The following is a 455,949-nucleotide window of genomic DNA, read 5'->3' on the forward strand; positions in this document are numbered from 1 at the left end:
CAAAATGTGGGGATCATCCTGGATTATCCAGGTGGGCCCTAAAACTGATGACAAGTGACCTTGTGAGAGGCAGAAGAAGGAAGACACAGACACACACAGAAGGCTGTGTGAAGACGGAGTCACAGAGTGACACACAGCAAGGAGGCCAGCAGACACCAGGAGCCGACCCGGCTCTGTCCACACTGCCTGCTCAGGGACTACCTCAGGTGCTCACCTGGGAGCCCCACCTCCTGGGGTGCATCCTTGCTTTTTCAGAACCCCTGCTGACAATGATAGCTCAGGAGCCACCACATTGCTCTGTTCCCAAGGCAGCTATCCTTCCTCAACCCACAGTTCCCTGTGCACCCCTGGATCCCAGGTGCCCTCTGCCCACCTCACAAGGGATGATCCTAAAAGAGGGACCTCGGGCATCAGCATTACTGGCTTCATCTGCTAGTTTGTCTTGTACTGTTTGCCATGATAAGTGGGGCTTTGCTCATCAGAAAGTGGGGGCAGGGCGCCTGGGTGGCTCAGTTGGTTGAGCGACTGCCTTCGGCTCAGGTCATGATCCTGGAGTCCCTGGATCGAGTCCCGCATCGGGCTCCCTGCTCGGCAGGGAGTCTGCTTCTCCCTCTGACCCTCCCCCTTCTCATGTGCTTGCTCTCTCTCATTCTCTCTCTCTCAAATAAATAAATAAAAAATCTTTAAAAAAAAAAAGAAAGTGGTGGCAGACTGTGGGGTGGGCATCAGACTGTGGGATCAGGGGCACATGATGGTGCCCCCAGGAGGCGGGGCTCACAGGTGGCCACTGCGGAGGTCACAGAACAGACTGTGCTGGCTCAGCTCCCGGGGGGGAGGTTGTGAGCTGCACACCGGCCCCTCCCAGGCCCAGCGTCCATGCCTCCTTCCATCCCCTCTCCAGCCCTCCACGGCTCATGAGGTTCCCAGAGGTCCAGCTCAGCAGGGAGATTGTCACTGAGGGCAAGCACGAGGGAGGAGGCTCGGTTGGGGGCAAGAAGGGAGGTCAGAGCCCCCCACCCTGACTCACCCTTCCGCATCCCCTCCTCTTGGTGCCCTCTCTGACCCCAGCAGGAGCCCAGCTCCAAGCCTGACTCTTCCTGGTTTCTATTCAGAATGCTCAGGGAAGGGCGCCTGAGTGGCTCGGTCCTTAAGCATCTGCCTTCGGCTCAGGTCATGATCCCAGCGTCCTGGGATCGAGTCCCACATCGGGCTCCCTGCTCGGCGGGAAGCCTGCTTCTCCCTCTCCCACTCCCCCTGCTTGTGTTCCTGCTCTCTCTATCTCTCTCTCTGTCAAATAAATAAATAAAATCTTAAAAGAAAAAAAAAAAAAAAAGAATGCTCAGGGAAGACGGGTGGCCTGTGACTGGACACCAGAAGGGAGGAGAGGGCATGCAGGTGTCTGGGCAAATAACCTTCTAGGTGGAGGGAACAGCAAGGGCATGGTCTCGGGGGTGAGTGCTAGGGCTGGTCAAGAGCCTCAGAGGAGGCTGGGCCCGCTGGAGTGGGGCATCAGGAGAGGGCAAGAGAGGGACTGGGATAGATGGAGCACTTCAAGGCAGCTCACCTCCTGGCCAGAGCTCAGGGACGTCGGATGCCAAGGAAAGCACCCCCCCACCACCATCCCGGTGGCACCCAAGACCTGGGCTGCCCCCCTCCCCCGCACCCTCCTTCACAAGAGGGCGCTCTGGGGCCCAGGAAGCCTAAGCTTGCTGGGGGGGGTCCCCTAAGTGAGTGTCCACAAGGGGGCAGTGTGGCCCAGTGCTTCCAGGGGCCAGCCCGCACGGGGACCAGAGCCTCAGGCAGGACCCAAAGTATGTGCGAATCCCAGCTTCACCCTGCACCTGAACACTCACAACTGAACCCTGGGTGCCCGGGGGTCTCATCGTGAGCCGACCCCTGGCTGTTTGGGGCGCACGGCCTGCCCCTGCTGGCCCGGAACCCTGTGTACATCACTCAACAACCTTGCTCATCTCCCAGTTCATCGCAGAGGTAGAGACACCAACCTGCTCTCTCTCGTAGGCCCCTGTGTGCTAGGGGGCGGAATTTGACTTCAGTCCTGTTGGTCCAAAGTGTGGTTACATCCGGAAGCTTCCATGGCCCTGAAGGAGGTGTTTGTTCAGACTTTGTTAGGAAACGTGCCCTCGAACACTGCTTCGTTCCTCTGCTTCTCTCCCTAAGACGGTGTCCAAGTGGATTGAGAGAGGGAACTCATGGGTCACAGGGCTTTGGGGAAGGGGGTCCCAGCCATGGTGTGGTCCTCGGGTAAGCTCGCTGATGTTGACTGGTCTCCACTGTCATGACCCTCATCTTCCAGTTGCAGGTATCCTCCTGCCTGGACCCCACTCTGCCTTCCTCTGCCCATGTCCCCCCCGTACAGGAGGAATCTCCATGGCCATAAGAGGCTGTGCCCCACTACTAGGCCACACTGGGGGCCAGGACCCGGAATTCCCCGACAAACGGCCCTGGCAGGAGTTGTCTCCAGCCCTGTCCTGCTACGCGTGGATGGTGCTGCCGGTGTGTGTGGCCCCAGGGATACAGCGACAGAGCGGGGTAGGGAGCTGAGTGGACCCCTTGAGGGGGTGCACATAGGGGAGGCTGAAGGTCTCAGAACAGGGGCCCGGCCAACATTCCCTCTGTGTTTACCGTTCATGCAAAGAACTCAGGGGAGCCCAAGACTGTGAACCCAGACCAAGCCTTCCAGGATGCTGCAAGGTGCATTTGCCAGGGAACAAGGAGAGAGCGTGTCTATTTCATGGTTGGGAGCTTGATGTGTAGCTCTGAAATATTCCAACATGCGGATGTGGCTCTCCCCAGGGAAGGCTGGCTGGAGATGCCCCTGACGTTCCCTCCCCTCAGTTTCTCTCTCTCCTCCCCCAATCTCTGATCTACCACGGAGAGCATCCCAGCCACACGTGGGAGAAGCCTTTGATCTGAGCGCGCTAGCTCGGCTGTGGCTAGACCAAGGGGGAGAAAACGGAGTGGGAAGCCTGACGACCTGGGGCCTCGACGGGCCGGCGCCATAGTCTCGCTGCACGATCTGGTTTGGGAACGCTTGCTCCCTCGCTAGCAGGCTGAGCCGGAACGGAGGCAGGTGGTGGCATTAAGTAAGACTTTTGAGCAAGGACTTGCAGGGGGTGAAGGAGTGAGAAATGCAGATTTCTGAGGGAAGAGCCTTCCAGGCAGAGGGAGCAGCTCTGGAGAGGCCCAGAGACCCTACCTGCCGTAGCTTTGAGCCCTGCAGGAAGGCTACACGCTGAGCAAGGTGGCCGTGTCCAGGGGCTGGGAACCGCGAGGAAAGGCACTCTGCCCTGAGCGCCTGCCGGAGGTACGCAGCCCTGCAGACAACTTGATGTTGGCCCTAGGAGGCCCACATCAGATTTCTGGTCTCTGGAACTGTCAGGTAATGCACGTGTGCTGTTTCAAACCACTGAGTTTCATGTAATTGTTACGGCAGCCCTAGGAAACTCGCACAGAGCAGGGTGGGGTGTGAGAGAATGTCCAGGAGGACCTGAGGCCGTGGGCCTGCGCAATGAGGAGGGCGGCACTGCCCTCACCTGGGGTGCGGGAGGGGGGTGTGGAGTGGAAAGGACCTCCCTCACCAGCCAGCTCACCGTCACCCCAGCACCTGGCACGGTGCTTCACGTGGGAGGCGTCCGCCAACCGAGATTTGTGGAATGAGGGAACATTTTGGTGCTCAGTGAATATATGTAGCATGCAGGGGTGAATAAATCATTTGCCGAGGCTGAGCTGGGACCTCCTCCACCCCCCCACCCCAGTCTCAAGGGGCTGCTAGGGGTGGGGAGCCAGGAGAAGGTCGGGACAACCATACTCCTTGCCAGTCTCTGGAGCTCAGACATGCTCCAGTGGCCTTGCAGGGTGCGGATCTCCGCTTTCGTCCTGCCCAGCCAGAGTGATAGGCAACCCTGGCTGGGGGATCACGGGGTTGCCCCCTCCGGCTGCCCTCCTCCCAGCCAGCCTTTGAGTACTGTCCGACAGACCCCTCCCTGCCCACTGCATATACGACATCCCCAAGAGCCCTTCTGGAAACATCATGTTTCTCTCCATCTTGTTTCCTGGGCACATATACGACATCCCCAAGAGCCCTTCTGGAAACATCATGTTTCTCTCCATCTTGTTTCCTGGGCACATTTAGTGCCGGGACATCTTTCCAGACCCTTTGGCCCCAGAGAGAGAATTCAAGAAGGTTCTGAGCCTTCTTATGGAAGCAGAGGGCCCTAGATAGCCCTGCTTTGGGCCAAGAAGCCAACTCTTGGGACCCTCAATGTCCTCTTCCTGACCCGGGCAGCAGTTTTCTAAGGGGGTCAGTAAGGCAGGGCTCTCCCAGCCAGGGTCCCAGGGTTCGGAAGAAACGAGAGGCCCAGTGAAGGCACTTGGAGGCTGGGCACCTTTGGCACTCTCCGGGGGTAGGTGGGTATGGGGCGTGGCAGCTGAGGACAGGCAGGGCAGGAAGCCAACGCAGCCCTGGGGAGGGGAACCCTTGACAAATATCTCCTCTCGGGGTGCCTGGGTGGTTAAGCGTCTGCCTTCAGTTCAGGTCGTGATGCCAGGACGGGATTGAGCCCCACATCAGGCTCCCTGCTTAGCAAGGACTCTGCTTCTCCCTCTCCCATTGACCCTCCTCCCCACTTGTGCTCTCTCTCTTTCTGTCTCAAATAAATAAATAAAATCTTAAAAAAAAAAAAACACCCAAATATCTCCTCTCTCTGGTCCCAACGTTTGCACCTGTTGAATGGAGAGAAGGTATGCATAGTCTAATCTTCTTATTGATTAAACACATTTGTATCGAGTGCCCAGAGTGTGGCCAGCATGAGCTGTGGTCCCTGTTCCTAGAGAGGCCACCCTCTTTGGATGGGGGTAATGTGCCCATAAGCTGAAAGTGACCTCACCTGTGAAGGTGATGCCACAGGAGCCCCCAGCCGGTCCCTTAGGCTAACGTGGTCATGGTGGCTCTTGGGTCTTGGCTCCTCCGTTCCCCGTGGGAACGTTTTCCTCCTCCAGGGAGCCACCCTCCATCCCCCCTCTTCACCTCCCCCCGACACAGGGGACTGTCTGTATTTCATTCCCAGACAGAGCCTTCTTCTTGGCAATCAGCAAGGGTATTGGCTGATATTTGAGGCGTCAGCTGATAACCAAGCGGTTACCTGTCAACACAGGTGTTGGGTGACTGCTAAAATGTTATTTTTTTTTTAAGATTTTATTTATTTATTTGACAGAGAGAGACAGCTAGAGAGGGAACACAAGCAAGGGGGAGTGGGAGAGGGAGAAGCAGGCTCCTGGCTGAGCAGGGACCCAGGACCCCAGGATCATGACCTAAGCCGAAGGCAGACACTTAACAACTGAGCCCCCTGGCGCCCTAAAGTGTTATCTGAGTTAAGATGTTCAACGTAAAAGCCTAATGCTGACTGGGGTTTGATGGGTTTTTTTGTTTTTTGCTTTTGTTTTTGTTTTGTTTTTTATTAAGTGGGCTCCGTGCTCAGAGCGGAGCCCAATGCAGGGCTCCAGCTCATGACACTGAGATCAAGACCTGAGCGAGATCAAGAGACGCTTAACCCACTGAGCCACCCAGGAGCCCCTGGGGTTATTTTTAACAAAGACTTTTGAAAACAGACTGCCCAAGGACAGGCAGACCCAAAGAGTGAAGTTCTTAGGATGGCCCCCAGCTGGGCTCCTCAGGCGTTTGCGGCAGCCTGGGAAAGCTCCTTCTTTGGCATAAAGTTCCTTCAGGTGGGAGGAGCCCAGGGAAAATGCAGTCCTCCCCCAGCGCATGAGGAAGTGGGGTTTCAGAGGGAGGGACTAACTCCAGCCTTGGTAGCCTCAGGACAGAGGCAGGCTCCCCGTGTCCCCTGACCCCAGGGCCTCCCACTTCCCTCTAAAAGGCTCAGGAACTCATGGCCCCGGGGGGCTTCTAGAAGTGTGGGTGGGGTGGAGCTAAAGTCAGAAAGGCAGAGAACCAGATCTCTCTGTAGTGCCCACCCATAGTGGGGCCAGCAGACCTCCTCCACCCGGCCGGCACTGCCAGCTTCTCTGCTGGAGTGGGCCGGACACAGTGTCCCTGGACTGGGCCATCAGGCAGGAGAGGGGGAGAGGGTGCACAGTGCTACAACCCCAGACCTGCCCCCACCCCCCACCCTCAGTGCCCAGAACACTGGAAACTGGGTCATTCCCTTCCAGGCAGGATGGCAGTGGGATTTTGTCCAGGGCCTCTGATCAGCCAGGAGATACCAGGGGCCCCTTCCTGCCAGCTGACCAAATGGCAAAACTAACAGTCAACAAGCCCGACTCCCGAGTCCCACTGTCCAGCCTGAACAGCCAGCCGGGATGACCAGACGTCTGAGGGACACCCGTGATCTGGAAGATCAAGACGAAACAAAAGGGGGCCCCTGGGGGGACACAGGGACTGTGCTGGAAGATGACTTAGAAAAACCATCATCAATGTCCTCAGGAAGAAACGAGCATAGGGTGCTATCAAGAAGGAACACTTACGGACTACAAAGAGCTCTTGGAAATTCGGAAGAATATGGTCACGGCAATTGAAGACTCAGTGGAAGAGCTGGGAGCTAGGGTTGAAGAAATCTTGCAGAACATAGAGCAAACAGTTGAAGATAAGAGGAAAGTGTGAGAGAACCGGTCTAGAAGGTTAAGCGTCTGCCTTCAGCTCAGGTCATGATCCCAGGGTCCTGGGATCGAGCCCCGCATCGGGCTCTCTGCTCAGTGGAGAGTCTGCTTCTCCCTCTCCCTCTGCCCTCCCCGCCGACTTGTGCTCACTCTCTCTCTCTCTCTCTCAAATAAATAAATTTTTTAAAAAATATTTTATTTATTTATTTGACAGAGAGAGACACAGCGAGAGAGGGAACGTAAGAAGGGGGAGTGGGAGAGGGAGAAGCAGGCTTCCCGCTGAGCAGGGAGCCCGATGTGGGGCTCGATCCCAGGACCCTGGGATCATGACCTGAGCCGAAGGCAGACGCTTAACGACTGAGCCACCCAGGTGCCCCAAATAAATAAAATATTTTAAAAAAAATTAAACCTGAATTTCCAGATTGAAGGATCTACTGAACGCTCCAATCCAAGCATGAGAACGGATGCACACAGAAGACACATCAAAGGGAAATTTGAGAACACCAGAGATAAGGAGAAGATCTTCCAAGCATCCGGTCAGAAAGAGCAGATACCGCACAAACAACAGGGTTCGGAACGGCTTCAGACGCTCAACAGCAAAACTTTCAGCTGGAAGGCAACAGACAAAAGTTCTCAACTTTCCAAAGTTAAATGCTTTCTAAGCTAGAATTTTATAGTCAACCCAACTATTAATCAAAAGAGAGGGTAGAAGAAAGATATTTTCTGTTAACCTTAAAAACAAAAGTTCTCTTACCAGCAAGAATGGGGTTTATTTGGGACAAGTGGGATATGGTAAAACCATAGGCAAGTCCAACAAAGGAGGGGAAACTCATTTTCTGGAGGAAGAGGAGGATGTTGGGAGGGGCTGTTTCCAACAAAAGCCCATCGACTGAGTTGCGAGACGGTTGATGTGTAGGAGACACAGTGTCCATCTTTCCCTGTTGGGGCCTGGGATCATGACCTAAGCCGAATTGCAGATTCCGGGCTGTCAAGGACGCTTCTGTTCGAGATCTGTAATCGGCAATTCCTCCTATAGTTGGCACTGAATGTTCCAGCTTCCCTGCCAGTCTCCCCTCCTAGCGCAGTACTACATCCACTGCAGTGAGCTTTCCCGTCATTAACTTTCACATTTTGGAAAGATAAGGCCTCAAAAAGCTTCTGTCCCAGCACTCTTTCTCGGGAAGCTACTTGATTGAAAGTGTGCGCCACTGAGCAGAGGAAGTTGTGGGATGGAGGAAGCAGGGGATCCTCAGCAGAGAAGATGAAGGGAATGTTGGGGTGCCGGGGCCGGCAGCTCCCGGGGTGAAGGCTGGACCCCGGTGGAGAAAGCAGTATCTATTTTGAGTTGAAAGAAGACCTGATACACCAGGATATCTTGGGGGAGATGTGGACATTCGGCAGAATTTAGAGTTGAATTAGTTATGAGAAATTCAGCAACTTAGAAAAATGTGACATTAGGTTCAGGGAAGCAAGAAGTAGAAGAGCAGGAGAGGAAAAGTTATTGGGACACATCCTGTGGCTCAGAGGGGAGCAGTGTTTACACGCTAGCACAACGATGCCGACCCTGACTGTCGACCTGAACAAAACGATGGTGTCATGATATCAGAGTCAGGAAGTGGCGATAAAAGCGTGTTACTTGGGAATATGGAAGTGAAACCAAAAGAATGAGCTAAAAGTTGCCATGGAAAATGAGGGGTGGGGGACGGCTGTGTTTTGTAGGAGGCGTGTAAAAACTATGTCACTCTCGAAATTACATGCACCTATGACTTCGGTAATGAGTCGAAACTAAATTTAAAACACACGCTCAAATGAGCTGTGTGCCCAGTTTCGTCGGGTTGAACTGGCAGGATGTGAACGTGGGCCTCAAGACCAGCTCATTTTTGTGCAGCCCTAGAAAGAGTGAATATAAGTTCTCCTTATAATAAGTAAATACACGAATGTGTAGCCATAAAAAGCTGCTTTTACCTGCACTTAGATATTGGGGTGCCAAGGAAGAGTTTGATCTTAGTCAATAAAAAAACGCCATCTCATTGTTCCCGTTTGTATTTATTCATTACTGGTGAGGTGGAACGTGTTTAAAGTTGTGTTAGTGGTCACACACAGTTCCTATTTTTAACTAAATGGAGAAACTTGTAAATAACTCGTAAAAATGCTTTTTATATTCACCCCTTGTTGATGCGTGCATTTTGCACGTATTCCTTTCCAGCTTGTGGTTTTCCTTTCAATTTATTTATGGCGTTTCTGACATTCACTTTTTTGGGGTCACTTTATGTTGCCATGCCTGCTGGTTCTTTCCTTTGTCCTCAGAAGCTGGTCATTTCGCCTTTGCTGTTGCGCCTGGAGAACCCGCCTCGTCCGGAATGTATGATCACCTACATTCTCTTTGCATATGTCTTTCTTTCTTTTCTTCCTTTCTTCCTTTCTTTCTTCTTTCTTCCTTTCTTCCTTCCTTTCTTTCTTTCTTTCTTTCTTTCTTTCTTTCTTTCTTTCTTTTCTTTCTTTCTTTCTCTCTCTCTCTTTCTTTCTTTCACATTTTAAGTCTTTGATCTGGGTGAAACTTATTTTGGCATAAGATAGGAGGTAGGGGGCGCCTGGGTGGCTCAGTTGGTTAAGCGTCGTCGGCCTTCGGCTCAGGTCATGATCCCGGAGTCCCTGGATCGAGTCCACCTGGGGCTGCCTGCTCAGTGGGGAGTCTGCTTCTCCCTTTGACCCTCCCCCCTCTCATGCTCTCTCTCTCTCTCATTCTCTCTCTCAAATAAAATCTTTAAAAAAATAAAAAATAAGGGGCGCCTGGGTGGCTCAGTCGTTAAGCGTCTGCCTTCGGCTCGGGTCATGATCCCAGGGTCCTGGGATCGAGCCCCGCATCGGGCTCCCTGCTCAGCGGGAAGCCTGCTTCTCCCTCTCCCACTCCCCCTGCTTGTGTTCCCTCTCTCGCTGTGTCTCTCTCTGTCAAAAAAATAAAAATAAAAAAATAAAAATAAAAATAAAAATAAAAAATAAATAAAATTTCTTAAAAAAAAGATGGGAGGTAGGATCCCTAATGGTTAGCCAGGCATTCCAACGCTGTCTGTGAATGAGTCGAGATGAACACATGTGACTTTGCCCTTAATTTCTTGCAACAGGACAAGAACATAAACAGCAACCTTATATCTCTGTTCTGTGGGAGCTGCGCCCAGCGTCTGCAGCCAGACTTGCAGAGCTCTGCTTCTCAGAGCCCTGGTTTTCGCCTCTGAATAAGGGGCTCCCTGCCCTCTCATGGTGGTTGCAGGATGGGTTGGGGTAAGGGATGTGAGCACGTGCTCAGGGCAGGCCATGGGTGCCCCCCTGCCTGGACCTGGTTCAGCCATGCCCCAGCAAGCCCCTCCCCACTCCCCTCCTGGCCTCCCCTGTGAGATGGAAGACTCGCTGCTCTTGGGGTCCTTGGACTTGCCACCCCTCTCACAGCCAGTTCTGGGCTGGGCACTGCTCAGAAGTCCACTGTGGGCGGGCCATGTTCATCCTTTCCCAGTCCCACCACTGTCCAAGGCTGGGAGGAAAGGCAGGGTGGGCAGGGGCTCGGAAGCAGGGCACTCAGAAACAGTGGTGGACACTGGCCGGGCATGGACCCTGGGGCCCAGGGGGCTCCCCCTCAGCCTGAGTGGGGATGGGAACACAGGAGGGCACCGTGAGGTCAGTTCTACTGACTGGCTGGGGGGAGGGGGGCACATTTAGAGGGATGGTGTACCCAGGCCAGCATCTGGGAGCCTTAGAGCTGCCAGCCAATGTATGGGGAGGGCCCATGAGAGTGGGAGTAGAGGCCAGAGTCCACCCTTGAGGATGGATGAGTGGAATGGGGAAAGGAGTGGTCCCCCGGGCAGGCGGCTGCAGGCCCGGTGAGACTCTCCCAGAACCAGCGAGAGGCCCAGCTGGGCAGGAAGTTCTGGGAGCCTGGCGGACAACTCTCTCATTCACTCCTGCTGAGGCAGGGCCTGGAGGGCAGTGCTGGGAGCCTTCCCAGGCTCACCCTTATTCCTCCCACGTCTGGGGGAGGAAGGCTTCACGGTCCCACCTCATCTCGGTGTCCAGTGCTGGCAGGGGAGTGCTGGCTGTCCCCTGACCCTGGGCGGGCTGATAGCTGGGGCCCCCCCGGGGGCTCCAGGAGGCCTTCCCGTCCTGAGGGCCACAGCTTCCCCTCCCCAAGCCCCATGGGCTTCCCCTGCCAGACCCCGGGCCCTTCCTGGAGGTCACATGGGCCGCAGGCTGCAGGAGCTTCAGAATGGGGGGGTTGAAGAGGAGGATGGAGAAGGCTCCCTGTGTACAAACACCCACCTCCTCTGCACCATGAAGGCCGGAAGTGGGACCCAGAATAGAATGGGCCCCTTTCACGTTCCAAATTGGGCTCCGGGGGCTGAGAGCAGAGGTGGTTGGATCTAAAAATAGAAATAGGAGTGTGTGCGTGGGCCCTACGTCCTCTACCCATGGGGTTGGTGTCTTAAAATAGAACTTCCTAGTGGGCCCAGCTTCACACTGTTATTCTATGTGGAAAATTCACCCAAACAAACCCCTCAGAGGGCAGAGACAGTGGCCGGCCTGGGCTTGGGGGAGGCTGCTGGGGGCTGGCTGGCAGGGTGCAGCCCCCTCAGGGAGGGGAGGTGGATGGGCAGGGAGGGCTCACAGCCCCACGACTCCCTTTTCCTTCCGCCCTCCAGGTCTCCACACCGACTACGCCCCCGCCAGGAGTGCCCTCCCAGGCCAGCAGGGCTGCTCGGTTCGGCTGTCCCCAGAAAGGCTCTCAGGCTGACCGAGAAGGGGGCACACAGGGACCCACACACCCAAGCCAGGCCTGGAGCAGGCATGAGGGGCACACGGCAAGCCCAATGCGGGGGCTGCCCTCCAGGTGCTCACGGTGGGCGGCCCACCCAGAAGCCCACAGACGGGGCCACCCACGGAGGGCAGCCTCTGGTCAGGGCCCTGTGCTGGACAATGCTGGGGATGCAGACCTGGCTGACAAGGCCCTGTCCCCAGGATCCCTGCTTGGTGGGGGTGCTAGCAAGGAAGTCCAGCGAGTTCTGTGCAGTGTGGTAGGTGGGGCTGGGATGTAGGTGGGCATCTGGGCAGGAATGCTAGCAATTGGGAGGCCTCCTGGGGCAGGGAGAGTGAGCTGGTTCTCTCAGGAGGGCTGCGAGAGGGTGAGGAGGCAGTGGGGATACCAGCTGGAGGAGCTCTGGCTTGGAGTCTGGATGAGAGCCCCCCATCTCTAGCCCAGCACACAGGCCTCCCGTAAGCCTCCGCTGCCTCCCCTCTGGCCCCAGCTCCCACTCTACTGCTCTCCCTCCGCTTCCAGCAAAGGAAAAATCATCCCCACCTTCCACCCAGGGCAAGGCAGCGTGAGGAGCACTGGTGGCCAGGCCTGAGGTTGGGAAACGGCCTGGGGCCAGAAGCGGATAGCTCCTGCCCAGCCTGTCCCCCTTGCCAGGGCACCTACTGTGAGTGGGTCCCTGGAAGAGGTGCCTCCAGAGCCCGGCAGCCAGCAGCCCTCCCGGCGCCACCCCTCCCGGCGTCACCCCTCCCGGCGCCACCCCTCCCGGCGTCACCCCCTCCCGGCGCCACCCCCTCTCCCTCACCAGCTAGGCTGTGTGGCCAGGGGCACTGCCCAGGGTGGCTCGAAATGCCCCCCCCCCACACACACAGGTGGTTAGGGGGATGGGGTAGGCACTTGTTCCTCACTGTTCCCAACTGGGAGGCCAGCTGCCAGAGGGTCCAGGGGTGCAGCCAGTGGCCTTGGCCCAGCCCAGGAGCAAGCCAACCCTTCGTTCCTCCCCACAGCAAGCTGGTGAGGTGATACTTGGTATGACCATAGGGCCCCTCCTGGGGCTGCGCCGGGTGAGGACGCTGATGCTTCCAGGGTCCACTGGATACGGGCGCCCCGATGGGCAGTGCTGCCTACACCTGCCCCTTCCTGCTGCCCCTTGAGGTCTTTGTTCATCCATCAACCACTTCTTGTGCCAGGAAGGCACCGAGCCCCTGGGGAAGCAGCGGTTGGTCAAGCGAGCATGGTCCTGACCTTGTAAGATGACACTCCGGAGGGCGGCAGCCATAATCAATACAAATATACAGGGGTTTAGGGGAAGGGGGAAAAAAAATATACATATACATAAGGGTTCAGAGGAGGACGGGGAGGGAGGGAGCATGAGATGAGGATGGTGCACAGCTTTAATAAGAGAAATGAGGAGAGAACTGTCTAAGAAAGTGGGACTAAGACAGAGACCAAGGGAAGTAAGAAGGTGAGCCACACAGAAATCTGGGGGAAGCATCGTCTAGGGGGGAACAGCAAGTGCAAAGGCCCTGGGGTGGGAACGTGCCTGGTGTGCTGGAGGCCCAACCCTCCCTCCTGGCCTCCCTCCCCAGCAGCAGGAAGGCTGGTGTGGCCCCTGGGGGTGGGGTGGGCACTGGGAAGAGAGAAGCTCAGAGAGAGAACAGAAGGCTTGTACTGGCAGGGCCCACAGTGAGAACTCAGGCATTTGCTCTGGGAGGTTCCAGAGTGGAAAGGTAACATGGTCTACCTGGCATTGTGACTGAATCCCTCTGGTGTGACATTGGATACCACGAGGCAAGGGCAGGGACAGGAGACCAGATGAGGGAGGATGGTACAGTGAGCGTCCGAGAGGGGGCAGGGTTCTAGACAGTGTAAGCATAGAGTTAGAGGAGGAGAGGCATGAAGAACAAGGCTGGGGCTGGGGAGGGCAGAGGAAATGAGGGCCTTGTTTTCGGATGTGTTAAACCTGAGATGCTTAGAGATACCCAGGCAGAGATGGTGAGTGGGCCAGGGACCATGAGCCTTGGGAGTCCGTGCTAAGCCTGGCGATCATCACAGAGCCCGGCACCAGGGACGTGACTTTGGGCATGGTCAGGGCTCAGGCAGCTGCGAGGCTTTAGGGGAGGGGATGGCCCCTGGGCCAGCAGCTGATCTTACCCCCCACCCCATCTTCGTCTTACCGAGGTCCCGCCCACCCCCACCCCCACCCCCACCCGCAGACTACAGCTGCCTCTAGATGTGTGCTGGGCCCCGGCACGGCGCACCAAACCAGCAGCCGCAGCTACCCTTGCGATAGGTGCAGCAGAGGGACTAGCCACGCTCCTGTGAGTGGGGCCCAGGTGCCACTCCTGTGCCTTTAACATGGTCGTGCTCTGGGGAGGCCTGCCCCACTCGTCCCCCTGGCCGGCCAGAGCTCATCAACTCATCTCTGCTCACCTGCAGGGCTGGCCGGCCGGCACACCCTCCCCAGCCGGCGAGACCCGCTCCTCACCCGTGCCTGCCTGCCGGCTCCTGTGGGGGGCCCCTGGGTGCCTAGCTCCCCTGCCTCCCGCCTCCTGTATTCCCTGGCTGGACAGGCTGCTTGAGCTGCCCCGAGGGCCCAGCCAGGATGCCCCCCCCACCCCCCGCCCCCCGGACTTGGAGTTACACTGGTGAGGAAGGTTGGGAGCAACGTGAGTTTGCGATTCTCTCCCAGCTGGAGGCTGCACTCTGTTCCCGTTTGGCCGAGACGCCCTGCATACAGAGGCAGATCTGCATCTGCAGGTGATATTTCTCTGGGGCACGTGGTCTGTCCAGACCGTCTACAATGACCCTGATGATGGGGCCTCTCTGCCATCCGTCACCCGGGAATGCGGCATCTGAAACCAGCCCCTGTCCGACCTGCCCTGCTGTCATGCTCTGGCTGGAGGCACCCATGTCTGCTTTTTCCCTGCTCTGTTCCTGGTCTATCCCCCTCCCCAGCCACCCACTCCAGGAGGAGGTCACTCACAGTTGACACGATGGTGTCTGCTCCTTCCCGTGAGCTGCAAGAGCGGGGCTTTCCCCGCATCACCGTGGGGTCACCCGGGGCCCAGCAGAGGGCTGGCACTCGGTCTGCTGAACCATCAGAAAACACATCTGTCCAGCCATGAGGTGGTGAAGCCCCTTGTCAGGAGCTCCAACCCGGCTGACCCAGCCACTTCCACACTTCTGTGGGCTTGGAGGGGCAGAATTCCAGAATCTCTGGGGTGAAGGGGAGCCCTGAGAGCCAGACTCAGCTGTGGGTGGGTGGAGTCACAGATGGGAGGCCGGGGTGAGGGGTGGCGCTGGGCCAGCAGGGAGAGTATCTATCAACGCTGGGGGCTGAAAGGCTGGGGTGCCAGGCTCCTTGCTTGCTCCTATCCTCCGCCGAACTTTTGCCAACTCTCCAGCAGATGGCCCCACCCTCATTTCACAGATGGAGAAACTGAGGCCCTGTTGGCTAAAGGCTTTCCCATAGACTTACCTGCCTCTGGCCACCCCTTCCCTAACTTTGCCCCTTCCTCTCCAGTGGTTCTGTCTTCGTCCTGGTTTCCTCCTGGTGGACATGGGCCTCTCCCCCATGCCTGGGTTCAGGGCCTGGCCATTTGGTTTTCTGGCCTCTCCCACTGCCCCCACACTCCTGGGTAACTTCTCTGACCCCGGGTGTGTCTCGCCAGTGGGCATGTGAGCTGTTGCAGCCAGGTCTCCCCTTTCTGGGGCCCGGGACCCATTGCCAGGCAGCACTGGGACAGGAGGGCAGTGATGTGCCTAAGCTCTGTCCAGCTGCAACTGGGCACCTCCTTTGCCTGGCTATGTCTCCTTAAGGCCCTCAGGGCCCTCAGCCTCAGCATGACTTAAACCAAGCCCCTGGAAGCCCCCATCCCTGCCTCGTTCAGAGCAGCCAGTCCAGCCATTTCCCCCTGCTGGACTCCGGCCCCTCATGCCCAGTGCAACACAGAGAGGCAGACCTTAGCCTCCCACTCGGGTGAGGCCCAGCCTCTGCTGGGCTGGCCTTCTGCTCTCCCTGATGTGGTTTTGGAATATAGGTGAGGTTTGGTGGGGTGAGGTCCAGAAAGAATTCTTGAGACGTCTTTGGTGCAAAATGGCGGTTTTAAGCACAGGGACAGGACCCTTGGGCAGAAAAGAGCTGCTGCCCTGGGGTCTTGAGGAGTGGTGACTATATACTCAGGAGTTGGGGGAAGTAAGGAAAAGGGAGGTTTCAAAAGAATTTTCATATGCTAAGGAGGACCGCCCTATAAAATTCCTACAAGGTACTGGAGGCTTTGCCATTGTCGAGTGGAGGTTGTCTTCCCCTCTAGCGAGGTATTAACATTAAGATAGTTGGGAGATCTCTGAAAGAACACAAATCCCACCCAGGAGCCGGGGGGTGCAGGGAGGTTGCAGGGTGTCAGCTCAGCTTATGCTTTGTCTTCAGTCCGCCTTTTGTCCCTCATCATTCCCGCCAGCCAGCCTCTTCAGGCCCCAGCCAGATTCTGCCCTTCCGCTGCTCACAGCTTCCTGGGCTCTGGGGCCAGGATCCAGCCCCCACTCCTCGTAGGGATGAACCTTGCCTCCTGCCCCTCACGCCCTAAGCAGTGGGGCCCCTTCCCCAGAAGCCTCCACTCACCGACAAGCTTGCAGGCCTTGCTCCCTCTCCCTAGAACACCTTCACTCTCTCTCCACAGCTCACATTGCCTACCTGGCCCTTATGGGTCAGGGTGGGGGTGGGGGGAAACTATATGCTCCCTGAAAGGCCCTTCCCCTATGAGACCTGCCAAGCCTCCCTCCTCCACTAAGCCCCTGCCCCTTAAACAGGGTTATCTGGGTCTAAAACTGGACTGTAAAACCCCCTCCCTTCCTCAGGCGTGGGGAAGGGCCTTGTTGGTTGGGGGCTTCCCAGGAGGCAAAGTGAAAGTACCTGGGTTCCTGGGCCTCACAGTGTTGCAGCCAGACCCCTGGGCCGTGGGAGTCCAGACCTGCTCAGAGGGCTGTGTCTCAGTTTGGAAGCAGCTGAAAGTGCCCTGAGGCTCTTTCCTGACAAGGGCGAGGTTCCAGGGGTTCAGTTCCCAGCAAGCCCTCCTCTGCCAGGAATGGTTCATTCCTTGCCCCTGCCCCGCACCCCCTGATCAGAATCAGACCCACGAGTCAGGGGTGGGGTCAGCACACAGCACCTCCTCCTGCAGGATCAAGATCTCGGGGCTGGGGGGGGCAGCGCCACCTCCAGTAGGGCCACAGGTGTCGCGGGACGGTCTGGCCCAACGAACAGAAACGCTGCTCATTCGTTCACTCGCCTGCATTTATTGAGCACCTACTGTATGCTGTGCACGGGCGTACGGGGTGTCCACGCCCGAAGCGGCCGCCTGTCTTCTCCTCCTCGGGAGTGGGAGTGGGGAAAGAATGGGGCTCCTCACACCCGGAGGTCCCGAGCCCCGCCCCCGCCCCTCAGCGACCGCGAGCCGCGTAGCCGGCAGATGGGGGCGTGGCCCAGAGCCTGGGGAGGCGGGGCCAGGCTGGAGGGGAGGGGCGGGGCCAGGGTGGATGGAAGGGGTGGGGCCAGGCCGACGGGGCGGACCCGGGCGGGCCCGAGCAGCCTGGCTGCGGGCCCAGCGGGCGGGAACGCCTGGCGGCGGAGCCGGGAGCCGCCGTCGGGACCGAGGGCTCGCGGGCGGAAAGCAGAGCCTCGCGGGTAAGGCACGGGCGGGGCGCGATCGCGTCCCCCGGACTGGCTGGGGTCCCGGGGGCCAGGGTCCTCGGCACCGCTGCCCGAGGAAGCCTGCGGGTTCCGGGGCGCGCTCGGTGTACCCCGGCGGTCTAGGGGCGGAGGGCGGTTGCGTCGCGTCTGTCCCGCGTCCCTCTCGTCTTTCGGCCCCCACCCTCCACCCCCGCTTCCCCAGGCCCCTGGGGCTCGCGAGCTGCACAGCTCCCCCCGCCTCATGCGACCCACTGGACCGGGCCTCTGAGGGCTCAGAGCGGGAATTTCCCCTCACCTCGTCCTGGTAATCCAAACTTTCCTTCCCTCAGCCCGCTCAACAAAGGTAGGAGGAAAGCTGCCTCTTGGGGCTGGTTCACACTGAAGTGTGAGTGACTGATAGCCCCGTGGCCCTGGGGAATCTGCGAGTGAGTGTCAGAGAGGTGGGCAGAGTGGATGGGAGAATTCGGGGTTGGGGACAGCCTCTGGTATGCTGGCCGGTCCCTCCCAGCAGCCCGGCTCTTTCCTGCTGCTCTGGGCCTTGGCTTCCCCTGGTGAGTGGTACTGACAGTGTGTTTCCTCTGAGAGTGCTGAGGAAGAGTCCTGCCGCGATGTGTCAGCCTGGAGCCTGCCCTCTCTGCCACCCTTTGTGACCATGAGCGCCTCACAGCCTCTCTGTGCCTTCATTTGTTCATCTGCCAAGGCTGGTGATGTCTGTGCGGTGGCCGGATGGCCATACTAAGTAAAATGTCCCTCCAGCCTGGCCCTGGCCGGGGATGAGGGCTCTCCGTTTGGGTGCCCGCGTGCATGACACACACATGAGCTTGCTTAGGAGGCGTGTAGCCAGTCCCCGGCACAAAGGGGTCTCCGGAGTTCCTTGCAGTGATGGCGATGATGATGAAATATGTAGGACTTTTTCTCAATGGTCGGAGGTCCAAGGGGACATGGCAAATCCTGGGGTGGGAGCAGGATTCCCGGTTCATGTCCAGTTCAGCACTGACGCTGTGTGACCCTGGGTCAGCCCCCTGTCCTCTCTGGGTCAGGCTCTTTAAAAGCAGAGGAGGGGACTTGCTCCATCTCCTGGAATCCCCTGCCACTGTGTCCTTTACCCAGGACACCCACACGGGGGGCCCCTGGGAGCCGGGGCTCCACTTCCGGTGGGCCAGGGGGCCAGGATGGTGGCTCCGAGGGGTAAAGACTGTCGAACTCCCCTTCCCTACCCTTACTACTCCTGTAACTTGGCTCCGTGTGCCATGCTGGAGCGCACCCTGTGCAAAGGGAGCAGGCAGACGGGTAGGTAGATGGTCCAGGCCAGTCCCTGTCAGCTTTCTGGGAAGAGGGGTTGATGACCGGGTCTTGGCCGGTTCAGGGAGTCCCTCAGGCCTGCAGAGTCAGGGAAGAGCCCATCAAGGAGGCTGGCCTGGGAGAGACAGAAGGCGAGTGGGTGGGATGCAAACCTGCTTTGGCTTTTCTTGTTCACATGGACAGAGGGAAGCAAGGTGCTTGAGTTAGCCCCTGCCATCCGTCCCTTGGCAGGGCTGCAGGCATGCGTGCAGCCCTGCAGATGGGAGGCCTGAGGGAACAGAGGGACGACGTGGCCCAGCTTGGCCACAGAGGGGCTGGGTCCTGGGTTTGAACCTGGCCACCCCCATTTACCAACTGTATGATCTTGGCCAGGAGGTCTCGCGCTGCTGAGCCTGGTTTCCTTATCTGAGCCTCTACCTCACGGGGAGTGATAAAGGTGATGAACATCCAAGGGGCTGGTGGCGGCTGGGCAACCTTTGGGAGTAGGGATGGGGCCGGGCATGGAGAGGCCTGGGGCAAAGGGCAGGCTCCTAGTCCCTGCCTGCCCATTTGGGTCTTGAAGCAAAGGCCTGAGTCTATCAGGAGTGGCCAGGGTTGGGGAGCCACCTGGGTCCTCCCGGCTTCTGTCCTTAAAACTCTGTGGTGAGATGCCGAGGCTCAGTGACCTAAGTTAAGTCGCAGGCACAGGCGTATGTGGTCCTTAAATAACCCCAGGTAGTGGGGCCTGCGTGGGCAGCCTGGCTGGGACAGGTGGGCTGCAGGTGGCCTGGGGACGCAGGGTTTGCAGCCAGGAGGAAGGCTGCTCTTTGAGCCGTGGTGATGGCCATGGAGACAGGGCCAGACTGAGCCAAAGGCTGGCAGTGGGGAGGGTGGTAGACCAGTTTGACCAGAGTGGCCTGGTGTGCGCCGGATAAGGTGAGGACATGGATGGGACAGTGGGGGCAATGGGCGAAAGGGCAGAGGGGCCTGGGAGGCAGGGGCAGGGGCTCTCAGAATGCCGAAGTCCTCCCCCAGTGTTGGTGGCCTTTCTCCAGAAGGCCTCTGGATCTCTCCAATGGCCCTGACCGGGCATTCACCGGCTGTGGTTCCCCTATGTCCCAGAGCTGGTGGGGAAAACATTCCAGGCTCTGTGTAGCCTCAGCGGGCAGGCCCAGCTTTGCTGCCCGATCCCCTCTTCAGCACCCCCATGGGCCTGTGCATGGGAGGACAGATAGGAGGGTGCCAGAGGGACAGATGGAGCTGCCTCTCAGCCCCAAACCCGGAGACCTGAGCCTCCTTCGTGAATCATCCTTCCTGATCCTCAGGTGATAGAAGCCCCTGGCTCTGGGTCACACTGATGGATTTGGCCTTGTGGGCCAGGCTCCCCGAGCTGCACCTTGAGCTAGGAGCAGTACAGGTACAAGGCCAGCCCCAAGGCCAGCCGTGGCTGGCTCTCCTTGGGGAGGGGCCTCCCTGTGCTCAAGGTGACGAAGGTCCCCCCCCACCTCCTTCCATCTCGCCAGGCACCAGAGATTCTGACGTTCCAGCCCTGAGGCCCCCTGAATGGTCAGCCCGTGCTGGAACCTGCTGGCAGGACTCCTGTTTTCTTCACCCCTGGTCCAAGGTCCAGTGGGGACTGACTCTTGGCCCACGTGGGCTGGCCATGCTGGGTTCCAGCACTCTTTGCCAGCTGGTCTCCTGGAATGGTGTGAGCTCGTTTGATGGCTGGAGGCAGTGTCCTGGGGAGGTCAGCGGGGCCCGAGGAGTCAGCAGGGCACCCTTGTGGTATCCACACCCCTACCCCCTGCAGCCACACTGATTCCGAGAAGTGCCCTGTGTTCCCTAGTGAATCAGATATTTATTGTGCGCTTGCCGAGCCCAGGGTGGGGATGGCCGGCTGCCAAGCATGCCTGTTCCAGGCCACTGGGTGGGGTGTGGGTGCCTGCCTGCTGGGGCCTGCAGAGGGAGTGACATCCCTGCCCCAGGGTCGGCCAGCCTGATGTGACAGCCCCAGGCGGTGGTGTGTGTGCTGTGATGGTGTGAGCGCCCCCCCCAGTGCGCAGGGTCTGAGCTGCCCGGCAGGCTTCGGGGGGCTTCTCAGGGCTGGCACAGAGCTCTCTCAGGAAGCAGAGGGGAGCCTCCTTCCCCACACAAGATCGGCCTGTGTCCGCCTCATGTCTGACTGACTCTAGGCTTTAGTTCCCTCCTTGTGGAAGAGGGTGAAACCAGTGCTAACTCGTGGTATCCTCGGGAAAAGTACATGAGATGCTGCCGAGGAGCCCTCATGCGGGGCCCCATCGAGGCCGCACCCCCAGGCCCAGGCGGGGCTTCCCTGCCTGGGGGCCCTGCACAGATCGCAGCTCCGTTTTGCGGATGTCCTCCAGCGTTGGCAGAAGCGATGTTGTAATCCAGCAGCCCTGCTCTGTAGCCTTAGAGAGCCATGTGTCCTCATACCCCGAGCTGCCCGTGAGGCCCCACCCGCCGCCCTGAGCTACAGGAAGAGCCGGTCAAGCCCCTAGCCCTCACTGCTGGCTGCCCCCAGCAAAGCGGGGGAAAGGTCAGAGGTTGACCTTGGGGCCCAGAATGCCAGGATGGGGCCTTGGCTTGGCCCCACACTCCAGTTGGGGCTCTGGCCAGGGGCTGGGCCTTTGCCACCCTGTACTAACTCTTGCCACTGGAGCAGAGGTGGACCCCCTTCAGAAAGCTGCTGCCCCCAGCCCTCTGCTGGGCACTCTGGGTACCAGGCCCGGGCTCAGCGTGGGCCCCGGGAGTAGACAGGCCCACAGGCTGGAGGTCAAGACTCACCCTCAGACAGACGCCATGGGTAGCAGCTCAGCCCTTGGCCCGCCCTCCACCCCTCCTCCCCCAGTCCATTCCCTGGTCACCACGTTTACCTCTCTGCCTCCCCCTGCGCAGCTGGGAACTCTCGAAGGACAGGGCCCACATAGACCTGGCCCCGGGGAGGGTGAAGATGCATGTGGGCTCTCCCAGTGGGAAGTCCCACTGAGGAGCGTCGCAGAAACTCCCGAAGGCCCGAAGGGCTGCAGGCAGGTGGCACCGGGGCCGGGCCCTCTTTGAAGTTGGCTTGTTACGACCTGCCCACGTTCAGCTGTCCGCTCCGTCGTCCCGGAAGGCCTCGGCTGCCCAGCTGGGCGGAGTGGCCGACCAGATAATCATGGCTGTCGTGCCTCAGCCTTGCTGAGAGGTTCCAGGGCAGCCCCACAGCCCAGCTGGCCGCCCTGCCACAGCCCCGGGCTCCAGATGCTCTCCGTGGCCCCCGCATGGTACAGACGGGAGACTGGGGGGGGTGTCCTTGGGCCCCACCGTAAGTGTGGCGGTTCCTTCCTAGAGACCTATGTTAGGGCCAAGACCGGGGTCAGCCTGGGCTCCCCTGAGCTGCAGGCCACTGTGGGCACCTGGTCTTTGGGTCACAGGGAGCCAATCCCTAAGGTGGGGCCCGCCAGGGTTGGATGTGCTGTCAGCAGGAGGGCGGTGAGGAAGGACCCAGAAGCCCTGAGCACACAGGTGTGAGGAGGACAGCCTTGTGTCAGAGCGGGAGGGACGTGTGCCCGGAAACTCGGCGCCTACCTTGTCTTCGGAAGAACGTCTCACCCTGATCCGGCTGCTTCCTCTCCTGTTTGGGGCCAGAAAGGGAGGAGCAGTTTGTGCTGACTCCCTGGGTCCCCTGATGGCGGGGCAGACCCAGTGCTGGGAGCCAGGCCCTGGTGGGCAGGTCAGTGGTCAACTGGGCAGGCAGAGGATGGAGGGGCTGCGTGTCCTGCCCCTCAGCCCAGGATGGCAAGTGGCTTCCTGCTGCCCTCACGGTCGGGCCTAAACCCTCCAGGAATGCAGGGTGGCCGCCTGGTGCTGAGCAGGTTGCATGGTACTGACCTGGCTGGGAGGGGGCCTCAGGGCCCCCGCAGGTGGTATCAGGCCACCAAGGCCTCCTGCTGACCCGCCCAGCTCTTGTCAGAGCTAACGGGGCTCGGTGCTGGAGGCTCAGGCTACAGCTTCTGCCACCCTGCTCCGACCCTGTCCCAGGACCTCGTCTGTGTTGGGGGTCCACACAGCCCTCCTCCCCTCTGCCTCCTGTCTTCTCTCAAATCCTGAAATCCCGCTCAGGAAGGAAGGGGGGCCTTACCGCGACACTCTGCTGCCTGGCATGGGCCAGGGCTTGGGCCCCCCGCGCCGGCTCCTTGCCACAGCGAACTACTTGGGGGTGGACCATGGGGGCAGGAGACTCTGGAACAACCTCCCCCCGCCCCGCCCAGTTTGGTTCCAGACCGTGGGCTGGGGCTACCAGAGGAGGGTCATGCCTGGTCTTTCTGGCAGGGGTCTGTCTCTGATTTGGTGGTGGGGTACAGGGAGAGTCCCAGGCTGGGAGCGGGCCCCGGGTGCTGCCCACCTGGGCCTCAGCTCCAGTGGTCCACAACGGAGCGAGGAATGGAGCCCCTCTGTGAGGCCTGACCCGTTCTGGGGTCCTGGGCGCCTGGCCTCGGAAGGTTTGCCACCTGGGGTGGGAACTCTCTGAAACCAGTCTTCCCATTTTCCTGAGACTGTGACCGGAGGGTACAATGCTGTGGTCAGTAGTAGCCGTGCCCACTGAGGGGCAGGAAGTTGCTGGGGAAGGAAGAGGGTTGAGAAAGAGACACCCCTCCTGAGTGGATCTGGGAGGCCCTGTGCCAAGCTTCCCGACAGCCAGGGACCACGGGGGCACTGTTCCAGGGCTGGGTCCTGGGAAGCCCAAGCCAATGGCCTCCGTGTTGAGTCATGCACCCCTCAGAGACCTGCACGGAGGCCTGCTGGTCCTGGCCCTGCTAGTGAGCAGCACCCAGGAATGGCTCGGGAGGTGCCGTGGGGGGCATCCATGGTGGGGCCTCTGTGAGGTGGGAGCAGGAAGGGGACAGAAGCGGCCAGACCAAGGGTCCTGCACGGTGTGCGCGGGTGTGGAAGCTCTAGAGGAGAGGCCTGGAGAAGGCAGAGGGCATGCAGAGGTCAGGCCCCGGGGCGTGGGAGGGTCTTCTGCAGGGGTTGGTTTCTATTTTCAAAGCTCACTCGGGTCTGGAGACCCTCCCACAGACCCGTTCCCCTGCAGCCCTGGCTGTGGGGAAGTGTGGGTGGAAGGGGGGGTCAGCCCTGCAGGAGGGCTAGGGGCATGGTGGGGACAGGGGTCCGCCGACCGGGTGGAGTCAGTGACCCCCTGCTGAGGGAGCCGTGGGGCTGCGGGAGAGGCCGGCCTGGTAAGCCTGGGATAGCCCTGGGCCCTGGCAGTACGGACTGCACCCCACCCCCACCGCAGTCTTCTGGCCCACAGGGGTGTGACCCCAGGGCTGTCTCCTCGGGGAAGGGGAGGGCGTTCCTGTAGCCCCGCCCCCCTCTGCAGGCTGCCCCAGCGTCGTGGCAGGTTTTCCGCCAGGAGGAGGCCCTGTGGGCCGGCACGCAAGAGCTTGGTTCCTGGCTCTGGCGACCAGCAGAAGCCTCCGCCCCCTGCGGGCCTCGGACTGAGTGCTAGAGGAGCGTCTGCTCTGTCCTTGAGGGCCCAGAGGGGCAGGACGAGGCAGGCACTTGGCCTGGGGGGTCTGTGAAGCTTTCCAAGGCTCTTGGGAGGGGGCTAGGGTGTAGAGAAGGCGTGCAGACGGGAGCGCTCTGGCCACGGGCCCCTACGGGTCTGGGGGCCTGACTGGAGCCTTCCACGCCTCAGGAAGGGCCTGGCCCAGGATCCCTAGGCAGCAGTGGGGCGAGCTCCCACCAGAGGCCCTCTTTTCCAGCCCTGCTGGCTCTGAGAACCTCCTGCCTGACGTGAGGCATCAGGGAGTGTCTTGGGGTGATCTGAGCGGGGGCGGAAGACCAGGCAGGAGTTTGTCAGGTGGAGGTAGGGAGAGGAGGTCGGGAAGGGGTATGAGGTGTGCAGCATGGCTGAGCACCAGCTGGGTAAGGACCTTGAACTTGAGCCTGGCTGTAGTCACCTTTGAGAATCACCCCTCTGTGGCTGGGACCCCGGCTCAGGGCTGGGGGTGGGGGGGTGGGGGGAACAGGAGGGTGGGCCTGGGTGCAGGATCTCACGGGACCGCTGGCCTTGGAAAGGGGACAGTGCGGAGGACAGCAGCATGGCTGGATGGAGACCCCCCTGACGGAGGACCTAGATTGCATTGGGAGGGGCGGGGGAGGCAGGGGACTGGGCCCCTTTCCCTGCCAACCTGGGCCCCCCGCCAGACCTTTTCCTCCCTGGGCCCCTGAACAATGGGGCAGTGTGAGGGCGCCTGGGAACAGTCTGGTCCCCCGTGGGCCTGCGCTGAGGGGCGCGGACAGGAGCCAGCAGCTGTGAGTCATCTTGTCCAGTCCCCAGGCCCAGGGTTCCCAAGGCAGTGGAGGAACGCGCTGCTCTCAGTTCCTCTACCAGGGGCTGGCCTGATCCTCCTTCCCTCTTTTGCCCCTCTGTCTTGCCTCTTCCTGTGTCCTCTCTCCAGCTCCCTCCCTTCTGGGCCTCTCCCTGCCTCGCTGTCTCTGTCCAGAGGCCCAGGCCTGGGAGTGGCTGCGGGGTGGGGGGGGAACCCCCCTCGGCTTTGACCACTGCAGCCCAGGCAGGGGGGCTGGGCTGTCACCACGGTGCCCCCCCCCCCCCCCCCCCCCGCCTGTGGGTGACCCCAGGAGGTCGCCAGTGAGAAGGCGAGACCCGGCCCAGCTGCGATACCCCCCAAGGCCAACCTACAATTTACTGAGTAAAATGTGACCAAAACCGAAAGACAATGCAGTGAGATAAAAAACTCAGAGTCGAAACTAATCAATAGCGTCAAAGACAAAAAAGGTTTGAAAACAGCTTAAAAACTTCAGCAGTTAGTGATAAAAAGGTAACAGCAAGTGGATTAAACAGAAGAAAGACCTCCCTCTAAAAGGCTGAAATGAGCAGGGGGAGGGAAGGGACTTGTGTGTGGACCCCCGGTGCTGGGCTCTGGCCTGGGGCAGGGGGAGCGGGAGGCCAGACCCCCATTGGACAGATGGTGAACTGGGGCTCCCGGGGAGGGAGGGCTCCAGGGACCCGCCATGGTCAGACTCCGGCTAGAGGATCCAGACTGGGGGCTGCACCTCCTGCCCCCCAGGCCCTGGTGTTCTTTGCCCTGACCCAGGAACCCTGACCTGCTGAAGGGTGAAGCGCCGAGGAGTGCCATCGTTTCCTGTGTGGCAGGGAAGATACTGAGGTGATGGCTAGTGGGACCGATGGCTGCTGACCGCTGTAGGGGTCCCGGCTGTGTCCCTGGTGGCCTAGCCCGAGATGCCTTGGCAAGTGGCTGCCGGTGTGGAGGGCTGGTGCAAGTGTCCATACGGTGTGCCCATCATGGCTGACCTCTGGCTCCTGCGAGATGTAGAGGGGCTGGATCTCTCTGGCCACCTCCTCTACCCCCATCCCACCCTAGCATAAGCTTCATGGCCTCGGTATCCCCACTGTGTTCCCTTGTCACCTTGCCCTGGTCCTGAGATCTGGGCTGAGGGGGGTCCCTCTACGATCAGAGGCCCTGAGACCCAGCGCTGGGCCAAGTACCTGTGTTAGAGTTCCTGTGAGCCGGCTTCTTTGGTCCTCAGGGTGCCATTAGCGACGACCCATTTGGGGAACGAGGAAGTGAGGCTTAAGGTGTGAAGTGACTTGTACCATGTCCCAGTGCAAATAAGTGAAGCTGGGACTGGAGCCTAGCCTGAATGGGACCCTGGCCTGGGAGCTCTCCCCAGGGGCACGTCTGAGACCTCATCCACACTCAGCTGGGCAGGTGGCCCTGACAAGCAGTTCTGGAATGAGCCTGCTTTTGTTCCTCTTGTCTGAAGGTGCATGCCTCCTCCTACCCCAACCCCAGGCCCTTTGCACAAGTTGCTTTCTATCCATGACACCCTCCATGTGATTTCCTTGCTTGACTCCTTCATGTGGAAGATTGCTCCCGGGACGCTGGTTGATGTGTCACCATGTCTGGGTGGAATGGTTGTCACAAGAATGTGAGTCAGAAGTGGCTGCCTCCCCAGCAGAGTGGGAGCCCCAGATGGAGGGTGAAGCCAGCTTGGATCCTGGGGTGAAGGGTGCGGCGTTTGCCGGCAGGTGGTGCCCTGACTGCCTCCCTCTGCTCCAATACCAGGAGAACTTGAGGGTTGGGGTAATGCTATGTGCAGGAGAGACTGGGCCCCCATGACTCCTGCCCAGCCCAGCCCAGTGGTGGACAACGGTGATCCTCTGGTCCTTCCTGCTCTCAGTTTTCTTAGCTATCCAGTGGAGTTTGGCCATGGCCCCCCGCTTTCTGACAGAGATAGTATTCCCGGAATACCTAACTGCCTTCGTCTGAACCTCTGCTGGAGTGTGGACCTGTCTGTCCACACAGCCCTAGCACAGAGCGCCTGGCCTCAGCCCTGCTTGCACTGCTGAGCCCGCCAGCTCTTGGGACAGCCCACGTTCCCCATGGAGACTCTGAGGCCTCGGGCTCTGCTTCTTGCCAGACCTCGTCCCGGGGTGAGCTCCAGACACCCTCCCGCTGCGGGAACTGGCAGCGGTGAGCAGGGCTTAGGGTGGGAGCTTGTGGCCGAATGTCTCCTGACTGGGCTCCCCCTGGGCCTTGGATGTGAGTTTAAAGCAAGCAAACTCGGAGCCCACAAGGACAGGCTGGTGTGCACCTGCAGCCTGCATGGTCTGCCCCACCCTGGGTCCTGCAGCCTTCTGCCCAGAGGCCCGATGCCGCCCAGAGCCCCCGGCTCTCTTCCAGTTGCCCTCTGGGCTGGTGCGTTTTTTGCCCAGGTGGGAACCACGGTCCTTCCTGAGAGAGGCTCGGGGCCGCTTCTCTTCCTCCTATGACCCCGTGGAGCTAGCCTGGGCAGTAAATGCCAGGCTGGGTGGGGTGGGTCCCATGGGCAGTGCCGGCTGGGTGGCCATGCTGAAGCCGGCTTAGCCTCCACTTCCTCACTGGGGAGAGCAGGGGAGTGTTTACCCCTGAGCGGCTGGGGACCGAGTGGGCTGTGGATCTGACACCCTGGTGCTGGGTGGACATTCCAGGCCCCTGGCCTGGCCCATTGGCTTGGCCTTCTGTAACAAGAGGGGACTACAGGAAGGAAAGCATCTTAGCCTTCATGACCCCCCTGCCTTGGCCTCAGCAAGTGGGGCGTCTGTCCCCATGGGACATGCGTGTGGGAGAGGCGTCCCCAGGAGGCTCTGTTCCTAAGGAGGCCGGCCTGGGGCTGGTGGCAGGAACCAGGCCCTCTTCTGGGGGTGGGACCAGGCCCTGTGTGGCCAGGGAGGCTGGCCTAGCACCCAGCACCAGAACCGTCTTCTGGAGCCTTCTGCTGCCCCGCAGGGTGGGTGCTCAGTGAGTGCTGAGGCAGTGAGCGTGGCATGACCTGAGCAACGGGCACCCTGGCCCGGGAAGGCCACAGCCAGGGAAGTTGGTTCTCGTCTGGTCAGAGGTCCTTGTTGGTTTCTCGTCTGGTCAGAGGTCAGCTTGTCCCTGACCTCAGAGGAGATGGTCTCTCTGTTTCCGGGTCTCCTGACAAGGTGCTCAGCAGATCTCCTGGCCGGCCACATTCCCCTGACCCCTGGAAGGGCAGCAGCAGTGTTGGGCAGCCTTATCTGCCCCGGGTGTGGCCCAGCAGGGTCTTGGGGTGTGAGGCGCACGTCTGGCCTCCCATCTGCCTCGTCAGGGATGGTCACACAGGCTGGAAGAGGTCCCGTGGGGAGGGGTCCAGGCCCTGCTTGGTGGGCGCCAAAGCCCCCGTACTGGGCTTCTGTCATGTAGCCAGAGGCCCCCAGGGATGGAGAAGTCGGGGTACTCGGACACGATGAATGGTTTAATTCAGCGACTGAGCCTCCGGAACTGGATGCCGTGCAGACTGGGGGCATCCAGCGGATCGGGCTGGGGATGCCGCGGTTCCTGCGTGGAGGCCCCGGCGCCTGCTTGGTGCTGGGCACTGTGGTTGTGGCTGTCCTTGCGACCTGCTGGTGAGGGACACGCTCAAGTGCTCCGGTGGGAAGATGAAGGCCAGGGCAGGGTCCCCTGCGGGCTGGGCGGGCGTGCTGGCATAGTCGCAGCCTCGGGGGCATTCCCAGCGCTCCGGAGTGTGGCTGGGAACGGGCGGGTGGTGGGCGAGGAGACTGGAGAGCTCAAGGGCCCAGACCCAGCGCAGCGGGGTGGGGAGGTGTTGCCCAGCTCTGAGCAGGACGGTGGGAGAGAACGCTGCCCTTTCCAGCATGACCGTGCACGGAGGAGCAGAACGCCAGCGGCCAGGTGCCCCTGCAGGGTCCCGGCCCACCAGCCGTGCCCGCTGGTCCCCAGGACAGCCGCACACCACAGCCGTCAGCCCCACTCCTCAGAGTCCCCAAGGACACCTGTAAGTCTCCGCTGTACAGCCCTCTCCTGGGGGGCCCCTGGGGCGGGCAGGACTGAGTGCCTGTCTTGGGGGTAGCCGCCCTGGGCCAAGGCTGGCGGGAGGGGCGGGCGGCCTCCACGGGCGGCAGGCCAGGAACTCGGGGGACGGGGGGCCCGGTCCACACATCAGCGCTCTGGAGAATTTTTTGAGTGCAAACTTGTCTGTGTTGTGATGAACTGAAGTGTGAATCCTGAACCGCCTCCGCTGGCTCGTGGTTTGAGGCTGGAGCGTGGCTCCGGCCAGAGGCGATGCCGGTTAGCGCTTCCCCCAGCCCCGACCTGCCCCTCAGCACCGCCCACCCTGCAGGCTGCTCAGCCTGGGAATGTGGGCTGGAGGCAGACACCCGGCCCGGGACAGGAAGCCTCCCGGTGTGTGGGCTTTGTGAGTCTTCTGTGGGGACACGGCTTGGGGGCCAAGTGTCCCAGAGTAGAAACCCCACCCCCCTCCCCAGCTTGGCCCAGAAGCCCAGGCCCCATGTGGGCAGCCGGGCCTGGGGGCCTCTTTCTGCCCTTCTCTTCATTTCCTTTGCCCTTGGACACCAGGGGCTGGGCTGCTTCCTGCCTCTACCCTGGGTAGCCCTGAGAAACCCCTGGGGGCCTTCTAGACCCCAGCACACCGCTGTCTTTCTAGGGACACTGGCAGGCCCCGATGCGTTGACTTGTTCTGTGTTTTGCAATTAGCAGTCTTGAATACCAGCTCCTTGCCGGCCGGCTGCTCATCTCCCCGAGGAGAGGTCCTGGGCGTGGACGGGCCTTGGCTGCAGCCAGCCGGGACATCAGCTCTCATCGAGGGTCAGATTAGCTCTAAGTCACGGTTCTTCACGCCGGCTCTGAGGGACGGTCTAGGCATGTGCTAGTTAGACCATGTAAGGGGGATGGCCCTGTGTGTAGACATGACTCTGAACCCATCAGTCCATCCATCCGTTTGTTGGGCCCCGCCATGGGCCAGGCACCAACCTGCTCTGGGGATTCGGTGAGACCCAGGCCGATGCGGCGTGCTGGGGATATCGCTGTGAGTGCATAAGGTTATGCCATCGTCGTGGAGATTTCAGAGAAGGGTGTGAGGTTCTAGATGCTTCTGTTTTCAAAGGATGAGGGAGCGTTTGTTGGAGAGGATTTAGTTTGCGAGTGGAAGAGATTGCATGTACTGGGAATGGGGCATGAAAGGCCAAAGGCCCAGGGCAGGAAGCAGGGGCCAGACCCCACATACTTGGCCAGAGAACTGGCCTGACCTCTGCTTCATGGTGGACATGTACCAACGAAGGGCTGGGCAGGGGTTCGAGCAGGAGGCTGAGGCAGGAGGTGGGGGCCCAGCAAGTCTGGTGGGTGTGAGCTGGGGGTGGCATCCAGTCCCGTGCTTGGGAGGGGTGGGGGGTGGGGGGCCAGGCCTGCAGGAGGCTGGGCACAGCCAAGGAGGCCAGCTTGGATTTGCTCCGTCCAGCTGGATGCCCACGGTGGGGGTGTGTGTGCTGTCCACAGAACTGGCCTCTCCCTGCAGGACACACCCAGGACTTCAAATGAAGTTGGTCCAGGGAAAGGACTTTGCGGGGGCGGGGGGGTCCCCATGTGTAATAATTTCCCAAGGCTGCCCTAATAAAGTCCCCAACCCTGGGGGCTTCAAACGACAGACATTTACTCTCAGAGTCCTGGAGGCCGAAAGTCCCAAATCCAGGTGTCAGCAGGACCACGCTCCCTCCCGAGGCTCTGGAGGAGGGCCTTTTCTTCCTTGCCTTTTCCAGCTTCTGGTGGCTGCGGAAATCCATGGCGTCTGTGGTTTATGTCCACCTCACCTCAGTCTGCGCCCCTGTCTTCATATGATCTTCTCTATCTGCTCTTCTTGTAAGGACACTTGCCATTGGATTTAGGGCCCATCTGGCTAATCCAGGATGAGATCCTTAACGACATATGCAAAAGTCCCTTTTCCAAATAAGGTCACATTCATAGTTCCTGGGGGCTAAGACTTAGACGTATCTCTTTGGGGACCCCCATGTAGCCCATGACACTGGGTGACCCCGGGCAGGGCTCTACCCTCTATACCACCCACTCCTTCCACCCAGTAGCATCCTGGCTGCCTTGCTCTGGAAGGCAGCTTCCGGCCCCAGGTATGGAGAGAAGAGTGAGGCCAGAGGGAGGAGGGGGTTTGTGGCTGGGGGCCTTAGGGCTGGCTCTGGGCAGACCCAGGCCCTGCAGGAGGGGCTCATATGAAGCATCTCATTTTGAGAGCTTGAGGTTTTTCCCAATATGGGCACCAGCCACCCTTCCCTGGGCCCAGGGCCTACCCCGAGCCCAGGAGGCCCTCCCTGGCACCTTCAGGGCCTGAGCTGCCCCGCAGGTTGAAGACAGGCAGGCAGGCACCGGGTTGGGCACGGGAGCCCAGGGTGCCCGCGGGAGAGCCGGGGCTGGAGTTCCCAGGGACGTGGTCCCATTCCTCACACCTCCATTCTCTGGCCAGCTCGGACTTGCTCCGTTGGCTGGTGCCACGGCAGGGTCCTCGTGAGCAGTGCGGGTGAAGCTAAGACCAGCTGAGGCCGACTCTGCGCCCGGCTACGGAGGCGGCATTGTGCTGGGCGTTGAGCTTGCTCCTGGGCAGACAGGACCCTGGGAACCTGGAGTGAAAGCTCTCCCTCTCTCTTTTTTTTTCAGGCTGACCCTTGGCCCTGCCTGGCCCTGCTGCTGGCTCCCACCCACCGTGGTAAGTGCCCTACGACTGGCGAGGCAGAGGGGTCCCCATGCCTGGCACTTTGAGGGGCCAGCCCTTAGGGTGGGGGGAGGACCTGCAACTTGGGGAGGGTGGGGTAGAAGACCAGAGCCGCCCAATGTGGGGACCCCAGCCCTGCCCCAGCCTCACGCGTGTTGCTGCTCGGATGCTGGTGTGGGATCATTTCCGTGGCTGTTTCTACACACCGTAGAAGGTCATGGAGCTGCCATTATTGGAGAGTGCTCTGTTTTCAGGAATATGGATGGCAGTGTGATTTGCTGCAAGGGTTAAGTGCTGCCTCAGGAGGTAGGAGGGCACATGGAGAAACTGAGGTCCAGGGAAGGGGAGCCTGCAGAGGTCATGGAGCAGCCTGGGACTCCTGACCTCAGCCTCCCATAGGGAAACTAAGGCTGGAGAAGGGGCCAATGTGGGTCTGACCCCCATGGGGACACCCCGGCTGCTGCCTTGACCTCAGGCCTCCCCGTCCATCCTTCCTTCTGTCCAGTGAGGGGCGGTACATCCCAGGGAGAGCTGGCAGGCTCCCGGTTCTTGTCCCTGTGGTTCTCACCCCCACGCCTGGCCCCCAGCCTCCCTGGGCCTCAGCCACCTTGTTGCCCCTGGATTCCTGCCCACCCTGGGATGTTGCCCTGAGCCCCTGTCCTGTCTTTGACTTCCTCACTCCAGCCCCTCCCAGCAAACTTCGCCTCCTCTGTCAGACCCGGCCCCCTCCTCTGGAGGCCTCCCCTGATCTAGTGCTTGCTGGGCCTGCCACGTTCTCTCCACCCCAGAGCCCTTTGAGGCCGAGGCCCCCCACCCCAGCCCAGAACTGCCCCCCTGGCTTGTCCCGGCTGGATCATGGCCCAGGGGCTCCTCACCTGCTACTTTATCTCAACCCTCAGCACCCATTGCACAGATGAAGAAACTGAGGCTCAGAGGGGCTAAGTAGGTTGGGGCCACACAGCTGGCCCAGGATGGAGGTAGGCTGAGTGTCCAGTGTGTCTTGCTCTGGGGTCCTCTATCCACCCTGGGCAGGCTGCAAAGGGGAAGCAGGGGAAGAAGCCCGCCTCTAAGCCACTGTTGTGGCCCGGTCTCTGCCAAAAGCCCAGTCTGCCCTCAGCCACCAGGGGGCACTGAGGCTGGCTCAGGCATGGGGAGGCTTTGGGGGGGGGGTGTGCCCAGCCTGGGGGGAGCTCACACACAAAGCCTCAGCTCCCCACCCTCCAACAGACAGCGGGAGGTCTGTGACCCCAGACAGGCCTGCAGGTGGCATGAGGGCCTTGGCAGAGGTCTGGGGCTGTGGACAAAGTGGGAGACGGAGGCCCCCTCCAGCCCGGGAGCTGCCCTCCTCCAGTGCCCCAACGACAAGTATGTGGGATGGCTAGGTGCCAGTGTGGTCAATTGTTGGGGGCATGCCCCAGGAAACTTGCTGGACAAGACAGTTAGCAACTCCCGGGGACCCCGTGGTCTGTGGCCTCTCTAACCCACAAACCTGCTGTGGGGGTCAGCCCAGAGTGCTCCTTTCTTTGGCCTCCTGTCCTCTCTGGGACCCAAGCTCAGGAGAGGAGAGGCAGGGGGTGTGGAGGCTCAGCACTAAACAGCCCAGGCTTGCATCCCTGCTCCCCAAATTCTTGGCTGTGGGTCTGGACAGGGGAGGAAGCCCACCTTGGTGGGGCAGCGTAGGCCTGGGAGGGGCCCGAGTGGGACTTGGGGCAGGGCTTGGCTTTGGCAGCGCCAACAGAGAGGTGATCGCTAGGGGTGTGTGAGCCCAGCCCTGCACAGAGGCTGTGCCTGGCAGGGGAGGGGCGGGGGGAGGCTGTGGTAGAGGAGGGAGGGAGGGTGAAGGGCTATGCCCAGGCCCGGCCGGGAGCCTGGTTCCTTGGTGCGTTGGTGTCAGAAGGCCGAGAGGTGGAGGTAGTGAGCTCCCTGCATGGGGTGTAAGCACCGGCTTCTTGGTCGGGGAGGGGGCCTCTGGGGCCAAGCAGACAGAGTCTGACCCCCAGGGCTGTGAAGGGGCTTCTGTGGTTTGCTGGAGAGAAGCTGAGTCTGCCGAGGAGGCAGTGGGAGTACGTGTGGCGGGGGATGAGCAGGGAGCTTCCTCCCAGGGGACGAAGCTGGCCCTGCCTTGGGGCCTGGAGAGCTGTGGTCTCTGACCACAGTATGGGCTGGGAGGAGGGGTCGGCTAAAACTCCGCAGGCCTAACGGCGCTGACGAAGGGTCAGCCCTGGGTCTCAACTGGGCCTCAGGACATTGGAGGGTAGAAGGCAGGAAGTGCTGGCTAGCTGGGGCTGCCCAAGGACTGGCAACAGGAAGTGTCGGGTGGGGAGGAAGCCCTGGTGGCCCCAGGCCCCAGATGGAGCAGGCGGCTGTCGGCAGGAGGGAGCTGTGGGCCTGGGCAGCGCTCAGAGACATGCCGGGGCATCAGGCCTCCCCTGCCTGGGGGAGGGAGGCTGCGGATCTGCCCTGTGACCCCTGAGTCACATGGCCTCCCAGGGCCTCAGGACACCTGCCCCTAGCCCGTCCACAGACAGGAGCAGAGCCATGTGCCGGGTCACCGCCTTCAGGTCAGTGGGGCTGCCCAGGGACTCGGGGCTTGGGAGGTGGTGCTGGCCCCGGGTTTGCAGGATTGCCTGGGGAGGCTGAGCTCTGGACTCCAGAGCTGACAGGCTGTGAGGAGAGGCCCGAGAGCCGGGAGGCACAGTGGGGGCCCCACTGCCCCCCATCATGTGCTGCTCAGCCTGCAGCTGGCAGGGTGGTGGGGGCCCGGGTTGGGGTGCGCCTTCCCACCATATATGCTGCCGGGTGGCCTTGCCGTTTGGGTCCTCTGTGCGCACACATTGAGTGTGTGTGCCCGGGGGAAGCGTGCTTGGGGGTCTGGCGCGGAGCTGAGGGGTCGGGTGGGGGGGCTCTCCTTGCGAAGCCCAGGTCATGCCCCTCCCCTCCGGCCTCTTTAGGAGATTTTGGTTTTGTTTCTCTTATGGAGAAAGATTCTGGGAAGAGGAAGCTGGGGGGAGGGGGGACTGAAAAGGTGGAGAACAGATGGGCTGTGTATGCCCACCGCCACCTAGTGCCTGCCGGGAGCCAGGCCGGGGGAGTGGCTGCCCCTGGCGTCCCGTTCCCCCCCCCCCCCCCCCCCCGCCGTGTTTACTGGCTGTGTGACTTTGGGCAAGCTTCTCAGCCTCGCAGACCCTCGATGTCTTCATCAGTGGTGTGGCAATGCTGCTGGCTCACACGTCAGGGGGTGTTGGGGTGATGACATGGGGTGATCCCTGAGAAGCACAGAGCCTGGCCCATGGTGAGTGCCCAGTGCCCTTCTCCCAGCCTCACTGTTCTAGTCTGTAAAATGGGAGTAAAGCACCGGGCCTGTGGGACCTAAGGAGCTGGCAGGTGCAACTTGGCTCTGGGCCCATGCAGGGCTGGAGGGTGGTGATGATGATTCGGACCTATGCTTGGGCTGCCAGCCCAGGGTCTGGGGGCACCCACAGAGGGTCTTGTTAGCCTCTGGAGGTGTGTGTGTGCATCTACTTACAAGGGAGTGAATGAGTATGTACCAGTGCGAGTCCATAAATATGTGTATGAGTATATAGTGTGCTTGAGTGTGTGTGAGAATGAGTGTATGTCTAAGAATGAGTGTGTGAGTGAATGCATGTGTCTGCGTGTGTGTATGTGTGCGTGTGAGTGTGTCTGCGTGTGGGTGTGCGTGTGCATGAGTGCTCAGGGACCCCCGGCCCCACTGGGTCCTGCAGTTCCGGGACCGGTCTGGTCACCACTGACAGGAACCCCTGACTGTGGTCACGCGAGGCGCCGGCCCCCTCACCGCAGCCAGGGCTGTGCCCGCAGGTGTGAAAGAGGAGAGCCACGGGAGCTCGGCCTCCAGGGCCCCTGCTCGGCTCTCGTGCCCGCGCGTGCGCGCACACCGACGCGCCCCCTGTAGCCTGCACGGAGCCACGCCGTTCACACGCACCGCCCGCCTGAGCACACTGCCCGAGACGCCACTGGGGGTGTGGAGCCTCGGCTCCCGCGCGGGCCGGTGCAGGGGACGCCCACACACCTCTGGGGTCACAGCTGCACGGGCGGGTGGGACCCACTGAGCCTGCGCTTCGTGGAACTCGACGAGGCCTGTGTCTGCGGGCCAGGGCGGTGTTCGCCCGTCGGCTCTGCCCCCATCCCTGCGTCTCAGGCCTCCGGTCACCCGGACTAATCTCAACTTTAAGAGAAGGTCAGGGGCGAGCGCAGGAGCAGAGACCAGAGAGTGTGCCTGAGGTGCCCGCCTTCCCTTGTGCACACGAAGATCACACGCCTCCTGGAAGGGCTCACGGAGCCCCGCGGCCACCACCGTGCCGGCCATCTGAACGCCGACCTTTGTGTCTTCGGATCCCTGCCCCAGACAGCTCCTCTGAGCTGCAGGGAACGGAGCCGCTCCCAGCGCGGCAAGCTGGCGCTGCCCCTGCCCCTGCCCCTGCGGCCAGCTCCCTGGGCGGCCTCGGGACCCTCCTCTGGAGGGGTAGATGCCCTGAGCCGTGTTGGGGCACTGTGAAGACGGGACTCTGCGCCCACCTGAAATGAGAGGAAGCAGAGGCTCAGTGGAGGACAAGCCTGGGGGGGTTTGAACCCAGGCCTCCAGCACTCTTCCTGACAGCTCCCCCCCAGGGGGGCTCAGCAGGCACACCCCCCCCCCAGCAGCACAGGAAGGGGCCCCCACTGCTGTGTCTGCCTCTGCAGAAGGGACTGAAGCTTCCTGCTGATGAGCCCACGGGATGAGTGAGTGGAGTTTTACCATCAGGGTGCTGGGCGATACCAGGAACGTAGAGGGAGGTGGCCACGGAGGCCAGGCTGGCCGGGAGTGTGGGTGTTTCTTAGGGACTCTCCTCAATTTTCCCAGTGGAGCTGAGTCTTTGAACTGGACTGAAAGTCCCCAAAATCTGTGTGGTCACCTCGGCCACAACAGCCCGTCATCAGCTCTACCCTCAGCCACCATTTCCTTCCCTTTTCTGTTCCAGCCTGGCCTGGCACTCAGCTCTTGGTCAGGTGCCAACCCAGCTCACCCACTGGTGCAGGGCAGAGCCGGGTGGGGCGGGAGGCTTTGGGGGCAACAGGATGGGTTTCCCCTCAGATGGTCCGTCCTCTGGAGAGGAGCTGAGGATGTTGGCAACTGTCCCTGAAGTGAGGACATTCCTAGGGGAGGTGAAGGCGAGCACAACCTAACTCTGTCACCACCCACCCTCCCCACCCAAGGTCAGGCTGGCCGCCTAAGAGCCCTCATCCTGCCCACAGAGAGACTGTGGCCAGGCAAGAGCGGGGCTCTCACAGGCCTCCACCCGCCTGGCCACTGAGCTGAGCCGGAGGGGGGCTGTAAATTGCCCTAACTCCTCCCCTCCGGTTTCCCCCAGGTGCGGAGCAAGAAGTGGTGGGTTCCATCGGTCCTCACAGCAGCTGCCCCTGCCCCAACACACACGTCAGGGCTCCTTACAGATTGGCGAGGATGCAGTATGCCAGGGTGGGGGCTATATTTTGGCATTCTGTGCCTTCCAGGCAAGTGCGTCCCTACCACCCACTAGGGTCAACATTCTGTGCCTCCTTTGGGGCTCCCTGGGTGCTGGGCCTGAGCTGGTGAGAATGGGGGACAGTGACAAGCTAGTGTGGTCAGTGTTACATGGAGGGAAGGCTGTGTAAGCCCTGAGGAGGGACATAGGACCCCCTATAGGTCAGGGAAGACCACCTGAAAGAGGGGACACTTGAGCTAACTCTCATTTCATTTTTGGATTGTTCACTACTAGTATGTAGAAGTATGACTGGTTTTTGTCTGTTGATCTTTTATCCTGCTAGCTCGTTTATTAGTTCCAGTCACTTTTTAAGTGGGTTCCCTGGTATTTTTTGTATATGTAACCATCTAAGTTGTGAATAGTTTTACTTCTTCATTTCCAATCTGGATACCTTTTATTTCTTCTTCTTGCCTAATTGTACTGACTAGCAGCTCTGGTACAGGTTGAAGAGAAGTAGAAAGAGCAAACATCTTTACCTTGTCCCTGCTCTTAGGGGAGAGCTTTTAGTCTTCTACCAGCGAGGGTGATGTTGGCTGTGGGTTTTTCATAAACACCGTTTACCGTGTTGAGGAAGTTTTCTCCTGTTCTTAGTTTGTTGAGTGCTGTTCCTATCATGAAACCTTGTCAGATTTTGTCAAATGCTTTTTCTGTGTCTTTTGAGATAATTGTGTGGTTTCTGCCTTTTTTTTTATTACTGATATGATGTAGTATAATCATTGAATTTTAAGTGTTACCCTTGTATTCCTGGGATATATTGCACTTAGCATGGTGTAGAATCCTTTTTACATGGTGCTGAAATCAATTGGCTAGTATTTTGGTGAGCATTTTTTTAGAGGGGGGAGGAAAAGAAGGGGGAGGGGCAGAGAGAGAGAGAGAGAGAATCTTAAGCAGGCTCCATGCCCAGCACGGAGCCTGACATGGGGCTCAATCTCACAACCCTGAGATCATGACTTGAGCTGAAATCAAGCCTGACACTTAACTTGCTGAGCCACCCAGTTGCCCCTTGGTGAGGATTTTGACGTCTACAATCACAAGGGTTATTGGTCTGTAGTTTTCTTGTGTTGTCTTTGGTTTTGGTATCAGGGTAATGCTGGCCTTATACAGTGAGTTCCTTCCTCTTCTGTTTCTGGAGGAGTTAATGATGAATTGGTGTTCATTTGCCCCAACTCTTGAGGGCTGAGTTAGTTTGGTTGCAACTGCAGGCAGTGGAAGCTGTGGACTGCAGCCCGGAGGTGGTGCTTGGTGGTTTTGGGTCTTGGATTCAGGAACCACGGGGTCTGGATGGCACAAGTGCATGGAGGTGGAGGGCAGGAGGAGAGCGCCTGAGAAAGATCCATGGGGGCTGGGTCTGGAAAGGCCGAGTGTGCATGATGAGGCCCTGGAGATCTGGAACAGTGGTGATGGGAATGGCATGTGTGGGTGGGGGAGAACATGCTGAGTGGAGGTGATGGGGGGAGAGAATGGAAGCAGGGGAGGGAACTGAGACAAGGGGTGGTGGGTTGCTGCCCAGAGGTGGTCGGAAGGAGGACAGGCAGGGTGGCTGGGAGGAGCAGGAGGAGGTGGTTGGCCCAGAGGGCTGAGTGCGTTGCCAGGGGAGGGACTGGCAAGGGCACTGGGAACAGAGGTACACAGGTGGGACAGAGCCTCTTGCTGCAGTGGGAGAGGGCACCCAGAGCCAGCCTGACGTGGAGGCGGGAAACCAGGGAATGGGTCTATGTCCAGCTGGGTGGGAGCAGGGCCCAAGCTCTTAGAGCTACCCTCTGCCTCAGATGGCCCATCTCACCAGCAGCCTGTATGCAGGTGGGAGGTAGAGGGGGCAGAATGCTTGGGGGGCCAGCAAGGCCATCACTCGCCTTTGGCCAGCCTGGGGGTGTCCTAGGAGAGGAGCCCACATCTACCCAAGCAGGTGGGAGCTGCCAAGGACTGGACTTCTGGCTCCTGCAGGGAACCCGGGGGGAGGGGGGTGGAGACCCGTGGCGACAGATGGGTGAAGCAACCTGCCTGAGAAGGGGCGGGAGGACCCACAGACCCACCCGGAGCCCCAGTGCCTGCCAGCCAGACCCGCTTCACCCCGGCCGCAACCCTGGGAGGCCGGGCGCCCCTCACCCCCATTTGCGGAGGCGCAGACTGAGGCTCAGGAAAGACAAGCCCCTCTCCCAAGGGCGCTAGCCAGCGGGGGGGCCTGGCGGGCTCGGGGCGTGCTGGCTTCTGGCTTCTGGGCCGCACTTCAGACATCCGCGTCGCGCCCCGGGCCCCGCGCCGCCGTCTTCCAGGAGCCGCTGGGGAAACTGAGGCCCCGCGCGGGGGTCCGCGGGGCGGCGGGCGGAGCGCCAGGTCCCCACCTGCCGCTCCCGCCCCGCCCGCGAGGGGAGGAGCCGACCGCCGGGGCGGGGGGCGGGGGGCGCGGCGGCGGCGGGGCGCGCGGCATGGCGGGCGCGGGGCGCGGGCGGCCCGGCTGGGGCGGGCGGGAGGCGGGCGCGGGGGGGCGCGGCCCGGAGCCGTGTCGCTGCGCGCAGGGGCGGCGTGTCGCCGCGTGGACGCCGTGAGTACCGAGCCCGGAGCGCGAGTCCCGCTTCCTGGGGGAACAAAGGCGGGCGTGGGCCGGGCGGGGCTCCGTCCCGGGCAGCAGGCTTGGGGGGCCGGGGCCGAGCCTTTGTTCCGAGGCTCCGCTGTGGGCGGAGGCCCGGGCCCCGGGGATGGTCTTGTGCGCACGGAGCCGGAGGGGGGCAGCCTGAGTGCGCCGGGCGGAGGCCAGGGAGCAGCCGGGTCCCTGGAGGAGGTGAACATTTGGCGGAGGATGCTGGTTTGCCAGCAGCCGAGTGGCTTGCTTTGTGTGTGTTTTTGGGAATGGGGCCTTTAGTGGCAGGAGCCCCAGTGGACAGGGCCTCTGGGTCTGACCCGGGCTGCAACGCTGGTGACTCAGTGGGACGCTGACCACACACCCGGTTGACACTCCAAGTCCACTGGGGCCCCAGGAAGGAGCAGGCACCAGGTTCAGTGGGGGCAGGCACAGGCGAAACAGTGCGGGGGTGGGGGGGGATTCCTGAATATGACTGGGCATTCAGATGCCTCACAGAAGAGGGGACTCTGAACCTGGGTCTTGAAGGATGAATAGGAGTTCTTCATGTGAGAAGTGGGGAGTGGTCAGTCATTCCAGGCAGAGGCCAGAGTGTGAAACAGCCTGGCGTGTTTCAGGGAGAACCGCTAGGATGAGCAGGAGGCTGAGCAAGGCTGGTGATGGGGAGACAGCGGACACCAGTCAACCCACCCACGGCCACCGTGGCCACTGCCGACAAGCGTGTGCTGTGTGCCAGGCTGTGTCCACCCTGTGCTCCCATTTTACAGCTCCAACAACTATGGCCTAGGACTCCCCCAGAGAGCCGAGCCAGGGTGGGAACTAGGGACTCAGGGCTACCCGCTTTCCTGCTTCCTGGTCTCAGGCCCTTAAGAAAGGGATGGACAGAAGCTGGCTAAGGGCAGGCAGGAGTGGAGGGTGGGGCATTTGGGGGCCATGTCACCCCTTCCCTGCTAGGGGTCAGAGATGATGGAGAGGATGCCCACGACCTGTCCCAGCCCCTGTACCTCTTTAAATCCATTAGGTTGTGATCCTAGTCACCTCCCCCTGGAAGTCCCCCCTGGCAGGCTCCATCATAGGCTCACCTGGCATGCAGACTCGGGGTGGTTATGGCTTCAGGCCTGACTTACCTGGGCCAATGGTTTCTTGAATTCACTCACTGCTGTCCCCTAGCCCCCATTGGGCCGTGAGTTCAGCAGGTGTGTGAAGGAACACACTCCGTTCTCAGGGTCCCTGGGGCTCAGGTGTGTGGCCAGATAGACCAGGGGCTGACCAAGTGCACCAGGTGGCCCTTTCTTTCCCTGGGGTCCCACCTGGAAGCCGGGGGCCTTCCGAAGCTTCCTCACCCCTTGCTGCCTCGACCCTTTATGCTGTCTCCAGGATCTCAGCGGTGTCTCCTACTGCATGCTCCAACCTAAGCCATCTTCTGACCCCCAGCCCTGGCTGAGAAGTGTCTCCTTCCCTTTTTTTTGCAGCTTTATGGCGGCTGAAGAGATGCACTGGCCTGTCCCGATGAAGGCCATTGGTGCCCAGAACTTGCTAACCATGCCCGGGGGCGTGGCCAAGGCTGGCTACCTGCACAAGAAGGGTGGCACCCAGCTGCAGTTGCTCAGATGTGAGTCCTCTGGGTGGCAGGGAGCGTGATGGGAGGATATGGGGATGGGGCTGAACCCCAGCCCTGTGGCCCCACTGCCCTGTTGGACCTCTGTGGGCAAGCAGCCTGTCTCTCTTGAGCCTCTGCTCAGACATGGCCCTCCAGAGTTTTCCTTCCCTGCATGGTGGCCAGTACCCCCTGGGGGACCTGAGGTCAGCCTCCTCATTCCCCAGGACTGTGGGATGATTTGGGGTGCTACTGCAAAATGGAGATAGGTTGGGCATTTGGTGCACAGTGCTGACCAGCGGTCCAGGGGAGCTTCCGTCTGCAGCCAGGGGCTGGGGGCCTTCAGCGGCCTGGTAGGTCTGGCCTTGCACCGTCCAGTGATCGGTGTCCAGTCAGTTGGTCAGTCACTAGGTCCACAATGCACCTGTGTGCCAAGACCCAGCTGGGTGCTGGACCTCCAGAGCTGCATGAGGCCAAGGCTCTGGTCCCTGGACAGCAGGTTAGCAGAGAGTGGGAGCCCCCAGGTCTAGGAGATGCCCAGTCAAAGACATTAAGGCCAAAGAGCATCAGGGCCTTGCCTGTCGCTCTGACTGGGCATGAGCTCCCCATGCTATGACCTCTGGCCCTGGCTTTGCGCTTCCTTGAGCCAGCCTAGGTGGTCAAGGTCTCCCCCTGCCCTGGGCGTGGCCAGGCCTGCCTTGGGGGTGGTGCTCTGGGGCTGGTCAGCCTGCCCGTGATTGCTTACATTTGGCCCCACAGTGGACTCCTTGCGATGGGGCAGCATGCTAGCCCAACTCCCTGCCCTTCTGTTTAGTGGGGTTCAAAGGCAGGAGGTCTGCCCTAAGTCACCCAGGGCCCCTGGGAATGGCCTCCCAGTGGGGTCTGCCCAGCAGCCCCTCAAGGCTCATCCTCTGCCCTTGCCATGCTGCCCTCAGGGCCCCTGCGCTTTGTCATCATCCACAAGCGATGCATCTACTACTTCAAGAGCAGCACATCTGCCTCCCCGCAGGGCGCCTTCTCCCTGAGCGGCTATAACCGGTGAGTGCCCCCTGCCCGCGGCCCCCGCAGAGCCCTGGCCAGGCCTGTCCCTCGTTCCCGCCCACGGAGAGTCCAGGCTGTCTTGAGATGGCTCCCACCCCACCCCTTTGGATCCTGTCCAGCCTGTCCTACTCATTCTCACCCTCTGTGTGGGCTCCTCACAGTCTCCCTCGGGCCTTTGCAGAGGACCTGGGGCCAGGCTGGGGGCTTCCCGCTCTCTCCTCAGCAGAGCCTCCAGAGTCCCCATTCGGCCACCACTCTGTCTCGCTGCTCACCCAGCTGCCTTTCCTACCATAGCCTCCTTCCAAGGGGCCAGGAACCTACTCCACCCTAGGCCCTGCCTCAGGCCTCCGTGGCTTTGGGACCTCCCAGGCCGGGGCCAGCTCCTTGCTTTACACGTGCCGTAGGCTGGGCCCATCCAGCGAGTTCCTCTCTGCTAATGGGCAGGCAGGTGGACACTGGGCCAGAACCTTCTAGATGGGATGGGGAATGCTGGCAAGTGAGGGTCCATTAGCCCCACTTGGGCCAGCCCCACAGCATCGGGGGCCTGCAGGCAGGGGTGAAGTGTGACTCCTGGGCTCTGGGTCTTAGTGTCACACCATGGGCCTGGCACCCTGCGGCATGAGTCTGTGCTGCCCAATTTCCTGGGAGGGCCCAGCCCCTCCTGCCTATGCAGACCTGAAGGTCCCATGTCAGTGGCAGGACTGAGTGACTCAAGGTTTTGGCCACAAGCTCAGTGCGGGGGGCCTGGCCCAGGTGCCCAGCCCAGTGCCAGGCCTCCGCCAGCCAGGGCACTGCTAAGGAGGGGAGGAGCCTGGAGCTTGTGGCTGCCAGTGGGCATTCGTGGCTCAGAGCTCTGGGGTCCCCTGGGGAGGGATGCGCACCCTCACCCCGGGGGATGGGCGCGCCTGGCCCGGTGGGGCTCTCCCATGGTAGGTTTTGTGATCTCTATACAACCCCCACAGCCTGGCTGGGGGGAGCAGCCACGTAAGTCACGTCCCCCCAGTGCTCTCTGGGGTGCCTGACGGGGGCTGCAGGGGCAGGGCGGAGGCTGACATGTTCGGGCCCCCAACAGGCAGGCCCGCCGAGGTGGGCGGGTGGCACCTGAGTAGAGGGGCATTGGTGGGCAGTGAGGGTGACGTGTCCTCGTTTTGGAGCTGCGTGGGCTGCTGCTTCCAGGATGAGCCCTGTCCACTCTGCCCCGTCCTTGCCTGCACGCTTCCCTCTGCCTGAAGCATCTAGGCCTTTGGCCTGGAGCATCCGCAAGGCGGACCATCCAGACCCGCCCGCGTCCTCGGGGGCACGGTGGGTGCGGGGTGCCGGGACCCATCCGGGTTGGGCTGACCGGGTGGTGACCGCCCGCACTGTGCCCTCAGGGTGATGCGGGCGGCTGAAGAGACAACGTCCAACAACGTCTTCCCCTTCAAGATTGTCCACATCAGCAAGAAGCACCGCACATGGTTCTTCTCGGCCTCCTCTGAGGATGAGCGCAAGGTGAGCCTGCCTTCGGGGTGGGGGGCGTCTGACGGGACGTGGTGCTGGGCGAGGGCTCATCCTCAAGCCCGTGGCCCGGTACGAGCGCCGCACGCTCAGGAGCTGTCTCGGGAAGAGCTCTGAATGGGCTAAGGTGGGGCCAGAGCCCCAGGAAGGCCATAGGGGTCGTGTCCCTGACCTCCTTGCGGGGCAGCCCCGGGCAGTGAGGGAGGCGGGCGAGGGTGGAGCCCTGCCCTGGGCAGCAGGCACCCACTCCAGCCCCCACTGACCCACAGAGCTGGATGGCTTTGCTGCGCAAGGAGATTGGCCACTTCCACGAGAAGAAGGAGTTGCCCCTGGACACCAGGTGGGCCTGGGCTTGACATGTGTGCCTACCTCCCGCCTCTGGGGGCTTGGCCCGGGGTGTGTGTGTGTGTGTGTGTGTGTGTGTGTGTGTGTACGCGTGTACACCCATTGGTAGTTTCCGCAGGGCAGCTGGGGATGTGGGGCCAGCGCTGAGGCCTGGCCCTGTGTGGTCAGGCAGGGGGTGGCAGGGAGGCCTCCGGTCCCTGGGTCTGTGTTTCTCACCTGTGAGGAGCTTGTTCGACTGTGTGTCTGGTCTTGCTTTGTGTTTATCCGTGGGTCTAGCTCTGTACACGTCCACGTGTCTGTGCGTGTTGTCAGTCTGTGCGTATGTCCGTGTCTGTGCGTGTTGTCGGTCTGTGCATCGGTCCCGTATCTGAGGGTGTGCGTGTGTATCCAGATGTGTGAGTGCAAAGGAACTCCCCCTGCCCGGTGCTCACCCCCCTCCCCCCGCCCCACACCTCAGTGACTCCAGCTCGGACACAGACAGCTTCTATGGTGCAGTCGAGCGGCCTGTGGACATCAGCCTGTCCCCATACCCCACAGACAATGAAGGTGAGGCCTGTCTGCACACGCCCCTCCCCCGTCCGCACCTGGCCGCTGCCGCCCAGCAGGGGAGGCGTATCTGGCTGTCTTCCCCAGGCAGCCTGGGTCCTGGGTTCATGCCCTGCCCTGTGCCTCCCTGACCCGTGGCTCCCAGTGTTGTGAGGGCCCCTGCCCCACCGCCCCTGGGTGCAGCTGGGCCTGGGCCACCCTGGGTCTGACCCTCGATCTGCCTCGCAGACTACGAGCATGAGGATGAAGACGACTCGTACATGGAGCCTGACTCCCCTGAGCCCGTGGAGCCCGAGGGTAGGTGGGCGACCTGTGAGCCTCGGGGGCTCCTGGGGCTGGAACCTGGGAGTGCCGGCCTGAGTACCACTCCGGGTGGCCTCAGTTTCCCTGTTGTGGCCCAAGTATCAGGAGGAACAGAACAGAAAAGGTGTATACTCTGGCTGGCTCTGCTCACCTGATCCTCCAACCTCCACAGTTAGCCCGGGTTGGAGGGCGGGGGGGGAGGTGATTTGCACATAAGTGAGGTAGGGGGGCCCACATGTATGATGCTGAGCCAGGGGTGGTCCTAGGGGCTGAGAGTGGGGAAGGAGGGACTTTGAGGAGTGGGTGGGTCCAGGGCAGGGCCTACTCCCTGTGGCTGACAGCTCCCTGGAGCACCTCTAGGCCGGTCTGTCACTTACCCACCCACTCCCACCTGACCTCCCAAAGTATGCGGCCTAGCAAGGGAGACAGGCATGCACCAGGCATCACATATATGTGTCACACAGCCAAGCGTAGGACCAGATGGGGGAGGGCTGTGCCTCTGTCCTGCCATCCGTCCCGTCCCACTATCCTTTCCACTTTCCTGGGGACTTGGGACAATCCCTCTACCCCCGGCCTCCCTGTTCCTCTGCTTTCTCTCCAATGACCTTGTCCTCTGCCCTCCTCAGCCCTCCCCCCTTTAAGTACAGCAGGTCCAGCCCTCTTCCTTCCTCCTGGCCCCCTCCCTCTGGGGCCACCACCAGGCCAGGCCATGTGCCTCAACCTCCCTCCCGGCACAGAGCCCATGGCTCCAGCCCATGTCCATCTGCCCCACCCCTGAACTGCGGCCACGCGTGGCTGGAGATGAGCACGTGGGGGCCTCACTTTGCTCGCAGCTGTGCTCCTCCAGGGCCAGTGCCCGCAGACCTGCCTGCACATTCCCTCCCCACCCTTCCGAGTCCCTACTCCAAGCAGGCTTTCCCCTCCCTCTCCCCAAACATGTCTTATTTGGGTTCCAGTGGCCTCCCCATTCTCAAATGCAGCACTCAGCACCTGTGAGCTGTACGTGGCCTGGGTCGTCCCCCCTGCTCCTCAGCACCAGCAGCCTTGGCTCCGGGTCCCATCCCACCTCACTCAGCCCCACACTGGCCCCTTAATGCCATGAGCTGGGCCACCCCAGGACTCAGGCCTGGCCCACTCCTCTCCTGACAGTCTTAGGCCACTGGACAGCTGGTGTCACAGATAGCCTGTTGACTCCACTGGCCTCACCAGCCAACACCTCTCCTTAAACCCCAGACCTGCGCCCCGACGGCCCACCCCGCACCCCCTCACCTCTCCTCGAACCCCAGACCTGCGCCCCGACGGCCCACCCCGCACCCCCTCACCTCTCCTCGAACCCCAGACCCGTGCCCCGACGGCCCACCCCGCACCCCCTCACCTCTCCTCGAACCCCAGACCCGCGCCCCGACGGCCCACCCCGCACCCCCTCACCTCTCCTCGAACTCCAGACCCGCGCCCCGACGGCCCACCCCACACCCCCTCACCTCTCCTCGAACTCCAGACCCGCGCCCCGACGGCCCACCCCACACCCCCTCACCTCTCCTCGAACCCCAGACCCGCGCCCCGACGGCCCACCCCACACCCCCTCACCTCTCCTCGAACTCCAGACCCGCGCCCCGACGGCCCACCCCACACCCCCTCACCTCTCCTCGAAGTCCTGACCCGCGCCCCGATGGCCCACCCCACACCCCCTCACCTCTCCTTGAACTCCAGACCTGCGCCCCGACGGCCCACCCCACACCCCCTCACCTCTCCTCGAAGTCCAGACCCGCGCCCCGACGGCCCACCCCACACCCCCTCACCTCTCCTTGAACTCCAGACCTGCGCCCCGACGGCCCACCCCACACCCCCTCACCTCTCCTCGAAGTCCAGACCTGCGCCCCGACGGCCCACCCCACACCCCCTCACCTCTCCTTGAACTCCAGACTGAGCCCCGACGGCCCACCCCACACCCCCTCACCTCTCCTTGAACTCCAGACTGTGCCCCGACGGCCCACCCCACACCCCCTCACCTCTCCTCGAACTCCAGACCTGCGCCCCGACGGCCCACCCCACACCCCCTCACCTCTCCTCGAACCCCAGACCTGCGCCCCGACGGCCCACCCCACACCCCCTCACCTCTCCTCGAACTCCAGACCTGTGCCCCGACGGCCCACCCCACACCCCCTCACCTCTCCTCGAACCCCAGACCTGCGGCCCGACGGCCCACCCCACACCCCCTCACCTCTCCTTGAACCCCAGACCTGCGCCCCGACGGCCCACCCCACACCCCCTCACCTCTCCTTGAAGTCCAGACCTGCGCCCCGACGGCCCACCCCACACCCCCTCACCTCTCCTTGAAGTCCAGACCCGCGCCCCGACGGCCCACCCCACACTCCCTCACCTCTCCTCAAACCCCAGACCTGCGCCCCGACGGCCCACCCCACACCCCCTCACCTCTCCTTGAAGTCCAGACCTGCGCCCCGATGGCCCACCCCACACCCCCTCACCTCTCCTTGAACCCCAGACTGTGCCCCGACGGCCCACTCCACATTCCCTCAATGTTCTTTTTTTTTTTTTTTTAAATAAAGATTTTATTTATTTATTTGACAGAGAGAGACACAGCGAGAGAGGGAACACAAGCAGGGGGAGTGGGAGAGGGAGAAGCAGGCTCTCCTCTGAGCAGGGAGCCTGATGCGGGGCTCGATCCCAGGACCCTGGGACCATGACCTGAGCCGAAGGCAGACGCTTAACGACTGAGCCACCCAGGCACCCCTCCCTCAATGTTCTTAAAGCATGAGCAAACGCAACCCTCATTTTCCTCCCAACCTACTCCGTCCATCCTCCTCACCTCTCTTAGTGGGAATCATAGCCTCCCCTCTCTGAGGTGAAGTCCTCAGAGTCTCCCTTGCCTCTTCTCTCTCACCTCCACTTCCGGGAAGCTGATGGCTCAGGAAGCTCATGCGGGGTGCGTGTAGAGGGGGGTGAGGAAGGCCAGGGGGTGCAGGGTGGTGGTGTTGGCCCAGCCTCCAGCAGGTGACGCTCACTGACTGGGTCTCTTTGCTCTGCAGACACCCTGACCCACCCGCCGGCCTACCCCCCGCCTCCTGTGCCTACACCCAGGAAGCCAGCCTTCTCCGACATGCCCCGTGCTCACTCCTTTGCCTCCAAGGGCCCGAGCCCCCTGTTGCCACCCCCGCCCCCTAAGCGTGGCCTCCCTGACACCAGCCCAGCTCCTGAGGACTCCAAGAGGGACCCGCTGGGCCTGAGGCGGCCTGAGCCTGGCCCCAGGGTGCCCATGGCCCCCCGGAGGATGAGTGACCCCCCGCTGGGCCACCTGCCAACCACGCCCAGCCTCCGGAAACCCCCTTGCTTACGCGAGAGCGCCAGCCCCAGCCCAGAGCCCCGGGTCCCCGGCCATGGGCCTGGCTCTGCCTCCAGCCCTGCCAACGTGGCCACTGCTTCCTCCAGGAACTGTGACAAGCTCAAGTCCTTCCATCTGACCCCCCGGGGGCCACCCACGCCCGAGCCTCCACCCGTGCCGGCCAACAAGCCCAAGTTCTTAAAGATGGCTGAAGAGGCCCCTGCAGGGGAGGCAGCCAGGCCCAGACTCTTTGTGCCCCCGGTGGCCCCCAGGCCTCCTGCACTGAAGCTGCCCATGCCTGAGGCCGCAGCCAAGCCAGCGGTCCTGCCGAGGACAGAGAAGCCAGCCCTCCCCCACCTCCAGTGAGTTGGCTTGGCACTGGGGCCCCCTGGGGCCCCTCCCCAGCCGGCGGGTTCTCGTGCTGGCGCCTCGGCGTCCTCGCCGCTGGCACTGTCTGTCCACGACGGGGACCAGGCAGCCCTAGCGTAGGAGAAGGAAGGCTCCCTGAGTGCCGCAGCCTGCCGAGCCTGAGCAGCCTCCCTGCACCGGACCCATCCTTGCCCCAGGGGAATGTCCAGCCTCTGGGTGGTGGGCCTAGAGCCCGGCGCTGTCGGGGAGCAGTGGGCAAGAGGGTCTTTGGGGAAACAGGCCTCCCAGAGCCCGAGCTGGGCAATCTGAGGACCCTGCAGGGTCAAGGGAGGGGCCTGCAGGGCTGACCGCCTGCTCTGGGGTAGATGGTAGGGGATGGGAGGAGCTTGGGCTGTGAGCCCCTTGGAGCCAGCATGCCTCTGCGGGCCCTCCTTATCCGGAACTGTCCTTCCCTGCCTGGGGCTCTTGAGTCACCAAGGCTGCCTTTGTGCTCTTCCTGATTGGGAACTTGCCAGAATGTGGAGTATGTTGGTGACTCACCCTTGAGGTCTGCTCGAAACACTTTCTTCTTTATTGCTAAGGGGGGACTGGTGTGTCCCCCGCTCACACAGTGTCATTCATACCAACAGCCTGTGGTCAGAGATGTCTGGGGCCCCAAACCGTGAAGGTTCTGGGAACCACAGGGGGGAACCTTGAGCGGGCGTGCTAACCCAGTACTCCCTGAAGGCCTTTGAGCCTGGCACCCTTCTCCCTAGGACTCTCAGCTCTGCTGAGAACCATCCTCAGCCAGCGCTCAAAGAGCGAGCGCTGGCTGAGGATGGTTCTGACACAACTGTTTTATTTTAGGCTGTTCGAGGGAGGGCGCCACGTGATGGTTCCGTTTCACAAGGGGCCTCAGTGGTGCAGACTAGGTCAGTTTGCCAAGAGCTCCAGGACTGCGTGTGCCAGGGCCAGTCGTCCATGGCTCAGCCTCCACCACAGCCCAGTGTGGGCTCCGTCCATTCACATCATCCACTCTCTGTGGCTTTGGGAGGGGCGTGGCTTGGCCAAGGTCACAAAGCTGGGTAGCTGCAGAGCTGGGGCTGGGCCCCCCCCAAGCCTGGGGCCTTCTCCCACAGCGTCCAGAGCACTTGTCTATGCAACGACCACACCAGAGTTCAGGCCCCCACCATGCTCTTGCCAGTGTTATTGGCAGCCCTGAGCCCACTTCAGGCAATTCCTGTCGCCCCAGGGCGGTCGGCATGGGCCTGTCTCAGAGTCCCTGGTCTGGGCCTCTGACACCATCCAGGTGAATGGGGGTGGTGGGCGGAGGGTGCGACAGTGATGTTCCCTCCTCTCCTTGCTCCCCTCCCAGGAGGTCACCCCCTGATGGGCAGAGTTTCAGGAGCTTCTCCTTTGAAAAACCCCGACGGCCCTCGAAGGCGGACAGTGCTGGTGGGGAGGACTCCGACGAGGATTATGAGAAGGTAGGGCCGAGGGGAGAGCCCAGTTCGCAGTGGTGGGTGGGCGGCCCCTCACTGGGCATCTTGAGTGAGGAGCCCCCAGGATGCTGGAGTTGAGGGGGGCGCGGGAGCATGGTGGAAAGCCCCAGATCTGGGCACAGGCTGGTAGCCCACCGGGGGTGGGGGGACGGCGCACTGGCTACAAGCACCCCTCAGACCCTGACCCTGACCCTGACTGCCACTGGTCTCTCCAGGTGCCGCTGCCCAGCTCTGTGTTTATCAATACCACGGAATCCTGCGAAGTGGAAAGGTTAGCACTAAGCCCTTCTTTCTCCAAATCCTTGCTTTTGCGGACATGCAGTCCCCAGCCTTTCTGTCCCCCTCACTTGCCTTGGTGCTGGGCAGTCGCCGGCACAGGTACTCGGCCCCGAGGGCGATAGGGGCCATCCGCTCAGTCCCGCCTGGCCGGCACCCAAGCCCGGCACAGGCCCGCCCTCACGCAGCCCATTGCTCTTGGGACCTGTGCTGCAGAATGGCAAGAAGACAGAAACCCACACTGAGGACTGGGGCTGGAGGGTCCCCCCGCGAGCGCTGGCTGAGGATGGTTCGTCTTCTGACACAACTGTTTTATTTTAGGCTGTTCAAAGCCACAAGCCCCCAGGGAGAGCCCCAGGATGGACTCTACTGCATCCGGAACTCCTCCACCAAGTCGGGGAAGGTAGGTGCCCCGACAGTCACCCTGCTGAGCGAAGGCCCCTGGGGACTGCTGTGTTGTGGTGGGCTCCTTTGGCTCCGCGCACACCCAAGCTGACAGCCAGCGCAGCACTTTATAGTATATACGTCACCTCCCTGTGCAGCCTCTGATTCGGCATCTCGACCAGTTCTGTCCTTGGGGTCTCTGCCCGGCAGCCCCGGCCCCATCTACTGTCAGGAACCGAACACCATCTGCAAACTGGGGGCGATGCTGGCCAGTCCCCCAGCACAGGCAGGAGGTGGGAGGGAAGTGCTGGGGGTCCCAGAACTCTGGTGGGGCTGGGTTTTCATGCACTTTGCAGGGGAGGCTGCCTGGGGCCGTGGGAATAGCGAGTCGGCCGGAGTGCCCCCCGTCCTCCGAGGCTGGATCGCACAACCTCACTGAGCCTCGCTTTTCTGTTTCTTTTCTTGTTTATTTGTTTATTTATTTATTTAAGTAAGCTCTATGCCCAACAGTGGGGCTCGCACCCATGACCCCAAGATCAAGAGTCGCACGCTGCATGGACGGAGCCAGCCTGGCGCCCCCTCTGTTCTGTGTCTGTCAGAAATGGTCCTAGGGCGAGCCACGCACCTGCTACCGCTACTCGAGTCTCCCCAGAGGCCATCAGGGCAGGAGCCCTGGGGCCAGCGGCTTCCCGTTTGGACCCTGCTGTCTGGGTCCCTCCCTAGGTCACCGTAAGGGCCCCAGGACCCAGCTGTGATGCTTCTGCCGGCCCCTAGGTCTCTGTGGTCCTTCCCCGGAGGCTGGGGCTGCTCTCAGCTGATCCATCTGCTGCTTCTCTCCCTGCAGGTTCTGGTCGTGTGGGATACAAGCCCCAACAAAGTGAGGAACTACCGCATCTTTGAGAAGGTGGGCAGGCTGGCCCCGCCCCAGGGCCCCAGCTGGGAGGGAGCCCCCGCCTGGGGGTGGGGTGGCAGGCACAGAGCTGACACAGGGCACCTGGGAGCTTGCCTGACTGCCACGCTTGCTGCTGACCACCCCCTTTCGCGGGAGACCCCCCCTGACCCCGCCACTCTTCCCCCTTCCCAGGACTCTAAATTCTACCTGGAGGGCGAGGTCCTGTTTGTGAGCGTGGGCAGCCTCGTGGAGCACTACCACACGCACGTGCTGCCCGGCCACCAGAGCCTGCTGCTGCAGCGCCCCTACGGCTACACGAGGCCCAGGTGACGCCAGTGACACATGCTGCTGGGCAGAGACGAGCCACGGGGGCCGTGACCCCAGGCCACGCAGATGAGACGGGCCTGCGTGGGAGGAGGAGCCGGACTGAGCGCTGTGCTCCCACCCAGGGTCTCCCCAACAGATACCTTGTAGAATCCGCCAGGCCAGGCCCCACTCAGCAGGCTGGGTCCCTGGGGCTGGGCCAGGCTCTGCACTCCAGAGGACTGGGGGGGCTCTCCTGTGACACACAGCTCACCCTGTCCCACCTCCCCGGAGCCCAGGGTCCCAGGACCGAGCCCTGCGTGGGCTTTGTGGACAAGAATTGTGGTCATCCCCGCCCGTCCCCAACTCCGCCAGCACACTGACCCTGCACTGTGCTGGGAGCTGGGCAGGACTGGGCATTCGGGGTTGGGCAGAGGCTGGCCCCAGGACTGCCACCCCCAGGAACTCTTAAGACACAGGCTCCAGTATGGGCCATTGATGTACAATAAAGCACAGATGACCTCTTCCTCAGTGGCCGGGGTTTCGTTGGGAAGGAGGGGACGAGCAGCCTTACTGAGTACCCACACCCACGTCTAAGCGGTGACTAGCAGCTCAACTCACAGGAAGCCTAAGAAGTGGTTGTCTTCAGGGCATAGGTCAGTAAAGAACTTGCTTTGGGCGCATAGCTAGGAACAGAACAGGACCCAGACTCGGGCAGTCTGGACTCAGAGCCTATACTCTGAAGTGCCACAGGTCAGGTACAAGGCAATAGGACTGCAGAGCTAAAAGGCCCCCCCATCTACAGTGGGGTCATTTGCTGGATGAACAAACAGTTCTGGGGCACAGCTGGGCACACCTGGGCCAGGCCAGTGGGGTGTGCCTGGGTGGGGAGCTCAGAACCCAGCTAGGGGCTCCAGGAAGACTTCCTGGAGGAAGAGATGGCTACAGAGGGGTGGGAAGATCCCGGGGGCTAAGTGTGGGTGGGGATGGTGGTCCCCAGATGCCCGAGTCCTCTGGGCAACACCCAGCTCAAGTCTGGCCCTGACCGCCTCTCCCTGCCTGCTGTGGAATTCCAGAAGCCACTCTCCCTGGCACGCCCATCCAGGCTGGATTGTTGTGTCTGTGGAAACAGACTCCGCTTCGGGTCAGGGCTGGCTGGGATCCCGGGGGGGGGCGTCAGATCCTCTCTGTCTTATGTTGGGAAAGAAGTTCGCTGTGTGAGATTCAAACCCAGGACAGCAGTGTCCCCACCAGCCGGGGTTCATCATCTGGAGAGGGCCCTTTGTTTGCACTTCCTTCCACCTGCCCCTGGGCGTGTGTGGGGTGTGGGGTGGCTTGCTGGAGGAGGGGAAGGGATGAGGCCACAGTGGATGGGAGAGGTGCTCGGAGGATGACAGCCATCTGCTTCCAGGAACCAAGTGTCCAGCACTGTCCCTGCAGATGTTTCCTCTAAACCCTGCAGGGGCGGGGGGGGGGGGTGTCAGCACGGGCACTGTCCAGTCTGGGGCACGGGGAGCTTCAGGCATTCCGCGCAGTCTCGGGGAACCAGCAGTCCCTCCCTGCCCTGAACTAGTGTGGGGAACCCATGGAGGCAGGCCGCTCCCTACTGGCTGCAGCTTCCCTTCCTGTAAAAGTTCTAAGTGGGGTTTGGACCAGAAGACGGTGTCGTCAGTGCTGGGGGTTCTGCTTGCGAGTGATGCACTGCATGATGTGGGACACCCTGTCACTTCTAGGTAACTTGTGGCCAGCTCAGTGGCTAAAATGTATCTGAAGACCCCCGAGCTGGAAAGTTTGGGGGGTTCTGGGGCCTCTGTTCACTTGGACAGATGAGGCCTGTGGCTGCCCAAGGCCCACCCTGGGGCCTGAACTGGCTTTAACCTCTCCTCCCAGGCCCTAGGCCTGCCCAGGACAGACTCCCACCTGCTTGTGAACTGACCCAGGGACCCAGGGCCTCAGCTGTAAGAGTGTGCTGGGTGTGGCCGATGGGGTCCCAGGCAAGGTCTCCAGCATAAAGGAGGGGCCAGAGGGATCCGCTCCCTCCTGAGACCTGCCCATGCAGTGTTGGAGGGTGGTTACCACTTACCGGGTACTTCCTGGGTTCCAGGCGCTGAGCCCCATGGGTACTTGAGAGAAGAAGCTGCTATGTGCCCATTTCACAGGGGAGAAAACGGAGGGTCAGAGAAGCCTGGATTCAAGTTCCAGCTCAGCTACTTACTGCCATGTGACCTGTCCTTTGCTGTTCTGAGCCTGGCCCCTACCCCTGCCTACCTTCCCATCTCCCCTCAGGGCTTCTGATAGTCATGTGGAGTGTCTACACAGTCCTGGGTGTGCCCTGACTAAGCCTGGGGGGCCACAGCCCTGGGAGGAACAAAACTGGCTTGCCTTCCCCTGCTTAACCCTCTGGACCCAGTCTGGGGGTAATAGACCCAGGGGCTAGTCTGGTTCCTCATCTTGCAGGTGGAGAAACAGGCTCAGAGAGGCTTCATTGCCTTGTCCAGCATCATGGTGAGTTCAGAGACTGGTCCAGCTCCTGGGCTGAGAAAGGCTCAGACCCTTTGGGAGGCTTTTCCAAGCTGATGACTGAACATGGTTTTACTCTTCTAACAATTGAAAAGAGTGAGTTTCTCTACCTTTTGTTAATATAGATTTTTATTGTAAACAGAGATGCTTTTAGAACCAGAAGAGCCCTCACGAAACAAGTCCGGAGGGGCTCCTGGGGGGCTCAGTGGGGGAAGTGCCCAACTCTTGCTTTCAGCTGAGGTCATGATCTCAGGGTCCTGGGACTGAGCCCACATAGGGCTCCGTGCTCAGCAGGGAGCCCGCTTCTCCCTCTCCCTCTGACCCTCCCCCCTGCTCATGCTCTCATTCTCTCTCAAATAAATAAATAAAATCTTTATTTTTTTAAAAAGATTTTATTTATTTTTGACAGAGAGAGAGTGTGTACAAGCAGGGGAAGCAGCAGGCAGAGGGAGAGGGAGAAGAAGGCTTCCCACCAAGCAGGGAGCCCGATGCGGGGCTCGATCCCAGGACCCCGGGATCATGACCTGAGCCAAAGGCAGACACTTAACCATCTGAGCCACCCAGGCACCCCTAAAAAAAAAATAAATCTTAAACAAAAACAAAAACAAGTCCTGAGTGGTTCCACGTCCCTGCCCCAACTGTGGGTCACATTGGGGGGACGCCCTGTGCTGGTCCAAGGAGGCTCTCCCTGCACCCCTGGCGGGATGGGTGGCGCTGGCAGGGCATCAGGGAAGAAAAGGCAGCAGCCTGGGGTCGAGGGGCTTCTTGCCCAGTGCCCACCAGGACTGGCCTCGGGAAGGGAGGCCTGGAGGACACACGGAATACGGGGCAGAGCTGGTGCTTACAGCTAATCCGTGTGTCTCTAGAGGAGGGCAGTGAGGGGAGGAGGGCCTCTGTCTCTGGCTGTGACCCAGTGGCACCAAGCCCCCCACTGGGCAGCTTGCCACATCCAGTTCCCTGTCTCTGCCTGCATGCTCTATCCCTCCCCCTGGAAAAGACTGCCTGATGGGGGACCTCAGGGAAGGCTCCAGTCCAGGGGGACAGTGACCCTTGAAGATGGTTGGAAGTGGCCGTCTCCCATTAGGCTACCTTCTAGCACACTCCCACCAGAGGGAGAGTCTTGAGACACAGGGCAGTCCCCAAACATATCCACTTCCTTCAGACCTTTCTTTGCTCCTCATGAATCCTTAGAGGCTGCCTAACAGCTGCCTCTGCATCACCCTCCGGCTTCAGCTCTGGCCACACTCTGAGCTGCTCAGAGCTGAAGCACACTCCTTTTTCCTTTGATTTCCCGTAGAGCAAAACACGCATTTGGAAAAATGAGCAAAACACAAATGTGCAGCCTAACAAATTGCTATGAGGTGAACATATTTATGATCCCGTCAAGAGGTAGTCTCTCCAGCACCAGTGTGCCCTCCCCATCACAGCTCCGCCCCTCCCGGTCTCCGCAGCAACCCCTGCCCTGGCTTTGGGGAGGCTCGTGTTCTTATTCTGCTATAAAGCTTTCACCACTCAATTATGCATCCATCACGGTGGTTTCCTGTTTTCGTATGTTATGTGAATGGAATCGTGCAGATGAAAGCTTTGACAGCTGGCTTTTTTTGCCCATCATGTCTTTGAGATGCGTCCGCATTGCTGGGCTTAGCTCTAGTTTGTTCAAGTTCATTGCTGAAAACTGTTCCGTTATATATAACTGTATCATAGTTCACGGGTCTTATTTTATTGTAGATGGACATTTGGTTTGTTTCCAATTTGGGGCAAGTCCAGACAATGCTGCTAGCAACAGTCTTATTCGTGTTTCTGATGCACGCATACACGAGTTTCTCTAGGGTATGTACCCGGGAGTCTGACCCCTGGGTTCTAGGGCATCGGGAACCTTCACTGTCTTCCAGGAATTTTATTGTTCCGGTTTACACTCCCAACAGCAATAAAAGAGAGTTCCCTTGGTTCCACATTGTTGCTGACACTTGGTATTGTCAGATTTTTTTTTCATTTTTGTCAATCTGGTGGGTGTATAATTATGGCTTTAATTTGCATTTAGCTAATATTAATGAGCTTGAGCATATTTTCATATGTTTATGAACCATTTTTGATTTGTCTCCTGTGAAGTGTCTATTCAAATATTTTGCACATTTTTCTAATCGTTGTTCCTTTTTCTTGTTAATCTATACAAATTCTTTACGTAGCCTTGATATTGTCAGTAATGTGTGTTGCAAATATCTTCTCCAACTCTATAATTGCTATTTTGCATACAGCGAGAGGTAAGGGTTCACTTTCATTTTTTTCCCCATAGGTTTACCCACCTATTCCTGCACTGTTTATTTATAATCTGCTCTCCCGCCCCCATCTGCAATGCCACCTGTGATATGTCCATATATATGTAGGTCTGTTGTTGGACTCTGTTCGGTTCCATTTGTCTGTCTGTTCCTATGCCAATAGCAGCTGTCTGAGTTACTGTCACTTAATTATGTCTTGGTCTCTGCTAAATAGGTTCTCACCTTATTTTTCTTCTTTGAGAGTGTCTTGTCTATTGTGGCTCTTTCTATTTCCGGATGAGTTTTTTCTCCCACTTTTTTAAAAAAATATTTTATTTATTTATTTTAGAGAGAGAGAAAAAACGGGTGGAGAGGGAGAGAGAGAATCTTCAGCAGGCTCCACACTCCACACATGGAGCCTGACGTGGGGTTTGATCTCACAACCCTGAGGTCATGACGTGAGCCAAAATCAAGAGTTGGACGCTTAACCGACTGAGCCACCCAGGCATCCCATCCCACTTTTTTTTTTCACATAAGTTTTAGCAATAATCGCACTTCAGATAAACCTCATTGGCTATGATACTGCCACGGTGCAAAGCTATTTTCACACAAATTTTTAAATCAGCTCATCAGTGTCACTAATAACTCAGTTGATCTTTTGATTGGGAATTCATTATAGCTGTAAATCAGCTTGGGAAAAATTGACATCTTTACAACATTGCGTCCTCTGACTCATCAGCACAGTCTATCTCCCTATTAATTTGAGTCTTCCTTAATGTTTGTCCATAGGATTTCATAACTTTGTCCATTATGGTCTTGCGATCAGATGACAGCTATAGTTTCAACATGACTATGTCCCCTGGTAGAAGCGTCCTCTTTGGTGACCTCTAGGATCTCTCTGTTGCAGAACAGAAGCACAGATTCCTCAAGTAGGTCACTGGGTATTGTCCGTATTAGGGACGGAGTCTCGTAAAGTGGTGATTGATGTAGCATGTGTCCTGCTTCCTGGAGGCTAGCATCCCACCTCGCAGGTGTCCTCTCTGAGTTGGAGCCTCATCTGAATCTCCATGTGGCTAGCCCATCACTCTAGTACGCCAGCAACTTCTGGATGGCACATATTTGGTAGGAATGGTGGGTTCCTGGTCCTATGTCCATTGCATACCTCCTTTGCCATAAAGCAGGTCCTTTGGTAACTAGGCAGTTATGTGGGAGTCCATGTCAGCCAATCAGACACTTTTTGAGCTCTTGATAGGGGTGCTGAAGTAATTGCAGGCAGAAAAGGCAAACCCTCATCCAGATACATGGCAGCCTCAGTAAACATGAATTATTGCTTTTTCTAGAATAGAAGGGATCCAAGGTAATCAACTTGCCAATAAGTAGCTGGTTGGCTCCTGCAGGGACGGGTGACAGGCTACATTTGGTAGTGACGGTAGCTGGATCAGCCTTGGTTACAAGGAGCCCATGCTGTTGGGCTCATGCATGGCCTCCACTCTGCTACCATGATTACTTCACTGGGGAGACCACTGTGCCAGCACGATGGGGGCAGAAGAAAGAGCCTGGTTTATGCTCATTGGCCAGTCCTTTCTATCTGCTTGGTTGTTTAGAGCCTCTGTGGTCGATGCGCATTGGTGAATATTAACATGCAATACAAAGATCTTCACTCTTTGTACCAATTCCCATAGATCCATTGACATGCCTTGTCTTCAGACCTTTTTGTGCCCGAACTTTCAGATTGTTCCTTCCAGGCTCCAACCAACCAGCTAAGCCATGTACCACTGTCTATGAGTCCAGGCCACATCTCCTGCCACACAGTGAATGGCAAAATTCACTGCCTGAAGCTTTGCCTATGGGGGTCACTTTCCCTCACCACTGTCTTTCAGGGCAGCTGCCGAATGGGGATATAGTGCAGCAGCAGGCCATTTTCAGCCCATACCAACATATTGAACCAAGCTTCCTATGAACCAAGCACATGCTTTTTGCTCCTCTGTCACTGTGTCCAGGGAATCCCTGAGACCACTGGTGTGAGCTGATAGATACTGGTAGTGGTAGATGACAAAGTGTCTGGACCGCCTACCTCTGCATCTACATGAAGCCTTCCAATCCTGGATCTGCCACTTAGATTATGATGTACCTACCCGACTTTATGTCTTGGTAGCCTGATGGAACCAAGTGATGGGCAATTCTGGCCTCAGAGTCACTTTTTTTTTTTTTTTAAGATTTTATTTATTTATTTGACAGAGAGAGACACAGCGAGAGAGGGAACACAAGCAGGGGGAGTGGGAGGGGGAGAAGCAGGCTTCCCGAGGAGCAGGGAGCCCGATGTGGGGCTCGATCCCAGGACCCTGGGATCATGACCTGAGCCGAAGGCAGATGCTTAACGACTGAGCCACCCAGGCGCCCCTGGCCTCAGAGTCACTTTTTTTTTTTTTTTTTTTTTTAAAGATTTTATTTATTTGAGAGAGAGAGAATGAGAGAGAGCGAGTACATGAGAGGGGGGAGGGTCAGAGGGAGAAGCAGACTCCCTGCCGAGCAGGGAGCCCGATGCGGGACTCGATCCAGGGACTCCAGGATCATGACCTGAGCCGAAGGCAGTCGCTTAACCAACTGAGCCACCCAGGCGCCCTCAGAGTCACTTTTGATGTCCCATAGACACATTCCATTTCTACCAGAGCCCAGTAGCAAGCCAGAAGTTACTTTTTGAGTTGCTTTGATTTGTGAGTTTGTAGTTTTCATCAGATTTAAAAAGAAATTTCAGCCATTATATCCTCAAATCGTATTTGTCTTCTTCCTAACCCCCACACCCGTTTTCAGGGACTCCAATTACACATTTATGAGGCCTCTTGAAGTTGTCCCACAACTCACTGGTGCTCTGTTTGTTCTTTTCAGGCTCGTTTCTCTGTATTTCATTTACTTTCTCCATGTCTTCCAGTGTTTTTTGCTGTGTCTAATCTGCTGTTAATCCCATTCAGTGTATTTTCCATTTCTGATGTATTTTCCACCTTTAGAAGCTTGATCTGGGTCTTTTTTGCGTCTATTTAACATGCTTAATCATCTTCTACTCCTCCCTTCGTCCCTTCCTTCCTTGAGCAAGCCCTGACAGCTTTTTTTTTTTTTAGATTAATTTTTTTAGTGGGAGAAGGGCAGAGGAAGAGGGAGAGGGAAAGAAGCAGATTCCCCGCTGAGCAGGGAGCCCGACCCAGGGCTTGATCCCAGGACCCTGAGATCATGACCTGAGTGGAAATCAAGAGTCGACACTGAACTGACTGAGCCACCCAGGCGCCCCCTTCACTGAAAGCTCTAAAGCGCCAGGCCTTGTTCCTGGGTGCAAGGGAAACAATGGCTGATGTAGAATTGTGGAGTCTTGTGCAGAAGTGCCCTGAGATCAGAGGTCACAGACTATTATCCCTGGACAATATCCCTGACCCTTCTATGTGCAAAGCCAAAGAGGTCCCTGCTGGGAAGGAAGGCCCGGGTTCCACACTGTTCTTGCCCTGCCCAGTGCTGGGCCTCAGCTTCCTATAGTATAAAGGGAACAAGAAGCTCTGCTTCTGTGTCCTGGGCTTTTTGGGGGCTCAGATGAGACAAGAGGAGCGAGAGGGTAGGGGAAGGTGCTGGTCCGGTCTCTAGGCTAGCCTCCAGGTCACTGGCAGGTGACCTGATCTTGCCAATGCCCTGGCCTAGACTCCTACTACTGGTTCTGCGGAGGTGACTGGTGCATCTTCATCCAGAATTGGCAGGCCAGGCCCTGGGCAGCAGGCAGCCTCCCTGTCTGTGGAGCCTTATCGCCATCCACAGACCCCGCTGACTCCACCCTGGCTGCCAGCCCAAACTCTGCCTGTGACCCCGCCCGCCCGGGGAGGGGGGCGGTGCTCCTGGACAGAGACTAGTACAGGGCCTGTCTGCTGGAGGAGTGTACGAGGTGGGCAGGGAGCGGCCCGGCCCCGGACTCCGAGGGCCCCTCTGGCCTGAAACGGGGCCGTTAGGACGCTCTGCTGCCCATCCCGGGCACCTGGCCCGCGGGGGGCCTCCACGAGAGTCTGCCCAGTGACAACAAGCGAGTGCACAAGCGGTTCTGGGACAGCGGGCGCTGCTGGCACAGCCGGCCCGCCTGCGTCAGCGACGAGGCCTGTGCGGCTGCGACCCGCCGTCCCGAAGCTGCCGCCCAGCCGGCCAGTGCTGCCAGACCCTCCGCTGAGCGCCGTGGGCAGGCTGGACCACACCCAGAGGCGTCCCTGTGGTTCGCGGCGGCCGCAGGCGGGGCCTCCGCCCTTACCCGCCCCCTCGCCGCGCGAGCCCCGCCCCCTCACTGCCCGCCCTCCTAGCGGTCAGCCAATCGAAGGACGCGTTGCTGGGCGGCGCGGCGCGGGATGGACCTATAGGGTGGCGCGTTGTTGGGCTGCGGCGCCGCAGGCCGCACCCAGCTCCCGCGGCGGGGGCAGCTCTGGGGGCTGAGGGGGCGGAGAGGCCGGGCGGGCCGGGGCTGCGGGCTGGGGAGCGCGCGGCGGACAGGGGGCGGAGCCGGAGCCCGAGCCGGAGCCGACGTGCGGCGGCCGCCCTCGGACCTGGGAGCGCCCGTGCGCTGCCCGCGATTCGCCCCCTGAGGTGAGGCCCGCGGGCAGGGGCGGCGGCGGGGCCCGGGGCGCGGCGGAGCAGCAGAGCGGCCGAGGGGCTGCAGGCTGGGCCGCGGGGCCTGCGGCGGCGGCGCCGACGCCCCGCGGGAGGCCGGGCGGAGGCGGGCGGGGGCCGCGCCGGGCGGGGCGCTGGCGGGTCTCGAGTCGGGCGCGGGGGCTCGGGGCCGCGCTGGGAGGGGTGGTCGCCGTTCGGCCGTGGCCGGGTGCGGAGAGGACGCGGGCTTCTCCGCGGGAGCGGCCGGGCAGCTGGCATGTGGGCTGGGTGGTGGGCGGCGGGGGTCCGGAGCGGACGCTGGGTCAGCAGGTGCTGGCGACAGCGCGGTCCGCGGCCTGCAGCGCCCGCCGCTCGGGGCTGCGTGTGGACGGAGCGTCTGCAGGCGGCGGGTTCTGCCGGCCACACCTGCCTGCAGACGGTCGTGAGGGGCTCCGGGAACTGGACGGCCCGGGGAGCTTGGTGGTCATCTCGCTCTTTTCTCTCTTGAACGTTGTCGGGGGGGGGGTGTCAGAGGGCTGCTGCCTTGAACAGTTACTTTGTGTTCTTGTAATTCACGGCTCGGGATTTTGTGGGTGATCTGCGTTCACTTCATGCATACCTACCTTCGAATGAATACTTCGGTTCACCTGGAACTGCTGGTGGTTTGATACGTAATTTTATGCCTAAATGACATAAAGCAACTGGTGTATTCCTAGGGGTCAAAACACATCCGATAGCTGTGTGCATTGCTGGTAAGTTACTACAGAAAGATATTTTCGCGTATTTGTGAAAGATGGATTGAAATCTTAATGGGGAGAAGAAATAGGCTTGCTGAAAGGTGCACCCTTGTCTCCTTTGCAAAAACACCAGTGCGGCCTCCGGTGAAAGCGAGTGGGAGAGGATGAGTAAGAGTTCAGCGGGCACCAAGAGAGGGGAGGGCTTTTGTGGCCCCGCGGGGAAATGTGGGAGGGTGGGACGGTGACATGCAGCCTTAGGTTAATGGGCGGATGCTAGCGATGGAGAATTATATTTTAAAATCCGAAATCTCAATATACCCCTTGATTCTGACTGTGGGGAAAACTAGAATAGTGAAGATGTTTTTTAAGGAAGTGAATGGTTTGGCAGTCAGAACTGCTTTTCAGAGTTTTGATGTGGTTTACAGGACAGCTGGTACGATTTGTTTTACTGCTTGTCGCTATGTTTAGATTTTAGTCACAGAGGCTCACTGAATGCCATGAATCTAAATTCTACCCAGTCTCCAAAAGGTGGGATAGTTTTCTTTCTAAAATATAATTTATACAGCTGACCATTTTCCCCTTTAAGTCTTTGACTTCACCTGATACTGATAAGGTTTTGTTTGGTGTTCAGCTTTGTGTTACTGATTTTACCGTAAAAGCTGTTTCTTTAGACGATTACTAGTTTCCAGTTAGTTCTTTCAAGTAGTCATTGTATTGTCAGAAAAGTAAATAATTTGAAACGCTTTAAAAGATACTTTAAGGGGCCCCTGGGTGGCTCAGTTGGTTAAGCGTCTGCCTTCCACTCCGGTCATGATCCCAGGGCTTGAGGGGGGCATAGTTGCCCTGCTCAGTCTGTAGCCTGCTGCTCCCTCTGCTTGTGAGTTCTCTCTTTCTGTCAAATGAAGACATAAAATCTTAAAAAAGATACTCTAAAAAAGATTGTTAAAAAAATCACATAGCCGGGGCGCCTGGGTGGCTCAGTTGTTAAGCGTCTGCCTTCGGCTCAGGTCATGACCCCAGGGTCCTGGGATCGAGCCCCACATTGGGCTCCCTGCTCAGCGGGGAGCCTGCTTCTCCCTCTCCCACTCCCCCTGCTTGTGTTCCCTCTCTTGCTGTCTCTCTTTGACAAATAAATAAATAAAATCTTAAAAAAAAAAAAATCACATAGCCAATCAGTGTTAAAATTACCTTGTTTCAGTTTATAAGTTTAACAATAAAAGATATTTTTATTATATGAAACTTAGAGTACAGATTGATTTATTTATTTTACATGTTTAATTGTTCTCAGGCACATGTAGAGAGAATGGTGTAATAAGTCCCTGTTTACCCTCATCCAGCTTCAACAGTTGTTAACTCATAGCTGGACTTTCTCTGTATCCCCCAAACCTAGATTTCATGTCATTTTGACTTGAATATTTCAGTGTGTATATTTACATACATTTTTTAAAAAGATAAACACAAAACCACTATCACGAAAAATTAATAATTTCTCATTACCTTCAAATATCCAACCAATGTTAAAATTTTTAATTGTGTCATAGTCTTTTTTATAACAGTTGAATCAGGATCCAGATGCTATTTATACATTGTGACTTGTTTTTTAGTCTGTAGGTCCCCCTCCATCATTTGTCTCTCCTTGTAATTTATTTGTTGGTGAAACTCCGTGATTTGTCCTGTGGAGTTACACACAGTCTGTATTTTGTTCTGTATTGTAGTTTATACAGAAATGACTGTGCGCTGGTAGATAAATCTAAAGATGTGATCAGATTCAGATTTGATTTATTTTTAGCAAAAAGACTTCATAGATTGGTAGGCAGATAATGATTAGTAGTCATTCTTCTTGTTAGCAACCCTTGATGCTCAATGCCTAGAGTCCTTATTTTATTTGTTTGTTTGTTTGTTTATTTATTTATTTATTTATTTAATTTAGAGAGAGAGCGCGCACGCAAGCAGGGAGGGGCAGAGGGAGAAGGAGAGAGGATCTCAAGCAGTCTCCCATGCTCAGTGTGGAGCCCACCGAGGGGCTCAGTCTCATGACCTGGAGATCACGACCTGAGCCGAAATCAAGAGTTGATTTACTTAACAACTGAGCCACCCAGATGCCCCAGAGTCATCATTTTATTAGGCATTGGAAGGTGTTGATATTTTAATTCTATAACTTCGTTAGCTGGAATGTGGCTTTTTTTTTTTTTTTTAAGATTTTATTTATTTATTTGACAGAGAGAGACATAGCGAGAGAGGGAACACAAGCAGGGGGAGTGGGAGAGGGAGAAGCAGGCTTCCCGCTGAGCAGGGAGCCCGATGCAGGGCTCGATCCCAGGACCCTGGGATTGTGACCTGAGCTGAAGGCAGATGCTAAATGACTGAGCCACCCAGGCGCCCCTGGAATGCTTCTAATAAAGAGAAATGTCCTGGGGCGCCTGGGTGGCTCATTTGGTTGGGCTGCTGCTCTTGGTTTTGGCTCAGGTCGTGATCTTGATGTCCTGGGATGGAGCCCCGAATCAGGCTCTGTGCTCAGTGGGGGGTCTGTTGGAGATTCTCTCAGTCTCCCTCTGCCCCTCCCCCTGCTCTCTTTGTCTCTCTCTCTCTCTCAAATAATAAATAAATCTTAAAAAAAAAAAGAAAAGAAAAAAGAGAAATGCCCTCTCCATAATTTGGTTACCCTGAATTTTAGCTCTTTTGGGAAAAGTGGGATAAATGCTTAATTTATCCAGTAAGTTACTAATTCTCAAAATAAGTTGGGAATCCTCTGAAAGTAGTGAGTTGTGTTACGTGTTTGTGTCATTGTGAACTCATGGATTTAAACATATGTGTATGGTTCAGTCCATTGTAGGTATTATCCTTATTGACGCTGAGATTGTCCCATCTTTGTCCAGTAGGAATCTGTTCCGTTTGCTTCCTAAACCCTTTAAACAAGACTCTAAAAGTCTTTGATCTTTCCGGTGTGACAAACTGCACCAGGCCCATCTTACACATTTTCTGTCCCAAGCCCTGGAATCATCCATTTCTCCAAGGGACCTTGGTTTCTTTTAATGAAAAACAGTATTTAGTAATGACAGTCTGTGTCCTGGGGTTGTTCACTGCTACTAGGTTGATCATTGTTTCTAGGTCTTTCCAGTGCACAGATCACAGTTACTATACAGAGTTCTATTTAACCTTCTTGATCTTACTCCTTTATCTTTTTTTCTTCGAAGACAGACCTCTTGATTCTAATTACTCATTTTTTTTTTTTTTTAAGATTTCAGTCATTTATTTGAGAGAGCAAGCACAGAGGGAGAATGAGAGGGAGAAGCAGACTCCCCGCTGAGCGGAGAGCCTGACATGGGGCTCCACCCCAGGACCCTGAGATCATGACCTGAGCTGAAGGCAGACACTTAACTGACTGAACCCCCCAGGTGTCCCTAATTACTTATTGTTTTATCCCACACTGTACACCTCTCAGTCTTAGAAGAATACGAAGACTATCATCAACTAATAAAAATTGAGTTTTTTGCATCCCCATTAGAGATATAAAGTCAAATTACTGTGTTTTAAAGTCACTTAGAATAGTTACTCTGATTTTGCTACTGGGTGCTTAGGTTTTTGGGCTTTTTTTTCTCTTAGTATTTAGGGATTACTTTTTAAAAATTTTATTTTATAATTACATAAAATATTTAAAAAAAGTCTTTCAAAATCAAATGTATGAAACAAGATATAGTCAAAGTATTGCTTCTTTCCATCCTTTCATCTTCACCTATCCCTCTTTCCTATAGATAACCTTTTTACATTTTATTTTATTTTATTTTTTATTTTTTATTTTTTTTATTTATTTGACAGAGAGATTGAGCCCCGTGTGGGGGTCCTGGGTCTCTCTCATTCTCTCTCTCAAATAAATAAATAAAATCTTTAAAAAAATAAAAATAAAGATTTTATTTATTTGAGAGAGAGAGAATAAGAGAGAGAGCACATGAAAGGGGGTAGGGTCAGAGAGAGAAGCAGACTCCTCACTGAGCAGGGGGCCTGATGGGAGACTCAATCCAGGGACTCCAGGATCATGACCTGAGCTGCAGGCAGTCGCTTAACTGAGCCACCCAGGCGCCCAAATAAATAAAATCTTTAAAAACAAAAGGTGGGTACAGTGGGTAAAGGGGAAAATACCATTCTGTGAAGGAGAAATGGAAGGTTTTTTTTTTAAGATTTTATTTATTTGAGAGAGAGAGAGAGAGAGAGAGAGAGCACACGAGGGGGAGGGGCAGAGAAAGAGAGAATCTCAAGCAGACTCCATACTGAGCACAGAGCCTGATGTGGGGCTCGATCCCAGGACCCTGAGATCATGACCTGAGCTGAAACCAAGAGTTGGGCGCTTAGCCGACTGCGCCACCCAGGCTCTCCGGAAGTTTTTTTTTTTTTTTTAAAGACTTTTTTTTTGTAACCTTGTTTTATGGCAATGGTTTAGACACACATGCAGGAATCCCATCTAGACCTGCTGAATTCCAGCCTCAGACCAGGTGATTCAAATGTATCCCCTAATTAAGAACCCCTGTTCTGTGGCCTTGCTTTTAGAACAGTGGTCCCCCATTCAATCAGTGTCTCAATGGACCCAGGACCACCATTCTGTGGTGGTGGGGTTACTTCCACATTGGGTGTGTGCATCAAGTTAAGTGCTTCTGGACTTTCCTCTGAGATTTATCCTTTTCCCTGCTTAACTGATTGTTGAAAAACCAGGAATATTGCTTTTAATTGGCAATATAGAATTTCTAAAATCTAGTTTATAAACTTGAATTTTCATCTCTTTAAATATTTGCTATGTGCTAGGCATTGTGCTTTTATGTATTATTTAATCCTTACCACAATCCTGGTAAGTACCTATGATTATCTTTTTAAGATTTATTTTTTTGAGCATGCACGTGCCTGTCCGATTGGGGGGAGGGGCAGAGAGAGAGAATCCCAAGCAGGCCTGCTGAGCATGGAGCCGTCCTGGGGCTCAGTCTCATGATCCCAAGATCATGACCTGAACCGAAATCAAGCGTTGGTTGCTTACCTGACTGAGCCACCCAGGCGTCCCGATTATCTTCTTTTTCAGATGAAAAAACTAAGGGAGTTTAAGTGATTGCCAAGGTCATACAGTTAGGTGGTGGAGCTGGGATTCAGACCTAGGGTGTCTGACTCCATACATGATGCTCTTAACCACCAGGCTGGGCTGCCTTCCTTCTATATACTTTCTCAGTCCTAACACGTTAGGCACTTGATTATAACTGTTGGTCCTGGTCTTCCCCATGAGGGCAAGAGCTGTGCCTCATTACTGCTGTATTCCCTGAGTCTAGCACAATGCCTGGCACAGAGCAGGTCTTTAAGAAATAGTTGTTGCATGAGTGATCTTCAGTTACTTTTTAAAGATTTTATGTGTTTTTTTGAGAGAAAGAGGGTGATCGGGAGAATACGAGCAGGGGTGGGTGGGAGAGGCAGAGGGAGAAGCAGACTCCCTGCTGAGCAGGGAGCCCAATGCAGAGCTCGATCCCAGGACTCCAGGATCACAACCCGAGCCTCACAACCCGAGCTGAAGGCAGACCTTAACCGACTGAGCCACCCAGGCACGCCCCGACTTTTTAAAAGCTTAGCTGTGAGGAATAATGTTCATGGCAAATTGTTAAAGATGGTGTGCCCCATCTGTTCCCTTAAAGCAGTGGTTGGCAAACTTTCTGTAAAGGGCCAGATAATAGATATTTCAGGCTTTGAGAGTTGTAGGGTCTCTGTTGCAACTCCTGAGCTCTGCTGCGGCTGCAGGAAGCAGGTGCAGGCAATATGCAAATGAATGTGCATGACCGTTCAATAAAGCCTTCTTTATGGACACTGAAATTTGAATTGATTTCCAGGTCTATCATCTATTATTATTTATGTTTAATATTATTATTTTTTCAAACTTTAAGTGTCACTCTTAGCTTGTGGCCCTTATAAAAACATTTGGCGGGGCGCCTGGGTGGCTCAGTCGTTAAGCGTCTGCCTTGGGCTCCAGGGTCCAGGGATCGAGCCCCGCATTGGGCTCCCTGCTCAGCAGGAAGCCTGCTTCTCCCTTTCCCTCTTCCCCTGCGTGTGCTCCGTCTCTCGCTGTGTCTCTCACTGTCAAATAAATAAATAAGATCTTAAAAAAAAAAAGCACTTGGCTTGGCAGGGGTCATCATTTGCTGATTTCTGCCCAAAGAATAAATTTTATCGTTAGATCGAAGTAGACCTCTGTCTCTGGAACTGAATTTTTTTTTATAATATTTTTATTTATTTGACAGAGAGAGACACAGCAAGAGGGGGAACACAAGCAGGGGGAGCAGGAGAGGGAGAAGCAGGCTTCCCGCGGAGCAGGGAGCCCGATGCGGGGCTCAGTCCCAGGACCCCGGGACCATGATCTGAGCCGAAGGCAGACGCTTAACGACTGAGCCACCCAGGCGCCCTGGAACTGAATTGTTTTGTCTGCCAGTGGCCTTTGTTCTGTTGCATCGTACTTTGGTCTCCATAAAAGAGCGTGTAGAAGAGACTGTGTTCTGAAACACCGTGTCGTATTGGTTGTAGGGCAATTGTTGGGGGCCTTGTCCATTATAATAAGTGGAAAAAAGACCGTTCTTTGTTTTCATTAAGAAATCTGCTTTACTTTTATTTGAGTAGAATTCTCCACTTTATCATTCTAGTTCTATCCCGGAATGAACTTTGGTATTTTATGGTTTTCCTTTAGCTTAATATATTTCAGTTGTGCGTTAATAGAAAGAGCTATATGGAGTGAGAAGGACCTGGTTATGCCTAGCTGTGTAATTTTCTGTGCCAAATTAACCTTGTTTCCTGAATTGTAAAACAGGAGGAGATATTTCCTGCTTCACATGGCATATTTATGGGGATTAGATACAATGTAAGTGAACTGGGTAGCACTATACCTGGCCCGGAGGTTACAGTGGATTCCCTTAGGTGCCCTCCCAACAGATACTTACCTCGTGGCTTTTCCGCATACCAGTACTGCATCTAACCAGATGAGATGATGGTGTTGAAGAAAATGGAATGTCTGCGGTTCAGAGGTGCTATTGCAAACCAGAAGTTTGCTACACAGAAGTGTAGATGTAAGCCAGAAGCTTGGAGCTTAAAACCTTTGGGCTAACTCTTAATTTTTACTTTTTCAAAAGGTGTTGCTTCACTGTCTTTTTGCTGTATCATTTCCTGCAAGAATCTGCTATCGTCCTAATTTTTGTTCCTTTACGTAACATGTCCTTTTTCTCTGGCTGCTTTTAAGACTTTTCCCTGTCACTGGTTTGAGCAGTTTTATTTTGATGTGTCTTTGTGTGCATGTTTCTTGTGCTTGTGGGATTCATTGAGCTTTTTTCTTGGATCTGTGGGTTTATAGTGTTCATCAAATTTGGGACAATCTTGGGCATTATTTTTCACAGTTTTTCCTATTCTTTCTCCATGTCCCGTGCTTCGAAGGCTCCAATCCCATGCATGTTAGACAATGAAAAGTTGCCCCACAGCTCACTGATGCCCCTTTGATTGTCTTTTCTCTGTAGGTTTCATTTTGGATAGTTTTCGTACTGTATCTTCACATTCACTGATTCTTCTTCTGCAGTGTTTAATCTGCCTTTGATCTTGTTCAGTGTAATTTTTCATCTTAGACATCCTGGCTTTCATCTTTACAAGTTCTATTTGCATCATTTTTGTATCTTCCATTTCTCTACTTAAGATTTCGAAATTTTGGAATATAGTTGTACCAACTGTTTTAATGACCTTGCCTGCTAATTTTAACTTCTCTTTCAGTGCTGGGTTAGTTTTGATTGATTTATCTCCTCTGGGTTATATTTTCCTGCTCTTTGCTTGCTGGGTAATTTTTTATTGGATACCAGTCATTGCAAATTCTATTTTATGTTACTGCATTTTGAATAGTTAGTTATTCCTCTAAATGCTCTTGATGTTTGTTCTGTTACATTAGCAACAGGACTTTAAAATTTTTCTTGGTGAAAAATTGGTGAATTGCAACATTTTCTTTTTATATAAATTAAGTTCATAGCCTTCTTCAGAATCTAAATTCACTTAAAAATCCACTTACCTGTGAATCCTATATATTGTTTTGTTTTTATTTTCCTCCATGCTTTGGGAAGTTATTTTGGCAAGTAGAAGAGGGATGTCCTTTTTTGAATTCCCTGTTTAAAGGTTTTCAAAACCAAATCTAAGATTTGGTTAGTAACAGAGTAAATATGTTAATACCCTCTTAGTTTGGTCAGTGCTTACTGACTATCACATGTCTCCTTAAAATAGTTTGGAATCTTAACATAGCATAACATTAAACTTTAACAGAGCTGTTTAATAGTTAATGCTTATTCTGACCTACATGCAGGAAACTTGAGTTGGAGGGAATGAAGGGGAGCAAGTTGAATTCATTTTGCCCTTTGAGGTTTCTTTATTCCAGAAGTACCCTTTTAAACAATTTTTTTTTTTTTTAAGATTTTATTTATTCATTTGAGACACACAGATAGAGAGATAGAGCATGAGCAGTGGGAGAGGCAGAGGGAGAGGGAGAAGCAGACTCCCTGCTGAGCCAGGAGCCCGATGTGGGGCTCGATCCCAGGACCCTGGGATCATGACCCGAGCCGAAGGCAGACGCTTAACCATCTGAGCCACCCAGGCGCCCCACCTTTTAAACAATTGTTATGGCTAATGTACATTGTTTCTCATAACTGTTAATTTAAAAGTGCTCAGTATATTTTGACAAGGTGTTTTTTTTTTAATGAGTTTATGCTACATAGGAAAAAAGCATTTTAAATACAGTAGGACTCGAGTCTGTAGGACACTTACCTTTTAACAGTGCCTTGAGAACCCTCTCTGCTGGGGTAAAAGTAACAACAGTAATCTTTAAAAATGTTATTTTGCAAGCATATTTTCCTTTCTATAACTTTATTAACTTGCATATCAGTATACTTATTGAGCACCTCTTACATGCTGGATATCGTTCTAGGCCCAATGGACAGAGACACATTCCCCTTCTTGGGAACTTCTATTCTAGAATGAGAGATAAGGAATAAATGCTATGTTAAGTAGTAGTAAGTGCTGTGAAGATGGGAGGTGTGAGGAAATAGAGTATGATGGCAGCAGGATCTATTTTAGATGGAGAACTGGGTTGACTGAGGAGGAGACATTTGATCAGAGATCAAATCTGTGTGCATCTGGGAGCAGGTGTTTGGGTAGTGGAAGTGGAGATCTATCTCACTGCCCGTGGTTTCATGTTGCCCGTTGGTGGCAGATACTGAAGGGGCCAGGCCACGTGGGCTAGGTGTCTGGAAAAGAAGCCCTTGTGGGCTATGAGCTAGATGAGGAGACAGCACATGGTGGATGCCGTTGCCCTATGTCTGCCTAATGCCTGACACTGGGCAGTGTAGGTATGAACAGATTTTTTTTTGAGCCCATCTAATAACAGCAACAATAAAATTATTAATGTTATTATTATAATAGTATTATGATTTGTATAATCATTAAATTATAACAGTGGCCACAGGTGATTTTTATTTTGCACTGTGTGGGAAATATTGTCCCAATTCGCAGATGAGGAAGCTGTTGCGTAACTTGCCTGAGAGCGCACAGTCAGAACGCTGGTTTGCACATATACCTCTTTTAAGAAATAGTTACACATAGGGCGCCTGGCTGGCTTAGTCGGTAGAGCATGCGACTCTTGAGCTTGGGGTCTTGAGCTTGGGGTCGTGAGTTCAAGCCCCATGTTGGGCATAGAGCTCATTTAAAAAAATGACAAGAAACAAGTTGCAGACAATTTAATAACTGTATGAAAAAAATAGTTACACATAATGATATTGATCTTGCTTCCCCTTAATACATCTTGGAGAATGCTCAGGATCGCCACACAGACATCTATTTCGTTCTCCTCAACAGTCCTAGGTGTCCCATTTTACAGGTATACTATTATTTATTTAATCACTCCTGTATCGATGGGTTGTTTCCAGAATTTTACTGTTATGAACTGTTTCAGTGAATATTCTTGCATCTCCGTCTTTGGGCACTATGATGTTTATTTGTAGGTCTATTCTGAGGAATGAATTGCCTGGTCCAAGGATATTTCCACATTACCCTCCTGAGAAGTTATACCAATTTATACTCCCATCAGCTGTATGATTTCCCCAATAAGGAAGTGTTTACATGTACTGTGGAAGTAAGAATGGTGCCTGTCTTATATAGATATTGTAAGATGCCTGGTAAGCTGTCAGTAAATGGCTGTTATATATTACTAATATAATTATGAACCTTTTTTCTGAACTTTATTACCAGAAATAATATAAGTCTAGGAACTGTTTCAGGAGGTTGGGAAAGAGAAATTATACAATTGGCCTAGCAGTGTGTGTCCCCCAGATACCGTCACCGTGTCAGAACAAATTAGCTCTGCATTGAGCCCCTGAGCCCCCGAGCCCCTGGAGGCTGGTGCCAGGGGATGGAGCCTGCATGCACATGCAGGTTTGTGCTAGGCCCCGGCTGCTTACAGGGACATTTATTCCGCATGTGCCTTCACAGTACCCTGCAGTGGCAGCTTTTGCTGTTGGCATGGGGAGGAGAAGGCCATCACTTGAGAGGGAGCTTTAGAATATCCTGTCCTGAGCACTTTGCTCTTCCCTTCTCTTACTCTGAAAGGCTTAATGTTGGTTTGCCTTATGGACTGACTTAGAATGACTTAAGGAAGTCTTTACCTGAAAGTATGGATATTCTCGTCTGCTTGCTCTTGCTTGAAATTCCTTGCAGAGGAAGTGGAGATGCAGTGGCGTGGTATTAAGGAAGGAGCAGGTCTTCAGCTGGAAGGTGTGGGTTTACTGCTGGTTAACTGAGGGCGATAGAGCAATAGGTGATAAAGGCACTTTACTCCTCTGAGACTCCCATTTTCTCCATCACGAAGTGAAGCATTAAAGCAGACGATGTTATGAAAACACTTTGAAAATGCAAATGCATTTATTTTATTTATTTATTTGAGAGAGAGAGAGAGCATGAGCAGGAAGAGGCAGAGAGGGAGAGGGGCAAAGGGAGGGGGAGAGGAAGAAGCCGACTCTCCACTGAGCAGAGAGCCCTACATGGGGCTCTATCCCAGGACTTGATCCCAGGATTCCGGGATCATGACCTCAGCCGAAGGCAGGTGCTTAACTGACTGAGCCACCCAGGTGCCCCAGATAAAATCTTTAAAACAACAACAACAACAACAAGAAAATGTAAATGCCAGATAAAAACATCTGTCCACACAGAAGCTGTTTCGTGAATGTTCACAGCAGCTTTCTTCTTCTTCTTTTTTTTTTTTTAAAGATTTTATTTATTTATTTGCCAGAGAGAGCACAAGCAGGGGGAGCAGCAGTCAGAGGGAGATGGAGAAGCAGGCTGAGAGAGAGAGAGAGAGAGAGCGCGACTGCGCACAAGCAGGGGGAGCAGCAGTCAGAGGGAGACGGAGAAACAGGCTTCCCGCCGAGCAGGGAGCCCGATGTGGGGCTCAATCCCAGGACCCTGAGATCATGACCTGAGCCCAAGGCAGACGCTTAATCGACTGAGCCACCTAGGCTTCCCGCAGCTTTATTCTTTTTTTTTTTTTTTAAAGATTTTATTTATTTATTTGAGAGAGAGAGAATGAGAGAGAGCACATGAGAGGGGGGAGGGTCAGAGGGAGAAGCAGACTCCCTGCCGAGCAGGGAGCCTGATGCGGGCACTCGATCCAGGGACTCCAGGATCATGACCTGAGCCGAAGGCAGTCGCTTAATCAACTGAGCCACCCAGGCGCCCCCGCAGCTTTATTCTTAATAGCCGAAAAGTAGAAAGAACCCAAATGTGCATGAACTGATGAGTGATAAACAACTTGTGGTGTACCCATGCAATGGAGCATTATTCGGCAACAATAAAGAATGAGATGCTGATACATGCTGGACATGCAAGAACTTGGAACATCTTATGCTAAGAAGGAAGCTAGAGAAAGGAGGAGGAGGGAGGAGTCGGAATGGGGAGTGCCTGCTAGCGTGCCTGGGGTTTCTTCTTGGGTGTTGAAAATGTTACAAAATTAGATCTTGATGGTGGTTGCACATCTCCGTGAATAAATGAAAAACCACTGAACTGTATGCTTTAATTGGGTGAATTTTTATGGTATGTGAACATATCTCAGTACAACTGTAAACATGCCAGTGCTGCATTGGGGGTTTTAGTCTACCTGAAGTGAGTCTGTTGTCAACTGTCGTATTAGTGCTGGGTGTTAGGGATGTGGTGTCAGGATGCAAGTCCAATTTTGCCACTCAGAGTATGTGGCCCTGGATCAAGTTGGTGAAATTTTCTGAACTCCTTTTCTTTTTTTTATTATTATTTATTTATTTATTTATGTATTTATTTTTAAAATATTTTATTTATTTATTTGACAGCGAGAGCAGGAACAGAAGCAGGGGGAGTGGGAGAGGGAGAAGCAGGCTTCCCACCGAGCAGGAAGTCCGATGTGGGGCTTGATCCCAGGACCCCGGGATCATGACCTGAGCCGAAGGCAGACGCTTAACGGCTGAGCCACCCAGGCGCCCCTATTTTTTATTTTTTAATATAATTTTATTATGTTAGTCACCATATATTACATCATTAGTTTTTGATGTAGTGATCCATGATTCATTGTTTGCGTATAACACCCAGTGCTCCATTCAGTACGTGCCCTCCTTAATACCCATCACCAGGCTAACCCATCCCCCCACCCCCCTCCCCGCTAAAACCCTCAGTTTGGGGCGCCTGGGTGGCTCAGATGGTTAAGCGTCTGCTTTCGGCTCAGGTCATGATCCCAGAGTCCTGGGATCGAGTCCCGCATCGGGCTCCCTGCTCAGCAGGGAGCCTGCTTCTCCCTCTGCCTCTGCCTCTGCCTCTCTCTCTCTCTCCCTGTCTCTCATGAATAAATAAATAAAAATCTTTAAAAAAAAAAAAAAAACCCTCAGTTTGTTTCTCAAAGTCCATAGTCTCTCATGGTTCGTCTCCCCTTCTGATTTCTCCCTTCATTTTTCCCTTCCTACTATCGTCTTCTTTTTTTTTTTTTTTTAAACATATAATGTATTATTTGTTTCAGAGGTACAGGTCTGTGATTCAACAGTCTTACACAATTCACAGCGCTCACCATAGCACATAACCTCTCCAATGTCCCATCACCCAGCCACCCCTCCCTCCCACCCCCCACCACTCCAGCAACCCTCAGTTTGTTTCCTGAGATTAAGAATTCCTCTTATCAGTGAGATCATATGATACTTGTCTTTCTCTGATTGACTTATTTTGCTTAGCGTAATACCCTCCAGTTCCATCCACGTTGTTGCAAATGGCAAGATTTCTTTCTTTTTTTTTGATGGCTGCATAGTGTTCCATTGTATATATACACCACATCTTCTTTATCCATTCATCTGTCGATGGACATCTTGGCTCTTTCCATAGTTTGGCTATTGTGGACATTGCTGCTATAAACATTGGGGTGCACGTACCCCTTTGGATCACTACGTTTGTATCTTTGGGGTAAATATTCAGTAGTGCAATTGCTGGGTCGTAGGGTAGCTCTATTTTCAACTTTTTGAGGAACCTCCATACTGTTTTCCAGAGTGGCTGCACCAGCTTGCATTCCCACCAACAGTGTAGGAGGGTTCCCCTTTCTCTGCATTCTTGCCAACATCTTGAACTCCTTTTTTCATCTGTAGAAGTAGGCGTAGTAACTGTAACAATCTTGTTTAACCCAAAGTCTTGTGGGGCCACAGTGAGACAACATTTGCCTACTTATGGCACACAGGTGTGCTGTCAGTGTGCATTTTCCCTTTCTTTCCTCTTTTTCCAGTGCATAGACTGGTGAGAAGTGGACGCTAACAGGGAAAGGCACACAAGGGCAATAGAGAGCCCTGTGTACTATCTACTCCCACTTTTTTTAAAAATAAGTCAAAGCTCTGTGCAGAGATATTTGTGTAATGTACAGCTGTACATGTTTGCAGCTTAGCAAGAACTTTGTGGTTAACAGTGCTTTCCAAGATTTAAGAATGTTTTATTAACAGGCCAGCCTCATTCCCAGATGATACCATTAATCAAGTTGTTGCATAGAGCTTCAGGCAGGCAAGGGAGGGTTAGAAATGGGGCTTGAGTCTCATGGAATGAGCTCCCTTTAGGATTGTCTACTTCAGGAGGAAGGGATGTGATGCATCCACCCCTCTTTAGGGGAACTAGATGGCCCCACCATTCAGATAATGCTATCTCAGTTTGTTCTGAGCAGCGTCTCCAGGGACGGAAGCACAGTGTACTTTGACAGCATAAACACCAGGAATGTCGCTGACCTAGAGTATCTGGAACATTTAGTGTGCTTTGTTTGCTGCCTAGGGTTTCTGACGGATGGATTGTTTTGGAAAGCAGGGGTTTTCTTCAGGGGAGGGAAGCATTTCTTTTCCAGCTTTTACTCAAGCGATGAGACGAGTGAATTTTCTTTTTCTCTAGTTTCTAAGTGATACTAGCATTTTGGAGACTTATTAATTCTTTGAACTTTTAAAAAAGCCTTCAGCGTAGGAGGATTTGTACTGAGCATTCAGGAATCAAAGATAACAAGAACAGAAGTCCCACTTCAAGGACTCAGGGCTCTTCAGGCCAGACAGCGCAGGGTAAGCCCATGAGGCTGGCTGTCCAGGCTCTCCTGCTAGGGTCTTTGGGAGGGACTCAAGGTAGATGCCTGTTAAGGCTGTTCAAGTCATTGAGATGTTTCATGTCTCTCACCCACAGTTACTTTTTTTTTTTTTAAGATTTATTTATTTTATTGAGAGAGAGGAGCAGGAGAGGGAGAGGGAGAGAGAATCCCACCCAGACTCCCCACCCAGCACAGACCTGGGCTCGTTGTGAGATCGACCCGAGCTGAAACCACTTAACCCACTGCGCCACCTAGGCGCCCCACCCACGCAGATATCATTGATATCTTAAAATCAAACAAACATTTCTGTTTTGAAGTATATTTTAATTTTTTCTGGTGGATAATTTCCATTTTTGTTTCTTCATAATGCACTAGGATGAAGTAGACTCCTCATGAAAACAATGCAGATTTTCATGACTAGAGCCGTGGGAGACTACCAGTACCTTTCTCATAAAACAAATTATTTGTACGTTATTTCTGCTTTTGAGGGCATTGACCCCGGATTTCACTGTGCTGTGAAAAAAGCTATGACATCATCTTTATTCTCAGTAAAAATCAAGGCTGCATGTCATTTGCTAGAGTAGATACATGAATTACAATTTGAGATGTGATGTACACACATTTTTTTTCCCTGAAAGGACATATGGTTTGTGCTTTTAAACTCAGGTAATCAGCACATTTTAACTGTAGCTATAATCTGACTCTCAGAGTTGTTTTAAGGGTTAGGGGGGAAAAAAAAAATATATATATATATATATACACACATATATGTATATAAAGCCTAGTGAGGGTTATGGATTGCTAGATGGTGTGAAATTTACTCTTTTTCTAACTTCTTAGAAGTTGGTCACTTTTCTTAACATAAAGTGTTTGAGTCTATGTATTTCTCTAAAAGTAGTTCTTTAGTGAAGTTAATGGTTTTCAACATATTATCTTTTCATTATGTAAGTGTGTTTAAAATTTCATTATGATTTCTTCTTCAGCCTGTAAGCTGTTTAAAAGTGTGCTTTTACGGCGCCTGGGTGACTCAGTGTGTTGGTATCTGACTCTTGGTTTCAGCTCGAGTCATGATCTTGGGGTCGTGGGATGAAGCCCCATATTGGGCTCTGCGCTGGGCATGGAGCCTGCTTGGGATTCCTTCCCTCTCTCTCTCTCTAAAAAAAAAAAAAAGAAGTGCTTTTAAATTATTAAATATATATATGATGTATTTATATATATATGTACATATATATTTAATATACATATACATTTTTAAATTTCTTTTATTAATATGTTTTAACTGCACTGTGACCAGAGGAATGGTTTATATGCTAGTGATTCTCTGGAATTTGTTGAGATTTTAAAATTTCCATCCAGACATGAGGTTAATATTTATAAATGTTTTTTGTATTCTGGAGAAGAGTATATATTCTTTTTTTTTAGAAAACAGGGAGGTGCAAGGTTCTGTATACTTCTGAAGATGTAACTTGTTGATTGTTCTTATTTTCTATTTACTGTTTACAAATTTTTGACCACTTTGCCTATTAATAATTGAGCAATGTTTTAGTTCCTCATTATGATGGTCAATTTATCAGTTTTTGTCTGAGTTCCAGCAATTTTTTTTTTTTTTTTAAAGATTTTATTTATTTATTTGACAGAGAGAGACACAGCGAGAGAGGGAACACAAGCAGGGGGAGAGGGAGAAGCAGGCTTCCGGCAGAGCAGGGAGCCCGATGCGGGGCTCGATCCCAGGACCCTGGGATCATGACCTGAGCCGAAGGCAGACGCTTAACGACTGAGCCACCCAGGCGCCCCTTAGAGTTCCAGCAATTTTTGCTTCATATGTCTTGAGACCATTTTATAAGGCATATATATTTTTTTAATCTTCCTGTTGGAGTGAACTTTTTTTTTTTATCATTATGTAGTGGCTTTTTCCATCCCAAATAAATACTTCTATTTTCCATGGTCTTTTTTTGTTTCATATTAACATAGAAACTCCACCTTTCTTTTGGTTGGTATTTGCCTGGTATACCTATTTTCATCCATTTACTTGCAAAATTTTATATTCTCTTCTTATGTTTTATTGATATATTCGTTTTTTGGGGGCGGTGCTGTAATCAATTACCTCAAACTTGGTGCCTTAAAACAACAGAAAGTATTCCCTTATGGTTATGGAGGCCAGAAGTCCAAAATCTGTATCACTGAGCTGACATCAACGTGACAGCTCTGGAGATTATTGGTGGAGAATTTGCCCCTTGCCTTTTCTGCCTTAAGGGCTGCCAGCATTGTTTGGCTGTGGCCGTCTCACTGCAGTCTCTGTGTCCCTGGTCATACTGCTCTCTTGTCTTATGAATGTGTGGTCAGATTTCCCTCTGCCTTCTTTTTATTGGCAATTGCATTTAGGTAATCCAGGTAGCCCAGGATAATCTCATCACCCCGAATCTTTAGTCACATCTGCAAAGTCTTTGCCATGTAAAATAACATTTACAGGCTCTTGGGGTTAGAACTAGTATCTCTGGTGACCATTATTTAGTGTACCATACTGGTTGTAATTTCTGTCTTTTAACTGGCTTTATATTTATCGTGATTCTGATAAATGTGTATCTTTTCTATCATTTTGCATTTTGTTTTCTTTTTAAAGATTTTATTTATTTGAGAGAGAGAGAGAGAATGAGTGGTGGGGAGGGATAGAGAGAGACGGAGACAGGCAGACTCTGCGCGGAGCAGGGAGCCCGACGCAGGGCTTGATCCCAGGACCCTGAGATCATGACCCGAGCCAGAGGCAGACGGTTAACCGACTGAGCCACCCAGGCGCCCCTACATTTTGTTTTCTATTTGTCTTTTTCCCCTTTATGCTTGCCTTTTTATTTATTTAAAAAGATTTTATTTATTTTTATTTTTTTAAAGATTTTATTTATTCATTTGAGAGAGAGAGACAGACAGAGCACAAACGGGGGAGAGGCAGAGGGAGAGTGAGAAGCAGACTCCCTGCTGATCTGGGAGCCAGACACAGGGCTCAATCCCAGGACCTGCAGTTCATGACCCAAGCCACCCTGGTACCGCAGGTTTTATTTATTGATTTGACAGAGAGAAAGAGAGCACAAGTACGGGAAGCGGCAGGTAGAGGGAGAGGGAGAAGCAGGCTCCCGACAGAGCAGGGAGCCTGATGTGGGGCTCAGTCCCAGAACCCCGAGATCATGACCTGAGCTGAAGGCAGATGCTTAACTGACTGAGCCACCCAGGCGCCCTTGCCTTTTTATTTTTTTAAAGATTTTATTTATTTGAGAGAGAGAGAGTGAGTGAGCGAGCGAGCCGGTAGGGGGAGGAACAGAGGGAGAGGGAAAAGCAGACTCCCTGCTGAGTCAATCCCATGACCCTGAGATCATGACCTGAGCTGAAATGAAGAATCAGACACGCTCAACAGACTGAGCCACCCAGGTGGCCCTATGCTTACCTTTTTATTTATTTATTTATTTTCATTTTTTAAAAAGATTTTATTTATTTGACAGAGAGTACAAGTAGGCAGAGAGGCAGGCAGAGGGAGAGGGAGAAGCAGGCTCTCCGCTGAGCAGGAAGCCCGATGTGGGGCTCGATCCCAGGACCCTGGGATCATGACCTGAGCCGAAGGCAGACGCTTAACGGACTGAGCCACCCAGGCGCCTCATGCTTGCTTTTTTAAACAACTAAATTTTGTTTTTTTTTTTCCTTTATGTTCTCCCTTCTTTTGGTTTGGAAATTACATACTCTGTTTTGTTGTCTTTTAGTGGTTGCACTTGAAATTTTACCCGGCATATATGTGACAAAGTCTGAAATTAATACTGTCTTCTTCCACCAGACAAAACAAGAACATTAAAGCACTTTAATTCCAGTGAAACGCAACAATCAAGTTACGTGCTACTGTTGTTCAGTATTTTAGTCCAGCCTTTTTTTAAACTCATAAATTGGACATCATCATCCATGTACAAAATACATGTTTAGATTTTTTTCCCATTTAGCAGTTTCTTTACTCACAGTCCTTATGGCATTTCTGATTTTTCTTCCTGGGATCATTTTTTTCTTCTTTAGAAGTTCCTTTTCTGCAGGTATGTAGGTGGTACCTTTGTTTTTGTTTATCTGAAGTGATTTTATTTTGCACACATTCTCAAAAGATAGTTTTGCTTGGTGTAGAAATCCAGATTGCCAGTTATTTCCTTTTAGCATTTTTTTTTTTTTTTAAAGATTTTATTTATTTATTTGAGAGAGAATGAGAGAGAGCACATGAGAGGGGGGAGGGTCAGAGGGAGAAGCAGACTCCCTGCCGAGCAGGGAGCCCGATGCGGGACTCGATCCAGGGACTCCAGGATCATGACCTGAGCCGAAGGCAGTCGCTTAACCAACTGAGCCACCCAGGCGCCCTCCTTTTAGCATTTTGAAGATACTCTATTCCTCTTTTGTTGTTTCTGTTACAAGTTTGCCAGTGTCTAATTATTATTCCTTTGTAAATGATTTTTTTTTTCTTGCCTTTGCTATTCTATAGATTCATTATTGTGTCTACAAGATGTGTATTTCTCTTTATTTATTTTGCTTGGTATTTGTGGATTCATGTCTTTCGGTTACATAAAGTTGTTAGCCATTCTCTCCTTGGATATTATATTGACTCTTCGCTATTCTTTGATTGTTGTTGTTTTTTAGTTTTTATTTCATAATCAAAAACTTTACAATCCAGCTAGACTTGGAGGGGAGCAAGGAAAATATGGAACCCATAGAACTGCAGCAAGAGCACAGAGATTATAGGATATTTCAAGGAGATGGGGGTGAAGGGGTGCTCTCCTGAGCTACAGGAGGAGTGGTCTGGTAGTTAAGATAAAACATAAGTCAAACTTAAAAGGTTTGTCCACAGTCAGCAATGGTGGTCTTCTTGCTGGTTTTGCCATTCCTGGACCCAAAGTGCTCCATGGCTTCCACAATATTCCTGCCCTCTCTCACCTGCCAAAGACTGCACGCTTGCCATCCGACCACCACTTGGTCTTGGCAGTGCAGACAAAAAACTGGGAACCATTTGTGTTGGGTCCAGCATTTGCCATGGACAAGATGGTAGGACCTGTGTGTTTTGGGATGAAATTCTCATCATCAAATTTCTCCCCATAGTTGGACTGGCATGTGAAGTCACCACCCTGGCACATAAATCCTGGAATAATCCTGTGAAAGCAGGAGCCTTTATAACCAGATCCTTTCTCCCCAGTGCTCAGAGCACGAAAGTTCTCCACCATCTTTGGAACTTTGTCTGCAAATAGCTCCAAGGAGATGCAGCTGAAGGGCTTGCCGTCTGCTGAGATGTCGAAAACTATGGTGGGGTTGACCATGGCAGGCGGTGCAGGGAGGCTCTGGGGCAGAATGGGGCAGACTCTTCACTGTTCTTTATTATCTTGGCCTGTAACTCCAGTAGATGTGTAGTGGACTTTCTTATTCTATCTCTTCTGGCATGGTTTCTATCTCCTTGTCTCCCTGTGCTGGTCTCTGGGGAATTTTTTCAAATCTGTCTTTTAATTTACTAATTCCTCTTCATCTGTGTCAAAGCTGCTATTAATTCATTAGTTGATTTGTAAAGTATTTTTTTAAGTTTTTAAAAAAAATTTTATTTTATTTATTTTTAAAATGTTATTTATTTGAGAGAGAGAGACAGAGAGAGAGAGAACGCATGAACAGGGGAGGGCCAGAGGAAGAGGCAGACTTCCTGCTGAGCAGGGAGCCCAAGGCTCAGATCTCCAGGATCATGACCCGAGCCACAGGCATATGTTTAACTGACTGAGCCACCCAGGCACCCCAAGATTTTATTTTTCAAGTAATCTGTACACTCAAGGTGGGCCTTGAACTACAACCCTGAGATCAGGGAGTCACATGCTTCACCAACTGAGCCAGCCAAGTGCCCTGTAAATAATTTTTTTAACATTTTATTTCTGAAAGTTCTATTTGGTTTCTTTTTCAACTCTGTTCATTTTTGATAGTCTCTGAGGCTTGTCATATATGTGATTATTTTTTAAACATTTCATACATAGTTATTCTGTGTTCTGTATTATAATTCTAGTATCTGAAGTCTTTGAGGGCCTAAGTGTATGGTTTATTATTTCTGATGACTGTCACTTATGCAGATTGTTTTTGGGTTTGTGGAATTTTTACTAAGACCTCCTATTTGTTGATTTTAAACTGGGGAAAAACCTGGGGATCAACGTTGAGAGGATGTTTTTCCTGAGAGGATTGTTATTTATTTCTACTGTGAGCCAGGGTCACTGCCCACCTGAGACCATTTCCACCCTCTTCAGAGTTCCAGCTTATTGGTTCCTTTTTTGCCTCCAGCAATGCTCATTTTTGGTATTTGACCTCTGCTAATGCTACCTGTTATGAGTGGTTCCCATTTGAAGTTAACTAGTTTCATTCTCATGGTTTTGGGCCTTTTTTTTTGTTTAGCCCTCGGAGGTTTCATGTATTTCTTATATGCGAATAACATTGGTTTTTATGGAAAATCTTATTGAGTGGTAGGGCCTCTCAGATATTTGCCTTACTCAATCTCCAAGTGGTATTTATTAGTAATGGAAATAGTGGTTATGTACTGGTTGAAAACTTAGGAAAAGTATATTCAGTATGAGGTGATTCTAATGTGCACAGTTGAGGGTCAGTGGAGTGAGTGCGATGTGTTGGTGTTCTTGGTATAGGAAGGAACTAGCTCTAGCTTGGCCAGCAGGTGAAACTTCAGTAGTAAAGTCATTACTTTGCTCAGTTTTATCATCTGTAAAAGAACTAGATGACTTTTTTAAAAAAAGATTTATTCACTTGAGAGAGCATGCACATGAGCCAGAGTGGGGAGGAGAGGGCAGAGGGAGAGGGAGAAGCAGACTCCCCACTGAGCTAGGAGCCCAACAAGGGGCTCAGCCCCAGGACCCCTAAGATCATGACGAGCGGAAGGCAGGCGCTTAACCAACTGAGCCACCCAGGCGCCCCTATAACTGGATGACTTAAAGTTATTTCTGATGCTAAAAATGTATGCTTCTAAGGTTTTGTTTTACTGCCCTTTTTTTCTGTTATATTAATTTTCTTTTAAAAGATTTATTTATTTTTAGAGAGAGTGTATGCACAAGCACAAGCCGGAGGGGCAGAAGGAGAGGGAGATAGAATCTCAAGCAGACTCCGCGCTGAGGTCGAGTGCGCAACTGGATCTCACAACCCTGAGATCTCCACCTGAGCCAAAACCAAGAGTCCGACACTTAACCGACTGCGCCACCCAGGCGCCCCCTTATTATATTAGTTTATAAGCATTATTTAAGATCCGTGTTCAGAGCATTGTGTTGGGAATGTCAGAAGATAAGCATTGTAATTGCTCCTGACTTAGTAAGCTTGCAGTCTAGCCTTTGTTTAAACATGGACAATACAGGGGCACCTGGGGGCTCAGTCAGTTGAGCATCCTACTCTTGATTTCCTCTCAGGTAGTGATCTCAGGGTTGTGGGATTGAGCCCTATGTCGGGCTCCCTGCTCAGGGGGCAGTCTGCTTAGGATTCTCTCCCTCTCCCTCTGTCCCTCCCCTGCCCCCCACTCACACGTGCTCTCTCTCTCTCAAACAAATAAATCCTTTAAAAAATGGACAATACAGAGCAGTGATGGCATCTGTAAGAGGGACCTCTAGTAAGTGGTGTGCTGTGTGTCCCTGTGCACATATTAAGGAGGACAGTTAATTAGTGCCCATCATAGAATGTTCTTCCAGTGTCCTTTTCTAAGAGATTCAGTTTATCTTTAAAGGTGCTGCTGCTTATGATGATAATAGCTACCATTTATTATATTGCCTTAATTTATTGCTTACTGTGTACCAGGTACTATACAAAACACTTGACAAAGTTAACTCATTTAATCTAAATCAAAGAAGCAGATAATGCTATCATTCTTATTTTACAGATGAAGAAACTAAAGTATATATAGAGAGAGAGATGAAGAAATGTGCCTAGGGGCGCCTGGGTGGCTCAGTCGTTAAGCGTCTGCCTTCGGCTCAGGTCATGATCCCCGGGTCCAGGGATCGAGCCCCACATTGGGCTCCAGCCCCACATTGGGCTCCCTGCTCTGTGGGGAGCCTGCTTCTCCTTCTCCCTCACTTGTGCTCTCTAGCTCTCTCTCTGTATCTCTCCAATAAATAAAATCTTAAAAAAAAAAAAAAGAAATGTGCCTAAGGATATGTAGCTAGTAAGTGATGAACTGGGATCAGAACCCAGGTGGTCTGGCCCTGGGGTCTAAAGTCTAATGTGAATTGAACATGTTTATTAATCAGTTAGCATTGGGAGGCTAATGGAATTTTGTTGAAGACCCAAGCCAGATTTGTTCTTTCTTTTTCCGTCCCTTCCTTTCCTTCTTTCCCTTCCTTCCCTCCCTCCCTCCCTTCCAAAGAGAGAGCAGGGAGCTAGCGAGAGAGAGCACACGAGCAGAGGGAGCGGCAGGCAGAGGGAGAAGCAGGCTCCCCGCTGAGCAGGGAGCCCAAGGCAGGATTTGATCCCAGGTCCCTGGGATCATAAGCTGAGCCGAAGGCAGACACTCAACCCAGGCATCCCCCAAGCTAGATCTTTCTGTACCAATCTGGTATCAGATGGATTTTGGAAATATAAACAGGATAGAGTACATTAAAGTTCACTTAAATTTGTTTAGTCAAACAGATGGTTTGGTTGGCTTATCTTTAGGTGCCTCGCCCTAAATTGTTTTCAAAACCACACCCAAGTCAGTTTCAGTAAGCCACACTAGAGTATTGGTTTAGGGATTGAGTTAAAGTGAGAGATCTCAATTAACTAAACTACGTGTGTTGATACAGATAGAATGCAATAGTTTTTTTGTTGAAATATAAAAAGGTAAAGTAAGATGAGCTTATAATAGAATTTTTTTTTTTAAGATTTTATTTATTTGAGAGAGAGAGAGAGAGAGAAACAGCATGAGAGGGGAGAGGGTCAGAGAGAGAAGCAGGCTTCCCACTGAGCTGGGAGCCCGACGCGGGACTAGATCCCAGGACTCCAGGACCATGACCGAGCCAAAGGCAGTCGCTTAACCAACTGAGCCACCCAGGTGCCCCTAGAATGTTATTTTTAATTAAAATAATGTATTTTAGCTTTTAGTTGGTTAAACCTAATGTTCTTGAAGTTTTTGAAGTGAAATTTTTAGCATGTTACTTTTATATTCTCATCAGACATTAGATAATTAAAATATTTCCTATTGAGAGGGTATCCACTATGTGTCAGACATGGTGCTAGATATTTTACTTTTGTTATTTCTAATTGCCCCAACAACCTTGGAACCATATGACTTGAGAGGAAACTGAGCTGCAGGTCAGACCATGTAGTTTGTGGGGAAGCAGAGGGGTACTGCTGGCTCAAAGCTGAACCGCGCACCCGCAGGCCTCTTGGGAGTGAAGAACCACACCTCTGTGTCTCTGGGGAGAGGCGTTATTGGTGATGAGATAACTGGAAAACGTCATTCATGAAAATTAATTCCAGATGGTTAAGAACAAATGTTTAAAACTATAGAGACTGGGGAAAAGCAAAATAGAATGTTTATCAGAGGTAATTCCTGAAAACTTTCTTGGAACATTTTGTGACATGTGCCTGTGAAGGAATGAAAACTGTCTCGTTAAGAGCAGAAGATCTCAGAAGAAAAGTTTGCAGAACTAAATATGCAAAATATTAAAATATTTGCTCACTGAAAAATAAAATTACAGAAGGTAATAGTCTGGGGAATCAAATATGACAAAAGGTCACTAGGTATACTACTTTTTTAATTTGTCAGAATAACTCGTCAAGATTTTGTTAGGTAGGTGGACAAAGAAGTTGGAGATGTAAATAAACACATGAAAACCATTTGTCCTTACCTGCTAATCGGAGAAATGACAAAGCAGCCACTTCTGATCTACGAGAGCAGGGAAATTTTAGTGACACCTTTGTTTCTTTTTCAGAGTATGTGAGCCAAAAAGGAAGTGTAACTTTATATTTAGTCCCAACCCATTTGGGGGTTTCTTTACTGTGCACTTTCCTTTCCAGCGGCAGGTTTACCTTTCCAGCAGTTATTTTAGAGACCTAGTTTTCCACTATTAACTGCGTTTCTAACCCCCACCCTAGGCAAGGCCCTCCAGCTAGGATTTTCTAAAGGGGGTCACTGGGATATTTATTTTATTTGCAATGTCACAATTATTTGAGAATGCTTTGCATTTTTATTGGCTTGTTAAAATATGCCGTAGTTTTTCAGAAGTGTTCTGAACTGCTGCTGTGTGGAAATAATTTTGAAGTGCAGTATGCCATGCTTTTGGGACCTGAACAGAATTGTCTCCCTAAGTAAAAGTGTTTTTATTCATTTGAAGCGTGGGCTGAACACCTTGATGGATTATTTCTATTTAATGTAACTCCAGGAAGGTCACGCTGCAAAACCAAGGCTCAAGATTTTCCTAGACACACCAGTATAAAATACTTGGGAAAGAATGAATTATTTGCTCATTTCAGAGCTGGGTTAAGTTCAGTTTAAAAGTGCTAGTATTACTTAGGTAGGTGTTAAATGACAGAATGAAAGGGATAAACTCTTTTTTCTCCTTGAAAAGAGCGATTGGCCTCTGCTGGGCTTAACAGTGTCTCCCGTATGGACATACTATTAATGTTTTACCCTGTATCTTGAATTTCTTCCACAATTCCAATTACATAATTGCCACTTAGCATGTCTGAGTAAAATCAACAGTCAGTGGTTTCAGAATGTGAATCTTTTCTACTGCCCTCCAAGCTGTTTTTCCCCTGAACTGAAAAGGTTCTGTTGCTAAAATTTTAATCAGTAGCCTCATGATTTTAAGGTTTTATTTATTTATTTACTCATTCATTTATTTATTACTTATTTTATTTTTTCAAGTAAGTGCTGCACCCAACATGGGGTTTGAGCTCCCAACCAAGAGTTGCATGCTCTGCGCCCCATGATTTTAAGGTTTTAAAAGCACCGCTGCATATACAGATGTTAAATAGTTCTGTGTTTAACCATTTTGTTTTCATTTTTAAATAAAAGGGGTATGCAAAAATTATAGGGTTTCCCTCAGTCCCAAAATATGTAATACTTTTTAAAATATGGGTTTTATATTTGAGAGCTATTGACATTCATTTAGGTACCTAAAATAATTCTAGAGAATTTTAACTACCAAAGGTTGATTTACTCAGTGTTTATTAGTATTAAGTATGTTTTATTATATTCTAGAATTTTGAAACTGGCAGTCTTACTAATCAGAATATCCGTTAACTAGATCTATCTGTTTAATTAATAGCCATGTCTGTCTACTCAGTAGCTTTAGGGAGTTCCTTTGGTATTCATTGAAATAGACCTAAAAGCCTAGATCTGGCTTAGGGGGTGGGACATGAACAGGGATGCTGCCTATGACTGAGGGAAGGTGTTTTCTGGCACCAGCTGTCATGATTACACGGGCTGGTGAATGAGACTTCATACACACATGATAGCAAGCATATCATGTTCACTCAACAACTGTGTACACTGGATATTGGTTTTTTTTTAATTTTTTTTAAGATTTTATTTATTTATTTGACAGAGAGACAGTGAGAGAGGGAACACAAGCAGGGGGAGTGGGAGAGGGAGAAGCAGGCTTCCCGCCGAGCAGGGAGCCCGATGCGGGGCTCGATCCCAGGACCCTGAGATCATGACCTGAGCCGAAGGCAGTCACTTAACCAACTGAGCCACCCAGGCGCCCCTACACTGGATATTGTTATTGTTACCCCTGTACCCATGAGAAAACTGAGGTACAAATAGTGAGCTTGTCCTGGGTATCCTCTTAGTAAATATCTGGGCTGGGGTTTGAACCCTGGTGACCCCAAAGCCTCCCTTCTTCCCATTAAGCATCATTGCCTCTTCACCGTTGCAGGACCGGAAGGCTGTCCGCTCACGGACTTTCCTACCATCTGCTGCCTCCCAGAGGACATTGATTTCAGGTGGAGAACAGAGCTGTCGGTCACTCAGAGACAGCCAGGCAAACAGCCTGTTCTTACTTCAGCCAGCAGATACTAAGGTGTGGGATGAAGGAGAGATTGACAGAAGTCTCTGTCTCACCGTGTTGGCCTCTGTCAGTGTTGTGGACTTGCGGTCCCATGGCTGCAGGAATGTTCTGTACATGCTGTTCCAACAGCTGAAAGCATTGCCCACGTCCTGCATGGTGCTCATAAGATCATTTTTATGACTTCTTCATCCTACTCCTTTGTAACTGCTAAACTTTTCCCCTGATACTGATTCCTGTGTTTGTCAGGGAAACAGTCTCATCTCAGGCTAGTGTTGTTAGTCCCTCATGTGTTTAACTAGAGTGCAGAGTGGGTTTTTTCTTCCCTATCAAATGCAGATAGAATTTTCCTGTGCTCACATGTATCTGGTCAGCCTGTGCTTCCTGACTTCTGCCGTCTTTAGGAGCCTCACTAGAGTACCATGCACACTCAGGTGTGAGGTCTAGAATTCTCCTTCTCTTATTTTCCTGCCTCTGGGAGCTATACTTGCTTGAGGCTTCAAACCCAGTCAGCTAGAGACACATACAGCTACTGTCTTGGTACACCAGCTTTGGGGATTGACGTAATTCTTAGAAATGTAAAACCCAGGCACCTCAAAACACAAAACCCGATTTGATATACAGATTGTCCATTTGCAGTCTGGAGCTGCCTTGTGAGTGGCAGACTGAGATTTGGAGTCTTTGAGTTAGCTACTTGTGTCCCCAGAGTCTTTTCAGTCACACTTCAGTTGTGATTAAATGAAGCAGAGCCATGGCTTTTCTTACAATCGAATGCTCTGGAATCTAGATACTTAGGTTAGCATTACCGGTCCGGAATGTGAGACCTGAACATGTATTTCTCTCTCTCTCTCTCCCCTTCTCTCTTCCTATATATACATAAAGCATTAGCCCTGTGAGTATAGTAGTGAATGTAATACAGTAATGAATATAGATGAGTCTCTTGCCCTGTTGGGGCTACATTCTAATCGGGAGACAGTAATACTAACAACGCACACTTGAATGCTTCCTGTGTGTCAGATCCTTGTTTCTAGGCATTTTACATGCATCGACCGTGTGAGGTGGTACTATTGTTAGCCTTATTATTTCAGAAGTGGGAACTGAGGGCAGAGAAGTTAAGAAATCTTCGCAAGCTTACACAGCCAGTAAGTGGCGGGGCTGGAATTTGAGCTCCTGCATTCTGGCTCTAGAGTCTGTGCTCTGACAGGGGTGATAAGAGCCTTGAAGGGAAAGAAAACCCAGGGTGACTTGAGAGAGCTGGGAGTAGGGGCTACTCTGAATAGTGTGTGCAGGGAAACCAATCTCAAAATTTAGAGGTGAAATTTGACTTAGAACTTATTCCTAAAATATAGAGTCAGACACTCAGTCTAGCTGGGTTAAGTTTGTTCTGGACAGAGTAAAGAGCAAGTCTAAAGGCTGTATTGGGTGTGTTTGTGGACAGAAGGGAGGCTAGTGGACCTGGGACGGCAGGGCAGAGAGACGCTGGGGGCCAGACTGGGAAGGGCCCCGCCGGCTATGGCCGGGATTTCAGATTTTATTCTAGGGACTGTGGGAGGCCATTGGTGGGAAATAAGCGGGGGCAGGACATGGTTTGACTATATTTTTGTGGAGAACAAGTTATAAGAGTTTGAGGGTAGAAGCAGGGAGACAAGACTAGGGGAAGATTAAGAGTCCTGTTTTGGACAAGTTAGGTTGGAGTGGACCTTTGGTATCTTTGTTTTCTTCTTTACCAAAATGTAAATGAAATCCTTTAATGCTTAAAGAAAATGATGATAAACTTTGTTTTATCCCTCTCTCCCTACCACCTGTGATGTCACCTTGCCCAGAGCATCCCTCCGCCCTCCTACTTAATGCTGTGACTTGCCTCCCCACCTCCTTGTGTGTCCAGTCCCCTACCCATAGCCCTTCTCGCCTGCCGACACACTGTGTAATTTACTGATTTCTCCTGCTGACTGCCAGGCCCCTCTGCTAGGACCTGTCACTTCTGTTTGCAGGCAAAGTGCAGAGCCTTTGAGAGTTTGGATTGTCCCCTCTACCGCAGTAGTGTCATGTCTACTGAAATGGTACCATTTTGAAAAGTAAAAACTAATGAATGTATGTAATTTGAAGCATAATTTTCCTTTGTCTAAATTTGTTTTTGACCTTTTTTTCGTTTATGGTTATTAAGATTTTTTCATAATTTCCCCTTTAAGGTATCATCTGGAATTTCTAAAGACTTCAGAGGTTTTTTTTTTTTGCGTATTAACATAGTGCTAGCAGTATTGAGAAATAAATTATATATGTAAGAAATTATTTTTTAATGTATTTTTGAAACTAGTTGTAGTTGTGACAGAGATAGAAATATTCAGTTATTTGTCACAAACAATACAAATCCTATGAGCAAGAAGCGGTTTGGTGCTGTAGAATGCTCATGGGCCTGGCTGGGACCCCTAGGTGTGTCCAGCAATCACGGCCACTCCTTCTGTGCGTGCACCGTCTGCCAAACACTGCTGAACGCTCTCCAAACAGCATTTCGGATTCTTGCGACACCCCTCAAGGTTACCATCAGCACATCTGGTTGATAGAGGAGAAAACAGAGCCAGAGAGAAGATCCTTGTCCGGGATCACACCGTTGGTGAGCAGCGTGGTCTGACTCGAGACACACGCTAGGCCGCTGCTGTCCGCCAGTGATTCCCTGTGCGCCCAGAGTCCTCTCTTCTGCGTCTCAAGTTTCCCACTTGTAAAAGGAAGGGGTCAGAGTTAAGGGGTCTCCTGCAGAGACCTTTACAGTACTAATCCGAAGGCTGCAAGGTCCTCACGCCTGCTCTCCTGCCTACTAACTCTTTAGTTGAACGCACTTAGGGAGCACCTCCTGTGCGCCCGATGGCAGGGTAAGATGCCGTTAGACCACAGAAATTCATAAAGCAGGCTGGACTGTGTTCCTCTCATAGCTACAGACTTCAGGCCCATGCGACCGGGGCCCTGTGCTTGCGCTGAACCTTGCCTGTCATTCTCTAACACCAGAAGGGAGCTGCATCCTATCTGATTTCTTGTAGAATGAAATGCCGTTTGGTCCTTCAAGGGCAGGAACTCCACGGTTTTTGGCAGCAAGGAAATATTGGCTGCGAAGTAGAGCCAATATGGATTTAAAGAAATACTCCGTTTTAATCAGCCAGTACCGATTTAAAGAAATACTCGGTTATAAACGATTTTGATATGAACAGAATCATTTTGGAGGAGAGCCTGTGAGGGGCTCATTTAACCCAATACATTCTCAACTCTTGCCATCTCTACTTAGGGTAAGACAGTCTCTTAGAACCTACATCTTATCACTTATAAAATCAGGATAGGGCCACCCTACTGAAACACTTAACAGAATATATATTAAACTATAAAACTATAAACAGATGTTTGATATCCTCATGCTGCTGGAAATCCAATATGCTGTGTACTCTGTTCATTTTATACCTTCAGTGATGCTTATTATTTATGTTCTTAATGGTGTTAGATTTAAATTTTTTTTTTAATAAATTAAACTTAAAAAAATACATATGTATGTACTCTCCTGGCCATCTCAGTCCTCCCTCTACCCAGATCCTTCTCACTTCTTACAAGGAAGCCACCATTTTAAGTTTCTTGTATATTCTTCTTTCATTTCTTTATGCAAATACAAATATTTTTCTTATCCCTCCTCTTCTCCCCTAAAGGCACCATCCATACATCATTCTTCGTATTTTTTCACTTGACAATATATGCTTATTTTTTTTTAAAGATTTTATTTATTTGACACAGAGCTAGAGAGAGAAAGAGACAGAGAGCAAGCACAAGCAGAGAGAACGGCAGGCAGGGGAGAAGCAGGCTCCCCGCTGAGCAGGGAGCCCGATGTGGGGCTCAGTCCCAGGACCCGGGATCATGACCTGAGCCGAAGGCAGCCGCTTAACTGACTGAGCCACCCAGGTGCCCCGACAGTATATCCTTATTTTTGTGAAAACTAAACCATCTAAAAACTTGGGTGCTCGTAATTACTTGGTAGCATAAAGGGGTTTCATTCCCCATCAGATGGCATAATTACTTTTCAGAGAGTATACCTTTGGCAGAATTTTACTTATGCTTGTGATTTTAAATACTTCCTGACTAGCTCCAAAGAGGACAACCTGGCCCTGTTTTCAGAAGTCCCAGAGTTAATAAAGTAGCTCACAGCTCGACCTTTGCGTGTGCAGAATATCTATGTCTTAGCACGCTCAGCACTTGTGTCCTTCTCAGTCTGTTAGCCCTGGGTGACTATTATCTTCAAAGTTTCCTTTTATCATTTGTCTTCCACGGGAACCAATTACTTCACGAATAGGAACATTTAGTCACCAACCATTAAATTCTGAAAAAGCTGTTTGTTTTTGTGGTATTTTAATCTCCCTTACTTATAACCCTGCCAAACTTCCCCACCTCCTCCCTCCCGCCAGAAAAATAAACAGAAATCCAACTCACTTACTTTTAGCAAGCCTTGCTTCTGGAATGAAATTCAGAAAGAGTTTTGTTTCAGTAAAACAGCAAGTTTTGAAAGACTCCATAACTTCAGTAAAAATATAGTGAAAAATAAAAATCGTATAGTAAATAAAGGACAGGAATAGTATCACGAAGGAGCAAAAATAGAGAAAGTGGTTGGCATTGTCAGAGGATAAAGTTGACTTTTGCTCTTGATTTTGTGTGGTGGCTCAGGGCATGTGGCTTAGGACGTGTAGATCAGTAAGTGCAGTGGAGACTCCTACGGAGTGGCCGTTACTTGTTAAATTGTGAGGCACAGTATATAAAATTACTCCTCCCACATTCCTCTTTTGAAATCTGAAGTGCAATTTCCTTTGTGGAATTTCTTCTTGAAAAGCACTTGTTTGGGACTGTTCATCTTGGGGTTGTGAGTTCAAGCCCCACATTGGGGGTAGGGATTACTTAAAAATAAAATCTTTGAAAAAAAGACAGAAAAGCAGTTGTTTGAGAGGAAACTGATTGATATGAGCTCACGTGCCATCTGAAAGTACTGGATGTCACTACAGTTTTTCTGGACAGAAGCAAATTTTGTGAAATGAGTCTTGGAGGATGATTTTGTCTTTCTTCACCATTCATCCACTTCACAGATCTTTATTGAGGGGCTGTTAGGTGCTAAATGGTGGGAAGAGAGCACTGGTGCTTCCTGCCCTCGGCCTGTGCCCCCCTTTTGACTTCTTGTGTGGCATTCGAGGGATGAGCTTGGCACTTGGAGCGAGTGGGCTTGGGTTCACGGCCTGACTTGGCCCTTTATTTATCTTGCAACTTCAGGGACTTGAAACTGAGTCAACTTTTCACCTGCAAATGGGGAACTCACAGTTATTCACGTGGACTAATGTGGGTGGAAACATGGTGCTTTGTGGGGCCCTTTGTCGCACTCTTATAAGGTCCTGTATGGGGCTCTCTTCTGGATCCCTTGCACTGGCTAGGTGCATTCTTCTCACCTGGAGTGGGAAGCATTAGGTGTGGAGTTTGGGAGTCAGAAGTGATGATGATTTCTCTATCCCGTTTTCTCATTTTTTTCCCCATGGTGCTCTTGGCTGCGTTGTCTCATTTGAGTCATTAGGTTAGGAAGATATTCTTACTTTATGGATGAGGACGTCGTCGTTGTTGAAGTTATACGGTGGAAGGAGTGGGGCTAACCACTGACGCTGGGCCCAGTGGCCTGTCCACTGCCCAGTACTGACCCTGGCACTGGAGGGTCCTGTTAGCGCATGAAGACCATTTGATGAGAAGCAGTTAAGGAGGGCAGTCTCCAAACCATAGTCTTGTTTTCAAATTTTTGCTTTTCCACTTACGGCTGTGCATCCTTAAATAAGCAACTGAACTCTCTGTAATAGAGATTAGGAAGCTATAGTTAGGGGCGCCTGGGTGGCTCAGTAGGTTAAGCATCTGCCTTCGGCTCAGGTCATGATCCTGGGGTCCTGGGATCAAGTCCCACATCGGGCTCCCTGCTCAGTGGGAAGTCTCCTTCTCCCTCTGCCTCTTTCCTGCCCGCCCCCGCCCCTCCCCTGCGCCCCGACTCATGCTCTTAATAAATAAATAAAATCTTAAAAAAAAAAAAAAGAAGCTATAGTTAAAAGAACAACATCAGGTATATGACTGTGTGTAAACACTAAATAAACTGAGGAAGATTTAGGCTGGGGACTTGTTAATGAACCATTCACCATCAGGGAGAGAGGAGGAAAGAGGACCCACCCAGATCATCATTTCCTGACTAAAAGGAGCATAAGGGTGAGTGACAAAGCTGGGAAGCATTGCTTTGACTAAATTTTACTTTTTACTTTTTCTTTCTTTTCTGCTTTGATCTGTGCTAGGACATAACGGTGAGGGGTAGTGTGTCACGTAGTTAGGAGCAGACGCTGGGGCCAGCAGCTGGAGTTCAGATGCAGCAACCTTATGCTGGCTGCTGAACTGCTTTATGCCTCAGTTATCTGAGGGAAAAAATGAGTTAATACATATACAATTGAGTGTTTTTATTTTTATTTACTTATTAAAAGATTTATTTATTAGAGAGGGCATGCACGCACACAAGAAGGGGGAGTGGCAGAGGGAAAGTGAGACAAGCAGACTCCCTGCTGAGCGGACCCCCCCCACCCCCCACGCAGGACTCAATCCCAGGACCCTGAGGTCATGACAGCTGAAATCAAGAGTCAGACGCTCAACTGACTGAGCCACCCAGGCGCCCCTACAATTGAGTTTTAAATCAGCACTTTACACATAGTAAGCAGTGATTATTTTAAAGGGGACTTTTGAGCAGTTTCATCTGCAAGAGAACATCTGGAGACACAGGAATAGAAATGATCCGATCAGAGTAATTAAAGGCTTTTACTTAACTTTGAGGTCCCAACTAGGGCACAACAGTCAGCCTGAACCCGTGAAGAAGAATCTTAAACATAAGGTGGGTGTTTGTCCATTAGGGGAAGTGGAGAACGAGGCTAGTAATGTGAGCAGTGAGGGGTATAACTCATTATGGTTGTGTTCTGTTTAATTTGGGAGAGAGCTCTAATGTTGGACTCCCTCCTGCGAGGAGATATTAGGGACTCCTCTTTCGTTGACTGGCATAGCAACCCAGTTGCTAAAAGTTCATCATGAATTTCTGGCTGGAGTTTTCATGTCTCTTTTGCTTTTCCACCTGAGGCACTGGATAGGACGTGGACAGTCTCTGCAGCACTGTGCCCTGTCCTTCGCCTGAGCTTATCCATCAGTGTCAGCTTCTCCTGTTGAAAAGCTTGTCACTCTTTCCAGCAAAGACTCCACATTTTTTAAAGCTTTTCCCCCAGTTTTATTGAGGTATAATTGACAAAATTGTAATATATTTAAAGTGTACAGTCTGATGATTTGATAAGCATATACACTGTGAAATGATTCTCACATCAAGTTAACATGTTCATCACTTCTCATAACTACATTTTTTGTTTTGTTTTGGGTGAGTCTGCCATTTATTTCATTGAGTGTGTCCTGATGATGCAGTTTGGTTCTGGGTGGAAACCTCACGGAGCCCTTCCAGAGAAGTTAGGATGTCCCTTGTAGCGGGTAGCCTACTGCAGGAACAAAGTCTTTCTTAAGTCCCTACTCTCCCAGGGCTTATTTACAAAAATGAGTTAGAGATTGAGTGTCCTGTTCTCTGTGGGCCCACAGACTGGTGATGGAGCAAACATACACACAGATGTCTGATCCTGTTGGAAAATGGCTGAAGAGAGGTCAGAGTAAAATACCTCAGAACACAGCAGGCCAGGCGCCGAGCTCAGGGGCTTGGGGACGCTTCATAGAGCAGGATATATTTAGATCTTGAGAATGAGCAGGGCTGAAAGGTTTGGAAGAGAGAACAGTTCAGGTAGGGCATTAAAAGCTCCTTAAGCACCTTCCTGCTGGGTGCCAGGCAGCAAGTGTGAAAGCAGGGACATTGACCGCTCACTCACCGTGCTGGCTCTGCTGCTCTCTGAAGGCTCAGTAGATGTTCGTTCACCAGGTGACTGCCACCTGCCCTGTGCACCTGGAAGCAACTGCTTCGCTGTGAAAGCATCTCTCCTGTGAAGCTTTCCGGACAGCCCTCTATATTAGTTTCTTGGGGCCGCCAGGACAAAGTATCATAGCCTGGGTGGCTCATACAACAGAAATTCATTGTGTCTCAGTTCTGGAGGCCAAAAATGCAAGATCACGGCATCAGTAGGGTCGATTCCTTCTGAGGCCATGACGATGAATCTGTTCCAGGCCTTTCCACCAGTTGCTGGTAACTTTCTGGTAATCGTTGGTGTTCCTTGGCTTGTAGATGCATCATCTCAGCTGACTTCTACCTTCATCTTCACATGGCTTTCTCCATGTATTTGTGTCTGTATCTAAATGTTCTTTCTTTTTTTTTTTTTTTTAAAGATTTTATTTCTTTGACAGAGAGAGAGACACAGCGAGAGAGGGAACACAAGCAGGGGGAGTGGGAGAGGGAGAAACAGGCTTCCCGCAGAGCAGGGAGCCCGATGCGGGGCTCGATCCCAGGACCCTGGGATCATGACCTGAGCTGAAGGCAGACGCTTAACGACTGAGCCACCCAGGCGCCCCTAAATGTTCTCTTTTTATAAGGACACCAGTCATATTGGATGAGGGGCCCATACTGTTCCAGTATGACCTCGTTTTAACTAATTACATCTTCAGTGACCCTGTTCCAAATAAGATGTATTTTGGGGGAACACAGTTCAACCCATAACACCCTCACTCTGCTCTTTCTGCCTCCCACCATCAGACACTTTTCCCTTGCTGATACATAAGTGGGTTTCTGTCATGGCAGCAAGACTATTTGTTTACATTTATTTGTCTGTCATCTACTCATTTTGCAACTTTTTATCTCCAGGGCCTTGCACATAATGGGGAAGCAGTAGTGGAGATCTATTAAGCACCAGGAGATAATAGAGGTAAAGGAAGGTAGCACAGAGGTCACTTCTCTTATTCTCCTACTGACTCCAAAGGCTGTCTGGAGTTAGGTATCAGGTGGCCAAGGACACCAGCAAAAACTACCACTTTTATGACTGAGCATTTTTGATACCTTCTGGTTTATTTTCTTTGGAGCAATAATTCATTATTACCTGGCAGTCATGGTTTCTGAGAAATGTTTTAAGAATATTTAGAAACCGACATGACCCTCTGAGTCTTCTAGCAGACACTTGATCCAGAGGATTTTGTTAATGTCCACTTCTTGTTTCAGCCTTTGGTTTGAGTGTTCTGCCTTTAGGGATTCAGAAGTAAATCAAGTGAATGGCTGGAATAGTTAGCCATTAGCAAAATGTTTGTGCTAGAAGGGAGATGCGAAGAAATAATTGAATCGGCCCACAAGCTTTAGAATGAGCTCATAGATATTTTAGAGAAACGAAAATTTGTCTAGTTTCTGATCTAAGGTTTAGTTACACATTGGGATGGATCGTCCTGGGGTTAGAATAACTTTGGTAAGAAAGAATATTCCAGGACACACTTCGTTATTTCCAGATAAGGAAATAACATACAAGGCACAGTGGTGTCTTGTGGGACATTAGACAAGGGATGTTAATCTTAAAATATCCTTTCATCCCATTATCAGTGGTTTCTGTGTGAAAGAACTTGCTGAAATGTGTTCATCTGAAGGCAGGCATGGACCAGCTTATGTAAGGTCTTGAGGTGCTTTATTCTAAGAACAGGGAAAATTATGGAGCCTTTCAGACAGTACAGAATAGACAGAATACTATGGTGAATCCTGCTTTATCCTTTATCCAGCTTCAACATTATTAGCGCGTGGCCCGTCTTGTTTGTTTTGTGTAATCCGTACTCCCCCCCCCCCCCCCGCCCCGAGAAGCTTTAGGTAATTTATTATTTCATCTATAAGTATTTCTGCATGTATCTTATATATCTAACATAACTATAATAATATCACACCTAAAACTTTTAATAATAATTCCTTAATGCCATCCAGGTCTGGCTGGTGTTCAGAAGTCTGTCTCAAATGTCATTATTAGATTTAGATCAGGACTCAGCCACAGTCCTTTTATTAGCCATCAGGTTTTAAGCAGGGGAGTGAGTGCTGACATCAGGCATAATCTTGAAACTCCCTGGTCTCTCTGGGGGAATGGGTTGGTGAGGGGGTTGTTGGGAGACAAGGAGTAGAGAAACTAATTAGGAGGCTGTTGTGTGTCCAGGAGTGATGTGGGCAGGGTGGATGTGAGATGTCACGTGGACAGGCCAAGCTCAGTTGTCAGGGTTCATCCAGACCTTTGGGTTCTGTTGAGTGTGTGTGTGTTTATTTGAAAGGATTGTTCCCAAGGTTCCTTTGATTTAGGTAGCAACATATTAAGTAGCAACATATTAAGTAAGATTAGTGAAATCTTAAAATTTTTACACGGGTAAAATTATAGTGGCTTGATGGAGATAGAGAAACACTGATCCGCACTTCTCTTTAATCAATTTATTCAGCTTTAGTACAGCTCATTTGCCATTGTATCATCTTGTCTGTGTTGTCATAATTATAGTAGTGATAAGATTACAGAATAGAATAGGAAATTTTATAGTTTTTCACTTAAATGTTATAATCTCTTATGTATGTTATGCCAAAGATCTTTATAACTTCAAAATATTGCATTGAGCAGATTTTAATATTGATTTTGTGACCAGTAGTGTACTGTTAGACGTTTACAACTAGTGGGCTTGTTACTACCTTTCATATTACTATATTATTATTTTTTAAAGATTTATTTATTAGAGAGGGATTGAGCGAGCATGGGGGGAGGGGGAGAGCGGGAGAGAGAGAGAATCTCTAGCAGATTCCCCACTGAGTGTGGAGCCTGAATCAGGGCTCAGTCTCACGACCCCTAGATCATGACCTGAACTGAAATCAAGAGTTGGGGGATGCCTGGGTGGCTCATTCGGTTAAGTGCCTTCGGCTCAGGTCATGATCCTGGGGTCCTGGGATCGAGTCTGGCATCAGGCTCCCTGCTCAGTGGGAGTCTGCTTCTCCCTCTCCTCCCCACTTATTCTCTCTCTCGCTATCTCTGTCTCTCTCTCTCAAATAAATAAATAAAATCTTTAAAAAAAAATTTTGGATTAAGTAATAACTTATTTGTAGAGATCTTTCTAGAAAAATTTGCTGTCTTAACATGCTCTTAAAAACTAGGGTAATGAAAGTTGAAGGCATAATTGACAAAAACTAAGTATAGGTTTGTGCTATAAAAATGGAATGATGTTTTTTCTTGATTACTGGGCTCAGAATATGTGTATTTTGATTTAAGTTTATAGACTTCCTTGTTGAAGGAAGGAACACGTGTATATCTAGTCTGCAGTCTTCATCTTATCCCATTCGCACGGCAGCTGTCGTAAGAGCGGTCTCTGCCTTATCTCATTTTTCAGAGATTCCGTGAGTCAGCTCTGGGACAAGAAACAGCTACCATTGACTCTACATTGTTGCCCGGGTCCTTATTCACTGGTGAAAATAGCTTCAGATGGGGACTCATTTAGTGATAGAGAAATAACAATGCTGTATATTCTTCTCCTTTTCTTGTTTTTCAGACATTGAAGTAGAACCTTTGTGTCATCGGCTCAGAATGTTCAGCTTCTTTTACATCTGATGAAGAAATGTCAGACAACCATTGTTTTGTTCTTTGTGTCATTCTTTTAGAACAAACTAGATTAAAGTGAACAGATTAAACTAAAAATTTAAAGGATACATTTAGAGAAGAGTAGGTTTTAAAGACTACATTCAGGTCCTTAGTTTATTTATTCTGCGTTGACTTTTAGTCCCTGATTATTTTCATACTTCGTCTTTGAGTCCTTGAAATAGTGTCACTTTAAGCATACTGTTATTTCTATCATATCTTTAGGTTTCAGAAGAGCAATATCCAAATTGATTTGTCTTAAAAAAAGGGGGGGTTTCCTCCAACTGATTCTTTGGCTGTTGGTACCATAAGATATTTTTATATAAACTCTTCTTAAAAGCCTTGCTATTCCCGTTGTGGTCCAAGTTCAGTGACATTGGTGAGACTTGGGAGCTCGTGAGACCTGCACAATCTCAGGCCCTTGATTTCATCCCTTCTCATCCCTTTGGGGCCATTGTTCCCCGCATTGCAGCTTCTGCCCCAGCCCCTGTCCTCCTCGCTATTTACAGTATGGCTTCGAGGTTAAGAACAAAAGCTCTGCCGCCAGATGGCCAGCAGTTTGAATCCTAGCCCCGCTGCTTCAAAGCTGACTGACCTGAGTCCCCTCATCTGTCAAGTGAGGAAGACAATAGTGGATCCACACACAGGGACGGCAGAGGATCGGGACACGTGAGAGCCGATGGCTTCTCCCTCCCCTCATCACCATTGTTTCAGCACTCTTGCAGTGTAAACTGCCGGCTGGGGGCTTCCCAGCTTAAAGTCATTATCTTACTCATGTCTCATGATTTTGTGCATCAGGAATGTAGGCAGCCTCAGCTGCTCGGCTCTTGTGTTCTTTGTGGCATCCACTGAGGCCGCGTGATGGTTTTCAAGTTTCTTTTTTTTTTAATTGTAATTGTAATGATTAAATTATAAGAGTTCTTTATACATTCTGGATGTAGATGTCTTCAAAGATACATGATTTTCAAATATTTCCTCCCATTCTGTAGCTGTCTCTTTACTTATGTGTCCTTTGAAGCACAGACATTTTTAATTTTGAGTAAGTGCAATTTATCTTTTTTTTTCTTCCTTTTGCTTGTCCTCTTGATGTCATATAAAACTGCCTGACCCGTTCTGTTTAGGCCTGTGCCCCATTTGGAATGAATTTTTATATGCCGGGTAAGGAAAGGGCACTGATTGCATTTGAGTTGCTCATTTAATCAACTCTTTAAAATCTCTTTCTTGCTCACCCTGTGTGGCCTGAGGAACTGTTGACTCACCATTACAACTCTGCGTGTGGCTCCTGAGTCTCTCTCACCTTGTCTCTTCATCCTTCCCTTCTTGTTCTTAATTGATTCAAAAAGTGTTTATTTGTATACTGCTAAGGGCGGGGGACTGCCCCAGGTGCTGGTTCTGCTCCTTCTCCCTGGGTGTTCCGCTAGCCAGTTTCTCTCCTCTCCGGCCTTAGCTGCTGTCTCTGTGCTGATGACTTCTGAACCAACCCCCTTCCCTTCTCAGTGAGTCTGTGAGCCCAACTTCCCCAAGGTGAGCAGAGTGTCTGATCACTTTTTGTGCCTGGCCCAGTGGCGAGACATGATAGATGCTCAGTAAATACTTCATATATATAGTTAGAGCTGTCAGCAATAGAAATGAAACTCTTTGTATGCTTAGTGAAGGATGCTCTTTAGAGATTTAGTAGTTACAGATGAATATAATTTAGTATTTGAACATCATTTCAAATAAAAGAGTGGGATTAAAAAGAGTGTAAGTAGCCATAATAACAGACCTTTAAATTTGAGTCATTTGGGCATCTTTTAGGTGAGTCACAAATTAGGGCGTGTTGACATTTTCAGTACCTGCTGTTCTTTCAACTGAAAAGATCTGATGAGGAGCATTTCCCGTCTGCATGAATACAGATGCGGAGCAGCTGCTTTCTTATTGATCTGTTTGGAGAATCCTTTGCAAAATCACTACTGACACATTTTTGGGAAAATATCATAAATCAGATTTCTCTAGAAATGAACTGTGTTGCTGTTGGTAGGTCCTGTCTGTGTGGGACAGCATCATGACTTAAACTATCTTGTCAAAATTCAACATCTCGGGGCACCTGGGTGGCTCAGTCAGTTAAGCGCCTGCCTTTGGCTCAGGTCATGATCCCGGGGTCCTGGGATCGAGCCCCGTATGGGGCTCCCTGCTCAGCGGAGAGCCTGCTTCTCCTTCTGCCTCTGCCACTCCCCCTGCTCGTGTACTCTCTCTCTCTCTCTCTCTGACAAATAAATAAAATCTTTTTAAAAATTTCAGTATCTAGTTCTTTTTCAGTTTGACAGAGGACATAAAAGCTTTGTGAGCTTGTTCTCCTGTTGTCTGCCCAAGAACAATGGCGAGGACGAAAAATGCTATTGGTCAGTAGAAGGGTGGGAGATGGCTGATGAGCCATGTGCCTCCGAGGTCACAAAGAAGCCTCGCACGTCATGGCTCCAACTCAGTCACTCATAATGTTCTCACGCTGAAGATTGTGTTTGTCAGGCTGATGTGCTTGTGATGAAATGCTATTGGACATTGATTCAAACACAAGACTTTCTTGTATTTTGATTCTGTAGGAACCAAGAAAGAGTGTGCAATGAATGGTGACACTCGGGCTGCCGTGGTGACCTCACCACCCCCGACCACAGCCCCTCACAAGGAGCGGTACTTCGACAGGGTGGATGAGAACAATCCAGAGTATTTGCGAGAGAGGAACATGGCACCGGACCTTCGCCAGGACTTCAATATGATGGAGCAGAAGAAGAGGGTGTCCATGATCCTGCAGAGTCCTGTAAGAGAAACCTTCTCTCTGTATAAGGGTCTTCTTCCTTCTCTGATACTTCAGCTCTTAGCTCTGTTGTGTGTGCCAGAGTCCCTGCATTCCCACCTTGGAAGTCTGCGCCTCGTGTGTATGTGCATGGGAAGAATTCTGTTCAGTTCAAGTTATCAGGCAGAATAAATGAGAGCTCTTCAGTGTCATAAAGGAGAGGAGGTGCTTGCTGCTCCTTTTTACCCTCTCACTACTTCTCCAGAGAGTCACTTTATTTTGGGACCCTTTAAAAATAACTCTTCCCTCCAGACCACCTCGCTTGGTGCCAGGCACTTGGTGGGCCTTAACAGGACCTCATCATTGATTGGTTTTACCTTTAGTGACACCAGCATTTTTTTTTTTTTTAAGATTTTATTTATTCATTTGAGAGAGACAGAGAGAGAGAGAGAACATGAGCAGGGGAGAGAGGCAGAGGGAGAAGCACACTTCCTGCTGAGCAGGGAGCGCGACGTGGGGCTCGATCCCAGGACTCTAGGATCACGACCTGAGCTGAAGGCAGACATCTAACGACTGAGCCACCCAGGCGCCCCGTGACATGAGCACTTTAAGCCACAAGCATGCCCACTGTCTTCTGTTTGCGTCCTTACATAAAGGAGTTCTGTCTCCATCGCTTCCTCGTGTTGGTGCTGCTGCCCTTGTATGTGCTTTATTCTTTTTTTCCCTTCTAATATTGTTTTGTTCCCTTAAAACTTCGGGGTGTTATTTGGCAGATATTCATTGAATTTTTTTAATGTTTGATTATCTTTTATATGCAGTTCAGAGAACCTGGAGAGTTAGCAGTGAACAGGACAAATAAGCTCTCTAACTCTAATAGGTTTTGTTTGGTTATTATTACTCTTTGCATATTGTGGAAGTATAACTTAGGAATGTATGCAGATCTTACGTGTACAGCTTGGTGAATTTTGACATGTGCATAACGCCTGTGTAAGCACCTGGGTCAAGTCTCAGACTTCACACCCTCCTCAAAGGAGGTGTAACAAGAAACAACAAACAGAAGCTCAGTGCAGGAAGCAGTGGGGTGATTAGATTGAGTGGTGGTTGGAAGCGGCCTGAGGAAGGGAGGTTTCACCTGAATCTGAATGAGCGGAAGGAGCCGGCCATGCAGGGATGGGGGGAGCAGTGTTCCAGTTGAGGGGCAGCTAGTGAAATCCCTAGTTTAGGGATGAGCTGGATGGGCTTGGAGAGTCAGAAGGCACCAGTGTGGTCTGAGCACAAGAGGCGTCAGGGAGGGGGCAGGTCCTGGAAGGCTCTGTAGGCTCGGGTCAGGAGCTTGTTTTGCATTCAGAGTAGAGAGTCATCAGAGGGCTGCAGACAGGAATGGCACTATTCAGTTTTATTTTATTTTCTTAGAGCGTGTGAGCAGAGGGTAGGGGGTGGGGGGCGCAGCGTGAGCAAGAGAATCTTAAGCAGGCTCCACACCCAGCTGGAGCTGGACTTGGGGCTCAATCTCATGACCCTGAGATCATGACCTGAGCTGAAATCAAGAGTCACATGTTTAACTGACTGAGCCACCCAGGTGCCCCTGGCACGATTTAGTTTTTATTTATTTTTATTTATTTTTATTTTTTTTAAGATTTTATTTATTTATTTGAGAGAGAGAATGAGAGAGAGAGAGAGAGCATGAGAGGGGGAGGGTCAGAGGGAGAAGCAGACTCCCCGCCGAGCAGGGAGCCCGATGCGGGACTCGATCCCGGGACTCCAGGATCATGACCTGAGCCGAAGGCAGTCGCCCAACCAACTGAGCCACCCAGGCGCCCCACGATTTAGTTTTTAAAGAACTCATGCTGGGTTTGGTATAGAAAGAGTATTGTAGGGGTACCTGGCTGGCTCGGTCTGTAGAGTATGTGACTGTTAATCTCAGGGTTGTGAGTTCAAGCCTCACTTTGGGTGTGGAGCCTACTTAAAAAAAAAAAAAGAAAAAGTATTGTATGGGGCAAGAGAGAAAGCTGTCTTCCAAGCAGGAGGTTGCAGTAAATTTTTGAATTTTATTTTGAGGGTAGGATCAGTAGGACTTGCTGATGGGTGACAAGGAAGAGGTAAGAGGAAGAAAGAAATCAGGGAACATCTAGACTTTTAGCTTGAGCAGTTTCCTATGTAAAAGCCACAAGAAATGAAGTAAACATCACTGGGGGTAGAGTGCAGAAAGTCAACTTACGGCACCTAGTGTGTGTGGGTGCTGTACGGGGCCCCCAGCCACAGGTCGTCTAGGACACACATAGTCAGCATCATCGGTCACGGATCTGAATGATAAGCTGAAAGACCAGAAAGCCTGGGATTGCTTCCTAGTAAGGTGCTGGTGCTGGATTCTTGGTTTTAGGAGCGTAAGAGTTGAGCCACTGCAGGCAGTGGGAAAGCCCACCCTGTGGGCACAGATGCTGATGGTTGAGTAGATGCTGGAGGGAGCTCGAGAGAGTTTTCTTCAGGCTGATCCTCTGTTCTCGGAATCGTAAGTGGGGTCACCTGCTGAGAACGGGCCCAGGGAGGTGTGAGGAGAGAGAGGGTGTGAGAGTGGGTGAGGGGATGGTCTGTCCTTGGGTTAGTGTGAAGGGCATACTCAGGTTAGGGTCATGAATTTATAGTGAGATGACACAGCATGGTCTCCTCGTCCCCCCCTCCCCCTGCTCCAGCCACTTTCAGCCGCATGAGTAGAAAGAGTGAAGGGTTGAATTTAACCAGGGTTGGGGGTTTTGCCAGGTGAAATGGTAGAGAGTTGCAGGTGTGAGCAAGGGAATGATTATAATGTTAAACCAAGGCTCTAAGCTGGGTGAGGGAGGTCAGGACGCAGGGAAGGTAAGGGATGGTGGACAGGTGTTGGGGTCACGGTGGGGTTGAAGAAATCGTGAGCTGGATGCTAGGAGGGGGTGTTTGGGGAACCCATGCTTGGGGCACAGTTTACTAGGCAAGAGCATGTCTAGGACATGCTCATGCACATGGGATGCCCAGGTGAGTTGGAGGACAGGGTAATTGGAGGAGAGGCAGGCAGTTTGCTGAGAGGTGAGGGTGTGGATGTTGAACCATCGGGAGCTGCTACCAAGGTAGCACACAGGGTCACTGGCCGGTGACTGCTTGCTGGAGCTAGACTCTGGGGTCTGGATGGGTGGCTCCAGACCCTCACTGGCCCCTGCTACACTCAGCTCCTTACTGCACATGTAGGTCATCAGGGATGCTGTGGATACGGAGGGCTTCTTGCACCCTGGTTTTCTTTTTGTGTGTTACATGCTAAGCTTTAGGTTCCGTGATGGCAAGGACCATTTTTTCTAGCTGTGTGTCTTCAGTGCCTAGAATAGTACCTCATACTTATGTACGTGTGCTGAGTTGTGGTGTGGTGTACATACATGGTACATGCATGTTAAATTGAGCTTCCCATAGATACATCTGTGGATTTGGAAACCGTGGAAATAGATGGTTTGATTTTTCAGATTGAGGGCCCGTGAGGATGGGGCTCGTTTTATGCAACTCTTGCCTCCTCTGTGCCCAGCGTACTCTGTGACCTTTAGTGAGGCTCTCTGCATCTGTCTGTATCCCTTTATCCTGTGTCTGCATATCTGTCTATATCATTGCCTTCGGTGTTGATAACAGAGATGGCTGAGAAACTGTGTTTTGTTGATTGATTTCTTCTTGGCAGTCAAAGCCCCTGTCAGCTTTCTCCTCCCTCCTTGACTCCCACAGAATATGATTTGTGACATCATTTGTCATATGGTAAACGGGTTCCTCCGGCAGCTCTTGGTTCCTTACATTGTTTTATACCATTGTATTAAATGTTATACATGTGTTGCTTGCTTCCTGCAAGTGATAGCTATGCTCAGACTGTCCCTGGGCATTATATCTTTTCAGCTTTTCATTCAAGCAGTGAAAAACTAGAAGTTTAATATAGAATCATCCAGAAACCCTCAGAGTGTTTATAATCAGATGTGGATGTTCATTCAGTGAGCTCACATTTTCATATTAAATAGTATTTATTTGATAAGATATTTCTTTATAGGATATGTGAAAAATTACTTCAATGTGGTTTGGGAAAGCAAAGCTATAAATTAACCTGTATTGTTTCAGTAGTAACTTTATATTAAATCACCATCAACCCAACTTAATCCTTTTGCCTAATTTAGGATCTTTTTAAAAAAATTAGGATTATTTGATAAAGGATGATTGTTTTAGGATCTCTTTTTCAACTTTTAAAAAGTAACTAAGAGAATCTATTTTAAAAAAACCATTTTGAAGAAAATACTGAGAAGCACAAAGTAGAACATGAAAATTGCTAATAATTCCATCACTAAGATAATTATAGTGAACATTTGGATGTATTTACTTTAGTCTTCTATGTTTAGATACGTATTCACTCTTACAAAACACTGATTCTGTTGATTTACAACCATTTCACAATCAAAAATATATCAAGAGCAATTTTGTCATTTAATTTTTCTAAGCCTTTCATGTTGACCATGTGCATAGAATTCCATCGTAAGGTGGATTTGTGTGTGTGTAATCAGTTTTCTACAGTTTCATATGTCAACTGTTACCTGCTTACCTTTTTGTCAGTCCTTCTGGAATGAACATCCATATGAATTCATCTTTTAGCATATCCCTGATTATTTCTTTCGAAAAGATTATTAGCGATAGAATGAGTGTTCAGATTTTTAAGCGTTTGTATTGTTTACATTACTTTTCTAGAAATAATGTAGCAATTGATGCTCCAAGTAGTAATATATGAGAATATCCATTTACTTTTCTAGCCCTGGATGAAAACAAACAAAAAGGCAGTCTGTGTGATAGTTACCTCTGTCTTCCCAAGGCGTGGAGGAGAAGTAGCATCTCACTGTTTTAATTTGCCTTTTATTAGGCTTTCTGTGAAGAGTTGGAATCGATGATACAGGAACAATTTAAGAAGGGGAAGAACCCCACAGGCCTGTTGGCGCTACAGCAAATTGCAGATTTCATGACTGCGAACGTACCGAACGTCTATCCCGCAGCTCCGCAAGGGGGGATGGCGGCCTTGAACATGAGTGAGTAGTTCCTGACTCTGCGTACACATTCCGTCATTTTGTAGGTTTACATTTCCTGTTCTCATGTGAAATAGATCAGTGTACATTGTAATACATAGAATTGAGTTTTTTGAAAATTAATGTTTTAGTTATAGTGAAAGATAGGCTGTAAGTCTGAAAATGTCTTCAATGTAGAGGGCTCCTTTTTTTTTTTTTTTTTTTTTAAGATTTTATTTATTTATTTGACAGAGACATAGCGAGAGAGGGAGCACAAGCAGGGGGAGTGGGAGAGGGAGAAGCAGGCTTCCCGCGGAGCAGGGAGCCCGATGCGGGGCTCGATCCCAGGACCCTGGGATCACGACCTGAGCCGAAGGCAGACGCCCAATGACTGAGCCACCCAGGCGCCCGAGGGCTCCCTTTTTAAAAATTTTTTATTTTTTCTTAAAGATTTTATTATTAGAGAGCATGCGCACAGAGGGAGAGAGGGAGAGGGAGAAGCAACTTCCTGCTGAGCAGGGAGCCTGATGTGGGACTCGATCCTGGGACCCTGGGATCATGACCTGAGCCGAAGGCCGACGCTTCACCGACAGAGCCAGACGCGCCGAGATGGCTCCCTTTTTTATGAGCCAACAAGACCCTTTGTGAACTAAAACTAATCAGAAACAGTGCTTGTGGAGTAGCACATTAATTTTGCCTGAACTTATTTCAGCCAGGCCAGCATCTATCCACCATTCCTTACTGCTGCTTGCAAGTGGGTGAGAAACAGAAATTCCAAAAGCAAGCTGGGGGGAGAATTTGGATGGGTGAACATGAGCAGATAATGGTTAGCTGTGCAGAGGTGGAGGAGCTTTGCCATGGCTGTTGAATTTGTAAACGTTAACATGACAGGGTGAACCCAGGTAGCCCCTCTGACCTCCTGTGTACTGCGTCCTCGACCGATACCTGACAGTTGCAGTTGGATAGTCAGCTTCTGATGGGCCAGCATATGCCAGTGGTTTCTGTTAGGTCACCAGGCATTTGCTATTTCCCTGTCAGTTCCATGGTATTCTTAGAAGTTGACTGAGACCCACCAGAGTGATGCCTTGTTAATGTCCAGCAAGTGATGAGAATAACATTTAATTTACTAGCTCAGACTTTTACTCTGAAGTCAAACTGTAATCAGGTTTTCTTGTGTTCACACAATTCTTAATGAATTCTAGTGCTGTCTCGTATGAATTAGATAAAAGGATGATGTAATGTATTTACTTGCATATTATCTTCTAATTAGAGAAAAGGAAATTTTATGGCAATAATGCCACACTAAAAAAAGAGGAAGAAATCTAATTAATTTTAATTATATCTAATAGTATGTTTCTTCAAGATACAAATTTTAAAAACAAATTATTACAACCTTTGTTGTAAAATATATATAGATGGCATAGAACAAATGATATGTAACTTACAAATGATATTAAGGTGTACACCTTTATAACTCCCACCTGAGTTAAGAAGGAAATTAAGGGTATTGATTGCTTGCCTCTCCCCTATCATCCTCTCGGAAGGAAACGCTATCTTTTTTAAAGATTGTATTTTATTTTTAAAATTTATTTATTTTTTATTTCTATTATTTTTTTTAAAGATTTTATTTATTTATTTGACAGAGACAGCGAGAGAGGGAACACAAGCAGGGGGAGTGGGAGAGGGAGAAGCAGGTTTCCTGCTGAGCAGGGAGCCCGATGCGGGGCTCGATCCCAGGACCCTGGAATCATGACCTGAGCCGAAGGCAGACGCATAACCGACTGAGCCACCCAGGCGCCCCAAATTTATTTATTTTTAATAGATTTTATTTATTTATTTGAGAGAGCATGAGCAGGCGGAGGGGCAGAGGGAGAAGCAGGCTCCCCACTGAGCAGGGAGCCTGACATTGTGGGGCTCGATCCCAAGACTGTGAGATCATCACCTGAGATGAAGTCAGATGCTTAACGGACTGAGCCACCCAGGCGTTGTTAGCAGCCATTGATACTCAATACATAGATCCATTAATTTTATTTTTAAGTAATCTCTACACCCAACGTGGGATTCAGACTCACAACCTGGAGATCAGGAGTTACATGTTCCACCAACTGAGCCAGCTAAGCATCCCAGGAAACTCCATCTTGACTTGTAACTACTGCCTTGCTTTTCTTCATGGTTTCATTACCCAAATGGTCATCCCTAAATATTAGGGTTTAGTTTTTGTCTATTTTTAGTACTATCTCTTTAGCCTTTTTCAGGCTATAGTTTAACCCTTTATCTCTCTTTTTTTCCCTCCTTACACTTTCTTTTTTTTTTTTTTTTTTTAACATTTATTTATTTATTTTTAGAGAGGGGCGGGTGTGCATGTGCGGGCAGGGGGAAAGGCAGAGGGAGAAGGAGGGAGAGGGAGGGAGAGGGAGGGAGAGGGAGGGAGAGGGAGCGAATCTCAAGCAGACTCCCTGCTGAGTGCAGAGCCTAATGTAGGGCTTAGTCTCACGACCCGGAGATCATGACCTGAGCTGAAACCTAGAGTCCGAGGCCAAACTGAGTAAGCCACCCAGGCGCCCCAAACCCATTTTCTTTAAACTTAATGTGTAAGGAGGAGGGGTGCCTGGGTGGCTAGGTCGGTTGAATGTCCGACTCTGATTTCGGCTCAGGTCATGATCTCAGAATTGTGAGATTGAGCCTGGCATCGGGCTCCTTGCTCAGTGAGGAGACTGCTTGGGACTCTCTCTCCCCCTCTGCCCCTTCCCCCTCTCGCGCTTGCTCGCTCGCTCTCTCTCTCTCTCTGTGTCTCTCAAATGAATCTTTAAAAACAAAGAGGGACTCCTGGGTGGCTTAGTTTTTGTTTTTTTTTTTAAGATTTTATTTATTTATTTGACAGAGATAGTGAAAGAGGGATCACAAGCAGGGGGAATGGGAGAGGGAGAAGCAGGCTTCCCACAGAGCGGGGAGCCCGGTGCAGGGCTCGATCCCAGGACCCTGGGATTGTGACCTGAGCCGAAGGCAGACGCTTAACGACTGAGCCACCCAGGTGCCCCATGGGTGGCTTAGTTGATTAAATGTCTGCCTTCGGCTCAGGTCATGATCCCAGGGTCCTGGGATGAAGTCCCGCATCGGGCTCCTTACTCAGCGGGGAGCCTGCTTCTCCCTCTGCCTGCCACTCCCCCTGCTTGTGTTCTTTCTCTATCTCTCTGACAAATATAAATAAAATCTTTAAAAAAAATAAAACGGGTTTGTTGACCTGTAGAATTTGCTATGGTCTGGATTTTGCTGATTCCATCTCCATGGTACTGCTAACATGTTCTTTTGTCTTCTGTATTTACAGTAAGTTGGTAGTTGGGTCTAGATGCTTGATTGTGTTTGGATTCAGTTTTTGGCAAAGCCTATTCTCTGTAGGTGGTTCTGTGTTCTGTCAGTAGGCACATAGTCTGCTTGTTCTTTTTGCATTGTTAGCAGCCATTGATGCTCAGTATGTAGGTCCATTAATTTAATAAAGGTTCCAAGATGGTGATGTTTTAATGCTATCATTCCTCCTTTGTATTTATTAACTAGAATATTTCTATCAGGAGAAACTTCCCTGGAAATGGGGCATAGCTGGAAAGGGGCCACCCCCTTCCCTATCACTCATTGCATGTTTGAGGGGAACCTCCCAGCTGAGCAGGGAGCCCGTTTCTCCTCTCCCTCTGTCCCCCACCCCCCGCTAGTGCGCACTCTCTCTTGCTTTCCCTCTCTTTCTCAAATAAATAAAACCTTAAAAAAAAAAAAAAAAAGAAATCAGGTATGCACATAAGAAAAGGAGCTTCTTCTCAACTTTTTTTGGTTACCCAGTGGTACAGTTTATATATACCCTTTTCAAAATAAGTTGGTTTCCTGTCATTGTTTCTAAGATGACCAATTACTATCTTTTAGTATTATTTTGAACTCATAGATTTCAGTATATTTAATGTGTTCAGAACATTGCAGTTATCCTTTCTGATCAGCGGAAGCCCCTCGGGTTGACTCCTGAGCCTCCTACTAGTCTTTGACTTTCCAAGCCATCCCTGTGAGGAGGTGTTCTAGGCTGTCACCGAGTATATTTCCTGCCCCCAAGCCATCCCTGTGAGGAGGTGTTCTAGGCTGTCACCGAGTATATTTCCTGCCCCCAAGCCATCCCCTGTGAGGAGGTGTTCTAGGCTGTCACCGAGTATATTTCCTGCCCCCAAGCCATCCCTGTGAGGAGGTGTTCTAGGCTGTCACCGAGTATATTTCCTGCCCCCAAGCCATCCCCTGTGAGGAGGTGTTCTAGGCTGTCACTGAGTATATTTCCTGCCCCAGGTCCGGAATCGTCCATTTCAAAAAGAAATCTTTGTTTTTGGGGGAAATGGAAATTAGTCTGGGTACTAGGGAATACTCATTGCTACTGGATTAGTCATTCTTTCTAGGCCTTTTTAGTGGATAGAACTAGAAAATATATTATTACCTTGTGAATTATATGGCATATTGTTGGCACGTTGGAATTTTAAGTATATAGTGGAATTATACTCATAATTCCAATTAAAATTCAGTACTAAGGGGTTTTTACCTGATCTCTTCTAACACTTACATTCCTCTCTTCCACAACAAGAATTCTGGTTTTTAAGGACAACGGGAATAACAAAACCAGAATATTACATAATCACTCATTTGTTTTTCCCGTATATCACACACGATAGCGATACTCTACCAATAATATGTTCTCTCTTCATGATTGAAAATAGTTACATTATATGTTGTCAGAGCATATAACCATTACACAATATGATCTCCCTCTTACAACACTCATTTAGTATTATCATTAATAACTTTATTCTGTAATAAATACATATTTAATGCTCAGCGCCATCCTCGGGTCAGTGTACCCCTACTCGTTCTGGCTGTCTGAGGTGCCTTTTGCGGTAGCCTTCTCAGGAAGCGCTTGTGGAAACAGTACTCCGAGTTCTTGCGTGCTGTGGCCTTTATGTGGCCATATGAATTTGGTTTGGTTAGTTAGACCCTAGACTCACATTTCCTATTTTATGTATTTTAAATAGATAATTAATTTTCTTCTGGCTCAAAGCATTGCTGTTAAAATTGAAGATAATCTTTCCATGTAGGTGACTTGGTCTCTTTTTTTGGATGTTCAGAGTACTTTGCTTTTTCTTTAGAGACCAGCAGTTTTACCAGAATATGTCTTAGCATCAGTCCTCCTGGTTAATTTTCTCAGATGACATGCTCTTCCAGATCTTTTGTGTTATAGCAACATTGAATTGGTTTTTAGTGTTTATCCTGTTCCCTTTTGTTTCCTACTGCCCAGACTCTGTTGTGTGCATGTTGGAGTTTCTTCGTCTTCTTTAACTGTCACTTGTTCTCAAGTCCAGTTTATTGCTTCATTTCTTTATGATTTAAAAAAATTCTCCTTTTCACATTCTTTTCTCCTACTTTGAGTTTAGTATTTATTTTTAAAATTATATTTTCATTTATATCTAACTCCTTTTATGTTCTAGCCCTCATTTCTGAGTTTTTCTAATTATATTAAATGTTTTTTCCTATCTTTTATTATTTTCTTAATACCTTTCTTTACCATGTTATGAAATAAAAGGTTATAGTTTTCATCTGTTTTGTGGACATGTCTTTCTATCTGTAGGGATGTGATTCTGCTCTTTTTTCTTGATATAATTTTTGTATGGTATTTGATCATGATATTTTTCTGTTCATTTTTTTTTTTTAAGATTTTTGTTTATTTATTTTAGAGCACAAGCAGGGTGAGAGAGGGGCAGAAGGAGAGGGAGAAGGACAAGAAGACTGCCCACTGAGCACAGAACCCAATGGTGGAGCTCAGTGCCAGGACCCTGGGATCATGACCTGAGCTGAAGGCAGATGCTTAACGACTGAGCCACACAGGCACCCCTTTCTGTTCATTATTACCTGAAATTAGTTTTCTTGGAGGATTCTGGTTCAGGAAAGCTTTTCTAATGTCATGGCTCTAGAGCTCCCTCTTCTGTTGTTTTTGTGAAGTGCTACAAAATATGGCAGTTTATTGAAGCAGTTGGGTTCTGTTCCCCTTCCTTGCTTTTATCTGGACTCTTCGCCTGTTTTCTTAATAGTTCTGTGCTAGTCAGTTTGGGTTCTAATTACCACAGATTTCTTAGTGTGAGACTTTGTCCTGAAAGTCAATTTTAAATGGCTAGTTTGGAGAATTTTTAAGGATTTATGTGTGCAGAACTCTTGGTTTCAGCTGCTGTTCTCAAATTGGCCCTCTGAGCTTTGTAGTAAGTTCCTGGTGGTTCTTTTGGGAGTTTGGCAAATGGCCCATGATTCCCTCTGCTTCCTCCACAGAGATACTGATGTCCTACACTCTGTTTATGTCAGTCCTACCCAATTATATTTTCAGTTTCGTGGGTCTACCTTATTACCTAATGTTGTAGATATCATCCTTAGGTTTTTGGCTTTGATATCTTAGTTGGTCTAGCTAATTTTTTTGTGTAGGGTTGGGATAGAGATTTAATAAGATTCAAAAACTATACTATCACTGCTACCATCTTCTGAAACTCTTCTAAAAAGCAATTTTTAAGAATTAAAGATCTGAAGTAGGTGGTTGACCTATGTTAAATCAAGATAATAGGTGGTTTTTGTATTCTCTATATTTTTCTGTATGCTTAAGATAGTTTATAATTAACAAGGAAAGATTCAAATCTAGCAAGATGTAGTGAGGAGTCATACAAATACTTTTTTTCCCCTTCCTTTCCTGTATGTATGTTTTTGCTTGTTTGTTTTCCTTTTTCTTGCCTTATTGCATGGGTGAGAATCCCCAGTATAGTATTCAATAAGAATGCCAGAGTATACATTCTTGGCTACTTCCTGATTTTGGGAGAAAAACATTCAGTCTTTCATCATTATGTTAGTGGTAGGTTTTTTTGTAGATGTCCCTTATCAAGTTGAGGACACTACCTTCTATTCCTAATTTGTGGAGAGGTTTTTAAATGGATGTGGAATTTTGTGAAATTCTCTTCCTGTATCTATTAAAATGATCCCATGGTTTTTCTTCTTTAGTTCAATATAATGAATTATATTTATTGCTTTTTGAATGCTGAACCAATTTTGTATGCCTGAGATAATCCCCTCTTACTCCTATCATGATGTGTTATTCTATTTATTGCTGGACTATTTGCTAAAATTTTGTTAAGTAATTTTTAGTCTGTGTTCATGAGAGATACTGGTCTGTTTTTTCTTGTGATGTCATGCAACATAATGTCTTTGTATGGTTTTGATAACAACGTAATGCTGGGCCTGATAGGGTGGATTTGAAAATGTTTCTGCAAGAATTTGTGTAGAACTTTTGAGAAGAGTTTGTATAGAATTGGTATTATTTTTTACTTAAATGTGTAGTAGAATTCACGTTGATGTCACCTGGGCCTGGAGTTTTCTTTTTCTTAAAAAAGATTTATTTATTTATTTTAGAGAGAGGGAGCTCCTGGAGAGGGGAGAGAGGCTGAGGGGGAGGGGAGGGAGAGGGAAAGAATACCAAGCAGACTCCATCCTGAGCACAGAGCCCCATGTGGGGCTTGATCCCACAACCCCAAGATCACAACCTGAGCTGAAATCAAGAGTGGGACACTTTACTCACTGAGCCTCCCAAGCACCCCTGGGCAGGGAGTTTTCTTTATGGAAACATTTTTAACTGCAAATTCACCTTAATGGAAAGAGGGCTATTCAGGATGTCTGTTTCTTCTGGAGTGAGCTTTGGTAGCTTGTGTCTTTCTAGGATTTTGTCTGTTTTGTGTAAGTTAAAACATTTTCTGGTATAGTTGTTCATATTATCTTGTTAATATTCTTTTAATGTCTGTAGGATATGTAGTGATGTCCCCTCTCCATTGCTTCATACTGGTGACTTCTACCTCTGCCGTGTTTTGTTGAGTCTGCCTAGAGGTGTATTTTATTTTGTTTTATTTCATTTCATGTTTCTTTCTTTTTTTTTTTTTTTTTTAAGATTTTACGTATTTATTTGGACAGAGAGAGGGAGACACAAGCCAGGGGGGTGGGGGTGGAAAGGGAGAAGCAGAATTCCCGCGGAACAGGGAGCCCAGTGTGGGGCTCCATCCCAGGACCCTGGGATCATGACCTGAAGGCAGACGCTTAACGACTGAGACACCCAGGCGCCCCTCATGTTTCATTTCTTTTTATTTCATTATTTTGTTTTTATTTATTTTATTTTATTTTATTTTATTTTTAAAGATTTTATTTATTTATTTGACAAAGAGAGACACAGCGAGAGAGGGAACACAAGCAGGGGGAGTGGAGGAGGGAGAAGCAGGCTTCCTGCAGAGCAGGGAGCCTGATGTGGGGCTGGATCCCAGGACCCTGGGATCATGACCTGAGCCAAAGGCAGATGCTTAACGACTGAGCCACCCAGGCGCCCCTCATTATTTTGTTTTTAATCTCTCAAGATTAAATCCATTTTCCTCTATTCTTTTTCTTTTTTTAAAGATTTATTTACTTTTGAGAGAGAGAACATGAGCATGTGTGTGGGGGGGTGGGCAGAGGGAGAGGGAAAGCAAATCTCCAGCAGACCCCCCACTGAGCGTGGAGCCTGATGCGGGCTGTATCCCATGTCCCTGAGATCATGACCTGAGCCTAAACCAAGAGTCTGATGCCTAACCGACAGCACCACCCAGGCACCCACCTCTGTTATTTTTGTTTTTTTTTTTCTTTTTTTTAAAGATTTTATTTATTTATTTGACAGAGAGAGACACAGCGAGAGAGGGAACACAAGCAGGGGGAGTGGGAGAGGGAGAAGCGGGCTTCCCGCGGAGTGGGGAGCCCGATGCGGGGCTCGATCCCAGGACCCTGGGACCATGACCTGAGCCGAAGGCAGACGCTTAACGACTGAGCCCCCCAGGCGCCCCTGTTATTTTTCTGTTTGATTGATAACTCCTTTTATTCTTCTTATTCTTTTTTTTTTTATTTTTGGATTTAGCTTTTTTTTTTTTAGTTTCATAAGGTGAAATGTAGATCATTTTTTAAAAAACTCTTCTAATATATATGTTTACTACTGGAAGTTTTCTTCTAAGCATTGCTTTATTGCATACCACAAATTTTGCTACTGTTTTGTTCTTGATTTCTAGCTTAATTGTATTAATGTTGGGGAACATGATCTTTATGAAATAGTCTCTGAAGTTTTTGAGACTTCATGGCCTGGTGTGGAAGATTAATATCTTAGAATTACTATTACCTGTTTTAAGTTTCATAAGAAGTAGTAAGTGTTTGAGTCTGTTTCTTTTCTATTTCAGGTCTTGGTATGGTGACCCCTGTGAATGACCTGAGAGGATCTGATTCAATTGCCTATGACAAAGGGGAGAAATTATTGCGGTGTAAGTTGGCAGCATTTTACCGGCTGGCAGATCTCTTTGGATGGTCTCAGCTTATCTACAATCATATCACAGTGAGTATTAAATGGGGTAGTAACTGAGTGATAAATGGAATATTACGTGTCTGGCACCACCTCTTCCCGTTTAGTAAGAGAGGGGAGTCGACTGAGCTGAAGTAAATCTTGGAACACCTTCTTTCTCATTCCTGACTGCAGAGTATAATAATCTGAGAATTATGTAGTTTGAATAAAAAATTATGAGGACGGTAGTTCTTTAAAACTCTTTTCTCGCATGCTAACCTAATACATGAGTGTTTACCAAAGTATAGTGGTCCCGTTACCTGGGGTTTCGCTTTCTGCAGCTTCAGTTAAACATGCAGTCGGCCAGTCTAGAAGCACATGGCCCTCCTTCTGGTGTATCGTCAGAAGGTCAGTAGTAGCCTTTTGCTGCATCACACACCCACGTCTCTCACCTCCTGCATCTCCTCACGGGGGCGTTTGATCACCTTACATCATCACAAGAAGAAGGGTGAGCACAGGGCAGTAAGACATTTTGAGAGAGAGAGAGAGACCATATTCACACAACTTTCATTGCAGTGTATTGTTATACTTACTCTAGTTTATTATTCATTCGTTACTGTTGTTAATCTCTTGCTGTGCCTAATTCGTAAATTAGACTTTATCACAGGTATGTATGCATAGGTGAAAACATGTATGTTTGGTTTGGTAGAATTGTTGGTATGTCTGGTTTCAGGCATCTATTGGGGGTCTTGGAATGTCTCTCCCACGGATAAGGGGGAGCTAGTGTACAGGCAGTTCCTTAAATTCTTTTTATGCCTAAAAACCTAAGAATGAAGATGTTTTCTTTCCTGTTCTGACCCAAGTCTTCTATTTCTCATAGTTTTTTCTTTAGCTACTGTAGTTTTAGCTATTTTTAACATTATCAGGACTTCCATTTTCTTCTTGCAGTAAATATTTACTGGGTGTCGGCTGTGAATATTGATTCTGTGCCAAGCATTGTTCTAACTCTGGGGTTCTATCATTGAGTGGGACAAGTCCTGCCTTTGTGGCTCTTCCTTTCTACATGCCAAGCCACTGGCCCATATTTCCTCCGTTTGGTCCAGCTTGGTGCATCCTGTCCGTGACACTCCTTGCCAATTCTGTGCTATCCCTCCCCGCCCCCGAGCACCAGACCCTGCTGCAGGGAGCCTCGACACAGCCTGTTGGCTTTCTCCTTAGACTGCAGCCCCAATTTCAAATGGACCCCCAATGCTGCCTGGCACTGTAGGACGTCTCACTTAGAAGCTCACTAGTGTTTCTCTGCTCTTTCTACTGTCCACGAGACTCCTGACCTCTTTTCTCCTAGCAGATGAGCACAGCGTGTCACAGCATATGGGAGCGCCTGACCGCCTCTTCCCTACCTGCAGCCAAACTTTGTTTCCCAGCTGGAGTTTCACCCCCTCTTGCCTTCTTTGATTCCTAATGCCTTGTCAGGTTTCTGTTTTCTTCTCTGCTCTTCTGTAGAGATAACCTCTTTCTCTGACTTTTACATTTGTTCCAATCTCTGTTTCTTCATTGAATTTGTTATTGGACATTTCAAATTATTAATATAGTGCCTACTTCTAGTAATAAGTGTACCTCCCACGGATGTCTATAGAAGTCAGTCTTGCTGGTACTTTCACCTCCCTTGGGGCCACTGATGTTAACAGCCGTTTAGATTGTTTGACCCTTTTCTCCATACCCAGCACACATGTAGGTGATTTTCACACATGGACTGGTAGTGGTGCTAGGTTCGCTCCATTGTAGACTGCAGGAAGTGCTAAGCCTCCAAGTAGGAGGTCTGGAGCCCACCTTTGTGGCCAGTGCGCTGTGTTTCCGGGACGTGGTATGGATCTTTGCCAGAGATGCTGCATTACCCTCCCCTCCGTCTCTTCCCCACGTTGCTGTTAAAGTTCGCTTTTCAAAATGCAAACCTGGCCCTGTCGTATCCACACTGTCAGGCCTGTAGGATGTTACCTCCACCCCAGCACGCCTGCTTCATTTCCCCTAAAGCAGTTACCATCATCCATACTTTCCATTTGCTTGTCTGCCGTTCATCTCCACTCACAGGAATATTGAGTCTGTGAAGGGGGCCTCTGTAGGCACACAATAAACCGAAATCTGGCCTCAGTAAAAATATTGAACAAGAACTCCATGGTGCCTTGTGATGCTTGGTCAGAGGGTCCACTTAGCCTGCCAAAGGTGCCAGTTCTGTTCCTGGTGCCTGCGTGAAAATTGCTGCATCTGTGACTGATCCTACTTGACAGAGTGCTCTGTGTAGAGATTTAATGCTCAATGGTTGGCTAAAAATTTGTCCCATGAAAATATTACATCTATAATCAGAAATGTAATCCTTGGCTTTACTAACAGCTTCACATTCTTTGGGGGTTTTAAAATGCTGTTTACCAGTAGTCCCTGTATGAATGCTGTTTAAATTGCTGAAATTGCTTTTCCCACCCATCACCCCCTTTATTTAGGACTTAGCAAAATTAAAACATTAGTTAAATGCTCACTCTTTTGTAGATGATCTGTGTGGCTTTTAATACTGAGTAAAAAAGATACTGAAGCGCAAAAATATTTCCTGTGTCTTGTGAACTAGAGAATCTTTGAGGAAGGAAGTTTTTTTTTTTAACTATTTATGGCATTCATTTTTTGTTTTACAATCTAAGTGTTATTATATAAACTCTTAACAGAAAAGAAATATTAACAGTATTTGTCAGTGCAACCAAAAAGTGCTAACAGGTCATTGTGCCCTTTCTTTGAAAAAGGGCCTAGGGATTTTCTGCTGAAGGGAGTTAAGAGTGCTAGCAGGCATTAGAGGATTGGAAATGATTGTCTGAATTAGATCTCTGTCTTAAGATTGCATCAGGTTTTGAGAAGCTTTGGGGGTGTCAGAAGCCAGGGTGGCCCAGTTAGCACATGAGCTGGACTTTTCCTCGTGGTGGTGCTTAGCTAATGCGGAGGCCTTTCCGTCTCTAAATGCCTCTTGGCGGTAGTGGTGCTAGGTTCAGCTCCAGTGTGGACTCCGGGGAGTGCTAAGCCTCGCGGGAGGAGGTCTGGAGCCCACCTTTGTGGCCAGTGTGCTGTGCTTCTGGGACGTGGTATAGATCTTTGCCAGAGATGCTGTGTTGGGTGTCTTTGGTTTTCAGGGAGTGATCTTAAAATCTGCTACATGAGTGCTCAGTCCCTGTGGACAGACAAGGGGCATCAGGTATGCAGGAAGATTCAAAGTGAGGGTAGCACCAGCCTGTTGGAAATTTACTTGCAGATATCATCTGCTCTTGTTCATTTCACACCTACATTTGGTACTTTTGCTTTTATTTTTTAAAGATTTGTTTATTTTATTTTATTTATTTTTTAATTTTATTGTGTTAATCACCATAATCATCATTAATTTTTGATGTAGTGATCCATGATTCATTGTTTTTGTATAACACCCAGTGCTCCATGCAGTACGTGCACTCCTTAATACCCATCACCGGGCTAACCCATCCCCCTGATCCCCCCCTCCCCTCTATTACCCTCAGTTTGTTTCTCAAAGTCCATAGTCTCTCATGGTTCATCTCTCCCTACAATTTCCCCTGCTTCATTTTCCCCTTCCTTCTAGTGTCCTCCATGCTATTCCTTATGTTTCACAAATAAGTGAAACCGTATGATAATTGACTTTCTCTGCTTGACTTATTTCACTTAGCATAATCTCCTCCAGTCCCATCCATGTTGTTGTAAAAGTTGGGTATTCATCCTTTCTGATGGCTGAGTAATCTTCCATTGTATATATGGATCACATCTTCTTTATCCATTTGTCTGTTGAAGGGCATCTCAGCTCTTTCCACAGTTTGGCTATTGCAGACATTGCTGCTCTTGTTTGTTTTAGAGAGAGAGTGTGTGCGTGTGCATGTGTGGGGGGGGAGGGGCAGAAGGAGAGAAAAAGAGGGAATCTCAAGCAGGCTTCACACCCAGCATGGAGCCAGGTGCGGGTTTGATCTCACAACCCTGAGATCATGACCTCTCCTTAAAATACACAATTTTTTGAGTCTGAAGCAAAAAAGGAAAAAGTGCTGGGGCGCCTGAGTGGGTCGCTTGGTTAAGCATCCAACTCACAAGTGTATTTTAAGCTTTTTCCATTAAAATGTGTAGATTTGCTAGGCTCTTGTTTTTTTTTGAGATTTATTTTATTTGAGAGAGCAAGTGAGAGAGCATGAGCAGGGGGAGGGGCAGAGGGAGAGGGAGAAGCAGACTGCCTGCCGAGCAGAGAGCCCGACTCGGGGCTTGATCTCAGGACCCTGAGATCATGACCCGAGCTGAAAGCAAGAGCCAGACGCTCAACCGACTGAGCCACCCAGGCACCCCTAGATTTTAATTTTTAAAGTAGAAGCACAGAGATAACATACGCTACTGGCAGGAGTATACATTTAATTAGGCCCTTTGGGAGATAATTTAGTGTCCCTGAAAAACCTGACCATGTATACTAGGAGACAGGTACAAGAGCGTTCACAGAAGCATTGTGTTTAGTAGCAGAACAGGAGCCATGGGCGTTGACAGAAGAATGGACACATTCGTTGTATATTCATCCAGTGGACGCCGTGCATCAGTGACCATGAATAAAGGATAGCCATGCATATCATAATGTGGAGGAATCTCAGAAATAGTGTTGAGAAAGAAAGGTCACTGAGAAGTACAGTATGATTCTAATTATTTGAAGTTCATAAGTAGATAAAAATTAAACAAGATACGGCTTTGGGATGAATATGTATTAGGTAAAACTGTAAGGTCAAGGAAGAAGATGCTTAACACATAATTCAGGATAGTGGTTACTTCTGGGGAATGAGGGAAGAGACGAGCTTCTGGGATACTAGAGGGTGTTTGATTTATTATTATATTTAAATTGTACACGTACCCTCTAAACACTCTTTATACTTTGTTGCGAGAAAAAAGCTGTTAAAGTAGTAAAAATATCTGACGTTTGATTTTTCCTTATTTCCAACCTTATTTTTCATTCCAACCAATAAAAAAACAAAGGAATGCCTTGTTTTCTGTTTTCTGTTTTGACCCAGTTTGGGAATTGGGACAATTGTATAGTTAGTTTTGTTTTAGATAGTTAAAAAGATGCACGCTTTTTAAACTACAAGAATGGACTTTAGAAATAAGCCTTGCTAACTCACCATTAATGGGAAAATATTTTCGGGAAAGGTGGAAATCACATGTGCATTTTTGAAACAACCAGGAGAGCAGAGAACGGGGAAATGGGGATTTACAGAGAGTGGATGTCATGGAGGTGGATTTAGAACAGGTTCATTCATTCATTCATTCATTCATGCTGCTCCTACTACCACTAGTTCTCGTGTGGAGATGCCATTTACTGAGAGCTGTATTGTGAGTACGAGCTCTTAGCATCCCCTCTTTAAGGATAAGGAGACCAGGAACCCAGGGTCCCAAAGCAACCTAGCCCATACTTAGCAGAGCTAGGATTCTAACTAAGGTCTTACGTGATTGTGGATTGGAATTATGCTATACTTTGGGAGTCAAGTGAGTTTAGCACGACGGTGACATGAGGAGGATGGGTAGTTTCAGGTATCTGAGAACTAAATTGTAGAAGTGGGGGGTTGGGTTTGTTCTGTGTTGCATACTAGAAAGAGTGATGAGAAACTCAGAGGGACAGATTTCTGCTCAGTATGAGAGAGAACATTTGATGACCAGGTCTCTAGCTTTATTTCCATCTGCACCCCAGCCCCTGTGATGGAGTTGGCGGTCAGTAACTGTTTGCTGAATGAAGAAACGAGGAGGCCAAGTGAGGACGTGGTGAGCCCATCATGACACCTGCCCCAGCAGACCCTGTGTGTGCTTCTGTTCAGGCCACTACAGAAGTCACTACACTGGTTAGGAAGTTGGGCTAAACACCGGAAGTCCTTTCCCACAAACGCTACACTCCACCTGCCTCATCGCCGTTGGAGTTCTTAGCCCAGCAGTGAATGCGTTCCAATATGATGGCTTTGGGAAATCATTTGAGTCTCCCAAAATCATCATAAAAGCTAAACTGACTTTTTGGAGGGCAGGACTCTTTTTTCCTGTGGTATTACTAGCATCTAACACAGGTACGTAGCATGTGCCACATCGGTACTGAATGAATTGTGGAAAGAAAGCTGTCGAGGAGGGAGCAGACTGACCAGGGGCACGATGATGTGGTGGTGTTGAGACTTTGAAATCCATCAGGCCGTAAGGAAGAGCTCTCTGTTGTTTGTGATTGTTAGGATTGTTCACTTAGTCTGCAGGTTTTGAGCACTAAAGACAAAGTCCATTTTGACAAAAGTAAGTTTTGGTTTTCACTATGATATGCCTGAGGAGTGGCGCCTTTCTGCATGTGGTACTGGCTTGGTAGCCACCAGGTTTCTTCTTTATAAAGTCAGTTGTCCTGAATGCAACCAAGATGCACTTATGTACCTGAGAAGTTTACTACAGTGTAATGATGAAAGCTTCTGGTATCTCTTAGTTCCACGAGAGACGCTGTACTTACAGGCTTTCCCACGGAGCTCTCAGAATGCGTACAGCAAACCTGTGAGTTTGTGCATGGGTAGAGATGCAAATAATTTCAGTTGGATTTTTGAGCTGACTCAGCAGTTTTCCTTACAGACCAGAGTGAGCTCCGAGCAGGAACATTTCCTCATTGTTCCCTTTGGACTTCTCTATAGTGAAGTGACTGCATCCAGTTTGGTAAGAATATCCTTTTCCTCTTGGACATCACATATGTTTAGGTCATAGTCGATAATTAAACACCTTTTAATCCCATGAGACATGTAAAACCTAAGAAAGAGGAAGAAGGTTATGTTTTGTGTGATAAACTCAGAGAAAAAAAGCTTTAGAATTACTTATAAAAACTTTAAACTTTGGTTTAAATAATTTCTGGGAAGGGTCATTTGAAATCCTCGGAAGCTAAGCAGGGTCAGGCCTGCTTAGTACTTGGATGGGAAATCCTCTTGACATTTTAAATTTCTATTTGCTTATTCTCAGGTTAAAATCAATATACAAGGAGATGTAGTAGATCGTGGAAGCACGAATCTGGGCGTAAATCAGGCTGGCTTTGTGTTACACTCTGCCATTTATGCTGCGCGACCGGACGTGAAGTGCGTGGTGCACATCCACACACCAGCAGGGGCCGCGGTGAGTGCGCTGCTCGGGTAGCGACCCAGAGTTTGAAGCTGTTTAGCGAAAGGCACTTCACACTTCCTCACAGTTGTGCTCTCTTGAGGCAACAAGTCAATAAGCCTAATTTTGTTGGAGTAAAAAAGGTCTTTTACTAAGTTTGACTTTCTTAAAAGAATTTTTTTTCTTTTAAGGGGTCCATGTACTCTCTAGTTTTGGAAAACCTGTGTGAATCTGAAAGTGTCCATTAGACTTAACAGAAACCAGAAACTCGGAGCGAGTTGAGGGGGGAGGTCAGACTTCAGTGTGTGGAAGACTGCTGGGAGCTGCAGAGGGAGGGCCAGAAGCGGACACCTTGTCTGTGAAGAGGGTGGGGAGGGAGGGGCCCAGACAGGCTGCAGGGGGAGGGTGCTGTGGGCTCAGGGAAATGCTAGTGGGATGCAGGAGACCTGGGCCTGCTGATGGTCCCTGGGGAGGAGCCAGGAGTGAGAGGGGGAGGTTGAGGCCTAGAAGCCCCTAGATGCCTGCCTGGAGCCAGCAGACGCCTAGGCTGGATCATGATAGGACGGAGAGGAGGAGCAGCTGTTGCAGGATGAAGGCACAGCGCTTGTAGGCTATTAGGAGAGCTGGCCTCCAAGCCCGGAGCTTCCCCAGAGCCCGCCCCAGCCCGGTCACCACGCCTGGGCCCTTCTGGTGTCCACGGGCCAGACCTCCCAGCATGAACATGCCCATTCCAGTTGTTGGTACTACAACTATCCAGAATTGGCTTTTTATCACCAGTTATGTACTTTAATGACTTTCTGGGCTTATTTATTTGTACCACACATAACCTCATGGAATCAGTAATGCTGAATTTTCACCTATCTTGATGTTTCAATGTCATGCATATTAGATTGTTTTGATGAATGTTAGATCTATCTGGCTTATTTATTTTACTTTGTTCTTTATTTTATTTTATTTTTTTTTAAAGATTTTATTTATTTCACAGAGAGAGACATAGCGAGAGAGGGAACACAAGCAGGGGGAGTGGGAGAGGGAGAAGCAGGCTTCCCGCTGAGCAGGGAGCCCGATGTGGGGCTCGAACCCAGGACCCTGGGATCATGACCTGAGCCGAAGGCAGACACTTAACGACTGAGCCACCCAGGCGCCCCTTTATTTTACTTTGAATATGTGGTTCTAGATATCAACATAAGAGTTTTATTAGAGCTATCATTTTCTGAAAATTTTTTCTAAAAAAATGCATGCTCTTCCAACCACAAAAAGTCCGTGCATTTTAATGAACCGTTAGAGGTACCTTTGCGAAAATGGTTGCAAACAGCTTACCGTGTAATTTGTCATAAAACATACCAAATCTGGGCGCCTGGGTGGCTCAGTTGGTTAAGCGACTGCCTTCGGCTCAGGTCATGATCCTGGAGTCCCGGGATCGAGTCCCGCATCGGGCTCCCTGCTCGGCGGGGAGCCTGCTTCTCCCTCTGACCCTCCCCCCTCTCATGTGCTCTCTCTCTCTCTCATTCTCTCTGTCTCAAATAAATAAATAAAATCTTAAAAAAAAAAACAAAAACATACCAAATCACTTCTCTTGGAAATTTCTTCTGGGAAGACTGATGCCGTGAGTGGGATTACACGTGGTGTAGCCTTTCTCACGGTGGTGTCTTTTAGATGAACTTTTGTGTGGATACTATTGGAATCTTTGGAGCCTGTTAGTCTAGGTAGAAAACCTTCAAAATTAGCACGTTCCAAAGTCCATTTGGGAACGTTAAGGAAACCTAAGGCCTATATGAACACTTAAGATTGTTTTATTGCAATAGAAGAGAACTTAGACAGCATAATTATTCTAAACTTCAGAAATTGGTTTTATCTACATTCCAGTTTTCGGTCTCCCCTACAACCCGAGATGACAAGTGCGTCAGAACCTTACAGCATGTCCAGACCCCCTCTTTGCAGGGTCATGGCTCAGTCAGAGGGAGCCCTTGTCTCTCCTCGCAGTAGGGCCCGGGCTCATCTTGCCAGGAAGCCTGAGCTCATACAGTGTTACGATCAGTGTGGGAGAAGTCCAGAAAGATGTGGAATTTCTTTTGCGGCTCTCCCAGCGTTGTGATGCCTTTGATTTTTAAGTGTACATTGGTAGTAAGCCCCAGAAGTTCATCTTAAGTTCATAGGTTCATTTATTTGAGAAGAGAACAAAATATGTTCCCCTTTTTATTTCTTTGAGGAAAGCGTTTGCCACGTCATCAATGTATGACTGTCGATTTGCCTTCATTCATGGTGACTGCTTGTTCTCTAGGTCTCTGCGATGAAATGTGGCCTCTTGCCAATCTCCCCGGAGGCCCTTTCCCTTGGAGAAGTGGCTTACCATGATTATCATGGGATTCTGGTTGAGGAGGAGGAAAAAGTATTAATTCAGAAAAACTTGGGGCCTAAAAGCAAGGTCAGTAGGCATCTAATCTGGCATTTAAATTCTAGAGGAAAGAAGAAAAAAAAGTAGCTGTCTTCTTGCCTAGCTCCCTCGAGCTTTTGTGTTTCTCCGCAGGTTCTTATTCTCCGGAATCACGGGCTCGTGTCGGTTGGAGGGAGCGTTGAGGAGGCCTTCTACTATATCCATAACCTGGTGGTCGCGTGTGAGATCCAGGTAGGCGGCGGCCGCTCTCTGCTGGCTGTGGCTTATTTGGGCGTTTGCAGGGTTCTTGTAGATTTTTGATACTTGTTTTGTAGGAATGAGTCTTTGCATAATCTCTTTGCCCAGTATGAGCTAGTAGATTTGGAAATTGCCCAGAACAAATGCCATTTCACTGATTACTGGGCTTTTCATTTCTAGTTTTTTGTTACTCACATACATAAGTCCCCCCATTCATGGAGTGCTAGCGTGAGCCAGCCCCGGTATCAGATGCTTTATTTACACGTTCTTTCATTTGCCCCCCGTGGTGCTATCCATGGAGAAGCAGGTGCAGAGGGGAGAGACCTGCCCAGGTGCCACTGAGCCAGCTCTGTTCAACCCCAAGTCTGTGCTCTCCCCACTGGTACCTTGACCTCCATCTGGGCAGCACTGCAGTCCCCAGGCTCCTTCATACAGCCTTAAAAAGGGCATTGTTTCCCCATTTTCTCCTCCAAGCATGAGTGCCCAGTATCTTTGTTTTGCTAAAGAAGAGCTTCTGAAAATGACCTTGTGTGTGGATAGTCTGTCTCTGTCCATCCTCCGTTTTTTATTCTTACACTCTGATGACTTGGTTTCTTCTGAGAACTACATTTCTGTTTGAGTAATCTCTTGTCATCATCTGATCTGATCCTCTTGCCGTCAGTAAGGAACTCAAACTGTACTATTTGCTTGTTTTGGAAAAGGTTCGAACTCTGGCCAGTTCAGGAGGGCCAGACAACTTAGTCCTCCTCGATCCTGGCAAGTACAAAGCCAAATCCCGTTCCCCGGGGTCCCCGGCTGGGGAGGGCACCAGCTCACCTCCCAAGTGGCAGATTGGCGAGCAGGAGTTTGAAGCCCTCATGCGGATGCTCGATAATCTGGTAAGAACGTTGTTACCACCTGACAATAAGGCTTTTGTTCTGAAAGCAGCAGCGTGGTGTTTTTATAGCAAGTGAAATTGCTGTCTTTGTGTGGTATCTGAGTGCTTTCACCCTCAAAAATCATGAAGCACCAGGGCAATTGAACTCCTAAGTCACGATAAAATACAGAGGGGAGGGTTTCTTGTGTTCCTTTGTTGTTTGAGAGGAATAGCCTTTGGACGGTGTGGGGACGAGAGCACTAGAGCGTGCTCTACTCGGGAGCGGCTAGGTCGCCCCTGGGGTAGCAGTGAGCACAGCACCCGTCCTCCCACAGGCAGGCCGGGGAGGCGCGTGGGGGGGGGGGGGCTTTCTTATCAGCTAGCCAAGTGTTTTGCTTTTTGTTTTAACAGTAAGTTCTAGCTACATGGGGCCCGATTACTGTGTTCCACAGACATTTGCTGCTGATTCACTGTGTGGGAGACCCCCCTCCTCCATATCGCAGGGACACAGAACCCAGCACCGCATGGAAGCTGGGACCGTGGTGTTTTCAGCATACTAGGGCTATTCGGATGATACCAGCAGGATGTGGTCTGTGTAAGAGTGTTCAGTGAGGGACCTCATCCTTTGGCAAGGATCAGGGAGGAAACTTGGTGGAAACATCCGCCAAGTGGATGTCACTCAAAGAGTAGGTAAAATTGTGGTAGGCTGAGTTGGGAGAAGGAAGGTGTCTGTGCGACCGAAGACACCGCAGGGGGGTGAGGGGTACGGATATGCCTTCCTGGTGTGAGCAGGTTCTTCAGATACTCAGAACAAGGCATTGTAAGGCAAACGATTCTGTCCTCCAGAGACTTTGGGCCCTGTGCCGTGTCACACTGTTTAGATGGGGTTCGAGAGAGTCCATCCTCTTGCCACATGACATTAGGCAGTGGAGACACGAGGACCTGTCCCAGGAGCACGGGAGCGAGAGGCCTTAGGAAGGCTGGAGTCCCCGTGCGCTGCCATGGCTGTGCTGGGCGCTGTCGACAGCAGCACCAGGGCCTGTGGGGCACGTTCCAGCCTAACAGGAGAATGTCCTGACTGTTGGACCAGGTGACGGATGGGGTAGGTGGTTTCAGGAGGCAGGAAGTTTAACTTTCTCAAAGATTTTGGAACTAAAAGAATATCTGATTCCGGGTGTGCCAGGTGTCCTCAGAGGCTGGATTTGTTTGTTAGTGAGGAAGGAACAGAGAGAGCAGAATCTTCCATAACTTCTGAATGCATTGGATTGCATTAAATGACCATCTGCTCTTGAGCCTGTAAGCTGCTAATAGGACACGAGGAGTGCATGACCTAGCCGGAGAGAGGGACACACAATCCCAGATGCAGCGGAGCATCTGGGATCTGGGTTCTGACAGAGCGTGATGAGGGCTGCAGAGGTGGGGATGGGGTACAGGCTGGGACTGGTCACAGGAAGCAGGGCTAGGAACGGAGCTCGCTAAGGAGATGGAGGAAGCAGCTGCCCTTAGGTAGCAGGGGGCAGTGGAGGCTCAGGTGTCCTCCCTGGGTGGCAGGTTCCCCCGAGGGGCCTGGTGAGGCAGGGGCGCTGGGGTGGCTTCTTCTTTCCTCCTGTCAGGCACTCTGATGTCTCACTGCTCTGTGACCTCTAAGTCAGACAGGGAACAGGAAGGAGGACTAAGAATCGAGAACACCAGCCCACCACATCTTGTGTGCTCAGTGCCTTCTTGAAGGTGGAGAGAAACCAGAATTAGGCAATAACTCTAATATGCAAGAGGAGGGAGAGAAAGGATGAAAGATGAATAGTGAAGCGCTCGTTACAAAGGTGTGGCATTCAGTGTCCTTACTGCGCATGGTCATTATTGTCATTTTTTAAAAAATATTTTATTTATTTATTTATTTATTTATTTATTTGATTGTGCGCACACAAGCAGGGGGAGCGCAGGCAGAGGGAGAAGCAGGCTCCCCACTGAGCAGGGAGCCCGATGCAGGACTCGATCCCAGGACCCTGGGATCATGACCTGAGCTGAAGGCAGACACTTAACCAACTGAGTGTCTCAGGTGTCCTGATTATTGTCATTTTTGATATGAGAAGGCTGTGTAGTGTATAAGAAATAGTAATTATGATTATGGTCCACATTTTAATGTAGGATTCTTTTTTTTTTTTTTTTTTTATTTTATTTATTTATTTGAGAGAGAGAGAGAGTGAGAGAGAGCATGAGAAGGGAGAGGGTCAGAGGGAGAAGCAGACTCCCCACTGAGCAGGGAGCCCGATGCGGGACTCGATCCTGGGACTCCAGGATCATGACCTGAGCCGAAGGCAGTCGCTTAACCAACTGAGCCACCCAGGCGCCCTAATGTAGGATTCTGATTAACCATGTATGTTTGCCCATAATTGAGTAGGGTAGATAATAGTTGGAAGATTCTCCTACTGTAAGAAGTATTTTAACGTAGAGTTAGAAGAAATGCTAAATTGTTTCCCAGAAAAATCAAGATGTAATTCCAACTTCTCAAAGAAGGAAGAAATCCGTATATTTAACTATAAGCCAAGCCCTATAGCAGGTCTGAGGCCCGAGGATTGCCTCTAATTTTGGCATTACAGCATTTAAAGGGGAAGAATAAGAAATCCTACTCTTTCAGGATAAAATTTTGTGAGGTTCTGGTGGTTTATCTTGGAGTCATGGAGACGACTCAAATGTCTCCCTAAGCAAGAGGAAGCTTGAATTAATAAGAACTGTATTTTTCTGAAGATAGCCTTTTTACCACGGAGCTGTTATCTTTTATCGTTCCTCACAGGGCATGCTCAGCGGTGGAAAGACTGCAGTATGGACATTTACCTATCTTCCTGAGGGTAGTGGTGGGGAAAGAAACAGCCACTGACAGCTGCATTTAGGGATTATTACCACCCTTTTTTTTAATGTAGTAAAGGAATGATTGGTAATGAAAGTGGCCTCCCAAAGAAAAGGAGCACCCAAAGGGGAGCAAATTCCTGAATTGGGAGAAATGTGAAGGATTCCAAAGCACCTTGGCAGTCAGGGCACCGGCCATGGTCCCTCTTATATGACCAGCCGCTGATTCTCCTGTTATTCACTGTTCTTCATGGCTGTGAATGACTTGGTCCAGACATGCAGCTGTGGGTCAGGAGCCGGCTGAACCAGATTCTTGGCTTAGGGTCTCACAAGAAAGGCTGCAGTCAGGATGTTGGCCAGGACTGGATTGTAATCAGAAGGCTGGATGGGGGAGAATCCACTTCCAAGCTCCCTGAGATTGTGGCAGGATTCGTTTTCTTACAGCTGTAAGAGTCCTGGCAGCTTGGTTCTTTAGAGCCAGCAATGGTCAGAGAGACTCTCTCAAGATGGGTGCTACACTCGTGGGGCACCTGGGTGGTGTAGTCAGTTAAGCTCCTGACCCTTGGTTTTAGTTCAGGTCACAATCTCAGGGTTGTGGGATTGAGTCCCATGTCAGTCTCTGCACTTGGCACAGAGTCTGCTTGAGATTCTCTCTTCCTCTCCCTCTGCCCCTCCCGCTCAGGCGCTTTTGTGCACTCTCTCTCTGAAATAAATCTTAAAAAAAAAAAAAAAAAAGATGGGTGCTACACTCTTCAGTAATGCATCCAGTCACTTTTGCCACGTTCCGCTGGCTGGAAGCAAGTCAGGTCCTGCCCGTGCTCCAGGAGGGAGGGCCTTACAGGGGGTAGGGACCATGGGGGGGTCATCATAAAGTCTGTATGCCACACCCAGCAGATGCTAAGCAGTGGATGGGAGGGATGAGTAAGACATCATCCTTGCCTTGGGGAGATTGTGGGAACTCGAACACATGTTGGTCCTGCATGTGGGCTTGGTGCTATTTCAGTGTGTGACAGAGGCGCGAGCTAGCAGGGCCCGTGTCCTAAAGCCCTAGTGAGTGGTTATGAGGCAGAATGGAAGATTGAACTCGAACATTGTTATAGTCAAAGGTAAAGCAATTTTGCCAGGAACCAGTTGTCACGAGGATACTTGTTTGGCCTTCCCCAAAGATTGTCACAGTATCTAAACTTTATCTTAAAAAGTAAACAAAAAATCAAGTAGGTTGATTAATACAGCCTGTCCTGTAGCCAGCAGTAAGTAAGCCCTGTTTGAGTGTTCAGTTCATTGACTTTCTGAAACCGAGCACACTGTATAGCCAATTCCCAGATCAAGAGACAGCAGCACCGGGCGCCTGGCTGGCTCAGTCGGTAGAGCATGAGACCCTTGACCTCGGTTGGGAGTTCAGGCCCCACGTTGGGTGTGGAGCCTTTCTTTTTTTATGTTTTTTAAGATTTTTAAGATTTTATTTATTTATTTGAGAGAGAGAGACACAGCAAGAGAGGGAACACAAGCGGGGGGAGTGGGAGAGGGAGAAGCAGGCTCCTCGCTGAGCAGGGAGCTAGATGCGGGGCTCGCGACCCGAGCCGAAGGCAGACGCTTAACGACTGAGCCACCCAGGAGCCCCTGGAGCCTACTTTAAAACAAACAAAACACCCCAGCAACACCTCAGGACCCCTTGTACCCCTTTCAGGCACTTACCCCATCCCAGAGGTGACCACTGTCCTATCTTCTACAGCAAACATTGGTTTTACCTCTTTTGTCCTTTTTATGAGTGGAATAATACAATGTGTTCTTTCCCATTTGGTTTCTTTGACTCAGCATCATATTTGTGAGAGTCACCCTGATGTTACCCCTGGTACTGGAGTGTTTGCTCTGATTCAGGGACCCTAGTCCATTGTGTGGGGTTCCTCACTTGGCCCGCTCAGGTGTTGCTGGCTCTTTCTGACCTGGGGCTGTTAGGAACAGTGCTGCTTTCAGAGTTTTAGTGACCATCCTTGCGTCTCTGCTGGCATGCACCTAGGGGTCGGGTATGCGCACGCCCAGCTTTTCTGGGGGTTTCCACGCGGTTTTCCAAAGTGACACTGTGTCGAGATCTGGAATGGTGACTGTCTTTCCGTCTCTTTGGCCCCTAGGGTTACAGAACTGGCTACCCTTACCGATACCCTGCTCTGAGAGAGAAATCTAAAAAACACAGCGATGTGGAGGCTCCTGCGAATGTCACAGGTTACTCCTTCGCTGGTGACGGGGACCCGGGCACTTGCTCCCCTCTCAGACACAGTGTTCAGAAGCAGCAGCGGGAGAAGACAAGATGGCTGAGCTCTGGCCGGGGCGACGATGCTTCTGAGGAGGGGCAGAATGGAAGCAGCCCCAAGTCGAAGACTAAGGTGTGGACGAACGTTACACACGATCGCGTGAAACCCTTGCTGCAGTCTCTCTCGTCCGGTGTCTGCGTGCCAAGCTGTATTACCAACTGCTTGGTCTGTGCCTACCTTACTGTTCATAGTTAGATGACATAGAGCAAGTCGGGTAGCTGGGGCTTCGGAGGCTTTGGGAATCCAGCCCCTCTGACCTGGATTGAAAGCAAACCTTCCTCATTAACCTTCTTTAGCCTGAACCAGAATCTGCTTTATGCATCAGCTGTAGTTCCAGTAAATCTGTCTGCTTGAAACTGCTTAAGATCTGTCGTGCGTCTTCAGTAACTCCAGCATTACCTAACTCCGCAGAGATACTAAGTAACTCACGTGTGTTAACCCATCAGTCGGAGCTGCCATTTAATTCAAATCGTATTTAAGGAATCGTAAAATTTCTTGAGCTGTGATCCCAGTGTTGTAATCTCCAGTGGTTTCTCAAAGTCACTGCAGTCTGTGCTTTCAAGTCTTCCGTGTTTTCTTAAGCAGTTTTCCCTCTGTCTCATGGGTATTTTCTCAGCTGACCTCGTCCTTTCTCGTTAGCCTCGTGCCCTGCTTGCTGTCCCAAAGCCTCCGAATGCTCTCAGCCAGCTACCTTGTGCATGGACTGTTGCATGTGAGTAGACGGCCATAGTGGTGAGTCTTGTGACTCCTGCTGGGCGTGGCGTGACCCACGTGCAGCGCAGGCCACCCGCAGGCCCCCGCGACAGGCCCTGCGGCGTGCGTTGTGCCAGGAGCGACCAGCACTTCCCTGAGAGATACCTGCTGTCCTGGTGCTCAGGCCCTGTGCGGACTGGTCTGTGCTCCGCTTCCCCGCACCCCCAGCTGGCCACGGGCAGTCCGGCGGCTCCCGAGCCCCAGACTGGGGAGGCCCCCTCACGGGGTCTCGTGAAGAGCCGGGGGCCGGGGCAGACTCCTCTCTGCATGACTCGTTCTGTAGGAGTCCACGTGACGTGAGGTCAGAGGGCCTGAAACAGTGGGCCCCAAGTGAGCAGGCGGGGCCTCCTGTTCCCCTAATAACAGTGTTTTTACTTTATAGATTTATTCCAAAGAACACAGCTCTGTCTTCCCCAGGTGGCTCTGGTGAGAGAGCCTCTGAGCTCCTGAGCAGACGGGGCACGTGGGCAGAGACTCGGCGTGAACGTGGCGGGGCTCAGCGTTCGAGCCCGTCTCTCCTCTCGCCTTCGCCCTCCCTCTCTGCCTCTCCCTCATTTTGTTTTTCTTTTCCAGTTTCATTTGTTTCATTTTTATTTATTTTACTTGTTAAGGGGAGTGGGCTTAAAAACCACCTTCCCGCGGCTGATAGAAGCCCGCAGCGCTGAGCGGCTGTGCTGGGGTCCCCCGCACCCGTGGGGGGCAGCTGTGGGCTGGAGCAGACGCCCGCGAGGTAGCGCGGTCCGTGCGCGTGCGCGCCGCGGGGGGGGGTCTGCACCGGCCGGAGGAGTGCGCGCTCCGGCGGTGCCGCGGGTCGGTATGTGAACTCACAGTCACTGTTCTTAAGTTTCAGACGTGTTCAAGCTTCTGAGGTTATTGGGTTAATGTTTTGACTAAAACCTATTTTTAGTAAAGAGCTGGAGTTATTTGTATCTGAGAAGAGAACCGTCAGTGAGTACCTCGCAGCTCCTGCCCATCCCACGCTCCCCTCGCGGCGGCTAAGCATTTGCCAGTTGTGTCGCTTTCTTTAAAGCCTTACGGTCTATGGCTCGCCGACTGCCTCCTGAAAGCGGTCCGAAAGGCGTCACGTCGCTGGCCTTGTTTTACCGTTCGGTGCCCCCCCGTGCCGAAGAATTAGAATGGGGTGAAAAAGCCCGTATTTGGTTGGAGATCCAAAAAACCCGCACGTGAAAGGCGCGGTGTGCCGCTGCCCCGCACTCGTGACTACAGCAGCCTGCTCACACGAGCTCGTGCGCGCCTCACGTCTGTTTGGGATATTTTTGTAACACTCCGCAGTGTTAAGTTATATAAAATACCCGACATCACCCAGCTCTGCGGCGGGCGGCCGCCGTGCACACGTCTGCACGCTCATTTCCTGGGCCGGAGCGAGCTCTGCCGGCAGCGCGTCCTAGTGCCAGAGTTTGTTTCCGGGCCAGACTTCGGCGATGCCCGCTCCTGCCTCATGGTGCGGTCCTTCCCTTCACCTGGGTGGCAGCATCACATCGCTTTTCCTGACCCTGCCATCTCATGCTTCCAGCGGCTTTGGCGTTGATGACTCTCAGGGCGGTGAACCAATGTGCTCTGAAGGTCCCCCCCCCCCCCCCCCCCCGCTGGTCCGCGGGCGTCACAGAGCAGAGCTCGGCCGTCAGCCTGCGCCGTGCCCGAGTTCCCCGCGGGGCGTTCTGGAGGGCGCGTGCCAGTCGGTCACGACTTGGGTTCCTGTTTGCACAGGCCCTGCCCCGATCCCCCTGCTGCGGTGGCAGGAGGTGTGGTCATTGGTTCATTCTCTGTGATGTTCATGCATGACCAGGTGTGAGACGCGGTGGACAGAGTGGATGCTGTGGCGTCACATACCGTTGTCCCCGTTCTGACTTCTCAAACTGTTCTTGATGTTTGCAGTGGACTAAAGAGGATGGACATAGAACCTCCACCTCTGCTGTCCCTAACCTGTTTGTTCCATTGAACACTAACCCAAAAGAGGTCCAGGAGATGAGGAACAAGGTGCGTACCAGCGGCCATCAGCCCTCCGTGGAAACTGTTGCGGGCGGAGGCGGTGACGGGTGGGACAGGGTGTGGAGCACACGTGGCCGGCGGAGGGCTTCTGCCGCCGCCGCTCTTGTAGCCGAGGCCACGTCTTTCCACCGCTTCCGCTGTCGCGCTAACGAGTGTGCTGTGTGAGCAGCAGACGTCCGGGGCCCCGTGGTTCCTGAACTGACGCTTGCTCACAGAGCCGGGCAGAACTGGAAGCTGGAGAGCCTGTTTCCGGCGAGAACAGCCTTTGCCCCTGCGCTTCAGCGTTTGTTCACTGAGCTGTGAGCGTTTGCTGTATGAGAACGGGCTCCCCCCGTGTTCACAGTGTCACTGTATGACGGGCACATGGGGGATATTCCCCTCCACTTAACGAGTGCGGTGAGAGCTCGGTGCTTACCACAGCCCTCTAGAAGGTGCAGAGAGCCAGGAATGGCTCCGCCCTCCCCTTAGACAAGCTGGGCTGGCCCCGTCAGGCAGGCACTGTGGCCACGCGGGCCGTGAGGGGCGGGGCAGAGCAGAAGTGCGGCTTGGGTGGGGCTCTGGGGCCCCCGTGCACAGAGTGACCCCAAGGCACAGCCGGCCTCCTCTGTACTGTTGATGTGTGTTTCTCCTTCTTGTGTCCTCAGATCCGGGAGCAGAACTTACAGGACATTAAGACGGCTGGCCCCCAGTCCCAGGTTTTGTGTGGTGTAATGATGGACAGGAGCCTCGTCCAGGTGAGAGCTCAGAATGTCTGGCGTGGGTGGTTGGTGGCGCTAATGACTGTCCACTTCAGAATTAGTCCTGAGTGGGGAGAGAGTGACTCTGTGAGGTAAGTGTTCTAGGCAACCCGTTCTCTCCGTGAAAAATCCTCACGATAAGAAATAACCCTGCCACTGTCCCTGAAGTTGTAGATTTAGCATAAGCATGCCTGAGGGCCGCGTCCCCCACCCGCCCCAGCCCTGCTCTGTGCGATGCATGCCCGCGTGACGGCGGCACACAACGCCGCCTGCTTGGGGACCGGGATGTGCCCTGGTTTTAGCAGTATACCGGGGAAAATGCTAGAAGAGGGTGGGTTTAATGGACTTTTTGTTCTTGGGTATATTGCTGTCTGCAGTAAAGTGCTGCTTGGGGTAAAGTGCTTACGGAGGGTACCTGTAAATGTGGTCTCCACATTTACACGCTTTTCTGGAAAAGGACTGTACTTTGTGGCACATGGAAGATAATCGTGTAAGTAGTTATCTCTGAAAATGAAGTTGCCACCTAATACTTTAAACACGACAGCAGGGTAGGTGACCGTTTTCCGAATTGGGCCAGCCGTGGCCCCGCTTGCGTGGTCTGTGCTCGCACGTGGCCCCACCATCACCGCTGCTGTCACGTGGCCGGCTGTCTCTGCTGCATGCCCTGGGCTGGCTCCGTCCTGTGCTCTCTGTTGATGTTTCAAAGCTGGGCCTGGTGGGCTCTGATGACTCAGTTTACTGTTGCAGGACGCACCCCTCTCTGACTGTACGGAAACAATCGAAGGGCTCGAGCTCACAGAGCAGACCTTTAGTCCTGCTAGATCTCTGTCTTTTAGAAAGGTACTCACTGCCCTGTCCTCAGCTACCTCTCAGCACGCGCTGCTCTTCACCTGCCCTGTCCCTCACTGTTCTCGCTGGGCACCGTCTTAGTTACCGAAGTAGCTTTAAACCTGTCTCTGGGTTATCTGTGGGATTGTGCAGAGGTTCTGTTCTGCCTGTTCTTTCGTGAAGACATTTGGTACGAGGCTATTTTCACAACTGTCGTTATTCCACGAGGCTGCGGAGAGCAGGCCCATCCTAACGATGTGGCGCATTTCCGAAGTTCTGCACATGCCTTTGGTTGGTGCATGCTTTTGGGTGTTAGTTTGCCTTTTACAAGATGCCGCTTGCAAAAGGCTCATGTGGGCAGACCGTGGGCAGTGGCGGCTCTCCTGCGGCCTTCCACCTATGCTTGCTCAGTTGTGACCGCACGTGCCGTGAACATGGCAACTGGAGGTTGTATGATTGAAAGACATCATTTCAGAGGAAGGGGAAATCAATCAGACCGTTTTTTATTGTTGATGAAATATATTTCGTTTTTCCCTTAAAAAATTCTGGATAATTTTTTAAAAGTGTTTCACGGGGGAAAAGGCATGCGAATTTGAAGCCCAGAGCTGTCATCTGTGTACGTGCGTGCCTGACGTGGTGGAAGGAGACCTTCGTGAGCGCTCAGGCTGCACTCCTTGCGGCCAAGGGTGGGCCGCAGCTGCCTGCACGTTTTGAGTCTTAGTCACATTCATCCTGCATTCAAAGGAAATCTGAGGGGTGTTTTTTCAATTCATACACCTCCACTGAAATGCAAGTATCATGTTAGCGATGTTCCAGTTGCCAGAAAGAAGCAGATCTGTACCAAGGACTGTATATTCCTGTGTGGAATCCCCACCATTAACGCTATTTTGCACACTTACGTATTAATTCCGCGAGTCCCGTTTTCCTTAGCGTTGGAATGTACTTGCAGCTGCCATTCTTGGAGGAGCTCCTCAGAGCAAAGGAGAAAGATGTACTTGTTTTGCGTCTCAGTCCTTTGGGCTGGAAGCTGTTGTGATCTTGTGAGTTCCTCGTTTTTTTTCTCAGATGTGCGAGGGTATGCCAAGTCCACGAGCCCGGGGGCTTCCTGTGCGGAGTCCACCCGTGGCTGCCACCCTGTGGCTCCGTGGGCCGAGCCGGTTGGAACAGTCCTTGCTCGCGGTCCCTCTGGTATGGTACCGCACGTCACAGTCTCTGCTTGCACCTGTCAGGGCTGCTGGAAGGCAGGTGGTATTGAAAGGGGGCTGTTTTGGCAGGTCCCTCACCCAGCCCCTGTTCTGGGTTTGCTCCCGCGGTGTCGGACTTGGGTGTGTGCCCCGCCACTTGTGTTTCATGAAGTAGAGATGCGGGCCCCCCAGGCCAGGAGGTCAGAGTCGGCGGGAACGGGGTTCCCGGCGATCCCAGTGTCCTCCCCACAGTCTGAGCACCAAGCTCTGTGAGTGGTGCGTCTGGGTGGGAGTTAGCCCAGGAAAGTGCGCCCAGCCCAGCTGAGATGCTGGTGTCCCTGTACCTGGATTCTTGATCCAGCTTGTGTTTTCTCCACCACCCTCCTCCTGGTGCTCACATTTGCACTCTTGGTCTTTTTCCCACCAACTAAGCTTATTTCATTTCTATGTTGAGAACATGATTCCACCCGTGCCCTTGACCAAGGGTGTCCCCACGGCTTTTGTGTGGGGCTCAAAACACAGACTGCATTGCTCCTTCTACAAGATGGGCGCTGCTGGCCGGCAATGTCGATTTCTCTTTGAACCAGTGAAAAGGACTTTGTTAAACGTCCTAAAAATGTCCTCTTTCCAGTGAGGCAGGTGTGTAGACAATTTTTCCGTTTGAGAATCTGAGGAATGTGTGTTTGGGACCTAGGAAGTTGGAGCTTTTGGGAAGGACTTTCCTTTGCTTCCATCTCTCCCTCCCTGGCGATGGCCGTTCACTCAGAGCATGTTATCTTCTGAGAGAAGAAGGGGCGGCGAGCCGTCAGCCACACCCCAGTGCTCTGGTTTCAAAAGGAGTCCTGAGCTCGGCCGAGGGCTCTCTTGGCTCCGGCACTGTGCCTGCCAGCATGAAGCCTGGGGCCTTCTGGACTCCGTTACTCGTGAATCGGGCTGTTAGACGTCAGGGCAGACAAGTTTATGCTGAAGGTGGCCCAGCGCGGCCGAGGACTGTGCTGCTGGGTCTGGACACCGTGAGCCCCTGTTCTCTGTGCACCTCTGTGCACACGGGCTGTGGCCCTCCCACACTTGGTGCTGCGCGGTAGAAACCTGAGGGGCCTGGGCCCACCTTGCACACTTCCATGGTGCATTTGGTGTTGAGCACCCAGAAGTGTGTGGCCCGGCACTGAGAACATAAATTCAAATCTGAGTGGGGTTTATGGATGAAAGCCTGACGCTCGGAGAGAGTGGGTCGCTAGCCATGTTTGCGTGGCTCGCCAGCTGCCTCGGCCAAGTGGAGAAGCAGTTCCTGGGCATCTGGTTTGCTTGGAGCCCCTGCTCTGTGGCTAGAAGTGAGGGAAGCTGCAAGAGCCTCCCCGTGGCCTCTGCTGGCGAGAGCAGCCATGTCACATCCTGGTTTCTCAGCCCAGGCTGCTCCGCAGGAGACCTGTTTCCCTCTGCATCCCAGGCCTTGCTCCTTTTCCTTCCCCCCAGATAACAGGCTCCCTCTGTCTCCCAGTCTGTTCAAGCCTGGGTGTTGGCAACTGCTCGCCATTGAGAATTTGGAGGAGGGAGGCAACCCTGCTGCACCTTGAGGGTCAGGTGTCTCAGGGCGGGAAGGGCCTTGCTGGTCCACGGGCACCTCTCTGGCAGGTGATTCTTGATATTTTACTCATCCCTTGATTTGAACTTTTGATTTAAGTGAATTGAAACATTTCTCTCAAACCTCATGTCACCTCTTCATTTTCTCGGCAGTGATACCAGGATGCAAATGCAACTGGCCACATTGCCGTAGATTTAGGGAAACGCGCAGCTGGGCCTTAGCTGTTTTTGGCCCAGCAGGCTCCTCTCAAGGAGGCAAAACCCGGGCCCATGCACAGGAATAGGCGTCAATGAGTAGTGAGTGGCAGGCAGGGATTCAGTCCCCTGCCCTGGGGAGACAGGGCTGCTTCTGAGCGAAAGGCCACTTGACCTTGGGGCAGCATTGGTCAGAAAGAGGCCCCCCCCTTGACCATCCAGGTCATCTTGAATCTTGAGGCTCTCTGAGCAAAGGTGGCCAATTCCAGCAGGTCCTTTGCTTCTCTTCCCCGGCTCTGCGTCCCTGATTGATCATGGAGTCCTCTGGACTCCCCATACCCAGCTTGCTGGACAGCAGCAGCCCCTCAGCCCAGGTTCCCCAGCCTTTGCCAGGGCAGCAGGTGGCCCAGGTGAGCTGAATTTCCCCAGCACTCAGTCTGGCTCCGTCTCTCGTGCACATTGCTTGGGCACGGTCTCTCTCCGGTGTTCGCCCCTTACTCGGGAGAGTATGGACAGACCAGGCCTAGCATCAAAATGTTGGATTTTCCTATCATGGGTGGTTTTTGGAAGCTCCCATTACGTAATGGGCATGTGCATGTGTGTTCTGGTTAACTTTCCCAGAAAATGAACCCAGGGCATTTGGGGGCCAACCAGGCTGGGCGGTGGGGCACAGAGCTGTGCTGGGGCAGGTGAGTGTAGGCTGGACATCACTTCACACACCCCAGAGCTGCCTCCCCCCGCCGGCTCCCTCCCTCCAGGCCTGCCTCCCCACCCCAGTGATTGCCCAGCATGGGGCTGCCTCCCTTTACAGACTGGGTGCTGACTGCCATCCACCTTTGTGCTCTGCTTGCTTGCTTTTCTTTTTCTTTCCTACACATTCTCGGTTTTCCAAATTCCTCAGACAAATACTGGTATTTTGGGACTTCTTAAAAAATTTCTCAGTGTTTTGGGATAAGTTCCAGGAGCTAGTTATAAACTAAACACATAGTTAAAAGAACAGAACTTAATCTGTGAACTTAGACAGTAAGCGAATCTCCGAGCATACCTTTCCTGATTTGGAATGCTGGATGTTTTCTGATGTCGTGAAGAGGGCAATTGACTTAAAGAGTTGGCTCTTCCATCCCTGCCAGGAAGGAGACCGCATTCTCCCTGAGGTGCTCTGTGCTCTCTGTGCACCTGAAACCTGAAGGACTTTCCTGGGATTTTTTTCTCCTGTTACATTTGTTTTGTACCTTCAAAATTGTGTTTCTCTATCTCTGACCACTGGAGGCCTCAGCTCAGCCTCAACCTCAGGGCCCAGGGTGAGGCCCAGGGTGAGGCCCAGGCCAAGTCTCAGGGTTGTTTGTGTGCTCCGGGAAATCCGCCCACCCCGCCCTGCCTGCAGCCTTGCCTGGGAGGGGGGAGAGTCCCTGCGGGCAGGGCTCCCGCAGACTGGGCCTCCCTTTTTGTCTGCAGGGGGAGCTGGTGACAGCCTCCAAGGCCATCATTGAGAAGGAGTACCAGCCCCACGTCATCGTGAGCACCACGGGCCCCAACCCCTTCAACACGCTCACCGACAGAGAGCTGGAGGAGTACCGCCGGGAGGTGGAGCGGAAGCAGAAGGGCCCCGAAGGTGAGTGTGCGCGGGTCCTGGGCACGTTGGCACGCTCAGCATGGGGGGTGCCTGAAGCGAGAGAAGGCGCTCTGCGAGCTCCTTTGTGCCCAAGTGGTGACTGGGGGTGATGAGGACAGTCACTTGTATGAAAGATCAGCCTTCTGTTTGGTTAAGACCAGAACGTTCTAACGTGCACATTTCCTAGTTCCGGAGGATTAGAAGGGATAACACACTTGTGAACGGTCGGCTTAGGAGGCACGTGCAGGCAGGCTATGTGGGAGACTGTGTCCGAGAGCCGGGCTGCTGTCTCTCCGCACAAACGCTAAGGGTCTTCTGGGCAGGCTGGGATTGCAGGCCCAGGTGCTAGCATGTTGACCGCTCCGGCACCCCGAGTGAAGAGTGGGCACGTGCGGGTGCAGCCTGTCTCTCTTGGTAACTGACTCACTGACCCAGGAGGGCATATTTTTGTAAAACACAATGGGACGATTTTGCAACAATGAGAATCAGTGACTAAGAGCCAGAACCTCACGGAGGAGGTGGTTTCAAACTCTAGGTTTTGAAAAGTAGGTCCAAGAATTCGGAGAACTAACACGAGAAGCCAGCCTTCCCCTGCTTCTGCCGTGAAGGCGCACTTTCCCTGAGCACCCTTGGTTGGTTACCAGGAACGCCCTGGGCACAGACACCCCCCCCAGCCAGGAGGCTCATGCTGCGTCCTTAGGGCCGTAAGTTCCAGCCCTGGTCTTTGTACCGAAGCCTCGGATCCTAAGCAGGGACCACACGTCCTCCCAGCTTGCTCCCCGGGAATCAACCTTTGGAGTGGAAGTCCCACAGTGTTCCGTAGCCCTGGGGCTGTGGAGGATTGTCCAGGGAATTACATATTGCTCCTCATATAATCTCTGATTTGCCCCAATTTAGGTATTTTTTGGCCTTGTTTTAGACCAACTGACGCATTATGTAGATGCTGTTGAAATTTGAGTTGTACAGAAAACTACTGCTGAACTGTTTCCAGTGAGCGTTCCAACATCAGGGCCCGTCACTTTCTGTTAGCTGTGCGTTAGGATTAAGACCTCACACACATGGAGTCAGAGTGAGCCCGGTGTTTCCGTCACATTGAGCTCTGCTTCTCATCGTCTCCCTTGAATGGTGTGCTCAGCCCCACAGAGAGCTTTGTGCTGTCACCATAAGTCCCTGCCTCGGGGTGGCCCGTGGGCCCGAGCTCTTGGCCCTGTGGGCGAATCCCGGTTCCAGAGTGCACACACGTGTGTCTGCCCTTTGGGTCCTCCCAGTGTCTGGGGAATCTGTATTACAAGAAAATGGTTTTTGAGTCAAAGCACAAGACACACAGGGGTTTCCTCCTTGTGAGGCTCCATGAGGAGGGATGTTTCAGCCGTTGAGTGGACGGGGCGACTGTGACCATGCTCTGTGATCACTGGGCTGTCCGCAGCAGGAGTGCCAGCCGGGGGGTGCTGCCCGGTGCTGGCCGTCGGCATGGGGGTGCCGCACGGCAGCACTTCCCGCAGGAGGAAGGAAGCAGGCTGTGGGGCTCGGGCACCTTTCCTGGTTGAGGGAGCTCCTGGGAGATGGAAAGGCCTTTGTTCATAGACCTCTGGCTTCAGGAAGGTAGGTTGGTATCTCTAGGAGATCAGAGGCCTTGCCGGTTATAGCTGTTTGTTCAAAATATGAGACCTAGTGATACCAAACTGTTAATATAAAAAGTTTAAATGAGAGAAGGAGAGTTAAGGAATTAGGATTAACATTGGTATGCGTATTTCCCTAAATGAGAAGTAGACTTGGAATTTTCTGGATCCTGGGTCCTAGTACCTGCAGTTTTTCCTCTGGTCCTCATCAGCATATTTTACTTCAGAAAATAAAAATATTATAATTGCCAGGTTTAAGTTATTGGTAGAAAATATTCTGCATAAAACAATGAAAACCAATGCAGTGCTCATGTGACATCCTTGAGGTGGCGAGTAGGGTGAGGGTGCCTGGGACCCTGGGCTGCTGGCTCAGCTGTGGGGGGGGGGCTCCTCTCTGGAACACAGGTGGGGACACCCCGGGGGTCACCATTCACCGTGTGTCACACTGTTGGCTCTGGCAGATTCTCTCTGGAATAAGAATGGAAATCAATATTGTATCCAAAGTCTGTTGAATCTTTGAGATTCAGATCCACACCCCAGTCACAATCGGCCTTCTTTGTCCCCTTGGAGAGTTGAAGACAGCGTGGCCGTGAGCCCTCCTGGTCTCTTGGATGTACCCGCGAAAGAGAAACTTCAGCTGTCCCCCTCAAGGCAGCCGGATGGACAGGGCAGGAGGGCCTGCCTGCCTTTGAGGAGGGTGAAGGCTCACGATGTCTGAAGCTCTTTACCGTGTGCTTCTCACTTTCTGTCCGTCTGCAGAGAATCTGGACGAGACCAGAGAACAGAAAGAAAAGAGTCCTCCAGAGCCCTCTGCTGCCCCCCACACACCCCCCAGCACCCCTGTCAAGCTTGAGGAAGGTGAGCTCTGGGGTGGACGTGAGCGTGTGGCTGCCCCGCTGTGGGAGGGTGCATGGCCTTCTGTGGTCCGGTGTCCGCCATGAGAGGTGGATTTCGTGTCCTGTCTGTGGAGGGAGAGCACCCGGGTGTCAGTAGCTGAACGGACAGCGGTGAAGGAGCGAGCATTTGTGTGGAAGCCAGCACGACACATGGTTCTGAACTGGCCCGCCTCCCTTGCTCCTGTTTTGGTTCTGTCCTGGGTCACTCGAGGCAACACATCTGGTAGTGAGACATCAGGACAAAGTGGGAGGACAGACTTGGGGGATCGGATCCCACCTTCGTTTATGATGTCAATTTTGCCCACTGCTTACGCATTTCTCAAACCTTACTGTGTCCAGATCACCCCTCTGGAAATGTCTTCCATTGTGTCTGGGCTGCAGGATCTTGTGTGACCTGCCGTCGTAGTCAGTCCATGCAGAGTGCTGGCCTCCACTGGCCTCTCAGACCACCCACTGCGTGTCTGTCCCTTGGTCCTACATGTCGTGCTTCCCGTGCCTGTGGGGAGCCTGTGGCTCGCCTTCCTCCCCCGTTTGTCCCCAAGAATGGCTCAGCCATTCTTCTATAACCCAGTGGCTGTGACTGAATGCCTAGATTCTCTCCCTGTGCTTTTCTCTTCCTGTGGCTGCGTTACAAACAGGAGTTGGATGTGCTAAAGAGTACCTGTTACCATAGTAAGTACCGCCCTCGTCCGCCCTCTGCCGTTTAACCAGTGGTCCCTGTGCTTTGCCTCATTCTCCTGCTTCTTTGTTGCTTACCGAGTTCTGTTCTCTGTTTATTCAAAATAAAAATAGAGTCCCTGCTCCCCCTCCCCCCCACGCCGCCTTTCTTGTACTCAGTTCCTCCCACCTAGGCAGTTGGCAGGGGCTCCGTGGCCGGAGAGCTAGGTGGTGGCAGCCTGCCCTGGGGCTCCCGGGGACCGAGGCGGTGCTGCTCAGGGCCCTGTGGGTCTCAGAAGTTCCAGAGCCGTCCCGTGGTCCTGCTCAGCTTGTGATTGCTCGGCGGCATCAGACACACATCAGACTAGGTTCAGGCAGGGGGAGGATTTTGCCTCGTGCTGCATGCTGGTCGCTTCTGTTGGGATCTTGGCTTAAGCTGAGCGCTTAAGCGTAATTGGGGATGGGGCAGGAGACTCTGGTGCTGTATTTAATGTGACATTTGGTCACATGGTAAAGTTCCCCAGAGGCACCCACAGGCCATCTCTGCATGCTCTGTGGGGTGAACGCTAACTTCCTCCTGTCCCCCTAAGTAAGGACATTGAATTGTCCCGGGATAGAAGGTGGCTCGGGCCAGCCGGGGCGGCCCCAGCCTCCCAGAGCCGAAGCGCTGTGTTTGGGGCCCAGAGCCTCCCACGGCTGCACCTCACCCACACTCAGCTCTGAGTCCCCCCTGACGCGGGGCTTGGTTTCTCTGTACTAAATGGTTTAGTGTTGCCTAAGCAGCAGTCGCTCGTAACTCTGTAGGATGTTATAAAACTCTGCAAAACTGGTTTCCCCCCGGTTAGAGTCTGCATAGAGATCTGATGATGGGACCTTCCCCAGAAACCCACCCTCGGGCTGTGTCTTTACAGCGAGTTACCTTTTGCCCTTTCATGTTCCCATGTTCGAATGCTGAAGCTGGCCAGGTTTTTGCCCCTGTCCCTTACCTTACAGTTCTCTTTTTTTCATTCTCCAGCCTACAATGGCTTTGTTTTGTTTGATGTTGATAGTGCGCATGGGGTCTGGGAGTTAACCATGGTTTTCCATGGTTTTCTTCTTGGGGGAGACCAGGTGTTGTGGACCCAAATTTAGGCTTAATTTCAGGACTACTAATATGTGCCCTTAGGGTTCTAGAACAAACTGTTGGAGTGTTAAACGTGGAACATGGTCCTAGTGCAGTGCCGTCAGCTCGCCCAGCTCTCTGACTGGGGCCCGAGGTCCCAGGACGGCGTCTGGGTCTGTCAGCACACTGTCCACGAGGAGGAGCTGAACCCCCCACCCCCACCCCCTGCGAGGTCGCGTCTTCGTTTTGTACCCTGAGCCACATCCAACCTTGAAGTAGAGTAGACCTGATTTCAAGTTTCTTGTTTTCGTGTCGGTAAAAGCCCCTAGAGCCCAGCCCCGTGGCCGTCTTGGTGCGGGGGGGCTGCCTCTCTCGGGGCACCCCGCTCAGGTCCGGTGGCTGCTCTTCAGCACTGTCTCTCGTCCCCCGCCCACCAGACCTGCCGCAGGAGCCCACCTCTGGAGAGGACAGTGATGCTGCCACCTTCAAGCCGACTCTCCCTGACCTGTCCCCTGATGAGCCTTCAGAAGCGCTCGGCTTCCCCACATTGGAGGAGGAGGAGGAGGAGGAGGAGGGGCTCGGTGAAGCCCACGAGCCTCCCAGCCCCGCCAGGTCCCCCGTGGCAGCCAGCCCTGAGCCAGCCTCCGCCCAGGTGGCAGAAGAGGCCACCTCCCCAGCTGCAGAGGAGGGGGCTGCCGTGGACCCTGGCAGCGATGGGTCTCCGGGCAAGTCCCCTTCTAAGAAGAAGAAGAAATTCCGCACCCCCTCCTTTCTGAAGAAGAGCAAGAAGAGGAGTGACTCCTGAAGGCCCGTCCTGCACACACCGAAGCCACCAGACTGCCCCCGATTGCGTCTTGTGTCCTGTCTTCCTGTGTCATGGAATGCAAAAAGCCCATCCCTCCTCATAGCTAGAGCTCCCCTCATGGTGTGACCAAATCCCCATGTAGCCCGGTGCTAACCTCGTGTGCGCGTGCAGCGGGCCTCAGCCTCGGGGGCTGGGGAGACACGTCTCCGCGGCCCCTCTGCCTCCGCCCGCCCTGCCCGGACTAGCACCCCGTGGGCGCGCTCTCCCCCGGGGGCGGTCCGTCCTGGTTCTGGCCGGACAGTTGGAGGCCCTGGCGGCTCTGGCCTTGCCCTCCCTGTCCTCCTGTGGTGCAGTCCCCCATGCTGTGTGTCTGCCAGGCTCCCCTTCAGCCCACGTCTCAGGTGACTGAATCAGACTTGGAGCTTCCTGCCGGCATTACCCGCCCCGTGATCTCACGTGGGTTGTAGCTACAGAGCCTCAGTCCTGTGCGAGCACTCCTGTGCCCACCGGCGGCCCCGGGCGCCCTGACGGCCTCTGAGAGCCGGGGACCCAGCAGCAGAGGGGCCTGCGTCCACCCCACGTGCCCTGTGCATGGTCTGATGGCCCTGAGGCCAGAAACGGGGTTCAGAGGCCCCCACTTTCTTACTGGGGTCTCTAGATTACTGTCATAGAGAAGATACATTAAGGGGGAAGAGTCCTTTCTAGAATTTTCCTTCAGCAGGTTTGCAGTTCACCCTCCATCTTTGACCATGAACAGGAACAGGCCACTTTCTGCTTTAGTTTTCTCGCTCTACCTCCGCACAGTGCAGCAGAGCGCGGCTCACTGTACGGGAGGGTTTGGAACTGGGAGGGATCGCCTCTTACTTTAACTCAGCCTGAAAGATGCCCGGTTTTGGTAAAAGGTAGCTCAAGGTAGAAGGGGACCCAGCGGTCCCTCCCTCACTGCTCACACTCGTCCTTTGTGGAGCCAGGCTGGCTCTCCTTGTGGGACGTCGTAAATTTTCATTGAGATTCCTGAAAAATCACGTGCAGCTGCTTAGCAGGAACTAGTGGGGGACCCATTCCAGGGGCCGCCCGGTGCCCGGAAGCGGGGAGGGGCCCCTGGTGGACCTGGTGCCAGAGCCGGGCCGGGGTCCCACACTGCTGACCCCAAGCAGGCCCTGAGGCCGGCTGCATGGCGCTGGCCGCTGCTTCGAGCTTCTGGAGACGTGCTTTCTCCAGCGTGTCGTTCTGTTGCCTCTGTGGTGTTCGGGTTCTCTGCCCTCGCCCCGTCCTTCAGTTAACCGCCCACTGTAGCCCTTCCTTTTGTCGCACACACGCAATGACTTTCATTTCACTTTTGTAGTTTATTTTAACTCTTTGTATCACAACATGAAGTTTAGTCGTATATATGGACACAGGCTTGGGAGGATGGGTCCTGCGTCCTTCACTGTAACATGTTTTCCTCACAAATAAAATTCTTTAAGCAGTTTCCTTGTCTAAACTTGGGAAGCAGTTTTGCACTTCAATTCCTTCCCTTTGCGCCTTTAATCCTGCTCCTTTAATCCCAAAAAGAGATCCCCAAGTTTTTTTTTTTTTTTTTTTTTAAGATTTATTTGAGAGGCACAGTGTGGGCGTCTGGGGGGGAGGGGCAGAGGGGGAGAGACTCTCTAGCAGCCCCCCCCGCCGAGCGCAGAGCCCCACGAAAGGGGCAGATCCCGTGACCCTGAGATCATGACCAGAGCTGAAATCAGCAGTCGGACGCTCAACCGACGGAGCCCCCAGGCGCCCCCCAAGTGTTTATTTCTTGATCAAACACTGTTGCTTTGCACTGGGGAGGACCCTTTAGCCACAGGCTGGGGCGGGACGTGTGATGGGGAGACCCTGGCACAGGGGCCCCTCCTCCCTGGTCGGCCAGGGTGCAGGGCACAGCCCGGGTGTGGCCCAGCACGTGCCGAGCCCAGGCTTGGAGGGCCCTGTGTCCGCGTTCTGTCCTCAGCCTTGTGCAGAATGGCCGCCGACTCGGGAAGAGCCTGGGACGCTTCTGCTCAGTGCAGCTCGAAGAGCCTTCAGCTTAAGTTGCTGCTTCTGGCGCCTGGGGGTGGGGGGTGGGGGTGGCGAGGCAGGGCGGTGTACTGGAGAGAGGCACTGGATATAAAATAGCTGCTTTATTTTGTCATTCAGAGGCCTGGCTGACACTGTCACTGAGAGAGAAGCCAACAGAAAGCCTGGAAGGGTTTGGAGTCACTGCCCCCAGCCTGACAGGCCGTCCACACCTAGGGAGGGGCCGTGAGTGTCTCGGGCCCTCTGCGGCTGCAGGCCCTGGGCCGTCCTGGGCTGGGCCCGGGGGAGGGGGGGTCCCCGGCCCAGGCCTCCTGTCCCCCAGCTCGGGGCGGGGCTGGCTCAGCTACTCGGCCTTGAGCGCGTGGGCTGGAGGCCTCAGATTCCACAGGAGCAGGAGGGGGAGCAGGAAGAGGCCAGAGCACACGGTGAAGCAGACCCTGGCCCCCGCCAGCCAGTACACTGTGGAGAGAGAGCCTGAGCCGTGACGCGGGCCCACCCTGTCCCTGCCGCCCCTCGGCCCCAGGATGGCAGCAGCACGGCCCCCCCCGCCCCGGGCCAGTAGCCCCGAGGCCTGGCCCGGCCGCCCCGGGGCCCTCACCTGAGGCAGCCACCATGGGTCCCACCGCCCTGGCCAGGGCGCCCAGGCTCCGCAGGGTGCCCATGATCGTGCCCTTCTGCCTGGGCGAGCCTTGGGGGGAGAAGGGGAGGAGGCCATCAGGCGCCTGCAGGCCTCCTCCCACCTGGGGGGCCTCCAGCAGCAGAAGGGCGTCTTACCAAAGTTGGCGACCACAGAGGACAGGCAGGGGACCACGACCGCGGCAGCTGGTGGGAGACACCAGGGGGGCTGTGACCCGGGGTTCCCGGCTCCCGGCTCCTGCCACTCCCACCCTGGCCCTGGGAGGACCACTCACCGAAGGAGTACAGCAGCAACCCCAAGCCCAGCACAGGCAGCGTGAGCCCCCAGCCGATGAGGAGGAAGGCGGGCACGAGCAGCAAGATGGCCTGCGGGGGGCACAGCGGAGCTCAGGACCCACCCCTGCTGTTTCCGCAGGCTCAGGACACAGCCTGCCCCCCTTACCCACCACTTCTTGGGGGAGCCCCATACCCGCTTCACAGCTGCAATCTCCCCGCCAGGGCTGATCCTCCGCGCGTAGGCACCCTGCACGGTGGCCATGGTGAGGCCGATGAAGAAAAACATCTTTCCCTGCTGCAGGCTGGGAGCGGGGGAGCTGTGAGTGCCTCGCCCCTGCTCCCCGTGGCCAAGCCAGGGAGCCAGGGTGACAGCCGGTTCTCCACGGTCCGCCGAGCCAGGGTGGGAGTCAGCCCTGAAGCCGGCGGGGGGGTCAGGCCCGGGAGACGGCAGGGAGTTCCCAGGCCAGGTCCTGCGAGGGGCCTACCTGCTGAACTGGAAGCGCTGATGGGCAAGGAAGCTCAGGGTGTACTCCAGGCCCGAGAACAGGAAGAGGTAGAGGAAATACACCAGGCCCAGGCGGCGAAGGCTCCCAAGTCCTGGGGAGCAGTGGGGAAGGGGCTGACGATAGCTGGGGGAGGCCTGGGCAGCTGGAGGAAGCCATGGTCCCACCCTCAAGAGGGGGGTGGCTCCTTACTGTCTCCAGCAGGTGGGTCCTGGCCGTGGGCCACGGCCGAGAAACGGAGCAGGGCCAGGGGGCTGAGCAGATCCACAGCGGCTCGGAACCCGGGGGCGATGGAGGGTGCCTGGGGCGGGGGCAGGACTGGAGGGGCCTGCCAGGAGGCTGGGGAGGGGCATGACCTGAACCTGCCCTGGCCTCCAGTCCCCCTGCCGGGCCCTAGAGGCCAGGGCGCCAGGAGAGGACAGTCCAGCATGCCCCGGCATCCCCGCACGCCCACAGAACTGAGCCCCCAGCCCCGGGACCTCTCATTGGTTTCTTCCCGGGTCCCCCCTTACCCGCTTCTCTGGGGGCAAGGTCTCCGGCAGGAAGCAGAAAATAAACAGCAGGTCGGAGGCAGCGAAGAGCAGGGCGAGCCAGGGTACCGTCTCCGCGGGCAGGGAGGCACCCAGCATGGGGCCCAGGGTGAAGCCCAGGGAGAAGGCCACCCCGATGACTGCCTGGGGAGAAGGCCGCCTGAGCCCCGCAGGAAGACCCAGCCAAGGAATCCCCAGCCGCTCATCCCCCATCACCTGCACGCACCATGCCTCGGCTGCGGGCGGAAGGTGAGCCCAGGTCAGCTATGATGGCCGTGGAGAGGCTGACGTTCCCCTTGCTGATGCCCCCAATCACCCTGGAGGCCAGGAAGGCTGCGAAGCTCCTCGAAGCAGCCCACACAGCATACGAGGTGGCCAGACCTGCCTGCCTCAGGGTGGGGTCCACAGGGCAGGTATGGTCACCTGAGGCCACGAGGGGCCCAGAGTTGGGCCGACAAACCCAGGTAACACCCTGGGGGCCTGGCCCTGTTCTGGAGCATCAAGGTCTACTTACGTTCCCGATGTCCGCACAGGTGGCAGGGGCAGCTCTGGGAAAGCCTGGCTGGGCCACGGGAACCACCACCCCCTCAAGCACCCCACCCAGGGGGCAATGAGGGGCTCACAGCCAACCCCCTTTCTCCCCAGAGGGCTGCCGGGCGGGCGAGAGGAAGCCGCACATTCCCACACCTCGGGCGCCCCGTACCAGGGACAGCAGCATCACCGGGCGCCTCCCCAGACAGTCCGAGACCGCCCCCGTGAGCGGTGCCAAGAGGAACTGCAGGAAGGAGAAGACCGAGCCAATCAGACCTGGAGGAGACAGAGGTTTTGGTTACCACGACTCAGTCTGTCCCCAAGGGTCTGATCGTGCCGGGTGGGCGCTGCGCTCCCAAGCCTTGGGACTCCAGATGAGGCGCCCTGACCACCAGTGGACGCTGCACTTGGAGAGGGGCAGACCGCGCCCAGCAGCAGGAAGGCAGGGACAGGGACTGGGGTTGACTGGAGTCCAGACCCGGTCACAGGGCCCAGCACGGGGCGGGTTCATACCTCCGAACAGGACGCTGTTGTACCTCTTCTCGGCTGGCATCCTGATCGCTGCGGCAAACCAGTCCACGCCTCGCTGCCACGAGCCATACAGGGGGTCCTGGGGAACACGGAAGTGTGACAAGGGTGGGGGGCGTGGGCAGCCATCGTGGGGGGAGTCACGCGCCTCTGGACAGGGACATGGGGGCGGTCTCACGTGGGCACGGCCGTGGCTCTCCAGCAGCCCTGGCAGCAGGGGCAGGAGCAGAGTGAAGGCCAGGAGGTCCAGCAGGAGGCCGAGGAAGACCACAGTGATCACGCGCGTCTCCTGCGCCGTCTGTTGGCGGATGGGTGGGCGCGGGGTGCAGCTCCCTCCGGCTCCCCAGCCCATGGTCCCGCCTGGCTGAGAGTGTGGCAGGTGGGCATGAGGCCACTTCTGGGTGCCCGAGCGCCGGATGCCTACCAGCACAGGGGTCCCTCTGTGCGCCCTCCCCCCGAGCGCGGGTGCAGGAAACTGCGGCTGCGGGGTTGCGCCAAGAAACCGCAGCCACTGATGCCAACCGTCGCCAGGGGCCGGATGGGGGCATCGCGGCCCCGGGCACCATCCCACCCCACGCGGCCAACCCACGTCCTCGTGAGGAGCAGGCGGGGAAACTGAGGCCCCGGCGGCGTCCCTGCGGCCCGAACACGATCCCCTCCCAGGAGCCGGGACCCCGGCCTCCACCCGACCCCCGGGACCTCGGCCCTCCGATCTCCGCCCCCTCCCCGCCTCGCCCGCAATCCCAGACCTGGCCCCCACCCGGGAGCCCGGCTCGCCTCCTGGGCGGGGCAGTGGGGCGCGCACTGGGGCTGCCCCGCCTTGCACTTGCCGCGGCCGCGCGCTCGGGTTGGACGGACGGACACGGACACACGGACAGATGGACGGATGCGGAATGGACGGCCCGGCCCGCTGCCAGGGGCGGGGCGCACGCCGACCACGCCCCCACCCCGCCCCGGAAGTGTGGGCGAAGGCCTGCTTCCTCTTCCGGCCGGCGTGCGCTGAGGGCGGGCTGGGCTTGGGGACCCGCCGGGCGTCTTCCTGCAGGGCCGCCACCGCACGCGGGCGCCAGGGCCCCTTCCCGCCGTCCGGCCGCACTCGCGGAGCCCAGGGGGTGCGGGGCGCTGCGCCCTGGAGGGCCGAGTGGTGCGGGCCAGCCCCGACCCCCTCCGGCCAGCGGGCGCCTCCGACGTGCCGGCGCGCGGCTGGGACCGCACACACTTGGGCCCCGGGGCAGGTGGGTGAGGGGTAGGGGCCCCCCGCTGGCCTCTCCTGCTGCCGGCCTGGCCCCGGGCCGCGGAGGCCCTCACCTCCTCCCTCCTCCTTCCTCCCTGCGCACCTCCTGATCTCCCTCCCTCCCACCCCCCTCCTGGCTTCCAAGGTTCCTGAGACTCTGGCCAACCCTAACCAGAAAGTAACGGGAAGTTTGGTAAATGTGGTTGGGTTTCCAGGTTGATGTGTGTCCACAGCCCACCTTGTCAACTTGGCACGCATACCCCCTTTACACCATATTAAAATCCCAAATAAAGATAATCGCAGTCACACTCTGCCTGATCGAGGCAAGGAGTCTACCTCTAACCCAAACCAGTCAGCTTTCCCCAAAGGACGGGTGCGGGCCGTGTTCATTTTCTTCCAGCTGAGCCATGCTGCCCCTTCGGCAGCCTGTGGCCTCCACGCCTGAGGCTTTGGCCCCGTTAACTTCCTTAGATGGTGGGGGTGGCAGCAGAAGGGCAGAGCTGGGAATACGTATGCGGAATTCATCAGAACTGCTCAGGACAGCCCTCCTCCTGGGCCGGGTGGGTCCCAGCTGGGTTTCATACCTTCCTCCATCATTCTATATACTCCCCTCTGCAAGGGGCAGAGACAGGGCTGTGACGGACCAGCCGCACAGATGTATTTCCAAGAATTACGTCTGGAGTGGGGTTGGGGAGAGGCCCAGGGTGGGCAGAGTGGGGTATGTTCCAGTGATACGTGATCCGGAGCTGGGGCGTTGTGGGCTAGTCGTGGGCACATTCCATCCCCATGGGACTGAAGAGCAAGGCCTCAGCCCAAAAGCCCAGCACCTGACTTGGTCTCCCTTTCCTGGGGCGGTCGGGCAAGAGTCCTGGGTCCAGGGACTTGGGGAATTAAAGTAGCAACAGCTGTGTAACAGCACAGGCTGGGTGGGAACAGCAGGCCAGGCCTCCCCAGCCGAGAGGGGTGTGATGGCCTGTGGATTTGGGGAGCCACACACCAGGCAAGCGGGTCTCCGACGAGCCTAGGGGAGGCTGGCTGAGTGTTCCCGCGTCTCATGCCCAAGCCCAAGGCTAATCTGGGCAAGCATGGCTTGAGTGCCACGCGCCCGCAGGGCCACTGGCCCCATGCTCTGCATCCTGACTTCCAACACCCCCAACTTGTCCAAGATCAAAGTCCCCATTCTCCCCACCACCGTCAGGTCACCCTGTCCCTTGGCCCCCACATCCATTCTGGCCAGGCCTCCGATCCCTCTGCGGTCACTGCTAAGGCTGGCTGTGTGACCTCAGGGACCGGCTGCTTGGCACGGGCACCGGGGCCACCACGTAGGGCCGGTCAGCGTGCCGCAGGCTGTGACGTCGGCCTCCAGCGCCAGCCCGGGGAGGGCTGGGCCTCCGCGCTGGGCCCCACGTTGCCTGCCTCATCGGATGGCACCGGGCAGAACGCATCCTCGCCCTCAGTCCCAAACCCTGTGACTAACGGGGGCGCGTCTGCACGGGATGGAGCAGAAGCCCCCGCTTGCTGGCGAGGCCTGGCTCCCCCGGAGGCCCGGCGGCCGGAGCGCAGGGAGGAGCCCGGGCGCACGGGAAGGCGGCCTTTATTACGTTCAGTGCACAGCACCTCCCTGCCCTGTCTGGGAAACTAGTTTTTGAACTTTTTCCTCTTCAGAGCCTTCCATTCACCTTCCTGTGTGGCCAGGCTGTTAAAAAGCTGTTTCACTTTTCGCTTTCTTTCCGCATCCCTTAAAAAAAAAAAAAAAAAGAAAAAACCCCATTTTTACATCAGCTTTTGCCCTTCTCCCTACGCGACCCAGTAGCGGCTCGCATCCACGCGGGCCAGCGCACACGGAGCGGCAGGAAACGCGCCTGCCCAGGCCCCGGGGCCGGCAGTCACTCACGGGGACCCGGCCCGACCCCCCGGCAGCCCCGGCCGCCGCCGCCGCTCACCGTTCCAGGGTCTCCGAGAGCTGCATTCGAGCCAGGAACTGGTTGTCCCTGCGGATCTCCCGGACGGCTCCTTTAAATTCACGCTTGTGTTTGTGGATCAGTCTCCTCCTCTCCTGCTCCTCCTTGCTGCTCCCCTGCTTCTTCCCGAACTCCAGGCTGAGGGGAGAGCCAGCGGCAGGTCCAGCCCGCCCGCCCCCACCCCCGCCGCCCGCCCCGGGGCCGCCCGCCCCCCACGCACACTCTGACCAGCCGGGGCGTGAAGAGCTTCAGCGGCAGCGGCTTGCTCCTCGCACACACCAGCGGCCGGCAGCGCTGCTCGTGCCTTTCCACGTCGGCCAGCACGCTCCGGCACAGCTCCTGGAACCGGGGGCACGCTGAGGCCGCAGCAGGCCCGCCCGGCGTGGGGCCCGGGGCCGCCTCTGCTGAACGGGGGCACAGCCGAGGGGGCCCCACCGCGTGCGGACAGGGGCGGGGGGCCTGCGCACGGGACAGCTCACAGCCTTGTGCACCCTTTCCCGCTGGCAGGACGACAGACGCCTGAGACCCTTCTAGAAGGTTCCCTGGGCATGCAGCAGACACCATGGAATCTCCTTCCCCAGAGAAACTGGTCACAACGGGCCTGAGTGACCCACCCCTATGGACACACACGGGAGCGCCTTCACCGTAGCCCCGGCGGCCGGGGGGGGCACACCACGGGCACCGAGCAAGACCCCGTGCAGGAGAACGGTCACTTCTCCTAAGTCATCCCACTACCGTCATTGCCCAGGGGTGTTTCTAGAGCCGCACCTCAAGACAAGCTCGCCCACTAGCCCGCTCCCTCTCTCAGAGGCGGCCGAGCCTGCGCAGAGGGCCGCGTGCCGGGAGGCCTCACCTGGAGCTCCTGGGGGCGACTGCCGTCGGCCAGGTGCTCCGTGAGCAGGGCTCCGAGCGGCCTCACGATGGTCTGGAAGGACGGCAGCGCGCCGTAGAGGAGCACGCAGCGCTTCACCAAGGCCAGACACACGGCCAGGCAGGACAGTCTGCGAGGGGGCAACACGCAGCTTCAGGGCCAGAGGCAGGAAGGGGTCCAGCTCATTCGGTTTGGTCACTGCCAGTGTCCATCCTCTCGGCAAAAACTAGAATCTCCAACCCACAGCTCTGAAAAACCCAACAGGGGCTGGAGTCCACGTCCAGCGTGGCAGTGGGTGGGACAGATGACCCGTGTCCCTGAGCACAGAGGGTCACTGTGGGAAATGCAGCAGCAACTTGAAAATGAGTGGCTCCACTTTAGTTTTTAAATGACTATTTGCAAAATCAAGCCGACATTATCTTGAAAAATAATACACGTTCTGGGAATGTTTTTTCTCTTTTCACGGACCTGCCCTGACATTTCCCGGGGAAGACCCGCAGATGGCCAGATGCTCAGCAGCACTCCTCTTCAGGGAAATGCCAATCAAAACCACAGGGAGTTAACACCTCTTACCCAGGAGGATGGCTACTGTTAAAAAAATAAATGCTGGGAGGACACGGAGAAACTGGCAGGGGTTCAACAGTGGGGGGGGGTCCTCAAAAACACAAAACCTAAAACTACTGTACGACCCAGCAATACTGCTTCTGCGTATGTACCCAAAAGAATTAACAGAAGGGTCTCGATGAGATGCCGGCACCCCCGTGTTCACGGCAGCATCATGCCCAGCAGCTGAGACAGGGAAGCACCCCAGTGTCCGTGGACGGGTGGACAGATGGATGAACAAAACGTAGTCCATCCACACGATGGAATGTGATCCAGCCTTAAACAGGAAGGACATTCTGACACCTGCCACCACGTGGATGCACTTGGAGGACACGATGCTATAAAGTGAAATATGCGAGCCAGAGAGGACAGACACTGTGACCCCACTTCTAGGAGGTCCCCGGAGGAGCCAGATGCTGGAGACAAGGCAGACTGGGGGGGGGGGGGGCGCCAGGGCCGGGGAGTGAGTGTGTGGTGGGTACACAACTTGTCTTACGAATGGGGACTTCTGGGGGTGAAAGGAGGTGGTGGCTGCACCAGGATGTAAATGTACCGAATTCCACTCAACTGTTGGCCTCACGATGAAGATGGTAAACTTTCTGTTGTGTATTTTACCACAGCAAAAGGATATTTCAAATCCATACTTTTAAAAAATCAGAGAACAGAAGGACGTCTAATAAAAAGCCCCAGCCCTCCTGTGCACTGAATGTGTGTGTCCCCCCAGTTCACATGCTGAAACCCAGTCCCCAGTGTGATGGTGTCTGGAGGGGAGTCCTCAGATCCACGAACATGAGCTGTTTTCTTGCGCTTTGTCTTCCTTAAACAGCGTCCACGATGTTTTGTCTCAATTATCTTTCCCTCCTTGGTTTTCAATTCTCATGTTCTACTCTTTTTGACGCTGTTGTAAACGGAATTTTCTAATTTCCTTTTCAATTGTTCACCGCATATAGAAACGCAAGTGATTTTTTGTTGACTTTGTATTCTGCTACTTCACTGAATTAGTTTATGAGATCTAACAGCTCTTTTGTAGAGTCTTTAGGATTTCTCCCATATAAGATCGTACCATCTGCAGAGTGACACTAGGTGCGTCCTCACGGGTCCCAGCTGTGTCTGGTTCCAGGCTGGCCCGGCACTGAGCACGCCCTCCCTGGCGCCCCAAGCCCCCCGCCTACCTGGTGTGGTTGGCCTCTGTCTTAGTCTGGCCCTTCAGTCCACCGGCCCAGCCGAGGGACAGGCCTCTCCTCTGCCACGTGGCTGTGTCCTCTTGGTCAGAAACCACGAGCAACTCCGAGTTCTTCCCAGATGCTCTGAAAGGGTGCACCAGAGTGTAACCTGAAGTCCAAGCGGGACAAGGACAGAGGCGGCCTCTGAGCATCACGAGGTCACAGGGCAGGCTCTGCATGGTGACGCAGTTAGAAGGGTCACTTCGGACACATGCAGCCTGTGTTCACCCCACAGAGGTGGGGTTATAGCCTCCGCAGGGGTGACAGAGGGAACAGCCCAGGTCCCTGACCTCGAGGGGGAGACAGGCAGTAGACAACGCCCGGAAGATGGAGTTAACGGGATGGAGCATCAGAAAGAGACGTGGTGGGCCCGAGACGCAGGGCGGGGGAGGGGGGGCTGGGGGGAGAGCGGGTGCAGGTGGCACGGGGACCTAGTAAACTAAGGTCAGAGAAGGCCTGTCCCGGAGGACGAATGCCAGCGGAGTGGACTTAACCCCGTCACCACCTGGAAGAGCAATCGAGGCAGCGGGCCCGGCCGGCCCGGCGTACGCCTGGCACAGCAAAGCTGGCGGCGGCAGGGTGAAGGGAGAGGGGCCGCCGCCCGCCCCCACCGCAGCGTCCACTTTGACAGGCCCCCTGGCAAGACTGTGCCTCCCCAGGCCCAGGCCCGATGCACGGGAGTCTGCGGCGAGGGGGTCAGTGCAGGCCGGGCGCAGCAGCTGCAGGCGGGGGAGGCAGGACAGTGTGCTGAGGGTCCTGAACGGAGGAGCTGCTGGGGCTGAAGTGCCCCCCCTGGCACTGGTGAGGTGCTCCGTACGACTAGCATCCTACGTGGCGGCATTGGATCGGAGATACAACGGACGACCGATCGGGGCAGGAAAGGGGATCCTAAGGACACGGAGCGAGGGGCAGAGACTGGGCGGCACCTCGACAACCCGGGGGAGCAGTGAGTGGTCAGCATCGCGGGTGTTGCTGGGGGGGGGGGGGGTCTTAAGACCAGCACAGCCTAGCAGGTCAACAGACGCTAGAACTGCTTCTCGTTACAACGTGGCTTCTGATGGTCACTCCTTCCAGGATTCCCGGCGCTCTAGAAACTAGAGACAGGGCTGCGCACTAGAAACAACGTGGGCCACACGGAGGGAGCGCAAACGTTCTCGGGGCACAGGAAAAAAAGATCTTAATGATACATTCGTCTAACCCCAAGTATAAAAATGTTATTTCAATACAGAATCAACATAAAAGAACTGAGCTGTTTCATGAGCTTTTGACAGCTCAGTCATCTGGGGTCCACGCCACGGATGGGACTCGCTGCGTGTGGCCGTGGTGGCGGGAAGAGGGGGGGCCCCGGTTCCCTCGGGTGCAGGGGTGTCCGCCCAGCCGCACAGAGGAGAGGCCGCCGCTCTGGACGGAGGGGTTTGATGTCTCACTTTCCACGTCCCACACTCTCTACAAGGAGCACGGACGACTTTTAAAGCAACGCTGAAGTAGAACGCACTTGATAAAGCTCCGTCCGACCCACTCACCGTGGCCGTGCTTGTTTGGAGTGGCGACGTAAAGGATCCCGAGGAGGAAATTAATGAGCTCCGGGATGAACCTCCGCGACAGAGACACGTAATCCAGGAACACGCAGCACACGAACAGGCCCTTCACCACGTCTTGGAGAGACAGGACGGGGCACTGGCGCGGGAGCACAGGGTGCGGTCAGTGGGCAGGAAGAAGGTTCCGGAAGGCTGCGCGAGCTGCACAGGCTGGCGTCCCAGCCGAGGTCTGCGGCCCCAGACCCACCCCCGCCCCCGCCCCCGCACGGAGGAAGCAGCGCCCCTCCCGCAGCAGGGTCCAGTGGGATCAGACCGGGTGAAGAGCGTCAAGGCCCCAAGGCTCCGCCGCTTTCGCGAAGACCCGCCGTGTGGCAACACCGCCACCGAGTGTGCACCAGACACCCGCCCAGGAGACACGACCACTCGGGCTTAAGCCGAAAGGGGAACAGGGCCCACGTCACACTTGGTGCGTCACCACTAACTCCAAGGGCTCTTTTTTGGGGTCACACCTTCCATAACCTCGTCTGGGGCCATCTCCAGGGTCGTCTTCACAGGCCCCTGCCCGGAGCCTCTCCTGCACTCGGGCCGCAGGAGCGACACCCCACAGCCTCGCCCGGCCGCCAAGGACGTACCTTGGTGAGCAGCTGGCTCATGCACACGAGCGCGGGCGTCACCACGGGGTGCCGGAAGTCGGAGGCTGGAAACAGCATCCCGGTGATTTTCAAATAAACGAGCTGAAAGAGCGTCAGCACACAGATTAGAGGAAGTAACGGACGTTCCAAACACGGCTTTCCCACAGGCCAGGACCAAAGCAGGTTTTGAGCCTCCTGTGAGGGGCCGCGGCGCACCTGCCGGCGTCCCACCTCCACGGCCCCTCCCCGCACGCGCCGGGCACACCCATTCCCCCCCCCACACACGCACACACACGCACGCCGGGCACGCCCGTCCCCACACACACACGGGCACGCCGGGCACACCCGTCCCCGCACACACACGGGCACGCCGGGCACGCCCGTCCCCACACACGCACGCACACACAGGCATGCCGGGCACGCCCGTCCCCACACACACACGGGCACGCCGGGCACGCCCGTCCCCACACACGCACGCACACACACGCATGCCGGGCACACACATGCACGCCCGTCCCCCCACACACACACGGGCACGCCGGGCACGCCCGTCCCCGCACACACACACGGGCACGCCCGTCCCCACACACAACGCACGCCGGGCACGCCCATCCCCCCCCCCACACGCACGCCGGGTACGCCCGTCCCCGCACACACACACACGGGCACGCCCGTCCCCGCACACACACGGGCACGCCGGGCACGCCCGTCCCCGCACACACACGCACGCCGGGCACGCCCGTCCCCACACACGGGCACGCCGGGCACGCCCGTCCCCACACACACACGCTAGGCACGCCCGTCCCCGCACACACACGCACGCCGGGCACGCCCGTCCCCCCCCCCACACGCACGCCGGGCACGCCCGTCCCCGCACACACACGGACGCCGGGCACACCCGTTCCCCCCCCCACACGCACGCCGGGCACGCCCGTCCCCCCCCACGCACGCCAGGCACGCCCATTCCCACACACACACGCACGCCGGGCACGCCCATTCCCGCACACACACACACATGCACGCCGGGCACGCCCGTCCCCACACACACACGCACGCCGGGCACGCCCGTCCCCGCACACACACACACACGCCGGACTCTGCCTGAGCGCCGGCTCAGGACTAACACTCCGACGGCCGAACAGAAACGGGCAGAGGACACGGCGAGAACCGCTCACCGAGATGAATTCCTCGCAGACACGGAACCGCCCTGGGCTCGGCTCCCAGCAAGGCAAGCGCAGACTAAAGCTACGTCACAGACTACTCTTTCCTTTCCAAACGAGCAGAGACGCTGGGTGGCTGGCGAGGCTACTGCGGCGGCCGTGGGCGCAGACGCGCGTTGGAAGGGGAGGCAGGTCGGGCTCCCTCCACGGATGCCCGCGAGTCCACCCGCCGCACCAGGCTCGGCTCGGCCCCGAGAAGCCAGCGTGAGCCATGGCTCTGGCCTGCGCACCCGACAACGACATGCAAGGCTATACGGGGGGCGGCAGGAGTGCTGGCTCAGAGGGTGACACTCTCCGGGGACCCCCGGCCAGACGCGCCCACGGGCTCCCCACCCGGGAGGCACCGGGGAGGCTGCTTCGCGCTGAAGCAGAAGAGCATCCCTGCACCCTGGCTCGGCAGGGTCTGCACACCCTCCATCTGGTCCAAAGGCACCAAGAAATCCTCCCAAACCCCCTGAACCGGACCACTCTGAACACGTCAGGCACACCCCGGAGCCCCCACTTCCTCCTTCCGCAGAGCCCCCCACGCCGCCCTGACCTGGGACTCCAGGGGACGCAGGCTCAGGGAGGCAGAGGGGAAGGGAGAGCACCCGCGGCTTCCCGCACCCAGCCCGCTCGGCCTCGCTTCGCCAGCAATGGACCACGCGTGTCCACTGAGGGAGCACCTGTGACGGTGACAGCCCGCGAGCTGACCACTGCGTCCAGCCGTGCCACGGTCACGAACCTCACGGGAGGCTTAACTGCACCCCTCCCCACCCCTGCTCACAGACAAGGAGATGGCCGCACAGCTCATCGGAGGAACTTGACGGGGCCTGTCGCACGGTCTCTGCGGGAACAGGCCACTCCGGTGACACAGGGAGTGTCTGCCGGGGGCTGAGGCTCACGGACACCGACTCAGATCCCGCTTTGGGGGGGTCCACTAAAACCAGGACACAGGCCCTGTGTTTTTGAGTTTTTGTTAATCACGGTTTTTCATTTCTACAGAAATCCTAGAGCAGGGAACAGACGGAGCAAGTACTTCTTCGAGGTCACGGATGCTGACGAGGTGGCCCGCAGCCGCCACGGGCTGTTAGAGCCCTCAGAGCGGCTCGGCTGTCTCAGTGGGGCCACGGCAGGGCCAGGGCTCGGACTCAGTCCTTCCCAACACACACTCGTTCTGTTGGCCCAAAGCCTCTTCGCCACGAAGGCCACAGACAGCCCCATTCGCACGGAATCAAACCAGTGAAACACACCGCAGTGACATGTTCGCGCATAAACAGTCCCTCCCACCTTGTTCCGGTCTGTTCTCCAGCTCAGTCTGGAAGCTCGAGGGCATGGCGAACCCGCCAAACCACGCACATCCCGCTCAGCAGCCGTCCTGGCCGGCCGACAGCACCGGCCCCCGTGCCTGAGACCAAGTCCCCGCTCACCACGTCCAGGCCCGGAAACGCCGCCCGGCCTCTGGCCTCAACGGCCCCTTCCATCTCGTGCATGGCGTCTCGCAGGACAGATGTTACGGAGTTGCTTGCAGACTCAGGAAACATCTGGCAAAGATTATATAACTGCCTGTTCATCAGAAACACAGGTCAGGGGAAAATGACCTCAGATAACGAAATCAGAAAGAAAGCCCACAAACCTCACGTTCACCATGCTCCTGCAAAGTCACCTGCTGGCTGAGCAAGTCAGCCCAGAAGCCCCTGGACGAACCCACTTTTCCTCTTACTGGTCTGGCTGCCCTTCTCGGCAGTCGAGATACTGCTTCTAACATGTTTGTTTTATAACAATCTATACATACTTTTGCCACCTCCTAGAAAGTCTAACTTCTCAATAGCGACGGCAGAAGCATAATGCCGTAAGAAGCACATTCTCCGAGCCAGACTCGGCGGACGGTCCCAAGGTGCCGTCCACAGGAACTTACTGGTTCCTCACAAGCGCTGTGGTACCGGCAGAAGGTGGCATGGGGACGTGGGCTGCACAGCATGGGGCTGGCCCCAGACAGGCCCCTATGGGGCCCTGGCACTCACTAACCCTCCATCTGCCACACCTCCCTCCGGCCAACGAGGGGCCAGGAGCCACGCTCCAGTCTCTGCCTTCACAGGGGTCCTCGGGGAGCGAAGGCTCAGCCGTCCCTGGGCAAGGCGGGAACGGGAAGACCAGAGGGGCTGGCCTCCCTCATGCTCGCAGCACCAGCCTGTCGGGTCCCACTGAAGCGTGGACCTGGAGCAGGCGGGTTTCTGCACAATACCAGGACACAGTCTACCACGTGTCCCAAACACCCGTCGGCCCGTCCGAGCAGAGCTTGAAATTTCATTGGCGAATGAAACACAAAATAAGCCTCCAAACAGCACGAGCAAGAATGAAGTGTTCAACTGTCTTAAAGCCGACTCGTTTGTAGTTAACAGCGTGTCTGTCCCCAGGGTGATGGGAGCAGTGTGTTAACGCCACTCTGAGGGGGCTGTGGTCACCGAAATCACTGTAGCTAGCGTATGCCAGGGGGCCTGTTTACAAGGTCAACCTTACTAACTCCGCGACGTACTTTTATGACTGCAAACAGGGAAAGAGCTGTTCACCTCTGCCCCGCATTCCAGTCAACCTGCCGTGGTTACTTACACAACCAATTTATCAATTACTCTGAGGTCTGGTGGATCATCTGTAGCCAAATCTCCAATGTACTCCAAAAGGAAGCCGAACAGTTTCTGCGGAAACACGGGTTGGGAGCAGAGCTCAGTGCCGACCCGCAGAATAAAGCCACGGGCTCACAGGGGGCCGTCCCCTGCGTCTGGCTAACACGTGTGCGCACGCGCCTCGGGGCCACTGACGGGAGCACCTTGCAAAGCGCAGGCCAAGAAGCCGGTCCCACACCAGGAGGGGGTCAGCAGAAGGGCTTGGGGCGTGCGCTTCTGCAGGACGGCAGACGGCACCCAGGTCTTCAGACCAGGAGCGCGCCTAGCCCTGTGCCTCATCCGTCAACGGGCAGCACTCGTGGAGAAGAAAAGGCACATTCCAAGTCCTCATCTCCCTGAAGGGCTCGCTCTCCGGCTTGAGGCCACGTGAGCCACATGCCCGGGGCCTCAGTCTCCCTCACCTGTGAGCGGAGGGCAACAGCACCCGCTCCGGGGCCCGTGGCGGGGTCATGGCACGGGGCGCTCGTAGCCGCAGGGGGCTGAGGCGCACGCACCTCGGACACACAGACGGGGTCCCTGACACTCCCAACACGGGGCACGTACTTCCAGTTTTGCTTTGTTTCCCACGGCGAGACTCGGATGGTTGCACGTTTGAATTCTCTCCACCACCACAAGCTGCTCCTCCACCGTTTTTCCTGATAATAAGGATTTCAGTTCCTCGTAGGATTCAGGAGCTGTCAAAAATGCAAAACACACTCCACGGTTAATAATTAAAAAGAGAATCACGTTTCTGATCACACAGAGGTTAAAAATGAAACAGAACAGGGGCGATATCACTTCACCACGAGACAACTTCACGCGTATTTCAGACACGCTTTACCTCCCACCAGGACCACTGCCGCTGGATCTAACGGGTGCTCTGGCGTGTCCTGGGGGAGAGGGGCGGTGGGACGGGCTACTGATCAGCGACCAGGCAGCAGACACTGGGTTTAGTGTCCACACTGGCCCAGAATGAGCTGGAAGGAGCCACGTGGCAGAGTGCTGTCACCACCCAGACTCCCACCGATCGCAGGCCATGCCCGAGGGAGCCAGCCTCTGGAAGTGACGGTAAGTCACGGGACAATTTAGGACTGCTCGCTAGAACTGGATGATTCTTCTCCAAGCACCAGACCACACAACACACAACATTCGCTGTAAGAGGTTATGTGGCCCATAGGAAGCCTCCTCACAGGTGACCCCCATCTCCCAGGCCCCGCCCCAGCTCTCTGTGGCAGCCACATTTCTACCACAAAAGGCTGGCCACGGAAAGAGCACGACGACCTCCAGTGGAAAGGTGTGTCGTCCTCGTGCTGTGGCCGGCCCACGAAACTGTCCCCAGCCACACGACAGAAGCTGGCTAACGCTGGCCAGACACTGCCGAGGAGGACCGTGCTCCTCACAAGCCCAGACGTTATGGGTCCACGTGCCCAAAAGCGCACCCTCGGTCCCAGCGAGGAAGACTTGTCGCTAGGTCACAGAAGTCATCCCAACACGTAAGAAAACCCAGAATCTGTACCTGCAAATGTATAGGGCAGCTCAGTTCTGGCAGGTTCTCGAGCTTTGTGACCATCGCTTGTCATTCTTTTTCCCGGGGCTTGCCGGGGCTCTCTGTCTGGCCACCCACAGTCCTCCTCGCTCTCCGCATCCGATTCCAGGTCTGAGTGTCCCTCGGGGTCACTGCTGTCCTCTGGGTCCTCCTCGCTCGAGTCTTCGCCCTGTTCCTCTTCGCTCTCGCCGTCACTAGCTTCCCTGCTTTGCTCTTCCTTGATGCTCATCTTTCCATCCTAGGGTAGAGCAGGGGGACCACAGGCCTCACTACCCCGGGGGAACACCCTGTAGCGATGTCGGACGCTGCAAACACAAGGAGCACGAGCACCGAGTGCCGCATCCGCCCTCCGCACCGGCTGCGTGCCAGGCGGCGAGCTCCAGAGCCTCAGGGCCAGCAGGCCGGGGAACAGCTTCCTGATTCCTGCCGCCAGGGCTCTGGGCAAGGCTCAGCTTCTGCCACGGAGCAGCAGGGACCCAAGGTGTGGCAGGCGCCCCGGTGGCCACGGGCTCCAGCAGCTGTGTCTGCAGCCTCCCACCACCGGCTTTGGGGCTGTGAAACGGTGGGTCAGCAGGGGCTTCCCGACACTGGGCTGCACCTGGAGGTGGTGGGACCTCAACACCTGGGGGTAACCCCTGACTACGCTCTCCTGCCAAACCCCCCAGTGTTCTGTGAGCACCCAGCACCTCGGATCCCCTTCTGCTCAACACTCCTGACCTCCTCCTGTATTCCTGCCCTGAAACCAGGCTGATCCTCTGAAGGGGAAAGGGTGTAGACCTAACAGAGTTTTAGAAACTCAATTATTTTACCGGCTCCCGAAACAGCAGTGCTGAGCCAGCAGGTAACCACACACTTACGAGTGGAGGAAGCCGATGTCGGCGAGCGAGGACACAGCGCGAGGCTGGCGTGCCCCTTCTCCAGGTAGCCTGCCCGCAGGTGCGGGATCGGACCCGCCACGCACTCCCAGACGCAGAGCACACGGGCGTTTTTACAAATTCAACTTCCATCTGGGATGAACCTCTCAGATACCAGAAACCGTGCTTCTGAATTCAGAGAGCAAGTAAGCCGGCGAAGGCAAACTCCTTACTGTGTAGGAAAGCAAGCGCCTGTTGTCTTTGTCCAGAACGAAGCCGTCATTTAAGTCGTCCGCGGACAGGTGCTTCGGTTTTCTAGCATCGCCGGCCTCGTCCTCGCCACGCATCCTCCGCAGTCTCGCAGCCTGGGTGGGAAGGAAGCATGTCGTGGGAGGCACACTGGCCCTGCCCTCCTGCAGGCCATGGTCCCCGGGCCGGAGGCTCCGAGCCTGCCTTCTCCCTAGTGTGTAGGGACCTCCTACCACACGCAAATGGAAACAAGTATCGCGGCACAAGTGCGTCTAGTCACCTGGAAGGCAAGCCCGTGGTTCTAAGGTCTTTCTGGCTGAGCTACGCAGACTTCACTCCCCACCGCGCAGCCACGGAGGGGGCAGGCACGCCACGGGGGCTCAACCACGCGGCTGTCTGCACACAGGCCGCCGGCCGGGAAGAGGCCCGGGTGGGGCTGGACTAAAGGGCCACATACGGAACAGTGTGTCAATGTTCATTTTTGTTTTAGAGTAATGAAATTTTACAAGCCTTTTTAAGGCACAGAAAATGAGCTGAGAAGGCCGTGCACTAGATTGTAAGCAGCTGTTCTGAGGTAAGGGGATTAGAGCAAACTTTCATTTATTTGGTATATTTGGGGTATCATCTGCATTTTTCTTGTTTTTATATCAAAAAAGAAATTTATTTATAGTAAAAGAAACAAACTTCAAACAGTCTAAGAAGATTCCTTTGATAAAGCATCTGCAGCCGACCTCACAAAACGGAGAAGAAAGGCCTCAAACCCAGAACCCGCGGTGCCCCCCGCATGGCACTGGGCCCTGCGGCCCCATCGCGGTCACGGTCACACCGGTACCTCCAGCTTCTGGAGCCGATCCTGTTCCTCCTTTGCCAGCTCCTCCTCCGTCTTCATCCTGTTAGAGGGCTGGGCCTTCCTTTCAAGGCCCAGCTCACGAACCATCATGTCGTACGCGTCAGGCTAGGGCAGAAAGAAGAAACTTTTCACTTTTAGTCGTTGTTTTTTTAAATGATCTGCACAAGCAGCTTCCTACGTATCCGGTAACGTCTGGACCTCATGAAGGAGGGAGACGAACCGTATCCAAGTCTTTCCTTCTTGAAAGAAAACTGTTCTAATCAATCTGCAGGACCCTTTAAGGTCACATAGGATTTTTCACTCCTGGGAAATTCTTCTCAGAACATACCTGCTTTAACAAAACTAAACATTGTTCGTTAGGCATGAAGCCCACAAAATGGGCTGGGGTAAAGGTGGCAGCCACAGTGTCAGTGGCCCACAAAGGTGGACGGCTGGCCACGTGATGTGGCCGTCTGGCGAAATCCTGGATACTTCCTAGAAGCCAGACACGCAGGTGAATGCCGCTTTTCCAACAATTTAGACTAAAAAGGATGTGGTAGGAGCCATACACCATTTGGAGGGAAAACTAAGTAACTGTATATATGGACGTGCAGACGTGTGACGGGAAAAATCAAACACCGTCTGGAGAAGGCCTCCCCTCGAAGGATTTCTCATACCAGAAACAACCGTTTTCTTTAGTTTAATTATCCAGGAGTAGATACTGAAGTCTCTTTTTGTCTAGCTCTACACGGACACCACATGTATCCAGAAACTCCACGAAAGCTCACTGGAAGACAGAGGAACTAAGAGAAAAGGAGGGCAGCTATCTACGTCAAGGAACAGGCCGGAAGGGACGCTGGCCTCCACCAGTGGAGGAAAGGTCCAGTCCACTTGATACGCACCTTGGGGTGCTCCTTCTTATCCCTGTTCTTGGACTGGGGAGTTCTGTGTGTCAGGAGAGTCTGGATTTCTTTCCAGTCTTGATCCAGCTTCTCTGTGAGCTCCAGGGCACCTTCCCGTTGTGCCTGTCTCTCCCTCTGGGGAGAGAGAGCAAGGTGGTGCATGCTGCCAGCGCGGGGCCGCGAGCAAGCAGCCAGAGTCAACGCGTTCGGATCAGCAGCACGGAGACACCCTGAGAAATGAGTGTCTTAGGAAAGCGAAGCTACAAAATCTCAACACACAGAACTAAGTCCCTGCTATCAACCGTTCATCTGGATGCTCTGAGCAGTTTGCTGGTAGTAAAGACAGCGATACACGTCAACACACAAAGCCAACCAACCAAAGACACCCCCAAGTCCTCCCCAAACACAACAGACCGTGAGAAGCATACGCAAGATGAAATGTAAAATATTCCTATTTAAAACGAATGCTTCTATTAAAGTCACAGAAAACGTTAAACAGAGCCTAAACACACACAAGAAAGAAGAGCCCGGGAGTTGTTTTGGTGAGGGTCCCGGGCCAGAGCGCCCCACCGGGAGCGCTAACACACCTTCTCTCGCTTGGACTTTGCAATGAGCTCTTCGATGAGTTCTTTGCGTGACCTCGGCTTCTCCTCCTCCTCCCCTTGCTGCAGTGGGGTCTTCTTACGAAGGAGGCCGCCACCGCCTCCGAAATGGGCGGCGGTCAGCTCGGCTGGGGAAAAAGGGCAGAAAAGGCGTCTGTGAAGCTGGCGCACAAACCGGTTCCTGCACTGGTCCGCCAACGTTCATCCAAGTGCAGATTTGACAACCAATCCCATATTCAAGGAAAAAGTCCTCCCGCAGCGTAGCTGCACGAGACCACAGGCACAGTGGCATGTAAGAAATCCCCAGGATGAACCACCCCGAGAAAACCCAGAGCCATAAAACACCCCCTGACCGGGACCCGACGCCTGGAAACACCAAGGCGCTACTAGTTAACTGTGTTCAAATCTCATGAATGATCAGCAAAGGCAGTAAAACAAGGCGGAGTCTGCGTCTCGGGACAGAGAGCCCAGGATTGGGCCGCAGAGAACCCGCATCCCGCACGCCTCCTCGGGCAGGGGCTCCGAGACTGGAAGGTCCTGAGGGCAGGAGCCTGCAACCGCAGCAGGGGCCCGTCGGTTAGCCGGCCCCGTCCCCGCGGCAGAAGAGAGAAAACACTGTGGGAATCATCCACTTGGGAATGCACAGAAACCTTAAAAAACCCAGAATCTCAGATGAGAAAATGGAAGCTTGCATGGGAAGCAGTTTCCCCCAAATCTCCTGCCAGTAACAGAAACAGAACGTTCAGGCTGCTTTCCCACAGCAGGCCCACGGCCCTCGCCCCCTTGCTCGCGCGGCCACCTGTTCCCGGCCACATCTGCGCAGATGGATGTGTGTGCGGGAACGAGAGGCCCGTGTATTGAACCGTCGACTCCGGCCGGGCTCTTGAGGCCGCCTGGCAGTGATCACCAGGGCTGAGGGTGCTCCGCTCCCCCCCGCTCTCAGCGCCCCCCAAACCCCCCCAGAGCAGCCCTGGGGCTCAAGTGGCTGGGCTATCCCTTCCCAGCTACTCAAGGAAATGACCTAAGCAACTCCACTGCCTTTGTCCCAAATCAACTTTTCTTATTCTATCGGGTCATTATCGGATTTCTCTCCTGCTGAAGCGTTCCTCACCACCCTCTCCCACCAGGGCTTCTGGAACCCCGCCTTCAGTCCTGACTCTCCCCAACTCTCCCATCACTCCCCTTCGCTTCCTGCCTCCCCTCTGGGGTGGATTCACTAGTTCTCATGGCTCCTATCGCCAGTAGCAAGGCCCCCTTCCCACTCCCTTCTGAAAAGGCTCTCTCTATGGGGTTTGCCCCCGAGCTCCAGGACTCAGCAGTGGCCCCCGATGCCCCACCTGCTCTTTTCCTCCCATCCCTAAGGCTGCCGCTCCCGGGACTCGAGGCCTCCCCCGCACGTCCGGCAACGTTTCAAACTGCCCCAAGCCGGTGTGTGTCACAGGGTAGCCCGTCTCAGTGACTGGCAGTCCCACGTTAGCAGGTGCTCCGGCTGAAACCCTGGGAACCCTCTGATCCCTCCCGCACCTCCATCACAACGAGGTAAGAGCTACCTGACAGGATCGACCTTTACGACGAACCTCTCCTACTCTAGGGAGGACACCTCATCATGCAGCCAGACTAAACACAACGTGCTTCCAGATGATGCGTCTGTGAAGTTATAAATACACGTATGCTCAAAAGTTAGAGCTTTTCTTTTCTAAGTTACCTGGGTTTTGATGAGCTCATAGCCAGATTCAAAGGATGCCAGGAAATGTCTAAGGAACAGCTGAGCCCCCAGGGCCCAAAGCTGGGAACACATGGAACCCGACTTCTCCCCTAGTGACCCGAGCATCACAGCCTCTTGTGCCGATAAGCCTGAGGCCACTTGCCCTGTGGAGACCAGGTTGTCAACATGAAGGTACCAAGCGCTTACCTTCATCACAGTGAGCTAGGACCACCTAAGTGACCACATTTAACAGGTAAGCATGCACAAAAAATCTCCGACAATGAACCGTGCGAAGAGAAAGGCACAGAAGACGAAACCAGCAGACTGTCCCCTGGCTCCCCGTCCTCACCAGACAGCGTTCCGCGCTCCTCAGTGTCGCTGTCACTGTCGACAATGTCATTATGCTTTTCGACGTCTGCCAAAGACTGGCCGTAATGAGTTAATTCTTCATCTTCATTTAGGTTGTAGATGCTTTTTTTCTCATGTTGCCGCTGACAGAAGAAAAAAAAATCAGCTTCCTAAAATTTCCAATCCATTTAGCAGCAAAACCCAGTTATTTTTCCACTATCTGTATAATGTGACAACATAGCCCAAACACATCAGATTTTCTGGGTCATTTGAGCAATGATCCAGAGATAAACAGCAGCCACAGGAGGTAAACGGATCAGCGGGCCCACCCGAGCCATGGGCAAATCTCGCCAGTGTTCCACGACCGACTGGCTCTCCGCCCGACCGAGCCGTGAGCCGCACTACAGTCAAGAACTCAGGACACCGTGTTGTCCTCGAGTCAAGATACTTTTCCGCCAGGCTGGTGGCCGGACAAGGCGCCGCACTCGCCACCGTACCTTGTGGGGGGGGCACCCACACAAGTGTAAGTGAACGACGGGGTGACCACCTCCTTCTGCTTGGCTTCTGTGGACAACTGGGGCGTCAGACCCTCCTCCCACTGTCTGCATACCTGCTGTTCCAGGGCAAACCTCTGCATCATCTTCTCCTCTGGGCTCATGTTGCTACTGTACTCCCCAAAGCGCTTATCTGTGAATACATTGGACTTATCTCTTTCTTTGTATTCCTTCAGTAACGTCTGGGTGCGCTGGAAAACAGATCACAGAAAAATCTAGTGTGGGTCCTGGCAACTGTGGGCGCTTGATGGCTCGGCGATCTTGGTCCCTAAAGAGGAAATGCCCCCACAGGGGGACACACGATGGTTCCAATGAATTATAAGATGCCACTGTCACGGCCATTCTGGACGCCCGAGGCCACCGCCACCAACAGTCAAAAAAGGGCTAATCTACTGGCTGGAAAGACAGATCTCAGTTACTGAGGAAGCGGGTTGCCCCCATATAATGAAGGCAGAGAGGACTGTGTTTGAAGCTTGGGGGGCTCTCTAGGGTGTGCCTTGGACTTCCGTGCCCAGTACTAGAGGTTGAAGAAAAACAGCAGCAACCCAAAGAGCAGAACGATGAGTACGCGGAAGTCGCTCCGTCAGGTAGAGACGCCAGGGGAGCTGAGGTTCTAGCCACAAGGAAACGAACAAGGGAGACGAACAAGGAGATGAAAAGGACGTCATGCGTGTCAACTACGATTACACAGAGACTGTAGTAGGATTGCCCATTTTCTCTCTGTCACACGGACGCCTTCGTTAGTATACAGTCGATCCTTGCTCCTCTCAGATTCCGGATCTGCAAATCTGTCTACTTGCTAAAGGTTACTGGGACCCCCCCAACCACTACCCATAGCACTTTCGTGATCATCCATGTGTGTGAGGCCTACAAGGTGCCGTCATGAGTGTGACAGCTCAGACTCGGGGGGGGGGCACCTAGCCTCTCTGTCCCCAGAGGCCTCACCTTCCCGCCGGCCCTTGCTACGGGATTATGGGATCACAAGAATGGATGCAAGACTGCTCAGGACAGAGCCGGGCACAGGTACTGCTGTCTGTTACATGCTCAACTCTGGGTTTGGGTCTCGGCACCCCCAATCCCGACCTGAAGAAAGTTCTGGCATGGTTCCTCGTCTCCGTTTTCTCATGTGTAAATGGGGATGATACCAGTACTTCCCTCATAAGGCTGACTGTGAGGATTCAATATACACTTCTTGATACAACGCCTATTCCACTGGGAGGGGCGACGGACACGTCAACTCTGGTTATCTCACCACCTGAGCGAGAACGGAGGAGCGCGACGCTGGGCCGCGGGATGGCGCTGACCACACCTGCAGTCTCGCTGTGCGAGCAAGTGCTACCCAAAGCGCCGCCCACTGACTGGAGCAGAAGACACACGGGACAGCGCGTTTACTTCTGAGGGACGGTCACCGATGAGAAGAACAGGCCCACCTTGCCGCCCCGCATGCCCCGACACTCACCGCACGCTCTAACTGCCCTGGATGACCTGAGTCCCCTCTGGACAGCTCTGAGCCCTCCCACCCCACGCTGTGCCACACACCCCGTGACAGGGGACAACGGGCCTTCATCCCCACCTGTAACGTTTTGCTCACCCTTCCAATCTCGAGTGTGACTCCCTCTAGGAAGGAGTTTCTGATTTTCCTATCATACCTTCTGACTTGAGCCCCCAAAGCACCGGGGATGGGAGGAGGCACCAACACCGGCCTCCGGGCCATTCACTGCCGGCCAGAGCACGGAGGTGACTCTGTCAGGCACTACAGGGATGAGCACCCTGCCCTACTGGGGCTGTAGGGCTTGGGAAAGTATCAGAAGTGCTGACTTGTGCTGGCCCCTGAGGGATTTGGGGGGATAAGACAGGACTTTTGGACAAACTGGGTTGCAAGAGGCAAAGCAAGGATAATAGGTTGCGGCCAGATTGTGAAAAGGTCTGAGAATGACAAGCTGAGAAACAAGAATAATGTCTAGTGTTTAGGCAACACTTAATATGTGCTATTTAATCTTCAACAACCATTAGGAAAAGGATGGATATTATTATCCCTGCTCTAGAAATGAGAAAACACGCTTAGCTGGTGGAAACAAACAGCTGCTCTGGAGCGCACGTCACCCGGTCCCCCACGGTCCCCCACGGCTGCCCTGGGGGCCTCATCAGCCCGGGACGTTAGTCTTGTCAGGTCCTTGCAGTAAGGACTCTCCCTTCAGTTCAGAGAAGGACTGGATAGCGCCCTGCATGGCAGAACACGGAGGACAGGCCCAGGAAGGCTGGGTTGGCAAGTCCTCACTGACCTTTAACCCCCAGCAGCTAGGAGGGAGCTTCAGGCTTCACAGACATTCAAACCGAGTGAAGCCCAGCCCTTAGCTGAGACCCTGGGAACCGTGCAGGTCCCTTCTGTGCCCTGACTTTTCCACCCACCTTAATTTTTTCGGTAGGATACTATGTGTCTTACTGAATATTGTTAAACCCAAGAACACGTCTCAGAGGCCGAACATGGAATGCCACCTGCAAGAGGCTGAAAGGCGCAGAAAACTCTGGGACGGTAAGCACAGAAGGTAGCGCTTCAGTCTCCCCGCGAGGGACACGGTGCTGTGCTTGGAAAGACAGACGCACTTGTTCTCCCAACATCCGTGACATCCCTGCCCTGCGAAGAAAAGGATGCGCGGCCCCTGGACCAGAGGCTCCAAGTCCCCGCGAGGACAGGCTGGAAGAGGCGTGCACGGGCGCCCCGCGGAACCGAGGAACAGGGCACACGCGCGCCGCGTGTCCACCGAGCGCCAGCTTCCCAGGGCCGGCTCCCTGCAGCGCGCGCAGGAAGATCGGGGGGACCCCCGGCCGGGGCACGCACCATCCTAACCACCGGACGCTGCTGGAGACCCCAGGACTCTGGCGCTCTCCGGACACCCCCCCCCCCCGCCGGCAGGTCCCCGCGGCGCGGCCCCCGCCCCTTACCTTCTGGACGGCCCGCGCGCGCGACACCCCGGGCTGTCCCACGGCATGGCGCGCCTTCCTGCCCAGCACCGGGAACTTCTGCCGGTTCACCTTCACTTCGAACGGGTTGGGGATGGGCCTCGCGCGGCCGCCCTGCGCCCCCGCCGGGGCCCCGGGGCCTTTCCTGCGCGCCGCCGCCGGCCTGGCCTTCCCCATGGCGCTCCTGCCAGCTCGCAGCCCCACTCTGCCAGCCGCGCGGCGCGCTCCCTCCGGAAACGCGTGCGGGGACCGGGGAGCCGCCCCGCCCTCGTCCCGCGAGAACCGAGCCGGCGAGAAGTACACGCGACCCGCAAGCTAGCCTACGCGCCTACAGGCGAGTGACTACAACTCCCAGCAGGCCACGCTCGCCGGACGCGCCTCCTCCTCCCTGCGCGCGGCCTTCTGGGAGCGGTAGTGCGCCGCGCCGCACCCGCCTCAGGGCGCGGAGGCGAGGGGAGCGCTCGGGCTCCCTCTTGTGGGAGGCCGTTGGAGGGAGCCGGCCGCTCTGCGAGTAGGCGGAGGCGGCGGCGGCGGCACTAGCAGCCGCCGCCGCCGGGGCGAGGGGCAGCCCCGGCCGGTGAGCCCCTCCCTGAGTTGGGGCTCGGCGGAGACTCCGGGCGGCCCGGGAGCCGGGCTCTGAGGAGAGAGTTGCCCGTGCCAGGCGCGAGGGATGAGGACGGGAGCCCGGGCCCCGGAGCGGCGGCGGTGAGCGCAGAGTCCTCCGCCGACCGCGCTGCCAGCTCCCCTCGCCTTAGCGACGCCCCCGCCGGAGGCCCGGGCCTTGAGGACGGGGGCTCCCCTGGCCGGCGCCGGCGCCAGCAGCGGCCGAAGGGGCGGCAGCGGCGTCGCAGGCGGGCCCGGAGGCGGCGCGGCGGGTGGTGGCCGTGGCCGTGGCCGTGGCGGCGGCGGCAGGAGCCACAGCTGGAGGGGCGGCGGCGGCGGCGGGTCAGCTCGCCCAGACCCCGCGCGGGGTCGCCGGGGCAGGTGGCGTCCTGCGAGCAAGGCGCGGAGGGGGCGGCGCCCTCCCCCCCTCCCCCGCCTCTTCGCGCCCGCGGATCCCGGCGGCGGCGGCGCCTGCGCGCCGTGGAGCTTGAGAACCTCGTGGCCAACTCGCTGCTGCTGAAAGCGCGCCAAGGTGGGTGTGCACGGCGGGCGCCGGACCCTCCGGGGAGCCCGGACCTCCGGGGGGCCCGGACCCACGCTCCGCTCGGCCTCGCTCTCGGGACCGGCGGGTCCGAGGCGTCCGCTGTCCTGCACCCCTTTCAGCCGCTCGGACCCCAAGTAAAGGTAGCCTGCGCCGTGCGCTCGTTAGTCCGAGCCTGCTGCCGAGACCTGCCGCCTCCCCGCGACGTCCCGTGCGTCAGCGCCCGGCGAGCAGGGTCCTCACCCGAGGCCGAGGAGGCCGGACCGCCTTGCGAAGCGGGCAGGAAACGACCAGCCGTTGTGGTTTTTAAAGGACAAAGAAGAGAAGCCCGTGCGCTGCCCTGAGCAAGAGCCTTACTTAGCGTTTGTGGACCGGTGTTGTAGCATAGCGTCTTGATGTTGAGGTTTGAGCTGAGGCTCTGCGGGGTGTGAATGGAAGCAAGTCAGAGTTCAGCCTTGTGTCCGTGTAACAGCAGCGGCTGGCCCAGCCCTTCCGTCCGGAGATCGCTGGTAGAGCCCTGTCTCCAGAGCTGCGCACCTGTGGTCCTTCAGCCCCTGGGCTCCTGCGGACGCGGTGATGGCGCAGGTGCTTCGTGTTTGTGCTGCGATCGATCGCGATTGATGCCCGCGCGAGGTGCACACTGGCCAGAGCCCCGTGTTGAAGACCACGTGGAAAGGGCGTTTTAGGCACCATGTCCCAGGGCCGGGCTTGCGTCCTGGGCGCACATGGCCGGGAAGGGGTGCTCCTGGTGACTCGGGATGCTGTTGGGAAGCACCAGTGAATTCCTCTTGTGATTGGAACAGTGAATAACGTTCTGTGGGAGAAGTTAACCTGGAATACCGCTCTTTTCAGATCTCTGGGGTTTGTTTCCTTTTTAATCCACCCCCCTTCCCATCTGTGTCCTTCACGAGGAAAGGTGGGATCAGAAAGTGCCTGGTTCCTCAACTCATTGGAGACCTTGGGTCAGAAACATTCGTCAGGAGTTCTTGCAGTAACAGTCACTGGTGCCGAGAATTAGATACCCAAGAGAGGGTTTAAATGGAAGGATCCAGATTTAAAAAGTAGTGAACTTTTATTTTCTAAAGTGTCTCCTATTATTAAGAGTTGAGAATAGAGACCTCTTCTTGAATTATTCTGAGTAGAAGACTGAAGATGGGTGGGAAGAGAACGGGGTCTTACTTTTCTGTTAAGGCAGTGGGGCAACCTCAGCAGTAGGTTTCAGTGGAGCATTTGATTGTGTCTGGTGTTAATCACTTTGAACTCCAGATTGGTCACAGAGGTGACACGTCCTCCGTGGAAATCGGGTCTGACCCAAGCTCAACCTGTTTTCTTTCCACTGTACCATCACCTTGGCATAATGTACAAAACGGACTATTGTGTCAAGCAGATTTCTGTACAATGCTGTACAGATTAGATAAGGAAGTAAACGTAAGTGCTCTCTAAGAGCTAAATACATAAAACCAGGGGCGCTTGGCTGTCTCATTCAGAAGAGTGTGTGACTTTGGTCTCGGGGTTGTGAGTTCGAGCCCCACGCGGGATGTACAGATTACTTAAATAAATACAATCTTAAAAAAAATAAATACGTAAAACCAGTATTTTCTGCCATAAAGCCTAGGACTGCAGTGATACTTTCAAAAGAGTTTTAATTTTTGTTCCCTAAAGTATTAACTCATAGTGGTGTAATTGTTAGGAGGTCTGCCCCTCATCAACAAAGAGTGTTTACTCCTGTGTTCAGAAAGAGTCTTTTTGTCTGTGTGGCTAATGGTTAGAGAAGTTAAATATGAAATATCAGAAAGATGAATATATACTGAGTGTTGGTTATAACTTAGGGCTGTTCTCCCAAATTGAGACTTTATTTGCTTTAGGAGCTCGTGCATGGCTAGTTCCTCATTTAGTTTCTCTGGCTCATGTATTGGAAAATTAACGTTTGGAAGGAGTGTACATAGCACAGCAGTTATATGTTGGCCCTGGGAATTACACTGTTGATTTAATATTATGAGTGAGTCCAGTCATTTTCTAGACTTATTTCAAATAAAATCAGTCTCTGTTCTCACACAGAAGGTGTTTAAAACCGTTCCTCCTTTTAAGGAATGTTGGCAGATAATGTTGCATTGAAAAAGTTGTTTGTCACTTTGCCAGGCACACTTTAAGGAAGTAGAAAATGATCATACTGTTAATAAAACACAAAATCGCTGGGTTTTTTTTAACATTTAAAATATTTTCCTGTGTTATACATTTGTTAAGCAATTTGTGACCTCTCATGGCTTTAAATGATAACCTTAAATTGTTTCACATCATACTTCTGAGGAGACTTTCACCCCATTTTGTCTCTTGGAGAAATTGACAGCATAAATGCAGAGAGGAGAATAAGGATACATTTAATGTGGATTTTGGTCTTCTATGTAGTATTCCGTTCGGATTTCACACGATAGTGTGATTAGCAGTTGCTCAGCATCTGACACAGAGTTATACACCTGGTGTCATTCGTGCTGTCTTTTGCTGAGGCTTCCTCCCCAGGATTTTGGTTGTAAGGGGTTTCTAGAAGTAGCTTATAAATCCTTTGATTCCAGAAGTATAGTAGCTAATATTTTTGTTTCCTTCATTGCACTTCATTTGATTCCACACCCAAGAGCTACTTAATACATTTTTGTTATAAAAAAAAAATGAACAACTTTTGTGTTCATTTGGACATGTTCTTGTTTGCTTGCCATTCCGACCTCCTGTGCAGCAGGCCCTCCTTGCTTTCTTCTTGTTCATCTCTTTCCACCCTTCTAGAATCCAGTTTACCTTCATCTTCATAGCTTGCTCTGATTCTTCCGGCTCGGAGGCACTCTCTGCCCTCGGGGAATTTGGAACTTGGGGTTTAGAACACTGTGTAGTCAGTGATTCTCAAGCTAAATTGTAATCCGTGTGTGGGCAGGGCATAGGTTTACCCTGATTTTTTATTCCTTTCAGTGCTGGCTAGCCATATAATCGGTACTTGGTAAACAATTGAAGACTAAGGGGGTGATTTGTTATTTTGCTAAATTCAAGAAAGAGAAGGTGAAATTCATATTGCAAACGAAAGGATTGGCTCCATTCGGAGGCAATAAAGTGTGTTCCAAGTTTGCTGTAGTGCCTGGTGGTTGATAAGGACAGCTAACATCAGTGGCCGTTTGCTCTGTCCAGGAAGCAAGCTAAATTCTGTATGGGCATTATCCCAGCCAGTCCTATCCCTCCTCTCCTAACCTGTAAAACCAGACTGACAGTAATTCTACTTCGAAGGATAACGTGGCACAGTGCTCGGCACTCAGAAAGTGCTCAGTAAAGGGTAATAGTTGTGGCTGTAGATTTTGTTATGTCCAGTGTCATGATGAAGAGCTGGCACTTGAACATGCAGTTGTGTTAATTGACCTTGAACCTCATTTTTTGTCTCTAGTCCATTCTCATTCTTAGATTTCCCAAAAGCATAGCTTTCCTTTTCCTGAATTCTCACGTGTGGGAGGTCCTTGAACCTCATTTAGCCTTAAGCTTTATTATTTCTCACATCCTCACCCAGTGCACACCCCTCGCCCCCCAACACCATGGTCCCCTATAGCTCTTAAGTTGGCTGAGGGCCAGAATTTCCTAGCTGGTCTTATTTCCAGACTTTCTTCTCCTTTATCATCCCCAATGCTGCTAGAACACTCTTTCTTTTTTTTCTTTTTTTTTTTTTTTTAGATTTTATTTATTTATTTGAGAGAGAGAGAATGAGAGAGAACACATGAGAAGGGGGGAGGGTCAGAGGGAGAAGCAGACTCCCTGCCGAGCAGGGAGCCCAATGCGGGACTCGATCCAGGGACTCCAGGATCATGACCTGAGCCGAAGGCAGTCGCCTAACCAACTGAGCCACCCAGGCGCCCTAGAACACTCTTTCTAAAACACAGATCTGTTCTCTTAATCTTCTGTTTACAATATGGCCCTAGATCTCCATTCCAGGACCCCCACAGGGTCCTACCTGACTCAGTGACCTGCTCTGCTTTCCTTGGCCATCTGTATTACACCCCTTCATGCCTTCCCGCCTGCTGAAGTCCTGTTCCTCCTCCGTGTTCCAGCTCGAGTGTCTTTCCCAGAACTTTGACACTCCTGCCGGAGGCTTGCTCGTTCCATCTTTTGTGCCCAGGATGAGCTGTTACCGCACTGGGCTGACTTGAGGCAGCTCCGGGTCTCCCTTCTGTGTCACCACTAGCCCTGTGGTAGCACCCAGTATATGCTCTACAAATGCCACCTGTGACTGAGGACAAAAGAGCACATCTCAGGAATTCTTTCAATACCGATGATAACCAGAAATTAAGGTTTCAAACTAAGCTGTCTTTTTAGACTAGTGGTCTGGAAATAGGGAACAAAAACTGAGATTTTATTCAACTTTAGAATGTCAGTAGTGAGTGCTTTTTATTTCATTTTGAATTTAATATTTGTTTTTATTAAATCAGTATTAAAATGTAATTATATCTGCAAGGCAAGCTCTAGTTCCCCTCTCAGTATTTACATGCTCATCACTAGCAAAGACAGCAGGATCAACTATAACTAGTTATGATGTTAGCAAAAGGCCAGGCACATGTGTTTTTGTTTTTTTCTTTTTTGGGTTTTTTTAAGAATGGGAACTATTTGTTTTTACCAAATTGAACGAGAGTTCCTAGTTCAAAGACCACATGGGAATACCACCTTGGTTGCCCCCTTACTGCTGTGCTAATTTGTCTCACTTCTGGGAGAGACATTGTGCTTGAGTGTTTGCAGGGTAATCCTAGATCCTTTTTGTGAGCATTTGTGTGCACTAAGTTTGCCAGGTCAACAAGGCTACTGGTGGTGTTCCCCCCCTCCCCCGACCTCTAGGGGCAGGTGTTATTATTCCCTTTCACAGATGAGGGAGGGAAGGAGAAGTGACTTGCTCAAGGTCACATCACTAGTAAATGGGAGCATCAGGGTTCAGGCCTGGCCCCAGACACATGATCTAACCAATCATGTAATGCTGTCTGTTGAAAGACTTCCTCAGTTTGCTGCTTTTAATGGAAATGGGTTGATGTTTTGTCTTTAGCTTCTGGCATGAAATTAGCTTTCTAGATGTGGGAATGTCGCTCTTCGGCTGGTTGGACAACGTGAAGCACGGTTGACAGAAGTTGGGACGTGGCAGGGAAGGTGGGGCCACTGGATTCGCATCTGACAAGGAGACATTTGGAGACAGTGTCTGTGTTTGAGCCACGAGAATTACAGAGCCAACAGTGTTGTTCAGAGTTACACTGGGAGTCCATACCAGAGCTGAAAGTGATGGTAAAGTGGCGATGGGGCAAGGCCTTCCTGATGTCACTGGTTCTGGAAGGAAGGGACTTGGAGCCTCTCTGTTCCCTGTTTTTATTACATTTGCCTACCATGCTCGTGTTCTTTCCTTCAGGTGCTTCATTGGGTTAAACACAGCATGTTCTCAAAAGGACAGCCTCCTCATGTCCCTTCATCGAGCTAGGAACAGAATTCTTGACTGGTTCTGTTCTACTAATTTAAAAAAAATTTCCAAAGAATCCATAATTTTAAAAATCAGAGAATAGAAGGACTTCTGACAGAAAGCTCTAGCCTTCCTCATACTCCTCCTCCTCTAGACTGAATGATTATCCCTCCCCCACCCCCCTCACCTCCCACCAATTCACATGTTGAAACCTAATCCCCACTGTGATGGTATTTGGAGGTGCTTAGGTCATGAAGGTAGAGCCCTCATACAAGGGATAGTGCCCTTAGAAAAGATAACCCAAAGAGCTCCCTGGCCCCTTGCACCATATGAGGACTCAGTGAGAAGACAGCCATCCGTGAAGCAGGAAGCAGGCATTCACCAGATGCTGAGTCTGTGCACCTTGATCATGGACTTCCCGTCTCTAGAACTGTGAGAAGTGTTGTATATAACCCACCCCCCATGTATGGTATTTTGTTATAGCAGCAGGAGCAGACAAAGACCCCACTCCCCTCAGGTGCAGCCAGTTGATTCTTTTCATGGTTTCTGTTTTAGTTATTCTGGTGGTTACTGTTGCATTTCTGAAGAATAGTGCTTGTCAGTTTAGACTTCTATTAACTTTGTGCTGTTGGATGAGGACATAGCTCCTCTAAACCAGTTCCTCCGTCTTCTTTCTCCCTCATTCATGTAGTTACATCACTGTTCTAAATTCCTGTATTGGTTATCTTTATAACTTAAAAAATTATTGGAATTCTCAGACTCTAAGACTTTTGCTCCCAAAGAGCATGGGGTATTATTTTACTGTTTATATTAGTCAGCTTGGGCTGCCATAACAAAATAACACAGACTGGGTGTTTTTTAAAATTTATTTATTTATTTATTTATTTACTTACTTACTTATACAGAGAGAGAGTGAGAGAGGGAACACAAGCAGGGGGAGTGGGAGAGGGAGAAGCAAGCTTCATGCTGAGCAGTGAGCCCGATGTGGGGCTCGATCCCAGGACCCTGGGATCATGACCTGAGCTGAAGGCAGACGCTTAACAACTGAGCCACCCAGGCGCCCCTGGACTGGGTGTTTTAAAGAACAGAAATGCTTGGGGGTTTTTTGTTTTTTTGTTTTTGTTTTGTTTTGTTTTTACAGTTCTGAAGGCTAGGAATCCAAGGTCAAAGTACCACCATGGTTGATTTCTGGTGAGGACTCTCTTCCTGGGTTGTGTAAGACTGCCTTCTCCCTGCGTCCTCCCATAGCCTTTCCTCTGTGTTTATGCTGAGAAACAGAGATTTTCTGGTGACTCCTCCTCTTATGAGTACACCTGTCAGATTAGAGCCCTAGCTGGCTGACCTCATTTAACCTTAGTTACCTCCTTGAAGGCCCTATCTCCAACTATAGTTACATTGGGGGTTAGGGCTTTAGCATGGAATTTGGGGGTGAGGGTGGGATGGTGGGATACAAATCAGTCTATATAACACTGTTTTAATTTGCATTTTCCTAATTACCAGGGAGACTGAACATCTTTTCATAATGAGGGTGATTCATCTTTCCTCTTTGTGAATTGCTTGCCATATCTTCTGCACAATGAGGACAGAGTATCTTATTGATTTATAGCAGTTTTTTATGTAATATGGATACTAAGTATACATTGCACAGATCTCCCATTCTCCCACTTGCCGTATTTAGTTTTCCTATTGCTGCTGTAACAAGCTACCACAAACTAAATGGCTTAAAATAACACAGATTGTTATGTTGCAGTTCTGGAGGTCAAAAGTCTGAAATGGGTCTGGGTAAGCTAAAATCAAGATGTCACTGGGGTGCCTGGGTGGCTCAGTCGTTAAGCATCTGCCTTCAGCTCAGGTCATGATCCCAGGGTCCTGGGATCGAGCCCCGCATCGGGCTCCCTGCTCAGCTGGAAGCCTGCTTCTCCCTCTCCCACTCCCCTGCTTGTGTTCCCTCTCTCGCTGTCTCTGTCAAATAAATAAATAAAATCTTAAAAAAAAAAAAAAAAAAAAGATGTCAGAAGGGCTGTGTTCCTTTCTGGAGCTTCTGGGGAGAATGTTACCAGACAAAGAACGGGTTCTGAGCTCAGGTTTGTCTGCTTGCTGCTCAAAAATCAGTACTCTAGAGACAAGTGACAGTGAGAAAGGAGAGTTGCTTTAGTCAGGAAGCCGGCAACCTGGAAGGCAAGTGGACAGACGTCTCAAAGACCATCTTCCCTGTCCAGGCCAAGCTGGAGGGTTTTAGAGGGGAAGGCATGGGAGAAGAGAGGGGGCTACATGCAAGAGAAGCAGGCGCTCAGGCGGTGAGCCCAGTGTCAGCGGGACCCTGAACACACTCGCTGGCATCAGGGGCAGCTGTGTTTGAATGTGGTCAGGCCTCGTCTTCTGGGAAAGTTTGGTCCTTTACTCCTGAAGGCTAGTGGTCTGCAAATCTTAAGGGGTTGGTTCTGCTACAGACCAAGGGAGTTAGGTCAGCAAGCCAAGAGTGAGTAAGCGTGAAGCGAGTTCGCCCTTCAGACCAGTTGGAGTGCTATTACAATTGTAATTCATTTTGGAGGTTCTATGGGGGAATCCATTTTCTGGCCCTTTCTGGCTTCTGGAGGCCGCCTGCATTCCTTGGCAATAAGTGTTAGCGAAGACGTGGAGCAGCTGCAGCTAGAACTCTCACACATTGCTTGTTGGAGTGCACAACTGGAGAACCTGACCGTTTCTGATAAACACACACCTACCCTATGACCCAGTGATTCTCCTTCTAGATATACCCAGTTCAGCGTGCACATGTCCACATAACGTCATGTTCGAGAATGTTTACAGCGGCTTTATTCATAATAGTGTCGGACTGGAAACAACCCAAACTCTCCTCAATGAGAGGATGGATAAAGAAATACTGGTGTGTGTAATGCTATGCGGCAGTAAAAAGAAAGAGCTCCTGATGCATGCAAGAGCATGGACGAGTCTCAGGAGCATTATGTCAAGGAAAAAATCAGAAGAGAGAGCAATCCTCTGTGATTCCAGTGATACGAAGTGAAATTAATCCATGATAATACAAATTGGAATGGTAATCGCCTTGAAGAAGGGAGGGATTGACACCAAAGAGGCAGGAAGGAACTTTCTGGGGTGATGATAATGTGTATTGGGGCACCTGGGTGGCTCAGTCGGTTAAGTGTCTGCCTTCAGTTCAGGTCATGATCTCCGGGTCCTGGGATCGAGCCCCGCATCGGGCTCTCTGCTTAGCAGGGAGTCTGCTTCTCCCTCTCACTCTCCCTCTGTGCTCTCTCTCTCAAATAAATAAATAAAATCTTTTTAAAAAATTAAAAAAAAAAAGTGTATTGATTGATCCAGCTGGTAATTATGTGGGTGTATATACATTTGCAACATTTCACTGAGTGATAATATTAAGATTGGTGAATATTATTGTGAAAATTGTGTCTGTTGAAAGTATTTTTTTAAGGAAAAAAATTTTATAAGATAGGGCCTCTTTATTCCTTAAAGATTTGGTAAACCTTGCCCATGAAACTGCCTGAGCCTGGAGTCTCCCCCTGCCCTCATCTTGACCCTCCTGACTTGGAAGCAGGGGTAGGGATGGTTTCTTTTTATTATCAATTTAGTTTAATACTTACTGTGATATTCAGGACTGTTTCTTCTTGAGTTAGGTTTGGTAATTTATGTTTGCTGAGAAAATTATTTTCATCTAAGCTTTCAAATTTATTTGGCATAAATGTTATTTGTAACAGTTTCTATTTTTACAACTGCAACTGTGATCTTTTTAATTTAGAATTATTATTTGTATGCGTCTTTTATTTTTGTTAGGCTTGCAAAAGATTTTTGTTAATCTTTTCAATGAACCAGTCTTTGGTTTCATATGCTCTTCTCTATTATGTTTACCTTCTGTTTTACTAATTACTGCTTGTATTGTGTTCTTTATTTTGATTTGCCTCTAGCTACTCAAGTTGAATGCTTAACCCATACTTTTTAAACTTTCTTGTTTTAAAATAAATTTAAGACTCAAACTTTTAAGTATTGGGTTAACAGCAGCCTACAAGTTTCTTCATGTGGTTTTTTTCATTTCATTTATGTTTAATGATTATCATTGTGATTTCTTTGTTAAGCCTTGATTATTTGAGTGTGATTTTTAAGAAATTGTAAACTCATGGCACCTTTTTAAATGATCTTTTTTATTGTTGGTGATTTAATTATATATGATCAGAGGACATGGTCTTCATGATATCAGTATTTTGGTATTTGTTGAAATATACTTTGTAAGCTGGTACATGGTCAATTTTTATAAATGTTTAACTGTTCTTAGGAAGAGTATGTGTTTTTTATTTGCTAGGTAAGACCCTGTATGATCATCCATTAGCTCAAGCTTGCTACTGTTACTATATAAATAGCCTCTATTTTTATTGCTTTTTGTCTGCTTGATTAATCAGTTTATGATAAAGTCTTGATGTCTCTCACTAAGGCCGTGGATTTTTCAAATTTGTTTTCCCTGATTTGGTTGATTTTTATTTCCAAGACACTGTTAAGTATTTACTAGTTAATGATTTCAGTATCTTCTTGATGGGTTATTATTATTATTTTTTTTATTATGTAAGGTGCATCTCTGTCCCCACCAGTGCATTTGCATTTACCTTAAGTTGTATTTTCATCAGACATGTCTATTATTATACCTGCCTTTTTTTTTTTTTTTTTTTTGCTAATTTGTGCTGTTTTCCCCACCCCAGCCTTTTGGTGTGTTTTTTGAAGGCTTCAGCTGTCTCTCGTAAACAATATGTAGCTGGATTTTGATGGTTTATCCAGTCTAATAATCTCATTTTTTATTATTTAAGTTTTAGTCCCTATTTACATTTTATGTGACTTTTTTGGTATGTATTTTGCTACCCTTTTTTCTACATTTATTTTTTTTCTCCTTCTTTCTCTTGGCTTGATAGTCTTATATAATCATGATAGCTAACATTTGAGTATTTGAAATATATAAAGCAGGACCCTGCGATCATGACCTGAGCTGAAGGCAGACGCTCAACTGACTGAGCCACCCAGGCATCCCGACCAAGTTTTCTAGGAAAAGTTATGAAGTATTTCTTTTTACTTGTATTTCTTCTTACCTGTTAGACTTTTGGAGTAATTTGTATAATGGTAACCAACAAAGGGTGAACCCATCCTCCCGTAATGATGTCTAGATTCTGTTACCATCATTGTGTTACTGCTGGTTTGAACAGTTATAAACCAGTCAGTTTATTAGCAACCAGTTTGGTTTGGCTTTTTCATAAAGTATATGATGGCTCTAATCTTTTTTTCTTTCTTGCTCAGTGAACCAAAAATTGGATTTAGTGACTTTATGCTAATTTGTAGGAAAATTATTTGTGCAACCCATACTCTAAAATATTTTTGGGTCACATTTTATGTAATGACTGAAATTAGGTAATAGTTAGCTTTGAAGGAAAATGGTGGCAGTGGACATAATTTTGGCTTTCTTCTTTTTTTTTTAAAGGTTTGTTTATTTTAGAGAGAGAGTGCATGAGTGGGTGAAGGGGCAGGGGGGAGGGGAGAAGCAGACTCTTCGCTGAGCAGGAAGCCCGACACTACGCGGGACTTGAAGCAGGGGTCGATCTCAGGACCCTGAGATCATGACTTGAGCCGAAGCCAAGAGTCAGATGCTTAGACTGAGCCACCCATGTGCCTCAATTGTGACCTTATTCTGAGACACAGAAGAACACTGGAATTAGGTCTTTCTTAAGTTACTCTTCTGTAGAAACATGAGGTGTTTTGCATATATGCGTGCAAAGTCATTAATATTTATGTCATGGCTATAAAGACTAATTTGCTAATAGTATTCACTATCCAATAAGTATATAATTAATTGCTATGCAAAATACAAATTAGTAGTCTCATTACAGTTTATGCTTTGATACATTTGACCTCAAAACAGAATGATCTGTCTGGTTCTTCAAACTTGCTTCAAAAGTGTGTGTCATTCACTCTTTAAACAAGTACTGAGTACTTGTTTAAGATAGCACGTGTTGCCGGCTTGGCTTGCTTCATTTGCCATAGGACAATCGGTGCTTCACTGAGCCCTTTATATGGCTCTCTGAGGTCATTTGTATAATATTGTGGCCTATAGTAGGTGCTCAATGAATGTTTGATGAGTTAATGAATGAGTAAAGATGGAAATGGGCACTCCGGTTATGTCTGGATCAGAAGCAGAAGTAGCCCGAAATGCAAGGAAAAGATACTTGGAAGGAAGAACAGGAAGAAGAAAGGACAGAAATGGTACTGGATTAGTGTGCTGGGGCTGTGGTAATCAGAGTACCACAACTAAGTGTCTCAAACAACAAACATTTATTCTCGGCCAGTTTTGGAGACCAGAAGTCTGAGATCAAGATGTCGGCAGGGCTAATTCCTTCTGAGGCTGTGAGGGAGGACCTGTTCCAGGCCTGTGTCCCAGCTTCTGGGGGTTCACTGGCATCTTTGGTGTTCCTTGGCTTGTAGGTGCACCATCCTGATCTCTGCTTCTGTCTTCACATGACGTTCCTGTGTGCCTGTGTTCAGATCCCCCCCCTTTAAAAAAAAAAAGATTTTATCTATTTGAAAGAGAGAGAGTGAGCGGGGCGGGGGAGGAGCAGAGGGAGAGGGACAAGCAGACTCCGCACTGAGCTCGGGGCCTGACGCAGGGCTTGGTCCCATGAGCCTGAGATCGTGACCTGAGCCGAAATCAAGTCAGACACTTAACCGACTAAGCCACCGGGTGCTCCCAGATGTCCCCCTTTTTAAGGACACTAGTCACATTGGATTAGGAGCTACCTGAATGATCTCATTTTAACTTGATTACCTCCATAAAGACCCTGTCTCCAAATAAGATCATATTCTGAAGGGTGGGGGTTAGCTGAGGGTTAGGACTCTATCTTTTTTGAGGAGGTACAAATTTAACCCATAACAAATTCAACCCATAATTCAACCCATACCTTTAAAATAGATAAAGGCAGCCTATAGAGGGGCACCTTCAAACCTTTGGGCCTTCAAATGCTGTGGCCCCACATCACTGTCTACTTTTTGGGACACAATATACTGCCCTAGTGGACTGTGCCTCTTGTTTTTGCCCTGCTCAGGTTTTAGGATCTGTGGAGGGTCTTCTGTGTAAATAGCCTGGGCCGTGCCAACCACATTGATAAAGGCTATGGTCACATGACCAAATTTGGGTGCTCTTCCTTTTCTTGCCCGATTTCTTCCCCACTGGTCTTCCTGTCTTGACGTGGTATGGTGAGCGCCACTCAACTCATCTTGAGACTGACTGCACCTGGATGGGACAGCTCAGAAAATTGGAGCTAGACTTTGCTGTGATGTGTCAATGGAGACTTTTGGAATCAAGGACAGCTTACTGAGGGGCAGGATTGGCTGCTCCGGTTCACTAGCATGTGTGCCCCAAGCCTGCTGCTATGGAAAAAAAAAAAACCTGCTATGAAGTGAATATTTGTGTCCTCTCCCAATTTAATTATTGAAGCTCTAATCACCAGTGCGATGGTATTTGGAGGTAGGGCCTTTGAAAGGTAATTATGGTTACATTAGGTTATAAGGGTGGGCCCTCATGATGGAATTAATGTCCTTATAAAAAGAAGGAGAGGCACACGATCTCTGTGTTCAAGTGCATGTAGCAGGGAAAGGCCCAGGAGGACATAATGGAAGATAGCCATCTACAAACCAGGAAGGGCCCTCACCAGTCACCCAATCTGCTGGAATTTCAAGCCTCCAGAACTCTGACAAATAAGTGTTTGTTGTTAGGTCACCCAGACTATGGTATTTTGTTATAGCAGTCCAGGGTGACAGAGACACCGGTGGAGAGGATCCCATTCTTCTCTCTCTCCTTCACCTTGTGACGTTCTTCAGAGGGGGTCTTTTGTAGTGATAGTTTACTAAGGTGGGTCATGGTATGTGTGTGCACTGCTGTGTTTAGTGAAATGTGGGTGTTTGCAGTTACACGGTGTGTGTGCACTATTGAGTGTGTGTCATTCACTCTTTAAACAAGTACTGAGTGAATTACGTGCTGGGTTCTAAGCTCTCACCTCCACCACTTCACTAAAACCATCCTTGTCGGGATCACCACGGTCAGTTCTTAGTCCTAATGCTATTACACGTGTGGGCTGCACATGACTAGCTCATCATGGGAGTCACCTCAGTCAGTATGTCCTTCTAGACCAGCACCCTCCATGGTTTTCTGCGGTTTCAGGGCTTGTCCTTCTCAGACTGCTTGATTGGTTGCCACTTGTTTGCTAGACCTCTTCATATTGAAATGCTCCCAAGGCTCAGTCCATGGAGTCTCACTCCCTTGTGCTCTTATCCAGTAACATGGTTTGAGGCAAGCTGCTGTCTCTCAGATCTGCAGACTGGACCTTTCCATTGACCTGCAGCTCATTCTCCACTTGCCCACTTGACATTGCTACGTGGAAACCTCATCTGCATGCATGCACACACATACACAGAGTCAAAACTAACCCTTAACACTCACCCTGCCCCAATTTTTTCCTTCTGCATCTTAGTGAATACTCAAGCCAAAAATCTTACAGTTGACTTTTAATTCCTTATATCCCACATCCAGTCCTTGGGAAAATATTTTCAGATCTCCCTTCAAAATGCAAAGAATCTGACCTCTCACCACCTTCAGCATGGCTCAAGCCGTCAACCTCTCTCGCCTGGAAGACCACAGTTGGCTGATACTTGGTCTCAGCTTCTGCCTTTCTGACCCTACAGTCTGTTCTCAACACACCAGCCAGAGTAATCCTATTAAAATTTAAATTGAGGTGTCAGCCCTCTGCTCCAGACCCTTGTTATGGCCTCCCAGACCAAACAGAGTAAAAGGAAGAATGTTGGAATTATCAGACCAGGAATTTTTAACAACTGTGATTAGTATCCTAAGGGCTTTAATGGAAAAAGTTAGACAACATGCAAAAAGCAGATGGATAATGTAAGCAGAGAGATGGTAATTCTAAGGAAAAATCAAAAGAAATGCTAGAGTTAAGCAGAACCAAAACAAAAACAAATGAATTCCTTTGATGGCCTTATTAACTGACTGGACAGGGCTGAGGAAAGAATCTCTGGGCTTGAGGATATGACTGAGAATTTCTAAAACTGAAAAGCAAGGAGAAAAAAGACTGAAAAAAATCACAACAGAATATCCAAAAACTGTGGCACATCCATAAAAGGCATAACATACGTGTAATGGGGATGCCAGGAGGAGCAGAAAGAGAGAAAGGAACAGATGAAATATTTGAAATAGTAATATGGAGACTTTCCCCCAATTAATGTCAGACATCAAGCCACAGATGAAGCTCAGAAAACATGAAACAGGATAAATGTCAAAAGAATGACACCCAGGAGGAACGCCTGGGTGGCTCAGTCAGTTAAGCATCTGCCTTCAGTTCAGGTCATGATCCTGGGGTCCTGGGACCAAGCCCTGCATTGGGCTCCCTGCTTGGTGGGGAGCCTGCTTCTCCCTCTCCCTCTGCTTCTCCCCCCAGCTAATGCTCGCTCGCTCGCTCTCCCCGCCCTCTCTCTCAAGTAAATAAAATCTTAGGAAAAAAAAAAAAAAGGAATGACATGAATATCTTCTTCAAACTTCAGGAAATCAAAGATAAAAAATCTTGAAAGAAGCCACAGATAAAAACACTTTACCTATACAGGACCAAAGGTAAGAATTATATCTTCTCAGAACCCATGCAAGGAAGTAGATAGGGGAGTGAAACATACAAAGTATTGGGAGAAAAACCCACCAATCTAGAATTCTGCATCCTGTGAAATTTCCTCCAAAAGTGAGAAGAAATGAAGACTTTCTCAGACAAACAGAAACTGAGGGAATTTGTTGCCAGTAGATCTGCCTTGCAAGAAACGTTAAAAGAAGTTGTTCAGAGAGAAAGAAAATTATATATTCAGAAACTTGGATCTACATAAAGGAAGAGCATTGGAGAATGAATACGTGAAGGTAAAATGAAGACTTGTTTTTCTTAATCTAATAGCTGTCAGATAACAGATATATACATTCACACATATATAAAAAGGATACGCTTATGTATAAGTGAAATGAATGACAGCAATGATACAAGGGATAGGAGGGGGAATTAGGAATATTTTGTTATCTATAAGGTACTCGTACTACCTGTGAAGTGGTGTAATTGTCTTTGAAAGGGGACTTGGATTAGTTATAAATGTATATTGCTAACTCTAGGGTGCCACTAAAAACAGTTTAAAAAGAAGTATAATTGATAGGCTAAGAAAAATGTGAAAATAGAATCCTATAAAATGATCAAAACCACAAATGGCAAAAAAAGGCATGGAAGACAACAATAAGAACAAGACAAGGGCAACAAATAATAATAAAAATATGGTAGACATTCATCCAACTACAGACCTACCTTGTTTTATTGTGCTTGACAGATACTGCACATTTTACAAATTGAAAGTTTGTGGCAACCTGTGTCAAGTCTTTTGGTGCTGTTTTTCCAACAGCATTTTTTCTCTTTATGTCTCCATCACATTTTGGTAATTCTTATAATATTTCAAACTTTTAAATTATTATATTGTTACAGTGATGTGTGATCAGTGATTATGACTTACTGAAAGTTCAGATGATGGTTAGCATTTTTAGCAATCTTAAAATTAAGGTATATACATTGTTTTTTAGGCATAATGCTATTGCGTGGTGAACAGAGTACAGCATAGTGTAGACATAACTTTTATATGCGCTGGGAAACCAAAAATTTCATTTGTATTCCTTTTTGTGACATTTGCTTTATTGCAGTGATCTGGAACTAAACCCACAATGTCTCTGAGGTATGCCTGTATTGTATATCAGTAATCACTTCAAACATCAATGGTCTTAAGTGCACCAATCAAAAGAGATTGTCAGAGTGGATAGAAAAATAAGACCCAACTACATGTTACTGGATCTTAATGTAGGAAATCCACTTTAAATATAAAAATACACATAGATTAAAAATAAAGGGATGGAGAAAGGTATTCCATGCTGCCACCAATCAAAGGCAGTAGGCGTACCTATGTTAATTTCACACAGTTTAAACTTCGGAGCAAAGAAAGTTATCAAGGATAAAGAGGGGTATTACATAATGACAAAAGGGTCAATTGTGCAAGAATATGTAGCAATCCTTAATGTGTATGTGCCTAACTACATATAGGCAGAATATGTAGGTCAAAAACTGATAGAACTGCAAGGAGAAATTGATGAATACACTACACATTCTTCTCAAGGTCACATTGGAACATTCTCTAAGATGGTCCACATTCTGGGCCATAAAACACACTGTGACAAATTTAAAAGAATAGAAATCATGTAATGTCTGCTCTCAGACCACAGTGGAATTACACTAGAAATCATAACAGAAAGACAGCTGGAAAATCACCCAAATAACTGGGGACAACACACTTTTAAAAAAGATTTTATTTATTTATTTATTTATTTATTTATTTATTTATTTATGGGAGACAGGGCGAGCACCAGCGGTGGGAGATGGGGACAGGCAGAGGGAGAGGGAGAAGCAGACTTCCCGCTGAGCAGGGAGCCTGACACGGGGCTTGATCCTGGGATCCTGGGATCATGACCTGAGCCAAAGGCAGACACTTAACCAGCTGAGCCACCCAGATGCCCAAGTAATAAAAATTAGAGTAGAAATCTGTGAAACTAAAGGCAGGAAATCAACAAAACGAAAATCTGATTCTTTGAAAAGGTTAATAAATCTGTAAGCCCTAGCCAGACAAAGAAGAAAAAAAGACACAAATAAATAATATCAGAAATGAAAGAGCGGACATCACTACAGGTCCCATGGATGGAGCTTGACTAGGAGTAAGGCATCTTAAGATAATTGCCAGAGAAAGATAAAATTACGCTCATACAGATCACATGAAAATGAACATGTGTTTTGTTTTACTCACGTAGGGAACCAGGCAAATGTTCTAAACAGTTCAAATGAAGTCAAAAGGCTCACATTAAATGAGTAAAGGAATTGAATTGCAAATCTGGGCAAACTGATTTTTCTACAGAGGGAAGAGAAGTCCATGGAAACTACCAGACAAAACAGCTTGCATGTGTTCCTGTCACCCACAATTTACAGAAAGCTGCACAATAGGTCAAAGACAAGGAAGGCTAGAATCTGATAACCTGGAAGGTTGTGCTGGATGGATACAATGCAGTGTTTTCCTGAAACACTGTTTTTCTTCTGAAGACTTTAAGATAAGTCAAGTACACTAAAATTTCATTAACTTGAGCTCATATAAATTGGTGAGCCAATATGACTCAGTAGAAGTCTGAATTAGGGAACTTCCCTAAGAAAATGACATAGGAGATGCTAGCTCCATTTCTGTTTACAGCTTTGCTCCGATTTAGTCACTGGATACCCTGTGATCAGCCTTTCTCATGCACACAGGGAGAACCTAGCCTGGCAGGGTATGCTGCTTCCCTGCCAGTCTGTGGATCTGGGAAGTGACCTATCATCGCCCTGTACTCTGGCTTGGGGCCAGAGGCCAAGGCTCTGCAGCACCTGCTGCCCTGGCCTGTGACCTTCCTTGGGGGAGGCCCATCTACCTTGCTGGCTCTTCTGCATCAGGAGCACTGGGCCTGTGTCTTTGCTAATCCCTTTCTTCCTCTTCCCAGGCATTTTAGATAAATGCTTGGAAAAAGATTACTCTTGGGAGATATGAGGGAAAAGGGCTGTCAGTGAGCAAGACAAGATGAAGAGACTTGAATGTAAGTAAAGCCACATATGGACAATGCAGTTAAGAGTATGGAAGCAAGGGCGCCTGGGTGGCTCAGTCGTTAAGCGGCTGCCTTCAGCTCAGGTCATGATCCCAGAGTCCTGGGGTCGAGTCCCACATCGGGCTCCCTGCTTAGCAGGAAGCCGGCTTCTCCCTCTCCCACTCCCCTTGCTTGTGTTCCTGCTCTTGCTAGCTCTCTCTCTGTCAAATAAATAAAATCTTAAAAAAAAAAAAAAGAGGCAAGTGAACTAGGTTTATTTGGCTTAGTCTCAGCCTCTGCTCTTTGTGGAGCTCTTCTGACTAACTAAAGTTATTCTAAATTGAAGAAAGAGGGGCGCCTGGGTGGCTGAGTTGGTTAAGCGTCTGCCTTCGGCTCAGGTCATGATCCCGGGGTCCTGGGATCGAGCCCGGCATCGGGCTCCCTGCTCAGTGGGAAGCCTGCTTCTCCTTCTCCCACTCCCCCTGCTTATGTTCCCTCTCTCGCTTTGTCTCTCTCTGTCAAATAAATAAAATCTTTAAAAAAATAAAATAAACTGAAGGAAGAGAAGTTGTCTCCGTTTTGATTCAACAAATTTATGTTACATATGAAAAGTAACTCTGAGTGGCTATCAAGGGTATTACTGTATTTTAAGTAATCGTAATACACAACCATTTTGGAGAACAATTAAACAGTATCCATTAATGTTGAAAAAAATCATACACCCAGGTCAAGAAGTCTTCTAGGCATATACTCTGCAGAAATGGTGGTAAAAGAGACATTCGTAAGAATGTTTGCTGTAACATTATTTGTAATACTGGAAACCAAAAACATTAAATGACCATCAATAAGAAGTAGATAAATAGACTATTTATATAGTAGATTACTATATAGTAATTAAATTCATTCATTCACTCATTCACCAAATAGTTATTGAATGTCTATTTTATGCCAGCCACTCATCTAGCTATCGAGGTTACAGCCGTGATTAACACAGATAAACCCCTCTCTTCAAGGAGTTTCTATTCTCATGGGGAGACAGGTCCTCAACAGGATACGTGAAATAGATTGTATAGTGGACAGTGATAAGGGTCAAGAAAAGATAATAAAGCAGAGAAGGGGGATGCTAAGGGTTAGGCATGGAGGTAGGACATGAAAGCTCATGTTGGGTAGCCAGAAGCAAAGACCTGAGGAAATAAGGGATCTAGCTTTGCTGAGGAAGAGTGTTTTGGGTCATGAAACGTGAAACTGGGGGTGGGGGTGGGGAGAGAGGAGCAGAAGGGAGCCTGGCTGGGACAGAACAATCTGTGTCAAAATGGACTAAACTGTGTGGAAAAAATCAAATTGTAGAGTGATGTATGCAGTAGCACACCATTTTTTTTTTTTTTTAAGATTTTATTTATTTGAGAGAGAGAGCACGGGCAGGGTGAAGGGCAGAGGGAGAAGCAGACTCCCCTCTGAGCAGGGAGCCTGACATGGGGCTCATGATCCCAGGACTCCAGATCATGACCTGAGCCAAAGGCAGCTGCTTAACCGACTGAGCCACCGATTCGCCCCAGTGGCACACCATTCTTGTTAACAACCTCTAGAGTAGGGGTTCTTAATCTAAATAAAATAAAATACGTGATTGTAAAAGAAGTCAACTATATTGAAATAATTGTAAAATTTTTTAGAACAGATTTGTGTTATGAAAGTTCTCTGTTATCAGAGAGTTAAGTACAAGGCAATAAATACATAAGCAAGTTAAAGTTTTCATCCTTTAAAGATCCATCAGTGTGAAGGCCATCATGGCTAGTTTGAATGGGGCTTTTAAACTGTGGGATGGCCTTTGACTCACCTGCTTCTATGTGTCCATCAACACAGTTGTAGGGAGTCACAGAGAGTAAAATACGTAGCTGGACCATCCATGTGAGAACATAGGACCTAGCCATTTAGAGTCTGGAGAATTAACTACCAGGCACAGAGCTGCTTAGGGGTTGCTTGGCTCCATCACCTGAGTACTTGTAGACAGTCTGGCAGCTGGTCTGGTGCCTCAATGATAATTTCAAAGTAGTGTGAGCATAAATGTTTTGAGTTCTCTCTAGCAACTGTGATGTGATAGGAAAATCTGAATGCTCTTGGTGATGAAGTCACAGATACTACTAATATTATAATACTCTTGCCTGCATTTATGGCTGAAAGAAATGCTGAATTTTGCTTAGAAGTTAGTGAAGCTAAAGGTGATTTTTTTCTGTCCAAATTCTGGGACACCCTGATATCTGCCTGTGAATGCCAGGTTAGGAATCTTGCTCTAAAACAATATACTGTTAAAGGCTGTACACACTCACACACACACATTTACAAACACACCAAATTCATGATTGTGATTGGTTCTGGTGGGTCTGGGACTAGGGATGGTGTATAATATATGTTACAGAAATACGGAATATGTTATAAAAATAATTATGGTATTCGTAGTAGAAAACTGACCCCCAAGCCTCTTAATATCCAGCAGAATTCGTAGACAAGGGTCCAGTTCTTTCTCACATTATGCATTTACCTTGGTGGTTCTGTTTATTGATAGTAAAACAGCTGTTAGGACAAAGGTAGTGGCCCAGTTTGGCCAGTGTGATTATGTGGGCTCAAATCCCAGCTTAATTTCTAAGTGTGTTTATGGCAAATAATTTATTTTAAATGTTTGTGTACTTTTTAAAAAGGCTTTGATTACACCATTTTGCTTCTTAATAGCAGTAATGGTTAAGCAGGATTCCTGGAGCAGAGCCACACATCTCACTAGTTGTGTGGTGTTGGACAGGTGATTTGGCCTCTTTGCTTTGGTCCCTTATCTGAGAAAAGGGAACAGTGGTAGTATTTTCATCATAGGGTGACGGATGATTCAATGAGTCAATATATATGAAGCTCCTAGAAAGGTGTCTGGTACATAATAAAGACTCAGTAAATCTAACTCTTACTCCTCCTCCTCCTAGACCTTGGCAATTTCACCCCACCTGACTCATGTGCTAGAGTCAGCATCTGCAATTTTTCAGGTCTCCTCAAAGTTAGCAAACATTCCTTTAGTGTCTGCTGTGTGCAGTGCACCTGGAGCCCCCTTACATCCCTTCAGTCATGTTTCGAATGCTGGAGATACACTGGGAATAAGACCATGAACCTAGAACCTGCCCTTGCTGAGATTTAATGAAGATGTTTTCAAGATGCAAAGGGCATGAAAAGGAAAGAGTGCCTGCATCTCCCTAGGAAAGGCAGGGTAGGCTTTGTTGGGGGGGGGGTTCTGCTTGAGCTGAGTAGAGATTTGTCTACACTAATAAGGCCAGAGTGACAGTCCAGACACTTGTGGTTCCTGGAGGGAACCTGCTCTTGCTTCTTAGGGGCCTTTGTAGACTGTGGCTTCGGCATGGTGTGCCTGTGGAATGATGTTAGGGCTGTGCTTTATTTTCCCTTCAGCTCTAGACTCAGAAGTGAGCTGATACTTGCATTTTAGGAAGGTAACAGTGGAAGGTAGTGTGGAGGAGGGTCTGGAAGGGAAGACTGGAGGTAGGAAGGCCTGTCAGAAGAAGAGGCCAATGACCTTGGTACTAGCCTGGGCAAGGAGAGCAGGGGACAGGAGCACCTTTGCAGGCAGGGCTGGCCACCTGCTGTTTGCCTGGTGCCTGGACAGTGCCCAGCACACAGGACTTGGGCTGCAAATGCTTTCTGAATAAGTGGGTGAGGCACTTCAGAGACAGAATTAGATAGTGCCCCAGTTTCCAGCTCCATTTGCCTAGTAGATGGTGGGTAATTAACTGGAGGCATAGTGTGGAAAGAGGGTTGAATTTGAGGGGAAGACAATTGAGTCAGATTTGAACCTGTTGACCTTGAGGTGCTCTGGGACCTCTGCATAGTGGATATAAGTCTAGAACCATGATCCCAGTTGAAATGGAGGGGTGGGTAGAGGAGCATTATCTATTTGGCAGACTACTATCAAATCCGTACCTCTAGCCAGGCCTTCTCTCCTGAGCTCCTCCAGATGGCTTTCCCTCATAGTGCTTCACTCACCGTGCTTAAGGCAGAGCTCATCACTTCCTAGAACATGGCTTTCCTCCCGATTTCTCTATTCTTTCCAATAGCCCTGAAGTCTTTTAGTCACTGGCCAAAACTGTGATGTTTTCTCTTGGATAAAATTTAATAAAATTTCAGCTCCTCAGAATGCTTAAAATTGAAGGTTCTAATTTCTCTTGAGTTTGGTTTGAAGGGGCTTATTTAAAAAGTTCTAAAATATTATCTTTTTAAATTTTTATTTTACTTTATTAAAAATTTTCTTTTATTTGAATATAGTTGACACACAATGTTGCATTAGTTTCAGGTGTACAATAGAGTCATTCCTTATCTCTGTACTTTATGCCATGCTTACTGCAGTGTAGCCGCAATCTGCTAAAATATCATCTAATAGCTTTTTCCACCATTCTTGTCTTGCTTCCACATCTTTCCAAGGCTTAGTCCCTCACCCCCATCAGGTCTCTGCCTAAGTGTGACCCTTTTGAGAGACCTTCTCTAATCTCACCTTAGCCCTAGTAGCACCCTTCATCTTTGCCTTGCTTGATTTTGTTGTATACCATTTAGTACTGTATGATTGGCTATTTTTTTTAATCACTTATCATTACCTGCTTTTTAAAAAAAATCTCTCTCCCTCACTAGAATGGAGGGGAGGGATGTTGTCCTTTTTACCATTGTATTTCCTGTCCTTTGCAGGCATTTGCTCCATGGTAGGGATGCAACCATGTATGATATGTCATGTTAGGTCCAATTCACAAATTTGGAAGCTTAGGCTCAGCAGAGTTAGTTATAGAAGGTCAGGGTCACATGCTTTCTAAATGATAAAGCCAGTGACTGATTGCATCACTTGGGATTTTTTATACTTGTCAAGCTGCCTTCTAGATAAGACAAATTATTATAAGCTTGTATTTTCACTCACCATAGGTACAAAATGGAATATATTAGTGGAAATAGTTGTTATAGTTGGATATTTCTGATCATTAAAAAAAAATACTTTTTTTCCCCAAATTTAGGAAGCTATGGCAAAAAAAGTGGTCGTAGTAAAAAATGGAGGGAAATGCTGAAGCTGCCCCCTGTCAGCCAGTGCAGCGAGCTTAGACATTCCATTGGTGAGTAAGCAGTGCCAGCCTGGAGATCATGTCTGGCATTGTACCATCTGTTAGATGCTATTCTTTTAAGAAGTAATATGTGCTCATTGTTCTATATAGAACAGAAGAGTAATATAGTAAAAGTTCCTCTCCCCTTGACCCAACTAATCATCTCTAGAAGTGAACACAGTGTTTTCTAGGTTCATCCCCACTGTAGCATGAATCAGTACTTAATTCCTTTTTCTTGGCAAATGACATTTCATCGTATGGATATATCACTTCTTAATTATCCATTCATCAGTAGATCGATGAGTTGTTTAAATTTTTTTGTCTATTATGAATAATGCTGCTAGGGGCGCCTGGGTGGCTCAGTCGTTAAGCATCTGCCTTCGGCTCAGGTCACAATCCCAGGGTCCTGGGATTGAGCCCCTCATCGGGCTCCCTGCTCTGCCAGAAGCCTGCTTCTCCCTCTCCCCCTGCTCATGTTCCTGCTCTCACTGTCTCTCTCTCTGTCAAATAAATAAATAAATAATAAAATCTTTAAAAAAAAAAAAAAACCCAAATGAATAATGCTGCTAGAAACATTCATATACAAGTGTTTTCTTTGTGGTAGAGTAAACATAAAAATTACCATTTTAACCATTTTTAAAAGATTTTATTTATTTGAGAGAGCGAGCATGCACATGTGGCAGGGAGGGGCAAAGGGAGAGGGAGACAAGCAGACTCCGTGCAGAGCATGGAGTTGACGTGGGGCTTGATCTCATGACCCTGAAATCATGACCTGAGCTGAAACCAAGAGTCAGATGCTTAACCAACTGATTGACCATTTTAAAATATTTTAACGATTTTTAAATATAAAGTTCAGTGGCATTGATTTGGATATTGTATGTATGTACTACATTTTGTGTATCCATTCATCTGTTGAATGGGTTGTTTCTACCATTTGGCTATTGTGAATAATGCTGCTAGGAACATTGGTGTACAAATGTTTGAGTCCCTGCTTTCAATTCTTTTGTGTATATACCCAGAATTAGAACTGCTGGATGATATGATAATTCTGTGTTTAACTCTGTGAGGCGCTGCCGGACTGTTTTCCAGTGTGGCTACACCATTTTATGTTCCCACCAACAATATATGAGGATTCCAGTTTCTTCATGTCCTCCCTGACACTTTGTATTTTCCATTTTGTTTTTATTATAGCAATCTGAGTGGGTGTGAAGTGGTATTTCATTGTGTGTGTGGTTTTTTTAAGTTTTCTTTATTTAAGTAATCTCTACACCCTGCATGGGGCTTGAACTCACAGCCCCGAGATCAAGAGTCATATGATCCTCTGACTGAGCCAGCCAGGCACCCCGATCTCATTGTGTTTTGATCTGTGTTTCCCAAAAATGACTAATGATGTTGAATATCTTTTCATGTACTTACTGGCCATTTGTATATCTTCTTTGGAGAAATATCTGTTCAAATCCTTTGCCCATTTTTTTTTTTTTTTTAAGTAGGCTCTGTGCCCAGCATGGGGAGCCCAATGTGGGGCTTGAACTCACGACCCTGAGATCAAGAGTTGGATGCTTGCTTAACTGACTGAGACACCTAGGCACCCTCTTTGCCCATTTTTTAATTGGATTGTTTATCTTTTCATTGTTGAAATGTAAGTGTTCTTTATATTTCTAGTTATTAGACTCTTATCAGATATTTGATTTCCAAATATATTCTCCCATCCTTTGTTTTCCTTTCCTTTTGTTTCCTTTCCATAGTCATCCTTTCCGAATGACTATGGAACCGAATGACCAGTTTTTATTTTTATTTTATTTTTTTTTTAAAGATTTTATTTATTTATTTGAGAGAGAGAATGAGATAGAGAGAGAGAGTATGAGAGGGGGGAGGGTCAGGGGGAGAAGCAGACTCCCCGCTGAGCAGGGAGCCCGATGCGGGACTCGATCCCAGGACTCCAGGATCATGACCTGAGCCGAAGGCAGTCGCTCAACCAACTGAGCCACCCAAGCGCCCACAAGTTTTTATTTTGATGAAGTCCAATTGATCTATTTTTTTCTTTTATTGCTGTGCTTTTGGTGTCATAGCTAAGAAACCACTACTTAATCCAAAGTCACAAAGATTTACACCTATACTTTCTGCTAAGAGTTTTATAGTTTTATAGTTTTAGCTCTCACATTTAGGTATTTGATCCAGGAATTAATTTTTATATATGGCGTGAGGTAGGGATCCAGTTTCATTCTCTTGCATTGGATATCCTGTTGTTCCAGAACCATTCATTGAAATGACGATTTTTTCACCATTGAATTGTCTTAGTGCCTTTATAAAAAATCACCTGACTATAAAGGTGAGGGTTTATTTCTAGACACTTGTGAGGATACACGTGTTTGTATTTAGGACCCACCCAGATAATCCAGGACAGTCTTCCATCTCAAGATCCTTGAGTTAATCATATTTGCAAAGGCTCTTTTTTTAAAATAAGGTCATATTTATAGGGTTAGGACCTGATACATTGGGAGGGCCATTATTCAGCCTGCTACAGACAGTAACTCTAGGCTTCACTTTTTTAGGAACTGGCAAACTGTTTTCCAAAGCAGCTGCATATTTTACATTCCCACCAGCAATATATGAGTTTCAGGTTCTCCACATCCTTGCCAACACTTATTTTCATTATAGCCATCCTAGTGAGTGTGATTTGCATTTCACTAATGACTAATGATGTCGAGCATCTTTTTATTGATTATTGGCTGTGCTTCTTTGAGCCAGTTGATATTTGATCCATAGTGTTAATAGTATTTTCTGCATATAGCACCGAGTGATTAGTATGGAGGTTGATTCCGTTATTTGACATTTGCATTGTAATTAAGATATTATAAATTTTACTTTGGGACTATTTATGCCATTGAATATATTCATAGGGTTATAGAAACATTTTCATGTCTACTTGCATATTAATTATCTCAGTGTGCTTCTGATTCTTTGGGGGTAGGTTTTAGTGCATAGAATGAAGTAAATTACATTAAATGTCCCATTAGTTAACTTTTTCCCCACAGTTCATGCTCTTTTTAAAAAAGAGTTTATTTTATTTTATATTTTATTTTCGTTGAGAGATGTAATTTACGTACCACACTGTGTAAGTTTAAGGTATACAACACTATCAGTTAACTTTCGAATGTCATCATTTACTCACTCCATGTACCCAGCACTGGGTATGGCACTACCAATTCAGTGGCTAAGAAACAGATGTGACCTCCGCCCTCTTGGCAGAGATAGTTATAAAATAAAGAATCGCAGAAATGCACGTAATTACAAACTGCAGTAAGCCCTTTGAAGGAAAAGGTACAGACTGTTGGGTAAGTACAGGACCCCAAAGGGGGACGGAGCATGGCAATTTCCTGGGACATGAAAAAGGCCAGTGTTCCTGGAGCGGAGACGAAGAAGGACAGTGGCACTGGATGAGAGGAAAGGAGGGAGGTGGGGCTCGTGGTCCTGGTAAGGGCATTTGTCTTAGCTGAGAGTTGACGCTGTCAGATTTTCAGCAGAGGGATGACCTAAGTGGATGCACATTTCTGAAGGGCATCTCGGGCTTCAGTGTGAGGACTGTGATTGAGAGTGTGGAGAAGGGGAGGGGGGAGGCCAAAGGATTGTTGGCTTTTGTGCGGGCAAGAGTGATGGAAATTCAGTGTCAGCTGGAGGCCATGGAACCGAATGACTATGTGAGATCTTTAAGAAGTGGAATCTGGTTGATTTATGTGTGAAAGTAGGAAGGGTGGGGGTGCTAAGGATGACTTCCAGGTCTGATCCTTCCACTGAGATCAGGTTCACGGTGTGAGGAGCTGTGTTGGATGGAATCTGTACATTCATGTTTAAGATCAGAAGAGTCTGGGCTGAGGGGCGCCCGGGTGGCTCCGTCGTTGAGCGTCTGCCTTCGGCTCAGGTCATGACCCCAGGGTCCTGGGATCGAGCCCCGCATCGGGCTCCCTGCTCCGCGGGAAGCCTGCTTCTCCCTCTCCCACTCCCCCTGCTTGTGTTCCCTCTCTCGCTGTGTCTCTCTGTCAAATAAATAAAAAAATAAAATCTTTAAAAAAAAAAAAAAGATTCTGGGCTGTAGGTGCAATCTGGGAGATATCTGTGTGTCCCTGGCATTTAGGAGTCACACGACTGGGAGTATATAAGCTCTCCCTAGAGACAGGAGGACGGGGAAAGGGCCCTCACATCCTGACATCCTGGTATGGCTCAGGCGAAACAGACCAAGGAGGAGCAGCCAGATGGGTCTGTGTGCAGTCTGGAGAGCAGAGGGGTCAAGACAACTGAGGACGAGGATGGCTCCAGGCAGGTGGGCATGTTGAAGAAAGGTTTGCCCCCAAGCTCAGGGTCTTTGTTTCCATCTCTAGAACAGTGCTCAGCCACAGTTTTGTTAAATGAATGAATAAATTGGTGACCTTAGCTAGAGTTGCTTCAGGGCAGATGTACAAGCAGACTTCCTCACTGAATAAAAGAATGTTTCCACTCAGATACCCTCTACTTGGTATGCAGTTCTTTATTTTGATTTAGTGTGGTAGTAAGCATATTTTGGGTTTTCTAATTTTTATCCTTTGGTTGTTCTAAATTTGTGGATGCTGGAGAATCCATGAGCTATAAAACTTTGAGTTAGTGTCCTTTCTAAAGGAGGATCACTTTGAAAATAAGAGAGAGAGCTTCTGATAAATGGCGCATCCTTGCCTCAGAATTTGGTGCATTTAGAAACACCAGTCTCTTGATTAGCTGGTTCCCTTTCCAACACGGCCCATCAGGAGAGTGCCTCTCAGGAGTGGACTTGGACTCTGGTGCACTGAGTGTTCCAGCCCCAGAGGGCTTCTGTGCTGGTTCTCCCTGTCCACTGTGGTCAGGCTCTTCCCTCCCTGTGGCCTGAATTCCCTGTGTGGTGTGGCCTCTCTCTCTTCCCCCTTTCTGCTCACTCAGGGCTGGAACAGTAGATGGTTCACTGTGTAGTCTCTGAGGGGTCAAAAGAAGAAGCTGGATCTTCTGGTTCCTGCAGGACCAGGGCCTCTGAGGGGAAGACAGAAGGAAGCTGTCTGCTGTTTCTGAGATGTATTTGTGACGTATTTCTGTGGTATATGGTATTTAATTTTAGTAATATGTGAAAATCTAATGCACGGAAAAGTGAAATCATTAATAGAATTGTGAGCCAGATAAGGTAAAAAGTAATAGGTTTAAAGTTTTTGTGATTATTTCAATGTCAGATTTTTAAAGTTTGATTTAGAGAAACATTTTTTTTTTTTAATTCCCTGTATATTACTTCATATAGGTTCTGTGATGTTGCTGTCATTTGCTCTAAGATTCTGTTAATGTCATCGGGGTGAAAAAAAAATTTTTTTTTTTAAAGATTTTTTATTTATTCATTTGACAGAGGGAGACACAGCTAGAGAGGGAACACAAGCAGGGGGAGTGGGAGAGGGAGAAGCAGGCTTCCCACTGAGCAGGGAGCCCGATGCGGGGCTCGATCCCAGGACCCTGGGATCATGACCTCAGCCAAAGGCAGACGCTTAACGACTGAGCCACCCAGGTGCCCCCAGGGTGAAAATTTTAAATTGCTGTAGGATGGAGGAGATTGTATGTGTGATGAAATATTTTGAAATAATTAAAGGACTTTACTGAGTAAATCATCACCTATGTTCCCATCACCCAAATATAAGTGGAAGATTTTAGAATTAAGGTCTTTTTGAACCACACATCATTTTTGCTATTGTACCTGAGCCAATCTAAAAAAACTGGCCTGGGTAAAATGAGAGGCTTTCCCATGAGGTGCCCGTATCAATGCTGTCCAGTCTGAATGTCCCCATTGTTTCCCATCACACTGCAGGACCGTCCTGTCCCCAGACCAAACTGCCATTGATCGGGCCTTCTCAGCCCAGTGGTGTGCTGAGACCCTTCATTTCCTTCACTGATCTGGCGCTGTGGGCGCAGGGCCGCGGTCTCATTTTCCAGAGGAGTGTGAGGTGCTGGTCTTGTCTCAGACCTCCTCATGCTCTTTGATTTTGCTCTGCTTCCTTCTGGAAAAACCCAAGGGGCTCTTACCGTGTGTTTATGTTTTTAAAGATCTTTTAGAAAATGTGGCTTACATCATGTGATCATTTACTCAAGAAATTTTATAGTTATGATAGAAATTTACATAGTATCTGAGCTTTAGGATATAGACTTAAAATGTGTGAATAATCTTATGTTCTTCCTGCTTGCGCCTAAATTCAGACTTGTAGCTTCCTTTACAAGTAAGGACTCAGATCTAGCAGCTAAGAGTTCTGGATAAAATTAAGGGTAATCCAGAAATAAATCTGGAAAGCTTGAATGGAATCCATCTCTAACAAGCAAGTATTTTTTAGTATCTGAGGATGATATAAATATAAAATGCAAAACAAACTGAAATATATCCACAGCTACCCCCCAACACACCCCAAATAAACTTAAACTTCAGACATTTGGCTTTGCCAAATAAGCCAGGTTAATTTGGAGTACACTGTTTTCTCCCTGGTCAGGCTGTTCCCTCCTGACCCCCTGCCATGGCGTCCTCCCCAGCTCTCCCAGGCTGTGGAGCAATTCTGCAACCCTAGGTGTCTCAAAGGGGTCTCCTACCCCACATATGTAACTCTGGCTATCTGCTTTGCAGCCCCTTCCTCTGCTCATGGGGCCCAAGCGGCCCCTCCTTCTGTTTTCTACCAGCGAATGATCTTGATTTCCCCAGTGCTGCCTACACAATACAGATCTTGTTGCCCACAGTACGAGCCCGAGTCTGGGGCTGTTCTGCTCACAGGTTCTCATCTCCATGAGGGGCACTGCCTTCCACCTGTTTACCCCATCAGCTTCCTCATTGTCCCCTCAGTAGAGGATGGGTTCCTTGAGAATAGGGCTCCTGTGGTTCCTGTCGTAATTTCTTCACTGTTAAGCGGGAGACTTGACAGAATTTGAATGAGTTGCCTTCTGAAATTCTTTTGTCACCAGAGAATTGGCCTCTTCGTTCCCACTGTGCCGCCTTTGTTCTGGTCCAGCTGCTCTTCCTGCCGGCTGGTCCCCTGGCCCCAACCTCTACGGCCCCACTTCCCCTCACTGCCCCGGGTTCTAGGTGGCCCTCAGGAGTGAGCACTTCCCAAAAGGTCTCTGCTTTCCTTAAGATGCTAAACCTACTATTGTGAAGAGTCAGTGAAATAATACACAGAAAGGACTCAAAATAGTACCTGACACACTGTGACAGGTGAAGAAGCGTCATCACTAGTTATTATGCTCTGTTCCTTCTAAGGTAGAGAGAGTTCCTTGGTATGATATCAAGGCTTGTGGAAAATATGATCCCAGTCTTTTTTTTTCCCCTGAAGTTTTGTAAAGCTTCGTTTGCCTCTACATTTTGCTTCCCTGAGTCCCCTTTTTCAGCCACTCTGAACTATTTGTTGGGTCAGTCACTTACCTTCTATGTCTCTTGGTCCACAGACTATTTTAAGAGTTAAAATATGGTACAGTAGTACATATTATAATTATATTCCATGTGATCTGGAAGCGAGCAAGTGTGGTTGGAGCCAATAAAGGGAAACTATTCTGCACTGATCACACTTTGCCAAGGATATCTTGATAGGGTTATTTATTTTTCTATATTTCTTTGCTTCTTCTAGATTATACCCACTGTTTGTCCATTTTGGTTTCTATTTTCTTTCTTTCTTTCTTTTTTTTTTTTTAATTTGACAGAGAGAGACACAGCAAGAGAGGGAACACAAGCAGGGGGAGTGGAAGAGGGAGAAGCAGGCTTCCTGTCGAGCAGGGAGCCCGATGCGGGGCTCGATTCCAGGACCCTGGGATCATGACCTGAGCCGAAGGCAGACGCCCAACAACTGAGCCACCCAGGCACCCCCTCTATATTCTTTTTTAAAATTCTCTTATTTTATTACTATAACTCCTCAAGTAATTCTTCTTCTTCCTTTTTTTTTTTTTTTTTTTTATATAGGGTGAATGGAAGGTAAAGTTTCTGAGTTTTTAAATTTTGGAAAATGTCCCTTTTTTGACTTCTTGTTTGATAGTTACAGAATTGAATATTTCCGCCTCCCTTGACCCCTGAACTTTGAAAACACTGGTGTACTAGTTTCTGGCTTTGTTAATACCGCATCTCTGATGCTTTATGTGTTGTAGCGAATGTTTTGCTCTTTCTCAGAGGTTTCCTCCTTTCTCCTTACTGTTGGGAATGTCACCGGGATGCCTCTGGATGTGGGTCAGCCGTCATTGGTTATGTTTAGCACTTAGTGGGGCCTCTAAATCTTAGGCCCTTAGCCAGTCATTCTGATCAGGACTTGGACACCCCCCCACCCCCGCTGGGCTCTAGGCGTGTGGGCGGGGCTCCCTTAGAAAGTCCAGCTCTTCTGTAGGCTCTAAGCTGAGGGTTATTTAACAGTCCAACCCAGCGGCTTTTTCTCTTCTAGGTAATCCTCAAATTTTGGACTCCTGTGGGTGCCCTGTATTCATTTTCCATGTTGGGTTTCATTCTTTTTGTTGTGGCTTTGGTTTTTGTTTGAATTTTTGGTCATTTCCGTAGGAATCTCAGAGAAAAAGTAGGCAGACCTGTATGCTCCATTTGCAATCCTTAGCTGGAAACTAGGAACATTCCTGAACCCTTGAATTTGGGAGGAAAGTGTTAAAAACTCGCAGTATTGTAAAAATGTCACTTTTTGACTGCCTGTGTCTTTTGTTTTTTAAATATAGTATCCCAAAAATAAAATGTGGTAATAAAATTGGACAAAGTAGGTGGTAGAAATTTTGCAAAACTATGTTTGTTGAAACAAGCGATTGTGTACTGGCAACCAAAATATTTCTCTCCTTGCCTGTACTTTTCCATTTGCAAATTCAGCCACCTAAAGTAGGGCTGTTTAGATTCTTAGAACTACTTGGCATGAATAAACCCTTTAATTGAGGAATTTGTTATGGCTTCTTACTTTTCATGAATTTTATTTAATTCTTCAGCTTTAGAGCCACTTTAGGAGTACTTTGATATAATGTTCATTTCAGGTTCAGAGCCACTGCTGAAAGAGCAACTGATTTTCTTGCTGATGTTTAAGTTAACCTATTTTGAACATGACATTTTTGTTTTATATCCCTCTTGATATTTTGACTAAATATTAGTGCCTTGTTCTCAAAACAATACCAGTGTGTGTGGTAAGGTTAAGGTATATAACATACTACCCCACTGAAGAGAAAAAAAAACCCCAAGAGCAGTTTAAAAATAATTAAGCATATGTAATGTTTGTAACTTGTAAAAGTGTAGAAAGATAGCAAAATGGAAAAGAGTTTTAAAAAAGGTGCTTGAGTACATGCCTGTGGTGTATTTCACATACGTGCAGTTTGTGCCAAACACATGGGGGTTAGGCCTGTGGAAGGACGGAGCCAGATCTCTTTTTTGCCCCTCTCTTCCTTTGCTGTGATCTTGACTGCTCAGTTCCCCAGGAATACCTCTCCCCTGCATAATTCCTTTTGGAGGAGGGGAGCAGGGACATTTCCAGGTATGCTTCACACACCTTTATTTATCAATTCTTCCAGCTCCTTTGGCTCTATCCAGATATTATAAATATTCCTGATGACCCAGTCTACATTAGTAAACAATCAAGTAGTTTAAAAAAAAAAAACCCATAAATACTATTTTTGACTTTTACTTTATCAGGTGAAAACAGCAGTTCAGAAAGCACTTTCTGAATTGTAACAATCATATTGGTTTATTTCTTATCCCCTTTCTTCACCCAGAAAAGGATTATAGCAGTCTTTGTGACAAGCAACCAATAGGAAGACTTCTCTTCAGGGAATTCTGTGATACACAACATAATCTAAAAGGATGCATTGAATTCCTGGATGCAGTGGTAAGCAATTTATCTCAGTGTTGAACTACCTAGTCTTGTGCTTTTGAAAATTAACAGACTAGATCTAAAAACTTAGGTCTCTCTAAGTTAAGTAGACCTTGGCAATAATGGTAAGAGCGGATAAACTAGTTTCTTGGTGTCATGCTACCTTGGTATGGAAATCCCTATATAATATTTCCCCTTATCTGCGGTCTTGCTTTCCGTGGTTTCAGTTACCTGCGGTCAGCTGGAGTCCGGAAGCAGATGATCCTCCTTCCAACAAATGGTCAGTGCGGGCACACTCAGAGGTACCTTGGGTCCGGGTCTAGACCTGGCAATGAAGCGAACGTTGCAATGAATCAAGTCAAATGAGTTTTTTTGTGTCCCATTGCATATAAAACTTATGTCTACACTATACTGTAATCTATTAACCGTACAATAACAGTAATCTAAAAAAAAAACAACAATGTTCCCTCCTTAATTAAAAAATACTCTGTCGCTGGAAAATGCTGACCATACTCTGACCTTTCAGTGAGGCATCATCTTTTTTGCTGGTGGGGGTCCTGCCTGGATGTTGGTGGCTGGTTGGTTGCTGGCTGGTCAGGGTAGGGTTTGCTGAAGGTTGGGGTGTCTGTGGCAGTTTCTTAAAATAAGATAAGATAGAAGTTTGCAACATTGATTGACTCTTCCTTTCACTTGAACACTTAGATGTCATTATAGGTTTATTTTTTATTTTATTTATTTATTTATTTATTTATTTGAGAGAGAGAGAGCATGAGAGGGGGGAGGGTCAGAGGGAGAAGCAGACTCCCTGCCGAGCAGGGAGCCCGATGTGGGACTCGATCCCGGGACTCCAGGATCATGACCTGAGCCGAAGGCAGTTACTTAACCAACTGAGCCACCCAGGCGTCCCCATTATAGGTTTTTTTTTTTTTTTTTTTAAAGATTTTTTATTTATTGACAGAGAGAGTCACAGTGAGAGAGGGAACACAAGCAGAGGGGGTGGGGGAGGGAGAAACAGACTCTCCGCTGAGCAGGGAGCCCGATGCGGGGCTCGACCCCAGGACCCCGGGATCATGACCTGAGCCGAAGGCAGACGCTTAACGACTGAGCCACCCAGGCGCCCCTATAGGTTTTTTTTTTTTAAAAAGATTTTATTTATGAGAGAGGGAGAGAGTGAGAGGGCGTGAGCATGATGGGGGGGGACGGGCAGAGGAAGAAGCAGACTCTGAGCTGAGCAGGGAGCCTGACGTGGGGCTCGATCCCAGGACCCTGGGATCACGACCTGAGCCGAAGGCAGACGCTTAACTGACTGAGCCACCCAGGTGCCCCTAGAGGCCATCATAGGGTTATTAATTGGCCTAATTTCAATATTGTGTCTTGATGAATTGGGAGGCCCGAGGAGAGGGAAAGAAGGGAAAGGCTGGTCAGTGGAGCAGTCAGAACACACAGAATATTTATTATTTAAGTTCACTGCGTTATATAGTGTGGTTCAGGTAGCCCCAAAACAGTTACAAGTAACATCAAAAATCACTGATCACACATCACCAAAACGAACGTAATAGTAATGAAAAGGTTTGAAATATTGGGAGAATTTCCAAATTATGACACAGAGACATGACATAAGCAAATGCTGTTGGAAAAAGGGCGCCAATAGACTTGTTGGCCACAGTGTTGTTACAGACCTTCAATTTGTAAAGAAATGCTTTGTCTGCGAAGTGCAAGAAAGCAGAGCGCAATAAAACGAGGTATGCCTGTATTCTTTCAGAAAAACATTTGAGGCTCTTGCCTATCCTCCGTGGAGCTCCCCAGCCCTTTCCTTCCTGGTGCCTTTACTAGAATAAGACAAGGCTTTGAAAGGAGGTAATTTTTTTTTTTTTTTTTTTTTAAGCTGGAACTCTGGTGTAGTGGGGCAGGCGTTGTCAGTTCCAGGAGTAGAATATAGATGTGGCTTAGTGTATTGGGTTGTATTTGCCAAGCTGCTCTATTTTAAAAGTTGAGGGACCTACAGTTCTTTATTTCAAAATGGCTAAACTGCATTGTTAACGTTCATTCAGGTTTGGATCTTCTCATAGTGACACGAGACCTATTACTTGTTAGGTGACTGCCAGTTGACTTCAGTGACAGGTTCTGTTCTGTGTTTTGTTTTGTTTTTGACGGCAGCTGTGTGGGTTAATAAGTAACACCTAATTATGCCATTTGCACAGTCCTCGCTGCTTGGACTGTCCTTGTGGTATATGATTGCAGGTTCTTGGAGCTCTGGGAGTGGAGAGACTGCATCTTATCTATTTCCCTCATGGCACCTGGCATGATTGTTTGCTCTTTTCTGCTTAGTGTTTGTTGACTGAATTAATGGCATCTTTGGCAATTAGTGTTCAGTGAGAGAAACAACCAATAGGAGAGATTTATTAAGAGGTTTGTTGCAAGGAATTGGCTTACACAATCGTGAGGTCTGGTTAGGAGAGTCTTAAATCTATAGGACAGGAGGGAATCCTCCAAACATGGAGTGAAGCTGCTGTCCTCAGGCAGAATTCCTTCCGGAAGCCTCAGCTGTGGTTTTAATGCCTTTCAACTGATTGAATCAGACCCACCCAGATTCTCTAAAATAATCTCCTTTACTTAAAGTCAACTGGTAAAGACTTTAATCACACCTACAAATACCAGCACAGCAATGACTAGATTAGTATTTGAACAACTACTGGACATTGTTCCTGCCAGGTTGGCACGTGGAAAGAAAGACCATCACAAAATCCCAGTGCTTTCTTTTCCGTTGATTGCATGCCATCCAGCATCCAGAACGTAAGCCGGAAGGTTCTCTAAGTCAGCAGGCTCTAGTTACTAGTCCAGGTGAATACAGTGCCTTGGAACACAGAACACGGAGCCGGCTCCGACTGGTCGTCAGCTGTCAGCCATGGCTCTTGTGCTGGGCCCACGGAGGAGGCAGAATCAAGTACGAGGTCCGACTCCTGCCCACAAGGACTTTACGTGTTCAGTACATGAACTTCCTTCAGTCTTGGTTTCCTCACCAATCTCTCCAAGCCCATCTGGCTGTTAGCTTCGCTGCTCTTCTCAGGCCCCGACCGGCAGGATCCAGTGGCTTCACTGAGGCCTCCTCGTGCTGAGTCTCCAAGTCTGTTGACATTGTGGAGTACCTCTGCTTGAAATACTCTTAGCCAGGCTTTTAGGATCTCTCCTCAGGTTTTCTCTCTTTTCAGTTTCTTCCTTGCTTATCCTTTGTAGAGGTTTAGATAATTGATCAAGTTCTGCCTTGACCCTTCCTCTGGTTTCTGGCCTACGTGGTAGTATCCTCTCTTACTGTCCCCCGCCTGACACCTGCGTAGGGACGTCTCCTGCTTTGGTGTCGCCAACTCTGACTTCTCTGGGAGCTCTGCACTCAGGTTTGCCACGTGCCTCTTGGACATTTCTAAAATGCTGTTGCCTAGAGCAATGCAAGCTGTTTATTTGATTCTATTTTATTTGGGCACATTGAAGGGCTGAAAGTGTAATATGACAGACAGAGCCCTGTGGGACGTGTTGTGCTACTGCATTATTCACCCCTCAAAGAAAACTTTTTCCCCTTCATTGCCATTAGTTTTCCCAAAGAAGTGCTGCAGATGCTTGATCAATATCAAATCAGTTAGAGCTGCTCTGTGGTCCTCAGGGTACCCAGCCAGTTCTGGATGTCAGAGAATTCGAAACACTGTGAAGTCAGTGAAGAAGCTCCACTACTATTTTTCTTTGTTCTCCTCTCTACCGTCAGGCGGAATATGAAGTGGCCGCGGATGAGGACCGGAGAAACTGTGGACTGCAAATCTTAGACATGTTCTTCGGTGCCGAGGTGTGTTTTCTTCCTTAGGTGCAAAGATTTATTAATGCTTACTTAAATAATTAGAGGACATAGCCCTTCTTACTTAGTTGGATAACATATAGCAAGTATGTTAAAATCTTTAATTTCTTATAAATATTCCTCTTATGCATTTTCTTTTGAGTGGGTGAGGAAATTAACAAATCTCTTAGAAAATTAATTCAAAGAATTTAAAAGTTTCTATGTTTCCTCAAACAGAATACAGCATTAGAGAATTTTATTTGTCTTGGACTGAAAATAACATTTTTTTCCCTAACAGCTTTAATGGGTCTTAGGTTTTATGCTTTTTCATTCAGTAGATTCTTAAAGTTTAGTATGTCCCTGAAATTAGAGCCGTAACCTGCTTCTCTTCACATGACTTCCCTTTTGTAGGCTGTTAGAAGTCCTAAACCCTGGGGGGCCCCTGTGTTGTAGGGTTGGAGGAGAACAGTCACAAGGATCGCTAACACTTAGTGAATACCGCTCTAGGCCGGTACATGTAATACAACAGTCCTATGAGGTGGGGACATTGGTAAGACTGAACCTCAGAGCGGTTAAGTGGCTCACCAAAGGTTACACAGCTTGTTAAGTGCGAGAGCTGGGACTCAAACATGGAGAGACTGGGGTTGGAGAATAGTGTAGTGAGAATGAGTCCAAAATGTTCAGATTCTGAGCCCAGCTCACTGAAGATGGTAGGGCCATCAAGAAGGGAAAGCTCACTGGTGCAAAAGATAGAGTGCGGGGGCGGGGAGGGGGGAGGCCAGTGGACTGGCAAGTGAGCACAAAGATGCGCACAGCCAGTGGTGGCAGAGGCGTGCTTCAGACCAGGTAGGTTTGACTCTAAAGCCTGTGCTTGCCTTGGCCTCCAGCATCAGTACCATGGCTCCTAGATCATTCTTTTCCAGCACAGCCGCTACAGCATCCACAAGTTTGTAGGCACCCCCAGTAATTGGGAAGGTACCTAATTCCATTTTTTTTAACTGAAATCACTGAATAGGTTTATATTTTTTATCTTTTTGACAATAGAAATAAACCTTTCTTACCTTAAAAATAATTTTGACGTTGACATTATTTTATAACTGTATTCACAATAATTAGTCAAAACATGAAACATTGTTTTAATTTTCCCCATGAGTTTTTTTTTTTTAAGTTTTAATTTTAATCACCCAGTGCCGATCACAACAAGTGCCCTTCTTAATCCCCATCACCTATTTCATCCATCCCCCCACCACCTCCCTCTGGTTAGTCTGTTCTCCATAGTTAAGGGTCTGTTTCTTGCTTTGTTGCTCTCTTTTTTTCCCTTTGCTCATTTGTTTTGTTTCTTAAATTCCATGTATGAGTGAAATCATATGGTCTTTGTCTTTCTCTGACTAACTTATTTCGTTTAGCATTATACTCTCTAGATCCATCCATGTTGTTGCAAATGGCAAGATTTCATTCTTTTAATGGCTGAATAATATTCCATTGTATATATATATCACCTCTTCTTTATCCATTCATCAGTCGATGGACCCTCAGGCTGCTTCCATAGTTTGGCTACTGTAAATAATGCTGCAATAAACATAGGGGTGCATGTATCCCTTTGAATTAGTGTTCTCATATTCTTTGGGTGAATACCCAGTAGTGTGATTATTGGATCGTATGGTATTTCTATTTTTAATTTTTTGAGGAACCTCCATACTGTCTTCCACAGTGGCCACACCAGTTTGCATTCCCACCAACAGTGCATGAGGGTTCCTTTTTCTCCACATCCTCACCAACACTTATTCTTTCTTGTGTTGTTGGTTTTAGCCATCTGACAGGTGTGAGGTGGTATCTCACTGTGGTTTTGATTTGCATTTCCCTGATGATGAGGGATGTTGAGCATCTTTTCATGTGTGTGTTGGCCATCTGTGTGTCTTCTTTGGAGAAATGTCTGTTCATGTCTTCTGCCTATTTCTAATCAGATGATTTGTCTCTTGGGTGTTGAGTTTTAGAAGTTCTTTTTTTTTTTTTTTAAGGTTTTATTTATTTATTTGAGAGAGAGAGAATGAGAGCACATGAGAGGGGGGAGGGTCAGAGGAGAAGCACACTCCCTGCCGAGCAGGGAGCCCGATGTGGGACTCGATCCAGGGACTCCAGGATCATGACCTGAGCTGAAGGCAGTCGCTTAACCAACTGAGCCACCCAGGCGCCCTAGAAGTTCTTTATATATGTTGGATACTAAGTCTTTATTGTATGTGTCATTTGTAAATATCTTCTCCCATTCAGTAGGTTATCTTTTTGTTTTGTTGATTGTTTCCTTCACTGTGCAGAAGCTTTTTATTTTGATGTAATCCCAAGACTTAATTTTTGCTTGTTTCCCTTGCCTCAGGAGACATATCTAGAAAAAAGTTGCTATGGCCTATGTCAGAAAAATTATTGCCTGTGCTGTCTTCTGGGATTTTTATGGTTTCAGGTCTCACATTTAGGTCTTTAATCCATTTTGAGTTTATTTTTGTGTATGGTGTAAGAAAGTGGTCCAGTTTTCCTAACACCATTTGTCGAAGAGACCGTTTTCCCATTGCATATTCTTGCCTCCTTTGTCCAAGACTAATTGATTATAATATAATTGTGGGTTTTCTGTTCTGTTCTGTTGATTTGTGTGTCTGTTTTTGTGCCAGTACCATACTGTTTTGATTACTTCAGCTTTGTATTATATCTTGAAATCTGGAATTGTGATACTTCCAGCTTTGTTTTTCTTTTTCAAGATTGCTTTGGCTATTTGGGGTCTTTGTGGTTCCATATCAATTTTAAGATTATTTCTTCTAGTTCTGTGAAAAATGCTGTTGATATTTTGATAGGGAATGCATTAAATCTGTAGATTGCTTGCGGTAGTTTAGACATTTTAACAATATCTGTTCTTCCAATCCATGAGCATGGAATATCTTTCCATCTGTTTACATCATCTTCCATTTCTTTCGTCAGTGTTTTAAAATTTTCAGAGTACAGGCTTTTCACTTCCTTGGTTGAGCTTATTCCTAAGTATTTTATTATTTTTGGTATAATTATAAATGGGATTGTTTTCTTAATTTTTCTTTCTGCTCTTTCATTATTAGTGTATAGAAATTCAATTGGTTTCTATACATCGATTTTGTATACTGCAACCTTACTGAATTCATTTATCAGTTCTAGTAGTTTTTTGGTGGAGTCCTTAGGGTTTTCTATATATAGCATCATGTCATCTGCAAATAGTGAAAGTTTTACTTCTTTACCAATCTGGGTGCCCTTTATTCCTTTTACTTGTCTGATTGCTGTGGCCAGGACTTCTAGTACTATGTTGAATAAAAGTGGTGAGAGTGGACATCCCTGTTTTGTTCCTAACTGCAGAGGAAGAGCTCTGTTTTTCCCCATTGGGGATGATGTTAGCTGTGAGTTTTTCATATATGGCCTTTATTATGTTGAGGTGTGTCCTCTTTAAACCTACTTTGTTGAGGGTTTTTTTTTTATCATGAATGGATGTTGTACTTTGTCAGATGCTTTTTCTGTGTCTGTTGAAATGATCATATGGTTTTTATCCTTTCTCTTGTTGATGTGATGTATCATATTGATTGATTTGTGAATATTGAACTACCTTTGCAACCCAGGAATAAAGCCCACTTGATTGTGAATGATCGTGAATGATTTTTTTTTTCAATGTATTTTTGGGTTTGGTTTGCTAGTATTTTGTTGAAGATTTTTGCATTTGTGTTCATCAGAGATATTGGCTTGTAGTTCTCTTTTTTTGTGGTGTCTTTATCTGGTTTTGGTATCAGGGTAATGCTGGCCTCATAGAATGAATTTGGAAATTTTCCTTCCTTTTCCATTTTTTGGAATTGTTTGAAAGGAATAGATGTTAATTCTTCTTTAAATGTTTGGTAGAATTCACCTGTGAAACCATCTGGTCCTGGACTTTTGTTAGGAGTTTTTTTTTAAATTATTGTTATTATTATGGATTCAATTTCTTTGCTGGTAATTGGTGTGTTCAGATTTTCTGTTTCTTCCTGTTTCAGTTTTGGTAGTTTATATGTTTCTAGGAATTTATCCATTTCTTCTACATTGTCCAATTTGTTGGCATAGTTTTTCATAATATTCTCTTATAATTGTTTGTACTTCTGTGGTGTTTGTTGGTATTTATCCTCTCTCATTTGTGATTTTATTTATTTGGATCCTTTATACAAATAAGAGGTTAATCAATTTTTTTTTTAAGATTTTATTTATATATTTGACAGAGAGAGAGAGAGAGCACAAGTAGGCAGAGTGGCAGGCAGAGGAAGAGGGAGAAGCAGGCTCTTCACTGAGCAGGGAGCCAGACGTGGGGCTCGATCCCAGGACCCAAGGATCATGACCTGAGCCAAAGGCAGCTGCTTAACCAACTGAGCCACCCAGGTGCCCCAAGAGGTTAATCAATTTTATTGATTTTTTTCAAAGAACCAGCTGTGGTTTCATTGATCTGTTCTATTGGTTTTTTAGTTTCTATATCATTTATTTCTGCTCTAATATTTATTATTTCCTTCTTCCTGTTGGTTTTAGGTTTTTTTTGTTGTTGTTGTTCTTTTTCCAGCTCCCTTAGATGTAAGGTTAGATTATTTATTTGAGATTTTTCTTGCTTTTTGAAGTAGGCCTGTATTGCTATAAACTTCCCTCTTATAGCTACTTTTGCTGCTTCCCAAAGGTTTTGAACTCTTGTGTTTTCATTTGCGTTTGTTTCCATGTGCTTTTTTATTTCATCTTTTATTTCCTGGTTGACCCATTCATTGTTTAGCAGCATGGTATTTAACCTCCTTGTATTTGTGGTCTTTCCAGATTTTTTCTTGTGGTTGACTTCTAGTTTCATAGTGTTGTGTCAGAAAAGATACACAGTATGACTTAGATCTTTTTAAGTTTGTTAAGGCTTGGTTTGTGGCCTAATATGTGATCTATTCTGGAGAGTGTTCCATGTGCACTTGAAAAGAATGGGTATTCTGCTCTTTGAGGATGGAATGTTCTGAATATATCTGTTAAATTCATCTGGTCCAATGTGTCATTCAAAGCCAATGTTTCCTTGTTGATTTTCTGTTTAGATGATGTGTCCATTGATGTGAGTGGGGAGTTAAATTTCCCTAATATTATTGTATTATTATTGATTAGATCCTTTATGTTTGTTATTAACTGTTTTATGTATTTGGGTGCTTCCAGCTTGGATGCATAAATATTTACAATTGTTATATCTTCTTGTAGGATTGCCCCCTTTATTATTTATTATATAATGTCCTTCTTTGTTCTTATTATAGTCTTTGTTTTAAAGTCTGTTTTGGGGGCGCCTGGGTGGCTCAGTCATTAAGCGTCTGCCTTCAGCTCAGGTCATGATCCCAGGGTCCTGGGATCGAGCCCCACATCGGGCTCCCTGCTCTGCGGGAAGCCTGCTTCTCCCTCTCCCATTCCACCTGCTTGTATTCCCTCTCTCACTGTGTCTCTCTCTGTCAAATAAATAAATAAAATCTTTAAAAAAAAAAAATAAAGTCTGTTTTGTCTGATGTAAGTATTGCTACTCTGGCTTTCTTTTGACAAGCATTTGCATGATAGATATTTCTCCATCCCCTCACTTTCAATCTGCTGATGTCTTTAGGTCTACAATGAGTCCCTTGTAGGCAGCATATAGATGGGGCTTCTTTTCTTATCCATTCTGACTCCCTATGTCTTTTGATTGGAGCATTTAGTTCATTTACGTTCAGAGTAGTTATTGATAGATATGTATTTATTACCATTTTATTACTTGTTTTGTGGTTGTTTCTGAAGATTTTCTCTGATCCTTTCTTGTCTTTCTTTCATGATTTGCTGGTTTTCCTTAGTGATATATTTGAATTTATGTCTCTTTATTTTTTGCGTATTTATTAGTGGTTTTTGATTTGTGGTTACCATTAGGTCGATACATAACATCTTCTGCATATAGCAGTCTATATTAAGTTGATGGTCGTTTAAGTTTGAACCCATTCTTTACTCCTTTCCTTCCCACATTTTAGGTATATGGTGTAATATTTTACATCCTCTTATTTTGTGAGTTCCTTGACTATTTTTTACAGAAATATTCATTTTTACTGCTTTTGTATTACCTCTCTTCATACCGTCATTTTTGGTCTTTCCTTTTCACTCAAGGAGTCCCCTGTAATATTTCTTGCAGCTTTGGTTTAGTGATGATGAGCTCCTTTAGTTTTGTTTGCCTGGGAAACTCTTTATCTCTCCTTCTTTTTTATTTTTTAGTAAGTATTTTATTTATTTATTTGAGAGAGAGAGCGCGCACAAGCCGAGGGGGTGGGGGTGGGGAGGGCAGAGGGAGAAGCAGACTCCCCACTGAGCAGGGAGCCTGACACAGGCTCGATCCCAGGACCCTGAAATCATGACCTGAGCCGAAGGCAGACATAGTATAGATAGGAAAAAGCCTCACTTCTGTTAGATCTTTTAATTGACACCTATTAATCATTATTAATTATAACAATATTGTTCATTTTTTTAAAATGTGAGTTTTCTATATTGTTGTATATTTCTATCACTAGTTCAACTTTGATGAAAGTGTTTCTTTGATTTGTAGAAAACACAGTTTTGCTGTGTTAACTCAGCTATACCACTGTCAGAAATCAGTTTAGAATGCATTCTCATGTCTAATGACAAATTAAATGTATAATTGAACATGATCTGGTTATCTTTTTCAATAAATCTGGACAGTAGTTTTGTTATGTGTTTTCTTTCTCCAGAATTCTCTAGTTGAGGGTTAAGAGAATGGGAAGTGGGCCCGTAGGGACATATTAGTGAGAATGTAAAGTGGTAGAGCCTTTTTGGAGGTCAGCTTTGCAATAAATATCAATGTTTAAGAGACATGTATCCTTTGAGCTAGTAATCCTACTTCCAGGAATCTGTCTTATAAAAACACAGTTGTACAAAGATGTTCATGACAGTGGTGTCTGCAGTGGAAAAAATGGGCAGCTAGAATGTGTAAGAAGGACAGATAAGCACATACTCTGGAAAACCATGCAGTCTTCAAGAAAATACATTAGCTCTCTAGGTAGCGGCACATATTTATAAAACTACATATGCATTTTTATCCCATTTGTGTGAGAAAAAATTGTTTATTTCTGAGGCTTTGTGTGCATGTGTATGTGTTTATATTTTTAATTATGGCAAAAAAGACATAAAATTGATCATCGTAACCATTTCTAAGTGCACAGTTCGGTAGCATTACACATGCTGACATTGGCGGGCAGCCTGTACCACCATCCATCTCCTGAACTTTCTTTATCCTGCAAATCTGAAACTCTGTCCCCATTAAACACAGCTCCCACTTTCCCCTCCCCCAGGCCCTAGGCAACCACCATTCCACGTTCCATCTTTAGTATTCTGACCATTTCGGGGACCTCATAGGAGTGGGATCATACAGTATTTGTCCTTCTGTGACGGGCTCATCTCACCGAGCACAATGTCCTCAAGGTTCATCCGTGTTGCGGCAGGTGTCAGAACGTCCTTCCTCTTTGAAGCTGAGTAACATTCCCCGGCATGGATGGACCACAGTGTTTATCCATTCGTCTGTCAGCGGACCCTTGGGTTGCCCCGGCCTCTTGCATATTGTGGATAATGCTGCTGTGCATACGGGTGTACAGATACCTCCCCAAGACCTTGCTTTTCGCTCTGATTTGCTTTGCTTAGGAGAAGATCTGAAAAGGTGGACAACACACTGAACTCTGGGAAATGATACCGGGGTGGCGGGGGAAGGTGGCACTTTGATTTATTTCATACACTTGATGTACTTTTTTCTTACAGTAAGCATTAGGTTCTGTTTACAATTGGTAAATTATGAAATCACTAATTGTTATGCATTTGGTTGTGCTGTATTCAAAAGTCAGCAGTCCCTTTACCAGAAATACCTTCCTGTGTTTTGAGAGAATGTCGGTTGAGACTGAAGCAGAACCCCAGCAAGGACGACTTTGAGGAATGCACCAGGTAAGCAGCCGGCGCCACCCTGCACAGACGTGTGGCTGACGCCAGATGGGAGGCTTACAGGGGCTCTCACTGCGGGACATTCCAAATTAAAGTGGTCATTTTCACTAGAAAGAGATACATGAAGGGTGATAATTATACAGACAGAAGGGACACCCTGAAATGGGTCACATCGTGGAGAGCCAGTGTATGCGCATGGTTTTGCAGGCCCCTGGCCCCTCCGCTCAGCCTTCTGAAATGCGTGTGTCTGGGATGTAAGGATTCCCATAAAATGTTGTTTTTTTAAAGCCCTAGGAACTTGCTGAAAATATCTTTTCTCTAGGTATTTGCAGTACAGACAGGGAAATTCTAAGTGAAAGCATTTTGACTAAATCCGGCTCCTGATGTACACAGGGAGAAAGAATGGTTTCTGGACTGATCTGGCCCAGAACACAGAGTCCTCTGTCCAGTCATGCAGCATTCGCGTGTTGTTTATCCTAAGAGCCCTTCAACAGAGGCTGGTTGAGTGCTGGCTCTATGTCAGGCGCTGCGTCCGTTTCTTGGGGCGGCCATCACAAAGTTCCACAAACTTAGGTGGCATAAAACAGCAGGAATTTATTCTCTGGATGCCTGGGTGGCTCAGTCGGTGAAGCATCTGCCTCCGGCTCAGGTCGTGATCCCAGGGTCCTGGGATCGAGCTCCGTGTTGGGCTCCCTGCTCAATGGGGAGCCTGCTTCTCCCTCTCCCTCTGCCCCTCTCTTCCCTGCGACTTGTTCTCTTTCTCTCTTGCTCTCAAATAAATAAATAAAATCTTAAAAAAACAACAAGAGAAGTTTATTCTCACAGTTCTGGAAGCTGGGAGTCTGAAGTCAAGGTCTCTCAAGGACAGGATCCTCCCTCGTCTCTGCTTGTTTCTGGTGGAGGCCAGCGATCCCTGCTGTTTCTAGGCTTGGAGCTGCAGCATTTCAGTCTCTGCTGTCATTGTCCTCATGTTCTCTCCTCTTCTTATAAGGGCACCAGTCCCATTGAATCAGGGCCCACCCTATTCTGGTATGACCGCATCTTAACTATTTATATCCGCAAAGATCAGGGTTAGGACTCAACATATCTGTTTGGGGGAAGCATTTCAAGTCACAGTAATAGTTTGCTTCTTTGGGTTGAGGTTATGTTAGAGAGCAAAACAAAACACTGCTGACTTGAGTTTTCATTCCTACGTGACTTAAGAAAATATGAATTCCAGAGCTTTGGCTTATTAGTTATTTTTTGGGAAAATAGTTATTAAGCACCTATTTGTGCTGTCATTGATCTAGTTTCCAGGAATAAAATGATAAGCAGGAATGAGTTGGTTCTTTACTTCTAGGGAGCTGTATTAGTTTCCTATTGCAGCCATAACAAATTGCCACAAACTTGATGGCCTAAAACCACACGCATCTATTTTTTTTTTCAGTTCTGGAGGTCAGAAGTCTGAAAGTGGTATCGCTGGGCAGAAATCAAGGTGTCCATAGGGCCTTGCTCCATTGAGAATCTAGGGGAGGATCCATTTTCTTGTTTTCTAGGAATGCATTACTTGGTTCATGGTCCCTTACTCCATGTTCAAAACCAGCCGTACAGCATCCTCAAGTTTCTCTCTGCTTCTGTCTTTAGGAAACCTTTTCTTACTCTGTATGTGCACATCTCCCTCAGCCTCCCTCATACAACGACACGTGTGATGGCATTTAGGGCCCACCCAGATAATCCAGGATCATTTTGCCATCTCAGTCCCCTTAACTCAGTCATCTGCAAAGTCCCTGTTGCCATGGAGGGTGACAGTCACAGGTTCCAGGGATTGGGTCATTCATTATTCAGCCTACCACAGGTGCTGAATAAATTGCCAGGGAGCGAGCGTTGAGGGTGCCTCTCCTAGCCTGGGGCCACAAGAAGAGTCTTCTCAGAGACCCTTCCCTGCAGGCTGAGGAGGAGGCCAGGGAGCACAGAGACCCGCAGGGGGAGGGGCTGGTCGAGGATTGCTGCTGCTTCACCCCAGGAGGGCCAGGGAGAGGGTCCTCGCGGCTCCCACTCCCTGGTCCTTGTTCCCAGGTGCCCTTTCTGTCACTTCCCAAGTGTTCACATGGGAGTCCTCACATGAACAACAGTGATAAACGCTTATGAATGCATTACTCCTAGTAACCCATGAAGTGGGCACGACTGTTACCCTTACTGGAGGCCAGAGAGGTTTGGTAACCTGCCCCAGGCCCCTCTGCCTGAGGACAGAGCAGCCAGCTCCCTCACACGGGTGCATTCTCCAAGAAGGGCAGTCATCAGCCTGGTTTGCATGCAACTTTTGTGAAGATCCCACTTTTAAAACTGATCACGTTTGGTTCCATTTTCATTTTGCAGAAACTACTAGAAAAAAATCTGAGAATTAATTCCTAAGTAGTCACTTCAGATGTTGTGTTTTTCCTTTCTCAGATTTTTATGTTAACTTGTAGACACACAGAAGAGCGCTAGATCCCATTAGGCCCTAGTGGTGGCATCCCCTAGCGGTGACATCGGTGTGATGGGCACATCCACAGTGTGGGTGTAGACCTGTCTGTCACCGGCACCTCGGCTCAGCCCCTCTCCTGCTTACAACGGTGAGCACCGGCAACTGGAAGAACAAGGTTTTGGGCTGGTCGGTCACTCTGTGCCGCCCAAAGTATCCCTTTGTGATTTAGAATTACCAAAGAACTACGTTTTGTTTCTGCGGTAAGTGTGTGGCTCACTGGTGTGCAGATCAGCACCTGTGGAGTGGCGGGTATGTCCCCTGTGCTCTGAGACAGGGTGCTGGCAGCCGGGCCGGCCCTGTGCTCAGTCGTTTCCGCGTGACTGTGCCTCCAGCCGGCGGCTGCCTCTTTCCTACGCAGCGTGCAGTAACGCTGCCCCATCCGTGTTTCCTGAGGATGACGGCGGTAGGGCAGAGCCTCAGTGACGCCACCGTGGGCGGAGGGTCTGGCCCAGCCCCCGTGGAGGACACCCTAGGGACAAAAGCAGGATGGAAGGCTCCACTGCAGCACTCCACAGCCTGGAGACAAAGAAGGGGACAGCCCCAGGCTGGAGACCGTCCCTTGTGGTGACACACTCGCAGACAGCAGAGCAGGACCTCCTTCAGGAGCAGTTTCAAGGGGGCAAGGCAGGCCACGTGTCATTGGCCTTCTCAAGGTCACTCCCAGAAGCACAGTGTCTCTGTCTGTCTGGCTGCTGTAACAGATGCCACAGACTGGGAGGCATCTGTCTCCCATGGCTCTGCAGGCTGGAAGCCCATGGTCACGGCGCCAGCGTCGTCCGGCTCTGGTGAGGCCCCTCTTCAGAGTTCTGTGGCCTCACGTGGCAGGAAGGGCCAGGGAGCTCTCTGGGGTCTCTTTCATAAGAGCACGAAACCAAATCCGTTCAGGGAGGCTCCACCCTCCAAAAACCGTCACCTCGGGGATTAGGTTTCAACATAGGAGTTTTGGGGGGACACACATTCAGTCCATAGCATACATCATCATGACTATCCCTTCCAAAAACCAAGCACCCATGTGCCAGGGAATAGCCACACCTTCACTTTGACCTCCGGAGAAAAGTACACATGGTGAGGAGCAAAGACCCATCTCTGCATGCCCCTGAGGTTGTGCGGGGAAAGTCACACTGCTTAGCAGGGCTGGTCCGGGCCGCGGGGGAGAAGGGTCCTTTCACGCCTGTGGGTCCACGCTGCGTATTCGCACCACGGCTTCCTGTGCTTTGTCACTGGGAACCAGCTTTCTAGGGGAGACAGCATTTCACTTCCCTAGCACTTGCCAGCTGGTTTCCTGATTTCTCTTTTTACCTCTAGGCCTCTTTCCTTTTTCTATGGTTATCATGTGTTCCCCCATTCCAGCCTTAGGGTTCTTCATTGATACATCTCTTCACTAAATTTGTTCGTATTTTTAACCCTCTGATGAGGCACTTTCCCAATTCCGTCCTGCTGTTGACGAATGCGGTGGTGTACAGGACCGTATCAGACTGGCCACAGGTCTGCCTCCTTCTCTGCGTATCCGCTCCGAGATACCGACTTAAAAGTCTCTCATATTTAAATAAGTTTTAGTACTCAGTCCTCTGTCTGGATTAGTTCACTTGACTGGTGGCGGTTTATTCTTTACATTCTTACTAAGTGCCTGTCGTTTGCCAGCCGCTGGGCCAGGCACTGGGTAACGGGGGACCTCAGCACGATGCGGTGCAGAAATGAGGACTTTCAGAATTCCCCACTATTCTGGCTCCTTTCTGTATTGCTGCAACCTTCATTGCCCCAAAAGCCTTCCTTCTCATTTTGGATTCCAGAGTACTGATGCTGCATAATGAACATAAATGTTTCCTTTAGGGGCGCCTGGGTGGCTCAGTCAGTTGGGCATCTGCCTTCAGCTCAGGTCATGATCCCGGAGTCCCGGGATCAAATCCTGCATCGGGCTCCCAGCTCGGCGGGGAGTCTGCTTCTCCCTCTGACTCTCTCCCCTCTTATGCTCTCTCTCGCGCTATCGCTCAAATAAATAAATAAAATCTTAAAAAAAAAATAAATGTTTCCTTTAGGCTCCCCGCTGTTTTCTGTAAGAAGCTGTAGTGAGAGGCAAGCATGGTGTGATGGTTGGTGGGGAGCCCCAGGATGGATATATTAAAAACCAATGTGGAACTGATACACAGTTTTGAATATCATAACTTTAAAAAAAATGTGTGCGGTGGGAGCGGGGGGCGCCTGGGTGGCTCAGTTGGTTAAGCATCCTACTCTTGGTTTCCGTTCAGGTCAGGATCTCAGTCTTGGGATCAAACCCCGCATTGGGTTCTGTTCTCAGTGCTGAGTCTTCTTGTCCCCCCCCCAAATAAATAAATAAATAAAATCTTTAAAAAAAGGTGTGTGCAGTAGGTTTATTTCTCAGATTGGAGCAGTGGGGCAGAGTCTGTTGTTTTTGAGGTAAGGAGTATTAGGAAGTGAAATTGAGAAGCACTGGTAAGTTGATTGTAGTCATCAGCATATTAATTTATACAGACTGAAATATACAATTATATTAGAATAAGTTGATAGTGTGTGGTTCTTCTCATGGAAATACGTAAACACCTCTACAAAGATGATTTAACTAAGTCGACAGTATCAGAATCCTTGCCCTGGTCCACAAAGGTTTGGAGTTGGGCTGCCCACGTGCTTAGTAGGGAAAGGTGTTCCTAGAGGCAGGCAGCAGGCGCTCCCTCTCGCTCCACTAGGACAGGAGGAGGTGGTCTAGGGAGCCAGCCTCCAGAACAGTGCTCAGGTCTCAGATTATATGTAGCAGCCGTGTCAGACCCTCTGATGTCTGGACATCTTCCAATGTCTATTACACTCTTAAAAATGATTGAGGACCCAAACAGCTTTTGTGTATGTGGCTTACATTTTTAAAAAGAAGAAGACATAAACATTCCACTTGCCATCAGAGCAATGATGTCACATGTCTTGTGCTTCTGGAAAACCCCTCTGTGAAAATGAGGTTTTTAGTTTTTAAAAGGCACATGATGTCTTAGTGTTATTACAAATATAGTTTCATTGTTAAACACCCCCCCTGAAAGGGTCTCAGAATCCATAGGGATCCTCAGAACACATTTTGAGAATCGCTGTGCTATAATATTAGTTAGTCCGAGAACTTGTGAATAACTTCCTTTTACAAAATAAAGTGAAATCAAGTGGCTTGCTCAGAATTCTTACAATCAGTGAAAATGCTAGAATTGTTCCCGAAGCCTCTTGAGTTACTGGTCTACTAGCAATTCCCCATGGAAACTATGACCTTTTCCCATTTGGGTTTTTGTCCATGCTTGGGAGACGCTTTCCTTCTTCCTTCATCTGGATGACTTCTACTTCAACTCGGACACCAACTTCACCCAAGTGTCCCTAATATATCCTCTCCTGGGGGAGGTGTTCTGGGCACGCCAGGCATGGCACACTCTTCTCTAACGGTGCCCTAACTTACCCATCTCCCTGGCCGAGCTGGTAGGTTCTTCAGTGTAGGCCTCATTGGACGTCCGCTCCAACGTCCAGCACAGTGCTTGCAGTCTACTTCTTAGATGCTTATTGACTAATGAGCTGTTTTAAAAATTGACTGCATTCTGTCCCTCATCTACTCTACGAATAAGAATTTTATTAGTTCTGTAATAAAGTAAAATTGTATACATTTTATAAAATTCTAAATAAAACTTCAGAAGCGTGGCTAATTGCATAAAATTTCTTCTGGAAATAGATAGCATAAAATAGTTCATCGGGTGTTTTAGTTTCAATGTTAAAAAAAGGTTGTGTCACATATTAACATTTTCTACAATATGACTATTACCGTTTAGATACTCATTCTAATCTTACACACCAAATGTCTACAATCCCTCCTGAAACACACGTGCTTGGATGCACACACACACAGCACGCACACCCCTCGAATACACTGGGGGGTAAGCAATTTCGTTTCTTTTGAATTCTTGCCTTCATATTTTTACTGATAACATTAGAAACAAGTGTGGAATTCTATAATTGCAAATTTTAATATATTTAATTGTGTAAAATGATTGACTTCCCATACCCAGTGTTGATGAATGTGCTGAAACATAGTTGTTTTCATATTGTAATGCAACAAACGTATATAATTACGTAAAATCTTTTTCTAGAATTATCCATAACTATTTAAGTGGAGAACCATTTGGAGAATACCAAGAAAGCCCATACTTTTCTCGATTTCTACAGTGGAAATGGCTGGAAAGGTATGTTCTAAGTTAAAATTCAAAAACAAGTAGTAACTTCTCAGAATGTGTACTGATTGATGTATACTTTTCCATCTGTCAAAATAATATTGGAAATCTTGGGCTGGATACGGTACTGTTGTACAGAAACTGTTAATATGTGTTATGTAATTTCTTCAGCCCTGTGAGCACAGTAGTTAGAAAATAAAACATATCCTAGATTCACAGAAATATAATCCGATGTGCACTGGTTCAGTCTTGTGGTACTAGCCACGTGGACTCAGTCAAGGGACTTGGCCTTCGTGAGCATCAGGTCCCTGTTTTTGAAAATAGACGTAATTCTAGAATCCACCCTACTGGGCTGCTGGACTGCCCTGAGGATTGTGTATAGCTTGGTGTACAAAGTAAGTGCTCAGTAAGTGTGGTTGTGACAATGGTTATTGATTGATTAGACTTCCAGTTCTACTTCATGCACGTTTCTTTTGAGATGTTGAGTATAAACACCTCTTTGAGGTTCTTTTTCCACAGGGTGGTGCACTGTAGATATGTCATTTTCCTCCGCAGCTGTCCAATAGGCCCAGTACATACATATGTCGTGATGTGAACTAGTTGCTGACCCTCCTTCAGTTAGTAAGGATAATTGGACGGTTCTAGATCTGTCTTCATTGTTTTCAATAATTCTTAATGTTAACATGCACTTATATCTCTTAGCGTAATGGAAGGCGTCCCACCAGAGGGAGCCACGGTCCCTGAGCATGGGCACTCTTGCCCCGGGCACTCCCTTTGAATAGTGCGGTGTCATAAATAAGGCCAGGACGGGAGCTAGGTAGGCTTTTCTGCTTTAAAATAACAATGTGATGTGACACCTGAAGCTTTTTTTTTTTTTTTTTAATTAATTAGGCAACCAGTGACAAAGAACACATTTAGGCATTACAGAGTTCTAGGAAAAGGCGGATTTGGTGAGGTAAGTAATACGTGACTAGAAAAGTAAGACAGCATGGTACTTGAGAGACATGATGTGTCAACTTTACCAATACCTTTATTTCTCTACCGTGTATTTTGGGAATGATTTAGCCAACCGCAAGAATTAAGATTGAACAAACAAAAGGTACTTTGCTACCTGCTTTTAAAAGATTCGGAGATCTGGAAAGAAAAAATTCACTATCTTCGTGATTTTTTTCTTTCACTTTATGTTTCTTACAGAAGTTGTTTCCCACATTCAATTATTCAACATTCAATCTCAATTTGTCCTGATGGAAAAGATGATTGTTTCCATATTGTTGAATTTCTCTATTTCCTTAATTTAAGACTAGCTTAAAAGCTCATATAGTGCAGAGTACATTATTAAATGTGCCTATTTATCTCAACTCTGTGTGGACATGTATGTGCTCCACACCTATATCAAAAGATACTAGAAAATGTGTAAATTTGGGAAAATCCTAAGGACACTACCCACAAATTCATGAGAGATGGTCTTTGAACATGATGGCTCTCCTAGAGAGAGACTATTGTGTGGGGTGGACCAAGAATCACATGTAGTTCTGGTTGGGTCATTTAAAGAGGTGTTAGTTGCCTCATTGATTGTCTGGAGGGGTCAGGTTCAGTTTTAGCATTTATAACTCCCCAGAGCCAGCGCCGGGACAGCCACAGAGAACCGAAGCTGCACGTGTAGTCAGAAGCAAGTGAAATTGCCCGCATGTGATCGAAATCACCCATGCTCCCAAATTCCCATGGAAAGCCTAAACCAAAGCCACCAGAGTTCCCTTAATGTGGATTAGGAAGCCAACCTAAGAGGCCTTGTCCCACAAGTGAGGCCTCTCCTACCTCTGTGCTTGGGTGAGGGAGACATCGGCCCACGTTGCCATCATCTCAGAACCAGCAATGTTGTGCCCGACACAGTCCTGGAAACCTGTTAGAGTATTTCCAGTGATCCAACCAAATGCTGTTGTAACCCTTCCAGGATAGAGATTTCTGTAAGAAATCCACCCTCTGTTTGAATACCTCCTCAAGCAGGAAAGTAATTCGCTCTCTTTAATTCGTGCTACTCTGCCTTTCATGATGTCCAAGTATAAAACTCAGATTCTGTCCAAGAACAGAGGATGTTTCAAGCTCTTGTGTTTACAAAAGAATGTAGTTCTGGTTATAGCCACATGGAGGTTCTAGAAATGGACCCAGTAGTAACGTGTTAGCAAATTTTAACTGTTGTGAAAGACTTGGTATATTTATATTTATAGATTATTTTTTAACACATTTACTTGTGTTTCCACACAAAAGATTGTACAGATGGATAAAGTGTTCTGGTTTTTCACGGACCTGTTCTGGATGGGTTATTTGTTACATCGCGTCTGTGGTGGAGCGGAACGGTCCATTTCCACTGTGCATCCCTGTCAGACGGAGCCCTGTGACCCTAATGCGGACAGCCTCAGTGCCTTTTAAATCCAAATTCCAGGGGTGGATTTACTTTTTCCAAATGCTAACACCTCTTCTGGTGGTTTTGCAAGGGCAGACATTTTGGTCTTATTTTGTTGACCGCATTGCTTTCACTTAGGCTTCAAGTCCTCCAGAAGAGATTTGTGGGGTCCTGCGGTGGCACCAAGGAGAGAGGACCGGTGGCATCTCTGTGTGCCTGGCTGTAGAGGTAGCACAGTGCCGTGGAGGGGGCTCGGCGCGCAGCTGGCCTTGCTTCCGCGGTGGACCCCGGCTTCATCCCATCCTCTTCACGACAGGGAGACGATCCCTGCTTCCCTGGGTGGTTGCGAGCAGCAGAGGAATGTTCGTGTTCAGCTGAGAGCGCAGAGTCTGGCTCCCTTGCCTCTTCTCCCTTCTCTTTCTTCGACTTGGCAATTCCACTTAGAAGAATTTGTCTTAAGTTAACGATAAAGAGATATGCCAAGATTTATGTGCTGAGACTTAATGGTAGGAAAATGACTAAAGAAATTTTGGAGTAGTCAGATATTGGGAGAACATAGAATGATAAGGAAACAGTCACACTGGAAGATGAAAACAGGAGATTATAAAATATTATCTATTCTATAATATAAGGTCAGGTTCCCCACCCAAAATTCAGGAGGACTCAGAAGCCTATACAGTTATCTTGGGATTTCAGTGAGTTTTATCATTGTCCTTACTAATACTTTCAGTATTTTCCACAATGAACTTTATATTTTCTCATCAAAGTCATGTTATTGATGGATTAAAATGATATCATGTCTTATGTTTGCTTATAAGATAACCGTGTCTCTGTCTGTGTGGTATGTGCATGGGTTACGTGTGTGGGGCTCGTACGTGCCTGTGGTGAGCAGTAAGTGTGTGTGGGGAGTGTGTCCGTGGTATGAAGGGTGTGTGTGTGTGTGTGTGTGTGTGTGCGTGTGTGCGTGTGTGCGTAGTGGACGGGAGTCAGAGGACACAAGTAGCCCCGTGCCGATAGCCCAGAAGCTGTGGGATGGGTACTTGGGAGCTCGTTATAGCCCCATCTCCACTTCTGTGATTTTGGAAATTTTTCCTAGTGGGAAGGTAAGTAATGTATCAATAGTATTTTAACAACTAAGTAGAATAAATGCATGAGAGTTTATGAACACTATGCAATATCTTTTCTTATATTCTTAAACTTTTAAAAGAAAGAGGAATCAGTTTACTTTCAAACACTGTGGTTCTTGTGCAAGGACTGAAAGACCCAGGGAGACCCTGGCCGACCCGACGTGCTGTGATCCCCTGTGGGCAGATGCGCCGCGGCTCTGGCTGGGAGAGCGAGGACCCCCTCCACCCTCCCACCCCCGCCAGCCGCCAGCCCCTCCCTGCTGTTCACCAGAGGGGCTGATCATGGAGGAAATGGGGCTTGGTTGCTGGTGGTGGTGGTGGTGGGGGTGGCGGCCTAAGAGGTGGCAGGTGTGTAGAAACCTTTCTTTCCCCTTTTTTAAACTAGGTTTGTGCCTGTCAAGTGCGAGCTACAGGAAAGATGTATGCGTGTAAGAAGCTAGAGAAAAAAAGAATAAAGAAGAGGAAAGGTGAAGCCATGGCTCTCAACGAAAAGAGAATCCTAGAAAAAGTGCATAGCAGATTTGTAGTGAGTATCTGGGTTTAGTCCTTGCTGTGGATGGTGCGGTGAGGACCCCTTTCCTGGGCATTCCTGCTGCTGGGCCCACCTGCACTGCCGCTCGGCTGTGGGTGTGGGCTGTGCTGCCCCGGCTGCGGCGGGCCAGGGGCCAGGGACAGCCTGGTCCTGCTGGTGGCCTCTTCTTCCCTGTCCCCCTCTTACTGAACACACACACAAAGCAGTGGTGATCCCCCCCCCCGGGGCCTGGTCTGTGGGCTCCTCCTCGCCCCCAGCAGCGGGCTGTTACCGGTCAGGGCCCTGCCCTCTCCTGGGCAGCCAGTGCTCATCCTGGGCCGTGGGGACACTGCCTCCTGAGCTTGGTCAGTGATGCTGAGCATCTTTTCACATGCCTGTTCGCCATCTGTATGTCTTCTTTGGAAAAATATCTGTTTAAATACTCTGCCCATTTTTTAATCAAGTTATTTTTTCGTATTAATTTGTGTAAGTCTTTTAATATATTTTTAATATTATTCCCTTATCTGATATATAATTTGCAAATATCTTCCATTCAGTAGGTTGCCTTTTTGTTTTGTTGATGGTTTCATTCGCTGTGCAGAAGCTTTTTAGTTTGTTGTAATCCCATTTGTTTATTTTAGCTTTTGTTGCTCTTGCCTCAGTAGACTGTGCCCCCCACCCCCAAGTATTGCTAAGACTGATGCCAAAGAGCTTACTTCCTATGGTTTCTTCTAGGAGTTTTATGGTTTTACTTGTTACGTTCAAGTCTTTAATCCATTTTGAGTTAATTTTTGTGTATGGTAAAAGGTGGTGATCCAGTTTCATTCTTCTGCGTGTGGCTGTCCAGTTTTTCCAACACGATTTATTGAGCAGGCTCTCTTTTCCCCATTGAATGTTCTTGCCTCCTTTGTCATAAATTAACTGACCATATACGCATAGACGTATTTCTGGGCTTTCTATTCTCTTCCATTGATCTGTGTGGCTGTTTTTATGCCAATGCCATACCATTTTCACTACTACAGCTTGGTAATAGAGTTTGGAATCAGAGAGCATGATGCCTCCAGTTTTGTTCTTCTTTCTCAAGATTGCTTTGGCTCTTCAGAGTCTTGTGTTATTCCGTACAATTTTAGGATTATTTGTTCTAGTTCTGTGAAAAGAGCTATTGGTATTTTGTTAGGGATTGCACTGAATCTGTAGATTGCTTTGGGTAATATGGACATTTTAACAATATTAATTCTTCCATGCCGTGAAGATGGTATATCTTACCATTTGTTTGTGTTGTCTTCAGTTTCTTTCATCAGTCTCTTATAGTTCTCAGAGTATATGTCTTTCACCTCCTTGGTTAAATTTATTCCTGGGTTTTTTATTACTTTGATACAACTGTAAGTTGGATGGTTTTCTTTTTTTATTTATTTTTATTTTTTTTTAAAAGATTTTATTTATTTGACAGAGAGACACACAGTGAGAGAGGGAACACAAACAGGGGGAGTGGGAGAGGGAGAAGCAGGCTCATATTTCTATTTTTGTGTGATTTGGTCTTGGAAGGTTGGGTTTCTAGGAACTTACCGTTTCTCCTGGGTTGTCCCGTGTGTTGGTGTGTAACTTCATGCTGGTCTCTTAGGGTTCTTTGTATTTCTCTGGTGTCACTGGTAACTTCTCTTTCATTTCTGACTTTTAAAAAATTTATATATTTGTTTGTTTATTATTGATGAGTGTGACTAGAAGTTTATTGATTTTATTTTTTCAAAGAACCAGGTTTTAATTGATCTTTTCTATTGTTTTTTCATCTCTATTTCATTTATTTCCACTCTGATCTTTATTATTTCCTCCTCCTACTAACTTTGGGCTTTGTTATTTTTTTAGCTCCTTTAGATATAAAATGAGATTGTTTATTTGGCATTTTTCTTGTTTCTTGGGGTAAGCCTGTGTTGTTATGACCTTCTCTCTTAGAGCTGCTTTTGCTGTGTCCCATAGATTTTGGAAAGTTGACTTCCATTTTATTTGTCTGCAGGTAGTTTCTTATTTCCTCTGTGAGTTTTCCTTCATCCTTGATTGTATTTTTTCCTCTCTGCTGACAGTGGATCAGTGGGTCCTGACCTGTACCTGTGTCACACTCAGCCCCCCTCCCTCCCACTGCCCATCCTGGCTGGCCCACAGCATGAGTATGCATGTGGGCAGTCCACTACTTTCTATATAATTTATTGTGTTTCTAGCCAAGTTATTAGAAACAATATCAGCCACAAATAGTTAGAAAATAAAAACTTTTAATTGATTCCATTTACAATAGCATCAAGAAACATCATAATCTAGGCAAAAATTTAATGAAAATCTGCAAGACTTCTACACTGAGATCTAAAACGCTATTCCAAGAAATTAAAGAAGACCAAATAAAGGGAAGGATGCCATGCTTATGGATTAGAAAGCTCAATATATGATGATGTTGGTTTTCCCAAATTGATATATAGATTGAATGAATTAAGTGTAGTCCCAATCAAAATCCCAGTAGGGTGTGTGTGTGTGTGTGTGTGTGTAAATTGACCTACAAACCAACAGAAAAGTGGGCAAAATACTTGGACAGGTACTTCACACAAGTAGTTCCAAATGGATAAGTATATGAAAAAGTATGAGAAATGTGTCCTGTATTTGTATATACAGAGAAATGCACATTAAAACTGCAGTAAGAGGCAACTATACCTTCAGCAGCATCGACTGACAGCATAAAACGTTGGAAGGATGTGCAGCGCAAGACCCCTTACACCGTGGGTGGGGGTATTAACTGGTAACTTGTATACTGAACATGGGTGTTCTAGAAGTACGAAACGTTGAGCATGATTGGAGCATAGCTTCGATGAATCACGATCCCAAGTGTCTTTGTTTTTTTTTTAAAGATTTATTTATTTATTTGAGAGAACGAGAATGAGAGAGAGTACACGAGAGGGGGGAGGGTCAGAGGGAGAAGCAGGCTCCTCGCTGAGCAGGGAGCCCGATGCGGGACTCGATCCCGGGACTCCAGGATCATGACCTGAGCCGAAGGCAGTTGCTTAACCAACTGAGCCACCCAGGCGCCCACGATCCCAAGTGTCTTTGTGAAGTTTTGCCATCTACCCACTTAGCCACAGAAAATTCTCTCCTCAGTACAGAATTCCTGTAAGATCTTTGATAGGTAAATGTCCAAGAAGCACCACATGCATGGTATGCATTTCCCTGAAGCATATAGTATTTGGGCGTTCTGATGATAAATCTAACACGGAGTATTTGAATAATGTTAGCAAACAGAGTAAATCACCAATGAATGAGCAGGTGTTTGTGCTTTGTTTTTTATGATGCTGTTGTCTTTAGGTTAGTTTGTCCTACACTTATGAAACCAAAGATTCCTTGTGCTTGGTGCTAACCATTATGAATGGAGGGGACTTGAAGTTTCACATCCACAACCTGGGCAACCCTGGCTTTGATGAGCAGAGAGCTGTTTTCTATGCTGCCGAGCTGTGCTGTGGCTTGGAGGATTTACAGAGGGAAAGGATTGTGTACAGGTAAGAATAGCATGAACTCCTGGGGCCCGGGGGCCTGTTCATCCTGAGCCTGAGGCTCCCACCGGCTCCCTCTGGCCACCCAGGAGCCTGGGCAGAAGGGCTGCGGCGGAGCCCTGGTGGCCATTCGTAGGGTCTGGTCACTCACACTGTTGGGGATATGGTCAATCAGCAGTGGACCTTGGTTTTATTTTTAGTTCTCTTTGATCTCTAGTAGATCAGTTTTATTTGTTAAGTTGATCAAATATAGGCAATGTAACTCATGTAAGCACGAGAAGAGCCCATTTCCAAAATAGTTCATTTCGGACTGTGGACTCTGTTCCAACAAAATAGTGTAACAATTAAATGTCTCTAATATGTATTTTAATATTTTGCATCTTAGTATTAAGTAAAGAAAATTAAATTTAATTTAATAGGTCTAATTAAATTAGTATGATCAAATATTTAGTTTTAGGGAGAGCAGTCCCTCCAGCCACCCTTTGGGTATGGAGCTCCTGGGCTCTGACGCCCTTCTCGACCTTCCCCGTGTAGCTCTGTCCCTTCACCTCTGTGCGGACATCCACCTCCGTGTGAGGACCATTCCCTGCAGGCGTTTCTCACCTTGCCCTTTACCCTACATTTCCAAGGGAGACCCCTGCCCTCATCTTCCCCATCCAGTTGGTCACCAAATCACCCCTGAATGTTTCCCTAGTCAGTCTTTAGGGTCACTGGCTTAGTTCATATCTTCCTAAGGTTACCTGGCAGGCAGACACTTGAATGGTCTCGCTGATGCCAGTCTTGGCCCGGTTCCTGCTCTGTGAGACCAATGATAGGCCTTCGATCCTGTCATAGCGTCCCTAGCTTGCAGCCCTGTGGGCCTGGCTCTCCTGACCCTGGGGGGGTGCCGCTCCCCACTGACTTCTCCAGCCCGGCGTCCCGCTGTTTCCCGAGTGGGGACTCTCTGCCTTCGCGATGCACACGTGAGCATCTCAAGCGTCCTCACGTCTTCATACCTCTGCACATGTGGTCTGCTTGTCGGAGGCCTTTCTTCACTGCAGCCCCTCTGCCTTCATTCTGAGAAACTGCAGCTCATCCCTAAGTTCCCCACCCCTGATAATGGGGGGGTGTGCTCCCCTTGGGCATCCTCAGAGCACCTGTGCTGTCCCACCAGAGGGCTGGTCACACCAGCCGCAAGCTTCTCAGAAGGCCTTTCTCGGATCCCTATTCTGATGAACTCTTGGCTTTGTTTCACATATCCCAGAGCCACATTATGATCTCTTGAGGGCCAGACACCAGGCCTGGCCACGGGGCTGGTGCAGCTCCCCTTGAGATGTTGAGCAAGGGGTGGACTGCTGCCTTGGGAGCCATTCCTACAGACACAGGCCCTGGTCTGAGTGGAGAATGCCTTGTCACCACACTCACAGGGAGAGACTGGTGGTCCTGAAGCAGGGAACAAGCCTGTAGGAGCTCTGAGTCCTCTTCACTCTGGGAGGACCTTAGAGTTTATTACAGTTCAGTAAAGTTAAGTCCCCTCTGCTTGCTTCCAGTGTAAAGACGTGCAGGCATACCTCGTTTTATTGCTCTTCCCTTTACTGTGCTTCACAAATACCGCCTTTTTTACAAATGGAAGCTTTGTGACAACCCTGCACTGAGCAAGTCCTATTGGTGCTACTTTTCCAGCCGCACAGGCTCACTTTATGTCTGCGTCACATGTCGGTAATTCTTTTTTTTTTTTTTTAGATTTTATTTATTTATTCATGAGAGACACAGAGAGAGAGAGAGAGAGAGAGAAGCAGAGGGAGAAGCAGGCTTCCCGCTAAGCAGGGAGCCCGATGCGGGACTCGATCCCAGGACCCTGGGATCATGACCTGAGCCGAAGGCAGATGCTTAACCATCTGAGCCACCTAGGCGCCCACATGTCGGTAATTCTTGCAGGGTTTCAAACCGTTTCATTATTATACTTGTTACAGTGATCTATGATCTCTGATGTTACTATCAGACTTGTTCGGGGGCACCACAGACTGCGCTCATATAAGACGGCAAACTTAACCAGTGCGTGTTGTGTGTTCTGACTGCTCCACCGACCGCCTGTTTCCCTCTCTCTCCTTCTCCTTGGGCCTCCCTGTCCCCTGAGACACAACAATGTGGACATTAGGCCAATTAATAACCCTGTAATGGCCTCTAAGTGCTCAAGTGAAAGGAAGAGTCACGCATATCTCACTTGAAATCAAAAGCTAGAAATGATTAAGCTTGGCGAGGAAGGGATGTCTAAAGCCAAGATAGGCCGAAAGGTAGGCCTCTTGTGCCAAAAGTCCACGTTGCAAATGCCAAGGAAAGGTTCTCGAAGGAAGTTAAGAGCGCTACTCCAGCGAACACATGAGTGATAAGAAAGCACAACGGCCTCATTGCTGACGGGGAGAAAATTTTGGTGGTTTGGATAGGAGATCAAAGCAGCCCCAGTATTCCCTTAAGCCAAAGCCTCATCCAGAGCAAGGCCCTGACTCTCTTCAAGTCCACGAAGGCTGAGGGAGGTGAGGAAGCCGCAGAAGAAAAGTCTGCAGCTAGCAGAGGTGGGTTCATGAGGTTTAAGGAAACACGGAAGTGCCAGGTGAAGCAGCACGCGCTGGTGGAGAAGCTGCAGCAGGTTCGGCAGAAGGTCCAGCTAGGATCGCTCGGGAAGGCGGCTGCTAAACAGACGCTCCGTGGAGACGCGGCAGCCTTATGTGGGGAGAAGAGGTCGTCTGGGACTGTCCTAGCTAGAGAGGAGAAGCCAGCGCCTGGCTTCAGACGTTCAAGGGACAGGCTGACTTCCCTGTTAGGGGCTACTGCGGCTGGTGACTTGAAGCTGAAGCCGGAAAATTCTTAGGGCCCTTAAGAATTATGCTACCTCGGGGCGCCTGGGTGGCTCAGATGGTTAAGCGTCTGCCTTCGGCTCAGGTCATGATCCCAGGGTCCTGGGATCGAGTCCCGCATCGGGCTCCCTGCCAGGAAGGGAGCCTGCTTCTCCCTCTGCCTCTGCCTCTCTCTCATGAATAAATAAATAAAACATTTAAAAAAAAAAAAAAAGAATTATGCTACCTCTCCTCTGCCCGTGCTCTGCAGACGGAACGGCGCGGCCTGGACGACAGCATACCTGTTTACAACACGGTTTACCAAATACCTGAAGCCCGCTGTGGAGACCTACTGCTCAGAAAAAAAGATTCCTTTCGAAATATTAGTGCTCGTCGACATCGTACCTGGTCACCCAAGAGCTCTGATGACGTCCGGCGAGATTAGTGTTGTTTTCATGCCTGCTAATGCAATGTCCATTCTGCAGCCCACGGAGCAAGGAGTAATTTTGACTTTGAAGTCTTACATTTAAGAGACACGCTTCGCAAGGCTGTATTATTTAAGAGACACACCATAGATGGTGATTCCTGTGCTCGATCTGGGTAAATTGAGAATCTTCTGGAAAGGATTCACCATTCCAGACGCCATTAAGAAAATGTTCCCATGGTTCAATGTCAATACTAACAGGAGTTTGGGAGAAATGGGTGCCAGCCCTCGTGGAGGACGTTGAGGGGTTCAAGACTCAGTGGAGGAAGTCACTGCAGATGTGGCGGAAACAGCCAGAGAGCTAGAAGTGGAGCCTGGAGAGGTGAGCGAACCGCTGCCCTCTCAGGATAACACTTGAACGGATGAGGAGGTGCTTCTATGGAGGAGCAGAGAAGGGGATTTCTTGAGATGGTGTCTACTCCCGGTGACGATGCTCTGAAGACTGTTGAAATATGGCAAGGATTTAGGATATTGCATAACCTTAGTTGATAGGTTGGCAGGGTTTGAGAGGACTGACTCCAGTTTTGAGAGAAGTTCTACTGTGGGTAAAATGCTATCAGACAACAGCACATGCTACAGAGAAATCATTTGGGAAAGGAAGAGTCAATCAGTGCAACAAATTTGTTCTCATTTTAAGAAACTGCCACAGACAGCCCAACCTTCAGCAGCCCCGACGTGATCAGTCAGCGGCCGGCAGCATCGAGGTAAGACCCTCCACCAGCAAAAGGATCACAGCTTGCGGAGAGCTCAGATGATGGGTAGCAGTAAAGCACTTTTTAATTAAGGCATTCATTGTTTTGGGGGCGCCTGGGTGGCTCAGTCGGTTAAGCATCTGCCTTTGGCTCAGATCATGATCCCAGGATCCTGGGATCAAGTCCCACATCAGGCTGCCTGCTCAGCGGGGAGTCGGCTCCCTCTGCCTCTGCCCCTGCTCGTGCTTTCTCTCTCTCTCAAATAAATAAATAAAATCTTTTAAAAAAGGGATTTAGGGGATTTAGGATTGGGACCAGTCCCCTATATCTCTAAGGTGTGCCAGGATTACTGGATTGGTTAGAAGATTTTCATTTCCCTCCAACCTTTCACCTCAGGCCCCCACTTGCCCTCAGACAGAGCAGAGGAAAGACATGGGTTGGCCAGCACTTAGTGGGAATTGGATGCATGTCCACAACACCCACCATTAGGAGGTGCCCACTGTTGGATGAATGACCGATGACTTTCAGCCTCTGATGGTGCATCCCGTCCCCTAGGGACCTGTCAAGCATCGCGTTCATCTTTGAAATTCTTTCTTGTTGTCAGAGGTTGCCTCTTGACAACCTTTATCGGACCAGGTGCCAGAAAGATGACCTTTCTTTTTGCAGAGGGACTGTACAAATAAGAATGCTCTACTTAATTTCGGCAATCTGAGGTCAGAGAGGAGGAGGCCCTCAGGCCGGGCTTTGAGCCATCCTTAGGGTATAGCATGTTCGTGGTTAGGAGAGCCTGGGGGCCCCTCACCCTCGTCTGCGGGAGCTGCCCCAAGCGAGCCGGGCCGTCCCGTGTGGGCCTCTCGGAAGCACCAGCACAGATGTTGCGGGTGAGCAGGTAGACCTCATGGGCTCCCGGAATCCTCTAGGATACGTGCTTTAAACTGGGCCCAGGCCTGATCAGGGAAGGCTTTCAGGAGGAGCTGGGACTCACATGGCAGCTCGGATAGATGGCTAAGATCGAAGTAGAGGGTGACGGGATTGTTCTTCCGTGGGAGACGTGCGCCATGTTTGCGTTCTGGAGAAAGTGGGCAGAGGAGTCCACATAAACCAGAGTGGTCATAAAGAAAGGAGGACAGAAGAAGCAAACCTGTTGGCTTTCTGTTGCCCACCAGGCCCTCGGCTGTGCCCTTAGCATCTCTTATTTATTTGGAGAAAAGGTTAAGAAGTTGCTAAAATGCCATAGCATCCTCGAGACCCTTTTATTCCAGGTATGATTTTCCTGGAGCATTTCATCTTTTTTGGTCTGTTGTCCTCTGCTGTTTGTTCCGATAAACTGCCTGAAAGAGCATCACGACAAAGCACAGAAGCAGTGCTGGGCTCAGCTGGCACAGGCAGGGAGGCGGCGTCCATGTGAGTGGCCTGGGTGCGCGGTTTGGGGGTGTAGTCTTGTGTCAGACCTTCAGATACGGCTGTTTGTAACGTGGTTTGTCTAAATTGTTGAATGAGAAAAAGCAAGCGAAATAAATGAAATATACATACAAAGAGAGTCTGAAGAGATAGATCATAGTTTTCAGTATGCAACCATATCTTTATCTAAGAAGTCAGCCATTTGGTTCAAACGGAACAATCCATAGACATTTGTGTGTGCATGCATTTTCAGTCCAGCTGAGTACTCTCCCTCCCAACACCTTTTCATGACATATTGCCTGCTCGTTATACAGAAGTCTGGAGGGGACTGTTGCCTTTGGGGTTTTGAATGTTCTTTAAAAATTAACTGAGGACTCTCTCCCACTGTATCTCGCTCTGTCAAATAAATAAATAAAATCTTTAAAAAAAAAAAAATTAACTGAGGAACATAGCTTTTGTAAAACCAATGAACTAAAATGCTTTTAGCTAGGGACAGACCCCATGAGTGCCCTAGCACCATCTGAATGTTAACATGCGGGAACGACCAATTCCTTATTAAATAGCACTTGAGTCTCTGGGCAGTGTGGTTGATCCTTGAACAGCACAGAGGTTGGGGCATCGACCAGTCAAAAATCCACATGTAACTTTTGACTCCTCCCAAACTTACCTACCAATAGTCTGCTGCTGACTGGAAGCCTCACTGATGACATAGTCGATTAACACATATTTTGTATGTTCTATGGATTCTGCATTATACTCTTACAGTAAAGCAAGCTAGCGAAAAGGCAATGTTAGTAAGAAAATCATAAGGAAGAGAACATACATCCCAGCACTGGGCCTGTAAGAAAACCCACGTGAAAGAGGACCCAAGCCGTTCAAACCCATGTTGTTCAAGGGCCAGCTACACTTTCTTTTCATGTAAAAGTTATTCCCAAGACCGGCCTGAAGCCTCAGGGAAGTCCTGGCCTAGCAGCAGCTGGATATGAACAACCTTCTCCCTGTTCTCAGCCACTCTGGGGGGGCGTATTCTCCTTTCCATTGTTTGGGTAGTGTAGTGTCTTTTAAATTATGAGAATTATTTTACATAATAATGTGTAGTCTGTATGCAGGTGAATATGGCAAAAGGCAATGAAAATTTTAAAGAATTAGCTTTTTAAAATGTTTTCAATTTTGCCACTATGGAAAACAGTAAGTAAGTTTCCTCAAAAAATTAAAAATAAAACTGCCATATAATCTAGCAGTCTTACTTCGAGGTGTATTCTAAAGGATATGTCCATAGTAGGTCAAAGAGATGTCTGCATTTCCATGTTCACTGCAGCATTATTCAGAATAGCCAACATAGAGAAACAACCTAAGTGTCCGCTGGTGGGTGCATGGATGAAGAAAGTGTGGTATGTACATCCACCATGGAATTATTATTTGGCCATGAGAATGAAGGAAATCCTGCTATTTGTGACGACACAATGGACCTCGAGAGCACCATGCTAAGTAAGACAAGCCAGACATAGACAAATATTGCATGGTATCACTGATATGTGGAGTCTTAAAAAAAAAAAAAAAGGTCAAACTCGTGGAAACAGAGTAGAAAAGTGGTCAGTAGAGGCGGGGGGGTGCAGGGAGTAGGAAGAGGTTGGCAAAACGGCACGAACTTTCAGCTGTAAGATGAATAACCTGTGGATATAATATAAAACATAAAAATGGAGTTGATAGCACTATATTGTATAATTGAAATTTGCTAAGGGACTAAGACTTAAATGTTCTCACACAAAAATGTGAGGTGGTGGGTGTGTTCATTAACTGGTGTGGGGGAACCCTTTCACAATTTTAAGGAAAAATTTTCAATTTCATTGCATTTTCTAGCAATTACAGAAACAATAGAAAAACATCTAAAACAGATAACAAATGGGTGAGGGGCTGGAGATGCCCATGTTGGCTGTTTCTCAGTGCCCTCGCCTGTCAGGTTCCAGAAGGGTCAGCCTCCATGCTCCCTCCTAACCATAGCCATGTTGTCTTGAGCACACTCACCTTTAAAGAAGAGCTCACACTGGGGAAGGAGGGCATCATTTCTCTGTCTCTGTAGATCGACCTTTCTGCACATTATATACAAATAGAATCATCATGTGGCCTTTTGCATCTGGCTTCTGTCCACTAGCATAATGTTTTTGAGGTTCATCCATGTTTTAGCATTTATCAGTACCTGGTTCTTTTTTATGGCGGAATAATATTCCATTGTCCTTTTGTCAGTTGATGGGTGTTTCAGATTGGTTCCACTTTTGGGTTTTTATGGATAATGCTGCTATGAACATTTGTATGAAGTTTTGTTTGGACATATGTTTTCAGTTCTCTTGGGTAGATACTGACAAGTGGAATTTCTCGAGAGCATGGAAAATTTACGTTTACCTTTTTAAGACAGTTTCAAGCTCTCTTCCAAAGTGGCTGCACCATTTTACATTCCTTCCAGGGCTCCAACCCCTCACATTGTCTCCAACACTTGTTAGTATCTCCCTGTTTAATGCTAGCCCACCTCAGTGGCTGTGAAGTGACATCTCATGGTGGGTTTTTGTGTTTTTTGTTTTGTTTTGTTTTTTCTCTTGGTGGTTTTGATTTGTGCTTCCCTGATGACTGATGATACTGAGCATCTTTTCATATGCTTATTGGCCATCCTTACATGTTCTTCGCTTAAATGTCTATTCAAATATTGTGCCCACTTTCAATTTGGGTTATTTACCTTATCAGTATTAAATGGCAAACATTCTTTATATATTCTGGATACATATCCTTTACTAGATGTAAAATTCGCAAATACTTTCTTCCAGTCTGTGGCTTATCTTTTCATGTTCTTAATGGCGTCTTTTGAATTGCAAAAGTTTTTAATTTTAGTGAAGTCCAATTTATCAGGGTTTTGTTGTTGTTGATTCGCTTTTGGTGTTTCTCTAAGAAATTGTTGTCTAACCAGGAACATGAGGATTTTGTTTTCTCTAAGGATTTTATGGTTTTAAGTTTTACCTTTAAGTTTATCACCCATGTTGAGTTAAGTTTTTAGGACAGGGTGGATAGGTGAAGAGTCTGCATCCCAGCACCATTTGTTGAAAATACTATCATTTCCCCATTGAACTGCCTTGGCACTTTTGTCTAAAACTGATAGACTGTAAGAGGGTGGGTTTACTTCTGGACCCTCAATTCTATTCCATTGGTCTGTATGTCTGTCCTTCTGGCAGTACCATACTGTCTTGATTACTGTAACTTTGTGGTAAGTTTTGAAATTGGGAAGTATGAGGCTTCTCACTTTGTTCTTTTTTGAGATTGTTTCGGTTATTCTGGGTCCTTTGCATTTCCATATAAATGTTAGGATCAACTTGTCAGTTTCTGGGACAAAAATTGCTGCTAAGGATTACATTGAATCCGTAGTCCAGTTTGGGGATAATGGACATCTGAACAATACTAAATCTTCTGACCTATGAACACAGGATGTCTTTCCAGTTATTTAGATGTTTAATTTCTCAGGAATATTTTGTACTTTTCAGTATATACATCTTGTACCTTTTTTTTTTTTGCTGTTAAGTTTATTCCTAAATTTATTGTTTTTGATGCCATTTCAAACACAGTTGTTTCCTTTTTTTTTTTTTTTCATAAAGAGAGCATGAGTGGTTTGGGACAGAGGGAGGAGAGAGAGAATCTTAAACAAGCTTTACACTCAGTGTGGAGCCTGACGCAGGGCTCAATCCCACGACCCTGAGATCATGATCTGAGCCGAAATCAAGAGTCAGATGCTTAACTGATTGAGCCACCCAGGCACCCCTACATTTGTTTTCTTAATTTCATTTTTGGACTATTCCTTGCTAGTGTGTAGAAATACATTTGATTTCTGTACATTGATCTTGTGTCCTTGCTCAGCTCTTTTATTAGCTTTAGAAGTTTTGTTGTGAATTCCTTAAAATTTTCTACATATAGAATAATGTCACCTGTGAATAAAGACAGTAGACTCATGTTTATTTTTCTTTCCCAACTAGAATCCTGCTGCTTCTGTTGGTACTTCATGAGAGGGAAATTTTGGATAGACGTACAAAAGCTTGAATCAGTGCACCCTCCTGAGACTTCTGAAGCAGACTAGAAAAATCAGTAATTAAAAACCAGCCTGATGAATGCTGTTTACATTTATATACAATGAATACAGAGAAAAGACAATTTGAGAATGATGTCACTGAGGTCAGGTCTGTCCCTTCCCTCCCATCAAGTGTCCTCCATGTCACTGTCAGAGTCAAAATCTCCAGTTTGCATACTAGAGGGTCAGGCCTAATATTGTAATTCTTTTATATTTAAGAATGTGGAGGTTGTAATTTTTAGCTGATACCAAGTTCAGATATTTAGTGGATAATAAGGTCTTCAGTTATCTTTCTCTCACTTAGGTTTGATTTTGTTTTATATTTTCCTTTTGTGTAGATTCTTTAGGTTACAAGGCCAGTTCTCAGATTGAGAGGTGAATTTTGATACTTAATCATTAAATCAGTTTTGCTTTGTCTTTTTTTGTGATCCAGAATCTTCTCCAGACATTTGTCTGCAGTGGCAACTTTACTGTGTACTCTTTTACCAATGACGGGCTCAGCCCGTCAACGACCAGTGTTGTGGCTGGACCAGCCCTTGTGGTTCTTATTATCACTGCAAGATGCCCCTCAGCAATAGCCATCAAGAAACTTTGAAAGAGAAATAGGTTATTACTTATAAGTCCTGGCAATCACATGTAGTACCCAGGACCACACAGAGAGGTCTGGGGGTGCAGGGTGGGAGAGGGGACACATGAGCATGTGGGCCGGGGCTCTGCAGTTATTGGGGCAGAGGGTGGGGACCTAGAGTCTCACAGTCTCACTCTTTATTGGTGAACTTAAAACATAAGAATGGGAATTTAAAGCACTGGAAGAGAAAAAACAAGCTACCCAAATGGTCAGTTATTTAAATAAACCAAGATCTCTGAAACACAGGAGCCTGGGGTGGGGGGTGGGGGGCTAGCAATGTGTTTATCGAGAAAGATGTCTTTGAAGTGGCTACCTCGGCCACCCCACCGGAGCTTGAGTCAAACACTGGCATTACAAAAAAAGGAAAACCGTCAGGTCTCACACTACAGTGATTGTGGAATCCAGGCTGATTGTGATTTTATTAAATGCTGAACGATAACGCACTTGTCCCGAAAGGGCGCTCCATGCTCCTCACTGTTCAGGCTGGGCGTTATCTGACGTCTTTCAGCTCCGAGTGGACCTGGACACTCTGCACTACACTCCTGCGAGTCAGGAGTGAGCCAGCAGGATCAAGAAACAGCTCTTTGTTGTGAACGAGGGGCATGATGCCGTGAGCTGGGTATGTGTGCTTCGAAGTGGTGAGGCCGTCTTCTGGGAAGAGCGTTCGTTTTCTGCGGATGTAACGTTATTTACAACAGAAGCTCCCTGCCTCTGGCTCTGTTAGGGGAGGAAGGATGCAGCTGTTGCTTCAGGAGAGGATGTGTTCAGGGTAATGAGTTACGGCCCCGGTTTTCTGCAAACTGTGTTCCCGAGACCACTGAGGTCCTGTATCTACTGAGCTGATGCGCACACGTGCTTGGACAGCACTTGTCAAATGCTCGCAGCTGTTAAACTTAAAATAAAACTGCCCTTATTTCCCCAGCAGGAATAGGTTTGCTCAGGACTAGCAGAGAATTGTAATCTGGGCCAGCCAAATAAAAGCAAAACCACAGGTGAGTCTGCAGAACAAAGGAGGGGAGGCTCTTTTATAGAGGAAGGGGGGTGGGTGGGCTGTTAGAAAGTCCACTGGGGTAAACTGAGAGCTGGAAGTGCAGTGGACTCAGCGGCTGGGCTGTGACTGTCTCTCATTGGCCGGGCTGTGAATGTCTCTCATTGGCCGGGCTGTGGCAGTGTCTCATTGGCCGGGCTGTGGCAGTCTCTCATTGGCCGGGCTGTGGCAGTGTCTCATTGGCCGGGCTGTGGCAGTGTCTCATTGGCCGGGCTGTGGCAGTGTCTCATTGGCCGGGCTGTGGCAGTGTCTCATTGGCCGGGCTGTGGCAGTCTCTCATTGGCCGGGCTGTGGCAGTCTCTCATTGGCTGGGCTGTTGCCGGGGGAGGAGGAAACCTTCCTTCTTCCTGCTGGGATGGTAGAGTGGTGGCTATGGCAGCATCCGGGAGCGGGTGCCTCTCTTCCGGTTGGGTGTGCGGTTGACCGGGGGTGGTCGGGCCGGAGCCCCCCCGCCTGCCTCCAGACTCCGTTCTAAATGAAGTTTCCTTTTATTAATTTTCACAACAGGGAAAGTAGCTGTTCAATCAAGATGATTTCTAGAGTTTTATTTTATTAATGATGAACCAGTTAACCTTGTGGCGCGTGCCCGTTACTTTGTTTCCACGTGTCTCTGTATGTGAGGAAAGCCGCCTCTATGATGAATAGCACGGTGCTGCTGGGCGCGGTCACGAGCTGTAGGAGCAGCGGGTACCTGCGGGGCGCTCTGGCTCGCGCTGTGTCTTCCCCGCGGCCTTCTGAGGGGTCGTGTCCACGTGGAGTTAGGAGAGGTCGCCTCTTGTCCCCTTCCTCGTGGGCGACGGTTAGGAGAGGTCGCCTCTTGTCCCCTTCCTCGTGGGTGACGGTTAGGAGAGGTCGTCTCTTGTCCCCTTCCTCGTGGGTGACGGTTAGGAGAGGTCGCCTCTTGTCCCCTTCCTCGTGGGCGACGGTTAGGAGAGGTCGCCTCTTGTCCCCTTCCTCGTGGGCGACGGTTAGGAGAGGTCGCCTCTTGTCCCCTTCCTCGTGGGCGACGGTTAGGAGAGGTCGCCTCTTGTCCCCTTCCTCGTGGGCGACGGTTAGGAGAGGTCGCCTCTTGTCCCCTTCCTCGTGGGCGACGGTTAGGAGAGGTCGCCTCTTGTCCCCTTCCTCGTGGGCGACGGTTAGGAGAGGTCGCCTCTTGTCCCCTTCCTCGTGGGCGACGGTTAGGAGAGGTCGCCTCTTGTCCCCTTCCTCGTGGGTGACGGTTAGGAGAGGTCGCCTCTTGTCCCCTTCCTCGTGGGCGACGGCTCCTGATCCAGGTCTCGGGTTCTGAGCTTTGTGTCTCACTCTTTTCCGGAACAGGAGGAAAACCTGAATCTTGACCTGGCAGTTTTACTGTTTTATTTCTCAAGAGCTCTTCCCGGATTGCACAGGATGACATTTCCACGTGTCTGGAATGCTATAGCTGGAAATTATTAAGGGACGTGGGTGTTCAGCTGTGCTTTGGATCTCTTTTCCTAGTGAATGAGCTGTGGAATGAAAAGTAGATGATATTATCCGCTGTCAGGAGAAGGCAGTTGGGGTGTAGAATAATGGTGGGAAGGAGACACTTGGGACCTAGACTGTTTCAGGAGTGAATTGGCTCATACAGGACATTGGACAGTACAGATTGTTGCTATCACATTAGATTTTTCAGTAGCAAGAAGGCTCTTTCAGTCATTCCAGGAATATATATTGAGTCCCAGATGTATACACACTTCTTGGTTGCGTGCTAGACACACATTCTGGGGAACAAATTGGATTTTGAAGTCCTTGTTCTCAGGAAACCTTTAACCTAGAGGCTAGAAGGGTAGCGTGCAAACGAACACAGAAATGGAGATATGCTTACCATTTACAATAAGTGCTCAAAGGATAATCTCGTTTCCATCGTTTTTGAAACATGGAAGTTAATGTAAAGTAAGAATGGCAGATCTTAACGTTTAAAAGAACTGTTCATCTGTCTATGACCCACATTCTTCCAGATTGGAAATTTCTGCCTCATATTATCTGTCTCTAAAAACAATAGTAACTAACAGACCCATTCCCTGGAGACTCTCTTAGGCAGATCAGCTTTTCTGAGGTCAGCTTTTCTGAGGTGGGGTGCATGGTGGGATGGCAGGCAATGGGGACAGACCTTAGATTCTTGCCCCAAGGCTAGTGAGTCATACTCTCTTGAAGAATGTTTAAGGGAACACTTAGGGAGTGAGCCAAAGTTCTTTTTGCTTTGGTTCCCTTACTCTGCCCCTTCCCTGATCAAGAACATTGCTCCTGATGCCTTCTGATTGGGTTGGAGCTGTTTCCCAAGACCATGGTATATTTAGACCCTACTGAAGTTCCAGTTATGCCAGGGCTTAGGAAACCCTCACCTGTGGCCGGGCCAACCCCTGCTGTTCTCTTCATCTGACTCCCAAAGTGTGCCCAGCAGGCTGTGCAGGCATGCCCTCACTCCCCAGGAGAGGCTGGCTAACTGGCAGGACCCAGCGGGGAGTGGGGGGATAGTGGGAGACAGAGAGTCACCAGGAGAAAGCAGGGTACTGCGATGCAGGCATGAGCTGGGACAAAAGGAGGGTCATGCGGGTGAACCGCGGACCAGGCAGAGGTTCAAGCCTCAGGGTCCAGAAATCAACTTCTCATGGTCATTCATGCCTCAGTGACAGGCTGGGAAATGGGATCCAAATGGCAAGTGCTTTTTTTTTTTTAACAAGAAGAGGATGGACAGGCAACCAGCAAAATGAGTTTCTGGTGGCCCAGAGCATGGAGGTACAAGATCACTTTTAAATGGCTTGAGAGCACAACAAATGATATGTAAGCTGTACTCCGGTCAGTAGGCTGCGGGGTGGGAGCCTGTGCAGATGCGAGAAGACAGTCGCACTTATTTTAATCTCAGCATTGGTTGAACCCTCCTGTCCATGCTGACCTTCGTTTGTGTTCCTGGCTTAAGACTGTGATTGGATCATTACTTTGCAATCCAAAAGGAACCGAAAAGATCACCAAAAGAAACCCCTTCACTTGACAGTTGAGGAAGCCACATCCTGGAGGCTGAGTGGCTGACCAGTGATGAGGCATTGTCCAGCGTCCTCCACACAAGGCCCGCACCCAAGCTCGGAGACCTGTGAAGAGAGCCTTTAGGTTGATCAAAAGCCTGGACAAATTGTTCTTGAAGGAAGGTGCAAGAAACAACAACACATTGTGGCCTAACGTGGTGGTGCTTGATACTCGAACATGTCCAGTGTCCAGCGTGTGGGGCAGGGCAGGGCGAGCAAGGGTCCTTTGCGCCTTGTTCTAGCTTGTCATTTGGCTTCTGTGTGACCCACTGAACTGTGCTAGTCCTCAAGACCAGCACTCTGTCTACAGCTGCTTCCCAGAGCTTTTGGGGCCCAGATAGGAGATGGGGCCTGTGCCATGTGAGAGCACAGTCGTGGCGTGCGTGGCGGGCACTGGGTGCGTTACTGACATTACTCCTGCCGCCGCCGTTACAGCACGCTTCCTTTCCGAGCCGGCTGACCCGCGGTGTGTGGTGACAGCTGAGTGGACGGCTGGCCCACAGCCGGCTTTCTGACCAGCTCTGCAGCCCACACTTGGAGCAGTGAGGTTTAGGACGTCCCGGGAGACATTTAAGTAATTTGGGGGGTAGGTGTTGTGTTGCTGTTGAGCGTAAGCCTACGTAAACGAGGAGGCTGTGGAGGTTCCATGTAAGGAAGGCTACTTTGTTTTCAATAGCATTTATAAGGATTTTTTTTTAATACAGAAAAGAATAAAGGGAAAAACAGAAATGCTCATCATCCCACCCAGATAGTGCAGGAGCATGTGCACGTGGCTGGAAGATGCAAATGTGGAAGCCACCTGCCCCTTTGCCGCTGGTTCCTCTCCCCAAGGGGACCGTGACCGTGGGGGCATGGCCGGCACCACAGGAATGTTCCTGTGCAGCCACTCAGGGTGTGTTCTCCTGTCTGTGAGCTGTTAACAGGCTCACTTCTCATCTTTTCCTGAGGGTGTGGGTTTGGGCCTGAGCAGGTTTCACACTAACTGCGGCCTCTGGGGGTGCTGGGAGGGCTCACTTCAGCTAGCTCCTGGTTCTGTCTCTTTACGGAGCTTTCCCGAGTTCAACCACCTTCCATCTGCTGTTGCTCTCCTGTGGAGGTTCTAGTAATCTGGCCACAGATGGAGGGGTGATGCTCAGGGGACACGGGGTGTTGTGACAGGGCCACATTTGAAACCAGAGTTAAATATAAATCCTCTGAAAAGTAAATTTTTTCTTTCAAAAGGAAGAAACAAGCAGTTTGGAATATTACATTTAAGATATTTTATTCTTTAGTGATCTGTATGTATTCAAAGCCTGTGGTGTCCCTCCCCCAGTTGCGGCTGTTGATTACACGCTTCCTCCTGCAAGGCCTGAGCTCCCCCAGCCCTGCCTCACCGGGGCAGTGGGTGTGTGTGTATCACACCACGGTACAGGGCAGGAAACTGAGGCCTAGAGCAGTTCAGGTCACGCAGCGGAAGAGTGGCAGAGCTAGGATTTGAATCCGTGCCTGTCTGACCCCCAAAGCTGAGTTTTTCTGGTATGGGAAATTTTCAGTTGTTGACATTTTAAAACATATATCAGTGATGAGAGAAATTGAGCCAAGTTCATTAAGGACTAATTCCTTACTACGGGGCTGTGCCTTCCATCACTGACTGTCTCAGATCTGCGGACCTGGACAGAGCACACTGCTGTCACGTGCACGGTGTTGGTTGAGATGAATCCTTTGTGGCGTCCTTGTCCTTCCCAGCGACGGCGTGAAGGACTCATGACTTGACCCACAAAGGACAGTTTTGTTATCCCCCGTCCTTGGTGCTGCTCACAGTAGAGACATCTGTGGTTATTTCTGCTGGGTGCTGATGAACCAGTGTCACCTTCTGAATAATGGAGCTTTTTGTTGTTGTCTCTTCCTTTGTAGAGACTTAAAGCCTGAGAATATTCTCCTCGATGACCGTGGTAAGTGAGTGAGCTTTTCACATCTAAAGCATAACACTTTGTTAAGAGGGACTTGGTTACAGAATGTTGGTGTGGACTTAGCCCATTGTTGCAGAACAAACAACAACAAGAAGGAAAACTCTTTGGTACGTGTTCTTTGGAAAATATAATAGAAATAACATGGTCATTCCCCTTTATTTAGGCAAGAAGCAGAGTTGGTCATAATTTTCAGTTAACAATTAGAGTTTTAGAAGCATATTAAAATAAATCCACAATAAGAACATTTTTCTCTCTCATATTTCTTGCTGTTGGTCCATATCTTGATTTTTCCCTTAGAGGTGTATTTCCACCCAGGAGCGCCTAAGAATTTTCCTTTTTTAAAAAATAACAAATGGTTGTTGAATTTTGTCAGTGCTTTTTCTATCAAGATGACTATATGATGCTCCTTTTTTCTGTTAATATAGTTAATTTTCAAATGTTAAGCTAACCTTTGATTTCTGAAATAAATCCGATGTGGGCATATGAGTTATTCTTTACATAGATTGCTCGCTTTTGTTTTCTGATATTTTGAAGATGAAGCTGGCTCTGTTTTTGAGGGCCCTGGGTCTCTATGTCTCTGCAGTGCTGGGAGCACCAGAGTCCTGCTGCGTCTGTCCCTGCAGACTCTCCGGGGGCCCGAAAGTCTTGGTTCGGCTCCCAGCTGCTCCCAGCTTCGGCAAGAGTCCCAGCAGGGAGCAGCTGGAGAGCGGCTGTGTGCGCCCCCACTCCCAGTGAACAGCCTCTGGTTTGACCAGGGTTTGCAAATGCTTCTGAGAAAACACTTGTGCCCCTTGAGGCTCACTTCTGGTTGGTTCTCCACACAGGGTCTCAGCGCATCCGATCCAGGCGCTGCTGTGGCTCATGGACGCCCTGAAAGTAGAACTTGGTGCAGTTACTGACAGTGGCAGCATGGCCACCACGACCTTTGCCACCCTGTCCCAAAGCACGTGCCCAGTGTCATTTCTGTGGGGCCTACTGTTTCTTGTTCTTTAGATACTTGGACCTGGTCACGTTCTTGTTAAGAATGGAAAGGAATGACAGAACTTTGTTTTGCTTTTCTTGATTTCAGGAGACTTTTAGTCTTTTCTTTTTGTTTTCCTACTCTTTTAATTTTAAAAGTGTAATCCTAGCTATATTTTATGACTTATAAATGCAATTGGTTTTAGGTTTTTTAGTATCACCCACTTAAAATTCCCAAGAACTAATTTCCACCAGAAACCATAGAACATAAGAGTAACTCTTTCATTTCCCATCTAGACAGCTTGTTGAGGTTTCTGTTTTTGTCTGTAAAGCATAACCTGACATTTGTGGTGAAATTAGGTTTAAAAAGATGATTATCAAGAGAACTACAGACAGATATCTCTGATGAACATAGATACAAAAATCCTCAACAAAATACTAGCAAAGTGAATCCAAGAATACATTAAAAAATTCATTCACCACAGTCAAGTGTGATTTATTCCCGGGATGCAAGGGTGGTTCAGTATTCACAAATCAATCAACGTAATATATCACATCAATAAGAGAAAGGATAAAACCACATGATCATTTCAGTAGATGCAGAAAAAGCATTTGACAAAGTACAACATCCATTCATGATAAAAACCCTCAACAAAGTAGGTTGAGAGGGAACATACCGTAATGTAATAAAGGCCATACATGAAAAACCCATGGCTAATATCATCCTCAATGGGGAAAAACCGAGAGCTTTTCCCCTGTCAGGAACAAGATAGGGATGTCCACTCTCACCACTTTTATTCAACATAGTACTAGAAGTCCTAGCCACAGCAATCAGACAAGAAAAAGGACTAAAAGGCATTCAAATTGGTAAAGAAGAAGTAAAACTTCCAGTATTTGCAGATGACATGATACTGTATACAGAAAACCCTAAGGACTCCATGAAAAAAACTACAGAACTGATAAATGAATTCAGTAAGGTTGTAGTATACAAAATCAATGTATAGAAATCCATTGCATTTCTATACACCAATAATGAAGCAGCAGAAAGAAAAATTAAGAAAACAATCCCATTTGTAATTATGCTAAAAATAATAAAATACCTAAGAATAAGCTCAACCAGGGAAGTGAAAAGCCTGTACTCTGAAAATTTTAAAACACTGACGAAAGAAATTGAAGATGATGTAAACAGATGGAAAGATATTCCATGCTCATGGATTGGAAGAACAGATATTGTTAAAATGTCTAAACTACAGCAAGCAATCTACAGATTTAATGCATTCCCTATCAAAATATCAACAGCATTTTTCACAGAACTAGAAGAAATAATCTTAAAATTGATATGGAACCACAAAGACCCCAAATAGCCAAAGCAATCTTGAAAAGGAAAAACAAAGCTGGAGGTAACACAATTCCAGATTTCAAGATATATTATAAATCTGTAGTGATCAAAACAGTATGGTACTGGCACAAAAATAGACACACAGATCAATAGAATAGAATAGAAAACCCAGAAATAAACCCACAATTATGTGTGGGTTTATTTAACTAATCTTCAACAATTAATCTTCAACAAAGGAGGCAAGAATATGCAATGGGAACAAGATGGTCTCTTCGACAAATGGTGTTGGGAAAACTGGACCACTTTCTTACACCATACACAAAAATAAACTCAAAATGGATTAAGGACCTAAATGTTATACCTGAAACCATAAAAGTACTAGAAGAGAACACAGGCAGTAATTTCTCTGACATCACCCATAACAATGTTTTTTTTTTTTTAGATATGCCTCCTGAGGCAAGGGAAACAAAAGCAAAAATTAAGTCTTGGGATTACATCAAAATAAAATCTTTGCATAGCAAAGGAAACAATTGACAAAACAAAAAGACAAGCTACTGAATAGGAGGAGATATTTGCAAATGATACATCCAATAAAGAGTTAGTATCCAACATATATAAAGAACTTCCAAAACTCAACCCCCAAGAGACAAATAATCCGATTAGAAATAGAAGACATGAACAGACATTTCTCCAAAGAAGACACACAGATGGCCAACACACACATGAAAAGATGCTCAACGTCCCTCATCATCAGGGAAATGCAAATCAAAACCACAGTGAGTTACCACCTCACACCTGTCAGATGGCTAAAATCAACAACACAAGAAAGAACAAGTGTTGGTGAGGATGTGGAGAAAAAGGAACCCTCATGCACTGTTGGTGGGAATGCAAACTGGTGTGGCCACTGTGGAAGACAGTATGGAGGTTCCTCAAAAAATTAAAAATAGAAATACCATACGATCCAGTAATCACACTACTGGGTATTCACCCAAAGAATATGAGAACACTAATTCAAAGGGATACATGCACCCCTATGTTTATTGCAGCATTATTTACAATAGCCAAACTATGGAAGCAGCCTGAGGGTCCATCGACTGATGAATGGATAAAGAAGAGGTGATATATATATACAATGGAATATTATTCAGCCATTAAAAGAATGAAATCTTGCCATTTGCAACGATGTGGATGGATTTAGAGATTATAATGCTAAACGAAATAAGTTAGTCAGAGAAAGCCAATACCATATGATTTCACTCATACATGGAATTTAAGAAACAAAACAAATGAACAAAGGAAAAAAAAAAAAAGAGAGAGAAACCAAAAGACAGACTCTTAACTCTAGAGAACAGACTGATGGTCACCAGAGGGAGGTGGTGGGGGGATGGGTGAAACAGGTGAAGGGGATGAAGAGGACACTTACCATGATGAGCACTGAGTAATATATGGAAGTGTTGAATCACTCTATTGTACATTCGAAACTAATACAACACTATGTTAACTATACTGGAGTTAAGATAAAGTTTAAAAAAAGGCTGATTGGGGTACCTGGGTGGCTCAGTTGTTTAAGTGTCTGCCTTCAGCTCAGATCATGATCTCAGTATCCTGGGATCGAGCCCTGTGTCCGGCTCTCTGCTCAGCAGGTAGTCTGCTTCTCCCCCTCATTCTCCCTCTGTGCTTGCTCTCTCTCAAATAAATAAATAAAATCTTTTTTTAAAAAAAAGCTGGTTATCATCTGTTCTAGGTTGTTAGGTGCATTTACTGTTTGTCCATCCTAAATATGTCAGCCCTATTTTTTGAAAACTTACAAATTAAGAGGGACTTGGTTTGTGAAATTTAACTGGTAGTTGAGATAAAAAAAAAGGAAGCTCTATCATGCCTATTATTTTCTATAGGAGAGACTTCAGTTTTATGAAATAGGTATATTCCTAAAAAGCAGAATAAACAGTGAATCTTCGTAAAAACTAGTAGCATTTTATTATTGACAATGATTTTAAAGGAAATCCTATACATCATATTCTTCTATCTGTAAAATATATATCAAAGATAAGGATACTAATTTTTTTTAACATACACCCAATACTATTATTACATCCAAAAGTATTTAACAGTTCCTTGGGGCACCCATGTGGCTCAGTTGGTTAAGCATCCGACTCTTGATTTTGGCTCAGGCATGATCTGAAGGTCGTGAGATCGAGCCCCGCGTCGGGCTCTGTGCCGAGTGTGGAGCCTGCTTGAGATTCTCTCTCTCCCTCTCCCTCTGCCCCTCCCATCAGCTTTAAATCTTCCTTAATTATTTCATAAATGTTTTTATAGTTGTGTATTGAATATAGCATGAAGTTCATATTACATTTGGTCGATATCTTCTTGAGTTTTTAAAATTTCATAGGTTCCTCCTCCCTGCTTCTTTATGTCATTTATTTGTTTGTGAAACCAGTGTTATGGGTCAAATAGTGTCTCTCTAAAATTCGTGTCATGAAGCCCTAACCGCCAGCACCTCAGAATGTGAATGTATAGCTGACCTTGGAACATGTAGGGATTAGGGGCACCACTTCCCACACCGTCAAAAATCCGCATATAATTTTTCTTTTCTTTTTTTTTAAGAGAGAGAGAGAGTGCAAGCTTGAGAGGGGGGAGGTGGAGAGAGAGAGAGAGAGAGAGAGTCTTAAGCAGACTCTGCACTGAGCGCGGAGCCTGATACGGGGCTCGATCTCACAACCCTGAGATCATGACCTGAGCTGAAATCAAGAGTTGGATGCTTAACTGACTGAGTCACCCAGGTGCCCCCACATATAACTTTTCAACTCCCTCAAAACGTAACTACTAATAGCCTACGGTTGACCAGAGCCTTACTGATGACATAAACTGTCAATTAACACATATTCTGTATGTTATATATATTATATATGGTATTCTTACAATAACGTAAGCTAGAGAAAAGATGTTAAGAAAATCATAAGGAAGAGCAAATGCATTTACAGTGCTGTCTGTACTGAAAAAAACACATGCATAAGTGCACCCATGTAGTTCAAACCCGTGGTGGTCAGGGGTCAACCGTGTTTGGAATGAAGGTCTTTAAAGATGTGATTACAGCTGAATGAGGTCACTAGGGAGAGTCCTAATTTCATATGACTGGTGTTCTTATAGGAGGAGGAGGTAGGACACAGACGTGCACAGAGGGAAGAGGCTGTGAATACAAAGGGTGAGAGCCACTGTCTACGCACCAGCCAGAGAGCCTGCCCTCTGGCCCTGGACCTTGGACTTCCAATCGCCAGGGCTGTGGGCAAATAAATATCTGTCCTTTCCGCCCCCAGCTGTGGCGCTTTGGTAACAGCAGCCTGGCAGGCTAGAACACAGACATTTGTCCTATTGAAGTTCCCGGGTTGTGGATTTGGCTGGATTTAACATGTTCCCTGCCTCCCCTATTCTTCCTGTAAGCCAGTGGCTAAAATCTGGAGGCTGGAATTGGTCCAGGTTTGATTTTTGGTGAGCATACTTGGTGTGTCCTTCCTGTTGCATGACATCAGGGGGCATGTGAGGCTGAGCATCTCTCCTTTTATGGTGTTCAGAGTTTTACACCTTGGTCACCTTGATCTCTCCATTATCCATTTCCCACCAGCTTTTCATTTAATGGATGCAGGATCAATATTAAGATACAGCATTTCACTGGGGCTGTAAAGTGATGGCATTCTAATTCTGTCATTCCTGGTACACTTAAATGTTGAGATCCATCTGTAAAAAAGAATTTTGTTTACCTCTTTGTTCAGGAAAAGCAGGTGAAATACGTGAGTGCTTCCTTTTATTTCTACTTTTCAGGAGATTGTGTTAGTTCTCTATCGTTCTCCAAGATGATCAAGGGAGGTTCTCGTTTTATTCTGTTTTGGTATCATTAATGAACGTATGGATTTTAACACTTTGATAGGGTTTAATCCATTGGAGTAATTATTCTTTATGATGTTTTTTGTCCCTTCTTTGGCCAGTGGATGTCCAGTAGCCTCTAATGATTTCCTTGTTTTCTGCTATTATTTCTTACTGAAGATGTTCCAGGATGACCTTGCATGTGCCCTGAGACCTGGAGTCGACCATGTCTCCAAGGGGCCTGGTCCTCTGTGCAGAGAGCCCAGTATGGGTGCCAGGTACCCTCGCTGCCCTGCTGGTCATTCTTCCCAGGCCTTTTCTGGGAGAGAACACATCTGTTCTTGTTGTTTTAAAAGAAAATATTCATCATGGAATCATATTGATATTTCTAATTCTCCTTTTACTTCTTCATTTCACATTTGTGTCCTTTTTCTCCTAATGCTGAAAATATTAGTTCCTAATGACATTAATATGATTACAGTATTTTTCTCTGCTTTTTATTTTTTATTTTTAAAAGATTTTATTTATTTATTTATTAGAGAGCGAGCGAGAGAGAAACAGCATGAGAGGGGGGAGGGTCAGAGGGAGAAGCAGGCTCCCTGCCGAGCCGGGAGCCCGATGTGGGGCTCGATCCCAGGACTCCGGGATCATGACCTGAGCCGAAGGCAGTCGCTCAACCGACTGAGCCACCCAGGCGCCCCTTTTCTCTGCTTTTTAAATATGTGGCGTAGATGGTTGTACAACACTAAATGGAGATCTTCCTCATTTCTTCATCCAGCTGCCTGGGGATGGCCTGGCTTGATCTGCCTGGCAGCGGGCTGTTCCCAGCTCTCTGTTCTTTCGGTTAGTGCTGCAATGCCTGGCCCCATGCACAAGTTATTTCCTGCTTTGTCCAGTGTGTCCTTGGGATAGGCCCCTGGGGGGGGTGTGAGGCTGAAGGATGGGTTCACATGCAGTTTCGCAGACATTGCCGAATTCCTGGCATTGGAACTGTGCTGGTCTGTGTGCACACTAGCAGGGTATGCATGCACCTGTTTCCCTGGGCCCCGCTGGCAGAATGGGTTCTCAAGCTGAGTCTTCACCCGTTTGTCAGTAGTTTTGCTCTTCATTTCTCAGTGGAGAAAAATCACTTTTTAAAAGAAAAATAAGAAAGGATACTTAAAATTTCACAACCTGCCAGTACTTCACTTAAACATAAAATACGTAAAAGCTGCCTTATGGAGGAAATCTTCCTGTACGAAAGCAGGAAACAGACACACTGATAAATGGCAGAACTGGGACTCGAACCCAGGTCGTGCGGCTCCAGAATCCGCTCCCGTGGCTCCAGCCTCCTGCCTCCCCCGGTGCAGGCACGCCGCCGCCGGGAGTAACGTGACGCACAGAGCTGGTGTGCTGAGGGAAAGGTCGATTTTCCTGTCTCAGGCACCATGCAGGCTGTGTTAAAGCGGATTCCGTGCCTCAAATGGCATGTTGTGGATTCTCAGTGTTGAGCACATACTTATTGGTTGGTTCATTCATTTCTTCAATAAATATTTATTGAGCACCTACTGTATGCAGGTACGATATCAGGAGCTGGAGACACATGGCCAACAAGGTGAGTGGGCGTCTGCCTCCAGGGCTGGTTTATCTTTCTAGACTCTCAAAGTTTTCTATAAATAGTTATTTTCATAACTATTTAAATCTTTCTATATAAAGGCATGGACACATGACATAGCCTTTTACGTGAGTTTCCTTGATTTTATTTATTATTTTGCTGTTACAATTTGTTCTTCAGAGAAAAACGCCTTATTATTCGTCTGTTGTTCCTGTATGTAAGCCTACCGGTATTCTGACAGAAAGTGTTTATTTTCTATTGTGTAGTTCATGTACTAGTCATTATAGTTTTATTTATGGATCTGGTAGTTACAGGAAATTAAATAATAAACACAATGCTTCTATCTTAACAAGTGGTTGTCTATGGTTAAAGGGCTTCCTGATTAGTAACCAGCTATAAATCTAATTTCCTGTTGTGTTAGTGGACCTGAATGCTCTGCATAGTATTTTACTAAATGTGGAGAAATTAGATGTAATTTTAGATTTTTTCCCCACTGTTTATTGTCATGAATGTGTCAGCATGCCCCCTGTGGTTTGTAATGTGCTTGAACACACACAGGGCACATCCGGATCTCAGACCTGGGTTTAGCCACGGAGATCCCGGAAGGGGGGACCATCCGAGGAAGAGTGGGGACCGTCGGCTACATGGGTATGTGAACGGCTACTTCCAGATCCCTGTGCTTTCTCTGGATGCTCGCGTCCTCACAGCGCAGAGAAGTTCTAAGCCAGTTGGAGGGAGCACGGGTGGTGGTGGAAGTCTGTACGCGGCCAGTGTTGGGACCACAGAGGAGTCCTGTCTGCCTTCCTGTCTCACAGAGACCAGGGGGTGAGGCCGGCAGAGGTCCTGCAGGTGGTGAGGGTAGAATCAGGGCAGGACGGGGCCCTCACTCTGCTGCTGCCACCATCCTGGGCACGCTGGCCTCTCTGGGCCCTCGCGAACTCGTGGTTCCCTGGTTATTGCAAAGCCTCTGTGACTGGGAGGCCCTGGCCTGGGGTCAACTCCCCGCCCGGCAGTGCCAGCCTGACCCTGGCGTGGCCTCTGACATGAGGGACCCCGAGGGCCATGTCTGCCGTCACCTGCTGCGGGGTCAGTGCCCTTGGGGCGCCCGTGGGTGTGGCTCTGCGTGTCTGAGGGAGCACCCTCCTCGGGAGGCAGGGACCAGTTCCCTGTGTGTGTCACTCTGTGGCTGCTCATTTCGTGCCCTGGGGATAGCACAGACTGTTTTCAGTAACCCATTTGTTGAAATATAAGTCACATACCATAAAATCCACCACTCCCAAGTGTACACTTGAGTGGATTTCAGCACACGCACAGAGCTGTGCAACCACCACCACCAGGAAGAGACCCCGGGCCCATCAGCACCCCTCCAGCCCCGGTCCGGCGGCTGCTCGCCCACTTTGTCTCCATGGACTTGTCTCTTCTGCTCGCTCCATATAAATAGGATCACACACTCTTGGGCTTTCTGTGTCTGTCTTCTGCCCCTTAACACATTTCCAGGGTTCATGTTGTAACAAACATTAAGTTTATAATGTGTTATTTGGAATTAATTACCAGAAAATTTAAAAACCAAAATTTAACTTAAATTTCCCTGTATTTGTTATATAGCTCCTGAAGTTATCAATAATGAACACTATACATTTAGTCCTGATTGGTGGGGACTTGGCTGTCTGATATATGAAATGATTGAGGGACATTCTCCATTCAGAAAATTCAAAGAGAAAGTCAAGCGAGAGGAGGTGGACCGAAGAGTGAGGAAGGATACCGAGCAGTATTCGGAGAAGTTTTCGGAGGACGCCAAGTCTCTCTGCAAGATGGTGGGTCGGGCTCTGGGGAGGTTGGGGTGGAACCCCAGCTCACTGGGGTCGTTTCCACTAGCAGTCTCCCCACCACACAGCCTCCAGCAGGGAGAGGGCCACGCATCCTGGGCTCGCCTGGGAAGTGACGTGATTGGGCTTCCAACCCATGGGAGCAAAGCAGAGCAGTGCCTTGTTAGATTTCTCAAAAGGTGCCCCTGAGAGGGAAGAGTGGTGCCAAGGTCACTCATTTCCTGTGAAACTAAAGATCAAAGAGAACCTTGTTTCTTAGGAACAATGAGGTTTTTCTGTCTGCCTGTGTTTCTTTCCTCTTTAACTGGCTGCCAGGGATCGTGTCACGATAGACACCCCGACCTGATGGGCCGCCACGTGTCTGCCACCTTCCTGGATGCATTAAGGGGCCCATGAGGCTGCGTGTCACAGAGGGGAGAAGACAAGAGGACAGAGACTGTGGGGCTGGGGGCAGGCAGGGCAGTGGTTGAACTGTGGGGGGTGGAATCGCGGTGGGTTACGGGAGGATGCGGAAGGGGGGCTCAGGGCAAAGTCAGGAGGCTGGAGGCAAAGGTGTGAGCACTGCTTGTTGGAGCCATGGCCCCTCTCGCCAGGCCTGGAAAGTCTGGGAGGGCACGGAGAGGAAAGCAGGGCTGGCTAGTCATGAAGAGTCGAGGGGGAGAGTGGGGGGGGGATGGAGGCCACAGAGAGGCGGGCCGGGGGTCCCCAAGTGGGTGCCTGCCGGAACCAGCAGCCGCCGTACCCGTTACTGAAAACGGCAGTAACTTAGGTGAGCTGTCGGTGGCTGGAGATACTGATTCTGTTTCCCCTTCCCTGTTGTTGCCATATGTGGAGTGAGGCGTGTTAGTGGCCTGTCACAAGCAGTGGGACAGGCTGGCCTTCCCTCCCGCCAGCTCGTTCTGCGTGGAGTTGGCCGTGGTTAGCCAGCCCTCCGGGGTTCACAGCGTTCTGGCCAAGCTGCTGTTTGACCGGGTGCTTGCCACCCGCCAGACACTCTGATAAGGGCTGCAGGAATGTAAAGATGTAAGCTGGAAGTAGAGCCTGCCCCTAAGGAGCTCACAGTTCAATGGCAGGCCTAGAACAAACATGAAAAATAACTATGGTGAAAAAGCAGAATTTGATGGGTGCCATAAACAAGAGAGGAACGAGGGCTCCAGGGTTTTCAGGATGGAGAGATGCTGTGTTCTGGTAAGGGTGCTGGGGAAGGCAGGTGCCTGAGTGAGGACCAGGGTTGGGCTTCAGAGCTCAGGGGCCACACCTCAGCGCCCCGCACCGGGCTTCCCTGTCCGGCCTCTGGTTTCTTGTCTCTGGCGTGTGCATGGTGGTAGCCTCGCCCTCACAGGCTCGCCGGGAAGGGGCGATGCAGGAATGTGTGTGACCGGCCTGGTGACGCACAAATCCTCAGGAGCTCCTGCGAGCGGAGACATCTGGTTCTTGGAGAGTTGGTTCAACCCCGGCAGACGGGGACTGGAGGAGAGGGCATCTCCGGAGGCAGGGGGCATCTGCAGAGGACAGCACCTGTGGGGATAGGGACGGTGGGCCGGGCCCCGTGCCCAGTGCACTTGCAGAGGGGGGGCTGCAGGCCTGTGCATGGCTCCTTGCCCTCTCTGCCTCTCCTCTGCCCGGCGCCTGCTCCCAGCACGCTGCACCCATGCTGAATGAGTGAGCAGACGTGGAGTGAGGTCAGTGTTGTACTTGTGTTGGACAGAGAGAAGGAAGGGCTGAGGAAAAGCCGGCTGTTTACACTGGCCCAAACAGGCGGCCAGAGCAGCGCCTGACATGTGGACACCTATCTGTCGTTTTGAAAGCTCTTTGATGTATTAATCTTATCTGACCCTCAGAGTGGACTTCTAAGGGGTTTTCTTAGCCTCACAGTTGAAAAATTAAGAGTTTGATTTTAAAAAAAGATTTTATTTATTTTATTTATTTATTTTTAAAGATTTTATTTATTTATTTGAGAGAGAGAATGAGACAGAGAGAGAGAGTATGAGAGGGGGGAGGGTCAGAGGGAGAAGCAGACTCCTCACTGAGCAGGGGGCCTGATGCGGGACTCGATCCTGGGACTCCAGGATCATGACCTGAGCTGAAGGCAGTCACTTAACCAACTGAGCCACCCAGGCGCCCGATTTTATTTAGTTTAGAGAGAGAGAGAGAGCGCGACAGAGCGCATGCGTTGGGGGAGGGGCAGAGGGAGAGAGAATCCCAAGCAGACTCCCCGCTGAGCACGGAGCCCCTGACCCTGAAATCACGGCCTGAGCTGAAATCAAGAGTCAGTGGCTTGACCGACTGAGCCGCCCAGGTGCCCTTAAGTTTGATTTCTGTGACATCCCATAATGGGATGTCAGTGGGCAAACTGGAACCCAGACGTTCTGAGCACAAGTCCAAGGCCATCGGATAGTGTGTGTCAGCAGCAGGGTTGATGATGGAGTCCTGGAGCCCCTGAGACGCTGGGATTGTATTTGGCATCACACTGAATTCTCAGATCTGTTTTTAATGAGCAAAGTGTACCAAGAATAACTGCACTGAGCAAATCTTGTCGAGCCCTTGCCCTGGCGAGGTGTGGGGGCTGCCCCAGTGAGCGGGATTTCCCACGGCCCTGCCTCTGGAGGTGTGGGTCCAGCAGGAGGGACTGGCCGTGAGTACTTCCCCAAGTGATGGCGTCACACCAGGAGGGACAGGTGTCCTGAGGGAGCACACTCTGAAGGTAGGAAGCTGGAGCCCGGCTCAGCCAGGCGAAGGGTCTTCTAGACAGAGGGCGTAGTGCGTGTGCGGGCCGTGAGGAGGTGAGCAAGGGAGGGTGTGTGCTGCATGCACAGTTCACACAGCGAGGGCTGCAGGGGTGTGCGGGCCGGTGCACACATGCCAGACGCAGAATGTGCTCGGCTCTTGGCCTGGGAGTTTGGTTTCTCTTCGGAAGAGCGGTGGGTGCGGGCTGTGAGGCGAGGCCAGGCCAGCAGACTTCTCTGCGAGGAGCCACATAGTGAGTCATACTTAGGCTTGGCCGGTTCCTCGCACAGCGTGGCGCCCCACCACCGTAACGAGACAGCTAAAACCTCCTCGACGAGGTCAGGCAGCTTCCGGGCTGCAGCCTGGCCACGTTGTAGAGCCAGATCTGTCCTGTTTTGCTTTGAGCACAGCCAAACCCTTCTGACTGATGGTAACTGTGGATGAGGGCCTATTTGGTGAAAATTATGAATATATGAGTAAGGAATACTTTTGAAAGCGATGCTGTCCATTTTAAGAATATACAATTTCTAGAACTTGGTTTGCCAAATTTTTGCCTCATCTGAGCTCCTTAGTGATCTATTTAATGAATAGATTAAAATAGTTTCCAATTATAAACATAACTTAGCATTCAAATGGTATCTGTGAAGTTCTTGACCGTTCCTGTTTCTTTTTAAAGAGCCCCCTAATTTTTACATGGCTAAAACTTTTTCCTTAAGGATTTACTTAGCCGACCTTTATTTATTGGTAGCTCAAAGGCTGTTATATTAGTTTCCACTCCTTTTTGAAGCATCGTATATTCTAAACTCATGAAATCTGAATTAAGGAGGTTTGGTTGAAACTTTGAAATTTGAGTAACTTTGTTTAGATGGAGACGCTCTTTGCTACCCCTGATTCTTTGCTTATTATTGTGGAGACTTTCCGAGTTCTCTCTTCTATCCTAGGAGCTTAAATTGACTCCGTTTCTGCCTCTTGCAGTTACTCACCAAGAATCCCAAACAGCGGCTGGGCAGCAAGGCTGGAGTGGCAGAAGTGAAGGCTCATCCTGTGTTCAAGGACATTAATTTCAAGAGGCTGGAAGCAAACATGTTAGATCCGCCTTTCTGTCCTGATGTAAGTACATTGCCCAGGAACAGGGTGTCCAAGAAAATGGATCCACGGAACCCCGTGATTTTCCAGCAGATGCGGAAGCACTGGTGCAGCCTGGCTGTGCTTCTGCTTGGGGGGCCCCTCCCAGCCCCCCGCCACTCACCACCCTGTCCTCACAGGTCCCCGCAGGCCTTCCTGCTCAGAGCCCCAGCACCACCACACGCCCTCGTCGGGCCCTGCAAGGCCTTCCGTGTGACAGCATCCCCTTCTTGTGTCAGCGCCTTTAGTCTGGGAAGCCCGTCCCCTCTCCGTGTCTCCTAGGTCTCGGCAGCACGCTGCCCACAGGGAGCCCTGGAGGTCACCTGAGCCTCCTGTGAGCCTGCTGTGGGGCCTGCTCAGGGGCCGTGTGCACATGTAGCACAGGGCCTGGCTTGGGTCAGTGCTTGGTGGGAACACCTGCAGGCAGGAGATTCCTGCTGAGGAAAGCAGAAATGAACAACAGCAGTCTGGGCTCCCTTCTTAACAGTCTGCTACCCGTGCATTCCAGAAGGGTGGAGATAATTCTGCAGGCTATGATGGGACTGAGGCGTACAATGAAAACATTTTTAGTTGTACAAGTCCGCACTTACTATGTTTTCATATTGCAGTATGTTGTAGTAGGACCTCCTTCCTTTGAATTAGTTCACACATTACATGTTTCCTGGGTGCCCACCACCTCTAGACACAGGTGGAGGCATTAGGACCGCAGGGAGCACAACAAAGCCAGGTGTCCCCGCTCTGGTGCTCGCTCCAGCCTGCAGACCAGCCGACCCCTGAACAGGGGGCGCGCCCCAGGGACTTGACACGACCGTGGGGTCTGAGAGGAGCAGGGAAGGCAGTCTTCAGGGAGCAGCGATGACTCCCCTTGCTGTGCTCAGAGGCCTGGGGCAGGGCCTGCGAGGTCAGGGCTCTGGGGCTGACATTCTGGGTATTCTACTGAATGTGACCAGAGGGACCGTGGGGCCCGCTGACGGGGGGGTCCCGTGGTAACAGGTCAGGGGGCAGGATGGGGTTCTGGGCCTTCAGCCTGGGCTCAGGCCTCCCCAGCCTTGCCCTGGACTGTCTCCTGAGTGGGGCCCCCACTTGCTTCCATGGCCCTGCTGTGTGGGGACTGAACGGGTAGCGGCTGCTCTGAGGTGTGCTGACCAGCGGCCTACGGGATGTCCCTCCTTGGATCGTGCAGGTTCCCGCACGCGGGCAGGGCGTTTCTCAAAACTGCCAGGTGCCTCTTGCATGACCACGGTTTGGCTGGTAGCTGGACTCCGGTGCGTTTTGTTCCCCGTTTCCAGGAGCTCGGGCGGCTGGGCTGGAGGGGGCCGTGGCCCAGGCTCAGGTGCGCCCTGCTGGCTTGCTGCTGAGGGCAGCTCAGCCAGGGCTCCTGTCCCAGAGGAGGGGCGGCTGGAGGCCACTAGAGGAGCTCTGACAGGAGGTCGAGAAGCGGGACCTGCCCTCGTTCACTTAGACTTTGTGTGGGGCGCTTCACGTGAAAGAGGCCAAGGGTCCCATGGCCCTTCATCCTGCCCCGGCCTGTCACCCATTTCCCACTGCAGGAAAGGGAAAGGTGGGGGCCTCGGGGGGCTTGCGGACCAGAGGGAGTCCACGGGGTTTGTGACCGAGGAGAGCTCCCGAGAGGGAGGGAAAGGCCTCAAATACGGTGTGAACGCATCGGTTTCACATGCGCTGCGTTCTTAGTAATTAAGGAGACTAGGAACGACTCCAGTCCTCCCAGAGGCCAACGCCTCTTTGTTGGTGGTGCACAGCCACAGGCCATTTACTGTAAGGACGTCGTGGATATTGAGCAGTTCTCCACGGTGCGAGGAGTCCACCTGGACACTACCGATGACACGTTCTACAGCCAGTTCGCTACGGGCTGTGTCTCCATCCCCTGGCAGAACGAGGTACTGCCGGTTTATCCTGGGTACCGCGCCGGGAGGAGACAATTGTGTGTGTGTGTGTGTGTGTGTGTGCGTGCGTGTGTGCATGTGTGTGCGTGCGTGTGTGTGTGCGCCTGCGTGTGTGTGTGCGTGTGTGTGCGTGTGTGTTTGGCGGTAAGATTAGGCAAGGCAGCTGCTCCGGTCCCTGCACAGGAGGGGGACAGTTCACCATCCCGGGTCCCACTTTCAGAGTGGGCCTGGCCGGTGCCCGGTCCTTACCTGCTCTGGGGGTGCACTCAGAGGGAGGGGGAGGAGGCTGTGTTCCCTCCCCCAAGCATGGGGAGGGAGTGGCCCCCCCCTGCTGAGCTGGGTGTCGGGCGGGAAATGGCTGACTGACCTCGCAGTGTCTCTCCCCTTCTCTGTCCTGCTCTTGTGTGGACGCAGATGATCGAATCGGGTTGTTTTAAGGACATCAATGAAGAGGAGCCTGAAGAACACACGGTGTTGAATATAGAAGAGAAAACGTATCACCCGGTTCCCAAACCGAAGAGAGGCTTTTTCTACAGACTCTTCAGGAGAGGAGTAAGGGTAACAAGCATTTTGTTATGTTGGTTTTTTTTTTTTTTTTAATGGGATGTGTTAAAAGAAAAGAAATATTTCACCAAGGTAAGAAACTTTCTTTTCTCAGATTTCTTATTAAGATATTTCACATAATTTAAGAGCTCTAGCCCTATGGTGTGATTTGAGCCCCACCAGAAAAATCCTCACTATGTCGTTTGCTGTTGGTACGAAGGCTCTGTTCTGATGCACGAGGGCAAACAGGCTCGCCCACACGCAGCCACAGACCCGTCCTTCAGCGAGGAGGCCCGCGAGCTTGCTCAGAACCGAGTGTCGTGTAGACCGGTCGTGGAGCAACCACGTCATGTAGCTCCGACTTGGCCGCGGCTCCCTCGCGGGCTGCTCTCACACAGGACGTACAAGAGTGGTGCCGAGAGCCTCCTGGGGTGCCATGATGCGTAGAATGTTTTTCCTAGTCAAGTTTTTCTCCTTGGACTAGTGCATCGCCCTGCTTCATACCCTGTCCATTCTCAAAGACTTTATTCAGAGGTTGTCCACTAACATTCGAGTCCATCTTTGTTCAGTAGGAAAAACAAGCCTTAGGCGGGAAAGGTGAGTCGGGGCATGTCCACCAGGACCACACTTCCTCGGAGAACCGGGGCCAGGCGTGAGTGAGCGCCGTGGGTCTCCCGGGCAGCCGGTCTGTCTGTGCAGGAAGTCCTGCCTGGACATGCTCCGCACGCCGGCCCACCCCGCAGGGGGAGCCCAGCCGCATTCCCTTGCAGTGCTCAGCTCGGGTCATGCGATTGCATTGAGTGTGCAACAAAGAAAGCGAATCTGAGACGCTGTGTGTGTGTGTGTGTGAACTGAGCATCCTCCGTACCATGAGAAGAAGTGTGGAACTCAGCCTTAACGTCAGTGCCCCTGTCCTGTGGTTGTAAACTCTTGCGTCCACCACAGGAGAGTGGAGTGGGCTGCGTTAGGTAAGTGACTGACCCCGCCGCTCTGCCGTGTTGCAGGGCTGCATTAGCGGAGGCCCCAGCGAGAAGGAAGAGTTGCCCGCACATCTGTGACCACTCACTGCAGAGCCTGACCCAGCGCCGAGGAGCCCATGCTCAGCGTTCCATCCCGTCCCTGAGCCACAATAAACACGTGACACAGCTTAACACGAGCCGTGCGTCTGCAGATGTCTCTATATTCATACCTGAATCGTGTGTTCACCAAAGCTGGGTTGAAGAAAAAGGCACTTGAGGACCGTCCCAATGCCCAGAAGCCCCGTGTGGACATCTTGTGGCGGGGGCCCAAGCCCCACGTGTGCCCACAGAGAGGGGGGAAGAGTGGGCGTGGACATCAGCCCAACAGTGTCCAGAGCCAAGGGTCTTTTCCTCACCCCAGAGTGTCCTCTGGTGCCCACCGAGGTGGGAGGCAGGGGGGCCCCCTTTCCCCAGAAAGTCTTTGCCTGTTTGCATCCACACTGACATCCGCTCACTTGCCAAGATTCTCCTGTGTGAGGAGTGCGTGTTCCTGTGCACGCGCGGAAAGAGGGTGTGGGCAGGACCCTGGGCCAGGGCTTGGCCTTCGGCGCTGCTTCCCCAACTCCGGCAGCCTGGGAGTCTCCGGGACTGTGCGGTGCCTCCGGGCCTGAAGCACAGGGGAAGGGGGTCTGGGAGAGGCCTGTGCTTGGGCCGTGGGCGACGAGCCCCCTCCACGCTTAGCAGTTTAGGAGCTCACTTCCCACACGGGCTAAGGGATGCCAGGATTCCAGGGTCAGTAACCCTTCCCCCTGCCAGGACTGCCCCAAGAGGAAGGTGGCCCCTTCCCCGTGGTGGGAACGTGGGCTCTGTTGCCTGGGGAGGGGAGCTGGCGCCCACAGGCCTTGTGAAGACCATGGAGGGGCATGCAGATTCTGGGGGGAGGTGGCCCTGAGGCACCGAAGCGGGGCTTCCTCCCCTATCCGCACGTGCGAGGCCTACAGCGGGGGCTGGGTGAGAAGCCAGGGGCCAGGCCTCTGTGACTCTCACCAAACAGCAAGGACTTGGTCTGGATCCGGAGACCCCGCCACATGGCTGTGTGCAGGACAGTGAGCCGGGTCAGCTGCGTGCCCGGGTTCAGTGTTGCTGTCCTGCAGCCGTGTGTCCCCAGGCACCTGAACCCAGACGGCACTTCCGGGAGTGCCGGTGACGTGTGCATGCGTGTTCATGGCCGTCTGGAACACAGCAGTGTTGGGGTTGCGCTTCGAGGAAAGCACCCTGGCCGCGTCCTGCGAGACCAGCGGAGGCTGCTCCTCAGCTTGCTCTGTCTCCGGGTGGGGAGAGGGAGGAGTGACCTTGGGGTCCCAGGCCTTTATTTGAGGGATGGCTTCTCTTCAGATTGGGGCCCTCATCTCGGTTTGAGGACAGCGGGAGTGGGGGACGGAGGCCCAAGGCCTTCGTAAAGCGTTTAGTAGAGCGTTTGGTACGTGCTTCCCGCTCAGTAGATCTGTTAGTAATTGTGGGAGAGTAATGCGTGCTCGTCGTCAACGATGCAGGACGGTTTAAAGAAAATAGAATCACCTTTATTCCTATAACCTGCTTATATTCTGAGACCTTTCAGACCTTCTGTTATCAGTGTGGACATAGGGGCAGTGGTGCGCTTGTCTGCCCCGTCCCTGCCCGGTCACCACGGGGTGGAGGGCCCCTGCCCGCAAAGCCCTGGCAGGGAGGGAGCCAGAGGGCTGTCTGTGCCTGTGGGGCACAGCTCTGGAAACCAGTTAAGTCCTTTGTCCCCCCTTTTTTTTCTGCTTAAGCTAGTCTGAGTTGAGCGCCCCCATGCCCGACAGAAGCATCCTGACTGAGACAGCGAATTTGGGAAAGGATTTTACAAACAAGGAACTTCACGTATTGATATGTCACTGTCTTCCTCCTCTGGTTATAAGCAAGCACATATTTATTAAGGAGAGTTTTGAAATTAAAGCGTACACAATGAAAAATTCATCTTTAATAGCCACTATCCAAAGATAATCCCTATCAGCATTTTATTCTATATTTATATAATCTGTATTTATTTATTTCTTCCCATGTCATTTAATATCTGTCTCAATCTTTTCTGCACATTTAGGACATCATATATCAAACAATCCAAACAATTGTTGCTTCCAGCTTCCTTGTTATTATAAACACCTATGGGATGGACAGCCCTGTACCTACATCTTTGTGCACATATGTGATAATATTTTTTTTTTTAAGATTTTATTTATTTGACAGAGACACAGTGAGAGAGAGAACACAAGCAGGGGGAGTGGGAGAGGGAGAAGCAGGCTTCCCGCCGAGCAGGGAGCCCGATGCGGGGTCTGATCCCAGGACCCCAGGATCATGACCTGAGCTGAAGGCGGACGCTTAACGACTGAGCCACCCAGGCGCCCCTGTGATAATATTTTTAGGGTAGATTTGTAGCAGGGAATCCCTTGGTTAAAGTGTATGAACAGGGGCCCCTGGGTGGCTCAGTCGTTAAGCATCTGCCTTCGGCTCAGGTCATGATCCCGGGGTCCTGGGATCTAGCCCCGCATCAGGCTCCTTGCTCAGCGGGAAGCCTGCTTCTCCCTCTCCCACTCCCTCTGTGATCTCTCTTGCTCTTGCTCTCTCTCATATAAATAAATGAAATCTTTAAAAAAAGTAAAGTGTATGAACAACTGGAGTAAACCCTGTAAGAAAGAGCTAAAGGGATTAAAAGTGGCTCTGTGTGGCAAGTGTTTCTCCTGGGATGGGCAGCAGTGGGCCGGAAAGATCTGTTAGTAATTGTGGGAGAGTAATGCGTGCTCGTCGTCAGCAGAGCTGTTTTCTTTATAAGCACTGTGTCTGACTTGTTCTTTTAACCATGTCTGTGTATTAAGATAAAAATAAACATCGCATTGTGAAATTATTTGTTTTCCCCAAATAAAGCACAATTACACTCTAAAAAAGATGTGTGGGCATTTTAAAAGAATATATATTATATACCCATGTGAACAAATTGCCTTTCTGAAAATTTTTAAAAATTTCCTCTCCAACCAAAAATGTCTAATAGTTCCCTGTTAGTTTTACCAAAAACTAGATTTTTCTCTTGGTGAAGAGTTTCATTAGAAACAAAGTGTTTCTTTTTCTTTCTTTTTTTTTCCTGTGGTAAAATATACATAAAATTTACCCTCTTAACATTGTGAAGTGTCCAGTTCAGTGGCACTTAGTACATTCACGAGGCCGTGCAGTCATTCCCACTGTCTGTCTCCAGAACTGATCTTGTGATTCTGACACTGTCCTCACTAAACACCAACTGTCCATTCTCCCCCCGGAGAGGAACTTCACATATTGATATGTCACGGTTTTGTACTAAGTATTTGAAATCTGGTGTGTATTTTACACCTAACAGCACATCTCAATGCAGTCATTACCTTTGTTCAAATGCTTGATAGCCACATGTGGCCGAAGTGTGGGGCTATGCGCCCGGTCATCACACGTGTTTACGGGGGCTCGAAGGGAACAGGGAACCCCTGGCTGGCCATGCGGTGCTGGCTGACTTCCGGCTCTGGGCACTGGCTTTGCTGCTAAAAAGAACATCCTGATCCCAGACATCTTTCACCAGGGATCGAGCATTCCAGAACTTCCAGAACGGGTATCAGCCAGCCTTTTGAGCCCTTCCTGCTGGGCAGCCCACTGCTACATCACTGATGGACTGGGATCCCCAGGGTCACTGCCAAGAGGCAGGCTCGTCTCTCCGTACATACCGACATGGTACAGTGCAACTACAGAGAGCCGGAGACCCCGAGAAGATGTTAAAAGCAGACAGAGGGGCAAAAAAGACACATCACGCTCAGAGGAGTGGCCATCAAATCAACAATGGACTTCTCAACAGCCAGAATGAAAAGCAGAAGACAGTGAAGTCCAGATCTTTCATCTGCCGCATAAAGTTATCTGCCAACCTTGAATTCTATACCCAACCAAAAATCCATTGAGAATGAAGACAAAGTAAAGATTTTTTCAGATAAACTGAAATAGAGATTTCAGCAATAAAAGGCCCACTAAAAGCAACTCTATAGGGTGTTTTCCAGGCAGAAGAAAATGATCCCAGATGGAAGACTGGAGATGTAGGAGGGAATGAGGAGTAAGAAAAACGGTAAACATGCAGTCAATTTGAACAAATGTTGAGTGTGCAAACCAACAATTACTGTGTCTGTGTTTTCTGCGGTCCGCGTGTGTATACTTACGTAGAATTAAAATACACAGCAAGGACACTCTCAAATGCAAGAAGCTTCAGGGGAGATGGGCAGGAGCCACCAAGGCACCCTTGGGAGCTTGCAGCCCACTCACCCTGTTCCCTGTGGCTCTGCCTCACGCCCCACGGGCTCCTACCTGCTTTGGGATTCAGAGTGGGTGGCCCCCAGCTGCAGTGTACCCCATTTGTGGGGGGCATTGGGGGCTTTAAACATCTCCCTCTCTCCCTGTGCAGGATCATCACAGTGTGTTGCTAGGCTTTCATTTTTAGCTTCCCACCCAAACCTATTGTTTAACGTTTCCCCCCCCCCAAATAGTACAGGTTTGTTGCAGAAGATTTGAAAAATACAGAAAGACACAAGGATTAATATATAAATCACCTCTGCCTGTTTTTAAGGCTTTGGGGACACCAGGCGAAACTGCCCACCCAGCTGTGTTCATCTTTAATGGCTCTGATTTGTGACAGTTGCTTTCTATCAGGCTCTGATTTCCTGTCAGGATTATAGTGAGTTCTGGGCAGATGACTTTCCTCCTGCCCTGGCTGAAGCAGCCACGAGCTGTTGTGGGCAAATGAGGTCTCATGACTCGGCCTCTCTGGACTGGTTACAGTTTGGCTTAGGAGCGCATAAACAGTGATCCGAAGCACCGCAGCTTACACACAACAGAACTGTATTTCTCTCTCACAGCTCCTCGGGCCAGGCTGGGGCCGCACCTCCACCCTGCTGCTCCTAGCTCTGTCCTGCCAGGATGTGCTTTTCACCCTTGTGACCCAAAATGACTTCTCAAGCGCCAACCAGTATATCCCCATTCCAGGCAGCGGGAGGAAGAAGGTGTGCCCCTTCCTTCTAAGGACACTTTCCAGAACTAACACCCACCACTTGTGCTTACATCTCACTGGCCAGAACTTTTTGAATCACATGGCTACCGCCAGCTAAAAGGAAGGATGGGAAAGTCTTTTAACTAAGTGAAAAAGTGCCCAGATAAAACGTCCTATTGCTGAAGGCCAGAGTGGCCATTGGGGGCAAGGGTACTACTTGTGATGACCGAATTGTGCACCCCCCAATCATATGTTGAGTCCTAACCCCCAGCATCTCGGATTATGTATTTGGAGATGGGGCCTTTACAGAGGTGATCAAGATAAAATGAGGTCTTCGGAGTGGGCTCTAATCCAATATGACCCGTGGGTGACCTTACAAGACCCAGACACACACAAAGACTATGAGAGGACACGGGAGAAGACAGCCGTCTACAGGCCAGGGAGGGAGGGCCCCGGAGAACCAACCTGCCCATGCCTGGATCTCGGACGTCCAGCCTCCAGGACCGGGAGAGGATACATCTCTGTGCTTTGAGCCGCCCGGTCCGTGCAGCTTTGTTACAAGCAGCCCCAGCAAACTTACCTTTTGCTGTGTAACCAGCCATCTCCCGGCTTATCAACGCGCAGCACTGCGCGGCCGCCGTGGGTCAGGAGTGCGGGCACAGCCTCACGCAAAGCCTGCAATCAGGTACAAGCCGCCCCTCACCTGGAAGCCTGACCAGGCAAGGCCCCACTTCCAAGCACACGCGGTATTGGCAGGAATCCATTCTCTGTGGGCTTTGGACTGCAAGCCCCCCGCTTCTCACTGACTGTGAGCCACGTGGCCCTGGAACACAGACACGGCAGCCTGCTTCATGAACGTGGACAGGCCCAGAGAGTAACAGCCAGCAAGACGGAAGACTCCAGCTTTTGTAACCTGATCCCAGGAGCGCCACTTTGGCCTTATTTAGTTGGTTACAGCAAGGGACCAGGATCAGGCCACACTCAAGGCGAGGGGACTATTCGAGGGCATGAATAGCATCATTATCAGGAGGGGGTCACCGGGGGGTCTGCGGACCACAGCCCCTGACAGCCTGGAGCCCGGCCATTGTGGGCTGCTGTGCCTGAGGCATCAGGGAACTGGGACCTCGAGGCTGGTGGCAGTTCTCTGATGTCGCCTCCCCGAAGGGAGCCCGGTCGCTATCCCCTCAGGGACAATGCTTCTGTGCTGCTGCTGGGCTTCCCTTTATCCCACCGCTTGGGACAACGGACCACGGCGAGAGAAGGTGGAGTTGTGGCTTATGGGCCCGGAGGAGGGCGCTGCCCTGAGTGGGATCCGGAAGATGCATACTGCGTGCATCACCTGCACCCCCCACCTCCGGCAGCTCTCTCTGGGGCCAACCCTCTCCCTGCCAGGCGGGCGGGACGGCTGCCCCTCGATGCCCGACTGTCGTCTGTGGTCCTCTGCTGGCTCACCGACCTCCCCTCCAGGGGTGAAGCTCTGGAGCCCAGGACCCTTCTCCCGGGCCTGCCCACCCTAAGCACGAGGTGCCCTACAGACCTCTGGAACGGGGGTCCTCTCCTTGAAGGGGACCCGTTAGGGTCGGGCAGTCATTCCTGTGGGTGGCGCCTCTGGGGTCTAAGCTGCTTCTCGTTGCCCCAGCCACGGCCCCTGCGGGCAGCAGGCACTGACCCGGCAGGTTTTTGCCCCCGTGCCTGCCCTAGGCCCTCCCTTGCCCTCCGCTCCCCCTCCGGCGGATGACTCAGCCAGGGGCGGCGCCTGGGCTCCCCTCCTCCCCGACCGGCACTCCGGGGCTGGGCCGGAGCACGCACTCCGCCTTTCCTCCCCGCAGGGAGGGCCCGGCGGTCCGGGTGAGCCCCTCCCTCAGCCCGCGCCTCGCTGGGGGTCTCCGGCTCCCAGCCCACCGCCCGTCCTCCCTGCGGCCCCAGGCCGCGGCGACAGGGGTCCCAGCGCAGGGGGACCTTCCCTGACGCACCGCGCCCCCGCCCTCTGCCCCGCCCCTCCCCTCCCGGGGCAGGTGCTTCCCCGCCGCGCCCCGCCCCCTTCTGCCCCCGCCCTTTGCCCCGCCCCCACCCTCCACCCAGTTCTCTGCCCCGCCGCGCCCCGCCCCTCCAGCCTTGCCCTCTGCCGGGTCCCCGTCCTCTGCCCATTCCCTCCCGCCGCAGGTGTTTTCCTCGCCGCACCCCCCTGCCCCGCTTCCCACCCTCCGCTCCGCCCTCTACCCCGCCGCTCCCCGCCCCTTCCGCCGCACCCCTGCCCCGCCCCGGTCCTCCGCCCGGCTGCGCCCCGCCCCTTACCCCGCCCCCGGCCCGCCCCCGGCCCGCCCCCACCCGAGAGTGGTGCTGTGATCTCAGCCGTGCTGCGGCCCTGGGAGGCCAGCCGGCGGGGGCGGGGGTTGGGTCGGCGCCTCGGCCGGCCATTGGCAGAGGTGGCCGCCACTGGCTGTCAATCCCGCTGGCCCGGCCCGGCCCCGCCCCGCCGGCGCAGCGTCGAGGGACGCACGGCCGCGGGGGCTGCCGGGACGGGTCCAAGATGGCCGGGTGCCTCGGTTCCGCTCCTGTACGCGGCCTCGAGTCCCATTCATTGCCGCGCTGCTGAGCGGCGCCGCGGGTCGGCTCGAGGGCTCGGGGGGCTGTCCCTGCGGGGCGGGAGGTCGCCATGGCGACCCTAGAAAAGCTGATGAAGGCCTTCGAATCCCTCAAGTCCTTCCAGCAGCAACAGCAGCAGCAGCAGCAGCCTCCGCCGCCGCCTCAGCCTCCTCAGGCGCTGCCGCAGGCGCAGCCGCCGCTGCCTCAGCCGCAGCCGCCGCAGCCCCCGCCGCCCCCGCCGCCCCCCGGCCCGGCCGTGGCCGAGGAGCCACTGCACCGACCGTGAGTACGGCCCGTTGCAGCTCCCGGCCCAGCGACGGCCGGGGGCGGCGGCGCCCCTGCACACCCCGGCCCCGCGGCCCCCCGAACTCAGGGCGCGCACTGTCGCCCTTCCCGCGGCGAGACCGCGTCCCGTGGCCGTGCCCGGGTCCCCCGGCGTGGGTCTGCGCCGCTCCGCAGGCGGGCACGGCGTCGCCGGCCTCCCCTGAGGGCACCGCGGCGGGCACGGCCCCAGTCCTCCGCCTTCCCCGGCGTGCGAAGTTAGGGGAGGAACTTGCTGCTTTGTATTTGCCAGAAGCGGGCTGTGCTGTGAGCAGAACTCGGAGGGGCCGAGACCGCCACTTCCCTTCCGTCTCGTCGTCCCTGAGAGGGAGGAGCGTGGGGCACAGGACATTCGCGGCGAGCACGGGAGCCGCAGCGGTGGGGGGAGAGTGATGACGTCATGCCGTTAGGCCGCCGCGGGGGGAGGCCGCGGGAGTTGCGTCCCGGGGGGCTCTCGACACGGCCTGTGCCTCACGCTGTCTTCCCGCGTTCTCGAGGCACGTGGGTTCGCTCGGGGATCGCGCGGGTACGTCAGGCGGAGACGCGCTTGTCTGAGCTCAGGCTGGTCTGCAGACGGCGAGCTGTGGTGCCAAGGAAGTGGGAGCTGCCTAGGAGGCCAGGATTAAGTGAGAAGTAGTAAAATTGACTCGGCTGTGAGGAGTCGGCTGAAGTTTCTTGCCGGCTTTCAGCTGGACATGAACACAAGCCGCTGTCGAGGGAGAGGTTGATTGCTGCGGGATGAAGGCTGTGCGTTATTACCCCAGCGCTGCCGTCCCGCCGCCTGCGCTCCCCGCGGGCGGCTCGTTTCCTTCTGTGGGCGCGTCCTGCTGCTGTCGCAGAGCTGGGGGTCTCCGCTGCTTGTGCTTGGAGACCGTGCCTCCCCGCAGAACCCAAGTGCTTCCCCCCAGAGTCTCCGTGAGGCCTGCCCCCTCGGGCGTTGCGTTTCCATCAGGATGTGCACACGGTGGCATTTCATGAGGACAGTTTTCAAGGGGCAGCCCCTTTAAGGAGCTTCCTCTCATTTTTAGTAATGTTATTTTACTCGTTATGTTTCTGACGTGATCCTTGCTGCGTCCTGAGAGTTAATTAGACAATGAGGATTCCAGGAGTAATGTTGACTTATCTGTTAGGATAAAATTTTAGAAAAAAATTAATTTTTATTTTAATAGGTGAAAAACCTTCTTGGATGCATAGAGAAAAACTTTTTTTTGAAGATTTTATTTATTTGAGAGAGAGATATGGTGAGAGAGAGCACAAACAGAGGGGAGTGGCAGGCAGAGGGAGAGGGAGAAGCAGGCTCCCCGCTGAGCAGGGAGCCCGATGCGGGGCTCGATCCCAGGACCCCGGGATCATGACCTGAGCTGAAGGCAGATGCTTAACGACTGAGCCACCCAGGCGCCCAAGAATAAAACATTTTTTAAAAACAATTTGACTTATTTCTACGGCAAGTAATTTATAATCATAATTCATTGCAGACTTTTCTTGTAGTGCTTCTCCAGGAGGTAGATGCCATGCAAGTTCACACATTGCCTGGACCTTGTGTAACAGGAGGCGCTAAGCAGGGCTCTGGTAGGAAGAGGGACCTTACCGCTGTCACTGTCTGTGGGCTTGTTCAAACACTGGGTCAGTCAAAATCTGCCATCTGTTTCTTATGCTGATTTGACGAACCTGAATTTGCTTATCTTCAAAATATGGGTACAAAGAGGTTTCTTTCTAAAGCTGCCTTGACAAAAGTAGGTAGATGTTGTTTTATTACTTTATTTTAAGGTATTGTGTGATTGACTTATTTTAAAAGTGTGATCTATTATTTTCGTGTAAGTAGTGCAGTCACATGATGCAAACTCTAAAATTACAAAAAGGTAATAATTAAAATGTCTCTCTCCCACTCCTTTTTCCTGAGTACCTCTATTCCCAGAGGCAAGCTATTATACTTTTCCTTGTGTATCCTTACAGATATAAGCCATGCACATATGAAGATGGATTTTAAGTTATTTAAAACAGAAGTATTTCAGAATAGTAACTTCTAAAGTTTCTTAGCACGCTCTGAAATCAACTACATTGGCCTAATTGTAGTTATTTTAAATAAAATGCATAAATATCATATTTGTTGGAACTTTGCTGTTGAGAAAGCAGGTATTCATTAATTTTGAGTAACAAACTCTGCTTAGAAGTTTGGATCTTGGCATTTTTGTTGAGGCGCTTCAGCTGAAAAGTCCATTTGCCAAAGTAGGATTGTCCAGAAACCATTTAGAAAGTATCTGTTCTATTTTTATGGTCCTCCGCTGTTGTGGGGCGCTGTAGTGTCTCAGCCACGCGTGGGCTTCAGTTGAAGTAGCTGAGTGCCTGCTCGGTGCTCAGCACGTAGGATGCAGGGGTGCTGGGCCGGACCGGCTCCAGTCTCAGCAGGGCTGGCATGCAGGGGGATGCCGGAGCGGGGGACGGTCCTAACTGTAATTATGGGGCCGTGACATTTGCGTTTGGTACTTTCTTACTGTCCATCAGATTCCCACGTGGTTTCCCCCGACTTTAATTCTTCGTTCATCGGTAAATATTTACTGAACATCTAATGTATGCCTCTGTGGTAATAGCTGCAGGGCTGCAGCGGTCAACAGTTAAAGCTCCGCCCTCGTCAAGTTTTCATTTCAGTGAGGGACATAGACAATAAACCAGGTGGATAAGCAAAATACAGGGTATGGTAGAGAGTGATAAATGAAGGAGGAATAGCAAAGCAGGGGAAGGAACTAGGAAATGTCAGCGTTGACAAGGTGTTGATGTCTTAGATAGGGTGTCCAGGGAAGGGCCGTTGAGACTGTGGCTTTTGAGTAAATACCTGGAGAGGCTCAGAGATAGAGCTGTGAAGGTGTATGGAGGAGGGGCATTCCAGGCAGGGGAAGAGGTCCAAAGGCCCCCTGTTTGAGGAATACCAAGGAGGTCGGTTTGGTTGGTTGAACTAGTGAGACGGAGACTCTTAGTAGGGGGTGGGCTCCGAGAGGGAGCGGAGCGCCACAGCAGATGAGTCGGCCCTCCCTTGTAGGTGGATTAAAGACATGGGCATTTATTCTAGGTGCTGTGGGAAGTCATTGCAGGGTTTGGTGGGAGGAGTGGCAGGATTTGAGTTCCATTTTACAGTGAATGCTGGTTGAGAACGGAGTGAAGGGGAGCAGAGGCGGAAGCAGGAAGCCAGTTAGAAGCTGTTAAAGTGGTCCGGTGAGAGATGGGGGTGGATGCTGTCGTGATGCTGCAGGGGCAAGGTGAAAGTGACTGAAGGTAGAACCGACAGGACTTGTTCCTCTCTGCCGGGTGTGAGGTGATTTAGCTGAGGTTGCTGTTCTCAGTCAGGATATATTCAGCTGCAAATAATGGGAAACCCTGCTGCAGTAGCTCAAACAGGTGAGAGTTCATTCTAAGACAGCGGGAGTCCGTGTGAGGAGGCTGAACAATGAGATGAGGGACCTGGCCCCTTCCTTTCTAACTTCCTTTCTTCTCTCTCCCGTCCCCCCCCTTCCTCCCCTTCCCTACACCCAACGTGGGGCTCAAACTCAGGACCCCAAGATCAAGAGTCACTCACTCTACTGACTGAGCCACCCAGGTGCCCCAGTCTTTCTTATACTTAGTTTATAAGCCCTTGTCCTCATTGTTTCCCATTTTTTAAAGTTGAGTTACTTGTTTTTTTATTGTGGAATTGAAACAATTTTTTTTTTTTTTAAAGATTTTATTTATTTGAGAGAGAAAGTGAGAGAAAGAGCACAAGAGGGGGGAGTGGGAGAGGGAGAAGCAGACTCCCTGCTGAGCAGGTAGCCCAATGCGGGACTCGATCCCGGGACTCCAGGATCATGACCTGAGCCGAAGGCAGACGCTTAACCAACTGAGCCACCCAGGCGCCCTTGAAACAATTTTTTATGTATTCTGGACTAGACCCTTATCAGATACATGATTTTTAAAACATTCTTCCTTTCTGTGGATTGTCTCTTCATTTTCTTGGTAGTGTCCTTTGAAAGCACAAAAGTTTTCAATTTTGATGAAGTCCAGTTTTCTACTTTGTCTTTGGTTGCTGTGCTTTTAGGTGTCATATCTATGAAACTGTTGCCTAATTCAAGGTCACAGAGATGTATTATTCCTGTGTTTTCTTCTAAGAATTTTAGAGTTTTACATTTACATCTGATCCATTTTGAGTTAATTTTTATATATGGTGTAAGGTAAGGGTCCTTCTTCATTCTTTTGCGTGTGGATGTCCAGTTGTCCCAGCACCATTTATTGAAAAGATTCTTCTTTCCCCGTTGAATGTATTGGCACCCTTGTTAAAAATTAATAGCCCATAAATGTATGGATTTATTTCTGGACTTTCAATTCTTTTTTTTTTTAAGATTTTATTTATTTATTTGACAGAGAGAGAGAGAGAGAGTGAGCAAGAGAGCACAAGCAAGGAGAGCAGCAGAAGGAGAGGGAGAAGCTGGCTCCCCGCTTAGCAGGGAGCCCGATGTGGGGCTCGACTTCAGGACCCTGGGATCATGACCTGAGCCAAAGTCAGATGCTTAACCAACTGAGCCACCCAGGTGCCTCGAGCATCGCGTTATTTTATTTTTTTAACTTTTATTTATTTATTTTTAAAGATTTTATTAATTTATTTGAGAGAGAGTGAGCACGAGCAGGGTGAGGGGCAGAGGGAGAAGCAGGCTCCCACTGAGCGCAGAGCCAGGTCGCGGGGCTTGATCCAGGACCCCAGGATCATGACCTGAGCTGAAGTCAGATGCTTAACTGACTGAGTCACCCAGGTGCCCCTGGACTTTTTATTTTTTTTATTTTTTAAATTTTATTATGTTATGTTAATCACCATACATTACATCATTAGTTTTTGATTCTCCTGGACTTTTAATTGGTCTGAATGTCTATCCTGTACCAATACTATACAGTCTTGATTACTATAGTTTTTTTTTTAATCACAATTTCAAATCATGAAATTTGAGTCCTCCAACTTTGTTTTTTTTTAAGATCGTTTTGGCTATCCTAGGCCCTGTTTGTTTCTATATGGTTGTCAGATCAGATTGTCAGATGCACAAAGAAGCCAGCTAGGATTCTGATAGGGATGGCCTTGAATCTGTAGATCGATTTGGGGAGTATTGGCACCTTAACAATGTTAAGTCTTCAGATTTATGAACATTGGCAAAGTTTTTATGTAAAGTGTCAGAGAGGGGCCGTCTTTGGGCTTTGTGGGCACAGTGTCTCTGTCACAGCTGCTCACCTCCGTGGTGGAATTAAAGCAGCCGGAGGCAGTATGTAAACGGATGAGTGTGGCTGTGTTCCAGTAACACTTTATTGGTGACATTGAAATTTGAATTTCATGTAATTTTCATATGTCACGAACTATTATTATTATTATTATTATTATTATCATCTTCACCCATTTAAAGATGTGAAAACACTTCTTAGCTTGCCAACCAGCCCAAAATAGGCAGGCTGTAGCTTGCCCATTCCTAGATTAAATATGATTGGACCACTTTTGTGAAGCATTTCTTTTCTGGTTACTTTCCAATAACTAGTTTAAAAAATTATAAAAGTTACACATATATATCGTAAAACATTTTCAAACAGCACAGAAGATCTATCCTAGTCTCATTCCCTAAAAATAACAATTATTAAACTTACCTTGTCTTCTCTGATTTTTTAATGCATATTCAGGCATTTAAATGTATCTCAGTTTTTGTTTGCATGACTGAGATCGCCCTGTATTTCTCAAAGAGCAGTATATCATAGATATTCCGCTATATATCATATATGTTCCATAGCGGTGTATATATATATATAAAATTCTTCTTAATCGCTGTATAATAGTGTAGAATTTCTTATTTATTTGGAGGTGAAATTCACATAACATAAAATGAACCATTTTAAAGTGTATAATTCAGTGACAGTTCATACATGGACAATAATTTTTTTTTAAAAAAAGGACTTGGAACTGTAAAGGCAGAGGTTTCACATTGTCCTGACTTTCAAATGGACTGCTGACATATTCTCTCCACCTAAGAGAGTCCCCACCCCTGTTAGCTCTAGTTCCTGAAAGTGAGCCAGCCATCTGACCTTGGATTGGTCCACCCTCAAGACATTTGGTCTTATTCAGACAAGAAGGAAAAAATAAAACACCATATAAGACACTGGTCAATGTGCTGAATTGAATCAGCTCGGGTGCTAGAATATGTGTTAGAGATACGATCTCCTGTAGATCCTTGCTGCTCAAAGTGTGGTCTCAGGCCAGCAGTTTGCTGTCATTGTGAGCGTATAAGGAGTACAGATTCTTTCCCCAACCTGAGATGTACCGAATCAGAGTCTGCATTTTGACAAGTTCTGTGAGCAATCTGTGTGCACACTAAAAGCTTGAAAAGCCCCGCTGTAGATGGTCAGGTTCTGTGAACAACACTGTCAGCGTTTGGGAGGGAAGACTTGGGCTGTTTGTGTATGTCCAGGGATAGCTGAGGCTATGTCACTTCTCTGTCTCAGGGCCATCGAGCATTTGTCTAGCCCCAAAGTGGGTTGTAACCCTGACACATGAGCCACAGTGGGCTTGAAGAGCTCCCAGTGGGAATGGGGACTTAAGTGGGGACTGGACTTGATGACCTGGAAGGAGCCCTTTCAACCAAGTGCTGGTTTTGTGCTAGGCCGTGTTCTGGGCCCTGGGGTTACAGCAGCAAACAAGACCAATAGTGATGAATACTATGGGGAAAACAAAACAGAATAAGGGGGAGAAGGGGTGTGCAATTTTATTTAGGGCATAAGTGCACCGAGAAGGTTCTACTGGAGCAGAGTGGAGGGAGCAAGCTGTTTGGATATCTGGAAGTAGAGATCCAGGGAGAGAACAGAAAACAGTGTGCGTTCATATTTGAGGAATAGTAAGGAGGCCAGTAGCTGAAGCAAAATGAAGGGCAGAAATAGATGAGGTTAGAGAGGTGGGAGATTAGAGATTAGGGTCAACCAAATGGGGCTTTGTGCACCACTGTAATAAGGACTTTGGGCTTTACTCTGCCCAGATGCATACTTGTGTGGTAAAACAAATGATCTAATTTATGTTTCTAAACGATCACTTTGACAGCACCAAATGCTGGCACGGCCGAAACTGGGTCGTCACTTAATCATTGCTGGTGGGCATGGGAAGTAGTATGGCTACTCTGGAAAACAGTTTGGCAGTTTCTTATAGAACAGAACGTGCAATTACTATTTGACCTGGCAGTTGTACTCCTGAGCATTTATCCCAGAGAACTGAAAAATTCTGTTCATGTAAGAACTTGTACATAGATGTTTATGGTAGCTTTACTCATAATAGCCAAAATGTGGAATCAGCTTCGATGTCCTTCGACAGGTGAATGGTTAAGCTCCTGCTGATGGTTAAGCAGCTAGATGTCCTTTGACAGGTGAATGGTTAAGCTGCTCCGGATACCTGCCACAACGTAGGTGACTCCTAAGGAAATCATGCTAGTGAAAACAGCCGGTCCTGAAAGGCTACAAACTCTTTAATATGTAATATTTTTGAAAGGACAGGGTTTTAGGAAATGAGACTGGATGAGAGATTGCCAGGGTTAGGGAGAGTGTGGTGGGTAGAGGGCGGAGGGGGGGGGGGCGCGCTGTGGCTCTAGGAGGGGCCCTTGTGGTGATGGAAATGTTCTATGTCTGTGGTGGATCCATAAACTTACACAGCTGATAAAATTGTATAGAACTAAACACATACACATAATGAAGAAAAGACTTTTTTAATTTAGCTTAACAGATTGGTTTTTTGAAATGCACCTTTTTTAGGTAGTGGTTATTACTGTATTTGGTTAGATCACCAGTAAGAAAGGCTTTATTTTTTTATTTTTTACTTTTTAAAAATATTTATTTTAGAGAGAAAGAGAGAGCAAGCGGGGCAGGGTGGGGCAAGTAGAGGGACAAGCAGACTCCATGCTGAGCGCAGAGCCCAACGGGAGGTTGATCTCACTATCCTGAGATCATGACCTGAGCCAAAATCAAGAGTCTGGACACTTAACTGACTGAGCCACCCAGATGCTCCAAGAAAGATTTTATTTTAATGGTCTTTTCTATGACACAGACTGTAGATTGGGGAAATCTTAGTCCTTGGTCCCCCTAATCAAACAGCACTTTTATTTTTAAATTAGGTATGACACATAATTCCAGAATGATTTTTGGTGTCCCATTCTTTCTTAAAATCTGTCTGAAGGAGCCCTAATGTTTTAGGACCACTCACATTAGTACCGTACTTGCTGCAAGTGAAGTGGCGGGAGGCGGGGGCAGTGGGGAGGCCTCGGTCCTGCTCGCTGGCAGGGCTGTGCAGGTTCCACCAGGTGAGTGTGCAGAGCCCGAAAAGCGCAAGGCAAGCAGCGTTTTCCAAGTTCCTGTGGAGTCCAGGCCTTTCCCCTGCCAGCCCTCCACTTGGAACTACATTTTCAAGCCGGGTCTTAAAAAATAACATGATATTAACAATAAGAATTTAGATGAGAGCTTGAATTCCCATTCTTAGAATTCATTCTTCGGTAATTAATGTGGTCCTAGCATGCTTTTGTGGCCTGGCCTTTTTTAGGTGCCTCCTTGCAAATGTGTGTTTCTGTGCAGATTGCTTTAGCACGGAAGAGGGGCGGTCGGAAGGTTGTTTGCGTTTTGAAGGTGAAGTTAACATGATTGCATTTACCCAAGTTGGAAGAGTCAGGACTGCTTACCTGTTGATCTAGTTCCTGCTCAGAAAGGCAGTTCCCTTTTTTCCTTAATTTCCATACTTACTTTTCATGTAGAACAAGCCAGTTTGACATATCAGTTCATCAGTCGGAGTTAAATTCCATGGGGGAATGAAGTGGTTGTGGTTTTCTAAGTTTCCAAGTTTGCTTATTGGACAAAATAAGATAGCAAGGACGTATTTCAAGCAGGGACCATAGACTATACAGGAATTGAGTCTGAAGATGCACGACCTAAACAACGGCGTTATTCCGAGTGGCCAGAGTTGCCTGAAGGCTGGGGAATGTGGACGACTGGAAAGTAGCCTGAGGCCTTGTTCTAACGGGCCTGGTTAGACTGCGTTTAGAAGCGGGCACCACGGGGCCGTAGCTTGTGCTGTGTGCATTATGTTGGTGTGCTTGTCGCTTTGAGTGGGTGATACTGGAATGATTGTTTTTCCCCTTTTCTGATAGTTTTGGTTAATGTCTCTTTGTTGGGGTGTCTGAGGGTAAAGTTTGATCCCACACTTTAAAATATGGGTATTCTTCAGTGTGATAAAAGAGGGGGTGCTTTTTACAGGATTTAGTTACACTTGTCTGCCTTTTTAAGCAGGCATTTTTTAGAGTTTGACTCTGATGTAGTAAAATTGTGAAGTTCTTTAATGATGTGTCAATTTCACACGTTTAGCCATGTTGGCAATGACAATGGATTTGAGAAAAATAGAGCAAAATTAAAGTATTTGGTAGCAATCAGATGGTTTGTGTTTATGCTTCTCACACAAAACAAGTACTTACTAATTATTGTTTGAATTTCAATGGCACGTTTAGCACCATTGAAAACTGTCTGCCTGCAGAATTTTGTGATTCTTGGGCTATCGATTTTTGTGTGGAAAAGATTCAAATTTCATCATTGCTAGGAAGTGATTGTGAATCAGGTAAGAAGAGAAACTTGAAATATGTGTGCTTTCTTCTTAGCTGTAGATAGAAAGTATACTGTTCTGTTTTCATAATAAGAATCATGGAAGGTGCTGCTAAGAGACCTGTGATTGGTTGTCTAAAGTGTGGCGGGTGGGATTGCACAGGCTCCGGTTCCCACAGCCTTTGAGCTCCAGTAGGGGTCACTCCAAGGCTGCTTTTTTTTTTTTTTTAGTAGCTTTGCTGTTTCTACTTTTTTTTTTTTTTTTCCATCTCTTGGTTCCAGAAACTCAGGTTCAAAGTGATTATCATTTATCTTCTGAATCCTATCTGAAAGACTGACTCAACTTTTGAGCCCATTTTAATGTGTATTTTACTTATTCTACAGAAAATGTTGATTTAGCCATTTCCTTGTCGGCTTTTTATGAACGTCTGTGAAGTGCAGGCCTTGTGCTGAGTGCTAGTAACAGACGTGCTCTGGCCCTTGCTCTTAGTCTGTCATCCTGGGAAGGCGACTCCTGGAGCAGTTGTTACCAGAGTGGCCTGGAGGCTGGCTTGCGGGGCGGGGGAGGGAGCCCCAGGGGAATAGGACAGCCTTCCCCCCCCCCCCCCCCCCCCCCCCCCCCCCCCCCCCCCGGGAGCGCCACAAGGAGGAGGAGAGAGAGGGAAATAGACAACAGAAGAATGTATTTTTATTTTCTTGGGTGAGATCCATATTCTGTCTTTGACTTTTTGCTCGTTTCATGCACATTTACTCAGGTTCTGGCAAGGTGGGTCTTCTTGAAATCAGGTGCAGCCTTGACAGCTGTGCTGTTTGTTGCTCACTGTATTCTTTTGGTTTATCCCATATATGAAGAGGGAGGCAAAGTTCTTGTTAAGACTGGTATTTGTATCTATTACTCTGTAAAGGTAAATGTTCCATTGGCCTGGCCAGTTCTCGATCAGGCATGTGTGTAATTACTGTGAAGCTGGTAACTTTTTCACTCTTTTCTGGTACCCTGGTATGTGAATTCAGTTCATTTAAGGCCTTGGGCAGATTTTCACTTTGGAAATCAAAAGGTAATGGGTAGGTGAGTTAGTTTGCTTCCTAAATGCTTAAAATGGTCAATGTTCTTGAATTTTCTTGATGGCGGTCTTACACTGGGCAAATTAATTGTAAGCTTTTGTAATGGAGAAATTAATCTGGTGGTTTAAAGAAGAGAACATTTTAATTCTCAGAGCACTTTCTTCTTTAAATCGAGGTGTAATTTACAAATAGCACAGTGTACCCTGTTTAGTGTACAGTTCTGTAAGCTTTGACAAATGCAGGTAACTACTACATAGTCGGGGTTTAGCAGTTTCCTCACCCCCTCAAGCTTCCCCTACCTCTTTGCCTCCACTCCTCTCTCCAGCCCCTGTAAGTTACTGATCACTTTCTGTTCCTGTAGTTTGTCTCTTCCAGAACATTATATAGATGGAATCCACCACTGTGTAGTCTTGAATCTGGTACATTGAGATTCACCTTGTGTGTAGTAGTGGTTTGCTCCTTTTTACTGCCAAGCAGTATTCTGTTGTTTGGTTGTGGGGGTTTGTTCATCCGTCTACCGGGTGAAGGATATTTAGGTTGTTTCCATTATAGTGCTTTTGAAGTGGGTGGCTCCTGAGGATCGGAGGTGAGAACCCTCTGCTTCTTGTGGTCACTTAGGGACCCAGGCTCCTCCCGTCCTGTTGGTTCTGCAATCTTCTTGTCTTTATCTGTACAATCAAAAACTGGGTGTTAGGCACGTTTGTTGTAATTCGAGGGACTAGAAGGAGAGATACCCAGGATAAGCTGGTGAGGCAGATCCTCCATATATCACTTCCATTCCCATTTTATCTGTGAGAATGAAGGCGTATGTCTCTCCCTACCTACAGGGAGGCTAAGCAATGGAACTTCTTTTTTTTTTTTTTTTTAAGATTTTATTTATTTGCGAGAGAGACAATGAGAGACAGAGAGCATGAGAGGGAGGAGGGTCAGAGGGAGAAGCAGACTCCCTGCTGAGCAGGGAGCCTGATGTGGGACTCGATCCCGGGACTCCAGGATCATGTCCTGAGCCGAAGGCAGTCGCTTAACCAACTGAGCCACCCAGGCGCCCCAGCAATGGAACTTCTAATTGGGGGGGCATGTGTCCAAGAAGGAAAGATTGGTGTTTGGGTGGATGACTAGCAGGTAGTCTGCAGTATTAACTTACTAGTAAAAGTCCTCTTTAGGAAAGAGACCAGTGGGAAAGACATACTCACCAGTCCCTGTAATGACGGTCTCTAATAATTGGCCACTCATTGGGAAGCCCTCTGTCTACTTGCCATGAAGAAGGCTTCTCACTCAGGCCCTGATTCTTTTCTTGTTCGAAACCCCTGCCTGTTCTTTTTGGCTCCTGGCTTCCCCCTTTGGAGGTTTGTCCTTGCCCCTTTTCTTCTCCAGCGACGTCTGAAGTGCCTTTTGGAGGTGTTGCCTTCGTTGGATTGTGTAGTTTGTAATAGCCTGTTCCTTCAGATGCACTTTTCGGAGCCTGAGGGTTGCATTGGGGACTTAACAGTCACAGGTGTTCGCAGATTAGACCCCTACCCCTTTGGTAATATAATTCCCTCAAAAACTATTAGTCTTCTGGTTTAGTTGTTTCTAGTCAGTACGAGGTGCTGGTAACCACACTCAAATTCTTCTCTGAATGTAGTTCTTCAGCCTGGTTTAATTTTTGGCTTCCTCTTTGGATCATCCCTCTGTCCCTTGTTTTGAAGGTGTCTGAAGCCGCAAGTGTGGGTGGGAAGCAAGCACCTTTACTCTGATCTTGAGCGGGCTGTTTGTCTCCTTGTGTTGCCCCAGAAGTCCTTACAGGAGGCTTCTTCCAAGCTGTCTGGGGGTGTAGAAGTGGTCAGTCTCCCCACCACGAGCGGGAGGTCAGCCGTCAGTTACAATGTGATTTTGAGCAGCAGAGGCAGCTTGGTATGAAGAGTAGCGATGATGCTGCATTGCATTGAATCACGTGCCCCTTCCATCGGTGTGATCTTGGGCGAGTCACTGTTTGCACTGCAGTTTCTCCTCTAAAATGGGAAAAATAGGTGCATCAGTGACATCACCCAACTTTTCTGTGGAGCCGTGTAGTTTAGGAAGCCTTCGGTTGAGCTCATCTGTGCCTCCCCGAGCTGACCCCACTCTGCCCCCAGCATGGAGTATGCGGTTTCTTCCTGGTGGTCCGGAAGTGCTGTGGAATGAATGAATGATATGTGGAAATCGGTGGAGTGGATAATTCAATACATGTTCACTTTCCCTTGTTTTTTCTTTTAGAAAGAAAGAGCTCTCAGCCACCAAGAAGGACCGCGTGAACCATTGTCTCACAATATGTGAGAACATAGTGGCACAGTCACTCAGGTAATTGCACTTGGAACTTTCTAGTAAAAATTAAGACTATATTTTTGTTCCTAATGGGCTAGAATATTCTTTGTCTCCCTAGTTCTCTTAAGACATTTAAAGGCCCATTTTCTCATATTTCTGGCTATAGCTATACGGAGGCATACTCCTTTTTGTAACTTAATGAACAATAGTTGTAACCATTATGATAATTGAACGGGTGTTTATATTTAGTTAGCACTCTTGGTAACTGTGATCACTGAAAAATCTTCTGTTTGATATTTTTACATTGTGGCAGTAATCGGAACAGGCAGGAGACTGTCCAGTGACATGTCTTGTGTTTGCTTCTCATTGGCACCCTGCTGCTGTTCGGGCGCGCCCAGCAGTGGCCGGCGCCTGCTCACCTGCACTTGGGGATCTGCGGGGCCCTGGGCAGCGGACTGTAGGCCAGTCTCCCTTGCTTCATCTTTCTTTTGTGGTGAACTCGTGGCATCTTCTTTTCTGTCTTTGCTAAATCTCCTCATTCTCTTTGCTTTCGGTTGTCTGTCTTTCTAACCACTGTTCCTAGTGGCTGTGGAGGGTAAATATTTCAGGCCTGTTTCTAGGGCCTCAGTAGGAGACAGATGTGCCTGAGGTTTCTGAATTCTGTTACCTGGTTGGATATGGGTGAAATACTTCTCTCCTTGCTTTTCTTTCTCTTGGAACAAGTAATTCACATTATTGTCCTGCTTGGAAGCTGGAAAGAGCTCTCTATAATCTGTTAGAATAATAATCTTGATTTTAGTACTGACAGAAACTTAGTGACTCACTTATTTTTAATGGCACCTTGCATTTGTATTTTATATTTTCAAAGTGATTTCGCATATAATAGTTCATTTTAGCTGAACTTGTTCCATCGTTTGGGAAATGTGGTGGATGATTTCTCTTTCTAATTTGTAGAAATGTGGGAAGCAAATGAAGTAACAAATGAGAGTATGTGCTGAAAATAAAAATTATAAGTTAGTGTGCTGTTGTAGAAAACAACACTGTGATAAAAGTAGGGAAAAAAAGGTTTGAATTCCATCTCTACTCCTTATAAGCCAGCTGATTTTGGATAAATTTAACTTCTTTCAGTCTGCATTTGTGAACTGTAAGTCCTGATTTTTGGGGTTCTTGTGAGATTGGGTGACACTGCATCCCTGTTTGTTAGTCGCATGGGAGCGAGAGCTCTATAGGGTTGTGACGGGTCTTGTCCAGAGCTACCAGGTGTCACTGCTTTCATGTGAAGTGACTTAGATCCCTGACAAACATTTGCTTTCCTGCTGCCCTAGCAGAGTTTTGCCCATCTGACCTCCAGCATCCGGGAGTCCAGGAACATTTCACTGTGAAAGCTTACGGACCCAAAAGATGAGCTGTCTTCCACTTGGAATGCTTCCTGCTCTGTACTTACTCCGTTTCTTTTGCTCATTCTCAGTGGAATTGATGGAATGTCGGCTTAGATTTTCATATTAGTAAAGTATGTTGGGATATCTTAGGATTGGTTTGCGGCTCAGTTTGCCATCTTAAATCAAAATAGTAGCTGTTAGTGGTTTTCACAGTAGTGTATTTCTTCTGTTTTTATGGAGTAATGCTGATAGTTATGCTTCTTGTTCTACAGAGGGACATGTTGATAGGATATTTTATGGATCCAGAGAGGTCGTCTTTGGTGTCATCAGACCAAAGAATTATTTAGTTTTAAGATACTTTCCATACTTTGCAGGAATTTCAGAGTGTAGAGCTCAAGTAGATATTTTATTTATGTATATAGTGTTTTATCAAATCTTTCTTATAGCTGGTATTTCCTGGGATCTCTCCTTGAATATAACTAAATCTTTGATACATTTCTGTAGCTTCTGTGATATACTAACTTTGTCTCCAGTGGGGTTATTTCAGTGGTAGCTTCTGGAGTTTTTAATGTGGGAAGTCATCTAAAACTTCATGGATATTGTGACTATTAGTGTACTTCAGCTCCCAATTTGGTGGTCTAACCTACTAGTTCCTAAATATGGATGAGAGTCAAGATCATCCAGAAAATTTGTCAAAAATACAGTAATGAAGATACCTCACTGTCCTCTTTCCCAAACACACTTATATTTTCTGTTCAGGTGTAGTGTAGGGATTTGTTTTTCACAAGTCTCGTCTTGGGAGTACCTTGGGAACCCTTATCTAAGCGTGTGCACCTTGATAAAGTGGTTAGGTAAAAATAAATATACAGAAATCCATAGGTTTCCCACATATTAGCGTAGGTCAGTCAGAAGATATCAGGATTCAAGATCCAATTCACAGTGGCACCAACATAGAGAATTTCAAGGAACTGACAAGAAATATGCAGAAAACATGTGGACTGCTGTTGGCTTTCTTGAAAGGTATAGATGACTACTTTCCTTCCTAAATGGAAGACTTTTTATTATAAAGCTGAGTTTTCTCTAAATTAACCCATAAATTTAAATAGCTTTGATCAGAGTTCTAGTAGGGGTATTTTTGAACTTGTTCACCCGCAAGAATAAATACATGAATGTTGCAAAGAAAATCGGAAACATCAGCAGTATGGTGAGAGGTGATGTACACAATGTTAAATTAGTTGTTAGACATTAAAGGTTTGGGATAGAAAGTTAGGAGAGTGTATGTGTGCATCTGTGTGTGTGAATTTATGGTAAAGATAACATTTTGTATCAATAGGGAAGCGATAGGTTATTGAACCAAATGACTCGAGGAAAATTATGTCTGTGCCTCATATTGCAAACAGACATAATCAGGTTAATTACTTAGATGTAAAAAAATGAAATTATTATTAAAAATAGGATATTTGATCTTAGGCGGAGGAAGACTAATAATATAAAGGAAAACATTGTTTTGACTGGAATATAGTTCAGTATGTCAGACTCCACCTTAATCAGACTTGAAAGTAAATTCAACTTGGGGATGGTATTGACGGCATATATATCAAAGATTTAATAGCTGTATAAAGAGCAATTATAAGTCATTAAGGAAAAGACTGTCAGCCTAATAGGAAGGCAGGCAAAGAACATGACCAGGTGGTTCAGGAAGTAAGAAATATGTGTGGGCCAGTAAACCTGACAGCTGACATGTATTTTTTGTTTCCTGTGGGAAAATATTCACATTTACTAGTCATCAGGGGAAAGAGACCAAAGCGAAAACAAGAATAGCTTCCATCCATCAAATTGACAAACATTAAGAAATACTAAGGGGGCGCCTGGGTGGCTCAGTCGTTAAGCGTCTGCCTTCGGCTCAGGTCATGATCCCGGGGTCCTGGGATCGAGCCCCGCATCGGGCTCCTTGCTCCTCGGGGAGCCTGCTTCTCCCTCTCCCACTCCCCCTGCTTGTGTTCCCTCTCTTGCTGTGTCTCTCTCTGTCAAGTAAATAAATAAAACCTTAAAAAAAAAAAACAAGAAATACTAAGGATTTTTGTCAGAAGTGATACAACCTTCTTAAAAAAGGCAGTTTGGCAAAAATATCAAGCTTCAGACTGTCATCTTTGTGGCAGTCTCACCTGAGGACGTTATCCTTGGGAAAGTGTGTGACAATGTCCACGCAGTGCTGTTCATCCCATTAGAAAATTAAAAATAATGACTTAGCAGTTGGGGAATTGAAAAAGTAAGATACATTTATAGAAGGGAATGTTAGTTAACTTTATAAAAGATGATTATTAGAAATGTGTATTTGTGACCAGAAAATTTATTAACACTATGTTAACAACTTAAATTTAAAATATCAAGAAAGATATTTGCTCTGGTAAGATAAATACCAAAGACAGATTTACTTTCCTGTCTAAGACAGTTGATAATGGACAAAATATATGTGACAATGGTTTTCAAGACATCAGGCAAAGAGCAACAGCAGTCCTTGAAAAATGGAAAAGTGTGGGAGCCACATGACTCCCCCCTCCCCCGCTGTTACTGTGTGGAAGGAGTTATGTGGGGAGGGGAAACCCAGGCAGAGCCGTGGGGTGCATGGTTGAAGAGACAGACAGAGCTGCCCGCTAGAGCCAGCTGGGAAGAATCCCGAAGAAGACAGCGCTGCACAGAATGATCCCTGGAGCCTGCAGAGGGAGGGATTCTTGAGTCTTTAGCTCCTATGGAAGTGCAGGTGCTTATAAGGATAAAACTTAGGGCTGGGGTAGGATCACCTAGAAGGATGAGGAGGAACACTTGCTGGAACACTTGGTGGAAGAGCTCCTGTTCACACCAGCTGCAGTGAACAGGTATCCTTCCTGGGCCTTGGCTGGAGGATGCAGAAGGGTTTGCCCTCACGATGGGGGCTAACTTAGCCCTAAACTAAGATGTTATTCTGGTCCTGCCTGATGAAGCTTACAGGCAAAACCCAAGATTATACTCTTTCATGGTAACATTATTGCATCTCAGAGCAAAGTTCAAGAGTGTTTATAGGAATTCAGAAGTATATAGGGCCCAACGAGGTAAAAATTAGAAGATCCGGTGTCCAGTCAAAACTTTTCAGGAGTGCGTATAAACAGGACAATAAAATTCGTAGTGGTCAGTTGAAACTGACTCAGAAATTGCACAGATGGTTAAAAAAAAATAAAAAACAAAACCATGAAAACAGTTACTTTATGTATTTGAGAAGCTAGAGAAAAGATGGAATGTGTTACATAGAGAGACAAGACATTAAAAAGAGCTGCGTTGAACAAAGGTGAGAGTGGCTGCAGATTCCTTGCTGGAAAAACCATACGCACCAGCAGTCAGTGGGGCGTCATTTGTAAAGTCTTGAAAACACCCTGCGACCGCATAGCCAGTTAGTCCATCTCTCAAAAACAGAGGTGAAGTAGACACGCAAAAGCTGAAATAATTTATGTCCAGCAGGCAGCCACTCTAAGAAATAGTACAGAGTGTTTCCAGTAGAAGGAAAATAAGATGAGAGAGGAATCTGGACCCACGCAGGGGATCAGAGAGCAGGGACATGGTAACCTGGCGCCATGTGACTAGAAGACCTGCCTCCTCATTTTCCATCTCTTTAAAAGTTAATGGAGTGCTTGCAGCAAAATTAATAACCACATATTTTGGGGCTTTATGACATGTGGAAGTAGAATGTGTGACAACACTGGCATAAAGGCTGGCTGTAGCTTGTGTTCGGCCGGATAGTGCCCCTGCCCCCGAGACAGCAGGTCCTGATCCCTGGAATCCTGTGTACATGTGCCTGGAAGGGAGAGGGTCTTCCCAGACGTGAGTAAGGTAAGGATCGTGAGATGGCGAGATTGTCCTGAGTTGTCTGGGGGGACCCTAGATGTAGCCACATGTGTGTCCTTATGAGGAGGAGGCAGAGGGAGGTCTCACACACAGACACACACAAACACACACACACACATACATACACACATACACACATACACATGCCACACACACACCACGTACACACATAAACACACACACACATACATACACACACATATACACATACACATGCCACGCACACACCACGTACACAGCCATACACACATACACACACATACACTCACACACACACAGAGCACACACCCCCCACACACATACACACACACATATACATACACGCATACACACACACGCCACGCACACACCACGTACACAGCCATACACACACACAGCACACACCCCACACACACATACACACACACATATACATACACGCATACACACACACGCCACGCACACACCACGTACACAGCCATACACACACCCCACCCACACATACACACACACAGAGCACACACCCCACACACACACCCCCACACACATACCAACACACACACATACACCAGCACACACATACACACATGTACACAAATGCACATACACCCCCCCACACCCCCCACCACACACACACCACACACACACTCCCCACATCACACAGATACATACCACACACACCACATACACGACACACATACACACAGACACATACACACACATGCACATACACGTGCACACACACAAGCGTGTGTGCGGCAATGTGAAGATGGAGCAGAGACAGGCTTGGAGATCAGGCCACAGGCCGAGGGTGCTGGCCACCACCACACTGGAAGAGGCAAGGAGCCCTTCTCCTTTGCAGTCTCTCGAGGGAAGTACCTTGATGTTTGGCCCAGTGATACTGATTTGGGCCTTCTGGCCTCCAGAACAGCGAGAGGATGAACACCTGTGGTTTTCATCCACCTGGTTTCTAGTAGTCGGTTACAGCAGCCCCAGGAAACGAACCCAGTACTGCTGTCAGTTTCTCATGTTGTATGTGAAGTGCTGTAACGCCGTTAAGGCGGATGGAATAAGTTAAAGATGTATCCTGTAAGCAAGGCAACAGTTGAAAGCACAACAAAGAGTTATAGCTAATAAACCAAAAAAGGAGATAAAATGGGGTCATAAAAATACTCAACCCAAAAGAAAGCAGAAAAAGGGAAAAAGGCAAATAAAGAGCACCTGGGGTAAGAAGGAAAGAAATAGTGTGATGGTAGATTTAAATCTACTTAACGTCAATAATGACATTAAACAGAAGAGACAGGTTTCTTCAGATCTGATGAAAAACCAAAACCTCATATATCCTGCCTACAGTAAACCCATTTTCAGTATAAAGGTGCAAATAGCTTAAAAGTGAAAAATAAAAAGGCTGACCATGCTAGCACTGATCAGAGGGAAGCCAGGGTGCTTGTGTTAATACCAGACAGTGGATTTTAAACAAAAGCTATTACCAGAAATAGGATGGTCACTTTTATAATGATAAAGGCATCAGTTCATCAAGGGGGCATAGCAGCCCTAAATGTTTAAGTAGCTAAGTACAGAGCTTCAAAAATACATGAAGCAGAACTTGATTGAACTGCAAGGAGAAACAGACAAATCCACAATTATAGTCCAATTTCAGTAGCCTCTCTCAAACATTCTTAGAGCAGTAGACATAAAATCTGGATCTGGAAGACTTGAACAACAGTACCCACCCCTGTGGCCTGGTTGGCATTTATAGACACTCCACCCAGAACAACAGAAGACACGCTCTTCTCAGATGCTCACAGCACACTTGCCAAGAGAGACCACATGCTGAGCCATACAACAGGTCTCTAAATGTAAAAGGATTCATACAAGTATGCTTTCTGACCTCGATGGCATTGAATTGGAATCTGTTCCAGAAAGATAGTCTGGAACACAAGTAACACATTTCCACATGACCCATGGGTCACAGACAAAGTCAAAGGGGAAATCTGAAAGTATTCTGAATTGACCGAAAATAAAAACAAAGGATTTCGAAAGGTGAGGTGTCCAAGGGAGGGTTATAGCACTCGGTGCCTGTCGTAGAAAAAAAAGAAAGTTCTCAAATCAGTGACCTCCGCTTCCATCTCAGGAAACTTGATAAACAAGAGCAGATGAAACCCAAATTTAGCAGAAGAATGGACATAAAGATAAGAGCAGAAGTTATAGAAAACAGAGAAGTCTATAGAAGCTTAATAAAGCCGGAAGTGAGTTCTTTGAGAGCGTCCGTAAGATTCATCAGACCGACCAGGCAAGAAAGAGTGGAGTCACACAAGTGTCTGGAGTGAGGGAGATGAGTTTAGTATGGGTTCTGTAGATACTAACAGGATTATAAGGGAGTATTAGGAACAACTTTGTGCAGTAAATTTGACAATTTAGGTGACATGGACAGACATGAAAGACATTTCTAAAGCTCTCTCAGGAAGAAATCTGTCACCTCATTAGTCCTGTATCAGTTTTATTAATAAAATTTAAAAATCAATCTAGTTATTGGAGAACTTTTAAGCATGGTTAGAAATGGTATATGAACCTACTTTTTTCTTTTAATTGAGACGGGGCTGACCTATGACCTAAATTTGCAGTGTACAGAGTGTTGGTTTGATGCGTGTCTGCACTGCAGTCTGATTGCCACAGTAGTCTTAGCTGACCCTTATCAAGTCACATAGTTACTGTTTCTGTCCTGTGGTGACAGCAGTTAAGATCCGGTCTCTTAGCAACTTTGAAGTTCATAATACAGTATTATTGATTATAGTCACTGTGTTGTGCATTAGATCTTCAGAACTTATTTATTACTTGCAAGTGAACCTTCTTTTATCTGTGGGTTTTATCAAGTCTAAACACAGATAACATATTGCTGATGAAAATTTTGTGTTTGAGTTGAGATGTACTGTGAAAAAGATTGTTATGTATATCAATAATTTCTTCATATTGATTAAATGTTGAAATATCATATTTTGGATATATTGGATTAAATGAAATATTATTTTTTAAAGAACTTATTTATTTATTTGTCAGAGAGAGAGCATGCGCACAAGCAGGGAAAGCTGCAGGCAGAGGGAGAGGCAGACTCCCCACTGAGCAGGGAGCCAGTGCCAGACTCGATCCCAGGATGCTGGGATCATGACCTGAGCAGAAGGCAGACGCTTAACCACTGAGCTACCCAGGCGTCCCTAAATGAAATATATTATTAAAATTAATTTTACCTGTTTCTTTTTATTTTTGATGTATCCATTAGAAAGCATAAAATCAGACATGTAGCTCACGCTGTGGTTCCGTAGCCAAGCGCTGCTTGGGGTGGCATTTGAATGCTCTACCCGCATCTGAGAGGCCTTTCCTGCTTGTGGGAGGTGTGACGTGCTGCTGGGTGTTTTGTTTCTTGCTTGTATTTGTCGATCGTTGCTAAGGTGGTCCTTTGGTTCTCTTAGGCTTGTGGCTCTTCTGACCATTGGTAGGAATTAGGATGTAGTGGGAAAGGGGGAGGACCTCCATTTCAGAGTATTCCAGGTTGAGATCATGAAACAGCAGTTGGATTTTTTTTTTTAAAGAATTTATTTATTTATTTGACAGAGAGAGACATAGCAAGAGAGGGAACACAAGCAGAGGGAGTGGGAGAGGGAGAAGCAGGCTTCCCGCGGAGCAGGGAGCCCGATGCGGGGCTCCATCCCAGGACGCTGGGATCATGACCTGAGCTGAAGGCAGATCCTTAACGACTGAGCCACCCAAGCGCCTGAGGTTTCAAAAATAACAGCATTATACAGGGGCCATATTACTGACTTGCAGTTTTCATGGTGCTGTGAAATCAGTTCCTCGAACGTGGCCCATCAGCCTGTTTCTGTCTCGACAGTGTTCAACCACATGGATCGTGACAGCCCAGACAGGCTCTCTCAGTCAAACATTGTAAGATCACTTGCAAGCATTACATAGACTCTAGTCTTTGTAGGACTGAGCTAGAGGAACAAAACCACAGCCTGGCCGTGATCGTGTGTAGTCTGCAATGCGATATGGTTATGCTTTGGAACACATCGAAAGCAAGATTTAAAAGGAGTGAAAAAGTTATATTGGTATACTGTGTTCAGGATTCCAAGCATATTGTAAGTAAGAGTAAAAGTAACCTGTTGGCAGAGAGCAGATGGCTATCTGGGAGTGAAGCAGTGTCTTTTTTCCCCTCTTTTTTTATTTTATTGAGTTTCATTACATATAAAACAGTTCTTTTTAAGATTTTTTTAACGAAACCTTTAAAAAAATGAAATTGTGTTGCAAGTACAATCTCTTTTTTTAAATAAGCTTTTACATTTTAGAATAGTTTTAGATTTACAGAAAAATTGTGAAGACAGTATAGAGAGTCCCCCTATACCCCACATCCAGTTACCCCAATTATTAGCATCTTATATTACTGTGGTATGTTTTTCACAATTAATGAATCAGTATTAATTACTTATTAACCTTCATTTTTATGTAATGTTGCTTTTCTGTTCCAGAATCCCATATAGGATACCAGATACCTCATTGCATTTCGGTGTCACGTCTTCGTAGGTTCCTCTTGGCTGTGACAGTTTCTCCCTCTCTCTCTCTCTTTTTTTTACGTAGAAATTCTCCAGAATTTCAGAAACTTCTGGGCATCGCTATGGAACTTTTTCTGCTGTGCAGTGATGATGCAGAGTCGGATGTCCGGATGGTGGCTGACGAGTGCCTCAACAGAGTCATAAAAGTAAGACCCTGTGAGCCGTGCTCTCCGAGCAGGACTTGTGGCTGAGAGAAGAAGCTGTAACTTAACTTTCTTCTGTTTTAAGTGGCACAGTCCCTCTGGATGTTTGTGCTTGTTGCATTTGGTGTGTGCTTTGGCGGTGCTCTCGTGTCTGCCCGCGTACTTGCTACCCCTGCTCAATCAGAAGGCAGTGCGTTCCCCAGAAGCCTGTGCAGTGCATAGGTCACGTGGGCACTGCTGGTGGCCCTGGGTGTTCTTGGGGAAGATGTCACTAAGGCACCAACTTTTGTTTGGGCAGAGCCTAGAGCAGCCACGAGGCCCTGGGGAGGCAGGGGACGGGTAAATGGAATCCATCTGTGGTTTCTCTGTGGTGTCTCTAGCCCCTCTTCCTTCGTCTGCTTTCCCTGCCCCTGCGGAGACCTGCTCAGGAGACGGGGCTTCTGTAACAGGCTAGCTGGGGCTGGTGTGGTGGGGCTGGGCGGAAGGAGTTCCCAGGGAAGGACGGCAGAGCCAGAAGGCCAAAGCGCTTGGGCCACAGGCGAGCTGCGGGTGGAGAGAGGACACCGCTGAGAGAGGCTGACTTTGTGGCCAAGACCACCAGAGCTTTAAGCTCCTGTTTTCTACTGCCCTTGAAGATAAAGGCCTTCTTCCATAATTCTTACTGTATTGGAAAACTGTCCTTGTTTTTCTCATTCTGCCCTTCTCCTACTTTGTGTCCCCAGCGCATCCTGGTCACCTTCTTCTAGGCCACTTTGCGTTGGTGACTGGGCCTTTTGGGTTCTGTGTGCAGACTCAGATAGCACTCCCACTGTCGGTGCGCCGGCTCTGTGGTTAGCGCTGTAAGTCTCTCCGGACGTTTTTCCTTGTTTCTTTCTCTGCAGGGATCCTTGTTTATTGGACCTTTCTAGTTTTCTTATTTTTCCCCTGCAGCTTCCAATTCCACCCCTGAAATTTACATAAGTCTTGGAGAAGAGCCCACATCTCTTCATTTTCCTTGCAGGCTTTTTCCTCATTTGGCCGGATAAACCAAGGACTACAAGCTAATGTAGATCAGTTGAATATTTCCCTTCTCGTTGGGATCTCAATAAAGAAACTGTTCTTTGGAGTCCTTCTCAGGGCTTTCTCTGGACAGTGGTCACATTTTACATTGGCCAAGCAGTTACCCTTCCTTTCTCTTTCATGGGCCCAGCCTTCTTCAGAAAGAGGATCACCCCCTCCTGCTACGTTCAAGGAGATTGAGGCCCTCTGCCAGGCAGGTAGAGCATACGTGGATTTTGGAGTCAAGGGGACCTGTGTTTGAATCTGCCTCTGTCCCCTACTAACCGAACAACTTTGGGAAATGTATTTAATTCTGTGAGCCTATGTTTCCTTACCTACAAAGGGAATCAGACAAAGTTTGGTGGTGTGTGTGAGCGTGTGTGTGAGGATCAAAGGCGGTGATGTGCTTAGCACCATCCTGGCCACTCACTGGTCCTCCAAGTGGTAACAGGTATTATTAATAATGAGATTTAATTAAATAATTAATTTATTTTTAAAGATTTTATTTATTTATTTGACAGAGAGACAGAGCACAAGCAGGTGGAGCGGCAGATAGAGGCAGAGGGAGAAACAGACTCCCCGCTGAGCAGGGATCCTGATGCGGGGCTCGATCCCAGGACCCTGAGATCATGACCTGAGCTGAAGGCAGATGCTTAACGACTGAGCCACCCAGGCACCCCTAAGCCTGTCTTCTTTAGTGACCTATTTCCAAGAACTGCTGGACTGAATAGCTTGGTATATGTGTGGTGGTTGTTGGCCGTGACCCTGGGTCGTAACCTAAGGCCTGGGTTGTCTTTCTGGCCATCTCCTGTCCTATTTCCTCTGTGTCAGGCCTCCCAGTGCAGAGATTCTACTTTCTCCTGTTATGGTCCCAGACGTGAAGATGAGGTCAGTCTCGACCTCTTTTTCCTGCTTGAAGGTGGGCATGGTGGGGTTTAGCTATACTTAGATCTGTGCTTCCTCAGATGCTCTAGTCTTCAGGTTCAGCAGGCTGGAGCCAGATCAGGGTCTGGCTAGATTTGCTTTCATTGTGGCAGAGGAAGGACAGGCTTGGGAGAGTGTGGATGGCCCTTGGCTGGGATGTCAGGCAGGGGCAGGAATACAGACATGGTCACTTGGGAGTCAGGTCCTAGACTTTTGTCTTCTTTTGAGTGTTGTTATATGCTTCTGATGAGACCAGACTCATAGCCCAAGCAAATGGGACATGTTGCTTTTCATTTATATAGGAAAATGCAGTGGGGATCTGATTCAGCCTGACAGCGTGCTCCTGCCTCATGTAATTTACGGTCTCAGGTGGGGAAGCACGTTTGTACAGAAATCACTCAATACATGGCACAAACTCTAAGTTCTGAGAGATGCTGACAAGTCATCATGGCACTCTGGAGACTGAGGTATCTTCTGTCTGGGAAGGCAGAAAAGGCTTCCTGGAGGTGGTGGCTAGTAGGTGAGTGAGGAGATTAGGGGCCCTCTTAAACAGTGCAGCACCCTGCCTCTCCGGGGCTCCAGGAAGCCTCTGCAGGCTCACAGAGGAGGGTGGCTCCGGTGTGTGCCCTCAGAGAATGGGAGGCATTGAGGGTCAATTCAGGGAGGTTTGTCCTTTATTTGGTAAACAGTGAGGCGCTCTCAAAGATTTTTGATGTGGTCAGTGGAGTGCTTTATTTAGGAAGAGTAACCTGGTGACTGTGTGGCCTGCCTTGGAGTAGAGAAGGACCTGCGTACCGAGAATCCACATGGGAGGCAGAGTAGTCCAGGCCTGGGAGAGTGAGGTCTGAGCCAGGACGGTGGCCCTGGGAGTGGGAGCGAGGAGGCGGAGGTGGGCTGTCATGGGCTTGATTTGGCAGCTGAGTGGGTATGTCCACTTTGGTGAGGAAAAGATTTAGGAGCAGGGAGGGGTTGGATTGCCATTACCCAGTGACTGGGAACCCCGATTCTGTGCTATTATTAGGGGTTTGAGGTTTAGTTTTCTCTTGTTATAAAGTAAGTTTGAGATTAGTTTATAAAACAAAGTGAAATAACACTTGGATGTGGCTTCTGGTTTTATTTGCAAAGTAGCATCTTACTATATGTTTGTTCGTTTTGGTGTGCTCGCTTACAGATTTAGTACAAACTGAAATGGAGGAGTTAGGATTTACAAATTTCTGAGATACTGTTATACTTCAGAAGCTCCCCAAATATGACTCTGCTTTTGATTTTCCAGCTCACTGAACCAGTAGGTGAACCCATGTGAGTTGCTAAGAGCAGCTCAGGTTGTAGACGTCATAAGCCCTATATCACATGAAAGAAGCTTGGTTTGAGGCTTGGTTACGTCTTTCCTCTCTTCTTGGTGGACAGTCCATTGGCAGTACCATTTCAGAGGAGAGGGTTCCCACGGGCGAGAGTGGGGGCCAGGAACCTTTCCTTTCCCTTCCTTCCATCTTGAGAAGCCCTCCCTAACATGGACTCTGCCTCTGGTGGTGGTTGCCTCTGGCCGTTCTTACTGGGTTGAAGTTGGCCTGGTGGCTGTTAGTTTTGGTTTGGTCCATAAGTGAGTGGGGATGGGGCAAGGAAGGTGTTGTGAGGAGCACGAGGCTCCTCGCCCTCCTTCGGGTTCTGAGCCACGGGGCTGGGAGCATCCGTGCCTCGAGGGAGAACCTTCAGAAAGGACGGGGGCTCTGCCCGCCGGAGCGAGGATCTCTGGTCTTAAAAGTATGCTCACTGCCTTGCTAGCATCACAGACTTCAGGCCATTGTTAATGTTGGGCCATCTAGCAGCGTGCACTTTAATGAAGAAGGAAACCTTTCAGGTGTTTTCTCCTCTCATTGTGTATTAGAGCTTTAATATAAGAGCATTAGAATGAATTTGAACCATCTACCATTGGATTTAAATATCATGTGGTATTTGATTGTACATCAAGTTAAATTCTTTCCCTTCTGTTTTTTTATTCAAGTGAGTGACCTGTGTCTAGTTTATTCGGTGACTTCCTGTATATATGTGCTTCTTTCTTTTTTATTTTATTTATTTATTTATTTTTAAAAAGATTTTATTTATTTATTTGACAGAGAGCGAGCACAAGCAGGGGGAGTGGCAGGCAGAGGCAGAGGGAGAAACAGGCTCCCCGCAGAGCAGGGGGAGCCTGATGTGGGACTCGATCCCAGGACCCCAGGATCATGACCTGAGCCGAAGGCAGTCGCTTAACCAACTGAGCCACCCAGGCGCCCTATGTGCTTCTTTCTTAATGAGCAGGTTCTTAGTTTAGTTGCTGCTACATTCCACTTTGCCCCCAAGTTGAAATTTTAGTTGCCTTTTAGTTTTCTCCCGGGCTGGTGGAGTGAGTCTTACATGAACGGCTCTCTTGTGTTTTGTTGCAGGCCCTGATGGACTCCAATCTTCCGAGGCTACAGTTAGAACTCTATAAGGAAATCAAAAAGGTAGGCTTTGATTTTCTGTTATTGAGCAAATGGTACTGCTTCCCTGGATTGAGCAGTGTATATGAAATCTTGTCTTTTATTTACTAAGTGTGAATGTTAGACGGAAATGCTGTTGGTAAAGTAGACTTCACTGCTTTATTTTTCTTCATAAGGTTCCTCTTCATATTTATGAGATGGGATGGGAATTAAGTTTTCTGTCTTTGTAATTGAAGCCCTGAGACCATGATGCTTCTGCAGCAGTTACATGTTTACGTGGCCTTGTATCTAAAAATAGAAATAAGTAATCACATAAATGCTCTTGTTTCTATGAAGTCCTTTTGGAGTAGCGTGCGTGACTCTTAAATGTAACTCACCACTCTCAACCCACTCAGAACGGTGCTGCCCGGAGCCTGCGCGCCGCCTTGTGGAGGTTTGCTGAACTGGCCCACCTGGTCCGGCCTCAGAAGTGCAGGTAAGTTGTGCGCTCTGGATTATTATTACTGTCTGTTGATGGGAGCCGGCGCCTGTGGCTTCTTTCCCTCTCGGCTCTGGTGTCACCGGCTCAGAGGTCTTCCCTGAGCTCTAACGCTGTCAGCCTCTGCCCCCCAAGTCGCGGTCGGGGTTTCTTGGCTTGTCTTCCTTTTGTAGCACTTCTCGCTCTCAGTAATACTCGGGGACACTGTCAGTGTGCTTGTTCATTTTCTGTTGGCCCCCCTCCCCAAGAGACAGAGGTGTGTGCCCCTGACAGCGGGGGTCTTCCCTGTCTGTCCTCTGCTGCAGCCTGGCCCTGAGAGCCGTGTCTGCACGTGCTGGTTGCTGAAAAGATACTTGTCACATGGTCGAAAGTTGAGAACCAGGCTCATTGTTGCTTATAGAACAGTATGCCTTTGTCTCTCACATGAGTTAAAACTATGACTATTAAACTGTGAATAAAGTTTGGTGGGAACAGTCTGTCCTCAGTGGATTGAGAATCAGAAGAAGACCCCAGTTTTCATCTGTGCCTTCCTTCTCCTTAACCGGCAAAACTGATATCCATAGACCCTTGGCTGTGTCCCTGAGGAACACATAGTAAACATATAGGTGGAGGGGCTGAAACTCTCACTGTTAAAAAGAAACAGTGATTTATCACACTGAGTTTGAGTTTAATAAGAATCTTAAGTGGCTGCCATAGAGATACATCACTAAGGAAACTTCTTTTTATATAACCTTTTTCTTTTACTATCCTTATTTTGAAAATTTTGTTATACTTCTGAAACAGCACATCCCAAGTTCTCCACATAGCAGCCAGAGTGACCTTAAAAAATGTGATTGGGTCACGTCATTCCCTTACTTAAACTTTTTACTCATTTCCCAGAGCTGTTCAGATAAAATCCAGACTCCTTACCCAGGGAGATCTTGCCTCCAGTGGCCACCATCATCTCAGACACTCTCAGTTGACTCATTGGCCTGATTTTGCTTCTTCAAAAAGTCAGGCAGGTTCTCTTGCTCGTCATGCCTGGTTTATTTTTTTTCTGGCAAAATAGTCATCTCCTTAAGCCAGCCTAGCTTTCCTGCTATAGTCCCAGGTGAAGACCTGCTTGTCTCTGCCAAGAGAAGGCGCCTGTCACGTTAGTCCCGTGTTTGTTGAGGGGGCTCATGTGGTTTCAGCCTTCTGCCCAGTGACTGGCTTCCCCTGCGTCCTGCACTGTCTGCGCTTCCTCTCTGGAGGGCCCGGTCTTATCGCTAAGGCCTTATTTAGTTTGAACACTTAAAAATATTTCCTTGTAACGCTCCTTTTTCAAGAAAACTTTTTCATTTCTTTTTTTAACTGGTGTTTTCTTATCTATCGTTTTCTAATTTAAAATATGAATATTTTACTATTATAATTTACCACAAATAGTTTTTAAAACAAGCTTTTGAGAGTCCTCTGTGATCATAGGAGAAATGAAAAGATAAGTGTCTCCCACATTAGAAGTTGGTCTGCATTTTAGCCCTCCAGTTCTTTTTGCTGAGATTTGTCTACTTTCTGTTAAGGACTGTTAATGCATATAAAAACTGGCTCTTCCCTAACAGGTACTAAATAATTGCTTATGTTTCTCACTAAAGTAGACCTGGAAGAATAACTCCTGTTCCTTTCACATGTGCAGGCCTTACTTGGTAAACCTTTTGCCTTGCCTGACTCGAATAAGCAAGAGACCTGAGGAATCTGTTCAGGAGACCTTGGCTGCAGCTGTACCCAAAATTATGGCTTCTTTTGGCAATTTTGCAAATGACAATGAAATTAAGGTATGATTATTACCTCAAGTCACAAACATGAATGAGTCTTGTGGGCAGTTAGGGCTTTTGGACAGGCGGTCATTTGGGAGTGCTTCTTGGGTTATACTGCTTCATGATTTAGATGAAAATCTTTTTAATTATTTTGAGGCACACTAAGAGCTTCTTTCTACTTCCGCTTTCTTATCATGCGGTGAAGAGTTAAGTAGGGAGAGGGTATATAGATGCAAATTCAAAAGGTGATTTTCCAGAACAGATTGATTTTTGGTGTATTAGACTGACTCTTTAACCTAACTTGGGAGAGGTGACTGTCCCAGGAGTGCAGGCAGGAGAAAGCCCAGTGATGATGGCCTTGTAGCTGGTGGGGACCACTTGCCTTCCTGTTTGTTCTGTGCCTCAACAAGCAGAACAACCTCCCCACCCACGTTTGTGTTTTGTTTTTAATGTCCAGAAGTTGTGACCCTGCCACATAGTGTGAAGATTATAGATTCTTGACTTCCTCCTTTTTGTGGGTCAGTCCTTTGTTAGTGTTTCTTTTGGTATTTCCCTCCACATTTCTAGATAGCAAGCTATATAGCATGTATATTATAGCAATGTACTGCTAGTTTTTGGTTTTTTTTTTAAATTATTTTTACTATGAAAGATAAATTTAACCCTAACCTGGCTCCCATCTTACTATAGTTATATCAGTATTCAGTGTGACATTATCATGTCCGAGTAATAGTCACAACTAGTTATGATCTGTCCTTGTATTCTACTTCTTTATTGAACTTTTTGTTTTTTTGGGATTTAATAATTGCCTCTTTTTTATTTTGCTTGTTATTCTTTGGCCATTTATGTCTTCTCATACCTTCAAATAGCTTTGTAAAATGTGTCTCAATGCAATTCTTCACATGACAGATAATTTATTGGGTCCGTTTTCTCCACCAGAGTCCTTTGTCCTAGAATTCTCCCTCTGTTTGCCTCAGTCTGGTCCAGATGCTCTTTAGGTCTGAGGACTTTTCTTTGCTGTCCTCCTAGGAATTATTTTTGCTGCTCTCCTGTTGGATGCCTGATTTCTAGATGCCATATCTTTACCTTCCTAGGCATACTCCCTTATTGTCATGGTATTTTGTTATGTTTTATTTCTATTTTCCTTTTCTTTTTTTCTGTACTTTATAGATGTCCATCTGTATGTTGAGTTTTTGTTCCTGCTGTTGTATTTTTAATTTCTAAGAGCTCCTTCTTGTGTTCAGAATGTTTATGTTTTCTGGCATCCTCTTCTTGCTTCGTGAATACACTCCTTATCTTCTGAGGATATTGATTACAGTTTTCTTGACAACTTTCTTTGACTTCTTCATTGTCTGTTTCTTCTGACTTCCTCTGTACTCTCTGTTCTGGTCTTTCACTTTTATGTTGGCAGTTTTCCATTTAGATTTGAGTGAGACTCTAAAAAGCTTATTGGAAGCAAGTGTGTGGCAGGGTCTGTCCCATGGTGGGCTTCATGAGGTATAATGGATGGTGAGCCTCCTTTTCCACTGACACTGCATAAGTGTCAGTCTCAGTAAGTCTTTTCCTCTTGAGGTGGTCAGTATCCCTAGAGGAAGATTCCTCATTCTCCTGCTTGGAGGGTAAGCCTGCTGTGTTTGTCCTGGGATCCTGGGATAGAGGGGGCGAACGGTCTCACTGGTCAGAATGCACACTCTTTCTTCATTTGTCTGTTTTCTGTCCGTGCCTCATGTCTGACCTCGGCTATGCCAACATCTCTGGAGATTATCCCCTAGTCTTTGCGGGAGGTGGGAAGCGAAGGCAATGTCCTGGGCTGCCCCGGGTGAGAGGAGACCCAGGGCTGAGTGGCCGGCAGTGTGCACAGGGGCAGACAGGCTGCTTTCAGATGTTTCTGGGGCCTCCCAAGCCCGAGCTGTTCTTGGAGTTCTGTGGCTTGAGGGAGCTTGCCTTTTGTTAGTGGCCTTCAGACCCCCCACCCCCAACTCCCAAAAAAGCTTACCTGCGAGCATCTTCCTGTGGGCCGCAAGGTAGGCAGTCGGCACTTGTTTACTTTCTAGCTTGCAGAATTTGTGCACGGCTCTCGCTGCTCTTGTCCCTGTCCTGTTCTTTTTGTCCTTGTAAGTCGATGCTTTTTAAAACTTGTGCACATGATTTTAGGGGAGTGTCTGGGTGGCAGAGGTTCGTTCACACATCCAACACAACACGTTTGCTCCGAAGTCTCCTCACCTCAGGTGTATTTTCATTCTCAGGATGACCTGTCACAGACTGAGACTCCTCCTGAGGCTTGTTTTACTCACGTGTAGGCAGCACAGAAATGACTGCTGTGCCCCTTGGTGAACCGTCGCGAAGTGGAGGAGAGCGTTGCCAGCCCCCGGGAGCCCCTCGTGCCCGCCCCCGTCACTGCTCCCCCTCCTCCCTGGAGTGACCGCTGACCTGGCTTCTGAAGCCACGGGGACTGTTCTTAAATTCGACAGATGTAGAGGTGTGCAGTATGCATTCTTTTTGTCTCATTTTCTTTGTTGCTGCACATTAAGTCAGTGAGAGTCTCATGTCATCGGTGTGTTAACTGATGCAGATTTTACACTTGCGGGGCACGCCACTCCGCGAACACACCACGGTTTATCACTTATCGTAGCCGAGCGTCTGGCCGGTTCTGCTTTGTGGCCACTGCGAGCGCTGCCGCTGCGCCCGCTCGTGCGTGTGTCGTGTGGAGCACAGGTACAGGCTGCCGCCGTGGGTCCTACCGGGCGTTGCTGGCGCAGGGACATGCGTTTCGTCTTCGGTAGGTGCTGCCGAGTGTCCGCCCCTGCTCACGCCTGTGTCCGTGACGTGCGAGAGCCCCGTGGCTCTGCCTCCCCCTGGACCTCACTGCTGCGGGCCCCTTCAATGGCCATTCTCATGACTGTGCCCTGGTGGCGTATTTTGATTTTAATTTCCGTTTCCATCCCCTGTAGTACTCTTGACTTTAAATGATTTTACATCTTTTCCCTTTTGAAGTACTCTTAAAAATATGTCCTACACATTTATTGAAAAGTGAAGATGTCTGCCCTAAAATCTAGCACACTTCCTTCCCGTTATGAGAAGAGCCTGCCTGTGGTCTGGGTACCTCCTGCCAGCTGCCTTCTCAGCACTGTGGGATCTGGACCTGAGAAGGCCTCCTCAGACTCTGAGATTCAGTTTTATTATTCCAGACTATTGAAGTTCACCGTGGGCTCACTGTTTATAATAATGCTCAGCTTTCACTGTGCTTGTAAGTGTGGACTGATACGGAATGATTCGTACTAGTTCAATGACGTAGGTATGTGTGTTTTCACTCAGACGAGTTACTTTAAGGTGCCAGTATCTTTTCTCAGAGTTAAGAAGGTTTGTCTGAGGTAAGTTGACTGGGTTCTCAGGAGGAACTGGAGGCCCCAAACCGTGGGGGACATCCTGGGGCTGAGGGTCTGGTCCTCTGCCTTTCTGGTTCCAGAGCTCTAGTCTGTAAGCTCACCAAGAATGGATGAGCCTCTGAGAACCAGTTGGTGCTAACCATACTGTTAAGAAGGAGCTTCTTTATAAGTCAGATGCCAGTCTGTTAACGTGCTGCTCGTTTGCCTGGGTTCAGGGCTCAGTGGTGGTGCCCTGACGGTATCCCCAGCCCAGGTAGCTTTGCTCAGTGAATGCCGAACGGTAACGGGGACCAAATTGTTGCTCAGAGTGGGTTTTAGAGTGATGGAAATGGGTGTTCTTATGTAAGCTAGTTCCCCAACTCAGGAAGCTAGATGGTCATGCCTTTTCTTTTTTTTTTTAAGATTTATTTATGAGAGAGAGTGCCTGCGATGGGGGGGGGGGGGTGGCAGAGCAGAGGGGGAGAGAGAGAGAGAGAGAGAGAGAGAAGCAGACTCCCCACTGGCAGGGAGCCCAATGCAGGGGCTCAATCTCCCGACCAGGAGATCACGACCTAAGTGAAAACCAAGAGTTGGGCGCTCAACCGAGCCATCCAGGCGGCCCACGCCTTTTCATTCTTTGGATATTTTTGTTAAGATTTAAATGGCCATCGTTGGAATTCTAGCATGATCTACTTTGGGTTATCCTGGAGGTTCTGTGACAAAGTCTTCTCTCCTTAGGAAAATACTCGGGCGCTCCGCTGCTGCGGCCCAGCTCATTAGCACTTTCCAGAGCAGGGAGCGTCTCTCGGTGGTGTTAGCAGCACTCCCGCAGGCCGACTCAGGCGGGGATGTGGCTGTCCTTGGCTACTGCGCTTTTCTCCTTGACTTCCTTATTTGGGTTTTGTTTGTTTGTTTTTTTTTACTGTCTTTATTTTACATGGCGTTGTTTACTAACCCCATACCCAGATGCTGTGGGTGCACCTTTTCTAGAGGCTCAGGTTTTTACTCTTGGGTAGAGGACATAGATACTGAGCAAGTCCTTACTTACAATAAGGAAGTAAATAGACTCCTTCTGCAAACTGCTTTGGAATATCCCAAATTTGGGGTGCTTTTATTCAGCTGTAGGGAAGTCCAATTGGTCATAACCTATACTCTGTAAGAATTTGGAGTAATTTTATGAAATAACATGATAAGCTTCCTAGGAGTTTTGTCTTTTATCTACTTGGATTTTTGCTGCCCTAGGTTCTATTAAAGGCTTTCATAGCGAATCTGAAGTCAAGCTCCCCGACCATTCGGCGGACGGCGGCTGGCTCAGCGGTGAGCATCTGCCAGCACTCGAGAAGGACGCAGTATTTTTATAGCTGGCTACTAAATGTGCTCTTAGGTAAGAGGTAGTTGTATGAGTGATTTTCCCCACGGTGTGCTGGAGTCTCTAGCATTTACCTGAGACACATCTTTTAAATTCTTTTAAAATCAGGCAGTGCCTTAGCTCCCAGCCCAGGCCCTTTGGCGCTGGCCGACTAGTGAATGGGGACTGTGTGAGGCTGCCATGAGCCCATGTTGGGTGTTGTGACGATTAGGACGAGGGGCCCCCTCTGTGCAGAAGTGTGGGCGCCCCTGTGCCCGAGGACAGCCGGCCCCCATGCAGCAGACTGCACAGCTGTGCGTGTGGGCTCTGAGTGTAGTAAGGCTCTGAGGCCCGACGCGGAGCCTGGGGTCTTTGCAGCTTCTCTGCCGATGGTTTCTCCTGTCCGTGGACTCGTTTATGGAAATCAGCACTAGCAAGGGCGGAGGGGAGCATGTGGATATTTGATATGAAAGAACGGCCTGACGCTCCTATGCAGCCGAACTCCCTCTAACGGGCTTGCTCAGCTAAGGATGCAAAGGTTATTAAAGCCTTTCCTAGATTTTGGCCTAAAGATGAGATACCTGTGTATTTTCCCACAGTAATGTTTGTGCCATCTTTATGCCTCACTACCAACCTCATAACACCGTTCTACTCTGGGTCTCTTCTTTTAAACAAATTAAGCCCTGAATCCCCCAGCAGATGATGATGTTAAGAGATCTCATTGCTCCCGTACAGGTTTGCTGGTCCCTGTTGAGGGCGAACATTCTACCCTCCTGATTCTGGGAGTGCTGCTCACACTGAGATACCTGGTGCCCTTGCTGCAGCAGCAGGTCAAGGACACGAGCCTGAAAGGCAGCTTTGGGGTGACACGGAAAGAACTGGAAGTCTCCCCCTCGACAGAGCAGCTTATCCAGGTAGGAGCCACGTGCTTTGCCCTGGTGCCTGTACATATATGATGGACATTCGAAGAATCAAAACATACGGAAGAGAAATGGCAGAACCAAGGGCTAAGAGCTTGGTCTTTTCAGCTGGACCACCTGGTTCAGATCCTGGGTCACGACCCCTAGCCACGTGACCTCTGGATGGCAGTGACATCAGAGTACAACGAAGGTAATCTCTCGTAAGGTTACCGAGAATGTTACATATGCCCCTTAGGCTCCTGCCTGGCACAGAGAATGCTCTTACCCTGTTTGTAAAACCAGGACTCAAGAGATGGGTTCCTCCATTCAGTAAGTATTTATTGAGCACCCACTGTGTGCTAGGCACCAGGACAGGTGCTGGGGATACATTGGTGATCATTTTGGGTATGGTCTCTGCCCCTGGAACCTGTGGTCTGGTACACTAGGGTATACACCAGGGAGTTAGGGACACGGTCCGTTGAAGTATAGGAACAGTACGTCAAAGCTTCTCTTTCCAATACAGAGAAACCCCGTATACATTCTAATACAATGTGATCTGCATCTGACTTCAATGATGGACTTCATTTCTTCGCAGCTTGCTCATCCAGATTATTTTCTCAACCTTGAAACAGTACAGCTACATTTTAAGCAATTGGATTTTGTGAACTTGGCTTAAAATGTTAGGGTTTTGGGCGCCTGGGTGGCTCAGTTGGTTAAGCGACTGCCTTCGGTTCAGGTCATGATCCTGGAGTCCCTGTTTCGAGTCCCGTGTCAGGCTCCCTGCTCGGCAGGGAGTCTGCTTCTCCCTCTGACCCTCCCCCCTCTTATGTGCTCTCTCTCTCATTCTCTCTCAAATAAATAAATAAAATCTTTAAAAAAAAAAAATGTTAGGGTTTTACCATATTGAATGTACTGGATGCTGCCAAAGCCCCTACCCTTTCTATAAGTCAGATGGCCACTTGGCACATACAGGAGTTGAGACAACAGTCCGGGGTCCTGAGAGGGCTGCCTTGGCTCTGTTTTCTATATTGGCGACGTTGTAGTTCATAGGTATTTCGGTCAAGTGGACTTAGGAGTTGTGTCCTTTGCCTAAATTTTGTAGGGTACAAGATTGTAAGTGGCTTAAAGTAATTCTTACATAGAAATCATGAATTGAAGATGATTTAATTATTTAAGCATTGAGTCAGGTAATACTTGCAAAGTGCTTAGAATCCTTCCTGGTGCGTGGTGAGGCCCTGGGAATGTGGGTGGATGGGGGGTAACCAAGCAGGAGTAGGCTCTAAGAATCTCTGGGGGTGACCGTTCTCCTCCAACCAGCTGCCCTTCAGCTGTCCCCCGGAATACAAGCAATAGCATTCTTATGAGATAGGGCACTGAATGATGGTGCCCTCACAAAAACATTACTGGATGTTTTAGTGAGTAAGACAGGTGTTCTAGTGGTAATAATACATTTAAAAAATAGGTTATTTCATCCTTACCTTGTCTGTTTGTTTTACTTTTTATTATGGAGATTTCCAGACATACAGCAGTAGACAGAATAGCATTGTAAACTGCCTTCAGTAATTATCACCTGTGTTAATAATTGTCAACTCAGGGCCAATTATGGTTCACTTATAATCCCACTTCTCTCTTTTTGTATTATTTTGAAGCAAATCCCAATCATCATATTAATTTATCTGTAAGCATTCTGGTATATATCCTTATAGGTAAGAACTCATCTTTGTTTTTAAAACTTAATGACAATGCCATTGTCACATCTTTTTTTTTTTTTTTATAAACATTTTTTTTCCTGGAGAGCTGATTTTTTAGCATTTACGAGCACCATCTTTTTTTTTTTTTTAAAGATTTTATTTATTTATTCATGAGAGACAGAGAGAAAGGCAGAGGCAGAGGGAGAAGCAGGCCAGGACCCTGAGATCATGACCCGAGCCGAAGGCAGATGCTTAACCCACTGAGCCACCCAGGCCCCCATTGTCACATCTAAAAAAAAGGAACATTTTCTGCACATCAAATACCCTCTCACCCTCTGTCAGGTGTTTCCTCTTTTGGAATCAGTATGCAAATAAGATTGGAGCTCATTTTTTTTTTTTTAAGATTTTATTTATTTATTTCAGACACAGAGAGAGAGAGAGAGCATGAGCAGGGGGAGGGGCAGAGGGGGAGAAGCAGGCTCCCCGCTGAGTGAGGAGCCCCATACGGGGCTCGATCCCAGGACCCCGGGATCATGACCTGAGCCGAAGGTAGACGCTTAACCATCTGAGCCACCCAGGGGCCCCTGGAGTTCATTTGTTGGAGAAACAGGTTGTCCTTTGGAACTCCTGGCCGTCGGATGTATTACTTGCCATCCCATTGTGTAAATTAACATATTTCTTTGTCTCTGTATTTCCTATAAATTGATAACAAGCTAGAGTCTTGTCGGATTTAGTGTACATTTTATAATGTACATGATATCTGAGTTCTGTAGTACTTATGTAACATTTTTTAAAAAGATTTTATTTATTTGAGAGAGAGTGTGACTGAGAGAGAGAGAGGGAGAGAGAACATGCACAGGGGTGGAGGAGGGGCAGAGGGAGAAGGAGGCTCCTCGCTGAGCAGGGAGCCTGACTCAGGGCTCGATCCCAGGACCCCAGGATCATGACCTCAGCTGAAGGCAGATGCCTAACCGACTGAGCCATCCAGGCACCCCTATGATATTTTAAAATAAATACGTAAGTATTAGGATTACATACTCAGAATTTTCTTCTGATGTTTTAAGAAAAAGCCTGCTTAGGCAAGAAATTTTGGAGACCATTGGTCTACTGGGATAAGCAAGCAAACAATCACTAGATGGTGTGGTAAGGTGGGGGGTGGGGGGTGCTGTAGGGGCACAAAGCGGGGAGCCCCTGTCTCATCAAGGTCAGGGAGGCATACTGGAGAAGTACGAGCTGATGCTGATGGGTGAGTGGGATTTGACCAGACACAGGGAGTTGGGGGAAGTTTTATAGACAGACTACAGCCTTTCTCCGGTCTGAGGAGTGAGCATGAGGGCGCATGCAGCATGGGGGCGCACATGCGCAGACGGGCACTGGTGTGGGTCCTGTGAAGGGCGCAGGGCTTCTCGTACGTTAGCAGGGGTGCTGGTGCAAGAGCAGAGCAGGGCACAGCGGCCTGTTTCTGTAGTGGGCCAACTGGAGCTGCACCAGCGGAGCAGAAAAGCAGCCAGACGATCCACAGAGGTGGCTGCGCTCCGAGAAAACCGTACAGGAAAGGTGTTGGGCCAGATTTGGCCGTGGACTGTGGTTTGCAGGCCTGCAGCCCCTGTGGTGATAGGGGCCGCCCTCAGAAGAACGAGGCGCCAGCGATTGAAAGAAGCTGCCTCAGAGACTTTTACTTTTTTTTATACCCTTCTAGACTGTTGTTTTTTTTTTTTTAATACATATACTTTTATGATATTAAAGGTAGGGCTGCCCAACTTACCAAATAAACATACAGGGTGTCAGTTAAATTTGAATTGCAGAGACATCATGAGTAATTCTGTGGTGCAGGTATGCCTGAAATTGCACAGGACATAGGCCGCAAAATTATTTGTTTATCTGAAATTCAAATCTAACTGGGTGCTTAATACTTTACTGGGCAATGCTAACGAAATGGAAAAAGAGGGGCACCCCGCTGGCTCAGTCTCAGTCTGAAGAGCACGCGACTCTTGATCTCAGAGTCATGAGTTCCAGCCCCATGCTGGGTGTAGAGATTCCAAAAAAAAAAAAAATAAGGGGCACCTGGGGGGCTCAATCGGTGAAGCATCTGCCTTCAGCTCAGGTCATGGTCCCGGGGTCCTGGGATCGAGTCCCGCATCGGGCTCCCTGCTCAGCGGGGATTCTGCTTCTCCCTTTCTTTCTGCCCCTCCTGCCCACTCTCTCAAATAAGTAAATAAAATCTTTAAAAAAATTAAAAATAAAAAAATACAAGGAAAAAGCATGCATTTGGTGTGTTCATATAACGTAATAGAGTATTACAAGCACGAGTAAAATCTGACGGGACGCCTTCGCTATGTGGGAACTTCTTCCATGGTGCTTAGGGCGGTGTCTCTTGCACACCGTGCAGGAGAGCGGCTGTGCTCGCCGTGTATGTGAGCCTTCTTCTCCGTCTCCTCATCACCAGTCAGGCAGCCGATGGTCTTGATTAGCATGCTGCTGCGCTTGCGGGAGTGCTGTCCTTACTTGTCAGGACAAAGTCACAGGGACTTGGAAAACATCGCGGAAGCCATGATGGAGACATTTCTAGAGGCAGAAATTGAGGCACAGCTTTTGCTAACGTAAGACTCAAACACGAAAACCGTGAATCCTCGGACACGTTTTAAAAACCCCGGCGGTAACGCTTGCACCTCTGCCTCCAGGTCTACGAGCTGACCCTGCAGTACACTCAGCACCGAGACCACAACGCCGTGACCGGAGCGCTGGAGCTCCTGCAGCAGCTGCTCAGGACGCCACCGCCCGAGCTCCTGCAGGCCCTGAGCACGCCAGGCGGCGGGCCACTCGCCGCCGCTCACCGCCAGCCCGGCTGCCGGAGCCGCAGCGGCAGCATCGTGGAGCTGCTAGGTGCGTTTGCTGCCGTGGGACCCTGTGCCACGCCGGCCCCCTCGTGGGACCCGGGGCCGCCACTGCGCCGGGCAGGGCACGGCTCAGCTCCTCAGACACCCAGGCTGTAGGCGGGAGGACGGGAGGGTGGCAAGGTTAGGTGACAACGTGAGGCCTGCCTCTGAAGCTGGCTTCTCCACTCTGACCCGGCCACCTCCCCGTGGTATCTCGTCCATCGTGAAACGAAAATTTGGGGAAAGTATTGCAGGACCCTCGTGCCACTGGGCCAGAGATGGGATCTTCAGGTCCTTGTGGGGATTTTAGAGTTCCTTTCTGCCCTTGAGGCCCTTTTTTGCTGTCCTCACTGACTCTAGCACACCCCCTCCTCTACGCCGCCACTACTCTTCTTTATGCTTTTGGGGATTGGGCCCTCATCCCTCCACAGGGTGCTGCCCTGCGGCCTGACCACTGGTTTTCCTCCAGCCCCTTGCGAGCTGGAGTAGGTGGGATCCCTGAAGCATGGCCTTTAGAGCTGGCTTTGCCACAGAGGAGGCTCCTGGGGCCTCTGTGGACTCCAGGCCTCACCTGAGCTGACTTAGTACAGTGCACGCGCCGCATGGCCTTTACTCAGCAGCGTTGGCGACCTAGAGACGTCATTGCTGCCTCGTTTGAACATAAATGTTTGCCGGAGCCACGAGCAGAAAATGAGGATGTGCCTGTCCACGTCCTGTGTACTCCAGAATCCTTTTCTCTGTGGAATGCATGCCATACAAATACTAATGACTAATGATAGTTTCCAGTGGAAATTTGTATTTGATTAGTAGTTGACCAAGCAATTTGAGATTTCTAATGTTTTTAATTTGACTTTTTAAATGCACGTTATTTGCACTCTTTGACGTTTTAGGTCGTATCTTTAGAACTGTGTATTGGGGTGTTGGTGTGATTTTCGTGTGTCAGGATTCAGGTGTCGCAGTGTGGTGTTTAAGCACCGCCTGAGGAAATACGTTCGTTCACACACTCTGTAGTTCTAAAGTTGAATCACGCTTTTTGAAGATTTTCAAATGCCTTCTGCATTTTAGCTGCTTGTTACCTTAATTTCATCTGTCATTTTCTGTGATTTACAGCTGGAGGGGGTTCTTCATGCAGCCCTGTCCTTTCAAGAAAACAAAAAGGTGATTATCTCAGAAATCAGAGTCTCATGTTGAGTCTCGCTGCTTTTTCTGTATTTCTGTAATGCTGCCGACTGTGCCCGTCCTCTTCTCCACAGAGCGATTGTATGTATAAATATAACTGGCCTTAGAATGGTTCTGGACGGCGGCTTTTGAAAATTGCTTGAATCAAAATGGCTTTGTCATAAATTTCTAATGCTTCAGGTCAGGGGTCAGCAAACTTTTTCTGTAAAGGGCCTGTTTTAGCCTTGTGGGCCTTCCTGCCTCCTCTCTATTCGGCTCTGTCTTGGGGCAGAAGGCAGCCACGGGTGATGCTCAGCTCACGGCTGTGGCTTCCTTCCCATGAAACTGGATTTCCAGAAGTAGGCCTGCCCTAGTTTGCCTGCTGCTTGCCTTAGAGACTGTGTTATGTTTTGTAAAAGTAACTTACCTTTCCTTTGAATTCTGTGTAACATTAGTGAGGAATGATGTTTGGTTAATTATTGGGTTAATTTGGGCTGATGATAATTTTTCAGCCATATTTAGCTATGCACATGCCAGAACATTCTGGTAACAGTCAATTTATTTTTATTAAAGGGTTTCTGATCTCTAATCGGATAGTTTTAGTACACATGAACACTTTTTCACCACACCAATTGTTTTCTTTTCCGGTCTGGATTTCCATAGGAAAGAATTGCTGCCATTTTCTATTCTGAAATCTTAAAAGACAAATCTTTTTAAGAATTTATTGAGGTATAATTGATATACAACATAAGAATATTTTTTTGTGTCCTGAGTTGAGGGTTTGGGAGCCTAATGCCTAGTATTACTCACAGTATTGAATGGGACCTTAACAGGACTAATATTCTGGCCTTGACTGGGTTAGGTAAACATTTCCTAGAACCTAGAATCCATCATATTTGGGCCATCATAGTGTAGAATATTTAATCAAGTGTGAGATTTTGGTGAAACACTGAGGTTGTTTGAAGGCCACCGGCTTCCAGGCAAAGTCGGTCTCTCTGTTCCTGAAGCAGGAAGGGACCGTGACTGAGGTGCCTTGCTGCTTAGCCGCCTTCCCGGGCGGTCCACCGTTGAGATGAGCTGTTCCTTCTGGGTAGGAAGCTGGTATGTCCTCAATATCTTTTTTGTGTTTTTAGTGTTTTTTTGTTTTGTTTTCCTTTTTCATCGAGAGCTGCAGTTTTAAGCTTTTTTTGTTATAGTTGCAAAAGTCCTTTTTTTCTCCACATGAGATCTGCAGATCTGTGAGAGAGAACAGCAGAGTTGATGTTGGATGTGGGATGAGGGCAGGGGCTGGTGTGGTGGCCTGGTGGCCCTTCTGGTGGCAGCTGGGACCTTGCACCCCTTGAGGGGGGCTCCTTGGAACAGGGGGGCAAATCCTGATTCTGAGGACAGAGATTGCTCTCATTAACCCCTCACGCGCAGGGTGGATTTTACTTGCTTTCTCAGGGTCAGCCACTTGTTCTGTAAGGAATGACCCTGTTACTTAGATAAGCCAAGTTGCTGTATTAATTTTATCTAGATTTTGGGTTTCCTTTGCTTTTTCTTTGCCCTTTTGCCCCTTTAATGTCACATCAGTATAGATTTCTGGAAGTTGTCACTCCTATGACCTATTCCTTGGAAAGTAGTGAAGTTAGACATAGGAAATTGCCAATAATTATTTCTCGAGTGTCATTTAGTGACCTTTATGTGTAATGTACCCATAATGATATAATTAGTCCAATTAAATCATGTTAAGAATTTTCCTTTTTTCTTATCAATATAACATAAATTGATGTAATTTGGAAACCAAGAACTGTAAAATATGTTTTTACAACTTTGTAAAAGATGAACTATTATTCCATTTTCCCAGATCATACAGCGCTCAGTTCTGATTATCGCCATAGAGTCTGGCAGCTTAAAGGAGAACAGAGTAGAAGGGACCTGCAGGGTGACAGTTCTGTGTGTGAACTCTTTCTCTTTCTCAGTTTTTATTTTGATTCTGGTTGGCTACCATGCAGCGTTACATTAGTGTCAGGTGCCCAGCAGTTAGGTGTACACTCTGATTGCCACTGAAAATACGATGTGGCTGTCCTAAGGGCTAATAGAATTGGTTCTAGCCATAGTTTACAGTCTTTAAGATCAAATAATAGTATAAATTATCCAACATTAATACAGATCTAAGTCAGTAAATACTAATCATTAAAATACTTGGTGTTATAGTTTCAGAATCATTGCTTTTAACTTTGTGCTGTAATGGTTTACTGATTTTAATAATATCTAAAAACAATATCTTGGCGTTCTTTGTGTTTAGCACACTAGGGGTATAAAAATACTTTATATTTACCGTATCAGAGAATGAATTAAATGTGCTTATGATTTTCCACTTAGAATGTGCATCTGTTTGATTTTTGAAGTCCTTCCTGTAGCAAGCTTAAGGATTCTTGCTACATCATTTCCTAGGGAAAGTGCTCTTCGGAGAAGCAGCGGCCTTGGAGGATGACTCCGAGTCCAGGTCGGAGGGCAGCAGCCCCGCCTTCACAGGTAGCTCTCAGGGAGGGGCAGTGGTGCCCCCTCCCGCCTTTTTTCTGGCCCCTTTCCTGCCCCTCTCCTGCCCCTTATGAGGGACTGTGTTCCTGGGGACAGCGGTGAAGCCACCTTGCTCAAATGGTGGCTAATTCTCGCTCTTTTTAAAACATTTACTTTGAAACGTGTGTGTGTGTGTGTTTTCTTGCATCAAATATTTGCTCTTTTCCTTGACTTAGGCTCTTTTAAAATTAGGTTTATACTCCCTGAGCATAAGTCTTCTTATGTAGTAGGGGGTGGTAGATACGTGTCTCATGAATTACATGGGTTGTGAGGGGAAGATGGGATTAAAAATTGTCTGTGGATAGCTTAACTTGAAAGAAATTTACATTTCTTTTTTTTTTTTTTTTTTAAGATTGTATTTATTTATTTGACAGAGAGAGAGAATACAAGCAGGGGGAGCAGCAGGGAGAGGGAGAGGGAGAAGCAGACTCCCCACTGAGCAGAGAGCCTGATGTGGGGCTCGATCCCAGGACCCTGGGATCATGACCTGAGCCGAAGGCAGACGCTTCATCGACTGAGCCACTCAGGCGCCCCAGAAATTTACATTTCTTTACAGATTCTTTATTCACTTTATGAGAGAGAAGTATTGATTAATATGCTAATAATTGGATTAAATGAGAGTGGTTTGGACTGTATAATCCTGTCCAAAAGAATATTTTTAGACAACTGAAAATAAGACTAAAGTATTTGGGAAGGAGAATCTGAATAATTCTGGTGGTGATTATTTATTCACTTACTTTTATAAAACAGAAAAAATTTTTTTAAATTACAGAAGTGAAAAAAGAAAAACAAAATTACAGCTCTCCACCACATTATAAAGCTCAAGTGCTCACTGACCCAGTGGTCTCTAGGCGAGACCGCCAACACCTTGGTGTAGATCTTGTAGTGATTTTTATGTAGTGTGTGGCTTTTTTTAATGAGAATTTAAAAACCAAACTAGGAAAACATGCTGCAAAGTTGCCCTACGGGAGGGTAGGACTGGCTGCTTAGAGGTCTTGAACAGGTCTGGGGAGAAGGAAAGCCCACATCAGAGAGATGGTGACCTTCTGTCGTTTCTGAGCGCAGCCTGCTGAGCGAGCGCGGCCGACCAGCTTGTGCCCGACCAGGCTGCCTGTGGGTCGCAGAACCTTCCAAGCTGAGGCTGGAGCAGTTGCTCAAGGGCTTGAAGTGGTATTGTTACCGAGCATACTTCAGTTTTTACAGTGGAATACCATCTGAGAATATTCATATATAGCATTTAAAAAATATCTACTGATAATCTTTATTTTATGACTATGACATGGTAATAGAGTAAAAGGTAAGTCAAGAATACAGTAAAAAGCAATTTTAAAGATTTTTTTTAAATTTTTTTTTATTTATTAGAGAGAGAGAGCATGAGAGGGGGGGAAGGTCAGAGGGAGAAGCAGACTCCCCGCCAAGCAGGGAGCCCGATGTGGGACTCGATCCCGGGACTCCAGGATCATGACCTGAGCCGAAGGCAGTCGCTCAGCCAACTGAGCCACCCAGGCGCCCAAAGCAATTTTAGTAATGTTTGAAGAATGCACTCTTGTCTTGCTTTTGAAATTTACTAGTTCATATTTTCACTGTATTTCATGATTTTTTTACAGTTAAAACATTTGGTGACAGTGAATTTTGGGGTATTTTGTAAGCATTTGAACCCTGTTGAACGTTTTCCTGGCCCTTTGAGGAATGAATGTTTTTTTGTCTTCAGCCTCAGTCAAGGGTGAGATAGGTGGCGAGCTGGCTGCCTCTTCTGGGGTCTCCACTCCTGGCTCTGCCAGTTCAGCCACCGACTCCGTGGGCCACGACATCATCACCGAGCAGCCCCGGTCACAGCACACGCTACAGCCAGACTCGGTAGATCTGACCGGCTGTGACCTGGCGAGCGCTGCCACCGACGGGGATGAGGAGGACATCCTGAGCCACAGCTCCAGCCAGATCAGTGCCGTCCCGTCCGACCCGGCCATGGACCTGAACGATGGCACCCAGGCCTCCTCCCCAGTCAGCGACAGCTCCCAGACCACCACTGAGGGGCCTGATTCGGCTGTGACCCCTTCAGACAGTTCTGAAATTGTAAGTGGGTGGGGAGGGCTCTCGCCTGCAGGCCCAGACCTAGACCCTCCTGCTCATTTCCTTCTTCCCATCTGACTCACTAATAAGAGAGCAGAGGTTACCAGCTCAGGTCATTAATGGGGAGTTCAACCCCATCTGAGACCCTCCCTGAAGGCAATGGCCGAGTGTCATTTGTGTTGAACATGGAGGTCAGAAATTAGGTTAGTTGATGATATGAACTTTGCTAAAATTGAATGCATTTTAAATTCTTTAAGAACTTGTTGGGCACAGATTAAATCATTTAAAAAAATCCGTAAGGAGCCTATTTATTAACAGATCTGTGGTCTTAATGCATTGTAATTAAAAAATTAATATTGTGTATTTAACATTTTTGTGGCTTTTCAAAACCTTCTACAATATATCCCATTTTATAGAGCATGGATTTAAGTATTTCTGGTCTCTGAGCTAGTGGACAAGAAGCTCCTTAAGGATGGTCTATTCACCAACTTTGGTAAAAGTGATACAGAGTTTAACACTCTGTTTTTTAAAAAACAATTTGTACTATTAAGTGTTTTGTTACTATTGAATAGATTTTATTAAGAATGTTTTTGTTTTGTTTTGGTTTGGTTTTTGGGCTTTTTTATGTGGATGAATGCAGAAGCATTGAACGACAAATCATGAGATAAAACACTTGTATGTCCCTATTGAGCAGTTGTCATGTGGATTCAGTTTCTACTTGGGTAGAGAAGTGGGCTTACAGTTGGGGTTTTAACTAGAAGACCTGGAAAAGGGTAGGACAAATAATTGGAATAGTGGGAAAGGGATTTTAAGTAAGGAAAGGGTGAACAAATTCTAGCCAGTATGCAGGGAGAAGACAAGGTTAGGGAAAGTGCTGGCTGGTAAGTGTGTGTGTGGGGGGGAGATTCTGCTGTGTGTTTATTGCACCAGCTTCCATGGGGTATCTTGCTTCTTTACAATGGATGATTTCTGGTGAATTTGTTAGAAGTAGGGATGAAAGGCCATAGGAAACTCTGAAAACTTTTTTGGTCTTTTGAAATTACCCCGTTGTTCACTGGGTAGCAGTGCTGGGAATGGGGCCTCTGCAGGTCTCTCTGGCCTGTAGAGAATGAACATCTTACCTTGATAATTCCCACATTGGTGGAGTTCTTTTCTGGTTTATGGGATGCTTCCATGCCTTTTAGGTAATCATTAATTATTTGCTGAACAAGTGTATTGAGCACCTGTTAAGTTCCAGCGATTGTTCACAAGCTGGGGATGAAGTAGAGGGCACAACATACAAAACTGCTCACACGAAGCTAATGTTCTAGAGTTGGAGTCACGAGACTCCTTCCCTATTGGGCTGGACAGCAAAGATCTGTGGCTTTCTAGGCCATACGGCTTCTGGCGTATGCTCCTTTCGGCCGCTGTGGTGTGAAAGCAGGCATTGACTATATGTAAATGAACTAGCATTCCAGTAAAACTTTATTTACAAAAACAGGTGGTGAGCCAGGTTTGGTCATTAGGCCGTGGCTTAACTACCTCTATTCTAGAGTGTGTGCATATGTGTGGGGGGGCAGATAATAAGCCAGTAATCAATCAATAAGTAAACAAATACATAGTCAGATGGTGATGAGTGCCATAGAGGAAAAGAAACAAGTGAAAGGGATAGGGAATTTCCTCATGAGACAGCCCAGTGTGGTGGCTGAGGGACTGCTGCCGGGAGCCACCAGGATGAGAATTTTGGCTCGGCCATTTCCTAAGCGTGTAGCCTGGAACACTTGTGTCTCTTCTTGCCTCAGTTTTCTTATCCACAAATTGAGGGTAACAGTACTTGCACTGTGAGACTTACGGACCTTAAGGGGAATGATACATATAAAGTGTTTTTTGATTCTGCCTGGGGTGTAGTAAAATATTCAAAAAGTATTGTTTTTATTGTAAAATTTTTCATTTTAATGTATATTTTTTAACTGAGGTAAGGTTTTTTGGGTAAACTAATTGGGAGAGTGGAGAACATCATTCCTTTCTTGGTTGATTTTGAACATGTGGCTTGATGTTTTTTATTTAACTCTGAGGATTTGGAATGACTTTTTAAAAATGATACAGAATTTATTTCAGTTATTGGTAGTGTATTAAGGTTCCATCACTCAGTTTTTCAAGTAAATTACATGAGATTTCAAGTGAATGTGAAAAGTTTTGCAATATGGAATCATAATTCAAGTTTATGGCCAGGTATATGATATATTGTGTCCAAAACTGAGTTGATTTAGTTCTAGCAGTTTAGAAGCTAACCTAGTGTAGTGTTAGGTGTTTTTCTGAAAGATTTTCCTCATTGTTGACTTACTGTAAAACTTGCTTGTGAAGATAAAGATTTTTGTTTAGGTTTTTTTTTTTTAATATCACAAAGAAATTTTCAGGTTGGAATTTCTTTGGTAGTTTTATAGTTGTAAAACTTTTTGTAACGTAATAGCAATGTGTGATCAGTGAAGCTTGATCATTGACATGCATGCATCTCCGTGCATTTCAGGAAATGACCTTTGTGTGAGTACGTGAGATGTGGTCCATGTGATTTCTGGCTTTGCCTTTGCCTTTCTGTGTCAGAGAGCCTGTCCCTCGGTGATGTCCCTTCAGAGCCCTCACCAGCCCCTCTTGAACCGTGCAGGTGTTAGATGGTGCTGACAGCCAGTATTCGGGGATGCAGGTCGGACAGCCGCAGGACGAGGATGAGGAAGCCACGGGCATTCTTCCGGATGAAGACGTAGATGCTTTCAGAAGCTCTTCAGTTGGTATGCAGACTTAAGCGGTGCGCTGTGGAATGGTCTTGTTTTCAACCCTGACATCTCAATTTTACCTTAGCTTCCAAGAAGAAATCTTCGGGTATCGTTGTTTTCTGAGTTGTAAATAGCAAATGAGGAAGGTCAGTTGAGGAATGACTGTCCTTATTCTTGATCTAAATCCTGTAGTTCCATGTGGACTTTGTATAAATATGAATATTGTTTTTTTTAATTGGAAACTTGTCACTAAATCTCGATTTCTCTGATTTTGAAGCCCTGCAGCAAGCACATTTATTGAAAAGTATGGGCCACAGCAGGCAGCCCTCTGACAGCAGTATAGATAAATTTGTCTCCAGAGATGAAGCTGCCGAACCAGGAGATCAAGAAAACAAGGTGAGATATTTAAGCATGAGACCACTTGGCATTCTGAGTTCGTGTGGGTGTTTAAAATCACTCCGGCTACTGGGCACCTGGGTGGCTCAGTTGGTTAAGCGTCTGCCTTTGGCTCACGTCATGATCCTGGAGTCCCGGGATCGAGTCCCGCATCGGGCTTCCTGCTCGGCGGGGAGTCTGCTTCTCCCTCTGACCCTCCCACCTCTCGTGCTCTCATTCTCTCTCTCAAATAAATAAATAAAATCTTTAAAAAAAAAAAATTACTCTGGCTACTGTCCGTGTGCCTTGCTTCTAGCTTTCCCATCTCTGAGCTGCTCAGCTATTTCCCCTTAAATAGTGACCCCTTCCTAGGTGTGCTCTTCTTTTCTGCCTCTCCAGGTACTACCCAAATCCTTGAGAATTGCCTGAAGTTCTGCTTCCTTGAGAGTCCTTCCCAGACAAATCTGTCTTACACTGATTGCTACCTCACCTGATTTCTTGGGCCATTCATTTGATGGTCATGCATCGTCTTGCAGCATTTCTTGTTTCTGTTCATTGAATTATGCATTTGTTTGTTTTATGGTGGTAAAGTACATATAAAGTTTGCCATTGTAACTGTTGTGAAATGGACGGCTCAGTGGCGTAAGTGCATTCATGTTGTGTGGCTATCACCACCCTCCATCTCCAGAACTCTTTTCCCCTCCCCAGATTGAAACTCTGTCCCCATTAACCACTAACTCCCCATTCCTCCCTCCTCCCAGCTGCTGGCTCCCACCACCTACTTTGTGTCTCCATGGATGTGACTACCCCAGGAAGCACATACACATGGAACCATGCAATGTTCTTTTGTGACGGGCTTATTTCACTGGGTATAATGTCCTCAGGGTTCATCTGTGTTGTAGCAGGTGTCAGGATTCCCTTGCTTTTTGACACTGAATAATATCCCACTGTGCAGATGGACCCCATTTTGGTTTTCTGTTCATCCGTTGATGGACAGTTGGGTTACTTCTGTCTTTTGGCTGCTGTGAACATGGGGTTACAGGCATCTCTTCAAGACCCTGCTCTCAGTTCTTTTGGATATACACCCAGAAGTAGAATTTCAGGGTCCTCTGGTAGTTCTAGTTTTAGGTTTTTTTGAGGACCTTCAGCACCGTTTTCCACAGGGGCTGCACCAGTTTGCGTTCCCACCAGCCGTGCACAGGGTTCCAGTTTCCCCATGTCCTTGCCAAGGCTTGTCATTTTCTGGCTTTATTTGAGAGTAGCCATCCTACTAGGAGTAAGGTTGTATATCATTGTGGTTTTGACTTGCGTTTTCCTAATGATGAGTGTTGTGGGTCATCTTTTCATATGCTTACTGGTGATTCGTATGTTGTCTTTGGAGAAATGTCTGTTCAAGTCCTTTGCTCAGTTTTTAATCAGGTTTGGGCTTTGTTGTTGTTGACTTATCCATTGAACTGCTTGTAAAATATCTCTGAATTGCTTACCTTTTTACCTGTGTCTTGTGTTCCCTTGATTTTAAATTCCTTGAGGGCAGGAAATAGTTCTATACTTAGTTCCTCTGTAGATGCTCAGTCATTCTGTAGCCTCCGCACTTCCTTCCAGGTCCGGCTCCAGCCAGGTCTGCTCCCTCTCAGCTCTGGGCATTCCCAGGGCTCTTGCTTGTGCCTAAGTAGCTTCCCCTTGTCCTATAGATGGTGGCTCGTGCTGTCCTTTCCTGAGCAGCCTCTCCTCAGTGCCGGCTCCCAGCTGCCCTCTCTCCAGTGTGCCCTCCCTGCACAGTGAGCTCATCCCTGCCACCGCCCACGTGACCCTGTGGCTTAGCTGCCTCTGATCGCGCTCTGATTCTGCTCCACCGTGGTCTGTGAGGCCAGGCTTGTGTGTGACAAAGATGGGCATCTCTGTGTCCCTAGCACCCGGCATAATTGCTGCTCTGGACCTGTTTGTTGAACACACTAGTGAATGAATGTATTGGTTCCTTGATCCTAAGACAAACAAGTGTTACTTTCTTTGTTGTAGCCTTGCCGGATCAAAGGTGACATAGGACAGTCTACCGATGACGATTCTGTTCCTCTTGTCCATTGTGTCCGCCTTCTATCTGCTTCATTTTTGCTGACTGGGGAAAAAAATGGTATGTATAGAAAGGCAGGTACAGGTGGCACATAAGGAATAGCACGGAGGACACTAGGAGAAGGAAGCGAAAAATAAAGGGGGGGAAATTGGAGGGAGAGATGAACCATGAGAGACTATGAGAAACACACTGAGGGTTTTAGAGGGGAGGGGGGAGGGGGGATTGGTTAGCCCTGTGATGGGTATTAAGGAGGGCACGTACTGCATGGAGCACTGGGTGTTATATGAAAACAATGGATCGTGGATCACTACATCAAAAACTAATGATGTATTGTAGGGTGACTAATACAATAAAATTAAAAAAAAACAAAAAAACAACAAAAAAAAAGAAAGGCAGGTACAGAGCCGACGGAAATACCGAGGTCTCAAGGTCAACTTGGTGACTGATTTGTGCCTCATTGCCGTAGCAGAGGGAGGGACTAGAGTCTGGGCCCAGTGGTGGCTTTCGCTGACTGATGGGAGAAGGGAGGGGATGATGGGTGAGCCGGGTTGGTGGGTCTAGTTTTGTTTCTGTGGAAACTGCTGTTGGCTGCTTTGAAGGTGACCTTGGTGGTTTCCTTGCAGTGCTGGTTCCGGACCGGGACGTGAGGGTCAGTGTGAAGGCGCTGGCACTCAGCTGTGTGGGGGCCGCCGTGGCCCTTCATCCTGAGTCTTTCTTCAGCAAACTTTATAAAGTACCTCTTGACACCATGGAGTACCCTGGTATGTTACAAGTTCACAGCTTGTCCCTCATGTTTAATCCTTACTTCAAAAACTATGTCAAACCGTCTTCGCTGTTTTAGTTTAGAGTAGTATGTGTTTTGAGTTAATTTGTGGTATTTCTGAACTGAGTTGTAGCTCCATATAAAACACATAAATAGTAATGTTTTTTGCTTTTTGGACTCCCTGTCGATGCAGTGTTTCGTTTAAACACACGTGACGAGACAATAGATATGTGGGAACGTAAGAGCCACTTTACATACATATTGGATTTATACCAAAAGCACAAATTGCGTATAATCAAAATTGCTTTGAGTCACACTCCGTGGGGCCAGATGTTCACACTCAGAGACAAGCAGGACCCGAGGCGAGCAGAGCAGCGGCAGATCCGGCCCCTGCAGCACACGCTGGGACCCACTCTCATGTTGCAGTAAATGGGGGAGGGGCCGCACTTCTAAAATTACCCTCCCGTTCCCTCCCTTTCTTTGGGTGAGGGGACACACTTGTGCTTTTGAATTCATATTAGGTAAGTGTGGACTAGTTTGAGTTTCTCTAGTCTTTTTTTTTTTTTTTTTTTTTGAAGTGAAATCTTGGAATTTTGATTATTGGCCGGCAGCCTGGAATTATAATCCAGAACATCTGTTGTGTTGAAGTGATATCAGAGCTATGATGAATCTAGAATCTTTAAACCCCACAATATTTTTTGCCACTCATGGCTGTTACATTCAAGTCTCTTCTAGATTTGGATTGCCCCCTCACCCTTGTTTTTTTTTTTCTTCCCTGAGAATGAAGCTTTTATTTTGAGATAGAAAATTGATGGTAGGGGCTTATACAGTGGCTGAGCAATTTATCTCTGCAGAGGAGCAGTATGTGTCAGACATCCTGAACTACATCGATCACGGAGACCCCCAGGTCAGAGGAGCCACGGCTGTTCTCTGTGGGACCCTCATCTCCTCCATCCTCAGCAGGTCCCGCTTCCAAGTGGGAGACTGGATGAGCACCATCAGGGCCCTGACAGGTAAGGGCAGAGTTTTCAGGGTATCTTCTAGGTAGAACGCCCAAGTTCAAGGTTACGTAAAGGCACTTGCTGTTTGCTCTTCTGGTCAGGAAATACATTTTCTCTGGCGGACTGCATTCCTTTGCTGCAGAAAACTTTGAAGGATGAATCTTCTGTGACTTGCAAGTTGGCTTGTACAGCTACGAGGGTAAGCATAATCTTTTGTAGAAATCGGTTCTTTGATTAGTGGAGATTTTACCATTGTTATAACTAAAAGTGGGAATACTGAATGGTCCTAGACATTCTAAAGTTGTAAACAATAGTAAACGTGCGTGTGTCCATCACTCCGCTGCAGAAAGTATTACCGGTAAAGGAAGAGTGTAGTGTAAGTTTCAACACTCAGAGTGTTTGTTTGAAATGTTCCTTTTCCTAAAGGGTCTATTTAGAAATATACTTTGCCAACATGAAGGGTAAAACCTGTTGAATTAAACACCACCGGCGCTCTCGGGCCCACAGAGCGGAGTCAAGGGGAGTCTTGAGGTTATTTAGTGACCCTGTGTTGTGTCCCTGCAGCGCCTCCAGCCTTCACGCAGCAGCATGGTGAACGCTGTAGATCAGCTGATCAGTAAATCACAACTGGCCAATCAACAACAGTAAAAATTAACCAGTAAAAATCGAAGCAAAAACCCAACAGTTGTCAAATGAATAGGATACCTTCCCTTTTCAAAATTTCATGGCCAGAATTGTTCCTTAGTTCCAAATGTTCGCCAGGTTTCAGTCAGTCTGTCTCTCCAGGGGCACAGCAGACTGCTGGCCCCCAGTCAGCTCCCATCTGCTGTATGGAAGTGCCCACGTGTGCACTGAGGGGTGGGAAGGGCGCGGCCACGGGGGCTCTGCCGTTGTTGGGGGGCCGCGAAGTACACGGCCGCTTAGCAAAGGGCACGGGTCCCCTGTCGGCCCCGGGTCTGAGACTTGTTGTAGAATGGAGTGGTTTACCCCTGATCCATGGTCGCGAAATTGGTGTCTGGGAGTAGAGGCCATGACCAAGACAGCAATAGGAGGAAGAAAGAAACAAAGTGATGTGGAAGGGACACATTTAGTTTTAAACTTGAGTTAATGACATTTCTGAGAGATGTGGGAAAAATGCAGCATCCCTGCTGCGGTTAGAAGAAGAGGAAACGGGTATATGGAGGCGTGATGTCATAACTGTCCGGAGGCGGTGGCGGCACAGGGTTGACCCGACGCCGTCCCGCGGCGGCCTTGTCTTCCAGCACTGCGTCATGAGTCTCTGCGGCAGTAGCTATAGCGACTTGGGATTACAGCTGATCACCAACATGCTGACCTTGAGGGATAGTTCCTACTGGCTGGTGAGGACAGAGCTTTTGGAAACTCTTGCAGAGATTGACTTTAGGTAAGTGATGAATCAGGTTCCTTAGGTCTGTAAACCAAAGCTGCTGGGAGTTCGAGCCAGGAATCGAAAGGCCTGGGTCAGTTGCTTCTAGTACTGATTGTGATGGTCGTCGAGTAACCTGTGAGTTGGGAATCTGGGTGGCGTGGAGAGCTGATGCTGGTTTCCTCCTCAGCTTGCTCTGTGCTTGCGATTTTAAAATATGCGCAGAGGAGTAGATCTTTCTGGTGATCTCAGTCATCTGAGCGTCCTGGATGGCGGGAATGATAGAACTCAGACTTCTATCACTCCTGCTTATATGTACAAAAGGAACGTCCTCCTCATTATACCGAACTTAGGTCAGACAGCCTGTCTGTACTGTTGTAATTAAAAAATAACTTGATGCCTTCTGCATTTTCTAGGAATAAGTTTGGTTTAAGATGTTTTCTTCCAGTGCTTTCTTTTAGAAGGGGAAATTTCTTTTATTACCCAGGCATCTGGGTGTTTTTCAAGGAGCTATTATAAAGTGCTTGCCATGTGCCAGGCTCAGGGCCATTGCCCTGAGTGGTTAGTGGTTAGTTTCTTTTTCCCTCAGAACATCTCTCTGAATGAGGGGTTCCTCTCAGCTCCGCCCGCTGGAAAGGACCCTGGGGAGGGGGCAAGGAACCTGCCCGAGGCTGTGCAGGGCTCCCCACAGTCCGCACTCACCTTCCCTGGTGGCTGAGCTCACTCTGAGGCCACTTGGAGTCTCTCACAGTAATAGATGGTGATATTTATTTTGAAGAAAATGGTTTACAGAGTCTGAAATGAGGATGGGAATACGAACTCTACTTACTTAAAAACCTTTGTCCTTCTGTGGTTCTGAGGAAGTGCTCTCTCTCCGGCCTTCTGGGTGGCCGGCCCAGCCCCCTCCGGAGCAGCCGCCTTCTGTGTCCTGTGTGTCAGGGTCATGCAGGCCGACGGTGGGTGTCTGTGGACTCACTAAATTGTTTCGTGTTAAAAATGTTCTTTTGTTAGGTTGGTGAGCTTTTTGGAGGCAAAAGCAGAAAACCTGCACAGAGGGGCCCATCATTACACAGGGGTAAGCAGTTCATTGTTGTGAGGCCGTGTCGTAACTTCTAGGAGTTGCGCTTTCCCAGGGGTGTGGGTCTCCTCTGAGCGCGCTCTGTTCTAGATGGACTCTGCGATTCAGGTCTTGACAGTCGTGCTTGTGTGTGTGAATTTAAGGCTGGTGATCGTGAGTTCTCCCTCACTGGCCTTCCAGAGTATCTTACCTGAAATTGGGTTAAAGACAGACGTTATATCTAGTTTTTTTATCCTTCTCTCTGAAGCTTTTAAAACTGCAAGAGCGAGTGCTGCATGATGTCGTCATCTATCTGCTCGGGGACGAGGACCCCAGGGTGCGGCACGTTGCCGCAGCAGCTTTGATGAGGTATTTACCACGCATTTTCTCTCTTCGCTCACTTTAGTGGTGGAAGCACTGAGTGGTAGGAGGAGGGGAGCTGGGTCATCTAGAGAGTAGGTCAGCATTCCCAGATCCTGGCACTCACTTTCAGCTCCTCCAAAACTATCAGAAAAGATACTATTTACCGCCCAGGAGTCTAAAGTGAGGGTGAAAACGGCTAGTCTCCTGCTGTAAAAGTGATGCGCTTTCACTGTCAGAAGCTTGGAATATAGAGGAGAGCACGAAGAAGAAAATAGAAATCTCCTTCATTTCTGTCACTGGAGATAATCACTGTAAACGTGTTGAGGTATATCCTGTGTACGAGTCTCTTCAGAATCGGGACCACGTGTACGTGCAATTTTGTGATCTGGTCATTTCCACCTAATATGTTATTACATCTTCCTGCTGTGAAGGAAGTGCTGTAAAAAACACTGTGACCACCAGTGATGTCTAGGGCTGCACCCTGTGCGCAGATATGTTCATATGTTTGTACTGAAGTGTGTGACGTGTCATACAGAGTGAGATCAGTGAAGGCTATGCATGCTGTTTCAGAAAAAGAAATTGTAGTTAGTGGCCAGTAGTTTATTCTGTAGTTGCGATAAACTTTTATGTAAATATTATTTGGTTGGATGTTAAGTTTTCTTTGACTTAGATAATGAGTAATGCTCATGAATATTGTTACCCACAAATGTTTATGTGTACATTTTTTTCCTTAGAATTAATTCCTGGAAGTTGAGTTACTAGGCCAAGCTTTCTGATGTTGTTGTTGCTTTTTTTTTTTTTTTTAAATTTTTCATAGCTTTACTGAAGTATGATTTTATATCCCTTAACATTCACCCATTTTAAGTGTACGATTTAATGATTAGTAGTAAACTTACAGATTCGTGTAGCCATCACCACGATCCTGGTTTTAGAACATTTCCATTACCCCAGAAAGCTCCCTGTGCCCACGTGCAATCACGAATCCACTTCCTTTTCTGGACATGTTATATAAATGGGATCATACAGTAGATGGACTTTTGCCTCTGGCTTTTTTCCCTTAGTTTTCAGGGTTCGTCCATCCTGTCGTGTGTGCCAGAGTGTGTTCCTTTTATTGCCGCATACATAGTTCTCCGTTACAGGGGCGACACTGTCTTTTCTTTACCCAGTCACCAGATAATTGATATTACTTCCACTTTTTTGGCTACTATGGATTGTGCTGGCTGAACATTTGCCCACAAGACGTCGTGTGGACATATGTTCTCATTTCTTTTGGGTCAGTACCTAGAAGTGGATTTCTTACGGGTTTTGGTACTTCCTGTGAAATTGCTGTCCAGAAACATACCAGTCTCTACTTCTTAATGACCAGAATATGACTGTGCCCGATTCTTCTCACCAAAAAAATATTTCAAAAAAAGTTAAATACGTATCAATTGTTGAGGCAGAAATTGGCATTTCTTTTTAAAATAACTTATCTTTTAAAAGTAATAATACATGGGGTGCCTGGGTGGCTCAGTTGGTTAAGCGACTGCATTCGGCTCAGGTCATGATCCTGGAGTCCCTGGATCGAGTTCCGCATCAGGCTCCCTGCTCAGGGAGCCTGATTCTCCCTCTGACCCTCCCCCCTCTCATGTGCTTGCTCTCTCTCATTCTCTCTCTCTCAAATAAATAAAAATCTTTAAAAAAAAAAAAAAAATCTCTGATCAAACTAATCAAAACCAAAGTTCCATTTTGATGTATATCTTTTCTTTTTTTTTAAGATTATTTATTTATTTATTTGACAGAGACAGCAAGAGAGGGAACACAAGCAGGGGGAGTGGGAGAGGGAGAAGCAGGCTTCCCGCTGAGCAGGGAGTCCGATGCGGGGCTCGATCCCAGGACCGTGGGACCATGACCTGAGCTGAAGGCAGATGCTTAATGACAGAGCCACCCAGGCACCCCTGATGTATATCTTTTCTGTTTTCAGTGTTGTCATTTGCATATTTCTTTGTTTACTTGTGAGGTGTACCTTTTCGTGCACTTAACTGGGTTAGTATGACTTGCCTAATCAACGATTTTGGACCTTTCCCACTTTCTGCAAATGATAGCCATTTATTTTACCTTATAAAAAAGTTGTACTTATGATCATATCTCCACAGAAGAGAGATTTTAATTAAGGATCCTGGGGTTTGCAATGTGATGAAACAGTTGTTTCTAAGAGTTATGAGCCCTGTCCATTGCAGAAACGAGCCCTTCTGCTCTTTTGGGAAATGTTGCCTGTATTCTGCTTTTGAGGGGAGTTTAGATGTGTGAGGGACATCTGCTGGAGCTTTGCCATTTGGGAGTGTGTGGGCTGGTTTTGCAGGCAGAACTGCAAAAGGGAGTAAGGGCCGGCCCCTGGTGTTCAGATCTGCTCTGTGCTCAGTACTTTCCGTGAACAGTGGCTTCATGGACCTATTCATCTTGCTCAAGAGGACTGGAAAGAGAACTTTAAATCAGAGCATTTTATTATATGTAGAGAAAGGTACTTAATTCCACGACGGACAGAAAGGCAGTAAGGCGCCTCGTCATATCAGGGTTGGTGTGACTGGTGTGTGGGCGATTGGTCCTGGGACCGGCAGCCCCGGTCTGCTGGGCTGGAGGGCCCCCGAAGGAGGGAGCTGCTGTGAGTGGGTAGGCCGTGCTGCAGGCTTCCCCACCTCGACAGAGGAGGGGGGTGCATCACAGGTGAGTTTCAGAGACTTCTGTCAGTAAGTATACTTTACTTCTACGGTAGGCTTGTCCCAAAGCTATTCTACAAGTGCGACCAAGGACAAGCTGACCCTGTCGTGGCTGTGGCGAGAGATCAAAGCAGTGTTTACCTGAAGCTCCTCATGCACGAGACGCAGCCTCCATCTCACTTCTCCGTCAGCACCATCACCAGGTACGTGTGCCGCGTGCGGCCTGATGTCATGGGTGGGAGGGGGACTTTCCTGACACTTCGTGCTTTCTACAGAAGAAGCTTCAGGTGAGGGCGTTTGCGTAGGTGCTCTCCTCCGGTAGTGTGTCTGTCCTTTCTGGGATCCGCCGCCCATCTTCATTTAGGAAGCTCGGCCATAGTCGCAGCGAGGACTTCATGAATCTTCTAATCCGCTCACTACCAGCCACCTACTCATAAGTGTGTTTTTGTGTGTGATGCTTATGCTGTGTCTTATCTGAAACCTTGTCCGGTAACGTTTTCGCTCTGTCACTCTATCTGTGTGCTCTACCCCCGACTGTTAGGGGGCTCGGCAGGGTTAGTTAGGGTTGTCCACTGGTGCAGTGCTTTGCACTTACGACTGTTCACGTTGTTGTGAGAAGCTTTTAAATGCTGTTGCCGTTGGTGGCACCCAGCCTGCGCTTGTCGGGCCTCAGACGAGCACAGACTGTGGAAGTTGTTAGTGCAGAAACGCTTTAATGAAGCAATCATTCCTTTGCATTTTAGTTTGCAAAGAAGGCTGCAGAAGTGATCATAAAAGACTATCTCATGCAGTTTAAGTCTCTGTGTTTTAAATGTTACTTTAAAAATGAGTTTTATATGTAGCTCTCCTGTTTGTTAGTGGCAATATTTTTTATTTATTTATTTTTATTTTTTTTAAAGATTTTATTTATTTATTTGAGACAGAGAATGAGAGAGAGAGAGCATGTGAGAGGGGGGAGGGTCAGAGGGAGAAGCAGGCTCCCTGCTCGGCAGGGAGCCCGATGCGGGACTTGATCCAGGGACTCCAGGATCATGACCTGAGCCGAAGGCAGTCGCTTAACCAACTGAGCCACCCAGGCGCCCAGTGGCAATATTTTTTAAAAGCTTAGCTGTCAAGGCTGAGATGTTTGCTTGATGCTTTTGTTGTGAATTTGGAACTCAGCTTGTCAGATTTGGAAGTTATTCCTCAATAGATAACATCTCATGTAAAGATTGCTTTAAAAACACACGTGGACATAATTTTCTCAGAGAATTTCCTTTTTGTAAACCTAAGAAGTGGTCTTTTCTTCTCTCTGAGAAGATTCGGGATAAATATTCGTTAAAGATAAGCAAAAGCAGCGTGAGAGGGTCTCATCAGGAGTTGAACAAGCTTAAGGTAAATTGCTTTTTCTGAGCATCAGTTGAGAAAATGCCAGCAGAGATGAGTATAATATCGCATTAAAATTGGTTACTCACTACTACTTTGAAAGTCTTCCCCGTTTCTTTTTTTTTTTTTTTTAAAGATTTTATTTATTTATTTGAGACAGACAGAATGAGAGAGAGAGAGCACATGAGAGGGGGGAGGGTCAGAGGGAGAAGCAGACTCCCTGCTGAGCAGGGAGCCCGATGCGGGACTCGATCCCAGGACTCCAGGATCATGACCTGAGCCGAAGGCAGTCGCTTAACCAACTGAGCCACCCAGGCTCCCGAAAGTCTTCCCTGTTTCAAGCTCAGGCTGGCCTCTGGACATTGGCTGTGTTATTTGGTTCTTGCGTGGCCAGCTCCGTGGCCAGCTGAGCTGCGCCGTTGGCACCTTATTAGCTGTCTGCTGTTTGAGAATTGATGTGGGAAGAAAAGAAGTCTTCTGAGTTTTGTTGGGTTCTGAGGACACTGGGCGATTCAGACCTGAATCCAGCACTCGTCCTGCTTGGGCTCTGCCGATGGGGCTGGGGACTCAGAATCTGTAAGCTCAGCACGGGGTGGAAATCATTGTGTGCTGTGAGTGTGGTCTCGGGAAGCACCGCAGTGGCCCCGCCGTGGAACCAGCACTTTCGTCCTTCCTGCAGTCGGGACTAGCTTCAAGAAGGATTTCTTTCAACTTAAAAGTTTGAAAGATGAGTGGTTTGGACGGGTGGAGAGGGGGCCGTGAGCCTGTGGCGGGGCAGCACTGCCCGGGGCGCCACGGCGTGGGTGCTCGGGCGGACTGGGCTGGGTTCACTTCCCGTCTGTCTGTCACGTCAAAGTCAAGACTGCTGGAACTTCTCGTAGGCCTTAAGCTTAAACTTAGAAATGCCATTTGAATTCTGGAAGTGTCATAAGCTTTAGTAGTGGGTTTTAAGTCTCCGTGTTCTTCTCGTTAGAATATATAGAGGCTATAACTTACTGCCGAGCATGACGGACATCACTGTGGAGAACAACCTCTCCAGAGTCATCGCGGCAGTTTCCCGTGAGCTGGTCACGTCCACCACGCGCGCGCTCACAGTAAGTCTCCTTGGTTGGCCTTGGCGAAATTGACTCTGGGTGGTTCCTGCAGTCGGTTCTTCGTGGTGAGTTGCCGTGTGAGACCTTGCATTCGTGGGGCTCACTAAGAACTTGTGCTTCCCGGAACAGAATCTTGGTGTATTCTAAATGGAGATTACACAACTATTTTTTTTTCCTGATTATTAAAGTAATACATGCTCATTGTAAAAAAAACTCAGCCAGTACAGGAAGACATAAAAATGAGAATAAAAACTGCCATGATCGAGTTGGTAATGTGTCAGAAGTTCAGAATGCCTCCAATATAACTGACTCCGTGATGTGTGATGGACGCTAAGGGGAAGACATCAGAAATGCCAGCCAAGGTGTTTGTATAACGTACTCACCTGTATCATTTTCTGTGACGCTGGCAGCGGAAAAGGACCGTGATGTCCAAGAATGCACGATGATTAAGTTCTGATTCCAACGAAACTCGTATTTATTACGCACCCGTTGACATGGGCTTCGGGGACTCTCTAGTGTTACAGAGTGGCGGAGTGGGGGTGTGCTAGCGTGTAGTCCGATCTCTGTTAGGAAGTCCTATTCACACGTGTACCTTTCTCACGTACTCAGGGAAGTGACTGGCAGAAAATGGCCAAAATGAATTTTTGGGCTGTGATCTTTGTTTCCTTCTTTATATTTTTCAGATATTTGCAAATTTTCTAAAATGAACAAGGGTAACTTTCATAATCAGAAATAGAGAATATTATACAAGGTAGTGTTAATTTGCTGATTGCCAGGTTAAACCTCGTTGTTTATTTTATGTGACAGAAGAAATGCTTACCTGTTGTAGAAAACGCCAACAATTAGGATTAGGCTGTCTTGATAAGAACATAAGTGCCTTTTAAACCTAAATATTGTTTGGCGTCTCTAGTTTGGTCTTCCCTTGATTTGTTTAAAATATCATAAACTTTACTTACTTGTATTTATTGTGGCTTCCATGTATCGGGCACTGTTCTCGGCTTGGGATATAAACACAGAGAAGGGTCTGTGCCTTTGTGGTCCTTGCAGTCTGCTCAGGAGATGGACGTCAGTGAGCTCAGGGCAGAGGCGGGGACGCGGGATCGTTGGACATTCTGATCAGAAGGCTGCTCCAGCTGCCGACCTGTCTTCACGGCACACGATGGGCCCTCCTTAGAGCCTGTGTTTCCCATGCCCTGCTGTGTCTTTGCAGGATGGATGGGTGCCATGGTAGGACAGATGTTGTCAGACGCAGACCTCAATTATGTTTTCATCGTTCGTACTTTTTATGAAGGGCGAAAGGTTCGATTTAATAAATGCTTTTTGTGCGTGGGTGTGATTTTACTATCCTCTTCTCCTTTAGTTTGGATGCTGCGAAGCTCTGTGTCTCCTTTCAGCCACCTTTCCCGTCTGCATTTGGAGTTTAGGTTGGCATTGTGGGTATGTATTTTTCTCAGCATATGGTTATCTACACTCATGTGGTACAGACATTGCTATTGGAATCCCCTGTTTTCTTTCTTAAATCTTTTTTAAGTGTGACCTTTTGGACACATACCCAAAGGAATCCTTGCTTCTGCCCTGTTAGCTGTGTGGGAAATTAGTGATAGAGCTCTTGGAAAATCTGGATTCGCTGTGATTCTCATGGGTGTCAAATGCTCACTCTTAAGTGCTTTGGAGGATTTCAGGGTGTCATTTGTAGGTTCATTTTGGACAATTCACATATGTTGGCAAGACGTTTCTAATTGGCTTGATTCTCTCCAAATGTCTACACTATGTACTAGAAATTTAGAAACATTTTTTGTTTGAAATCAGATGTGACCTGTCATATAAAATCATGATGAGCTAAAGGAACTGGCAAGCTTATATGAGCAGTTTCTATTTAAAAATGAGTTTCTTCCACTAGATGGCCCGAATAGCATCTGTGAAATAATTTTGAATCTCCTACAGCACTAAGGAGTAAGCTTTTATTATGTGTACCGATTACTGAGAGACATTTTGGTGACTCACCATCATATTTGGAAACAAATCTGCAGATTTCTTGTGTGTCAGCATATGGCCAGCTAACATTTGCTTGGAGTGGATGGATTGCTGGTCTAGAGTGGTTGCTTCCTTTTGTCCACAGGTAGTTATCGAGCAACCTCAGTTTCTGGTCAGAGATCCAGTACCTGACCTGACTAAGCAACTGTGGCATTGGAGAGTAAAATATGCTAAGGCAAAATTCAGAGAAAGCTAAAAAGTTATAAAAAAGAGTTTCAATAGTTTTTTTTTTAATTATTATTTTTTTAAGATTTTATTTATTTATTTGTCAGAGAGAGCGCACAAGCAGGGGGAGCAGCAGAGGGAGAGGGACAAGCAGGCTCCCCACTGAGCAGGGGGCCCGACGTGGGGCTGGAACCCAGGACCCTGGGATCATGACCTGAACTGAAGGCAGACGTTTAACCATCTGAGCCACCCAGGCGTCCCCAGTTTCAATAGTTTTAATCAGATCTGCTACCTGGTTTCCTTTCTCAATGATATTTATGGAGTTGTGGCTTACTGGAAGGATGTCAGTTAACAATAGTAAAATCACTTTATGAGCTGGTATAAAACGTAGTGACATGCCTTCTTCCTGGTTCATTAGAGAAGGCAGGACTGTTTGATTTAAAATTTTTGTCGTTTGACCTGGCACACGTCTACTTCCAGGGTGCCCCCACTGAGCACCTCTGATGAATCGAGAAAGAGCTGTACTGTTGGCATGGCCACAATGATCCTCACCTTGCTCTCGTCAGCTTGGTTCCCGCTGGATCTCTCAGCCCATCAGGATGCTTTGGTTTTAGCCGGAAACTTGCTTGCAGGTATTGATACTGAGCTGAAACAGGGACTTCAGGTCTATAGCTTTCGTTTCCTTCTAGGGAGTGGGGTGGTGAGCACACGGAGGGAAATTACTCCAGGGATGGTTTGATCCTGTAGTCAGAGCGTCCCATGTGACCAGCGTGGGTGTGTGCTGTGGGCAGCTGTTCTGAGCCGAGTAGTTTAAAGGAGCCCCTTCCCTGTGCAGTCCTGTAGTTAGCTACAGGTGGACGCATTTCTGATTTCGTTTTAGCAGACACCGTGGCTGTAAGAAAGCTGATACTTGGGCTCTGTTCTCAAGTCAGCCGTGGATTCAGTGAGCGACACACCATAGTACAGTGGCAGTGCCAAGGAGCCATAATCACTGTCCTGTGGGGGACCAGGACAGGAAACAGGTTTTATGGGCTGGCAGGAAAGGGCACACCAGACGGAGGGCATAGCCTGTTTGAAGTCAGGGAGACATGAAAAATTGTGTGACATGTGAGGACTGTAAGTAGTTTGGGATGTCAGGTGAGGACGAGGATGGAGGATGTGGCTGGTGAGGAAGGAGGCTGCTGAACTTGATGGGTGTGGGGTGCTACCTCGTTAAGGAGGACTGTGCTGTTTGCTGTGGGAGGTCACGGAAGAGCCTCATGGAGGGACTAGCTGTGGGATAGAGTCCCTCCACGGGCTTGAGTGTTGCTTGGAGAACAAGGTAGGGAAACCTACTTGGGAGGTTCATGTCTCAGTCGAGGTGAGAGAGAGTCTCAACAAGATCCCGGCTGTGGGCCGTGGGAGAGGACTCTGACTGGAAGAGACTGGAGGGGCAGGAGCAGCAGGCCATGGCCACCAGTGGAACTTCAGTTGTAAAGATCCGGAGGGCCTGGGGTGATTGGCACGTCACCAATGTATGGGTGGGTGTATGTCCGGTGGTGACATTCGTGAAAGTCCATTTCCTGTGGAGTTGGAGGGATCAGTTGACCACCAGGTGGAGGTGGCCAGCAAACTCAAAGTAGGCGGGTCTAAATGACTTAGCTTCCCTAGTGATTTTCTCTTCCCCTTATCACAGCCAGTGCCCCCAAATCTCTGAGAAGTTCCTGGACCTCCGAAGAAGAGGCCAACCCAACAGCTGCCAAGCAGGAAGAGGTCTGGCCAGCTCTGGGTGACCGGACCCTGGTGCCCATGGTGGAACAGCTCTTCTCCCACCTGCTGAAGGTGATTAATATCTGTGCTCACGTCTTGGACGATGTGGCTCCGGGACCAGCAATGAAGGTAACTTTAGGCTTGGGCAGCTCAGTGACCCCGTGGCGCCGGACCTGCCTTCGCTCACTTGTCTGCCCCTTCCTTACTCTCTTTTGCTTTCAATGAACAGAATTGCTCATAGGGTGACACTAAGTTTAATACCAAAACGTGTCATCCAATTTGTAGCTCTTTTGGTACCGTTCTGTTAACTGTTGCCTCTGAGAGGGAAAGAACTAGCTGGATTCTTAGGCTTTAAGCATTAGCTGAGAAAGCTCAGAATTGAAGTTGCTGTCTCCTAGAACGTTCGCAGGTTGTTCTGCTTCTCTATGAAGTACAGGTCCACGAATGAGCTTCAGGACAAATGGTAACGTGTTTGCACAGTGAATTTAAGATAGATGAGTTCACTTATAATTATATCCGATTATTTGCCCTCCCGTGTTTTCCATCGCAAGTTACTTCCATCATGAAAAAGCTCTTCTAACTTCACGTTCTCCCTTAGCGGCCATTTGGTCTCCCCGTCACTACAAACTTTTCTGAAGAGTCGTGTCTCCCCACTTTACACCCTAGTACCTCCTGCATGCTCTGGCCTGGACGCTGTCCGCAGCTCCGGCCACCGATTCTTTTTTTTTTTATGTTAATCACCATACAGTACATCATTAGTTTTTGATGTAGTGTTCCATGATTCATTGTTTGCATATAACACCCAGTGCTCCATGCAGAACATGCCCTCTTTAATACCCATCACCAGGCTAACCCATCCTCCCACCCCCCCTCCCCTCTAGAACCCTGTTTGTTTCTCAGAGTCCATCGTCTCTCATGGTTCATCTCCCCCTCCGATTTCCCCCCCTTCATTCCCCCCCTCCTGCTATCTTCTTTTTCTTTAACATATAATGTATTATTTGTTTCAGAGGTACAGGTCTGTGATTCAACAGTCTTGCACAATTCACAGCGCTCACCATAACACATACCCTCCCCAATGTCTATCACCCAGCCACCCCATCCCTCCCACCCCCCACCACTCCAGCAACCCTCAGTTTATTTCCTGAGATTAAGAATTCCTCTTATCAGTGAGGTCATATGAAACATGTTTTTCTCTGATTGACTTATTTTGCTTAGAATAATACCCTTCAGTTCCATCCACGTCATTGCAAATGGCAAGATTTCATTCCTTTTGATGGCTGCATAATATTCCGTTGTGTATATATACACCACATCTTCTTTATCCATTCATCTGTCGATGGACATCTTGGTTCTTTCCACAGTTTGGCTATTGTGGACATTGCTGCTATAAACATCAGGGTGCATGTACCCCTTCGGATCACTACATTTGTATCTTTGGGGTAAATACCCAGTAGTGCAATTGCTGGATCGTATGGTAGCTCTATTTTCAACTTTTTGAGGAACCTCCATACTGTTTTCCAGAGTGGCTGCACCAGCTTGCACCCCCACCAACAGTGTAGGAGGGTTCCCCTTTCTCCACATCCCCAACAACATCTTTCGTTTCCTGACTTGTTAATTTTAGCCATTCTGACTGGTGTGAGGTGATCGGCCACCGATTCTTTAACCCCCGGCTGCTCAGCCTTCGGCCGCCACTCTCCAGAGCCACGCTTCTGCCAAGATCGGTCTTTGCGTCTCGTGGGTACCTCTCGGGTCCTGTCTCACTTCTCCTCCACACCCTCGGTGCCGCCACGCTGGTCCTAATGCGGGCGCTCCCATTGGCCTCTGGGTTGTCTCTTGTTCCTCTCTCACCCCTCTGCTCCTGGGCACTTCCTGGTTTCTCCTCTCTGCCCAGCACAGAGGGCCTGCAGGCTCTATCCTAGGTTGGCCTCTCTCTTGATACTCCTGGGCCGGTGCCATTCCGTGCCACTCTGCAGCAATGGGAACATTCTGTGTCTATGTGAGCTGGGACAGTGGCCACTAACCACACGTGGCGAATGAGCACTTGAAACGTGGCCAGTGCAGCTGAGGCGCTGAGCTGCTGATTTTGTTTGTCATTACATTTAAATGGCCATGTGTGGACAGTGGCTCAGGTATGGGGCGGGGCAGTGTGGGGTAGTCCGGTCTGTGCTTGTCTTCAGCGTTCACGCGTCAGAGACCCCAGCTCTGTCTTTGGAGCGTCAGTGCAGAGACATGCGATGCATCTACTTGGATGGCTCGCAGATCGCAGCCACGGCGTGGATCCGAGCTGCCCAGCCTCCCCCCTGCCTGTGCCTGCCATGTTCCCAGCCCTTTGTCCTTGGTCAGCTAGGAACGTGATGGTCTCACAGCTTCCCACCTTCGCTTGTCAAGTCCTGTGTTTTCCCTACTAAATATCTTGCAAAACCCATATGTGCACATGCGCACATGCGTGTACGTGTACGCCCACACATGCAAATACACATGCATGTAGGTGAATACACACACACTTCTGTGCATTTGCTGCCACTGTTCTGGTGCAAACTGGTGGCCCGATGGAGTCTTCCAGCCGCCTCTCTTCCCCTTCTCCTGCTTCAGACAGCGTTGTTCACACCCTCCAACTGCAGCATGGTTCCCGTGCCCTACAGCTCACCTGTTTGGAGTGTAGGATTCCGTGGGTTTTCATATGCTCACAGTCATGTGGCCATCACCACAATCCATTTAGAGCCTGGAAAGGAACACTGTACCCTTTAGGTGTCACCCCCAAGCCTCCCCTGCCCCCCAGCTCCAGGTGGCCACCAGCTACTTGGTGTTTCTACAGACCTGCCCATCCCGGACATTTCATGGGAAGGAACCGTGCGAACCCTTGTGTCTGGCTCCTCTCACTTGCAGGAGCTCTGGATGCAGCAGCCCATGTCCTGGCCCCTCTGTCCTTCCCTACTGCCTTCAGTCCACTCTCCTGAGGCCAGCTGTTTGTCCCTCTCCATCCACTTCTCTGAGACTGGAGAGAGGAGCAGCGCTGGGGCCCGCCGAGCATGTGCCCCCACGCTGGCCCCTCCCACAGCGGGTCCTCTGCCCTGTGTACTGGGTCTGTGGACTCCTGGCTGTGTGGCTCATTAGCCTTGATGTTGAATAAGTTACATCATCTCTGAGCCCGTTTCCTCATTTGCTTCATACCGTTTGTCACGTCCTGGCTCCCACAGAGGGCCCTGGTTGCTTGCTGCTGGGGGCGATGGGCCCTGCCTGACTCCCTGAGGGTCCTTGCGTCCTTGGCCATTCACAGCACCCCTGTTAGGAAGTTCTAGGTCAATACCTGCCAGTATGATGGCTGTGTGGGTTACACTAGATGATACACGGATCGTGTCTGAGTTCTGTAAACGAGGACTCAAAGAAAAAATGATCGCGCGCGTTGTTTTCAAGAAATGGGAAACCATGTATGTGACTTTCAGTTTCCGCGTCGGTTTGGTGTCCTTCACAGACTCTTCGTTTTGTTGTAGGCAGCCTTGCCATCTCTGACAAACCCTCCTTCTCTAAGTCCCATCCGACGAAAGGGAAAGGAGAAAGAACCCGGAGAGCCGGCCTCTGTGCCCTTGAGCCCCAAGAAAGGCAGTGAAGCCAGTCCAGGTATGAAGCGACGGCGGGGAAGGGTGGGGCTGGGGCACCGTCTGGATCACAGAGATCCCATTCACGCCCAGGTTAATGTAATAGCTTCGTAGGTTTTGGAAATAAAGTACACAGCAGTGAAGCCAGAGAAAGAGTTCCCCTGGTGTCGTTTCAGGTACTAAATATTAATACCTAAATGTGTGCAGACCACACATTTCCCTCTCCCACGCCCCCTGCTTGTGTCCCCTCTCTCACTGTGTCTCTCTGTCAAATAAATAAATAAAATCTTAAAAAAAAAAAAATGAGCAGAGGGGTGAGAGAGGAACAAGAGGGGGAGGGATAAATGTGTCCCGGTCTTGAGCGTCACTCTGTGTCCCTGGCTAATACGTGGCCACGGCAGTCCGCGGGCCTCCCCACCCTGCTTCTCCCTGCAGAGGAGAGGTGGAAAGGACCCTGATTTCAGTCAGGGAGGCGGTGTAGATGGCTGGGAACAGCTAGCGGCTGAAGGAGTTGGTTCTGACACGTGAAGACGGAAGACGGAAGTGCTAACGTGGGGAACAGTCTTCTGAGAGAGAGGAACCTGACAAACTCGTGTGGAGGGGCTTCCACACCTAGGAGGGGCCAGGGTTTGCGTGGGAGCCTGTGGCTTCCGCCGACGCAGCTGCCATGGGTGGGCACGGGAGGGTCTAGGCAGGGTGGGAGGCGACCCGTGCTGTCGCGCCCCCACCAGACCCGTTGGCACGTCTCACGGTGCCTCGGGCAGTTGCGACTCTCCCATGAGACTCGACGTTAAGGGTTTGCAAATTGCTAATTTCTGAGGACTGACTGGAGCATTGCAGGAGGCTTTACCGGCTTTGAAATCTTCTGAACTTCACAAATGTAACTTAGCAGTATGTCCCTGATCGTGTTCCTGGTGGCTTAAAGAAACTAAAGGCTCCAAGTCAGAAATCTTTAAAATTTGAGGAGAGTAGTTTTATTTAGTGCTTGGCCCTTCCCAGTCTCTCAGCGTGTTGCTGGCATTCAGGGCCCCTGGGCCACACTGGCCGGGCTCAGCCCCTGTGCTGCTGGGAGCCTCGGGCTCCTGGACGTTGTGCGGGGGCTGGAGGCCACCACCCCCTGCTCTGATGCGCAAACGGGCAACCAGACCATGACAGACAATAGTAGTACGCTGTTCTTTCTCACCTTATTGTATGGTTTTTGGGGAGATACTCAGATTCTGTTTATGTTTATTAGTCAACTTCTTGTTACTTCTAACTAATTAAAAATTCAGAGGGAGAATTTGAATTTTATTCTTTTAGAATACCTTTAAAAACCGTTATTGCCAGTGATCTCTTAAACTTGGCAAGTGTGTACTTTTGACCTCAAAGTGTATTTTGTGTGTTTTAAAGCCTCTCGACAATCTGATGCCCCAGGGCCTGTTACAGCAAATAAGTCCTCGTCGCTGGGGAGTTTCTGTCACCTTCCTTCGTACCTCAAATTGCATGACGTCCTGAAAGCTACTCACGCCAACTACAAGGTGCGGCTCCTTTTGTGAAAATATGCACACAGATTTCTAATAGATTGTGGGTGTCTTAAGATTTATAGCTTGTATACATACATAGATGGGCATACAGATAAGTACGTGCAAATCAATAGTTTCTTCAAGTTTGTCTTTCAGCTTTGTTTATGGTAGTTCTCATCATATAAAAATTGGAGCAGCGATCTCTCTGTGGTTTATTGGTGCTGTGTCTGGGCTTCCTGGGCCGCCCCCACAGTCAGAGATGTGCTGGCCGGACTCATGGGCCTCGGCGCGTACGCAGTCTCACAGCTGGGATTTTTACCGCCGTGTGGTAAGGACACACGGGCACAGTCTGCAGGGATCCGGGTGCAGGCTTGCTGTGTTCTGTCTCTCCCACACTTGTCCTCCAGCCACGGAGGCTTCCTCTGCCTGACACGAAGCAAAACCCCGGGCTCACAGAGGAATGCAGCTGTGCAGCCTAAAACGTGGGGTTCATTCACATGGTCCAGGCACGGGGAGCACTGCTCGTGGTGTAGGGAACTGTCGACTGGCCAAGTGTGCAGGCACCCCCGAGGGCCGACCTTACAAACAGGTTTCTGGGCAGAGAGCAGTCTGTTCTGTCGACTCTTCTGCACTGGTGTGTAGCGTACTTTGGGCTTTCTCACACTGAGATGATTAAGGAAGAAAGTCCCATGGTTAGCTACCTGCCCGCAATCCCCAGCACTGTCTCCCAAGTAAGCCATTTTTCTTGCACTAATTGATCTGAAATACAACCTTTAGCAGATGCTAAATTCTCATGGGTTTGCATTTCATTTACTGTTTGGTGATGTCAGTCTGTCCATCTGTTCATCTGTTAGAAGCACACATGCCCATTCTGTGGCTCCATGGTACATTTTTTTTTTTTTTAAGATTTTATTTATTTATTTGACAGAGAGACACAGTGAGAGAGGGGACACAAGCAGGGGGAGCGGGAGAGGGAGAAGCAGGCTTCCCGCTGAGCAGGGAGCCAGATGCGGGGCTCAATCCCAGGACCCTGGGATCCTGACCTGAGCTGAAGGCAGATGCTTAACGACTGAGCCACCCAGGTGCCCCTCCGTGGTACATTTTTGAGGTGGTCAGTTCCCCCATTCTGCTTTAGAATTTTTTTTGATATTCGTTTATTTTTGCATGTGGACACTAGAATAAGCTAATCTACTTCTAAAGGATCCTGAGAATATTTCCGCTGGGATCATGTTAAATTTGTAGATTAATTCCTAGAGAACTGATATCTTGGATGTTAAATACACCTGTCCAGAGTGTGGGATGCTTTTTTTCTTTGTTGAAATCTTCTTTTTATTATTATTATTATTTTTAAAGATTCTTTTATTTATTTGACAGAGAGAGAGTTAATGAGAGCAGGAACACAAGCAGGGGGAGTGGGAGAGGGCGAAGCAGGCTTCCCGCCAAGCAGGGAGCCCAATGCGGGGCTCGATCCCAGGACACTGGGATCATGACCTGAGCTGAAGGCAGACGCTTAACGGCTGAGCCACCCAGGCGCCCCTGTTGAAACCTTCTTGTATGTGCCTCAGATGTACATAAAATTTAAAGAATTTTAAGAAGAATTTTTGAAGATTTTTTCACGTAGATCTTGTGTATTTCTTGATAAATAAGTCCCCAGATGGTCATAATTTTTTGTTACTGATAGATATTTCTCAGTTTTTTTGAAAACCATTTATAAACCTTATCTGGCTTCTTTTCTGAAGGATATTGATAATTTTGAAAGATAAGAGTCTTAACCATGTTTTACAGCAGATTCGGAGGCTCTTTTTAGCCTGTGTTTCTTATGTCACCCACCCAAATAGCAGGGGGCACGTTGGAAACCCTGCACAGAGAAGACATTTTTTTCTGCCTATTCTCAACTCCTGTCTCGGGTCCTGGGGCCCTGTTGATGCTCCTGCCATCTGCTCCGTCCTTACCATTTCCCCCCTGGGACATCCTGGGCTTCACGCTGTACCCCGTGCACCGTGGCCCCCCAGTATTCTGGGTGCCCGCCTGGCTGGCGTGTTTGGGGTGCCTGGCACACGTGAGATCCATCACACCGTCTCTCCATCTCCTTCATTCCTCCTCCTGAGTGGCCGCGTGCACGGCCCTCCATTCTAGCTCTGGGGTCAGCTCCCTCCGTGCCCCGTGGCCCTGGTTCTCACCTGTGACCTCTGTTCTTCTTCAAGATAGGCCTTCCTGTGCTCATGCCCCTCGCCCCCTTGTCCTGCCCTGCCTGCTGGAGGTGAGCCCCTTTCCTCCCGTCCCTGTGGGACATGGCCCCACTCGTCCTTAGCCTGTTGGAAAGCGCCCCCCCCCCCCCCCCACCGGTGACACAGAGCAGCTGAGGCACTCGGGCCTGCCTGGTGGTCATCTTCTGTGTGTGTCTCGTCTGCCGTCCTCTCCCTTGGCCCAGGAAGTGCTTTCTCTTTCGTCACGGGTGGCCACGTTTGATTTCACGGAGCAGATTCCTTTCTCTGTTGCAGTGTTTTGCAGGGTTTTTGCCAGTTTTTATTTTCATAGTTGATCTCTTCCCCTCTTCCTTGTTCTTTCATGTTATGTCTTTGGACCTAACCCCTTCTCTCAGTCCGTTAAATAGGGGAATTGCATAATTTAATTCAGCTGGGCCCTTTAGAATCCTAATTTAATCCTTCTTGACATGAATTTAATGTTTTGCTGTAGCCAGACTGAAAGGCGGTTTCTGGATTTGATGATGATTCCTTGGGGATACTAATGTATGTAGAACAAGTTGTGTATTTTATATTTTTTGATTTGGTGCTTATCAGATGCTGGTTGTAATGGAAATTTACATTTTTTCCCCTCATGATAGAAGCTCAGAAATTATTCCTTTCAGTTGTATCAATGTAAGTTAGAAGATGCTCCTGAGAGATGGCAGTTTTATAAAGCTGTCTTTCCTTTCCAAAGCATTTTCCCAGTGCTCACAGGAAACAAACAGCCCACGCGGTGCGTGTGTAGGGTTGCATAGTGGGACAGCTCTCATCACACAGACAGTGCGTGTCTTTGTTGCAGGTGACGGATGGGACGGTGCACGTAATCCTGTGTTCTTTTCCTCCACCTTCCCAAGGTTACCTTGGATCTTCAGAACAGCGCTGAAAAGTTTGGGGGCTTTCTGCGCTCTGCCTTGGATGTCCTCTCTCAGATCCTAGAGCTGGCGACGCTGCAGGACATCGGGAAGGTATGTGTTTCATTCCTTGTCATTGAGCTGTAGCCGGCGCAGGCACCTGTGAGCCTGCAGGCCCCACCATCCGGGCGCGTTCCGAGGTGCCAGCAGCTTGGGAGACGTCTGCATGTCCCCCGACCCGGGCTGCCCCATCACAGCACCTGACTCTGGTGCTTGTCTTAGCCTCACATCGGGGGTGTTCTACCTCTCTCCTCTTTTCAGTTCTTTTTCTGTATATTAGCTTAGATCCAGTTTATTCTAGAATGAGTGGGTTTAAACTGTGGTGACAGTCCCTTTGTTTTCTTTTTTTTTTTAATTTAATTTTTTATTGTTATGTTAATCACCGTACATTACATCATTAGTTTTTGATGTAGTGTTCCATGATTCATTATTTGTGTATAACACCCATGCAGTACATGCCCTCCTTAATACCCATCACCGGGCTAACCCATCCTCCCACCCCCCTCCCCTCTAGAACCCTCAGTTTGTTTCTCAGAGTCCATAATCTCTCATGGTTCATCTCCCCCTCCGATTTTCCCCCGTTTCATTTTTCCCTTCCTTCTCCTAATGTCCTCCGTGCTATTCCTTATGTTCCACAAATAAGTGAAACCATATGGTAATTGACTTTCTCTGCTTGACTTATTTCACTTAGCATAATCTTCTCCAGTCCCATCCATGTTGATGTAAAAGTTGGGTATTCATCCTTTCTGATGGCTGAGTAATATTCCATTGTATATATGGACCACATCTTCTTGATCCATTCATCTGTTGAAGGGCATCTCGGCTCTTTCCACAGTTTGGCTATTGCGGACATTGCTGCTATGAACATTGGGGTGCATATGGCCCTTCTTTTCACTACATCTGTGTCTTTGGGGTAAATACCCAGGAGTGCAATTGCTGGGTCATAGGGTAGCTCTATTTTTGTTTTCTTATTTGATCTTCATAAGCAGAAAGGGTGACAACAGACATGGTGAGGGTGCATGGCCGGCTCCTTTGGTGCCACGGGAAGCAGCAGAGCTGGGGTAGAAGCCCCATCTGCCCTCCCCATCGTCGTACAAGGAGGAGCTCAGACACACGAGAGTTTAAGGAATTGTGTGGTGCGCGCCCGTCTCAAGTGTCCACACCCCAGGGCCTTGGCCGCGTGTGTCCCCCTGCCGGCTCCTGGGCGTCGTCCTTCCTGGTGGGCTGCAGAGGAGCTGCACGTGGCTTCCCCTTTAAACAAGTGTCTGTCGAGGGAAGTACAGTAGCTCGTGGAAGTTCGTTTGTTTTTATTTCTCTAAATCTTTCTCTTGGCTCATAAAAGCGTACCTAGTTTTCATGATTACGTGCGGTATTCTATTTCCTTTCAGTTCTTTCTTGTGCTTTTTTTATGCCTGTTTAGTGCGTGCACTTGTTTTTTACCGGCTAGATAGTGTCCTAATTGACACTCAGTTGTCCCTCAGAGCGAAACTTGTCAGAGCTCTTCCTAATACGGCCTTGCTGGTGAGACCGGCCGGCCCCCCGCCCAGGCTGTGCCTCTGCGCACAACGGCGCTCTCCTGTAGGGTCATCAGTCCTGGCGACCCATCGCTTTTCCCCTCTCCTACCAGCAGGTCTTGAGGCCTGTGGTCTGTGTGCGTGTAACACGTTGTAGCAATGTGGGAAATATAACGCATTTTAAGTTTGAATGTTAGATATCCTGAAATAAAAACCATCTACATGGAATTTTTAAAATAATAAAATTTTCCTTTTTCTTGGAATCCAGATGACTTTGTAGTTTGTTGTTTTGTATTTTTTTCATTTTCTAGGAGCATGGTTCCTTTTTTCTTTTTGACTGCTACGTATACAGAAATAGTTGTTCTCCAGTGGCAGCCAGTGAATTTATCCACTGGTGCATTTATCCCAATGTGTGAAAGTAAATAATGAAGTCAGTCTAATGAAGCTTGGTATTAGGGGTCTTGATATTCCTGAAAACAGGGATATGCTTATATTCTTTTTTAAAGGTGTGGGTTTAGTAACTTCATCTCTGAAGATCCTGTATCCGGGGCTGGAGTCACTGGATGTTGCAGCCTCTTGCCTTTGTCTTTACGGTGTCCTGAGTTGATCTGTTTTGCTGTTTGATGACAAAGGCCTGTTTCCGCTGCAATTTGGGCTTGCCCTTGTCGGTGCTCTGGGAGCCTCTTCTGCTTAACTGCTGAATCTTCGCTCCTGGTCTTTCCGGCGAGAGTGCGGGGTAGAAGCCCTCCAGGATTTTCTTTGCGCTTGGACACTTGCTGTGTGTGCGGGGTCTCCTTGGATGATCGCTGCACAGGCAGGCCTGGGACCCCGCCTGCCAGACACACTGCCCAGCTGGGTGGAAGTGTGTCCAGGAGCCCAGGTGGCAAGATCAGGGTGTAGACCCACAAACTGCTGCTTGTGATTTTGTGGCGGGCACTCACTGGACGTGCACTGGACGCGCTGGACGCATGCTGCCTCTGGCACCGGGGGCCTGAGCCCCACACACGGCTTGGGGGAGGGGATGCAGCCTGCAAAATGTACCAGCAACTTTTCCTCAGATTTCTGTGAGCTTCTCTGATGATAGCAGGTGAAGGCAAAGAGAGACTTAGAATTAAAAATGGAGTTGTTTTCTTTTGTTTTCCTAAATACGCTGGGGATGAAAAATAATCTTCATTTTAATAATAATAATAATAATTCAAATAATTCTGATTTTTCCTCTTTTCTAGACCTTGTTTATTCCATGCTCCATTTTTATGTCATTGAAATGTGCTGTTGTTTGGGTGTTGGTGTTTTCTTGGGGCAATCCTTCATGCACATTTTCCATGTAACTCCTTACGGCTCTCCGTGTTATTACTGTGTTTTTTCTGGCTTCTGGACACTTCACTGGTTTTGAGTGATTTGATTTTGATGTGCCTCAGTGTAACTTTCCTTAGGTTTCTTGTGCTTCGGTTTGTTGAACTGAGATCTCTGGCTTAATAGTTTTCTTAAAGTTTGGGAAATTTGGGGCCATTATTTCTTCAGATATCTTTCCTGTTCCTGCCCACTGCTTTTTCTTCTCTCTTAAGGGGACTCTAATTACCTGCATATTTGGATGCGTGAGGTTGTCCTCTACATGGCTCACTGAGGCTCCTCTCAGTGTTTTTATTGTTTTCTGTCTGCATCGCATTCTGTGGACTTGCACTGCTGTGTCTTCAGGCTTGTGAATCTCGTCCACTGCAGCGTCTGAGCTGTCGGCCCATCTCGCGCACTTTTCATCACCATCGTGGTAGTTTTATCTCTAAAAGTCTGATCTGGGTCTTTTTTTGGATCTTCTTTGTCTCTACTTAAGTTTTTTAGCACATAGAATATACCGTCATAATGACTTTTAATGTCATTCTGCTAATTCTAAAATCCTGTCTGTTCCAGGTCATTTTTGATTGATTGATTATGCTCCTCATTGTGGATCATGTATTGCTGCCTCTTTGCATTCCTGGTCATCTTTGATTGGATGCCAGGCATAGTGAAATGTTGGGTGCTAGGCATTTCTCTGCTCCTGTAAATCTTCTTGAGCTTTATTCTGAGATAGATTTAAATTGTGTGGGAAGTTTACTCTTGGGTCTTGCATTTGCCATGTTAGGTGGGTTGCTCAGTTTGGGGCTATGTTCCCATGATGGAGGCAGGGGACCCTGTGAGTTCCCATTCTCCCCAGTTTGGGGGGAACAGTAACTGTCCTTAGCCCTTGTGAGTGCCAAGTACTGCCCTGTAACCCTTCCTGGTGATTCTCCCCTGGCCTCGGGGAGGTTTCCCCACACACCATGTTGACCAATGCCCTGCCAACTCCCCGCATCTCCAGAGCCCTCTCCAGGCAGCTGTCTCTGCGGTGGGCTGCCCTGTGGACCCTTGCTGCTTCAGCTTCCCTGGACTTACAGCTCCTCCTGACTTGGGGTCTCTGGGCTGTGCTGTGCCTCTCTTCCTTGTGCCTCGACCTGGAAAGTCTCCCAGGGCAGTGGACCCCAGTGCAGTGTGGGGCTCGCTGTGTTTGTCCCCGCCGCTCAGGGGTTACTGTCCTTCAGTCCCTGCCGTTTGGCCTCTTGTCACTGCGACTGCACACAGTGCCCGTGCTTCTTTTGGTTGTTTGGGTGGAAGGTATAAATGGGCCCCGTGCCCTGTTTTGCCAGAAGTGGGGGTCTGTATTCCACCGCATGTTGGTGCCCATGCTGGGACGCGCTCCTGGTGCTCCGCGTGCTCTTTGAGTTCTCCACGGCCTCCTTCCTCGTCAGTTTTCAGTGCCTCTTGCTGTGTTTGGGCCACCAAGTCCTCCATGCGTGTTTGTTAGGAGATCTGGTCCTTTGCTAGACAGATCGTGATCTGGAAGCTCTGGTTGTAATTCTTCAGTTAACATTTACTAGGTACCAGCTGTGGGCTAGTACAACCCAGAAGCAGCGTGTAACGGATTCAGCCCTGCAGGATACAACCTCGAGTGCTCGGAGTCTAATTTGAGTAAATCAGAATATTAAAAATACGTGGTCCTTATATTTGAAACCAACAAAAGTCTGTTGTTTTTTAGTGCAGGAAACTGTCCCACACAAGGGAAGTGAGAGGCAGTCTGGTTGGTGTGAATTCCAGCCCCACTGACGGAAGCGGCGGCTGGTGACTGTAGGCACCGAGGCCTTGGGCCGTCGGTGCTGAGTGCCTGGCCTGGCGGCATCCTGAGAGTTCATGTCTTCGTCCTTCTCAGTGCCCCAAGAAGACATCGGGTGCCCTTATCTCATTTTTTAGGGTGGTAAAAGTAGTTTGTGAGAGCGGTCATGTGAAGGCCATCATTTTGGTCATATCTGCAGATTGCTCTAAGACACCTATAGGGCGTTTTGTAGTAAATCACACAATGCATGGGCCTTATGTTCAGCTGGACGTCTGCAGGGCTTCTGGCTCTTCTGTACTCTCTGAATTGCTGCCTGGAGCACAGGGACAGTAGGTACTTGGTGAACAGTTTGTTCCTGAGCAGGCGAGCAAGCCAGCGAGTGACGGGAACACACGATAGAGAGAGGCTGCGGGGAGCTACTTGACATCCGTGGTTTCTGCTGACTTTGTTCACAGCGATAGACTGCAAGTTTCCTCCAGATTTGACTGACGCTCAGGAGTTACGCAGAAGCTACCTCAGGTCTCCAATGTCTGTGCAGAGCTCACAGCCGTACGAAGCCACCTGTCAGTCACTTACTTCAATGTCTTGCTACTTATTCTTCCGCAGTGTGTTGAGGAGATCCTAGGGTATCTGAAATCCTGTTTCAGTCGGGAACCAGTGATGGCAACTGTTTGCGTTCAGCAGGTAAGAAAGTCCTTTCTTGTCCTGTCCGTTAAAGCCCCAACTCTGGGCAGGAGGGCATGATGCTACTGGTCACGTGGAGGGTGGTGCTGGGGGCGTGTTCGGCAGCCCCCGCGTCACACGTTGGCTCACTCCGTTATTAGGCAGAGGGGTCCCTTTCCCACTCCCCTGCAAGAGGAGGAGGCCCATTACTGGAGAGGGCAGCTGGACTCTTGCTAAGAACTGCCGTCTTAGTGTCCCTCCAGGGTTCTGTTCGGAACGCTCAGTCTCGTTGAGAATCATGGTAGTCGAGGCTCCGAGGTTCTTCTTTACAACTTACTTTGCCCTTCACCGCAGCAGTCTCACACGGTGTTGATGGCGATTCCCAGCAGGGATTTCAGTCTGAATTTTTGCTAATGTGACTCTGCCTGGGAGACGCTCTGTGTGGTGTTCATGCTATGTTAAGTCAGATGCTGATGGCTTCAGTTCTCTCACTCTAGCTGTTGAAGACTCTCTTTGGGACAAACTTGGCCTCCCAGTTTGATGGCTTATCCTCCAACCCCAGCAAGTCTCAAGGCCGAGCACAGCGTCTGGGCTCCTCCAGCGTGAGGCCGGGCTTGTACCACTACTGCTTCATGGCTCCGTACACCCACTTCACCCAGGCCTTAGCCGACGCCAGCCTGAGGAACATGGTGCAGGCGGAGCAGGACCACGACACTTCAGGGTAACCTTCCAGATGTCCTGCTGGGGTGGTCGTGTCAGGGGGGCATCTTCGGTAGACCCATGACAGAGCGAGCGGTGAAGTTTGTAAAAAGTAGAAAAAAAAAGTGAGCCACAGTCTTCTCATACTCCACTGTATCCAGAGAACTGGAAAGTATGATTGTTACCAAGATGCTGGAGGCATGGCCCTGCCTTCTAAGAAGTGTGTGATCCAGTGAGTAAGGTGGCGTGTGGGGGATCGTGCGGGCTCCGGGGCGGGGCAGGCGTGGGGAGGCAGCCGGGCTGTGGGGGCCGCCGGGGCTGCGGTGCGGGACGTACTGGCCTGCTGACCGCAGGCGCCAGGTGGGGGCGGGCACCTCTCAGGTCTGCACTTGGGTGAAGGCGCGGCTTCCACGTGGTACAGGAGTGCCGGCCCCCGAAGGTGTTTGAAGGGCACTGAAGAGTCTCCTATAACAGCACTTCGCCTTTCATCACCTTGTGACTCGAAGTCTTCATTTACATTTATGATTGTGTTTTTGGTGCCTGGAATATAGTAGTTGTTGCTTAAATGCCCGTAGTTATTAGATATTTGAGCTGCTACTCGGTGTAGTAACAAGAGAATTCCTTGTTTTTCCTTTTATGTAGATAGTGATAAAAGAGCTGCAGTTAACATACTAGAGTCAGAAGCTAAGGCAAATGCCCTTGTTGCAGGATTTACGTGGGTGGCATACTCACTGTGTATCCAGTTCTCAGGAATAGATGTCTTCAAATACTTCGTTTAATAATATGGGGTATAAATAAAAAACTAAGGGAGCGTGTGTGTGTGTGTGTGTGTGTGTGTGTGTGTGTGTTAACTGTCATCTAACTTCGTTTACCTTATAATTGTTGTGAATCTTTGAAGAATTTTTTCCTAAGAAAATCAAGTGAGGTTTTCGTGGGCATCCCCTTTCTGGCCTCAGCGTGGCCTGGGCTGGGTGGTGGTGGGTTTCCCACGCCCAGTGCGCTCTCTTCGAGCACCTGCCACCCAGACAAGGCCCGGGGCTGTTGTCACTGCGGGCTCGGCGCAGCCCGGCCGTCTGTGTTCGAGAGGAGTGGGTGCTGCGGCGTGCGTGGCCCCCCAGGCTCCCCAACTCCGAGTGTGGCTGGGGACGCAGGAGAGGATTTGAGGCCACTCTTGGCTCTCTTTTCTCCATCCGGCAGGTGGTTTGACGTGCTTCAGAAGGTGTCTACCCAGTTGAAGACCAACCTCACGAGCGCCACAAAGAACCGCGCGGATAAGGTGAGCGAGAGGCGCAGGTGTCGTGCCAGAGGGAGGACGGAGCTCGGCACTTCCCAGGTCGGCTGCCTGAAGTGTTCAATTGAAGACTAACTCACGGATTTGTTCTTTTCTTTTTCCCGGTAGAATGCCATTCATAATCACATTCGCTTGTTCGAGCCTCTGGTTATTAAAGCTTTGAAGCAGTACACAACCACCACGTCCGTGCAGCTGCAGAGGCAGGTTCTGGACTTGCTGGCCCAGCTGGTGCAGTTACGGGTCAATTACTGTCTTCTGGACTCGGACCAGGTTTGTCGTTTCTGGCTTCCTCCTGCCCTAGCTGTTGGTAAGTCAGTACAGGTTGCCTGTGAGACCCCGCGGTCTGCCTTCAGGAGACGTGCCACCCGCTGCGTCTTCCCCAGCTCGGGGCTCTCCGCCTGGGCAGGGCTGGGCTCGGGGTGGCCTTTACTCGAGGGTCAGGGCTTTCTGTCCACTCACCCTCCCCACCCCAAGATAAGTGCATTTAAATTTTAGATACAACTAAGCCTTACTGTTCAGGAGGGCATTTTTGCAAAACGCAGGGACTTATTTTGAACAGATTATCAATTATGACATCTGGTTTCAAACTGACTTCCGGGCATGTCTGTAAAGAAGAACATGGTCTAAGGGAGCAGTAGCTGGTGCTGTGCCCTGAGAGGCCCTCCCGGTGCCCGTCTGACCAGCTCGGTGTTGACACGCCCTGGCCAGGTGGGACTCAGCTGTGGGGAAGTGCTTCTGGAATCCCAGCCCCTCGGGACGCCGGCTGCATTCACCACACATAAAGTCGCCTGTAGGTCATGAAAATGTGACTGTCATTGCTGGGCCATGACCTTGGGCTTCTTTCCCAAGTGAGGTGGGAAATGTTTCGTAGACATCGGTGTGTCGGTAGATCATGTCGGCACCAACACTCACCTGAAAAGGTCTGTTGCTCAGAGAAATGAGGAAACACCTTCAGGATGCTTATCTCCCCACAAGTAGTATTGGGGTGCCATCTTCTGATGAAGGGGGGCTTGAAGGACCGGGCCTCATGGTGGCTGACATTTGCACTCCTTCTTTTGCCAAATTATCAGAAGAACATCGTCCAAGAGAGCTGCTCCCTTCCTTGGGGCAGATGCTCGCTGGAGGACGGTTAGGGACAGCATGCCCTTTCCTCTGACACAGGGATCTTGGGCGGGAGAGGCCTCGTCTGAAGCCTCGGGCGGTGGTGGCCCAGAGGGAGACAGGTGCATGCCGACTGGGGCGTGAGGAATAAGGGCGCCCTGGGGGCTTTTCAGGCGGAAGTCAGGGCCCACCTCGAGGGCCGCTCTGGGGGCACAGAGCCATCGGCTCCACCCAGGGCTGCACCCCACCGTCTCCTCAGCCTCCAGTCGTGACTCCTCCTAGGCAGAGCTCGATGTTCTCCTGCGGAAGGGAGAGGCTGCTCTCTTTCTGGGCTGCCTTCAGTGTGATCGCCATTCTCTCTTCAGTCTTTCTACATAGACTCTCTTCTCAGAGACGGTGTAATTTTTGTTGCTTCCTTCTGTCTTACTAAATCTGCACCTGACGCGTGCACGTGGAGAGGGGCCGGCCTCAGAGCTCCAGCAGAGCCGCCTCCCAGCCACCTCTTCGTGGTGCTGCTGGCCTTTCCTTGCCGTGAGGCTCTAGCCTCACATTTGTTCGGATTTGCTCGTATAGCTCAGGGCCCTTGCTCCCCATCCCTGAGGAGTTCAGTACGATGACTGTAGGAAACGGGAACAGGCGGACCATTTAATTCGGTTCCCATCGTGATCTGTGGAGCACCTGCTCCGTGTCTGTGTCACGCCCGCGGGCTGGGAGCAAACAGCGGTATGTAAGTTCCAGGCTCGAGGTTGGGAGAGCTCAGGTGCTGGGAACAGAATTGGATGCAGACTGGCTCAAAGCCAGTCCTGCAGTGCTGCCTGTGCCCTCAGGGTCCCCTTCCCTGCCAGACAGCAGCCCCCTGCGTCAGCCCCTTTGAACGCCGGGGTTTGGGAAGAGGTGGTGGGCTGATGTGGGCATCTTCTTACAAGCCAGTGTCGGGGCATCCGTGCCGCTCGGGGTGTGAGCCGGGGCGAGCTGGCCCCCAGATGTGTCTGCGGACTGCTCGGTGTCTCCTGGAGCGCGCAATCTCTCTTCCCGGATCTCCCACCGACTGTTCAGTAAAGCGTCCTGGATTATCTAGTCTGACAGAATACGTCTGAGTTCTTGTATACACACAAGTTTACTGCCAGGAACTTGTTAAAACTGACACAAGTAAGTAGGGAGAAAAGTAACCTAGTTTGCACGTTTTGATTACTGATGTGAAAATTTTATTTTCCTGCTTGTAGGTGTTTATTGGATTTGTGCTGAAGCAGTTTGAATACATTGAAGTAGGCCAGTTCAGGTAATGGCATTTTGTTCTTTTAGATTTTTTGTCCTTATTACGCACTGACATGTGATTTTAGATTATTAAGATGAACATTTACTTTAAAGGATTGTTAACACATTTTTGCTAGATATTTTTTTAAGTGGAACTCTGATTAACACACTGTGTGTTTTTATTTCTTTTAAAAATTGATGTGTCTCAAGACTTGTTTAGAAATAGTTCTGCATCTGGAATTAGACGTGTCAGTTTTCACATTTCAGAGCATTTAATTATGATAACAGACTGCTAAATGCAGTCTCTTCTGCTGGAATGCTGATTGGTTTTTGAGCTTTCTAGAGAAAACACGTTTTAGATGTGGCTGTCTGTGGCAAAGGTGGTTATTGTGTGCTTTCCTGAGAGGAACTGCAGCTCTCCCTTACTGGACACTAAGGCCTGAATACCCTCTCCTGTGCCAGAGACAGGCGTTTAAGTGTAGTTACTGAAAATGAGATCTCTTCAGTGTCTGAGCTGCAGTGGACCCTTGAACAACATGGGTCAGGGGTGCCGACCCCCGCATACTCAGAAATCCGCATGTAACTTGTGCCTCCCCAAGAAGCTAACTACCAAGAGCCTGCTGTTGACCAAAAGCCTTACGGATAACGTCAACAATCGATTAACTCATATTCTATGTGTTATATGTATTGTGTGTATTCTTACAATATGTGAGCCAGAAAAAAAGAAAATGTTAAGAAACTGTGAGGAAGATAATATATATTTATAGTATAGTATTGTATTTATTAAAAAAAAATTCTGTGTATAAGTGGACCCGCGCAGCTCAAACCCATGTTGTTGGGGGTCAGCTGTCCTTAGTAAGTAGGGAAACACGGTGAAGAAGGATGTGTTCTCAGTGCCCCTTGGGTCTAGAGACCCTGGACTTTCTTACCCTAACTAGGAGGCATTTTGCCTATGTGATTTGAGACAAGTTACTTTTTCCTCCTTTGAGTCTCAATTTCTTCCAACTGAAGAGAGAAGGGGCAGGAGGAGAACTGAGAAGATTGTGCCTTGGGGCATCCAGTGCCGTTGGGTGCTTTCCGGGGGCTCTCCCTCAGCCCTCCCCATCCACCCCTCCTTCCGCTCCCCTTTCTCCCCTCATTCCCTCCCCTCATTCCCGCCCCTCACTCTCCCCACTTCCCCCCCTGCCCCCTTGCTCTGTCCTTTTCTCTTTTGCTCTCAGTTCGGAATCATTAGTAATTTCATGTTGTTTATATTGATTATGTATCTTAATTTTAAAAGGAAGTATCTAAATGGATGTTTTTGTTTCTAGGGAATCAGAGGCAATTATTCCAAACATCTTTTTCTTCCTGGTATTACTATCTTACGAACGCTATCATTCAAAACAGATCATTGGAATTCCTAAAATCATTCAGCTCTGTGATGGCATCATGGCCAGTGGGAGGAAGGCCGTGACACATGGTAACGGGACAAACCTTCCCCTGTGGTCGTCAGTAATGATGTGCTGGACAGTGTTAGTCTTCATTACACCAACTTCCAACTGTGCCCACGGCTGCTCCGTGCTTTGTAGCTGTGTGTGTACATGCGTGTGCGAGCGTGCCTGCGTATGCATGTGTGCGTAGGCGTGCGTGTGCGTGTGTGTGCGTGTGTGTGCACGTGCGCACGGCTTAGCGAGGCCACAAAAGGGAGAGAGCCCCCCCCTTTACTCTCAGGAGCTTACAGTCTGCTAAGGTAAACACACAAGAAGCAGGAAGGTGATCTGAGGTGCAGAGAGAGTCTCACATAAACACTCTAGTCTGATTACGTGAAACACACGAAACTGAAAAATCCACCTTCTGTAAGGACACTTGGTGTGTTGTGCACTGGCCCGGGAAGGAGTGGTCTGGCCTCGGTTCAGGACCTTCTGTGCTGCCTGGTTCTTTGTAGAGACTTAACTGAGGAGCACAGACAATGGTCTGCCCTCAAGCAGCCTCCTCTCACCTGCACAAGGAGGTTGTGGTTTGAAGAATAAACTGTAAATCTTCAGCATTTTCCCTTGACTCCTCTCTGGCTCTGTTGTCAGGAATCAGTAGGCTTTTGAACCTTGGTGAGGATACATCCTAAGACCTTTGCAGACCCCAGAGGAGGGCGCTATGGTGTGCAGCGTTCTCTGTTCCATGTGGTTGTGGTAAAGCAGGTAACGTGTTGAGGGGTAGACACTCAGCACCATCTGATTCTCACGGTCTCTGGAGTCGCCTTTGCCAGGGCCTCACAAGGGCTGAGATTCACACCACAGCAAAAGTTCACACTTGTACACATACGGAGTTTGGGGTCCCTGGTGCAAATGTCAAATAGAAGGATGACGAAAACCCCCTCGATTAGAGGGTCTTTGGGTAGAAAATCAATGGGCAGCCAAACCCTCGTACTTTCTGTGGAAAACTTGGTCACCTGTAGAACATTCAGCAAGTATGCTGTGTGCGCGTGTGCCCGAGTGTGCCCGAGTGTGCGTGCCACTAGGCAGACAGCGCCTTACAGTGACATCAGTGACATGATTGGGCCACACCCTTCCCCATGAGAGACGTTTCTTAGACGGTTTGTCCCAGCGGTGGTGGTAGACTGAGGAACCTAGTTTGACTGCTATTTTGGATAAAGACAAGACTAGGGGGAAAGGCTTTATCTAACAAGGGTGAGTTATTATTAAAACAGCATAGAAATCTAATACTTTACATGTTTTCTTTTGAAGAACACTCATCTTTTCAGGTAAATCTTTAAGTGGAGTGTGCATTAGAATAGGATGTTGCTACTTTAGTTAGTTGGAAGATTTTAGTTTGAATTTGGCTTTTGGATTTGTGTCTCTTTTGTCAGAAATGATGTTACATCACAACACCCTAGTTTTTGTTTTTGTTTTTTTAAGATTTCACAAAATGATCAGTAAGTGTCTGAGGGAGACCCGTGGCCTCCATGATGGCATACTGATAATTCGTAGCACTCACTGATAACCCGAATTTATCCCTTATCATAAGCCATGCACGGATTAGAGTTTTCTTATTTTTTGGACGTGTCTTGGAGGTGTTAAGCTCTGTCTGCAGTGTAACGGTTTGTGATGCCTTCTGAGCCTGCCTTTTTACACCACAGCCATACCAGCTCTGCAGCCGATAGTCCACGACCTCTTTGTCCTGAGAGGGACCAATAAAGCCGACGCAGGAAAAGAGCTTGAAACCCAGAAAGAGGTGGTGGTGTCGATGCTGCTGAGACTCATCCAGTACCATCAGGTAAGGGAGGCGTGGGGCGGTCCCTGGCACTCCATTGTCTCTGCAGGGGCAGGAGGAAATGCCCTGTGGCCCACGGTCCACTAATTAGCGGGTGATCCTTTGTGCTGCCCCCGGCTCTCAGTCTGGGGAGATGCCAGGGAGGGATAGGCTTGCCGAGGTTTGGTCTTTAAAGCTGTACAGCCACATGGGGAGGTCACCTGCCACCTGACTGACAGTCACAAGGTCATTCAAGGAAGTAAATAAGTTGGAGACCCTCTTCTCCAAAATTACCAAAAATCAGTTAATTGACATTGATCAAAATGATAGAATTCTAAAAGATGATTTTAAAAATCTCCCATCTGAGGGGCACCTGGGTGGCTTAGTCGGGGAAGCGTCTGACTTTGGCTCAGGTCGTGATCTCGGGGTCCTGGGATCAAGCCTCACATTGGGCTCCATGCTCAGCGGGGAGTCTGTCCCTCTCCCTCTTCCCTTCCCCCATCTCGTGCTCTGTCTGTCTCTCAAATAAATAACTAAAATCTTTTTTTAAAAAAATCTTACATCTGAAGTAATCTAAAGACTTTATTTTGTACATCTATTTACCATATACTGAAGTAGGGCTAGGGTCTTTTCCTTTGTGCTAACTGTGGTTTTGTTTTCCGTAAGGCGGAGCACAATTTCAGGCTGATTGGGGTGGGGCCTCAGCGCAGAGATCTAGCATCAGGCCTCTCCAGCGAGGCCACTCTTAGCTTGCTCGCTTGCCTGGCCCTCACTGTTTTGTAATTCTTGGTAGCTGTTTGTCTTTGAATCTTAAAGTCATCAGCTTTTCTCGTGGAAACACTTTCTTTGTGCATACTCATTTTGGTTAATCTATATAATGTTTAATTAAATGCTTACTGTTTAATTAAATCCCATAATTACAATGAAAGGTACAAAGCACACTGGGTTGGAGGGCGGCCTGGAGAGTGGCCCATCAGCCACATGCGCTTGGGGAGCTCCCCGTCTGCTTCTTCAGAGGACAGAGAGGGTCGGCTAGCCTTTGCTGAGGAGAGTCGGAATGGAGTGCAGGTCCCCCTCTTGTGGGAGAAGCGCTGCCAAGCCCACTGAGCAGAGGGGCGGCTGTGGAGGGGGCAGGCGGGCGGGCTTCTTACAGAGTAGCTTGGATTGGCTTGGCTGTCTTTGCGGCGCTTGTGGTGAATAGGCCAGGCTGACAGGCGCTTTTGTCAACAGGCAGGTGGTAAGTGTTTTCAGTTTTGCAGGCTCTAGGGCATCAGTTGCAACACCCCAGGTCGGCTGCTGTGGACAAAAGCTGTCCCAGCCAGTGTGTTCACGGCGGGTATGGCCATGTGCCAATAAAACTTTATTTACAAAAACGGGCTTTTAGCTGTCTCTGCTTAGAACTGATCACTCATAAACTCGTGCTGGACCATGGGTAACTTTTCTGAGAGTAAGCGCGACTCGGTAGGAGATGAGCTTTGTAAAGAGCACAGGTTGAAATTAACGTACACAGAAGTCAGGAGGCGTCTGCAGAATAGTCTAGTCAGGGCTGTGTTTGCGTTTTTCCAAAGGTTAGTATAAATTTGATTCTTTTTGTGCCTTTTCTCTGATTGTGAAATTTTGTAAACTCCGTAGAAGCATAGAAGTATAATGATGGCACATGATCCCAAGGACTGTGCTTGTTGGAGGGTGCCCCTTGCATTTTCTTCTGCTGGTTTCCCATGTGTCCCGGGGCCAGGGCGGCGCTGGGGGCATCAGGCCCTCGCTGGGTTTGCATCCTGGAGTCGGAGCTGGGGTCAGTGCAGCAGGTGGGCACATGTGCTCTGGGAGCACGACCGGCTGGGAGCTCTGACCTGCCCCCCACCCCCTGCAGGTGTTGGAGATGTTCATCCTGGTCCTGCAGCAGTGCCACAAGGAGAACGAAGACAAGTGGAAGCGACTGTCTCGACAGATAGCCGACGTCATCCTCCCGATGTTAGCCAAGCAGCAGGTTTGTCCCACGTCTGCCTTGTTGCTGTGGGGTCCCTGGGACACCTTCCTAAGTGGCAGAGGTTCTTACAGGAAGCGGCGCTTGGGATTGGCATTTCACTGAGTTGTAACAGATTCGATTTGTGATCCTTATCAGTGCCGCTCAACAGAGCAGGGATTTCATTCATTCTCAGTGACCTTCTCAGGTTGCTGTGTCTCCCGCTTCACAAGAGCGGAGCCCAAGCCCACCCAGAGGTGCATGGCTGGAGAGGGCCGGGGCCAAGGCAGAGCCAGCGGTCCGAGTCCAGAGCCGTGTCCTTTCCCGTCTGGCTGCCCTGCCTCCCTCATTCTGCTCAGTCAGGCGTTGCTACTTGATCTCGAGCTGTTTGTTTTCCTTTGTCAGCCGTGATCCATCATTTAAGCAGAACTTCTGTAATCAAGCGATGCGATCAGTTGTCTCCATAATTGCAGCGGAGCGAGGTGATCTGGCTGTGCCGTGTGGGATGGAGCCCACTCAGTCACAGGGTTTCTGAGCCATGTCTGCCACCGGGTGTCCGAGGACAGGATGCCCGTTGCAGGTGCAGCAGCACCTTTGTAAATGGGGTGTTGGGGGTGTCCCAGGGTGGCAGGGGAGTGCTGCTGATGCCCCTCCAGGAAGACTCACCAGCGGTCAGCAGAGCTCTGGGTCTTAAGCGCTTTGGATGCGTCAGCAGATACCTGTTTGTTCATCTTGATTGTCCTGGTGGAGGAAGCAAGTACTCTGGGTAATAGGCAGTGTCCGTGACTCTTGGCCGTCGGTGCAAATGTGCAGACATGATGCGGTAGCCCTTACTGTCTTCATCGCCTCAGCCCCATTCTGGTTTCCTAACGGACTTGTTATCCAGCAGCCACCTGACAGGGAGGGAGTCTTGACTTCTGGTGACATTGACAGAGAGCAGTTTTAATAAATTGGTGAATGTGGTGTTTTAACGTGGTCACGGATTCCATGCCTGTGGATCTATATTTTTAGAGTAGTACTCCAAAAACTTCATTCCAGTCTCTCGTTTGTTGTGTACACAATCTAAGGAAGGTGGAGCTGGAAGGCCGGAAGGCATGGTAAATGTCCAGCTTGATCCCTGCCCCAGTGAAACCGTGTGAACCGCTGCACGGTGCCCACCAGGTGGCTAAGCGCAGGTGCATGGTCCACGCACAGGTAGTGCTGGGCCCTCTTCGGTACCAGCAGTAAATACGAATGTGAACAGAGCCAGTGAAAAGCCTGCCCTCTAGGAGTGACAGTTTCATTGGATGGGGCTGGAGGAGACAGACCACAGAAGTAACTTAGTGTCGTGTGTGAAACACCAGATGGCAGCAGGTAATGTAGGGTGGGCCAAGGAGAGAAGAGAGGTGGGAGTGGCCGGGCAGGGCTGCGTTGCTCAATTTGCCTAAACCTGACCTGGGTTAAGAGCTTTGTAGGCAGAGAAAACACAGCAGTGCAGACCCTAAGGTATGGGAGCCTGCCCAGTGGGATCAGAGAACTTCGAGAGGCCATGTGCAGGGAGCAAAGTGGCCATGGGGAGTAGGGAGGGCAGCCAGGGTCTGGGGGGCGTGGGGGGCGTGGAGGGCCTTTTGGGCCGGTGTGGAGGACTTTGGGAAGCCTGTAGAGGGTTTGGTACAAAGGAGTGGCATGGTGTGATTTGAGAGCTGAGGATAATCTTGGGATGGGAGTGAGGGCCGAGCAGGGGCACCTGCCTGCGGCGTGGAGGTTGCGTGCACCAGGGTGGGGAGTGAGGTGGCGAGCAGTAGCCACCTGCTAAATACGGTGTGGAAGCAGAACTGATAAGCTTGGCTCTCAGCTTCACGTGGATGGGAGCGGGGAAGCTCGCGGGTGATGGGCCTCCTGTCTACCGAGTTGGGGAGATGAGGAGGAGGGATCCTGGTCTGGGCGTGTGCAGCTGGCTTACCTGGGAGGCACTCTGGAGAGGCTGAGGCCGGCATTTGGGCGTACGAGTCTGCGGTTGTCGAGGTGGAGCTGAGCAGGAGGTGAACACCAGGATGGGAAGAGGTCACCAGGGGACCCTGTGTAGTTGGGAAGGAGGGGAAGGCCGAGCTCTGAGCTTAGAGGCCAGAGAGGTGAGGACAAGTCCATGGAGGAGGTGGGGAAGGAAGAGCAGGTGGGGTGGTATTGTTGAAGCCAAGAAAGGAAGGCATTTCCTGGAGGAGAGAGGGGTCAGCTTTCGGCTGCTCACAGGCTGAGCAGATGAGGTGGGAGCTGACCCTGCATTTGGCAGCCTGGTGGCCACTGGGGAGGTTTGAGTGGGTGGAGGGTGTAGAAGCCTGGCTCAGGTGTGTTGGTGAGAGAGGAATAGGAAAGAAACGGACTCTGAGAAGGAGTAGATGTGGGGTGGCAGCCAGAGGTGGGAAGAGGGGTTAGGGCCTGTGCATATACTGAGGGCGAAGGCAGAGGGGATTGCCCTCATGGGGCTGGGGCTGGCCCTGGCTGTGGGCCTGGTGTACTCCTCCTGAAGACCCAGAAGAGGCAGAGCTGGGGGGCAGGTGCCGGCCTGGGTGGGAGGCTTGGGAGTGCAGAAGCTCTCTGGATGGTTTCCTACCGTTGAGGTGGACTCGGTGCATGTGGTGTTCACATGGGTACCTGGAAACAGTGCATCTCTGCAGACAGGTTCCCTGGCTATGGACACACTCTTAGTGATGAGCAGTACCCATCACGAAGGCAGTGCTTGAACACATGGTGGGAGACACTTAGCTTGGAATATTTTGCATCCATTAAAAACGTTAGATTTTAAAACCTGTTGCCTTGGGAGTTATCCATTCCATTTTTAAGGGAAAAAAGCAGAGACATTCATAACATGATTTTTCAAATCAACTTAAACAAAAACCTCTCTACGTGTGTTTGGGTATAGGATTATAGGAACATGGAGAAAGTTAGAAATACAGTTGACCCTTGAACAACAAGGATGTTTTTCTATAAATACAGGATAGTCTTGTATGTATATTTCCTCTTCCTTATGATTTTCTTAATGACATTTTGTTTTCTTTAGTTTACTGTATTGTAAGAATGCTGTATGTAATCCGTGTACAAAATATGTGTCAATCAACTGTTTCTGTTATCCGTTAGGCTTCTGGTCATCAGTAGGCTATCATTTTGGGGAAGTCAGAAGTTATACACGGATGTTCAGCTCTGTGGGGGTGGCTGCCTTTGACCCCCGTGTTGTTCAAAAGTCAATGGTACACCAGTTTATTAACATTTGTCATAATTGGCTGAGTAGGGATGGGGTGCGGGTAAAGCGAAGAAAGGAAAAGAGTTGTGTGTGATATCCCATTTAGGTAAATTCTGTATGTATAAAAAAGAGATGCATGAGAGAGGGTCCCAGAGTGTGGATGGTGATCATGTCAGAGGGCTGTGATTCCAGTGGGTTTTTCCATACTTTTAAATATTTGAATCCTTTACAGAAAATGTATGTTGTTTATATAATAAAAATCTAAATGAAAAAATTTCCCTTATGGGAAAAATGTAGCTGATATGGTGTTCTAAAAACCGTTTTCCTGGTTCACTGCTAAAGATGCTTTCAAAGGCAGGGCTGGTAATGCTTGGATGGTCAAGGTCATTTGACCTAGAGGTACCTAACTTGAGGTAGAAATGTTAACATGTTTGTTGACTTACGGGAAAACATTTGTGATGTTTAATTGCAACAGATGCACATTGATTCTCATGAAGCCCTTGGAGTGTTAAATACTTTATTTGAGATTCTGGCCCCTTCCTCCCTCCGTCCCGTGGACATGCTTTTACGGAGTATGTTTGTCACTCCAGATACAATGGTGAGTGTCTTGCCTCATGATGGCACCTTCTGTTCATGCCTGTGCAGTGCAGTGGTTCATCATAGTTACCTGGGGACTGTCAGGGTCATGGTGGGGCCTGGGAATTTGCATTTTATACAGGTTCCCAGATGGTATTGATGCTGCTTGTCTGGGACCACACTTTGGAACCAGTGATAATTTATTGGCTTTATTGATAGAATGGTAAAATAGGAGTAATTTTCATTCATGAAACTAGCAATCAGGAAAAAATGTAATTCTCTTTTTACTTCAACTATCCCGTATTTTCTCTCTTTTAGGCATCTGTGAGCACTGTTCAACTGTGGATCTCAGGAATCCTGGCCATTTTGAGGGTTCTTATTTCCCAGTCAACTGAAGATATTGTTCTTTCTCGTATTCAGGAGCTCTCCTTCTCCCCATATTTAATCTCCTGTCCAATAATTGATAGGTTAAGAGATGGGGACAGTACTTCAACACCGGAAGAACACAACGAAGGGAGACAAATCAAGAGTTTGCCAGAGGAAACATTTTCAAGGTATGCTCTCTATCTAAGCCTTTAAATATCCCATGGCCTTCAGGAAGCCGTAGCATTTTGCGATCGGTAAGTCTGCAATAACTCCTGGTCTTGCTTCAGCACTGCAAGTGGGGTAAAGAAGTCTGTGTGGATGTACTTTCTTTACCCGATCTGCCTCAACTGTGGCCCTGGGTTCATGTCTCTCTTACAGCTCTGTCACGTCCCATCTCGTATCCTCGTTAAAGGCCACACAGTGGTTGACCATGGCAGTGGGGGCTAAGGCTGGCCTGACCTAGGTGCTAGCAGTAAGGATGTGTGTTGTGTTGCCTGCAAAGAGTTTAAAAATCTCAGAAAACCCACTAAAAGTCTCATTTTTATTCTCATGTGTACTGGCCATTCTAAACACAGTCAGTAATAAAATCTTCCTTCCTGCCAGGGTGACTGTTCCCACAGTGTTCCCCTTGGTGTACTTGTGGTATGAAATCATGTCTACCGTCACAAATTATTTGGAGGCTCCTTGAGGGCAGTAATCAAAAGTCAGGCCCAGTAAATGCTTATTGCCTAGACAAGTGTGTGTCCACCTTTGCTGGATTCAGGGCACTCAGTAAGGTAGAGCTGGTGAGATGTCCCATGAGTGTGGTTTGTGCGGATGTGCTCCTTCCAGGCAGGCCCACATAACATCCGTTTAGCCTCCCCGTCATTGGTCATTGGTGAGGTGCCTGTGTGTTTGTGGAGATAAATCCAGTAAACTTGCCCGACACCCTTTTGTTTGTAGGTTCAACCAGGTAGCCTTTGGCTCCCTCTGCTACATTTAAGCAGGTGGCTAAAATGGATGATACATTAAATTCCTACAGTGGATTGTTGTCTGGTATTTCTGTGATGCTTTATGGTTTGCAAAGCTTTAAAGAAACACTACATGTCATTTTATCCTTCTAACAGTCCTGAAGGTGATATGTTTACTGCCATCTCATAAGTGAGGAAGGTGATACACAGAGAGGGAAAGTGATTTAATACAAAGAGATGGTATTAAATGTTGTACTTTGTTTACTTAACTTTATTTATATTTTTACTTCACCTCTGTCTACCATATGTATTTTTACAGTATACCTCATATAATTACTCTATAACAGTCACCTAATTGACTATTGGATTTTTCCCTTTTTTTGAAGGTTTCTACTACAACTAGTTGGCATTCTTTTGGAGGATATTGTTACAAAACAGCTGAAAGTGGAAATGAGTGAACAGCAACATACTTTCTATTGTCAAGAACTAGGCACGCTGCTCATGTGTCTGATCCACATCTTCAAGTCTGGTAGGTACCTCAGACTGACCTTCGTAGAGCATCTGTACATTCCATGCCCTGTACTGCACACTCTCAGAGGTAGGAACTTTGCTGCCCAGTGCAAGCTCTGCTCTGCTTAATGTGCATTTGAAAATGTTTTGTTGGGGCGCCTGGGTGGCTTAGTCGGTTAAGCGTTTGCCTTTGGCTCGGGTCATGATCCCAGGGCTCTGGGATCAAGCCCCACGTTGGACTTCCTGCTCAGTGGGGAACCTCCTTTGCCCTCCCCCCCCACCCCCCCGCTTGTGCTCTCTCTCTCTCAAATAAATAAATAAAATCTTAAAAAAAAACAAACAAACCCAAAATGTCATATAATTAAAAAAAAAAAATGTTTTATTGGTGAAAAAAAGTAAACCTGAGGGCTTCCTCCTCTCTTAAAGATTTGGAAGTCCGAGATATTTTTGTACCTTTACATGTGATTGTGAATTAAAAAGGACAGGGAACCCAAGAGAGAAGTTACAAGAAGGCAGCCTTGTAGCATGCATCGGAAACAACCAGTCCATATTAGGATAGTCGGTGCTCTCTAAGAGGAATGAGTGTTTTCAAGAAGAATGCCTTGGCTTAGATTAAATGGGTGAGAAGCTGGGAGACTTTAGTCACAGGGTATAGCTGTATCTTTCTTCTTTCAGCAGGAAAAGCAAGAGGCAATTCTAATCTCTAGGAAAAACAAACAACAAGGAAGTCATGGTCCAAATATGAAGCAAACCAAAGTATGGCATGATTTTCAACAATCAATGTGATTGAAACCCTTGAATTTAAATAGCTTCTTTAAGTGGCTAAGGGGTCATGACCAAGGACCTATAGAAAGAAATGTTATTCTACGTTTCTTGGCTTTGTTGGAAACTATATTCACATAATCATAAATGCTGTTTGATTTTTCAATTTTAAAGTCATTGTGTGAATAAAACATTGAAGACTTATTTACTTAATTTTGGTTTCAGAACAGAATGAAATGTTTTTATTTCCAAGAAAAATAAAAGGGAAACTAACCAACTTAATTTGGGAGTGGAAGGTAGAGAAACAGGTGGAGGGATGGGAGGATCACTAAGCGCATTTGCATTGTTGGGGTTATACAGTCCTATCTGAAGTTGACACAACAGGAAATAGGGGCTACAGAGTTAACCAAATAGAACCAAAAATGTAACTTCAGTTGATGGGTAGCATGAGTGAGGTGCATCTCCTCTCTAATAGGGTAGAGTCTGTAACCGTCACTCAGCGTGACTCCGGCAAATCCAGCAGGTTCATTTGCAGGGGAGGACTCTATCCTGTGCTAGAGCAAGGAAAGAAAAGCTTAGAGTTCCTGGAAGTACAGAGGTCACTGTTCTCTTTAGGTATGACCACCTCAGGCACTTTCATTCTGTTGCCCTGTCAAGTATTTCCATGTTTCAGCTCTGATTTCTATGTTGGCTCTGTTCTCTGGTGGGCTTCTTCCCCATGGCAGGAAGGGTGACCCCTGGCCACCTTTGGTCTCAGCCCCGGCGTGAGTCCTGTGCGTGCGCGTGAGGCCCTGGGTGCTCTGGCCCACCTGGGCCAGGTGAGAGATTGGACAGCATTCATTGAGAGGGAGCGAGGGCTACTTCCTCACAGTAAGACAAGAGGAGCAGATGAATAATAGATGGTCTGCTGCAGGTGATAAAAGTATGTCAAGTCGAATTTTGGAGGTAACTGTCAGAACTAGAAACAAGACAACAATTGCCTGAAGAGGGATGGGGCAGGGCATTTGTAAAATCAGAAGCCTCTCTCTATTATTGGATTTTTGAATTGTGTACATACTACTTTCATACAAATTAAAACACACACATGCACCACGTATGTACCTTCAGAGCAGGAGATAGTTCTCATTTTCAGCCCTTCTTCACTTGGCAAAGATGCACCAGGTCAGCCCGCTCCAGTGCCATGTGGTCAGGAAGGCTGATGTGGCTCTTGCCTTCGTGGGGCTTGCAGTCCAGTGGGGAGGATGATGCACAGGCAGGGAGTCATGAGTCTGGATGTTCCCTGTGAAGGGAGCAAGTAGAACAGCGATAGGCAGATGGGGGGATGGGGGGGAGGGAGGACAGGGTCCCTGAGAGGCGATGTTAAGCTAAGGCCCAAAGGCAAGACGTTGCTATGCTCCGGCCAGACAGCCGCTGAGAGCACATCGGCGAGGGTCAGAGGGCGACCGGGGAGGCGGGCAGGGGTGGGGGTCGCGGAGAAGAGGGTGTCTTCGTGGCTGCTTCATTTAACTGCTGTTGCCCTTGGACGGGGGCACGGCCAGAATTTAATTATCAAGTGGACTCAAGAGTTTTAAGCCCTCCTCATTAGTAACATTGAAAGAATTTTTGTTTTGAAGAGCTTCTGATTTATGCTTCACTGACACACGTAATAAGTTTAAAGTTGAGAAAAGAATTAAGCTACGTGAATAATAAGGTCATTTGTAACATGTTGGTCATTCTGATACTTGGCCATTGATTGGTTTGCGTCTGATACCAGAAGGACACCTGTTCATCTCTAAAGGCTGCTTGCTTCCCTCTTTGGACAAGAGTGACCTCTTGCGCGTCACGTGGAGTTCTGTGGCCTTCCAGGTGTATCCTGACTCACCACCCTCACTTCCTCCTGTTCCTTGTCTCAAAACTCAGGGGAGGTATTGTGTAGTCTACGGTAGCGCTGTCCACGAGAGCCTCCTGCATTGGGGAGCATTCTGTGTCTGCAGTGGTTCAGTTGCTTCCAGCCACATGGGGCTCTTGGGCACTTGGAATGTGGCTGGTGTGGATTAAGGAGATACTTTTTAATTTTATTTAATTTTAATCGACTTAAATTTGCATGGCCCCTTGTGGCTAGTGGCCGCTGTATCAGGACAGGATGTGAGCGGCAGTGCGTTCTACCAAAGGGCTCTGGGCACGCGGGCTCTGTTGCGGTGTCTTTGCATGCTGTCATTTGGTTCAATATTTGCAAATAAAGTGTGTGTTTCTAAGTGTCTTTTTCCATGTTGTTTATTTTGACTGCATTTCTTCTAAAGATACTAGGGGGCAGAATTACTGTGTTTGATTTTGAGACAGAGTTTAAGTAAATCATCTTGTACTTTTATATAAATGAGGTGCATTTAGCATATCAAGTTGGTGATTTTTATTTATGCTTTGCTTAAACAAAGGCAGTGAATTCTAGTCCTCCACTGAAAATTGAGACCTTCGAAAACGGTTCTTCCTGCAGCAATAAGATTGACCTTGATTCAGATTCACACTTGGGCAAAGATGAGGATGGCCGCCCTGCTGGGAATCAGGGTGTTCACGGTGAGGTGTTCGCTTTGTACACCCCCTCAGTCCTTAGAGCAGCTCTATGAGATAGTCCCCCTTTCTGCTGAAGGGAGAGTTCAGGCTCCAGAAGGTCCTGTGGTAAAACAGATTGCAAACCCGACCGTTTCGTCTTGCCCTTTGTTCGCTCTCACACACCACGCACCACGCTGCTGCCCGGATGCCAGTGGTACACGCAGCAGCTCACGTCTGCAGGGCCCTTCCTGCAGCCCCGGAGAGTCCAGTCACGTGGGGCCGCTGCCTCCAGCCCTGCTTCCAGCACTCCTGGCCACACGTCTCTTTCAGCTCCGGGAGGACGGGGCAAGGCAAGCCTTCCTGGCTCAGGTGCTTGTCTGTGCTTTGTCACTGTCACTTGGCCCCGGGGCCCTGTCCCTTCTCCCAGGTCTCAACTCTTGGGGCTTCCCTTGCCTCCCAGTCACATCAGACATTGGCCTTCTTTCTGTCTCAGCCAGTGGTCGCTGCTCAGGAGACGGGGGGGAGACCCCGCCCAGCGCCTCGTCCCGTCCTGGCCCAGTACCCGCGCTCCCCACGTGTTAATTAAGGTCACGTAGCTACTGTAACAAAGAACAGCAGCATTTCGGTGGCTTGCCACAGTAGGGGGCTGTTCTTGTTTCTGTGCCCATGCGGGAGGGTGTTCCTGGTCCCTGCTGGCTCTTCTGCATGTGGAGGTTCAAGACCAGGCCTCTCTTCTTCCTGGGGCTCAGCTGTCCGGGGCATTAGCACCCTGGCCTTGCTGGTTGAGGAGGACAGGGAAGGTAGAAGAGGCTTTGTTGCCTTGGACTGAAAGTAACCTATATCCCCTTTGCTTGCGTTTCTTTGGTGTACCTCTTAGCAGCCCCCGCCCCATACAGGGGCTCGTTCACCCTGGTGGGTGACTGCTTCCCAGCAACAGCCTGTTGGGCAGGACAGACCCTGGGGGCAGAGCCGTAGGGATGACAGCCAGGAGGTTCCAGGTGATGGACAGCAGAGGCAGGCGTCACGGCAGGATCAGCAGTGCCGTCAGCCTTCTGCCAAGGGCACCGGGTGGGCCAGAGGGCTTTCTAGAGCCTTCACCAGTGCGTGTGCATCCCCACCACTCCCATGCTCTGCCCTTTCTCCATTGAGTATTCTTGGTCCTGGTTTCGATGCTTGATCTCTGTTCTTTCTCTCCTGCTGTCTCTCTCCCTCTCTCTCTCTCTCTGACTCTACCCTCTGCCTTTCTCCCTTTCTCTGTCTCTGTCCCCCTCTTCTCGCTCAGTAGGGTTGTCCCCTTTGTGACCTGCCCCTGGTTACTGCTGCAGAGACGACTCGACATTGTCTACAGAGTCTGGGTCACCCCACTGACGTGGCTGCCTTGGGCTCTTATGTCCATTCTCCTTCTAGTGTGTGACTTGGTGTCTTGCCCACACCTGATGATTGAACTCGTCACCTGGCATAGCTGCTTGATTCTGGCTTTTTCTTGCCAACATGCTCCGCACCATCGTGGGAGATGTTCAAACCCAGCGTCACTATGGACTCCTCCCTGCCCCAGTGAACCGTCTGACTTCTTCTCTGCTCATGGCCCCTCTGGAGGCCATGTGACCTTTCCTAGCAGCCCTCTGGCAGCAGCCCCGGTTGGTGGTCCTTTGCTCTGCCCAGTGCCATACTGAGCCCTTCACTCAGGTTTTACTCTGTGATCCCTTTGCAGCCCTGTGAGCAGCTACTGCTCTTAATTCTGTTTTGCAATGAGAAAACTAAGACCCCAGGTAATGTACAGCGAGGGCCGAGTAAATGGTAGAGCCACAGCTCCGACCACAGCTTGCTGTCCTCTGTTGAGTAAAACCCCATATCCATAGTCTGTCATTCCCTCTTCTCTGTGGCCGGGCTCCCCATTCCTCCACAGCAGCACCTGCCTCTTCCCTCGGGGCCATTGGCCCCACAGGGAGCCCACACAGTAATGCAGGGCACAGAGGACCGGGCCCAGCTCATGCCCTCTTCCTCCGGGCACTTGCTGTGGCCCACGAGGAGCTGTTTGTTGTGGCAGGAGTAGGGTGTGGTGAGGGTCCTGCCCCACCTGCCAGAGCAGACTCGGCCCCCCGGCCCGGCCCTGTGGAGGCCTCGCCGTCCCAGGGGCGCCGAGTGCAGGCCACCTGCTCCTCCGCGGAGCTCCTGGACAGCTTGCTCCCGGCAGTGGGGAGAAGGCCCGGGAGTGTAAGGATGTTAGCATCTGGGCTCTGAACGTGTGGCTCTGGGAAGGAGCTGAGGGTGTGTCTTCTTGTGGGAGATCTTCCTGCGGCCACAACGAGCAGCCTGACGTTTGCCTCTCAGTTGTACTTTTGGTTGGTTTCTAGGAATGTTCCGGAGAATCACGGCGGCTGCCTCGAGACTCTTCGCGGCGGACCACGCTGACGGCACTTTCTACGGCCTGGAGAGGCTGAATGCGCGCGTGCGCTCCATGCTGCCCACGCACCCGGCGCTCGCGCTGCTCTGGTGCCAGCTGCTGCTGCTCGTCGGCCACACCGACTACCGCTGGTGGGCGGAGGTGCAGCAGACCCCCAGGTACGTCCGCCTCGTCGGCCACACCGACCACCGCTGGTGGGCGGAGGTGCAGCAGACCCCCAGGTACGTCCGCCTCGTCGGCCACACCGACCACCGCTGGTGGGCGGAGGTGCAGCAGACCCCCAGGTACGTCCGCCTCGTCGGCCACACCGACCACCGCTGGTGGGCGGAGGTGCAGCAGACCCCCAGGTACGTCCGCCCGCGCCCGGGCGGCCTGCTCGCGTGCCTCGTGTGGATTGTGCTGCCGGCAGGCCTTCCTCTCGTGGACGCTGTGCTGCAGGGAAAATGTGCTCAGACCGAAGGCGCTCAGAGTAGCCGCTGCTTTCCAAGTGCGGTTTCTTTGACACGGTTCCTCTTGAGGGTCGTTCTTGTCACGCTGTGTCCCTCCTGCTAGGCTCTCATCCTTAAATTGCTTCCAGAGCCAGACATGTTGCAATGTCTTAACTTCGTTATAAGTTAAATGTGGTTCTGGTTATTCTTAGATAATGAAGTAATTACTGAGCAACATTTCAAAACTGCTTGGAAATACCCTATTTTTTGTCATTCACAAAGACTTATTAAGTATCTGGGGGTGACCCCCTTTTTGCAAAAAAGTTTTCAGGGTTAAGCCTTGATTTCTGGGCACTGTCCTGCTCAGACATTTGCACACATGTGGGAATAGAAGCTTTGCCGCCCCTCTGCCGAGCTGAGTCCTCAGTGCAGAGTTTCTGGAAGGCTCAAGGGCCCATGGTGAGGAGAGAAAGCAAGGACTGCAGGGCGGAGGTCAGCTCCTCTCTGCTCAGTGTGGAAAGGCTGAGCTGTGTGAGGCCTGGGGTCCTAGTTGGGCCACTCCATTGCATTCAGCGGGAAAATCCAGTGTCAGTAGGCACCTTTCAATGTCTGTTCTGCGCTATATGCCATGGGATATGCAAAGAAAAATAATATGCATTTTCTGCCCTCCACATGCTTATATTTAGTCGGGACAGACCGGTGAAAACATTGGGAATGCTTCAAGAACATGACCTGCTGTAAGAGTCAGGAACAGAAAATGATTGTCTGCTTTAGTGCTTCTTCAGTGTACATATAAATCCACCGGCGAGCTTATTAAAATCAGGTTCTTGTCCAGCAGATCACTGGGGAAGCCTGGGACTCTGCTTTTCTGCCAGGCTCCTGGGTGGTGCCGATGCTCTCGTCCACGGAACACACTCCAGGCCAGGCCCTGAGTCCTTGAGGAGTGTGCCTCAGGGCCACCAGGGAGCTTGTTCCAGGGACCAGGACTGTGACCCAACCCACCACCAGACCTGGCAGCTGGGTACCTTCGGAATTAGGATCCTGGGCTCTCGTGTTCTCAGAGTCTCCCCAGGAAACTCCCATGGGCACCCAAGATTGAGTTGTGCTGGGCAAGACTTGGTGGGGTGGGGCCTGAGTTAGCGGCTGATGGTAACAGGTGTGTAGGTGGACAGAAGGTGAGAAATTGTCCATTACCCCAGTGGGTATGTGAGCCAGTGAGTTTCCTCCCCTCCCTCCTCCCTTCTCCCATCTCCTCTTCCTCCTCGTCCTCCTTTTGATGGCTGGTGGGTGGTGAGGGCAGAGGGACCTAGAGTGGGTTCAAGAGGAAGTGGGAGGGCGGACCCCAGTCTGATGATTAGGAAGTAGTCAGACACACCCAAACGGAAGGGCCTTCCACAGATCTGGGGGATAAAACATCCAGAAAGAACACTATTGAGTTAATGGAGGGAATTTGAATGTGAGTTCTAGGGGCCCTGTTGTTTTGTGGTGATGAGGAGTTTTCAGGGGACCCCTGCTGAACTACTTAGGGGCAAGTGTCTTCACCGGTGAGTACTCTCAGGTGGTACAGGCCAAAAAGTGTGCGTGCATAGAGTGCATATGTGTGTATGTGCAGAGTGTCTTTGTGTGTAGAGTATATGCATGGGTGTGAGTGCACGCGTGTGTAGAGTATATGCGTGGGTGTGAGTGCACGCGTGTGCAGAGTATATGCGTGGGTGTGAGTGCACACGTGTGTAGAGTATATGCGTACATGTGTGCACGTGTGTGTGGAGTATGTGCGTACATGTGAGCGTGTGTGTGGAGTATGTGCGTACGTGTGAGTGCACGTGTGGAGTGCGCATATGCGTGTGTATAGTGTGTGCGTATGTGGAGTATGCATATGTGTGCACGTGTGTAGAGTATGCATACGTGAGTGCGCGCGCGTGTTGAGTATGCATGCGTGTGCGTGCACGCGCGTGTGGAGTATGCATACGTGTGCGTGCACGCGCGTGTGGAGTATGCATACGTGTGCGCGCGTGCGTGGAGTATGCGCGTACGTGTGAGCGCGTGTGGAGTGCGCATATGCGTGTGTATAGTGTGTGCGTGTGGAGTATGCATACGTGTGAGTGCGCGTGTGGAGTATGTGCGTACGTGTGAGTGCGCGCGTGTGTGGAGTATGCGTACGTGTGAGTGCACGTGTGGAGTGCGCATATGCGTGTGTATAGTGTGTGCGTGTGTGGAGTATGCATACGTGTGAGTGCGTGCGTGTGTGGAGTATGTGCGTACGTGTGAGCGCGCGTGTGGAGTATGTGCACACGTGTGAGTGCTTGCGCGTGTGGAGTATGTGCACGCGTGTGGACTATGCATACGTGTGAGTGTGCGCGCGTGTGGAGTATGCATACGTGTGAGTGCACGTGTCTGTGGAGTATGCATACGTGTGAGTGCGTGTGTGTAGTGTGCATGTGCGTGTGTATAGTGTGCATGTGTGTGGTGTGTACATGTGTGAGCATATGTGTGCATAGTGTGCGTGTGTGTGCACACAAAGGTGGCAGCATATTAGTGGTTGACTCTAGGTGAAGAGGGTTTGTTCATTGAATTAATCTTTCAGCTTTTCTATTGGTTTGAAAGTTTTCAAAGTAAAAGTTAAGGAAAAAAGATCACGGAAGTAGGGACATTTTGGACCACGGAGCTCTGGACAATTCACAGGAGGAGGAGTGCTCCAGAGGGGAGGAGATGTGGGAAATGGGGTCACGAGTTCCTCACCAACACTCGATGTCACGGGGGCTTTCCCTCCTTGCCCTTGTAGTGGATGCAGGGCACTGCTTCTTGTGGTTTTCACTTGCATTTCGCTGATTCGCTGATAACATGGTAACATAAAGGTAATCGTGTTTTCATGTACTTATTGGCCATTTGTGTATCTTCTATTGTAAAGTATGTATTCAATATTTGCCGGTTTTTTGAAATTTGGCTATTATCTTGTTATTGAGTTGTAAATTTTTTATATATTCTGAATCTAAGTAAATGTTTTCTCTCCATCTGTGGTTTGCCATTTTATTTTTTTAATGGTTTCTTTGGAAGAGCAGAATTTTTAAATTTTTATGAAATCAAGTGTGTCATTTTTTCTGTTTCATTCTATCTCTCTTCAATCCAAGAAATGTTTGCCTACCCCAGGATCATGATTTTCTTCTATGGTTTCTTCTGGAACTTGCGTAGCTTTAGTGTTTACCATTCCGAGTTAATTTTTGTGTATGACAAAGCGTGAGGGTGAAGAGTCATCTCCCCACCCCACCCCCCCAAAGGGCGGTTCTTTCAGTGTATTTTGTGAAAAAGACCGTGCTTTCTCTCTTGAGTTCCCTTGGCACTTTTCTTGGAGCATAGTGTGGCTCAGACGTGCGGACCTTGTGGACTCTGCTCACGCCCCCAATTGGCGTCTCCACCGTCGCGGCAGCACCCACACCGCCGCCACCACGTCGTCACCCCGGCTGCCGTGCCCGTTCCCCCGCTCTTCTTTACTTCCAGAATAGTTTTGGCTCCTGTAGGTTCTTTGTATGTCCACGTTTATGTTGTAGAATCAGGTTGCGTCTACAAACGAGCTCGCTGGCCTCTTGACTGAGCATGCCGCTGGTCCGGGATTGAGGGAGCACTGGCGTCCAGTGTCCAGTCTTTCGGTCTTCAAACATAGTCTCTCTCCGGGTATTTCGGTCTCTCATTTGCCACAACAGTATCTCATAGTGTGTCGTGTGCAAGCATTATTCGTATCTTACACATTTCATGTTTTGGAATACTGTTTTAAATGGTACGTGGAAAAGTGTTTTGTTTCCCATGGTGTGCTGCTGGTTTATAGACGTGCATTTGGTTTTGTCCTCACATCCTGAGACCCGGCCCAGCTCATGCAGCATCCCCAGGAGGCTTTTCGTGGGCTCTGGAGGGTTCTCTGTGAACACATGCATATCATCCACAGGTCAAGACTTTTCCCTTCTTCCTTCCCCACCCGTATTCCTCTTGTTCTCTTCTCTCCCTCAGGACACTGACCAGGCCCTCCAGACAGGGCTGGCCTCCATTTTTCTTTATTTGTAGAGTCAGTAGATAGATGCAGCTCTGCACGATGGTGACCTCCCCAGCTTGCACAGGCAGGCTCTTGGGCAAGCAGAGAAGCTGTAGTCTGGCCACACGGCCCCAGGAAGCACCCGCGGCTGCCACAGCAGGGTCTGCTCCTGTCTGCTGCTTGTTTGGGGGGCTCTGTTTTCATTGATTTGTTTCCAGTCTGTCTGGCCTTCCGGTGGCCTCTTTCGGTCTTGCACGTGCCATGGCACTGGGGCTGTGGTGTGGCCACGTGTCAGTTCTGAGGCCTGGATTTGGGGCGTTCGTTCACCATCAGTATCTAGCCGCATCTGTCCTGAGGTCTCCGGGGCTTGCCCACTACAAGCTGGGGCTCAGTTTGGATTGACGTGGGTTGACATTCAAATCCTGCTGCTGGATTTGAATTGCAAGTTCTGCCCCCTCTCCTGCAGAGGCTCCCCTGTAGTGCGTACCATTGTGAAACGTGGGGCTGGCCGAAGGGCTGAGGAGAGGAGGGGTTTCTGTTGGTTGGTGTTTCATTGACCTGTGACTTAACACTACACGGAAATGCATCCTTTTGTACCAAATATTGTCAGGTGAACAATGCCACAGTCACAATACAGGACGGTCCCCTGTGTCCTCTGTGGCCACCCCCTCCCCCAGCACTGGTCCATGCTCCGTCCCTGTGTTCAGCCCGTTGCACAATATGCCCTATGGATGAGTCCTACGGGTCTGTAGCCTTTTGAGTCTGGCTTCATCAGTTAGCGCAGGATATTTAAAGCTCATTTATGGCCTTGCATGGATCAGTGGTTTGTTCTTCGGACTGGCGAGTAGTATTCTGTCATACGGATAACGCGGGTGCGTCCACTCACCAGGTGAGAAAAGGGACATTGCAGTTGGAACATTTTTTTTAATCTGTAGACTATTTTATACCAGTTGCTCTTGTAAATCCCAAGGTGTTGTAGGAAAAGTTGAGACATTTCAGAATATTCTTGTCCTCTTGTGACTACTGTCCCCAGTAAGCCTTAGCAGAGATGCACAGGCTCTTTGTTGCCGAGGGACGGGTATTGTCCTCAGACTCTTCCGTCAGGGGCTGTTCACAGGTGTGGCGACACTTGTCGGAGGACTTATGACCGCTTCGAGGGTCCCCGAGGGTGTAACCCGTCGACTGAGAAGTGAATGAAGTAACCTTCACAAGCGGGGAATGAGTTTTGCGGCCGTACTTTCAGATAGGGCTTGCGTGGCGGCACGTACCAGTGGGCAGGTGAGGGTGGCAACATTTCCCCAGTAATGGTGCAGTGAAATCCGACCGCGTACAGGCTTTCTCCCGGCGGTGGGCAGCGTTCTGCAGACCCACACTGGGAATCCTGAACACAGTTGCTGTGTTTTCCGGCGCAGTTGGTGAGAGCCTGGTGCCTGAGTGCCGATCAAAGGTGCGGCTTCATGGCAGGTTCTGCCTTAAGTCAAGCATTTGACTGTTTGCCGGTGAGATCTCTGTGTTCTTTTGATGTCCATACGTGCTTTGCCCCGGCTCAGAAGTAGGTCGCTGAGAGTGTGCATCACATCCTATCACGGCAGTGCAGTCCGTCTGCTCTAGCCCTGGAACTGAGCTTCTGGTCGTCTTCAGCTTTGCAGATAAGCTCGCTCTTGTCCTGGAAACGTTGTCAGTGCATCTGTTGCTCCCTCCAGGAGACGCAGTCTGTCCAGTACGAAGTCACTCAGCCCCCAGATGCCTGGAGAGGAGGAGGACCCCGATGCAGCCTGCAAGCTTGGGGTGTGCAATAGAGAAATAGTGCGAAGGGGAGCGCTCATTCTCTTCTGCGATTATGTCGTAAGTCCTGGCGGGGCGGGGGGCCGGAGGGCACCAGTGTGTGTGATGCTGTGCAGACCGACCTCCCGCCGCCATCGGCACAGGGCTGTAGTGAGCGTTCCGTCCTGCTCCGGCCAGTCACGGACGTGGAGGTCTGTCTGCAGAAGGTTTCACTCAGCTGTCGCCTCTTGGGCGAGTGTGACTTGGAGTGGAGTTCTGATGTAAACGCTGTTTACCATCTGTGCAGAGGGTGTTGGTGTCCACTGTTGGCATTTTAAATGACTTCTTGTTGGAATGCCATCTTTAAAAAAATTACTTTTGTAGAGTTTTTGACCATAAAACTAGCATCCCATGTTTAACATGGAAAATTGACAAAAACCAATAAACAGAAGAAAATACAGTCCCCTTGTAATTGCGTTACTCAGAAAACCTGTTGCGGCATTTTGGCTGGGATTTGGTGCTTTTTCTCTGCCGATAACAGCACACGCGTTTCTTCGGCAGAGACATGGCACCATATTCATACTGTGCTCACACAGCAAAGCGTGTGATGTTCTCAGTGGGGAAAGGAAGGGGAATCCTTCAAGCAGCTGGTTGTTATCATGCAGATTTTATGTTGCTATTTTTTATTGATACTCATTTTTTGATTTACATTCTTTATGTTGAAATAGTTTTTCTATCTTGTTCTACTTCTGAGAAATGATTTAGTATAATTGTATAATGCTGTCTTTCACAGAAATGTAAGAAAAATATTAATTTTGTAAGTTAGTACTATTAAATTATTCCACATGGAAAATATTAATCATTAACCAGATGTCAAAGAATTGATTTCATTTTACAATTTCTGCCTAGAAGGATTATGAGTTAAGATGAAAAGGCAACACACATATTCAAAGATGGATATTTATTTCCTTATAAATCTTAAAATTTCTCTCTTTAATATCCATTTGATTGGTGGAATCTATTCATATTTTGGATTCAGGAATTCTGTCAAAACTGTGGCAGATACAGGGAGCCCATTTTCTCCACTGACCTGTCACAGGACTGGGGAAGGAGAACTGGGGAGCACTCTCGTTAGGCCAGACCAAAGCCTGGACAGAGCAGGGTCTGCTGTGTGTCATCTGCTCTCGCTTCACTGCAGGGGGCTCCCGTCACCTGAGGGCAGGGCGGTGCTGCCCCTGCCATTCTGCTGCCCTGGGGTCACTGGTCCTTGGCAGGCACCCTGGGCCTTGCTCTGCTCCTCCTCTGGCCCTTGGCCAGCGTCCCTGGGAACTGTGCTGGAGCATCACATTTCCCTGGCGGGCGGGGTCTGTCCTCCAGCAGCTTTGGCTACAGTGTAGGGTTGAAGGTGATGGATCCTGTGAAGTGAGTTCTGACCCTGATGATTATTGGTGGTCAAACACTAGATAGTTTCAGTTAGGATTATAATTTGGAATTTGTCTTCCCCTTCTTACTTCTGGCCTTTTCTATGGCATCCATGTCTGTTCTGTCCTTGTCGACTTGAGAATGAGTCTGTCACTCTTTCTCCTCAGTGTCAGAACCTACACGATTCAGAGCACCTGACATGGCTCATTGTGAATCACATCCAGGACCTCATCAATCTGTCCCACGAGCCCCCCGTGCAGGATTTTATCAGTGCTGTTCATCGGAACTCCGCTGCCAGTGGCCTCTTCATCCAGGCGATTCAGTCTCGTTGTGAAAACCTTTCAACCGTAAGTCTCCCTGGTGCCAACTGTGGCCAGTCAAGGGTTTTTTTCCACCTTAAAAATGTACTATTGGAATTGGTAAACTGCTGACTTCCAGTTGGCCAAACTTGTGCTCTCGTTGCTTTCCTTCTGCCCGTCGCCAGCCTACCACCCTGAAGAAGACGCTTCAGTGCTTAGAAGGGATCCACCTGAGCCAGTCGGGCGCTGTGTTAGCGCTGTACGTGGACCAGCTCTTGTGCACGCCGCTCCGCGCGCTGGCTCGCACGGTCGACACTCTGGCCTGTCGCCGGGTGGAGATGCTCCTGGCTGCAAACTTACAGGTACTGGGAAAACACTGACGCTAATTTTTACTGAGAACTTAGCAGGGCAGGCGAAACAGTTGCCTGGTTTTTTCCTCCACAGGCATCTTCTTCACACGCCACTGCGAGAAACATGTATAAGATGTATGAGTTGGTCATTCCTTGTGTGCCTGATATGAGCGCTTCCTGTACGTTCCTCTCTGCCTTTGCTACAATAAAGTGTACATGTCACTCTTTCCCTCCTAAACGAGCGCAAGGTGGTTTTGATTCGTTCCATGTTACACACTTGCTGATGTGCTGTTGTCTACTTCAGAGCAGCACGGCCCAGCTGCCAGTGGAGGAGCTCAGCAGGATCCAGGAATACCTTCAGAGCAGCGGCCTGGCTCACAGGTAACGCTACGACCAGGCGTTCCTTGCTTTTGGATAGACTTAGATTTGTACGGGAACGAGCTCGGGATGAGGGATTGATGTGCTTTGTAGACGAGCTCACTGTGGAAAGGCCCTAATAGAAAGCCTTCCTAAGTTAAACAAAATGTGCTCTCACTTTATAAAAAGTGAGGTGAAGTGACAGCACCACCTGTACTGTAGTAATAGGGACATGCCTGCATCCTGTTGGCTGGTCGAGGCCCGACGTGTCCAGATTGCCCGTCCACCCACCTGTGACGCAGGAGAATGCGAGTCATCAGCTTGATCTTAGCCAAATCAGAGCATGTACCTAGCTGCTGCGTAAGAGTGAGCAAATCTGAAAGGCGTTACCTAGTTCTTGGCATGCAAAAATTATAGCTGCATCTTGTTAAAATGTGATTTCTTCCTAGTATTTGTCACCTCGTTCTGCTGCATAACCTTTTAGAAGCCTTTATCAGAAATCATGACGTCTGTTATGTTTCCACAAGTAAATAAAATACATTTTACCTTTAAATTTCACCTTTTTCCCTCCACATGGGGGAAGATGTGTGTGTGCGCGTGCTCGCGTCTGTGTGTGTGCGTGTGTGCGTGCGCTCGCATCTGTCTGTGCGTGTGTGCGTGCGCTCGCATCTGTGTGTGTGTTGTGTGTGCGAGCTCGCGTCTGTGTGTTGTGTGTGCTTGCTCACGTCTGTGTGTGTTGTGCGTGCGCGCTCGTGTCTGTGTGTGTGCGCTCGCATCTGTGTGTGTTGTGTGCGTGCTCGCGTCTGTGTGTGTGTGCGTGCGCTCGCGTCTGTGTGTGTTGTGCGTGCGCGCTTGTGTCTGTGTTGTGTGTGTGCGTTCGCATCTGTGTGTGTTGTGTGTGCGCTCGCATCTGTGTTTGTGTGTGCGTGCGCGCTTGCATTTGTGTGTGTGTGCGCTCGCGTCTGTGTGTGTGTGCGCTCGCGTTTGTGTGTGTGTGTGTGTGCTTGCCTCTGTGTGTGTGTGTCCATGAGCTCTCGTCTGTGTGTGTGTGCTCGCGTCTGTGTGTGTGTGTGCGCGCGCGCACATGAGAGAGAGAACAGAGTAGAATCACTGCACTGTAGCTTGTTGCTGGCGTCCTCATTTGGGAAGGCGCCTAACCCAGTAGGCAGCACATGGTTTGCATGATTTTTCAGTTTGCTGGGCCCAGTTATGTTGTGATTTGCATTATGACGTTGTTGCTCTCATAGCAGATGGTAGAAGGTCAAACTATTATTGACTCTAGACTTAGTATTCAGAGCAGATGAAGAAGGTTATAAATACCTTGTGCCAGATGAGGTGCTTCCTTTATGAAGTGAACATAAATTGGTATAAATTGTATCGTGTTAGGAGAATCAGTGGGAGATTTTGTGCACTTAGATCTTAGAATAGATGATCTATTTTGCATTTGTAAAGAATGCTTTTATTAGCTGTTAAACCATGTATTGCCTGTTACAATGTTCGAGTATAAATGAAATGTCTGCGAAACATTTGTGGGGCGTGAACTGTGGTTATTAAAAATGAGCTAGAGCCTGAAATTGCATCACGCCTTGTCCGAGTGTTGTTGAGACAGCTCTGAAGAGAAAGTGTCTAACACTCGCTTTAAGAGGCCACTGTCACTTCTTAACCTGGGAGACTGTGCTCTAACCCCACGTGTGGTCGGATTCCAGACACCAGAGGCTCTACTCCCTGCTGGACAGGCTTCGTCTCGCCACTGCACCCGGCTCACGTGGCCCTTCTCCTCCGGTCACGTCCCACCCGCTGGACGGGGATGGGCCCCTGGCGCTGGAGACCGTGATTCCAGACAAAGTACGTGTCCAGCATGTATGCATGGGGCACGTGGGGCCCACTCATTTACATCTTTGGCAAATCTGGAGTGTGCGGTGGGGCAGCTCAGGCAACAGGACGTCCTGGCACCTGGCGTGGCCCCCAGGGGCTCCCAGCCTGCCGTTCCTCGCCAGCAGTGGGCAGGGTCCCATCACTGACAGGACGCCTGAAGCCCAGTCCAGGTCATGAGCAGGAGGTGTGGGGTGAGAAAGGGAATGCTGACTTGGGACACTTGTGGCATCGGGGGGAGGGGAGAGTAAAGAGAGCAGTGGCCGTAGCCTGCATAGGCGGTCGTGCTCGCCTACTTGGCCCGTCTGCCTCTCAAACCCGCTGACCTCCTGTGTTGACCGCACCATCCCAAGGACCCTGGTACATGGTCATGACCCTTGCTACTCACACCTCAGAGCTGGGGACTGTTGGGGCCTTGGCAGATCCTTGGTACTCTGCTTTCCTGGAGGGAGGTCAGTGTGGACATGAGCTTGGATTTTGAAAACCCATCACCTGGGCACAGAATGGCAGAGCTCAGGCCTCGGCTGCACTGGCCTTGGAGAGAGAGGAGCGCTGCAGACACCCCAATAGAAGATGTTGGGAGCAGTGCCAGGCGAGGGGCGGACAGAGGGTGAGGGCACAGAGCAGAGGGCCAGAGAGCTGAATTAGGACACTTGGGTGCTTACCAGGGGAGGGGAGAAGCAGAGCCTGTCCCGGCGGGAACGGCAAGTCAAAGACACAGCCTTTGTAGCAGTTCCTATGGAAAAGGCCTGTGGTTTGGTGAGCAGCCACATGGCGGGCTAGAATCCAGCTAGAATCCAGTTTCATGGAAGCTGCATTCATAGTCCCCGGGAGACCACTTGTCCTTCAGTCTGGGGCCACGGGATGTGAGGGGCAGTGGGCAAAGAAACAACACACGTTCAGTAGAGTTGAAGCCCCTTAAAAGCCATGCCCAATTTCATTGGGTTCTCCATCTTTTTCTTCTTCCCAGGACTGGTACCTACGTCTAGTCAAATCCCAGTGCTGGACTAGGTCAGATTCTGCGCTGCTGGAAGGGGCAGAACTGGTGAATCGGATTCCTCCCAGTGACATGAGTACATTCATGATGAACTCGGTACGGCGGAGAGCAGCAGGATGCTAGCAGGATGCCTGATCCGTTTTATCATCATGTGATCAACTTAGGACATGGGCCACTCACTTTTCTGCCTTAATGGCAGAACCTATAATCCAGACAGGATGGAGCATGGGAGACTGTAGTCTAGATGGGGCAGGACGTGGGAAAACTGTAATCCAGATGGGACGGGATGTTATTTCAGCTATATTAGAATCCAAAAGGAGGTAAATTGTGTCTAATTCAACTTTCCATGCATTTGAAGAGAAGAGGTTCTCTTAGATTGCAGTCTGTTCTCACTGCGTGTCCTCATGGCCATGAGGAAAGGTATTAAAATGGTGTCATGGTAGATGATTTAATGGACCCTCATGGTATTCTGGAAATTGATCTTTAGTAAGACCCCTCCCCTTGTTTTATGTGGTGAGGTCCTCCTGCCCCCATTACTTATAGTGAGGTCCCCATACCCCTGCTTCATACAGTGAGGTCCGCTCCCTGTTACATGTGTTGTATGTAATAGTCCATGATGTGTGGTTAGGCCTTCTCCTCCCCGCCCCCAACTAGATGTCATGAGGTCCCCGTCCCCACCCTTGATGTTGTGCAGGCATGCATGCTGGGAGGCTGCTGGGCAGGTCCTGTGGGGACTGGACCCTCTGGTCGTACCAGCTGCAGCCTTAGCAGGTTCCTTCCCAGATATCCTGGGACCAGCAGCTGACTAAAGCTCCAGGTGTTTTAATGCTGCCTCGATATGTACCACATGGGAATGAGGAGCAGCAGGGGCCTTGGCAGGGGGCTGGGCAGCAAAGGATGGGCCAGGCGTGGATGAAGGGACTCGGGGCTGAGGCCACACAGCAGTATGCTCCCAAGTACTGATTCTTCATCAGTTTGACAGTGGGAGCTACATTGAAAAAACAGAATAGGCTCAAAATCAGCTTGCTAAAGTAATTTTAAGCTCCATTCAGTGAAAGCTGATTTGCTGAATGATAAATTTGCTTAATCTATTTATCGAATTTTCCAAATTCAGTAATTGGACTTTTAATAGCTTTAAAGGTTCTGGCTGTAGCAGAAAGGTTCAATTTTGGTTACTGATGATGACATATGCTTTTCTGAATGTTACCTAAATTCAGATAAATATTCTACCTGAAAATTGGCCCCAAAAAATCCTTAAATGGTTTTTAAAAGTTGGTAAAACCCAGTACCTACTGATACACTGTCATGGGAATGCTGCTTTTCACCCACAGTTGTGGCCACTTTGATTTATTTCAGCTGCCTTTGAACATAACTTTCTCAAACTTTGTGAATTTTGGTGTTTCACTGGATTTCTTGGGTGCCATATATTTTTATCAATTAAAAATTACATATGTTCAATTTTTTATTTCAAACAAATCTGAACGCATAAAAAATTTAAAATCTTTAATACTAAAGTACCCCAAAGAGACCAGAAACACACTTCACGGAGCATATGGTATTTATTTTGGGAAGTAGAATATTCTTTAAAATATATTGTTCATAGTTTACTCATCTGTGCTTTCTCAGAAATGTTTGCATTATCCCTTTTTCTGTTGTGTTTTTCTTGCCTGGTTGAAAAGCGTGTAATTGTTGTTCAACCTTTAACGTCCTGATTCAGGAATTCAACTTAAGCCTGTTGGCCCCATGCCTGGGCCTGGGCATGCGCGAAATCTCCGGAGGCCAGAGGAGTCCCCTTTTTGAAGCAGCTCGCCTGGCCACTCTGGACCGTGTGAGCGGCCTGGTTCAGCAGCTCCCTGCCACCCACCACGTTTTCCAGCCGTTCTTGCCTGTGGAGCCCACCGCCTACTGGAACAAGTTGAATGATCTATTTGGTAGTTAAAATTAAAACTTCTTTTATTTTTTAAAAATGCTGCAGAGCCAATATCATGCTTTGGACTGAGTAAAGATACAGTAAATGCTGTTGACCTAATAAACTGAAAGCATGTGCAGAGGTGACTGAGAGACGGTGCCAGGGACCCTAGCTCTGGATGTCTTTTGGCATGTTTGCCCCTTTGCTGTTCCTCGGCCTCGCCCTGGAGGAACACTAGGGTAGACCTCAGAGGAAGACGTGTCCCGAGTCACGTGCACAGTTGGGTGTGTGTGCAAATGTGCTTCTGAGCTGAAGGTACCTTTAGATTCTCAGAGAATGGGCTGACTGCCTTTCACAGGCCATGAACCTAGGCTAGAGTTGCATTCACCCACAGTCTTGTGTTTCAGGGGATGCTGTGTTGTATCGGTCCTTGACCACTCTGGCCCGGGCCCTGGCCCAGTACCTGCTGGTGTTCTCCAAGCTGCCCAGCCATTTGCACCTCCCTCCTGAGAAGGAGAGGGACACTGTGAAATTTGTGGTCATGACCCTCGAGGTAAGAGGCAGCTCGGGAAGCCAGTGTTTCTGTGCTGAGGGACTATCACTGGAGAAATAGGAAACCGAGGAGCTGTGCAGTCGGGCCTCCTCCTGTCCTCACCAGGACAATAACTATGGGTGTCAAGCACCACATCCATCCCCTACTTTCCTGAGCACATTCATACCCCTGACCGCGCGGGTCCTCACAGGTGCCTTGTGACATTGGCCACATAGCACTTCCTGTCCCTACTTTCCAGCTGGCCTAGGACCTGGGCTCCCACCACGGTGTCTCCCCCGCACGCGTCTGGGCCGAGGGCACGGGTCTTAGAGGAGGGTCTGGCAGGGAGGAGGCGGGGCAGGGGAGAAGCAAGGATGACTGGAGAGATGAGCAGAAACCTTTGAGGGATCTCTCAAACAGTGGAGGGAGTCCTGTGCTTATGTGTGGATCTCTTCCCTTGACTCCAAGATGCCTTTGATTTCAGGACAGACATCCATTAAATATGTTTTCTCTAAGGAAAAGGAAGCACTGTGAATGTAGAGTATATCCTAATTTTAGATAATTAAAGAAAATAGTCTGCGAAAATTATTATGCTTTAAATAGAGTAAAAACCTGGATGTTTCAGCCATGGGAAATTAAACACTCTGTGTTGATACTTATAATCACCCCCACCATGTGTACACATTGTGGGTGCATCGCCTTTCCATACAACTTCTGGCAAATAGTCTAGCCTACATCCTTGCAGCCAGAGCCCGAGCTGTGTTTGTCAGCCTGAGCAGGACACGGCTGACTCAGCATCAGCTCCACCTGCCAGCAGGGAGAGAGGTAGGTGTCAGGAGGGCACGCGATGAACAGGCGCCTGCTGGAGCCGGGCCAAGTCAGATGGCTGCTGACACCTGTCCTGCAGGTCTCCGTGCAGTGTGCAGGCGGGCAGGCTCACAGACGGTTCCCGTACGGAGTCCCGTGCCTGCTTTGTGCGGGGCGGGATGGGCTCTGTTATTCCCATTTCACAGACGAGGAAGGCAGGGCTTGGAGACATTTGTCTGGCTTGTCCGGGTTTCACCCACTAAGAAGTAGCCCATTGGCATCTGAACCCAAGCCTGGCCGTCTCCAGGCCCCATGCTCTCAGATTCAGTCTCTGACTATGACCTAGGCAGGTTCTGCCTGCACCCTGGGAGGCCCGAGGAGGAGCCTGACCTGGAGGCCGTGTGGCCAGGGAAGGATTTCTAGAGGAGCCCACGGTGCTGCAGGAAGGAGAAGCAGTGAGATCAGGGTGGCCGTTCTGGCAGAGAAGTGAGCCCAGGCACTCTTGGGAGTGGGCGACAGGGTCCCGTCCCTCGAATCATAGTCTGGACCTGCTGGCTTCTCGCTCTTGAGACAGTTCCCGGAGAGCTGGGGGTGGTTTGCTTCCCCGGCAGCTCGGAGACAGGAAGGAAGCGGGCCTAAGCCTCCTGTCACGTCGACCCTCCCCTCTAGGCCCTGGCGTGGCATTTGATCCATGAGCAGATCCCGCTGAGTCTGGACCTACAGGCCGGCCTGGATTGCTGTTGCCTGGCCCTGCAGCTGCCCAGCCTCTGGAGCATGCTGTCCTCCCCAGAGATGGTCACCCATGCCTGCTCTCTCATTCACTGTGTCCGCTTCATCCTGGAAGCCGGTGAGTCCGTGACCACGACACGTTTCTGTCCTCTATCACTGGGACCAGCAGTCAACTCTGTTTACCAGGTGCCAAGTGAGGAACTGGGGGTGACTCGGTGGATAAAATATGGGCCTTGTGTTCATTTCCAGTGTCTTGGATTCGGCACTAGAATTGGATTTGAATTTGCTTTTGTAGTCATTTTGTTTAGATTTTGGAGTTCCAGCTTTCATAAAAAATACTCCTAATTTTACGTCCCTTTGATCTCTGGTCCTACTTGACTGTTTCATGCTTTTAGTCCCAAATGACCATAAGATTTAATAAGATTACATTAAAAAGATTGTTTTCTGTTATAGTCAAAATGCTTGTTTCTATAATGCATTGTAATAATATATTATAAAATAAAAGTGACTTATTCTTTTCAAGGGACAGTGTCCTTAACAAGGGTCATTAGCCAGAATTTCTCAAAAATTGGACATTATAGTTTACATGTTAGAGGGTGTTTTGAAGTTTGATTGTTTAAATTGTTTTCATCTGTGCATTTGTAGTCAGCTTGAAAACGAAGATCTAGGGAGTAATTTTTCAAAGCGAGACTTCTTGGGGATTGCAGTGATGCTTTTAGCAGTAATGAATCACGAGCTGTCTGATAAAAACCTTCAGGGCAAGACGTGGCAAACAGTAGGCAGTGGACAGACGTGGAAATATCAGCAAAAAAGTCAAGTACCGTGCATTTCAGACTAGCCCAGAGACTGATGCCTAAGTCTGGTACTGTCTAAAATTGACTATAGGAAATCTACACCTCATTTGACTTAGTCTTTCACCTTGAAATGCTTGCATAAATGTGAAAATTTGAATAAAAAGGAATAGTAAAAGTGTTTGGAAATTGTTGGTTCTGTTGTGATTTTTAGTTGTGGTGCAGCCTGGGGATCAGCTTCTTAGTCCAGAAAGAAGGATGAACACCCCAAAGGCTTCCAGAGAGGATGAAGTAGATTCAAACACACAAAGTAAGTCTCAAGATCCGCTCTTTTTTTTTTTTTTTTTTTAAGATTTTATTTATTTATTTGAGAGAGAGCGAGAGAGAGCACATAAGCGGGCAGAAGGAGTGGAAGAGGGAGAAGCAGGCTCTCTGCTGAGCAGGGAGCCCGACGTGAGGCTCGATTCCAGAACCCTGAGATCATGACCTGAGCTGAAGGCAGATGCCCCAAGATCCGTTCTTTCTTACCCGGTTTTTCTGAGGGCTTGAAATTCATTCATAAAAGAGACTTTTAAAACGGTCAGTGTGGACACTTGAAAGCTTACTTAATTTAGCTACATTCTGTTGCTTATCTCCAGATTTGAGAGCAATTTGAGTACGTCACCTCACGTGTGCTGTCTCTCCTGCGAGCACGCTGGCTCTCTTCATCTGGCTTTCTTTGGCCCACCAAACTCGGCTGGGGCGTCACACTCCCGGGAGCCCTCCCGACGCCCCTCTTGTCACAGCTGCTCCTCCACCCTAGTGCTTCCTGCTCTAGGCCTCTCACCTAGACTCAGCCCCCTGAGCTCCCGGGGCAGGACTGCGCTCGCACTCTGTGTGCTTGCTGTCGTAAGTGCTCATGGACGAACGTTTATCCAGTGATGAGCGACTGCGTGGAAAATACTGAGGGACTTGAAGTTAGCATACATACCCACATGAATGTTAGGTAACCTGAGTCATCTGGTTTGGTGGATTTTTAAATGGAAGTTACTACTCTTCCTGCAGAAAAAACATCCACACCCCATCCACTTAAGCCTCGTTTAGACTTAGACATGCACCGTGGCTGTGCATGTTCTCTCCTGATTCAGGTCTTTCGCTGGCAGTGTGGAGAGGCAGGTCGGGGAAAAAGCTCTTGGCTGAGTGACTGCTTGTCCCTGGGGGCCTCCAGGCGTGTTCACCCAGAGGGTGCGGCTGGAGTACCCGCCTGCAGCCCGTCCACAGAGAGGGGAAGCACATGCCCCCTGGCGGTTCTTGGCTGCCTCTTTCATGGAACGCTCTACCTCAGAATCCCGAGTCTTAGCCGTGCTCTGGTGGCTTAGGAAACGTGCCTCTTTCCGAGCAAGTACATACATGCTTTGTCCTTTTGCTGGCATGTGTACCAGCCAGCCAGGTGAGGATGGCCTTTTCCTGTCATTCGTAGTCAGCATGGTGATTTTTCTTCCAGTCGCCTGTTTAAGGTTCTGTAATGGGATAACCCTGTCCAGGAATAGCGTGTTGCACGACACAGCCAAGCTCCTCTCCGGGTGCTTTCCTCGAGGCTCCCTGGTGCTGTCAGCCCTTAGTTTGTGGTTTCATGACTTCTCGTTGCTATGTGAGGGCTATGCAAACACTCACCCCCATGCTTGGCCACGTTCTAGCCGGGGCCTCTGCAGTGGAGATACGGGTGGCGCTGACCTGGGGTTGGTATGAGGATTACGTAGATCAGAGCACCCAGAGCAAGTGCCAGTCTTGTTATAAGTGCTCAGTAAACATTCCCGTAGTTTGATTCATAATTCGAATTTCCATTCCTCTGAAAATAATCCTGGCATTTCAAGGGGTCACGTCAGAGCAGACAGGCCCACAGGCTGGAGCGTATGTAGTTTATGTTGATTGTACTTATTCCTCGTGGCCCAGTATAGGCCAGTTAATTTCATCCTGGCCAGAGGAAGAAGATTGCTCTTTTTATCACCTGGATAGGATAATACCTCTTACAGATTGCCCATTAGGGGCGCCTGGCTGGCTCAGTCGGTACAGCATGTGACTCTTAAGTCTTGGGGTCAGAAGTTTGAGCCCTGGGCACAGAGTTTACTTAAAAGGACAGTATTATTAAAGGCAGCTTCGTTTCTCTCAGCTTGGGGCTTGACTCCGTAAGCCCAGTAAGAATCCACTGTCCATATGAGGAAGGTGCTTAGCCTGTCAGATCTCATGAACCATGGGGTATATTCATGCACGACCCAGAACGTTTGTCAGCTCAACAGATGATGCTCTGGCACATGCTGCGTGGCAGACTCAGCGTGAATGCAAAGCAGTCCCTGCCCGTGACGCGCTGCGGCTCTTACCTAAGGCTGCGTGTGGGGTTGTCCTCAGCATCCTGCTTCAGGAGTTCTAGGGGAGACTTGGCACCCCGTCAGAATCCCACCAGCAGCCCGGGAGAACCCCTGATCTCGGGACAACCTGGTGCTCTGCACGTCGGCCTAGAGAGCAGCACAAGGTCCTGGGAGGACCAGGGCAAGCTGGAGCACGATTGCTCCTGGGTGTTCACCAGCATGTGCTGGCCACATAGTGCAGGGTGGGCAGGAGGGCTGGGACCCGGAGCGGGAGACAGGTTCAAGACCACGGTCCTGGCCAGCATGGAGAGGAGTGCCGGTTTCGATAGGTTGGAAGGAGATAAAATCTGCAGGCCCTCAGTACTGCCTGGGCGTCTGGGGGGCTCTGCGTTTGTGGCTTGAGCGACTGGTTGCAGGCGCGTGCCTTCTGCTGTGGCGCGGGTGGGTAGATCGGGAGCAGAGGTGGCAGGTTTGCGATGTGTTTCAATAGAACAGCCTTCTGAACCCCGGTGTTTGTTTTTAGACCCGGCATATATCACCGCAGCCTGTGGGATGGTGGCAGAAATGGTGGAGTCTTTGCCGTCGGTGTTGGCCTTGGGGCATAAGAGGAATAGCAACACCCCAGCGTTTCTCACGTCGGTGCTCAGGAACATCGTCATCAGCCTGGCTCGCTTACCCCTCGTCAACAGCTACACGCGCGTCCCCCCACTGGTGAGTCTGGTCATTCCTTGGCAGAAAACCCGAAATGAATGAGATGTGCAGGCCAGCCCCTAGCTGGGGGCTCCCGAGGGTGAGAGCGGGAGCTGGCTGCTCAGGTGCCTCCCCTTGGTGGCCAGAGCCTCACGTGCTGTGTGGTCCTGGCACCTGTCTGGTCTCCTCGGGCGTGACAGCAGTCATGGTAGAAGTACTGGCTTTTCCCACACGGGGTGAGGCACTATGTCCAGAAGTAAGATTTCGTCTCCCACTGGTCGGTGCTCGACGTTGGATGTGATCAGAGAGTAAGTCAGCTCCCTGTTCAGCGGGAGACTGGAAGTGGTGCCCCTGGGGTATGTAAAAGCCGGCACCGTCTGATACTGCTCAGCTGTCTGGGCATGACCACTTTTGAAACTCCGGATTCCAGACTGTCCTCAGAATCAATTTCAAGCCAGCATTCATCAGGATTCTTGTCTCAGGTAACAGGAAAGGCTTAGTGTGAGCGGGTTGAGGGTCGATGGTGGCCGGACGGCCCCTCCCTGGGGAAGCTGCCGAGACAAGAAGTAGGGGCACAGGGTGAACACAGCACAGCCAGAGGTCAAGGTGAGCCGGGACCTTGCTTCTGCCTAGAAAGGACCTGTGCCTGCCAGTGGGCACAGCTTCAGTGCCTGTGTGTGAGAAGGAGACGCTGGGCAGGCTGCCCCCCGGGAGCAGCGGGTGCCCACCCGGAGGGCTCACGCCGAGCAGCGGCTGCAGCCTGGTGTGCCAGGGAGGCGCGTCTGCGGCCCCATGCCCGCTGGGAAGAGAGCAGGAAGAGCCCGCTGGAGAAGCACGGTGGCCACCGTGCGGGGTGCGGCCGTGCACCGGGAGTCAGTGTAGGTCTGGAGACAGCTGCTCCTCTGGAGGGGAGCGGGGAGCCGCGGTGGGGGGGCCCGTCCTGGAGGTTGCGGTGTCTGGAGCAGACGCTCTGGCATGGGGCATGTGCTGTAGGGGGCGCTCCTCGAGCCAGGGTCGTCACCTGCGTGGAGCTGCATGTGCCAGGGCCCCGCGAGGAGGGCGCCCCGCCAGGGTGTGCTGAGCAGCTCGGCGACGCTAGCGAGAGACGCAGCGTCTTCCTGAGCGGACTGAGAGGCGCCGGCGCCGTGGAGGTGGGCTGGCCGTGTCTCCGAGGCCCCCACGGTGGGCTTGGGGAATCGGGAGCTGAAGGGTCCACTCAGCTGGCTGGAAGGGTGGTTGCTCCTGCTGCCAGGACAGCATCGGGTCCGCCTCAGGTCACTCTCTGCTGGCGGGGTTTACGAGCGCGGACAGCACGGCTTTTTGTGGCTGCTCACCAGTGACTCTGTGTGCGTGTGCGGCTGAACTTCATCTGATGCCTGCCTTCGTCTGACACACCAGCTGCTGTTTGTGGGCAAGGGTGCTCCTGCCTGCCCTCGACGGCTGGGGGCTGCCAACACGAACCTTCAAGAACCCTACTTGAGAACAGCCAGCTGGAGGGGTGCAGAGGGGTGGTGGCAGGGAAAGGGGCCGGGCCAGGTTGGGAGCAGGCAAGTCAGGGAAGTGGGAGGTCAGAGCAGACCCAGGAGGCTCACGACGGGGCAGGCGATCCTTGGGCAAGGGTGATGCATGGGAGATGTTTTCCTGGAAGGATGGTGCACTCGCTTTCGGGAATGTCTGCGTGAGCCGTCGGTAGGCATGTGGTCTCTGGAGGAAGACCATTTTAGAGAAAGGATGCTTCATGGTTTCCTTGAAGTGTGGCTGTCCTGACTTGACCGGGGTCACTCTGTTTCTTTTTCATCTTCTCAGGTTTGGAAGCTTGGATGGTCGCCCAAGCCGGGAGGTGACTTTGGCACATGCTTCCCTGAGATCCCGGTGGAGTTCCTCCAGGAGAAGGAAGTCTTTAAAGAGTTCATCTACCGCATCAACGCACTAGGTAGCCCGGGTTTCTCTTCCAGAATTGTTAGTCCTCAAAGCGCCTAGTTCTTCTTGTTTATTCCACAAGGGATGTAGGGTGTGATATGATCATGTGTGCGTACATTCTGCAGTGAATGCGAACTGGCACCGTGAAAAATTCTCTCCGGGTTGGTGTGGTGTTTGGGGGTGTGTGAGAGAGATGGGGGGGCTTAACCCCAAGACGTCACACACCAGGCTTGTTGGAAGTCAGGACAGGCCGCTGGTGATAGATCACGCGCAGCCCAGCTCAGCGTGCTCTTGTTTCCTCGGGTGCAGGGCGAGCAAATGGAGCGAGCAGGGGAAGGAGGCTTCATCCTGTGAGACAGCTCTGGCCTCTGGGCGGGGGGCAGGCGTCTTAGCCTCTAGGACCCGCAGTGTCGTGGATTTGTAGCGCTGTTACGCTATGCGTAACGAGACACGACTGGTGCAGTCATCAGTAAAGGGCAGCTTTAGTGGTTTTCCATCAGGCTGCTTCTCCACTTCCTGCGGCACGGTGTGGCTTGCCTTTTTGTCCCTATTTCATGGCTGGAGGTCCGGTCCGGTGGGAGGGTTGTAGTTGGCTGTGTCCAGCTATGGTGTTTCCCAGAACATCGGTCTCCTGAGTCTGGTGTGGGCACTTGCCTGCCCGTGGGGCCCGCCCTTCATCCCCGTGACCCCTGCCGTCTCAGGCTTCTGCAGAGTTTGTGCTCGTCTCAATCCTGGAAGTTTCAGGCAGCTGATACCGTCTTGCTTCTCCTTTTGCCTTGAGTGAAGTAGGCAATTGGGTACCCTGTCCAAAGTGCCGTCTCAGCAGCGACCTGAGACCGGCTGCCTCGGGAAGCTTTGTTTCTTTCCTGTCCTTGAAGGTGGTTCCTGGGCAGTCTCCTGGCCGCCCCCTGCATGCTGTCACTTCCTCTCTTACTCAGGCATCTTCGTGCTCGAATCCTCACTCAGACCTGTGGGAGGGACCCCGACAGCTTCACAGTCTCTTCCTGATGTTGCCTTCACTCTTGCCTTGTCTTTGTTCGTTCTTTTCTTTTCCCTTAAATTGCGTGAACATCGTCTGTAGTCTGCCCACCTCACTAGGTCTGTCTGTCTGCATCTAATCCCTCTGCATCCAGTTTACCAAGGAGACCCTCAAGTTAGATGCTCTGTTTCCTGCCCTCAACACCCCCTTCCTGTCCCTTGTAGCCCTGATGCAAGTGGCATGGCCATGTCCACCTCCCAGGTCACGCGTGGGAGCAGGAAGCGTGGCACTCAGCCCTCACCTCGGGCTCTGCCGCTGGTGACGGTGCTCGAGGGCGACCCGCTAGACACGCCTTTGCCAGACGCGAGTGCCCCAGCTGGGTCACGTCCTTTTTTGATCTGCTGTTTTTCTAGACAGGGTCAGAGGAACCATTGCTTTAACTTATGTTGAACAGCTTTACTGAGAATTCACAGAGCACACGTGGCACCCACTCAGAGCGTGCTGCCCAGCGGTCTGGGGTCTGCGCACGGTCGTGCGGCCCACAGCTCGGTGCCACGGTTTGTCTTTGGGGAAGACTCGTGAGCCCTCTGGTGAGCAGGGCAGGAGCAGCGCGGACCCACCCAAGTGTGGCCAGCTGCTCAGACATCCCTTCGCCTGACTGCATCCCTGCCGCAGGGGCGGAGAGGGGGCCACTTGCTTGTCGTGTGGCCTCAGACGTGGGTGCTTCCGTGTCCTCGCCTGGGAGTGCACCTGGCAGTGCGGCTGCATCTTAGAACTGGCGTGGGGTCGGGGGGGCTGCTGTGCGGCTCCCGGGGGGGGGGGCCCGTTCCGGCTGCACCCGTGTAGCCCAGCTGCCACGTCACATCAAGGAGTCTGGGGAGCGGGCGACCCTGTCTCATGTAACATTTGCCTTCCTAGGGTGGACCAGCCGCACCCAGTTTGAGGAAACATGGGCCACCCTCCTTGGCGTCCTGGTGACTCAGCCCCTCGTGATGGAGCAGGAGGAGAGCCCACCGGAAGTAAGGCCGCGTGCAGGCCCGCCCGTCCACTGGCCAGCAGCCGGGCAGTCGAGGCAGCTGGTGACTTGTTCGTGGGGGGCAAGAGAAGGGCAGCAGGCTCGTTGTTTTGGTCTTCCCTTATGTTTACCAGGGTAGCCAGGTCATACCTAGACTAATGTTGCAGAGCAGGAGCAGATTCCCTCGAGTTTGAGTGGCCTCGATTGCCAGTGGCCACAGTACACTTTACCATGGCGCATCACGCGTTAAGGGTCAGTAGGATTACGCCCTTTCCTGAAAATATGTCTGAGTTCTGCTTATCAGTATTCACATGCAGTGTGTAGGTTGAATCAGAATGAAAAGGCACGTGATAAAGGCCATGGATGTGTATGTACCTGTGTTCATTTGACTGCTTTGCAGAAGTTTATCGGGCTTCTTAGAATATTAAGGTACGTAATGTTAGTAAAAGCCATGTTCTGGTAAGGCAAAGCCTGAGATATTGAAAGCCATTGGCTAGAAGTCCTTAATTCCGGTAGATGGTATGGCACAAACTTGTAGAAATGTCAGTTCAAAGAGTACACATATGTCCGAAATCACCAGTGACTTTAAATTCACGTGTAGAACTAACAGGTTGTTATACGTAGAGTTCCTAAAAAGAGTGAGGAAATTTAAGGGCAATATCTTAAAAAGTAATTTGTATTTGGAGGTTTGTGCCTATAGGAGACCTTGCTTTGAAAGGTAGACATTGGCCATCAGATTTATTTCAAGTCCCAGATGCAGGGAACTCAGGCAGACAAGACAGGACCCTTGCTGGGAAGACGTGTCTGTGTGTAGCACGCGGGGCTCACCCAGAGACCACGCGGCCTGAGAACCACGGCCTTCGGGTTCTGTGTGCAGGTGGGGGCAGAAGTGGTTTTGGGTGTCTGGCCGCTCGTGACTTGGTAAAGTGCGGGCTCTCCTTGCAGGAAGACACGGAGAGGACCCAGATCAATGTCCTGGCCGTGCAGGCCATCACTTCCCTGGTGCTGAGCGCAATGACCGTGCCCGTGGCCGGCAACCCAGCCGTGAGCTGCTTGGAGCAGCAGCCCCGGAACAAGCCCCTCAAAGCCCTCGACACCAGGTGGGAACAGTGAAGTGCCTGTCCACCCTGCCCAGAGTGACCAGCACCTTCACCCCGGGCCCTTTGCTTTGTTGCCAGAACGACAAAACACCTGTGCGTGTAGCCTCACTGTAGGGTGCAGATCCAGGAGGGGTTGGTGACCGGGGCAGTGGGGTCTGCTGAGTGTTTAGGGGAGACTCTAGCAGATCAAGAACTAGCCGAGGGCACATGGACAGGAGTCCCCTCAAAGGGAGTGTCACTCCTTATTACAGGTGCCTCTGTTTCCTGTAGGCAAAGCTGGAGGAAACCCTGAGGTTTTTTGCTTTTAAGATTTTGAAGGAAGCAAAATATTCTTTAACCTTTGTTCTGAATTTTAGGTTTGGGAGGAAGCTGAGCATTATCCGAGGAATTGTAGAGCAGGAAATACAAGCGATGGTTTCAAAGAGAGAGAACATCGCCACCCATCACTTATACCAGGCGTGGGACCCCGTCCCTTCTCTGTCTCCAGCTACGACAGGTACCTGTGGGAAGAGGGGCCGTTTGTACCTGGGCCAGAACAAGAATGTGACCAAGATACTAACACCACCGGCTGGGCAGAAGGACTGGAGGCATCTTTTTGGAGGCCGTGGTCCTCACTGCATGGCACTAATTCATGAGTAGCCATCTCGGTCAGGACCAGGCGATTTTAGCAGTCTGGAGCTCGAGTCTGGAGCTGAACGGAGTGCTGTCCCTCACCAGTCAGGGCACGGGGGAGCGGAGTGGCTCTCAGCCTGAGACGGGCAGCCTGTGTGGGACTGTAGAAGCCGAACTAGTCGCTCCCGTGACTCTCCGGCTTCAGAGCAGAGAGCGCTACGGTGAGAGCAGGCCTGGACTCTCTGAGAGCCTGCCGGGGCTGGGCATCCCTGGGTCTGAGCCGTCCGCCCCCAGCGGCCCTTCCCTCCCCCGGCCCTGCATCTGCTGCTGGCCAGGTGCACCTGTTCTGTCTGGGCCTGCGGGCTGTGTGCCTGCCCTGTAATGGGCACTGGAGTGTGTCAACCACCCTAGCTTAAAAGAAGGAAATTTTATGTTTGTTTTTTTTTAAATGCATATGTTTTTTGTTGAACAGACAGTATTTTAGCACAGCGGTTTTTTTAGGAGTTGTTAGGTCCTGTGATTTTAAACATCTTGAATGCTTTCCCTGGAGAGCGTTCTGTGTGGACGTGCAGACACTAGACATTTACTGGAGTGCTGAACTAAGCTCGGAAGTGTGCACTGCGATGGCCATGGGTCCCCTGAGCAGCTTCTGCCCCTAGGAGAGAGAAGTGGCCTCATTCACTGTCACAGGAGGCCGGGGCGAGTGGGTACCGGGAGAGGTGCAAACGCCCCAGGGGAACGCGGTCAGGAAGGGTCCCGGGAGAGGGTGCGTTGACGCTAGGTCTGGTGAAGGCTTAGCCAGGGACCTCTGGCTGGGGGGCGAGGGTCGTTTGGGGTATAGAGGGTGTGAAAGACAGTGGTTGTGGAGAAGATGGGTTGAGTGGGGGCATTGGTGGGCGCAACCGGACAGCCTGGACACCGGGGCAGGGTCCCGGGAGGTGTCGCCCGCCCACGTTGTCGTCTGGGCCCTCAGAGTGCGCGCCTGTGGGGCCACCGCCCCATCTGCAGCTGCTGACTTAGGCCTTTGCAGCTCAGCCCCCAACTGGCTCCCGTGCAGAGTCAGAAGCTGGTTTGTTACAGAGAAAAAGTGGTAATTCAGAATTGGCCGCACTGGCCCTGCCAGAGAAAACCCCAGAGACCCTTGGGGTTCTGTGGAGCTGTCCACCCTGCCGCCCGGGGCGGGTGCTGTCGGGCAGGCTCCACGCAGGATAGCATGCACGGTGTTGTCGCCCTGCAGGTGCCCTCATCAGCCACGACAAGCTTCTGCTGCAGATCAACCCCGAGCGGGAGCTGGGGAACATGAGCTATAAGCTCGGCCAGGTCAGTGTCCCCCCCGCTGCCCCACAGCCAGGGCATGTCTTCCTGCTTTCCTCGCTCTCTCTTGACTGCCATGAATTTGGGCCATTGGCTACATCCAGAAAAATTACGTGGGTTTTTTAAGGGTTTTTCTTTTATTTGTCCTCATTTATATTCTTTACTCCAAGGAAGGTTTAAGGTCTCTTGTGTACATAGGATGTGAGTGTAAATGTAGCAAGATGCTGAGAGTCAGGCTTAGGTCTGGGGCGTCAGACAGCCAGGCAAGAGCGGCTGGGGTGGAGTGAACACAACAGAAGGGCCCTTGCTCCAGGGGGCCACGGATTTGGCTCAGCATCCCAGCTGCCAGCTCAGAGGGAAGTGTGGTCACATAGCCCAGTGCAGCTGATGGGCCGGCTCTGGGTGCCAGGTCGACAGCTTCCTGGGTGGGTCACTTTGAACTGTGTGTTTCCGTGTCCTTGTGAGAAAGACAGGACAGTCACGCATGTGATAGTGCAGGTCGAGGAGCTGGAGGACAGGGATGTGGCTCCTGGAGCCATGAGCATGTGTGTGCTGGGTGCAGGGGACTCCCATGGGCGGCCTGCTGGCTGGTCTGTCCACTTCTGTGTCCTCTCAAACCTTGCTGGTTTACTTAGAAAGCAGTTATGCAGGACTGTTTTCTTTTTAGCTTTTGTTTCAGGGGACATTGGCCACAGCAGGGGTCAGAAACACTTGTTTGTCCCGAGGGCATCCCCAGCGGCTCTGGGCACAGCTTTGCGGCAGGGCCCCCAGGCCCGCTCCATCCTGTTGTCTCCTGCTCAGACATTCCTCTGTGCGCAAGGGGACACAGCCAGACATTCCTCTGTGCGCAAGGGGACACAGCCAGGCTATCCGTGCTGTCCTTGCAGTGAAGTTTCTGCCCCTGAGATAAATCAGGGTGATGGGGCTCAGTGTCGTTTCTACAGAAGTGGGTTTCTGAGGAGCAGGCTGCGAGTGAGCAACTGTGGCTCTCGGGGGCACCTGGCCTCCTTCTGGGTCCAGAGGCGTTCGCCCAGCTGCGTCCTTTCTTCAGCATCTGCGCTCACGTCCAGCCATCGGGAGCGGAGCCCTGACCCCACCCTGCCCTGTCCTGTCCGGAGACCGGCCGGCTCCCACATCCCTCTGTGCTGAGCCATCACTCACTGGCTGTTGGGGAGTGAGGGGAGCAGAGGGGCCGCCCTCTCTCGAGGCCCGAAGATGACGTTGAGGCTTCGTGGTTCATATTCCGTCTATGGCAGCCTTCAGGCAGCCGCCTCCAGCCTGCCGGCCCGCTGCCAGGACCCCCACGGCTGGTGGGATCCAAAGGGGAAATGGCTGTTTGTGCGGAGTGGGAGTTGGGTGCTTGCTGGCTGGGAGGGTGAAGTCCGTGTTGCGTGCCGGAGGACTCCCACGCCGACACGTGTGGGAGCACAGGGGCTGTGGAGAGGGAGCGTGGTCTGTGTGGACTGGGAGCGTGGGGAGGAGCCCTGGTGGACGGGTCGACTCTTATTCAGCACCCTTGCCACCATCTCCAGAAGAAGCAGGAACAAGCTGGGGGGTCGCAGCTCAGGGGACGGACCCACGCCTGTGCCCTGAGCGCTGAGCCCAGGGGCCTTGTCTCCTGAAGGTGTCCATTCACTCCATGTGGCTGGGGAACAGCATCACCCCCCTGAGAGAGGAGGAGTGGGAGGAAGAGGAAGAGGAGGAGGCCGATGTTCCCGCCCCTGCGTCACCACCCACATCACCCATCAACTCCAGGTTTCCCATCTGCCTTTCATTTCAAGCATTTTGAACTCTCCTCTCAGTAATTTGATTTGTTTGGGTACCTCTTGGAATGCCTCTCATCTTGTGTGTGGGGCGATTGCCCCTCTGGTCTGCTCTGCAGGAAGCACCGGGCTGGGGTCGATATCCACTCCTGTTCCCAGTTTTTGCTCGAACTGTACAGTCGCTGGATCCTGCCGTCAGGGTCAGCCCGAAGGACGCCCATCATCCTGATCAGTGAAGTGGTTCGATCTGTAAGTCTGCCTTCCCCGTTGCCCTGCAGGCACGTGGCGCTCGTGACGGTGCCCGTGCAAACACAGCCGTGCGCACCCGCAGCAGCGTGGGCACCGCGCACGCCTGCGCAGCTCGAGGTCCCTGGGGACCTGGGAGGGAGCTCTTGGTGGCTCACACGTGCAGGAGGACCAAGTGGTATTTCTCCAGCCACAGAGGGGCCGTTTGTACATTTCTGATCCGTGGCCGGTAGGCGTGCTGTGGGGGCGTCCCGTTGTGTGAAGGCTCTAAAGGACCCATGCTTACCCACGTCCCTCTCAAGGACCCGTCTCGTGAACGTCGGCTTTGTTATATGAGAGCTGGACAGACAGTCCCGAGTCCACACCCCTGTGAGAAGCTCCGAGGCAGGCGGTCGTTCTCAGACTGCGGACTCAGGCTCCTGTGTGTTTGAGGACCCCAAAGAGCGTTTGTGCAAGGGTTAGGTCTGTCAGTGTTTACAGAACCCGGAGCAGACGTGGAGGTTTAAAAATCATTCCTCATTAGACGCCATCTTCGCGTCTTTACCATCACATGGCAGGAAGTGTGCGAGAGTTTGGAGCTCAAGACCCTCGTCCCTGCTTCCTGCCCGTGGACCAGCCAGCTGGAAGCGTCTGCTAGTCTCTGCCGTGTGGGGCTCTGGTTCTCTGTCCCCGACATGCCTCCGTCCAGTAACGGCAGGCGTGTGGTTTTGAGCCCGGCTCTTGTCAGTACACACCTTTTATGATTCTTAGATCATTAGATATCTGGTCAAGGTGAGATTTTTAAGAACCTCATTTTTAATTTGTTAGTAGAAGTTTACAACCTGATTTTTTTTTCCCAAAAATCGGTAAATTATAAGTACCTGTAATAAAGATCTTATTTTTTTTTTTTACTTATTAATTTATCTAAAATAACGATGCTTTTAGTTTAAAAATAACACTTTTTAAAGAATTAGTAAGAAGAGCCTTGTTTTACGTTTTTGCAAATCTCTTGACTGGTTTATTAGAAGAGAGTTGGATTCTCATGTCTGCTTTGCATTCAGTCTGATATCAAAGGACTTCTAGAAAACACTGCCCTATGGTCGGAAGAGAACAGGAGTGAAAAGGCAGACACGGTCTCTGTGTTACCCCGGAAGCAGTTCTGACCCCGAGAGGCCCGGGAGGCCTGCCGGTGTGTCTGCTGCGTCCACCTTCAGCATGGCTGCTGCTGGCGACTTGCTGAGCCCCGCTGGCTTCGAACCCGGGCCTCTGAGGAGAGACCGCGCTCCGGCCTGCACGCCTGGGGACGTTGATTTCTGGATGTCATGTGAAGAAGCAAGCCTCAGAGAACTGAACATTTTGGGGAGACAGGGAATCATCCCAGCATTTATTTCTGAAGCAGTGGCCCATTTCTCTCTCCAGGGCTTTGGAGAGCCTGTCCCCAACGCTGCAGGGGGGCCTGGTGTTTGCAGAATAGCAGTTGGAGATTATCTCAGTGCCCCACGGTCGTGACTGAGATCCAGGCGCCAGCTCTCGGTGGGCAGTGTAGATGCAGCGGCATTTTTAAGATACTCGATGACCAGTCATTCTTCACGTTGTGTGTTTACACTGTTATTGTAGGTTTCCGGGTGTGGGCTGCTTACGTACCCGGTCAGGACTCCTGTGAATGCCTGTATTTCATTGTCTGGTGGATGTTAGCACATGCATTTTGGTCTTTACTGCTCACTTCCTACCCGAATGCTCTGTGTCTCCAGCTCCTAGTGGTCTCAGACTTGTTCACCGAACGCACCCAGTTTGAGATGATGTATCTGACGCTGACAGAGCTGCGGAGGGTGCACCCTGCAGAAGACGAGATTCTCATTCAGTACCTGGTCCCCGCCACCTGCAAGGCGGCTGCCGTCCTGGGAATGGTGAGTGAGAGGCGGTGTGGGGGCCGCCTGGTGTTGGCTGCATGCTGCGGGCGTAGCCTCGGCCTTGGAAGGTCTGACGTGGGCAGGGGGTCATCCCTGCCTTTCCGTGGGTCACCGCGAAGTGTGTTGTCATGGGTGAGCCTCGGTTTGGGGCTCCTGTACCCCTTTGCTCTGGGTCATCGTGGTGACCCATCCCCGTAGGAGCCAGGGGTGTGGGTGGTGGAAGCGTGACTGCTGCTCCTCCGCAGTCTCTCACGGCCCCCTACAGACCCCTGTGCTTCCTGTCAACGGAGCCTCCCTCCTGGGGGCCGTTTTACCCCAGACGCCCTGCATCTCCTCTCCCTAGGTCTGGGTGCTCTGGTCTTCTCTTGGCAGGAGGGCACACTGCCTACTTCCGAGTTCTTTCTTACTCTGCATCCAGTTGATGAGAGCTCGGCCAGGGCGGCGTGCGCCCGTTTTCTGCGCATACGTCCCCACGTGGCACCTGCTCACCAGACGTGATGTGGGCACATGAAAGCCCTTGTGCGCGGGCCCCGCCTTTGTTAGCTGGTGAGGGGCAGAAGCTCTGCTACCAGACGAAAGTAACCGGCCTCCAGGCTGCACAGAGCTGGCTTGTGCTCTGGGCTGTAGCCGCTGCCAGTGACTCGGGGGCCCAGCTTCCTGTGGCAGCAGACAACTCCTTCATCCGCCCTACACGTGGGGCTGCCCCCACACATCCCCACGCAGTCCTGTGTGTCCCGGTGCTGCGGCAGGTCTCTTGCACCTGGCCCGACTCAGGGGAGGATGAGACCGGCTCACATGGGGTGTGGCAGAGGTGTGAGCCCGCGTCTGTGGCCCCTTCCCAGCTCTGCCCCCCTGTTGAATTTGTCCCTCTGACCCCGAGTGCCTGGGCAGGTATCCCCCATCCTGGGTGGCCGTTGGCCGCGGTGCCACCATCGGGGAGCAGGAACAACAGGTCTGTTGGCTTTCCCCCGTGAGCACGTCACTTCAAAGTGTGTGCCCTCTGGGTGTCGAGAGACATGTGGAAGCAGCTGGACTTGAAGGGGTCCTTTCGTCTTGGTGGGGGGTTTGAGCTGCTGGGTTCGTTTTCATTGTAATTGTGTTTTTGTGCTCAGGCCCAGATCCCCCTAGACAAATGTGTTGTCAATAAGTTAAGTAATAGTCGTTTTTTAAGAAGACCCTAAGGCAAGATGCTGCATGTTCACGCTGTCCCCATCCTGACGTGCACGCAGCCGTCCCTCGTGAAGGTGGAGGTGTGTGCGCGTTGGTGCGGGCCGCGGGCCTCCACAGCTGGTCCTCTCCTGCTGAGATGCTTACACGGTGTGGGGAAGCGTGCCTCCCTCACAGCAGGTCCTGTTGGTGTTTGCAGAGGCGGGGACTGGCCCCCCGGGTGGGAGTCCTCAGGAAGGCGTCCCGTCACCCTGGTGTGTGCACATTGGCCCTCAGGTGGCCCGCAGGGACCCTCAGGCGGCAGTAGCCACCTTTCCCAGGTGGGGTGGCTCTTGGGCACTGGGGTCGCCCCCACCTCCACACTGCTTACTGCGGCCGCCTCTTCTCTGAAAAGGAGAGAGTCCTGAGGGAGGAGTGTGCGCGGAATGTCTGCGTTCTGCTGCACCCCACTAGGTCTAGGGTGCTCAAAGGACGCAGGTAACATTTAGTCCAGGTCAGTATAGACTACTGTCCAGGGTCCCCAAGACCACCCTGGGTTTTTGCTGGGAGGATTCATATATACTCAAGGCCGGGATTTATCTCAGTGAACACAGACAAAGCAAAATCAGCGAAGGGAAACGGTACGGGGTGGAGGGCGTTGGGGGGGACGAAGTCCAGAAGAAGCAGGTGCCAGCTTCCAGCACCCTCTCCCGGGGAGTCAGGTGGGACACGCTCTGTTCCCGGCGGCGCGTTGTGACAACACGTGTGGGGTCTTGTCTGCTGGGGAAGCTCGTTAGAGACGCGGAGCAGGGCTCTCGCTGGCGCTGGTCCCGCAGGCCCCTCTCCCTGGCTCGGCCCAAACCGCAGACCCCCGGGAGGAAGGGGTGTCGGCACCGACCACAGCGTTGGCGCGGCCGGGGGAGGCACAGCCGGGGAGCCGGGAAGGCTCCTGATGGCCAGGACCGGACACCTGTGCTGCGCGGGCCTCTGGAGGGCGGCTCGGGCCCGCGGGGGGGGGGGGGGGGGGCTCCTGCTGCACACGGTCTTCCTCTGGAGCGTGCGGCCGGCCGTCACTGGCCTCCCGCGTTCATCGTGGGCTAGCTTCTGCTCCCCGTGCCTGTGCTCTAGGATAAGGCTGTGGCAGAGCCCGTCAGCCGGCTGCTGGAGAGTACCCTGAGGAGCAGCCACCTGCCCAGCAAGGTCGGGGCCCTGCACGGCGCTCTCTACGTGCTGGAGTGTGACCTCCTGGATGAGACGGCCAAGCAGCTCGTCCCAGTCATCAGCGACTACCTCCTTTCCAACCTCAAAGGGGTGGCCCAGTGAGTACGAGCGGCCGCGTGGGGGTCTCTGTGTGGCCCAGGGCAGAGCGGGGTCACACATCACGTGGTGGGGGGCACCCTTCCATGGGGATGGGGGCTGAGACCCCCGAGACACGAGGACACCGCACACTGTCAGCTTGGGCCTTACCTCATGGTTTCAGCTGCGTGAACGTTCACAGCCAGCAGCATGTGCTGGTGATGTGTGCTACCGCCTTCTACCTGATCGAGAACTACCCGCTGGATGTGGGCCCGGAGTTCTCTGCGTCAGTCATACAGGTGAGCGGCCTTGGGCGCCTTCCTCTGGAGCAGGGAGCGGGCGTGCGCGCACGGTCACCTGCGGGTGGCAGGGTCAAGTCTTCCTTCTTGCTCAGATGTGTGGGGTGATGCTGTCTGGAAGTGAGGAAGCCACCCCGTCCATCATCTACCACTGCGTCCTGCGGGGCCTGGAGCGCCTCCTGCTGTGCGAACAGCTGTGCCGCCTGGATGCGGAGTCCCTGGTCAAGCTGAGTGTGGACAGAGTGAATGTGCACAGCCCGCACCGGGCCATGGCCGCCCTGGGCCTGATGCTCACCTGCATGTACACAGGTGAGCCGCGGGGGCCCAGGCCCACCTGTGCCCGGCAGGTCAGTGCCGCCAAGCTGCAGGCCGCACGGGCCTCCTCTCGTCTCAGTGAGCGAGGAGCATTCTCATTCTCGGGACGCAGACCACAGGGCCTCACTGGCGCTTGAGGGAGATCCCAGAGCCTGGAGCATGGGGTTACTGGCTCAAGGTCACGTTGCTGTAACTGCAAAGTGGTCTGCGGACTGAGCACTGCACCCTGTGTACCTGGGCTGGGCCCTGGGCTGCTGAGAGCTCCCTTCACCTGGTTTCACATCATCTCTTGGGGTTTGTTGAACTCCCGTGTGCGTTCAAGGCACAGTCTTCAAAGCAGGTAACCATACAGAAGGATTTGTTTCAGGGAAGGAGAAAATCAGTCCGGGCAGAACCTCAGACCCCAGCCCCGGCGCCCCGGACAGCGAGTCAGTGATTGTGGCTATGGAACGCGTGTCTGTTCTTTTTGACAGGTAAGCAACGAAGCCCAGCTTTGCCCTCAGCTGCCCTGGGGTGCTCGCCAGGAGCAGCTGCCTTCCCATGCACCTGCTTTCCTCTCAGCCTTGCCCCTGTGGTCCACCAGCTTCCCACTTGCGTCCTGACTACGCACACACCTCATTCAGGGCTCTGCGGGGGTGGGCAGTCCTTGGACCCCAGCACCTGGGAGCTTGGGGTTGACCAGCTCTGAGGCCAGTCCAAGCCCTTGCCCATCTCGTGAAGGTGGGGGGCAGCACCCCTCAGTGTGGAGGCATCAGGAGGGGCTTGTTAACGAGATGAGTCCTGCGCGTGGAGATCTGAGCAGTCCCAAAGATGTCCATCACACACTGCCGCCTTTGGGGAGGGGAAAGCCTCGAGGTCCCGCCCCCGGGGCCATGAGGAGCACAGCCTTTGAGCAGCATTAGCAACGGCTTCGGGACTAGTGTTGAGTAGACTATGGTAAAGGTTTAGACAATAAACAAAAGCGCCTCTCCCCACTGTGTGCACTTGTGTCCAGAGTCGGCTCGGCTCGCCAGTTCTGGAGAATGGGTTAGGCACCTTGCCAGGCTCCTTCCCCAGGACAGGGCCTCGGGTTCTGACCCAGGCCTCCCAGCCCAGGCGACATGATGCGTCTGTGGCCTTGGGAGGCCCATTGTGTGCCACTCTGCCTGTCCTGTCCCTTCAGCTCGGTCAGCAGGAAGCGTCTGGCTTTCACAAGAGCGTGCTGAGCAAGGCTGTCCGTCTTTCCACTTGGGCCAGATGAGGTGTTGTGGAAAGCCGAGCATTGCCGTCTCTTTCTGTGTTGACACTTAAAATGAGTGTTTATAGCCCTTCTTCCATTCCACACAGATCCGTCAAGCTCGACCACAGCCGGGTGGCAGGCAGGGGAGCCCACACTTGAGTCCCCGCCTTCGTGGACCCTGTGCCCCAGTGCTAACCAAACAAACCAGGATTGTAGCGAGTGCCGACAGGCATGCAGCTTGATCGTGCCGCACACGCCCAGGGTGGGGCCGGCTTGACAGAGGTCGTGTTCAGCCGTGGGCGTCATCCAGGGCAGCAACCTTGCACATGCTCGGCCACCGCTGTCATCTGCAGGCGGACATCCGAGCACACCTGCGAGGGGGCACGGGTCCAGTTTCTGGGCCAGTTCCGGAGCCTTTCAGCAGCATGCGGCCCTTCTGTGTGCACTCACGGGAGCGTGCAGACCGGAGTCTCGGGGGCGGTGGGGCGTCAGCAGGAGTGTGTGCGGGCCCCCGTCAGGGAAGGAGGAAGGTCCTCGCTGACTGCAGTGCTGTGGTGTCAGAACGGGGAGCTGAGAGGAAGCTCAGAGAGCATTTGGACGTGGACGGAAGCGAACATGTCTTGGACAGTGTTCTTAGGAGTTTTTTTTTTTTTTTTTTATCTCTGACGGCACCATCAAACCCTTTCTGCTTATTACTTGACATGACTTAGAAACCCCCTCTCTGAGTCATCGGCCTCCTCCATGGGGTGGGGGCCCTGGGTCTGTGCATTCATCTGCAGGTCCCCGGTGAGGTCAGCAAGGGAGGGGTGTCACCTGTTTGCTCTTGCAGGTCACATTCTAGGACCCAGGGCATCTCCCAACTGGCTTCAGATGCCAGGCTCTCTCAGGGTGGGGCCAGACTCTGACCTGTGTCCCCTCCTTTTAGGGTCAGGAAAGGGTTCCCCTGTGAAGCCAGAGTGGTGGCACGGATCCTTCCTCAGTTTTTAGACGACTTCTTCCCACCCCAGGATGTCATGAACAAAGTCATTGGAGAATTTCTCTCCAACCAGCAGCCATACCCTCAGTTCATGGCCACCGTTGTGTACAAGGTGAGGGCACTGGGTCACGCGGCCGGGGAGGCCCCCGAGGTGGACCCACCCAGACTTTCCAGACTGAATGCCTTTTACCATGTGGATGTGCTGACCCAGTGGACTTGCCTGTGGGCCCAGTTCCTCACCTTTGGGAGCCAGCAGCGCCCCTTGACCAGCCTCTCGTCTCTCTCAGGTTTTCCAGACGCTGCACACCACCGGGCAGTCGTCCATGGTCCGGGACTGGGTCATGCTGTCCCTCTCCAACTTCACCCAGAGGACCCCGGTGGCAATGGCCGTGTGGAGCCTCTCCTGCTTCTTCATCAGCGCTTCCACCAGCCCGTGGGTCTCGGCTGTGTATCCTTCCCGGGTCCAGGCCGGCGTCCTGTGGCTCCTGTTTGTCAGGCCTGCAGACTCTCCTCTTAGCATCTGGGTTCATGTTTCTGTTAAAGTTTTGGAAGTTTAACCTTTGCAAGGAGGCCAGCTGTCAGATGACATTTACCTTAAGCCTCGAGAGAGTGCAGCGTTGGTAAGGGAATAGGAAGGCGAGTGTTTACCCCACTGACCGGGACCGCCGGGAGAGGCGGGCAGGAGGGGTGCTCCCGCAGGTCCCTGTGGACCTCCTCCCGCCCGCCCGCGGGCCCCATGCAGCTGGGTCTGTGGCTGACGCTGCTTTTCATTACTCTTGGTCCATTGTGCCTTGTGTCATCCTCTCGGGTGAAAGGCTTAAGTAAAGATCCAGTTCCCACCCCAAAAATGCTGGCTGCCAAAAGGGGCTGTTCTCCTCTGGCAGCCTTCCCCCAAGACAGCCCAGCGCGTCTGAGCAGACGGCTGTGTGGGTGCTGGCGGCAGGCCTCGCTCAGCCTTGCCTGGGAGGGCCCGGCCGGGGGGCCATGGCTGTGCCCTCTCCCCGCGGGAGCAGGGCCGGTGGGAGCAGCGGCGGCCGGTGCTGTGTGGGGAGCCAGGCCAGGTAAGTGCTGTGGAGCGGAGCCCCCTCGCTGCGGGGCGCCCCCAGCCTGCTTGCCCGCGCCCCCTGCCCTGCTGGCCAGGGCCGGGCTTCCAGCCAGCACAGCCGTGCCCGCTGGCCGTGCCCGGCTTGGCCGGCAGGAGCTGAGCTGGGAGGCAGCCGCTGCTGCTGCACAGTCCAGGTGCCCCGGCCTCGGCTCTCAGGGCCCCCCCAGCCCTGGGCCCGTCTGTAGACACGTGTCGGGGGAGGACAGCCTGGTGAGGACAGAGAGGCGTGCACGGGGGACCACTCTTCCCTCACTCGAGCCTTGCTCCCTTAACTCCTCTCCCAGCCTTCCCCACGTCATCAGCAGGATGGGCAAGCTGGAGCAGGTGGACGTGAACCTCTTCTGCCTGGTGGCCACGGACTTTTACAGACACCAGATAGAAGAGGAGCTGGACCGCCGGGCCTTCCAGTCCGTGTTCGAGGTGGTCGCGGCACCAGGAAACCCATATCATCGATTGCTGACTTGTTTGCGGAACGTCCATAAGGTCGCCACGTGCTGAGTGCCCACGGGGCAGCAGCACCAGAGCCGGGGGGGCCTGCCCACGCCGGCGTGGCTCCGCACCCAGGCCTCCCCTCGAGTCGCGCCGTGGCCGAGCAGGCGGTGTCCGGCTCTGCCCGTGGCAGAGGAGCTCTGTGGCAGGGAGGCTGCGTGCAGGGACCACACGCAGGAACGTGGGGTTGAGCCTGAGTCCTTGCAGAGGGCAGGAGCCGCGGGTCACTAATCCTCTGTGCTGCAGCTAGTGCGAAACGCCAGCCAGCCGGCTGTTCCCGTCCTCTTAGCGCCCACCTGCCCGCGGCCACCAGGCTACAGCTGCTCTTGCGTCCGGGACGGAGTCCTCGGTCTTGCAGGTGGCCACGGGCCTCTCTGCTGTCCCACAGGCAGAAGGTGGCGCCGGCAGGCTTTCGGGAGCGCTCCCCAGGGCTCTGGCCTGGGGGTCAGGGCCACGCCCAGCCCCCCGACGGGAATGCCGTGGGGTGTGCGGGTCGGGGGTGCTGGGAACGCGACACCCAGCGCCACACTTCCCTTTCTCTGTTTTCTTCTCAGGATTTAAAGTTTAATTATATCAGTAAAGAGATTAATTTTAAGGTAACTTTCTATGCCCGTGTAAAGTATGTGCATTGCCAAGTCTGTGCCGCATGCAACAGCGCCTGCAGAAGCCCCCCGAGCCGGTCCTGTCCCGGCCGCCCCTGCTCTCTGTCCCGGAGCTCCTCCCACCGGACACCTGTCTTCCTTATTAACACGCCGGTGACGTTCTGTGGTGCACTCCACCTTTTCTCACGCGTCCCCATCTGATAAGAATTTAGGGATGTTTAATGTTCAGGTGTTTGGTCAGGAATTCACACAGCTCCTCTGAGGATTGGAAGGTGCCCGCTCCCCTGTCCCGTGCACGGGTGGGGCCTCTCTGGGCCCACCCGCAGCACCCTCCTCCTCCCGCACGGACCGCTCTAAAGCTTTCGCTCCCCAGTGAAGGACCACTGGCACCGCTCTGACAAGGCCAGCCCCCCTGGTCGCGGCAGTCTGTCGTGTCCAGCGACCCGGCCTGGATGTCCTACGGTCCCGTCCCGAGCAGAGTGTGGGCTGCAGTCTGCTCAGGGGCCGACTGGCCGCTTTTGGGGTCTTCCCATGTGGTTTCTCTTGTGTGTTAGGGCCCAGGCATGTAATAGAGTTACCTTTGTCTGCACCTCTCTTCATCAAGAGCAAAGCTTGGTGTCTTGGCAACCATTAGAGAAGGACCCCAGCACCTCCTCCGTCTCCTTTCCTGCTCAACCCATACACTGGGCCTCCTTTTGGGAGGGTGCGGATCTGTGCCCACTGGACCCATGATGGGGCTCGATTGGAGGGGGCAGGAAGGGCCAGGACTGGGCAGCGACTGGCCAGCCTGTGCCCCCTCAGAGCCGCTGCTTCTACCCTAGACCCAGGCCACCAGACCAGCTTTCTGTTTCCAGCCCCAAAGTAGCCAAACCGTCCAGTGCACACGAGGCCTGGACATTTGGGTTGACCCCTGCTGGGCAGAGCCTGTGGCGTGCCTACAAGTGGGGCCGTGCTTGCTGTCTGACGATGCCGGCAGGCACTCGGCCTTCTTGGCCCCCGAGGTGGGCCGGTCACGCGATGCTGCCATGCTGGTCAGTTTGGTCGTGAGTTCAAGCGCAGGCAGCATTTTGGGTATTTCATGTGGTAAGTGAAGATAACTTTGAAGTCCTTTTCCAGAGTCTGCAAAGGAGTCTTGGTGCCTGGTTAGTTACCCTGACGTCTGGCCGGTACGGGCCTGACATCCCACTGCAGTGCACACGGGCCTGCAGGGCTCACACCAAACTGCCTGGAGGCCCCCGAGCTGACCCCCTGCCCCAGAGCTGCCATTTCCTTCCTGCCCTTTCCTGCTGCAGCGGTTTGGGACCTCCTGGGGTGCAGGGTTTTCCCGCCAGTCCCCGCTGAGGCCCCACTGAGCCAGGGCGTGAGTGGTAGAAATGGGTCCCATGTCTGGGCAGGACCAGAAGGGAACCTTAACGGAAAGTAAGTCACCATCGTCCCCCACCCCGCTGGGCTCCCATTTCTTATCCTGCCGTTTCCCATAAAAAGCCTGCTAGCATGTTTGTGAGCGCAGGAAAGTGCTCCATCCCCCCACCGTCACCTCCGTGGCTCCGAGCACCCCGGGCCACATGCTGTTCCTGCTGAGGAGTTTATATCTGTAGGAAGTAACACTGTGAATGTGAGGTTTGGAACCGTTCCCCTTAGTATCCATATCACTGGGCTCACCTGCAAGCGTCATTGGTCTTCCCTTGTTTGCCATCGACCCGAAATAGTCGGTCTTAACAAGGGGACCTGGAGCCCAGCTCTGGCCGTAGGCGCTGACCCAAAGACTGGCCTGTGTGCTCGGAGATGGATAGGAGTTGGTGAGTGAAGTCCTTTAGGCAGGGAGAGTAGATGTGTGCGTGCCTATGCGCAGATCTATAATTACACGTATACCTCAGTATGCAAATACGCAAGACTACCAAGAATGGCCGCGTCAGTTCTTCGCAGAAGTCGGCTTTTCTTAGCCGTGCCACGGGGAGTCGGCTGCATGGCAGAGACGTCTAGGAACCGTGTCATTGCTCATTAAAATCCTACTGAGAAAAGGGTCCATCCACCTTGCCAGCTCTCTGCACAAGGAATTAAGACTATCAAGTTCCTAGGAGTCTGTGGCAAGCAGCAGTCATATCATCAATCCAAATGTTGTTGAAAATGCTAATTTGGCAGGTTTGTTTGCAGAGGGGGGGTTGTTTTGCTGCCGACACTTTGAGCACAGACTTGAGTGAAACCAGGGTGATGCACGTGCCTTCCCCAGAAACGTGCCTCCCTTCCCTGTTGCCCTGCTGCGGGCTGCCCGTACCCGCTCCTCCACCCTATTTTTGCCAGCAAATGAATCTTTTCCAGAGGATGAATGCAGCTGACCCCTCCAGACACCCAGAATGTAGCACCGGAAGGCCCTGCCTCTTAGAGGACCCCCAACCGCACCCAGGCCCCCCCATTGCGGGTGTCACTTCCAAGTCCCCAGGGCTCCGGGGCGGCTTCTCCCCGGAGCTGCAGCGAGCCCTTGTTGTGGGTTTTGTTGGAACAGACTCTGACCAGCAAGAACTGCCCTTGGCCGTTGTGTAGACAAAGCTTCCTTCTGCCGCGGGGGCTGCAGGGGGCGGGGTTCTCTGGCATTTGGGGGAGTGGGATTCATTTCCTCGATACTGTGAGCATCCTTCCCAGCATACGTCCTCACTTTGTGTTGTGTCCTTCTCTCTGCAGTGAGCCGTCAAAGCCATGGCTGCCAGCCATGTGACCGTGGGATGGTTCTGTGGGGGGGGCAGGGGGCAGCAGCAGGGGAGCGGCCTTGCTGGAGAGCTCAGGAGGGCTGTGCTGGTGCTGCTGGCCTGGAAGGTTCAGGGGTCACTTTCCCCCGTGCACCTGTCACTTTCAATGCAGCTGAAGGAACCCCCTCCCCCTGCCCCGAGTGCCTCTGGGAGCACCTGGCCCTGGACAGTCACTGCCGTTTCCCTGTGCAAACAGGGTGGTGACCGCCGGCGCTGGAGGATGGTGGCCCTTGTGGACCTGCCGCACGTGGTTGGGCTCTGAGCGGGGCCACCTGTGCACACTCGCTCCTGGGCACTGTGGCCGCGTGTCTGTCGGCAGGCCATGTGCTCCACGCGGGGGCCAGCAAGGCTGTGAGGGGCACGTCCCGGAGCCCTGGCCTGGACCTGACTGTCCGCTGCCAAGAGGAGAGGGAAGGACTGACATGCGATGTGTATTTAAGTTTTTAAACTGCTGCAAACGTTATGTATCTGAATTAAAGGGAAATGACACCCCATGCTGCTGTACGAGGCATGCTTGCTCGCGGGGAAGCCCCGCCGGGGACGCGGGCCCGCGCTGGGGGGGAGAGCGGGCCGGGTGCGTCCCAGGAGGGCCCCGCAGACGTGAGCTGCTTGCGACGTTGCGATCTGGTTGTGCCAGGGCCACGTGGCTTGGGCGTTGAGTCTCTGGCTCCACGTGTGTCCGGGGCCCTGCGGGGAGGTGAGGGCCGGCGCAGGGCTGAGTGCTCCCGTGGGCTGGGACCTGGCCGCTGAGCTCCCCTCGGGGCCCCGCCGGCTCCTGGGCTCCCGGGCTCCTGGCCCATCCATTTGAGTTTCGAAGTCATTCTGCTTGAAGTCCTCGCGGCTCCCCGAAGTCTTGCCTCCTCCGCTGAATGGGGCGCCGTGCTTCTTAGCTCTGGGCGGGCTCCTGCTCGCGAGCCCTGGTGGTGGGTGTTGTAGCCCGGGCCACACCCCCAGGCAGCGGGCTGCTCTGGCAGGGTACCGCGACCGCGTCCACTGCAGTCCGGTGGGTTCCGGCCCGTCGGCAGGGCGGCCCCAGAGCCCACACCACGGTGGGTGCCAGACAGACGACACGGCAGCTTAGTCCCTGCCCTTGGGGGAGCAGTGCGACTGAGCGTGCGGACCTCCCCCGGATTCTGTGGCGGCCCCGCGCCCCTGCCCTCAGGAGCCAGAGCACCCTTGCCCTGCACTGGGACCGTGGTGGGGCGTTTGTCTGCTGCGGCTGGGGTCTCACTTCAGTTCCTGTCAACATTTGATGGGGCGACTTCAGCTCCCCAAATTTGTCTGCTCTGTGATACAATTCCGAGGCCTCTGATGGTCCCTCCCAGCTTCCAAGGCTCTATCCCCCTTCCTGGTCCAAGCGTGGACAGCCAGACCCTGCCTGGTGCACCTGAGCACACCTGGCCTACCTGTTCTTTCTAGAAAGAAGGGTCCCAGGCCCCTGGCGTGAGTGGGCTCTGCTGCTGCCACGCCCTGCTTGCCCTCCGTAGAGGGTGAGACCCTGCTGTTCTTCAGAGGAAGCCTCTGCAGCCCTGCTGGGTGTGTGGAGGCGGCCGGCCTCGCCCCGCAGGCAGCCTGGCCATACTCAGCGCGCTGGATGAAGCATTCTGCCTGGGCCTGTGGGCACAGACGTGGGCCTGCTTTGTGGCATCACCAAGACTCCTTTGGTGAGGGAAGCTCATGGGAAGCCATGAGCACGTCCTGCAGTTTTCACTGCTTTGGGGACCTTAACATCTGCTTGGACGGCACTTCCTCACCAGCCTCCCAAGCAGGAAACCTGGAGGCCACTCCCAACGGCCGTCGCCCTGCTGGCCACGTCCTCTAGGGAGCCTGGGGCTCGTAGGCCTGAGGGGCACTAGGGGTGTGGGTGGGCCCAGGGGACCCACTGAGGCAGAGGGCTGGCAGGTAAGGGTCTGGGCTTCCCAGGGATGTAGGGAAAAGGGCAGTGGTGCTGGCCTGGTGAGCTGGGCTTGCAGCCCCCCGCCCACGCACCCACCCATCCACACAGCGCTGGGCCGCAGCTTGGAGCTTCCTTCCACTGTGAGCCGGCCACCCTGGGACGATCGTCGCCCCCTTCCACCGGGACAGCCCCCCCTCTGGCCCCGCCCTCCCGGGGCTCGACCCTGCCGCCCCTGCCATACTGCCGCCATCTTCCACGTGCTTTCCTGCCTTTGCCCAGGACGGAGTGTTTGCACTGCTCAGCTCGACCGCCCACTGTGATAGGCTCAGCTCACTGGCATCGGCCCCTGCCTGCTGCCAGAGGCTCTTCACGGGCACACCTGCTTTCTACCCTGGGCCCCCATGTTGGCCCGCCTGGCTGGGCAGGGCTGGCACAGCCAAGTATCTCAGACCGAGTGTCCGTTCACGGCGAGACGGAGGCCTGCAGGGCATGGCCGCACAGGTGCCCCTGGCCTCCTGCCGGGGCTTGACTACCCCTTCTCCCTGCAGGTCCTGCCGGATACCCAGTCCCCGGCCCTCTGCCTCCCCATCCCTCGGAGACTGAGGGTCCCAGCAGGCCATGCAGCTGTGCCAAGGTATGGAGCCCCTCCCCAGCAAGGACAGACAGGGCCGCCCACCTAGCCAAGGCTTTTCCTTGGAGGCCCCACCTGAGGGCTCTGCTCCCAGAAGCTCCCCCAGGATTCCCTTCTCTGGGGGCTTCCAGTGCCCACTGAAACCTGCAAAGACATTTGGAGTCCAGCCTCTTGCCCTGACTCCCCTGGACGCACTGGCTGGAGGGGAAGGAGGAGGTGCAGAGCCCTCCTCTGGGGCCACGGTTTGCCAGAGCTCTGAGCACAGAGTGACGCCTGCAGGCCGGCAGCTGCCCCTCGGAGGCAGTGGGACCAGCTGGCCTGCAGCCTGGGGGCCCTGGGGCAGCAACTGTCCCCAGCCAGGCCTACGGCCCCACGGCCATGCTCTGCCTGCCTCCCCCTGCCCCGGGAGGTGCCGGGAGGCAGCCCTGCTCCGCTCTTGGAGCTGTGCTGGGGAAAGCCCTCGAGGGGTCCTGAGAGCCACTGCCTGAGCACTGGGGGCTTCCTGGGGGGTACAGCCGCCCTGAGCCTTCCTGGGAGGTGTGCCTGGCCAGGTGGTGGTGTCCCTGTGCCCCCAGGTGATCCCTGAGGCCTGGAGAGAAAGGATGCAGACCTCAGCCCAAGAACCCACTGAAGGCGGGGTAGAGGCCCCTGCGGCCCCCGCCCGCTGCACTTCCAGTTCTGACCCCAGCACACCCGCCCCATCCGGGGGACCTCCCGTCCTTCCACCTGATGGACAGCTCCCCATTCCAACCTCAGCTCTTGGGCGCGTGGGCAGGTCTGAGGAGGACCTCTGTTAACCGTGGTGATTTTCAGCCTGGACTTCGGGAGTCCCTCCCCCGGGTTTCGGCCACCGCCAAAAACCCACGAATGCCAGGCAGCCTCACTGACGGCCTGTGGACACCGAGCCTTTCTGGGCGCCTGCACCTAGGGAGCAGGGCTGGGCCCTGTCCAGCAGGTGCAGTGGGCTCCTGCGATAAAACCACTGGAGTTTTATCTTTTAATTTTGAATGCTGATGCCTTTAGGTGGCCCTCTCTCGTCGTAGTCCTCCTGGGTTCCATGGCCCCGGTCTCCTGCCCTGGCTGACCCTCCTGCTGACGTTGGCTGGCCAGCCCCAAGGGGGCACCGCAGCCCATCCCCAGCCTGGTTCTCAGCCTACCTACCACCCCCCACACTCCCTACCACCTTTCCTACCACCCCCTGCACTCCCCCAGGGATGGTCACCCTGTCTCACTGCCGGCTCCCCTTGTGTTCCCGCAAGCGGGCCTTCTGCCACTGCGAGCCGGGTTCTTCTGGCGGTGCCCTCTGCCTTCCTGCTGAGCCAGGCCCGTCCCCCGGTGTCACGGTGCAGAGCTCACTTTCGTCCTGCGGTGTGCCCTTCCAGCCCCGCCGGCGCTGGCAGTCCGTGGCCCTGGCCCTCGAGATGTCGGGATGAGCCTCCTCCAAGCCCTGGTAGAGACCCGCTGAGGGAGGGTGAGGGTCCCACGGCCAAGGACCCCTGCCACAGGCAGCAGCCACCTTGTCAGCACTGGGGGGCCTCCCAGGAGACCCCAGGAAACGGTGGGGAGATTGTCCAGCACACAGCAGTTTGCATTGGCTTCATCCTGTGTGCCCCGCCCAGGACCACGGGCACAGGAGGGGTGACAGGTGTCTTTTACCGGGAGCCTGAGCCTATGCTCCTTCAGGAGGCCGCACAGCACTGCCGACTCAGCTCCCAGCCAGCCCCTTGCCCACAGGCTGACCTCACCTCTCCACCCCTTGGGCTTTTCATGTGTAAAATGGGAGTAACCACGAGGATCAAAGTGGAAGACACTGTCTATAGCTCTTAAAACGGTGCCCGGTGTTTGGAAAATACTAGAATTCTTTTTTTTGTTTTTAAAGATTTTATTTATTTATTTGACAGAGAGAGACAGCGAGAGAGGGAACACAAGCAGAGGGAGTGGGAGAGGGAGAAGCAGGCTTCCCGCTGAGCAGGGAGCCCGATGTGGGGCTCCATCCCAGGACCCCGGGAACACGACCTGAGCCGAAGGCAGAGGCTTAATGACTGAGCCACCCAGGTGCCCCTCGAATTCTTATTTTCTCACTTTTGTAAATGTTCTGAACCCGGGGTCACACAACTAGAGTAGAAAATAAAATGGCCTGGCTCAAGGTAGGGCCAATCAGCATGAGGGAAAAAGGGAAGGACCAAAATGGAGTAGGAAGACTTCAGAGAGGAGGTGATGTCAGAATAGGGCTTTGAAGAATGATTAGGAGTTTGCCAGTTAAGTCCAAAGGCAAAGTCTAGGTGACCTATTGGGAAGGGAGGAGCTACTTAAGATTGGTCCCTTCATTTGTTCATTTCGTTAGTCAGCAGCCTTTAGCAAACCCTTTTCCGTGAGGTACTGGGGATGCAAGGAGCATGCCACCGCCCGGTGGAAGCAGCTCGAGTACAGATGGCGCTGAGCAGGGTTAGGTTGGGGCTGTGCTGGGGCTGCCCAGGGTGGGAGGGACAGATGGACACTGCCCGCCTGCTGCCTGCTGCACTCTGGCCTCAAGAACTGCCCCGGCTTCTCCGCTCTCCCCACGTCACCCAGGCCGGCAACCAGTCCCACCTTCAAGGAGGGAGACAGGCCATCCTGCCCAGCCTGGCATCCGTGCATTTCCCATCACATGTGAGCACGTGGCCAGGGACACGCTGTGTGTGGAGCACGTCCTGGGTAGGCGAGGGTTGCTGCGGGTCCCCGGGGGCGTCCGCCTCTGCACCCTCACCCCTCGCTGCCCACCCTCCTCTCCGTCTCCGCATCTCCCTCTTCATTTGCCCCCTGACTCCCCATCTTGGGCTCCCCTGGGTCCCTGGCCTGTGTGAGTGGGGCAGGGCTGAGGTGGGGGCCGCGGCCTGGACCCCCGCCCTCGGGAGCCCTGCGAGCCCAACGCGCACCAGGCTCCTGACGGGTCGGGGTGGGAGGCGGGGTGGGCGCCCGGGCCGCCGGTTTTGGGTCTGGCCGGCTCGCTGCTGTATTGATGGCCCGTCAGGGCAGCCCTGATTCCTGCGCTTTCAGTTAAAAGGTTTCTGTTGTTGTAGCTTATGCAGTTGCTCTGTTGCTATGGAAACGTGACATCAAAATGACGTTTCCCGTTTAAAAGCTTTTAACTAAATTCCTGCCTGTCAGATGTAGGCCCCATTTTGAGCGCGGAGCTGCCTTCCAGGAGTGGGGCTCCCGCCCTGGTGCGCAGGCCGCAGGCCCCGCCTGAGCACGTTCTTTTAACCCCACAGGTGCCTCCAGCATGGCCGCGGCCGAAGTGCCCAGCTACCTCGTGTCCCCACAGACAGAGAAGCACCGGCGCGCCCGCAACTGGACGGACGCGGAGATGCGTGGCCTCATGCTCGTCTGGGAGGAGTTCTTCGACGAGCTGAAGCAGACCAAGCGCAACGCCAAGGTGTACGAGAAGATGGCCAGCAAGCTGCTGGAGATGACCGGGGAGCGCCGGCTGGGCGAGGAGATCAAGATCAAGATCACCAACATGACCTTCCAGTACAGGTGGGCTCTGCGAGCCGCGTGCCTGCGTGCCCCCACGCCCCGCAGAGCCCACACTCCCGCTCAGCGGCCGGCCGGCTGCGCCCGGGCTGCGGGGGCTGCCGCGGCCCCCTCGGAGCTGAGTCAGGGAGGCCTTGTGTGGGCAGAGCCCGGCCGCGAGATGGGGCCTGCACAGACCGTCTGTGCCGCCTCCCGTCATGGAGGCGGGGGAGCTGAGGCCCAGCGAGGCGGGCCTGGGGCGGTCAGCACCCTACCCCAGGCCCCTGCCCTGGGTGCCACCTGCAGGCGGCTCCCACTCGGCCTCCACATGCCCTCCCGCCAGCCGGGAGACTGCAGGCCGGCCGCCCAGGTGTGGCTTCGCTAAGCAGGGAAACTGAGGCCAGGGGTGAGAAGGAGGCTCAGGTCCCAGGCCTGCAAGTCCCACCTGGTGCTGACGCTCTGTCCTTTCCGGCAGCCACCGAGCCCAGTTGTGAGCGCAGGTGGCGCGGGCCACGGGCAGGGAGCGGGGTGTGTGGTGGGGTTGCAGCGCCCAGCAGGCACCCACTCGTGGGAGGGGCCTTGTTTGTGGAACGAAGCAGTGGGGACCCAGGCCTGGCCCCCCATCTGCCTCCACCCTCCCACTGTGGCCACCCTGCCCTGGCAGCCTGAGGGGGGCCGCGGATGGGGTTCCCAGGCGGGGGAGCTCTGGTACCTGGGTGGGGAGCCAGCTACAGCCCCCCAGGCCCAGCACCTCGGGCTGTGTGGCAGCCAGGCCTGTCTGCAGACGGTCACTGTGTGCAGAGGGTCCTGGGCGTGGCCAAGGTCACAAGTGTGGAGCGGGTCATGGGCATGGCGAGGGTCACGGGCAGGGCAAAGGTCACTGGCAGCGCTAGGGTCGTGGTCAGGCTAGGGTCTTGCTGGGGGGCAGGTCGCCCCGGAGCTGGGGGCCATGGGGGGAAGAGCAGCAGTGAGAGTGGGGGGGCCATAGGGCATACTGGCAGGGGTGGGCCTGTCAATGTCCCCGAAAGGGGCGCTGTCCCCGGGGCACGTGCAGGTGCCCAGCGGCTCCCAGCCCCGGCCGCCTCCGCCCGCCCTAGTGGCTGCCGTGAGCAGGGGCCAGAGGTGCAGTCAGGGCTGGGTGTAGACAGGGCCTGCAGCCTTGCCCTGGGCACCTTGAGAGGACCCTCCCGGCCTGCAGCTCCCAGCCCGTCTGGGGCCTGGAGACGTGCAGAGGCTCGCAGGGCCCCTGACACCCCGTCGGCTGTTCTCGTGGCCCTTGGAGGAGTAGTTCAGAGCCTGCACCTGCCCGAAGGCCCGCCTCCACCCGCAGCCCCAGCTCCCAGGCAGGCCCAGGGGCCAGAAGGGAGGCAGCCACTAAGGGCCTGAAGGCCTCATTCACAACATAAACAGTGTTCAGTTCCAGCCACCAGCTCGTGACGTGAGGGCTGAGTTGTCTGTAGACGTGTGTGTCCCCGTTAACCCCTCCTCCTCGCACACGGCACGTCCCTCTGTGCCTGGTGAGGGGGCTGCCCATCTGACTCAGTAATTCATGGGCTCTGATTGGTGTCTGGCCGAGTTATTCATTATTTATCCTGAGAGCCTTCTTCAGAGTCCCAGGGGAGGTGTTCTGTTCCATTCCTGGAGGTAGGGGATGTGGGCCAAGGAGGCCATAGGAGAGGAGGATGCAGCAGAGCAGGGGCCTGGGCCCTCCGGCAGGGCTCCACTCCAGACGCTGCAGTCTGCTGCTGGGGGGAAGGACTGCACACGTATACAACACTTCAATTTCCCATTCCCTGAGGGGGAAACTGAGGCCTAGAGCAGAGGAGGGACTTGCCCAAGGCCACATAGCCTTTAACAGGCTGATGCTTTCATTGGTTGACTAGTTCTTTATCTGTTTCCCCCCACCCACACCCAGAAAGCCTCCCACAGCAAAGTCTTCTCTTATTTTTTCACTGTAGCTCTTTACATATTAGGGTTGTCAGGCTAAGGGAGCCTGAGGGGGTAGCCGGGTTCCATGGAGCATGGTCTCTTGGAATACCCTGCTGGGGTCTCCTGTGCCAGAGCCAGGCCTTCCCTCATTTCTCCAAGCAGTAGCCTGGCCTGAGTGGTCAGAACAAGCACAGGGGGGCCTCTGGAGGGGCTGGAGGGAGCCTAGGCAGAGGCCGAGTGTGGGCCCCAGGCACAGTCCTCTACTTCCTGCACCTGGAATCTGTGCAGGCCTCCAGGGTGATGGGTGGCCCTGGGGTCGGGAGACGGAGCAGCCACGCCTTTCCCTCTGTGGCCTGTCCCTGGCTTTCTACTGAGGACATTCTGCTTGGTGGCTGTTGGCCTCGGCTTGCTGCCCTGAGCCACAGACCCCCTTGCCGTCCAGGTGGGCCCGTTTGCTGAAGGCAACTCATTCTGATGGTCAGCTGAGTGTTTCCAGTGACCAGTGTGACCAGGGGCCCACGCTGGCAGGAGCCCCACATCAGGAGGCAGGAGCCATCTGGCCACAGGGATCTCTTATAGCTTGAGGGCCTCCCTTCTTGGGAAGAGCATGGGGCAGGAATGTGGGGGCCACAGACTAAGGCTGGATCTGATGGGGCAGACAGCAACCTCCCCCCCTGAGTTGTGGCCTCCTTCCTGGCCTGGCCAGGGCTTCCCAGCTCTCCTGCAGCCATGTCTCCCATCCCAGAGCCCCCAGAATTCAGCCAAGGCCCGGGGCCCTACAAGGCCTGTCTGCAGGGAAGGGCAGGACGCAGGGCTGGGCGGGGTCCCCGCCCATGGTGGGCAGAGCTGTGCTGTGCATACCCATGGCCCCGGAGTCTAAGTAGGGATCCTGCTGCCTCCTGGTACCTTCAGCCAAGAATGTTATCTGGTCAGTTTGCTGTTTGCCAGGAACTGGGCTTTGTCTTATTAAATTATCCCTAAAGCTTGTGAGGAGTTTACTTTGCTCATCCCATTTTATTGATGTGAACATGGAGGCTCAGAGAGGTTAATGAACCTGTCCAAGGTCACATAGCAAAGTGGTGGAGATGAGACACAGCTCAGATCTGTTGGACGCTGAAGGCTGCGCCCTGAACTCCTGTGGTTCTCGCTTCTAAGGCGTTCTCCTGAGAAAAACAGATTTCTTATATTATGACTTCTTATGTTTGCATTATATGATACTTGTAATAATATTTTATTCCTATGTTTATTTTATTATTGCTGGTTAACTTACTTAAAAGCAGTATCTGTTCCTTGTAGGGAGTTTAGAAACTACAGACCAGCAAGGACAGAAACAGTAAAACAGCCCAGGGCCCCACCACTCACAGATGACCTTACTCACGTTTGGGCCGCGTGCTTCTGGCACCCACCGTGGGGTAGGTCCCCAGCCCGACTTCTTTCCAAGTCTCGTGTCACCTTGGCCCTGGAGCCTGGCCGGTTTTTCTGGAGAGGCTGTCTGGCCAAGAGTGGTTCCCCGGGGCCCCAGCAGCCCTGAGCGCCCCTCAGCCGAGGGCCAGGCAGGACAGGCCGGGAGCAGCTCCGTTTCTCACCCTTGGCTCTTGTGTCTCTCGTTTCAGGAAATTAAAATGCATGACAGATAGCGAGTCCGTCCCGCCCGACTGGCCCTATTACCTAGCCATTGATAGGATTCTGGCCAAGGTCCCCGAGTCCTGTGATGGCAAACTCCCGGACGGCCAGCAGCCGGGGCCCTCCACGTCCCAGACCGAGGCGTCCCTGTCGCCGTCTGCTAAGTCCGCCCCTCTGTACTTACCGTATAAGCACTGCTCCTACGAAGGCCGCTTCCAGGACGATGGCTCCGACGGCTCCTCCAGCTTACTGTCCCTTAAGTTCAGGTGTGTCTTCCTTCCCTGCCCCACCTCCAGCAGGGGCCAGGAGCCCAGCGGCCAGAGGAGGGGCTGGGAGCGGTGAGGGCCGGCAGCTCTCGGGGCGGTGGCATCCTCTGCCGTCCCTGGCTGGCTGCAAAGGCCTAGGTGGTGTGCAAGGGCCTCCAGGGACAGGGAGGCCTCGGACGGGGAGGCCTCAGACCAGGCTGGCCTCGGACGGGGAGGCCTCGGACGGGGAGGCCTCAGACGGGGAGGCCTCAAACAGGGAGGCCTCAGACCAGGCTGGCCTCAGATGAGGAGGCCTCAGATCAGACCAGGCTGGCCTCAGACGGGGAGGCCTCAGAGCAGGCTGGCCTCGGACGGGGGGGCCTCAGAGCAGGCTGGCCTCGGACGGGGGGGCCTCAGACCAGGCTGGCCTCGGACGGGGGGGCCTCAGAGCAGGCTGGCCTCGGACGGGGGGGCCTCAGACCAGGCTGGCCTCGGACGGGGAGGCCTCAGACCAGGCTGGCCTTGGACGAGGAGGCATCAGATGGGGAGGCCTCAAACAGGGAGGCCTCAAACAGGGAGGCCTCAGACTAGGCTGGCCTCGGACGGGGAGGCCTCAGACGGGGAGGCCTCAGACAGGGAGGCCTCAAACAGGGAGGCCTCAGACCAAGCTGGTCTCAAAGAGGGAGGCCTCAGACCAGGCTGGCCTCAAATAGGGAGGCCTCAGACGGGGAGGCCTCAAACAGGGAGGCCTCAGACCAGGCTGGCCTCGGATGGGGAGGCCTCAGATCAGACCAGGCTGGCCTCAGACCAGGCTGGCCTCGGATGGGGAGGCCTCAAACAGGGAGGCCTCAGACAGGCTGACCTCAGACTGGGAGGCAGGAGGTATTGAAGTGCGGGCCATCATGTCCATAGTCTAGGTTCATCTCCCTGCTCCATCACTTTGTGGCTGTGTGGAAAGTCCTTGACCTCTCTGGGCCTCAGTCTCCCTCTGTAAAATGGGGATAAATCAGCACTTTGTCCGAGTGTCACGAGAGAGAAGGGACACGGAGGAAGACCAAGTGCCCCACCCCCACCGACCCCCAGTTTCTGGCTCCGGGGCTCCCCGTCACCCCCTAGCAGACCCCGCCCTGGGGTCCTCCTCCCCCTCCCTGCCCTGGCGAGGCTGGAGGGGCATTGGGCTGAGCCCCCAGAGTGTGCTCCTCAGCTGGTGGCAGTGGGCGTGCCCGTCCCCTCTGTCCTTCACAGACGCCCTGCTAGGCCAGCACCGGCCGCGTGAACCCGCCCTCAGGACGCCCACAGACGGGTGCAGAGACACAGCCAGTGGTGTGCAGGCCCGGCAAGCAGAGGAGGGACATTTGGGGTCGGCTTTCAGGGGTGAATAGGAGTTGGCCGTTTGGGGAAGAGAAGGCAGAGAGCAGGTGGAGCGCTGGCCTTCAGGTCTGTCAGACAGGGGTGAGGTGAGGAGGGTCTGGGGGAGTCGGAAATCAGGGGCTGCCGTTCAGTTTGTCTGGCGCCCCTTTCCTGGAGCAAAGACCCCAGACAAGAATGCCTTTGTGACGGCCAGACGGAATCAGCTGGAAACCTGAGGTTTATGGCCAGATGTGTCCGTGGATTGACCCGGTTCCCGACTCGCAGCTGCCCCAGGCACCGCACCAGGGCTGGGACACGGGAGCCGCTGGGGCGCCGTTCTGCTTCGAAGCACAGGGCCCAGACGGGGGGACTGGCAAGGCCTTGGGGGGACCGGTGGGGTGTGGCCAGTGAGACCAGGGATGCTCACCGCCCCAGGGCAGAGAGCACAGGGCACGGCCGCGGCGCGGGCTGAGGTTCCGGGCCCGGGGGAGAAGCCGCAGCACCCCCTCCCACCAGCCCTCCTCGTCTCTCCCCCCGTGTGGCCACTGCCCCCGAGCCCCACAGCGGGCCTGTGGGTTTGGCACCCGCTCAGTGAGTTCGGGGGTGCTCTTGTGACACGGTGTACCCCGCCCACCCAGGCTACGGGGGTTTGGATGGCCCTGGGACCCAGGTTACCCGATTGCCTCGAGTCCCCCAGGGCAGCGGTGCCCGCGGCCCCTGCGGCCCCCTCCTGTCACGGCGGGAGGGCTGCAGCCCCTCTCACCGCTGCCCAGGGCCTCCGCTTCCCACGTGTCCGCTGCGGCGGTTGGGAGAGTCGGGCGGGTGGAGCCCCGACCCTGCGGCCCGCCATCCCCACGCCGGCACTGTCCTTCCAGGTCGGACGAGCGGCCCGTGAAGAGGCGCAAGGTGCAGAGCTGCCACTTGCAGAGGAAGAAGCTGCGGCTGCTGGAGGCCATGCTAGAGGAGCAGCGCAAGCTGAGCCGCGCCATGGAGGAGACGTGCCGGGAGGTGCGCCGCGTGCTGGACCAGCAGAACCTCCTCCAGGTGCAGAGCCTGCAGCTGCAGGAGCGCATGATGAGCCTGCTGGAGAAGATGGTCGCCAAGTCCGGCGTGTAGGCCGCCGGGCGGCAGGCGGGCGGGCAGCCAGGGCCGGGCAGCCGGCCACACGGCACGGGCCAGCCGGGCCAGGCCGGGTCCCGGGGGAGGCGGGCGGCCCCCTCCTGGCCCCTGGGGCTGCTCCCGGGTCGGACTTCCCTGCACGGAAGCTGCTCCTCAGACAGGCCGGGGACTCCGGGCTCGCTCTGGGGCGATTCCATGGTAAGAACTCCTGGCATCTGTCCTCCAGTACCGTCACTGTCAGTGATACTTGAAATGGCTTTTGATATCAAATGTGTAATTTTTCATGACTCCCTGGAAGCAGAGTTCACTTTCTCAGCTCAGAGGGAACGCACCAGGTTGGTCTATTCCAAAAACAAAAGCGAACAGAAACAGGCTGGTGGCAGCTTGGCGCCCAGAACAGAAACCTTCCTGAAGGGGGAAGGGGAGACGGCTGTTTCATCCTGCACTGGAGCCCGCAGCGTCTTTCGGAGCTAGCCTCTGACACCGGGGTGAACCCCGGAGAGCCCACGGCCCCCCCTCGGAGCACCGGGTCCCCGCGAGAACGCTAACCAAGCAAGGACAGCTGCCCACGTGCGCCACCCGGTTTGGTTTTCCAGGCCCGGGATGTCGCGCTGCTGAGACGGAGGCCTGGCCTCCCGCACTCACGCTCTGGTCGGGGCGGCAAACGAGCCAAGAGGGACATGACACGCAGCAGGTGTGGTCGGCGCTGCACGAGGAGGGGCCGCGGGAGAAGCCAGGCGGCGCGGCCGGCCCACGGGGGCACGGGGAGCTGGTGGGAGCTGGCTGTGGCGCTCGGGAGCGGGACCCACGGCGCCGGGCCGAGCAGGGGTGCGCTGCCCGAGCTGTGAGACAAAGCTCACCTCCCCGCCCCCGCCCTGTCACCAGGGGGAAGACCTTTCCAGACACTTCTCTATTGAATTCCTCCTAAGTCTTGTTGGCCACTGTGGCTTTTGGTCCCCGGCTGCAGGGACAAAGGGCTCCCCGCCTGGGACCATTGTGTTGCTGCCCACACAGCAGGGTTCGGAGGAACATGGCAGGTGACGTGGTTTGACTTAGGGTCTAGGAGAGCTCCTGGCGGCTCCTGAGCAGACCTGCAGCGGGTGGGGTGAGGGCAGAGGTCCTGCCAGGAGGCTGTCACAGTCACCTGACGCTGCAGTGGTCCTTGAAGCAGCCGCCCGTGGTCGCCCAGGTGGTGCCCAGGCCAGCCCCAGGCCTGGCTGCGGTGGGCGAGAGGCTGGGCGGCCGTAGAGCCCAGAGGGGCAGGACGCCCCGGCTCAGCCACCTCGGGGGCCTCCCCAGCGCACGCGCCGTGGACTCAAACCACGCTGCTTTGGAACCAAAGGCAGTAGTTTGGTGAATGTGGAACAGGCGGTTCTGCTCAAGTGTGAACTTGCCATATTTCTGCCCAGACGTGCGGCGTTCCCACCAGGGCCAGCGTCAGCGAGCAGCACGACATCGCCGCAGCCGTGGGGGAGGCGTGCGGGGAACAAACCCCAGCACCCCACTGCAGGGGAGGCCTTGGGGCGTCGCGTGAAGACCCGGGCCGGGGGCTGGGTGCAGGCACACAGGACGCCGCTGCCTCTGAGACAAGAAGCCCCGGTGAGAACTCGGTCGTTTGACAGACACCGGGCCGCTGGCTGGATCCCCGTCCGAGCGGCCGTGCCCGAGGGTCGCCGAGGTGGCAACAGACCGCGGCTCTGCGTGGCCGTCCTGGCGCTCCTGGGGCCGGGGCACGCACCAGCGTTCCTAGCTGTGGGAGGCCGCGGGTGCCGTGTGCTACGTGGCAGTGTTACCTTTGTACTTAGAGGCCGTTCGCACGGTTTTATTTTCCCAGCTGTCTCTGAGTGTGGGGTCAGGGCTCGCTCTGTCCATGTCTCACGGACTCGGTGCTGCCTTGGGCTCCGTTGGGCCGGAGCGGAGCTGGCGCGGACCGGCAGAGGTCAGCCGCGCAACCGCCCACGTCGCGCCCGTCGTAAACCGTGTGTCCGTTGCGAGTTTCTGATTTCTCCTGTAGTTATCGGTACTGGTATCGGCTATATCAGCGAACACTGAGCTATTTGATGAGATCTAGCAAGACAACCTGTTAATACCAAAAACGGAAATCGGGAACCGGACGAACATGCTTGCTTTCACCTTTATTATTTAACATTGGCATTTTCAGCTAATGCATTAAGACAAACAAAATAAGCAGGATAACAGAAAATTACCTTTATTTTCAGATGATATTTTTATATTCCCAGGAAGGAGATATACAAGAGATCAAGAGCTCTTTAAACCACCTTGGACCTGTGGACTATGAGAATGGAATATTCCGTTCACAGTCATGATTGAGAACTGCAGGGAATCTATGAACGAGTTTAACCAGAACGGTCCAGGATCGACATGAAGGAAACTGTGTGGTTTTATTGTAAAATCTAAAACAATTCCTGAGCATGTGGACAAACCACATGCTCCTAAAAGCTCTAAAGTAAAGTGTCATCATTTTATTAATGTAATTCCAACAATATTCTCAATAACATTGTGGGGTTTTGTTTTGAAATGGAAGAAAGCTGTTTAAGTGGGCCCCACGCCCAGCGCAGAGCCTGACACGGGGCTTGAACTCACGACCCTGAGACCATGACCTGAGCTGAGATCAAGAGTCAGATTCCTAACTGACTGAGCCACCCAGGTGCCCCTGAAGAAAGTATTTTTAAGTTCAAATGAAAAAGAAGTGGGGGCAAAGGGAATGAGGCTAAAGGATGGAAGGAGACCTGCAGGGCCTCATGTAGCGCCGGGAAATGCAGAATAAAACGCGAGCGTGCCATCATACGCCCCTGCGGCCGGTGTGCCGTCTGCCAGGGTCAGAGCTGGAAAAACGTCAGGAGACAGAAACTCGGACTCTGCGAGGGGGAGTGGAACGGGTCACGAGCCGGCGGGAGCAGTGGGGCTTCATCCCACAGGGCTGGAGACGCGCTCGCTGGTCGGCGCCCAGGGTGGGGGCTCGGCGCCCAGGGCCCCTCCACGCTCTGGGGGAGACTGAAGATGTCACCACCTGTCTTCCTGTGGTCCTCACTACCAATACTAACCCTAATAGACGACTGTACTAGAAATCAAACCCAAGACTTAAAAACTGTACTCATTTAAAAATAACAATAAACCCATTACATGTTGACATAAACAACAATTGCATGAAAAATACATTTTCCCAAACAAAAGGTTTTCACGAGAAGAGGGGCATGTATTACACGTCCTACGATCTCTGGGTCGGGAGAAGGCTGCGGACTGCCCCGACCGCCGCCCCGACCGGCTCCGGACACGGTCTGCCGCGGGACGTGCGAGTGTCAGCGGGACATCCGGCGCCGCGCCGATGGGTATTTGGAACAGAAAGGGATCTTTTACTAACGTGTGCAGGTCGCTGTGGACACCCCTCCCGGACGACCCCAGCCGCGCAGGCTGGTCGCCGCGTGGACTCAGCCCGCCGGCGCTTCCAGAGCTGTGTGGCGCCCGGGGGGGCCCCGCTCGCCGCGCTCCTGCACCGCCGTGCGCTGGGCCCGTGGAACATACCGCCCCACCAGGTCAGGCCGGGCTCTGTGCCCACAGCGCGGCAGACGCCAGCAGAAACGCACTCTTGTCGCCCTCCCGGGGCAAGATGTTAGGCTCGGGCCGTGGAGGCGGCTCCTTCGAAGTTCTGATCTCGGCACCAAAGCCGGAATTTTGGGGCTGGTCACCACGACCACGTGGTGCCGCAGGGACAGCTGTCCATTTCCAGGAGGCGCCCGAGTCCCTTCAGGTAAAAAGCGTGTTCCCGTGGAGAGTGTGTCCAGTTGTCCTTTGGCGGCAGCGGGACGATGGCGCACGGGCCGCTATCTGGACGGCGTAGTCCTGAGGGTGGGACGGGAATGTGTCACGCAGAATATTAGAAAGATGTGCCCAAGGGCCAAGATTTAATAAAATCAGTACGTCACTGCCGCATCGGGACACTCTTGGGAAACTGTTGTTTTTCGCGTGTGTGTGGTGGGAGGGACGCGGGACCCCTGGCCAGGGTTTTGGTGCCCGTCCTGATTCTCGCCGAGGACCCCGCCGGCCGAGGACCCAGCACTGCGCATGCCAGCACGCTGAAGATGACCGAGGGCATTTTTCTTCCGTAATAACCGTTTGGGGCTCAGGGACGCCCGGGGGCCTACAGACCACAGTCCCTTCGGGGAAGGCCCAGCCATGTGTGCAAGGCAACGGGGACGAGAATATGCATGGTGGCCTTATTTGTCGTTGTGTGTCCTGGAAAGCTCCGGAGGGTCCCGTGGCGGGGACAGGGGTGAGGAGGGGCGCTGAGGCCTGTGTGCATCCTCCCCCCACCACGATGGCCCCTGTGAGCTGTGTCCCCACGAGCTGAGGCCCAGGAGGAGGCCCTGCCTCCCTCCCTCTAACCTCCGTCCTGCTGACCCCCTGTGGTGTGCCCGGAATGGGGAGTCGATGGGTGTAAATCAGGGGCTTGACGATGGGGGTGGGGAGACACCCCGAACAAAGACAGTGGGTTCGTAGCTGGAGGGGCGGCGCTTCGGAGAGAAACAGAGGGGCTGCTAGAAAGGCGAGAGACAGCCTCCCGAGAACCAGCTGAGCAAGTCTGGGGCGGGAATTCGGTGAGGTGGGAGCCCACACGTTCCCGCCCGGGAAGCAGGCCGACAGGACCTTCCTGGTCTCCGTCAGGGTCCCCGTGCTGACTGGCCCTGAGCTAGCTGCATCACCAGGCTCCGAGTCCGGACACTCACACCACACGCAGGCCCAGCCCCCGTCCACCTGCAGAGGGCCCAGTGGGACCCCGCACCCACCCCCAGGTCGCCTACCCACTTCCTGAAGGTGTAACTGGACCAAAGAACAGGCCCGTCCCCTGAATGGCCCCGGAGCCACCTTACCTTCCAGGAGTGTGGATTCCCGGCACATCTCGGGTTGGCCTCCAAAGACAGATGTGTCTTTGAGAACAACGGGGGACTCTTCAGCTCAGTCGGGGGGGACACACCATTTGCAGCTGCTGTCCCACGTGAGGTGTGTTTACTGGAGCAGATCCACAGGCCCACAGCCAGCGCTTTCCGCCCCCCGGGAGCAGAGGTCCCGGATGGGGGCCTCGTGGGGCACTAGCTCAGCATCACTGCTTTCTCCCACGGCGGTGTCAGTCCCCTGCTGCGTGGCACTGTCTTCAGGGACCCTCACCGTCCCGTGTTTCCCCAGGTGGTGACCCCACCCCCGGGTAAGGGCAGGGGAAGAGGAGGGAGCAGGTGCGGGGGCCTCACAGTGAACCACGCACACGTGTCGGAAGAGGAGGGAGGAGAGAACCCCAGAAAATGCAGGGGTGATCTTCCCAGGGGGCTGTGGGACTTCAGTGGCCCCCAGAGCAACGGCCACTCACTGGGGCGAGGGCACAGGGCGTGCTGGCCTCTGTGGGGCCGGGCAGCCACACGCACCTCATTGTACGTCCTGTGGACGCTCTGACCACGGCTGGGAGTGGGCCGGGGCGGGAGGGCGCCCTGCAGCTTGGGAGCTGGCCACACCGTCCTTGGCAGGTTACGGGTCTCCTTTGGAAAACAGCTCTTGGTGCCGGGGTTCCTGGCCCTCGTGCGACCCTGGGACTCCTTCTGGTCTCCAGGGAGCCCTTCCTGGTTACCCTGGTGTGCGTGTGTGACACGGTCGGGGAGAGGAGCCGGCGGGCACGTGCGCGTGTCTCCGCACCCAGCCTCTGCGCCCGCCCTGTTCAGGGTCACAGACGCCTGCCTGGGTGCCTTCCGTCGGCAGCTCTCCTGCAGACGGACAGATCCTTCCCGGCTCTCGGCCGTGGTGCGGAGGACATCCTGTGTGCACGCTAGCAAGCATTCTTAGAACCAGACCAGACAGCTCTAGGGGAACGGAGAGTTGGCCAGGAAAGTCCCCGCGTTCCGCTCCGTGGCTCGCGAGTGAGGGAGGGGTCCCGTGTCACAGCACCGACTGCGGACAAGGCTGGCCCTCCACTCCCCAGTAGTTTTGGAATTTTCCTTAAAAATAAGCGGCCCAGGGATGCCCGGCGGGCTCAGTGGGTGGAGCGAGTGACTCTCGGTCTCTGGGTGGTGAGTTCAAGCCCCACACTGGGTGGAGAGATTACTAAAAAATAAGCTTTAAAAATCAATCAATAAATTGCCCCCACGTGTGTGTCTCCATCCACAGTCTGCATTCTGTCCGTTAGTGATGATTTCCACTCTTGTGTCAACACTTAACTGTCTTAACTACGGTAAGTCTTGAAGTCTGACATCATACATCTTTCAGCCTTGTTATTCTTTTTACAAATCGTTTGGATAGTTTAAGTCCTTAGCTTTTCCACCTAGGTTTTAAATGCAGTAAAAGACACGCAACATAAAATCTACCATTTTAACCATTGCTGAGGGTCCAGTTTAGTGGGAGCAAGTCGGTTCCCACAGTGGCGTGCCCCCGTCCTCCACCCTCCCCGACTGACCCTGTGTCCCCGGGGAGCAGCAGCCCCCTTCTCCGCTCCCGGCCCTTGACACCCGGTGCCCTACTTTCTGTCTCCGGGCACTTGAGTCCCCCAGGCCGTCACGTGAGTGCAGTGTGTCTGGCACGGCGTCCTCCACGTTCACCCGTGTGGTGGCATGCGCACTGACAGAGCACGAGGGTCTCCTCTCCCCACGTCCTCGCCAACATCGGTCCTTTCTGGTCTTTGTGATGAGAGCCGTCCTAACGAGGTGAGGTTCTGATTGCCATTTCCCTGACGTGAGTGATGCTGAGCATGTTTTCATGCTGGCCATCTGTGTGTCTTCTTTGGAGAAACGTCTATTCAGATCCTCTGCCCGTTTTTTAATTAGATTTTTTTTCTGTGTGAGTTGTAACTAGCACGTATTTTTTTTTTTAAGATTATTTATTTATTTATTAGAGAGAGAGAGTGAGAGAGAGCATGAGAGGGGAGAGGGTCAGAGGGAGAAGCAGACTCCCCACTGAGTGGGGAGCCCGATGTGGGACTCGATCCCGGGACTCCAGGATCATGACCTGAGCCGAAGGCAGTCGCTTAACCGACTGAGCCACCCAGGCGCCCAACCAGCACGTATTTTTATGCAGTCAATTCCTATGTGCGGGATTGCAGGATCAAAAGGATAGGAATTGTCAAAATGCCTTCCCAAGATGCTATCTGAACTATGTCAGACCCTAAAAAAAGATGCAAATGTCCCAGTTCCTATCTGAACCAACCAAAGCCTTAATACCAACCTGATTCTTAAAAAAAAAAAAAAAAAAACCCACAAAAAAACAGGAAAATAAAGTGAAAATTCTAAATAAAATACTAGCAAATATAAGACACCACAACAAAATAAGGCTTCTTTGAGAAAAGTGAAGTCCTTCGCAGTCAGAGAACCTCCAGCAGAACTACCAAATTCACCAGGTCTGCGTGGGGGACGCCATCAGATTGCATTGCGCAGACGGTCCCTTGAAAAGCTCCCAGCATGACAGGACTTGCAGGGAAAGGGACACAGATGACGCACCCCCCCGAACCCCTCAGCCCGCCAGTGACAGCCGCGCCCAGTAGGACTGTCACCGTGGTCTGCATCAGCCAAGGACAAAGTCATGGTGCAAATAGTGGACAAGGAGACACAACGATTATCTGTTTTTGCTAACGACATGATCATAAAACCAGGAAACTTAAAAGATTTAGCAAACCCTACTAGATTAATAAGCGATAAATATATAAAATTAATACATAAAGTTCCTTTTTTCTATATTATTAATAACTGGTTAGAAACAGGAAAATTCCCATTCATAACAACCAAAGCTATGAAATGCCTACAAATAAACGGAACTGGAGAGGACTCTAATCATAGTAAAGAACAGAGAGGGACACCTGGACAAAAGGTGTGATGCCACGTCCCTCGGGGGGATGTCCCAGGGGGAGTAGGACGTTTCTCAGGAGGACGTCACTTGGTGGGAAGGATGTTCCTGAGGGGGAGATGTTCCTGGGGGGAGGACGTCCCTGAGGGAGAGAGGACATCCCTGGGGCTGATGTCCCTGGGGGAATCTTGCCTGACACAAGATTTTCCTGTCTCCCCACTTCTGCCTATACATGGCTTCCATTTTGTGCATCTCCTTGGACCCCTTTCTAAGAGGAGACGCTGCCTGGTTCATGAATCATTACGTGAAGCCAATTAGATCTTCAAACGTACTCAGTTGAATTTTGTTTTTTCATAGATAAAACCAAACACTCAGGGCCACGTGGACTTGCCTCAGGTAGAGACTAGTGTTGGTGGGGAAAGATCCAGAACGGGCCAACCCACCCAGACTTGGGATTTGACAGACGTAGGCGCAGAGACCCCCATACCCAACGTTCGGTGATCTGTGGTTGTCCGTGACTGGCAAGGAGACAGGGACAAATGTCTTATAACCTTCTACAAGGTTCATCTCAGATGGATTAAAGATGTAAATGCTAAAAGTGGAAAACATGTAGAAGAAATTTTGGAAGAACATATGACCTTGGGGCTAAGACCTCTCTGATGAGACAAATCATAAAAGGAAAAAGTGGCCTAATTTGATTAATAAAATTTCCAAGATGGCGTATGACAAAGAGCTTTAAAAACGCTGGAGATGTGCGGTAGATGGAGAGGCCTATAGGAGGCAGGACAGACCAAGGAGCTCCTACTTGTAAGCACGGGCTGGGGGGCCGCGGCCCAGCCAGCTGAGGCAGGGGGAGGGGCACAGGCGGGGAGGGCTGCAGTAGCGCTGGACTTCCTCCCCAGCCCCCCCAGGCCACCTGTCCCCCAAGAGCGGGTAGGGCCGCCTCTCCCAGGGCCTGCCTTCCCTCTTCTGCAGCTGGGCCCCTCGAAGGGCCCGAGGTGGATTTCTGACACTGCGTGTTCTGGAGTGTTCTATCCATGCTCTCTGTGCTGGGAGCCATGTGTCCCAGGATCCTTCCCTGCACGGTTCCAGGGTAGATGGGGTCCAAGGTGAGCTTTGAGTGAGACTTGGGAGGCAGAAGTGATGGAGACGCCATGGGGATCTAAAGGCTGCAGGTGGTTAGGGCTGTGGGGCGGTCAGGGCTGTGGGTCAGGGCTGTGGGTGGCCAGGGCTGGGGGATGGGTATGGCTGTGGGGTGGGCAGGGCTGGGGGTCAGGGCTGGGGGATGGGTATGGCTGTGGGGTGGGCAGGGCTGGGGGTCACGGGTGTGATGTTAGGGGTGTTAGTGTATGATTCTGCACCCAATTCTGATGTGTTTTCCCCGACATCATCAAGCAATTGTCTGACACCAACTGAGTGTCCCCCCCAGTCTCAGTCCAACACGCTCCTCCTGGAGGTGGCGTCAGACCCCAGGGGGAAGGGCTCAGTCCCCCAAGGCCGCCCCTCCACTTAAGACCCCACAGTCACCCACGCTCTGACCCCCGGCCTGCGGATCCAGGGTCCCACGGCCCCCTCCCCGGGTTCGACCGTTTGCTGGAGCGGCTCGCGGAGCCCAGGCGAACATGTCGTGCACGGGGTCACTGGTTCATGATAAAAGGATGTCGCTCAGATCAGCCGGATGGGGGAGAGACTCTCCAGGCCCGCGCCCTCCCACACCTGTGCCTTCGGGGTCACCAGGCCGGACGCTGTCCCATGTGCCCTCTCAGGGTTTCCTGGAGGCTTCCCTACACTGGCCTGATGGATCGGATCACGGGCCTTGCTCCTGGGTGTCAGTCTCCAGCCCCTGTTCCCTCGAGGCCAGGGGCGGGCAGCCCCGCCCCAGAATTACGGGCTGCATCCTAAGGCACGTCCAGGGCTCCTGCTCAAAGCTGTGCGGGGCAGCGGCTGTGCGGCTGACCCCCAGGGACCCAGGCCTGCCCTTGAGGAGCAACCAGCCAGCCCGGGAGGCGCCGCGAGGCCCACATGCCTGCCTGCAGGGCAGCGGCAACGCGGGAGTACTGGGAGGCAGCAAGGCCTTCCCTGTACCTTTAGGTGGCTCCCAGGGGTGCTCGGGGGACGTCAGGACCCAACAAGGGAGGAGGAGCTGGGGGTGTGCAGGACCTGATGGCCGATGCCCCCCCACCCCCTGTGTACATGGAACCCAAAGCAGAAAGGAGGCAGAAGGGCCACTGGGTGTGGGGGAGAGCCCTGGAGAAGCCAGGGGGCCTGGGGCTCCGGGCTGGCTCTGCCCCTGCTGGGGGGCCGGCAGCCAGCCCTGCCCCTCCCGGGCTCTGTCCTTCTGGGGTCAGCTGCCTTGTTCCAGGGGCGGGCAGAGGGCGGCGCGGGCCCCCACCTGTCCAGGGGAGCAGTGCGGGGCGCGGCCCTCCTGTTTTAGCTGCTTGTCACCGCCACAGCGTTCCCTCGAGCACCCCTCACTCTGCCGGCGCCAGACCCCCCTGCATTGTTGCACCTGCCTGGGTTCCTTAACCCCCAAGGTCAGGGTCCGAATTAGCCCCAGGTCTAGCCCGCCCCTGCTGGGGTGCCACGGCTCAGGCTGGCTGCAGCGCTGGGAGCAGGCTGCCCGCGGCGGGGGCCCTGGTCACGAGAGCCCGGAACGTGGAAATTCAGATTCCGACTACGTGCCTGACCCCACACCTCCCTCGTTTTTAGAACGGCCTTTGTCTTTTCCTGTTCAGAGAACTTTCCAGAGACTTTCCAAGCTCTGCCTGGGAACAGCGCGGGTCCCTGGGGTTCCAGCTGGCATCGCCGGCAATTATCCTTAAAGCACAGGGACAATTTTAATTTCACAATAATTAGAAATATCAACTGCAGCTCAAGCCTTCGGAACTCATGGAATTTTAATGGGCAGCTGGCTTAGGTTACAGCCAAGAATAGCAGCACTGCGCGCAGCCTGGATCCAGGAGCCCCGTGCAGCGCGGGCCTCCGGGAGGAGCGGGGGTGTGTGGGGGGGCAGGCCCCAGCTGAGCGTCTGTGCTACCCCAGGGGAGGGGAGTGCGATTCGGAGGCCGTGGGACTCCTCAGTCCCGTGGAGCAGGACCTGCATCCCCGGCTTTGGACCCCAAGTCCAGGGCATGTCCCCCTAGCCCCATGTCAGTTCCGCCCCAGCCTCCCTGCTTGGGTCTGAGCTCCCCCTGCCCCCCGGGGCCGGAGCCCTCCCACCCCTGGCTCCCACAGCCTGTGCCCACAGAAGCCTTCCTCTGAGCGGGGTTGCAGGTCTGGGGTGTCCCCACCACACCTTGGGCTGCTAGGCCCCGGGCGGAGAGCCAGGGGCTCGCAAGGCTCGCTGGCCTCCTGTCCCGTCTCAGAGGCACAGTCCCATGTCCGAAAACAGCCCTTTGACACATTTTGTCCCGTTCTCAGTTTGCAGTGGGTGGGGTGGCGGGTCTGTCCGGGCCTTGTGATGCCACCATGGTGGAAAGTGGATGTTAATGGTGTCATTTGGTGGGCGGAGATTTTGCTTTAGAGAAAATCAGAATTATCTAGTTCAATGTTCTCCTGTGGCTGGAGCTTCCTGTATCCTGAGAAATCCTGACCAAGGTCAGGAAGGTGTGTCTGCACTGCATTCTAGAGGTCGTGGCTGTATTTGGGCCTTCGATCCATCTCAACTTAATTGTTGTGTGTGGTGTGAGTTAGGTATCAAGGCTCATCATTCCCGTGATCACCCAGTTACTCCAGCACTATTTGTTACGAGACTCTCCTTTCCCTCTTTGAGTTTCTCTGGGGCCATTGTCAAAAATCAGTGCACCGAACAGGAGGGGGTCTGTTTCCAGACTCGGTTCCACTGGTCTCTACGGCTACATGGCCTTCATGACAGTAGACTCCTTTCTTTTATAGAAAGTCTTGAGGTCAGAAAGTACAAATCTTCCAACTTTGTTCTTCTTTTCCAAAATTGCTTTGGTTATCCAGATCTCTTACTTTTACATATAAGTTTTAAATCAGCATGTCAATTTGCGCCCCCCAAAAAAACCTGCTGAAATTTTTATTGAGATGGCATTGAATCTATAGATCAACTTGAAGAGAATTCACATGTTACCAATTAATATTGAGTCTTGCAATTTATAAACATGGTATATCTCTCGCTTTAGCGAAGTCTAGTACATCCTTTATTAAATTTATTCCTCAATGTATTTTTTCAGTTGTTTGTTGGTAGTATATAGAAACACAATTGGTGTTTGTATCAGTAACCTGCAACCCTTAAAACTCACTTATTAGTCTGATAGCTTTTTAACTAAATTCCTTAGGACTTTCTAGGTTCACAATCATGTTTTCTGTGAATAATGCATTCACTTCTTGCTCTCTGATTTGTATGCCTTTTATTTCTTTTTTGTGTTTTATTCCTTTGACTAGGACCTGCAGTACTATGTTAAAAGAAGCTAGGAGAGCCCCATCATTGCCATACTCTTGATCTTAGGGGAAACTACTCAGTTTTTCACCATTGAGTAGAATGTTAACTGTAGGTTTTTCACAGATGCCATCTATCAGATTGAGGAAGTTCCTATTTTTAGTTTGTTAATTTAGAATTTTTAATCATTAATGGGTGTTCAATTTTGACAAATGCTCTCTTGGCATTTACTGAGATAATTACAATATTTTACTCCTCTATTTTGTTGATGTGATGAATAACAAGGAACGATTGCTTTTTATTTTTTTTTAATTCCATTTATTTATTTGAGACAGAGAGAAAAAATGGGTGGAGGGGCAGAGGGGAGGGAGAAAGAGAATCTCAAGCAGACTCTGCGCTGAGCATGGAGTCTGAGGTGGGACTTGATCTCATGACCCTGAGACCACGACCTGAGCTGAAATCAAGAGTCAGGTGCTCGAACAACTGAGCCACCCAGGTGCCCCAAGAATTGCTTTTTAAATGTTAAATCAACCTTGCATTCCTGGGATAAACCGCACTTGTTCATGGTGTGTTATTCAATTTAGTAATATTTTGCTAAGAATTGTTGTGCTCATGTTAATGAGGACATGGGTCTATAATTTCTTTTTCTCGTGATGTCCTTGTCAGGTTTTGGTATCAGAGTTATGCAGGTCTCATTAAATGAGTACTAAAGTATTCCATCTTTCTCTAATTTTTGAAAAAAGTGTGTAAGAATGGTATTTCTTTCTTAAATGGTTTTACTCCAATACCATATGTTCCTGGGGGGTTTACTTATGGGTAAATTTCTTTCTTTTTATTTTTTTAGATTTTATTTATTTTTTTGACAGAGAGAGAGAGACAGCGAGAGAGGGAACACAAGCAGGGGGAGTGGGAGAGGGAGAAGCAGGCTTCCCGCGGAGCAGCGAGCCCCATGTGACGCTCGATCCCAGGACCCGGGATCATGACCTGAGCTGAAGGCAGACGCTTAACTGACTGAGCCACCCAGGCACCCCAGGTAAATTTCTTTATGGAAAATGTTGGCTTTTTACCTAAAATTTTATTATGAAAAGTTTAAACAACTCAGAAAAGAAGACAGAATTGGATAATGATAGTCATTTCCATTTCCTACATTAACGTGTTATTATTATACTTTTCTAATCAAATATCCATCTATGTATCCATCAGTCTATCTTATTTTCTGATGCATTCCTAAGTAAGTTGTAGACATCAGCACATTTCTCCTTAAAGGTTCTTAATTATAAAATTTCTTTAACCAATATAGAGCTAAATTTTCTATTTCCTCTTGTGTAATTTTGTTGTGTTTATAATTTTTTTCCATTTTATATGTTGTCAAATCTGTTGTCACAAAGCTGTTCATACTATTTTCTTAGTGTCCTTTAAATATCTGTAGTCTCTTTAATGATATTCCTGGTATTGGTCATTTGTGTCTTCCCTCTCCTTTTCGTTGGTCTTACTAGGGGTTGGTAAATTTTATTAATTTTTTTGAAAAACCAATGTTTACCTCTCAGTTTTTTACTGTGGTTTGTCTGTTCTCTATTTCATTAATTTCCACTGTTTTATTATTTTCTTCCTCCTATTTTACTTTAGTTTAATGTGCTCTGTATTTGCTAGCTTCTTAATATGGAGGCTTATCATTCATTTTAAACCATCTTCTCTAATATAAGCATTTAAAATTATAAATTTATTTCCATAAGACTTTATCTATATACCACTTATTTTGATATATTGTGTTTTCATTACTATTCAATTAAAAATATTTTTCTAATTCGCCTTGTGCTTAGACCTGTGAGTTATTTGGAAGCATGTTACTTGTCAAAAGTTGAGTGCTTTTCTCGATACCATTATTGATTCCTGTTGCTGATAGAAGACATATACTGTAGGACTTTAATCCTTTAAAATTAATAAGATTTATTTCACGGCCTAGCATATGTTCTCTCCTGGTAAATGTTCCATTAGCACTTGAAGAGAATCTGTATTTTGTAGCTGATGGACGTGGTCTTCTATTCATGTTAATTAGCTTAGATTGTTTGATGATGTTCAAATCCTTTATATCCTTATTGGTTATTTTGTCTGATTTTCTCATCAACTTACGATATAAAAGTTAAAATATTCAACTCTAAGTGTGCTGTTGTCTATTATTATTTGTCTCCTTTTAGTTCTCATAATTTTTGCTTCAAATATTTGAAGATATAGCTACTCCAGCTTTCTTTTTTTTTTTTTTTTTTTTTATTTATTTATTTGACAGAGAGACACAGCGAGAGAGGGAACACAAGCAGGGGGAGCAGGAGAGGGAGAAGCAGGCTTCCCACGGAGCAGGGAGCCCGATGCGGGGCTCGATCCCAGGACCCCGAGATCATGACCTGAGCCGAAGGCAGACGCTTAACGACTGAGCCACCCAGGCGCCCCCTACTCCAGCTTTCTTAAGGTTATTTTTTCTATGGTATTTCTTTTTCAATCCTTTTACTTCCAATATAAATGTGTTTTTATATTTAAAGTATGTCTTTGTTAAACAGAATATAACAGGGTTTTCTTTAAATCCTGCCTGACATGCTCTGCATTTTTATTTGAATGCTTAGCCCATTTATATTTAATATAATAATTGATATAATTAGGTCTACATCTACCTATAATATTGCTAATTGCCTTCTATTTGTCCTGTTTGTTCTTTGCTCTTTTGTTCCTTCTTTCCCATTTCTTTTGGATTAACTGATTTTAAAATTTTAAAAATTTTATCTCCTCTATTGTGTTTTTGGCTACAATATCCTCTTACTACTTTCTAGAGTTCATTCTGGGGATTCCAATATGTATCATTTGCCTCAAAATACTTTGAAATCACATTATACTACTTCATGTATAAGATAAACGCCTTTCAACATATAATTCCATTTCCTTTCCAAATGGAAATTATAATTTACATGTACTTATAAAAATAAACATAGAATACATTGTTATTATTTTTGCTTAAATGTCCAACTGTCTTGGGGCTCCTGGGTGTCACAGTTGGTTAAGTGTCCAACTTTTGGTTTCAGCTTGGGTCGTGATCTCAGGGTCATGAGATCAAGCCCCAAGTTGGGCCCTACGCTCAGTGCAGAGTCTGCCCAAGACTCTCTTTCCCTCTCCCTCTGCTCCTCCCTATCGGTCGCTTTCTCTCTCAAATAAATAAATCTTTAAAAATGTTCAACTGTCTTTAAAGAAATAAAGAAAATAGAAGTGTAGTCTTTCATATTTACAGACATATTTACCATTTCTAGTGCTCTTCATTCCTTTGTGTAGATCCAAGTTTCCATCTGGTGTCATCTCCTTTCAGCTTAAACAACTTCTTTTGGCATTTCTTGTAGCATGCATATACTAGCTATGAATTCAACAAGCTTTTGTTTATCTGTAATTACCTTTATTTTGCCTTTCCTTTTCAAGTGTATTTTCACAGGATATGGAATTCACAGTTGACAGTTTTTCTTTCCAGTCCTTTAAAGATGTTGTTCTTTTGTCTTTGGTTCTCTATTGTTTCTGATAAAAACTCAGCCATTTTTATTATTGTACTAATGTATGTAATGTATCCTTTTCCCTCTGGATGCTTCTAAGTTATTAGTTTTTGTTTTCAACAATTTGTGCCTCGGTGTGTTTTCTTTCTATTTATCCTGCTTGGGGTTTGTTGAATTTGGGGATCTATGAATTGATTTTTTAAAACAAATTTTAGATAAAATTTGAGAAAAATTTGGCCACTATTTCTTCAAATATATTTCCCCCACGTTACCTTTCTGGGATTCTAGTTACATGTATGTCACATTATTGATGTTATCCTATAGGTCACAAGCACTCTTTTTATTTTATTCAATCTTTTCTTCTTCTCTGTGATATAGTTTGATATATTCATACTGATCTACCTTCAAGTTCAATGGAAGTTTCTTCTGCAGTGTCCAGAAGCCTAGCCAATACATTTTTATCTCAGATATTGTGATATTGTAATTTTCAGTTCTTGAACTTCCTTTGCAATTTTGGAGTTTCCATTTATCTTCCAAAATATCCCATCTCTTTATCCATTATAGCTATCCTTATCTGCAAATTCTTCTACATATTCATATTATTTTTTACATTGTATGTCTGCTAATTTCAATTACTGGACATCCAGGGTCTACATCTTTTGATTGTGTTTTCTCTTGACATGGGTCAAATTTTTCTGCTTCTTCACATGTCTTGTAATTTTTTTTTAAGATTTATTTATTTGAGGGGCGCCTGGGTGGCTCAGTTGTTAAGCATCTGCCTTCGGCTCAGGTCATGATCCCGGGGCCCTGGGATCGAGCCCCACATTGGGCTCCCTGTTCAGCGGGAAGCCTGCTTCTCCATCTCCCACTCCGCCTGCTTGTGTTCCCTTTCTCACTGTGTCTCTCTCTGTCAAATAAATAAATAAAAATCTTTAAAAAAAAGATTTATTTATTTGAGAGAGAGAGAATGCATGTGCAAGCAGGGGGAGGGGCACAGGGAGAGGGAGAGAATATAAAGCAGACTCCCTGCTGAGCATGGAGCCCAATGCGGGGCTTGATCTCACAACCCTGAGATCATGACCTGAGCTGAAACCAAGAGTCAGACGCTAAACCAACTGAGCCACCCAGGCGACCCTACATGTCCTGTAATTTTTTATCCCATTCCAGACATCGTGTGTAAATGAACAGTGGAGACTGTTATATAATGTTTTATTTTTATTTTGTTCTTATTTCCCCCCAAATGCAAGCCGTTTCCTGAGTTTGGGTGAGGGGCTTACCATTCAGATTCCTCTAAGAGTCAAGTTGACTCTGGAACTGAGACACAGCTTTAATTATATTGAGTTCATGTATGTTCAGCCCAACCCTCTACCTCTATTCTGCTGCAGTCTTTTTGATCTTGTCAGAGTTTGATCCAGGAGCCAGATTCAGATATATTTATGTCCCCTTAGATTTAATCCCGGTGTAGCCTGGGGTCTCAGCACTTTGAGAATGTGGAGGACTAAGTGATTTCACTTTGCTTTCCACTCTATTTTCTCACTTTCTTTGCAAAGTTTGAGTCTGGTGGGAGAAGGTAGATTGCTGGTGCTGACTTATCATCAAAGACTGTGTTTGTCTCTCTTCCTCTCTGCTCCTCCTTCCGCCAGTATGAGAACCAGACTTCTGCTCCAGGCATGGACATTGCTACTACATTCTGTTCTCTGTGAAAAGCTTATCTTTCTCAGGAATTCAGTTTATTAAAATTTCTGTATTGGCCCACTAACCCCATCGAAGAGTACAATAATTTCTTTCCTGTTTTTTCTGTTGTACTATGGGAGTGAAAGTCTTTTGCATCCACACCCCAGGTGGAAGGAGACGTCCCATTTCCTTTTATTCATTATGCTCCACATCGAAAGTGCTTAGGCTGATGTGAAAGACAAATTAGCACATTTGTTAAATCCTGCCTCTCAGGTGGAGTGAATGCCATAGATTCTCATATCCTAAAATATTGTTTCCACATGAGGCCATTTGTCTTGCTTTTCTTCATATTTCTATTTGTGACTGTTCCCAGAGGTTCTCAGAAGTTAGCAGAACATTTGTTATAGCTTCACATGGCAACTGAGGAGCGTTTTGCAATATTGAGCACTCATACTACTCTTCTGTTCCCATGCATGTCGGGCTAGACCAAACGGTGAAGATGCTTACCTCCACTGAGCACTGGCATTGAACACAGAGGTTGTGAATCATTTTACTTAAGAAGATGCCATTAAATTTTAAAAAATCAAATGCAACAATTTTACCTTCATTTAATACTTTGAAAATTGCCAAGGGAAGACTATAATAACGGTGCTATCACAATGCGTAAAGGAAAAGGTAAACAAGCCAAAATTTTGGCCAGAAACCCAGAAGCCTTCTTTGCCGGCTACGGCACAGAGTCTGAATTTGTTATATGTGGCTTTGAGGATGCCAACAATGATGATATGGTTTGGAATAATTCAAACATTCTATTTGATATTTTCTACATCTGCCCAAAAATGGAACCTCTTGATGAGGCATGTATCATTTTGACCTTATAATCACCCTCAGAAACACAAAAAGAATGTCAGCTAGATGCTGTTAAAACAATTAGATTTAATTTACTCAAGATTCCAGCTGCACGGAAGAGTCAAGTGAAATAGCAGAATACCCTTGGATGAGGAGGAATCGTGGTCTTCAGAGGAAAGTGAATTGTTTGCTCTGTCGCGGTCATTTGGTGTGTCCATCACTATTGATAATATTAGGAAAAGCTTGCCAAAAAAGAAAAAAAAAACAGGTTGACTACTTAATGTTTTAAAAAATTAAGGCTTTTTTTTAATTGGAGAGAAAATAGCTTTTCTCCCTAAAAAAAACAAAAAAACCAAAACCAAACCAAAACAAAAAACACCTGCCTGTGAAATAAGCAATAAAAACAGCATTGTAGAAAATGTAAGGAAATCAGAACAAGGAAATGAAAACATTTGCACAAAGTTGAAGGAGATGATTCGCATAAAAATAATCTTAACTAATTCCATAGAGATTAGTTACTATAAGTTTAGATGAAAACATGATCTTGATTGAAGAGAGATTTGATTAACTGAAAAACATTTTGGATTTTTAAGGAAGAACTTTAGAAATACTGCATGAATTTAGCTATTGCTTTAAGGTATGGTGAAAATCTTGCTGTTGATAGTGATTTCTATGATGAAATTAGTTTGCCATATTTTTATGTTTCATATGCAGCCCCGTAACAATATTTGAACACGATACATAAAATCTGTGGTCCTTTCCCCACTATAAATATTTGCTCTAAGAATTTTATTGATGGCCCTTGTTGCTTCTGCCTCAGCAGAAAAAAAACTTTCTCCAGATTGGAAATACAGCACAAATTATGTGGAAATCTGGATTATAACAACATAATTATAGATTTTGCCGAAGTGAGCACAAGAAAAGGTATTTGCTGAAATACTGTGTAAGCAGTTACGAATGGTGCGTCTTTCTGTTATTACTCATCCGGTCACAGCTGACCATTAACAGTCCCTAGACATAAGCAAGAAAACATAGTCAGTTTTGGTATTTTGCTCGTGTGGCCACATACAAACCATAGCTTTAGAAATATACAAATGGCCAATAAGTACACAAAAACACGCTCAACATCACTAATCACAATCACAATGATGGGACACCTGGGTGGCTCAGTCGTTAAGCGTCTGCCTTTGGCTCAGGTCATGATCTCAGGGTCCTGGGATCGAGTCCCGCGTCGGGCTCCCTGCTCCGCGGGAAGCCTGCTTCTCCCTCTGCCTCTGCCCCTCCCACCCGCTTGTGCTCTTGCTTGCGCTTTCTCTCTCTCAAACAAATAAATAATGAATAATACAAAATCCTAAAAAAACCCCACACACAATGATATGCCACATCACACCCAGTAGGATGACTAATTTCAAAAAAACCCCAGAAAATGCCAAGTGCTGGTGAAGACGAGGGATACCAGAAGCCTGTGCACTGTGGGTGGGCCCGCAAAGGAGCTGCCGCTGCAGAAAACAGTGTGGAAGGTCCTCAGAAAATCAAACACAGAACCACCCTATAATCCAGCAATTCCACTTTCGGGCGTGTCCCCAAGGGAATTGGATGCAGGGGCGGGATACGGGCTGGTCCATCCATATTCATAGCAGCATTATTCACAATAGTTAAAGTATCTGTGGATGGATGGATGGAGAAGCGGAACGTGGTCCATCCACATGATGGAAGGTTATCCAGCCCTAAGCAGGAAGGAGACTGACACCTGCTGCCATGTGGATGAACCTGGAGGACACTGTGCTCAGTGGAAGAAGCCAGTCCCCGAGGGACAGATGCTGGGTGGCCCCACGTACAGGAGGGTCGCTGGTGGTGCCAGGAGTGGGCGGGGCTGGAGAGTTAGTGTTTATGGGGATGGAGGTTCCATTCTGCAGGATGAAAGGAGTTCTGGGGTGGAGGTGGGTGGCTGTATATTATGCATGTACTTAATGCCACTGAACTGGACACTTAACAATAGTTAAGATGGTAAGTTTTGTGTGTCTATTTTACCACATTAAAAAAAATTGGGGAAAAAGACCTCATCGCCTTCGCTCTGCTTTTCAGTTTTGTTTTTATAGGAATTTTTGTCTGGAAGATGTTTTACTGCATAGTTCATTCGGTTTGGGACCAGACCTTGGAGGAGCGGGGACCTGCTGGGGGACGCCCTGCCCGGCAGTGGCTACGATGGATTCTGAGGGAAGGGACAGTAGCAACCTGCGCACGAGGCCTCATCTCTCCTGGGGCCAGACCTAGCGTGGTCTTGCTGCCCGGGGAGACCCCGGGGAGCCCGCCTCTCACTGCGGAACTGACCGGGGCGATGGGGAAAGTGTATGACGTCTGCTCTCGGGAGCACCCGGGGTCCAGTGCTTGGTAGAATTCTCTAGTCTCCCAGGAGGAGGATGGGAGCTTCCCTGGACAGAGACCGTGTGTTCCAACCCGGAAAGGGTCCCGCAGGCCCCAGCCAGGCACCCCCGCCGTCCACGCCGGCTGTCCCCATCAGGCGCCCATGTAGGTGGCACGCTGGGGCAGCGTTATCAGGAGCAGAAGAACCGGGGGTGGGAAGGGTCCAGCTTCCTTCAGGTGTGAAGGGCGGTGTCCTGCTTAGCCGTGAAGTGCACGGAGGCAGGGCCCTGGGCTGGGCGTTCCGGGGACACAGGACTTCTGCTGCCCAAACCCAGCAAGGCCCAGCCACACCTGGACAGTGGGTCCCCCCAAAAGGGAAAGGTGATACTTTCACCCCGGAGAGCTCCCAAACCCTCGTCTGCCCTTTGCAGCGAGTGGGCGGGCGGGGGGCCTGTGGGAGCCCGCTGCTCGCCTGCCTGCCCCCTGAGACCGGCCGTCCTGCTGTCAGCGGCCGGGCTCTGGCCTGCGGCCGGCGGGCTGTGGGGGGCACCTGCCTCCTGAGCCGGTTTCACCATTTGGTACTGGGATAATCCTCGTCACACCCGCTTCCTGAGGCTGGCTCGCTAGGGTGGTGCGCTGAGTCCCCCACACAGTACCCGGCATCACCACAGAGAGCGCAGGAAGCCCGTGGGAAGGGCCCCCCAGGTCCTCCCAAGGCTGTGGGCCCCCACGGCGGCCTGGGGGGGGAAGCTGACCGTCCTCAGGCCAGCGTCGCGGGCTCCTGCCCTCTGGTGCTCGCCCACCCGCCCCGGACTCGGCGCTCCGTGGGTCCAGACAGAGGACACGCACCACACAGGGCCACCCCTCCGGCCAGCCACACCACCACTCCTCCTCCCCGACCGCGGGGGCTCTGCGGGGCCCTCCTCTGGGGACACGGCAGGCCTGTGGGGGGTCCGGAGCATTCTCAGAGCTCAGAGCCAGCTCGGGGGGGGCAAGTGGGCCAGCCGCCGGTAAGGCTGGAGGCCTGGCCGGGGCGCCGCACCCTCGCCCTCTCGGGGAAGGCTGGTGTGTCCGCGGCCGGCCTCAGTCTCCACACCTCTAAAATGGGCACGTTTGGGGCTGCGCCGGGATGAGGAGGCCGAGGTGGGGAAAACACCCAGTGCCGCGCGGCGCCCAGAAGCCACCTCACTGGCAGTGGCCAAAGGCCATTCTGCGCCCAACCGGGGCCACCTCCACCGGGGACACGGCCTTGATCTGGGCCCCGCTGGGCAAGGGCAGGGCCGGCAGTGTCAGCTTGTCGGGGACTCAGAACTAGGAATCCGCCATTTTTAGGAGAGAACGCTCATCCCTTCTCATCTAAAAATTCTCATCGGAAAGCTGAGTTCTGGAAGCTGCCCGCTCACCGAGGAGAACAGCGAGCTGTGGGCAGCGGGGCACCGCGTCCCCCGGGAGTGACACGCTAGGGGCCGGTGGTCACTGGGGAGTCTCTCGGGGGCGGGGCTCAAAGCGCGCCGTTAGACATGTCTTACGCTGTCACCGTCCTGTTTGGAGGTGATGCCCTCTGAATTACTTCACGCCCATTGTCTTTCTCCAAAGCCACATTTCCCCCAAATGGGAAGAGATATTTCTAAGTCAGGTCTGTCCAGGCAGGCAGTGTTCACACCATGCCGGGGACTCCCTCTCCTGCCGCATGGCCGTGCCCGAGGCTGGCCTGCCCGGGGGGGCCTCCCTGGCCCTGGCCCCCCGCGGCCCCGCGCAGTCCTTCCTGGGGTCCCAGGGAAATAAAGTCCGGTCTGTGCAGGGACAGTGGGCTCCGCTTCATTAGCATGTGTTCTGTTCAGGAACATGGGGTCTATGTAATTAATGCATATTCTATTTGGTAACAATGTCCCTAATTAATACGAGTTCTATTTAGTAACAACGTGCTCTATTTAATTAATTTCATGTGTTCTGGGTAAAAACATCAGGCTTCGTGTGACTTATTCCCCTGGTCAGTGGCCCTAATGACTTCACAACACAGAGGTGCCGCAAGCGGGTTCGGTGGGCATTCGGGGGAGCGGTGGCTTGCCCCCCAGAAGGTCAGAGAGGGCCTCAGGAGGGGACGTGGAGCCGGAGCGGTTCGGGTGGGGGCTGGGGGCCCGAAGCCCCACGTGCCTCTCCCTGGTGTCCCCTGTGGCTCCCGCACGGGCCTGTCCCTCTCTGAGGCTGGGTCACCGTCCCCGCTTCCCAGCATCATGGCCGCTCCCCTCTGGAAACACAAATCTGCCCGGTCTCCTGGGCATGGTTCCCAAACTCTGCCCGAAGTGGCCCCACAGGCCATCACACCTGCGGGGCTGGTCCACTAGGACATCCTAGAGCCTCCAGCTCTCCAGCTCTGGACAGTGTCCCCAAGCCCGGCGTGCGCCCAGTGCAGGCGGGTGATCAGGGTCCACCCTTCTGAGGGTCGGCCCTGGTCCTTCCTATCCAGGAGCACCGGGGGCGGGGGCGGCATGGGCCAGACGTGAGCTTGACCCCTTTACTGAGTGACAGGATGGTGACAGGTGTGTGTGTGGGTCTCGTGGGTGCACGAATGGGCCTCCCTTCCCCGAGCGGGGTTTCGGGGGTGCACACCTGAGTTGAGCCCGGACAGGCGAGGAGGAAGCCCCCCGGGGTGGCCGGCCAGCAGGCCCCGAGAACAGGACAGCAGGACGAGCACCGGCTCGGGGGGGAGCAGAGGACTTGGGCCTGAGGCTCAGCTCGGTCTGCTGGACGCTGGACCCCAGGCGCCCGATCCGGCCTTGTGTGCCCGGCCGAGGCCCCCCGGTCCCGTCTCTGACTTCTGGGAAGGCACAAAGGGGCCCCGTGCAGGTGAGCCTGGGGCGCCAGCCTTGGGACCCGGGCCGGCAGCTTTCGTGCCACAGGTGACGCCACCTGGGACCGTGAGCAGGGACGGTGAGCCGGGACCAGGGACCGCCAGCAGGGACCGTGCAGCAAAGGCAGGCGTGGGGGACGGGCCAGGCAGTGCGTTTGGCCGGCCTCAGGTGGTGGCCCAGGGCGCAAGGGAGCGGCCGCTCTGGGTGACACTTAGTGCTGACCTGTTGCAGACCCCTGTCCAGCCTCAGTCTCCATCTGTAGAATGGGTCAGTGCTCACACCCAGGGCACAGGGTGGTGGGCGCCTCCGATGCGAGTGATGCTGAGCACAGCTTGGTACTGGCCTTGCTCCATGGTGGCCAGTGAGGTGGGGGGGACAGCAAGGGGACAGTGAGGGGGCAGTGAGGGGGGACAGCGAGGGGACAGTGAGGGGACAGTGTGGGGGGCAGTGAGGGGGACAGTGAGGGGACAGTGTGGGGACAGTGAGGGGGGACAGTGAGGGGGCAGTGAGGGGACAGTGTGGGGACAGTGAGGGGGGACAGTGAGGGGGGCAGTGAGGGGACAGTGAGGGGGACAGTGAGGGGGCAGTGAGGGGACAGTGAGGGGGGCAGTGAGGGGACAGTGAGGGGGGACAGGGTGGGGACAGTGTGGGGGGCAGTGAGGGGGACAGTGAGGGGACAGTGTGGGGACAGTGAGGGGGGCAGTGAGGGGACAGTGAGGGGGGACAGTGAGGGGGCAGTGAGGGGACAGTGAGGGGGGACAGTGAGGGGACAGTGTGGGGGGCAGTGAGGGGGGACAGTGAGGGGGGACAGTGAGGGGGGACAGTGAGGGGGCAGTGAGGGGACAGTGAGGGGGCAGTGAGGGGGGCAATGAGGGGGGACAGTGAGGGGACAGTGAGGGGGCCAGTGAGGGGCCAGTGAGGGGGCAGTGAAGGGGGGCAGTGAGGGGGGCCAGTGAGGGGCCAGTGAGGGGGCAGTGAAGGGGTATCACAGAGTAGGTTAGGGGGATGAGGCCACTGTCCTACTGAGGCTCACCTGGCTTGGACCCGGTGACCCAGGGGCTGCGTGCTCTCCTGTGGGCCTACATCCCAGGGGACAGTGAGGAAGGCCAGGAAATAAGCCCCCACCGTCGCGGCTCCCGCCCAGTCCCCTGATGGAACCTTCTGGAGGCAGGGGCAGGGCAGGGGGCGGAGAGCTGCCCTGCCAGATGCTGCGGCGGCTCTCTTGTTGCCCTTGGCTCGCTTCTCCGCACTTGGGCAACGTCCACGCGCGCCGCGGGCTTGGGTGGGAAGGAGGCTGCCGTGTGTGGGGAGGCTGCGCACCCCCCGGGGGGAGAGAGGGTGCTGGTCCAGCAGGGGTGGGGCTGAGGGGCTGCTTCCGTGGGAGGGAGCGTGCTGGCCCATCCCTGCGGGGCCATCAGGACCCCCAGGAGTGCGGGAGAGTTGTGCGAGACGGAAATGTGCCGTGTGTCGGGCTGAGAAAAGAAGTGAAAGGGGAAACTGAGTCCTGATGGGAGCAGGTATGTCTTCTCAATTAAGTCAAGTTCCTTCTGCCCATCCGGTGGTTTACACGGACAGGGCACGCTCCTGCTCTGGCCCCTCTGACCCCGGGGCTCCGCTCTGCGTGGTCCTCACCCCCCCCCCCCCGGGGTCTGGTGCACAGCTTTCACGGTCACAGGCTCCGCGGCCAGAGCCCAGGACAGCTGCGCCCGCCCAGCGGCGGCGACACCCCGGCAGACACACCCAGGAAAGATGCGGCCACACATCTGGGCGCCCGGTGGCCCAGCCAGGCCGACGCACAGTCCCCATCGCGGGAGCGCAGCCGACTCTGCTGCTCGCGACCCGGTCTCCGCTCCGTGTCCGCTTAGAGCCCGCCCGGTGCGGAGGGGCCCCGCCCGGATCGCCGGCAGCAGCGGGGGCTGCCGAGCCCCGCGGTCGTCCCCTAGCCCCTGAATGAACATCCCGCGGCTGGCGGGACACCCCGGCTGCCCGCGGCCCTGAGGGGTCAGGGATCCCATGGCGGGAAGTTCCTGACCTGCCCCCCTCCGTCAGATGCAAAGCCACCCGTCAGAGCCACACTCAGAAGGGTCGGTTCAACAAGGGCCGCCATCGACCCCTGGTCCTCCTGGGTCACGGGTGCTGCCTGAGCCACATTCTGTATTTGCCACGTGGGAGGTGCTGTGGGGAGCCAGGCCGCACGGCAGTGCACCCCACCTGGCCATGCCCCTCGCCCCGGCGTTAGGCGGCTCTCCCTCTCCCTCTCGCTCCGGGTTCTGCCCCTGCCCCCTCAGCCCTGGAAGTGGTCCCTGTTCCCCTCCCCGCTGTGACCTGTCCTGGCCCTCACTACCTCTCCGGCTTCCCTTCCCATCGGGGTTTTATTGGACTCTTCTCAGATTTCCTCCTCGGACCGGAACAAATAATACAAGAGCTAATGAGGAAAACTTGAGGAGGGCGGCCTGGAGTGACAGGAGAGGGGCTGCACCGGGCCCCCAGGGCGTGAAGCCGAGGAGGGTGGCAGGCAGGGAGGGACAGGTTTGAAGGGCAAAGAAAGCAGGAGAGGAGGGAGGAGTCAAGGGCAAGCAGGAAGGAGCAGGGGCCCCTGCTCTGGGGGAGGGGAACAAGAGGATGAGAAAGGCCCCAGGCCGCTGAGACAGGCAGGGCAGGGCAGGCGGACTCTCAGGAGGCAGGAGGGACACACGATCCTCTCGGAAAGAGGCCGTGGCCTCCGACTGCGCCGGACACTGCCCTCCGGCCTCTGGCCCTTGTACGGCAGGGGCGGGCTTGGGTGCTTGTCTCAGTCCATCGGGGTGGCTATAACAAAAATACTAGACTGGGGGGCGTATCAACAACAGAGTTCTGGAGGCTGGAAGTCCAAGGTCAAGGCAGCGGCAGCTTGGTGTCTGGTGGGAGCTTCCTGGTTCACGGACACGGTGGAAGGATAAAGGGGCTCTCTGGGGTCTCTATTACAAGGCACTAATCCCACGCATGGGGGCCCCGCCCTTATGACCTGACCACCTCCCTAAGGCCCCACCTCCTAACACCCTCTCATTGGGGATTAGGCCTCAACGCATGGATTTCCAGGGTACACATTCAGTCCGTAGCAGTGCTGTTGTGGGGACAATCGGCCCCCACGACCTCTGAGCTCCCGCCATCCCCCGCGGATTGCTCCCAGCATCTACTAGCCTGAGGTCCCCATTGTACCATGCTCTGCAGGTATTTCACCTGCAGTGAGGGAGCTCCCGCCATCCCCCGCGGATTGCTCCCAGCATCTACTAGCCTGAGGTCCCCATTGTACCATGCTCTGCAGGTATTTCACCTGCAGTGAGGGAAGACGCATACAGACAACAAGCTGTAGGGAGCGGATCACCCTTGCTATCGTTCTGGGCGCGCTGGAGGGAATAGGAATAGGTTTTTCTATGGGGGGGGGGGCTGGCAGCGTGACCCTGGTGTATCTGTCATGACGAGTTAAAGCGCAAGAGGCTCCAGCCAGGTTTGGGAGCTGGCTGTCACTGAAGGTCAGGGCCCAACTTGTCAGGAGTCGTGGACTTGATTTATTTCCACACTTAGATCATAGAGCAAATGCTCAGGGGACTGTTTCCCCAAACTACTCTAGCTGGTCACTAGGACTCCAGGGAAAGTAATTTCCAAAGAAATAGTGATTGCTGAGGAGGCAGGGGGAGAGCTAACCCTGGAGGGTCTCCTGTGGGGCCCAGGCAGGAGGGGAGGGGAGCTCCAGGACAGCAGGGAGAAGCTGCCTGGCTTTCACACCTGTTGGGAGGACCAGGGGATGACTGTGCTCTGCGGGGGACACCACACTTCTCATCTGCTCTCCTCCCTTAACAATAAAATGATTTCAGGGGCGCCTGGGTGGCTCAGTCAGTTAAACGTCTGAGCGCTCCCTTCGGCTCAGGTCGTGATCCCGCGATCCTGGGACGGAGCCCCGCCTCAGTTCCCGGCTCAGCGGGGAGTCTGCTTCTCCCTCTCCCTCTGCTGCTCCCCCTGCTTGTGCTCTCTCTCACTCTCAAATAAATAAATAAAATCTAAAAAAATAAAAAATTAAACTATTTCCGGGTGGAATGCGGTCTGGATGCACATCAAGGTCTTCGGAGGGTGTGGCTCCCTGACGCTGGGCGGCCTGGGCAGGGGCGCGGAGGAAGTGTCAGCTCACCTTCTATGGGACCAGGGCTGGAGGGGAATGTCGGTCGGGGAGACGGGAGGGGCCGCGGGGGCAGGGGCGCAGGAAGGGACCCGGGCTGGGGGGAAATCGGGGCCGGGGAGACGGGAGAAGACCCGGGTGCGGGGCGCGTAGGGAGGGGACCCGAGCTGGCGGGGGAGGACTTGGGGTCGGGGGACGGGAGGGGATCCAGAGCTGGGGGCGTCGGGAGGGGACCCGAGGTGGGGGGGACCCGGGGCCACGGAGATGGGAGAGGACCCGGGTGCGGGAGGGGACCTGGGGCGGGGATCTGGGGAGGGGACCTGAGCTGGGGGGGATCTGGGCCCGGGGAAACGGGAGGGGACCCGGGGAGGGGGCTCAGGAGGGACCCGGGCTGGGGGGGTGACCCGGGTGCGAGGGGGTATCGGGAGGGACCCAGGGCGGGGGTGCAAGAGTGGCCGAGGGGACGGAAGGGGACCCAGGCACCGGAGTGAGGAGAAAGGAGAGGACCCGAGCAGGGAACCTGGAAGGACTCCACAGCCGGGATGAGCCACCACCTCAGCTCCCGCAGCGGAAGTCCCGTCCCAGGTCTGGGAGGCCCCCGCCCCTCCATGTCCGCCTCGCTGGCCCCGCCCCCGACTGAGGCCCCGCCCCTCACTTCTTTCTGCCCTC

The 455,949-nt window shown here is 50.6% G+C and overlaps 7 protein-coding genes, 1 long non-coding RNA gene and 1 pseudogene across 32 annotated transcripts; 6 read left to right on the top strand and 3 right to left on the bottom strand.

The window, feature by feature from the left end:
• Positions 1-16,995: 16,995 nt before the first annotated feature.
• Positions 16,996-52,509, top strand: SH3BP2 (SH3 domain binding protein 2). 6 transcript variants are annotated; one of them, XM_036085666.2, is made up of 14 exons: positions 16,996-17,117; positions 31,436-31,484; positions 41,081-41,220; positions 42,141-42,243; positions 43,620-43,737; positions 44,013-44,083; positions 44,546-44,634; positions 44,863-44,931; positions 47,985-48,639; positions 50,001-50,112; positions 50,343-50,398; positions 50,725-50,806; positions 51,632-51,691; positions 51,872-52,509. In XM_036085666.2, the coding sequence occupies exons 3-14, from the start codon at positions 41,085-41,087 to the stop codon at positions 52,007-52,009; spliced, it is 1,689 nt and encodes a 562-aa protein (XP_035941559.1). In that variant the 5' UTR covers positions 16,996-17,117; positions 31,436-31,484; positions 41,081-41,084; the 3' UTR covers positions 52,010-52,509. The 6 variants fall into 6 exon arrangements, with proteins under 6 accessions (XP_035941559.1, XP_035941560.1, XP_035941557.1 ...); XM_036085667.2 differs by lacking the exon at positions 16,996-17,117 and adding an exon at positions 28,736-28,754; XM_036085664.2 differs by lacking the exons at positions 16,996-17,117; positions 31,436-31,484 and adding an exon at positions 33,423-34,051.
• Positions 52,510-54,544: 2,035 nt separating this feature from the next.
• On the top strand, positions 54,545-56,468 carry LOC144381315 (uncharacterized). Its single transcript, XR_013446233.1, has 2 exons — positions 54,545-54,598; positions 54,912-56,468. It is a non-coding gene; the product is annotated as an uncharacterized LOC144381315 (long non-coding RNA).
• A 4,742-nt stretch (positions 56,469-61,210) lies between these two features.
• ADD1 (adducin 1) lies at positions 61,211-148,809 on the top strand. 10 transcript variants are annotated; one of them, XM_036085645.2, is made up of 16 exons: positions 61,211-61,359; positions 102,937-103,151; positions 108,028-108,190; positions 117,451-117,602; positions 124,194-124,274; positions 124,572-124,721; positions 126,988-127,131; positions 127,234-127,332; positions 128,040-128,216; positions 133,168-133,512; positions 135,997-136,098; positions 136,755-136,844; positions 137,595-137,687; positions 142,091-142,247; positions 144,626-144,724; positions 146,959-148,809. In XM_036085645.2, the coding sequence occupies exons 2-16, from the start codon at positions 102,957-102,959 to the stop codon at positions 147,324-147,326; spliced, it is 2,415 nt and encodes an 804-aa protein (XP_035941538.1). In that variant the 5' UTR covers positions 61,211-61,359; positions 102,937-102,956; the 3' UTR covers positions 147,327-148,809. The 10 variants fall into 10 exon arrangements, with proteins under 10 accessions (XP_035941538.1, XP_035941540.1, XP_077924441.1 ...); XM_036085647.2 differs by lacking the exon at positions 61,211-61,359 and adding an exon at positions 61,967-62,114; XM_078068315.1 differs by lacking the exon at positions 61,211-61,359 and adding an exon at positions 145,401-145,434 and having other exon boundaries at positions 146,959-147,099.
• Positions 81,492-82,079, bottom strand: LOC118531572 (peptidyl-prolyl cis-trans isomerase A pseudogene; annotated as a pseudogene).
• Positions 148,810-149,458: 649 nt separating the features above from the next.
• Positions 149,459-153,343, bottom strand: SLC75A1 (solute carrier family 75 member 1). 7 transcript variants are annotated; one of them, XM_036085673.2, is made up of 13 exons: positions 153,204-153,343; positions 152,552-152,733; positions 152,359-152,455; positions 152,018-152,121; positions 151,541-151,699; positions 151,297-151,454; positions 150,977-151,123; positions 150,767-150,878; positions 150,475-150,583; positions 150,281-150,371; positions 150,144-150,191; positions 149,968-150,057; positions 149,459-149,828 (listed from the first exon to the last, which is right to left on the bottom strand). In XM_036085673.2, the coding sequence occupies exons 2-13, from the start codon at positions 152,723-152,725 to the stop codon at positions 149,582-149,584; spliced, it is 1,536 nt and encodes a 511-aa protein (XP_035941566.1). In that variant the 5' UTR covers positions 152,726-152,733; positions 153,204-153,343; the 3' UTR covers positions 149,459-149,581. The 7 variants fall into 7 exon arrangements, with proteins under 7 accessions (XP_035941566.1, XP_035941564.1, XP_035941565.1 ...); XM_036085671.2 differs by having other exon boundaries at positions 150,475-150,694; positions 150,977-151,085; positions 151,297-151,458; XM_036085672.2 differs by having other exon boundaries at positions 150,977-151,085; positions 151,297-151,458; positions 153,204-153,342.
• Positions 153,344-155,185: 1,842 nt separating this feature from the next.
• Positions 155,186-175,155, bottom strand: NOP14 (NOP14 nucleolar protein). Its single transcript, XM_036085643.2, has 18 exons — positions 174,830-175,155; positions 171,943-172,077; positions 171,334-171,475; positions 169,265-169,407; positions 168,678-168,812; positions 167,779-167,901; positions 166,931-167,062; positions 165,814-166,081; positions 164,862-164,992; positions 164,245-164,330; positions 163,065-163,200; positions 160,436-160,537; positions 159,789-159,942; positions 158,215-158,374; positions 156,422-156,569; positions 155,789-155,907; positions 155,551-155,706; positions 155,186-155,345 (listed from the first exon to the last, which is right to left on the bottom strand). The coding sequence occupies exons 1-18, from the start codon at positions 175,022-175,024 to the stop codon at positions 155,246-155,248; spliced, it is 2,565 nt and encodes an 854-aa protein (XP_035941536.2). The 5' UTR covers positions 175,025-175,155; the 3' UTR covers positions 155,186-155,245.
• Positions 175,156-175,850: 695 nt separating this feature from the next.
• GRK4 (G protein-coupled receptor kinase 4) lies at positions 175,851-268,399 on the top strand. 5 transcript variants are annotated; one of them, XM_078068322.1, is made up of 17 exons: positions 175,870-175,982; positions 191,141-191,410; positions 209,044-209,156; positions 209,369-209,421; positions 212,896-212,973; positions 220,847-220,947; positions 227,569-227,661; positions 228,541-228,604; positions 231,563-231,703; positions 235,028-235,218; positions 251,312-251,349; positions 259,677-259,766; positions 260,724-260,932; positions 264,647-264,781; positions 266,557-266,694; positions 267,115-267,258; positions 268,248-268,399. In XM_078068322.1, exons 4-17 carry the CDS (start codon positions 209,419-209,421, stop codon positions 268,299-268,301), a joined length of 1,479 nt encoding a protein of 492 aa, XP_077924448.1. In that variant the 5' UTR covers positions 175,870-175,982; positions 191,141-191,410; positions 209,044-209,156; positions 209,369-209,418; the 3' UTR covers positions 268,302-268,399. The 5 variants fall into 5 exon arrangements, with proteins under 5 accessions (XP_077924450.1, XP_077924448.1, XP_077924449.1 ...); XM_078068323.1 differs by lacking the exon at positions 191,141-191,410 and having other exon boundaries at positions 175,964-175,982; XM_078068324.1 differs by lacking the exons at positions 191,141-191,410; positions 209,044-209,156; positions 209,369-209,421 and having other exon boundaries at positions 175,851-175,982.
• Positions 268,400-275,769: 7,370 nt separating this feature from the next.
• Positions 275,770-412,603, top strand: HTT (huntingtin). The gene is made up of 67 exons (XM_036085639.2): positions 275,770-276,135; positions 289,081-289,164; positions 298,992-299,112; positions 303,495-303,554; positions 303,926-304,005; positions 305,660-305,798; positions 310,385-310,526; positions 311,226-311,404; positions 315,762-315,963; positions 317,067-317,114; positions 319,551-319,631; positions 321,388-321,749; positions 324,388-324,511; positions 324,774-324,892; positions 326,888-326,999; positions 327,563-327,700; positions 328,557-328,715; positions 328,805-328,902; positions 329,966-330,105; positions 331,099-331,162; positions 331,413-331,513; positions 334,260-334,406; positions 336,542-336,662; positions 338,023-338,099; positions 339,342-339,493; positions 340,537-340,739; positions 344,102-344,228; positions 345,596-345,723; positions 348,809-348,919; positions 354,107-354,184; positions 354,661-354,884; positions 356,060-356,138; positions 356,262-356,423; positions 358,478-358,533; positions 359,819-359,967; positions 361,621-361,757; positions 363,604-363,720; positions 367,389-367,511; positions 367,808-368,043; positions 369,192-369,334; positions 374,958-375,165; positions 381,160-381,301; positions 382,810-382,989; positions 383,127-383,303; positions 383,596-383,672; positions 385,355-385,493; positions 386,491-386,613; positions 388,235-388,448; positions 388,834-388,979; positions 390,435-390,612; positions 391,500-391,595; positions 394,154-394,341; positions 396,127-396,253; positions 398,138-398,238; positions 399,180-399,334; positions 399,691-399,830; positions 401,184-401,266; positions 402,885-403,015; positions 403,143-403,272; positions 405,000-405,155; positions 407,433-407,623; positions 407,785-407,899; positions 407,995-408,208; positions 408,582-408,687; positions 410,359-410,521; positions 410,697-410,857; positions 411,799-412,603. Exons 1-67 carry the CDS (start codon positions 275,924-275,926, stop codon positions 412,010-412,012), a joined length of 9,390 nt encoding a protein of 3,129 aa, XP_035941532.1. The 5' UTR covers positions 275,770-275,923; the 3' UTR covers positions 412,013-412,603.
• Positions 412,604-417,191: 4,588 nt separating this feature from the next.
• Positions 417,192-431,592, top strand: MSANTD1 (Myb/SANT DNA binding domain containing 1). The gene is made up of 4 exons (XM_036085679.2): positions 417,192-417,880; positions 421,129-421,393; positions 424,912-425,187; positions 427,392-431,592. Exons 1-4 carry the CDS (start codon positions 417,865-417,867, stop codon positions 427,630-427,632), a joined length of 798 nt encoding a protein of 265 aa, XP_035941572.1. The 5' UTR covers positions 417,192-417,864; the 3' UTR covers positions 427,633-431,592.
• The last annotated feature ends 24,357 nt before the right edge of the window (positions 431,593-455,949 follow it).

The sequence above is a fragment of the Halichoerus grypus genome, chromosome 3 (assembly GCF_964656455.1).
Source record: "Halichoerus grypus chromosome 3, mHalGry1.hap1.1, whole genome shotgun sequence".
In the NCBI taxonomy this organism is placed as follows: Eukaryota; Metazoa; Chordata; class Mammalia; order Carnivora; family Phocidae; genus Halichoerus; species Halichoerus grypus.

Coding starts and splice junctions, on each gene's coding strand:
- SH3BP2 (XM_036085664.2), top strand. CDS start 33,969: ATGGCCTCCCAGGGCCTCAGGACACCTGCCCCTAGCCCGTCCACAGAC. Junction 34,052..41,080: donor TGCCGGGTCACCGCCTTCAG/GTCAGTGGGGCT, acceptor TTTTTTTTGCAG/CTTTATGGCGGCTGAAGAGA. Junction 50,399..50,724: donor GAATCCTGCGAAGTGGAAAG/GTTAGCACTAAG, acceptor GTTTTATTTTAG/GCTGTTCAAAGCCACAAGCC.
- ADD1 (XM_036085645.2), top strand. CDS start 102,957: ATGAATGGTGACACTCGGGCTGCCGTGGTGACCTCACCACCCCCGACC. Junction 133,513..135,996: donor GCTGTATTACCAACTGCTTG/GTCTGTGCCTAC, acceptor TGATGTTTGCAG/TGGACTAAAGAGGATGGACA. Junction 144,725..146,958: donor CCCTGTCAAGCTTGAGGAAG/GTGAGCTCTGGG, acceptor CCCGCCCACCAG/ACCTGCCGCAGGAGCCCACC.
- SLC75A1 (XM_036085673.2), bottom strand. CDS start 152,725: ATGGGCTGGGGAGCCGGAGGGAGCTGCACCCCGCGCCCACCCATCCGC. Junction 152,456..152,551: donor AGAGCCACGGCCGTGCCCAC/GTGAGACCGCCC, acceptor CGTGTTCCCCAG/GACCCCCTGTATGGCTCGTG. Junction 150,372..150,474: donor AGATTGCAGCTGTGAAGCGG/GTATGGGGCTCC, acceptor TGCCCCCCGCAG/GCCATCTTGCTGCTCGTGCC.
- NOP14 (XM_036085643.2), bottom strand. CDS start 175,024: ATGGGGAAGGCCAGGCCGGCGGCGGCGCGCAGGAAAGGCCCCGGGGCC. Junction 167,902..168,677: donor ATAAGAAGGAGCACCCCAAG/GTGCGTATCAAG, acceptor TTTCTGCCCTAG/CCTGACGCGTACGACATGAT. Junction 166,082..166,930: donor GGCGCTTGCTTTCCTACACA/GTAAGGAGTTTG, acceptor GCTCTACCCTAG/GATGGAAAGATGAGCATCAA.
- GRK4 (XM_078068322.1), top strand. Junction 227,662..228,540: donor CAGTGGAAATGGCTGGAAAG/GTATGTTCTAAG, acceptor TTAATTAATTAG/GCAACCAGTGACAAAGAACA. Junction 231,704..235,027: donor AAGTGCATAGCAGATTTGTA/GTGAGTATCTGG, acceptor TGTTGTCTTTAG/GTTAGTTTGTCCTACACTTA.
- HTT (XM_036085639.2), top strand. CDS start 275,924: ATGGCGACCCTAGAAAAGCTGATGAAGGCCTTCGAATCCCTCAAGTCC. Junction 289,165..298,991: donor ATAGTGGCACAGTCACTCAG/GTAATTGCACTT, acceptor TTTTTTACGTAG/AAATTCTCCAGAATTTCAGA. Junction 338,100..339,341: donor AGTTTAGGTTGGCATTGTGG/GTATGTATTTTT, acceptor GTCTACTTCCAG/GGTGCCCCCACTGAGCACCT.
- MSANTD1 (XM_036085679.2), top strand. Junction 421,394..424,911: donor AACATGACCTTCCAGTACAG/GTGGGCTCTGCG, acceptor CTCTCGTTTCAG/GAAATTAAAATGCATGACAG. Junction 425,188..427,391: donor TTACTGTCCCTTAAGTTCAG/GTGTGTCTTCCT, acceptor CTGTCCTTCCAG/GTCGGACGAGCGGCCCGTGA.